General features: G+C 36.2%; 22 protein-coding genes and 1 long non-coding RNA gene across 38 annotated transcripts; 12 read left to right on the plus strand and 11 right to left on the minus strand.

Annotated features, from left to right (window-relative positions):
- The first annotated feature begins 1,104 nt into the window (after window positions 1-1,104).
- On the plus strand, window positions 1,105-18,536 carry LOC135692924 (phosducin-like protein). The gene is made up of 8 exons (XM_065211272.2): window positions 1,105-1,378; window positions 4,587-4,712; window positions 6,439-6,554; window positions 9,245-9,344; window positions 10,857-10,919; window positions 13,050-13,100; window positions 13,515-13,639; window positions 17,543-18,536. The coding sequence occupies exons 1-8, from the start codon at window positions 1,217-1,219 to the stop codon at window positions 17,640-17,642; spliced, it is 843 nt and encodes a 280-aa protein (XP_065067344.1). The 5' UTR covers window positions 1,105-1,216; the 3' UTR covers window positions 17,643-18,536.
- Window positions 18,537-21,212: 2,676 nt separating this feature from the next.
- Window positions 21,213-111,462, plus strand: LOC135692922 (contactin-3). Of its 5 annotated transcripts, XM_065211268.2 has the most exons (23): window positions 21,213-21,262; window positions 24,723-24,803; window positions 41,480-41,548; window positions 45,502-45,619; window positions 62,501-62,703; window positions 82,806-82,873; window positions 87,523-87,627; window positions 88,286-88,579; window positions 89,060-89,371; window positions 90,225-90,324; window positions 90,914-91,095; window positions 91,513-91,779; window positions 92,143-92,436; window positions 93,409-93,705; window positions 98,392-98,493; window positions 101,200-101,505; window positions 102,327-102,397; window positions 103,332-103,557; window positions 105,476-105,597; window positions 106,090-106,558; window positions 107,622-107,725; window positions 108,326-108,524; window positions 109,432-111,462. In XM_065211268.2, the coding sequence occupies exons 7-23, from the start codon at window positions 87,558-87,560 to the stop codon at window positions 109,620-109,622; spliced, it is 3,606 nt and encodes a 1,201-aa protein (XP_065067340.2). In that variant the 5' UTR covers window positions 21,213-21,262; window positions 24,723-24,803; window positions 41,480-41,548; window positions 45,502-45,619; window positions 62,501-62,703; window positions 82,806-82,873; window positions 87,523-87,557; the 3' UTR covers window positions 109,623-111,462. The 5 variants fall into 5 exon arrangements, with proteins under 5 accessions (XP_065067340.2, XP_065067339.2, XP_065067343.2 ...); XM_065211267.2 differs by lacking the exons at window positions 21,213-21,262; window positions 24,723-24,803; window positions 41,480-41,548; window positions 45,502-45,619 and adding an exon at window positions 61,306-61,527; XM_065211271.2 differs by lacking the exons at window positions 21,213-21,262; window positions 24,723-24,803; window positions 41,480-41,548; window positions 45,502-45,619; window positions 98,392-98,493 and adding an exon at window positions 61,307-61,527.
- Window positions 74,643-80,018, minus strand: LOC135689890 (uncharacterized). Its single transcript, XM_065207252.2, has one exon. The coding sequence runs from the start codon at window positions 80,016-80,018 to the stop codon at window positions 74,643-74,645; it is 5,376 nt and encodes a 1,791-aa protein (XP_065063324.2).
- Window positions 111,463-130,391: 18,929 nt separating the features above from the next.
- Window positions 130,392-141,365, minus strand: LOC135692626 (uncharacterized). 2 transcript variants are annotated; one of them, XM_065210824.2, is made up of 5 exons: window positions 137,934-141,365; window positions 136,902-136,992; window positions 135,849-136,133; window positions 133,323-134,299; window positions 130,392-131,036 (listed from the first exon to the last, which is right to left on the minus strand). In XM_065210824.2, exons 2-5 carry the CDS (start codon window positions 136,965-136,967, stop codon window positions 130,838-130,840), a joined length of 1,527 nt encoding a protein of 508 aa, XP_065066896.2. In that variant the 5' UTR covers window positions 136,968-136,992; window positions 137,934-141,365; the 3' UTR covers window positions 130,392-130,837. The 2 variants fall into 2 exon arrangements, with proteins under 2 accessions (XP_065066896.2, XP_088968636.1); XM_089112510.1 differs by having other exon boundaries at window positions 136,902-137,157.
- A 5,599-nt stretch (window positions 141,366-146,964) lies between these two features.
- LOC135692625 (uncharacterized) lies at window positions 146,965-170,068 on the minus strand. The gene is made up of 10 exons (XM_089113001.1): window positions 169,933-170,068; window positions 166,571-166,686; window positions 164,013-164,291; window positions 161,620-163,430; window positions 160,314-160,400; window positions 159,543-159,783; window positions 152,699-152,764; window positions 150,196-150,474; window positions 148,170-149,668; window positions 146,965-147,639 (listed from the first exon to the last, which is right to left on the minus strand). Exons 2-10 carry the CDS (start codon window positions 166,658-166,660, stop codon window positions 147,441-147,443), a joined length of 4,551 nt encoding a protein of 1,516 aa, XP_088969127.1. The 5' UTR covers window positions 166,661-166,686; window positions 169,933-170,068; the 3' UTR covers window positions 146,965-147,440.
- A 1,198-nt stretch (window positions 170,069-171,266) lies between these two features.
- LOC135692383 (protein MON2 homolog) lies at window positions 171,267-203,203 on the minus strand. 2 transcript variants are annotated; one of them, XM_065210471.2, is made up of 29 exons: window positions 202,439-203,203; window positions 201,631-201,694; window positions 201,336-201,460; window positions 200,704-200,835; window positions 199,492-199,621; window positions 198,821-198,909; window positions 197,967-198,092; window positions 196,928-197,116; window positions 196,185-196,309; window positions 195,122-195,406; window positions 194,125-194,375; window positions 193,121-193,202; window positions 192,090-192,375; window positions 191,408-191,593; window positions 190,786-190,859; window positions 190,456-190,543; window positions 189,831-189,932; window positions 188,771-188,881; window positions 188,066-188,241; window positions 187,206-187,368; window positions 186,138-186,452; window positions 184,165-185,259; window positions 183,667-183,793; window positions 183,262-183,328; window positions 180,256-180,443; window positions 179,537-179,653; window positions 176,753-176,864; window positions 175,297-175,388; window positions 171,267-173,720 (listed from the first exon to the last, which is right to left on the minus strand). In XM_065210471.2, exons 1-29 carry the CDS (start codon window positions 202,538-202,540, stop codon window positions 173,485-173,487), a joined length of 5,235 nt encoding a protein of 1,744 aa, XP_065066543.2. In that variant the 5' UTR covers window positions 202,541-203,203; the 3' UTR covers window positions 171,267-173,484. The 2 variants fall into 2 exon arrangements, with proteins under 2 accessions (XP_065066543.2, XP_065066544.2); XM_065210472.2 differs by having other exon boundaries at window positions 171,269-173,720; window positions 179,537-179,632; window positions 202,439-203,198.
- Window positions 203,204-205,965: 2,762 nt separating this feature from the next.
- LOC135692387 (EKC/KEOPS complex subunit TPRKB) lies at window positions 205,966-213,095 on the minus strand. Its single transcript, XM_065210475.2, has 5 exons — window positions 211,970-213,095; window positions 211,198-211,320; window positions 209,627-209,716; window positions 207,276-207,362; window positions 205,966-206,130 (listed from the first exon to the last, which is right to left on the minus strand). The coding sequence occupies exons 1-5, from the start codon at window positions 212,114-212,116 to the stop codon at window positions 206,044-206,046; spliced, it is 534 nt and encodes a 177-aa protein (XP_065066547.2). The 5' UTR covers window positions 212,117-213,095; the 3' UTR covers window positions 205,966-206,043.
- Window positions 213,096-213,247: 152 nt separating this feature from the next.
- On the minus strand, window positions 213,248-216,252 carry LOC135692385 (ras-like GTP-binding protein RHO). The gene is made up of 2 exons (XM_065210474.2): window positions 216,092-216,252; window positions 213,248-214,703 (listed from the first exon to the last, which is right to left on the minus strand). The coding sequence occupies exon 2, from the start codon at window positions 214,699-214,701 to the stop codon at window positions 214,123-214,125; it is 579 nt and encodes a 192-aa protein (XP_065066546.1). The 5' UTR covers window positions 214,702-214,703; window positions 216,092-216,252; the 3' UTR covers window positions 213,248-214,122.
- A 4,019-nt stretch (window positions 216,253-220,271) lies between these two features.
- On the minus strand, window positions 220,272-233,670 carry LOC135692384 (mitochondrial-processing peptidase subunit beta). Its single transcript, XM_065210473.2, has 16 exons — window positions 233,546-233,670; window positions 230,913-230,954; window positions 230,263-230,352; window positions 229,421-229,507; window positions 228,816-228,854; window positions 227,992-228,082; window positions 227,723-227,814; window positions 227,238-227,344; window positions 226,556-226,635; window positions 225,668-225,777; window positions 224,271-224,575; window positions 223,555-223,640; window positions 222,620-222,650; window positions 222,122-222,179; window positions 221,120-221,195; window positions 220,272-220,507 (listed from the first exon to the last, which is right to left on the minus strand). Exons 1-16 carry the CDS (start codon window positions 233,609-233,611, stop codon window positions 220,443-220,445), a joined length of 1,425 nt encoding a protein of 474 aa, XP_065066545.1. The 5' UTR covers window positions 233,612-233,670; the 3' UTR covers window positions 220,272-220,442.
- Window positions 233,671-237,555: 3,885 nt separating this feature from the next.
- On the plus strand, window positions 237,556-241,927 carry LOC135692639 (N-acyl-phosphatidylethanolamine-hydrolyzing phospholipase D). The gene is made up of 4 exons (XM_065210839.2): window positions 237,556-237,715; window positions 239,436-239,639; window positions 239,987-240,787; window positions 241,474-241,927. Exons 2-4 carry the CDS (start codon window positions 239,436-239,438, stop codon window positions 241,750-241,752), a joined length of 1,284 nt encoding a protein of 427 aa, XP_065066911.2. The 5' UTR covers window positions 237,556-237,715; the 3' UTR covers window positions 241,753-241,927.
- A 3,322-nt stretch (window positions 241,928-245,249) lies between these two features.
- LOC135692640 (proteasome subunit alpha type-5) lies at window positions 245,250-255,671 on the minus strand. The gene is made up of 10 exons (XM_065210840.2): window positions 255,515-255,671; window positions 253,202-253,268; window positions 252,238-252,364; window positions 251,589-251,656; window positions 250,800-250,907; window positions 248,995-249,053; window positions 248,237-248,289; window positions 247,439-247,488; window positions 246,204-246,290; window positions 245,250-245,442 (listed from the first exon to the last, which is right to left on the minus strand). Exons 1-10 carry the CDS (start codon window positions 255,541-255,543, stop codon window positions 245,359-245,361), a joined length of 732 nt encoding a protein of 243 aa, XP_065066912.1. The 5' UTR covers window positions 255,544-255,671; the 3' UTR covers window positions 245,250-245,358.
- Window positions 255,672-264,993: 9,322 nt separating this feature from the next.
- On the plus strand, window positions 264,994-310,986 carry LOC135692792 (filamin-A). Of its 6 annotated transcripts, none has more exons than XM_065211092.2 (24): window positions 264,994-265,140; window positions 271,619-271,874; window positions 283,542-283,839; window positions 288,476-288,642; window positions 289,048-289,221; window positions 289,437-289,767; window positions 291,555-291,953; window positions 292,389-292,688; window positions 292,956-293,246; window positions 295,778-295,992; window positions 296,257-296,568; window positions 296,867-297,062; window positions 297,433-297,909; window positions 298,318-298,508; window positions 298,709-299,198; window positions 300,596-300,772; window positions 301,118-301,411; window positions 302,016-302,231; window positions 302,592-302,759; window positions 303,329-305,574; window positions 305,731-306,048; window positions 306,246-307,083; window positions 307,323-307,450; window positions 308,580-310,986. In XM_065211092.2, the coding sequence occupies exons 2-24, from the start codon at window positions 271,650-271,652 to the stop codon at window positions 310,179-310,181; spliced, it is 10,053 nt and encodes a 3,350-aa protein (XP_065067164.1). In that variant the 5' UTR covers window positions 264,994-265,140; window positions 271,619-271,649; the 3' UTR covers window positions 310,182-310,986. The 6 variants fall into 6 exon arrangements, with proteins under 6 accessions (XP_065067164.1, XP_065067163.1, XP_065067166.1 ...); XM_065211091.2 differs by having other exon boundaries at window positions 265,079-265,236; XM_065211094.2 differs by lacking the exons at window positions 264,994-265,140; window positions 271,619-271,874 and adding an exon at window positions 274,704-274,850.
- A 148-nt stretch (window positions 310,987-311,134) lies between these two features.
- On the plus strand, window positions 311,135-323,130 carry LOC135692793 (filamin-A). The gene is made up of 7 exons (XM_065211098.2): window positions 311,135-312,553; window positions 314,354-314,554; window positions 314,750-314,815; window positions 316,000-316,134; window positions 316,816-316,892; window positions 319,265-319,369; window positions 320,197-323,130. The coding sequence occupies exons 5-7, from the start codon at window positions 316,865-316,867 to the stop codon at window positions 321,924-321,926; spliced, it is 1,863 nt and encodes a 620-aa protein (XP_065067170.2). The 5' UTR covers window positions 311,135-312,553; window positions 314,354-314,554; window positions 314,750-314,815; window positions 316,000-316,134; window positions 316,816-316,864; the 3' UTR covers window positions 321,927-323,130.
- Window positions 323,131-323,911: 781 nt separating this feature from the next.
- LOC148960502 (uncharacterized) lies at window positions 323,912-325,196 on the minus strand. The gene has a single exon (XM_089110826.1). The coding sequence runs from the start codon at window positions 325,110-325,112 to the stop codon at window positions 324,558-324,560; it is 555 nt and encodes a 184-aa protein (XP_088966952.1). The 5' UTR covers window positions 325,113-325,196; the 3' UTR covers window positions 323,912-324,557.
- Window positions 325,197-328,048: 2,852 nt separating this feature from the next.
- LOC148960503 (uncharacterized) lies at window positions 328,049-338,174 on the plus strand. 2 transcript variants are annotated; one of them, XR_016144162.1, is made up of 5 exons: window positions 328,049-328,691; window positions 331,966-332,055; window positions 334,545-334,595; window positions 335,489-337,627; window positions 337,833-338,174. XR_016144162.1 is itself a non-coding variant. In XM_089110833.1 (4 exons), exons 1-4 carry the CDS (start codon window positions 328,500-328,502, stop codon window positions 335,588-335,590), a joined length of 435 nt encoding a protein of 144 aa, XP_088966959.1. In that variant the 5' UTR covers window positions 328,049-328,499; the 3' UTR covers window positions 335,591-338,174. The 2 variants fall into 2 exon arrangements, 1 of the variants encoding a protein (XP_088966959.1); XM_089110833.1 differs by having other exon boundaries at window positions 335,489-338,174.
- Window positions 338,175-340,451: 2,277 nt separating this feature from the next.
- LOC135692450 (uncharacterized) lies at window positions 340,452-352,022 on the plus strand. 2 transcript variants are annotated; one of them, XM_065210573.2, is made up of 5 exons: window positions 340,452-340,592; window positions 341,940-342,234; window positions 343,130-343,155; window positions 345,127-345,265; window positions 347,563-352,022. In XM_065210573.2, the coding sequence occupies exons 2-5, from the start codon at window positions 341,995-341,997 to the stop codon at window positions 347,686-347,688; spliced, it is 531 nt and encodes a 176-aa protein (XP_065066645.1). In that variant the 5' UTR covers window positions 340,452-340,592; window positions 341,940-341,994; the 3' UTR covers window positions 347,689-352,022. The 2 variants fall into 2 exon arrangements, with proteins under 2 accessions (XP_065066645.1, XP_065066646.1); XM_065210574.2 differs by having other exon boundaries at window positions 340,478-340,597.
- Window positions 352,023-352,175: 153 nt separating this feature from the next.
- On the plus strand, window positions 352,176-386,109 carry LOC135692442 (uncharacterized). Of its 2 annotated transcripts, XM_089110763.1 has the most exons (28): window positions 352,176-352,335; window positions 354,538-354,726; window positions 356,261-356,378; window positions 357,512-357,633; window positions 358,601-358,648; window positions 359,812-359,951; window positions 360,675-360,814; window positions 361,598-361,663; window positions 363,049-363,118; window positions 363,916-363,967; window positions 365,138-365,213; window positions 365,489-365,554; window positions 365,784-365,837; window positions 366,568-366,620; window positions 366,931-367,048; window positions 369,472-369,732; window positions 371,367-371,527; window positions 373,464-373,514; window positions 373,868-373,924; window positions 375,052-375,108; window positions 377,635-377,794; window positions 378,164-378,622; window positions 379,184-379,334; window positions 380,332-381,389; window positions 382,284-382,629; window positions 382,988-383,053; window positions 384,314-384,450; window positions 385,166-386,109. In XM_089110763.1, exons 2-28 carry the CDS (start codon window positions 354,623-354,625, stop codon window positions 385,286-385,288), a joined length of 4,314 nt encoding a protein of 1,437 aa, XP_088966889.1. In that variant the 5' UTR covers window positions 352,176-352,335; window positions 354,538-354,622; the 3' UTR covers window positions 385,289-386,109. The 2 variants fall into 2 exon arrangements, with proteins under 2 accessions (XP_088966889.1, XP_088966892.1); XM_089110766.1 differs by lacking the exon at window positions 361,598-361,663.
- Window positions 386,110-386,255: 146 nt separating this feature from the next.
- LOC135692452 (serine racemase) lies at window positions 386,256-393,048 on the minus strand. The gene is made up of 8 exons (XM_065210576.2): window positions 392,903-393,048; window positions 391,306-391,529; window positions 390,907-391,100; window positions 389,953-390,101; window positions 389,202-389,350; window positions 388,806-388,904; window positions 388,219-388,291; window positions 386,256-387,911 (listed from the first exon to the last, which is right to left on the minus strand). Exons 1-8 carry the CDS (start codon window positions 392,989-392,991, stop codon window positions 387,743-387,745), a joined length of 1,146 nt encoding a protein of 381 aa, XP_065066648.2. The 5' UTR covers window positions 392,992-393,048; the 3' UTR covers window positions 386,256-387,742.
- A 97-nt stretch (window positions 393,049-393,145) lies between these two features.
- On the plus strand, window positions 393,146-396,248 carry LOC135692459 (uncharacterized). Its single transcript, XM_065210585.2, has 2 exons — window positions 393,146-393,349; window positions 395,896-396,248. Exons 1-2 carry the CDS (start codon window positions 393,146-393,148, stop codon window positions 396,004-396,006), a joined length of 315 nt encoding a protein of 104 aa, XP_065066657.1. The 3' UTR covers window positions 396,007-396,248.
- Window positions 396,249-401,633: 5,385 nt separating this feature from the next.
- Window positions 401,634-411,101, plus strand: LOC135692451 (carboxypeptidase B). The gene is made up of 13 exons (XM_089110793.1): window positions 401,634-401,670; window positions 401,942-401,995; window positions 402,553-402,588; window positions 402,950-402,988; window positions 403,868-403,916; window positions 404,550-404,637; window positions 405,194-405,421; window positions 407,103-407,201; window positions 407,627-407,731; window positions 408,081-408,282; window positions 408,867-409,069; window positions 409,476-409,560; window positions 410,788-411,101. Exons 1-13 carry the CDS (start codon window positions 401,649-401,651, stop codon window positions 410,967-410,969), a joined length of 1,392 nt encoding a protein of 463 aa, XP_088966919.1. The 5' UTR covers window positions 401,634-401,648; the 3' UTR covers window positions 410,970-411,101.
- A 143-nt stretch (window positions 411,102-411,244) lies between these two features.
- On the minus strand, window positions 411,245-416,667 carry LOC135692456 (uncharacterized). Its single transcript, XM_065210579.2, has 2 exons — window positions 416,504-416,667; window positions 411,245-412,903 (listed from the first exon to the last, which is right to left on the minus strand). The coding sequence occupies exon 2, from the start codon at window positions 412,260-412,262 to the stop codon at window positions 411,261-411,263; it is 1,002 nt and encodes a 333-aa protein (XP_065066651.1). The 5' UTR covers window positions 412,263-412,903; window positions 416,504-416,667; the 3' UTR covers window positions 411,245-411,260.
- A 330-nt stretch (window positions 416,668-416,997) lies between these two features.
- Window positions 416,998-429,631, plus strand: LOC135692460 (uncharacterized). Its single transcript, XR_010516871.2, has 3 exons — window positions 416,998-418,325; window positions 419,538-419,596; window positions 428,126-429,631. It is a non-coding gene; the product is annotated as an uncharacterized LOC135692460 (long non-coding RNA).
- A 5,563-nt stretch (window positions 429,632-435,194) lies between these two features.
- LOC135692439 (neuropilin-2) lies at window positions 435,195-464,163 on the plus strand. 2 transcript variants are annotated; one of them, XM_065210556.2, is made up of 16 exons: window positions 435,195-435,473; window positions 445,232-445,474; window positions 453,863-453,904; window positions 454,355-454,489; window positions 455,429-455,651; window positions 456,050-456,174; window positions 456,878-457,114; window positions 457,923-458,051; window positions 458,309-458,445; window positions 458,949-459,029; window positions 459,448-459,579; window positions 459,887-460,046; window positions 460,286-460,615; window positions 461,291-461,506; window positions 461,999-462,184; window positions 462,680-464,163. In XM_065210556.2, exons 1-16 carry the CDS (start codon window positions 435,401-435,403, stop codon window positions 462,835-462,837), a joined length of 2,607 nt encoding a protein of 868 aa, XP_065066628.2. In that variant the 5' UTR covers window positions 435,195-435,400; the 3' UTR covers window positions 462,838-464,163. The 2 variants fall into 2 exon arrangements, with proteins under 2 accessions (XP_065066628.2, XP_065066630.2); XM_065210558.2 differs by lacking the exon at window positions 453,863-453,904 and having other exon boundaries at window positions 435,197-435,473.
- Window positions 464,164-466,122: the final 1,959 nt, after the last annotated feature.

The following is a 466,122-nucleotide window of genomic DNA, read 5'->3' on the forward strand; positions in this document are numbered from 1 at the left end:
TCTATATTATTAGGTAATAGACTTAAACAGTTTTTTCTAATCTATATTGAGATAAAAATTGCAAACATATACTTTTTCAACTCATAAAAACACGACAAGCCACTGCCATATTCCCCCCGTAACTGCGTAAACTAAGAGAGCCATAATTTTTAAAATTCTCTTTAAAAACCAGGGCCTATTTTAGTGTGCAGTATTACACACTTTGTGCAGTATTAATTTAAAAACGTGCAGTATTGATTTCCAAAATGTGCAGTATTGAATTTTGGGATTTGTGAAAATGTCTTTTTGCGGCTATCCCAGATTCCTGCTTTGCTCACAAAATGTGAATTTTCCTCATCACTTCGATATAGAGTTCATGTATTGTAATTCTCGTATAACCATCGGAAAGACTCTCTTATCAAAACTTAAAACAAAGCGAAATGCCCAGAACCTAAAACAAAACATCTACTTGTAAATGTCAGAATTGCTGTAAATTTCGTAATTTGATCTTGTCGAAAATAAAACATTCAGTAATAATTTATCAGTTGCCCTGCCCTAACATGCTCTGGGCATCTAGCAGAAGCTCACTTAACTTAACTAAAAGAAAGATAAAGAGCCGAATAAAACTTTTTTGTTGTACTGTCCAGACAAAACATGAGATAGTAACTCCGTTTACAAGAGATAAATGAGTATGTTTCTATTCAGGTTTTGTAGCTACTTTTTGTTGTGTTGCTGTTTTGAAATGTCATTGTTGATTGTGTATATTATCGTCTGTCTGTTTGTGATTTCTGCGTCATGGCGTATACACATGTTAAAAATTTGGGCCATTTCCTCGCCATACTTGCATGGCCAAGATACCTGGGGTTTGCATGGGTTTGCACTGATTGCAACAAAAAATTTCCTATAGAAAATAAGATTATAAATGTGCAGTATTGAAAATTTCTTAAAATAGGCCCTGTTAAAAACCCCAAAAAATTGTTATGTGTTGTTGATTCATATCTCCTCTAACTACCTACTTCAGAAAGGGCACTGAAATAGTTGTGAGCCACGAGAAAATCATTCATTAAAACAAGCAATTGTCCATACTGAACACTTCTGCAGGTCGCTTTTTGCCACTATTTAAAATGGCGGAAGTTAACAAATTTGCCTCACTCGGCAGTACGCATGACCCGAGTTAGACATCTAGCGCCTTCGGCGCTTCCATATCATTGCAACAAGAACAGCTGAGGGAGTAAAAATGGACGGCGAATTGTTGGGAAGGCAAAGGGCGCGCGAGTTGAGTTCTGACGAGGAAAACTCAGATGACGAAGGCTGTTATGGCTCTGACGATCGATCTCACACTGGTGTGGATGATATCCAAAGGGCTGCCTCATCAGGTGTGACCATGGGTGGTGCAAAGGTTTGTTTTGCTAAATTTCAGATTCCCACTCAGCAACACACACATTCTGTACACCGAACAGTGCAGGTGCCTGTAGCCAGTCTGGTTAAAGTAAAAAGATGAAGGATTCACTAACATAAGACTATGCGTTGATGCCTAAAACATCGTAGAGTTTCATGCTTGATTCAGTCGGTAGGCAAGAAAACAGTAGGAATGGATAAATATTATGTATTATTTAAAGTTAAATAAATTATAGAAACATTTCATTTTCAAAACAGTGTTTCGATATATTGTTTGGACTGTTTTGCACAATAATTACAATGAACAATTACATTACAGGCAAAAAGGAAAATATTTAGAGGAAAGTAGAGTGATATATTAACAAGTTGATATTGCTGAGGACTCAAATGAGGGCCTATTCTATCTAAGTAGCTATGATAATTTCTTATAAAAATTAACAATTTCTATTGGTTTTCTGTTCTGTTTGAACTTCTTTTGGCACCATACTTTCACATTACATCTCCAACTCAGCCTGACTCGCGAGAGAGCTCTTTGTAAAACTTTCCCTTCCTACCAAGTGACAAAAGTTTTCAAAATTCTGTAATCAATGAAAGACTTTCTTACTTTTACAATTTTTTGCCTATGGCTATTTCTTTTCTTCATTTTGTCCTTATGCTACTGTGCCCTTTTTCTTTTGTTTTATCTTTCCCTTTCTTGTTTTTCTTACTTTGCTTTCTAGCCTTATCTTTTTTTATTTTCTCCACCTATTTTCACTTTTTTGCCACTTTTGTCTCTTTCCATATCATTTTCCTACTCTTAGCTTTCTAACTAGTTTTCCCTTCCTCCTTTTCCTAGGATGAAATGTCCTGCAAAGCTTCTTTGTCCCCTCCTTTTTTACCTATGGTTAAGATATTTTTATTATCTAATATGTATTTATTTAGTTCAAGATTTATCTTACAATCTTTTCAACAAGTTGTGTCTGGTGTACTTCAGGGCTCTGTGCTAGGATCAGTCCTGTTCAATATTTACATAAATGATTTATTTCTATTCATAAAATAAGCAACGCTTTATAATTATGCAGACGATAATACAATTGCTTATTTTTCTAAAAACATGTACGCGAATTTGAAAATAATTTGTAAAAAGAAACGGGGGTGGCCTTATCATGGTTAGTACAGAATGAAATGATTGCAAACCCTGGAAAATTTCATGCTATGATTCTTAGGAAAAACAAGACAAATACTAGTGGAGAACAAATAATTATTAATGGTAAAAAAATTAAACCTGAGGCGCTTTTATGAGTCACATTGGATTACAAACTTGATTTCGACCAGCATATTGCGAATCTTGCAAAAGAGCTGCAACACAATTAAATGTTCTTAAAAGATTAAAGACGTTTTTTGGTTTCCACGAGAAAGAGATTCTTGTTCAGAGTTTGTATATTCCAATTTCAGTTATTGTCCTTTGGTCTAGTATTTTTCATCTTCTAAATCATTACAGAAAATTGAACAGATACAAGAACGTGCCCTAAGATTTCTCTATAATGATCATACAAGTTCGTATAACGATCTGCTTGTGAAGTCAGACAAATGCACGATGCTCGTTGCTTGTCAAAGAATTCTGTGCATTGAAATATTCAAAACAGTAAAACAGTTGAACCCACCTTTTATGCAGAGTATTTTTAAATTACATTCGTCAAATTATTCATTAAGAAATTCAAATAACTTAGCCCATGTTAGACCTAATCAAACAACATTTGGATCCAAAAGCCTTATGTCAATTGGGCCACAGAATTGGAATGGCCTACCCAACGATCTGAAATCCGCAGAAAATTTGAAAAGTTTTAAGAATCCAATAAAACAATGGGACGGACCGATTTGCAAATGTAGTGCCTGTCAGCTTCTGTCAGTAAATGCAAGTTAATCTTCAACTTAGTATCTATAATTACTTTAATGTACTTATTGGTGTCTATGTTCGATTTTGTTTAGTTAACATTGTATATTTATTTATATATTGTTTGTTATTGTTTTTATATTGAATTTAAATAAATTTTACCAAAAAATACAATGAACCTAAATATACCACTAATTTTGCAGTATATAAGAACTAGGAATAGCAATGCTTATCAAACATTTGTTGCTAAATTTCAAGTTATTGCAATCTAAAATCAACAAGCTAATAGAGACTTTGAAAAATGTATGTAAATTATAATTTCTAGTTCAATAATTACTATATTTGATCTATTAAACGCCCTCTCTCTAATAATGAACACCGCCCTTCAATAAACACCTTCATAAAACAGATTTTTTAAAAATAAACACCCTGTCTCTATGTTGACAAGACATACCATAAAATCGTCACGTTGGGAAATGCTCTTGGTTCCAATGATAAAGAAATATCATGTTCCAAGGAAGGAAATAAGCCATGCCTTGTAGGTTATGAAAAGTTTAAGACCGCCATATCTTGTGATGACAACAAGAATGAGGGTCCATTTGAAATAGCAAATTCAGACATGGAGAAGAATCTATCAAGTGAATTAGATTCAGAAAAGGAGGAGGATGATTTTTTAACTTTTGATTGGCTTTAGCATGGATTTATTTGAAGAAAATATGTTTTTCTTGCAAAAATTTTTTTTCAATAAACATCCCTGTCTAATGAAATCCAAAATTCGCCCCTCTTTAAAGCCAGAATGCTCAATAAGCACCCAGGCATCCAATAGGTCAAATACTGTATTGAATGTTTATTTGACATTTTTGCAAGTGTGACTTCAAAATAACTAAAATGTTTGAATATGAAAACAGGAACTAAAGGCACTAAAAACAACAGATAAAATTAGTATACAAACAAAAACGTCACAAAAAATTATATGTACTTGGAATGTATCAATACTTAATTATATTTCACTGAATAGGATAAAAAATTTGTTTGGTTTCTTCAATCAAATCTTGTTGGTCAGAAAAACACCTTGAGAGTTGGATGTAAAAAATTGCATGTGTTTTTGTCTTGGTCCAATCTTCAGATCACCAAATTCGCTTAATCTTGAATGCACCATTGACATACAGGGACGATCCTTATTGCCAGGTGGATATCAGGCAGTAAAGAAAACGTTCATAGTCTTTCATTAAGCTTCTTTAAGTATTACTCAGATTTGATATATCAGAAATTTCATATTGTATCAGATTTTGTATATTCAACCATCAACTGAAATAATTTATATTTTTTCCATTAGACTGGTCCAAAAGGTGTGATACAAGATTACAAACGCTACAAGCAATTACAACAAGAGCAAAAACAAGCAGAAGAGCAACGGAAATTGAAGTATATTAAAGATACTGCAATCACCTGCAGAAGTGAGGTATAAATGTCACATTCTGTTGAATGTTGGATATTGAATGTTGATGTCATTGTTGTAGACCTATTTCACACTGTAGGCTATCCAGTGGTTTAGCCGGCGAGGCCAATTTTTGCCTTTTTTCTAGAAACCATACAAAGGGATATGCATTTTGTCATTATAGTTTTTTAGAAGTTAAACTTAATTGATAAGCAAACCAATTCATATACCCAGTTGTTGCCTGAGCCAAATTGAGAACTTTGAAACGTGACTGGACTGCACATCATTTAAAACTTAAGAACTTTCCCCATGCAATTTTACTTTTTACTAGGCTTAGGTCTCCTATGAAGTATAAGACGAAAAGCTTTATTATATCAAAATATTTTTCCTTTTTCAAAGCCATTTTCATTATTTTTGGACTACAAAAATGTTTTTTTTCGAAATCAGTGATAAAGCAAATTAAGTGTACTTTATGATGTTTACACAATGATTTGTTTAAACTGACCAAATTTGCCTCTTTAACGAAACATTCAACATAAGTCTTTTTCATTATTTTTAATTCCTGTCTATAGCAATTTAAACAAGAGCTTTGAATTGCATTTCTCGACGGTTATAGTCTCCTTCATCACATCCAGATTTTGCTTTCCATCATGAGAACATCAGGCATTTCTAAGGTTAGAATATCTGGGCTTTCCAAAAAAGGAAAAAAGTTGCTGTTTTTTTAACAAATAAATATTAATGAAAAACAGTCGGCTATAGTCTACTTGCTTTTCTTGCTTTTTTGTTGAATTTTCTCGCGGGAAAAACTTTAGGAAGCCACCGTGAAACATAGCTGTTGTTAACCATGCTCTAAAAATTTTTATGTCTATTATGTTCTTTGGTCAATGATCCTGAAACCAAGTTTTTGGATTGAATTATGATTTTATCGTTCCTCTCCTGTATCCCCTTCAAAGTTCTTTTGCTGTTTATATCTTCTAGCAGTTGTTTTTTTTTGTACTTTATTTTTTGGTTGTATAAACGTCTTTAATTTCAGACACATGTTCGGTCCAGATTTCGCCACTCAGTGGTTTAAATTTTACTTAGGACTGTTTAGAGCGCATTTTTTAATGGGTCAATTCCAAGAAAACTGGACTGTTTCTAAGACCATACTCAATGAGCAAGATCTTCACTATAACCCTGATGCCATTTTTGCAGCCTGCTGACCACAGTCTCACATACTGATAGTATGTGAGATGACTCTTACCATTCTTTAGTTAGGAAAGATGTTTCCATTTAAGTTACTTTGGGAGAATTGCAACTTAAAACTAATGACCGTAAACATTTGTGCGCTATCATTTTAAAAATTGCAGTTTTCTACAATTGTCATTTTTTGAATCAATCTTGTATATTCAAGTTTTCTTCTTTAACTTACACTTTCGTACTTGTAAAATCGAATACATACCTTTGTTTTTGTTTGAAGATCTTATTTGAACATTTGTCGCATATTTTCTGCCGAAAAGCTTTTAGGCCTAAAGCAAACCTGTTTGTCTCTGTTGTTACTCGCACTTGACAACATCTCTGTTCAAAATTCGAAGGCTTATTATAAAGTAAAAATTGTACTTAATGAACTAAAGCTTGAAAGTATTAAACGTGGTATTTTATTAGTTATGGTTATGGGTGATTTTTGCAACGTACGTAAAGGTATTTTGATTTGAACTTCCAAATGGTTTTAGAGTTACTTTATTTTAAATTTCCCTTGTCGTTCTGTTAGAAAGAAGATCAGGAAGATGAAGATTTAGAAGAAGATGATGATTTTTTACGAGAATATCACCAAAAACGTCTACAGCAACTGAAAGTAGAATCAGAACAATATGTGCTTGGAACAAGGTCAGGAGGCATTTCAGACTTATTTTTGCTTGATTTAAACCACTCAATTAAATTAAATGGTGTAGATACAGTTTCCTTGGAGGCCCATTGTTGTAAAGCACGATAGAGATTGGATTATGCACAAGAAAACAAGAAAACAAATTTAATAAACGTTTTTCAAAAAAACGAACCCTTTCATGTTTTATCTGAGTTATCTTTCCTTCAAATGAGATCCCTTGCTCACCCTTTTTTAAAGAAGTTATAATATAACGCTCGTTTCAAGGTTATAAATGCATTAGGTCATAGAGTCAATGGTCTAGGAGACTTTTACAAATCTCAGAATTTTTTTGATGAATTTTTCCGATCATTCTTTCCTTATTTATCTTAGTATTAGATTTTATTTAAATAAACAAATAAAAATGCTTTTCTCGTTTTTATTTTATTATTGCTTATAAAGCGACTTTGGTGTTTAAAGCAGACGGTTCTAATTTTGATCAAAATGGAAATGGTATAAAAAGCCAGTTAACAATGATATTTACGTCAGTGATATTTACGTCAGTGACATCTACGTCAGTGATATTTACGTCAGTGATATTTTTGTCAGTGATGCTTACTTCAGTGATACTTACGTCAGTGATACTTACGTCAGTGATACTTACGTCAGTGTTATTTATGTCAGTGATATTTACGTCAGTGATATTTGTGTCAGTGATATTTACGTCAGTGATATTTATGCCAGTGATACTTACGTCAGTGATACTTATGTCAGTGATACTTACGTCAGTGATACTTACGTCAGTGATATCTACGTCAGTGATATTTATGTCAGAGATACTTACGTCAGTGATATCTACGTCAGTGATACTTACGTCAGTGATACTTATGTCAGTGATACTTACGTCAGTGATACTTACGTCAGTGATACTTATGTCAGTGATACTTTCGTCAGTGATACTTACGTCAGTGATATTTATGTCAGTGATATTTTTGTCAGTGATGCTTACTTCAGTGATACTTACGTCAGTGATATCTACGTCAGTGATATTTATGTCAGAGATACTTACGTCAGTGATATCTATGTCAGTGGTACTTACGTCAGTGATACTTACGTCAGTGATATTTACGTCAATGATGTTTACGTCAGTGATATTTTTGTCAGTGATGCTTACTTCAGTGATATTTATGTCAGTGATATTTACGTCAGTGATATTTACGTCAGTGATGCTTACTTCAGTGATACTTATGTCAGTGATACTTACGTCAGTGATACTTACGTCAGTGATACTTATGTCAGTGATACTTTCGTCAGTGATACTTACGTCAGTGATACTTTCGTCAGTGATACTTACGTCAGTGATACTTATGTCAGTGATACTTACGTCAGTAATACTTACGTCAGTGATATCTACGTCAGTGATATTTATGTCAGTGATATTTACGTCAGTGATATTTATGTCAGTGATATTTTTGTCAGTGATGCTTACTTCAGTGATACTTACGTCAGTGATATCTACGTCAGTGATATTTATGTCAGAGATACTTACGTCAGTGATATCTACGTCAGTGATATTTATGTCAGTGATATTTACGTCAGTGATACTTATGTCAGTGATACTTACGTCAGCGATACTTATGTCAGTGATACTTACCTCAGCGATACTTATGTCAGTGATACTTACGTCAGTAATACTTACGTCAGTGATATCTACGTCAGTGATATTTATGTCAGTGATTTTTACGTCAGTGATATTTATGTCAGTGATATTTTTGTCAGTGATGCTTACTTCAGTGATACTTACGTCAGTGATATTTACGTCAGTGATATTTTTGTCAGTGATGCTTACTTCAGTGATACTTACGTCAGTGATATTTACGTCAGTGATATTTATGTCAGTGATATTTTTGTCAGTGATATTTTTGTCAGTGATACTTACGTCAGTGATATTTATGTCAGTGGTACTTACGTCAGTGATACTTACGTCAGTGATATTTACGTCAATGATGTTTACGTCAGTGATATTTTTGTCAGTGATGCTTACTTCAGTGATATTTATGTCAGTGACATCTATGTCAGTGATATTTACGTTCGTGATATTTGTGTCAATGAAATTTACGTCAGTGATATTTACGTCAGTGGTACTTACGTCAGTGATACTTACGTCAGTGATACTTACGTCAGTGATATTTACGTCAATGATGTTTACGTCAGTGATATTTTTGTCAGTGATGCTTACTTCAGTGATATTTATGTCAGTGATATTTACGTCAGTGATATTTACGTCAGTGATGCTTACTTCAGTGATATTTATGTCAGTGACATCTATGTCAGTGATATTTACGTTCGTGATATTTGTGTCAATGAAATTTACGTCAGTGATATTTACGTCAGTGGTACTTACGTCAGTGATACTTACGTCAGTGATACTTACGTCAGTGTTATTTATGTCAGTGATATTTACGTCAGTGATATTTGTGTCAGTGATATTTACGTCAGTGATATTTACGTCAGTGATATTTTTGTCAGTGATATTCGATATGTTTTAGCTTTGCTACTAAATAAAGTGATTGGGTAGCCGGTACAAAGCCCTATTCCTGTAGTATGATACCTTCAACTTTTGTGTCGTAAAGGATAGAATTTTCCCACTCCCGGTTGACACTGTCGTGTCACTGAAGTAAATTAAAAGGATAATCTTTGAAACGTCAATTCACAGATCAAAGTTCTCTGTTGTTCACGAGCTGACCTGCCAGGATTTCATAGAGGCAGTGGATAATGTCGATGTCCATGTCACTGTAATTATTCTAATTTACGAGGTAAGTCTTTTATTTATTTCAATATTCACTTTCATATTGTTCAAATTTGGCTTGGGAAAATGACAACGAAATCGCTTAACCAAATTGTCATCATATTTTTAATTTCTTTGTTCCAATTTGAGTTTGTTTGTTGTGTCTAGTGATCCTTGTGGAGGTGGCCGTTGTTAGTGTCACAGAGGGTAGTACCAAAATGGCTAGCTTAAAGGCGGTTAATTGGTTTACGGAAACAAAGAATTGAGTTTCTATTTCAGTGAGTTTTCATTTCTTAACAAAGACTGTGTTTTACTTGCTTATGCTCAGTTCTACTAATTTGAGACGCTTCTCTAATTTCTCGGACCCTAGAAATCCAGCAAACAATAGCTAATGAACAGCGCGACATACTGCCTTTAAAGCTATAGAACACTAATCTTCATAGGGATAGTTAGAACTACTCTATCTTACCTATTCTTATCTTATCTATTTACTTATCTATTTCTCAGTTTCTCCTTCAAATTCTGTATTCTGCTTGTAGGAATGTAATACGTCAATAAAACAATGGTACCGCAAGAGTTTATGCACCATTGTTATTTTTTTCATACGTTACTTTCAAGCCGCATCTGGATACAAATTTCAGTTTACTGTAGTCATTTCCTGACGCTTGTACGTTAAAGCATGTCAGAGAAAAAATATCTAAGTATGCTTTTTATCCGCTATCTGCAAACTAAATATGTGCAATTCTAGCTGAGACGAAATTCCGTACGTTTTGAGGCAAGGAAGCGTAAAATTGGTGCATTTCCAAGGTAGCTCTCAGTTCATGTGCAAAATTAAAGTGTAAACGATGCAGTATGATACTGTCTAATTAAAAGCTGAAAGTAAGACTATATTTGTAACGACTGCAGCAAAAATTGCAACCTGACATATGATACTGCAAACCTTTAAACTTGTTGGGATTTGACAAAAAGCCCATCCAAATTATTGTAACATAAAAAATTATTGTTTCTACTCGTATTGTAACAGAATCAAATATTGTTTGCTTTAAAAAGTAAAAAAAAAAACAACTACCAAAGGTTTTAAGAAGTTTTGTTATTCTCGTTTTTCTTGAAAATGTTAGCCAACATATACAAATTTAAATGTGTTCTTTGCAAGAACCTTGTTAACCTTGCTAGAAAAGTTTTGAAGGTAAAGTTCAAGCTAGAATCTCTCTAATCCATTTTGATATTAGCTAGAACCCTATTTCAATTTTCATGATAATATTAATCTCGATTATGAAGCAGATAGAGTTTATTTGAAACAGATATTTAATATGATCATCAGAATAAACGATCTTTTCAGAAAATTTCAATCAAAGTCCCTTTAAGATGTTTACAAGCGATTTGGTTTTTGAAAATTGAGATGAGAAGTAAATCATGGGTAAATCTATAAATAAATAGAAGGTGTAAATACTGCACAGATTAAAATAATACTCTTCAAAATTTTTGTTGCTGAAATCTCACAGTCTTGCCAGTACGATTTATGTTTTCATTTTTTTTCTAGAATTCACCTCTCTGTTCAAGAATGAATACCTGCTTTGATTGTTTAGCCCAGCAATATCCATACGTAAGTTTTCTTTCACATATTTTTGAAAAATTATACTTGATTCAATATGAACTTTTAGACTCTATTGTTGCCCTGAAAACGTAACACGTTTTGGTTTTTTTTAGTTATAAGAGAATTACTTTTTTCATCAAAGAATAACCATTTTAATATTTTCATGTAGACAGATTTTTTATTCGTTATAAAAAGATACAAACAAAATTACCTAAAACTATACCGAACGGAAACTACTATACTACATTACAAGAACGGTCAGAGGAGCAATATATCATGCCTACCTCCTAGCACTAGACAAAAACGTAAATCATAATATTAACAAACGATTTTATAATTTAGTAAACCACAAAGTGAATAAATCGAAATCAATCGAGAGGAGATTTAAAGATTTTTGTTACTGCGTTATTCATACCGTTTGGAGGCCTGGATATACTTCAATGTTGCCGTAAGGATTTTGAATTTAGATCAAATGGTAACTGTTCATGGCCATAAAGGGGTAACTTTTAGTAACTCTTTATTTGAAAGATTTAGCAAACCATGAGGTAACAATATCACATCTACACTGTTGAGAAGATCACGTCTATTTACATCATAAGTATGGAAAAGCAGAAAATTGTGCTCTGTGTCCTCAACATCAACATTCGTTGGGCATAACGTCGGCATGTAGGCAGATTCTAAAACGCCTTAATGAAATTACGATCTTGCTTGCCAAAAAGTCAATATTTTATCTTTTTGAAATCAATACTTCTCAAAAAGAATGACCAATCATCTTCTTCAAGCTGCTAATTTGGCGTTTTTGTTATTTGCACTTGAAAAGTTGTTTTTCGAAACTTAACTATTTCTCTTTGAAAATTAATCATGATCATATTTTCATTTCAACTGCAATATCCGTGCAAACTTTAAATGCCTATATCGATAGAACACACTTGAAATATATGGTTTAGCCACAATGCTATACCCGAATCAACTACAAATTGTTTAGAAATAAATTTAGTGAGATTTCTGATCTTCAAAGCTGGCAGATGTCAACCGAATAAATAATTAATCATTCTATAGCTAAATGATCTAAATGAACTAGATATTCTGAAATTCATGCATCGCATCTTCCATAAAGACAAAAACTTGCCCTTGGTGTTTCAACGCTACTTTTGTATTAAATAAAGAAAGCACACTATTGCAGCAAAACAAAGCAAAGACTAACAGACACCTAAAATAGATTCCATAACTATACTAAAATGCGTGCGGTACAATATGATGTAATAATTACGTTATCAATGTAAGTAAATTGTACCAGGAAAATTTTTTTTTTTTAAAAATAAATAACGACGTTTCGAGCATAGCCCGTTATCAAGACCGTTTTCTGTTGACTTGATAACGGGCTATGCTCGAAACGTCGTTATTTATTTAAAAAAAAAATTTCTTGGTACAATTTACTTGCATTGATTACGTTATTATTACCTAAAATAGATACCAAATAGGGTAATGGAATCTTGTAATATTATTCTATGTAATATTATTGTCATATTAGTACTAAGCATATTTGTTAAACATTAAAAACAAAAAGTTATCATCAGATATTAAACCAACTTATTTCAAAAGACAGACAGACCATTTCGCTATACACTCAAAATGTTTATCTTGATGTCATTGGAATTTTATGTTTACCTTGTAGCTACATTTTTGTAAAGTTTAGTTAGTCTTTGTGTGTAAAACCTATAATTTGCATAACTTCGGTTTCTCTTGTCCGCTTTTGATGATTCAAAAAGCAAATTATTCAGAATTCTAATTTATCTCTATATTTGTCTCAACTTTCCTTATTTGCAAGTCACTCAACCTCCCTAATGTACATGTTTTTCGTTTTTGACCTTTCTTTCTTTAAATTGGCAACCCAGGCTAAATTAGCTATATTTGTCTGCGTTGTATAGAATTAATATTTTGCTAAATCTTGCACTAGGTTGCCTCTCTATCGACAAAATTGAATTGACTTGAATTCGTTGAATTTGATCGAAATGTTTGGGGTGAAGTTCGATTACCTCTAACTCTACCTACTTTCAAACTACCTACGAATGCAATGTAGAGATAGATATTTATACTAACAGATATTCATAAATATTGATCTCGTCTTTATTTAACTAGGTTAAATTCTGTCGCATCGGCGCCTCGGAAGCAGGCCTCAGCACGAAATTCGTAAGTATAACAGCAAAAATATTATACTTTCTTTATTGATTATCAGTTTTTTATTGTAATTGTTCATGCTTTTCTTCATAATCTTTTTGCCAAAGTTTAACTAAATTTTTTGATGAGATTGGCTGGCAATGTGGTAAACGTCAATTGTAGTTAAACTCTTTACGTTGATTCCAAAAGGACGTCACTTGAATATTTTTTATTTGTTATTTTATGGTTTCATTATGTGATTGTTTAGTACCATACGGTAATTTGACTGCTTTGGCCATGTTGTACGAAAACAACATCGAAAGAAGATTTCAAAAACTTTTCACTGACACAGTGAGAAAACTAAGTAACAAATTTTTGTTTCTGAGTGCTTCTAAGTGTATAAAATTTTCATGTTTCTAATTAACAACTTTCCTAATTTTATTGTAGAAACTCAACGCCCTTCCTACACTTCAAGTTTACAAAAACGGAATTTTAATAGGAAACCATATTCGACTCGGTGACCATTTTGAATCAGAGTTTTATGCAGCTGATGTTGAAAATTTTCTCATAGAGTAAGTATTCTGTTTTCAAAATTATCTCTTCTTTTTCTGGTCAACAAAGCTTTGTCTCCTTATGTGGAATTAGGATACTTTAATTTTTATGTAAGATTGCTAGTTTATCTGGGACGAATTATTTGTGTGGTGTCCTTTGGAGATGTGGCCTGTAAATATGGATTCAATATAACAGAGATCTTTATGTTAAGCTATTTAAAAGCCTTTAGGAGCAGGTGGTGTTCTGAAAACCTTTGTTAAAACATTTTCTTAAAAATAAGGCACCACAATTCACATTAAACGATGAACAGTAACGAACTCGAGTGTCTGTTCAATCGAAACATAAACTGGTAGTCACTGTACTCTATTTCCTTGATATTATGTTCTTTCTTGTAAATAGCTAAATCCATACCTACATCCAGATTCTCAAATCAACGATTTTACTTGATCCAGAGATGGATTATCTGTTTAAACTGGAAAATCGTGTAATCTAAGAAGATTCCATCAAAATTAGATGTTAGCTAGAAGTATATCTTATTCAATGTCACAATTGATCTTGGTTTTCCAAATAAGTCTAGTGCACTAAATCCAAAGTCATCTTTTTTTAATCTGATGGATTGGTTAAAGCTTGTTGATCGTTATCATTTCAATGTGCTCTGAAATACTTCAGTTAGTTAGGTTGATGACCAGGAAAATTTTGCGTTGTCAAAACGATAGGAAAGAAATTTGAAAAAATTAAACATTTCATCAAAATCATAACGAAGGTTCTCATCCAGCTTGTTTCACTTTCTTCTTCAATAATAAATCATTTTGCAAATTTTTTTTTCTCTTTCTTTCGTTCCTTTTTGTTTCTGTTCCCTACATTTTTATCATTGCTTTTTGTTTCTTTTTGAGTTTTTATTTTCTTTCCAATTTCTGTCATTTCTTTTTTCACCGCGTAAGATTTCTTGCAAAGCTTTAAAATGTTTTTATAATGTGCTTTTTCACAGGGACTAAAAAACTAGAGCGTTTCTGAAGAGCTATCAAGCTGGAGGTTGGGGTTAAAAATTTCCCCTTAAGTACGCAACTTTCAAAGCAAAACCAAAACCCAATAATGAATTTATGATTTTAGCTTTCCATCAACTATAATTTCTTTAACGCAAATTATATAGACACAGTTCTATTTTGCTCAGTTCTAAAATATATAGACATAAGGTATATTTGGCGGGACCATACCCAACCTAAATTTCTTTTCAAAACCATGCAAAGATTGGAACTGAGATTTAATGTTATTAAATCTGGAACTTAGTCTCTTGAAAAACTATAATTTTATAGCGATATGTTGCAAGAAATGTCATAATATTTATAAGCTAATTCTTTACAACAGTATAAACTTTGGATACTCTAAAAGCAATTTTTGTGTTGCGGACATTTTAGTTGTATAAGTAATGTTTTCCCAGACCAGTTTCATATAGATAACTATAAAGTCTTAGAAACTGCTCACGATTTGCTCTCAGTGTTGTCGTATCTGGGTGGCCAAATTCTATGAAAATTCAAGTTAATAACAATTACTATTAAATTGAATCATATTGGCCTATCGACAGTTTGAAATGTTAAAGCTCTGTAATGTATACAAAAGCCGTTAGTTGAAACAGGATAAAAACCAAACAGGAATTTGAATATGTAGACACACCTTACCAAGTGTTAGTAGCCCTCATTATCCCAATTAAGCTCGTGTCGGCCATTAGAGTAGTTTAACGGCCTAATCTATTACATTTTCCACCACAGAAGGCATTTATTTGCAGACGGCTAGCAAAATTTATAGTAGATTAGGCTTTTACGATTCTGCAAGTGTTAAGTTAATCTCAGTTAAGTCCACTCCGAGTCAAACATATTTTCTAACAAAGCCAAAAACAGATTTTTGGTTATCTTAAGAACTCATTAGTTGGTTTTTTTATAAATTTATGTAAACATTTAAAGACTTTCAGAACCAATAACTTTTCCAAGTTTAGAACATATGGTAAGATTAGCACATTTTTCCAGTGTCAATTAAGCGCTTTTAATTCAGAGTTTAGGTGGTAGAGACCAGTGGGTCAGATCGTTTATAAAATTTCTTCTAGCCAGAAGTGGATTAGAAGCTTCAGTGAGTTTTAGCATCTAGATTGAAAAACTTAAAAGTATTTCAGGAGTTTTAAAGATATTAGACATTCGCCATTGGAGGTAAATTTAACTTTAAGGGTGTTCTGGGGCTGTTGTGGCTAATTTTAAACCTTATGCAGACGTTTTTATCGATATTTGTTCTATGCTCGAACTTTTGTACAGTGTTAAGAAATAAACATAATAAATTTACTACGAAGCACAACTTTGTACACATCTGACAGAACAGGCATCCAATAACATGCCAGGTAGCACACCGACAATTGTTGCCCAAAGTACTTGGAACACCCAGCACTTCTATTTCTGCAACCACTTCCCCCCTAAACAATGTTGATAATTTATAGAAATATAATAGAAGTTGCAGAAAAAAGCTGACATCCTAATCCCCTACATCGTTGTGTAGTAAATCAGCATTGTTCAAAGAGTGGGAAAGGGAATGCTGATTTTGCCCTTGAAAACTGACTTTAATGACCAAGACTTTTGGCAGGTATTGTAATACAACGTATCGTCTTCTCATATCCCTCTCTTACTAGAATTGTATTTAAGTAGGTAGCAGAGTTTAACGCATTTAAGTGTGCATTCATGAGAATGGAGCTTTGATAGTCTGTTCAGGATTTTAATTTCGAGGAGCCACCTTTAATCACAGGGCAACAAGAGAATGCAGAATTTAAGCAGCTGCTTGTAATACATCATAGTTCCTTTTGGTTGATCGCCCACTAATGCATTGAATAAACCTTCTACAGTAGTCACCAAAATTTTCTAGCTTGTAAGTAAAAACTTAATGAAATTAATTAAATTTGCCCTGGTATTCTCATAAAAATTTATGTCAGTGATTTGGATGGCCCTTACTCTGATTTTGTTAACTAACTTAAATTCTGGAGACCGCAATTTCCTGTTAGAACTGTAAATGCTATTTAGGGTTTACTGAAAAACATTTAGTTCATTTTCATATTCTTATGAAAACTGACTGAACAGATTACAAAATTATACAAAGGGAATATGGATATAACATTTACCACTAAAATAACATGGAAATTTGAATTATTATGAAATAATAAGAGAATGCAGAACAGGAAATATTAGTCAACAGAAAAATATTTTAATGAAAATGTTATGAATTTTTTCTTTAATTTCTAAAACCAAGAATGCACCCCATTTCGAATAAAATATTGCTTTAAAACTTTTGGAACCGAGAATAAATTTATTATTAATAGGAAACTTAGCTGTCCCCTGTAGTTTGATGGTTTTTGGGGAATTTTTTTAAGAACTTCAAAGCTGCATAAGCATCGTAGTGACCAAACGGGAGCAGTTCCTTAATTGGCCTATTTCGATCCACAACTGGGTATATATTTTCCATCGTGTTCTTTCGGAACCTTATTCTGACGTTTTATGCTCTGAGGAGTGTCAGACAAAAAGGTTTTAGTATGTCGTAAAATGTTTGCTTTTTTCAAAGCCAGTTCCTTAATTATTGACCTCCAATCCCAGTTCAGTAGAGCTTCGTAATTATTGGGTGAAAGCCTTATAGAGTTCCTTATAAATGAATTCACATTTAAGGAAACAAGCATAGAAAGTGCGATAGTGTATTGCATTTCTAGAATTTAAAAGGTCATGTTTAACAACGAAACAGGCATTGCAGGAGAGAGTAATTACATTTTAATATCAATGTTTAGACACAACACTTTCAAGTATCCTTGAAATACGCTCTTTAAATTGAACCTTAATACAAGTAATTTGTGTCACCCATATCTCATTTGTGTCAATGTTGTATTTTTCTGTATTTCTTTGCAGACATGATGCACTACCTAGTCAGGAATTCAACGCTGCAAATCCAGTCGTGATGCCATCAAGTATCGATGATCTGTCAGACAGTGATTTTGAATTAGACTAATGTATGTATATTCATCATCTATAAAAACTTATACTATTTAACACTCGTGTCTTTCAAATTAGCTATTGTCTAGGTAAACACTTTAAATTTGAATATTTTGTTTTATTTTAATCTAAACTTAATAAAGACGATAGTTTATGTTAATTTAAGCAGCAAGAGAAAAGGAAGGTGTAAATTTTCATTGCGTTAAGAAAACTTCAGCTAGAATGTTGATATTGAAATTTCAGTCAGTTTTTGAAGGAGTTGCAGCAAAATAAGGTTTTTTGTTTCATTTCTCATGTCACATGTTCGATTCAGCGTCCCATATTATGTATTTAGCTATTTATCACAATTAAAGGTAAAGCGGTACTGTGTCCTTTCTTTGGGGGGTCAATGTCAACACCAGGGTCTGAATTTCATAGCCAGCGTTTAGATTCCAAAATTATGAAGAGCGTCTTAAGCGTTGTATATTGGTTAAAAGAATATGAATAGTTTATTGGTTTTATAAAATAGTTATTATTTCATAATAAGCAGATAAATGATTAACATATAACTCACTTCAAAAGAATTGCAAAGTAATTATTTAATGAATCTTAAAATTCGAGCAAAAGAAATAGCTGTCAGATTTATGTTCCTGAACGAAAAAACCTGATGTGGGGTAAACAGTATTTTGTACCCCTTGGGTTGCCCTCTTTTAGATATAATATAATTGTTAAGAAAATGAAAATAGTTAAAACTGCGAACTTTTGTGTTTATGAATACAACCTTTGTCATTGGTGGTAGCTGCGTATACCTGAATCTAATATATATTTATTGTGTTTTGTAAAATTTTTCAAACCATAGCTCAAACTGTTCTGGAAATCTAGAATATCAAATAGATGTGCTTCTTTGATGATCAGATTCATATCAAAGAGATTCAACGTTTTTTTAGCAAATTTTCCTTTTTCTTAAGTGCTAGCTCATGTGGCCTATTCTCAAGGCGTTTTCAGATGTCAATATGAAGAATAATTTAATTTTAGCGTGTACCACCCAACCGAAAGTCAAGTCTATAACTTGATCAGCTTACGTCTTCTTGGCTTGTTGCAAATGTTCATTTTAAGACCCTACCCTAAAAGTGGTGTCTTTTCTATACCGACTCTGTCATTTGACACTGAAGCAAAGTCATTTCATAGTCCTAAGAATTAATTGAAATTTTCCTATAGACAGTAATCTCATTATCCATTTCTTTTATTTTATTAGATCAATGAAATGCATTTCTTGAAGTTACTTAGTTCTTTTTAACTATGCTTTTCTTAACAAAATGCTTAATAAATTCAAGGCTAACTCTTCTGTCAAAAATATGGCTCCTTCAATAATATAATATTTATTAAACAAATTGAAACAATGGAGGTAGAATGACTTTATCGTTTTGACGTCCTTAAGCCGCTTTCATCTTAGATTTTGTCAGGAAAGTTGTTCTGTAATCTAAAATCAGAGGAATAACGATATCATTTTGGCTTCGAAAGGAATTGGGTATGGTATTAGACAGGGGGGGGGGGGGGACGAAACCTTCAAGACCAACACCAGTTAATGTTTACTTTACGTCAATTTTTCCTTTGAACTCAAAGATTTTATTTCTGGGGAATTCTAAAGGAAATATAGACGCTGTCACTTATTTCCACGGTAATTCCACAATATTTCATGCAAAAAGTGAGAGAGGCGATCTGAACATAACTAATGTAGGTTCTTATAGGTTCATATAGAATCATATAGGTTCTGCAGTATCTGTCTCAAACATTTTTTGGATTGTTCATATTCAATGTTGATTGTATTCATAATACTGCACAATCATTAGAGAATCTGTTTGATCTGTAACTAGATTTTTTGCTCACAGCAATGTAACGCTTTTATTCTCGAAGAAGTTCGAACAAATTGTCTCAGCTTTACATAACATAGTAAAGCAATCGATAGCTTTTTATGCACAGCACCTAAACAGGTCTCCACATAGGTACTGGATGATTCCACCCTTGTTTGCTTGTCAACATTGCTTTTATATTCATTCACGAAAGCAAAGCTGCCTTTTTAGTTCATTCTTGATAATTTTTCTTAATACCCCAAAATACATTAATTCAAAAGCACAATCTTCAATCAGCTAATTAAAGACCAGCATAATGCCCTGATAGAAAGTCATCATAGAATATTGTTCATGGGTCCACTCAAAATCCCTAATAATCCAATTTTGACTACCCTGGGGATATAATATGCAGTTTCTGTTGCTGTCGTGTCAGCTAATCACCCTCTTTATCCCTTAAAGCATTTTCTTTAAAAACTGACATTTATCCCGGTATGCTTGATTTGGTTAAGGTCATTCCCTGTTTTAATTACAATGTTTCTTCCAGAAAGAGCCAGAATGGAAATAATTTCAAATATTGGACCTAAAATACAGAAGATGGTAAATTTTTAAATAATCCCAGTGATGAAATTTTTGTAGTTATAAGTTGATGGAGCTTTTCTTTAGGTTCACATCCCAGGGGGGCGGCTTGAACTACAGTGGGGGGGGGGGGGGCGGTTGGTTTGGGAGGTTTCATTTACAATTATTGAATAAAATTCCCCTAAAAGTATTGAATAAAATTCGACAGACTTAGAAGTATGGACTGATAAGTTTTGATGCGATTCGAAAATATCAATTCAAAAATTTAACACAAAAAACTATCAGTTATTTATAACCAAGCTTGTTTCAGATAATAAAAAGTTAATTGAAACGACCTTTCACCGCCCTGTTCTCCACACAAAAAGCATAATATCCAATTCATAAAAAATTATTTTATGACATCAGGTCTTGGGGTCTTTGATACACGATAGTATGCGCAGATCAAGCTAACGCAATCTGTGTTAAATCTGATATACAGTTTACTTATTTATTTCTTTCATTTGGTTGGTTGAACCCAAAAAGTAAAAGAAGGACACATCAGGTAGGCCTATCCAAAAGAAAATTCTTGCCCATAGTTATCGGATGGACCAATATCGGATTGCCCGTTATAAAAATGTTCACGTGAGCTCCTGGACTTCAAATCAGCTTCAGACGTCATAACTGCAAAATATTACTTCTTCCATTCGCTGTTTGATTGGGTGTTCAGCTCCTACCCATCTCAATCATGGGCGTAGTGGAAGCTAAACGTTTAAGGGGGTTTAGTATGGGTCTTGTCCGAATATTGATTGTTTTTTTATACCGCCCGAATGGGCATGAAATTCAATAAATTTTGCTTGATTAAGGGGGAGGGAAGGGGGGGGGGCTGGAGTTCAACTCCCTGAATAGAGCCAATGTATGATTTTTATTCCAAGAAAGCTTGGCAAAAAGAGAACTCTGCCCCACTTTTACAGGGAGGACATGACACCTGAATTTTAATATTCAACGAAATAATTCTGATCAGAACACTACTTGGGGGTCTATCATTGCCCCAACACAAATTACTTTTCCTCTAACAGAGGAAAGAGGGGAGCTTTAACGGGACTTCTAGCCTGCTCTGTCGTAAAATCATTTTGTTTGTTGTCCTTGGATACGTTGCCACTTCTTCAATCCGAGGCTGGGAAGCGGGAACTTGAATCGGCCATGCCATGCTGTGTTGTGATGCACCCGATGTGGCAAAGCATCTAATGAACGGGTATGTTCGCAAATAGTGACCAATTGCATGTTTATAGATATTTAAAATGACAATTAAGAAAAGGTTTCTCAAGAGTGATGAAGCAAAATCGTCGATTTGTCATCTTCATTCGTCATGCTAAATCTGAAAAGAGGCTCAGCATTTGGAATAAAACATTATCGAATATTGATTGTATCATCACTATCTGTGTTAAGGAGAGGTTTAAAATGAATTGAAGTAAAATTTAACATGGCAGATTTGACCTACCAGGAGAACAACAAAATCTCAAGTACTAAAGAGGCCAGGCTGCGGAGAAAGCTTAAGCTATGTTTTCTTCATGCGAACTTCCTTTTACTATTTATGTGGCGTGTACAAAAGTTTCGAAATTTGGCGCGATTTCAAAGTCCCTCATGCAATGCTCTATTGACCTTCCCCATTGATTGGCCTTGGGAAGTTAAAGTTTATGAAAAGGTACTCCAGCCAATTTGTAAAGTCAAGTAAAAGATATTATCATTTATGTAAACAATTTCTATTCCTCCTTTGCTACAAAAGACAAAAGAAATAGTACAAAAAAATTCTCATAGAAAGTTATGGAGATTTGTTCCATCAGAGCTTAAAGGTAATGTGTCCATATAAAAGGACTGCGTATACCCAACTTGTCAAGCCACCCATCAAAATAACAATTTGCGATTGGTTAGTGTTCTTGCAATGCAAAACTGCTCACATGAAAAGCTGACCTCACAGCAGAATAAATAAACAGAACAACTGTAATGACTGGGGCGATGACATGAAAAATCACATGTTTTTAAAAACCTCTGCAGAGTCACTTGCTATAGCTGGACACATTACCTTTAAGCATTTCAACTGAATTATAGTCAACTTCAAAAAATGAATACCTTAAACATTAAAAAACATTACATTGTCACACTAAGATATATAGAAGTAGCATTTGCCATAGATCCTAATCTTTATTAAACCTAGTTTTTAAGTCTAATTAAATAAGAACATAAATTTTGTATCTTGAATGAATGTTCCTGTAATGTATTGAATAATTAATTTATCTCATTCGTGCACACACTTGCTTTGGACTTTTTTAAACCCAAGTTAATTTGTTTTCCACTTTATATGGATCTTGCTAGATATGAATTGTATCAATGCAGAAAACAGTAAACATTAAAATATTTTCATGCTTGAAGCCCAGTTCCTTTTAATGAAATACAGTTTGTTGATTTGATTTTAGGGCTTGATAAGGCTATTTGATAAGGGTTCACCTCTCTAGATTATTTTCAAGACAATATAGATTTGAGCATACAATTAGCAGATTTTCAAGTTCTGTTGCCATTCTGTAAATGTTGGTGTGGCTAAGTTTATGCAACACACCTCTGCTAACACTAGCATGGGTATTGTAGGAACATCCTTGCTTGTGCTAGTCAATAGCATGATTTTATTTTTGAGCAAAGGTTTTGTCTCTTTTAGAATTATTTGAAGAGTATGCTCAATATCCATTATTCTCATCTTAGGTTCCACACCTTCTCCATAATTTGCATTGAATTTTTCTTCATATCTTACCTTTTTGAGTAATGGTGTTCCCTGTCTATATTTTGTGTATTCTTTTCCGATAATGTATCACATTCTCAAGTTGACTTAGTCTGCTTGTATTGTGTATGCAAATTTCCATGAATGATGCCTTCACTGGACTAGGGAGTTATGATCAACTATTCCATGTTGGATGCATAGACCCTACAATCACAAGCAGAATCTTAACAGAGTGCAACCTGCCTACCAAGGGCATACTGGAACTGTACTTCTGGGATATGTGGCTCTGAAACCTTACCAGGCCTTATATAGGTGTGGTCACTTAGATAGCCTATTTCAGCCTATTTCAGCCTATTGCATTAAAATTGATATTCATTTGTATAACTTTAATCAGTTCCAGATAATTTAGGCATAAAAGCCATTGTTTCCAATGGGCAAAATCTTATGTATTTATCGTTAAAGTTAATCGTTATGTATTTATGCATAAATTCAAGAATTTCTCCTCATAAAAGGCCTGCTCTTTAAAATCTGAGGGGCCCCTGTGTTGATCGCTACATAGCCACCCGGGCCAGTCCACCACTGCTGTCTACTGGTTTTGTGTGTACCTTTTTTACATATTTCTTATATCAGTTTATTTAAATCAAGATTTTGACAAGACAACTTTTTATTTTGACCTGTAAACTATGTCCTATTTGGTTTGGAGTTTATTTTATCCTTGCATGAAAATAATTCCTTCTATAAGGTCTTAAGGCTGATCTCATTTCAAGCAATATTAAGTAGTGACAATAGAGTTTATATAGGAGTAGAAACTCTGGAAAATAATATCATTAGTTTGAAACATACTTAACTCTAATGTTTCTGATAGGAATGTAACTCTTTTCACTAACAAAGCTGCTGCTAGAATGTAAGAGGCCGGCATCATTCAACAAATGCAATGCATCATAACATCAATGCAAAGGTTCAACTCAGTGCCCTGTCAACATAACTTTATGGTGTCATCTTTCTTTGAATCAAAAAGAAAACAAACTAGCAAAGTGAATGAAATTGCATTTGTTTTCATGACCCTGCAAACTTGTGCACCACAGTATTTGCGCTTGCTTCTACCACTTGTCACTTACAAAGCCTTTGCCTGTTCCATCCTCCTTTTCAAGATATACTCTCTAGATTTATTCTTTCATCATACCGTAATGCACCATTAGACTCAATTTAGCCCACTCTTTTTAACTAACTTTTGATTCAGCAGTTTCCTATCCATTACGCTTCCCCACTGTCTCTCCACTTTCTATTTCGTCAATCTAGGGAATAACAACAGGGTAATTTAATATATATTACATCGTCTTCTGGTAATCCTGAAAATTGAGACGATGAATTTTATCAGTTAAGGAATACATTAGAATACTCACTTCTATAAACCCTTATCAAAGCTTGGAAGAAAAGGATTCATATTGTAATCAAGTAAGCTATATTGTAATATTGTAAGCTATCTATCAAAGCTATATTGTAAGCAAATGAGGGAAGCAAATTCTTTCCTTCCGTCAATGTATAGCCATTGGTTATCGATAGGCCTTAGACTAACAACCGTGCAACCATAATGATCGCGCGCTTAAAAAAATTTTCTCTTCGCACTTTACTCATGGCAAAAACACTGCTTCAAATTAACTTTTATTAGTGCCCATCATTGACGGGCTCTTTGAGCACAACCACTCGACTTCTCGACTCCAAATTTAAAAAACAAACTTATTAAGAGAGTGGATCTAAATGGCTTAGGTATATCTCGGTAATTGGCGTTGCTCTCCAGTGTTGGTTCCATAAACAGCTTTACAGGGATTTTAATTAATTTCAAGCACTGTTGAATTTGCAGAGAAATTTTAATCGACCCTATAAAGCTTCTTGTTCTGAGATTAATGTTTCAATCTGCTCAAGCTATTGAATATCCCCTTTACAGGGAAAACTGCATATTGCAGGCCCATAAAGATTACTCAGACGTTGTTTGAAGACAGGAGATTTTTGCGCCGTGGAAGCAAAGGTATGAGCCGTTATTTGACTATTATGCTTTTTATATTAATCAATATATGAATCATATCTTTTTAAGCTGTATAGGAACACGACCATTTTCTGTGTCTTTGAATAACCAGGTATTTCTCATAGGGGTCTACAAAGCAACGGTCTGGCACAAAAACATCATGTTATTAAATCTAAATATTCTTTTCCTCGTCAAGGACAGTTTCATAGCAACCGCAAAATGAAATATAATGTTCAAGTAAATGATTTATGCTTGGCTTTCAAACGATAAATACTCGTTATCCAAGTTTCGATTGAGGGTTTATCAAAGTTTGCACTCTCTACCAAAATACTCTCTTTTCACGAGTTTATTGAATGATTGGCATGTTCTGATATTATCTAAGATGTGTTACATTACCTTCTTGTTTACTAGCTCTTTCTCTTTTTTATATCTTACACTCACTTTCATTCTTTTTCATTAATTATGTTCTAACTATTTGTTCTTTTATGGTTTAATGGAAACAACTTCATTTCCCAAGCCCATAGGTATTGTCTTTTACTTGGTATGTTGTCATTATTTGAGAATAAAAACGAGGGAAAAGGTCCAAGCTATAGTGTTGTTGCATGAAATAAAGCTTTTGAAACTTTTTGGTCTTCATTAGAACAATGTATATTTTTTCCTGCAATGAAAATTACTGTTTTATCAATTTGTCATAAAGTACCAGTGTACACGCTAAGAACAGGACGGTTCTAAGTTGTCCATGTTTTACCCTTAATGCGATCACCAGGTAGCTGTGATCACAGTTGTGTAAATATGTTAAAGTCACCCAAGAACTGAAACGTTCTTTCTGATTTCAAACTTTTAGCCAACTCTTAAAGATTTCTTTTGGTTGAAAATAAGCTTAACCATAAGTTGGAGGTCGTTAATTTAAAGTTTTAATTTGCATAAAAGTTTGTAACCGATGCAGGTTGAATATTTATGTTTTTTCGTAATTTTATTTAAAAAACAAAATAATTTGAATGGTTTGAAATGTTTGCGAGTCGAACATATTTTGCATCCACTTGAAAATTCGAAATAGTCCCATTCTTTTAGAATGTTCGACTTTCGATCACGTAGCCCGAAAGAGTGCCCTGAAGTATTTCCCAAATCTTGCAACTTCACTTAAGTAAAGCAAAAAACTGACGTTTGCCCATGGTTTTCTCATTTTCTTGGTCTGGTTCATAGATTTTAGATTCAGGAAAAGTGCCAGTTTTCTTGTGGCTGTATCTCAGCCTATTTTTAGCCAATTCAACTTACTTTGGGCTTTCAGAAGTATTTTGTAGTGCTCTTTCAGGTTACGCTTTCAAAATTAAAAAATCCAGCTTTTTGCGACGTCATCATTTTTAACTCAATTATCTTATGTTGACTTCTTGAAAAATATTTGTATATCCAGTTATCGATTTTATTTTGGCTTTAGATTACCAAACTATGAAATTTTTTTCTTTAGACCATGGGCTTCTCTGCTTGCTATTTGTTGTCAAGGATTCTGTGTAAATGTTTGTTATCGGCGCAGTTTTTTGCTTTAAAATGTTACAGTTTCATGCTTCTTTATGTGAAAATAATTACTAAAGTTTAACCTTATGTTTACAAAGTTATTAGACAAAATTGCACTTTTCCTACAACATTAAGGCATTTGTTTTGAAGGAGACAGAGAGCTCCGTAACTTCAAAAGAATATTTTAAAAATATATGTTGTCAGGAGTTGCAGCTTATGCCGCCAGATCAAAGCTGTTTTGGTGAAAGGATATAAAGAGGTCTATAAAGAGATTCCAGTCACATATGGATACTATGGCAGTGGTCTTCCAGCTAAATATTGATTTCAACGATGTCACAATCTCAACCATTTCTAAAAAAATAGATATCTCTTTGCATGCTTTTTTATAAGAATTAATTTTCTAAAAAAAATTTAATAAAATAACCCCAGTAATAACAATTCTTTTTTCTGACAACGAACCTTAAAGACATCCGTCAATCCCAGAGGCAGTTTCAGAGCAATTTTGAAGGAGGGGCAGTCGGTAGTGGGGCTGAAAAATTTTCAAAATTTGGTGACGAGAGTACGCTGTATACAACAATTTCAGATCCATTTTCGGAATAAACAATATAACTTTGAGGTAATCCTTGAAGCAAATTAACTTATCGGTCTCAGAAACTTTGTCCCCTGATTCTCATTCTTCAAGAAGGAGGGCACCATTTTCAAAAGAGGGGCGCCAGACTTGCTTCAACTCGTCAAGGGAGGGGCAGCTGCCCCTAGTTGCCCCCCCTTAAATCCGCCACTGGTCAATCCACATAAGTGGGATACTACTCAGGCGCTTGGTGACTGGCCAAAAGTCGATCGACAGATGCTTAAACCTTATACGTTTCCCCATTTACACGGGCTTTTTTTCGTTAAGGGAAACGAAACATACTAAATTTTGACAATACGGATATACCCGTTTCCGTGCATTGGCAAGGCCTATCCGTAGTCTTTTGGATCAAGTCCGGAAAGGATCCACTTTTGTGCAAAGGTGGTCTTAGATCAAAACCTATTACCGATGGTGTTTGTTTATATGGACTTGTTGCGTCTAGTTCCTATATTCTTCAGTGTTATAGGACTCGCTATCTACTTCAGTGGCGGAAATTACGGGGGTTTGGGGGGGGGGGGGGGGCTCGGGGGCTCGGGGCCTCGTCATATGACCAAATATATGACCAAAGTCAAAACTGCTTGTGAATTGTATATTTAATTTAAATTCTGTAAAGATTAGCCAATCTTTCCTTCGGATTTTTCCAAATAAAAGTTATTTTCAAACGTATTTTTCACTGATGAAAACAAGATAAAATGCATAAAATGTCAAAAGTGTAATCGGTCGACCTCTTATATCATCAACTATCTTAGATGAGATATCAACTTTGATATCAAAAATCATAAATGGATTGTTCTTCTTGCAACTTAATTATGGCGTGGTCAGCAAATATTTCTGAAGGGTCCCGTCAAAAAATTATCTATTTTTATCAAAATGTGCAGTTTCTTTAAATTTAGACATGATCCAAGATGTTGTCAGAAAATCGTAGGCCTTGTCCCCCCCCAAAATGAAAGCCTGAATTTCCGCCACTGATCTACTTTCTGGTAATTTCTACATACCCCAAGGGTGTAGTGCTTTGGATTCACACGCAAAAATGTCACCAATTTATAACCAAAAGTAGAAGCCCTCTGAGCCCCTTTGCACTATACTCCATCGATTTCCGTGATAACATGATTACCATGATAACCCATCAACTGTCAAACCCTTGTAATTTTAAATTTTTCGATTGCCCATAGCTTTGATTTGACTCTTTTGGCACGTGTCTCCTTAAATGTCCATAAATGAACTAAACATTGGATGACCAGTAACGCATTAATGTTGTGAACTGAATATAAACTTTTTAGTGTTTTTCAATTTAAAGTCTTGTCAGGGGCGTCGTGGCCGGGGAGGGGGGCGTGGGGGGCCGTGACCCCCTTTATTTTCAAAATTTGACGGATTTTCGGAAAAATTATTGTTTTGTCGGGAAATTCTCAAACTTGAGCTGTGGATAAAAATGAGAAGTAAAACGCACCTTTTATTTGACTAAAGTACTTACCGTATTATCGCTGGGCAATTCACTTTTGTAAAGAAAATACTAGATTTCCACAAAAACAAAAGTTTTCTCAGGAATTACCGATTTCTCAGGATGCTGCTTGGATTTTGTCAGTTGAAATCCGAATCTTCAAGGGCCAAATTTGGTTTTGGAAATTGGCCAATTATTTCTTTATTTGATACTGAAGAAAGGGACAAAGCCAATTTTGTGCCTATCGCCAAACTTGAAAATTTTGTCCCAGATTTGAAAATTTATGCAGTTATGTTACATAAGGTAAAACAAGAAAGAAACGATCAATACCATCGCTTTCTATCGATCAATACCAGTGGACATTCGTTTTAAGATACAATTTTATTATTAAAATGTACTCCAAAGAATGCAATTTCCGCAGAGATTGAAGCATGAAGATTATAAAATTGTTTTTCCTCCGGCGGCAACCATGGCTTTATTCTTGCCATCCATAAGGGTGAGGGGTTTCAGGGGCATTCACAGTAGGTTTGAAGAAACAGAAACAAGATAAAAGTGCATTTTAGATATCTTTCCTACTAAGACAATTGTTATGAGTTTTTCTGCCCTCCCAACTTTTAAACTTATATGAAATGCTTCTATTTGATTAGAATAGAAGAAATTTTGTCGGCAGATTTTTTCTTCTTGCCCCCTCTGGAATTCATCCGCCACGACGCACCTCAGTCTCGCAATAAAAATTCCTTCAGAATACGGTGTTTTTCTTTCAGAAAAGGCAAATATATTTTGTTGCTATTTTATTATGTTTTCCAGCGTTTACTTGAATCACGCTTTCAAAGTTATTTTGGAAATAGTCTAGTTGTTAGGGTTTCGGAAATAACATTCCTTTATATTGATTTAGCTGAATTTCCACTTAAAACTGTCGGTACCTCATGTTTTTTCTAAAGCTATTGTATTGAGGTATACCTTTTTTTTACGCTCCCTTATCCGAGGAAATATTTCTGTTTTTCAGTCCATTTCAACATTTCACGGGGGTTTCTGCAAGATTTGTCTGAGAAATACCTGTTTATCTTAGATTCTTGTTGGTTCTCTCGGCTTTGTGGTATATGTCGGTGGGTTTTTTATTGTTATAAGTATGTGTTTAAGGCAAGAAGCTTTTTTAGTATTTTATTGTACTGTACAAAAATCAGTTTGGTATGATCCTATTTTCATGATCTCATTAATGTATAAACAGATTGTTATTTAGATAGTCTAACAAGGCAACGCCAAATGCTACCATACCGGATATCTGGGCGCATGTGCATAAAGACAACTCAAATATCGTACTGCACTTCTGCTTAGCCGCATCTCTGTTTAACTACACCCAGTGATAAATCATGTGATTTGTGCCAGAGTTGATACTTCAGTTTGAAAGGCAACGTGTACTGTAATGCTCAGTCATATAGACTACCACTTCAGCTTGTACTGTTTTGACCAGGGGCGGATCCAGAGCAAATTTGAAGGAGGGGCAGTTGTTAGTGGGGGCGCTGAAAAATTTTCAAAAATTGGTGACGAGAGTGCGCTGTATACAACAATTTCAGATTCATTTTTAGAATAAACAACATAACTTTGAGGTAATCCTTGAAGCAAATTAACCTATCGGTCTCAGAAACTTTTTCACCTGATTCTCATTCTTCAAAAGGGGCGCACAAATTCCAAAAAGGGGCGCCAGACTTGCTTCAACTCGTCGAGAGAGGGGCAACTGCCCCTAGTTGTCCCCCTTGAGTCCACTATTGGTCCTGACGTGAGGGAAATCCTTGCAATGAATTAAATATACTCCAAGCCAACAGTGTGACGAAATGTGTTTTTCAGTCCCTAAACACTGCATATAAAATTCTCAGTGTTTCCACAAAGTACCCATGTTATTTTCTGTTGAAAGAAGGCAGATGTGTCAATAATTGATTTAACCTGACCTACCGTACCAATAACTTGGCTCGTAATGTTAAGGAAAACACAAATAATGCTGCAATCCTGGAAAAAAGGCTAAGATCTTTTAAGAAAAGTTGATCTGCTCTCTTCCCTTTAAAAAACATTTTCTCTCCTTCCGATTCAATCTTAAGAACATGTTTTTGAAACACAAATGATAGAATTACTAATCAAACATTCGGGTTGAAATGGGGATTCGCATTTAAAGGGGCAACGTAAAGTCGAAAATTGCGAAAATTGCATTTCGTCTCAATAATTTTGTCCAGAATTGTAGCTATGAAAACAGTCCATTCGCAAAGAATAAGGCTCTAGATTCTAAACCAGCCCTTTTTCTAGCTTGAATGACACAAGCAATCTTCACCATAATCTTCACGTTAGCCTGTTTAATAGCTACTTTTTGTACATGTTGATATCCACCATGTTATTTTAAACAGTTAATCTCGATATGATTCGCCGCTTTAGATGATGAGAAATAAGGTTCAATTTGGCTGATTTCATATCTGAAACGCGGCTCTATTTCGTATGTAATTTTTTCGAATAATAATCAAAACGAGGCTGTTTGTTAAGCCTGTTTACTATATGAAGGTTTTGTGATATGTACAGACATTGTCAATGACCAATTGGCAATTCATAAACATAGGCGCGATCCTAAGAAGTTAGGAGAGGGCTATGCCGTAGGCAACTTCTAGAAGCCGGACCCATGACTACACCCATAATACAAAAATTTGCGTTGACGATTCTTTGTTGTTTTAATGAAATCATTCATACTACTCACCGATAAAAAAACTAAAGGGTTGCCAACGTAGACTGCTATGTTAAACCAAACCTGTTCTCATATGTACGGGAGAGGATGAACCCCTTGAAAAAGCTCTGAATTTTAACCAGGGGTGTATGGGTGTGACACCATCTAATAACTTCACAAGCCCCCCCAGTCCCCCTCCGGTGCACCTCTTTTCATATTGTGTATCGAGCTTCGTTTTCCATACAGTTGATAAACATGTTCTTCTCTACGCTTGTCGATGTTTCTATATGAAAAACTTCTAGCGTTGCCTCTACTTTTGATAACTGGTCAGAAACAAACGAAACATTATTGATGTTTCTTTCAACCAATATAACTACGCTTGATAAGTTGGAAAAAGTAAACTACAAGCTATACGCTTCCGTTCTTTTGAGTTTCATAAACAATATTTAGTAAAACCACTCCCAAAATGAAGATACCTCAGTATGCAGGATGTTGGGCTGTGGATATTTCCCACGAATTGCTACCCGCCACCCGTGAAATGAATACCAAACATGTTCTTGCACAATAAAGTAAATGATAACGTTTTCTTGCACAATAAATATTTCTTTACCCTTTGTTTTTTGCGTCAGGATTATTTCAAGTGTTTAGATTATCTTGAATGTATCCAACATTCATGCCATATTAGAGGTATAATGTAAATTTTGTAAATTTTAAATCCATTTATTGTGGGCAAATACTGGCTTGAAATTTGTTTTGCATAAACTTGTTTAAGGGTTTAACTTGTTATAAAATTACGAGCATGTTTGCGTTACTCTAAATGCAATTATTGTATCATTGTAAATAAAGATTCCTGAGGTAATTTGAAAGAATGTCTCAGCTGCTTCAAAAACTATCAAAATATGTTAAAGTTGGGTTTTGGTCTCCGTTTTAACACCATATCATATTGATATTTTTACAACCTTTTTTAAGTGTAAAGTCGAAAGTGCGTCAGCCGTATGACCCTTAGCTACCTTAAGTGCTTGTCACTACTGTGTATACAATGTTATTGGGTAGGGTAGCCACTAGAGTTCTAAAGTGTGACGTCATCAAAAACCTATTTTTAGAATTTATGAATTTTAACCACATAGCGTAAAAGATCACCATGAAATACTTTCAAATACGCAAAATTGGCCGAACATGTCTAAAATCGGTTGAGATGTGGCTAATGAAAGATTTGAAGTTTGCTAACGAATCAGTTATTTTGGCTCTGTTCATAACGTTATGAACAGAGACCAAAATACATAGATTTGATGGGGAGAGAACCAATAAACATGTGGCCATATCTCTGCCAATTCGTAACACACTTGCCTGATTTTGCACATTTAGAGGTATTTCATGATGCTCTTTCAGGTTATGAGATCCAAACTAAAAATTTCTAAAAAATAGATTTTTATGACGTCATCACTTTAGAACTCTCTTTAATGTAACTCTTCCTGGTATTGCTGCCAATTACCCATGTTGCCATTGGTTGCGTAGGTTGAAAAGTGGCTGGCTCTCAAATCGTAGCAAAGTTATCAAAGCCCCCGGCCTTTTTGCTACTTTAGTATCAAGCCTGTTATTCATGATTTTTTTCTTGGATGTTTTCATATTAAGAACAGCTCTTTTTCTGCATTATCAAAGTTCTGCGCATGATAAAATTGTATTACGACTTCGTAGTTGTAGTTTCACCAAACTTCTATGAAAGAAATTGGTGCACACATTTTCATTATTGACATTTTTCAAAAGCCAGTTCAACTCACCTTTGCAAAGTTTGCTTGTAGTACAAATCCTAAAAATGGCTTTGGAAAAAGCAGGCATTTCAATAAATATTTACGCTCTTTGTTGGACAGTCTTCAGATAAATTACGAAGCTACTGTTGTGCTTAACAATCCTTTCCTTTCCCTTCGTTTCATCCATTTTTAGTTTCTTCCTCGCTCTTTTTTGGAGATTCATTAGAGCCTCAGTAACCAATCTACGATCTGTGTCCTCTAACGTTATTTAATGTTTACAGCGGAACAAAAAGAGAGCAAATTCACCGCCAGGTTCCTCAGAATAGTTGAGTGAAGTTGAGTGAAACTTTTGTCAAGTTTTGCTACCGTCACTCAACTCCGCTCAACCTGATTAAACAAATGTTCAATAAGAAAGGTTTAGTGAAATATTTAGCGTTTTAACAACTCTTTAACGCAATTTGTTTTGCTAAAGTGCGAATTGTAAGCCCTTTAATCAGATGCTGTTGCAGACAGTCTTAGATCTAGTTGAGGATGCAGTTTTGTTCTGTTATCCTGATACAATTGCTATATCCATTTAACTTTGTATCGTTGGTTCATGTAATGCTGCGATGCAGTCACTTTGTCTTTTGTCTTCTTCATCCATTTACTCATGTCACAGCCTGTTTAATCATGCCACCCATACGTCTGTTCCTTTTCTTTTCTAAAAAATCATCTTTAGCTTATACTGTCGTCTCTTAATTGGCATCCGTTTTATGATTCCATTTTTCTGTTATTATTCTAGCAAAGGGCAGCCGAGAGCCACACCGGGCCAAGGGGGAAGGACCAATGCTTTGGCCCCTTCCTACCCAAGGAAATTAACCTAAAATGCGTTTAACATGGATTTAAAATGCATATAATTTGCTTTATTTTCTTTTTGTTTGAATTCGTATAGCATTGTTTAACATTCCCAGTACACACGTGATTTGTAATAACCACGTTATTAAGAATAATATTTTAAATAGCTGCAGTTCAATTAGCAGCGGGCCTAACTTTGCTTACGGGCAAAGGAGCAATTGCCTCCCTAGGCCTGTTCTTGCATCGTGACTATTCAATTGAATCTGACACGATTCAACTCAATAACAACTAACAACCAAAAGTTTGGAGATTAAAGACTCATTGCTAACAATGAGCCATTGCGCTACGCAAGCATCCCATAATGCATTTTTAGACAGTCTGAAATCAATTTACTGCTATTGAAGACAGTTTACTGCCATTATTTGGATCGTCGCCAGGCTCGCAAAGGCCCATTGTTAGCAATGAGTCTTTAACTGCTGGAAATGTTTGTGTAATGTTGGCAACGATTTAAAAATTCAAGTGCTTACTATTGAAGGTAATATATGTAGGTAGTAATGCCCAGTTTTGAAAAAGTTAAGAAAGGTAGTAAGTTTTGTAGCCAATAGAGATGTGTTTAGCACATAATAGTCAATTCATCCATGATTGTTAAAAAGGCTGACAAAAAGATGTTCTAATAAGGATGAAAACATTTTTTATTTTATATTATTTTATTTACAACCTCAATCCACTTTAATGGTAGTTACTACCGGCTAGCCTGGTGACAAATCTACTAATTTGCAAAAGTTTTAACATATGAATAAAATCATAGGAGTTTATAGTATCTTTAGAAGTTAAGGGTTTGTCTAAGACTTGTTTGCATACAAAACATATGATAATAATAAGAGAAATATTTATACAGGGAAAATCTTGTAACTACTTCAAGTAATGTCATCAATGAAATTCCATACTCTTTGATTTCATTGGTTTAGATCAAGCTACCTGTGCGTTGATTGGCTTAAACCAAGTTATGTTTTCGTCGATTGGTTTAGACCAAACAACCTGCATATTGATTTGTTTAGATAACCACTTGCAGCCTGCCTCTTGTATGGACACACTGCTGTTGAATGATAATGAGAAGTGAAAGCACGACGTAATGTACTAATCGGGAAGCGGAGGGGGGGGGGGGGGGGAAATCTTCAAATGAGTGGGACAACCCTCTGTCCTGGAGTCAAAGATCATGCATAATATTGACATCTCACGCGCATGCCATTTGACTCTCAGATGGTTGGTTGCGTCACTTTTTAAAAGAGTTTCTCTTGTTTGTTCCTCCAACACTGAAAGCTACACCATCTTTCTGAAAGGAGCAAGTCTCTGCTAGCAAGATTAATAGAATCCGGAGGTCAGCCTACCCTGCGTTTTGCCTTCTTAGGAATTTTATCTCTGCTAGCTGTCTGAAAATATGCCTTGTCATTGTTGCACTTCCCCTAAATCATTCCCCTTAGGCACGAAATTACAAAATTAGACAAATACATAAAGTCCGTCCTTTACGAGCGGGTCTGCAAATATATATTTTGAGTTAACTTTGGTCTAGGAACAAACTTTAGCTGGCCTTAGTAGTATGCTGTGATCCACCCAAAGTGACTTCAGAACAAAAAGACGCCATTTGCGGGTTTTTCGACTGTAGTTGAGTACAACAATCCGTGCTTCTGAATCCTAAAATTATGCTAAAGTCGAAAAAATGCCTTTGAATCGAATTCAATCATTAAGGATCAATAAATCTTCAGTCTCGATGATATTTTTGGTAACGAAGTCTTTAGCTTTCAAACAGCACCGGCGAACCGATGCCTTCATAGAAGCTAAGACCTTATTATTGTTTCAAAGTGAGTAAGTATATATCCAGAAGATCAGCTTTTCGGCATATTTTATACAGTTGTATGTGTGACGTAAAAAAGCCAGCCGTCTAGAACCCTGCATTTGTAAGGGTTCTGGGCAAACACGACTTTTAAATGTCAGCATCTGATGCTTCTGAAGCAGCAAAATCTGTGTTTGACATAATAAATGACTTAACAGATGGAAGCACAAATATGGACACGCCCCCCCCCCTCCAGATCGCGGCAGGATCGATTTTAGATTTCGATTAAATTCGATGAGAAATAGTGAGGGGAGGAGTAACAATGTATTTTTTGCGATGTAATCCTATAATTTTGAAGTTATGTAGCCAAAAGTTGGCCATGGGCTTTCCTTTTTGGCAAGATTAGCGTTCCTTGTTGATAAACGGACCTTTTTGACAGTAAAAAAGGCGTGGCCTAAGATTTTTCGTTTTGTCCCCTACAGCCTAGTGGCTGGCGCCGCCCCTGAACAAGGTCCTAATTTACTGACAAGCAACTTGCTTGGTGGTAACCGCCCCTTGAATAACACACCCAACGTTGGCAGACTGACCTTTAAACAAACACATTCTACTTGCTTTTCTTATAACAGTAAATTTCTATTTTTGAACTATTTCTGTGGTATAAAGAAGATTTTGAGCCGCGTTATGGAATTTTACAAAACCAGAAAATTCGAAGAATTATTATGAATGATGCCATAAATTTGAATAGCTGTCAGCAGTGTTTATTAAAGATTTTTGGCTCTTTATTAAAGAATTCTATTCCAATTCAGTTCTAGAGTTGAATCATTTCAACATCTATCGATAGGTAGAGAAGCAAAAAGAAAATTCTGGAAGAAGATATCTCTCGTAAAGTGCAAAACGTAACCCAATGGTTAGATAGTTTGCAGTTGAAGACTATGAATAAAATTAATGAATCACAAGTAAAAGAAGCTATTAAGATAACAGGATGGAAAGATGAAGCTTATAAAGAAAATTAAATTTTATTTACTATAATGATACACGGGTAATAAGATAGTGATTTTGAATAACGCAACCAAAAATGAAAGTATATTGAGAGAAAATATGATATAAACTGGAAATCTTCTGCCCCTAAATGTATTTCGAAATCATTTTTTTAGCAACAAGAACTTGCCTTTAAAATAACAGCAACCCTTTGAAATCTAAGGCAGCATAGTAGAAGATAGGTTGGCCAGTTTTTTTGCAGCAATTAATCTCCCCTGGGATTGTCTTTCATATTCTTAAGGTTTACAGGAAGCAAACGCCCAAATCAAGGCGTCGGGCGCTCGAAGGTGCCAGTTACACTATGCGCACAAGCAAGCAGGGCATTGTAGTGTAATTGCTACCCCAAATATTATTCCGGAGTTGAAGCCCTGCTCCGGTCCGCAAGCAGTCCGGTATAGTGTAACTCTCGCCTGAGAGCGATATTACAAAGGTAACCGCTGTTACAGCATGCCAAGTACTCATTTATGCTGCAATATCACTGAGATGTTACCCGCAAGCCACAATATTTTCAATGTACCGTAAGCAATTTGATATTTTCGACGACCTGATAACGGGACTATAGAATTCTCATTAACACTTACCTTAACTTACACAGCGGTGTTAGTTACAGTCTTCATATTGAGTTTCTTATCCACACCCTGCTAAATCTGTTTGCGGTGTCATTCTATTTTTCTAGGGAGGGACCATCCATTACCGACGTTGAAAGTGACTTGGAAACCTTCTTATTTTACAAAGATGCCGTAATGCTAAAAGCACTTTCTCCGTTCAGTCCTTATACATTATTGGTAACCTTATAGCTAAAACCCGTAGACTGAGTGCCGAGTCCAACATTTCAACGGCACATTTTAGTCAAGAGCTCCCCATTTTAGTATTTTCCCTCTCCCTCCTTGTGTCCCTAACCCTGAAATGCTAACGAACGCCTTCTCACAGAAATGTTTTAGAAATAAACCTTCTTATAGAAGTTCGCTTTTCGCGCTTAGAGAAATATTTTTCAAATAGAAATAAACACTAATTTTGGTTAGGGCAGAGTAAAAGTAATTTGAAAAAATTGGGTAAAGAAGGCATAATGATAGTATTCGGGTAGGTGTTCCAGGTAATTTAATCTTGTCACGTAAAAGCATCCCGTAGTGGGCCTAAGGCTATGTTCACATCGATCCGTTTTACCTGTTCACATTGCTCCGGACACATTTGAAAACGGTATGAAAACGATGAAGCGTTAACATTGCTCCGCTCTGGATAAAAAGGAAAGCGCCACGAACAGGTTTACAGCACTTACACTGCTAATAAACTTTTCAAACAGCTCAATGCCACTAATATTCCTCCGAGTAGTATGCTAACTTCGAGTGAATCAGCCATGTTAAGAAAACTTGTTCAAATTGGCGCGGTCTAAATATCTTGCTGTAATGTTGTTGTTGTTAGCGTCTTCAAAAGTATCCGTTTTCGGTGTTCACACTGCGTTTTTGCGTTTTCAAAAGTCTCCGTTTTCAAAGTGCGTTTTCAAATGTCTCCGTTTTCAAGGTGGAGCAGTGTGAACGCAAGGCACAAACGGATACTTTTTTATCCGTTTTCATATGAATACCGAGCAGTGTGAACGGGGTCTAAGGCAACAGGGTGTTGGTTTGTTTTCATGAAAGAAGAATTTTTTCATTTTCGGGAGCTTTTTCTCTGACGTTTCTTTCTTGAAGATTCTCCTGCTTATCAGAAACATCTACTTCCTCTTTTTATAAACTTAACGAAATTCGAAGGAAGGAGAGATTTCCGCGTCGCCGATCTTTTTGCGAACTTTTGTTCCCAATCTAAAGCACTAGACCATAAAACTAATAAATGAACAAAGGCTTAATAAAAAATTAATAATTTAACATAAATAAGGAAAGAAGAAAGTCATAGTGGTCGTTTTATAACGACGTAAGAATTATTTCCGGTCGCACCCAAAATAATTTCAGAAAGCAAGGATATTAATAGACTTTTAAATACGGAAGCTTAATCAGATTGTTTTCGTTAAAAATGGAGGCTTATTACCTACCTTTACTTATTAAGGGAGGCTTATTAAGGGAGAGAGGGGAGGGCTTTTTGAAGGCTGGCCCATTCGAGGGTTTTTGGCTCAACTACTTAAGAAAAAAGGCATTAAACAGTATCAGTTTTATTTTGTCGTTGTGTGAGATATTCAGTGTTTGAAGCAAAATGGAGTGGGGGAGGGGCCCATCCTTACCCATTATTCCCCGTTGGTTACCTGCATTATATATCACCATAAAACACTGAATTTCCTTAACAGTATTTCCTTAATCTTGTATTTATATTTGCTACCTAGCTTCTGAAGGTAGTGTTTAGGACATTGAGAAGATGTGCTTATAGAGCACTCTTTCCTCTTGATTTGACCAAACCTTGTGATTCCTACGACTGGAATAACAGACAGCTGGCGACTCTTGTCACTCTGTGTGAAAGTTTGGTCATGCCAGGGACTCGAACTACCGAGCAATCCTGAATGATTTCATTTTTTATCATTTGATTCATATTTTCAGAAAATATACCAGTTGGGTGTGCAATTAAGGTAGAAAACCATCATAAGCTACTAGCGTTTAAAACTTTGCTTTTTGTGTTGAAATCATCCTAGGAGTTCTGTGTAAGATAGGGTTTCCACGGGTTATTAAAATATGTTTTAGACAATATTTTTTAGGATAGCGTGGTACAAATTTCTATGCTGTGGGAAAGGATAGACGGCATTCAGTTATAAGGGCTGAAGCATCGAATTTCTTTTCTTTTTTAAACAAGATGCAACTTTTGAAAAAGGAATGACGTCAAACAAGTTTCAAGTTTTTTTAAGTAAATTGATTCCAAAAGGAAGCAGTCTTGAAGCTTTGCACAGACAGTAGCTTGTCCTTTCCAATCAATAGTAAGTTTGCTAAATGTCAGGACTATGCAAAGTTCATTATGAGATTGATTGTGCAGATAGTTGGACTCTGTATTGCAATTTTTGAATCTTTTCTCACGGTTGTCCAATACCGTGTCCGATTGGGGAACGATGAGAGGGGCCATATATGTGGCTTTTTATTTACAAAATCTCACTGCCTGTATACAAACAAGCGCTCTACGCCAAATCTTTTATAAAAGCTTATTAAAATGCGATTTTGTAAGTTTGATAAACTTTCAAAATATAAGATTTGCGGGAATTATTGAGGCCTTAGGTATGACACGGTGATAAGCGTTAATAATTATATAAATAAAGCAACTTAGATGCTTTAAATTCTTACCTGATATAAGAAGGATTTTCTCTTGGTTAGCGGTAGAAAGATAACGGCCGGGTGATCTCATGGTGTTCGTTGCGAAAACGGGTGAAAACGACACTGAAACATTTAATAGTCGTCCATAGATCAATTCATGGCCCAGCAATTTAGTTTAACAAAACGAGAACCTAAGCTGACCTAGAGCCAGTGTTTAGATTGTCACTTGCAATACAAAAATGAGAAGTAGCGTTATATGATAGATGCACAAAAAATCTTTTAACTACTTTTAAGATGTATATCTCGGAATTTTGAGCCACGATACGTCCTTTTGTTTCTTTTCAACCAAAGACTTATTTGTGCTCACCATTTTCTTTGATAGAGTAAATAACCTCTAGTATTACTTTTTGCAAGAATGATGATCAAAGTTTTGACAGCTCCTAAGTTTCCATAATCTTGAAGGAATGTTTATCAATGTACCAAAACCTAATGGAACCAGAGCATACATTAAATATTCCTCAATGAATATTAAAACAGAGGCAGACATAATACTGGAGCAGAATAAATTTCAACCCAGCGTGTTTAACATTAGCACTAATTTCGGGCAATGCGAGAAATTTTTTCTTGGATTGTCTCTTAAAGAAAATACTTTACGCTGATTTGAAAGCTGAACCAAAACGTTCTGAACTCCTGGTATTCTGAAATCATTGTAGATATCACCACAGCCTACTCAACGAGACTGTTTTGCAATGCAAATTACCCAAGCAGGCCGTGAAACTAACTTTTATAAACGTAAATTTTGCGATAAGGAAAATTAGAAGTGCCACAAGGATCAGCCTCAAGGCCCTTTTTTGTTCAACACTCAAATCAACGATTTTCACTCAAAGTGAACTGTGCAAAAATATTTTAACTAAGATGATCATATCAATATCTTTTATGTAGCTTTGAAGTGTGCCGTGGTACTAACAAACAAAAATAGCAAAGCCTAGCACTTTTAGCCAAGTTGGTTTTGATAATCAAAAGGCTAGCAAATAAAGACAAGATTCGTTTGATGACGTTTGGTGACGATCTCAATACTGTAACAGCATCGGTTGGGGAAAATCTGATTTTAAATTTATTTAATTTGTAAATGTTGATTTTAAATGCCAATCAGCGAAGGAGGAGTTGGTGAAGAGCAGTGGGTGCGGGGGAGTTGGAGGAAACTTTCTTTTTCCAATCCTCACTCATATGAATATTTCTGGGATAAAATAAGACTTTTCTTTGCCACTACAATGTGGAGACTCTGGCATTTAGAGTAGCGGGGGGTGGAACCAAGGTGATCACATTGCAATTACAGCTAAAGGAGAAAAGCTGTTGGAATCCTTGAAACCAGTATTTTTATCCAATCTTTTTCGGTCACCACCCTAATATGATCAGAAGAAGTGATAATACCATGGGTTAGAATGTTTCTTTGCAAATTGTTTGGAGTAGGTCATCCGTCGATCAGATGAAATTTCCATTTTATTCACTTTAAAGATCCTATCAAAAGCTGGTTGAAATTGAATCAAATCAGGTTATTCTTTCTGCGAAGTTGATTTATTATTTTCAAAATCTTGTTAGTCTGTGCTTAACAGATTTTATCTAGTTAAAAAGATTTTCTTATTTTCTCATAATGTTACATAATATTTATCTTTTAGCCCTGGAAATTGTTTTGTCTCTATATTTAATACAATCTGCTATTTTCTTTCCTAGCCCTTGATCGTCCATATTGAAAGCCGAGGTTTTCCTGCATTGTACCATTCCGTGCTTTCTCTCTATTTGGTAAGTTTTGTTTTGAAAAAGCGATTTGACGTTGCAAAACTAAGTGAAAAGTAGTATTTTTTTTTGGTCCCGTATTCGATATCGAATGTTGGGGAATGCACTGCTAGGGGCGCATCGTCCTTGGCCACGGCATTCTGTGGTGGGGTGGCCAGTTCCTTTCCACCCCGCTTTTACCACCCTAGTATGTTTCAACTAGGTACTCATTTTCAGCTGAGTGAACTGAGGGCCGTCCGCGAGCCGGGATCGAACCCGGAGTGCTGGCATGGCAGTCAAGCGCCTTGACCACTCGGCTAGTATTAGCCAAGTTTATTATACAATTTATGGACCTCTCATTCAAATTCCAGTGACCAATCGATGGCCTACTTATAGTTAGTCTTGTATAGAAGGGCATTTAGATCTATCTCATAACAGAGCCGAGTTGATAAGTTGTACCGGGCTTCTACTGAAATTAGTTAAAACGTTTTGTCTTTATAAAACTTTGTATGGTTGTCTTACATCTATTTTTACTAATTCTCGTTATCAGCCATTCCACTGCGATATCGATAATTATTACTTTTATAATGGTAATAATTCTTCATTGGCTCTCACAGCAGCTGGAAATATTATTTGTGTAGAAAGAATGGTTTTCGATGCGCATGCGCTTGAACTTGGTGAACGGGAGTAGGCGCTCTTCCATGGCAAACAGTATGGACAAGACGGGGGTGGGGTGTGGTGGGTTGTTGAAGAGATAAGCCAGTTGAAAGGACTTTCGTAAGTTTGTTTCTTTTATGGTCTAAGAGGACTTTTTGCTCGTCTCCCGTGCAAATCCCACTGATGGCACAAAAAACAACAGCAGGCTCCTGTCTTTTTTAAAAATTACTGCGTAGGTGTGCAGTGGTTAGGCTATCTGCTTCTTCCTGCATTTGCCTTTTTGAAAAATATATATCACGAGTAAGCTGTTTATTAGAAATATTGTTCACTTTTTAGGTCAAACGTGGGAAGTAAATTGTTATGCTTTAAAGCCTACTCCTTCTACAGACCGATTACCAGTTTAAGGGCAGTAAACTGACCCTACAAAGGTACCTTAAGGCCGTTAATCCCATCTCGTCTCCATTCACCTCCCGATTTCTTGGGCTCTGGTGATCAGGATACTTCAAAAGATGATATGGCTGTAAATACAGTATAATCCTGATAACTTGAATCCCTAATGAATAAATTTTCGTTTATTCGAGCAGTGTTTGCATTCCCCTTGAGCCTCCTAATTTCAAGGTGCAATGATTACCACTTTGCTTGGTGATAAAACCATTTTGTGCAATGATAAACCGTAAAAGTATGCAATGGTACAACTGTTTATAGTAAAAGCATATGTATACAAAAGTACAACTGTATACAAAATTTATGGACAACGAAAAAGAACATTTATTGCCTAAATGCAGCTGATTCAAAAAGGGTGTGTTCAGCAAAAATTGTCAAGTGCCTACCCAAAAACCCTATTTTCTTAAATTGATTTATTTAAAAATCAGGTATGCCCAATAAGTGAACATTTGTAGTCTCAAATATTTGTTATTGTTCTCTTGGAAGCATAAGCGTACGGGGTGAGTGCAGGTAGGGGGGGGGGGTTGACATTTTTTGGCCCGAAAAATAATAACGCCCAAATTTTTAAGGAGTATGGTTTAACACATTTGAGCTTCCAATATTAGTCAAGAAATGATTAAAATGCAACATCATTAAAATAACGTTAACTAATATGCATTTTTAAAACTTCACACATTTTCATCGAAAAAGCGAATTTCTTCCACGAAAGCGACCGAATATATAGGCTATTTTATAGATATCTTTTTGTGAAAATGATTTGATTTGCATCATTTTCAGCAATTCACGCACTTTTTTGCTTACCTGCCTATTCTTGGGATTATTGAACAGTTTGTGTTCCATTTCAAGGAGGTCAGAAACTCATAATCTACTTGTAGGAGGAGGAAGTTTTATGATGATTTCTGTCGAAGGGTTAGCATTCACACTTGCGTTCCCTTTGAAAGTTCATCAATTAAAGCTCTAAAACTCAGTTCTCCCTAGCTAACGAGAAAACAATTCTCATTTTATCTTTTTCATTGTGTTTGACATGCTCTACACAATTTGATGTGATCTTCTTGCTGTCCGTGAATAGAAATCTCGCAAAAGTTTTTTGCTTACGGCCCCAGGTGCACCCGTTACACTAAAGCACATAAAATTCGATACTAGCACTATCACTAAATCGTGCATAGATTTCTTCCAAAGCTTTATCCATTACATTTTAGGAACAATTGAACAGAGTTTTGCTTTCTAGATGGGTTTTTGGGGTCTTTATCCTTGCAAAGAAAATAAGTGTCCTGTCCACTGCCTTCACGTGCCCTCTGGCAAGCCCAGTGCGTTGCGCTTTGTCCCCATTACCTGTATGACGGTTCCTGTTCAATTTTTCTCTTGAAATTGCATGTCTTTCGGTGTTGGCCTCAATGAAATTGTAGAGACCTTGAACAGCACTAAGTCGATTTCTCATTGACTCACTTTCTGCAAGATTCAACTAATAGCAAAGACAGCAGATGCTCAGCGGAGAACAGTCCTCCATTTGCTTTGCCAAGCCCTTAGCTTTGCCGCTCATTTTAGACCGTTGAAGCATTTGCCAACAAGTTTGTACATACGCTTTTAAGCCCAATTTTTACAACTGCTGAAGACTGAATTTTGTAACATTTAGCAAAAACTTTCTTTCGGACACCATTCAGTGCAAAAATTACACAAACTGACATTAATTCGTGCTGAAGAAAGTCAGATGTTTCATCAATTGTGATAGTATTACAACCGCTTTCTTTTACTTCTTCGACAATCCTCTCAAGCACTATTTGCGTTATTGCTGTTCTTGCCGCTTTTTTGTGTTTTTCACCCAACAGATTTTTATCATATTCCATTACTTCCGAAAACGCTCACGATTACGGCCACTTGATTTTTCCATCTCAGAGATTTTTAAACATGTTCAAAATATAGTCTTTCTAATACTTTTCGTTTTTGGAGAAGGCTCCTGCCAGAATTTTGCTCGAAAAATCAGCTGCCCGGCCAAGCCACCCCCCCCCCCCCCCCCGTCCCATACGCCTATGCTTGGAGGTTTTCATTAATTATTGCACTTTGATGTCGCGTCATGTCATAGTTCTGGATATTTCATGCACCCCTGCCCGAGAGCTCCTTATCTTTGTTTCAAAATCTCCGAAATATCAACTTTTGGTTGCACTTGGGAGTAAACAAATAACAATTCTGTACAATACTTGACGTTTTTCCCCGGCTGTTTTTAGCTATTGGTAGTTTTCTCGCAATCTCATGGCTTCTTCAAGAACTTAAATCCTCTAATTATTTAGAATGCTTTGCAAATTGGCGGACACTCACTCATTAATCCGCTGGGTCCTATTATCAACTAGACTCTTGTCTGATAACCGGACAAATATTCCGGATTATCCTGTTGAATACTTCACGTTCGTTGTACTACTGCGTCTGACAAACAAGTAAGACGCTTTCGGCAGCGCTTTATCCACTCTTTGCACTTGTACAAGCAATATCTTGATCCTGTTTTGATCGCCAGTTTTTCCTTTGGCGTCCGTCATAGTCGCGCGAAGGCCAATCCTAATTAGCGAGCAGGCACACCGAGATGCCTTCAGCGTTATTCTCAGATTATCTCCTTTTGTAGCCACTTACTTGTCATTTCGCGCGGTCTTTGCCATTCTTGTGCGATGTACACGTTTAATCGACTTATCACGCGTAAACCTTTTAATCAATTCACAACGATATCGCGTCAGACCCAACGCGATTTAGACAAGGCAATGCAGTTGCAAGGTGTAAACAAAAGCAAAGTCTCTCGCGGATTGCCTGCTTTTAGGCGTCAACAATACCTCTTTGCGAGTAGATGAATTGTTTAGGCTTGGGCTGCCACTAATTATCCCTCTTTATCCCCTCAGCAATGCAACTGGTGTGTCTACGTTTGAAGATATTATAAACAAGGCACATCGCAATCAAAGTGTAACTTCAGCAGCGTTGAATTTCGCACGCCGTAATCAATTAATCCACCATATTAAGGTAAGTATTTGTTTTTAGCCATTTCGTTATGTATTCATTTTTATCTGCACCAATGCTAACACCGAATGAGTAGCAGCCAGCCAACCTTCGGCATACCTTGGTATATCTAAGCAGTTAGTATAGATTGCAAGCATCACGACAACCGTATGAAGATTTATAGAGTTTTAATCGGAGACCTTAAAACGATTACGTCATGCCACAGTAGCTATATTCCCTTCTTAAAGATCCACAAACTACCGTTTTTATTTTCTTGCCATTCTCTTCTTCCTGTTTCTCAGAGTACCACATTTTGCAACGAAGCGAAGTTCGAATGTCTTTAAGGCGTCGATTTTTATATCAAACACCACATGCTTTTTTGGCCGTATCGAACTTGAAAATGGCTTTGAAAAAAGCAAACATTTTGGCTAAATGCTTTTTCGTCTGACACTCATCAGAGCATAAAACGTCAAAATAGAAAGGGCCCGAAAAACACGATGAAAAATATATACCCAGTTGTGGATCGAAATAGGCCAATCAGAAAAACGCAAGCACAAGACCATAATAGTTGACCAATCAGTGCCTAGTGCCTAAATAAAAATGCTTTCTTCCGTCATCACAACCTTCTGTCTGCCTTATAAATGTTTTACTAGAATTTCTCACATTCAACTTGTACTTACTTCTTCTTGCGTTTCATCGCTCATAAATAAACGTCACGTAAAAGTACAGCATTCATTGTAATCAGCAAAGCAAAAATAGCAAACTGAAAACAGTGGATTTACTACGGCAAGCAAAGAAATATCCCAATTTGGACTCCAGCAATTATAGGTTTGCCCTAGTTTAAACAAATGCTCGCTACAAGATAATTTGTACCAGAATGCCAAGAGAAATGTTGTGGAGAGGCCTTTAGAAGAAAAAGTATTTCAATGGCAATGTTTTTCTCTTGAAATTAGGATTTGTTTGACTAATCTTATCCATCACAGCCTGTGTTTACACTTTTATCTCGCTTGTTAATTAGTTCTGAGTGTCTCGTTTCTAATAAACATCACCCTTACGAGAATTCCACTGATAAGAAGCCAACGGCATTAGAGATTTTCCAAAGATTCGAAAACTGTTTCTTTGTAAAATGAAGTTGACCAAAGTGTGCACAACTTTGCTTATACACCATCGACCACTATATACTGTGATACAGACCGTTATAACAGAATTTTCATTCCATATAAAGATTTTAATAAACGTAAATAAATGATAGAAGCAAATATTAGATGTTAGGAAAGATCCTTCAGCAGGACAACTAAGCTTTCTAGATATTGGGTCAGTTTTGGAAGTCTTTTAACTATGTCATGCCCCACATGTGCTTGTATAAGTAGAGATTTTTTAGAGTTTTTTATTTTAGTGTGTTTTTCTTTTCTCACGTTACTCACAAACTCACAACTATTTGAATCAAGACATAACAATTTACATTTGTTTCACCAGCTTTAAGATTTGTTCTGAATGTCACTATTGTAACCCCTTATTAGAGGATATAAGTTTCTTTTTAAAAGTAACAATTTATTCTATTGGCAGCTTCAACATTATTTTCGTCTCTTACATAAAGACATCATTATGGTCTGTCTAACTTTTGTCACCAATCTCTCGATTGAAGATAAAGCAAAGTGACAGTGACAGATCATGGTTCAGAATGTCAAAGGAATTTATTTTCTTTGCACAGTTTTCTTATAAGTTCAAACATCTTCATTAGGTCGTCTATGACATTTGGCAGTTTAAGTATGATAGAACTGAAATGTTACAAATATTTGTGCATTACTTTGTTTATGTTCACAAGTTCTTTTGAATGACTCTTAAAACAACCAACTGGCAACAAGTTTGATCCAAAGATTATTGTGTAATGGCGGGTTTGTCTTGTGATTGTGAAGTTTATGTTACTTAGATAGAAACAATCAAAATTGACACAGCTAGTTTTCCTTGTCTGCGGAATCAGTTCAAATATTTCAACGCGCTTACAATTTCATAGATACCCATAAACTGAATTGATTATATACGATCTCAGACAGCCTCTTTCCAACTTAAAAAATCAGCCGCGTTTTCAATTTTAACCAAATAGTTCTGTTCTCGAACAAACACGATTTTGGAAATGAAGCAAATAATTACGCTTTATCTGCAAAACCAGAGAAAAACAGAACTGTTTAAAAAGAACAAAGGATTTTGAATCTAAATGCAAGGTCTATCGTCGCACTTTCAGGCTCAGAATCGTTGGGTTCCGCTGTTGTTCTGGTCTAAAGGGGGTCTTCAATACATCCATCTACAGTACTGGCTTTCATTCATTTTTCTATTTCTTTCAAAGAATTTATTGTAGTTACGAGACTTATCTGACGAATCCCAAAGAAATATTACGTATGAAAATCTATTGGGCGATATGCATAATTTCGGCTTCTTCTTGTGTGGACAAGGCAGGCTGCTTTGAACAACCTTGATTTAAAGCCACCAATTAAGACATTGTTTATACCTACTACATACGAAGAAAACTTCAGATAGAGAAATCGGAATTTAAGCCCACCAACACATCTCAAGCTTTATTCGGATACCGATCATCCCTTTCAATGACACTATTTGTCATTTTCTAATCAAATTGTAGTCTTTACCTTTCAAGAATTTCTGTTAGTAGAAAACTACAGGAGGTCTTCTTTGGAGGTCTTAATTGTGTTCCTTGGAGCTCCATGAAAGAACTACTGTATTGGAATACTAACTAATTACACGAAGTGTACAGGCGGATGAAGATTTACCGAAGTTAAAAGGGTTAATTTTATGAATACCCAACTTTGCCTTTTGCTAATGAATTGATTCGATTCCGTTTATTGCAATTTCTAACCAAACTATGAATTCTCTTTATTAATCCCATCCTGAAACACCTATCTTTCGCTGATTTATTAGTGGTTTTCAAACTTGACAGGGACCTCATTTTTTGATCTCAGAGAATTTCTAACTTGTGCCAGATCTTCTAGAAATTGTTTAGATGGAGCAATTCTATAGTGTTATTGACTCGACGCATTGTAAACACCAGGTAGATTGCTACGAACCTAGGTTTAAAGAATTCAAATTTCAGCCATACTTGCATCAAAACTGTTTGTCACAAATTTACGAATAGTTATAGACGGGAGAAATCTACAATCCCCATGAAAGAATTCAAGAATTGTAATCCAAACAACATTTTTTACAAGACATCCGCCAAACACTTTTAAGCCTCTTAGTTATGGAATATGCACTCTTATGTATGAAAAATTGTATCTTTATTCCAAACGCTTTTCTCTGGCCGTTTCTTGCTACTGCAAAAGTTGCCTCGTGTTCATATAATAGTCTCGATTTGATCTTGTTTTTTTATTTATGATGCTGAGGATTAACCATCACACCTTCAATATTAATCAACTGTTGAACATCAGGGTTGTACAACTGTTGGGGAGGCTGAGCCCCAACTTGACAATGCCAAATGCAACCCTTTTCTGCTTTTTGCTATTGTTGTTGGAGAGGTTTTCGCGAGGACCGTCTTGTACTTTATATAGCAACACATTCTTGAGGAGCTGTCTAGTTTCCATACTGCTCGACATGATGACGTAATTAGTTTACCCTAAATCTAAACCTAAACCTAACCCTTACCCTTACCCATACCCATACCCTTACCCTTACCCTTACCCTTACCCTTACCCTAACCCTAACCCTAAACCTAACCCTAACCCTTACCCTTACCCTTACCCTTACCGTTACCCTAATCCATTACTTGAAATAATTAATCATACTAATTTATGACTATTAATCATGCTTATTTATGACTATCAGGTCGAGCAGTATGGAAACTAGACAATTCCCATTCTTGAGTTCAGTGTGAACGGACAGAGAGACTTTCCTCTCCAAGTTGTAAACTCTATCATAAAAATGCTTCAATGGCCAACTTTTTGTTATCCTTCTTTCTGATGTTTGAGAACCTGGTACCATCCCAAAGTCGAGGACTAGATTGTAAAAAGCCACAACATGGGTGGTAGACGTTATCTTATATTGCTTCCTGTTGTTCAATACTGTTCTTTTAGACCAATAATGGCGCATAAAGAAGGTGTTGACAACGACCTATATTAGGGATGCAGGTTTTTCTTATACCCAGTGTTATGTTCTTGTACAAAGATAAGGAAATTGTTCTACTGCAAATTGTTTTCCTAAATGGCTGTCTATGAATGTTACTTTGCTGTTTTTTCCCAAAAAGACCAAATGAAAGATGATGTCGGATTCGTTAACGGTTAGGTTTGAATAATTTCTTACAGGGTGATCTCAACTCATTTTCTCGAGGATTTCTTTAAGAAGAAAAGTATTTCACAAACGTAAAGACGATTCTTGAAGGTCGCTTGGTAGTGACCCATTTTTCAAGTCAGTACCCTTGCCCTTTGGTTGTTTTGGCATCCCTGCAGGCAGATCTAGGACCATTCTCATCAAAGACCTTTTCTTCATTTGCAGAAGCATATACCTTTCCTGGAAAGCTAAACTTTTTTAGATTTAATTCAGATTCTTAAGTGCCCATGGATCAACGTGAGAGTTACATTCTGACTTGTCCATGTTCGCTGCCAACCTTTGTGCTACAGCGCTGCTACACCTATTTTTGCTGCAACGTCGTTGAACCGCTACCTCGAATCCATTCCACGGCGCCGCATCGCAAACACGCTGATGTGCCTTCGCGCTACTAGGCAACGACATAGCGCTGCTGTCTGTTCCACTATGTATTATGTCCCTTACCATGACGCATAGTAACACCCACGCAACCGCCGAGGCAGTGTTCTAGTAGACTGACAACTGACCACGCCATAGTTGCCGCCTGACGACCGACACCGCCATCACCTGACGCCAATACAGGTTCCTATCGCCACAGTTTTCAGACTGAAAGCGATATACCATTGAAACGCTGTGTTGCTATCGATTTTAGAAACCTTAAATTTCACTTATACCCTCATCCTTCCTTCCTTCCTATTTCTCTTTGTTGCACCCCATGTTGGTACTTTCCTGTTTATTTTGCCGTTCGACGCTTAATCTCGCCAACAGCGCGATTAAAAATGCATTTTAATTGTTGAGTTTCATTTAGTTGAGACTGCATACGGCTTACAAACGTAATCAACATTGCTTTGAAATTCCTTAAAGAAACAAGCCGAAGAAATCATTTCTTTGATGCGATTCTTTGGCTCAACGGGCACTTCATATACGTATAATGCAACGGATAAGCTTCGCTGTCAGAGATTTGTATCACACAGATGGAGAACTCACTCACTCTACAAGGTCATTTTGCTGTATTCTTGCTGGTAGAAAAGTACTTCATACTGTTGGATTTTATAGCTCTGATAAGGCTCCATATGATCAGAGCTAGGTCTGTAGACATGCAAGGTGCGGGCTTGTGAAGGGATGCAGTTGGAAATAGTTACATTTCTTTCATGTTTCATTTGCCGCTTGAATCTCTGAAAAAGGAAAATGCTAGAAACTTCTGCTCGAATTTAGCTTTACAAGATAAATGAGTGTTAACATTAAATAATGCTTTGTTAAAAAAAATTTTTCGTTCAGTTCAGCTTCAGGTTGCATGTCAGTTTTTGTCATATTTTTGTTCTTTTACAAGCATAGGCGAAGACTTGCATTTTTTTCAGGAGGGGCTCGAAAAATTTCCTCTGATGCTTCCAGCCACTCTGAAGGATTGGCCTCGAGTTGGATCTGACCTTATGTTCACAATAATTTCATACTTTATTTTGCTGTTAACGCAATTATCTAATGCAACAAATCTTATGCGTGAAACCAATAATATAACAAGCTAATCTAAAAATTGATAAAGCACTTCCTTATTTCCCAGGAGGGGCTCAGGAAGGGCTGAAGCCCAAGAGCCCCCCTGAGTTTACGCCTATGATTACAAGTGTGATGTTTCGATAGCCAATAATTCGGGGGTCTTTTCCAATGAGTAAAGTTTTCAAGGCAAAGTTGAGGCCAGCTCTTAACATTGCTTTGTTTTCAACATTGGCTCACTTATTCGTTGGTAGCCTCTCTCAACTTTAGCTTTTAAAAGCGATGTGCAATACAAGTTTTGGGATTTTCGTTGTTTCGCTTGCAAGAGCCAGGTCTGTAATCTGTCTGTTTATATTGCACTTTAACATTTACAGACAGACGGAAACATAATTGCCTGAATAAATCTGTATATTCTCCAAGTAATTGTCAGCTCGTTTATACTGGAAGGATCTAAACGGAGACCTTGCATCTACATTATTTCAAGTCTATATGGCAGGAAAATATATTTGTGTCTCCATGAAAAGACAATCTGCGATATAGGCTGTTTGACACAAATGTGTAATTTTGTCTCTACTCTTTCTTTGCAACCTAATGTGGGGAATATTCCTCTAGACTGTCTACTCCTAAAGCAACTCCGATATTATTCGCAACTGGCTTAGCAGAGGTGTGGGGAGCCAATCAATGCAAAGCTTTTATTATTGTTTATACCAATGAATAGCCTGCGGAGAGACAAGACAAACTGTTCTGCTTGCCATGGACAACCTTCAAGAAATCAATGAAGCAGTAGAAAGCAAAATAATTCCAAAATATATTACCTGGACCTAAAAAATTTCAATTTCAGTTTAGTTTTCTGTCAGATGAGTATGAGTTTACTCCTAGCTATGTATAAGTTATTCCATGTGAAACATGATGTGCTTTATCAGAATTACCGTCAGGTACAAAGGGGTTTACCCATTGTTTTTGTCAAGCATTTTGGGGTATAAGAGAAACTTGAGTCATGTTTTTAAATTGCCTTGAAATTTTCCAGACATTATAATGGTTTTACTCAGATTACTTCCCAGTACTAAATGAGAACTTTTTCTCAGACAAAATACCAGTCACCCACGCTTATCATCAAAGTCAACTTCAGACTTACTTCGGCTTTCGAAATACTTCATCCCTTTGTCTATAAGTTATGCCAACCACTTCACTTCAAGCGAAGTGTCCAATATTTATAAAGGAAGCTAATGATACTATTGCCAAAGTTTCAGGCCATTTTATCATGTTGTTATTTTGCCGTTATTAGCACGCGTGTAATATTAAAGGGCATATGTCACATTAACAGTAAGCTAATGAAACAAAGGCATTTGGAATAGAATTCCACTGTTTCCTGACTTTTCGTTTCTTCTTCTTGAATTTCTTCTGCCATAAAAATTCACCCTCGATTCCATGCTTTATGCTAAACAAAAAAGATAATTGTATTGCATTAGCCAATCATGTTAGCGACACATCCCCTTTAAAGGAGATGCTATAGAAACAAAGTTGTTGACGTCAACTATTGTTTAAAGTACTTCACCAGCCATGGTTAACCACGTTAACCATTTCTCAAACTTCCTTGTTAGCAGTGGTTTTCCGAGTTAGCAGTGGTTTTCCAAGTTGTTAATGTTTAACATTATTAACTATTGTTAAAAAAAGCCATGGGTCATTGTTATAATGTTAACCATAGTTTACAAAGTCCCGTCAGTCATGGTTAGCCAAGTTAACCTTGGTTCATGCTTAACCAGATTAACAATTGTTTAAAATACGTCTTCTATCATTGTTAGTCAGCTTTTTCATTGTTAAATGGACCTTATCAGCCATGGTTAGCGAAGTTAACCTTGGTTCATGCTTAACCAGATTAACAATTGTTTAAAATACGTCTTCTTTCATGGTTAGTCAGCTTTGTCATTGTAAAATGGACCTTGTCAGCCACGGTTAACGAAGTTAACCTTGGTTCATGCTTAACCAGATTAACAATTGTTTAAAATACGTCTTCTATCATTGTTAGTCAGCTTTTTTATTGTTAAATGGACCTTATCAGCCATGGTTAACGAAGTTAACCTTGGTTCATGCTTAACCAGATTAACAATTGTTTAAAATACGTCTTCTTTCATGGTTAGTCAGCTTTGTCATTGTAAAATGGACCTTGTCAGCCATGGTTAAGGAAGTTAACCTTTGTTCATGTGTAGCCAGATCAACTATAGTTTAAAGTACTCAATCAGGCATGGTTAACCATGTTAACCGCTTTTAGGAATCTGTCAACCATGACCAATCAGTTTAACCACAAATTCTGTCAAACCATGTATACTAAGTAAACCAAGTAAACCTTGAAAGTCACGGAACTTGGTTCATGCTCAACCAGTTTAGCTATAGTTTAAAGTATGTCGTTCATAATGGTTAATAAGGTTAACCATTGTTAAAAAGCATTGTGAGACATGGTTAACCAAGTCAGTCCTTGTTTATGGTTAACCAGAGTAACAATTGTTGAAAGACCGTCTTTTGTCATTGTTTTTCAGGTTGACAATTATTTAATGAATCTTATTAGACATGGTTAAAGACTCATTGCTAACAATGAGCCATTGCGCTACGTAAGCATCCCATAATGCATTTTTAGACTGTCTAAAATCAATTACTGCCATTGTTTGGACCGTCTCCACGCTTGCAAAGGCCCATTGTTGGCAATGAGTCTTGAACAAAGTTTACTGTGGTTCATGCCCAACCAATTTTAACACTGTTTAAAGTATGTCGTTAGTCATGGTTAGAGAGGTTATGTTCTCTTTGGGGTATTTTCATTTTGCCTTGAGTTTTTCTCATCGGAGCTTTGAGGTATTTTCATTTTGCAACATTAGCGGCAGTCTTTGTCTGGTGAATATCAATCGACTCGCTACAGTCAAAGTTCCTAAAGTTGAAAAGCCGTCCCTGATAGAACAGAATTCAGTCCCGAATTTCCCAATGCGTGATTTTAAGTAAGGTTATCTGGACTTTTAAGTAAGGTCTATTGGACTTGTCTGTATGCGGAATGTCTGCTTAGCCGAAGCATTGAGGGTCCCTTTGCTTCGAAATATGACAACTTCTATGTACAATGAGGATGGTATGACTCTTTGCTGTGGTATATACATAAACTCTACGCACCTCGGTGCAAATGAATTCACACAAAATCTGTCTCCGCAGTATTACTGTGAGGTAAATTCCTAGCAGATAACCTTACGAAGACAGTCTATTTTTCTCACTGTTTAATCGATACTACTCAACCTGAAATACGAAACTAATTAAAGATACCGTAGGTATTGAGAGAGCTAAAGTGGAGGATTGGAAGGATCAGAAGAGAGGATCAAAAATTTTTGTCAGTGGGTAGGAAACTTCAAGTCAAGGGTAGGACTTAATCCGGCACTACGATCAATCAGTTTTTAAAGTTTTCTTGGATCAGTTCTCATTTAATTCAAAGTTCAATGCATAGATACGAACAGGATTGTAACGTTGTTTGACGTAACATGCACCTTGGAGTGATATGTTGTTGTTGTTGCATTGACGTTACGTTGTGTTGTCGATACCAACAAAAGATTCTTCGATCATATGTGCATTCATACTGTCATATAGCTCACCATCACATGCTGCTTATATTTGAGAGAGGCATTTTACTTAAGAAACTTACTACGTAGCAACCTCGGTTTGGTAAGAAATATTGCGCAACAAAGGTTTTCTTTTGGCTCGGTCCAGGTTCCCTTCTCCACCACACTTACCCAGCATTATATTGTATTGTAGATTATTTAATGTTAGTTTTTACAATAGTGAATATACACTTATCAAAACTAATAAAAAAGCTGGCTTAAAAGGAGAGCCAAAAACTAAGTAGCCCGCAATCCAGATTTTCTAGCATACACCAAATTTGCTGAGATGTTGCCCACATTGAAAATGCGTTTTCTTCATCAAATCAAAACTAAACAGCAGCAATTCACTATCAAATCTCAGATCTTTGGCCAGTGAACTTAAAATATAGTTATTGCCAGGTTATGTGCGAAATTGCTATGAACGCTGGTGGCTCAAGTTCAGTACTACAATTAGTAGATAAAGGATAAGAAAGACAACGATATATGGTTTAGGCTCAAATTCTAATTCCAATAGAGGACTGTATAATTCCGTAGATTCTAACTTAGGTTCCCAATTCGATCCGTTCTAATTCTGTCTTCTCTAATCAACTTCAACTCAAATCTCCTTTCTAACGCATACTTCACGTGTACTTTAAATGACAACAACAACAGCAACAACTACTGCATTACGTCATACCATACAATTTCTTACAGGTTATATGAAAAATATTATCCAACCTATGGGCTGAGTGATGAGGACCGACCTTTGTATAAAGGATGGGGGTTTTTTATCACTAGGAAAACGATTTATCCAGGGCAGTTGAGAACTCAGCTTGCCAGATCTCATTTTGGGGATTGAATCTCGTTAACATAAACTTTCGTTATTAATTTCGTTAATCAAATTTTGTTAGTGTGTCTAATAGACGCCCCCCGTGTATTAATTTCAGAAGAATTTGCCCTCCCCCCTTCTATTAGCACCCCCCTTCTATTAAATTTTACAATTCAAGTCATTTGATTGTAATTATTCGTTGTTTTCCATAGTTTTTTGTAAAATCTCAAGCGTACAAAGGAAACCGACGATTTTTGACTTGGAAGTTAAAAGCTGTAAATTTGATTTATCTTTGTATGATTGCAATTTTCTCTAAAACTATGCAAAAAATGAAACCAAATTTTGACAGTATATTCAAAAGGTACTTTGATTTCAAAAAAGGATTGCCGACATAAACACCCTTTTCTATTAGCACCCCCTTCTATTGAAAATTTGCCGGAATGAACACCCCTCCTTCTATTACCTCCCCCCTTCTATTAGAGACACTAGAGTAAATACATGATAGGTGAGATGAAATTTTATTAATGTGCATGCGTTTCAATTACATGACGATATATGACAAGTTGTAACATAACGTTGTAACGAGACAAAACTGCCTCTTTTCAAGTAAAATTGGTCTCTCATTGCAATATGATGGCGAGGCAAATATCCACAAGCACTCGTTTTGCCCTCGGGTACCTTTTTCTGTCAGAATCTTGTAAGCAAATTTTGACCATTGGCCCTCTGACAATATTGTCTTTCGTCCTTTAACGGGTATGAACGTTTGAGTAATATAAACATCCTCGAACGTATTCAAAATCGCCCTGTTATTTTTGTATTGATTTATTCTAGCAGACTGTTGCCCTAGAAATGCGGTTCGAATTCAAAATGGACAAAATTAAGTGCTTATGACTGTCATTTCATCGTTCTTTAGAAGTTGTCATGTCAATCCAGAACCATATCAACTTGTGTAATCGCAGACAATTCTAAAGGAGTTTCCGGGATTTCTTTTCGAAGCTTTCAATTCATCGAATAAAATGTCATTTAAACCACCAAAATTTGTTTATAATGACATTGTGTTGACCGATTGCACCTTTATCATCAACTGACTTGATCAACTGATTTCCTTATCAAATATTTACATAGGCTAGCCTGTAAAGTTAAGGGCAACACCTCCGTGAGTCAACGATGTTCAGTCAACGATGATTTCTAAGCTCAACGCCGTTCACCCAAACTACTCATCTGCCCCTGTCCAACAATACAATTATGTTTTATAGAGGATCCTCCTAAACTCAATCGTCATGCTTTATTTGTGGTTTGGCTCTTTCGTTTCTGTTTAACCTTTCTATTATGTGTTGAAGAAAATTATGCGCCGCTGTGTGATGTTTTAAAAGGCATTCTATGCATGCTCACCGATATGGACTCAATTTATCCAGTGTTTTCAATTTTTGATCTGGGATAAATGTATTTAGCTAGCTTTGAGCGTGTTGTGTTCAAAGAGACCCAGCTCATGAACAAGCCAGCCGGGGGTTCTGCTGTATTTGCTGCCTCAGTGATGGTGGTATCCTGAAACCAAAATCAACTTTTGGAAGATTTTTAGGCCGTTAGAATGGTTGCTTCCACAATTTCAGCGCTAAGTGAATTTCTAGTCCTCATTGTTTTTAAAATATATTCTTTAGAAATAAATACATTTTTAGATAACTACCAAAATGTCCTCACATAGTGTATCTTGAATTAACCTTTTTCTCTGCAATGCTTCTTATAGTGAGGAAGATACACTGACTAGTGTAAAACTGCATGAAGACTTTGATCTAAAAAACATTGTGAGTTCAAGTTCAGACTGTTGACATCATTTTTTCACTCCTCTTGTCTAAATGTTAGCTCATCTGAACCGATAAACCCCTTCCCCTAAAGATGCCCAAAATTACAGACTTGAACCATTAACCATCTTGCTATTAGCTTTAGTTTGTTACACCTCAAGACACTTTAGCCCGCCTCCAATTCTTACAATTCTTAAATTGATTGCGAAGAATTTGTAAGATTTTTGCATCTCCAATTTTATGTTTTCGAGCCAATCACATTGAAGTGCTCGTTTCTTCGCTTCCAATGTTGAGGTATCTTTTCGGGATATCAGGCACAATTTTTTATAATAAAATCTACTGTATTCGCCAAGATCATTTTATTCAGATCTGTGTTTTATGGAGGCACAAAGTATGCAAGAGGGTAATCAAAGAAGGGGATGTTTGCGACCATGCACGAGGTAATCGTCAACCTAGCTATCAGGAAGGTTGAAATGTTACCGGGTTCTTAAATGAAAATCTTCAAAAGGCAAGGAATGTTACTGCAGGGGTCGAACGGCTTTGATTAATTTGTTCAAACCGGCCATTTTTAGCCAAAGTAATCAATACATACGGAAATCGCCCTCTTTCTACGATACTTAAGTACATAATCAAGACATCGAATTAGAATGGCAGCTTATAGGTCGGTGATCTTGTAGGAAAACACTCTATTTCTTACACGATGGTGTGAAATTCTTTGGCATTTATGGGCGTCGCATATTACTTTGACATCTAAAATCTACATTAAAAGTGATCTCGAACCAATTTAGTAGACAGGACCCGCCATTGCGGTTTTAAACAGTTCCCTTTCCGTCGTCAAGCCTGGTTCTTTTTAGGATGATGGTCTATCGTTGGTTAAGCAGGTTGTTCTTGGATCCAACCTGACGATCCACCAACTAAGGAGAGTTTTAATGAAGCAAAGGCGAATTTGCACGGTTTTCATATCACTGGACTTTTGAATGAAAATGTTCTATTTTGAATATTTTCTACCTAGTCTTGACTGAAACAATGGAAACAGTCAGTCAGGATCGATAACCCACAAATGTCTGCATCAAGGTTCTGTCTTGGGCCCTATGCTCTTTAATATTAATATTTTGCTATTCATCAATCGAGACCCTGATTACACCCCAGTGATAACTACCCGATTCATTGCAAGAGAATGGGGTACCCTTTATACACCATAATTTTACCCTGTTGCTTCTGATGGATTCTTGGTAGGAAGAAAACCATATCAGGGGAGGAAATTCAAGGGAAGAAAAAACCTCCAAAAACCAGCAAATTTGCTGACAAAAGTGCTTAAAATTGTATTTAAACGGGCAATTTAACAAAATCTTGGGGCTCTTGCCCCCACATCCCCACCATTTCCGCCTCTGATCCCTATCCATATTCTATTTGCACCTTAGCATAAGACAGGATGCAGTCTCTCAGCCAAATTCTAACCGTTTCAAAACTCCTCTGTTTGAAAAAATGTAACTAATATCTAGACGAATACCTAGTATTCTAGTAATATCGGGATTTGTTTTTCTTGTGAAAAAGTTGTTTGTAGAGGAAAAGGGTACAGTGTCTCTGTTTGGGGAGGGGGGCTTCAGACTTTTTAAAGCAGTAAATTTGTTTGAAAATTTCGGATTGCATTTTAGGCCTTCCCCTTTTCCATAAAGTTCAGCTCCCATTTCTCCCCTGTGTAGAGTTAGCTAACGCAGTACATCAGAAAATCAAATGAACAGGTTTGTCCCACTGAACAAAATTTAAAGAGCATCATTTCGATAAAGAGAAAGCGCTTGCTGCTTAAAATTTGCAAGGCCTCTGGCAAACATTACAGGTTAAAAATAACATGAGAAGTTGCCCACATGTTAAGTAAAATTCTCTTTGTCCATGAAAGTAGGCCTATCTTAAAGGATGTCGACTTTTATCCGTCATGAAAAGAGTTTTCCCATTTAGAGTCTGTCGCTAGACATTAGGCTTTTTGATCGTTTCAAGATTGAACAGATTAAATTTTTAATGGCTCCATATCTCATATGCAATCCAATACCTTAGCAGTTTCCGATGGATTGTAAATCTTAGCTTTTTGTATTAAGACCTGAATAAAACCAGGAATTGATTGGATTCAGTGACACCTGATCTGTATAAATCTCTTTTTCATTTTGGCCGACCTGCTAATGACCTCGATTTGAGAACTTTTGTCGAAGTTATTAAAATTCATAGCAGTAGAAATAGTTTCTCTTTAGAAAGTTGTTGTAATTGACTTTAGTTGATCACATTCGGGTCCGTAGCCTGCCAGCCAAGTGGACGTATTGCGCTACGGAGCATCAGATGTTGCTTGATAACAGCGAACCGAAAGCTCTGACTAACGGACTGCTATGAAACTAATGACCAATCATGTTTCTCCAGATTTTTAGGTAGTGTATACAAACTCCGTACATCTCTTTAAAACGAACAGTTGTCCCCCATTATTTCCAACATTTTCAACTTATGTCTTTCTTTTCCAACATAACAATCATAAACTTCATTAATTCCAAACACTTTTCTCCTCCTAAACAAATCAACCAAAAGTAACACTGAAAATACAGATGGAGTCATCAGATATCACCCTTTTACAATAGTAGAATAATAAGAGCCTCGCATTGACTACTTCTTGTGACGTCACAACTGTGCCAAATTTCAGTTGCCAAGATCTGCCAAGTTTCAGTTGCCAAGTTTCAGGTGCCAAGATCTGCAGAAGGTGCCAATAAAATACTTAGATTTGTCTAATGCGAATAGAAACCGTGACTGATTAGTAGGGAATAAGCGAACTATCATATTAAGTAGAAATGTTTATTTGAAAATGTTACCAACAAAGGTGATTTACCGATGCTACCTGGGCAAAATTTGGAGATATGATATGTCTAATGACTATCACAGCTAAGGAAGCAATGACTTGCAAGCAACCTAAAGCAAAGCTGCGACAAATCATCTTGTTATAATCATAATCATGCAACGATAAACACGCCAACGCCCCTGCGCTCAGTGGCAGCTGGGGCCCCGGAGAAAACTGAGACGGGCCTGTATTTACATTCTGCAGAAGGTGCCATCCATGGGTTTAGAGCATGTCAAACACAATAGCAAGATGTAGAAAATGGTAATTTCTAATGTAAATACGAGGGAGCTGAGTTTCATGCTTCAAATAAGACGAGTTTTAAATTTAGATGCCCTTAATTGAGTTACACCGATGCCTGCGATCGTGATCAAATTTACTTGTTGATGATTATGATTGTTATGATTGCGCATTGCCCTTGGCAACAAAACCTTATTTGCTACATGTGATTTCATTCCAATCACTACAATTTAACAATCAATCAACTCTGATCCGATGCTTTGATTTCAGCGAAAAATTAAATATTTGCATAAAAACTAAGTATTCGCTTCCTCTTCGTTTATGTGTTGCTTTTCTCATCCAGCCATTCGTTTGAGCAACGGAACTTCCTATTTCTATTTGAACTTTTTTTATGTACCAGTTAGCCGCTGCAAACATGCTGAATGCAGGCCAACTTCAAATGTCAACAGCTGCATCTTTCAAAACAATTTAATGTTGACTGTCTCTTGTTCTATTACTTTTAGGGAGGGCATTGACTGTAAACTGACCCCCGTCTTCACTGGACCTCGTATTCCAGTGTTTGTATCTTGATTTGCCGTTTTGAAACTGAATTCGGCTAATACGACCTCGGGTATAAGATTACTAAGGCCATTTTATACACTGAGATTACACAGCCCCGAATGCCTGCAATAATTCGCGAAGTGTGCTGACTATCATCTTAAATCGAGCGTTAATGTGCGGTGGAAATATCATTCGTTGAGTCATTTTTGGCGGCTGTTTGACGTTGAGCAAGAACATTGTGGCTCTCAGATTGGGTATGCTGTCTCGTTTTGTTATATTCTGGTGATTTGGCGAAGCTAGAGCATCCTTTTGCCGTCCGTCAGAATGCCTTTTAATTAGCTTTGCTGATATTGTTTTGCCCATAGAATTTCCTAACAAGATCGGAGAATAACCAGCTTGAATTGCAAAAGGAGGGAAAAGGTATTATTCACAGCAACTGAATCACACTGAGAGAAAGAAAAATTGCAAAGAATTGCGGACCATCACGTCGAATAATTTGAATTTCTAAACTTTGCTTAGGAGTAAACGAGTTTTTCATACATTTCAAGTTACCGCTGTTAAGAGGGAAACGATCTCCATAAAACGATAAGTCGAAATAAGGGGATTTTTTTATTTATAAGGGGAGAACCCATGGTTGGGTAGCCTTAGAAATATTTCTTTGAGATATAAGTCTGCAGCGAACAAAGCCCCCAAATAATCGTTTAAGTATTGTTTTTTCAAATGCCCTTGTCATATTGCGAGGTAAAGTTGAACTTGGTGATATTGTAGAAAATAAAGCATTCTAAAAGCATTCAGGTGGGTTGGCTTGCAAAAACATTCCCATGGACCTTTATTTTTGCCCAAGCCCAACCAACAATTTTCTTCTTGTTACGGCCCTGGGATTGTTTTCTGGGGGCGGGGTAAGCTTGACAGGCCAGTTTGCTGTTTGAAAAAACCAGTCCTTTGTATGGGTATTGTCTGTGTTGTCAGATCATTGAATGCTTGATAAAAACTCAATAAAACCTCAGATTCCTGATTCAATTTCTTGGTCCATTAGTTTTGTGGGTAAATTCCACTTTAAAATATTTCTGTCCTATCAATCTCGCACTTTATCGGTTATGGACAGTTTTGAAAATTTTCGTCAAATATTACCGTCTCATTAAATCGTAAATAATGATTACTGTTTAAATTTTATTCCTAGCAAATCTGTTCGCTGGCATGATGATTATAATAATTTAATTGTCCTAGGGGCGTCAGTGATTGACACTTCATGTTTGGCGGTGGTCACGTGATACAGCCATTCAGGTGCAAGGAAACCTCAACGATCCGAGACGCAAAAGAATTTAGCGATTGATGCGTCACCGCGTTCGTAATTTGAAGGGAATTTCTCTGAAATAAATACTTGTAATTCATTCGAAAATGGATTTGCTACAACAGTGGAGTTGGCAATGGTGAGTCGTTGATTCTTTTCTTTACTTCTCTCCCTTTTTGTCGAGAGCAAAATCACAGGTTTTGTGTAAATCAAGACATTCCTCAATCATCGCTGTTTTTTAAACGGTCAAGTGATATGCCGCGGAAATAAAGTGCTGAAAGACACACAGCGCTTTCTTGAAACAATATGAACCATATAATGTATTGCAATTTTGCTTCAAAGTCAAGTCAGCATTCTCGATTTTTCCATCGTGTCGGAGTTTTCCTTGCGGTAAAGTATAATGCAATTTGTCAGCTTCTTTTGAAATGCATGCGAAATTGCCAATAACATTCAAGATGCACAAAACAGGAGTAGAGACGTAATTAATCCTTCTTCAAGTTGCTTTTCGTTTTGTTTCTTGGTAACTTAAAGACGGAGCCAATTGCAGCACAGAGCCTTCTTCACGGCCCACTCCGGTATCTCAAGTTACACCTTAGCCGAGTTTTCACACTTACAAATTGTCATAAATCACTTTCTTTCTATACACGTGTTCTAATTAAGATCAATTAAAACCAAAATCATAACTGAGTAATATTTGTATAGTGTACCCGTTACGGTGTTAACGACTTCAGTTCTTTCATAATCAAAAGTTTATTCTGCTGTTTGGATCGATAAGCAGAAGTATTTCCTTTCCATGGAACAGTGCAATGGCTTGGCACCCTGTCGCATCGGATGAAGGGTTATTAGGTTATCACCCCCAGTTTTAAAGCATCAAAGAATTTGATATATCATCGATTTTTTGTGAAATCTAGATATTCGTTTTACCGCGAAAGAATTGAATTTCATGCTCCATTCATAAATCTTGTGTCTCTCTTATCTATTTATTTTGTTAGAATATCACATATTTCCGTTCTTTACCATATCATTTTTTCCATTACCATATCCTTCGCTTATTTATCATACCTTTCCTTTAGTTATGATCTTTTGCCATTGACTAGTTTCCATTGATTTCCTGAAACGCTTAATCTCTTTTTGCTACTGAAACAGAGATTTTCAAATCATCCTGGCTCATCGTGTTTTTATTGTTTCACTGTTTTGGGAAGCAAATTTAGAATTTCTTTCTAAACATCCTGCTCTTTGAAATTTCGAATGTACTTTACCACAACAGTTGCCAATGGTTTTTCATTTTTTTATAGATTAGGTTGAACTATAACCTAACTGCATAACATGTTAAATCAACTTTGACGAACAGAATGATAATTTGTGCAGAGTCGTCGGCGTAGCTACATTTACACTTCAAACCATGATGGGATTTTGTCCCTTCGACGACAAAACAATTTACTTTGACAAACGTGATTACTTTCGAATGAAGCTACCCCCGTGCCGCAAACAAAGAACACGCGGACAAGCAGATAAGGTCACCGTGCCTTTAGTTGTCTCTAAAACCTGAGCCTCGTAAAGTATGCATCCTTATAACGTCAAGAGAGTTTAGATAAGGGGGCGGGGGTCTGTCTCCGAGCCTTTTAGAGCCTTTTACTATTGCAATTTCTAAACCGTTAGAGAAACCAGCACTTGTTTCTGAGAGGCCTAGATGGTTGACAAATGGAAAGTTTATTAAAACGTGGTTCCGCGAGTTTTTTGTCACATTAGATGATCCAAGTTGATATACCTTTTTTTTTTTCGAAGACCTTTGAGTAAAATAGACTCAACAAGCAAAGAAAGAAAGTTTGGACTGTTTTTTAGTTATTTAAAGATAAATAAACATATCTGTTGTTTCATAATCCATGTATATAATTTTTCTTTCTTGGGGACCTTCTTGTTGACAAAGCCACAGTTCGCTAAAGGTATTTAGTCTCCACTGGGTCAATATTACACAGTTAACAAGTTTTTAACCTCTTTAACTTCGATTCTTTTTTTTTCGAGATTCAAACCATGGCTTCTTTTATAGACAGGGAAATTTTTAGAATAGATTCATTGTTTGAAGTGACACATCATAACATTCCACTCTACGTCCAGCCAATGGCCTTTTCAACATACAGACAAGATGGCCAATTGCCCACTCAGCCCTAGTGACCTCCATGGTTTAAAATAATAATCTATTGTCCTCCTCTTTGTACAAACAAAGGCTTGACCCCCATTTGGTTGCCTTTGGAGGAGGCTTTGACTCAGTTCATGTTCCGTGAAAATTTGGTACTTTAGCCGAACCCATACCCTGCTGTCGTTCAAAAACTAAAGTTTGCTTTCAGGAGGATTATGATTATACTCTCTTTTCTTCCATTTTTGTACACAGTCTCTTAAATATTGTTCATTCTTAACACGTCCAATGACCCACAATGTTGAAATTCCTCCACAAAAGACAATCAGAGCAAGGCGTGGTTTGGTTGTGGTACTTCTTTTGTCCTATATGACTTTTGCGGTTATCAGCCCAGGAATGCCACCTTTCCCCGAATCTTTTCTCTAATAAATTCAGGATGTGATTACTTAGGCAACCAACGCATACCCATACCCTAACGACACCCATGCCCCCATTCAGTGAAATCTCTCACAACGAAAATCTCCGCCCCCAAACAACGGACAGACACTTTTGTCTCAAAACTTTTTTTGCTGCGGTCAGATCTAGTAACCTTGTAACCTAAATTAACCTAATGTAGCCAAAAAAATCTTTCCCCTAAAGACATCGGACACCTCCCCATAGCGAGAAGTAATTCCAATTCCACAGCTGTGTGATTTGTGAAGATTTTACAGAGAGGCGCACGTCTCAAATTAATACATGATATATATACAAATATTGACAAATTTTGAAATTGAAAAGTTAGCTGGATACTGTGCTCATGCATCTCTTCCTTCGGCCCCTTTTTGTTCCCCTCTCTACTCTGACGAACCGATTCGCTATTATTGTAGTTCCCCCAATTGTAGTGCGTTGCCATTTGTCTGCGTCCACTAGGAAGCTCATAACTCCTGATTACCCTCGCTTTCTCAGTTCAGAAAAGCCGTTTTTTGAGACAATAATTCCTCTAAACAAATCCAATTGAATGTACTCCACTAGATGAACAACATCGGTAAATTCTTAACCGTCTTGATTTTATGAATATTTCTGTTTATTCGAATTACATTTAGAAACCAAATCCAAAAAATTTCTGTCAATGGACGGTCGTGTTTGAACCCTCTTTCTGAGGCCGCCCTCTTTGATTTCTGAATCCTCTGTTAGAAACAACTCAAAATACAAATACAGATAGTTGGTCCTTGATTCAGGCTTTTACTGTGTATAGTTACAAACTTGTAAGCTGCGTTTTGGCACGCCAAATAGTGTCCACTGACCCTGCTAATTATGAGGAGGCTTATTCTTAATATAGTTTCATGTATTGGCCTACTTATGTAGATATATCCCTAACTGTTAATCAAGAATTATTCATCAGGCAGAAAGAGTACCATCGTATACTAAAAAGCGGTTTCTTTTTGTCAATGAAGCTTTCGCCTCATTAAGTAATGGTGGCTCAATAACAATTTAATGACCACCACTGGGCCATTTTGAATGTCTTTGGCTAATATGAATTTATGTACGAGAAGAGCAAATGATAGCAACACGCGAGATCTCCTCGCAATGAAAGATGAAATCGATGTCACAAAGAGGCTTATCGAATAAAGGGCAATTTGGGGTGCTTCGATGTGGCGTACCTTGGATGTGACATCGCTGGGGTGTGACCTGATTTGAGGGTTTGTCCTGAAAGGGTGTGTGAGTCATGAATAAGAAACGTTTAAAACACAGAGGTTATTCTATTAGTTGTAACCATCAGACATGAGTCTTGACTGTCGGATCTTGACTGATTTTTATGAGCGATTGTGTGGGGATTGTATCGGTAAACAACTGTAGGTGTTAAGTTTCTCAGGCTTTGCAAGAAAATTGCATTTTGGAAAATCCTCTGTAGATACGCAAGAGTTACCCTAAATTTTGAAACTGTACTATGGTCTTTCAAAAGCAACGAGATTTGCGCAATTTTGAATATCATTTTTGAGGACACTCGTACTGTCAAGTGGCACGGTAGTACTTGAGACAAAGGGCCTTATTGCGTTTTTTGACAGCCACTTAATTAAATTTGAGTATCTTTGATTGTGGTTAACACGCTAATAACGCAACTGCAAGCTAGATATTGATTGCTTGATTGCGTCGATGAATGACTGTAAATGATTGAGGTGATTGCGGCCATCGTGGTGATTGAGGTGATTGCGGCCATCGTGGTGATTAAGGTGATTGCGTTGATTGTTGATACTTTTAGTTGTTCCGATAGTATGATTCCATTTGATTACCATCACAAAAGAGAGGGATTTATCAAAATGACTCGTGCCTTACTCCTAGTTGTAATTCCACGAGTGGTTTAATTGATTGCTATAACCGCAGTAATTGCACGGCTGTAATTTGATCGTCGTGATCGGTACAATGGATGTGATAATCTTTCTGTTAACTCAACCAATTCATTCTTGATCACTGCAGCTGATATTTTGATAATCGATATGTTGTTGGCCAGGTGCGTATCAGACGTGGGCTCAGTTTCATGACCCGAGATGAATTTAAGAAAATTCTTGTGGCTTCTCCAACATGATTCACCTGAATTCTTGATAACTTTCTGTTGCCTACAGCAATTGTTCCTCTTGGACAAGGATCTTAGCGGGCAGGTTCTTCGAGACTTAGCCATCGCAGTGCTTCCTGATTACTAAGGCCCCTAGATCCTGGTTCCAACTTTCTGATATACAGAAAAACAGAGACAGACCCCAAGAAAACATGGCATTCGCAAGGTCAATGGCTGTGATGCCAATAAAAACGTTGCCACACCAAAACTTCACCTTCTTTCAAAGGAAAATTTTTTTTAACCAATTTTAGATGACATCGTACAAAGCCCTAGAACCCGGGGGATCACTTGAGCATTTTATATACAAGGGGGGTCTATCCGATCATTATGGGTAAGAACTTTCATGTGATACTCTTTGGTACCTGATTTAACAACTTACTTTTTGATACTTATAGGCTCAACTAACACTATCAAAAATATCAAAAACATATAATATCATAAACAATATCAAAAACAGGAATAAAAGAACAGATTATTGTAGGAAACAGTCTAAATTATTTCTAGTGGTCTCCTTTGCTCAACAACAAGATGTCTTATCGATATTATTTTGATATTTTTGGGTCTTATCGACACTTTTTAGCTGATAATTAGGTCTACAAAATTTGTCTTTAATTCAGGTAAATTAATTTTGATAATTGCGGATGGACCTCCCCGTATGTAGAAGTTTTCGAGTCACTCCTCTGGGCCCTCGAAAATGTTCATTCTTTCTCCGTTCGAAAACATCCAGTTCTGAGAATCCCCCTCACTCAGGAGAACAACAAAAAGGCTTAGTTAGGGCGTGACACTTTAATGCTTCTGTCTTTATAAAACCATAATCAATTTTTAACACAATACTTTTTTTCTTTAATAAAATGTTCGATTTTAAGATGTCCCTAGGTAAGTGTTGATGGTGAAGCATAAAGCAAGATTATTGTTTGCCAGAGCCCATAGCCAAAGCTCTGGATAAGCCATATCAGATAATAACTAGGATGTATGTCTGCATTATCATGCTAAAAATAATGGTATGGTAACAACAATTAAAAGAATGCCCTTTTCGAATGCAGTTAAAAATAGCCTGATTTGAGGGGTTTAATTTGATCTAACCAAAGACAAAGGAATTTTAAAGGTTTCTCATTTTGAATTTGTCAGGGGGAACCAGGCAAGAAAAAAGTATGACGTTTTCTGAAAGATCATCATGAAATATCTCTAAAGCTGCAAAACCAGTTGAAGGTATTATGAATTGGCTGAGAAATGACCAAATGAGCACAAAATCTGGCCCCATTAAACCTCTGTTATTTGCTCCCAGTTCTAACTTTATGAACTGAGCCAAAATAACAGTAATTCGTTAGCAAACTTAGAATCTTCTATTGGCCATAGCTCACACGATTTTTGACAGGTATAAATGATTTTGCATATATGGGAGTATTTTATGGTGTTCTTTCATGTTATATGGTCAAAATTCGAAAATTCTAAAAATAGTGTTTTTGTGACATCATACTTGAAAACTCTATAAGAAGGTTCCATTACACAGTTCCATTGCAAAAGCAAAGAATTGCAATAATCTTTTTATTATTTTTGCCAAGATATTTTCACTTAATGGATAATAAGAAGATCGTTGTAAAGTATCACCTCAACATGTAGCAGAATTTTCTTGATTTCAATTAAAGGATCCTTGTGAACGCTCAAAGATAAAACGAGGCTTATTGAATATGGTATGGCTGTTAAATTTTCAAATGATACTTCGTCTAGGCGTCGACAGAATTATAACGAGGCCCTTTCGGATCATCTTGGATTTGTAGAATTTTGTAAAAGATGGGTATCTGTCTTCTGTGGCAAAGCTGGATTTGAGGTTTTGTGCCAACGGATTCCTTGGAATTTGATTATAACAAGACAGAGCGTTAAACATGATGATAGTCTTTATAAATAGTTTTGTAGAAAACTATTTTGAAAATTTTTGTTTATAGTTGTGGTATTTGGACTGGTTTTGGAACTTCGCTACCAATTCTATTAACTTAATCGAGGGAGTGATAATTGGGTTAGATTAACGAGAAAGTTGTAGTTTGTATTCGTTCTTTTTTGCTTGTTCTCTTATTTTGTATACCTTTTGGCCACCCGGGCCCAAGGCCCCCGAGAGGATTCGAAGACCCTTGGGCAATGAAAGACAGGACCCCCCTGCAAGCGCAAATGTCTGCAACCACGCCCTTTAGATTGCCGTATAAAACATTTCAGAATATCTTTGCCGTCATTTCCTTGCAATCATTGAAAATGTTTGATTATTTTAATGCATACTTGTGCTAAGTTTGCTAAATTCCATTCTTATAATGGAATTCATTACTTTATAAGGCCCCCTAGACCACGGGGCCCTGGGGCTGTTCGCCCCTTCTTGGCGTCTCTGCCCGGCCCTTATGTTGCTACTTCATTCACAGAAGTTTCTGGAAGTCATGTGAATTTAGCTGCTGGTCACCTATTTTCAGCCCCAGTCTTTCAGCTTTTCAATATTCTACAGACCACCAGTGTTATTCCAAACAAAATGCATTGAGGGAAAATCGTGATGTTACAATGTTGATGATTGCTGCCAGCTTTTTTTGAATAGTTTGTCGTGGAGCCCTCGCTGGAAACATAGGAATTATGTTTGTGGAAGATACGAAACACAAGTTTTTCTTTGTAGAAAACAAGAAACCTTGTCTTATTTGTTTCGTTTACCCTTCGTAAATGTCCCACCAGAAGGACTTCTTGTTGTTTTACGCAGTATTATAGATGTGGTTATAGTTCTATGCATGAGAAGGCTACCGCCATTCCTCCCCTCCTGAATACTTAGCCATAGGCGAGCGAAACTTGTTGTTCTTCATAACAGGATTAGGGCCTAAATTAGCACGAAACATAAACATGGTAAATATAATATTCCTAACGAACTCAAAGAGGGTAGATTTTCGAATGAGGTACTTGTCTCGGTGGCATAAACCGCTATATGTGCAATGTTTAAATCTTCTTTTCAGCATTGTTTCCCAAACCATAAAGAATGGGCGTGCTGAATAGAGATGGGTTTAAGAGATAAATTCTGGCAGCTACTTGTCTAATACCTGATCAACTCTTGATGCAGTGGCTTCATCCTGGGTCTGTACTTACGGTGCGTTCTTTGGATACTGATGGAATGTGTAACAGTATGTCGTCTTGTGATTGAATTGGCATGCATTGCGACTTATTGGGCCCGGCTTACTTTATTGTCTGTTGAGCTTTAAGAGACAGAAATAGGTTTGGTGAAGCTTTCAAAATAACTAGGCTCTAAAGCCACCTGGAACTCTACAGTGACAAGATTAATGCTCAATTCTTATTAGCTTGTCTGTATGAACTATTTTACACCAACTGCAACTTAGTTCAGTTCAGCTTATTTCATATATGCTCTAAACCATAAAATTTCTTCCATATTTTCTAATAATTTTTTATTTTTATGAATATATTATGTATGGTAATATAAATTGGAAAGCCCGCTTGTTCAAGTAAGCTCCTTACAATGGACACCTCCCAACAACGGAAATCATCTTACAAAAGACCTCACTTTACAACGGGCGCCTCCTCAGAACGTATATTTCCATGCAACACAACGGGCACCTCCTTAGAACGTACACTTCCACACAACGGCCCCTCCTTAGAACGTACACCTCCACACATCGACCATCTTCTCGCGACGGGCCCCTCTTTGCAACGGGCCCCTCCCGAGAACCGACACCACCTTAAAACGGTAACCATCTCGAATGGCCACCTCCTTGCAAAGGACATCCCCTAACATTGGACGCTTTCTTTCAACGGACATCTCCTTAGAACGGACACATTCTTTCCACGGATTCTCTTTTTAACTTCAAGATTAAGATAAGACGATAAATATTTTTGCATAAAATATTTTAGAGTAAAATTTTTGCAGCATTTTGTTTCTTTTTCATTATTTTGACTACAAAAAATGATGTTAAGCGAATCGAGTTTAATTTTTACACTAATAAAGATTGTCATGCTAGGATATTTTCACGGACAAATCATGTAATTTCATCAATTGATAATTAATAGAACTGCAGAAAAAGCAGAAGTTGCTTTAGAGAGTCCAAAATCCACTGCTTTTCTCTTGCACATTTTCATTCGTCATGCGTGCATTATAAAATTCTTTTTCACAGATGAAATCTTACTTAAAACTTTCTTCTTCAAGTTATACATTTGATTAGAATCTTTATCCTAAAATCCTCCTCAAACAAAAGGTATGCCCAGTTCAGTTAATCACAACCTTCTGCGATCCTTTCTTTATGATGGGCATTGACCTCGTTTCCATAGCACTTTTATTCAGTACATCAACATTCGTACTATCAATGGCTGCATCATTTATGTTGTCTAGACTTTTTCACACCTCCCTTCTCATATTTTCCTTCATTTTGGCCTGTTCTGTCTATCTTGCTCATAATTTCAACATTTGTATGTCTTTCGTAATCTTTGTCTATATACAGCCCATTTCTGTCAACCTCCTACGCAAATAGTATTCGCTTTGACAATTTAGGAATCTATGTCAATCGACGCTAGCTTTAAGATACTTTGAATCTTTTTGTCGTTGGAATGACTGCTTATGCAACAGCGGCCATATAATTTAAAGTTGTATCAAACAGATTGATTCAGGAAATGTAAATACGGGTATCAGGGCTTAGTCTTGGAACAATGAGAAGCACTATTTTTGTAAATCGAAGTACCATCGCCTTTCTTTTCATTCTTTCGTGCACTTTTTATGCAGATTTGTAATGCGGAGTTGTTTACTAAAATATCCAAAGAAACGACCTTAGAGTGTGTTGTGTTAGCTCTTCAACTATTAAGTCGGTACTTAGGCCACTTATATACGCCAGCTGTATCCCAGCATCCTTTGCAGTGACCTTCAATGCGTCTAGTTTTTCTTGGGTCTGGTGGTGAATGGCTTAAAGGTTCACTTCACCCTTTCTGTTATAATTACAACAGACAGAAAGTTATTCAAATTCATTACATAATGGTTGAGGTTTTCAACCGTTTTTCTCCGTAATGTCTCATTATCGCTTCTCCAATTCCTGGCCATCTTCTCCGGGAAACAACAGATTTACGAAATCAGTTTATGGTCACGATTCTAAGATTCAGGCTCAGTCATAACCAGTCGATAATAGCTTGTTTTACTCATCTTTCGCTTTGGTACTTGACCGAATAACAGAAGAAGAGATTTGTTCGGCAGGTAAACACTGTAAACATAATTCTTTTCTCGGCTTAAAATCTCTAGCTCTGCCATTTAAGGCTAAAACTTTAATGTTAAGGATTATTAACGCTGACTTGGTGCATTCAGCTACAATTACTGACCTGAGCAGGACCGTAGGTTGTCGTGGGAAAGCACCAGTCCATGCCATGGCTTAAGCGATTAAGCGAAGCGAGTGAGATAAATATCCACCTAATCTCGGATCAGGATTCTCAATTTTCTCAAAAAGAGAGCAAACCGAAAGAAAAGAGCTGTCACGACAGGCTTCAATAAGTAAATTTAGAGGCAATTGGTGAAAAGCACACCGATTGAACGAAAGATGGTGGAACAAGGCGAATCTCGCTCCACATGAATCATTATTATCATCATTATCAGCACCAGTATGATCAACTGCAGCAAAAACAACAGCAAAAGAAAAAGCATTAACAACAATAACAACAACAACAACAGCAACAAAAGCATTGTCGTCATCATCATCATCATTAATCATTTATCATCATAATCATGATCGTCATAAATCATTAGTCACCATTATCGTAATCAGCCATGATAGTTATAAATCATCAATCATCATCAAAGTCGTCGTCGATCAATGATTGATCATCATCAATCACGATAGTTACCATCAATGTTCTAAGCAAGGGCCATCACTGCCATGTTCAAAATCCACGGTTTAATTACTGGGTATTGTGTTGCATTTTTTAACCTTGTTGGAAGGCAGAAAGCAGACCATAGCAAACGATGCGTGTTCTTTTATTTACCTTTTCGTCGGAAATGTATAAAAATAAGTCAACTCCGGTATAAACGAGCTCTTTAATGAAATTGCGTACCTATTTGGAGACGGTGGAAACAACTATGATGTTGGGGGGGGGGGGGTTTACTTTCTATTCTATCCTATTGTCAGTTGCATCAACGTAACGTAATCAGATTTTCCCAATAACGTCACATATTCACACTTATCTTTATTTTGGGTGACTATCTTAGTTTGTAATATTGCCAAGAAATTCAGAGTTTCAGAATTTCTAAATATTTCGCTGTCTAAGAATCTTAAAGATTGAACGGTCACTAATATTCGAAAAATATCATATTTCACCGCAAATAATTTTCACCCGAAGTGCTTTAAGAGCCAAGAAACATGGCGGTCAAACGATCAAGAACCGTGAGCAAAGCCAATGGAGCCAATAAAACTTAAGCGCTGCATCCAAATCCAGCCTCATTTAAACTTTTTAGTAGTTTAACAGGATTTCAGAGCCTTAATATATTGTTCGAAGGAAGATCTGCACTTTTGGACTCTAAAGTGCCTTAGGAAATTCTTCTTCTACTATTCTTTTTTCGCTATTGTCGCTCTTCACAAGTTAGCATTACAGTATTCTCTAAGGATTTCGGAGCCCCCATTTTGCATCCTTAACTGGCCAAAAAGAAGGACAAACCCGTGAACCCCCTCTTTGCGTCTGTTCTCCCTTCAAACGGTAATTTCTTCGCTAAGAAACTCTCTTTTGTCGGCGATATGTATCATTAGAAGTGTTTTGCTTTCAAATCCCGTCAAATTGTCAAACGGTCATATCTGAGTGGATTAGTGTTATTTGACGAATGAACCGTTGTACACAAATCAAGGGTACAAAACCTCTCTGATTGGCTTAATTAACCAATTTATAGCAATGCCTCGGCAGTGTGGGGAATCTCGTAAGGTCGTAGTTAAGGCCCTGTTACCTGAATCAAATTCCCAGTGACACTAAAGAAAACTCACTTTCGTTGGTTATGATGATTATTATGCTCACAGAATGACATTCTTACGTGAGGCAACCTCAAACCCTCTCTAACTTTTACTGATAGTTGCGCTCAATTTATACAATTTTCTAAATAGCCCTGGTCATGGAAACCAGGTCAAAACAAAACCAAACATTACGTAATTTTCTAAAGCTGAAATAGATCTAAGTACAAATCAAAACAAAGCAATCGATATTGCGTCAGACAAGCAATTTGTAGCGTTGGTTGCAAAACAAAGAAACCACGGTTGACGACAGCGTGCGTTAAGTCTAATACTGTCCCTGACGAAATATATCGTTTTAAGCGATTACCTAACTTTTAAGATTTACCACACCCTCCCCCTATTAAAATGTGACTACAGTTTTAATATCCATCTTCTAAGTCTTCCTGGTCTTCGTGAATCTTGACAGCAGCCATTTGATTTTTCGCATCATTTCTTGCCTTTCTTGGTAAACTCTCCCTTGGTCTGAACTCTTGAGCCTTCGGATTCAACTGGACATTAACTGCACAGTTTTCTCCCCCAACTTCTAAATCGCAAATAAGTTGGAGCGGTCGCTCAACGATGTAACCGTTGCCTAACTTGATCTTTAATCCCCGTACGACACCATCCCTGCCGATAATTTTTCCAGCAACTCTTCCAATTCTCCACTGGGCTCTGTTTTTTGTGTCTTCTTTCAACAACACTACTTTGCCATTATTCGGGATTTCAACGTGACTTCCATTTTGTTTGAGCTTTCTTTCCTCCAGCGCGTACAAGTATTCTCCCAACCACCTCTTTCGTAGCTGCTCCTTGCTTTTGGCCAGAAATACCATCCTTTTGGGAAGCGTTTCCTCGTCCCCTATTTTGTGCAGATCCTCTTGTAGCATATGTGCTGGTTGCCCTCTGATCAGTATGTTTGGCGTGATGACTGGGGTCTCGAACTCTTCGCCTTGGTAGCTCAGGGGGCGATTGTTCATTACGCATTCTATGTCCAAAAGTGCTTCTTCCAACTCTGCAAATTTGAGTATACTTCTACCAATAACCTTTGCGAGACTTCTTTTCATTGTGCCAATCAGCCGCTCAAAAAATCCTCCCCACCATGGGGCTCGTGAGAGGTTGAACCTCCATTTGATTTTGTCAGTTGCTAAGTAGTTCATCAACTCCTCATTCTTCTTGAGCCTGCTCAGCCACTTCTTGGTTGCAATGAAAGTCTTGCCATTATCGCTAACCATTAGTTTTGGTGTGCCTCTTCTTGCGATGAATTCCTTCATTGCTCGCTGGAATTCTTCCGCCGTCAGGTCTCTGCATAATTTCAAATGCACGGCTCTGGTTGTGGCGCACGTAAACAAAGCAATGTAAGCCTTCCCAACTGTCTTCTTGCTCACTCGGTACGTGATTGGTCCTGCAAAGTCAACGCCAGTGCACGCAAATGGATGTGTCATTTGTGACCTGAAACTTGGTAGCTGTGAGTTTGAAGGTGCTGCCAATCCCTGCACTCGAAACCTCTTGCACTTGTCACAGTTGTGAATGACCTTTTTCACCAATGTGCGGAGTTTAGGTACCCAAAACCTTTCCCGTATGCAACTCATTGTCACAGATACTCCCCCATGCAACATTCTTCTATGGCATTGCTCAATTAGTCGTTCCACATAAGTGTTACTTCGTGGCAGAAATATCGGATTGTAGTCAGGCACTCTTCCATGGCATCTCCATATCCCTAGTGGATCCTTTTTCAGTGGGACATCAGGCCTTATCTCCTTAGCTTGCTGCACCTCCCTGATCCAAAACATCTCTGCTGATTCTATCTCTTCTGCTGTCAGCATCCCAGTCTGCTTCTCCTGTCTGCGACAGTTGGTTACAAATCGAAGTACCAGTGCTGTTATTCGCAATGTTTTCCAAAGTGTATGCTTTTCTAGAAGATCTTTTACAGCATTTGTAACAACCTTTTCTTCTTTGGCAAGCATTAGTCGTTCCTTTTTTGGCAACTTTTCAGCTTCTGTTTCTTTACTTTCCCCAATTTCTGGTTGAACCGGCCAATCTTCTTTGCTTGATAGCCACTGTGGTCCATGAAACCAAAATGATTCCATTTGTGTTGGCTCAACTCCTCTGCTCCCCAAGTCGCTTGGGTTCTCACCAGTTGGTACATAGTGCCACTCCTCAATGTCGCTGTCGTTGATGGCCTTGACTCTATTGCGCACAAACTGGCGCCAAGTGCCCTTTCCTTTCAGCCAGTGCAGTACCGTAGTGCTATCAACCCATCCATGAATCTCTTCGATTTGGTAATCTTCCAGTGCCTTCTTCACACAGGCGACCAGTTTGCTCAGCGTATGAGCTGCTATAAGCTCTAGTCGTGGGATGGATTTCTCTGGTGCAACCCTTGCTTTTGCAGTGAGCAGGTGCTGGCTTGGTTCTTGATCGTTGTAATATGCAACCACGTAAACACATGCTGCCACAGCCATTTTACTCGCATCTGCAAAACCATGTAATGTGATGTACGCTACTTTTCCTTGAATGACACTTCTAGAGACACTCAGCGATGGCCGCTTGATCAGTTTCTTGATCCAATTCTTCCACAAAGCTGCTACTTTACTCTTTATTTCTTCATCCCATGCCAACTTCTCCTTGCAAACTTGACTATACAGTAACTTGGCGGTTATAATGACTGCTGAAGCAAGTCCTAACGGGTCGAACACACCATTAATCACTGACAGCATCTTCCTTTTTGTTAACACACCATCATTTCCCGTATCTGCACATCTTGACAGGCTAATTGTTAACTCATCGTTTTTCTTGTTCCATGGAATTCCCAAGATCTTCGTCTCACATGATTTTGTACCAACTTCTGTCTTTGCATACGTTGTTGAATCTTCTTCTACTGACGTAGACACATTCTTCTCTGGTGTCGGGACTTCTGCTTCTGGAACATTGCTGTGCCATTTGTGTAGGTCAAATCCACCTTCCTGTAAAATCTGCGTTGCTTCTGCCTTGAACTTGAGCAGATCTTCTTCTTTATGACTTCCAAACTGTACGTCGTCCACGTAGGTATTCTTTAGCAAAGCCTCAACTGTTTCTGGGAACCTTTTTGTATACTGGCTGAGGTGGTTTTCCAGTGTAGCTCCGAGGATATATGGGCTTGGTGCTGAGCCGAAGATGACCCTTGTGAATCTGTAAGCAATCATTTTGCGTTCTTCTAGGTTGTTATACCAAACTAAACGTTGTGAATCGCGGTCAGCAGGGTCCAACTTTATTTGAAGGAATGCCTTCTTGATGTCACCAGTGATGCAGAGAGGCAGCATTCGGTTTCTCAGCAATATATTCAGTATCAATGGCTGCAAGGGTGGTCCCTTTTCCAAGCAGTCGTTAAGTGAAGGGTCCTCTGGGCTGGATCTTGCCGAGCAGTCGTACACAATTCGCATTTTAGTAGACTCAGCATCTTCCCTGATAACTGGTTGGTGGGGCACATAATGGATGATTTTACCACTTGGTTCTTCTGGAATTGATTCCAAAATCCTTTCTTTGACTTGTGCTTCCATCACCTCGTGGTACTCTTCCAGTTTCCCCAGCTTTTCCAACCGTCTTGTCGTACTGTGCAACCTGGCCACAGCAAGCTTCTTGTTTGTTGGCAACTGGACATGATCTTCTTTCCACGGCAGTCTAGTAGAATAAGTGCCATCATCTAGTCGTTGTAGGCTTCCTTTGAAGGCTTCATGAAAACCATCTCCCGGTCCACTGTCTGTGTCTGCCAACCCTAGAACTTCTATTGAGCACATTTTTTCAAATTCTTCCTTTGGGGATAGCATCAAGAAGATCTTCTCTGTTCCTCCCTCAGTGTCCACGGTTCTTCCAGTCAGGGTCCATCCAAGCATAGTGAATTCTGCCCCGGGGTCGGCATCAGGATTTGGTCCAAGCACTGGAGGCTCTGTAGTCTTGATTCGTTGAAAATCTGCAGCACCCAAGATGATATGGATCGGTAGCCTATCTTCTTCCATATTTTCATCACCGAAAGTCAAACCTCTGAATCTGCTATATTTTGCCTTCAATGCCTTGATTCTTGGGTTGGGCAAGTATGTTAGAGTATCCTTCTCTCCGTTGATACACTTTAGGTCCAAGCAGAAACCATCAACCACATTGGACTGTACCGTGACCTTGAATATTTGCACTCTTCTTTTTACGGTGCCATACATCTGCTCAATGTTCTTTGTCTCAACACCCACTGGCTTCAACCGTAGCTGCGTTATGAGGCTGGTGCAGATATACGAACTGCTTGATCCACTGTCCACCATAATACGTGCTGGTATTCCATTTACTTTGGCCAAAATTGTCGCATGAAGGGTAGTTGTGACATCTAGTGCTCTCTTGCCCATCTCAGATTGCTGGTTCGCATTTTCTTCTCTACTCAGCGTCGTCGCATCGCATAAGGAGGTGTGGTGTCGCCTATCGCACTTTCTACACCCTCTGGATCTGCACTTGGAAGCTGTGTGCCCATAGCCAGTGCAATTAAAACAGAGCCTTTTGTTCTTCACAATCTCTTGCCTTCGAGCCAAATCAAGTACCTTCTGACAGTCTGAACTTTTGTGATTGTTGTAGTCGCAGTAGACACAACTGTTTTGTTTTCCCTTTGCTCTGTCCATTGTGTTTGCTAACATCATTTTGTCTCGTGGCTTCCACTCTGCTTGGTAGTCGCTAGACCTCTTCTTGGTACCACCAATTTCACTAACTGGTAACGGATGTCTGTCGATGTATTTCTCCAGATTTTCCACAAGTTCCTGTAGGTCCCAATTTTCCCAGTCATCATCCTTCTGAATCAAAGATTCTTTCACCGATCCAAGCTTATCAACTAGCGTGTAGACATAGCTTTGGGCGCTATCCAGCTTCTTCATGGTCACCAGAGTGCGGACAATCCTTGCCAATTTGTTGTAGAAATCGTGGATCTTCGCAGTGTTGTGAATGCTTGAAATTGATTCCAGCCCTTCAAGCTCCTTGATTAAAGCTTTGTGTATTTTGATGTCCTTGCCATAGGTCTTTTGCAGGATCCTTTTAGCTTCCTCGTAGCCATCTGCGGTGTGGGGTAGGCCCAGGATGTCCTCTTTAGGTTTCCCGTCTAGCAATTCTAGCAAGTAATTAAACTTACTGATTTCTGCAATGCATGATGCATCCACTTCTACCATAAACTGATTCCAAAATCGGAGCCAGTCCTTGTAATCTCCCTTGAATGGAGTGATCGTGTACTTCTGAAGTTTCACCGACTGCTGCTGCGGCTTGACATGTACATCTTCCTCTTTTCGCTTCTTTGCCAGTTCCATCTCCATTTCCAATTTTTTATTGTACCATCGCTCCTCTCGTTCTTGTTCACGGATTTTTGCCTCTTCCTTTTCTTGTTCCCGTCTTCTGTCAATTGATGCTTTTTCTTCTATAAGTCGCCGTTGGTGCTTCAGCTCGTCTTCTTTCTTCTGTTCTGTCTCTCTTCGTCTAAAGCCATCCAGCTCTTCTTTTAGCCTTTTCCTCATGTTTCGGAATTCTTTGATTTTTTCCTTCTGCTCTTTGTTCCATTCCCGTACTTGATCGATTGTCTTCTCCTCAGCGAGCATTTCCTCTGTGATTTTGTCTTTTGAGATTTCCAGTTTTCTTGTGATTTCGCAGACTCTTTCATAGGCCACCTCTATTTCCTCCTTTTCTCCTGACTCCAAAGCCTCTTGAACGTCTTCCAACACGATTTTACCAGTTGTTAGTTCTTGGTTGTATTTTTCCTCAGCTGCCATTTTGCCCTTGATATCCTTGTCTTTGATGTGGTCCTGGCAGGGTCGCCACTTTTAGTGTGGGGAATCTCGTAAGGTCGTAGTTAAGGCCCTGTTACCTGAATCAAATTCCCAGTGACACTAAAGAAAACTCACTTTCGTTGGTTATGATGATTATTATGCTCACAGAATGACATTCTTACGTGAGGCAACCTCAAACCCTCTCTAACTTTTACTGATAGTTGCGCTCAATTTATACAATTTTCTAAATAGCCCTGGTCATGGAAACCAGGTCAAAACAAAACCAAACATTACGTAATTTTCTAAAGCTGAAATAGATCTAAGTACAAATCAAAACAAAGCAATCGATATTGCGTCAGACAAGCAATTTGTAGCGTTGGTTGCAAAACAAAGAAACCACGGTTGACGACAGCGTGCGTTAAGTCTAATACTGTCCCTGACGAAATATATCGTTTTAAGCGATTACCTAACTTTTAAGATTTACCACAGCAGTGTGCGGTATTCTTATCAAATTCCTTTTTCGCGCATTGAGAATAGTGAATATCTACGGGATTGTTTCAATATCCGGTATCACTTTTAAAACGTTGGTTGCACGCAATTTTGGAGAAGATCATGTTTTGTTAGCATTAAAACAATGCTGTTTGGGTAATATTGTAATGATGCCATTGTCAGAAGAATGATTGTGCGTCAAACGTCGTGTGAATGTTTCCTTGACGTTTTGTTTCTAAAGTCCTCACGCGCGCAAGGAATTTCTTACCGCCAATGTCGCTTCAAAAATTTTACTGATCCTGTTAGAGCAACCTTTTGTCAATAATCCTAAACTGTTTATACCGAAATATATGATCTCAAAAGCCTCCTAAAATTTTTTTCGATCTTGAAGGTTTCCCCAAACAGGAACAAAGGAGTAAAAGCAAATGTCCCGAAACTACTCTTTAAATTAGTAAGTTTTGATCTTTGACTGCTTAAACTTAATTCAATTGCTGAGAACAGCACTAGAATGATTGAAAGCTCACAAGAAACACCTTTCCACGTTTGACCGTCGTACTGCTATTGAATTAGCCACACGTCGCTATTCCAGTTTATACTGTTACACATCTCTTTACGTTAAACGTGGGTATCACGTTATGCTATATTGCACTACACTTAACTGCATTACACGACAAGGGACTAGATTTTACAACAATACACTACACTACACTACACTATTCTACACTATACTACACTACACTACACTACACTACACTACACTACACTACACTACACTACACTACACTACACTACACTACACTACACTACACTACACTACACTACACTACACTACACTACACTACACTACACTACACTACACTACACTACACTACACTACACTACACTACACTACTCTACTCTACACTACACTACACTACACTACACTAAACAACACTACACTGCACTGCACTAAACTATACTATACTATACTATACTATACTATACTATACTATACTATACTATACTATACTATACTATACTATACTATACTATACTATACTATACTACACTATACTACACTATACTACACTATACTACACTATACTACACTATACTACACTATACTACACTATACTACACTATACTACACTATACTACACTATACTACACTATACTACACTATACTACACTATACTACACTATACTACACTATACTACACTATACTACACGAAGGAACCGATGCACTTCACCTCCAAAACTGAAAGTCATGGCTACCAGACGGTTTGCAAGTTTACCCGTCGTACTGGCATTCTTGCTGTTAATGGTATCACCCACAGCTTAAATAGGCGCCTGAGAACAGGACTATGGGCATTTATGGTAGTCCTTTTCGTGCAGGCATAGAAATCATGTGTTTATCTGAGTTAGAATCTTATCAGTGTGGCTTGAGCAAATGATGTCAGATCTGAGTTCTATCGCGTGCAGTTTCTTTGCTCCTTTGAATTTCTTCATATTAAAGGAGTATTTTTGTTATCATTTTAACACTATATTGTCAAGATAATTAATCAGCGCAAAGCCAATAATACAGAAGTAATTACGATACATATTCGGGAACCTTACCGTTGCGTGTATAGTCAGGGGTTTAAAAGAGAGCAAAAGATTAGGCTTGGATTCTAAAAGTTATGGTAGATCCCATAAAGATAAACTGTTACTGGTAACAGATCTATTTACGTTACAAAGCAAGATGGTTGCAAGCGGTTATTTGAGTTTTCATCCACCCAGTTTTCGTGCAGATCATGGCAGCTCATGAAAGCAAAGCTCTTCAGACATAACGATCCAACTGGAGGTCGGCATTTTTTGTATGTGAAAAACTTTGGAGATGTTAAAACTGCAGCTCATGCAAGAAGGCACTGATTGCACTTTTTACTTTAAAGCTGATCATCCTGGTCGGTAATGCAAATGGCAAAAAGAGGCCTTGCGAATCAGCCATCCATTATTTGGCACCCTATAAACATAGCGAAATTGCGTGATATGGGGATGTAGATATGGGAAGATATTTTGGCACTCTCATTTTCTCTTAACTCTGTGGAACCACTGGGTTTTTTACATTTATAAAGAAAAATGTAGGCCAGTATTTTTAAAGGATCGAGGTATAGCGTAGTCCCCTACTGCCATAATTCATTTCTGTTTATGATTGTAAAATTAACTTCTCATTAGCCTTTTGATTTTGCTTGTTTTTAAGAGTAAAAGCCAATTTATTTTAATCATACTCATTGGTAAACTTTAAGGCACGCGTTTATAAACACATTTTCTCATTTCAATAGAGTTCCACAATTAAAGACTATTGAAGACCGTACTTTATACTAAAGACCAAAGGCAGGAATCAGCAAAGGTAAGTCTCAATGATCTTTAAAATTATGAAATGATATCGCATATTTCCTTTGTACGGTGATTTGTCTTGGCTAAATCGTTTTTTCATTTTATTCGTAACCGAGTTTGAATGTTTCAATGATTTGTGCCACAAAATTCTCATTTCTGTTTTGGACTTGTTAGAACATTGATTAAATTTCATTAAGATTTCAGTGCTATCTTTTGAGTTTCTTAGAACTTATCGATTTAGAAGTTGCAAAAGACTTTTTCTCTATTAATACCAACCCTTTACATCGGCCAGGATAGAACCTCTACTCTATAATAAAAACCTGTCATGCAATGACCACTTCTTTCATTCTAAACCTTTATTTTTTGTCCTGAAATATGCCATCTGCAGCGAACTTTTCTGAAATATGCCATATTTTGTCTGCGAATCAATTACTTCAAGACACACCCTGTAAATGACATACAAAACATATCACACCTTATTGAAGCAGTAGTTCTTTTAGTTCACATCTGCAACAAAATTTCCTTTATTTTAACGAGTTCAATATCATGCTTGAAGGGCATTTGACACAGGTAGAAGTGGCTTACAGCTACTCGACCACGAGCGGTTGACCAATCAAATTGCGCGCAGAAAAAAACACGTGAACACCTTCCGCTTTTCTGCAAATCGGTGAAATCCTAGAGCAGCACGCAGTGGTTTCACGTGAGCGGTTTTCAAAACCTTTCTCGTGCGCGTACTCTGATCAATCTGGCCTAGGTTATTTCTGGATTCGCTGTACTTATGCATGTCAAATTAAATATCATTATTAGCATAAAGTGTGCAAATTTCTTCTCACAGAAGGTTTGCCTTACAAGTTTTCCCACCATGTGGTTTTTAAAACTAAATAGCTTGGCAATCCTGTCTTCAAGCTGACTATAAACAAACGTCTTTTGATTTCGACTCAAGCTGCGCTGGTCCTATTGCAAACCACCATTTCCTCATGTATAATTTATCAAGTCACATATTATCCGACGTTAATTGTACAACAGGTTAATTTCTTTAATAAGAAGACCATTCAGATTGTCTACACGCTTTCTATTACATCAGGCTAGCGGTAAGATTCGACACTTGTCCAGAATAACCCGTTATTTGGTACATTCGTCTTCCATGCCACATTTTGTGCCATGCCGCTTTTCTCCACTGTCTAGTAAGTAAGAAATGTTTGTTTAATTCTCTTGCTTATCCATTCAGTTTATGTTGTGATTTGCTGATATTTCAACTTGACAGCAATGTTTGTTAAACCGTTGTGCATTTTATGCCATTTCTAACTGTTCTCGGTGTATTTAAAGACTCCAGTGCACCATGAACCCAGTGTTTTCAAAGACTCTACATCTAAATTTTTTACGTCTTCACATCAAATTGAACGCTCCTTCTCTTTCTATTAGAAATTCACGTCAATATGTGTCAACGCTTATCTACTTTGAATGCGTGAATTCTTTACGTTTGCTTGCTACACGCTTCTCTTATCAATGCTTGAGAGTACGATTTTCTTCATGGCCATTAGACCTATCAACACTTTGGACCTTCTTTTCTTTCTTTCAACTGCAGTGCTTTTCTCAACAAATTACTCATTAAAAGCTTCTTTAACTATAGCAGGCGTATCAAAGATTCCCACTGCGCCCCTTTTTTGCTGCCAAACTATTTGATCACTATAGACAAAACTATTTGGCCAGTTTCCTAGTCTAACTATTCCTTCAAATAGCAGATTTGTATAATCTACCATACCTTGCTGACTAATGATAGCTGTTTTATGGTTACCTACAGGGACCAACTTTCCAAGTGCTTGTTGGTTTCTTCGTTAATGTGATCAAAAATTCCCATTGAGCGTCCGAAAACTCGTCTACAATTAGCAAACCTGCTCATCTGAATTCATCATTCTTTTATTCAACTATGGCTATTTTTGGTACTTTTACTTGTAAATCATGTTTCAATGTCTTATGGTCAGCTCAGTCTGAGGATGATTTCAGGCACATTCGTGCAACATACGTTTAGTTAAAAGTTTTGTTTCATAAATATCTACCTCAGTCCTTCGCATAGGTTTTTCCTTTCGTTAATGTCCAATAATTTCTCAAATGGTTTTTAATCCCTCGAAACCAAAGTTACTTCTAAATGTGGCTGCAAAAGGCTCAATTTTCTAGTTTTCTATTAGTCAAAACGTAGCTAAAATATCAGATTCCTAATACAGTAGGGCTCGAGTATAAGAACCTTTCGGCTGAAGTGTCAGAACTAGGCCTAAATCCGATAAAAACAAATTGTACCGAACATGAGAATCATACTTGCAGGTCACAAAAATTAAAACGTTGAACCTTCCTGCATGAAATAGTCGGTCTATAGTGCCCCATTCATCTATGTAATTAAAAATAAGGCAGTAGATTTTTTTGTGAAAACCATTTGGTAGTGTCTGTCAGTTTGATATCAACATTTGTTCGTTGATCCTCTATTTAGATTCGTGCCCAATTGTCTGCTATATTCAAAATGTTTCAGTTTGTTTGCACAATCACTTGCCTGTTCATACCATTTGAAGGCTTAATAAATAGTTGTTCCTGTCTGTACAGAAATAAGACTGATCTAAGTTCCAGTTAGCTGGGAAGACCGTGCGAAATGTTTTTACCTTAGCTTTAAATTTCCTTTTTTTTGTATGTTTCGTATCAAGTTTGCCGTAAGAGTTTTAAATTTGAAGTTTAATGATTGAAAAAACTCTTTTCAGTTAGGTTTTTCGGGAAAATTGAATTATGCCTTGCAGGACTCTTTCCCTGAAATACGATACGTGCAGTTTTAATGCGCAAATACAGTTAACTTAACACAATTTTCGCATTTTGTTAAAACATGGGTCAATTAACATATCATTAATATTGCTATCTTATGTATGATGCCTTGAAATATAACGTAAAAGCACTAAATATTTGAACTTCAAATTTCGTTTTCAACGTTAAACTGTTGTTTGGTAAATTGCAAGTCATAGTTTTTCGAAAAAGTTTTGTCACGGAATGGAAAGAAATCTTTTCTTTTCAACGACCCACGAGAAGAGATTTGAGGTTGTTTTGATTTTAAAGACAGTCTTAATGGTATACCTTTTTGGAATGTTAGCTTAAGGAAAACTAAGAAACGGTGTTGTGCGTCATAGAGCACTGCACTATCGCTTGACTTCGATCAATCTTTCAAAAATATGACAAGAATGACATTGTTCAAGTTAAAACCTTTACAGAACTGAAACAGCTTTGGACAAAAACATGACTCTATTTACTTTCTCCATACATTAATGTCATTGGTCATATGAATTAAATAGGTCACGCCGGCTGGATTCAAAACATAGGGTTGAGGCATTTGTTGTGAAATATTTTCAATGGTAAAAAAATCGATGAATTCTTTTTATTTCGCAAGAGCTTTGCTCTGTTTCTCTGGATTGTTAGGCGGGAAAACGCCGGAAGGTAAAAGTTTCAATATTCTGGTAAAAGTGAATCTGCCAAATCATGATATTTCCGGAGTTGTAGGATTACTTCAAAGGCATTTCAATTCCCTATTCTTTATCATTTTTTCATTATAAAACCAGTTGATGGGAATGCAAATTGTTATCCTTTTTCAAGTGACAGTTTGGCTTCAACTTTGGCCGACTCCATTCTTAACTTTGGCTACTTCTATACAGAGACTGGCTCAAAAGTCCATATTAGAAATTCTAATGCTTTTTACACATTTGAAATTTTCAAAAATCTAGCTTCTGTGCATTCTGATCAGATTTTGAGAATATCTATTTTTGTTGTGCAACTATCTGAAATTCTCTCAAACCTCACGTTTTTCCCACCGAATTCCTAGGCAAATTACATTGATATACCCATCTGGATCTACAGAACAACCGCTGGCAATTGAATACATCTAAAGTAATGAATAACAATATTGTATAAAAAGACTAATTCATGGTGCCTTATGACTGAGGGGATTGTTGTGAAATTCTGTTTCAGCTTCAAAACCGCTCCATTAATTATCCATCAGTTTACTCACAGACTCTGTCATCCTTTTAAGACATAACTTGTGACCATTGAAAACATACATGGTTATACTAAGCTAATTAATGTCAAAATTCTTCAATAAGATTTATGGCTGATGCTTGGGTTGCCTGATTAAAGTGCTTCGTGAAATCAATTCTTTTGCAATGGGAAGCTGTTTGTTTTGGTATGGTAAAACAGCTGGTTAAAACTTTATGCAATATTAAAAATTTATTAATCGCTACCCACGCCTCGCTATATTCGAGTATATTGTTTAAGACTTAGCATAAAACAGGACGTCTGGAGAAAGATCTTACAGTGGAGGAATGTAAAAGCAATCATGAATAAACTTGTTGTTTTCACTCGATTACAGCTATGCATGTAAGCATGAAAACTGTGATTTGCTATCGATAGATCCCTTTGTGGTTTCTGCCCTCAATCAGTATCCATACCTTTTGGCCTGATCTCTTTCGATTGAACAAGTTAGCCTGTTCTTAATGGCTAATAATTAGACACATGGACTTAAAAACGTTTTTAGTCTTTGTCAATTTTACCAATATAACAGACAGTTTTATCATGACAGGAGTTAGCAAATTGTTTTGAAATAAAGCTGAATTATTTTGACAATCTCTCTCTTTTTTATAGTAAAGGATGACGGGCATTCGTTACAAATGTGAACGATGACATGGATCAAGAGCTTTTATTTGAGGGCCCTAACGATCTTGCTTCAAATAACATTGATTTTATCAGGTATGAGATGTTCGTGATATCATTAAAATTGATTTTGTATATCGTGTCGATATTCACTTTGATATGGTGATTATTGATCGATCGATATGATTGATATCCTCAGATGTTTCATGATATGGTCTTACGTTATATATTCTGTTGTGATTTTGCGAATCAGGTTCTAAATGAAAGCGTGATAAAAGTATTATCTGTCCTGAGTGCTATTGTATTCGTTCCAGCATGTAATGTATTTAATTTTTGTGACGTTACTTTGTATTCTTCAATAGCGAATAAATATTTAGTCCATTTTTATTAATAGTGCTATGCAACATAAAACAGTAAGACATCCAGTAAAACGTTTGTATCTTGGCATTTCTCGATCAGTGCTACTCTCCCTTGTTGAGAGTAGCCCGGTTTTTTGAGGTTGCATTTTCAAAGTTTTCGTCACAGGAAAGATATTCGGGACAAAATATAGACCCATTTATTATGGTCTATTACAGAGAAATGTCAATAAATAAAGAATTTACTGCCATATTATATTCTTATCAAAAGTGCATTAATAGACTTCAAATTTTAAAATTCAATTCCCGCAAATAATGAATTCAACTTCAAAAGCTTGTTAAAGTTGCTGCAGATTTTAGTTTCATTATTCTAGTTACAAGCCTGGTTTCTTTTGCAGATGAAAAAGGTAGAGCCCAACCCGTTATACGATTACCACCAAATGACATCATCGTGCAAAATGACAATATCACCATACCGTGTTTAGTTGATGGAGAGAGACCTTTAAATATAATTTGGCAGAGAAATGGAATAAACTTAGATATAAAAAATTCAAATCATTTAACATTGCTTCCGGATGGCCCCTTGATAATTTCGAAAGTCGAGAAGAATAGAGATCAAGGACGTTATCGATGCATCGTGGGCAATTCTGTTGGCAAAGTAGTCAGTAAGGAGGCCGAGATCATCTTCCCATGTAAGTATACTCTTTCCTTCTTTCTCTTGCAGTAAGTAATTGTTGTCTGCGTTATTAACGCGGCTATCACTGTGTATGTATCGGGTTCTTCGCCTGGATTGATTGGTTCATTTTGGTCAGGAATAATTTCAAGCTCTCGATTTTTGATTCGATAAAACTTTTTAATTTGAAGAATAAGACACAACAGCCAATGAACAGAATGAGTAGCTTCTGAATTACAATGTCTTTTGTAGTTTGTTTACGTTTTGCTTAGCAGGTCCCATCTGGAAATAATTTATTTTACGTCAAGATTTTGCTCTTTGAAATAGAATTTTTTATATGCTAATTTTTTTTAAATTTGAAATAGAAGTTTTTTCAGATATCCTTTATTTATATGCTCGTTTTTCTACACATTAGCCTTAGAAATTTGTATTAAACGTACCTTGCAATATTTTGCCCCAAGAAATTTCAGAATTAACAAGAATCATTTTGTTTCAACAGATATGGACAAATTTTCCATGCCTGATACTGAGGTAACAGTCAACGAAGGTGACCATGCACTACTGGAATGTCATGCGCCAAACTCATTCCCTGATCGACATATTTATTGGACCAAACGTAGTTCCGAGAAGGGTGACGAAAACAATACATTACATTCGGTAGAAGGAACTCACTATTCAACAAATTCTGATGGGAACTACTTGTATTTTGCTTATACTAAAACGACGGATAGTGGGCAATATTATTGCAATGTTGAGAATCATCATCTTGGAAAGCATGAAAGCAGGACGGTTGAATTGGTTGTTAACCCAGGTATATTTTCAACTTTGAATCTACAGTCCCGGACAAAAATGGTTGAGACTTTTCAAGGAAAGCTTATGTTTTCACTTCTCTTTCAAAAATAACTTTTCCCCCTCCCCTAATTTAATGTTGAATGCATGATTTTGAAGGAGAAATGGAAGAACTACAAATCCAACATTGATTCGGGGGGGAAAGGGGGGATTCGAATTTATAGGGGCGATGTAAAGTAGAAAATTGCAGAAATTGCATTTTGTCTCAACAATTTTGTCCGGGATTGTAGCTTGTTTCGGAAAATGAGAAAGGTGTTTTAGTGTAGCTTCACATTTCGTATATTTTGATTTCTTGGTTCCCGAAAGCTATTCTCAACATAATTTAAGATGCAAGTGGATGTTCTTTTTCTAAGAAATGTATTTGTCGACTAAACTGATGTCTTTTACTTCTGCTAGAGATTCAACAGTTCCTCTTTAAGCTATTTTATCAATTTGACTCCCGTCTTAGAATCTCTCTTTTTCCTATCCCTAAGTGCAGGATAATGAAATATCTTCATCAAATGTATTGGTTATCTTCAATTTACTTCCTAAACCATTTATGTACCTTCGGCTTTTGAGTTTTAAATAAACTGCAATAACTTGAGTTCTTTCAAGTATATTGTACGATGTACAGTGATTAATTTTGTATACACAGCTCAAATCGACGCGTTCTTCCATCTAAAGCCTATAAATTTTCAGTAAACAAATTGAGTTTAAATTGGCAGCTGTATTCAATCTTTGCGTAAAAATGAAGTGAAAAGTCAGGAATTCATTATAGTTTATGTCTGAATGGGATTTAGGTGACTTTCCTTATAACAGCTTCTCTCGTATTTCAGTTCTAGTCCAGAAGAATACTGCTCCAAGAATTTGGCACGTCACAACGAAAAGAGCTGTTATTGGAGATAACTATGACATTGAATGCATTGCTTACGGAAGGTTAGATATGTGATGGTTAATTCGTTGTCAATTGAGCTTCTTGCAGACATGTAGTTTTGTATGAATTTTGTGTCGTAAATTTGTGTTCAATTATGAGCAGTTTACCGATCTGAAAGTGAAACTAGAATTCAGGATCTTTACGCAAACAATTATTTGGATTGGCTTAAACATTTTTAGCAAATAATTATATAAACATTTTAGCACTGTCTTTGTTATAATAATTTATCGGCATTTTATTATTCATAAAAATCATTATTATAGAATCTCAAGTTGTTGTATTTGAAAAAAGTACATTTTAAGTTACAGGAAAACTGAATGAATTCCATGATTATTGGTATTTATCTCTAAGCTAAAGAAGACAACTATCCTGACCTTAAAAAATTTAAAAAAAATTCATTTAAACCCTAAGAGTCCTACTCTCAGTATACAGATTGGTCAACAAGGGTTAAATTTATTGAGTTACCCGGCAAATTCAGGCTTTTTGGGGATGTATTTAATGCTGAGTACGATCTTGGTGTTGAATAGACTTTTATTCTTCATCCTCAGCTAAGTCTAAAAGTTCATCCTCACATTGCTTTTTGTTTCTCAGGCCTGTTCCTCAAATTAAGATTCGAAAACGTGACTCAGATATCATCCTTGGATCACGTGATGGAAATAAGAGAATTGCCAAGTTCCGACCGCTTTTAAAGTCAGATATCGGTGCCTATATTTGTGAAGCAAAAAACTCATTCGGACAGTCTGATTCAAGAACGTTTTATGTAACAGGAGATGGTATGTGATTTTGCATCAAGTATTTTGCAATTAAAATGTTTACTTGAACCGGAATTTCTAGTTTTCATGCTTCTGATGTCAGAAGATTATGATTTTTGCATTTATTTCATCAAATGTATCATTTTTGTGTATCTTTTTGAATTTTTGAATATAGATTCTAAATTGAGCTTCTGTTATAGGATATGTGTTTTATCAATTATAAAAACGAAAGTTTTGTAGCTTAGTTGTAAAAGAGGATTTTTTAAGTTAAAGTCTTATTTTAATAACACTAGTAGCAATTTTTATAACTGGGAATAAGGTGCCAATGCCACTGGTCCCAACATCCGGATTTACGCAAACTTGTCATTTTATGATTTTTGCTCTACTCAAATGAATTCTCTGCAAGCTTATATGAAACAAAATGTATTTTACCCATAGAGAGACCACGCTGGATTGTCCAACCAGAGGACACGTTGGCAGATATCAGCGAGTCGAAAACTCTTCACTGCTTGGCCAGCGGGTTGCCTATGCCTTCGTACACTTGGTTTTTCAATACAAAAAGAATATTCACAGGAAAGGAGTATACGGTAGCAGGTGGAAATTTGACGATATCCCCGATCGAAAAACTGCACTCTGGGATGTATCAATGCAGTGCGAAAAGTATCCATGGAGAGTTGATGTCGTCTGCAAGATTACAAGTCATTGGTATGTTTATCTTTCGTTTTTCATATATGTCTGGTTGGATTTTTTCATAATAAATTTCGCTTCCCTAGAGGAATTTTATGGGAATTTGGGAATTTTAACCAAAGCTAAAATTTTATATGAAATTGATATCAATTTTGATTCTCGAGTAATATTAGAGTATTATTACTCGTGTGAGGTTACTGTCACCAAAGTAACTCTATTCTTGAATAAACACAACAATTATTACTTTCATATTTATTTAGTATATTACAATGCACATTTTATATTTGGGTGCTTCTTGTATTTTATCAGTATATGTTTAAAAGTTAGACATCTTAGCTCTCTTCCCGCGATCTTCATATCTAAGTATCTTTTTCAAAACAGAAATTCCAGCTGGTTTCGGACCCGGTAGCGTCTCACCCTCTAATACCCACGTGCTGATAGGTGGGGTAGCTGAAATCACGTGTAGTCCAATAGGCTCACCGAAACCTTCAATTCGTTGGCGAAAGAGCGATGCTAATGGTGAAAAAGAGGTTCTCAGTCAAGGGAGAACGACAATTTTACCAAATGGTAGTTTGAGGATTGAGAGAGTTGTATTGTCAGATCGGAGTAGATACAAATGCTTGGTGCGCAATAGCATCGGTTCTGCAAGTAGAAGTGCTGAATTGTTTGTCAGAGGTACGTAAATTGAGTTTGTTTGCCAGTATTTCACATTTTTATTCTTACATATAGACGTCAGAAGCCCTCTTCCCAAATGAGCCACCCTTCCCCTCCTAATATCATTGATTTTTCTTATATAACATTGGCTAAATTTTTCTAAAGCAGTTAAATTGATGTTTTTTTCTAATTCATTTCATTCAACCGAAAATAACAACATTTATTTAGTAGCTAATTAAAATTACTTATAAGAGTCTTTCGAACAGTAGTACTAGTCAGTTTTTGTAATTTCAGTACAGGCTAATTATACTGACACAACTTCACGTGTAAAACAACTTGAAATCACTATCACGCTTGCAACACAACTCTATTGTAACCTTCTTAAAGACTCTATTCTCTGGGACTAAAAAAATTCAGTTATTGTGTATAAAAAGCTACCTTGATATGTAACAATAGTAGTTCCTGCTAACCGCCACATTGAAATTGGATTTCAAGGTTAAGTTTATCATGTCATCTCTTTGAGAAAATGAAGCTTTGTTTGGCAGCAAAAGGGCTCAAGAAACAATTATGCTTTCCTCTCCAAATTGGAAGAAATTGAAAAACCATTTCATGTTCTTTTAACTCCTTTTTATACTAACTTTGGACAGTTGCTATATAAGGAGGGGGCTGGCTTCAATGCCGAGGCTTCAATCCCTATTTGCCGTTAACAAAGGCGTGGCCACTGTAGTGTGTTTTACCAATGAACAGTTCACCTTGTATATATGTATATATCATAGGACAATTGCCTGATGATCGCATTAAGCGTGAAATTTGGAGAAACAACCGTCCTGTTCTATGCACCAAATAGCTAGTACAGCTCTGCCTATACGGTATCGACCACTTCATGACAGACCGGTAGAGAGTTATTGTTCATTTTATACCATAGTAAACATATGTATATTTTGCTTGTTGCATTCACACTCTTATATGTTGTTCTGTATTTTAACATTTCAGCACGGATAGCAATCACAAGACCACCTCAGTCTGCTACGGCCAAAGTCGGCACAAGTATGAATCTCACATGTGGAGTGGAAACAGCAAATGTATTAGAAGTCTTTTTCAGATGGGAAAAGAACTTTGTTAGATTAATTGAAAATAGCCGTGTCTATACAAAAAAAGTCGGAACGCACACGTCGGTTCTGCATTTTGCAGCCTTGCGTATGACCGACCTTGGAATGTACAAATGTGTAGCAATGACTACTGGAAAAATTGGTTCTACGGACACAGCTGAGGCGTACCTTACAGTCACAGGTTAGTGGCTTATCTTTGAATTCCGGTGATTTGCAGTTATTAAATTAGGCCAAAACTTCATATTGACTATTTTTTGAAGACAGCTTCTGTGGCGAAAACACCATTTTCAAAAAAGCTTCTACTGAAATTCGAAAAAAAATATTTTTTGTTTTTCCTTGCCTTCATCATATCTGACTATTTATTATAATCTAGAGATGACATCATTAAATTGAAGCATGCTCAAAGTTTTCCTTTGATTGAGAATTTAGTATCGAGAAAATCTTTGTTTAAGAATAAACTTGAACTCAATTGGTTGTGAAAATTCCTTATTATTTTACTAATACCGCTTAATGAACGCATCATTTGCATATGTCAATAAACAAAGGTTTGTATACTTTTCCTTTAAATGTCTTTTTCGTATATTTTATTTATGTAAAATTGTATTGTTGTTTAGAGCTTCACCCCTCTCTTCGAAAATATTTGCTCAAAGTAAGTTCTCTTTGAGACGTTTGCTCAGCTGCGATGCAGTTCTGCATCACATTTCGTGCTGCTGGCATGCATATTCAGTTTCGGAGGGGTGAAGGTTCGCCTGTTGTTACTGCTCATATCCTACTCCTTTTAGCCATGTCTGTCAGAAGGGTGGCCCTTATATGGAACACATTTCCCCAGGAGACTGATCGCATTATACTCACTGTTTTCCTGACGCTACCTAGTTTGCATCGACATACTGCGAGGCAGAGTTTAATTGCGATAAACACAATGACAGTTTATCAATGCGTGCGCGCTGGTCGTTCTTTCAATGCGCTGGTGATTTCAAACTTTTTGTTCCGTATGCCAGAAATCGTGGCCTGCAATTATATGTAAGATATTTAGTAAAATAGATTTTCATCAGAAGAGTCTTCTTTTGAAGTAGTTTTAGCAGCTGTAAAGCGTGATAAGGTCAAACCATTTGTCTTTCGAGTGCAACTTGAACTTAACAAATAAAAGATTCTACTGAGTTAAAAAACTTTTGCTGAATCGTTTGTTTTTATCAAAGAGGTTTGTCCTACAAACTATACTCAATTTTGCAAAGCAGTAAGATGTTAGGGATAAATACACAGAACCTTTTGCTATTCTCAAAAGCAGTTTTTTAATAATGACCACAAATATTCATTATGTTCCGAATTCTAAACAATGACGCACGTTTTAAAAGGATTCATTAATTATGTCAATCGCCAATATACACGTCCATCCTCATGTCATTCGGCCGTCTTTATCAACCTTTAAATCTCGTCAATGTCTTTCTCGTGAGTGACTAGACGCTTTTTTAAAAGTTCAAGCTATCTAGCTTTGCTTCCTATTAGACATATTGACCGTGATGCTTAGCGCAACAGATCAAATCTATGTGAATATGCTTTGATACTAAATTGATAAAGATCGTGAATCTGGTATTCTATTTGGGAGATGCCGAGGTTCAAACTGATCAGATAGTGTTTTTACGTGACATCAATGATGTTCAAATGATTTTATATTATTCAAATTCTTTGAAACATTTTTCTCAACTTGTGTTTGATCTCTGCTCTACAATATCATTGAATTCGGATACATTGGTGACTCGTGTGAGGTGCTATATCATTCTTCTTTCAATGCAAACATGCGTTACTGTTCGATGTATGAATGGAGACGTTCAATACTTTGTTTTCATCGCATCTTCCAATGCCTCCTGTTGACTACGTTTGCTACACAGTGCACAAACTTCTTTTATGGCCTGCCATTTGACTCGTTTTGAAAATCTATTGTGATTTTCGTCACCTTGTTACTGCAAGGTGGAACAAGAAGTCAAATCTTGTTCCAACAACCGATTGCGAAAGAAGTATCTCTTTTAAGATCCAAACCTAGATTTTTTGCTAATCAATATAAATGCAATCAAATCCGTTTTACTACATGTTTACTTAGCGCTCTTGGCACCCAACTGCAATTTACAAAAGTTAACAATCCGCCTCTGAATGTCCGAAATCTGCTCGAACTATTTCTTGCTGTGATCTTCTATTAAATCGTAACACCATAATCCAATGGTCTATCGTCCAATAAAGCATATTGTTTTTATCATTTAATTAAAGCTGACCGCTGTGTCTATTTATTATCATGACCATGTTGGCTTGATCTCCATATTTTTATCTCTAATATTCGTATGCGAAGTGAGATTAGTGCTTCATTTAATTCCAATTAATTTCCTATTAGAACATATCTGCCTCCTGGTATTTCCATCTTTGGTTTACTGAGGTGCCCTTAGTTGCTAATCTCTAAATCCTGCCCAACTTTAAAGCCTCATTCTCTCTATTACCCTTTGTCTGCTTTGTTTTAAATGAAACCCTCCAAATATTTTTCAAACAATAGGAAGCCATTGCAAATGCACGTTACGCTGAAACTAGAAGGCTATTTGAACTGTACTCCAAATTTCAGTGCAGATGCTCTCTGCTTGTGTATTCTATCTAAAGCACTCGCTTAACTTCTTGTTCGATACTTTTTGTCATTAAGTCTACCGAAAAAGCATGGGATAGGTTTTCAAAGCAATGCCAGTCCATGTAATTTCAAGCTCACATGCGAGCAGAATCCTACACGATTATCACTGTTTCGATACCCTTTTCCAGGCAACAACACTTCTTAGAATGTTTCTCATTTGCTTTCGTAAGCAGAGATTTCTCTTAATGGTTTATTATTGGGTCAACGCGAACGAAATCATCAACCCAATAACATAATTTTTCCTATGCTTTAAGCTTATTCTCATTTGCTTACATAAACGAAAGAGACAGAATGCCTCGAAATTGTTGGGAATAAACCTTCTAAGACAAGGAACAATGATATGATACAGATGATAACATTTGAAACCAGAAATACTCCGAAGATGTCAAGAGAATATTCTTTTTTGCATTTTTTGCTTTCTGTAAAAAAACTTGGCTTCTTGTTAGTTTCCTCTTCTGTCTTCTTGTCACATCCTACCTTCTTACCTATAGATTCTTGCAGATTTTCATACTCTATACAATTTTAACGAGATTGTTGACAAAGTCAGTCGTGCACGTAACTAAAGATGCCAAGTTGCAAACAGTTTCTTTCTCGACTACATCTGAATCTCCTTCCTGATTTTTTTAGAATTGCTAGATATTTTTTCTTTTTCTTTCTACATGAAACAACAGTCAATTGTTTTGGTTTCCAAACTTCCAAGGAGTTACCACGGAGAAACCACCGGTTACTCGCTACGGTTCATAGTTCAATACTTCAGGGTCAATACCAACTACTTTGAGTCTTTTTCTCTGTTTTTCTTTCGTTGCATTTTATTCAAGCCTTTCCTTGCTAGCAAGACTTTAACAAATAGCTTTCGAAGTATAAAAAACTTGAAAAATAACTTTGTGGTGAATAATTAATATTTCTTGAATGATGTGACTCGAAGTAAATGTGTTTCCGAAAGATTTACTTCATTTCAACATTGTCTTTACAACATGAGCACAGACCTGTAAGGGACTTGTATTTTCCTTTGATGAACACTACACCAACCCCCGTCAGTGAAAAAGTCATTCTTACATGTACATCACTTCTTAAGCTGTTCAAGAATAGTTGCATCTTGGCTTTTCTGAAGCTATCCCGTTCTTGCTGAAACCTGTTTCTTTTATCATCATTAATTTCAAATCATCCGAAAGAGCCTATCCCGCTAATGGGCAGCGTGAAATTCTGTCTAAATTTAATATCCTAAATTATAAACTTATTATTCCCTTCTTTTCTGTTTTTTGCCGCTAGTTACACCGCTAACACTTTAATCTTCTACGCTTAATTTCATATTGTGTTATCAAGCATGTGATTGCATTCGAGTCCGGATTGCAGCCAGTTCTGGATTGTCATCTTGAGTTCGATTCGGTTTTCCCATCGATCCATCCAGTTCAGGGCTTCGGGTTTCAAACATTAGCCGTCAATCCAGTTGTTATACTCAGTTCTGGTAAGATTAACCGATTCTTTTTGTAAGGTGAATTTCGGCCTGTAAAACAAACGTAAAGGAATTAGTGAAGGGATAGGCTGCATAATCCAGTAAGATGCTTAAAACATAAGAGCATTTAAAAGATGTCTTAGGGAAACTGCTATGCAGACCCATTAGCACAAGGTCTAAAGAATCCTGGCATCTGTCAAAGTAAACTCTGTTGTTTTGAATCGTGGAAAGCTGCGTCTTAGCTACAAGCATCTGGATTGCTTTCCTTTTTATTTCTGTTAAAAGTTGCATTGGAGAACGATGAATTGTTCGCCTTTTTAAAAAGGTATGACAACAGGCCTTGTCTATTGGAGAAATACTTCTCTCATCTGTTATTTCCATGGCATCAACTGTTCAAGTTTATCTTCAATTGTGGCGTATATACATTGTTTATTGAAATTACAACTGTGAATTATTGAAGAAGCTGGTGTGGCTGTGGATTCCCTTTTCCACGTGCTAGTCATTCGAATAAGAAGCACCGTTGAAATGTGAGTAAAGCAAGCAAGTCTGTTTATGAGTCTTAACCAAAAGCTAGCATTGTTTATTCACTCTGCAACGAGTTTAACATTCTCTAGATTGCTCAAAGCGTGCGTTTGAAAACACCAGTGCATAACAGCGAGTAAAAATGCAGATAATGGCTAAAAGGGGGTAGGAAACAGAGCACTTTGTTCTTTGTTGAGAGTACGCTAATTTCACTTCTCTCAACCCCATAGGTCCTTCTGGCCTTGAACCTTCGATCGATAGCGGCCATAAAGTTCCGCCTTTAACCAATCCAACAGACAGCCCAACTCCTTCTGACAGTACATGGCAAAAGGGTAGGAAATTTGTAGCAATTTTGTTCTTAATTGGATTAAGATTAATCCGATTTCGGATTAGCAATCCTGCTGCAACATATTGAGATTAATACGAGGTCACACCCCGGTCTAATCAATTGCGACACAATAGCCACTCCCGCGAGTTCCCGCGTTTATAGAAAGTCCTGGAAATCTTATGTGATCAAACCGGAATCGAATCCAATCTTCGTTTCCGCACATAGCTAGGAGTCAGGCACTTTTGGCATTGAGTCACAAACATTGTTTACCTTGGCCGCTCCTTCTTTTTCAGTTAATATGAAATTCCTTTCTTTTCAACTGACTTTCAAACCAGCTTCCTCACGATATGTTATTTACTTTCCCAATTCAAACGTCGAAGAAATTTCATTGAGAAGGATGACAATAAACTTTTCATACTGGTTCCTCTTAAAAACACAACAACACACCATTAGCAGATCGAGAAATATGCTTCAACCTTTCATTGCAACGATCAGTTGGGCGTCCGCGTTTTAACCCGCGGGTTTCTGCGTCTGCTTTTAAAACAGTAGGTATTATCCTGTCGCTATTCAGCGTAACTGGTTTGCGGCTTTTACAGGAATTTTCCCTGAATAGTCTTGTTAAATCAAGCTGACATACATACGATTAGGCTGAATAAAAACAATTAGAAAATATTTAAGAACAGCCCGCAGGCAGCTTATTCGCTCGGAGTTCGAAATGTATGTTTTGCGGGTTTGGGTGCGCTAATGAGCGCTGTCAACAACATTAACCTGTTATTGAAACACACTGGGTAATTTGCTGCGGTAAGACACCAGGGACGTTGATTAATTAAACAGGGTTTTCTGAACGACCGTCATTGTGTAACGTTCTTTGCAGAATCGGTAGATTGCCTGCGTCTATTTTGAAAACATGCCGGATGCCCTTTTATACTGCCGTATATTTGGCTCGTAGGCAGAATCCTCCCCCGTCGAACAAAACCCTCTGAATCCGTAATATTGTTCAATCCAGCATCGATTTTCTCGCTGCAAGCTCGATCTTGTACTGATAATCCTGGGTTTGTTTCCTTAATCTTTGTGCGAACATGCATTTATTCTGCAGCTTTAGAGGTCAAAAGATGCATATAGCGCACTGTTGCCCTTGTGCATGCCGAGTTAAATGGCAAAGAAATCCAAACTTCACAACGGCAGCTCCGACAGCGTAGTGTGAGTTTCGCCTAAAAGATGTTGAAGTTGAAACAAACCTGGTGATAGGACGTTTCTAGATAGATTCACCCAAATCATCTTTGAGAAATTTGTTTCGATAATTTTATACCCAGCTCCTTTAGATTTTTTATACATTCGTACAATTACATTTTTATGAATAAACGAGAATCTTATGCCAGTTTGTAGCAATTGAGGTGCTACTGAATCAAAAGGCTAATAAAACTTTCAATGTTCTTATAAGCTGCTCCCAAAAGACTATATTTTGAAAAGAGCATCAAGCTTTTGGAGTTTTTTCTTTGTAAACTGGAGTTCTGCTTGAAGATAGCTAAAGGGATATATTTGCTTTTATGGGACTTGAAAGTTTAGGCCAAACTAGAAAGAAAATGTATTGAGCACCTTCATCAGTGAAAACTTGATAGACATGTAGGCAAGAGAAACGTCAATGTTTCTCTTACAGAGAAATATAATGCTCGTCTTTCTCTTTTAATAATGCAGCTTCGGAATCACTACCAAATTGACAATCAAAAGTTCTTTTGTGCCTTAAATGAAATTATGCTAACGTTATCACCGACATTTCGATTTAATCCAAGTAACCAAATCATAGGTTAATGTTTTCTTTTCAGAGAATCCAGTTTAATAACGATGTAATATATTTATTTGGGAAATTCTCTTCTCAAAGAACTCGCTTTTGTCCATGTTGATTATTTATTTTTGAAAACCCGATTATGTCATCTCCCGCGAGTCAACCCTCGGGAAACGAATCATATCTGACTTAACTTCAGTTTGCTCAGAGATATGCGGTTTCTTAGTCTTAGTAATCCATGAGTTCTCTTCTACGAAAAAATGCTTTGAGAACTTTTACTGTCCAACTGTGTCTTTCATAGCCTGAATCAGCATTATGAGTAAATTACATTATACTGGTTGCTGATCAGGAAAAATTACGTCCTTCATCCGACAACGGTACATTTGAAATTAGAGGTAGATGCCCTACCAGCGGCCGACATAAAGCAACTTAGCTCTTATGTTGTGCCATAACATCCACCTTTTCTACATCCCAAAAGGTCATCGGCTTATATTATTATCTGAAAGTGCCAGAGCTTACCCACATTAGTTTGTGATTCTTTCGACATGCTCGTTAGAAAGCTTCTGTTTTCGAGAGGCTACTAAAAGATGGCAGCAAACTCATTCCCTGGAAGTTTTAAATCGAACCAAGAAAGCATCACATCAAACCTTCATTGGAACCGTTGTTAACTATTTCAAGATAGAGGTTTTTGCAACAAGCACCTTTTCGTGTACGATATTTCAGTTTCCTTTCATATCTCCAGCTCATCTTTAATCGTTCCTGTATTATGCAATCTTCCAAAGTCATATCTTTTCTCAGAAAGCTAATTCATTTGCTCGGTCGTATTACAATCTGAACCTATTTCATGTAATCAAAGCAATTAATTTCAAAACACTTTAATTATACTATCAAAATGAGTATTCTTATAAAATTCTTTTTCAACTCAAGGAGTTCCTGGCCGCCCAACAGAAGTCAGTACAGGTGAGCTGAAAGACAACAATGTCCGAATATCCTGGACCCTCGGAAGGGACAACTACAGCCCGGTGACAAGGGTGCATATATTCTATCGAACTCAATATGAACCATCAGTTTGGTTTCACATTCAGACAACAAAGAATACTAAGTCACGTGGAAGTGCGACAGTCCTTCTTTCGCCTTGGGCCTCGTATCGCTTTCGGGTCATGTCTGAGAATGGAGTTGGTAACAGTACACCAAGTGCAGAGACATTTCCCTGGCTCAAGAGTTCTCCGCGAGGTAAGCAATAAATTCTCTTGAAAATAGAAAAAGTAACGTTCATGTCTGAAAACCTGTTAAAACCTCTATTTTATATGACAACTAATGTATTTTGGGTAAAAGATTAGGATTTTTCTTGGATTTGGAGCTATATATAGACTTCTCAAGTCAAAGGTATTCTGACAAATTCAAATTTTCCTATTGTCAATTTAAGTTAGATATAGGACATCAATATTAAGCTCTTTAGCCGTTCATTCTTCTCTGATTTTACTTGGATGACGTTCTGAATATATCTGTAACCATTGTGTTGGTTCCTTTGACTACCCTTAAGTACAAATATCGTGCCAATATAGAAATTGTATTCGTTTTCTATGTTTCAAAATCCTTTGTTTCCTTTTACTAGGAAAATCCTATTAACAGGTTACCAAGAAAATAAGACTCGAAAGGAAAAGGAGATAAATTAATGATCGATTGAAGTTCCTTTTTGTTAGTGGGTGATCGTAAGGTGTGGTCTTCTAAATGTATGATCAACATATTTTCAAATTAGAAAGAATGATTTATATGTAGGCGGAGGAAGCGTGATTAATTCATTTACAAGAAGCAACTGTCAAATGAACATTTGCTTGCCTTGCATGAGAGTGGAATTTTCGAAGCTTTGTAAAGCAGTTCGAAGCTGTCTGCATACGTCATTTAAGCAGCTATCAAAAACCAGTCATTTTTAGTCAGATAACTAGGCAGGATGATTGTGGACTTCTCGCCTTTATGTTGAATATTTACATTGTGGTGAAGAAAGTCGTCCCAATCTGGAGCCTTTTAACCTGATTGTTCTCTCTTTAAACCAGCGCCCTCTGCATATCCATCCGACCTGAAAGGAGTTGGAACAGGACCTACGGAGATCAAAATTTCGTGGCAGGTAAGATTTCTCCATTCATACCCTGTTTATTCATAAATCAGCAGTACTTTGACTGGGAAATCGTATATTATTGATGCTAATACATTGCCGTTGCCAATAATGTAGTCTCAATGACTGAAACCTTTCGAAAACGAGCATCTGTTTATAATGGACATTTCCCAACATGTAACGGATTTCGTCCTATACCTGAAACCTCCTTAATATGGACACCTTCTGTTAGCAGGCTCTTCCAATAACGGATATTTCTCGGACCCCTCCAATTATCGGATAAATATTGTCCCATAGTTTATTTAATGTTGTCAAAGCCTTGTAGTAGCAGCCTGTGATGGCATAGAGCTCCCAAAGCAGACATTCCCAATAACGGGTAGCTATTAAAAATAGGCTTCCCAAGAGGTCGGGCTAATATTGGCCTAAAATTTCTTACCTGTGTCCAGCTTCCAATATAGAGCATTAATTGACTTATTACCTTGTTGATATATACATTGCAATTTTGATTTTCATCATATAGTTGTTATAATTTTGTACTGACATACAAACTGAAGTAACCTTTAATTATATATACAAATAAGAAATATCGTTTTGAATAAAACACTCCAGTTTTCCTCTTGTCCACCGACTGTTTACAGACTTTCATTTCTTTTATTCCTTTGATCCTTTTATTCTATAAACTTGTTATAATTTAGTACTGACATTTACACTACAGTAACTTGATATAACTCTCAAATACGTTTTTCTCTTATCCACTGTTTACAGACTTTCATTTCTTTAATTCCTTTGATCTTTTTATTCTATAAACTTGCTATAATTTAGTACTGACATTAACACTACAGTAACTTGATATAACTCTCCAATAAGTTTTCCTCTTATCCACTGTTTAAAGACCTTCATTTCTTTTATTCCTTGGGTATTGCTGACTCTCGAGCTCTCTTTTCAGCCACTTTCGAAACTGCAGCAAAATGGACCTGATGTCTTTTACAATGTCTTTTATCGAAAAAGTGGCACGTTTGGAAAAATGCGAGTGAACCAGGTTAAATATGGTTCATATTTGCTTGTCCGTGGCACAGAATATTATGTGCAATACGAGTTTAAGATACAAGCAGGCAATGAATTTGGTCTGGGTCCTGTTAGCCCAACTTCAACCGGCTTCACTGGGGAAAGGCGTAAGTATTTCTAAAATAAAGTTTTGCTTCATTGCTTTGAATTCCTTATCAGTTGGTTTTGACGAAATCAAGCAGTCATGCTTTCCGTGTCAAAATTGCAAAAACAAAATAAGCTGCTTTTCTCTTAATTTGGCACAATGATGAAGCGTTCCAATTTTGGCTCAATGATGCCACACTTGATACAACGTGTGTGTAGCAAAAATCACCAGTGTTTACACTGCATTGATGATCAAATTGAAGATAAAACAGAAACGAGAAAATGCTCTGCGATTAATTTTGCAGACGTATGTCTAGTTTGAACGACAGCCTCCAGACGAATGGACTGTAATCTTCCTCCCAAAACAAATTAAAAGTTTCATGGGAGCCAGAATATTTGTCTTTGAAATTGCCCGTTTTTTCACCACAAAACTTTTCCGTCTTTTACACATACTGCTAAATTTTTTTGATGTAAAAATGTGTTTATTGCACGCAATAACGTTTGGTACCGTTTGCTTACATTGCCGTTTTTGAGAGAGCAGTTTTCTTTAGAATTACTTGCAGCATGCTTGCGGTATCACGGTGAAACATTGCTATTGAAGCATTATTTAAAACTGTTTTATTGCGTTTTTGAATTGAATGTATAAAAGATAGAGTCTAGAACATTTGCATCGGAATTACGGGTTGAATTGAAGAAAGTTCTTGCTGCATGCCCTTGTCCTAATAATGTCACCCCGAAATGAAAAGAACTCTCTAGATTCGGTGAAAAACCTCATATCGCTCACTTCTACGTCACCAGTGCCACCATGAAGTAGATGTGTAAATAACAATGTAGCGATCTGGTTTTTGGTTTTATTAGCTTGTCAAACTGTCTCTCTGAAGTTAATCGCTTCCAAGAGCATTTTATTAAACTTTAAGAAAAGTCTTTATAATCCTTTTAGTTGCTGTAATTTCGTCTTGCGCCTAAATTTCGAAAGAGTGTGTCAAAGGTTTTTTCGTAGTGTTTCTCATTTGACTTGAGAAAACAAGGGGATTACAGTAGAACCGATATTGGCGGCCGTTCTCTTTGGCTGATCATATGATGTAAAAATTTGAGCTTCATACATTAGATAGAATAGTAGATTAGGCCCCTAAATAATGAAAGATATCTTTATTTTGATCTAGTAAACAACATGTTGAGTCTTCAGTATCCAGCCCAGATCAAGTGTCATTACTTAGGAATCTTATGGAGAATTGTTTTTGTTTGAGATTAAGTTCCCTGACCTTAGACTTGGCTCTACTAAATTTTCAGCGGATCAGTCGATACAGATTAGATACCCAGTTATGTTCGAACAGTGTAATATATTACGTCACAGAATGTCATATTAACGTCATACTAGTTCCCGGAAGCATAATTGATTTTTCCATATTTCACCCAAGAAAAACTACTATGCTTTTAGAATCAAGCTTCTGTTGAGAACAAGATGTGGTGTAAAAAGAAAAAACGTAAAGGAAAATTCACCGATCTTCTTTCCAACGGCAAATTTTGTTTTATGGTCGTTTAATTCAACAAAGGCTTTTTATTCCTTATACTAAGATAATTATGATTTGCAATGAGATGTTTAGTTAAACAATGATAAATTTGACTCTTAATTTAATTGAGATTATTTGAGATGATTGAAGAATTGCGATTAGGTATCGACTCCTTAAGACAGGTGTTACCACAAATAAGCATCAGTTAGTGAGTTGCCAGAATTTTCATTCTATCTCCCGCACCGTGAGATAAGCCACAACTTTTTGTTCCCTTTAACTAAGGCATTTTCCCTACCTTTTTCTTTGCCCCCTTCCCTTTTTGCAACCAAAGACACTTTACGACTGTTCTGCCATTTGTACTTAAGACTTTTCATTCCTTCGCGTTATCTGCATCGATCGATGTAGTGTTATCTGTTCCACTCAATCATAGGTCCACTTGGTGTTCCAAAAGACCTCCAAATCCAAATCAAGTCATCAAGAAGTGCCATTGCTTGGTGGAGGGGCGTTAAAACCGACAGAAAAATTATGCGAGGAAAATTTCTTGGATATAAGGTATGCATCTATTCTGTCATCTTAACTTATCTTTTTATGCCTTTTGATAAAAAATTATTGCCGTAATAATTTGAAGGAGCACCCCCGCCCCCTCCCCCTCACTTCAAGTAATCCCTCTTTTAAACATTGCGAATAAGCCCCTCCCTTCGAAGTAAAGCAGCCATTTGATTACCATATTTTTGCATAAGCGCATGGCGTGAGATTTAATTTGTTAGCTCGTTTACACAGTTCATATCTTTTTTTTCTTTTTTTCACAAATTTAGATGTTTTTTAAATTTTTCTCCATGTCGAATACGTCCTCTGTAAAGAAGAGCAAGTTTTCAAAAAACTTCTTTCCCAAACAACCCCCTCTATTGAGTATCGAGCTTTCAACAAGAACCCCTCTAAGGCTCATTATTCGAATTATTACGGTGTAATCCTTTTATTGCCTCTTCAATCTGCATGAGGAATTGTGTTCAATTGTGATATACCAAATGTTTATTTCTTTTGCAGCTGTTCATTTGGCGGGGAGCATGGCCTGAAAAACCGAGGGACGCAATTTTCAAAACAACTCGTGCCAATAAGACTCAGGTCCAACTTAGCCCCCACACCTCATATTTGTTCCAAGTAGTTGCGTACAATAGTGAAGGTGATGGTCCGGGAAGTAACATAGCCGGTCCTTTTAAGACACCAGAAGATATTCCAGATCAACCAGCCTCAATAACGGTTGAAGATGCAGAAATGGGTTCGGCAAAAATTACATGGACAGAACCAGTGGTAACTAATGGTGTAATAAATGGTTACTCAGTGAAATACAGGGAGCTGCCGGGAGGTGATTACAAATATGTAGAAGTTGGTGGACAAAGGAAATGGGTTACAATTGATGGACTATCTGCAGCTGCGCTGTATGAGTTCAGCGTTGCAGCCAAGACAAAAGCTGGAACCGGAAGCTACCTTAAGAAGAACTTTGACTTTACATGGCGTAAGTGTTGAATTATGTAAGAATATGATCCTTGAGATTGTTGAGTTTAGGTTTGACCCCTGTATTGTTCCGACATTTCATGTTCTGGCGACTTCCCGACAAAAAGCTGTATGTTAACGGACTTTCTTCGACGGCAACTGACAACAAGGTCGTTGTTGCTTAGTGATTCGCTAACATGTACGACTCAAGTTCGTCAGAATTCATTTTGACTACTGGCCTTTTTACGTCATCTTCGAATATTTTGAAAATTTTTATCGGTGCGGTTCTTAAATTTCACTTAAATAATATGGTTTCTATTTTAATTCATATGCTGGGACCTGGACACTACCTTGCAAAATACCGAATAAAATTCTTCTCGTCCAAGTCGAACTTGTTTTTCTAAAGCAATTCATTTTTGTAACAAGGCAGACACTTTCTATTTGAATTCTTTTCATTTTAAGCAAATTTCAATTAAATGTGAAAGCTCCTTGAAAATCTCATTATCCTTTTAAATGAAAACACTGTCAAATTAAAGAAACGCTCTATATCTAGATAGATGTTATCCTCTTGTTTACATGATCAATTTGTTTTAATGTCAATTTAAAATATATGATTTATTTTTAGCTATACTTAAAAGATAGAGTGCTTTGTCCTAAAACCGCTCGCAGAGCAATGTATAAACAAATTAATTTTAGTGGTTTGGCTGAATCGAAGGAGATGTTGGAATGTTTTCATTTGACCATTTTCAGTGTTGAAAAAGCACTTGCTTGCTACTTTAGATCAGGCCTTTATATCAAGAAAGAGTTTCATTTCATACAGATCTTAACACAAATATTTCTTCTGCAAGCGAATCATGCAAAGGAGTTAAGGCAGCAATGAAATAAACGGGCCATCATGTTTGATTTTCCTTTGTCCCAATAAGTGTTGCTAAAGTATTCAACTCCCCTAGATCGTATAGATTTGGTCCAATGTCAATCTTTATACTTCCGCATTTTAATTAGTTAGAACTGCAAGATTGCCTTCCTAAAATCCATGCTATTTAATATGCCAGGAGATATGAAGTGTGAGTCTATTTTCTTTTTAGTCCCAACCGTAAAACCAGATGGAGTTAGAGAAACCGCAGTTGGAGAGAGCACAATCGTGCTTAGATGGAACACCGTTAACGACCCTTCAATTATTGGATATAAGGTATTTCACTTTACGATTTAATTCTTATAGAATTTTAGACGTATTTGACGCTAGATAAGCAAAAAGCGTGTTTCCCATGAAATCATGTGAATTCTGACGCCATCTAAAACAATCCCAGAAGTGTTTCAAACACGTCATAATAATTTGTTTCCTTTGTTTGATATCTTGAAACCTTTTTGGATATATCTTGACTTGCTTTATCAACCTCCTCTGCTTGTTGTGTTTTTGTTTTCACAAAAAGATTTCGTGGTATAAGTTTAATATACTTATGAATAAAATATCTAACGCCCAGTGTCCCTTATATTGCTCAATTCATTCCTTATTAAAACCATTTCATCGTGTCATTTCTTTGAATCCTTCGTCGTTTCACAGAACTGTTTTCACCAATTTATATTTGCTCTCGCTCCATCATGTGTTTCCTTCTTTTTCTTCTTCTCCTTCCTTTTCTCTTCCTTTATTACTTTTCTGTCATCATATTCACTTCTATTTTTTATTTTTGTTCTTTTTCCTCTTTTTTTCTTCTTTTCTTCTTTTTCCTCCTTTTCTTCTTTAAACCATCCAACATCAACATGATTTAAATATCATCTTCTCTTTTCATAGATCTATTATCAAGCCGAGGACGGCACGATGAAAAACAACATCACGGTTGATAACGTGAAGGCCGAAAGAGAACTGTTGATAAGCTCTCTCAAATCAGGAACCGTGTATTTATTTCAAGTTTCCGCCATGAACCGATATGGTGCTGGCTCAAAGACCCAACCAAAACGTGTCAGGACAGTTTATGTGCCAACTACTCCAGGTAATATATCACCAAAGTCGTTTGATATTCCACTGTTTTTCGTCTATTTGCTTAACCACTGCTTCGTATAATGTTTGTAAATCTTTTTTATGCCATGCTAGGCTGGAGGGTTGAATTGGCACACTGCTCAATAAAGTATGCAGCTATCAGAATTTAGAAAATGAGAACTTGTTTGTTGTTAGAACTGCCGTATTAACCTTGAGGCTTTTTACAATATTATGAACAATTATCAATATATTTTATTTCATGCATTTATTGTATTTAGTTTAATTTGAATATAGCTCAGAAGAGCGCAAACATATATCATACACCTTGTGACATTATCTGATAATTATACTCACTTCCGTGCTTTAGTTTCTTCGAGTAAAATGAAAATTTCAACAGTTTGGTTTTCAATTTGCCATCTGTAAAGAAATGACCAGAATTGACAGCAGGAGAAAAACTTCGCGAGCGTACTTCAGGGCACTTTTAGACGGGGTGTATATACGTTTTTACGCTTTACTCCAGAGCTAATTTCAAGCATTCATGCTACAATTGCATTTTGCACGGTTAGCTCACTCCTGTAGAGAGATAAAGCAGGGGGGCAGGGGAGCAGGTTGTTATGGAGGCTACAAATACTTGTTTAAGGGCTATTGCTTTTCTTTCGACATCCTTGTTATGAACTAACCTGAATACTTTGTTCCAAAATCTTCACATTTCAAAGTAAATTTCACATATCTCGCTTTAGCTGAACAAAGCGTAGAGCATCAGTCGTTGTCAATCTTCTTTGTGACGTCATCAGAACCCAATCTCCTTTACTTGCCCGCGAATTTTTTGTTAATCCTGGCTCAACTTGTTAATATCCAAATGTGCAACTTTCGTTATGTTTGAGTCGAATTCCTGTGTTAATTTTATGATTTCTCTACAGGTATAGCAGAGACGTCTACAAAAACAGAAGCAGAAACGACGACAATCATCACAAAAACGACTGATGGGGACATTGATAATTCCATCTCCTCCTTGAAAAAGCAAGCATCTGGCAGTTGTTCAAACGTGAATGAGAGGACATTCCAATTTTTGTTCTGGACGCTTACGACTTTGCTGTTAATTTTGAGGTAGCCACGGTCGATTCGGTGATTTGATTGCAATGATCATGTTCATTATCTCCCTCAAATCATCACTATAAATTGCCATATGACCAAAGAATCATTCATGTTAGAAGATATACTTGAATAAGAGGTTTGTATCTGAAACGAGGATATTGAATGATCAACGGCTGATGCAACTTGTGGATCATTCGTGTAACGATGCAATCATGAAGCAGCTATAAACAGTCAATGGATGCATCACAAAATGACGTCAGAGGTGATCTTTGACCATCTCTATGGCTTTTGAAAACTGGTGTATCGGTATTCGGTAATACTTCATGTAAACTTATTTATGGTAAGGCTTCGAAGAGGCGATTTGTTATCATAAGCTTCTGTCTGTCATTTGTAAAGATGACATTGGCAAGGTACAGTGCGAAGATCTCCTAACGCCAATTATCTGTAGAACCAAAATAGCGACATATGGCATATGGAATAAGGCATATCGATTGGCGTCCCACAGCAATTGACACGGAGAAAAATTTCAAAACACAGCGAGAAAGACTGTTTGAACTGATATGAATGCATTTCAGTCCTGCCAATTGGCACTTGAGAGTCATCATCGCTATCATCATCCTGGGAGTTTAGTAACAATGCCTTCTGATGTAGAAATTTCGTTTCTGGATTATAATTTTTGCTTTATGTAAATTTTAAGATCGTGAATACTCTTAATGCCAAACTGTTTTTTCTCGATATTGTAACTGTTGTATTGTAGTTGCAAAAAATGGAGGAAACCAACATTTTCTATGTTATTATATTTTTACAAAGTTTGAGTTTACAGAGGAATTTTCATTGCTTTGAGTAATTTTCAAGAATGGAAGAAAAAATCTTTATTGCTTGAAATTTTTTCATAGATTCATGCATAAAAAGCAGTCATTTTAAGACATGCAATATACACTACTCCGAAGCAAAGTGGATTGATTGAGTTAAAATTGCCTCATTGAATCTGAACAACACATATAAGAGCATTTTGACTGATGCAAGTGACACCTATATCATAAATGACCAATTAAGCGCCCCACTTTCGAAAATGCGTCACGGGCCTAGTGTCAAGCACTACTGCCAAGTACCTACCCCCTAAACAAAAGAGGGACGCTTATTTGAACAAATATCGTTTTCTTTTGGAAGACGGAGGTGCAAATTGTCAGAAGTTTATAAATTTTGATTATAAATCATTACATAAGTTGACAGTGATGACCAAATAAACAGCCTCTGAATGAGCCGCCGGGAACAGTGTTGAAATTTTCAGTAAGCGCCCGGACGTTTATTCGGTCATTTGTATTATTTGGCGTACAACCGGTCAGTGTATGATCATGCGCCCGGACGTTTATTCGTCATTAATGTTGTTTGGCGTACAACCGGTCAGTGTATGATCATGCGCCCGGACGTTTATTGGGTCATTTATGTGATTTGGCGTACAACCGGTCAGTGTATGATCATGCGCCCGGACGTTTATTCGGTCATTTGTGTTATTTGGCGTACAACCGGTCAGTGTATAATCAAGCATAAAGACCATACGAAAGCACTGTGCAACATCCTCTGTTACCCTCTTTGTTGCAACTTGGCTGTTGTGACCCAATAGTTTCTATACTACCCAACCGCTTCCCATAAACAAATAAATATACATCACAATATTAGCTCTGTAATTTAACCTACTGGGTAGTCCATTTTATCGCGAAAACAAAGAAATAAGCATCGATATTAAGGTTTCTTTAATTTTTTAGAGATCCGTGTACATTTTCGACCAGTATTATTTATTAGCATTTGCAATATAATGTAATTTTAAATTGAAATACAATAATAGTGACCTTGGATCTGTGCAAAGTGTTTCTTCATTTCCTGCCAATCATACTTTGTAACGGTATTATTAGAGGATGTGTAGTAGTCCTCAGGGGGTCACATTAACTTTTTTTATACAGGGGGGTCCTTACGATAATTATGGGTAAAAATTTTCCTTGTGATCTGATACTTTTTGGTACCTGATTTAACAATATCAACTAATACATTACAATATCAAAAATAGAAGTAAAAAGCACATGTTTTTACACTGATTATTACAAGCAATTGTCTAAATTACTATGACTAGTGGTCTCTGGTGTGCTCAACAACAAGATTTTGTATTTTGATATTTTTGGGTCCCATCAACACATATTAGCTGGCAATTTCGGTTCTTTAAGGTGATCTCTTTGATTCTTTAAGGTGAATTTTGATAACTGCAGATAGACCTCCACGTATCTTAAGAGTTTCACTGACTCCCCTGGGTAGTAGCCATAGAGATAGGAATATAGATATATATGGTATCAGCTGCACCCATTTGCTATGAAGCCGTAGCAATGCTTTTAATCCTTTGGTATATGTTTCGGCTTCCTAGATCACAGGTCTGGGGACCATGAGGACGAAAGAACATTGAAAACAAAAGAACTCAAGCTACCCAACCTATGCCACACACACCCATTTCACTCGGAAACGTTTTCCGAGTTTTGGCTTTTCGACAATTGATAAACAAATATCTGAACCCTTCTCCTCACATATACAGTACAAAATACGTGGCCAGATCCAGACTCGTTTTCATTCGGACTGTTGCTGTTCTCGACCTTTAGCCAGCACCAGGATATTGTAACTCGTAAGGAAAAAACAACATTTTTCTGGAATCTGATAGGAGATGTCAACTTGATGCTTTCTAATGTCGTCATGGGTTTAATTGGAAAGATTGGCGGTCGATTTTTCGATTTTTCGACATTTGAAGAATTGGAATTTTTGTTAGAAAATTCGTCCTGTAAAATCGGATTAAATAGGCAAAACGTAATCTTTGCAACCTAACAAAATATTTTGTATCATCACAACAATTCTCAAAATAGCATTTGACTAGAATATTAAAGAACGACTTTTCGACAAAAATGTAAGGCTAATGCCTCTGAAAGACTGGCAATTTTTGTAAGAAAATGTGTTCGTTCAAAAACCGGTCTTAATGATCAAGCTATAATCTTTGAACCTGTATATCATCACGGCAATCTTCAAACTGTGTTTTGACAAGAAAAATACTGATCTATTTTTCGTAAGAAAGTAATGCTGGTGACTTATAAAAGATGTTAATTCTAGTTACAAAGATTCTCAACAAATAATCTCTTTAAATGAGCAAAATATAATATTTTCAATATAATAAAGTGGTATATAACATCATATCCGTCCTCATACCTCTACATACGCTTAGCGAGCTTAACAAACTATAACTAACAGTATTTACCCTTTCAAAACGAGAGCTGATAGAAAAGGATTTATACTATATTTAGAGTAGATTCAAGAAAGTTTCGGATGAAAACTTCGTGGTCAAAAAATATGCATTTTAGAAAAATCTTCTTAGAACATAAAAACTCTTTTAATAGAGTTTAATAGAATAGAGAATATATAGCCGATTTGAAAGTAATTATACTTTAAATTCTGGTTATTGTGATGAACGAATTAGGATGAACAAGTTTTTACTCAAAAATCAGGTATTTTTGTAAGGCTTTAACCTTGCCTTTTTCGCAAAAATTCTTGTCCAAAACACTGTATCTTTACAGAATGAAAACTATTTTAATGAAATCGAAAGCTAATTTAAACTAATTTATGCTTTTTTAGATTAGATTCACGCAGTTTGTCGATGGAATTTCTTGGTAAAAAATCTGATATTTTTGTAAGGCTATAACCATTCCTTTTTGCACAAAAATCTTTAATCAAAACAGATCGTTTTTAAGGCATGAAAAATCTTTTAATAGGGTTAAGAGCTGATTCATGTGTTTTTCTGCTTTTTTTAGAGCAGCTTGAAGCAGTTTTTTGATGAAAAAATCTTGGTCAAAAATGTAAAATTTTTGTAAGGCTATAACCTTGCCTTTTTGCACACAAATCTTTAATCAAAACAGACCGTTTCTAAGGCATGAAAAATCTTTCAATAGGGTTTAGAGCTGATTTATGGATTTTTCTGCTTTTTTTAGAGCAGCTCAAAGCAGTTTTTCGATCAAAAAATTCTTGGTCGATAATCTAATATTTTTGTAAGGCTATAACCTTACCTTTTTGCACAAAAATCTTTAATCAAAACAGATCGTTTTTAGGGCATGAAAAATCTTTTAATAGGGTTTAGAGTTGATTTATGCGTTTTTCTGCTTTTTTTAGAGCAGCTTGAAGCAGTTTTTCGATGAAAAAATTCTTGGTCAAAAATCAAATATTTTTGTAAGGCTATAAACTTGCCTTTTTGCACAAAAATCTTTAATGAAAACAGATCGTTTATAGGGCATGAAAAATCTTTCAATAGGGTTTAGAGCTGATTTATACATTTTTCTGCTTTTTTTAGAGCAGATTGAAGCAGTTTTTCGATGAAAAAATTCTTGGTCAAAAATCAAATATTTTTGTAAGGCTATAAACTTGCCTTTTTGCACAAAAATCTTTAATCAAAACAGATCGTTTATAAGGCATGAAAAATCTTTCAATAGGGTTTAGAGCTGATTTATACATTTTTCTGCTTTTTTTAGAGCAGATTGAAGCAGTTTTTTGATGAAAAAATTCTTGGTCAAAAATCAAATATTTTTGTAAGGCTATAAACTTGCCTTTTTGCACAAAAATCTTTAATCAAAACAGATCGTTTATAAGGCATGAAAAATCTTTCAATAGGGTTTAGAGCTGATTTATACATTTTTCTGCTTTTTTTAGAGCAGATTGAAGCAGTTTTTCGATGAAAAAATTCTTGGTCAAAAATCAAATATTTTTGTAAGGCTATAAACTTGCCTTTTTGCACAAAAATCTTTAATCAAAACAGATCGTTTCTAAGGCATGAAAAATCTTTCAATAGGGTTTAGAGCTGATTCATGTGTTTTTCTGCTTTTTTTAGAGCAGATTGAAGCAGTTTTTCGATGAAAAAAATCTTGGTCAAAAATCAAATATTTTTGTAAGGCTATAGCTTTGCCTTTTTGCACACAAATATTTAATCAAAACAGATCGTTTCTAAGGCATGAAAAATCTTTTAATAGGGTTAAGAGCTGATTTATGTGTTTTTCTGCTTTTTTTAGAGCAGCTTGAAGCAGTTTTTTGATGAAAAAAATCTTGGTCAAAAATGTAATATTTTTGTAAGGCTATAAACTTGCCTTTTTGCACAAAAATCTTTAATCAAAACAGATCGTTTTTAAGGCATGAAAAATCTTTTAATAGGGTTAAGAGCTGATTTATGCGTTTTTCTGCATTTTTTAGAGCAGCTTGAAGCAGTTTTTCGATGAAAAAAGTCTTGGTCAAAAATCAAATATTTTTGTAAGGCTATAACCTTGCCTTTTTTCACAAAAATCTTTAATCAAAACAGATCGTTTTTAGAAGTTGAAAAATCTTTTAATAGGGTTAAGAGCTGATTTATGTGTTTTTCTGCTTTTTTTAGAGCAGCTTGAAGCAGTTTTTTGATGAAAAAAATCTTGGTCAAAAATGTAATATTTTTGTAAGGCTATAAACTTGCCTTTTTGCACAAAAATCTTTAATCAAAACAGATCGTTTTTAAGGCATGAAAAATCTTTCAATAGGGTTTAGAGCTGATTTATACATTTTTCTGCTTTTTTTAGAGGAGATTGAAGCAGTTTTTCGATGAAAAAATTTTTGGTCAAAAATCAAATATTTTTGTAAGGATATAACCTTGCCTTTTTGCACAAAAATCTTTAATCAAAACAGATCGTTTTTAGAAGTTGAAAAATCTTTTAATAGGGTTAAGAGCTGATTTATGTGTTTTTCTGCTTTTTTTAGAGCAGCTTGAAGCAGTTTTTTGATGAAAAAAATCTTGGTCAAAAATGTAATATTTTTGTAAGGCTATAACCTTGCCTTTTTGCACAAAAATCTTTAATCAAAACAGATCGTTTTTAAGGCATGAAAAATCTTTTAATAGGGTTTAGAGCTGATTTATACATTTTTCTGCTTTCTTTAGAGCAGATTGAAGCAGTTTTTCGATGAAAAAAGTTTTGGTCAAAAATCAAATATTTTTGTAAGGCTATAACCTTACCTTTTTGCACAAAAATCTTTAATCAAAACAGATCGTTTTTAGGGCATGAAAAATCTTTTAATAGGGTTTAGAGTTGATTTATGCGTTTTTCTGCTTTTTTTTAGAGCAGCTTGAAGCAGTTTTTCGATGAAAAAATTCTTGGTCAAAAATCAAATATTTTTGTAAGGCTATAAACTTGCCTTTTTGCACAAAAATCTTTAATCAAAACAGATCGTTTTTAGGGCATGAAAAACTTTCAACAGTGTTTAGAGCTGATTTATACATTTTTCTGCTTTTTTAGAGCAGCTTGAAGCAGTTTTTCGATGAAAAAATTTTTGGTCAAAAATGTAATATTTTTGTAAGGCTATAACCTTGCCTTTTTTCACAAAAATCTTTAATCAAAACAGATCGTTCTTAGAGGTTGAAAAATCTTTCAATAGGATTTAGAGCTGATTTATACATTTTTCTGCTTTTTTTAGAGCAGCTTGAAGCAGTTTTTCGATGAAAAAAGTCTTGGTCAAAAATCAAATATTTTTGTAAGGCTATAACCTTGCCTTTTTTCACAAAAAGCTTTAATCAAAACAGATCGTTTTTAAGGCATGAAAAATCTTTTAATAGGGCTAAGAGCTGATTTATGTGTTTTTCTGTTTTTTTTAGAGCAGCTTGAAGCAGTTTTTCGATGAAAAAAATCTTGGTCAAAAATCTATTATTTTTGTAAGGCTTTAACCTTGCCTTTTTGCACCCAAAACTTTAATCAAAACAGATCGTTTATAAGGCATGAAAAATCTTTTAATAGGGTTAAGAGCTGATTTATGTGTTTTTCTGCTTTTTTTAGAGCAGTTTGAAGCAGTTTTTCGATGAAAAAAATCTTGGTCAAAAATGTAATATTTTTGTAAGGCTATAAACTTGCCTTTTTGCACAAAAATCTTTAATCAAAACAGATCGTTTTTAGGGCATGAAAAACTTTCAATAGGGTTTAGAGCTGATTTATACATTTTTCTGCTTTTTTAGAGCAGATTGAAGCAGTTTTTCGATGAAAAAAGTTTTGGTCAAAAATCAAATATTTTTGTAAGGCTATAACCTTACCTTTTTGCACAAAAATCTTTAATCAAAACAGATCGTTTTTAGGGCATGAAAAATCTTTCAATAGGGTTTAGAGCTGATTTATACATTTTTCTGCTTTTTTTAGAGCAGCTTGAAGCAGTTTTTCGATGAAAAAAGTCTTGGTCAAAAATCAAATATTTTTGTAAGGCTATAACCTTGCCTTTTTTCACAAAAATCTTTAATCAAAACAGATCGTTTTTAGAAGTTGAAAAATCTTTTAATAGGGTTAAGAGCTGATTTATGTGTTTTTCTGCTTTTTTTAGAGCAGCTTGAAGCAGTTTTTTGATGAAAAAAATCTTGGTCAAAAATGTAATATTTTTGTAAGGCTATAAACTTGCCTTTTTGCACAAAAATCTTTAATCAAAACAGATCGTTTTTAAGGCATGAAAAATCTTTTAATAGGGTTAAGAGCTGATTTATGCATTTTTCTGCATTTTTTAGGGCAGCTTGAAGCAGTTTTTCGATGAAAAAAATCTTGGTCAAAAATGTAATATTTTTGTAAGGCTATAGCTTTGCCTTTTTGCACACAAATCTTTAATCAAAACAGATCGTTTATAAGGCATGAAAAATCTTTCAATAGGGTTTAGAGCTGATTTATACGTTTTTCTGCTTTTTTTAGAGCAGATTGAAGCAGTTTTTCGATGAAAAAATTTTTGGTCAAAAATCAAATATTTTTGTAAGGCTATTACCTTGTCTTTTTGCACAAAAATCTTTAATCAAAACAGATCGTTTTTAGAAGTTGAAAAATCTTTTAATAGGGTTAAGAGCTGATTTATGTGTTTTTCTGCTTTTTTTAGAGCAGCTTGAAGCAGTTTTTTGATGAAAAAAAGTCTTGGTCAAAAATGTAATATTTTTGTAAGGCTATAAACTTGCCTTTTTGCACAAAAATCTTTAATCAAAACAGATCGTTTTTAAGGCATGAAAAATCTTTTAATAGGGTTAAGAGCTGATTTATGCGTTTTTCTGAATTTTTTAGGGCAGCTTGAAGCATTTTTTTCGATGAAAAAAATCTTGGTCAAAAATGTAATATTTTTGTAAGGCTATAACCTTTGCCTTTTTTCACAAAAATCTTTAATCAAAACAGATCGTTTTTAAGGCATGAAAAATCTTTTAATAGGGTTAAGAGCTGATTTATGTGTTTTTCTGCTTTTTTTAGAGCAGCTTGAAGCAGTTTTTCGATGAAAAAAATCTTGGTCAAAAATGTAATATTTTTGTAAGGCTATAACCTTACCTTTTTGCACAAAAATCTTTAATCAAAACAGATCGTTTTTAGAAGTTGAAAAATCTTTTAATAGGGTTAAGAGCTGATTTATGTGTTTTTCTGCTTTTTTTAGAGCAGCTTGAAGCAGTTTTTTGATGAAAAAAATCTTGGTCAAAAATGTAATATTTTTGTAAGGCTATAAACTTGCCTTTTTGCACAAAAATCTTTAATCAAAACAGATCGTTTTTAAGGCATGAAAAATCTTTTAATAGGGTTAAGAGCTGATTTATGCATTTTTCTGCATTTTTTAGGGCAGCTTGAAGCAGTTTTTCGATGAAAAAAGTTTTGGTCAAAAATCAAATATTTTTGTAAGGCTATAACCTTACCTTTTTGCACAAAAATCTTTAATCAAAACAGATCGTTTTTAGGTCATGAAAAATCTTTGAAAAGGGTTTAGAGCTGATTTATACATTTTTCTGCTTTTTTTAGAGCAGCTTGAAGCAGTTTTTCGATGAAAAAAGTCTTGGTCAAAAATCAAATATTTTTGTAAGGCTATAACCTTGCCTTTTTTCACAAAAATCTTTAATCAAAACAGATCGTTTTTAAGGCATGAAAAATCTTTTAATAGGGTTAAGAGCTGATTTATGCATTTTTCTGCATTTTTTAGGGCAGCTTGAAGCAGTTTTTCGATGAAAAAAATCTTGGTCAAAAATGTAATATTTTTGTAAGGCTATAGCTTTGCCTTTTTGCACACAAATCTTTAATCAAAACAGATCGTTTCTAAGGCATGAAAAACTTTCAATAGGGTTTAGAGCTGATTTATACATTTTTCTGCTTTTTTTAGAGCAGCTTGAAGCAGTTTTTCGATGAAAAAAATCTTGGTCAAAAATGTAATATTTTTGTAAGGCTATAGCTTTGCCTTTTTGCACACAAATCTTTAATCAAAACAGATCGTTTTTAAGGCATGAAAAATCTTTCAATGGGTTTAGAGCTGATTTATACAATTTTCTGCTTTTTTTAGAGCAGATTGAAGCAGTTTTTCGATGAAAAAATTTTTGGTCAAAAATCAAATATTTTTGTAAGGCTATAACCTTGCCTTTTTTCACAAAAATCTTTAATCAAAACAGATCGTTTTTAGAGGTTGAAAAATCTTTCAATAGGATTTAGAGCTGATTTATATGTTTTTCTGCCTTTTTTAGAGCAGCTTGAATCATTTTTTCGATGAAAAAAATCTTGCTGAAAAATCAAATATTTTTGTAAGGCTATAACCTTGCCTTTTTTCACAAAAATCTTTAATCAAAACAGATCGTTTTTAGAGGTTGAAAAATCTTTCAATAGGATTTAGAGCTGATTTATACATTTTTCTGCTTTTTTTAGAGCAGCTTGAAGCAGTTTTTCGATGAAAAAAGTCTTGGTCAAAAATCAAATATTTTTGTAAGGCTATAACCTTGTCTTTTTTCACAAAAATCTTTAATCAAAACAAATCGTTTTTAAGGCATGAAAAATCTTTTAATAGGGTTAAGAGCTGATTTATGTGTTTTTCTGCTTTTTTTAGAGCAGCTTGAAGCAGTTTTTCGATGAAAAAAGTCTTGGTCAAAAATCAAATATTTTTGTAAGGCTATAACCTTGCCTTTTTTCACAAAAATCTTTAATCAAAACAAATCGTTTTTAAGGCATGAAAAATCTTTTAATAGGGTTAAGAGCTGATTTATGTGTTTTTCTGCTTTTTTTAGAGCAGCTTGAAGCAGTTTTTCGATGAAAAAAATCTTGGTCAAAAATGTAATATTTTTGTAAGGCTATAACCTTACCTTTTTGCACAAAAATCTTTAATCAAAACAGATCGTTTTTAGGGCATGAAAAATCTTTCAATAGGGTTTAGAGCTGATTTATACATTTTTCTGCTTTTTTTAGAGCAGATTGAAGCAGTTTTTCGATGAAAAAAGTTTTGGTCAAAAATCAAATATTTTTGTAAGGCTATAACCTTACCTTTTTGCACAAAAATCTTTAATCAAAACAGATCGTTTTTAGGGCATGAAAAATCTTTCAATAGGGTTAAGAGCTGATTTATACATTTTTCTGCTTTTTTTAGAGCAGATTGAAGCAGTTTTTCGATGAAAAAAGTTTTGGTCAAAAATCAAATATTTTTGTAAGGCTATAACCTTACCTTTTTGCACAAAAATCTTTAATCAAAACAGATCGTTTTTAAGGCATGAAAAATCTTTTAATAGGGTTAAGAGCTGATTGATGTGTTTTTCTGCTTTTTTTAGAGCAGCTTGAAGCAGTTTTTTGATGAAAAAAAGTCTTGGTCAAAAATGTAATATTTTTGTAAGGCTATAAACTTGCCTTTTTGCACAAAAATCTTTAATCAAAACAAATCGTTTTTAAGGCATGAAAAATCTTTCAATAGGGTTAAGAGCTGATTTATACGTTTTTCTGCTTTTTTTAGAGCAGATTGAAGCAGTTTTTTGATGAAAAAAGTTTTGGTCAAAAATCAAATATTTTTGTAAGGCTATAACCTTACCTTTTTGCACAAAAATCTTTAATCAAAACAGATCGTTTTTAGGGCATGAAAAACTTTCAATAGGGTTTAGAGCTGATTTATACATTTTTCTGCTTTTTTTAGAGCAGATTGAAGCAGTTTTTCGATGAAAAAAATCTTGGTCAAAAATCAAATATTTTTGTAAGGCTATAACCTTACCTTTTTGCACAAAAATCTTTAATCAAAACAGATCGTTTTTAGGGCATGAAAAATCTTTCAATAGGGTTTAGAGCTGATTTATACATTTTTCTGCTTTTTTTAGAGCAGCTTGAAGCAGTTTTTCGATGAAAAAAGTCTTGGTCAAAAATCAAATATTTTTGTAAGGCTATAACCTTGCCTTTTTTCACAAAAATCTTTAATTAAAACAGATCGTTTTTAGAAGTTGAAAAATCTTTTAATAGGGTTAAGAGCTAATTTATGTGTTTTTCTGCTTTTTTTAGAGCAGCTTGAAGCAGTTTTTCGATGAAAAAATTTTTGGTCAAAAATGTAATATTTTTGTAAGGCTATAAACTTGCCTTTTTGCACAAAAATCTTTAATCAAAACAGATCGTTTTTAAGGCATGAAAAATCTTTTAATAGGGTTAAGAGCTGATTTATGCATTTTTCTGCATTTTTTAGGGCAGCTTGAAGCAGTTTTTCGATGAAAAAAATCTTGGTCAAAAATGTAATATTTTTGTAAGGCTATAGCTTTGCCTTTTTGCACACAAATCTTTAATCAAAACAGATCGTTTCTAAGGCATGAAAAATCTTTCAATAGGGTTTAGAGCTGATTTATACGTTTTTCTGCTTTTTTTAGAGCAGATTGAAGCAGTTTTTCGATGAAAAAATTTTTGGTCAAAAATCAAATATTTTTGTAAGGATATAACCTTGCCTTTTTGCACAAAAATCTTTAATCAAAACAGATCGTTTTTAAGGCATGAAAAATCTTTTAATAGGGTTAAGAGCTGATTTATGTGTTTTTCTGCTTTTTTTAGAGCAGCTTGAAGCAGTTTTTCGATGACAAAAATCTTGGTCAAAAATGTAATATTTTTGTAAGGCTATAAACTTGCCTTTTTGCACAAAAATCTTTAATCAAAACAGATCGTTTTTAGGGCATGAAAAACTTTCAGTAGGGTTTAGAGCTGATTTATACATTGTTCTGCTTTTTTAGAGCAGATTGAAGCAGTTTTTCGATGAAAAAATTTTTGGTCAAAAATCAAATATTTTTGTAAGGCTATAACCTTGCCTTTTTTCACAAAAATCTTTAATCAAAACAGATCGTTTTTAGAGGTTGAAAAATCTTTCAATAGGATTTAGAGCTGATTTATATGTTTTTCTGCTTTTTTTAGAGCAGATTGAAACAGTTTTTCGATGAAAAAATTTTTGGTCAAAAATCAAATATTTTTGTAAGGCTATAACCTTGCCTTTTTTCACAAAAATCTTTAATCAAAACAGATCGTTTTTAGAGGTTGAAAAATCTTTCAAAAGGATTTAGAGCTGATTTATATGTTTTTGTGCCTTTTTTAGAGCAGCTTGAATCATTTTTTTTGATGAAAAAATCTTGCTGAAAAATCTAATATTTTTGTAAGGCTATAACCTTGCCTTTTTTCACAAAAATCTTTAATCAAAACAGATCGTTTTTAGAGGTTGAAAAATCTTTCAATAGGATTTTGAGCTGATTTATACATTTTTCTGCTTTTTTTAGAGCAGCTTGAAGCAGTTTTTCGATGAAAAAAGTCTTGGTCAAAAATCAAATATTTTTGTAAGGCAATAACCTTGCCTTTTTTCACAAAAATCTTTAATCAAAACAAATCGTTTTTAAGACATGAAAAATCTTTTAATAGGGTTAAGAGCTGATTTATGTGTTTTTCTGCTTTTTTTAGAGCAGCTTGAAGCAGTTTTTCGATGAAAAAAATCTTGGTCAAAAATGTAATATTTTTGTAAGGCTATAACCTTACCTTTTTGCACAAAAATCTTTAATCAAAACAGATCGTTTTTAAGGCATGAAAAATCTTTTAATAGGGTTAAGAGCTGATTTATGTGTTTTTCTGCTTTTTTTAGAGCAGCTTGAAGCAGTTTTTCGATGAAAAAAATCTTGGTCAAAAATGTAATATTTTTGTAAGGCTATAAACTTGCCTTTTTGCACAAAAATCTTTAATCAAAACAGATCGTTTTTAGGGCATGAAAAATCTTTCAAAAGGGTTTAGAGCTGATTTATACATTTTTCTGCTTTTTTTAGGGCAGCTTGAAGCAGTTTTTCGATGAAAAAAATCTTGGTCAAAAATGTAATATTTTTGTAAGGCTATAACCTTACCTTTTTGCACAAAAATCTTTAATCAAAACAGATCGTTTTTAAGGCATGAAAAATCTTTTAATAGGGTTAAGAGCTGATTTATGTGTTTTTTTGCTTTTTTTAGGGCAGCTTGAAGCAGTTTTTCGATGAAAAAAATCTTGGTCAAAAATGTAATATTTTTGTAAGGCTATAACCTTGCCTTTTTTCACAAAAATCTTTAATCAAAACAGATCGTTTTTAAGGCATGGAAAATCTTTTAATAGGGCTAAGAGCTGATTGATGTGTTTTTCTGTTTTTTCTAGAGCAGATTGAAGCAGTTTTTCGATGAAAAAATCTTGGTCAAAAATCAAATATTTTTGTAAGGCTATAACCTTGCCTTTTTTCACAAAAATCTTTAATCAAAACAGATCGTTTTTAGGGCATGAAAAACTTTCAATAGGGTTTAGAGCTGATTTATACATTTTTCTGCTTTTTTTTAGAGCAGATTGAATCAGTTTTTCGATGAAAAAATTTTTGGTCAAAAATCAAATATTTTTGTAAGGCTATAAACTTGCCTTTTTTCACAAAAATCTTTAATCAAAACAGATCGTTTTTAGAGGTTGAAAAATCTTTCAATAGGATTTAGAGCTGATTTATATGTTTTTCTGCCTTTTTTAGAGCAGCTTGAAGCATTTTTTTTGATGAAAAAATCTTGCTCAAAAATCAAATATTTTTGTAAGGCTATAACCTTGCCTTTTTGCACAAAAATCTTTTATCAAAACAGATCGTTTTTAGGACATGAAAAATCTTTCAATAGGGTTTAGAGCTGATTTATACATTTTTCTGCTTTTTTTAGAGCAGCTTGAAGCAGTTTTTCGATGAAAAAAGTCTTGGTCAAAAATCAAATATTTTTGTAAAGCTATAACCTTGCCTTTTTTCACAAAAATCTTTAATCAAAACAGATCGTTTTTAGAGGTTGAAAAATCTTTCAATAGGATTTAGAGCTGATTTATATGTTTTTCTGCCTTTTTTAGAGCAGCTTGAATCATTTTTTCGATTAAAAAAATCTTGCTGAATAATCAAAATATTTTTGTAAGGCTATAACCTTGCCTTTTTTCACAAAAATCTTTAATCAAAACAGATCGTTTTTAGAGGTTGAAAAATCTTTCAATAGGATTTAGAGCTGATTTATACATTTTTCTGCTTTTTTTAGAGCAGCTTGAAGCAGTTTTTCGATGAAAAAAGTCTTGGTCAAAAATCAAATATTTTTGTAAGGCTATAACCTTGCCTTTTTTCACAAAAATCTTTAATCAAAACAGATCGTTTTTAAGGCATGAAAAATCTTTTAATAGGGCTAAGAGCTGATTTATGTGTTTTTCTGTTTTTTTTTAGAGCAGCTTGAAGCAGTTTTTCGATGAAAAAAATCTTGGTCAAAAATGTAATATTTTTGTAAGGCTATAACCTTACCTTTTTGCACAAAAATCTTTAATCAAAACAGATCGTTTTTAAGGCATGAAAAATCTTTTAATAGGGTTAAGAGCTGATTTATGTGTTTTTCTGCTTTTTTTAGAGCAGCTTGAAGCAGTTTTTCGATGAAAAAAATCTTGGTCAAAAATGTAATATTTTTGTAAGGCTATAAACTTGCCTTTTTGCACAAAAATCTTTAATCAAAACAGATCGTTTTTAGGGCATGAAAAACTTTCAATAGGGTTTAGAGCTGATTTTTACATTTTTCTGCTTTTTTAGAGCAGATTGAAGCAGTTTTTCGATGAAAAATTTTTGGTCAAAAATCAAATATTTTTGTAAGGCTATAAACTTGCCTTTTTGCACAAAAATCTTTAATCAAAACAGATCGTTTTTAAGGCATGAAAAATCTTTTAATAGGGTTAAGAGCTGATTTATGTGTTTTTTTGCTTTTTTTAGAGCAGCTTGAAGCAGTTTTTCGATGAAAAAATATTGGTCAAAAATGTAAAATTTTTGTAAGGCTATAACCTTACCTTTTTGCACAAAAATCTTTAATCAAAAAAAGATCGTTTCTAAGGCATGAAAAATCTTTCAATAAGGTTTAGAGCTGATTTATGGGTTTTTCTGCTTTTTTTAGGGCAGCTTGAAGCAGTTTTTCGATGAAAAAAGTCTTGGTCAAAAATCAAATATTTTTGTAAGGCTATAACCTTGCCTTTTTGCCCAAAACATTTTAACCAAAACAGATTGTTTTTAGGACATGCAAAATCTTTCAATAGGGTTTAGAGCTGATTTATACATTTTTCTGCTTTTTTAGAGCAGCTTGAAGCAGTTTTTCGATGAAAAAAGTCTTGGTCAAAAATCAAATATTTTTGTAAGGCTATAGCTTTGCCTTTTTGCACACAAATCTTTAATCAAAACAGATCGTTTCTAAGGCATGAAAAATCTTTCAATAGGGTTTAGAGTTGATTTATGTGTTTTTCTGCTTTTTTTAGAGCAGCTTGAAGCAGTTTTTCGATGAAAAAATATTGGTCAAAAATGTAAAATTTTTGTAAGGCTATAACCTTACCTTTTTGCACAAAAATCTTTAATCAAAAAAAGATCGTTTCTAAGGCATGAAAAATCTTTCAATAAGGTTTAGAGCTGATTTATGGGTTTTTCTGCTTTTTTTAGGGCAGCTTGAAGCAGTTTTTCGATGAAAAAAATCTTGGTCAAAAATGTAATATTTTTGTAAGGCTATAGCTTTGCCTTTTTGCACACAAATCTTTAATCAAAACAGATCGTTTCTAAGGCATGAAAAATCTTTCAATAGGGTTTAGAGTTGATTTATGCGTTTTTCTGCTTTTTTTAGAGCAGCTTGAAGCACTTTTTCGATGAAAAAATTCTTGGTCAAAAATCAAATATTTTTGTACGGCTAAAACCTTGCCTTTTTGCACAAAAATCTTTAATAAAAACAGATCGTTTATAGGGCATGAAGCAGTTTTTCGATGAAAAAAGTCTTGGTCAAAAATCAAATATTTTTGTAAGGCTATAACCTTGCCTTTTTGCCCAAAACATTTTAACCAAAACAGATTGTTTTTAGGACATGCAAAATTTTTCAATAGGGTTTAGAGCTGATTTATACATTTTTCTGCTTTTTTAGAGCAGCTTGAAGCAGTTTTTCGATGAAAAAAGTCTTGGTCAAAAATCAAATATTTTTGTAAGGCTATAACCTTGCCTTTTTTCACAAAAATCTTTAATCAAAACAGATCGTTTTTAGGGCATGAAGAATCTTTCAATAGAGTTTAGAGTTGATTTATGCGTTTTTCTGCTTTTTTTAAAGCAACTTGAGCAAGTTTTTCGATGAAAAAATTCTTGGTCAAAAATCAAATATTTTTGTAAGGCTATAACCTTGCCTTTTTTCACAAAAATCTTTAATCAAAACAGATCGTTTTTAAGGCATGAAAAATCTTTCAATAGGGTTTAGAGTTGATTTATGTGTTTTTCTGCTTTTTTTAGAGCAGCTTGAAGCAGTTTTTCGATGAAAAAAATTTTGCTGAAAAATCTAATATTTTTGTAAGGCTATAACCTTGCCTTTTTGCCCAAAACATTTTAACCAAAACAGATTGTTTTTAGGGCATGCAAAATCTTTCAATAGGGTTTAGAGCTGATTTATACATTTTTCTGCATATTTAGAGCAGCTTGAAGCAGTTTTTCGATGAAAAAATTCTTGGTGAAAAATCAAATATTTTTGTAAGGCTTTAACCTTGCCTTTTTGCACAAAAATCTTTAATCAAAACAGATCGTTTATAAGGCATGAAAAATCTTTTAATAGGGTTAAGAGCTGATTTATGTGTTTTTCTGCTTTTTTTAGAGCAGTTTGAAGCAGTTTTTCGATGAAAAAAATCATGGTCAAAAATCTATTATTTTTGTAAGGCTATAACCTTGTCTTTTTGCACAAAATATTTTAATCAAAACAGATCGTTTCTAAGGCATGAAAAATCTTTCAATAGGGTTTAGAGCTGATTTATGGGTTTTTCTGCTTTTTTTAGAGCAGCTTAAAGCAGTTTTTCGATCAAAAAATTCTTGGTCAAAAATCTAATATTTTTGTAAGGATATAACCTTACCTTTTTGCACAAAAATCTTTAATCAAAACAGATCGTTTTTAGGGCATGAAAAATCTTTTAATAGGGTTTAGAGTTGATTTATGCGTTTTTCTGCTTTTTTTAGAGCAGCTTGAAGCAGTTTTTCGATGAAAAAAGTATTGGTCAAAAATCTAATATTTTTGTAAGGATATAACCTTGCCTTTTTGCACAAAAATCTTTCATCAATACAGATTATTTTTAGAGGATGAAAAATCTTTCAATAGGGTTTAGAGCTGATTTATATATTTTTCTGCTTTTTTTAGAGGAGATTGAAGCAGTTTTTCGATGAAAAAATTTTTGGTCAAAAATTAAATATTTTTGTAAGGCTATAAACTTGCCTTTTTGCACAAAAATCTTTAATCAAAACAGATCGTTTTTAGAAGTTGAAAAATCTTTCAATAGGGTTTAGAGCTGATTTATACATTTTTCTGATTTTTTTAGAGGAGATTGAAGCAGTTTTTCGATGAAAAAATTTTTGGTCAAAAATTAAATATTTTTGTAAGGCTATAAACTTGCCTTTTTGCAGAAAAATCTTTAATCAAAACAGATCGTTTTTAGGGCATGAAAAATCTTTCAATAGGGTTTAGAGCTGAGTTATACATTTTTCTGATTTTTTTAGAGCAGATTGAAGCAGTTTTTTGATGAAAAAATTTTTGGTCAAAAATCAAATATTTTTGTAAGGCTATAACCTTGCCTTTTTGCCCAAAACATTTTAACCAAAACAGATTGTTTTTAGGGCATGCAAAATCTTTCAATAGGGTTTAGAGCTGATTTATACATTTTTCTGCTTTTTTAGAGCAGCTTGAAGCAGTTTATCGATGAAAAAATTCTTGGTGAAAAATCAAATATTTTTGTAAGGGTATAACCTTGCCTTTTTGCACACAAATCTTTAATCAAAACAGATCGTTTATAAGGCATGAAAAATCTTTTAATAGGGATAAGAGCTGATTAATGTGTTTTTCTGCTTTTTTTAGAGCAGTTTGAAGCAGTTTTTCGATGAAAAAAATCATGGTCAAAAATCTATTATTTTTGTAAGGCTATAACCTTGTCTTTTTGCACAAAATATTTTAATCAAAACAGATCGTTTTTAGGGCATTAAAAATCTTTCAATAGGGTTTAGAGCTGATTTATACGTTTTTCTGTTTTTTTTAGAGCAGTTTGAAGCAGTTTTTCGATGAAACAATCTTGGTCAAAAATCTATTATTTTTGTAAGGCTTTAACCTTGCCTTTTTGCACCCAAAACTTTAATCAAAACAGATCGTTTTTAAGGCATGAAAAATCTTTTAATAGGGTTAAGAGCTGATTTATGTGTTTTTCTGCTTTTTTTAGAGCAGCTTGAAGCAGTTTTTCGATGAAAAAAATCTTGCTGAAAAATCTAATATTTTTGTAAGGCTATAACTTTGCCTTTTTGCCCAAAACATTTTAACCAAAACAGATTGTTTTTAGGGCATGCAAAATCTTTCAATAGGGTTTAGAGCTGATTTATACATTTTTCTGCTTTTTTAGAGCAGCTTGAAGCAGTTTTTCGATGAAAAAATTCTTGCTGAAAAATCAAATATTTTTGTAAGGGTATAACCTTGCCTTTTTGCACACAAATCTTTAATCAAAACAGATCGTTTATAAGGCATGAAAAATCTTTTAATAGGGTTAAGAGCTGATTTATGTGTTTTTCTGCTTTTTTAGAGCAGCTTGAAGCAGTTTTTCGATGAAAAAAGTCTTGGTCAAAAATCAAATATTTTTGTAAGGCTATAACCTTGCCTTTTTTCACAAAAACCTTTAATCAAAACAGATCGTTTTTAGAAGTTGAAAAATCTTTCAATAGGGTTTAGAGCTGATTTATACATTTTTCTGCTTTTTTAGAGCAGCTTGAAGCAGTTTTTCGATGAAAAAATTCTTGCTGAAAAATCGAATATTTTTGTAAGGGTATAACCTTGCCTTTTTGCACACAAATCTTTAATCAAAACAGATCGTTTATAAGGCATGAAAAATCTTTTAATAGGGTTAAGAGCTGATTTATGTGTTTTTCTGCTATTTTTAGAGCAGTTTGAAGCAGTTTTTCGATGAAAAAAATCATGGTCAAAAATCTATTATTTTTGTAAGGCTATAACCTTGTCTTTTTGCACAAAATATTTTAATCAAAACAGATCGTTTTTAGGGCATTAAAAATCTTTCAATAGGGTTTAGAGCTGATTTATACGTTTTTCTGTTTTTTTTAGAGCAGTTTGAAGCAGTTTTTCGATGAAACAATCTTGGTCAAAAATCTATTATTTTTGTAAGGCTTTAACCTTGCCTTTTTGCACCCAAAACTTTAATCAAAACAGATCGTTTCTAAGGCATGAAAAATCTTTTAATAGGGTTAAGAGCTGATTTATGTGTTTTTCTGCTTTTTTTAGAGCAGCTTGAAGCAGTTTTTCGATGAAAAAAATCTTGCTGAAAAATCTAATATTTTTGTAAGGCTATAACCTTGCCTTTTTGCCCAAAACATTTTAACCAAAACAGATTGTTTTTAGGGCATGAAAAACTTTCAATAGGGTTTAGAGCTGATTTATACATTTTTCTGCTTTTTTAGAGCAGCTTGAAGCAGTTTTTCGATGAAAAAATTCTTGCTGAAAAATCAAATATTTTTGTAAGGGTATAACCTTGCCTTTTTGCACACAAATCTTTAATCAAAACAGATCGTTTATAAGGCATGAAAAATCTTTTAATAGGGTTAAGAGCTGATTTATGTGTTTTTCTGCTTTTTTTAGAGCAGTTTGAAGCAGTTTTTCGATGAAAAAAATCTTGGTCAAAAATCTATTATTTTTGTAAGGCTATAACCTTGCCTTTTTGCACAAAATATTTTAATCAAAACAGATCGTTTTTAGGGCATTAAAAATCTTTCAATAGGGTTTAGAGCTGATTTATACGTTTTTCTGTTTTTTTAGAGCAGTTTGAAGCAGTTTTTCGATGAAACAATCTTGGTCAAAAATCTATTATTTTTGTAAGGCTATAACCTTGTTTTTTCCAGATAAATCTTTAATCAAAACAGATCATTTTTAGGGCATGAAAAATCATTTTAAAGGGTTTTAATTTGATTTGAAAGTTATTCTGCTATTTGAAAGGCTACAACCTTGCTTTTTTCTATCAAGAATCCATAATCAAAACAGATCCTTTGTAGAGCATAAAAACTTTTTTTAATAAAGTTGAAAGCTGATTTAAACGTGTTTTTTCTTTATTAAGATTAGATTGAGAAAAGTTTGTATGAATTAATTCTTGTTCAAAAGTTGGTTGTTTTTAATTTATTAAAGGTTTCAATTTTTGCTATAGGTATGTTATGGTATAGGTTAAGAAAAATGATCGATGATTGAAATGTTTTTCAAAACAGGTTTGCTCGAGAAATGATTATCGAAATTTTTGCTTGAAATGGATGAATAATTGCTTGGAATAGCTGCTAATTATGTAAAGAAAGCTTATCGTCCAAAAATTTGATTAAATGATCAAAACGTAATCTTAAGAATGCTTTAAAATATTTTATATCAAGACCCAAAACTTCAGAAAGTATTTTTACTGAGAAAATGAGGGTAGATATTATTGGCCAAAATGTTACGGTTTTTAAATACTTCTCGAAAACTTAAAATGGAAAACTTCCTTTGAAAATATTTCACCCAAAAACAGGTGTAAATACTTAAAATATCATTTTTGCAAACTTAGAATGGGGTCTACATCTTCAAAGCTATATTCTAAAATCTTTTTTCTGAAATATAATACTTATCTGCTTCATAAAACTAGCTTTCAAAGCATTGCTAGCAAGAAATATTTTTTCAAAAATCAATGTTAAAGGGACGTTTAAAATCAAATGTAAAATTGTTTCCAGAAAGGTAGTCCAAAAATTTACTTCAAAGTGACGTTTAAAATCAAATGTAATATTGTTTCCAAAAAAGGAATCCACAAAACAACTCTAAACTGACGATAAAAATATAACTTTTTTTGCAATAAATGGAATTCTTACATGAGTTTTATTCTTCTTTTGTATCTAGTGCTTGCAGCTTACATATCTGTTTCTTGTTTTTGGTATGGGTAATTATGCGTCTGCATGCCTAGTTGGCCTGGAACAACACCGAAACATCCCGTGCACATTTGCAAGCTTTCCATTTTTCTTTCATCGCATTGACGCTTTATATGAATCTTTTCTGTATTGTCCGATTCATTGTGAAAGCGCTGAGGTTGTAAAGCATGTCTCCGCATTCTATGAGAGAAAGCATCTTTATAAACAAATGGCAAGTTTTACCAGTCGTCATCTATGTTAGTGGCATTGCATGGTTTTTTTATTTAAAAGAGGGAGGTTGCCACAAGGAGTGTTTTGAAAACGACCACTTTGTCATTGCAAGAAAGCGATGTCTTTTACTTCATGAAATTAGGGGCGTAAGTTGATTTAGAATAGATTTAGGTCTACAGTCGTAGTCAAAGAATCTTGATGTTCGCTCTGTGTATTTTGATATCCCTAAGGCATTTGACAGAGTATGGCATGATGGGCTGATTTATAAGCTAAAGCGGTGTGGCGTTTTTGGAAGTCTTCTTTCTCTTGTTGAGAGTTTTCTTAGGGATAGAAAGCAGCGAACAGTTTTGAATTGGCAGAATTCTTCTTGGAGAGATATTTCGGCAGGAGTACCACAGGGCTCTATTCTAGGACCTTTATTCTTCCTAGTATATATAAATGACCTTACTGAACATTTGAGGTGCAATGTTAAGCTTTTCGCTGATGATACCTCATTATTTACGGTCGTTCAAGATTCTAATTCAGCTGCCAGTGACATGAACCACGATCTGAAGTTGATGTCAATGGGCTCATGATTGGAGGATGTCGTTTAATCCTGATCCGCAAAAACAAGCTGCGGAACTAATATTTTCAAGGAAAAAAAATGAACTTGATCATCCAGAAATTCCCTTTAATAACATACCGGTAATGAAAGTAGATGAACATAAACATTTAGGAATTATACTAGATTCATAGTTGTCTTTCTCTGCCCATATCAAATCAGCTATCTCCAAAACAAGAAAGGGTGTTGGCTTGCTGAGATATCTCTCCAAATATCTGCCCAGGCATACCCTAAACGAGCTATATAAGCTCTATGTGCGACCACATCTCGACTATGGGAATGTTTTTCACCATATTCCAGCAAAAGTATGCGAGTTCAGTGGTAGCGTCATTTTACCGAGCTTGATGGAAAAATTAGAGGCTGTTCAGTATTCTGCTGCGCGAGCTATTACAGGAACTTGGAGAGAAACATCGCGAGAAAAGTTGTACTCGGAGCTTGGCTGGGAATCACTGAGTTGCCGAAGATGGAGCAGACGCCTCACTTTGCTTTACAAGATCATTAATAATTTAACTCCTGTTTATACTAAGGACCCAATCCCACCACTTCAACAGCCACACTACTCTCTTCGCAACCAAGATGTCTTTGGGCAAATAAAGGCCAGAACAGAAAAATTCAAATCTAGTTTCTATCCTCATTACTTATCCGAATGGAATGAACTTGATCCTGAGATTAGACTTGCACCGTCTGTTGCTGTTTTCCCCGGCAAGATCTATATTTGCCATTCATGACCCAATAAGTTTATCATATCTCACTCAACTCAGGGTTGGTCTCAGTAAATTGAATTTTCACAAATTCAAGAACAACTTCAAGGATACCATAAATCCGATGGTATTGAGGATACGGAACACTTTTTGTTGCTTTGCCCTTCCCTTGCAGTACCACGTAGAGACCTTCTCGCTGGAGTTTCTGCTTTAATACGACCATATGGACATACCGACCTCCAAAATATTCTTCTAATGCAGATTTTATTGTATGGTGACAAAAGTTTCCCAGATGAAGTTAATAAAGATATTCTCCTGCTGACGCTTAAATTCATCCACAAATCTGGTCGATTTGATTTGATTTGATTAGAAAATTTCAAACTCCGTTATAAGTCATAAAACCACAGCCACCATCTCCCATTTCCCATGTTCCTTTCTTTCTTTCTTTTTCTTTTTTTAGTCGTGTATTTTTAAAAGTCTGCCTCAAATTGGATGCCACGCAGTAGTTGCGATGATACCTAAACCTCCCTTCTTAAATTTGAATTGATCGCAGACATTTCTCGTGGCATGTAGTTTGAGACAGACTATAGTAGTTTATTTTAACTATGTGTCTATGGCCCCGGGGTAGTCATAGTCTTTTGCTCCTCGGGGTATCGTCCGAGTAGTATTGTAAAGTAAATTTGTAAGTAGCGTAGCTTGTATTTATGTATTGTAACTATTTAATAGATGTATAAAAAAAAGAATCTTGTTTGATGAAAGAGCAAATTGTTTACCAGAATTTGGTGCCTTCATGTTTAAACCATGTTGCATTTTGTTTTCTTCAGTCATGAAAATATTACTGTTTTTAAACCTGTTATAAATTATAGTGAGCCTACAGTTAAAACTGTACAAAACGAAACCCATAAAAAAGTTGGACATGAGCTAAGCTGTATCATAAAAAGCCATCAAACATACCTGCAAATTTTCACGAGTGCACAGAGAAAACAAGCCAAAAACACAAGTGCTAGTGCAAAACCAATTAGAACCAGAATTCCTCTTCTTGTGCTCACCATCCATTGAAAATCATCAGTGGCACTTGCGATGTTGTCTGGTGTTAACTGGGTAGGCCCTACAATTGCAGACGATGGCAATGCGCTATTTCTAGGAGCTTTACTTGCTTTTATTTCGGCAGTGAAAGAACATTTTGTCAGTAGCTTGGAAACAGAATGAGGAAACATTGCAGTAGAAGCAAGGCTGGAATGTTCTGAAAATTTGTATCTAGAGGAGACCACACTTTGCCTTGACATTTGTAGCAGAGGGGTTATCGATGACTGCCGAATTTCAACTGAAGGCATTAAAGTCGGTGAAATTGCTGAAGATTTCAATGTAATGTGGCCAATTGATCTTGATAACAGAATAACGGACGTCCTTGGTTTAAGAACAGTTTTTGTTTGTGATAGCAACGATTGTAGGCTCTGACTAGACGGCAAAGCAAATGTACTTACAGCTTTATTTTTGTTGATGTTACAATACATTCCAGTCCAGTTTTTATGGCACAATCGAGTTCCGTTTTTTGAACAATTATAATGACCTTTCAGATTATCATTTTGAGGAAGACAATGCTGCAAGCAGTTGGGCAGGTTGTACCAGCCCTTTAGGCAAAATCTATCTCCATTTTTATCGCACCCGTAGTGTCCATTTGCCGAATCGTCATATTCTTTGCAATACTTTTGACAGCTGTTGCCATAGTAGTTCAGGTCACAAGACACTTGTAAATGAAACGTTAATATGCTAGCTGGTTTGTGGGGCCTTTCTCCTGTGCTTGTTTCGTTGTAATTAACAAGTCTGCTTCCATTCGGTTCTGCAGTTACTTCTTTCCTGTATTTATGAATGTCCATGAGATCATCGACAATATATTTTTGGTTATACGCCATTATGTAAAATCCAATATTCTGTCCAAAAAAATTTAATTAAACCAATCAATGTTTTCATTTTGGTAAATAGGGACTTGGTTTTATGGAAGATAGGGAATAAAACAGGCACATCGATTTACAAGACCATAGTTTGATGGATATAAAAATCACTGAACGCTTTTTGTTTAAGTGGAGAGGCGATAGAATATAATGAATGTGTAAGAAAACGATCATCAAATAGTTTTGGAATAATAGTTGCATGATGCTTGCACTAAGCATGAAGATCGGAGTAGAAACTTTGGACAGATTTTTCTAAGTTGTCCTACACATCAAACAGGCACGAAGCCAGCACTGTAAATGTAGCCGGGCAACTTGGGCGAAGCCAAAAAGTTTTTTCCAAGGGGTAGTATTGCTTTTTGCCGACAAAGAAAGGCGTGTCTCACCCTTTTTGGGTATGGTGATAGAGTAAGTAATTTAATATGCTGTTTTATGCGTTTCTATTTTAATTTTCAGGATTCTAAAAGTCTTATCAAGTTGCAACTGTGACAAAAAGATTATAATTATATTGCAGAGAGAAATAAATCATGTGCCGACGGATAAAGTATGCGGAGAAAGCAACCTCCTTAGCGACGCCCCTGGCGGGCAATGCCGAGTTAAGTTATGCTTGTCAACTGATCGAAGAGAAGGAGCTTGTTGCTTGTTATCTGAAGGCAAGAACTTAAGTGACGGTATTGAAGAACTTAAGTAACGGTATTGAAGAGCCTTCAAGAATTCAATATCTTGCAATTTATGCAGAGTTTAATCCAAAATTTGATACAGATTTAACATCTTGCACCGGAAAAAAATTTTGATCTTCCTTCACTGGCGATTAGAAACGCGAAAATCTGAACAGAAGTCTTGTTTTCTATTACATATTTAACTATGCCAGAATGATAGGTGCAACGGAGCCTTATCATATTTAAAAAGTCATCTAAATGCAGTGACATCAAAGATTGTCGTTCAAAATGAAGGAAATTAGAGTCTCATTTTGCAGGTTGGCGTCTTCGTTGGGAGCAGTGCAGGCTGAAGCATTTCAGCAGTATGATCGACTCGATGTGCCCCTCGATGTGGACTGGTGCACAGTCGATATTGGTTTTTACCATGAATGCACAGATGCACAGACTTTGTTGAGAACGACTTTCTCCGATAGTCATGTAGGAAGACGCCGTTTTCTAAATTCTAGTTGAGAGTAAAGGGGCAAAAAATTCTAGTTGAGCGGGCAATACCCCCGTGCCCCCCTATTTGGCTTCGAGCCTGACACCAAAGCATGTTTATCGGCTTCGGACACTAAGCAACAAATCTGCTTTTTTATTTTAGAGTTTGTTTGGTGGACATTCTAGAGAAGATAGGACGGTGGTCGCGAATAGAGCTTGTAGTGAAAAATAAGTTATGTAAAATATATGAAGTTGATGACTGCAATACCAGGTATACACTGACTAATAGTGATCATTAACAACTTTAAGAAAATGCTAGTAATATAATACTGCGTGAATAACAACACTATATCATATTCAAAACAAATATTCAAATCTGCTTCAATGTAACTTACCCCTGGCCAACTATCTCGGTTTATTTCGATAACTTTTGGTAAACCAACTATCACTGATGCAAAGTCTATTGTGTTTGTGTTACTAGGTGTCGTCTGATTGGAAAACCAACAATCGGATAACGAAGAAGGCATATCTTTAGATGGTTTGATGCACATTTTAAAAAACGTATTGCAGGGTGTAGTTCCAAAAATAAAACATTCACGACCGATATCATAGGCTTTACTACCATGGTTATCAAACTTTATCAGCTCGATTCGTACAGTAACACTGGCGTTGGTGATATCCTTAAAACAAGAAAGCAAAAAAAGTCGCGTCTCCAAAATCTTTACTCTACGTTACAAAATTTCATAAAACAACAGAAGTTCAGGATACTGCAAATGCTTTGTTGCATCCCGAGAAGTGGGGAACTCGATTTTTGATGTTCTAGAGAAATACTTGGGGCTTCTGAGAAAGGAGGAGAATTACTACCTAAAGACGAACAATGGTAAGAGATAACGAAATAGTCATAGAAAATACTCAGTCTAACCCAAGAAAATGATATTGAAGAAACGGAATTTTGCATCATGATATAGACATGTCGAAGAAATAAGAGCAAAGAATTAAGGTCTATAAGATACCTTAGTTAGAGAGCAGTTTCAGTTAGTCTATGGCACTGCTTGGTTTTATATAGTTCCTCAATTTCTGTGCCAGTTGAGCATTCTATTCCAAAATGGGAAACTGCAATTAGGGTATTGATTGTCATTACTGTGGACACTAAAGTTGCATCCATTTTCCTAATACTGCATCCAGCGATTTCGTACTTTACAAGGCAGATCACGAGAGATACACGGGGGTTCATGTCTCTTTTGTTGCTTTAGAATTTAGTCTGTATCAAAGTTTATAAACAAATTGCATGCACCTTTTTTCTAGGGGAAGTCCATTTGTGAGTGGGATCCTTGGCAAGACAACGCAGCGAAAAATTAATCTATGACGTCACTTGTGTCGCAGCAAACACTTTTGTTTATCTGTAATCCAACGTTACGCTAAACATCAAGCACAAATGAGAAACTCACCAACAAAATGCAGCTCATAGCAGCAATAATTAATGCCTTCATTCCAGTTATGGCTCTGACATCCATTTCTTGTCGCTACTTGACTTGCAAACTATACAATGTAAAGACAGTAATTGTCGGTGCTAAATTTCAATGCAAACACCTGAATATCTATGGTCTACATATCTCCTCTCTTTCTGCATGGGTGTTTTAGAAAGCAGGGCGAAAAAGATCCCATACCTTTAACATTTGCAAGTCCTTCAACTATCAGACTGCTCTAAAAAAGATAAACCAAACTAACTTAAAAATTGAATTAAACAAATTCCCAAAATAAATGCTTGTGAACCAAACCATGAAAAGGAAATATTACTGAGGTGGAGTTGTGCATTTTGCTTTGAAAGAAAATCATGCGCTGTTTCAGAAATAGGGCAAAGAACACAACCAAATCAAACAGCAACACTTTTTTATAAGAACCAGTAAATTCAATTTTAGGCTGACTGTTCTTAATATTTTCGAAAATCTGAGGCTGGATTGTTCATAATTTGTTCTTAAATCATTAGGGTGTAAGCCATACGATTGCTTGCTTTTTCGCTCTAGGGAGGTGTTCAGACCTCATTTGTCAACAAAGTGAGTGAGACAAATATGCCAACGTATTTGAACATTCACCGAAAAAGCAAAATCCCACGCATGGCTAAAAGTCCTCGTTTTTGTTTTAAAACGTTTTCAAAATTACATTTTACAGTAGCTCGGTATCAACTGTAATATTATTATGAACTTATGACCAATGCTGAGGCTCGTGTTCTTTTAAAATTGTTCTTTTAAAAAGGGTGTACTTGCCTTATCTAAATATTTGAACACATTTTTCTTTAATTTGTCATTAACCCCGCTTTTAATGACAAAGGAAGATGGTTACTGGGTGAAAACGGTTACATCCAAATGAAAGGGCAGGAGGGACCACATATCATAAAACTTTTCTATGGCATGGTGAAATAATATAACCGATCTTGAAGCTTGAGTATTCTTATTTTGGAAAAGTTTGCAAAAATTACCTACCTCATCAAAATTGCCAAGCTCCAAACGCAACTTTGCAGAATGACATTACCATCAAGCAGATACAAAAGGCCAATAGCAAGCAAATCCTTTGTCAATGCGAATTTTGTCATGGCTATTGTTAATCTCACGTGATCATCCAGTAGCACAAAAGAATAGCCAAATACGGTGTTGTTATGAGGTACAAGAAGCGATAAAGCAAGGTTAAATGAGGCTCTAGGAACAATGGTACAGATTTGTGACGAAACAACGTTGTGTGATTCTACTTCCTATGACTGCTAATAACTGCAAATAAATTCTTGGTTTACATTTTTTATCTCTACAATAATACTAATGTGCGAATATATAATAGACTAGTATGTAAATTAGCTCTCTATTTAAATCGGTCCGAAATCCTTTCGAAAATTCTGACATGAGCTCCGCAAAAACTGCTGCACCCCCTTGGGCTGCACTTCGTTAGTTCGGTTCCTCAGGGGTTGTTATTGTGTGGAAAGGTCCCAAATCTCCATTTACTCGCTTCCCTCGCTCCGAATTGGCGACGCGACTTCTCTCAATGGGCTTTGGCGACGAGGCCATTTTCTTTGCTAAAGCTTCGCTCCCTTTTTTAGCCTTTTCAAAGACTTTTTCTAGCGCTAACTTGGTTGTTTTTGAAACGTCGATTCTCATCCAGTCAGTAGTTGTTGATAGAGAACCTTTTGAAGCGAATCTGTTTTTCAACCCTAACACTCTTGAAAGAGAACGAGTACTTTTTCCAAGTATTTTTTTAGAACATTTCTTCCCTCTCTTTGAGGTCTGAAAAAATGGCTTTTGCGTTTCGCTTTTAAAGATTGTTCGCTTCAAAAAAATTATGCGCGATGCAAGCTGCCATTCCTTTTCGAACCTGAAGCAGTCATGAACGGTGTACACAGGTGAGTAGTCCGTAACTTTTTTGCCATCGCTTTTCTTTTTATCGTTAGAATCGTTTGCAGAAGCCATGTTATTGCTTTTGATACAGTGTCCCTGCTTTTCCTTTTAGTGCACTTTTTTTAACTTTTGATGTAACGATCACTGTTGGTTGTTCCCGATCTGGAATTACATTACATGATATACATGTATGTAAGAGGTCTTTCAGAAGTTTTGATTTGCTTTCTGATGCTATTTTGCTTATTTCGATGAAGTACACCGCACGCCAAAAGAGGTTTCCAGACCCCACTAAAGTGTTTCTCTGAAATTTCAGCCATTTTGTTTCCGTTAAAACGAAATCAGATTTGCCCACTTGCCCCCAAAAAAAGAAAATTTGCGATATATGTTGCCTGGTGTTTATTCTTGACGCGTGAAAATTTGATTTTTAGGAAGACCCGTTGCAAGGGTTGTCCCTGTTTCCGAATCCTTTTGATTCAACTTTCCCTCAACACTTTATTTGTTTGATTTGTAGACGTATGAACGGTCAAGTCGACTTTACTGGCGTCTTCAGACTTCACATAACAAGTAAGTAAGCCTTTAAAAGTTCAATTTCTGATCGTTCCTGGCTTAAAATTTCAATTTCTGATCGTCCTGGCTTAAAAGTTCAATTCCTGATCGTTACTGGCTTAAAATTTCAATTTCTGATCTTTCCTGGCTTAAATATTTAATTTCTCATCGTTACTTGCTTAGATGTTTATTATCTCATCGTTCCTGGCTTTGTATGCTACCTGTCTCGCGGGTTTTATTGATTCGTCAGATGCTTAACGATTTTCGACAAGATTCGCTTTGGGTTTTCATAGATTACATACGTTGAAATATAACTTTCTGGTATTGTACTACGTCTTTCGAATTTAGTTTAATTTGTGAATTTGGGTAAATTTTGTAGCAAGAATTTTGCAGCTTAGATTATGAATTAAAGCTACAAGACCACCTTTATGTAGATGTGCCAAAAATCATCATTGTATTGTATGTACCCCTTCGTTAAATGAAGACATTCCTTCTATCAACATATTACCTTGTCCTGTACTTTATCGATGTTGACGAGCACGAGCCTTTATGTTTTTAAAATCCAAATTTTGATGTACCGATATATGTAGGTTGCCCTTGCTAACTAAATCAGTTGACGAAAAAGCACTTTTACTGTCGATTTCCTTGCATTGATTAACAATGGAATAACATCTTCATAATCGTTTTTCTTCATGTAGAGCAAACAGCGTTAGAAGCAAAATTATGACGCAGACGTGATGCTCTTTGGCACAGTGAAACAAGACAAACTGAACTGTTGATAAAATGCCTGAAGTTATCAAGATTAGTTGTTGTTCATAACCTGTATTTTGTTGATTTGTTGCTGCATAAAGAATCCTTTCTGATTCACGAAAATGTTCTATCTTTCAATTCACTGTGTTCTGTATTTCTAGAATGTGATTCTGCCATCTGTTAGAATTTAATAGAAAACCCAGATTGTGCCAAAAACTTCAATACTTCAATAATATAATAATGAAAAAACCACCATTGTGTAGACAGGATGGAGAATTTTCATCTTCACACTTTTGACTCCATTGGTAATGTTTCTAAAGGCAAGCGGCACTGATTGGCAAGCGAGAGTAATGTGCTCACGTTACTAATTGGCCTATTTCAATTCACAGTTAAATTGAAATATTTATATATTAGATTTTTCGACCGTTTGAAATCCTCGTTAAAACGTCTTCGCAAAGACCCAGAAACATTTAAGGCGTACGACAGAATTTTTAGAGATGAAGAGCGGGATGGTATCATCGAAAGTGTTTATTTATCTGATGAATCAGATCCTGGAAATGTGCCTTATTTATCACATCGAGCAGGGGCGGATCCAGCCTGAATTATGTGACCTATGCAAAGGTTGTACTCTCCTCCGCAGAGGCCTTTCGGGAGGAAGATTGGGAAGGAAAAAGAATAGGCTTCATCAACTCTCAATCCCCTTCTCCCTTCCCAATAGCCTCTGCGGAGGAGATAACAAAGGTTTTCAGAAAGAGAAGCCACGCCCTTTTGTGTTGGAAACGCCCAAATTTTTCTGAATAAAGTCAATAACACTGATATTGAACAAGGGGTTCCAAGAAGGAATTCCGAGGAAACGACTCGCAAAAAGAGGACTAAATTTACCCGCAATTCAAAGGAAAAAGCCTCTGACTTGCCCGACCCCGGTAGGATTCGAACCAGGGCCACCCACATTCCGAACGAAGAGGTCATATCACAAGACCACAGAACAAACACTCCTAGGTTGACTAACTTAGTAGTTCCTTAGCAGGGTGAAGCAGTGACATTCATTTCATTGGTTGCAACAAACCATTGCAGAGGTCCACTGTCAACAATTGCATAGGGAAACTTCTCATTTGATAAATCAAATCTCACCTATGCTCGCACCAGATATTGCAGAGGTGAAGTACACTCTGATTGGCTTACAAGACGTTTGCAGAGGTCAAACAAGCGGTGATTGGCTCTCGAGGGACAAACAGGTTTTTGGATTCAGAAAATACGGACCAGGTAAATGCCTAGAATCGCCACTCGACTATTTTGTACAGAGGCCGAAAGAGAGTCAACAAATTACATGCCCTGCCTTCGGCATGTTATTGGTACCAACGGGGGCAGATCTAGAAAAGACGTTGCTAAAGAATTTGCCAGAAAAACTATTGGTTAAACATTTGATAGTTTCCTTTTAATTTGGTTGTTGTAAGAATCTGACTTATGCTTCTGCATAGGTTGCTGTAGTCTGGATCCGCCTCTGTCAAGCGGTGAAAAGACATACTTACAACGAAATTACGCGTTGTTTTCGATGCTTGTTCAAAGGAGGAGAAGTCGTGACCATCGTTGAATGAATGTTTGTATGCTGGACCACCTATGGCTCCTGCTATCATGGATATTTTGTTGAGATTTCGAGGATACAAAATTGGCCTTGCTGCGGACATCGAAAAGGCATTTTTGAATATTGTTGTTGAAGAAGATCAATGAGATTTGATGAGATTTTCATGGATCGATAATGTGGAAGAAGATGACCCAACGAAGAAGATAATGTGGAAGAATAAAGAATATGTATTGTTTGGAATGTATTGTTCACCGCTCTGCATAAATGCCACGTTGGATTATCATGCAAAGCAGTATTACAAGGAGAACATTGAAATTGCTGAGAGAGTTATTAGAGTGTTTTGCGTCGATGATTGTTCATGCTGTTTGGCTGCTGGGAGCTTCAATTTAAGGAAAATGGGCAGCGAATGACGAAGTAGTTGTAGGAAAATCGCTGCATATAACGAACACATTGTAGATGCCTCTGAAGCTGAAGTTGATCAGATGGAAAAAATATCATTTGCAAAACATTTTGATGGATGACCTAAGCGAAATTGAACCCGGAAAGAAGCATGAAATCCTTGGTTAGACTAGGATTTGAGTGAAGATAACTTTGTTTTCAAATTGGCAAACCTTGCTGAGTCTAAAAAGGTCTAAAGTGGACAAAGAGGAATATCTTGAGATTTCCCGCCAAGTTGTTCGACCCATTGGGACTGATTGCGCCTATTATTGCACCTGTGAGAAAACTGTTCCAAGATTTGTGCAGAAGGAAGTATGACTGGGATGAACCACTATCAGAGGGAGAGCAAGAGTTCATCGTGAAATGGTTTTGAAAATGTCAGTATTGCAGTCAAGAGATGTTGTGTCCCGATCAATGAAGAAATTAAATCAAGTTACTTGCATGTTTTTGGAGAATTGAAAGCTGAATGGAGATCAGTGTTGGTAGCATCAAAAGCAAGGCATGGATCATTATCTGCTCCAGAGATGTCCAAGATCGGAGATATTAGCTGCCTTAATTTCTGCACGTTTGTTATCTGCTGTTAATGAAGCACTGCAGCCTGTAATTTGCATAAATGGAGTTTATTGTTAGACTGACAGCAAGTGTGTACTGTATTGGATTAAGTCGGATAAAGAGTACAACCAGCTCGTATATAACAGAAGAATGGAGATTGTGAAATTAACAAATATGGATTCGTGGAGACATTGCTCTGGGATTGAGAACCCTGCAGGCCTTGATTCCAGGGGTTGTTTTGCATTGCCAATAGTGGATAATTTGATGTGTTGGGATGGTCTTAATTGGCTTAGAGGACCTTCAGAGTGTTATCCTATGAAACAAAACGCGTTTGAAGAAGAAGAGATGTTGGAAGAATGCCAGAAGGAAGTTAGATTGCAGTCAAAGAAAGTTACATCCCTGCTAACCGTGCCAGAAGAAAGCAACTGTCGTATATCAAAAGTTATTGATTGGACAAGATATAGTAGTTGGAAAATACTGCTTGGAGTTACTGCATTGACGCTGAATTTTATTAAGTTATTGAAGAAATCGGCAGTTACCTCAATGATTGTTGTTGCAGAAGATATTTTACAAGCTGAGGAGTTGTGGATCAAGGATATGCAGGAAGATTTGAAGGAAAAGAAGGATTATCACCAGAAGTAAGAAGGCCAGCTGGGATTGTTTGCAGATAGTTATAGGTTGATAGATTGTTAGATGCAAAGGAAGAATTAGCAGATCTAGTCTACCGTTTACATCGAGGTTTCCAGCACTGCTACCAAGGGATCATTACATCACTAAGCTGATTGTCAAGCATAGTCATCTTAACGTATTTCATCGTGGAGTAAAGGACACGCTTACGGAACTTAGAGCCGATTATTGGGTTCGAAAAGGAAGGCATTGTACATTACCATTGTACATTAAAACATTGTACATCATTAAAACATGAAAGATTTTCAGGACCATTGTACATTAAAACAATAGCAGGAATGCAACGCTTACGTTTAAAGTTTGTTTACAAAGCTTACGTTTGTTTACTTGCTCATTAAGCCGTGCAGTTCATCTTGAATTGGTACCAAATTTATCAACACCAGCCTTTATTTGATGTCTACAAAGATTTATAGCAAGAAGAGATTAACCATGGAGTGTTGCATCAGATAACGCAAATACCTTCAAGGATGTAAACAAAGCAATCGGCAAAATCTTAAAAGCCCCATAAATTCCGAGGCTCGTTAGCACAATAATGTTATATGGAGGTTCTTTTTGGAAAAGGAGCCGTGGTTTGGTTAGTATTACGAACGCATGGTGCAGTTGATGAAGCGGTTGCTACGGCAGAGACTTGGAAAGGCTAAACTGAACTTTGAAGAATTGACCACAGTCATAGCAGAAGTGGAAGGGACAATAAATTCAAGACATTTAGCAGATCTCAACCCTGAGGATTTTGAAGAACCCTTAACTCCAGCTCAACTTGTAATTGGGAGACGCATTCTTACACTACCAAGTCAAGAAGAGTTTGATGAAGATGACGAATATGACTCCAGCACTGTGGAGAAGCGTGCTCGATATTTACACACACTTCTGGGACATTTCTGGCGCCCCTAATTTTAACAAACTTTTCCATAAAGTAAGACTACAATTATGAGCCTTAGTGTTATCCTTGGAAATATATAGACGAAGGAGGTGAATCAACGAGCACCAAGAGGAATCATCTGCAACAGTTTTGGATTAGATACAGAATAAACAAAAGGGCTTGAAGATTACTCTAGAAGGACTAATAGAAATCTGTCTGCATCAGATCCATTTTTATTTCAGAATGAAAATATAACTATTGTCCAGTCATCAAAACTTTTTCTGAGAGTATGATTTTTGCATTTTATGAGTTGACTTTCTTAAAGATTATGTGGGGTTTTTGGCACCAATCTAAGCTTCAGACTTTCCTATTTGGTTTAGGTATAGAATATCCCACCACATGCTATTCAGACAGAGAATGAGAATGAGATTCAGAATGAGATTCGACATCGACGTCTGAATAGCATGCAGTGAATGTCCCCTACGGTTGTCGATAAACAGAAGAGCTTGGGGGTTAACTTTGGAAGTACTTTGCTGAAAGAATTGGATCAATGTGGAGTGACAGAAATCTTTCTACACCCATCTAATTTTGGGTTCAGCGTAAACATAAGAGCTTAGGAGCACCTTCGAAAATATTTAAACAAGAACATTTAATTAAAGGGGACGAGCCTAGATTTTCTACACAGCTGTTACCTTGGTTTCAGAATAAGAAAAGACGCCTTGGGATAACCCTTGAAAATTTGCAAACGAGAGGAAAATGAAGGCTAACAGACATTAATCTGCCAAACTTTTGGTTCTTGTTCGGAATAAAAAGTTGTGCTGGAGACACCGTGTAACTGTTGCAAATATGAAACGGAATTTCCAAATTAGACCCAAGATGTGTAGACAAAAATAACATCCGCAAAAGCCCAGATCAAATATTGTGGTTCATCGTGGATCAAAAATACTGAAAGCACTTTCCCAGGTCTGCATGTAATTTCGAGGGCGAAAATCCAATAAGTTTCGTAAATATCTGTAGACCGAAGTAGAATTAAGTCAAAAACCCGAAAGAGATTTCCCTAGATATGTTTTTGATTTCATTGCACTGAAGCATGGACTCGAGTCAGTAAGTATCCTGGGTCTGACTTGGACACCCCCGTCATTCAAACGAGGAGTTAGCAGGGGCTAAGAATTCATTTACAGCTTTTACTGCAGGTTCTGCATGTAATTTCGAGGGGGGGGGGGCGGTAACCTTTGAAAATAGAACAAGGGGTTGAAGGAAGGAAGGCCAAGACATTTAATAATTTGAGCAAATAGCTACATTATATACTTTACCAGTATAAGAACATATGTATGAAGCGGTCACGCTTTAAATTTCTGTTCAGAATATAGCTCTTCAAGCATATTGTTAATGTTCTTCAAGCAAAACTAGGAGTGACCGGGAAACTAGCTTTCTATAAGTAAGCACGCTACGTGGGCTGCTGAAAGCCCCTGCGCAGATTAGCCATGGAAAGACAAGAGCAATGCTTGCATTGGTGACGAAATAAATCATCATGACAAATGCGCCTGCGCAGGAATCACATGATGGGAATATAAGTAATTTTACTACGAAATGAAGTAAAGAAATCAGTTGCAGTCCTAGGAAGTCGAACAGTCGCTAGGAAGGGGGACCCGTAGGGGAAAAAAGGATTCAGACTCCAGCTCCTAGCGACATTGCGACTTCCAGGGTTGCCAGATGGTCTGGGTACTAAGATTGTGTTTTCTTGTAAGGCTATAGCCTTACCTTTTTGGGCAAAAACCTTTTCCAATACACTGAATTTTTAGAGCGTAAAAACGCTTTTAATAGTGTCGAGAGCTGGTCGAGATGTATTTATGTTTTTTATAGAGTAGATTGAAGCAAGTTTTGGATGAAAAAATTATTTGTCAAAAATTGAATATTTTGGAAATTTATTGTTGAAACGATAGTCGCTTTTTGAAGAAATAACCATTTTCGGAGGTTTCAATTTTTGATAAACATGTTAGATTATAGGATTTGAAAAATGATCGAATTCGGAAATATTTTTTGTAAAACAGCTCTACTTAAGAAATGAGTATCGAAATTTTTGGTCGAAATTTTTGGTTAATGTCTTTGAATAACTGCAAATTATGTATAGAAAACCTTTTGTCTAAAAATTGGACTGAATGATTAAAACGTAAACTTAACAACGCTTTTATAATAATTTCATCAACAGCGAATGGAACTACGTCCAGGGAAAGAAAAGTCCTTTACATTCTTTATGTATCGATGTATCCATAAATTGTTGTCTATCAAATTGATTATTCTTTATAAAGAATATTTACAATGACGTAAAGAGGTATTCATGTCTGATTACCAGCAGTAGCAAAGCCTACACCAACTGAATGTACAAGCAGGTCATCAGGCTTTAGGAAAACAGGAGCAATAAACATTCAAAAAGTATAAATGCCCAAAAAGCTACTTAAACTTATTTCAAGACTCGTGGTTTGCTTGTCTATTTGTTTTTTAAAGAAGAAGTAACTTGCCTTTGTTAATTTTGCATTAATCAGAACGACAGTTGCTGGGGAGGAGCAGGAGGCACCGTAAAAGATAACTAGAAACTCACAGTCAAATGCAACTCCTTATTACACCCTTGCAAGGTGATAACCTTCTTCTGTGATAGCATCATAAAATATATTTTCAGAATTCTTGAAATTGAAACAGGCAACTTGTAAGATCGTCAAAACTAACTGTTCAAACTCTGTTAAATATGAGACAAAATGGCAGCGATTTAGCTAGACGAATACACAGGCTTTTCCTAATTGAGTTCTAGTATCTCACTCTGGCCATTTGTCAGTCAGTTTGGAAACATATTTCAAAGGATGAATTTATGAGAATAGAGTTTATGATGTCCTCATTTCAACAATTTTAGAGAATCATATGAATTCATTTTAAGTTAACTACTTTACAGAGAAATTTATATAAACTTATCGAAATCTACCTCGTTTTAGTATAAAATTAGCTGCCAAAGCCTTGCTAGCAGGAAACAGTTTTTTCAAAAATCAATGTTGAAGTGACGTTTAAAATCAAATCTACAATTTTTTCCAACAAAGAAGTACACAAATTAACTTTAAACTGATGACAAAAATAAAAAAATTTTTTGCAATAAATGGAATCCTTACTTGAATTTTATTGCTCTTTTGTATTTACTGCTTGCAGCTTACATATCTGTTTCTTGTTTTTGGTATGGGTAATTATGCGTCTGCATGCCTAGTTGGCCTGGAACTCCACCGAAACATCCCGTGCACATTTGCAAGCTTTCCATTTTTCTTTCATCGCATTGACGCCTTATATGAATCTCTTCTGTATTGTCCGAATCATTGTGAAAGCGCTGAGGTTGTAAAGCATATCTCCGCAGTCTGAAAAGAAAAACATCATTAACGAAAATATTGCCAGTTCTGTTTCGATTAGAAATTCGTTTGCTTCGCAATGTTTATTTTACCAATTATTACCAATCATCATCTATGTTAGTGGCATTGCATGTTTTTTTATATAAAGAGGGAGTTTGCCACAAGGAGTGTTTTTAAGACGACCACTTTGTCATTGCAAGAAGGCATTACTCTGTATCATTTATTCTCTATGTTCACTTTTTGGATAAATGAAGATTTCTTTAACTTAATGAAATTAGGGGTGTAATCTAAGTCAGAATAGATTTAAGCATAAAGTCTTAATCAAAGAATCTTTTTGACGAAAGAGCACATTTTTATGACAGAATTTGGCGCCTTCGTGTTGAAACCATATTGCATTTTGTTTTCTTCAGTCATGAAAATATTACTGTTATTAAGCCAGTCATTATTGTACTGAGCCTACAATTAAGACTGTACAAAACGAAACCCCTAAAAAAGTTGGACATGAGCCAAGTTGTATCATAGAAAGCAATCCAACATACCTGCAAATTTTCACGAGGGCACAGAGCAAACAAGCCAAAAACACAAGTGCTAGTGCAAAACCAATTAGAACCAGAATTCCTCTTCTTGTGCTCACCATCCATTGAAAATCATCAGTGGCACTTGCGATGTTGTCTGGTGTTACCTTGGTAGGGGCTGAAATTGCAGACGAAGGCAGTGAGCTATTTCTAGGGGCCTTACTTGCTTTTATTGCAGAAGTAAGGTATCGAGTGAGCGTCTTGCTTATGTTACTGTTATCATCAGTGGCACTTGCAATGTTGTCTGGTGTTACCTGGGTAGGCCCTGCAATTGCAGCCGAAAGCAATGAGCTATTGTTAGGAGCCCTACTTGCTTTTATTTCGGCAGTTACGTGTCGAGAGAGCGTCTCGCGTATTGTTTTTCCATCGATAGAACCTTTTGTTGATAGCTTTGTCACTGTTAATGTTGAGCTCTTATGGTGCACTGTACCATAGCCGTTTACCGCGGTTTTAAAGCTACTTGTGTACTGAACAGCGGTTGTATGTTTTCTGGACGTTGAAGTCATCCTCGGCTTGTGTAAGGTCGAAAGAACGGATGATACTTTAGCAGTTAAGTAAACAATGTCGATTGTTTTAGCAAATGAGACTTCATGGAGTGGTGTTGAGGCCGAATTGCTGGCCCCTCTAGTACTTCTTGAAGGATACTTTCCATAATCAGAAGACCGGATGGATGTTGAGCTAGACAATATCTTACTGTTTTGGGTTGTAGCTAATTTCAAAGAGGCAGTAACAGACTGAGAAGACATTGCAGTAGAAGCAATGCTGGAATGTTCTGAAAATTTGGATCTAGAGGAGAATACAATTTGCTTTGACATTTGTAGCAGAGAAGTTGTCCACGACTGCCGAATATCAACTGAAGGCTTTAAAGTCGGTGAAATTGCTGAAGATTTCAATGAAATGTGGCCAATTGATCTTGATAACAGAATAACGGACGTTCTTGGTTTAAGAACAGTTTTTGTTTGTGATAGCAACGATTGTAGGCTCTGACTAGACGGCAAAGCAAATGTGCTTATAGCTTTATTTTTGTTGATGTTACAATACATTCCAGTCCAGTTTTTATGGCACAATCGAGTTCCGTTTTTTGAACAATTATAATGACCTTTCAGATTATCATTTTGAGGAAGACAATGCTGCGAGCAGTTGGGCAGGTTGTACCAACCCTTCAGGCAAAATCTATCTCCATTTTTATGGCACCCGTAGTGTCCATTTGCCGAATCGTCATATTCTTTGCAATACTTTTGACAGCTGTTGCCATAGTAGTTCAGGTCACAAGACACTTGTAAACGAAACGTTAATATGCTAGCTGGTTTGTGGGGCCTTTCTCCTATGCTTGTTTCGTTGTAATTAACAAGTCTGCTTCCGTTTGATTCTGCAGTTACGTCTTTTCTGTATTTATGAATGTCCATCAGATCAGGGGCTTTGAAAAAGTCTTCGTCATACACCCTTATGTAAAATCCAATATTCTGTCCAAAAATGTTATTAAAACCAATCAATGTTTTCATTTTGGTAAATAGGGATTTGGTTTTATGGAAGATAGGGAATAAAACAGGCACATCTATTTATAAGACCATAGTGTGATGGATATAAAAAACTGAACGCTCGTTATTTAATTAGAGAAGCGATAGAATATAATGAATGTGTAAGAAAACGATCATTGAATAGTTTTGGAAAAGGTTTTGTGTGATGCTTGCACTAAGTATGAAAATCGGAGTGGAAACTTTGGACTGTTTTTTTAAGTTTACCTACACAACCAAAAATGTCTATGCGGCTAGAGAAGATAGGATTGTTGTCGTGAATAGAGCTTGTAGTGGAAAATAAGGTTATGTTTAACAGTATAGTGTATGAAGTTGATAACTGCAATACCAGGTATACACTGACTAATAGTGATCAATAATAATTTTAAGAAAATGATAGTAATATAATACTGCGTGAATAACAACACTATATCATATTCAAAACAAATATTTAAATCTGTTTCAATGTAACTTACCCCTGGCCAACTATCTCGGTTAATTTCGATAACTTTTGGCAAACCAATCTTCGCTGAAGCAAAGTTTATTGTGTTTGTGTTTCCATGTTTCGTCTGCTTGTAATACCAGCAATTGGACAACGAAGAGGGCATATCTTTAGATGGTTTGATGCACATTTTAAAAAACGTATTGCAGGTTCCAAAAATAAAACAGCTACGACCTTTATCATAGGCTTTGCTACCATGATTATCAAACTTATTCAGCTCGATCCGTACCGTAACACTGGCATTGGTGATATCCTAAAACAAGAAAGCAAAACAGTTTGACTCAAAAATTTGTACTTTGCGTTATACGCAATCACATCTTTTTAACACCATTCATGAATTAATACCATTACTATGCATTTCGAGACCCATTGTTATAAGATTCTTCTATAGATGAGCAATGGTGAGAGATAATGAAATAGACATACTCAAGGAAAAGAGATTGACCCGACAGAAACAGAAATTATATCATAATATAGACAAATCGAGGAAATACGAGCAAAGAATTCAGGTCTATAAAACATCTCATTCAGAGATTCAGTTATTCTATGGCACTGCCTTGCTTGTATCTTTATATTAGAGTTTTGTATAGTCCATCCATTTCTGTGCCAGTTAAGCATTCTGTTCCATAATAGGAGACTGTAACTAGGGCATTGATTGTCATTACTGTGGACACTAAAATTGGATCCATTATCCTAATACTTCATCCAGCGATTTCGTACTTTACAAGACAAACCACGAGAGATACGAGGGGGTTCATGTTTCTTTTGTTGCTTTAGAATTTAGTTGTGTCAAAGTTTAAAAACAAACTGCAGACCATGCACCTCTTTTCTAGGGGAAGTCCACTTTTGAGTGGAATCCGTGGCAAGACAACGCAGCGAAACATTAATCTATGACGTCACACATGTGCCGCAGCAAACACTTCTGTTTGTCTGTAATCTTACGTTACTCTAAACATCAAGCACAAATGAGGAACTCACCAACAAAATGCAGCTCATGGCTACAATAACTAGTGCCTTCATTCCAATTATGGCTCTGACATCCATGTCTTGTCGCTACTTGACTTGCAAACTACAAACTGTAAAGACCGTAAATGTCGATGCTAAATTTCAATGCAAGCACCTTAATAGATCTTTCTATTGGTCTACATATCTCCTCTCTTTCTGCATGGGTATTTCAAGTAGCAGGGCAAAAAAGATCCCATATCTTTTACATTTGCAAGTCCTTCAGCTATTTCGCTTGATGTTACCTCGATAGAATAGCTTTTAACATATAACTAATGGCCTAATCGAAATGGAGCTCTGAAACCCACTAAACCTGACGTGTTAACAGACAAAACCAGTTGATGATAATTTGATATAAGTGATTAATTAAGTATTGTTTGAGCTTAATAAATAATTCTAAATTAAACAGCTCCATATCAGACTGCTCTATAAAAGATTAACCAAACTAACTTGAAAATTAATCTTTAATTAAAAAAAATTCTCAAAATATAAGTGCATCTACCAAACCATGAAAAGGGAAGATTACTGAGTTACAAAATTTGCTGTGCAAGAAAATCATGCACTGCCTCACAAACAGGGCAAAGAACACAAGCGAAGCTTCAGTATTCTTCTCTAGAGAAAAGTTGGGAAAATGGCCTACCTCGTCAAAATTGCCAAGCTCCAAACGCAACTTGCAGAATAACATTACCATCAGGCAGATACCAAAGGCCAATAGCAAGCAAATCCTTTGTCTTTGTGAATTTTGTCAAAGCTATTAATAAACTCACGTGACCATCCATTGGCACAGATGAATTGCCAAAGACGGTGTTGTTATGAGGAACAAGAAGCGATAAAACAAGATGAAATGAGGTTCAAGGAACAATTGCACAGACTTATGACGAAACAACGTTGTGTGATTCTTCTTCCTATAATTGTTAATAGGTGCAAATGGATACTTGGTTTATATTTTATATTATATGACATTATGTTACATTCTATTATATCATACATCACCCTTTCGAAATATATGTTGATATTTCGCAACAAAGAAGTTGGGAGGAATATGTTAATGACAAGCAAAGATAGCATAACCAATGCTGGGGCTCAACATTAGGGAAACTTGGACAAGAAGTCTTTGCCGTTTACAAATTGCATGAACAAATCTCAAAGTCGACTTTAGACGCGACAGAATAGAAGTACTGTGACCATTGAAAGACAGCTTTACGTCTTAGCAAATGATTAAAGGCAAAAACTCTTTAAGCAGTGTCTCAATCCAGGTCAGATTTTTTTGATAGCCATCTCCCTGGGACGAAACTGTACAGGGTGCATAGTTTTGCAGCAAGATGCCATAAGAAGTGTTGACTAATGATTTCTAGCAAAAACCCTGATACACACACAAGTTTCGGTCGCACCTTAAAATCGCCTTATGAATACGTCTAATGCATGAGAAAAGCCTTGCAGACGTCTATCCCAAAACCCTAGCATAATACAATTACCACTGATTGCTTGTCGTCCAGCATGAGATGTCCAGGAAGATCATAAAAGAAGCTGTCAAGAAGTATCTATTAAAAAAGGAAACATGTAAATGTTGCAGCAAAGGTCAAACCAAATGAGTAAAATTGCTTAAAGTGCCTGTGACATGATTTTCGTACTTTTGGGTTTATATATCTATTCTTATGTAAAAAGGCCTGTTGTTTTCATTTCTGAGGTTAGCTTTTACGTTTCGTGAGAAATGAAGGAGTTATTGGCGATCTTCTACGCCAAAATTCGCCATCTTGGTTTTCAGAATAAGTAGACAGTGACGTCACGGGAGGGACCCGATCGCCTCCTCCTTCGAGTTTTGTATCGTAGTCAATGAGGGAAATCTAACAGGTTCAAGATGAGCGATATTTCCAGAGAAAGTAGTGGCAGCGAGGATGAGATTTTTGAAGGTAGCGCTTACATTGTTACAATAACGAGTTCCTCCCATGACGTCACAAGAGAACGGCGAATGATGATAAAGCGACTTGGCTAGGCCTTACTATTTTGCTTAATTTCAATATCAAAACGCTTTTATTTCAAAAAAATAGTTCAGATCTACTATAAGAGCAGTGAAACGTTTCAATTAAGAGAATAAAAAAAATCATGTCACAGGCACTTTAATTTTTAGCACTTGAAAGCTTCCAGACTGATTTGACAAAACAGACAAAAAACGCACGAAAATAGCAAAACTGGTTAAATTTGTACATAACAGGGTCATAAAAAGGAAAGAATAATGGGTAAAACCAGTAATAAATCTAGCCTTTCTGAGGTATAAAGAGCCCAGCATAGCATACCGGATCTTAAATAGAAGGGTATGTCAAATTTTCGTTACTGCTAGGTACTTCTTGAATGTGCTGGAATACCTTAGCCTCTGTCTGTCGTCAGCTGATCCTGAATGCTTGAGAACGAGACAAAGCAGTTACATTATTTTTCTGTCTTTGCAACTTTGGAAGCAGCAGCCACATATCATTCTGAAAACCATACACAACAGAGGAGATACTATTTAGGCCATCTTTCGGAATAATGAACAAAAACGAGCAATATTACAATACTCACAGCCTATGGCAATGGCTACTTCGGATTTCACAAAGAGGTTATGCTCAAATCATCATCGTTAGTATCAGCAATTTAATCTTAATCCCTCAGCTCAATCTTCGTTTCAATAGCAATATCAAGGGTATTTGATAACTGAAGAGTCCCATAATATGGAAGGGGGGAGAGTAATGCTTAGCTCGACTAGCTCCAACTACTTTGTGCTCCAACTACTTTTTTTATTCTGGTATTCATAATGAAACAAGTGAACTTAATCAAATATCGTTCGTAACAAAACACTGTGCTTTTACTGGCAAAGCGTTTGATTCATAAACTCCATCATGTAGCTGAATGAGTTAATTTTCTGACAACTCTCTACTGACAGGGTTATGTTGGCCGCAAGGAATTAACATTACTCGTTTAAAGGCTCTTGCGCAACCGGCACGCTTTGCGACTATAATTCCAAAATTGACCATATATCATAGTGCATGAAATAAAAAACAGTCAATTTCTCAAGACAAGAGTGTTTAAGGCTTTTATACGCTCGCTGAACAAATAAACAAGTAACGCTATGCTTTGAGCGCTGTGTGTGAAAACGAGAAACGAAGTAAATACGATAAAACTTACAGTAGCAGAAACTGACAGGCTCTGGATGCACCAGCCATCAAACCAATGTGTTTTTCAAAATGGCTCATCCACGAGTCCTAGTCTGTAATATATCCTTGACTATGAAATCTCTTCACATTTTGATCGCAGTCATTCCCAGGGAGGGATCTGATGCAGGTGTGTTGAGTATGGCACTTCTCTCTCAATTTCTCTATAATCAACTGACAATACAATTAGTTATTTAGTGAAATCTCCCGAATGTGTGAAAGTGGGCGCATTCATGTCTGCATCAATCTCTTCCCTTTTTGATAGATCTTTTATGTCTGCACAAACGCAAGCTTGATGAGATGACACTTATTTGTGATAGCTTTTAATCGCAGTTGTGCAGTATTTCCTCGACAAAGAAGGAATGAAGATTATAAGAACAAGCATGCTCTCTTTTTTCGATTAAGCAACTAGTGTTTAGAAATTTCAGTTGATATGACGTGTATCTTCATAAAATTTTGAATGTTGACCAAAGATCATTTGTACCACATTTACTCAAATTATCGCTGAGCCTTAAAAAAAACTGTTCTTTAATAAACACTGGGAAAAAATTTTAGCTTTAAAAAAACACCAGGAAAGCTATTCAAAAACATCAAGGTGAAGTTAGACGAAACAGCAAAAATATTCAAAATTTGAATAAAAGTGTCTAATACTATTTCATTGAATTTTCTTCAAAAGAATTAAACAAAATCTAATCTCCATAATATTTGCCTTTTTGCAGTTTAAAGAATGCTAAGATTATTAACAGCTACATTATCCATTCACCGGATCATGTGCCAGTATGTATCAGATACTGAAAAGAATGTATCAGTTGAAAAACTTCATCCTGTCGATAGATGAGATGGGTTACTGAATTTGATTAGAAAGTTGTGGTAATGGTGGGCGCTAATTTAATCTCATGAAATAAAGCATTTATTGAGAAATGGTGAATGACAGAAGTTTTTCATAAAACAGTTTCAGTGCAGTTTACATTTGAAAGTTTCAGTGTAGTTTTCATTTGAAAGTTTCGGTGTAGTTTTCATTTGAAAGTTTCAGTGTAGTTTTCAGTGTAGTCTTCAAATGAAAAGTGCACTAAACATGGTGATGAATAAAAGGATTCCGTGTCATCCTCGGATCTGTCGCTACGGAGGAGTAGAAGAGCAAATTCAGTAAAGACCGTATTCCCTCTACTGAACGCTGCCCTCTGATAAACGCCGCCCTCTGATTAACGCCGCCCTTTTTCAAAGGCCGCATCTTGAAAAAATGGCGTTCATTAGGAAACAGAACAAACAAGAGAAAAGTTTATATGCTAACTATTTGAAAGCTATGGAAGTTTTCATGTCACAGACGAGAACTCTGACTGGACAGTGACATTGAAATTTATACTCTTCCAAAACCTAATGATTTTTTTGTGAACCTTCAAAAAATTTTCACAAAATCTTGATAACATGTTTTTGGGAATAGAAAACATTTTTTAAGTTTGTTATTCTCTTTTTCGTCGCATTTTTCTTATCATTTTTCATTTGACACACTTTTCATTTTGTATTTAACGACGCCCTCTGATAAATGCCACTATCTGTTAAACGCCGCATCAAAAAGTTGGATTTTGTAATAATAGCCGCGGTGTTCTTTAGAGGAAGTATGGTAAGGGATTTCGCTCATCACGGTAAAGGAGACTGTACATTCCTCATCACGTCAGCAAAGGAGTATTTCAAGTGATCTAGTAGATCGTTATGAAATAGTACTGGTATTCTCATATTCTTGCAACCTCTTTTGACTGCAACCCGGGGGCTACTCCCGTTATGACCTTACAGGGGGTCCAGTCAGATTCAATGAGGGCCAAAGCTATAATAATAAACAGTCACCCTCAAATGGTAGTGTTTTTCGACAATAACCCTCAAATGGTAGCACAAGGACAGAAATTACGTCAATGGCAGCATTCATTTCTTTGTACGCGCCTGGTCCTTCTTTGACAAATTTCTTCGTTGTCTTGACCTTGTTCATTGTCTATGATAAATCGCAAGCTAAAATTAAGCCGTCGTTATTGTCGAAACTGGGCCATTTGGTAGTCATTTGGTTAGACCCTCATATCGAGTGGACCCCCCTTTTCAGCCCTTAATGGGAGTACCCCCCTGGAGACTGCAACGGCCAAGCAGCGGGCAAGTTAGTTACTGGGACAATACCCACTTTATCAGGGTTGGTGGCAAAATCCTTTCTCGTTGAAATAAATCATGGGTTGCGTTGTTCCTATGATCCTTAGTTTTTTATATCGTAATATTTTGCCGGGTGAAATCTCTTAAAAATTGTATCGCAAATGCTAGTAGTTTTTTATTTTTCAGCTAGAATAAATTTTCGACTCCAGCTGAAGAACCATAACGAAGGGAGTCTGCGATCTCAATTTCAAACCGTTTTTGCTTTGGCACCCAACAAAGGAGTCGGCTCGTAAACGTTCAGATTTTCCCCAACGCTGTTCAGACATTGCTGGTTTGTTTTGGGGAAATCTCAGCTGGTCAGAATGTTGACTGACAGGCATAAAACCAATTTTACACCTAACAATTTCAGCAAAGGGTTTTACTAATACCCAAAACGAGGTGATGCTAAAATGGGAGAAGGGACTAAGCATGATTCTAGGTCCCGTTGATAATCCACATACAGACAACCTAACTACAAACTTCCCTACAGATTAACAGCTCTCGAAAAGCAAGTCATTCCAAATCATTTAATTGTAAATAAAACGCTAAAGTCAATCAAAATGATCTACGTTCAGCTACATACAAATTGGCACACATTAGCATATTTACAGGATTGGTTATTAACAAATTCAAATATTTACAGCGAAAAAATCAAAATAAACGATGCATTAAAAGGAGTAATTAAGAAACAAGGTGCTATTAAGGAGCAAGGTAAAAAATTTTGATACTGCCAATAAAAACTAAAAAAGGAAAACTTTGGAATGAAATCCAAGTTGAATTTAAAAACTCCTAAAAATTATGTAAGATTTATTTTTAAACTAAGGTGATGATGTATCTGTTATGTTATAATTACACTCCTAGTATTCTTGATATTATTTAATATACTATACAATAATGAGAATTACTTTTTTACAGGTCTGGTATAAAATGCTCAATGTCGTATAGGCAGAACTGTACGGATCTTGGTGTATACATAGTTTATATTGTGTATAGAACTATTAAGCATTGTATATGTAACAGGTGCTTCTATTATAGCAGCTGCCAGATTATCACATCATATATGGAACTCAGATTTGCAACAAAGAACTACCCTATTCTATAGACCAAAACTTGTAATGTACTGTGTGTATGTTCCTGTACCAATTTCAGGTAACATTTAGGTAAGTCAATTAGACAGGGGGTGCCAAAGACCACGGAGTATATTACTGACTAAGGGGGCTAAAACGTTTTTGGGGGACTAAACATCGAGAGCAGGGCGACTTTTAGTGTGTTTTTAAGTACATTTTGGAAATTATTGAGGGAATGGCTATAGCCCCCTCAGTCCCCACTTCCGCGGTTCCTTGGGGTTTTTTTTCTCCTTGAATAGCTTGCCGGTTGAGGGAACCCCTACTTTAAGAAATACGTCTGATCTCACTTCTCACTTACTCTTTCTCCTTCCCTTTCCCTCACATTGTTCTTAAGTATTAGTATGCATTTTATGTAATGTTATATGTGGTATTTTTTCATAACTATTATACTAATGAGATAGGTTGCAAAGCAAATCTTGTTTTTTGTTATTTTAAAAATAAATGAGTCGAACTGAAATGAAACTAGATTGGTGCAAGGTTGCAGTGAGTACGTTGACTTTCCCTCTCCTTGACCAATTAATGACAATCAATGCCTTATTAAAGTATTAAACGATCAGCAGCTAAAAAGGCTTTAACATCGTCATGTTTGTAATTACAAAGATACAAAATTCCTAGGTCAATGTGCAAAATATTTACTAACACTAAATACTAAAGAATGCGCGAAAAATCAATAATAAATGAAATACGGGTCCAGCCCACAGGTACGGGGTTGTAACGGATCTGTTTACTAACCCTATACAATGTCGTCAAAAATTTTCATTTTCCTGAAACGGCATGGCCAGGACTACAACTCTGGAGAGCTAAAGAACATAATAGATAACTCTTGTTGAGGTAATACACCCTTCAAACAGCAACAATAGTTGCATAAAAACTAACTATCCAATGAGTAGATAACGACGATGATGCTTCGAGCAGGTTTTCCAATATACCAATCTCATCTGATATAGAAAAGATTATGAGGTGTCTCTTGCTCCCTTTGGCTACGTCACTGGCATGCAAAACTAGATAATCAATAAAAAATTCAAAGAAATCTAGCTAATGATATCTAAGAATACTGGCAACAAAATCTAAGCTAGACAGCAATTGAACTAGACAGCGCAGGTACTTAAAACTCCCGATTTTCATCGAAAAATCCACTTCAATGCAAACTAGCACACGTCCTAGCAGTCATTTCAAATGATGAAACATTACCAAAAATTTGAATAATTTATTTGAATTTATTTATTTATTTGCATAATTTGTATAAATTTATACAATTTAATCAAGGCCCATTATTATGATCACTGAAGACCTCTGGAGTTACGTCATGCGTGACCTTAACAATAGGTTCGATTCACACAGTCAAAATAAACTATTCTACCTATGGTATACACATCTTAAAATATTACCAAGCATAGTTGCGAAAACAATCGATTTCTTATTTGATTTTAACGTACCTTTCTCCAGACTACACTTTTAACATTTTCCCAGATTGATTCCAAAAGAGTTGCGTTCGTATGTATAGCTAGTGTTTCAATAACCCTACCGATACTTCTACCAGGGGCTGGGTAGAAGTATATTACAGATTGAGGCGGATGGGCTTAAAAGTTTCAAGCATGCTAAAGAAAAAGAGCAGGTTTTCATAGTATTTCTTTAGGGTCCAACCCCCTAACCCTCGCTTCCTTGGTCTCTGCTCTTATCTCGCCTAAATTCAGTGCAATATTTTCAGAAAATTCTGGACGATAGTTCAGTTAATGTTCTGCAGAAACAATAACCTACATACCGCTCAAGGATATTCAAAAGCTAGCTATCCAATACATAACGACAACGAAACACGCCCTCAGAACCATGACATATTAAAACTCGGTTTCATTTGACACCAATTGCCCTCGGACTGCATACAGTGGATTTATAACCACATTGTCAGCATCTTCTTCATACGTCATGTTGATGTGCCCATTACCTTCATTCTCGACAATGTTATCTGAAGGGTCTTTCTTTTGATAAAACTTTGCCAGTTTTTCTTTCTTTTTTTTCTTTTGGCCAGTCAGAACATCAATTGGAACTTTATATAATGGGTTGAAATATGATTTTTCTTCGCTACAGAGAAAATAAGAAAGATGCTATGAAAATAAACCTATGATTTGTACATCATACTATCGATGCATTATTTATGAATAATCATGTGCTGAATATTCGTGATAACGTGAAATCAACTTCCAACCAAGATCCAGCACCAGGAAATTGTCGAACAACAATGCTAGTTTTTGTTTGTTATCTTATTTCAATTCGATATATACCTTGCTTTTAAAAGAAATCAATCTAAATAGTACAAATAACTAAAAATATTATGCTTGTTTTGAAATGCATGTCTTAAAAAGTTGCTTTTCTGAAGCCGTTTTTAAATTTTGTCCCGCAAAAAACGTTTACATTAACTAATAGCAATCCATATAAAAAAAAGGTTGCAAACTTAAATCATTACAGCTCCAAGCTGGCCTTTATCTTGTAGGTTTGGAAAATACCCCAATACATATCATATTTCTACTATTTCCTAAAACAAATAAAGGTTTACACCAGAGTAAAGAAGGCATATATACGTGTCTACAAATTATAAGTTACACTGAACTTACTTGTCAAATACTTTTTCTTCGTCGATTGAACTGTCAAATTTGTCGAAATCATCAACATTTTTCTTAACAGCAACCCCCTTTGGCGACCTTAAAAAGGGAAAACATAAAAATCAAAATGGATTAAAAGATAAGAGCAAATTATGGTTATGCCGCGTAGAAGCTAACACTTTTGCCTCACGCAACTGTGGGCAGACTTGTACTCCTTCGAGGCCGTCGAGCCGCACTCCAAGAGTTTAACAAGAAGTTAAGCCAGTGACGACTTATTGCAGTTTGCCTGAGTCGCAATCCCATAATACATAACACTCTGACGTCAAAACTTGATCCAGGCACTCGAAAAATGCCGTCTTAAAGTTAAAGGCTATTGCGCAACCGGCATGCTTAGCGGCAGTTGTCTTGGGAAATTGATTTTGTTTTGTATTTTCATGCAGTAAGATATTTACAAAGCATGCCGGTTGCGTAAGAGCATTCAACTTTACGATAGCTTTCAACTTAAAGGCTATTGCGCAACCGGCATGCTTAGCGGCAGTTGTCTTGGGAAATTGATTTTGTTTTGTATTTTCATGCAGTAAGATATTTACAAAGCATGCCGGTTGCGTAAGAGCATTCAACTTTACGATAGCTTTCAACTTAAAGGCTATTGCGCAACCGGCATGCTTAGCGGCAGTTGTCTTGGGAAATTGATTTTGTTTTGTATTTTCATGCAGTAAGATATTTACAAAGCATGCCGGTTGCGTAAGAGCATTCAACTTTACGATAGCGTTTTTCAAGTGCCTGAATCAGGTTCTGGATCGATTTAATTTAAGCTGGAATAATAAAAATATTGGCACTAGCATTATAATTGATTTATTCTTATTGTTATGTCACGCAGATACCTCATGTAGAATACATAAATAACAATTAACCTTGGTTAAATGAAATTTAATAGCGATTAATATGTGACAGGGTCCGCCTTTTTTGTGCCCCTTTGGGCATTTGTGACAAGCATGCAAGTATATATTGGCTTTGAGTATAAAAACTTCGTGTTGGTAAAGATTCTTCCTCGCACGAGATTGCAAGATTGCAAGATTGCAAGACAGCCTGAAGATGGGACGGTGAAGAGTAAAGTTTTCAACTTGGAATAGATATTAAACGTTGCTGTCTGTATTTATGTTTAGATTCTGGGTTGAGCTCATAGAGCATCGATTCTCTAGGGGCGATCCTTAAAAAAATCTCGGTAGAGGATGTGATAAAAGGTTACACAATACATTGGAATGGTTGGGGCAGGGATTTTTATTAAAGCAATACTTACACTTAAATTGACACATACCTTACAAACATCACAACAGCAACAACCACAGCAAGCAACAGAAAGAAGGCAAACAATGAGCCGAAGAGAACTGTTTTTCCTTCTTTTGTCTCTGTGAGCCAATCAACTCTCCTAGATTGCTGATTGCTCCCAGAAGTGTTTGTGTCCGTTGGTCTGATAGATGGCACGGCTGTTCCATTGGTTGGCAAGACACTCGATTTAGAAACTGTCCCGCGTGAAAGCTTGGTACTAGATGCAGTGACTGAAATTACTACCTTGCATGTTTCATACGAGTAAACTGAGGCTTTTGAACGACCTGTTGAATGCAATGGTATTTTCCCTATAGATGTTTGGATATGCTTTGTTACAGAGCTAGATGTTTGGATATGCTTTGTTACAGAGCTAGATGTTTGGATATGCTTTGTTACAGAGCTAGATGTTGAGATATGCTTTGCCACAGAGCTAGATGTTGAGATATGCTTTGCCACAGAGCTAGATGTTTGGATATGCTTGGCCACAGAGCTAGATGTCAGACTTGGCGTTAATACTTTTGAGAGCTGGGTTGACTCTAGCTCGTTAATTGCTGTTGATGCAGAATGCGTTGCTAAAGACGTCTTTATCGTTAGGTACGAAGATCTACTTGAAAGAGTTGTACGAACACTGTTCGCGTAGCTTGAAGATATCACAGAACTCAGCATTTTAGAATACTGTTTTGTGTTTATATAGCTCTTACTTGAAAAAGTATTTGTACTACGCAGCGTAGAAAATTGAGAAAATAAAGTCGTTGAGATGGATGAAGAATATGTTATCATTGTAGCTGTAGAAACAGGGCTTGTGTAAGTTGGACTTGCTCCTGTTTCTACCGTTGATGTAATGTGTTGTGTCCAGATACTCGGCGAGGCCACTGTTGACAAAGACTGGAAAATATCCGTACTTGATTCTATAGGAAATGCAATCGTTTCCGTAACTGGGATGGCAGATGACGTGAGGCTAAGCGAAATGTTACAAAAAATGCCAGAAAAACCACTACGACAGACCCTAGCACCAGTCCTATTGTCACAAATGTAATTGGAAGCAAATTTGTCAAGAACGAGACAGAACACGGTGCAGTTTTTGCCATAATAGTCCGGAGCACAGGTTTTTTCTCCTTTATCGCTACAATGAATTATCCCAGAAACATTATTACCACTAGGCAAACAATATGTATCACATCTTGGTCCATACCAGTGTTGAAGGCAAACTTTATTTCCCGTCTCACTACAGTTGTAATGTCCATTAAGATCGCTGTTGCGAGGCTGACAAAAGATGGTACAGTTAGCACCATACCAACCAGGGAGACATACTTTCTTCCCAGCAGTATTGCAATTATAATAACCATTTACCGTATCGCGATGAGGTTCACAATACGTTTTACAATCTGGTAGGCTGTGCCAATTCTTGCGACAAATCCGTGATCCATTTGTGGCGCAAACGAAATGTCCATAAGTATCATCGTCTTTAGGCATACAATAGGTAAGACAGCTGGGAAGATTGTGCCAGTTTGAGAGACAAACCCTTTCTCCTTTACTATTACATCTGAAGTGCCCAATGCTATCATTACGCCCTTGGCAAAATACATTACATTTAGAGCCATAGTAATGCAAATCACAATAAATATTCACGATAAAATGCAATTGTGTTTTGTCATTGGTTCTCGTTCCATAAAGTGTTTCGGAGATCTCTACGCGTGTGTCATTGGGCGAGGCGGCGTATTGACGAATATAATTAAAATTGTCAATTCTATCGTCCCGAACATAATCATCATCCCATGCCTCAAGGTACATAGCAATGTACTGTTAAAAGAACAGAAATATGGTATAGCAATGTTATGCTAAAGAAACAAAAAGGATTAACAGTGCTACGACTTCAAACGATTGAAGCTACAATGAAGATATAAAATTTCTTATGAATTTTTATCAACATTACGCAAAGCAGTATATTCAAAATTTTAAAACATGGTAAGAGAAGATGCCAGCTTGAAAATCTTGAAATTTTCAGCGAAGAGCCGTGTTTGGAATAAATATTATGAAAAAAATGTCTAAAGTAGACCTTAGTGCTAACATCAATGCTTATTTTGATACTTCCTCTGTTTGATCTGATAAATTACATTCTTAACACAGTGAAATTCTTTAATACTTTAATTCTTCCATCTTTAATACAATATATGAATTGAGTTTGAATTCGCCTTTAAGAGTGTTGGAGCTGTTTTCAACGGTTAGCTGGTATCAAGAAACGAAGCTTCCTGTATAATTATTATTCTAAAATATAATTAATTTTGCATAATCAAGATGTTAAATTGAACCATTGCATTCTGGTTTTATAAATCATAAATATACATAACCACTGCATGCTTTTTTCAGATATTTCTCACTCACCCCATTCCATTGGTCCTTTTTAATTGAAATTATTTTTGGAATCCCAGTATCGTCTGTCTGAAAGTTTATGTTGTTTTTTTCAATATATTTGCTGGGACTTTTCGTATAATCACAGTTTGTCAATCCATTTAATATGCTGCTTAACCGAACACAGAGTTTGAAGTAAGTATCACAAGTTCCCCCAATTCCTTCGCAGTAAGATCCATCAAAAAGTTTAGCTTTGTCATTTTTAAACTCCATCAACTTGAATTCAACAGTAACTCCAGCCTTTACAATAACCTATAAATCAAGTGTGATAATCAACTATCGAAAGATAATAATTGAATTGCATTTCTTGATTACTACAAGGCTTACACTGAGTGTGTTGCAAGTTAGTAGTAGTGTATATTATGTAAAGACACAACGAAATGTAGGTTTGATGTACATTTCGATGTAGCAAATATTTCGATGTAGCAATATAGATGTAGCAAATAGTTTTTAAAAACGAAATAATACTCAGAGCATCAAAGTGTGTATCTATCAAAAGATGAAACTTGATTTGCGTTTCTTGATTACCACAAGGCTAACACTGAATGTATTAAAAATTAGTTGTTGAGCGATATCATGTAAAAATACAATGAATTGTGTGTTTCATTGATGTAAGTAAGTGTTTTTTCAACTTGGCAAAAAGTGTCCTTTTATTCAACAAGTTCATAGACACGATTTGAGTGGCAAAGCAAGTATTCGCCATAAAAATGCAAGTTCCATCATAATAACGAAATATTTAATATTTCATGCTTTTTCCCCGATTCCAAAAGCAGTTTCTGATCGTAAGCTATGTAGGTTTGAAATTAGGAGCCCCAAAGGATGGACAAATTCAACCAGTGGTATGAAATTCCATAGGATATAACTTTGCATCCTGTGAGGCTCTTTTTTAGAAATTGTGTACACTTGTGACGGAAGTAGTTGTCGGTTGTCCACATCTTGACGCAAAAAATGTTTGGATTGCAGCACATAAGGGAGAGTTATTCCACTTAACGCGTTATATTTAACTGTACCAGGAGCACCAAACCCATGAGATTCATCTGTATTGGAAGTCACAAGAGTGGGAAATTTTGTTTTAGCAAGACGTATCAGAGAAGAAAAATATCGATTCATCCCCTTTAGAGCCATCAAGGATGCCGTAATTCCAATCAAAAGCTACACTATTGCATAAGGAAACTAAACAAGCGACTTTTGGAATCTTTCATCAAAAATAACTCTCAAACGTATTCCTAAGCTTCAAGTCATTTAAGTTCAGTTTACAAGCATTTTTATCATCTTATATTTGCAACATAGTTCTCTTAAAGAGTTCTTTAACTATTCATGATAAAAATCAACAAAACCTCTGCAGAAATGAGCTTTTTATTTTATGGAATTTGCATCCTTACATGCTCCAATAGCTTTCAATATATGCTTTTTGGACTTTTCACGGTATTACAGCAATATAATTATCTTTTTAAATAATTCAAGGTTATATTTTAATGATAACCGACTGACTAAAATGTCTGTCTTTCATTGTTTTTTCCAAAAGGGATCGTTCATCCTTTGGTGCTCCTCGGACCAGATTTTGAAAATTCAGGTTTCTTAGATAGTATTTCAAAGATTAAAAATGATCAAAACAATTTTGAGAGGTCCATAATTGAAATTTTGTAAACTAAGGTCTTTTGGAACACAGAATCCAAATACGCTCCTCCCAATGACGTAATTTTCTAAAGTGTCACTAAAACCGTCTTTGTCCTGAGATATAGTCCATTTACGTTAAAATTGATCTTTTTAGGACAAACAACTGATTTTCGCACTTTTTGCAAAGTTGAAAAGAAACACTGACGTAACCAATATTTTTAAAAAGAATGAATTTCAAAGATAATCAAACAGTCGAACCTCCACTAACACACACTTCGATACAACGGACTCTTCGCAGCAACGGACAAAAATTTTTGTCCCAAATAGTCACAGCCCTTTTAAATGGACCTTTATACAACTGACATCTTCAATACAACGAATAATTACCCTGGTTCGAACAGTGTCCTTTATCTGGAGGCTCCACTGTAAAGTAATTGGCTTTGCTACCCCTGCCAATTATACCGTTTGGTACAAGTTAAGAAAAGGGGGAGGGATGATTTGAAGCAAATACACATCGGGACGTGTCGTGGTTCTCGGCAAAAGAGCAGACCACTTTTACAAATAGAACCTCAGTAAGTCAAACAAAATAGCAGTCGTGGCAATAAGCATTAGCTACAATCCCTGTCAATATTTGCAATAAATTTTTCACATGATCAAAAGCATCTCCCTAGCCCCGGCCACCCCCTCCACAGAAAATGCTGTACTTTACCCCCCCCCCCCCCCACCCCCCATCCCCACAAATATGCTGTACTTTCGAGGTTAAGCGATTTAATTTGTCAAATTCAATCCCGTCAGATAGCTATTTCATAAGAAGATTGGGGTGACGGTAGCGGTGATTGATACACTGTTAATTTTTCAAAGCAAAACACTGACAAGGATAGTAGCACTATAAACTTTAGGACAAGATATCATACCCGAGAATGAAAGAATGTGTTCAGTAAGGCAAGGCAAAATATTTGCAGGATCCTCTTAGAAAACATCTTTGTAGTCGATTCACGATGCATATGGATTCTGAGCTCTGCGTCTTCGGCTACAAATAAAATATTCGTCATGGCAAAGATCTGAAATATTGTATTAGCAGGAATTCTATTTTGCGATTTTAAGACTTATCAGCAAGAAGGGAAAAAATTAAATAATGAAACTTAATTTAATTTATCGATGCAAAACAAAATGAAAATTATTGAATTGTCAGTCTTAACATCCAATCAAAATTAAAATGAAAGATATTCAATGTCCTCTACCATTTAAATCACGAAAACTTGCAGTAAAGTTTTTAGTATTTTATATAGCTACAAACATTTGATCTGACAAAAGAAAATTGTATAATTATGAAACCACAAGAAATAATTTGCACCTAAGCCAGGACCAGCAAATATTAATCTGCTAAGAGAAAAAGCAACCAAAAGCACTTCTGAGCATGTCAACTGAGCGACAATTACCGTAAATCCTCGAATAAGCCCCCCTCGAATAAGCCCCCCTCGAATAAGCACCCACCCAAAAATTCATTTTTGCAAATAAGCACCCGGGGGCTTATTCGAGGATTTATGGTACGTATTTCCTCTAATCAAGGCCGCCCTTTGCAAAAGATTGCTCTCTATTAAACGCCGCACCCTTCGCCAACCATTTGTAAAAACGCTGCCCACTAATTAACGCCGACTTTTTTAAACGCCGCATCTTGTAAAGCGGTGTTCATTAGAAAACACACCAAACAAAATGTAAAGAATAGTTTATACGCTTACTGTTTGAAAGTCATGAAAGTTGTTTTGTCATAGAGGCGAGGACTCTGATAGAGACATGGATATTAACGTTCCTTGACATTTTGATAAGTTTTATTATGTGATTTTGGGAAAAAGAAAGCATTGTATAAGGTCTGTTTTTATCTCTTTTCATCGCACTTTTCTTGTCATTTTTCATTTAACAAATTTTTCATTTTGTATTAAACGCCGCTCTTTGATAAACGCCGCCCTTATTAAACGCTGCATCCAAAAGTTTGCAATAACCGTTCTTTAGAGGAAATTCAGAAGCCTTCCTTGCTTTTGATGCAATATTCCTGTCTTAAATATATTTTCCAGGCTGTTGCTATAAGTGATCGGTATATGAACTAAATCGATCACAATTGTTCTATTCTTTATATTAATAAATGATACAAAAAACTCTCGTAGCAAAGTACAACAGGACTAAACACTTCCTAGTGTTCGCCATGACTAACACCACTAAAGAACCGAACAGGAACAAAATTCAAGATGTGTGTCGCAATAATATTGTCTTTGCAGTCCCAAAGCAGTTTGATCTCTTGCCAATTCCCTACTTATAAGTGCCAGGATTTGCGGGAACCATCTGTGATTCTCATCGCGTGGGTAGTAATAATACAGTACTTAGCATAAATACATTAATAACACCGACATCAGGATACAGTTCAATTCACCAATGACTTAATGTTGATGACTAATGTACCATCTGAAGCCTCAATGATGCTCCTTCAAGCAGGCACCACGCACCAGTCTAAAAGAGGTGGGCTGAGAAGAGTGTGACCGAAAATTTTGAGGCCACGCCCTTTAGAACGCCATAAAAAACCTCTTGTAGAAAACACTTGCTTCTTTCCACTTATTTTTTTAAGCAGTCCAATTCAGAGAAGATAACAATTACTTTGAGAATAGATTAACAATTTAAGACGCCGAGAAAGTGGATAAGTAGGGTCAAGAAGAACTGCTACTACTTAGTATCTGTTCGAGTAAACTTTCCAAAGTTGCGCTATAGTGAACTTTCAATAAATTTTCCAACCTATTATTCCAAAAAGTGAGGGGGGCTTAAGCCCTTGCTAGCCCAATGGCTGCGCGTTGCCAGCCTTCAAGAGGCAAAAAAGAAGACTGCGCATCAACAGGCTTTGCAAGAACGAAAATGGAAAGCTAAATCATAGCAAGCTCACCTACACACAAATCACATGACAGAATCAGAGACCGTGGAGCATGTTGTGCATGGAGGGGGGGGGGGTGTCTTCTTTTAATTAAAAGTTTGAAAAGTGTTTAGGGATAAAGCTACATGCAGCCCTTGCAGCCCCCTGCTTTCGGGGTCCCTGGATAGAATAGTTCCAGCAAAAATATTGAAGACATTTGAACATTTGCGAGCACAGCTAGACTTACAGGGGTTATAAAAATGAAAATTTGTTTCCGATTATTCAGTTTTTAGGCCAAATCCCACTGCTCGATTTACAAACAAACAGGACGATTAAGGGACAATTTATGAAAGATTTAGTGACAAATTATTGACATAAAACAGTTTACAGATAAATGACTGATTATCACGACAAACTATGACCAACAATTTTTACAGTGTATGCATACAAATATGAGGACAGAAAGTTAAAAAACATGTCAATATAGCGTAGTTTTCATTCCCCATAGTTCTTGCTGTTTGGAGCAAACATGACAACGAGGGGGGGCCGGGCTGCCATAGTGCCCCCACTTTTTTCAAAACAATAGACCTGTTTTCAAAATCGAAGTACACGATTATGCGCGATGCGTGTCTAGCATTGTCATTTAAAGTATTCTAACCTATAGAGACAGCCACAACCAGTAACTTTACTCCTCAATTTTTTTCGGACACGCCCGCTTAAATCCTTTCCAGCCATTACCAGTGAAGTCGACACAGCAAATGCAATATTAAGAACAATCCAGCCTCAGATTTTCGAAAAAATCGAGAACAGCCAGCCATGCTGTCCTGACGTTCTGGAGGCGTTCTGGAGGCGTTCTGGAGGAAAGTTGTAGGTGTAGAAAGGCGTTCTGGAGGAAAGTTGTCTGCAGCCATGCTCACTGCAAGGCGATGGGAGAAGACATACAAAACTACACGTGTACGCTCGCAATGGACCTTCCTAGTTCCTGTGGATGTCAGTGTGGCGAACTCAATGACCCGCTTTTCCCATGACCAGATAATATATGATAAGGATAGTCTGGCGGTTCATTACAGTGCTCAATCTGTGGTGCAATTGAATGCCTCTTAAATCTATCAATATCTGTATATGTCTTCTTGCCAGGAAACTATCCATTTCCAGACATCGATATGAATTCTTTTGACGTCAATATATGGCGCTCCAGCAAAGGTTGCCTTCGGGGGCGAGCACGGGGGCAGGGAAACGATACTTTAGTAAATAAACAGAACAAACATATCCTCCGAAAGTTTAAAAAATATTCGCTGACAGATAATCGTTTCTAACATTGGTCATATCTTCTATAGAATATTTAACCTTTAGAATATAAAAAAACTTCAGAATAAGACAAACCTGTTTGGGTTCTCTTCAGGCTGATTTGACCTCGTCCTCTAGAGGTTGTTCTCTCTCAAAAGGACAAGGGCCTGACAGACAATTCAGCCGTGTCTATGCTTTCCGAGAAACAGCTCTAGATTGATTGTAAGCCTCACTGTAGGGACACAATCGCATTGTAACTTGAATACGGCAAATTGCGACGTCGAAAGTTTAACCACAACAATGAGATGAAGATACAATTTCAAAGCTAATGAATGGTGGGAAACTGGAGACTAGTTGAACAAATGAATGGACAAAGGAGGGTAGATCTGATAGCGCCTGGGGTTGGTTTAGCGATAGGCAATATTTACTTTATTTGTTCCTTCTCTATTAGGCTCATTCTAACGTTTTAACTATTTGTACTTCGATAAGAACCGATACGATGTAAGCTTAGCATTCAGGAGCTACAGCCATTCATAGACCCAACAGTGGTGGCTCCAGGGGAGGGCTAGGGGGGGCTACAGCCCCTCCGTCGGAAGCATCTAGCCCCCCCATCGGAGGAAATTTTAGGTAATTGTCAGAGAAAATTTGAGAAAATAACGTACGAAAACTGCTTATTTTAGTCATTTTAGTCCCCCTGTCGGAAGCTCCAGCCCCTCTGTCGTGAGATTTCTGGCGCCACCTCTGAGACCCAATCATCAAACTCTAGAAACAGTCACGCTTTCTCTCATTTAACAAGAGGAAGTTCTAGTTTAGGTGAAAGTGCTTTGCATGAACCGTAAAAATAAACTTTATCTCTAAAATCTATAAATTTCGGGCATCATGCTTATTTATGACTATCGGGTCGAGCAGTATGGAAACTAGACAATTCCGTATGAGCCAGGGGGGGGGGGACTTTACCTACTTGCAGCTTACAGAGGTGCCTATATTTTGAAATGCTTCCAGCGTCTATGTTTAAAAGATCCATGGGGAGAACAAATAACACCAGACTTACCAAGTTAGCTCCATTCCCATTCCAGTGATTAGGAAAGTGCTTGTAAAGGCATAAAGCCACGTGTAAAAAAAGGAACAATGTTTGCCTGACAGACACGAGTCGATATTTGGGCATCTCATCCTGAAAAATGCTGTGTATTAATTGAATAAGACCATAAAGCATGTCAGGTGACCTTGAACTAAAATTTTAAGGGAAATTTACGGGGACAGGTTGAAATTTGAAAGGAATGTTCTTTCGTCTCCTCACTTGGTGCAATTCACATTGATTGGGGGTAACAACTTCATGCATGCAAGTCACTGTCCTTGACACCGAGTATGAGACAATATTCGAAGGTCCCTGTGGGGTTAGCCTGCGCCGCAGACCCTGGGTCTGGGGCAACCAATCCGAACCTCTCTCCATCTTTGCTGGATATGGCGGTAGCAAAAAAAGGGAATTGAATGATAAAAACACGTATACACCTCTGATTTCCAGGAGAAAATTGTTTGTCATACGCATTTATGGGCAGTAATTATGTACCCTCGAACTTACCGTCTCCCTCCTAAGTTCTCCAGCGGTTTGTTTTGCTAATATATTCCAAGGTTGTTGTAAAATAGTAAAAATATGTTTAAATGATTTATGGTATTTCTTTTTACAGGACAACCAAAAAAAGACAGGGATACACATTGAAAATGATATATACTGAAATAAAGACTTGCGGTTTGACGCAAATGTCGCATATGTACCTGGATACTCCGGAGACAAAGCCCTCCAGGTTACCTGATCGCATTTGTGTCAGTTTCCATTGACCTGTCTTGCGTAATCGCAATTTTCAGTGTGGTTTGAGTAAGGTAGACAAAGAATTTATACGGGAATTGCCAAGAGTTAAGCTAAGCAAATATCACTGCCAGTTGTGCAAAGGGTGCTTTATTTCTTCTGCTTGAGGTGAAGTCCAACTAATTTTGGGGCATGCACATTCACAAGAAAACTAAAAAGGTAGAAGGGAGGCACATGTTCCTACACCCGACGACAGTAATGATTATTAATTTATTCTAAACATTAAGCAATCCACACTTAGCAATTACAAAGACTGGACCCCACCAGATAAGTCCTCTAATTAAGGCAACGTCAAGAGGTGTGGTCTAGAGAATCCTGGGTACCAGAGCCACACAAATTTGATTTAAATTTGAGGATCCACTATTCTTTCTTCTCAACTAGACGCTCCTCCGCACCTCCGCTTCTCCGCTCCTCTCCTTTTTCCGCCCTAGAATTTATGAGGCTCTGGTAGCCATTGTGGGTCTAGAGTCATGAATTGATTGCCGGCCACACAATCAATTCAATTCAAATTTATTTCGTGACATTGGATTCTCGTCGTCGTATTGCTTTGTTCCTGTATACCTTTCACACAACCAATGTCGGCTTGGAGGTCAATGTCAATCAATTTAACTGCTCTATTAGTTAGATTTTAAAGATTTTTACTCAATGGCCTGAAAAAGGATGAACATTTCAGTTGACTCTGGTTTAGCTCAACTGAAAAGGGAGCAAATGGGATGGGGGCTTTGGAAGGAAACTACTTGCTAGACAAGTATAAAAAATCTGAGTCATTTTTGGCCCTTTAAGAGTATTTGTTAGTTTCTGTCTAGCGTCCGAAAAATGTATTAGGAAAATTTTATCAAAGGTAAGAGATTCTTTAAACTTTCGAAAGCTGCTTCAGAGGACTGGGCATAGGTCAGGGGATTGCACCCTACAGCCTGTTCTGTTGTTGTAACACCAATGCTTCAGGTAGCTTGAGAACTTTATTTGGGATATAAATGGGTTTCGCAAGATTTCTGCTTCAGATTGAGAAAGAATGGGGATTCGCAAAAAGATTGGTTTAAGACCAAACAACGTATACTGTTGCGCAATGACAGCACATTTGAATCCTTTTTATTTGAGTAAATTTCCACCAGTGCATCTAACCAAACGAAAATATCCGCATGGCTTTATTTTGCGATTATAACCTTATTCCGGGGTTTACTGTTGTTTTAATTTCGGATTCACGGCTTCGTTTGTCGATCAAAATGGTTTCGTAGATATTAAAGGTTTGGCATTAAAGTATTACAAAAAGCTTAATCTGATGACACCATTGTTTGAAAATAAATTGTTAAGATAAAAAGGGTAAGGAGGTATAGGAGAAAGGCTGCACGTGCGTTGAGATTGACAGAAAACACGTCAATCTATAATTCCCATAGATGCAATGGGAAGAGGAAACTTTGGTTCCTCTTCTCTCCTAAATTATCTTTTGACTTTTAAGAATCAGAAAGCAAAAAAAAACTATCTAAAGATATTAGCTTTAACAATATAAATATGTCTTCACTCGATAACCCGTTGAGCGCATCAGTTATTCGTGTGGTTGACTAGGACCCCCCTCCCCCTCTCCCCTAAATGCATAACAACGAGGCTTATATGGGCCTTCAGAACTACCTACTCTGGCAGGAGTCTTTAGGCCCAGGCCAATACGATAGAGCGCCTCTTTACGACAATAACTTGAAACCTGTATATATTAGGCCAATAATAAAACAATTTCCTATTACATGATTAATACGTTTACTCAGAGAAATTCTCGTTAAAATCTAATAACATTAATTGTAGGCTATATTTTCGCTATTATTCTGCTGAGATTCATTGGGTTGGGTACTATTCACTTGTGCATTACTGGATTCGTCTTGTTCTAGTACCTTGCGTGGAACTGCCAAAAGATCAGAAAATTCCTTCAGAGCGTCCTTTAAAGCATACCTCACGTCTGTAGAATTGCAGGTCACACAGTCGAGTAGAGTTGGGTATATTGCGATCACTTCCTCCCACATGCTTCTTTCAACTGTCAAGATTTGTAAGATGCTAATTAAAAATATGACAGGATAAGTGCATGTTTAATGGGATCTATAGTTTGCCTGTAATGGCATTCTGGGAATGGAGCTTTGTGCCCGGACAAGGATTTAGTTCGCTAGGGACACAGAATAGAAATTACAAAATGCTAGGGATGATAAAAACAATTACAAAAGAACAGGATAAGAATGACGCGCTTAAACGTAAGATTTGCGACATCAAGCTCTTGTCCTAGTAGTAACAATACAGTATAAATCTTTTTCTTTGACATTTTATTGATTAATTTCTGTACAAACGTCATTGCAATTTTAAAGTTTGAAATGTTACGTCAAAGATTAACGGCGGAAGGATATGGATCATATGGCTCGAAGTGGACAACACCCTACAACATCGCTTTGGAAATCTCTCTTTTAGTCATCACGTTTTCAAATATTTTCTAACTGCCCCAAACATAAACTGTCCTTTCCTGTTCGCAACCAAGTACAACAAAGACTTGCCCACAAGCATTTATAATATTTGCTTTTTTCCATTTCAGTGTTCGCTTAATGAATGGGAAACATACCCCTGACTATGTCAAACTGATACCTGATACAGCCATTCAATTTGAGTCCGCTTCATAATTTGTTTCACATGATGCAGAAGAAAATAGTTCTGTTCATTGTAACATTAGTTGCTGCAGAAATAGCCTATTCATCCAATACCACAACTGCTTCAAATCGCGACATATTTAATTTATCTGATATTGTATAACCTCCTTCATTTTTGGAAGGCCCACCCAATCACTCGTATGCTTTTGACTCGGCCAACCTTCGTAAAGCAAGGACGTGCCCACATGTGATTCTTGTTTATGTTTTGAAGATGTTTTCTGCAAAGGTCCCATATCAAAAGCATTAAACCTATGTCACCCTGACACAGCAAAGAAAAGCAGTAGATGAGTATTTCGCAGAATCATCTGACCCACAAAACGTGGAACTTTTATCCACTCTGACCTACAACTGAATCCTAGCATGGTGTTGTTATACTCCACGTATATCCAACGCCTTATACAGGAATTTGCAAGAGGAGTTATAATGACATCAAGTTTTAATTCGAGGCTAATCTTAAAAGGTAGGGGCTGGTTGACTACAAGGTTGGGGCCCAGGGCTCCGTGGAAATCTCATACTTTAACAAGGTGATAGCATCTATTATCTATTGTTGTTAAATCACTTTTCCCGTACCTGCTCTCTATAGTCCTTAAGGCTGAGCATTCCAACCCTATTGAGCTAAGGCAAGGGGAAACGGTTTTACTTTAAGGAAGTTAAGCCCTGTGGGAACGTTGGGGAGTCAAAGGGAATCAAATAGGGTTTATCCCTTTAGAACGGTATTTCAGGTTGCTCTTAGTGTCCTAATCCTTCTGGTTGCGAAGAGAATAACCTTCATCCTAACTTTGAAGCTATTTTCCATGACAAAATGACGACATTAAATGAAAAGCCTCGTCCATTACAGTATTTTCAGCTTAGACTGCCTTGGTTTCGCAGTTCAAAAAAACAAGAAGGAAGAGGAGTCAAAGAAACGAACGACTGGCATACTTGCATCCGGCATATTTTGATTGGCTCTCTTCAATGACGTCATCAACGTGCTAACTGCCTTGATAGCGAAAGACATTTCAGCCATTCTTGCCCTGAAAGCAAAATGCACCAAACATAAAAAACCAGTTGATCCAATCCACTTACGAGAGTTAATAAAGGAAATATGGAAATTTTGAGAGTTTTTAGGGGAGCAGCAGAAAAAATCTTTATGATATGTAGTTTTAAATCGAATGACAATTTTTAATCATCTTGAGTAAGAGACATAGTTTGACATTGTGATCTATGCCATATATCTAGCAATCCAAATTTTTCTGTTACTAATCAATTTTGCTATTAATCGAATTTATGTTGACTCTAGGCAACCCTGGTATGTATGAAATTTCCTGGCAACCCTGGTATGTACACTATTATCAGATTACCATCAGAATCCAAAACTCTAATACAATGTCTTTGAAGTTTATTGAGAATATTGTGGTGCAATAAGAGCAAGATTATACGTTGTAGTTCAACCAAAACTATTCTTAAACGTAGAAAAAAGATTTGTGTTCATATTGCCAATTTGACTTCAGGAGGTCCAAAGCAGACACGATTTTCTATTTCATTGTCATTAACAGGCCAGCCTCCTTTTCAACCATAGGCTTTTTTTGATAAAGCACAACTACCCAGCTTTCGCAAGAATAAAAAATTGGCCCTGAAATTATTAGTAACACTTTTCTCGCTGCTAACATAATGATACTTCGGCAGTAAACAGTCTACGTTATTCATTACATATTCTCAACATGTCAAAGTATACTGGGTAAGGTAACTACGTAAAAGTTCGTTATTTGATCAGAGATAGTGCCTTTTCGATTTCACAGTTTAATCACATAGAAACTGTAACTCATTTATCAGGGTCATTAAGATATAAACTACTGGATCAAGATCTTGACATTTCAAAGTCGAAATGACATTGGAACTTCTACACAAAAAATGTGTCCTTACAGGGGGCACCACACTTTTTGAACAGCGGACGAGTTTTTGTAGAGCAAAAGGATTGTTAGGGATTTTGGAGGGACTTTGCTCGAAAACAAAACGATTCTTGTTAAGGCATATGTGGTTTTCATGGAACGATATGTCTTTTCGGCGTCCCCATAAGAACGCACGGGCTGTGGTACCTTCAGACATCAAATTTGTTAGAACGTCGCTATGTTGTCTAAGTTTGCCTTTGGATTTATTTGGAAATTTCTAACCAGAAATTCGTCTGAAATTTGTGTCAAGCCCACTATACTACACCCTTGTGTCCACGCTAATAACAGGAGGGAAGTGTCTTAAGAACTTTTAGCAAATAAATTCAGCACTTCATTAGTTTCTTATTTTGAAGGTTATGAGAACACGCACATGTCAAGGTTCTCTACGAAAATAATAACTAAATGATTAGGGCATCTAAATTTAAATACTAGGGCTGGCTTCAACATACCTAGGAAGCGGGAACTGGCCTTGTAGTCGTTCATCTTCGGTAAATTTGGACAGTACATCTTTGCATCTTTGGACCAAGGAACAAAGGGCAAGTTTTGAAATTGAGCCAGAAGCTGGAGAAAAACATTTATTTCCTTTATAATGGGGCTACAACGCAAACCCTTCGAATATAACAGAGAATTGAATAAAAAAGTCTTCGAAAATACTTATTCTTGGCTATTTGCCATTGCGCAAGAGATTGAAGCACAATGGTTCCAAGTTAGAGTTAAATAAATAAAACATAAACATTTTATACCAAAAAAGAGAAGAATAGAATATGATATAAACAAGTTTCATTTTTTGCTTCTGTGAAAACTAAAAAATGATGAAAGAATAACTCTAAAAGAGAAATAATAGAAGAGAAAAACGGTTCTAAAGAAAAATCAATTTTGTTATAAACAACTTAATTCATCAAAAATTTATAAATTCCTTAAAACGTTTATGTTATGCCTTTTGAAAATACAGTAGACATTCTATATGAAGTACTGCAGATTTAGCCGAGCAGTGAACTCTTAATAAAAAAAATAAAAGTGTAAAATTCAAGAAACCCTACAACACGTATTAAGACAAATTTTTCTATAAACATGTGGGTTTGCTTTCCTTGAAACGGTTGCTGCCATTAACTTCCGTGTTCTTTCAGCGATCGAAATAGTTATCCAAGAGTAACAAAATTTGAAATTTGACCAGACGCTTGTTTTGGAGTTTCACCCCTTAATAACGCTTAAGCTATGAATCAGACATCAGTTTATTAAGAAATAACTTGCAGGATAAAAACTAGACGTTCTCGAAACGAAATGGCAGTAAACGGGGACAGAAAAACATACATAGACACTGTTCTGTGACACAGATCAGAATATTCAAATGAATAACAAAATATAAACCCCATGCTTGATATTTTAGATTATATTTCACAAGAAATTTCCCCCACACGAACCACAGACAGAACATTACCCATATTAAAAAGTAGAAAACATTTGAGTCCATAGCTACAACTAAGATATTATCGAATAGAAACACTTTTAAGCATTCGTTCTATAATGCTTGTTACACATTTTGATCAATTTCCCACAAAAATCCATACCGACTGTTTTGTGGCTATTTGAGTATGAAGAAACTTTTCAAATTCTAATTACCAAACAAACGTGGGTTTATGCAATGAAACATCAACAAAGCAGTGTCCGTTATATAAAGGTGTCCATTTTAGAAAAGGTGTCCGCTGTGAAAAGGTGTCCGTTGTAAATAGGTGTCCGTTGTAAAAGGTGTCCGTTGTAAAAAGGTGTCCGTTGTAAAAAAGTGTCCATTGTCTGCAGGTTTTATAAGTCTCTGATCGCAGGAAGGAGATTTAGGACAAAATTATTAGCCTGTTGTTTCGAGGTGTCCATTACTGGGAGGTGTCCGTTAGACGCGGTTTTAAGAAATAAAATACGTTGCAGTGACCCATCAAATTGACAGGAGTTCAGATACCGGATAAGTGACAAGCACTTCCTTTGTGACATCTAAAGTAGCGAAAGTCTAAACTGGTTGCGAAAGCCTAAACTGGTTTGAGGGTTAAGGGGTTAATCTGACAATGGTCACATGCAAGGATTCATTGTAGAGCGCTGGTACTAATTTAGAAGCATAAAGAAAGTCGTTCTGAGCTAGGATTGCATACGTTTAGGGGAGACAAACATGCGAGAGTACTTCGTCATATTTGCAGTCTGTCATCGGGAGTACTCGTTATTCGCTGCAAACTCAATGCTTATTGTGCAGTCTGTTTTGATTTTTCTAGATTCATGGGCCTTGCTGTCCCTAGCCTGATTTCCACTTCTTTCATTCCTAGCAGTGGGCTCGAACTTGTTGGTGTATGCCTTTTGAGGCGAGAGGCATTGGTGTTTTCCTCTCGGCCACAAGGGCGACGGTCAGGGTCTTCCCTATTCAATAGATGACTTGTTTTTTTCTAGCTCAAACTACAGCTGACGAAAGCAGCGACTGGATAGCAAATTTCCGGATACAATTCACGTTCACCGTTTTAATTCGTTTGGAAATTCATTGGAAGTGGCATAAAGAAACAGCTAGATTTATGATGAATGATTGAAGGGAATTGAGGTTCTTTTCGAATGAAAAAGAAGCTCCGTCTATAGAGATGAAGAAGAACAAAACAGTAAATTCATGAAGCAAAATTCAGGGAAATGAAACAGCACTTGTCAATCGTTTTTGTAGCTCTCTTATCTTTTTTTACTCCTCACCTAAGCAATTAACAAATACCAAAGCGGCTTTACTTATGTGTCAATCAACTATTGGCCAATGAATAAGCGTTTGATTGGTATCACGTGAGCATCGCAGCCCGCCTCAAAAAGAAAAAACTCAACGTTCATGTGATCAATTTTCTAATGTTTTTTGACTCTGCATGTCACCAGTGCGTTATAGTTTTGCACTTGGAAAGGTCGAGTACCTTTAATTTGGTTCCCGGCTATATCGTTTCTAGTAACGGGCATTAGCAATGAAAAACTGAGTATATCTTTCCTTTTAATAAAACAGTTTGCTAGAACAAACAAGAATATCATTGATATCTCTATTACGTTTTCATGATCACTTGCACCAGTTGATATCATAAAAAATAGGCCCCTTGCCGAACTTCTTTTCCAACTATAACCAACAGTGAAATGGCTCAAAATTGTAAACAGAAACACTCGTTTGGCATGAATCACACAAAAAACATTGTGCACCAGATTTTCAATCATAAACAACCCAATGACAAATAACTTACTGCTTTCTTCTTTTTGTGACACAAATGAGTACTGCAGCAGTGCCTGAAAACAAATCTTGGCGAAATCCTCTCGAACAGGAAAAACCAAGGAATCTCCTAGCAGAAAAGGAAAGAGAACTATTTTGCATTAATACACTGATAGAGATGACAAAGCGAATTCAAAATAAGAATGTCTTTCGAACAACGCCTTCAAGGACAAGGAGAGCAAATACCCAAAGCCTTTAAATAATCACCCCTTTGATAGCTATGCTCAAGAATAAGAACCTTTCTTGGCAACGTGCTCTTAAAAATCAACAATGTAATTTAATCAGGTAGCTTAGGTATGTTGACATCCATTGAAATATTTGGTTGGAAAATACCCTGTGATTAAACGATAAAGTAAGCAGCTTTAATGAGCCACCAAGTACATATCTTCTACGAACCCTAAATTAATTGCAATTTGAAACAAAGACGTCGAATAAATAAAACTCTTTGTCATTACAACATCACGCTTACGGTCGAGCACAGGGTTACGGTAAATTAACTCGGGTAAGAGTGCCGCACCCATGAAGTCTTCTATCAGCTGATTCTTATCAACAGAAAAGGCACAAATGCCGAGTCTTGTGGAAGGCCATTATTGTGGTTAATCCATACATTGCCATATTTCAGATTACTCTTACCGGTAAAGATAAAATGAAAGTGACATGATATGACATATGAAAGCAAAATAGAAAGCTTACCGTCGAAGCTTCCTGATGCAGCAGAATGTATGGAACCGCGGTTAAGCAATTTCATTAATCTGTCGATAAATTCCTTTGGAAGTGAGTTAGCATGCGCGAGGATCTCATCGCGAATAAGCGTCACCACAGTTATATCAAGCTGCTCATCGGCTTTATGTTGGTCAAAAGTATGACCCTCTGGTGGTGGGCTGAAAGAAATCGTATAAGCAGATTGAGAAATACTCTTGCTATCATATAGCAAAGTGAAAGTTCATAATTAACATGAATGATGATATCAAACGCCTTGAAAGACATTCTGAGTGCAGGTTCTTCCTCCCCAACATGACAGATGTGCATAATTGGCTTAAATTGTGATGATATTCTGGAAGAAATTTTCGTTGCAGTTCGATTAACAATAATAATAAATAATAATAATAATAGAATTATTTATACAGGTTTAATCCTTTTTAATATCAAAAACACTGTTATCAACAAGGTTCCTGCTTTAAATAAAAGTATTTACATTGTTAAACATGGAAGTAATTGCAAGTGATCGTGAAAATGTGCGACAAAGTTGAACATTTTGTGGAAATCGTTTATAAAGGTCCCTGATGTGGACTGGTTGTTTAAGACATGTTCTTTCAAGTGATGTTTGAACTGAACTATCGATTCTTGACCATCTCGGCCTAGATACAACATTGTGTCAAAAACAGTAAGAATAAAAAATTACCGTCTAAAAAACCATCTATAAACAGATTAAGGAATCTGCTGGTTGCTGCAAATGAGACCGTTTAATTTCGATAAAAAAAAGGCTTAAAGGAAAAACACCTAACAAATAAAGTAAAACTTTTGTCTTAATAGCTGTGGATGATTTGCTCACAACCTTAATATCTTTAAACAGTTCTGAAACAATCCTGTATTTCAATAGAGTTGTCAAGTGATTACGTCACAAAAATCTATTTTTCCCATAACCTGAAAGAGCATCATGAAATAACTCTAAATCTGCAAAATCAGTTAAAGGTATTACGAATTGACCAGATGAGCACAAGCTCTGGCCCCATCAAACCTCTGTAATTTGGTCTCAGTTCACAACTTTATGAACTGTGCCAAAATAACAGTAATCCGTTAGCAAACTTCAAATATTCTATTGGCCTTAGCTCATCCGATTTTTGACAAATTTAACTGATTTTGCATAAATGGGAGTATTTTATGGTGTTCTTTAATATTATGTGAAAAAATTCGAAAATTCTAAAAATAGTTTTTTGTGACGTCACACTTGAGAACTCTATAAAAGGGGTCGCGAACAAAAGGAAAAGGCTCCGTTTAGAGTAAATTTTATTTCAAAATCCATATTCAAGATAATGGGGTTCAATGGGTCTCTTCAAAACAAGACAAGGCAATATTCAAGACAATGGGGTGCGATCATCTTCTCTGTTTCTCGTCAACAACTTACCAAGTAAAATGAAAAGAAACATAACAATGCTTCGAATCGCCCCAAATTTATGTTAATCACAAAATATTCTCTGTAGCACTAAACTGCATTCAATTGCAATATTTATAATCGCGAAAAATCTCAGTTTCCGACTGGAAAATAAAACTAGTGCTATGAATCTTCGAGCTTCGTTGACCAGATTTTTTAAAATGGGTATAAGGCATCACATAACGGCTTTCATACATGGCTTGGTGTCACTTAGTAAACCCCCCTGACACAAAAAAAGCATTAACGCCTTCCTAGAAATAACAGCAGACAATAGAAAAGGAAATGGCAATTTGATGCATCTACAGCAAATCAAATAGAAGTTTTCATGATTAATCTTGTGTTAAATCTTGAGACAGACAATGAGGTGACAAGAGCTTTGATCGAACAGAACATGCTTTATGTATCAACCGATAGACTAATAAATTTTTAGCAAAGCCAATGTGATAATACCTGCTTTAGCAATACTGAATTTTGACCTGGGATCTTTGATCGGAAAAATTGATGTGAATCGATTCAGGCACAGTTGACAGACAGATAAGTGACTGCTTATTCTGTTGCAAGATGTGGTTTCAAAAGAACCGAAGAATGAATTGCACCAACTGCGGGAGCACCTCTGGGGCAAAGAGTAAAGCAATCTTGAGGTATATTTAGCCCCCACCCTTGTGGTTTGGAATTTCTTAAACTTTGGCTACAGGGGAAAATTTGATGTACTGCTTGAGAAGCTCTTAGTGAAATATTACGGAACGACAACCTGAAAAACTGCTGTTCAGCGGGTTAATGGAACAAGGTACGGGGTAAAAGGAACCCAAGGTGGACGTTGTAGTACTCTGCGATGTTAGTAACTTGGGACTTCATTGGTTGCGCTAGTGCATAATCTCTGAGCGAAATGGTTTGGATAAGCCATGTGGAAAGCTTGTAAAAAGTATCTAAAAAGGGTGGCAAAGTGGGAGCACAGGCAGGATCTCTTGGAATCTCTGAGGATCTCTGGGACAACTGGAGGATCACTGAGTGAAATAACAAGGAGCAGAAAAACCCGTGATTTTTTTTCTAGACAATAAAGGAGGTAATTAGGGGAGAGGGACGAATTGAACCCCTTACCTATAGAATAATAATAATAATAATAATCAAATAATAATAAAAATTATCCAAATCATTCCAGTCTCGGAAATTTCTCAGATGATCACAGATTTTCTCAGATTATCATTTTCAGCGATCAGGTTGAAAACTAGAACTTAAGTAGCAGTTTATTTATCAATAAATGTAATGTTCTCATGGTAGTCGTAGCAATTTGCTCCCTGGGATATCGTTCCCGTAATATCGTTACGGCAGTAGAGCTTAGTAGTTTATTATTGGCTGTGTATCTTGTATAAAAGCGGAGCTCAGAAAACGGCAGACCGGCATTCTGGCTATCTATTGATTGTTAAAACAAATTTCGAGGCAGGTTTTTATAAGCAACAAGCAGTGAATTCAGTAGCCCTAAAAAAGCCTTTAACTATAAACTGATAGAGAAGAAGTAACTGAAATGAGTGAATGAGCATCTGTGTTACCTGTTTGAAAACAAAAAGTCTTCTAAAGCATCAGCAAGATTCTTCCATAACGAGGAATCATTCCTTTCTGTGAGGAAAAGGAAAAAATAACCGTTACAATTATGGTGCTCAAGTGGATTGAAGTAGTTCTGATGTAGTACAATGAAAGTATGATAACAGAATCGCGATATACAACGATCGTATAAAGAAGCATATGAAATTTTGGCATTAAAAATAATAAATGAACAGGAGCAGTATAGGCAACCAGGTAGGTGTGTATCAAATTTATTAAAGGTGCTTGATTGTAACGTAATTTAAAATAGCTAATTTGATTGCAACTTTGATTAAGAACTACTAGCAAAAGTTGCCATTTGGGAACCATTTAATATTCCCAGCGCCTGCCATTATAATGAAGCTATTCCAAACCTTTATTATCAGACTGTAAATGTACAGGTAATCCAAGTCGAATCATTTTCATGAAAGATTCAACAGCAAGGTTCCACGTGGACTGTGAAGGGCATGCGTACTTCAGCTTCAAAGGCAGACGGACAACCTGGGAAGGAAATAAGTCATATCAAGAAATGGCCTGTGGAGAAGGGATTGCTTAAATATGTTGAGAGGGCATTAAATTTGGTTTTCGTTTCTTGCTCACTGATATCAGAAGGTCAACTTGAGGTATCTCCAGTTTTTTGAAATATGTTCTAAGATAAATCGGAAGAGACCTGTTTCGTGTTTGTTTTATCGTATAGGTGTAGATGGTCGTAGATTAATCTGCTTCACCTTAAAATTTCAAAATGTGATTTAGTGACACGATTGTAAACACCTTCATCAGAATAAGTCAAATTCAAACAGGAAATGAGCAAAATGTAACTAAAACGCCTGCGTTGGGGCAGGGAAAGAAACCTCTTACAAACAAACACCTACCTTGATAAACTCTTCAAGTACCCTCGCTTCGATTACCGCCTCTTCCTTATGTGAAACTTCATAAAGATCGACAATTATCCTCAAACTCTCCTCCGAGAACGGAACATAGTTCATCACAGACCAACCACCCTGTTTGTTTTTCAATGACCTATTGTCTTTAACATTCCGGATTGGAATCGGCTCCGGTTCAATTTTCGGCGGACAACAACTGTACTCAACGAAAGCTAGCAATGTTTCAAACAATACCGGATACATCGATTTGCTACTGCTTTCTAGAATTGATTTGTTATCAAATTGAGGGACAGGCTCTCTAAGAGCATTCAATGAAAAAATAACTATTTGTTGAAGCGAAGACAGGCAGTTCTCATTAAAAGATGGCACTAAAAATGGCGAAGATGACGTATGGATAGGAATAGCGACAGCACGACGAACAACTTCACATAACCGCTGTACATCGCCCATGCCAAAACGCTTATAAATGCGCCCAAGCAGCGACGGGAAAACGCACAGAAGCGCAGTGAGATAGTCTTGTTTTGGATATCTTGTCTCTGTAATGATATTCCCTGACTCGTCTTTTGTCTTATATACAATATGTCCAGCCGACATTGATATGTGGCCTATACTCAGCCAGACTCGCCAAGCTTGAATCCAGAGATCCTGATCCTCGTCATCCGTATCTAGAAAACGCAGTGTTTTGATTTTAAGAGTGGAAAGAATCGATTTTTTAGGGTTTGTTTGTTTTTGTTGTTTTTCCTCTGCCTGTTCCTGTTCATGGGCAATATCCTGAAAACTTTTCAAGCTGTTTAATGCTACTTCGTTGTTCCTACTAAGAGCTCCTGCCTCGATCATTTCAAGAAGCAAGGCCCACGCACGCGGATACTCGTCCAACTGCTTTAACATCTTTTTACGCGTGCTGAATACTCTAGACACGCCAGCGAGAGTAAGAACCCGCGTTTCAGCCCACTGTTTTTCTGCAGTATCCCGCGAGTGATGAATGAGTATGTTACCCGGTTTCGAGGCAGCATCACTAGGAGGCGGAACGTCAGCAGCGGTGGACGACATAGTCTTGACTTTTTCCAATAAAGGAAACAGTACCTAAAAGGAGACAGATATTAAAGGAATAAGTTTTAAAAATCTATTCTGGATTTCGCCAATAACAGATTAAGCTTAACACTAACATGGAATTATTGTACCAGACAACTACAGTCTACATCGCTGTCTCGTGAGTGGTGCTCCAACGTTGATCAAGGTAGTTTGGAATATTTATGTATTTAACTTAAAACTTTACTCAGTTGAAAATAAATTGAAACAATAATAATTTGGGATGATTTAGCAAAAGATATCAACACAATGTTTGACTCTAGAGGGAGTAAAGTGGTTTAGATAGCTACAGCATGGGGTTTCGGTGGGAACAAGGAACATTAAGCTAAATCTGCTACCATAAGGCCTTTCCATGTAAAACACATCTCAAAAGTGTAAATTTGGAGCGATTAACTAAAATGACGTAAATGAAAACAAGCGAAAAATAATTAAAAATCGTACACATCAAGGCTAAAAATGGCAGGCACAGATTTGCGAAAAAACATCAATTTTCAGAATAGACTAATTTGTTTTCGAGGAGGTAATTACAAATATACTGCAAAAGAGTTGATAAGTCGCAATCAACATGGATGGAGCTCCTCATTGAGTGAACTGGCCAACTACCTGACTGTTGTTGTGGAGAGATGGGTGGGATTCATTATCATGAGATCAAGATTAGGCTTACAAAGTCTCGTCTCCTCTGGGGTAGATAGCCTGACATTGGAGTGGTCCACTTAGCAAGATGCGAGGGAGCATGTTCAATTCTGAAATTTACTCAAATGGTACGAGCATGCAATTCAACATTTTCAGAACGCCAATGCACAAAAAACGATGATTACATAACTACAGAAGCTTCTGTACGCGCGAGGAGTATCCGCTGCAGACATACTAACCTTCCATAACACCGAGTACCACGTTCTATTTTCAAGTAATCCACCGTGCGCGCTTATCGTTGAAAATAAAGTTTGTCCCGCGCTTTTGCGCACAGCTGGTCGCGGGTCGACGCATAAATCTCCCAATTTGCTAAACAGACACATCCATAGCGAATCAAACGGCGTTGTCGTCTTGTCAAGTAGACTTGGTATTAAACTTGCTAATATTCCCTTTTCATCATCAGATGCATCAGACTCGTTGTGTTGTTTATAAGCATTGGCTAAATCCAGTTTCAACGCCGTGCGGTTTTGGTAGAAGAAATCTGATAAATTCCACTAAAAAAGAAATAAAGTAAAAAAAGAGATATAGTGAAGGTAATTGTTATATACCAATGCCAAACTCTCAATAGGAATCAATATACAGTACCAAAGTGATGGCATCACCAAAATCTTTCTTTAAGAATTTTGTCAATTTTGAACATAAGTCCCTAAAGACCATTATGAAGTACCTCTAAATGTGCAAAATTAGTTGCATGTGTTGCAAATTTGCTGAGATATGGCCATACAGGCACAGGCTTTTCCCCCATCAAACCTCTATAATTCGGTCTTGGTTCATAACTCTATAAACCAAGCCAGAACAGCAGTGATCCGTTGGCAAACATGAAAAATTCAATAACCATATCTCGCCAAATTTCAAACATATCTAGCTGATTTTGCAGGTTGCAAGGTATTTTATGCCGTTCTTTTAGATTATGTGGTCAAATCAAAGAAATTCCAAAAAATAGAATCTTGATGACATCACACTTTGGTACTCTATTATCAGTTACTGAAATGACAGATAAATGACGACTTATAGTCCTGAATATGACTTTGAAGAAAACAATAATTAATCTATTCATGCCTTAAGTGAAAACGGTCACTCCTCTAGCTGTTGATGTTTTCTAGCGTACATCAGATGAAATATACAATTTAATATAAACTAAATCAGTACAAACATATTACATTGACGACTTTTTCAACGCTCTCAAACAATATTATTCTTAAATATTAAGGCAAAAATATTTATAGACAATAATTTAATACCCATACCAGTAATCCAACTGCAGTTAAACTGATGTTAATCTCCTGTGGTTGGAGGCCAAACTGCCCAACAACATCGATCAAAATTTGTAAACACCAACAAGGCATTATGGGTAAATAGTCCGTCACAACAAGTTGCAAACTCTGGAATCCTTGTCTAATTATCGTCTCACTGAAATAAAGTCAAATTATCATAGAACGATCCTGCAACAAGCCATAAAATGGAAAGATCGTTTTGGCAGAATGAACAGACAAAATATTCGATGCATTACCTAGCGAGAAAAATTACTTTCTATGTAATCAAGTAGCGAAACTTGGGATAAACCGTGAGAGCAAGATTCCAGGCCTGTATTTGCACATTGTGTGGTATTGCAAAGGGCTAAGAAGGTTATTTCGCACATAAAGTAACAGCATTTCATAATGAAATGTTTAACTCATTTGTCCAAGGAATGCCACATTGCTTCTTTAACGGAAAAAGGATTCGATTCTATGGGGAAAATATGGAACAGCCCTCTAAGGGACATAAGAACAATACCATCTCCGCGAACCTCTATGTTTTCTAGGCACAGATAGAGCTATACCTCACGTTTCCTGGGAGGACATAAATTTTGTCTACACGATAATTTTTGTCTCCAAGCAAACATAACATCTTAGAAAAACGGGATCTCAGTCTGGCAAGAGAAATAAATTGGGTATAGCAAGACTTACGAAAGCAGCATCACCTAGTACACAGGGGCAGGTCTTACTTCGTCAGCTTTCATCATCGTCCGGTTAAGAAAGAGTTAAATGATGCCACTTTTGGGAATCAGCTTTACCTGGTCTCAAATTATGTCATCCTTCTAAGCAAATAGAAAGAAGTAAACACTTACTTCTGTTGGTTTGTAGCGAGCCCAATGATGTGAAGCATCAAAGGCCATGCTGGACCAAGGTTTGGCGCACTGTCATGCAGTAACTGTAAAACACACTCGTATTGCTGCTGCCTAACATCTGTGTATGAGATATTTGCCATCTCTTGTAGCGGGTGCAATATCAACTGTTGAAGGGCCTTTACAAGATGTAGAAGACAAAAGTTATAAAGAATCTCTTAATTAATTCTCAATTCTAAATTTCTGGAATTGGGCTTCAACATTTCCTTTAAATTCTCCAAAACTCACTACCCTTTCCCCTTTCTCCGTTACCTTGCTTTTTCTGTTTTTGATCTGACAGGAAGGTCTTCACTGTTGCAAAGAAGAGACTTGCTGTATTGTCTAAATATAATGTGCTCAATTCTTCGTACACAAAAAAGCCTTTAAAGGTTTTAACATTTTTCTATACATTGCCTTAGCAGCAAAACATAAAAAATAACCCAAAAAATTTCTGTAGCGACAGAAATGCAAATTCCTCATTCGGTAACAAGCATTACTTCTTTTATTACATGAAAAACAAAAATGTTGAAAACTCCGAAATCTAGAAGCTGGTTTTGAAAAATCAAAACATTTTACAATGCTAAAAGCTTTTTCATCTGTCACTTCTCAGAGTATAAAACGTCACAAAAAATGTTAAAAACAAGATTGAAAATATAGAGGCATGCGTACCAGGTCTCCATTGATTGGCATTTCAAAATCGAACGTCATTGCAGATCTGACCAATCCAGTCAGGGCATCTGCACCCCATTCGCGTAATCTACTATGCGTGTGTTGAGATACCTACATAAAGTAAATATTATTTCAGCTGCAAAATGGTAACGAATGGCAAAAAAGGCTTAAATGATCGCTCCATTATAAGACAGTACAGGGAAAACCGCACCAAAAGATACTAGTATGTTTATGATTCCTCTGCGGAGCCTTCTTGTCATTTCAAGCAACTTTAATTACCATTTTGAGAACGTAAAATCACGACGTGTTGAGAAATCATCGTCTGATAAGCCATGGGCGATTTTTTCCTTGTGGTACCTCGTTTACGTGATATCAACGACGAAGAATCTTACTGTTCTACTTCAAAATAAAGAACATCTCTATAACGATTTCCTAAATTTTCTTTGCTAAGGTGAAAATGTTATCTCCATACTACGTACAAATTGCTACTTCAGATATCTCTCTTAAACGTACATATCCATACAGCGGACAAATCCCCACTGCGTACAAACTCCAACTGCGGACACTTCCCTACAGTGGACAAGTCCTTATAGCAGACATCACACTACAGCGGACAGTATTCCTGAACCAACATATATCCAATACATGCAAGTTTTATTGTAATTATGAACGGGTGTGATGACAAAACAAATTCATTATGAATCTATTCAGATAACGCTAAACAATATGATGGCATTAAATGATGCTAAATATCCAAATTTATGATTTATTTTTTTTATGTCTCTTGTTTATCTGTAGGAAATTTTAAAAAATGAAATGGCTACACATAAACAATAAATTTGCAGCGTTGCGCTCTTCTTAGAGAAATAGAGTTTGATTATTTTGTGATTATTTGACTGCAAAAGACAACATGATGACAAGCACCATCATAATAGTTCAAGAATATTCACCTCAAATAGAAAAGTAATAAATTATGGTAAACATGCATATTGATGATATATGACTTATAATGGCTGCATAAATCTCATAATTACCAACTTTATACTTCTAGAACATTTACCTCAAGCAAATGGGCAGTAAGAGGCTTCCAAAGGACTTTTAATCGAGACATATTAACCATTTGCGTTTCTTGCAACTTTGCCACTGGAAACAAGCAGGGGTCCTGAAAGAATCGTTGCATTAATCAGCTAACATGAAATTTAAAGCCTCCAAATGTAACCAATTTACTGGCGCTGGTTACTTTAACAACTTACTCTCTTGAGGGACCTCTGTGTCTTCTTAATATCTTAAAGATACATAAGGAAAACACTCTGATTGACTTCCCTATTTTTCCTTGCAATTATCATCAAAAAAGCTTTTCAAAGATTATCTTAAACCAATAATGGTGCCCAAAATATTGCCACAATGTGAAGACAATTTGAAAATAAGATAATGTAAAAGTTTATACGTGACTTTCAGTATGTGTAACGCAAAAATATAACAATGCATATATGTGATATTAATTACGTTTAGTCCTAAATTTTTTGAAAAGTTTCATTCCTTTTTGCACATACAACTAATACGTAATCATGGGGTCTTTTGCGTGCCATTTTGCAATGTTCTCAATTCCATTGTCCTTTTGTTTTATGTCCCTGTAGCTCAGCGGGGAAAGTTATAATACGCGCTAAAACTAAAAGTGGGCCTACCTTGTTATTAGATGCATGTTCCATTTCTTCAGACGACAGACGACACAATGCGTTGACCAAATGGTGGAGTGCAACATCATCCAGAAATCTTGAATAAAAGATAACACGGTGCTTACAAAGGCAAGATTCCTTTAGGAAAATAGACAATAAACTTGATGGTGAATTTTAGCCAGAGTCTTCAGCAGTTAAAACACGGTTTGTGAAATTCTCTTACAGGGTCAAGCTCAAAGTCAGCCAATTTCTCTACAAACCTGCCCTAACAGCACCCTTAACAAAAACTTGTTATGCAAATTAACAAATTAAAGATAGAATTAAAAAACAGTTACTTACTTTGTACTTTCGAATAATCTTGATAACATAGCAGATAAAACTGGTAGTTCTGACATCAATGATTGTGACATAACCTAAAATGAATCACTGTCATTTTTCAAAAAACTTTTCATGATGCTGTTACAAAATGAATTACGAATACTGTCAGTTTGTGTTACGTTGTGACGTATTTCAAAACGAAACTGTAAAGGCTGATACCTGAAGAGAAGTTCGAAAAATTTTCTACATAAATAGGCAATCCGGCATTATGAATACCAAGTTAAAGATGAGGACTAGCACGAGATTTCTTCATTGAAGATAACATGGGACATTTTCATAAGAAACCGTTAAACATTGGAACGTGTCAATCAAACTACGTTTATATAGAGCTCTAGCAACTGGGACATTTAATATGGACAATTCTCATTATAGAATCACATTGACTTCAGTTATAGTCACGATTAATGTTGTTTTAAAAATTTTGAATATATTTTGAATACTACTGCGAACAGAAGAAAGCCTTGCATGCTTGTTGCTACATTTTACCTGCCGATAAATTGAGTCCATGACAGTCTGCGAATTTAACAACAAATTTGTTCGCTAGGACATATCACAATACATTTGGCAAAGGATCAGAACATACCAGTGATGGAAGATCATTGGCTTGGATCCCTTTTAGTGAGCCACTTGCCGAAAATTTCAAGCCAAGAATCACAGTGAGATGCTGCAGGGTTTGAAGCACCATGTACCATGATGTGCCAAGTACGTCACCATGACAATGAGCAAGGCTCAAAATAGCACGCATGCACTGAATGTTCTTTGCAGTCAGCTAGGAAGTAAAACAGTAATTGGTTATAATGATTGGTTATTGCAGACATGCGCAAAGAACATCAAAAGCGGAGAAAGCTGGTAGTTTTAATCGGAAAGGGGGTAGTTTTAATCGGAAAGGGGATGTATAATAACCATTTTAAGAATAATCTTAATATATCACACAACAAGATGCTTGCATAAAAAATGTACAAGAGAAATAACAAGATTAAATGTTAATTAAAGCAATTAAACTGCAAAAGATCTAGGTTTGCACCCAAGGCTATTGTACTATGGAATTTTATAAGAAATTTCATTTCCCATACCAAAAAACCCTTTCTTTGCTCAATCGCTAAACTCAGGGCTGTGCAACTTTTCCAGTGTAACTGAAAAAATCTTTCTACTTTACTGAAGGTCTTCCAAAACTATCAACTTTAAAAAACGTTGATGGCGCATATGAAAGCCCGAGAAGAAACATTTGTTGAATAATTCCAAAAACTAGCATCTTTAAGAATCACCTCTCTGTTTCCATTTGCAGAAACTCCAATCCCTGAACTGGTCGAGTGGTTAGATAGTGTTTGTGATGAGGTCGAGCTCGACATAGCTGCATGCGACGAATGCTGGTTGGAGCCAGCATCTAATTTCGATGACGACATCACACTCATTAGGTAACTCGCAGGTATGGCTGATTTGCAGAGACAAGAGACAAAAGAATCTCTGGTTGATGTGAAACTTAACTGACCACTGACACTGGCGTATGTTTGAATAGCTTTGAGAATATTCTCTGTGATAGTTTCATCAATGCTGAAAAGTAATCAGTCAATCTTAAGAATGAATACAGAACGAAAGAAATATTGCATTGAAAGTATGGTACAGTAGTAGAGCTAAAGGGGCTTAAGAAAACTTTCAATCAAAAATTGACCAATCAGTGGGTGTGATTCCAAGAAAGCTGAATGACTTAACAAAACGTAGTGTTTTTGAATTTCTGTCGCTTCAACAATAATACCTCCATTTTTCGGTTTGGTTGCATTTATTGTCATAAAAGTACCTCGGAGCATATTACAGATTGAGGGGGCTATAACATTTAAGGGGGGCCTAAACGTTGCGAGGGGGCTAATCATGCTTGAAACCAAGCGCAAGGTGATTTTCTGTATTCACCCTGCTTCTGCGGTCCCTGATTGCAAGTAATGTTTCGATCTTTTGCCGTTTAGCTTCTTCTTTGTAATTTGAAGTTTTGATTTCAGTCTCAATGATAATCTATCACTTAAAACATTTTTATTTATCATTATATACATTAGTCAACGGCTCAGTTTGATTATCACTAAGCCTCAAAATAATTGGATATCTCTTTTTCTGTTCATTCAAATTTAATCCATTCATTCCGAAAACATTTCAGAAAAACTACTTTGAACATGCGCGCAAATTGGTATTCAACAATAGATAAATTATGCATTTCCCTTCCCTCTAATTTCACTGCATCCTTAAAAACTTAATCAATAAAAGTATTTTCGCTGCTAAAGAAAATTATGTTAAAATTCATACTCAATACCTTGCCTCTAGTAGCAACTGCAACGTCGACTGAAGACTATCCCAAGAAGATTTTACCATCTCTTTCCACACAATGTTTTCTTCTGCAGAAAAACAACAACTATGTATAAGCGAAGAAAACTCGTTTGAAAATCAGAAATAAAGAAACAACGGAGAATAAAATTGTGAATACTCAAAACTAGAAAAACTTTACCTCGATACAAAAGCAACTGAATATTGAAGCAACTTATATGGCATTTTTGTAAAGAAATAGACTTCTCGTTATGCAACTGGCCAATTAAAAAACTTTAAGGTTTCTTCATAAAATGGTGATTTCATTTTAATGAAACTAAAAATGTGTCCCAGGTTGGAAGCAAAAGTCATTAGAGAGTAACAAAATTAACTGCAAATTGTTACTTTTTGCTTCATGCTCCTCAAGGTCGGTAGAAAGGAAAAACTTTGAAACAAGATAGACGGAAACTACGTAATTGTCATCGATTTGTTGTGTTTCAGAGAAAAGCTTTTTTGTCAAGACTCTCTGTCATGGGTTTAAAGGGGAAATTGTTTTCCAGTCTTATCTTGGCAGTTTCAATTCATAGATCATTGAAATATTGAGGGGATTGGACAGAAATTAAAATCTGATTTCCCAATGAAGAAAATACTCAAAATTTGATAAAATCTGTTTTGATTCAAATTTTACCGCTTGATTTTTGTTCAATATGATGTGGTAACTCTCAAATTAGAAAGAGGATACTGAAAAGAGGATCTACGAGTTAACACAAGATGAACCAATAAGCTAGCTGTTCTGATTCTTGCTGGCCAATAATTGGTTATTTTAAGAAACGGATACATGATACCATGAACGGGGTGATCTCATGTGGAAATCTAGTCACGTGTTAGTGGAAATACCACAGGGGGTCAAATAGAAGGTTATCGCCTGTGAATGACTATTGACCCTAACACAATGCTTTCAAGTACGCATGTAAAGTTTTCTGGTTTCAATAATCTGGTGAGAATGAAACAAACCATCATTTGACTGGATAGAAACGTCATCCCTGTCTTTCATAGCTTCAGATCCCACTCCAGTCTTATCTTTGCTGTCGGGACCAGGGTCTTTACAAGATTCAATGAAACTTTTGCTGGGTCGTTTGTTGCCAGACGAATGGACTAACACATCAATCGCCCGCGCTATTTCAAGTGCACACGCGACAGATATTGACATGGCGTAGGTCTCCGAAACAGCAGCTATATCTCCTTTGAAATCGAGTTGTTCCAAGCTGAGAACAAGAAAGTGAACTGAGGTGAAGCAGCTATAAATACACCGTATATATGTGCAAAATATCGATTAAGGTGTCTCAAGATATGTCACATGGCCTGACTAACGATATGTTTATAAATATAACTGAATTTTTGACAAAATGTGTTTTCAAATTTATGCAATATTAGATAAATGTTGGCATTAATTTAAAATTCAAAGTAATACAATATTTCACTTCGATTATGGTTTATAAGCCGCCCTTGTTTATAAGCCGCACATGGTTATAAGCTGCAACAACAAAACCCTGCAGAGATACTTGGTTTAAAAAGACAGACCAAATAATGATAAAAACCTGATTATGTACTTTAACCAAAAAATGGACAGGTAAGCTTGGCAGGATCCGGGTAAGACTTCGCTTGAGCCACCCTCGTTTATAAGCCACCCTCGTTTAAAAGCCCCCTCAGTTATAAATCGCAGCAAAACGTGCCAGAAAATAACTATAAGCTGCGGGTTATATTCAAATAAATACGGTATAAAAATCAGCAATTTTAAATGATACCAGAACGTTCATCTTAATACACCCGATCACTATTTAAAAAACTGTCCCTCAACAGGAGTTACGACAAGAACCAACAAAAACATGTGTGAAAAACGCCCTTGATATGCCAGGACTAACTGCAATGTCATATGGCTCAAGATCAATTATCGTACAAACAGAATTGACACTGCACCGTACACGAATTCGTAACATAAGCGTTGACTTACTACACAGGTTTAGAAATTCCCGATGGAGGAATACTGCCAATTGGGATCCAGACTCCTTTGTAAGAGAAGCCAGGTTGCTGCGTCATCTTGTCTGATGTGTTAGAAGAAGAATGAAATGCTGTATTTTGATTGGTTGATGACTGCTGGGTAGACATCAGCGAGCTGGCTGTGAGATTTGCTGCCTCTTTGCTGAACATTGATTGAATGAAGATTTCCAAAGCGAGACAGATTTCGTGGAAAACTTTAGTAGAATGTTCTTGTAAGTCGTAAAATTGACAAAAGGATCTAGAAATTCGAAGTGAAGAAAGCTAGATTCTTTACAGACAACAGGATTTCGAAGATAATTAATAGAGACTGCGGGAAAATAACCGACTTATAAAATAACGACCCGATAGCTCAGCGGCAGAGCACTTGACGTACAAAGTCAGGGGTCGTGAGTTCGTGCCTCGCTCCGGTCGGCTATTTTCCCGCACTCTCTATTAAATAAAGCTAGATTTACGATAACAAATTCATTAAAATTGCAAACAAATATGCTTTTCAGGCAAAGATCTAATTTGTCGGTTCTTCCATAGTTAGATTAAAATCCAAACTAATTTTAAAAATATTTACAATTATAGGCCCTAAAAATAAAACCAACAAAATGATATGTACAAAATGCACAAAATGATAACATTCAAACAAAAAATAAGCATAATATATGATAAAATATTATCTGCAATTAGAAATGATAATATATGGTTATTAAGCAGGGTCCATGCCACAATGGGGGTCAGGAGACCATGGCCTCCCCACTTTTCCGCTAAAAAGTGTAAAATCAGCTTAAATTGCTTATATAAATAAATCTTTAGATTACAAAGTCTACAAGTAAACAAAATGATTGCTGCAATTAAGGCAAGAGGTGGGAAGAGGGAACTTTCTTTACATAGCTGGCCCCCCAGCTTAAGATCAGTGGCACCAAACCTGTATAGTATTGCAGAGTATTAATTCTTAGAATAAAACACTAGAGGGGAAATGAGGAAACAAGGCGAAAGATATACAGTAGACAAAAGCAGATTCAACTTACCTCAACAGCTGTGGCTGTACGCAAAGAGAATGAAGAACTTCTAGCGCCAATGCACGTTGCCAAAATGGTTTGTCCGCGTCGAGGAATTTCACCAAGAGAGAAAGAAAAATTTCGCATTCAGTAACCTAAAAAAGGTAATTAGCATCAAAATAGTTTCAGGATCTAGATGCAACGGTTACTTTTTATCATTATGCCAAATATTCATTCATTGCAAATAATTGACTGTAAGCGAAGTATGACAGTAGGCAGAGCTTGTGGGAATATTTTTAAGGTTTTTGATGAACTGTTGGTAAAATAATTACAATTCGCAAATAGCAATAAATCGAAACTCGCTGATAAGACCAAACAGTCGTAGCTGCCAAACGCTATGTTTGTGACAGCTATAATGGCAGTTTTAAAAAACCTTTTGCACTTTTTAAATGAATGAATGGGCGTTCCTTGATCCTACGCAAAATTTTCCTGCAGTTTTTCCCTAATAAGTTTAACGATACCAGCTCTACATACTAAAGTACATATTATTGGCCATTTTCAGAAACCATTGAATCTGCAAAGATATATTGGCTTAGTTTGCTAAAACAACTCCAAAATATAATAATTGGCTTGTAGTTTGCTTTTTCCAATTAAAAAGATTACGTTGATAAATGGAAACTTACTGAGCAATACTTCAATAATATTTGTTTGCAGTTCAATTCAGCAAAGGTAAAAATCTTTTTATAAGGACGTATAATCTTGAGATGGCTTACCAAAAGTGTATAAAACTGTTTGATTAGTATAGAAACGATTCGCAAAAGCCTCATTGAAACAGGAAAAACAGGTTTTTCCACCACTGTTGCCTGGCCTGTGCCACCCTGTTTGAATTTGATGTTTGGTGAGAACAGCTTGATTATTAACGGGCAGACCCTTTCTTTCAAAAGGTAACAGAATTCTGGATGCTGAAAAAGAAATGAAAGTTATGGTATAATGTTAATTATATAAATAAAATACCTTAACTCTTCGAAAAAACGCGTGGGTGTTGTTTGTTTGTTGGGGCTTTTGTTCTAGGAGGGCGTTTAAAGAGGGGATGTTTTTCCAAACTTAATATTTAAGAAAACTACCAGTAAAATAATAGTTAAGACCGATGACCGGCATTTTGCAGACATACCAAAAAAATTCTTAAAGTTGTTTTGATGTTTAAAAAATGGTTTCAAACCGAATATTTCCTTGTTTGTATACAATAAACTAAAATAGCTAAGTTAAAAGTTCCAAGTTCTATCTTGTATTCTCTGAACTTTTCCATAAATGCCTCTTTAAACAAGGGAGTGATTAAACATTTCTTTGTCATTCTTTTGCATTTCAGCCAGGCCAGTCTTTTGCATTTTAACATTATCAAGGGGCTTTCATTCGAGGAAGCGTTAAAAAGAAGGGCGCGTCTGCTGCAAATGAGCACCCTTCTCAGTTTTTCAACGTTGAAGGTCTAGTGAATGTCTATTGCAGTCACTAAACCATTTTCCATAAACACTTGTTATACAACAGGTTTTAAGTTTTGGAGTAATGAAACGTCAAGGAAATTCTTTCATAAAGATGGTTCTTATAGCAGACTTGACAGTGTAAGCAGTGGCGGACACTTGGTCAAATATTGGGGGGGGGCAAGCCTATTGTTTTAATAAGATGACGTCACATTTCCCATTGTTTTAGAACAAAAGTCCATTGTTCTCTAAAGTATTGGGGGGCGGTCGCCCCCCCCTCGCCCCCCCAAGTGTCCGCCACTGAGTGTAAGCATGCTAAAGTCAAAGATATATCTACCTGAAGGAAAGCATTTGGGTAATGTTTAAGGACGGATTCTAACAACTCCAAGCCAAATGTTCGAGTCATTTCCTTGATTCCAACTAGCCAGTATGGAGAGTCGCCGCTTGTAATTTGACATAAATCCTGTGTTTTGAGAAATTATTAGAAACTAATTACCTTATGCGAAGGTTAAAACAGTAACATCAAACATAAATTATGCAATTCAGATTTGCTTGAATGAGGCCGAACAGAATGTTTGGCTCGAAGAAGAAAAAGAAAAAAACCTTGCACAAAAAAGCAATCATAAATTTCAAAAGACAAACAATAATGAATATATACTTTTAACTCCTAAAAATACCATGCGCTGCTAAATACAGTACTAATTCCAAACTGCTTTATAAATTTCTACTATAAAAAATTTTGGGATCTGACAAAAAAGAGTTTTCTGATCTACTAGAAGTGCACACATTCAACACTTCACCGATGACTTTAGGAACAGCAATGTCAGACAAAAGATTCTCAACAATATATTATGCAAACACAACACAAGATATAACTTTCGTGAACATTTGAAACTGGAGTTGTATATTAGCTGAATACAATGTCTTAAAACCGCATTGCCAAGGAAAAAGTGAGGGAGACAAATCTGAGCTACATAGCAATTTGCCACTTCTAGCTTAGGCTAAACTGAAGACAAGCTACAGAAATGGCAGCAAAACGCAGCAATATATAGAGCAGAAACTAATATTAATAGAAAAGCTATCAATGGTACCATGAGGAATTTTCAAATTTGGACAAAAACCAAAGGCTATTGTTAAGCCCCTGCTAGCCCAAAATCCACAGAATCCATTCAACTAAAATATATGATTTACCTGGAAAAGCAGGTATGCGTCTTGAGCTTGTGGATACAGAGTTCTGGGACACTTGCTGTGATATGCTGCACCAACCTCTGCAGGACTGTCTGTTGAAAACATGAAAATTTTAGAACCTGTCATTAACGCATTTTTTCTTATAACAAGAATAAGTAAGCTTTCAACATTAACATGTTTTCAACTCTGTTTTACATGCATGTTTCGAAAAGTACATATAAGGCTATAGTGTACTTATAAGGCATTTTTCCCCAAAAAATGTGACATAATAAATTATCTTGAAAACAAATGATTTAGTGGTTCTTCCAATACCACAGCACAGCCTGAAGATAAAAACAGAGCGAAATGACCAGAAAATAATTCAGAGAATTCCTACATTCAACTGAAAATTCACACACAGCTTACAAATATCTTGAAACAACCATTTGAACAAACTTAAATATTCTGAACCCTTTTCTCCAGAGATTAATTAATGTTTTAGTGGAAAACATCATTTCTGGTTATAATTTTTTCGATAAATTGCTGAAGAATGTAAATCCTTGCAGTTATTGCTAAATTTAGAATGTTAAATTATTTTCAATAAAAGATCTTAACTTTTTGAAAAATAAGGGTAACTACCTAGTCTCCTTACTATAAAAAGATCCTAGAAATTTAAATCAACATAGATAACAAACCTTTGACAATTTTATCTTCTTCAACCATCCTGTCCAAAATCACAGCTATGCTTTGCCTTATCGTTGCAGCAGCTGTACTGCTAATCGTTGAATCAGAGCTGAAGTACAGGTGAAAACAAATAACCACTGTCTGAAAAAAAAACAAATAGATCAAATAAAGGCAGACTGTACTTAATCAAATTCGTAGCTAAATAGAGGTGCTATGATTACAGGGGGGCTCTCATCTCGTTAGTTTACCTACTTTGAGAGGTCCTCCTTGAGAATTCTACTACATCTACTTGCATTGTGTTGTTGCTTTATTTTTCTATATCATTAGTATCAGTATTTTGTTAACAATTATTATTGTAGTAGAATTTGAATGATAAATCAAATCAAATGATACACCCAGCATTTTTCCAGACCCATGATTCTTCATTCATCTTGTTAAAAACTATACACTTAATGAATACAGTCCTCTAATGATTGCATCTAGCTTGAGACTCAGAGTAGCAACTTAGAATTGTTGTGTTCTATACATTCAACATATGTACAACTCTGCCTATACAGTATCAAGTATTTTATGACAAATGGTAAACATTAATTATCACTACCTTAATGGTTACAGTAGATTAATAGACAAAATTATTGAATTTTAAGCAGCTACAGTTCAGCTATAAAGATTCCTACTACTTAATCTCAGTAATTTTGAGTAATCAGAGATCAAGCACTTCTCAGAAAACCATGGAAAATTTACTTGCTATGCAAGAAAATAAAATGAATATTCCAAATATTGGAAACATGATCTTGAAACACAGGGTGAAAAAAATGCTTGTAAAGGAAATTAAATTACATCATGCAAATAGCAATGTAAAGCAACCAAAGATGTAAATGCTGCCACAGCAAGCTCTCCTGGACTCAAAACTGGTATGCAGGCCTTGTGAGGATAGGTGCTTGAGCTTGATCAAGTGCCTTTCTCTAAAAATGCCTAGAAAGTTCTAGGAGCACAATTGATCAAGCATCTAGCATGTTTATGCTGTATTAAACTAGATGCAAAAAACCTCACAATATCACAAAGTCTAAACTGTGTTTGAAAAGCTATACTGCAACCTTAAAAGAAGCAAACCATCTAGAAATAAATATGTTGAAACATATGCTCTTATTCATATCTAAAATATTTAGATGTAACTCATTCACTAAAAACCAAAGCCAAACAAAGGTTGAGGGAATAATTACTTTTGCAAGAGAATCCTTCTGAACTGCAGGAGAAGTTGTGATTAAAATCAAAATTGTCTGCAACACTCTAAGTTCTTCAACTCCTGCATTTGACAGCTCCCACAATTGATTGACAATACTTGGAGCATATCCCTACACAGTGAAAAGTTAAAGACAATCAAATTTTGTTTTGAACAGTTCTACTGTACAGCAAAAATAACAAAACTGCACTCAATCTTAATATACTATAGCTGTTTACAAAATGATTTTGGGGCCAAACTGAGGGGTTTAAAATCTGGAGGCTATCATAATAGGGTTTGTATCAATAGGAAAGAATGATAAAGCTGCCTGTCTGTTGCTTTTAGATGTATACAGCCCCTGACTAAAGTCTGGGTACACTGCACTTAATTTTTGCACATTATCATAGTGTCATCCTTTCCTCCTTCAAAAAAAGTTCTTGCAATTAATTTAAAGAGCTTCAGTGTTCCCTGATTGAATCCTGCAAGATATTAATAACATCTTTCTCAAGAATCAACATTGTTTTGGGATGAGGAGGGGGGATGCGCTGTCAGTCATTTTAAGTGGAGAATGCTTATTTTTCCAAAACAGCATTACTCTAAAGATTTTTGGAAGGACTGTAAACTCAGTAATACCTCTCCAATTGCACTGCTGGATGCCAGTCTTTGGATTGAAGTCAATGCTGTAGAAGCAATCTTTGGTGTCTTTGTATCGCATGCAAGCAACAGAGGGCGAAAAATATCATTGCTTTCGGACAAGACTGTGGAATGGAAAATGATATCAGAAATGTATTTCCATGAAATATACAAAATGATATAGCATCACAACAATGCAGTAAAAACAGCAAATCAAGTTGCAAATACAGAATGATTATGCAGAATTTGGGTTTTACACTTTTCAAATCATTTAAAGCTTAGGGGAAAATATTACCTTTGTAAACGTTGACATGTTGGCTTGAGACCATACGCAAACGTAGAATGCCCCCTTCTATGGCCTAAAATGAAACATAACATATAAATTACTAAAAATGTTTAAAATGGCTTTGAGAAAAGCAAACATTTGAGTATGGACTAAAGCTATGAGTATGATTGAGTATGAGTATGAAGAGAACAAAACCGATCCCCAAAGAGAACAGTCACCTTGGTCTTGCAGATCTAAAAGTACAACCAAAACATGCGATTCTGCTATTGGGCAGCATTTTCTGGAAAACCCTGATATTTGCTTTTTTCAAAGCCATTTTCAAGTTTTGTTTCACCAAAAGATTGTTTAAAAATGTTTAGCAAAGAACAGCTTATTTGTCAAAAATGTGTGTGTCTATACACTAGAATCAAGTCTTTAAGTCTAAAATCAAAAGTAATACATCTTTATATAATACTGAAGTAACAAAATTATAAAACATAGCTTATTTATGCAACTCAATATCTGGTTCAGTGCTGGTAGTTTTGTGTAATAATATTGATAAATACTGACAGCTTCGTTAAAGTTTCTTAACAAAATTAATCAATTTTTATGTCAAATCCTACTTTTGCGGAAATTTGTGATTTTCAATAAATATAAGGGTATCTATACAATTATCAAATTACATTCTTGCAAACTAGCTATATTTTCAACCACGCTGTGATAAAGAAATATAATTTTCAGAAAAAATACAGCTACAAATAGTACTATGTTGCGTATAAAGAAAACTTCTTATAACAAAGATTTACAGGAAAGCATATTTTCATAACTTTGCAATTACCTCTTTAACTGCTGGGAACTTTTTCTTCGATTCGTTGTGTATAAGTTTGAAGTCTGACATCAAAGTTTCAACAAAACGTTTAGCTTGAAGTTCTTGATCCATTTTTATTATCGATCAAAAAGTATATTATACCATACATATATATATTTTCTTCCATGCAACGTCTTTGCAGCAGGAAAATATTTGAGTGCAAAAATCAGCGACGAGTTCAATTCTGAAAATCCGGGGGTTGTAGATGAAGAGGTCTGTCTGATTTCAATACCAACGATATTTGTTCACATTTTGGTTTAATAATTACGTGAAATGGTTAATTTACGTTTCATTCAAGGCCCCTGAGCTGTGTTCTGTTGGCAACCAATATTATTGTTGGCAAACTCAACACGGTTGTGTGATATTTGTAATTGCTTTACACAAAACATCCAGCAACAAAAAGCTCGTCATAACCTATCCTCATATCTTCCAGCATCTATGAATGGGCTGTTACATGGTATATCCTCTAAGTGCAAGGAATACTTTAACATCGCAGATTACTCCTTGGCTATTCCTTCTTTCCACATTCGACTCGCACCACCATGTTGAATCCGCTGTGGGCATGCGTATTGCTTTTAGACGTGTATTCAGCCTCGTTGTGCTGTACAGAAGAAAACAAGAAACTGAAATGTTGGCAAGTAGGGCATTTGTCCAAGAATCTTGACATGCAAGAACCTTTTTGTTTCGTTTTCAAGAACCATGCATGAAAGTTTTACATTCAGAAACCCGCAGTTTTGTTATGATGTTGGGTAAACATTATGCAGGAAACATCTTCGTTGTTTTGTGAAATTACTTTCGAAAAACAATCATCTTAGAAAAAAAGTTTTCGAATCATAAATATTGTATTAGAGGAAATGAACGAAACTGTCTTTGCTGTTTGCACTCTTGATTCGCAAATCGCTGCTGGATTGAGGTGAAATGAAATGGCTTTTTGCAATAAAGGAAGACTGACAGGTGATTAAATAAATCAGCCATAGAAAGGACACATAAAAGCAACGATTTTCTCTCTATAATCAAATCATAGAAGGATATCTCAATGAAATAGCAATCAAAATGCGAAATCGTCACCCAGTTAATTTTAAACCCTTTTCATTATTCCTGTGATACCCCCCTTATACCACATGAGTCCTCTTTAAAAAACTGACAAAAATTCATTGCGTAGGGGTAGGTCATATTTTTCTAAGAATTACTTTAGAAAAATACATCTTATATACAGCACTTAAAGGGCCTGGTCACGCCCGTCACCCTTCCATTCCCAAGAAATTTTGCAATTTGCTTTTTCTGGAAGAACTGATCGCAACTTTTTGAAGAAGTCGGTTAATAAAATATGGGCTAAGCAAAAACAGAAAATGCTTTATACTCTTGAGCTGCATAGGATAAAAACTGCTTTTTAAGAAATTTTACTGCTTTTTCGTGCTTATTCCTAAATTTTGCAGTACCAGTGGCTTCTAGAGATTTGCGTTGATTACAAAATGCTACATGGTTGGCTCCAGGGACGTAACTAGTGGGGAGTGTAGGGGTTGTAAAGCCCCCCCCCCCCCCACCCCCCAAATACTTCACGAGTTCGTCGGTAAGTCTTTCAGTTTGTCTACAACATCCTTAGTCTGTCGGTAAAATCATCTACAGTAGGCGAAATAGCACCTAGATTCTTTTCCATCTATGTCTCCGTCGGTAAATTTTTTTATTGATGACCCTCCACACACAAGTTTGGAAGGTCAAGCGTCGCTACTGGTTGGCTTGCAGCTGGTTACAAACAAGGCATGGAAATAACTATTTTAACTAAAGGAATAGAGCCTCTCCTTGAAAAATTAAAACAGGTTTGCAAAAAATTGTAGAATTTTACGAGACTCTGATCTTGTTTATAATCCTTGACCAGTTCAGGAATATAGAAAAAAACGGTGATGACACTTTATGTTGCACAAGGATGGATGCCATTCAAAATATTGATCATCAAAAGATATAGCTGATTTCCTTGGTCGTTCAATGTTGAATCAAAAAGGTTGAGAGCGTTTCCTCTCAACCTAACATCGGTGAGCAGCGCTCTACAAATTGTGAGTCAACTTGAGTCTTTATCATCTTTAAAAACTCTCCATTCAGAATTCGGCAAAGCTGTGTATTACATGAACACATCGTGTTACATCTTTCCTCCAAAACATCTGCTTTAGTCAAAGATATCACTGGGACACAAAGAAGTCAAGGAAAATAGACTCTCGTTGTTACTGTAATTGTGAAAAATACACCCTTCCCTATCATATACACAACCATTATTTCTAAAACAGCTTCATTTATATGTTATAGAATCATGCTGTTGACTTGCATTTAAGAATCGCTTTATATATTTTCAGAAAAATTAAACGGGTGTCTTCACTTTATACAAGTCGTTACTCGTAGCAAATGAAAAGATGACTCCATAGACTTTTTAATTGTTAGTACAACGTAGCTTAGACGCAAGAACTTTCAACTTCATGTGGGCACTCTAAAGAGAAAACTGTCTGAGTAAATAAAAATACAAAAATGCAAAGTTTACTACAGTAAGAATGAACTTGAGGGTTACTCTATGGTAGTCAAGGCCTCCCAGGGTATCAACCCTGAAAATGAGAATGTTTTGCTTGGAAGACAACCCCAAAATTAACAGGGGCTATAGTGGATATCTACCTTAATGCACATAATTACATGCAAGAAAATTCCGAGGTATGAATAATCTTTTTTGCATTCTTAACAAATATATTGAACTTTCTAAAAAGTCTATTCATTTACCATGGTTTGAGCTTCACGGAAATTACACGCAAGAGTAAACCGGAGAACAAAGACTTTTAACATATTCAAAAAGTAGAAAAGATATTTAAAATTTGCTATCATATTGGCAGCGCACGGGGTTAAAATAGAAATCGGGTCAAAACTTGTAAATTGGAATCAAATAGGTAATTAATCTCTCTAGAAACCGTTATTTGGTTTAACTCTAAAAATTCTCGCCTTTTGTGACATAACAAGTTGGAAGTTTTTATATCATGCCAGAGAGAGAATCTAACACTGACTCGGGAAAAAAAACTCAGTTTGCAGACGACGTGGGGAATTGAAAAATGCCTAGGTCATTTGATTGTTCGAAAAGGAACTCCCGGTCAGTAAATTTTCTTACTAGGGGACGTTTTCACGGATCAAGTTCCTCATGTTTGTGCTAGACATGCAGGGTTGAAAAATGGAAATAATTCACTTAATTTATCTTGCTACCTTTTATCTTATTCCTACATGAAGTTTCTCTTTTTCCTTTTTGTGATTTTAACAGAACATGGTAGTTCTGACTTATACAGACGCGTGCCTAACAAAAAGCAATTTCAAAAATTTTTTGAAAGGAGCGTTGTGATATAACAACCGAGTACCACAATTCTCAAAGATGTCTATCTAGCCGGAGATGTCTCAAAAAAATGATCAAGTGTCTTTTTGAACGCTAGATAAATCCAGGTATATTGAAAGTGTTCTTTCCCCAGCAAGGAATCTCCTTCTTTAAAGCCTTAGCGGTGTACATCAAAAGACATGCTGTCATCTCGATTTGATACTCAAATTATGTTTCATCATGTTTAAGAAGCCTCTTTAACTGCAATTCTGAATGCAACTGCTTCTGCTAATGTCCCAATGTTTAGTTCTTCATCAGTGACTTTGTACATCTGTAAAAACATACATAGTAATTAAGCAAGAACATGAATTTAATGATCACCATAGAAGAAGTTACTCTTTGCCAGGAATAGACCTGATCAAGAGTCACATGGTAACAAAGCTTTTTTCTTGCAAAGCTTTATATGATATTGTGGCCAGAAAAGAGGATACCTACATGGGTAGAAGAATGAGAAGCATGAAAGTGGGGAAGAGAAAGCGGGGAAGGCCAAAGAGAAGATTGGAGGATTGTGTTAGAGGAGACATGGAGGAGGTTTGCGTCACTAAGGAAATGGCAGCAGACAGGAAGGAGTGGAGGTGTATGATCCGCACCGGCTAACCTACCTGAGGTAGGAAAAGCCGAGAGAAGAAGAAGAAGAAAAAAAAGCTTTACATGATATATTGATAACGGAGATCTCCCAATCGAATACAAAAACCATGATGAAACGTTTAGCACAACATTCCCGTTAACTATAGAACAAATCACTATTTAATCAAATTGTTCTTCAAATTGTTTGAAGGACTACAACACTATCTTCAACCTCAAATATACTAATTTGAGATTTAACTATTATTGGTTTATTACGCACCAAATTGAGGCAATTTTTTAAATTATCATTCAAAATTTCATTCACGAATTCACGGATAGTTAAAGCCTTTTCACGACATAACGCAAGGAAAACTCACGTTTCACGCTTCACGCAGGAATCTTAATTCACGAAATCATGCATAAAAAATAACGATTTCACGATTTCACGCACGAAAATATGGCCAATAACGCATCACGCAAAAAAATGGGGGGGGGGGGCCAAATATCTAATCAAATGTAAGCTCGTTTTTGTCCATATGTCAAAAAGTCATTCTAGAGATCTATTTCTTGCTAGGCTATGAAAATCTCTCTTAAAATCTAACGAAGATTACTGTCAACCGGTCTGTCATAAAGTGCCTGATACTGTATAGGCAGAGCTGTACATGCTGTTGCCTGATGAGCACATTAAGTGTGAAAACTGTGAAGTAGCGATTCAGAACCGTCCGTCAGAACCGTCCGTCAGAACCGTCCGTCAGAACCGTCCGTCATACATCGATTAACGTCTCTTTTAATGTGGACTAGACCATCATTTCATCCTTTATTGGGTAACTAGAAAATAACATTTAATACCTTTTTGATTTCTTCTTCATTGCAAAACGTTGGTAGTTCATCAACTGAGCAACTTTCTCCATCTATCTCATTAACATATGATTCAATCTGAAGAAAATATGCAAGTTAAAAGATGACTTCACTACAGACAGTCAGCGGATGACCCGGAAGCTAATGGGACCACCGTTTCTGAATAAAGGTTACTAACTTGCAATTTCCCATTGGGAGAAATAACGAAGATTTGCCTGCCAGAAAAATTATGACCCTGTCTTAGAATAAATGCTGAAAATATGATACCTCTTCTGGAGTAAAATTCTAAAAAACATGATACATGTCCTCGAATGAGATTCAAAAGAACAGATGGTTCTCTTTGGCTTATAATGGTTATTCAATAGATTTTTGAGTTCTAAATTTTAGCTTAAAGAAAAAACACAATGAAATGGACGACACTAGAGCAAAACATGCCAAAATCATATTTATATGACGCAAGCAGGTGCGGAAATTATCAGGGCAGGAGTCCCCCTCCGATTAAAAATTATCGGGAACTTTGATTTTGTCTTTAAATTTTAAGATAGGGTTTGTATTACTTGGGAGGACCCTTACTGTGTAAGTGAGTTTAATAATAGGGAAAACCTTATCTGGGTGACTTCTGACTCAAATTTAATAGTTCTGAGCAGATTTTTGTTATGTCTTCTGACGTCACATTATTGCAAAGTTTAACAAAAGTCTTTTATTGGTTGAGTCTACATTATCACTCCCCGATGAATAATTAATCAAAATGTAATTCCCCTTTTATAAAACAACAAAAGCTTTCTTTGCCTGCATCATCCTAGAAACTGCTTAATTTTTTGTGTAAAACATTATGATATTTGCAATGAATTCAAGTATCTGATCTGGTCTTTCTTGGGTTTAAACACTATTTCATGAAAACAGTTTTTTGGCGGTACAGAACTTGAAAATGCCTTTGAAAAAAGCAAATACTCCTCAGAGCATAAAACGTCAGAAAAAGGGTCCGAAAAAACACGATGAAAAGTATATACCCAGTTTCGGATCGACATTGGCCAATCAGAAAAACGCAAGCACAAGACCGGTATAGTTGACCAATCAGTGCCGCGTGCCTGAAGAAAAATTACCACTGGAGTCCAAAAGAGAAAACGAACTCGTTCTGTCTACCCAATGGCGGCTTTTTCGTTTGTATGTAGGTCGATTCCAAAACTGTTGGATGGAAAGATGACCGGGCTCTGCCAATTATACTATAATTTCACGAAGAGGAGTTGAATCTAGTTCAAGATTGATTCATGAACAAATTTTATCCTACATATTTTATTTCGCACTCTTATAACAATTTAACCTTAAAACTATTCAACTTTCATTTCATAGAAAGTTTAGTGACCTTGCAGAAAGATTGGACAAAAACATGATTTTTGCAAACAATATTTTTTTGGTACAGAATTTGAAAATGGCTTTGAAGAAAGCAAAAATTTGAAACATTTTTGTCGCACAGAACTGTTGAGGTTGCCCAATCAGTGCCGCTTGCCTATCGGAGTCCTAAGATGAAAACGAACTCCTTCTGTCTACGCAATAGTGGCTTTTCCATGTTTATGTAGATAGATCCCAAAACTGTAACATGGAACGACGATGAGGCTCTACGAATAATTCGAAACATGTCGCCATTATATTTTTTTGCACAATCTAGGTTCTAGTAAATGCTGCCCGATAGCAGAACTGCATTTTTTGGTTGTCGTTTTTGATCTACAAGACCGAGGAGGCTGTTCTCTTTGGAGGAGAGTTTTGTTCCTAATGCTTGAAAACACATGCTGCTTTACTCTATCCCCTAATCTTTGCGTTATGCGTCCTACGTAGCCAGAATCACAATGGGACGTAAACTCATAGACAACGTAACTCATACAAACGAAAAAGCTGCTATTGTGTAGACAGAGAGTTCGTTTTTTTCTTTTGGACTCCAATGTTAATTTTCCTATAGCCACGCAGTACTGATTGGCCAACTATACTGGTCATGTGTTCGCCCAATCTCTATCTAAAACTGGATATATATTTACCATTTGTTCTTTCGAAACTTTATTCTGGCCTTTTATACTCGTCATTTTTAGTAAAGTTTTTAATTTCCACAAAGTCATTGGCAATTTTTTTCTTGATGTGAGTTGAAATGACATCCTCTAGATAGCCGCTCCCCAGAAAGGCGATCCTATATGATATATGTAAGGCCAATTGGATTTTCTTGGACAATTAATATAGACACATGAAAAGCCTAATGATTTTGGACATATATGGAGGGAAAGAACTCCCTGGCTCCAGCAGCCCTGATCCAATACCAGCAATAAAAACAAAACAAAAATATTTGTGAAACTTACTTTATCCTCTTTCTCCACATCAAATAAGCATGCAAGTAGCAAGCTTGTATCTTTATCTTCAACTCCAAACTTCTTTAGTGAATCTGAAATCTATAAGGAGAACTAAATATGAGAATAAATAAACAAATCTGTTAGCCACGAATAATGGAACAGTAAACAGTTCTGACAGCTTGCATAACCTTATGCAGAAAATCAAGCAAGATGTCAATCACCTTAGCAAAAAATAAGTAGAAACAGGATGTAAATGTCTTTTTTTGAAAGCGCTACTAAAAACCATTGGCAAGAACATAGCCCATTCTTGAGATGGCTTGAATCTAATTGGAAATAACAGTTAAGAAAGACAACAAATAATTTGACCTCAAGCCTACCACCTTTCCCTTAAGTCATTTCAGCTTCTTTGAGCATTTTTACAATAAGCCCTTCCTCCAGTAGGTACCACAGTCTACATAGTATTTGATAATAGATAATTCTTAAAGCAGACAGCTCATGACAGCTGGAGCATGAAAGGCTTTTCGCTTTTGTCTCCAAGCTATGGCAGAAAAGTCTTTTCATAAAGAAATGACATTAGAATAGTTAAGGCTTGATCCAAATAAAATAACAATTTAATGACAAAAATAATATTCTATCTAAAACTGAAATCGTTTGACTCAAGCCCATTTTGATATCAAATCAAGACTTTAGCAATTTCAACATAGATAACTGCCAAGGCAAATGTTCTTTTCATTAAAATGTTTAAGATTGGTATTAAATAAAGAAAGACAAGAGGATTTTACATAAATTAAATCAGCCAAGCTGACATTCACCACAGGTTGGTAATAACAATTTGAATTGTGAGTCGTATGAGAAAAATCAGCTGATTTTCACTTCAAGAGCACTTTGTTCAATTTGCAAAAATTCCTCTACTTGCCCCTGGTTGATAAACTCTCTGCTAACTTGGAAATTTAACCCAAAAGGGCATGCCTTAACTTACTCAAGATTTAGACTTTTTATATGAATTAAAGCACCAGAAAGAAAGATTTCATAGCAGTCTTCTAGAAACTTAAAATTTGCTTGCTCTTTTCATGAAAAGTGCCTCTAACAGTTCTCTTCAATCAGCAAACATAAATATATGATGAAAATTTGCCATTCAAAAAGACTGCTGCAATCTGGTTTCATTATTTGTATATTAATGAAGTTTTAAACCACATGAAATTGTAATCAACATTTAGATATTTAAAAGAATTCTAATATGTGTTTATAGGCCTGCCTTCAAAGTAAAATTATTCCTTTAGGCTTTCTCCATTGAACCAGCAAATTATGCTGTTTGCAAGATAAACAGATTGCATACAATTAAATAAAATATTGTTATGCACACCACCTTTTTGCTGGCAATTTTTTGCACTTCCAGTACTTACATCCAATGCTTCTTACTGTATTTGTCTCTACAAAGCCTGGAGGTAACCTAATTTGCATAAAAGTGGCACAAGAGACATCCATTCTGTTGAAATCAATTCTACAAATATTAACAAATCTATACAATTTAAGGTATTCAATGTAAATAAAAAATGATGCAAATCTTTCAACACACTCACACTATGAGAAGGTGATAGATTGAAGATAAGTTCTGTATGGAGAGTCCTTGTTTTCATTTTTCCATGAATCATTTGATGTCTAGCTTTGTTTGCTGCCACAACCAGTGAAAAACTATGACATACCTGAAACAGAATGACAAGGCATGTGAGCTATAAAAAACTGTGGAAGATATCACTGTCTCAAGGAACAAGAAGCGTAAATGCAGGTCATGCACAGGTCAATAAAACACAGATTAAACTGTGCTGGTCAAAATTAGTGGCCATAGGCCCAAGATTCTCGGATTAAAATTGTTTGCACAAAAGCAGAACAGTCATGCAGATCTTTGTTGGAGAATCACTGTAGAGAATACAGGAGGCAAAACTTTTTTGTAAGAACAATTTTATATGAGCACAAGCCTTGAAATTGGGTAAAAGTTAAGAAAAAAACTAGAACAAAAGATATATCTAGATTTTGTTGCGATCTTTGAGCAGCAGGTGTAAAACACAGGTCATGGGCACAAAGTTTCAGATATACAGAATTTTGACAATTGTCACAGTTTCACTCGTATATCTGCTGTCCAGAGCAAGTGTTCCACGTTGCTGGATCCTAGTTTCCTAATTAAATAAATGACTCTATGATATTTGAAACTAACTTTTCTCCACCACTTTTTTATTTTTCACAAGAGGTCTCTCAGCAGATAAAACACCTAAGATACATTGCAGACTGAATCTGGCTGACGTGATAGATAGAATTAATTTTAGCACTTAATATAAAATGAATTGAAAGCCTTACCACGGACGGCCTTAAAAGAGCTGCTTGAATATCGCCTCCAATTACTTTCTTTTTCAATTCAGAAACATTCTTTACATTCTTGAAAAGCCTAACTTTGAGTCTCCAGGAATCCTCTAGGCCCAATCGAAAACATTCGGTTGCTGCCATCTTGAATTCACTTGAATAACCTCTTAATGGTAGTGAGACAAGTTTCTCAAAGCAAACTCCAAGACAGCTTTGTAAAAGGCTAGCACAAATAATTAGACAGCCACTTCCAGGGTTGAAATCGCGACTTTTCCTGGTGCTCAGGCAGGGAGACAAACCATTGTTCTTGGATTAAATAGCCCAGCAACTGCAATTATTAGACTTGTTTACCATAAAGCGTGTTGATGATTTAACTGATGAAGGGGACTAAAGTTCTGCACTTCTTGACCACCATACCAAAGAATGCAAAAAATTGAACAATATGTGCTTTTAACCACAGAAAGCTTTTAAAGGTTCCCAAGAAAAATTAGCAAACTATCTGGCATTGAAAAATATTGGATTTTTATATTTCATTCTTTTCAACTAGGGTTTTCAAACATCAACTTAAGTGCATTTCATTTTCATACACAAAAAACTACGCTTAACTGGCGTTTTATTTAGAAACAAAGCTGTTTTCCTCAAAAGCAAATGTTAGGCTAGCTGTTTCTGGCAAATGCCAAGATACAATTCATTGTTTAGGGGGACAGCCCGTGTGTAAAAACAACAATATTTTGCAAAATGAAAGTATTGCGCTTATGCTACTCAAGTTTTCTTTGGGAGGGGCAAAGGCCATTGTCCCCTAGTATTTTGGTCCTTAGTTTTGAGAACAAAAACTATTCAAAAAAAGCACAACATCAACTTTTGTAACTCAATGCATACAAAGTGCTTATTTGGTTCTTTGGCAAATCAACATTTGCATTTCTATAAGACATCAAGTAAAGCTGCATCAAACTTTCTTGCCCAGTTGAATATTTGGTTTTTGCCTGAGATCCTAGTGCCCGCTTAATCATTTGATGTTTTTACACAGCATAAATATGCTAGGTGCTTGATCAATCAAGCTCCTAGTACTTTCTAGGGACATGTGAAGGCATATGATCAAGCTCAAGAGCCTCTTCTTGCAAGGCCTGCATTGGTCTGAAACTTTGATCACTTCTCAATTATTTCCCCATTACTATAATGATCTGAACTTTGTGATAATGTTAAAAGTGAGGACCCTTCAACTATTATTGTCAAATAAGGCACACTAGTCAGGTAAAAACAAGACAGATATCAAAATACATTACAGGTAATTAATTTTGATTATAAACCTTCAAAAAAACTATCCAAATGACATAACCTTAAGGAATTTTAAATGCTGTTGAGTTCATCTAAGATGACCCATTGTCATCAACAATTTTTCAAGTTTTACAAATCCAACTTTGCACAAGATTACTCTTAATTTTCAGCTTCTGCATTACTGGTTGGAGGTTATGGGTAAGTTTGATTCATTTTCTAACTCTCAGTAAATTTCTGGAAAATTAGTATTTTTTTGAAAAACTCCCAATTTGCATAAAGATATCTAGCAAATTTTCCTCACACTACAATCTATAAATAATTGAAATGTGGTCCCAATTGGGACTATATAGAGTTAATACTTTCAATGCAACAATTCCTGTATTTTTAGCTCCCAGACATTGTTTAATAGGAAATGCTAGCAATCTTTATGATGAATTTGAACAGCAGCTAACAAAGTTACTCCAACCAAACATGCAGCATAACATAAATCAAAATGGAACTCTCCAACTTACTAAATCTTAAAATAATGTCTTAGAAACTTGTCCTAATCTAAAATGGACATGAATAATACTGAATAGGCTTAACTACAAACAATTACATATTCTAATGTATAAGAATAAGAGACTTCATTTTCGGATGTCATACTACCATATCTGTTTGACATTATTTGGGGATTTCATTTGCTTTAAATGTTTGAGTGATGATAATAGTAAAAAAATCAAATAATAACTTAAACAAACGGTGGATCATTTCTGAGCAAACAAGGTAGAAACATCTTGAAACATAACACTTAGTTATTACAGTTCTTTAAAAGCTGTTTTCTTTGCTAGTGAAAGTATGTAGAGACCCTGTATAGTCAATCAGATGATAAAAGCCTACAGCAGGATACAACGCTTAGTTTTCTTCTTTTTCACTTGCAAAGCTGCCCTTGTTGCCATTTCAAAGACCTCTCTCACACCTTCTTTTGTCTTGGCAGAGCATTCCAGATATGCAAAAGCACCTATGTTATCTGCCATTACCTTGCCTTGTTCAGGTTTAACTGGCTCCTGCTTCATACGTGTTAACTCCCTCTTAATGGCTTCATCATTCCTGATATCTTTCTTGTTACCCACAAGGATTATTGGCACATTTGGGCAAAAATGTTTTACCTCTGGAGTCCATTTTTCTGGGATATTATCTAGGGAGTCTGGTGCATCAATTGAAAAGCACATGAGAATAACATCAGTGTCTGGATATGACAGTGGCCTCAGTCTATCATAGTCTTCTTGTCCAGCTGTATCCCACAATGCCAATTCAACTTGCTTTCCATCTACTTCAATGTCTGCAACATAATTCTCAAATACAGTTGGGACATAAACTTCTGGAAACTGGTCCTTTGAGAATACAATCAGGAGACAGGTTTTACCACAAGCACCATCACCAACAATTACTAATTTCTTTCTGATAGCGGCCATTTCTGAAAAATTAAATCACTGTCATCAACCTTGTAACATTCTCTTGTTAAGATAAATGTTTCTGTGACTTGGTTTTTGCAACATTTATGCTTATGCTATACTGCATAAAGAAACTAAAAGATCAGCATCAAAATTTGGTTCTTGTATATATATTGGAACAAATAAAAGGCAACTGAGGCTTTGCTTGCCCCATTTATAAATATTGGGCAATTTATAGTTTAAATTTAAATAAAAGGAACATAATTCTAACAGGAGTTGGAATGGTAAATAATAATTCTAATGGTAAATATGGAACGTAACTCTAAGCTAGTTAAGAGAGTTCTGAGCAATTCAGCTGGTTTTTTCTTCACAAATCAGAAGGTATGTTGATATTATTAATATCCATTTATATAGATATAAACTAAATTTTTATCTATATAAGATTTGATATGCAATTTTTATTAAGGGAAGCAAAGGCCAAAGTACTTTACTACTTTCATGCATGCATTTGACATACACTGCCAACCAAACTTGAGGAGATTTGCTGAACACCAAATCAAAACAATGTTGATAATAAATGGCAACAGTTAAAAGTGATAAGGTATGGTCCAAGTATGATGGTCCAAGTTTCAAGTTTTTCCATAATTCAAAAGGAATTACAGTCCATGTGTGTTTGAAATATAACAGAGTTTGAAACAAAACATTTAAAGTTTGTGAAATCAGTGGAAAAATCAAGGACAAATCAGTCCAGCCCAACTTCAGGCAATTTGTCTAGGCCTAAAAGGTTGTTGTTCCTTTCTCATGCAAAAGTTTGCAAATGAAAATAGCGTTTGGCACTAATAAGGTGCACATATTGATACTTAAACATTCAATACATGAAGATTTAAAAATTGACGAAGCATTGCAATCTGAAAAACCAAAATGCTTTGCAGCTGGACTTCCAAACCAGGTCGTTTTCGGCTTCCTTCATTTCCTCCATTTGCACAAAATAGCGAGGTCTAAACGTCTAATAAGTTTCAACCGGTATCTAAATAGTGCCTTATCAACCTACTTTTCAAGAAATTTGCAATGACAGCTTGATGTAAGACTAGGATGAGAAAATGAAGCTGACGTTAAACTCTCAGACAAGGCCTTGCCTATCCAATGTCATGAGCTAATACCTTCCCTTCAAATACCGACATTCAGGGGTGATTGTCAAATGATATGGCAAACAACGTAAGGGTTAACAGTCTAAAATTCTAAATGATAGCAAAATCTAGAAATTAACTCAAACTCGCAAGACGTTCTCTAGGGTATTTGAAGCATTCTTGAAACCTAAAAATGGCGGCCACAGAGCATGGAAGGGGAGAATGAGGAGGTTAGAAATACATATTCACGCAAAAAAAAATCTTAAAAGCGTACAATACCATACCTAGGGTCTGCTATTATAACTTCTGTTGTAGTATATTCCCTTCCTCACTTTGTAGACATGAAAAAGTAATAAAAAACAAACACACTATTCCGCTGAAACCACACCTCAATCTATGAAGAAGGAGACCAATCCTTAATTCCGTTCGGTGCCGCAAATAATGCAGGCTCCAAGTAGCTAAAACGTTTGACCTGATTGGTCAGCAGACAGTAAAGCGAGCAATGATTGGCTTGTTATAAGAAGAGGAAGTATGTCAATCATTCGTCTTCTTGTAAGTACGGGGGCGTTTGTATATCCCCCCTGGTTCTAAGGTAACAGGACCGATGCTGACTGGGTTTCCCAAAATATTCTTTATTTTTATGAGGTATTTAAGAGAACTCGAAGGTCGTGGGCATTTACTTGCAACAAGATGAATCACTACCACAGACGCATTCATTGGACAATTTCTACTCTGTGTCATGCCGTTTCCATGATCCTGGGGCGAGTATCCCCAGACCCCTTCTATAAATAAATCAGATATATACAGAGGTCGTCAACAGAGATATAGTGACTGTCGTTCAGTAAACAGCGGAGGTCAAAATTGTTAAAAGACGTGACAATAACTAAAAGATCATGAGATGAAGCAGTGAAAGAAAGGGAAAGATCTTTTACCAAGGAATTTGCTGGTATTTTAAGATTTTTTTGGGCCGATTCATTTTGTTCAATATTTTTAAGCTACTGTCTTTATTTTCTACTTGAATATTCATGTTATTTAATTGAAACTTCGCTCAAGGACATAACCATACATTAAAAGTTCATATGGTTGAAATGGAATAGCAAAACATACGAAATACCTGGTTTGAATATTCTTGTAAATAATTTATTGTCATTTTCTATGAATACTTCTGTTCTATATATGATCGTCGAGGAAGAAAAATTACTCTGTAATAATGATGATAAGTATTGCAAGTTATCCTCTCTTGTGCTTCGTTTTCACACTGCTAGAAGCGCAGTGGCTGGGGTAGTGGGATACAACCCTTACCTCAGAAGGAAGTCAGAGCACATTTTGGAGTGGGGTGGGGGGGGCTCTAGATAAATTGGCAAACTTTCATGGTAGCTTTTCCCCATAACCTTTGATGCCACCAACTGAATATAAAAGTTCGGCAAAAAAGTGAGGGGGATATAGCGCCCCAGTCCCCCGGCGTGCCTATCCCCACAAGGCACCCAATTTCTCAGAAAATTCTGGAAAATTTAATTGCTTTGTAGGAATTTCTAGAAAATTTTGTTTAAAACTCCCACTGCCCAGGGAGTTAGCTCCATACACACATCCAAAAATGTATGTCCAAGGCGAAATCAGGCTGCTGCCCTGTTTTTAGAAAATAAAGTGTGCAATGCCAAGGGATTGAGTTTATGTATTTTACACAATATGTAGAGAAAAGATGTTTGTCAAAATGCTGGAAACGTATTATAATCTTGAAGCTCAGAGAGGGATATATGAGAAAAGAAAATAATACTCTGGACACCTGAATTACTTTGTTAAGCAAATTGTTTCTGACTGGATAAAATGGAAAAATTCTTTGAATTGTTTGCAGCTTTCCAAATAAGGGTAAAATGCTCCCTGGTGGCTAATTAAATTGCAATGACGTTAATGTTTATAATAGAGATTTTGAATAGCACGGGGGCTTCCGGCCAACAATGTTTGGGAATTTTGATGCAAATTATTAAGTGCTAACACTGTAAAGATAAGAAACTTTACCCCCGTTGTTCAATTCCTTTGTGACCCCAACTGTACCTAATGTGCAACAAACATTGCAAAAAGGAGAGTCCTGATTTTCTTATCAAAGAAGGCCTAACTGTTTGCTGAAACGAAACTGGGCAAAATATTCGTGCAGGTACTGGAAATCTTTCACAAGGCAGAGCATTAAATTTCTAAAAATTGATTGAATACAATGTAAACAATCATGTTTTGTATGCTATCCATATGCAAGCATTTAGTATTGGAACTTACACATCACAATTACATCGATAATTCTCTATACGAAAAATTCATTAACAATAACAACGAAGCAAGGGGAAAGTGCAAAGAGTCGGAATGGATACCCCAGTCTCCACGATCAAGGGTAAGATTTACTACTAATACTTGTTGAGCAAGAATCTTGTCATAATCATGATCATAATCAATATTGTCATCAGTGAAATTTGTGGTTGACATCAAAATTCGTTAATTAAAAAAGTTAGGCATTCCTTCTGTATTTTGAACTATATTATTCACTTAACAAACAGTTCTGACTACTGTTTCAAAATAACAACACTCTTTAAATATGCTTGTCGAAAGTACATGGAACACTTAAGCGGATTCAGTCAATTCTCGGCTATTTCCAATTCACGCCTTTCTAAGCTAGCTAAGTTACCCTTTTTTCCCACCCAGCAATGTGGAAAATACACCACAACAACCCTAGTTTAAAAAAAACAGGCATTATTCGCATAGTGTATGTCAATGGAGAAAAAACCAAGGAAAAGAAACAGCTAATGCGATCGACAATAATTCTGTTGGTGTTCCAAGACTTTTGGTAGACACTGTTGTAGCTATAGACATGCGCAATGCGTATACAGTAAGATCCGCCACTTAAATTTAGGGCCTTTTGAGGTAATTTCCAACTGAAGAATGTGCCTACTGCTTCGCAACTGAAGTTCGCAAAGAACAGTTGGCTACCTGTGAAGGTAAGAATGGCTTTGAAAAAATGAAACAATTGAAAACATACCAAAGTTTTTTCGATATTGTTATGAGGTTTCATATTTGGAAGAGAGCTCAATCACGCCTTTAAATAAGTAAGCTTAAGTATCATTCAACGTTTTTTAGCACTAAAAAATTGCTTGTAAACTTTATGAATTTTGGATCCTTGAAATTGCCAAAATGCCATCGTCAGTGTTTCGGTTGCAATAAATTTTGAAAATTTTAATTTGCGAGAAAGCAATCAAAAGTTTCTCGCGGTACTAAAAATAAAACTGGGAACACAAGATTTCAACTGCAATTTTGAGCCATGCAAAAAAATTTTTGCAAGATCTTGGGTTCTTATACCACTGGTAATTCTGCTTAACTGTACTTGACTTCTTTACCTGTGAAAAAAGTTTAAACATTTCGGGAGATGAGATCACACTTTCAATTAAACATATCGAGAATAGTTAACAGATGGTATTTCCCGAATCTAACTTCAAAAGACCGTACACATCAGGGAGCAAGGGAGTAATTGCCCCTAGAAATCCTAAACTTTGATGTTTGTATAACTTGCTTGCATAAAAGCAATTGATTCAAAATCCTCAAAATGTGCAGCAATTTGAAAAGTAAAACTGAAGTTATGGAGCTGTCCACAGCTATCGTCTTGAAAATCTGATCGACTCTTCTAAATCTGATTTTAACACAATTATCGTCTTGAAAATCTGATTTTCTGTTATCAAAGTGGTCATTGGGAGCTGGGCTTCCTTTAAAGGACACATTTTAATCGATTTTTACTCTGAAGTTTTAGGCAGAAATTATTACAGTGTTTTTCATCTAAGTGACCCAAGACAGAAGCTCTGCTGTAACCTGATGATGATGATCTCTGATGTGGCTCTGCTGATGCCACAGCCACAGGGGCAGTGAAGGCTATCCCCTTGGCCTTACCTAGCAAGGGGGTCAATTTGTTCCATACATTGTATTTGGACCAGATATCGTTCTCTGAAAAAATATTTAATAGAGAAGCTTTTATCAATTCGAGTGACAATGCGACAACCCCCCCCCCCTCTCCCCTCCCCCCGTAACATCAGGTGAACTCCACTGTTTCTAGTGTCTCTCTTATATTGCTTTCGCGTCTTGTAAATGGTTTATGACTTAAGCAATCATAAAACATTGTAAAAACTTGGGTTACTAAAACACTGAAGTTTATACACATTATAAGATTTACAAAACAAAGTCCAGAGTGGAAAATCAAGAAACAAGAGGTCAAAAAATTTCTCACGTTATGAACGAATGACATTTGCCTTATTTCATGTTTCCAATACGAAAAGGATATGTAACAGATTGAGCAAGCCACAGGAATGGGATAAAAAACAAAGGATCATGTCTATCTGTTAGTCCTCGTGAACTTTTACGAACATATGTTTCAAAATAAAAAGGCAAAATTCAAAGTTAAGAGCAGGCAAAGGCAGAGATTGAACAACAGCGAAATATTTTCAAAGATTATCCTCAATAAAGCAACAAAAACTGTTCGGAATTCTTAAGAAGTTTGCAGTGGTTCACTATTGACAAATAACATCACGATTTGCGTGGAATTTCCAAAACTAACGTCATTCAGAGTTTAAATTTCGAAATCGTTCAATGTAACTATGAGTCCAAACTTTACAAACGCATCCACCACATAGAGCCACGAATTCTGTTGTAGTCAGGCAGTTGTTCGATAGGGCCTATGATAGAATAACAACAATCTCAGTCAAAATGCGTAATGTTGATGAGTATTGGTGGGCACTAAATCAAAAGAAAGCAAATGAAAATAGGAATGGTTTAGTCATGGGCACCTGCAGCAAGGAGGGCAACGGGGGCGAAAGGGCAAAAAAGGTCCTTATAAAATACATTCTAAACAGGCACATTTTGGGGTCTAAACACAATTTTTCCCCGCCTTTTTCTCCAAAAGGCGTCCCTGGTCATAGTCATTTGTCTTCGATGAAGAAAAAGGGTTGGACTGTTTAGCACTAATTTGTCTCTTTCCCCTTTAAATTATTTACCAGTCACTGACGTAAAGTATAATTTGCAGTATAGCATGGAATCATTTCACTAAGTTTTAATTATCATAAAAAGAAACTCGCGTAGAGTGGGAGGAAAGCTTCTTTACTTTCTTTTCATTTTATAGCAGCTTTACTGGCATAAGACATCTGGCATAAGACATTAAAATGTTCATCGCAGATTCATTATTCAAGGGACTGCTTTAATTTGCAACGAACCTTCCATTGAAAGAAGTCTAAGGAAATAGGGATAATAACAAATTAATAAGATGTTTAAAATGAACAAGAGTGACCCACCTATTCCAACAACTGCTGGGCATTTGTCATAAATATATTTCGATGCAACCTCTTTGACTGCCTTCGCATCGATCATCTAAAGAGAACAATATTATTAGAAAATGAAGAGAAGAATAAGCAATCTGCCTGGAAATAGCAAAGGCAGTAACAATACGTAAAACTAAAAAATTGCCTACTAAACAAACAGACAACAAACAAAAGATTGTTTATACAAACATATCAAGTTGCTAGCTTCAGAGGTTTATAGCTGGAAGGGCTAAGAGGAGCTGAGCTCTTTTTGTGAAAGTAAAAAAGTAGCCCCTCTCTATTTCTTGCTACTGTTTTTTAAGTAATTCTCCACGAGAGGACCCTTAACACAACCCTGGTTGGCTTCATCTTCTATATTTCGTTTTCCGTTGTTCGCAAGAGTCTCAGATATGTTTTTCATGCAATAACCGTTTGCTCCACTCCTCCCCCGTTATAACATTATTACTCTTTGTTATTATAACCTCCTCAAATTACGCTGCGAGGAGACATCTGTCACAGGAAAGATACTAGGGTGTGAAAAAGACGAGGTCTTCGGTTTATTAAAAAACGCTTTATTTAAAGATTTTGATGCACATAATGAAAACATCTCATTTTTTATAAAGCAAAAAAAATTCAATATCAAGCAACTGCCAGGGTTTTCGAAATCTATCAGCGAATCGAAATATTACAACGGGGTTGAAATGAAATTTGACAAGCAAAATATTTTTAATAGTTGCAAATTCTGACAAAAAATTTCCGTCTGATATCATAAGAGGTAATTTCCTCGCTTACTCGCTTAGAAAAATCTGGTCTATTGAAATACTGAAGAGTTAATAACTTTGAATTGAAAACATGATAGCTTCTTCAGCTTTAGTCGAAAATACTATGAGAAATTTTCCCCCGCATTGTAGAAATTCTTTCTATGATGTTTTCTCCAAAATATATCATTTACATGTGAAATCAAAACTGAGCATGGAAAAAAGAAAGAAAACTTACACTAATTCGTTTATCGAGTTCAGGTAATGGAATTCGACGACCGTATGTAAGCATTTGCCTGTTGAAAAAACTCAAAGTTTGAAAAATAAATCTTCAAAAGTATAAAGTAGACATAAAAAGACAAGTGAAAAATATGACGTAATACATCATAACATATCAGAACAATTGATAAGAAATAAAAACGTAATTATAATAGATATTGCTACAGCCAGAATGCTGATCAAGTTCCAAGAGTTTACATTTGTATGCTATGCACACTCCATTTACGACAATATCGATTATTTATAGTGACTTGTTGGTGTGAAATTTGATGACTTTGCCTGACTTAGCTGTGAAATATCAAAAACATTCTTAAATTTATTAACTGTAATTACAAGCATTGACAGTCGGCAGAAAGTTTTGTTTTTTGATTTTTGTTTTCCAGTGGAGCCTGAAATTTGAAGGATAGTTACACATTTAGAAATAGCAACGACGCAAATGAATTCTGCGATAACACACCTTCCGATATCTTCACATACTGGGGTTGATCCTGCAAGCAAAAATAAACAGATGCAAAGTTAAAAATGTAACATGAACATTTCAGATTAATATCAATGCAACTTAAATCAAAACTTCAAGACAATAAGTTGATATTCCATTTCTTGCAAGGAAAATGCCAGGACAGATACATTTCGCCTTAACTTATGGATACCGAAGGTACCAAAAAGCACTACAGGATCTACAGGCAAATAATATGCTTTCTAATTAAGAACAAGGCACCATAAAAATCTTCCTTGTTAATAGGATGCATATTCTACTAAATTGACTGCATGGCTTGGGTGTTGGCATTGACAAACAATTTTGGGATTCAGTAATATTCTGCTTTTCCATATAACTTTTTTTTCTTTATTTTTTTCAAATAGCTACGGATATCTATTTTCAAATTCAGTGAAAGTTCTATGAAATGACATCTAATCAGCATTTATTTTCTGCAGAATTTCAATTTGAGAAAACCTCTTATGGACAGTCCTTGCATTCTCGGGTTCTTTTTTGGAGGCTTGATAGAAGAAAGGTGGCTCTGTGGATTACCATTATCAGGAAAGACACCCTAGACCCTTTCTATAGGCTGCTGACTTGCTAATTTTCAATTCTTCATCAAGATCTAATGTAATGTGGATTTCTGCCTTAGAAACGAGCACAGTTCAAATACAAATGATTTCTCAATGCCAATTCTGATAATGTTTCAGCCCATAGACAAGATTTGTCCTACTATTTAACAAATTCTATTACTGGCAGAAAATAAGACAAAATGAGTTTTCTAGCAGCCAGAAGGGCATGCAAAACAATGGTTACATTGCCAAACGTAAACTTTGCTCTCTTTCAATCAATAAAGAATGGTTTACAAAATTCAGGTTTACGTTGCCTGTTTCTTCGAACCATAAAATGATACTTACCATCTAACTGGAGAAGAAGGTTTGTTTTCAAAAGTCGCTTCGCTCTTTCAACTTCTGAGTCCTTAATGCTGCTGCAAAGCCTCATCCTTGAAAAAAATATGCACGTATCGTTTACTGGGACTAACTTCAATAACAAAAAGCAAACTTCTCAATTTCCTGTTGTATTTGTTGCTACCTAGCATCCGAAGGTAGTTTTTAGGACACTGAGAAGCTATGCTTATCGAGCAGTGTCCTGGTCCTTCCTCTCGATGTGACCACACCTCATGATTACTACGCCTGGAATTACAGAGAGCTGGCAACTCTCCCCCCTCTGGGTGAAAGTTTGGTCATGTCAGGGACTCGAACCACGGACCCTTGGGTCTGTGGTCAGCGCCTCTAACAACTGAGCCATTTTCGCACTTCAATTTATTTTAAAACATCAATTTTCATTTACTCTTTTACATGGAATGGGTGCATCCCGGGTGCATGGCCAGGAAATTGTGTTTTACAAGTGGTAGTGAAATATCTGAGCTTCTTGCTAAAGTGACCTTCCCTCTTATTTTTTTCAAAATAAATATCAAGTTTGGAGGCAAATTTCCAAAGCCAAAATACTCTCGACCACAAATGAGAACAATACATGAACAATTGATACACTCTTCTTCACAGTAATATCTTTAAAGCATCTCTGGTACGAGTTGAAGCTACAGGCATTGTATATCGGTGCATTAGCGACTTACCATTCAGACTGAACATTAAACAACAAATCGTCAATTTTCATTCTATCAGTAACCATGTAGGTTCCAAATAGACCAGTATCGGTGTAGCAAGTGTTGAAAGACATATAGCTGTGGGCGAGGTCATTCTGACTAACAACTTGTGCCAATGGGCTGGCCATGTGCTTGGCTCCACCCATCGACCTGTCCCAGTTTCCAACAAGCATATTAGCAACCATCAAAGTGAAATAATCAGGGTGCGCCCATCCACATCCTTCTACAGCGATTGCGATGTGTGCATACGGCATTTCATCATCACGAATTCGGATCTAAAGGCAAAAAACAGTACTCTAAGATCGCCAAAATATCAGATAAGACAGGTAAAATTGGGCAACAAGCTAACAAACTAAATACCTCAGGTCTCAAACTCGATTTAAGGGGTCTAAGACGTGCAGAACTAAAATTGACTATGGGCGTTTCAAAAATGCCTTTCGTTAGGGCACAGCTGATGACGTTATCTCAGAAACAAGTTTTGTAATTAAAATCTTAAAAGGCTGTTACTTTTCATCGCAACGAGCTTCAATCTAAAGATAAACACCGTGGTCAGTGCTCCTTAAAACAGCGCAAGATTTTGTTTCAACATTGGAATTAAACTAACTCCTGTATCTTACATATATAAGACTGTTATTTAATGAAGATTATGGGTAATGATAGTGATCTGCAGTAATATGAGCTCATTGGCCTAGTCAGCTTCAATGGGAACCAGACTTCTTGTTTGTCAATCTTAGCATAACCAGGTGTTTTTACCGTATATCAACTTCTGTTGGCACCCACAATCCAAAATTAAAGCTTCTGAGACAAAGGCCCTTCATGAAGGACCTCATGACATCCCCTTTTCACATAGAAATATGGGTTCTATCTATTCTAATTTCAATTATGTTTATAACTGGGTGAGATATGACCAAGGAAGAACTTTACATTTGCCAACAGATTACTGCTATATAGGGTCGGTTCATTAAGCTATTAACAGATACCAAATAGCAGTGATTTAATGGGAAAAGAGCATGCGCTGATGGGACCATATCTCAGGCAATTGGTACCACATTTAACTGGTATTGCAAATTTATTGATATTTTCATAATGCACATTTAGAATATGTGATCCAAACTTAGAAGTTTTGTAATTTGTGACGCCATCACGAAGTGTGGTAAAATCAAGGGAGATGAGATGAACAACGCTAGATAAGCATATTATTCAGAAAATCGTAAAGTTAGAAACAAATACAAAGTCTGCAAAAAGTACTTCCTATATTTGTTTACAAACAGCCCATGGTTTATCATAATCTATACAACACATCAAATATGATTTCGGAAAAAATGTATTAACAAATTCTTTCAAAGAATACTGTTAAGATTAGTAACCTCAGATCCAGTGAAGCGGCATGGGTTGAGCCTTTCAGTTTCGCTGTAACTTGATCTGAGCCCAGAAAAGTGCTTTTCTGCCAACTTAACCAGCTCATCGTGGTCGACTCCTAGAACGAGGCCAACATCATCTCTTAGATAATCTCGAATTCATCTTCAAACGTAGATTTTGATTATAACTATTCATGGGTGATGTGTTCAGGAGGACCTACACGGACTGGCGACTCCAATCATATAAAACGTTTTTAACTTTGAGTTTTACACAAGATTCTCTCATGATCTAATTATCTGATTACAACGTAACGAGCCTTATTGCCAAAGATAGATGGTTAATTTAAAATATCCTTCACCCCTTGAAGCTTTGAGCTCGGCATATTGCTCCGGGATATGATTCGTCAACAAGAACCTATGTTTGGTAGAACAAATGTCCGGACTGTTCCATTTTGCAAAATTGTGATATTCCTTGACATCCAAAACCTTAGAGATAGCGTCTGTTTAGATTTTAAATTGTTATGGTATTCATACAATATTAGGCTACGAGTCTACATAAGGTTAACTTGGCAACAAACAGAAATCATTGATCTCAAAAGAACGTCTGTCCAGCTTCTGAACGTCAGAAATAAGTAAATTAAAGAAAGGCTTTTGTCAAGAGTTAGCTGCATACGACAACCGTTAAACCCGATAACACGATTTAATAATTTTTGTTTAAGAAACTATTAAAAACTGAAGCAAAAGACAAAAAAAAATTGAAATACACTAATGCGTCAAGTAAGAAATAAAAAGTTAGAAACTGTGAGGTTTAAATGTAGCCAGAATTCATATGCAGTTGTTCACTGCAAATACTACTAAGGTCGTGATCTAGGACTGATTATCAAATGGAAATATTACCTCCAGCTGCAGCAAGTACCATTCTTGGAGCACTGTAGTGTTTGTCAATGTATTCGCGAAGATCATTTCTGGATATTTTTCTATATGAGAATGCAAAGTGTAAAACAGTAATCACAGACGTAAACTTACAAATTCAGAAACGATGCTGCACGAGACGAGAGTAGCTGGTTACACAAGGCATTCGATTAGGTTTTGAGAAGCAATATTTGTGATTTATTAACTTTTCAGATCGATTGACTTTCTTATCAACCTGACATGGCCTTGGCAATAAAAAAACATATCAAGCAAAGGAAACTAAGCGATCTTTTAACACTTATCAATTGTAATGAACTCAATCCTGTCCAATGTAATTCTCAAATTTGATCAGCAACACAATGGATTTGAGATCAATTAAAAACTTATTCAAGGATTTTGTAATTTACATGAGTTAAAAGAAATGACACATATCTTGCCAATTGTACGAGTATTTATCAATCCACAATAATAACTAATACTTAATCAGTGGCACACTATTGCATACATTCGCCCGCCCACAGGCGTTCAGAGGCCTTACACCGTAACAATCAATCTTTGCACGACGTTCCCTGGAAAAATGGTTTCTATCCAACCTCTTAGTAACAATAGATTTGCTCCTTCACAAAGTTTCTACTCAAATGGTGTTAAAATAGAAGAAAAGAATTACCTGACATTCTCTGATGGACCCAGAATTGTGTACCCAAGCGGAGTGCCTTGGTAGGCTGTTGCATGTAGGTGATCGAATATTACTTCCTCTATTTGAGTTTCGACTTCCTAGAAAAATGGTTAAAAATATGTAAATTCTTAGAATTTCGAATAATATTAGGCTGCTGTACCATAACATAACACTAAAAGTTTGAATAAATGAAATGTCTCTAGAAGAATTATAATACAGTCCAAATAAAATTCTGTTTATTTTCGCTAAATAATATAATTAAATCTGTTCATCCTATGCTTCGATTTCCAAACTTAAAAAAGTCGATAAATATTGCTATTATATTGCTTCATAATTCATCTTTGACTATGATAAGCTATTCTACTTCCTTAAACACCTCGAAAACAGCCAAAACCCCAAAATGATAAAGAAACAATCACATCGAGATATATGTATATATGTTTTGTTTACAAAATTTTGAGATGCAAAGATCATACCTGCATCTCTCGTAGAATCACGCCTCGTTCTCGCTCAATCTGCGTTTCACCAAGTGTAGAATTCTGAATGATGTCAGAAAGAATGTCGACGGCTGTAATAAAAAGATTGGTTCCCACTCAAACTTAGTTCTCTATTTCTGGGGACAGTTCTACAGGAAAAGGACGAAAATATTGTACCAGTTGTAGTACATTAGGAGAGAGAGAGGGGTCAGGAAATTGATATATATGCAATGATAAAAATGCTATCTTTCAACTTGAAGCTAACTTACCTTTAGGAAGATCAGATGAGAACGATTTTGCGTAGTAAACTGTTTGTTCCCTAGAGGTGTATGCATTGAGATGAGCTCCCATATTCTCAACCTGTAAAAGGACAAAAGCAAATCAAGAAGTGCTTTCCTAAAAATTTAGAAAAATTCTCCACACTTTACAAAATTCAATTAGCAACTTTTTTTGACACTGAAAGAAGTTGAGAATGAAAAGTCTGGTGGCCTTTATGCTACATGGTAAAGTAGTAGGGAATCGATAACTCAAAAGCAAAATGTAATCACTTCTACTATTTACTCTCCTTTCTTGAGTCCCAAAAAGCTGGTGAAACCATTTATCTATAAAACTTGGACAATGCTCTAACCTTAAAAACAAATACCAAATGAATCTGGACACAACTCTTATGAGTGAAATGAGTCTGTCATATGAGTCAAAATACTTAAAAACACACTATGGAAAGTGAAGATTGAGTTCCAAAAGTGGATGCCTAGCATAACATGATAAGTAAAGCTAAAATAAAGAAATTCAGTAGCAAGGAGCAGCTAAATAAAGCATCTGCTCCACATTCAAACTTAAGATAAGGAAGTCTTATGGCTTGCTTTGGAAGGGACACAAACAGGGCAAGACTCAAACTAAAAACCAATGAGACTTTTTAAGTATATTTCATAAATCCAGCGCCACTTTACTAAGCATAAATTCAGTTACTCCAACAAGTCTGGAAATAGCTTGATCCACTTCTACAAAAATAATTGAGTTCTGTATAGTTTCCACAAATAAAGCGAAAATCTGCTTTTCTGAAGTTCAAAAGGTGCAACCAAAAGCCTATTACCTCTAATTCTAAATCCACTTGGGATCTCTTCTTTGTGCCCTTTGAAAAAATGAGAGGAAATTCAAAACATAATTTGAAGAAAAAATGTATCATCTCTATGAACGTTTTGTTATTTATAATATATACACTGAATAAGAGCTTTTCAGTTTTCTTAAATATAGTATATTTGTGAAAACAACAATATATGAAATAAATACACTGAAATAAAAGCCAGCCTTGCTTTAGAATCTTTACCACCTCAGTATAAAAACAGCTCAAAATTATTTCAAAATAACTTGTCAAATTGGTTAAAAACAATTTGTTGTCAAAAATATTTTATGATAAATAATAAGGAATTATATACTGTATTGGCATTTTGGTGCAAATTTTATGTTAAGTTCAGGGCAATAAAAAAAAGGAATGCAAGTTTCAAAAGGCAAGGCACCTACTACTTTGCAAAAAGTGCTTTCTACCATACTTTACCGTTTCCTTGTAGAAACTCAATTAAATTGATTAAATATAATACCATTAAAGAAATTAGGTTAATTTGTCTCAATTCAATTGACAATATTAAGGTTTCAGACCTCAAAATTGGCATTGGTATGTATGCAAAATTTCAGGTTTACCTTGAAAGCCATATGTTCTAGAAAATGGGCCACTCCATTATTTTTCTCATTTTCAAATCTGCTCCCAGCATCAATCCAAAGGCCAACCTAGCCAGCATAAAAACTTCTTGAAGAACGGAACAGCTAAAAATTGCTTATATATTTGTGGAAATATAAACATACTTTCCTTGACATAAACTAAGCAAAAACCAACTCCTGAATAATGTACACAAATACAAACTTTGAATTTATTCATAAGTACATTTCTCGTGCAATAGACTCTGCTGGTAATACAAATCTATGATTGCCAACAAATACATATCAGATTTAGGTGTCTCAATAAACCAGATCCATGTCTTTCCATACTTATTGGAAATGGCTAGGATGAATTTGGATTCAAAATGAGTCAGATGAATTTGAGTCGTCCTATCTAATGAGTTTGTTGCATTGAATGAAGATATATTTCTAGGCCTAGTAGTTGAGCAAACAAAATATCCCTAAAATAATATGTAGTAGAATGTATTGATATCCTGTTGCCGAAACATGTAAAAATCTTTGCATACTTTTCTCCTGTATCTTGTATTTTGAATTTCTTATAATTATAAACAGAATATCTCAAAAACTTTGGTAAGCCAAAAAGCTGCTGTCATTCATATCAGCTCTGATATTAATATTATAGCTACATTACTCATTCAAAATATATGAAAATAAAACCTATCAAAAACAAATTATCTTGTAACAATTTTTATTTTTGGCCTTTTAAGCCATGTTGTCTCCTATTGAAAATTATGGAGACATTGTGTTTTTTACAAAGATACAATACAGCTCTGAATTACAGTAAAAAAGTTTGCCTATATACTTACAGTGCATGTTGATATTCTTGAATTCTCAGATGCAACTTTAAATCCATTTGGTAATACTGTTACTTTTGTTTCTGGTACATTATACAACGACTGAAAAATGTATGTAGACATCAATCATAATAACTTATGATAGCTGTTTAATCTTATCCAATAAGATATCTTATGTCATGTTTTAAAGCCTTGACTATACCATGTTAAATATCACACTTTTTGTTCATGACTACCATTTATCTATATATCTTAAACAATAGTTTTGTCAATGATGGCTAACAGCGTATCATGACATCAGAAAAACTCAGTTCTATGTTGGGTGGAATCTCAAATATATAAAGGTTCCTTACTCAATGTGAAGGTATTCTACCAAGCTTAATAATCAAAACACAATCTGTGAAAGCATTATTTCACTTGGCAAGTTACTTTTGTACCCATCAAAAGCAAAAATCCTTAATTGTACAATTATTACACTAGACAACTAATAGGCTGGAATGTTTTTTTATTTACATTTAAAAGGCTTTCTGATGACTGGATTAAGCATGTAACTCAAAGTAGCAACTTAGAACAGTCCTGTTCTATACAACAAATAGTGTGTTTTCATTTATATACACTGTTTTGTTTCAAGTAATTTAAAAAAGTCATGTTGATAATATTACCTTTTCATATGCTGATAATGATTCAAATCTTTTCTGCAATAACTGCAAAAATTTAAAAATGAAAATCATTAAAAACAAGAAACTAAAGCATTGTCATTGATTAAGTGCTAGTGAACCCTAGAGCTTTTTGGTGTTTGAGCAGCTCTCTACATAACTTTTGGAAAAAGTTATAAACCCATGAAAATATCTTTGCTTACCCCTTCTAAATGACACTTTAAATTTCCGACAGAACACAAATAGGACTGGGTCAAGCCCATGCTTGACGTAGATGCCACAACTTGTTTTGTTGTGAATAATGTGTAGCAGTTGGGGTTGTGAGTCTAAAACTTATGAGAGTTGCGTAAAATTGGATGCGGGTATCCAACTTGGGACATAAGGAAACTATAATTATTGTATAAGGGACACAAGGGGAAATTTTGGCCTTGAAAAAGATGCAGACAGCAGCTGAAAAATGACCCAAGCGGTTTCTTTGACAAGGGCACAAGGACCCAGATCCCAATAGTGGTTATTCTAATAATGTTGTGCTACAGCCAATTGTTATATCAGGATGAAACTTGGTTCATATGGGTAATTTTGGTTGCTGAAAATGATAAGATGCAGACCCCAGCTGAAAAAAGTCCTAAGTGATATTTTTTGACCGGGGTACTACAATCACTCCCAAAATTACTTGGAAAACCCAACACTTTGCAATGTGCTTTTCTATTTTTCATTTGTTTTCCCGAATATAACTACTTCCATCCCCCTTTCCCCTCAAAACAATGTTGAAAGTAAAGAAAAATATCAAACAAGCCACAAGAAAAAGCATACTCCATAACCCCTTTCAATTTTCTATAATAAATCAACATTGTTCCTAGGGGGAGAGGGGGATGGCTGAATTTGCCTTTGAAAACATATGTTAGTGTTCTAAGGCTTTTGGAAGTGATTGTAGGTGCCAGGCCAAACAAGCTATTATTGTTTATCTTCACTGCCAATTGAGATACCAGCAGGAAGTTAAGCTTAGAAGGGATTGGCAGTTTGAACTGCTAAAAGGGACATGGTACAGACCCCATCTGAAAAAATGTCCATGTGCTATTTTGAGATTGGGGTACTAGGTCCCAGCAGGCCTTGCTCTAAGCAAAATGAGGGTGCTCAATAAAATGAGCTCCAAGGGAGCATCTCTCACTCCTAAGAAATTAAGGCACCCTATTTCACACCTTTAAAAAAATTTGCCTTGAGAGCATCTTTGGGAGGAGTGCAAATTGTTGCAAAATAATTGTAGCAAAAGTAGTAATTCGTCTCCTTTTTAGCATTGATAATGGGGCTCCCATATTCTATTCTCCTGGGCCCTGGGTATGATCTATTTTTTGCATACAGCAACTCAGGTGATATCTAAACACATACGTCTTCAAAAGTATTATGCAAATCAACAGCACAATGCTGGAAATACTATTAATCCAATAATCTATTGCCAAACTTTCTTTCATTTTTGTTATTCAAGGATTACAGTTCTTGGATATTTTATTTCAAAATGAGTTGATTTTTGTAACATTAAGGCCTTGGCTTTGAGGGGCTATAGAAAGACCAGGATGCCATTATGAAAGGCTAGTTTTGTTAGAAGTTCAACATAATTAGGAATATTGACCTGCAAAAAACAAACAGTCTTTGAATATCACAATTATTTATTACTGCATTTGCAAGGACACTTTCCGCAAATATTTGTACAAAATATTCACCATTGATTGAAGACATATACAAAACCTGCCATCTGACATTATAAAGCCCAACTGGGCTAAACTTTTTATAAGAACACTTGGCTCCTGATTCAGCCTGGTTTTTCTTATTTTTTCACATAATTCCAGCCTCATGTGTTTCTTATTATGTTTTTAAGTAGTTATGTGCATAGTAGTGTCTGGACAAAAAACATGTGCTAAAAAAAGTAATTAGAGCCTCTGTCCAGAATGTTGCACTTGTACCTTAACTTTTTTGTTGTTCTGTATATTACTGAGTTTTGTTGAAGTTTTTGTTATTTTTGGGCATATCTCAGCCAGATGTTTTTAACAAGGGTTGTTTTTAAAAAAAGTGTGTGAATAAATCATTTTAAAACTAAAATCTACAATATCCCAATAAATAATATTGTTGCAGTAAGGTGTCATTTCAGCATAGCCTATTGCTAACAAAGGTGGCAAATTTTGTTGGGGGCACATTTGCTACTTGTTTATAGCTTCATTTTCGTAAAGTCTGAAGGCAACAAAGCATTTTGATGGAATTTTCTTGGGAAAAGACCGATTTAATGTTGCGCAATTTTGCTTCTTCAACTCTGTGCTTATGCGGCCTTGATTTGATACACCTGGCAAAGCTCCTTGCTGCTTCTCTGCTGCATAGGATGTCCTTCAACCGGCATGGCACGTGCATGCCTAGGAAACTGGCAATCATTTTCCCGCTTTTATTATTTTGATCAAAAGCAACCCTTTTAAGATCAGAAAGAATTTTTTACAGGAACCGCGTACTTTGATCATTAGATGGTCCTAAAAACTCCCTAAGCTGTGAGCTACCTTAGAGAATCCTAGAAGAATTGCACAACTTTAACGCAAACTATCGCTTTTCAAAAGATTTATGTGATGAAATGAAGTTAATAAATAATAATTTACTCTTACATTTCCACGAAAAGGCCTTAAATTCTTTGCAGATTTGCCGACAAGTCGTACAACTGACGACGCCATCTTGAGTAAGATCTAGCGAGAGAGCAAATTTGATGTCTCGATTTCAGTATATAGTTTTCCGAAAGAGGTTATTCGTCTTTTCCCAAAGAGGTTTTGGTAATAACCTTATCAGGCTTAATGCACTTTGATAATTGTTCCCCCTTTTCCTTACACCTATTTTTCATTTAGGGTCCCATCCCTGCAAACCAATACCCTCTATTCCCATCAAAACCAGATTCAATTAACAAAAACCACCGTGACACCCTTTGCTTTTTTTTCGACCTACTATTGTCAAAATAAAATAAGGAAGTTCCTTATTATATCTTGCTATTGTCTTATTTTCTTTCGTTTTTTACCATGAAATAAAAAAATCGAATCCAGTATTTTTACAAAGACAGAATATAACTTAAATAGACCATAGATAAATGGGGGGGGGGCTAGACTCAACAACCACCTTGGTTCATCTCAATGTCCCAGACAATACTCACAATTGTTTATAAACTTCCTTTTTTTCTTGATTTGAATGATTTTACAGTATCTACCTTGATGTTATTAGAGTTCTTAGTATACCTTAATGCTGTGAAATATGTTTTTGAATTAAATGAGTTTGAGATTGAGTTTGAGAATCCGCAAAAACGCTCATCGCTACGATAAAAATATGGAAAAGGAATGGTACTGCGAGAAAAACTAATTTTAACGTTTCCATCAAACTCATGTAGTGCATTTCTCATAATCATTTTTGAATAAATATTGAACAGATCAGCTGACAGAATGCAGCCTTGTCTGACCCTTTGTCCAATCTCAAACCATTTGGTTGTTCCATGAGTCGCTCTCACTGCCCCCTTTTGTCCGTCATATATAGACTTTAGAAGTAAAATGATGTGAGCGGGGAACCCCATGTCTCGCGTGTCATTCCATATAGAGTATGTATTACAGTGTCAAAAAATGTTTTTGTATAATCTATAACGCAGAGGTCTTTTCCTCGTTCACAATTCTTCACGATAACCATTATCAAGTTCAGGATTTGGTTCCTTGCGCCTTTGCCATGTGGGAATCCGCACTGTTCTTGCGAAATTTTATCTTTTAGTTTGTTTTACTTTCCAACTGCAATAATTTTAAACAGAATTTTACTACTATGCCAAATCTGCACTATGGGTGTGCTGTTACTGCACTGCGGAGTGTCTCCCTTGTTCTATCTCTTCGCCACCATTCCTTATCAATTCTGAAATGACTTCATCTGTACCGGGACTTCATCAATTTTCAAGACTCCTTCCCTGAATGGTGATGGTTCATTTTCACTTTATTACAGGGTTACAGGCAGTCTCTTCATCTGTTTTGACTTTATCCCCTTCACATAGAATGACACAATCTTCAATTTTTATTGCATCAGCGGGAGGTTTTTTGGTACGTCTCTGATAAAGACCTTTCGTTGAACAGTTGGCAGCATAAGTTTCAATGTTTTTGTATCTTCCTTGACGTGTGTTTCTTTATCCTTTGTCACCATTCGGCCGACAGGGGGTGTGGGGGAAGGGGGCTGAGACATTTATTGGGGAAAAGTCGATCCACGAAAAGTTTTGATATAATCCGAATCTATCTTGGTCCAATTTTTTATGTTTTGGGTAAAGGTCACCTTACGATAATGAATGAAATAAATCTTCTAAGTTTTCAAAAAGGAGTAAGATAGAAATCAAATGCTTCAGCCGATTTTTGCTCGTGGTCCATGGCCGGAAACCTCCAAAGCCTCATTTTCAAATTTCATTTGTCCTTTCGCCTGTTTGCCGTTTGATTCACCCGTGAGGCTTTATAGGTTTCCAGCCATGGGCCAAAGGCCACGATTAAAAATCGGCAAAACAACTGATTCCGAAATTCGATACAAGGTACAATTTTTCATTACAAGGTACATTAAAAAGGTTATTTTAAAGTTTTGCAAGCCCTTTCCTATTCATGTCAATGTTTCAATAGACGAAACTATGAGATATAATGAAAAAAAGCTTGAAATAATGCCACAGACTTTCTCAAGTCAAAATCAAATTTAGATATGGTTTCTGGCCATCTTAAGATACCATATTTCCAAAATGTTTCTTACCGTGAACCATGGTGGTGGCCTTTCCTAAACCCTTTCAAAACTTTGATATTTTGGTCCCTCCAAATACGTTTCGCCGGCCTTGGCAATACGTTATTCACCGATTTCTTGAAAAACCGCTTAAACTGGCATTCCCTAATAGCAGTAGACCCAATCAGAATAATATATTTCACTGAAAATTATGAAAAATGGTGGATTTTTAATTTATTAATTTATGGATCACTTACTGCAGCTTAAAATGTAAGTGAAGATAAGTTACTCTATATCAGGGTTTATTTTAAGGAATTTTTATCGCTGCAGATTTTCAAAAGTTTTCAAAACTTGGCTGTTGCCATTGAAAATTTTTATGACCACACTTATCGAACTAACTGTATGTGAAATTATCGAATAACACCAGCTCTACCCCCAAATTTTACAAGAGATCTCGACGAGGAAGAGTGGTCTACAGTAGAAACCCGCACAAAAGAACCTAGGTTTCGGCAGCCTGAATAGGTTCTTAATTAACAGGCTGCTATTCTAAATTCCAGTCTAAAAGGTTCTTAAAGGCTCTTATATACGTACAGGCCTTGCACACATTAACAATGTTTTCCACCGCAAGAATTCTAATGGACACACTTAAACCAGCTTTTTTATGTTGAATTTCAACCAATCAAATGAATTTGTGTTGTTAGATTGTCCAATTAGAATGCAACATACCATAGCTGATTTACTCTAAAAATCCCTTTTTCTTTCAAATATATATATGTATATAAAAACCTTTCCAAATTTCAACCTCTTTAGGGTTCTTGATTATGGAGTTTTAAAGGTTAAATTTCAGCCTCAATGTTCTTATAAAAACAGGTTCTTTTATGCGGGTTTCTACTGTACGTTTTGACAAGTTTTCGAGAACAAAGATCTCAAAGGAGAAGATGAAGAAAAAACAAACTAGATAACTTTTTGCTACTGTTATGTTCACGTTTTTAATTTTGTAAGGCTTTTTTAAAAGCTTTTATGTGTCCACTGGCAATTGCTGCAATTTAACTTTTTCACTGCAAAATCTTTTCTTCTAGTTTTATCACTGCATAAAATTTGAGTTTATCACTGCACAAATTGGTTATCAAGGCACGTTAAAATAAGCCCTGCTTTATATACCCTCAGTCGGTCCTCTCCTCAAACAAAATTTGAATGTATTTTATCAGCCCCTGATTCTATTTGATTGGCAGTCGTGTTTACTTCCCTGGCTTTGATTTTTTCTCTTTCTTCACGTTCTTCTGAGATCCATGTCAAATTTTCATTTTTCTTTATTTATACCTACGATAATAATTTCAAATCTTTTATTGACCATATCTCGCCCGACTTTTGACATATTTAACTGATTTGCATTTTCATAAGTATTAAATTTGGGTTTATTTAGGTTATATGGACAAAATTCAAAAATTTAAAAAAATTGTGACGTCACACTTTAAACGAATCTATTCTGAACCTCGTCTTTTCTAAATCATGGTGCTTTCCTTGGCTAAGCGTCCGCATCGAGGTTTCTGTGGTTGAAATGTCATTGGAAGTTTTAACTATTCAATTTCAATTTCAGATGTTGTTCTATAGTTCAGCTCTCACATTCAAAATTACTAATGATTGACGTCAAAACATATTCATAAATATTCAAAAGGCTATTGTTCTTCTGCCCTTTTTTCCAAATTGTACATCCCTGAGTGACAAGATTGCTATTTCGAGCTCGGGAACATTTATCTTGAAACAATCATGCCAAAAATTCCTCGAAAACCACATTGAATCTCAATTCAACGATGGCCGAGCCTTGGATAGACCATATGTTGTTAGGTGTAACTAATTCCCATAGAGACACAAAAGGAATTTCATGCCTGATTAGGAACCCTTCGACACACCATTGGTTATTACATATGATAATAAATTTTTGCATAATTAATATCACGGTCACTCTGAGAGGGAGTGGCATTGTGATAGGTTGCAGTGAAACTCATCTTTCACTTGGTTGGTGTCTGGGCAAGCGTTGAATTTCCTTCGTTGGGCTACAAAGTATTGCCAAGGTAAGGTCAATTTATTTATAATGATCTTCCTGCTAAGAAACAGCTTATTCTTCTTTTCAAAGCAATACACTTTCGATTACTTTGGGCTATCTGGGCCTAGGCTCATGGGCGGACCTATAGCTTCTATTTTGCTTGCCGAAACCCTTGTTATTCATCTAGCTGAATGTAACGAGGAGATATTATTTGCATATAAATTAATTTTTGTAACGTCGAACTGCCTTAAAATTGACAATATGAGCGAGATGAGACAATGAAGAAAGCTTTGTACGCCTCCATTTTTGAATCTTCGAGGGTGGTTCAAAGGCTTCTCCACTTTCTAAGTTTCTAAATTGCGAACTATCTAAAGTTATGTACTCATAAACCTCCGTAAAATCTACTCATTGATATTAGCTATATTTCCATTCATCCTAGTTGACAATTTTAAGACAAGGTTTTATTCTTTAAGAGTATTACTATTACTTTGACCTTGCCACCCCTAGTTAGTCCCAGTTGTCGCATGCTGGCAAACGGATAGAATACGCGAGTTTTCTGTCAACAGTGCTTGTTTCATACGATACAGTCACCTTGATTTTGTCTTTATGATCTACCCTCATGTTGGTTGATATTTAAATCCTCGCCTTAGATAAAGCAATGAATGCCTGTATTCTTATCGTTTACCAATTCATTTTAAACGCAAGCTTCTTGCCACAATAAGACTTTTGTTCTCAGTTGCTCAACCATACAGTATGTGGACGATGTGTTTATAAAACTAAAATTTGTTTATTCCCGTCCTTTTAAGTGTTTTCTTTTGTTCTATTGTACGTTTTTCATCGATTGGCCAACCATGGAGAGACAAACCAATTGAGCATATATGGCAACCAATGAGCTTGAAATTATTTTTATTATCCTTCCTGGAAGAATTCTTCAAGAATATTTCCTTTCATAGCCACAGCCCCAGTCACAGCTAGAAAGTTAAAGATTGTTTGTACTTTTTGTTGTGGATTTACAAAAATTGACTAGTTATTTTGTGTTGGAAACATTGGAGATTGAGAGAAAGAGAGTTGTGTTGCATTTGAGATTGTAGATGTAGCTTTGCTTTTACCAAAAGATTGAGGTTTCAGTGCAAATATAGCCCTTCCCTGTCACAGCATGCCTGTTACACATAACTTAGTTACTTTGAAGGTGTGGTTTGATCCAGTGTTATCTGAATTGACAGCCAACAAAAAGCCATGAGAGATTAGCATTTGGCAAAACATCTAAGTTGTTTGCCTTTCAAACTCTGCATGTTTGTTGTTTGTCAGAATGGAACTAACAACATTATTTTCCAATTGAAATTGAAAGTCAACAGTTCTTCCTGTTAACTAAGCTGGAGACTAAACAAATATATGCATAGGAAAACCTTGAATCAAGTGAAAGCTTTCTTTAGCTCAAGAATTTTCTGTTTTAATAAAATGGTATATTCAAATTATTCAGTTTTATTCCCAATTCTATCAATTAAAAAATTCTCTTTCCTAGCTAGACCAAGCCTAAGATACAAAATCGAAAGGTGTATTTAATGGATGCTTATGAAAGTTAGTGTTTCTGAAGAACTAGAGGGTATGGCATCCGAAAAAGTTTTTGGCCGTAGTGATTAATTCTGGAATCCCCCTTGAACTTGAGATCCCATAGCAAAAAAATATTGCAACATTGTTTTTTGTGCAATCAAGAAAATCTTATTTTTTCTGTTAATTTTTTATGATAGATGACAACAAAGACAACAAAAATTACTATCACTAAAAGCACTGTTAAAGTTGTCAATGCTAGAGATGAAAAAGAGTTTCCTAGAGCAACTAAAAAGGATGGGCGCTATATAACACCATGGGAAACAAGCAAGGCACAACCAGGTGGCTGGGATAACTTCAAGTACGCATTTGTCCCAAATAACAGCAGAGTGCCAGCTGAAGAGGTATAGTGCCATTCATTAGAATCAAACAATCTTTTTATCCAACAAGCTTGTAAATATATTTACCTATGTTGTCTTTTCTTGTTGCTGATCTTCATCATGTTTCAAGTTATTTGAGCTTTCTTGACTCAAACTGGCTGATTTTAAAAGTTTTGTTTTGCAGTTAAAGTGTGGATCTGTATTTTTTCAGTATGTACACAGCATTGTATATGTATGTATATATTTATATTTAAAATGTATTCTGTTTGGCATTAAAAGTTTAGACATGTCACATGGATGTGTCAAAAAGGAACTTTTTGGTTTATGCGACTTAAATCTGGTTCATCTCTAATGGAATTTTTGCCTCACAGAAATTGAACGAGGAGCCATTGATGCAGATTATGAATGCAGATCCAAATCGCATTGAGAACCCTCCAGAAAATGGAATCAGAGTTACTTGGTTGGGTCATGCTTCTGTCCTGTATCAGCTTGACAATGTTAACATCCTAACCAACCCAAATTTTAGCACTAGAGGAATCAGGTACTATCACCCTGGAGGAGATTTCCGCTACAGAAAGCCAGTGTATGATGTGCAGCAGTTGCCTAGAATTGATGCTGTTTTGATCAGCAACACCCATTTTGACCATCTTGACCTACCCTCAATTAGGTCACTGAATGAGAGGTTTGGTGAAATGCTTCTTTGGTATGTCCCTGCTGGTCTTCAGCCATGGATGAGCAAGGCTGGATGTGCCAATGTTGTTGAATTAGAATGGTGGCGGGAAGATGAAGTTGATTTCATTGACCAATCAAAAGTTGATGATGAGGAGGAAACAAAAGTCACAAAGGTGAAGTTTGTGTTCTGTCCATCACAAAATTTCCATTCTAGGTCAACTGATGATGATAATGCAGTTTTGTGGGGTAGTTGGGCTGTGTTGACACCAAGATACAAGTTATTCTTTGTTGGAACATCTGGTTACTGTGATGTTTTCAAATCCATTGGGAGGAAGTATGGACCATTTCATATGGCAGCATTACCCATTGGTGGTTATGAACCAGACTACAAATTTGGTTTTGGAGCCTGCACACCTGAAGAAGCTGTCAAAATCCACCAAGATTTGTTAGCAATGTGCTCACTGGCAATTACCTGGGGAACATTTAACTTCGCCAACGAGGTTTGTATATCATATAACTAAATTATTCTTTTGAATGGAAAAAGGATTTTATCTTCATACAGCCTCTCAGGCAGCTACCCAAGCTGCATTTATTCTCCTCAGCATGTAATGCTGGACCTTCTGCTGTGGATAAATTTTCCCCTGTTTTTGGTACTAGCAATTTTAGATTTTTAAATGTTTTCCGCGAAGAAATTTGATGGGTAATGACCACAAAATGTTATGTTTAGTTATTTTTGAACATGCTGCAAAAAATAGAGGAAGTGGAAGTGAATTTATTAGCTGTAAAATACACTTGATACATTTCTCAACATTAAAATTTTAGTAACGTCTTGCAAGATGTGTTAAATTTAAGATCAAATAAGCTGTTAACTATACATACTTTATTTTACCTGAGAACAATGACTTTCATTTGATTGTTTCAGTTTACAGAAGCTAGTATTACTGACTGTTATAAGATGTATAGAGACTTTAGAAAGCCATACATTCAATTTTGACTTGATGATGTTTCTTGATTTTGATGTGTGTTTTTTATAGAATTTCCATTATTTAGGAATGTTACTTTCCCTTTAATTTGCAACTTTCAAATGGTGGAGTGAAGTTTATTCCTTTAACAGTTAAGAAACATATTTTGGTTTGGGTTTATTAACAATGAAATAATTTAACAGTAATTTTGTTTGCTTTTCCAGTATTACCTAGAACCCCCTCAAAGGCTACAAGAAGAGTTGAGAAAAAATGGCCTATCAGATATGCAGTTCTTCCTTTTAAAACATGGTGAGTCAAGATTGATTGAAATTAAAGAGGCAGATGACAAACAAGATGAAGATGAGCAGGTTGAGGACCATCATCATCATCATGAACACCATGCTGATGAAGACCAACAACAAACAGAAGAAGATCAAGGACTAATTGATTATCTTGTTGACAAAATAACTGGAGAAGAAGAGAAAGCTGAAGATGACCAGTAAAGATTTGAACGAGGACAGTCAAATGTATCTCACCACAACAATTGGGGTCATTTATTTTATATGCCAATTATTGCTTTAAATTTTTATTTGGTAATATTCAGTGAAATTTTTGGAAGAATAAAAGAATTATTTGTAATGGAAATTATTTTCATTGAGCTTTGTGGAACAACCAGCATGCATTTTGTACACTTTTTTAGTTTTGTAGTGGGTTAAGAATGACTATTGCGTTTATTTATAGTAAGTAGGGGTGAATTACAACTTCCTTTGTTGATTTTTACTTATTGCTGCATTTTTTGTTGTCAAACATGTATTTTGGAAGACTGTAGCTGATATTGGTTGGAAAGAGGATAACGTCACACGTGTGTCTGTCATAGAATACACTCTTTGTGGAAATGCAGCCTATTTTCCCAAAGTTTAGCAAAATCTTTGACATACTGTAGAACAGAGCTGTTTCAGAATGTGATTTTCAGAAAGTTCCATAGGTAATGCTCGTGAAGAGACTTTAAATGAAAAAACACGCAACAAAATTCAAGGCTTTGGGTTGCAGCAAAATATTATCTTAAACTTGAGAATATGTTTGAAACATATTGAAAATCTAATTGGCATTTTTGTTAACATTCATGTTCAATACACACAGCACTGTGAGGAAACTTCTTGTCAGTCCCTATGCCTGTAAACACTTCACTGCGTGGCCCTTGTTTTGCATTTTTTTTATTTGTGAAAATTTGGATACTGTTGGTCAAAGAAGACCTTAACATTTTTCCGCTGACTCTCTTGCTGCTAAGATGTCCTTTTATCAGCTGCGTTACTCTACTACGATCATTTATCATTTGCAATCGCTAAATCTTTGCTTGATATATCGATTCTTTTGTGATGTGCTGTCTAGAATTTTCTTCGAGTTACTTCTATTTCTATCTTTTTCAAGCTGGGTTTCACACAGCCTATTGTTCTTGGAGGTGGGCCTCTTGTTCTTTGGCTTCGCCTACTTTCGAACGGTCTTCAACGTGATATGGCGGACATAACAGAGCTTGATAACAATGTAGATAAATCTAAAACAACTGGTTTTCGGAACTCCCACTAGAAAGCAGACAGCAATAAAGAATTTGTTTTGATTATATAATTTTTTTACCATTCAACTGACGATGAAAAACCTGTCTGATCACTGTTTTCTTGGCAATATCGTCAAAAAGGGCGTTTCCACCATTGTAGAGGGCGTGGCATCTGAACAATTTTTTGGCAAAACATCTGATCTTATCAACATATTTGTGGCTGGCGCTACAGCTGCTAGCAAGATAAGATCTAGATCTTGAAAATCTTTCAAAATGTCTATATATCGTACATTGGCGTTCTTAACGATACACATTTCTATTAGCATCTTATTTTTCAGAAATTCCCGTATATTTCTATCTTAAAAACAATTTATCCCCATCTTCTGCCAAATCCGTTTTAATGTTTTGAGTAGTTCGGTGCTTTGTGGCTATGTTCTGATGAATGATACTAAAGATAAAACATAGTTCATCTAGTACAGTAAAAATGTGCATATAAAAATACATTTTAATAGGAATACATTTTTAATCTTTTTTAAAAAATGAGTTTCCTATAAGATAAGGAAAATATTAGAACGTGCCTTGAGAAAGTAATTGTAATTATAACATGAATGTAATTATAATGTGATGAGTCTTTACAGAGCAGCATCAAATTAAAAAAGCTGCTTCAGGAAATACTCTTTACTTTAATTCCACCTCACAAGATTTTATCTAAATAAGCCTCATAAACAGCTGGAAAAATTCAGGCTAAAAGTTTTTTCATATTTATGGTATATAACCTCAAAACAAAAAACATTGCTACGTAATATAAAAGTCAGCCTGCAGTTTCTTGTGAGTGAGTATCTCATACATGAGTTTTAGTGTAGTGCAGGTCACGAATGCTTGCGTAGATTCCAACGGAGATATGACCGAGGACTTATGCACGATGAAATGAGATTATCTCTGCTGAAAGAATCTTGAAGCAATTTTGAAAGTCCTTTATTATCCCCTATATTTGCAGTTTTAGCTGTCAGTTCTAGCCTGCGTACAATCTAGACTCTAACATTCTAACAAGGAGCTTAGACCAGTTGCCAGGCCAACAAGGTTTTCAGAGTCAACATTTGACAGTTTCAAGACAAGTTACAACCGGGTCAACTGTCCATCAGCACCGCCTTAATCACTTGAGTAATAAGAAATCAATTTTGTATATATCTTCTTGACTAAGAACATACTTTGTCATTATAAACTTGAAATGGGTCCTTGGTCCGCGTAAATACAAATCAAAATTTGTTTAAGTCGTAATGGGTCCTGTTTTTCAGTCTTGTTTCTTTCCTTCCTCGTCTTGACGACGTCATCGCTAAGCACTAAGCAAGTTTCCAAGCGTGACTTTTCGAATTCAAGTAATAATTTTTAGGCATCGAATATCCCAATTACTGTTTTCAAGATAGCCGCGAATGCTATTGGATAGCTGGCGCCATTCTCTCCATCAGCTTTGTACCTAATTTATACCACAAGACATAGCAACTAACGAAGAGCAAACCATCTTTAAAACCTCACCTACGTGATAATCTTACGGATAGAACATGCTGGCCTATCAATGATCCTTCTCTGAACAGAATTTGTTTGAATGCAATAATGTATGGGATAAATTACTGTAGGATTTCGAACATTTACAAGCGGGGCAGCAAAGCATTGGACATTTAACACATGGGCTCCGACACAGGACGACATTTATCACCCATAGCCATAACAAAAGATTTGGAAAAAATCTTGATTATTTTGCAAAAAAGTGGGGGCCCCCTTCGTCTGAAACCCTGGAACAATGACCAACAATATGCTAGAGTGTCTATTCTGAGTTCAGAAATCTTTGTGAAAAACCATGTGCAGACAGTAAGAAACATGATAATGGATATCTCCAAAATCAGCTTACAAGATATTAACTAAATCTGGGGAAAACTGGCGATTTAGAAAACTGAATTGCTGAATTGGACACACAAAGTTCTGTTGGGGGGGGGAAGAAAAGTGGGGGCAAAGTTTACTCTGAATGTAGTCCCTTGGCAGCTCAAAGGTACGTTCACCCCTTGAAAAGAAAGCAACCTTCGCTATTTGTCACAAGAAAAACATTATCAACATTAAGGAAGATGGTTCCACCCCCTCCCCAGTCCAAGACAGTTGCTTTGAGCCAAGTGACTCAGCACAGCAGCTATGTCATTTTACAAGCCCTTGAACCAAGGGTTCTGCTGTTCAAATCCTAAGTTTAAAGAGGCAGTTTCAACATGGTAGACTCAATGTTGTGGCCTTTAAGGATAAAAACTCTCTTTTAGAGGTCCTCGAAAAAGATTCGTGCCATTTAACTCAAAATTGACAACAAACGTTATCTCACTTTCAAGAAAAAACAACTCTGTCTGTACAGTGTTGATAGTTGTTTTAACAGCCCTAGTATCGTGGTAAAAGTACACGAAAAGGCAGGTGTAACTGTTTCAGTATCGATAAACGTTAAAATTCTAACAAGAAATATGAAAAGATCTATTGTAATGGCTATTTAAAGGTTTGATAGCTGACCAGTTTCGATATAAAACCATCACGATTTGATCTTTTTCATGACTGTCTCGATCTCGTCCTTCGTGAACATCTTGAATTTCTCAGCCTCTGTTACGGTGCACAACTGAAACGATAACAGATAATAACCTGCAGATGGTGGTTTGAGAACAAGACAATTCAAATTATTCTTAAGATAACGAATTCAAATTGCTGAACAAAAACATAACTTTCGATAAACTGTCTAGTCAGGTTTATTCGTAAGGGCTCATCCTACAGGCAACTGACACATGGTATTCACAGGGAGGCCCTAAACATTCCCATTGTGTTTAAGCAAGATTTAAAATTGTTTTCGTTGTCTTCAAACTGCACTACAAACAACACATTTCGTGCAGTTAGTGTTTCGTGAGGCATTCAGGATCCATATAATTGTATTAGGCATAGATGATAAAGCCCGGGGTGTTTATGCATTCACTCAACCTCCAATTTTGTCGTCCGAAAGAATACGAGACGAAACGTCTATTTACAGGACGCCACAACAAGGCCCAGACTGTAGAAATAGGTTTTCAAATGAAAATTAAATAGAAAGACAATCATTTCTTAGTATATTTGAGACGATGGTCTCGATGATGATAATGACGATTGATAATTTTGATGACTGTGATCATGTGGATGATTATGTTGATGGATCTTGATCGTGTGGATGATTATGATAATAAATGATGGATGATGATAATGACGATTGATTATTATTATGTTGATGGATCTTGATAATTTTGACGACTGGATATGATAATGATCATGTGGATGATTATGATAATTTTTGATGATGATGATTATGATGATGGATGAAGATTGACGATTGACTGAGGAGCAAGAGTTTGTTACCTCGATGTTTGTTGAGTTTAATTTTTCCTCCATAACTTGCTTCAGTATAGACAACGCAGTAGTGCAGGCTTCATCTAAGGTCATCGACTGTGAAAGACGTTGAAATTCAAAATACAACAACAACGAGCTCCAAAAATAGCAAAATATAAATTCCAAAAACTGTTGGAAACCAGTCTAGTATTCGGCGAAGCTAGTTAACTTTTATATTCAATACTTCTAGCAAACTTTCCTTAATTTGCCTAAGAACCTATCTGGGCTGAAAAAAGGTTCTTATGTGCGGGATTCTACTGTAAGGCTGTCTTCTATATTGTAATCAGTAACATTAACATTATGTGACATGTGACATTAACAGGAAGTTCTTTCGGTGCTGATAATGCTCTATGTTATGTCGACTACGTAGCAATTTAGAAAACCCGTACCGCAGCCATGGGGTCTGGTGGAAATCCTCTCTAACATTTGCTTAATTATTCAAACAGCTACCCCCTTACAAAAATCTTAGAATTGATTCTCATAACTGTGTCAAAGTTTTTATGACCGTTATATTGGCCTAAAAAACGTTTCAGTGTATTTCCATTCTTGCAATCGTATAAAATGTTCTACCATTTTAAGCATACTCTGGGTACGTTTGATTAATTCCATTCTTAAAATGGAATTCATTACTTTATGAGGCCCCTTAGACTTGTGGTCCTGGGGAAATTTGTCACCCTTGCTCCCTCTCTCGGCCCTGCCTTCTACACCAATGGGCGCGTCCGAAAAATTACACTAAAAGGCCTAACTCGCGGACCCGATACACCTACATATATACCCTTAATTCAACCTGATTTTCCCTTGGAAGGGGGGGGGGCGGGGGTCTCAGACATATATTATACGACAAGTCAGACTCAACAGGATACCAGGGGTTTGAAAGTCCGAAGTTTTGAAAGCTCGAGAGCCCTCCACCACCCCCCCCCCCCTAAAAATTTGGCCACTGCCTTGAGTCAGACTGTTATGAAATGACAAATGACGAGAATAAACTATACAAAGCTCAGGATATGCTCTGGCTTCTCAAAGTCTTTTTTCACAGCTCCAATTTTGTTATAAAGATTTATACGCAAAAGCAACTTATTACTCACCATTGAAAAGTCAGTCTTTCAGTATACAAGCTAGCTCTTAAGGCTTATTGCGAAGGGTAAGAAAGATAACTTTTATGCAAATTTAGGATACTTGGCATTAAGTAATGCATTACGCCCACCCACCTTGTGGTATAACTCTTGAAGAGACGATTGTGCACCCTCCGATGCCGACCCTACAAGAAAAAAATTCACATCCGTTCCAAGTTCAAGCATTACTTATAAACTCAGGCAAACTCTGCAACGATGACTGGTTTTTCGACGATAACCGAAGGCTCATACGAATGAGAATTCACTAAACACAAAAAACACAGTATCCTAATTACTTTGCTTGTTTTTTACACTTCATTAAAGTTTGCAAACAATTTACATCTCATAAAATTTAAAAATGGCATTGAAAAAAAACTTAAGGCGTACTGCAGCTTTTTATTGGACACTCTTCAGAGCACAGAATGTCACAATAACTATCAAAAAATCTATTCAAACTTGTTGCTGTTTGCTTTATTAAAAAACATTTAGAGTTCCTTAATTTCCATTGAAACTGAGCTTTCAAAGTCTCTTAAAATTGATTTAATTTTAAATTGATTAAAGCGAATTGGTATAGCAGACTAAATGCACAGAATATCACCTTTGCGACTTAACTTATAAGATTCACAAAATACTCAATGTTTGGAAGAAAGTTACTGGCGTGGTTATCTGGTTTAACAGATTTTCCAAAAATTTTGAGAAAAATGAATGTTTCTTCAAATTTATGAACCAACATTGAAAGTTTTAGGTAGGACACTAGGCTCCTCATCCATGTCTTTAAGTTGCGTCGTTTGCAAATTCTTTCAAAACTTTCACTTACGGAATGCAAAAGGTATTTAATTTTTCAATTTTTGCACATTCTGTGACTAAAGCGAAAAATAACAAAATAAAAATTACCTATAGCTTTAGCTTCATATTGTAGGTATGTTCCTGAAGGGTCCAGATGAAATCTTAAAAACAAGCATGAAATTGTCAGTAAACTTTAAAAGCGTAAACAAGAATCTAAATTGAATAAAATAGCGTCTTGTGAAGAAGGTAACTTTCGTTTCCATAAACAAAATTAAACAGGAATCAACAGCTGGATAAATCCTGAAATACATTTCAGCAAGACCCTTTTTGACTTCCTCCTTAAAATGCACCGAAGCACAGTTGAAACTGAAATTTTATTGCAGTTTCTTGGGGACTTAACCTATCTATAAAAATAGTGAAGTACACGCTTTTGGTGTATCGAACAGGTTCACGCTTAATGCGATCATCTGGCAACAATTACAGGCAAAAGTATGACATTTAAGCCCGATGGAAGAAACACTAAACAGGCTGACTGCTGGATTGACTCGCAGAACGAAAGAATTTAGTGAAATACATGTAATAACTCGTCCCGATATCATGTTACCCTATCATCATTATGACATTCTTTTCCGTAAAAACCTATTCAACAAACCAGTTCCTGTTTTCTAATTTTTAAGGACTCAGAAACCAGAATTCACTTTTTGAACAAAATTTTCTCGAGACGTGGCGCTTCAGGGGAATTAAATAGAAAAGATGCTTTTAAACGGCAATATAGTTTTGAGTAATTGCTTCTTATTTCAAGTTCTGTTAAAGACATACAAATATGGAAAACTGAACTGAATGACAGAACTTGAAAGGAAACTTACAACTGAGGCCCTTTCTCGTCAATGCCCCCAATCAGCAAGGCGACACCAAAAGGACGACTCTAAAAGAATTTAAAAAAAATTGTCAATATATAATGGTGTTTGACCAAAAACATAACATATATCTAAGAACACGGAAAGCATACTATAAACACACAGGCCTACTGACCAAATTTGAGGGGCATGGGACTGAAAACTGAGATGGCGTCATAAAAATTTGCAGTGGACTGGACAAAAAGTCTTTAACTAACTAGTTTTTAACTAAGAAAATATTCAGCATAGTTCCAAATTATAGGCCCTGTTTGAAACCTTTCTAAGCTCAACGGCAGACCAAAGACCTCCTTTCCCCATCTCTCGCCCTCTTTTTTGTTGGTCTGCAAACGTGGGTTTAGTTGATAACATCTAACAATATCATAGAATCATTAGAACCATTTAGAACCATTAGAATCCAAGGCTTTGCTCGAACGGATTGAACTTTTGGTTTCATTTGCTAGAAAACACAGAGCCTAGTCACCGTTCTCATTTTTATTTTTATTTTTGTATAAACACAATGCCCAATCAGTTTACAAAGTAAATAGCTAAAACATAAAGTAAAGTGAATAAAACTGCTCCTCCAAATGGGTTGTGCTTGCGTCACTTTGCCTACCTCAATCTTACTTATAAAGAATTCAGTGAGGCAGAGCTCCTTATTTGCATTGGGATCTCGTTCCAGGTACTTGTTCCCAGGTATCTGAAGGACCTTTTACAGTATTCAAGAAGAAGCCGAGGAATTTCGAAATCATCAGTTTTTCTTGTATTATATTTGAAAATATTTGACCTAGTGGTGAATTTATGTTTGAAGTTCTCTCGGTAGGGTCCATTTTGAAGTTCATCACATTTTATCAAAACGCGAACATTTAAATTAGCAGTTCAGAATCGACGAGCATAAAAATGAAACAAATTGTTTGTGTAGACAGAAGGAGTTTATTTTCACCCATAGAAATACTAGCGTTCCAGGTTGGCCTTTTTCGATCTAAAACTTGGCATATATATATTCCCTAAGTTAACAACAAAACACAGCTTGTGGAGCTTTCTAAGTGGTGCGTGGTCAGTGACGAGAGGCTAACAAATGTAACGAAAACATTAGATAACATTAGAACCTAAAACTTTAGAAAATCTTATAATGTTTTACTGGGCAATTTTCATCTCTATCTAACCAGAACTAAGACGCTCTCAATAACTCAGTTTGGTAGCAAAACGCGCACAATATTGAAATTCCAATTCGTTTGCCCATTGCTTAAACAATAAACTACAAAATCTAATTAATTTAGCTGATACATCGTTTGATTGGAAATTACTTTTTTGGAATAACTCAACCAATTGCTATAAATCATGATGGAATCTGCATGAACAACTCCAGTAAACACTTATTATAATACATTCATATATATTTCTTTAGAATTATGAATAATATCTCAGTTCGTCGAATGAGAAAATAAATTATTTCCCTCAAAGTAATAAGACATTGAAATCCGTAATGTAATTAATAAAAGGCATCATGGAATAAAAAAAGGGCAAAGAATAAATACTTAAATGGACAAAAACGAGTATTTTCAATAACTGAGAATCAGCGGGACATTGAAAAAAACATCGCTCCAATGTACGGAATATCTGTAGTCATTTTAAGAGACACATGCCCGAGTTGCGCAATAAATTTTTCGGTTCACCTGTTAAGCTTTCAATTAGCCCTGAATTTCGAATTTTAAAAGTTATGATAGCAACCTAAAGCGTTGAATGCACTTTATTCTGAAAAAGAAACTCTACCATACCATTCCTCCTTTTGAAATGTCCATCTTACCAAATGACAAAGCTAGGTTTGATAATGATTGTGTGATACTTTCAACAGACATAGGCTCGTTGTAAGTGAACCAGTGGTTCTATAAAAGAAAAATAAAATAATTTTAGCTAAACTTATAATTATTATAATAAATATTAAAATCAAAGAAAAATAATTTCAGCTAAACAGACCTGCGTGTCTTTTCTAACAGAATCAACTAGTGTTAATGACAATTTGTACTTTGTACTATCCAACAATATTCTTTGAATCTCGTCCCCTTTGAACATGATTTGCTCTCAATGGAGTATGAACCATCGTTCTACGAATGCTCAACTTCAATCATGGAGTGTTAACAAATAATACCATGTCCCAATTTCTTGACATAATTTGTTAAACTTGGGTGATGAAGCACAGAAACTCTCATAATACCTTATTTTAAATGCTTTTTCAATTTTAAAACTATGAAACCCTCTTATGAAAAAAATTGCAAAATGATTTTCATTAAATCGGGCTTTTTATTTACATCTATCAAACCCTGTCCCATTGAAAAGTTTTGTAACCCTTGAAGCCCAATAAAGGATCTATATCTCGAGATCTTGTCCTTAAGAATGGTTAATAACATCATTTCAAATAGACGCTTTCAGTACCAGAGGATTCTCCTTAAATACAGTTTTGAAAATAGCCTTTGACAAAACAGGCAAAATAGTTTGTTAGAAAAATATACCCCCAACTACCCCTCACCCCAAAACTAATGTTTCCAAGCCAACAAGGTGTTGAATACCTGAGATTCTACCCTAGCTTTATCAACCATTGTCCGCGAATCTGCAATTAAGCCACTCATTGCACAGCCTAAAGGATGGAAAAAGAATACCATTGGCAAAAAAGATGATATACTTAAAAAAGTTATAACCATCCTTCAAATAATTTCCATATGTTCATTTTCTTTAAGCAATTCAATAATCCTTTTCAAAAGTTATCAACTTGGATTACTGGTGGAATATTGTCTTCATGTAATCTAGTTTGCAAGTTTTTTTGCTTCACTTCAAACTGTTGGGCTTTCCTTTTCAGAGATCAAAGCAATGAATTTTTTAACTGGCATAAGAATATTCATAATTGTGCCTAAATCAAAAACAAACTATCTTTATCATATACTTTTGAATGAAATTGCTTTTATAAAAAAATGTTATGTGCTGCATCTAATTCCACTTGCTTGTTACTTCTAATTAGCACCCAATAAACATCTTTGGTCATGACCCAATTTTTCAAACAGGATGAATAACCTTGCTGTCATGAAAAATATGCAATCACATGTTAATGCAATTTTTCAAATTTTATCTATTCATCACCAATGCTTTATTCATATTAATTCATCCATCTGCATCACCAATGCTTTATTCAACCAATTTTACATAGATTTTTCATCTACTTGCCTACTTTAGAATCAATTTCATATATCTTCTCAATGCTGCTTGGAATAATCAGTGGGGATGTGACTCTTTTTTCTACAGCAAGAACAACACCTTCAGATGTCTGTATCCCAATGGCTGTCGAGCCAAGCTAAAGTTTGAGGAAATTAGGTTAAGAATCATTCACTGGCTGACAAATTGAATAGAAGAAGAAATATTTACTGTTTAAGATTGAGTCTGAGATTGTTTGAAATATAGATTCAGTATACATACCTTGAATTTCTCACCTATGCATTGGCGCAGGAGGTTTCATAGTACATGCAGGCAATACAGTCTTTGATATAATGTACCCCATCAAGTAATTTTATTTGCTCATTATAAAAAGCGCCTCAGTATAAAGTTTACTTACTACTCATTTTATGCAAACTATTTTATCTTATCACTTTATGCTGACTTTCTTGATTGATGTCTATTCAGATTTCTGCTCAAACCAGTATTGGTTTGTTTATTGGTTCATTCTGCTTAGCCCATGATTTGGAAAAAGTTTTAGCATTTTCTGCTTAATTTGGGATTGCACAGAGGTTATGTTGAAATTGAAGACTAAATCGAAAGGCCAGACTAAACAGAAACATCTCCAATTACAAGGAGACTACACCTTGAAGTTTGATGATGGTTTTACAAAGACAAAAAAAAGACAAATCAAAAATTCTTTTGTGACAACCTTGGTTTAAGCAAAACGTATCTCAAAAAAATGTATTTATGAAAACAAAGAGCACCCCGATGACATAGAAAAAACTATTCATATTTTTACCATTGACCTACTTATCAAATTTGATAAGTCTTTCATCAAAATTTAGAGAGAAAGCAATAAACAGATTAATTCAATCTATAAAAATGAAAAAACTATTTAATATAGTTTACAACATCAATGACATATATGCACATATATAAATATATCTATTAATTGATTATACACAGAAATACTTACTTTAATAGCTTCTATGGCATATTCTACTTGAATCAGTCTTCCTTCTGGTGAAAAGAGATTGACACTCCTAGAAAAGAAGAAGCAAAATGAATACCTTATAATTGGAAATTATCATTGTAAAAATTGCTCTAAATTTTCATAATTGCCAACAGCATGGCATTTTTCTGGATGTGCACCTGCTGTCTGTCAGCTGAGACTTGCCTGAATGGTCATGAGCAAAATATCAAACATGTTCCTTCTAAATATAAAACAAAGACCGACATATGTTTTCATAATCTGGGCAGGCATGTTGGTTCCATCCATGTATTAGCAAAGCCATCCTTACAATCATGACCAGTTTTCAAGAAGATGAAAAAATCTCAAGAAAACCTATCCAATTATGTTGAATAAGCTAAAAAATATAAAACAACACCAGGAAAGCAACCAAAGCCTTGAAATAGCTTGCCTGCTTATCAATGAGAAAGGATAAAATAGCTAAAAATGTATTTCCTGCGTAAAGGTAGCATCTGAATTGAAAAATTTCTAAATCCTTCTACAGCAACGATGATGGATGCCTTGTGTGATAATGTTAACTGTGTGTTTGTTCTGATATGCAGATATAGAGGGTTTGAAGGCCAGTTAATTGTGCTAGTAAAAAAACTCTAGCAAACAAAAATGGGAAATTGGAAGGGGCCTTTGTGGATGTTGGGACAAGAATACAAACATTTTTATCCATGATTTTATGAAGAATGCTTTGTGGTGTTAAGGCATTTTTCAGAGGAAGTTTCTTAGGGAAAGCCTATGGAATCCTTTAAAGAATCTCAATAGATACCAAATAAGCATTAGCAAACTGCTGAATGTCTATAAATATATTTAATGTCCATCCTTTAAGCAAAAGCAATGGGGCCTTTTATAACAAAATTCACAAATTTGTGTGGAATTTTGAATTTTGACATGCAAAGCTGGTTATACTAAAATGATCTCGTACATGCATTTGCTGTACTCTGCAGACTGGCTAGTGTGAAGGGTAGGCAAAAATTGTCATCGAAATGCCATCAAATAAACAATTTTGACAGCTGAAATTCTCATCAATGTGAACCAATCCATAAGGTGACTTCAATACACTTTAGGCCAAATAAAATTGATTAGTTGATTCTCATCAGAATTGCACCAAAAAAAATTTGGAGGGTTGCAGTTTAATATTTTATACCTGTCCTGAAGCTGTTTAGCTCTATATATGACCCTAAACAGCTGCTTTTTCCTCCAGTGCTGCCCTCCTTAAACATGCAAAAACATGTTTGAAAGGGCAAATTCTGTGTTGGCAACTCCTGCTCAATTAAAAGGAAGCTAAATAGAGCTCTAACAATAGATTGAGCTTGGATATGGGTGACGTGATGATGAAGCTTCTATAGAAGTTGCTTGCATCACAGCCCCTTCCTTCTAGCTTTTTAGGACAAAACCCTGTGTAAGAATGGCCTCTATTGGCAAGTAGACTCTAGTGCAACGTTGCACCTATTTCTTTCCATTATCTTTGCAGAAAGCACAATAGGGATGGTATTGGAAGCTAGTTTCCAATCTATTGTTAGATCCCACAAATATGCAGGTGTCTTCATTTTTCATGCTGTAGTATGGGAGTTCTATACAGCTTTAAAATCATCATCTTATCCAGACTGGAAACTTTGTTTCTTGCGTGGGCAAGTTCATTGCCTGACTGCGTGCCTGAAATCACACACTTTTAAGAATGTTGTTTTGTTATTGATGTGAAATGTATTCAAATAGGGACTTTGCACAGCCAAAATTGAAAAGTGTGCGGATGGAAAATTTGAGTGCGCGGGCAATATATTTCGGGCGTGCGACAAAGTTTCCAGTCTGGCATCTTATTAGCTGCTTTTGTTTAAGCAAGATTTCAGTCTTTGGCCTTTGGCTAGCCTTTTGCATAAGATCAGAGAAGAAAAATTGTCCTTTGCCTCCCTTAAAGATATACTTTGCCTTGAGTATTGTTTTATGTTGTAAATAGCAAATTGGGGGAAGGGTTGATTATCAAATTCTCTTAAAATTAGAAAATACTAAATATAAGATTTTTAACTTTCCACCAATCTTAGACGGGAAGTAATAAGATAAATCAAGGCGGCAACAAAATAGGATACTGGCGCTGATGAGAATCAACATTAATTTTACATGGGCTAAGCTGCACGTGCTGTGATATCTTTGCACCAGTCATTTGCAGAAAATCCATTCGAGATGTTGAAGGGTCGTTTTATTCCGTTGACTTATCTTGCAAGTATTCTTGTGTTCGAAAATAATTCATTCAACAAATAGTAGCAAACAACTTACTTGTCATATTCTGTACGTGTTAGAAACATTTTGTGAATTTATTGTCTTTAAAGATAGTTCCCACACTAATAATAATCAAAGCACAATTTAGGCCAGGCCAATGCCAATTGTAGTCTCTGAAATGCAGTCTCATTCTGAGACATCGAATTAAAAGGAGGCATAAAGAAAAAGACAATTCAATTCAATTTTAATTACAAGTTTCATGATTACTAATATAAATTTATTACAAATATAAATCCATTACAAATACAAATCTTAGAGCAAATAAGAAAGAAAACTCAGATGAGCTATCGAGTTATTTACTCTGGTCATAAGGGCCCGTAAAGATATGCCAATGTAAAATAAAAATTTAGAAAGCCTTTATTTAATAATAGAATATAAAATAACGATTAGAATAGAAGCTGAAAGTTAAACCGAGTAAAAGGCTAAGTGAACTTAGCAGTATTCTTAAGCCTTCGGAACTACGACCACAGTTAATGATATAGAGTAGGGCCTACGATGCGAGGGAGGGTCATGCCCCCTCTCACTTTTTTGCAAAATAATAACCTTTTGCAAAATCTGTTGTTATGGGTCTTTAAAGTTTCCTCCCCCCCCCTTTCCAACTTGCGTCGGAGCCCCTATAGAACCTAGGGCTGAGTTGAAATTATGTAAGTCAGTCAAAAATCTGTAAACACTTGATCTATTAACTGGAAATGGGATAAGTCGAAATATTTAATGTGTAACAAGGCATTGTTTGTAAACGAGTGCCGCTCACTAGCAAGAGACTAAAAGTGTCGTTTCTAACTTCAATACAACTGGCTTTTTGTATAAAACTTCATTGTGAAAACCCTGAATATAATTCTAACTTCATGCTTACATGTAGCCTGATAACCAGCCCGGCCCATTCTTCTAAAACCTCGGAATAATGAGCCTGTCATCAGGCAAACTTACATACAAAATCAGCTGATTATTTATAAATATATATACATACTTCTCAATGGTTGTACGCGAAATCAAATAAACGGAAGTGTTGGTGCACAAACTCTAAGTTTGTAGATAAATTTTACCAGAATTTAATAATGATCGCGAAGAATCATAACACGATTCGACGGCTGTAAGCCACAAGAAAGCTTTCAAGCGATGCTGTAATTTTAAGAAAGGCCACTGCATAACTTTAAAAGAGTAGCAATATTATAAGGCGAGAAGAATAAGATAGGAAAAAATGTCCATTAAGAATAAAATGGCACATTTGCCACTTCAATTGCACTAATTTGACATCTTTTTAATAATTTGAATGGATACCTGCCCCCGGCAACTCATGATGAAGCTTTTAAACAACTTTTTGCTGTCGTCTCTGATATGATATTATTTTCTTATCAATCTCATTATACCTGAGCCTGTTTCTATTAATAGAATATTCCTCATACCCATAACTCCATACCCCCGTTTTTGTGAAGCAAAATGAGACAAGAAGAGATAACACTTTTCACAGATTTTAAATGGACTCTAAAACAATACTTGTTATACATAAACGCTGATGCGAGAATCTGTCACTTGCCATACAAAATAGTGTGCAGACTTTATAGCAATTGTTTGCCTAAGTCACTAATTATTCATAACTTAACGAGAAGTCAATCTCTTGGTTGTATTGCATTTCATTATTCTTGCAGGTATGGCTTTGAGGCAGTCGCCGGTTTGTAGAGATGTAATTATTGATCAAATATTCATAGTTCTGATTCACAGGTCAAATTCTAATTGATTAAAGAGCTGATATCAATTTGTACTTTTCTTGTATCAGGCTGAAGCCCATAAAAGCTTAAAATTACCATTGAAAATGATCTATCCACACATTATACAGGCCAATACTAGATGTGCTGTTGAAATATAGTGTAAGAACATATCTGATGATTCCAACAGACGTGGAGCTCTCAGCGTAGTAGCGTCCTGTTTTTGCCATGGCCGTAACAGATGTTAAACGTTTAGGGGGGCTTAGTATGAGAAATGAATCTTACCCGAATATTATTGCTTCATTGAAATATACCTACCATAATGGAACCTGAAATATGAAATATTTTGCCTGATTAGGGGGGATGCAGCCCTTCCAGACCCTATGTCTCTTACGCCTATGTGTTTTGCATACCAATGCAATTCTTCTAACAATGAACACTTTGCTATATTTACTGGGCTTTGTTGCCAGAATGTAGGAAATCGGCAATTGCTACCAGCAATTTAATAACTTCCAGTGTTTTAATCAATAAACATCTTCCCCCTCTCTCTATCGTTGATCGTTACTTTTATTGTTAAGATTTGACTGTCAAAGCTATCAAATGATCTGTCCATTAAAATAACATCTTGATTATTCCCAATATTAAGTGACATTCTAATAATTCAGTGTCTTGAATATTGGCATATCTGTGTAGTAGCATATCAGTGTAGAAGCATATCAGCGAAGTTGAAAGTTTAAAAGTCTGAAGTTAAAAAATAAAAACAAATAAGATTTTTGGTACAAGAATTAATCGAAGTGTTGGAGACATCAAAAGTCAATATATCAAAAGTTTACATATCAAGTGTTTTTAAGACTGTAGTTCAATTAGACAATGAATCAAATTTGAACGTTCATCTAGAGTCAAATTTACGAGAAAGTAAATTTTCGATCCTTCGTAATCCCATAATGACCGTTCTCAAACTCATCGATAGCCAAAACTCTTGTCTCTTTAAACAAGACTTTTATTAAAGGAGGTATAGCAATTTTTTGTCTACAAAATCTACTTCAAAAGTCTAAGTATAAAAGTTCCTTTGCTTCTATGCTGTAGTTCAAAAAATAACATCGATTGTTGGCTTTGGGTAAAACTATATATTGCATCAGTTCAAGTATTTTGGAGCAGACTCTATGCAAACCTCCATTTGGAGAAAATTTTCAGAAAATCGAAATTCTTTCACAGTTTGGAGATCACGCTAAATGAATGTTTAAGCAAAAATGCAAGTTATAAGTCATTAACAATTAAACACTAACGTTTGGCTATTTTCTCTGACCTCTCTTGTCTACCCATCGTAAGATCAAGATTTTTGCCCAATCATTTGTTTGTTTCCAAGATGAAGTTGATAAGAAGGTAAATGTTTTCATCCCATAGGGTTTTCAAGCGATTATTTGTTACTATAGTTATCGATTTGTTCACAGTAGGCTGCTAAAAAATAGCCTATTTACAGCTAATTAAGACCCTACAACAAAATTGAAGTAAGCGATACAAATGCAAGATAACATTAATACAAAGAATAGTAAACAATGCAAAATGATAGCGTCAGAAGGATATATTTCTAGAATACTAGGTTTTAGAACCTTTTAGAACCTAGGTTCTTGTCTGGCAGCCTAAATAGGTTCTTAATTAACAGGCTGCTATTCTAAATTCTAGTCTAAAAGGTTCTTAACAGGGCTATTATATACCTACTGCCTTGTATACATTAACAATGTTTTCCACCACAAGAATTCTAATGGAAACACTTAAACCAGCTTTTTATGTTGTATTTCAGCCAATCTAATGAATTTGTGTTGTTAGATCGTCCAATTAAAATACAACATACCATAACCTAATTTTCTCTAAAAATCCTTTTTTCTTATATATACATATAAGAACCTCTCCTAGGGGTTCTTAATCATGGGGTTTTAAAGGTTAAATTTGTTGCATTAGGGCCGCATGTTTTATTCTATCAACTCACTGCAGTATCGATTTAAATCATATTAACCAAGCCAGAATAACAGTAATTCTTTAGAAGGCTTTAAATTTTCATTAAACATATCTCAATCGATTGATTTCGCTACTACAATTTATTGTAACGGATTTTGCTCTTTTTCATGGAGACCTTTAAGGATATGTGGCCATGAGTCAAAACCTCTAGAAACGTACTTTTTATGACGTTACATCTACTCGACACATTTTTGGTGTATGTTTACACTGTTTATATTTCTGAATCAGGAAAAGCCGAGTTCTTTGAACTTGTTACCCTTAACCAAACATCGCATGCCCCGGCAAGTTTTCTCCATGTTTGCCTACTCTCATCTCCTATATAATCATTTTATTCTAAAATTCACGAGCTTTCAATGGACAAATCAACTCTTTTAGCCCATGTGGATTTCCTGGTTGCAGCACATTTAAGACCTGCAAAAAGCATTTTCTGACACATATGCAACATTTTAGTCACAGAATATAAAGGAAGTAGAAATCGAAAAAGGGAGATAAAGCAAGGGAACCTTTCCTTGTGGAGGTACGTACAAAAGTAAGAGTCTCACTTTTATAAGCCTTTCTCTTAGTTCCTTTCTTTTATTTCGGCTGGTAAGGGATCTTACTTCTAGTTCACTTATCATGGATTTTGAAACGTGTTTTTAGGAGCGCTTGCAATCTTTTGAAAACCGTTGTTCAACTGTTAATTCAGTGGCATTCTAGAGTGACCCGAGGCTAACATATGAATGCCCAGGTAGCTATGACCTATACTAGAACTATAAAAGGAGATAAAAAGTCTTTTGGGGTTGAAAATTGGCCCCAACATGCCTACTTATTTGATTGAAACTGGGTGGGGAGCATATGCATCTGACTACCACATGATTCTAGGAATCTCCTTGGCTTATGCTCCTTCACTCCAGATCATGCCCTTTAGACTCAGTCCTATTTCAACATTAGGTCTATCTAATTTCATTAATGCGAGTTATCTATATTCTCTTGTTTCTTTCTGTCTTCAATTTTGTTCTCTTGTGTCATTCGATGCCATCATGTGTTTCCATGTATCATGAGTGCAAAAAAAGTAGGGAGGGCATGGTCTCCGGTTCCTTTGTCCCTGGAGCTCAAGGTTTTGATGTCTGCTCCCTGTTTTATTTTCCCATGCTCTCTCTCTCGATTTTCACTTTCCTCTACAGCCACGGTTTTCCACTCTTTAACAAGACTTTAAACTGGTAAGGAATGTCGTGAAAATGGGTCGTAGATCTTTCTTATAAACAACAGCAGCGCTCAAATAAAAAAAAATTTGCACTCTCGAAGAGGTTCAAGAAAATTTCAAGCTATAATTTCATGCATATGGTACATTTCAGGAACTTGTCTCATGTTTTTTTCGACCCGCCTCTGGATAAAAATTCTGTTTACCTTAATCATTATCTTAGGTCTGGTGCAATCTTTGAAAATGGCTTAATAAATTTGCATAGATAGAACAACTAAATATGATCCGATTCGACTTAACTAATGGATATCCGATCCGATTTCAATAAAGATTAATCGATCCGACTTTTCCGAGGAGTATCTGAGGCGACATTTCTAAGGATTATCCTAAGCAAAGTCCGGGTAAACTGATTCGATGTGATTACAAGAGTCACCCAGCGGAGGAAATAGATAATCCATGGAACCCAACCTTTCGAACATAGACTTCCCTCTAAATAGATAGCAGAGAGAGTCAGAGACCATTATATTTCTCTGGCCAAAAAACTCACATCTAGAAAATACATAACTTCGACTGCTGTTACAAAGAAATTTCGAAAAAACTTTTCTTTGGCCATTACGATGCAACTTTAACATGAGCTTTCATATTCAAGTTAGCATTTATGTTTGCAAGCATCAAGTATCACTTTTTTTGTTCAAAGCGATACACAAAAGAGGTGAAAATTTGTAGGCAGTAATCCTATTATTCTCTTGATTACGTCTATTTTCACTTATATTTTTAGAAATATTGCTTTCTTTTTGTAACTTCTATCCATGGAAATTAAATGTTTACTTTGCAATTGAAATTGTAAATCTGTTTAATAAATTCTAAAGTAACATATATCATACATTTAAGATCAAGCCCTGTAAGTAACCCTAGCATTTTCAAATTTTGAAAAAGCATTGCTTTATTTTTCTATAGATTCTTTAAATTCATTTTATCACTAAAGTATTTGCCAAGTATTTCTACACATTCTTTTTTAAAAAATAACCTAACAACGATTTTCTTCAAAATGCAAATGATCTACTTCTAAAGTCAAAGAAATATTTTTGTATGATGAAGATTCTTTGCAAAACCCCACAGAAAACAACGCTTTCATTCAAGCCTAATTGTCCATAAATATTTAAAACATTTCTCAGCTATAATAATTCCGGGTGGACTTCATTGTTGATTCATTAGTCATAGATGTGTCTTCACTCTCCAGCACTAACAAAAGATGAGTTTAAAAGTTTTATAATGCTTCAGATATTTAGAAGTTTATCTTAATAAGATTTTTCTCTCGATATTGAGAATCCTAGGACTGTTCGCGACGCCATGATGGAATTCTATTGTTCTTTACCAAGTTCCTACCCTTCAGGTGGGGCAAAGCTTAAAAGTCGTGGTGGTGATGAAAAGTCATGGTGGCTATAGGCAGCTCTTCTTTTTGACCGTGAAACTTTTTTAGAATAGAAAAAAAAATACTTTTAGAATGAAAATCTGAACTTCGTTGATTAACAATGGACCTTGTTTGAGCTACAGAGGAATTTAAAAATCTCGATGATTTAGGCCGCCATTGTATTTATTGCGGTTTTCGCCCCACTTGTGTCATGGCGTCGTGATCTCTGAGATGGTTCTCAAACATTTTTAACTGTGTAATTAATGGGGAAAACTCCCCAGTAGGCCCAATGCCTTCTCCAGTAGTGAGAGTCACAATCACAGAATTTCCACAGTAGTTTGGGCCCTGGCGATTTCCACTGACCTCTATTATTATTATTCTAAAATCGACTTTTAAATGGCATTTTCTGTATTTCTTGGCTTTGTGTTTTCATGTATTTTTTTTTGCAATTCATGAATTAGATTGCTATTGTATGGCCTAGCCCTGTTGTATCGCACTCTCACATAAGGAATATATATACCCAGTTGTAGATCGAAATAAGCCAATCAAATGCGAGCACATGACTGTTGAGGTCAAAATGTTACCAATGGAATCCTAAGGTGAAAATGAACTCATATTTCAATCCACAACTGGTTATATATATTTCCTAGCGTAGATTTTTCGATCCATGTCTTGATATTTTGTACTCTGAAGAGTGTCAGAAGAAAGCTCAAGTATGACTCAAAATGTTTGCTTTAACAAAACCATTTCAGGTTTTGTACCACCAAAATATTGTTCACACATATTTTTATTATATACACACCTATAAAACAGTATATTTCATTGGACATGTGCTCCTTTTATTTAGCCATACTACTCAAACAACAAACTGGATTCTACCCTGGGTACCAAAGCCACATAAATTTGACCACAGAAATAGAAGACAAGAATGGGAAGCGGAGGAGCGTCTTCCTGAGAAGAATGAAAAGTGGCTCTGGGCTCACCTTTCTTCTCAGATAGACGCTCCTTCAGCTCTGGCTCCAGTCTTTTGTGCTGATTGTAGGTCCAGTTGCTCGAATTTATGTAGCTTTGGTACCCAGGGTAGCTGGATCTCTTAACGGTTTAAGATTGTGTGACAGCAGTGCCGTCAGAACGAAATTCATATTGGGGGGGGGGGGGCTGCCCATTGTTTTCCTTTTCATTTAGTACACTGTTATAAAGGAAACATACTACAGGTTGACAATTACTGGGGGGGGACCCAGCCCCCTCAGCCCCCCGGTTCCGACGGGCCTGGACAGCATTCAGCTCAAACTGGCTGAGGTTGGCATTACACTGTTTTTTTCTTAGGTTTTCCCCTAGCTGTGCTTGTCTATTTTCTATGTTTTCAAATAAACGCCTCACTACATTTCTCTTTGGGTCCTTTTGGCAAACTTTCCCCAGTAGTGAAAATTTCTTGAAAAAATTATCATGATGGTTCTATTGTGACAATACCCAACTATTCAAATTCTGTTTTCTGTAAAAAAAATATACTATTTACAATTCTATTGATTAAAAAGTAAAGCTTTAATCTCAATTATCCATACAAACTAATGCTTCATCGTTTCAGCAAAATAAATTTTCAATTTGTTTTTTTATTGAAAAATCAAGAAAATTCCTAGGTTTCAAAATCTTTCTTTTGTTTTTGTGTCCTAACAGCTCTCTCAAAAGTCTGAAAAAATATAGGACTCCAAATGTTTCTGTTTCTCAATATGAACTTTTCTTACTTTTATGTGCCAACAGAAAACATTTTTCAGCTAAGCATGCTTTGATAAGATCATGAAAATTAGTCTAGAAGCTAAGAAACCCACTACAGCTGTACTCATTGATTTATCCAAAGCCTTCGGAAGCCTCCCCATCAATCTACTAATTACAAAACTAGCTGCTTATGGAGTTGGCAAAATTTCACTTAAAGTTTTACATAGCTATCTCTTAGACTGAAAACGTGGGTACCAGAGCCACAAAAATTCGATTTGTCTTTGACCAAGGAACACCTTTTCATAGTTTTGTTGGATTGTCATTTATAGTTTTGGAGAGTTTAGAAGGAATGCCTTTGGTGAGAAAACCTTTTTCTTTCTTTGTCCATTGTATTGATTGGTATCATGTTATTATTCATTGCTTGGTATGATATTGTCAATGAAATTGAATTGAATTGAATTGAAATTAGTAAAAATTGTAAAAATTCGCGACAACTGGATTTGAAATGTTCGTTTACAATGACAGGGATACATTCACGGCCTTTTATGAGAGCTTTAGAAGCAATCGTGACATCTAGAAAGACTTATATGCTTGTACAAACGTGTTAAACTCATTGGGCTTGCAATTTAAGAAACATAACCATGAAAGGAGAGGGGCACTAGAATATAAAGAGTATTAATTCCAACACTGCATTAAACAATGCTCAAACACTTTGTTTTTGAAAAATTGTATATGAAAAATCGTGAGCTAATTTCTTACTACGTTACTTCAGTCTTCAAACTTAAGATATTTGCAATTTTGTTTATTTTTGCAATACAAAAAGGTAGCATGATTTCTCATTATGTTGGGTTACCGCAGTTAATTTTGTATCATGAATTCTACCAAGATCAAACGTCATTAAAATAAGTCAGACAGACCTTTCCCCTAAAATCTTTTTTAAAAGTATCACAAAATGAAGAAAACGCTTGGTAGCAAAGATTGAACAAATATCGAATTAAACTGTTCTCAAATTAACTGCTATATTTGTATGCTTTTTGGGATACATCCCTTTCTGCTGACTGCTCCCTTGATGTCAAACATAGTGCCAAAAAATTTGTCCATGAGAAATCTTTCGCTGTGACAGTGTTGGCTATCTCTAGTATGGTTTTATGCTCAAGATTTATCAGTAATGCAATTGTAAAGAGAGAAACGGTGATAGAAAATTAAAGAATTTTGTATCTTTTCTTAGAGCGATTGAAGTAATTTTGTTTCTATGAGTACAACGCGTTGGTCATGTAGTTTTCATTCCCAAGCACCCAAAAATGAGATTATCAACATGGTAACCAACGATTGTCAATTCCATTCTCCAGACGTCACCCACCGAAATTGACAACAATCAACAATTTGAATGCATCATCAATAACTTGTGAATTCTTTCTTTCACTTCGTCACAGCGACTGGGAATGTCTCATAGCCGGTGGCAATGAGACCCTGACTAAGGAAGGACATCTTCAGAAGATTCTCCTGCACAACGTGAAGGCTCGATCTCCTTATTACCTGCATATCAAGTAAGAACCAGAAGACCCCCGGGCTTATTTAAAAACAAAGAATTTACCTGCAGGTATTGTCGTATTTGAAATACTCTCGAATTTTTAATTAGAGCACAAGCAGTATAGCCTAGTAAATTGACAAAAGAAAGACGAGCAAGGAATATTTGGTAAGTCCATATCCAACTAACTAAGCTTATTCCTTTTGCAATTTTACGCAATCCTCTATGATTTTGCCTATTTTGCCTTTAACTATCACATAGATTTTGAAATTCCCTCGGTATGCATGGCGATTTAATATTCTAGAAAGTAGCGTCTATTTACTGCAGGTCCTATGTATCCTTGAAATATAAAAGCACAAACTGTGCAGTTATTGCTCGCCTCAGCATCTAATACAGTGCACCTTGACTTACATTACTCTGTCTTCATTACAAAACAACAACGACAAAGAATATGCAGCTTGATACTTGCTTAGATAATCTTAGTAATATATTCCAAGAACTTTACCTGATAATCGCCAAGCTGTTATATGCTATCATATGCAAATACAAAACCCTGCATGTTAATTGCAAAATCCCATGCTTGGTTCGTTGCTAGAAACATATTTTCAGACTGTTTGGTAAGCAACATGAGAGCTCAAAAAGCTGCTGTGATTAGTTCAGAAGGAGTTTAAAAATATACGTGTTGCAGAATCCCGTATCTATAAGCAAGGCATTCAAAAGCCGATATATAGCAAGTATCTGTTGTATATACGAAACTATGCAAAGCAACTTACAATGAGTTTTTTGGGTTCTCTGAGGTACATCTTCACGGTTCTTGTGTGTCCGTGAATGCACCCATCCCTACTACCTTCTAGCTTCAAAGGCAATCATGAAATTTATAACCTAGAAAGATCTTTGCTGTAAATCTGTAGTTTCTTTGAAGGTTCGGAATGAGTTACTGACAGATAGATTAGTCTTGGTAGCAAACTGCAGTTGTATGGAAACAGTATGGAAACTATGGAAACTGGTTCTGAGTTGTCGATTAGATAGATAGATTTTCGATGAGAAAATGTTGGGGGAGGGGGAAAATTCCATGGCAAAGTACATTTTGGCCATGGGCCTAGCCGATGCTTAACCCATAGGGAAACTTGGTTTTGACCTTGCGGATTCAGGGGAACATTTCTCAGGCGTAAAGAGGTGTAAAGAGAAGTAACTCATTACTACTAAAAAATTGAAAACTTTAACAAGAATTGAACATTTCTCAAAATATTCACCTAAATAAACAGCATTAAACCTGCATTGACTATGCTATATTTTCAAACTTTTTAAAAATTGTTTTTTCAAATATTTTGCTTTATTATGCTACCAAAATTTCCGAATTTGATATCCAGCACAAATCTCTCAAGAGCTAAACTTAGTATTTTTAAAACTTACTTACAATGGCATGGATTATAAAATATGTATTGAGGTGAGATATTTTGAGCATAAAGAATTAGCCCTGCAACAGTTACTAGCAATGATGTTGCCTGAATCAACATATGACATCATCAGCAGGTAATTCTCTGCTTCGAATTCTCATAATTCGAGAACATGACATGAACAGCATAGGTGTCTTGATATCAAGAATTGTTTGAAAGGAACTAGAATCATCTACAAAGAATCTTAAACAACTGATAAGCAACTCAAAGCCAGTTGATGCATTAAAGTTTTCATACTGACCGAGCATCTATGGGTAAGCTTCGAAGACCATTCTTGGTGGTTTTCTGTAATTTAATGTTTACAGTTAGAAATTAGTGGCTACTCGATTGCAAGGTTCAGGGGTAATTGGATCAGTGCTAGAATAAGTTATTGAGGGATTTCTGTCTGGATGTCCATCTATTTTTAAAGCCAAACCGAGAAATATATATTGCCCATTGTTGTGGTGTAAGTGTTGATATCATTAAGTTAAATGCATTAGTCTAGAAGGCATAATCCGAAAATTACTCGCATGGTCGTTTGCCTTAAAAGAAGCTTAAGAAAATAAATTAAGGGTTACAGTTACCTACATTTGGTACTTGGTACAATGCCTGCCAAAACTCAAGCTGCATCGTCTCTACTGGATTGCAAATAGCATCCTTCTATACCCCTCAAAACAAAGTTGTTTATCAGAGATTCAGTACTTTCTAATTGATTGCTATCAGTTAGCAATAATAACTAACTTAATAAGGAGTTTGTTTTGGAGTAGATGTTTTGCGGACAGCTCTTTTATTTTGCAAAAGAAAGCTCCAGTAGCAGGGCGTTCTAAGGACTGTTTGGTCACATGGTCGAGAATCGTGAAGTAGGCGATTTACACAAAAAAAACTGCGCCCTAACTCTGCCTTGGTTTTGCTGTCAAGGCTAAAGGGCTTTTCCCAAGCATTTTTATGGACACTGATTGCCTGATAGTATGAAAATAGAAGTATGATAATAAGAGTAAATTGTGTTATGTGTATCAAACAATGCCTATAACACCATTAGATGATGTTAATGCAGTAAAACATGGGCCAGACATCATATGACAGCAATCTATTGCTAAGCTAGCTACAAGAGTCTTACATAGCAACGATTGATTTGGATGCTTGGATGATCGTACTAGAAACAATCGATCTCGTTATATGGAAATGTGGCAGAGCCTATTGTCGTTTGGCAGACACACCTTAGTTTTTTGCGAAATAACCTGCTACGAAAATATGCTGGTTTATTTGCTCAAGAGACTGCATTTTTACAAAGATTTAAGAATAACAAAATTATAAACTTTGAAGATGGTGCGAAATAATGGAAACATATGTTGCGGTACCAAAAATGTATTTAAAAATTGCAAACATTAGATGTTCCTGTTGTTTGATTCCAGCAATATATAAATTTGATATTGTAATCATACAAGTCTAATGAAATTCGAAAAAATTCTTAGCAGAACTTTAATTTGTTTAAAATAATAATGTGGAGTTGGAGCCACAGAAGTATCTATATACTCTGTACAGAATTGATTATTTTTAGTTATGCAATTAGAACTTTGATTATTCAAGCTATATTGTGGGTATTCAAGTGAAATGGCGAGTTAAACGAAGACTCTTAAACAGTTTAACTAAAAACCTAGGAAGGTTTTGCGAGAATTTTTCAATATAATTTGAATTTGCCATTCCAAAAAGTATACCTTTCGACAACAAAATGGGCTCATAATATATTTCATATTTTTTTTAACTTTTGTAACGATTATTATAAATATTTTCTATATGTTTTGTACTATTTTGTGAAAAAATGCTACAACAGGTCTCTCCAGTTGGACTACAGTCATGGTCATGTCTATGTGAATGACAGATCAATAAAAAATCATTAAAACACACTCACATTTAATATAAGTGCAAGTTAATTCAGGACTTAAACGAAAAAAAATGTGTTGGGCTGGTTACAATACTTAACCTTCCACTTGTCTAATATCGACAACCAAAATAGCTTGTTCATGATCAATAAAAACATTTCCATAAAAAAGAGAAAATAAATTTCAAGAAAATTCAATAATAATAACAGATGCATAGCCGCTTAGCAATTCTAAGTCAAAATAATCTTATTTAAAATGCTAAGCAGTGCTCAACCTCTGTCCTCTTGTTTTTTTGCAAATAAGGCCCAATTTTGTTTCTTGGTATCTTTTTATAAGTTTTTAAATTGATCTGCATTTTTCTTCATCTGCACCTGTTCTAGATTACGTAATAGCTGTAACAAATCCTAAAGAAATACTTTTCGATATTTTAAGCGTCTTGATGCAAGGTACGACATTGGTAGAATATGACGGTTCTGTCACCTAGATACGTCAATGCGATTGTTCTATTTAGGTTTTTCGGGTAACATGAAAGGGTGTAGAATTTTGCTTGTTTTCTTCCCACTTTGTTCATAATGAGGAGAAAGACAATGTAGGTAAAATCTTTGACAAACTGGGGCTGATGGGTGTTACTTCATCGTAGCATATACTCTTTTTCGATAAGAACAACTAAATTACAGCGAAACAACTAAAGTTCAGGCTGGCTGTTCTTAACTTTTTCGAAAATCTGTGGCTGAATTATTCTTAATTTGTTCTTTTATTTGGAATTTTAAATTGTTCTTGATTTAAAATGTATTCAACCAGAAATTTAAGCAGTGCAATTCTGAATCGCAGAGGCTTTGTTCACTAGCCCTGGTAGGCCTATCAACATTTTTGGAAGCAGATTAGCTCAATTAAGAAGCTTGCAGTGTGTCCAGAAAATTATTCAGCCTTTCTTTATTTTTTTCATTTGATATCCAGAAAACTTACACCAATTGTTCATCGAACTTGGCGGATTTTACTTTCAAATAGGTCGAAAATGACAATAGAAAAATTAGTGGCGCACATCAAACTTAGTAATAACATAATATTTGATTTGGCCGAGGGTATATATTTATGTATATCATTAACAGGTATTTGTCCTTATTTTATGAGAGTCCTTTCATAAAAAATAAAAACTCTCGACATGTATAGTCTAGGCTCAAATGGTTACCAATCGTGTTAGTGTTTAAACGAGTGCACCAAACTTTCCCACTGCAATGGACAATTATTGAATCATATAGATTGTAACATAATAAGGTATTTTACCGAGCTATTGTAACATAATGATTTTAACGAGCTTTTGATGGCTTATAAACATCGGGGCACATTGGGGAACAAGACTGTGAATATCACAATCATAATGACATATTAGACTGCGAAGCAGGTAGATCAGATGGCAAATCTTATTGTATCGATTGAAAAACCGGCAGAGAAAATAGCGAAACTTTGGGGAACTTCTAGTCTAGATGGTGAAATTTGTAGTGTATTGCATTGATGAAGAGACCTGCAGAGAAAAAGGCAAAAGTTGCAGTGTAGATGACAAAACATATAATCTAGATGGTGAAACTTGTAGTGTAGATGGCGAATCTTGCATACTAGATGTTGAATCCTGCAGACTAGATGGCGAATCCTTCAGACTAGATGGTGAATCCTGCAGACTAGATGATGAAACTTGTAGTGTAGATGGCGAATCTTGCAGACTAGATGGTGAATCTGGCAGACTAGATGGCAAATCCTGCAGACTAGATGATGAAACTTGTAGTGTAGATGGCGAATCTTGCAGACTAGATGGCGAATCTTGCAGACTAGATGGGGAATCCTGCAGACTAGATGATGAAACTTGTAGCGTGGATGGCGGAATTTATTGTATTGATGAAGAGACCTGCAGAGAAAATGGCAAAACTTGCAGTGTCAATGGCAAAACTTGTAGTGTGGATGGCGAGTTTTGCAGACTAGATAACGAGAAACTTGCAGACTAGATGACGAAAACTTGCAGTGTATATGAAGTTTCAAACAGCTGCTATCCTTCCATGGTTTTCAATAATTCAACGAAGTTCTATTGTGGTGCTGATGTTTTGATTAAGACAAATTGAAGTTTTTATCATTTTTCTTCCTGAGGATATAATCTTCTTTATGTCTGAAGATACTCTCTTTAGCCACAATCTATACCTATAATTTGCTCTAGACTTTTGATAATTCAAGAAACCACTGAATAAAAAATTAATATTAATCGTCTAATTTTAAAATCAAATTAAAATTTATTTCATAAACAATAGGTTTTATTAGAGTATCCAAAGGCAAACAGTATCGTATTCAGTATCCCTCTCATAATGAAATATGTATCTACTAACTCAATTTCATTTGGCTTTTATCGCCTTTAGTTAGTCACAGGGTAAAACAGCAGAAGCATAAAGGAGTACGGGTAATTTGAAGATGAGGGCCTAATATAACAGGACAACGATGCTTGTAAAAGCCAAAAACAGTCAGCTGGTTTGAAAAGGAGATTAAAAAAGTCGGTGATAAATCCTTCGAAGAAGCAGCCTGTAATTGAAAATAGCTACTGAGTTATCTTGATACAGGGGCCAAAAGCTACTAAGGTGCTATAGAGTATTTGTTCGGAAATTGTAGGGAGCACGGAAACCAGTTTCTCCCATTTCACAATTCCAACTCAAATATCCTTGGTACCTTACAGTGATTTTTTGAATCAGATTGCATCTCTCAGGATTTTGCTTTCAGTTACAGAGATCCAAGAGAGACGCTCCTTTTGAAGACCTCCCTACAATCGCTGCACAAAACACCTCTCAATATAATTGATCAGGCTGGAAATGTACTGTATTGCACAAGAGCGCAAAGGGTGGGCCAGGAGGGGGATAGGGGATCTGCACTTTTTAGTAGATGTGTTTTCGAAAACTGCGATAACTGAACGTTTCTAATCTACATCTCCTCATCTTTAAAGTTCGAGATGCAGCCAGTATGGGGGCAGCTACGTTAAAATTGCAATGACATTTCAAATCCGCTACATTGTTAAATTGTTGGACTTAATAAGAATGGAATAAATCAGTACTAAATTTGAGCTGTTGGGACTATGGTTAAAGGTAGACTCCACCCTTGAAAATATGTTTATCGTCTTAATAGACGCATTAAGCTTTGACTCCACCCATAAGAATCGAAGATCTATCCAGTCATGAAATAAAAGTTGATATAATCTCGTTTCAGAAGATCTTTACGCCGGCAAAGAAGGATCAGAATGAGGCAAAGTAGGAATTTGTCTGGCCTAAATTCAGCTACAGGACAGGCAGGGCATCGGCATGCTAATGGATCAGCGGCCAGCGCAGACGAAGAAAACATCCCATCACCCTTGAGAAGAGCAAGTGGCAAGCGGCGTTCTAGGCCGTTCTCTGGAGAATTCGACTATGACGCAATCAATCACCCATTACCTAAATCCCCTGTCTCAAAAAAGGAAGGAGGCATTGTGAGTCACATGTCACAAATATGTTTATACATTTCTATTCTGAATGATATCTTAAGTATGCGAGCCTCAGAATATTTTCCAGAAACGAGGCAGGTACACATTTGAAAAGATTAATGTTTCTTTTAAACCAATTTTTTTAGGATTGAAACTATATACATGAACAAGAAGTTGAGATAGGTTCTCCGCGCTATGTTAAACAAGGGGACGCTCAAAGTTCTCCGCGCTGGTACCCTGGTTATCAGAGCCTAAAAAAATCGAACACGGAAATAGAAAATGACGCTCCTCCGCTTCTCCGCGCTGGGCACATGTTTCATAACCTCTTTCCCAGTTTCAGTGTCAAGGGTGGACGGGACGGGAAGCACAGGCATGGGTATAGACTAAAGGTCCTAATAATCAGAACGTACTTTAATTTAATCAGTGACTTTTCTGATCAATTGATCAAATGGCGGGACTTGAGTTGTTTGACAAGACACCAACTCAAATGTGGAATGAATCAATTACTATCAACTAATTCTGCCTCTGAGGATTAGCAAAAGCAACAGAGCAGTGTAGAAAGAATTACGAGGAACTTTTGACTCTTTACGTTTTCGCGAACGGGGCACTTAAAGCGAGACATACTATACAATACGTCAGCAGAGGCTTTGGTTAATTCTTGCTTTAGACAGATATTCTTGTGGTCAAAGAAGGCTTCTATCGTGCGAGCGAGAGACATCAACTCCGACGAATGTCTCGTATGTCCCTGGTTCTAGGCCTTAAAGGTCCTAGGTCGGTGATCGTGGATTAATCAAGTATTTTTTAGTATGATCTGAATAAAGGCAACAGTATTTTTAGCTGCATGCTTTTCCGGCTTTTTGAGAGGTATTAGCTTTAATAAAGTGCTTTAACATCTGTTACGAATTTAAGCCATTCCGATTTCGAAGTTCATTCTCGGCAAGACAGCTATATATACTGGCGGTCTACTTCAAAGGTCCAGTTTATATCTGCCTTTCCATTCTTTGTTTATCTCTTCACTTTGGATTTTGCTTGAAATTTTAGCCCCCTTATCATTTGGGATTTTGCAAAATTTGAAGTTCGAAAGTAATAAAAAGCTGCTTTTCAATACCGTGAAACCAGGAGATATGAGAGTTGGTTATAAGGTTCGCGGATAAAACTGGCTAGATTTCCAAACACCATTTGAAATTAAGTGAAAGGTTAAAACATTACTAGCATAGAATCGAACATGCTGGGAAAAAACTGATTCTTCTTTTACATGGGTTCTTTTTCACGATAAACGAGTACGATCAATATCTGTTTTAAAAAAACTAGAGGCATAATTCACACACTACAGTGCAGCCACCTATCTGTATATTTTGAAATATGAAAATAACTTAGGGAGAGTTCCATGCATCGTTTTATAGTGTTTGAAACTTTTTATAAAAGGCCTCAGTTACTTTGGACAAATGTCATGTATTGTTAAACCTATTGTGAAAAAAGCTGGCTAGAACTTAAAGACTTCATGTCCATCTTGAAGTAGATAGGCTACTTTTCATGGCAGGCTTGTGCGTGTGGCAAGACAAAGACAAAATGCTTCAATTCCACTCTTCCCGAGCAAAACCTGTGCATTGACTGTCTCTAACACCTTCTCTGCTGTGTCTGACATCTGTTGGTGTCACAAATCCAAAGCAGATCCAGGTTGCATGGCTAATACCTAAAGTCATGCTGGGAGATTTGCAACTTATGCCATTCTGTGACCAAATGAGTGAGTTTAAAAGGTGGAGATGAAAATATGGTATACAAGTCTTTAGCTTCCTTTTACAAGCAGCTTGAAACTTTGTCCTTAATAATACTCACTCCTAGCTTTATACAGAATTGACGCCACAAAAAAATGAAAAATCCGTTAACAGAAACTACGTACACGATGTTTGTTTATAACCGATTTCGTCCTTCTTTTCCTTTCTGTTTCCTTTGTTATTTTACAAGAAAATGCCAGTTTCCTACGTATTTTAAAACTGCCATATTTTGCTTTGCACCCAGCTGTCGCAATGATGGAAGATAATTGCAACAAAACTCAGTTCTATATTGATGACACATTTTTGATACGTATCAGCTATGATTTCAGTTACCTTGAACCTTGCAATTGTTTTTTATATACTCTTATGTTACAGAGTTTAAATTTCTATATCCCCTCTAAGAATTAAGGTAATGTCACAGAGTTGGTTTCCTTCCTTTGAAATTTCATGCTATCTGACTCTCTGCTTTAACTTTCAATTAAAAGTAAAATAGGATCCTATGGCAGATATCAGGAGAATTTGTAGGGCAACTTCTAACTTCCCTTTGAAGTTCAATCTTTGTGCTGATATCGAACAGAACTACAAGCAAGATATGATAACGAGGTTATATTCCAAAGTAATGAAAGCGAGTTCTATCTCTATCAGCATCAAAACTTTCACAGGCCTTTCACTGCAAAAATTAAATGCTAAAACGATAATTGAATACCGCTGCTTAGAGGAAAAGTACAAATTTTTCAATGCAGAACATTTTAAAGGATTTTTGACTGCTTATTATAGCTTTATTTTCAGAGTTGGGGCCTAGTAAAGATGTTGCCCCACCCTTTATGATAAAAGATACCCTGCTTCCATTATAAAAAACTTCCCCGATTCGAACGATGATTACGCAAAGCTGTGCTTCGAAACTTCTAAGCCCTTAAAGAAAAAACAGATTGCTTGTCTCCTCCGCATTAACACATGCACTGGAATGCCAGATAGCTAAAACCTTTGAAGCCAATTGATTGGAAGATCTTTGGGTGGCACGCCAGTAAGACTTCCTTTAAAGCAGAAACCCTCAAAGAATGATTGGTACGTGGCTAGTTAAATAGCTTAAACAAGGATCCCACGATCTCACTGCTTCTTTCGACATAGTGTGGATAAGATGGAGGATAAAAAGCGAAAAGCTGCTATGGATCGCAAAAATCAAAATGGAACACAAGATTCTGATAACGTATGTTAAAAACTTCTTAACATCCTTACTATGTCTTCTTGCTAGGGAGAAATGCTTTTGTAAAAATACTGAGTCGGGAGACTAGTAGAATTCAGTGCAAATGAAGAAATTCGTAAAGAAAGATTTCTAGATATTTCAGGTAATACAGACGAGAAAAGGTTAACTAACATTTTATCCTTTGCAATTCAGCAATAAAAGCTTTTCAAACTATTATTTGAAGCCAAAGTTAATTTTCAATGTGTTAATACTCTCTTTTAAGTCACATTAATAAAATGGGCTCTGATATTAACCGACACCAAAAAATGATCATTGGTTTCTGGAGGTACTGTATTTTGTCATACGAGATGATGTCTTTCTAAAGGAGCTCTCAAATTCCACTGGCAGATAGTGCAATCCTTTATACCTCTCTGTCGCAAAAGTTTCGCCGCAAAGTCTATATCTACACTATCCGATTTAGAGTCAAGTAGTTCTAGTAAGGATTTTCAAGTTTGATCTGTCCAATCTGTTTGTAAAAGCGGGTTATTGTAAGCTTTGTGCGAGAAAATATTCGCAAGATTGGTAAAATACTCTGACATATGCGCACTGCAATTCATCAAGCTTTGTCTGGTTTCATGTTGACAATGTTCATGATTTTTACTAGGGTACCAAATTCCGAAATGTTTGCGAAGTTCCAACATACCTTTAAAGTGGGGATTCTCCATTTGTTCTTGTCTGCAATCTGTTTCGGTAAAATTTTACACAGCTGATGTTGCACTCACTTGCCTGTGAACCCTGAAACCTGGACCCCGAAAGCCATGGGATGAGGGCTGACTCCCTCTAGGCCAGTGCTAATTTTAATTAATTTTGTAAGATATAACGTCCAGGTTTCCAGATCCCATTTTCTGACAAAATAGGTGGGTGAGCCATCCTTAATTTGCCGACAAGTTTGAGAACTTGCTGAATAAGCACCGCTAGATGGCAAAAAACTCCTTGCAACGAAAATTCTTTCAAAGGGGGTGTAACATTCACAACGCCCGCCTAGAGTGACACGAGGGGCGATTCACTCTTGCAAATAGCGTACGAGATTTTGCCTAAAACAAAAGGATTTCTGGGGATTTTCAGATAAAACAATAGGATTTTCACGAAAGGTGTACGAGATTTTCTTAGAGTGATTCGCCCCTCGGAGTGACGGGCCTGGTGATGAGCGATTAAAATTTTCATGAAAGTTCATATTTTAGTTTTAGTGTGACTTCATCCCACCAAGAACTTCAGTTGACATCCGTTTTCTCGAACTCTGTGGGGATACTGAACTTTTTTCGAGAAAGCGAATGATCAGTCAAAAATCTCTAGCTTGTAGATTATTTAAATTCCCCTGATCCAAGCTACTGAAAGTCATTTTCCCCTCACTAAAGAAGCTGACATTCGCTAAATTAAGATTGCGCTAGATCTGTGCCTATCAATGTTCGCTAAATTCAACTAATGCAAAAAATCGGCCTAATGATGCATCAACAAATATGATTTAATGGCCAGCTACACAATATCGCGAAGGTTCATAGAATGGTAACGCAGCAAATACCCGTGCTCTAAAAACAGGCATTACTGGAAAACTACCTCCTGCATGCACATAGGCAGTTCTAAAATCACTTGCTGTTGGCCTTTTTATAAAATATCATCATCATTATCATTATCTTCTATAGTTGTCATCTTTAAAAATCTAATCAACCCATGTAACAGCAACCATTGCCTCTTCTATATGCAAAGCTACAGTTGTTATCAATTCCTTGTAAGATTCGTGAAATCATCGGTATCTGCAATGCCGTGGGAAATTTGAGCCTATCCTTGCATTTTCTACATCTCTACCTTGGAACTTTCTAAGGCATCGTGGAAATTATTTACATGCTACTTTCTGTGTAATTGACAAGATCAAATTAACATCGATAACTTAAAAACATATTTTGATCAAGTTTTAAGTTCAAGAAAAGGAGCATTTTACCTCTAAGAATCATCAAAAGGAGTCGCGACAGCGATTTCCTGAGGTAAAGGACAGTCGAGATAGTGAATGTCTTATTTAAATAATACCAAACCTTAAAAATGAGTACCCTGGGTTCCAGAGCGTCAGTGTCGAGGAAATAGGGTGTTAGTCTTCCTTTCTTCTCTCCTCCTCCGCACTCTCCCGCAACCCCCTATCTACACTTGACGCTCTGGAACCCAGGGTACAAAATGAGGGGAAACAGACAATCGTTCGAGATAACAAATGTTCATGAAAACAGGTAGTCGAGATAGCGGATGTCAACTGTAATCAACATCCGTAGAAACCGTATTCTATAAATGACTTACTTGAGCTATCACTTCACTTTTTGTCATGCTGAGAGAGTGCCACAGCCCCTCCCTCCCCGCCTTAAAGGTCCTATCTTTCGCACACCCCTGCCAGAAAGGTCCTCTAAGGATTGATACCTCTGGATTTTGACATTTTTCGATGCATCAACTTCGAATCTTCTTTGTGCAGGATTGATTTTAAGGCTTGGTCGGAAGTCTTGACATTGATCTTTTTTGTTCGGGGAGCTGAGCCTCTAAGTTTTAAGAGCTGAAAGGAAACCAATCTCTTCTTCTAGCGATAGTTTTTTGGGATATATTTGCGCGAGTGGTTTCGTTGAAAACAGTAAATCATTGCCTCAAGAGGCTGTCACAAAATGGTAATTTATATTCTCATACCATTGTCAGAAATGTAAGCAACTTGGCTTAATTGAAAGAAATTGATTGGCAAATGATATTGAAGTTCGAAGGTGCCACTCTATTGTTCAGCTATTTCGGAGTAAATTTTGCCGATTTCGTTGTTTATGCTATAGTGTGTCAGAATGTCTTTGCCGATACAACCCTCTGTTTAGCTGCTTGCTAGATTTTAGCACTCCAAGATTCTTTGAAGTGGCCTCTCCTGGAGATGACTTCAAATTTCCCGTTAGGGTTTCTCTGTACCTGGGCCTAAGAACATATATACGCAAATCTCTTTGCAACAGACCAAAGCTGTGCTCCAGGGCATGAATTAGAATCTTGTTTGGGGATGCTGACTGACTTCATGTAGGCCTATGACTTCACTACCTTGACGATTTTTCTAAGTCAGTGCTAGTCAAGGAGAGAGAATCAGGCTGTTGGCCACTGTTGGCAGAAAACAGGAGTGACTTATGCCATATAACTTTTACCATTGGCATTTTAATCATTTAGAGGGGTATGAAATCCCATAAATCTCCCAATTTGTGCCTCTGCTGTGCTACAATATTTTGAATATACTGTACATCTCTTGTTTCTTATATTGAAATATGGTCACTCACAGGCAACCTCGTACAAGCCTCGTTACCACAACGAGTCTTAGCTCAGCAAAGGCCATTTTAATGTGAACGAAATCGATGTGGTTTCCTTTGATTGGTGTGGTGTGACTTTAGCCGAATAATCAATGTGAAATTTGACCGGGACCCGATTTATGTACATTTTTATTGAAGAAATTCAAAAGAAAGTACATTTAATAATGCCGTTTTATAGTTTCAGACAACTGAATTCTTTGGATTGCATAAAGAAATTCTTTGCTTGGTTGTTCATTAATCATATTTGCTTAGAGTAACAATAAGCCAAGTCCCTAGAAATACACAGTAAAGTATTACGGAGCCTTCAGGACTATTTACTCGCTATGGACCTTTGTATCCGTCAGGCAGGTATTCTATAACTCTTCACTTCAACAGTGTCTTCACGCTGAAATTTCTCTGTCTTAAATGGGTTTCTCGAGGTAGCCGACAAAATGTACCAAACGGATTACCTGGTAAGTGTAATTTTTCGATGTCCAGCGAGAGTTGCTCCCGTTCATCTTACATTTAACAAGCACAGCTGTTTAGAACCATCATCTAGTCAGCAAGCTCTCTGTTTACTTTGACTTCATGTTCTTGTCAATGGTCTACGAAACCTAAACTGATTGCCAGATTTTCATTCAAAATCTAATGTGACACAAAAAGCACCATCTTCCCTCCAAACTTTGTATAATTGTTCTTGTTTTTCTTTAACTTCTCTTCTTTTGGAAAATTCTGAGCAATTCGATCAAAAGACAATGCGTCAAGACCTTCGAGAAAAAGCTTCGAGATACCGAAATTTTTCGTGAGAGTGCATTGAATATTCAATTCACAATCTTATCCAAAGCACCTTGGAACACATTATTATTGTTTTCTTGCTTCTGTTTTCTGTTTCTTTTCCTGGATACCCATTCCGAACACTTTCTTTAAACGGGGAGGGGTTCGTTGAAATGGACCTTGCGAATGACGGTGAATTAAGCTTACAGTATCTTATAGTTGAGAACGTCTGTTGAACTTTTTTGGACTAGACGACATCATCATTGAAGGGTAGAAGTCATTGTTTTATAAATAGAGTAGAGAGATTATATTATTTTGTCTAGACTAAGGAGTGTCATAAAGACTTGAGGGGATATTACTCTTGTGTACCAGAACTTTGTTTTCATTAATGATTACTACGAATAGCTGTAATATCCCATCACCTCTACAGCTGCGCCTTTACAGAGGAGCCATGCCCCCCCCCCCAATTTTTTGGTAAGCCAAAATATTTCCAAAGAGGCCCTGGTTTGGAGCACTAAATTCAAGTTCGATCTATAGACCTTGGTCCCTCCACCTTGAAATTTGTGGTGTGGGCGCTGTTACGACGCTACCAAGAGCTGAAGCTATCTAAAATCACCCCTGCAAATTATTCAGTGATTACCTGACCAGTGATTCTCAGGAGGCCACTTTCAGGCACCGCAGAACAGGGGGGCTTGGGGGCTTTAGCTCCTAAATATTAAGTAACAAGCTACCAGTAAAGCCTCTTTTTATACGGTTTTAGCCCCCCCCCACTTTTTTTAGACCTCCCACTTTTCTCAACGCTCCGCGGTACCTGGCTTTGCACGATCTGGGTTGAAAAAATCCAGCTAAAGAGTAGCGTTCAATCTGAGTTTTTTCCAATGAGGTCAATAGATCTCATTGGTTTTTCCTGACTTAAGTTTGATGACGTGTACAGATCTGAAGAAAAAATTATTTTCTATTCGTGAAATTTCGTAATCAAATTGAATTGTCTAGAGAAATTTCGTAGACTAATGCTCCCAAATGCACAATTAATGCTGTTTTAAAGTAAAGGTCATCTACGTCACTGACAAGGTGTAGATGAGATATTAGGTATTTCTTTAGATGTGGTAGTCTGCTTGTTACAAATTGTTAATTACAGTTAGTCTCTTTGACTGTCCTGTTAATAATGAGTTGTCATTTAAAAGAGAATTTGAAAAGGGTGCAATGATCTTGCTTGAGCGTATAATGTGGGTTTCCTGTTAAATGTCTTTATGAAATGATCTTCTTTGAAGACAAAGAAGTTAATTGCATTATAATCAGTTATTCAATGAGATTTCAAGGACCATTCGGTTAGGTAAATAACCTAAGACATTATTTTTGTTTATGTGTCATAATAAACCCCTTTGTCAGAAGAACAGTATTTATTGACTGCCTGCTGTTAGCCAACTCTTGTCGTGGAAAGCTGAGGTGGGAGAGTGGCTGGTTCACGGTTTGTCACAGTTGCACAACACGCCCTGAATATAACCTTGTCTGATTTTCTCAATAACCATTTCTGGTTTGCATTTGAACAAGGCTGGTCTTTTGACAGCAAGTGAACACCAAAGGTAATGGCTGGTTTCTTCACCTTTTCTATCCATGTTATCTTGTTATTACAACTCCCAGGATGTGTCACAATTGAAGTCTAATTGCACTGCTTTATTATATCACAACCTGCCGCCAGCTCTTGACAATGTTTCGAGAGAAATTTACGTCAGCGAGCTAAAGCCTTTTGATATATCCAAGCAGATGACGCATCGAATTTCAATGCAAGGTTACAGTTGAAACATTCAGATATTTTTTAATAGGGTATAGACAATCAATGTTTCAGGAGGTTGTCTAAATCGTTAAATATTTTATTGGTTGTCAATGCCATATTTGGTTGACTTTTTGGATTGTTTGAAATCATAGCATCTACATAAAAAATCAGTAAAATTCAATCTAAGAGGAAGGAACTGAATTTTGAATTTGTTTAAGTGAAATTCAGCATTCTGCATTTTTAATGTTTGGAACTCATATGAACCACTTTCAATTGTGAGGAGATCAAGTTATTTACTCTTGTAAAATCATGTAAACAATGCTGACATGCGAAGTTCAAACTTTGTGTTCTGAAAGGTTTTCTATTCCTTGGTTAGTCCCAAGATTACGCCTATTATTTAAAAACATTTTGAAAGACCGATTGATCTGTTTCCTAGCGGACTTACTCACATCAATTCACATATTCATCAACAAATGAATCATTATATTGACTGCAAGACGAATCAAAAGCCCATGCTTCCGAGGACACACCCAGTAAATCTCACATACCATCTCCTTGGAGATCCATTAGCATTCATCTTGCCGGAATGATGCTTTGTTTATTGGGAGTCAAATATTCCTCAATTGATTCTGTATTGTGTTTTAAACCTCATTTGTCTTACAAAGCTGCCCTTTTGTAGCACTGTAGTCATAGAAAATTACGAGAGCTTCCTTTTGGTGAACATAATAAAATTGATGAAAATGAAGATTCCTTTGAAAGGAAACTCTCAAAATGTAATTGTAAACACTTAATAGTAGGGGAGAATTTTGAACACAAAATTTTTTAAACTCTGTAACTCGTGGGACTAGTTTCTTATGACTGGAAATCGTATCAGCGTAAAGAAGATGAAATAATAGTTCTTTTATTTTATCTTGGTGTAAGAAATACTGAATTTGATGGTCAATGTTTTGACTGAATAATTCTTGTGTTGGTATCTATATAAGAATGAGCGGCCTAAGGTTTCAACGATATTTCAAGGTCTTGAGAAATTCTTCTTAAGAATTTTAGTAGTTACTTAGATACACACATTTTTTCAGTTTGCGTGATAAGAAGTTTCTGATTGGATTATTTGAATGTGAAAATGAACAGTGAACATACCATATGAGCAATTTATAAACATTATCTAAATTTGAGCCAGTATTGACGAAGGCAGCCCCAGTACTGAGTTAAATGTAAATGGGTTTTTTTAGAAATATATCTGCCTGTTCTTAGCATTGTTTATTTGAGAACAAAACACAGCTTCATTTTTGTGCCCAGCTTTGAGGGGTTCATTCAATACGAAGTTTTTTCCTCCCAGAGAGCCCTTTTCCGGGTCCTTTCCATTGCTTTGTGGGGGTTTCCCTTCTATAGTCCTGGAAAGGTTTGCACTCACAATTCAATGCGCGATTGTCAAGGCCAAAATGTTAGTTTCTGGTTTTATCTACAATAAGCATCTTTGAGTAGTACCAAGCCATTGCATTGTTTGTTTTGACAAATGCATGAAATGCAAAACATACGATTGTCTGTTGTGAATATCGCTTACAAACAAATGTGGACGGTCCATCCACAACTCTCGAGCACAACACACGGCTGTGATTTCTAAAGGGTGATTCCCTGACGAGAAGAAGCAGAATTTTGTGTCTGAGCTACAGCGTAACACTAAACACATCTGCGAGGCAAGCGGGGTACATAATGTACCAAAGAGGGAAATTATTTTCGTCTATGAGGCGAATGAAGTTATTGATATTTGAATCATCAATGTGCAAGAATATATGGGCAGAAACGGACAAGAAAAACGCATTTGTATCTCTCAGGTTACGCTCGCACTGAAACAATCCAGACTCATTGATCATCCTCCCGCCTTATTACCTTTTACGGTCTTGCACTTGTGTTTTGCGAGGCGTGTCCAGGGGTATCTCCACATAACGGTAACATCCTTTTTCCAAAACAAAACGGTAATACATGCAAATTTTGGTACACACCCATGGAAATATGATTGTTCACAGGGTTTAATTATAGAACCCCCTAGCAATAATTGTTAAGAATTTTCTAGTAGTTCTCTTAAATGTAAGCAATAGTCGGCCTGTTAGCTGACAGCTAGTGGCAGGCTTTTTGGGATCTTGGAAGCAGATTATTTTGGGTCAAAGGATATTTTCACAGAAAAGGACAGTAAAATTTATTTAAAGTTACACGTGCCTCTTCTTGGCTACTGTGTGGACAAAATAATAAAGAACCATGGATGAAATGGTAAGTCAGACACCGACAGGAAAATATATTTTCCATCACAACCACAATTTTGGGGTTTTAACCAAAATATTTTCACAATTTACCATCTCTCTGGTGTATTCATTCAAAGAAAATTGTTTTTAGGCCGCCAAAGAGCGTTTATATACATGTGTCCCGAAGGGGATACATTTTTCTTTAGTGTAAGCCGTGTTTCTCTGTTTCTCTTTGGTATCTGTCTAAAAACAGCGAATACCTTCCATATTAAAGGTCTTTCAATCCACGAAACCTTTGTGAATTATAAAGAAACCACTGTAAGTTTGCAAAGAAACCATTGCAAAGTTACAAAGAAGCCATTGCGGTGTCGGGGAAATCAGAGCGATTTTGCGGACATAAGTCATATTACTTATCATTGAGGACGTTACACAGACCTTGTTATCAGGTGCCAGTTGTGTGGGTTGGGTCCTGCGCTGCGCCAGACCCGCTGTCCCTAGACACCTCTGCGTTACTTCAAAAAGACTCGTTAGGGTGTGCGAAGAATCCTTTTCGCTGGCCTAAAGTGAAGTTGTGTATCCGTTTGCCTTTTAGCACGAAAACGCAATGGCAGTGGAAGACCCTACATCCACCGATGCAGCATGGAAGAAGATCCAACAGAACACATTTACAAGGTGGTGCAACGAACATCTTAAATGTGTGAACCTTTTTATTTACAACTTGGAAAGTGATTTCAACGATGGACTGAAGCTAGTAAGCCTTCTGCAAGTGCTTTCGCACAAGAGAATCAATAGATATAACAAAAAGCCAACGTTTCGACCCCAAAAATTGGAAAATATTGCAATTGCACTTAAATTCATCGATGATGAAGACATCAAACTGGTCAACATTGGTAAGTTTCTTTTATCTTGCAATTAGCTTTAATTGCTGTTTATGTAAACTTTCATATCATTCAGTCTACCTGTAAACCCCATAGGTCGCGGGCTTTCCGCTGCGTTTTTATAAACAATTACTCAACTTTTGTAAGTCTGTAAATAATGAATTATTCAAGATGTAACTAAATGTTTCTGAAATGAATTTGTCCCATTTAACACAGTCACTTCACATGGCCTGATGCGTTTCATTCCTTTGAACCATATCGGTGGGTGGGGCCTGTAAAGATGTGAATTCAACTCGGTTCTGTCGCTTCCAATCTTGCCAAGGAGAGATTAGCAACTCCCTGGCAGTTCCATGGAACATCAACCTTTTAAATTGCTTTAGCTCTGTATTTTTAAAAATGGTTGGGATTTGATTGAAATTAAATTCTTTAGGCCGTACGTTCCTTCCTCAACAACACTTCCCGCTCTACTGACGTTGAATTTTTAATGTCTGTCTGCCTTTTTTGCACTGTCGAACTTCAAATGTTATGTTTGTTTACCATGCAAAACAGTTTTGTATTGTAAATTCGACTGCAAACTAAACCTTAAAACATATAGGCAAACTGCTAAATTTCACAATCCCACCAAACGTCGATTTTTCTATCAAGGAATGCGATTTTTCAATTCAGTAAAATAAATTTGATAGGATGCAGGTTGTTATTTGTAAACAATTCAATTTGTTATTATTCACATATTTTTAGTTTCCAAATGCGTTTCATGGGGCCTTATTTTGCTTGGCGTATCGCTGTTGCTGTCTCGTAAATCTACCTGCGTGCTCCATACCAGTGTACCACACCCTGTCTAGAATTCCCTTGGGTCTCTTTTCATGCAAATAGATATCAGAACAAAAGCCTTTCCTCAACACTTTATTTTTTATAGAAGATATAATTTTGAATTCCTGGCCAGCTTGTAATATGCCTTCTCCAAATGTAAGAAAACAATGGATTTCAAATTTGTTTTGGGTTCTTTCTCTGTCACTTTTGTTCAACATCAGTTGGTAATTATTATAATAATTTATGCATAATTGCTATGGAATGTTATAGATTTTACTAGATTATTAATAGAATTTACCAACAGCAACAATTAACAAGATCTGCTGTCAGACACTGGGAAAAACCATAGTCAGGGCTATCAAAGCCATGTGAGCAGTTCTGATAAGAACACCAATTTACAAAAAGTTTGGTCTGATACTAAAAGCCCAAGAATCAAAAGTTGAATAGAAGGAAGAAAGAACAGAATGATGATAGCTTATTCATATTTGCTAGTTAGGCTTAGATAGCAAGTGTTAATCAATTATAATGATAAAGTGGATATTGTTTATGTGGCATCCAAAAAGGTTCACACCTGACATGTTATCTTATTGCTATGGGGGGATAAGGGGGGTAAGGGGGAGAGTAATTCAAGAAATATACCTCAGACTCCTAGATTTAGGTGTGTGGTCAATGCTGTCAAATGATCATTTTAGTTATCCAACACCTTTTTGTGGTTTTTGGTTGGTATCAAATCCAGATTGGTATTTTAATAGTTAAGGTAGCTCTTTAGCTTAACTGGTCCTACTTATGAATTTGTTAAAAATTTTTGAATCCCCATTTTATTACCCCTCTGCTTTTTTATTTTTAATCAATAACCTTAAAGGATTATCAAGAATTTTTTTACCCTTGATCCAACCATTGTTTTAAAATCCACTGCCACACGATACAAGGTAAAATAATGATTTGAGAATTTATCTGTTTCTTTTAACAACCAATGGGTCAACTCTTTATCCTTAAAACGAGATTTTCATTTCAGTATCATTCTAGACATCCCATGTTTCCCTCCTCCTAATTTTTTGTTTGCATTGGTTTAACCACACAATATTTCAAACCATTTCTAATTACCTGTTTTTTATAAGAAGTACTTATTCCAGAGCAAATTTAAAGCAAATTTTACTTGTGGTCAAAATATGTGCTAAAGACTGGTGGTTAGTTTTATGGTTGTAGATTATGTTGTGGATTGGTAAACATTTCTGGTCAAGAATAATGCAAATCGCGGACTTACAAGATTTTTTTAAGTATTTTCAAAGCTCTTTTCCAGGTTTTTTCCACTTTTTTACAAGGGACACATGAAATTCAATATCAACAAATGTAATTTCTTGGAATGTTAACAAAATAGATAGATTAAGCTGGTCTTATTTTTTTAGAATTGATTTTTAACCCACCAGTAGTATTTCATTTTGCCTTTTGAATAAACTCCTTAATTCATTTGGTAGGTTTTTAAACTCTGAAGCATTGATTTGGAAAAATTCACACTGAGCAGTTGTCTGAAGATTATGAAATTAGGATCAAAAGGGTTCAGTGTCTTTATTGAAAATTCTTACTTCTGATGGTGTGAAGATGAACACTCCTAAACAAATCTGTATCCTCTTATGCCATTAAACCAATAAAGAAAAGAAAAGGAATTCAGAGATTTTCTTCTTATCAATGGCTACCTAACAGGATCCAACAATCTACTCTTGTATTTAAGGTGTGGTGAATGAGTAAGCCTTTGCAATTTGTCCAGAGTGGGGTGTATGTGATATGCTCTTTTGCAGTATTTCCACTTTAAAGGTGATTTAAAAGGAAAGCTTGATAAAATAAACGATATTAATGTTATCCTTGTCTAATTTCGATCATTCAGGGGCAAAATTTGTTACTTTTTTGTTGTCTGTTTTGCTAAAGAAGGGGACAGGTGTAGTAAATATTGAAGACAGAACCCCCCTGTTCTTATCATTGTTTGATGTTGAAAACAATGGATACGCGTTTCGGTGGTCTGATTCCTCGAACAGGCATTTTTTTCTCACTGGAAAGAAGCAAAAGATAACAACCGCAAAGACTTAATCGCACATCCTGAACTCCCCTATTTCTTCAGTTGTCGATAAAATTTTAAAGGTACCACAGCTTCCTCTGAGGCAAACTTTTGCGTAATAGCCAGTGCCAAAAATGTCGCTTAAAACCATAAGAATCTGGTTTCTGTTGGATACTACAAACCAAAGGAATCAAAAGGGGCTTCCCTGTTATAATGGGAGTTGCTTTATTAAACAGGAAAACCCCAAGAGCAGTGACATGAAAATAGTGAGATGAAAAATATTCCCCGCAATGATACGAGTTAAAATTGGTGTTGATACGGCAAGTTTGAACAAAGCTCCCAAGAGCTGGCCATCATTGGTACTGAGGCAGCCGAAATTCCAAGGTTTCCAAAACAAAATCCCGACTATGATTTGCATTTGACGTCATTTTTGGAATACGATACAAAATTATTTCAGGGTTCAATTACTTTATGACTTTGTTAATCTTGGGAATCTGGGCGGGGTAGCGAACCTCTCAGATATCTGCGTGCCGAAAATCCTCGAATTAGCGCCTCCGTCGAATAAGCGCTCCTGTCCCTTGAATAAGTGCTCCTATTCTCAAATCTAAACCAGTTTCTTGTTTATGGAGAAGATAAAAAAATGATAGTTTTGTTGACTTTGGGAGGAGAACTTACAACTTAATTTATAATAAGGCATGACTATTTTCCTCGCAGTCTTGTTGGGTCCCATCTGGAAAATGACCTTTTTGTAGGGTTCGATTTGAAAAATAATTATAAATCAATCCGCGCCAACTTTGAATGAGCCCCCTTATAAAACAGTCAAAAAAGTAAACTAGTTTTCAAGGTTTCTCTTAACGCCCCGAGTCCAGTGACATGTCTCTGCTAAAGTTTCATTCCAAAGTGAAATGTAAAATGTTCTCAGCGAGAGCCTCTTAGAAAAATGTGGATTGATTTGAAAAAAAAAGTTTAGGGGAAATCTGAAATCCGACAAGTGGGCCTTAAGTACCGTTCATAGCAAGGCCCACGCCACGAGTTTGAAAGAGGGGGGTCCAAGGCTAGCAAAAGTGGGGGGCCAAGTCTTCTTTCACCTTTTTTGTAGCATCGAAATGATTTACTTTGCAAAATAGTGGGGGGGGGGCATAGTCCCCGGTGGCTTGGCCACTGCATAATTTATAGAAGGGTTGGTAGTGAAGGGATTTGATTTCTTGTCCAAAAAATCTTCTTATTTTGACATTCTATAAAGGGGAAAGAAAGATTTTAACAAAATCATCGAGTGAAAGGAAAATTCTGACTTATTTGGACAGATTTGGTCTCGCTCTTTCGAGTGTTTCTTTTGAAAAATTGCGAATTTGTTGATTAAACGAATCAAATAGTTGTGTTGTCGAATTCTTATTGTTCTATTTATGATATTGACTTCCTTCATTTTTTCATCGAGTTAAACGTGCAAACAATTTGGCTTTCTGTCAGGGGGTAAAGGGGGAGCAAGAGTAGATCTCAGAGGGTGTTGATCAAAAATTTCATTGGCCTACGAAAGCCTCGGTAGAAAGCTATTTTTCTTCTCATCTAAAGGCTGATTAAGCTTGCAATGCAAAGTATGACGCCCCATTCCTTTTGTTTTTTCGCCCTGCGGGACCGATCATATGACGTCATATATATTTACCCTCTGCATACGGCTCAGTGAAATGTATCCTCTATTACTAGCAGTCAAGCACCCCCCTTTTCTCGTAGCACCGCAAACAAAAGGTATTCTTTCAATTATGCTAAATTCATATTGCCTTTCTATTGCAGATGCTAGCGATATTTATAAGGGTAACCTGAAACTGATTCTCGGCTTAATATGGACGTTGATTTTGAAATACCAGATCAGTATGCCAATGCTAGATACTGATGATGAGCAAGGAAAAACACCAAAGCAAGCTTTGATGGGATGGGTGAAAAGCAAACTTCCACCCGAGGTATGTTTTTTAAACTTGTTCTGTCTTATATCTTCCTTTAATAAATCTCGTGCTTAATTACGGAAAAGTGCAATTCATACGTAAAGATGTTTTTTCTTTGTTATTGTAAATTACTGATTTCAAGTGCTGTAAGTGATTTTCATGAATTATTTGGCGACACGATGAAAAACGGATATCCCTCTCAACTTAATTATTCTGTTATTGATCTACTGTTTCAATGAGACATAAACCTACGGCTTGAAATGGCTTTTCTTTCTCGGAAAAGATAGGTAGAGCTTGTGGTGAAGAATATCCATATTGTTTTTTTTTATTACAATTATTTATTCTAATGGTGATGGAGGTATTTGAAGTTGTTGAGAAAAGTTATCATCACTAACATTGAATCTTGATCTTTCTATTCTCTAGGTGAAGTGTGATAACTTTGCCAAAGATTGGAATGATGGTATTGCACTTGCCAGTCTTGTTGATGCCACTGCTCCCGGACTGTTCCCAGAATGGGAAGACCTGAATCCTGCAAACAAATTGGACAATGCCAGAGATGCCATGAAGAGAGCCGAAGATTGGCTTGGAATACCACAGGTATGGAGTTATTACCTTTCTCAGTGCAGGTCATTTATATGCAAATAAAACTACGATAGAAAATGAAGTTAGCTCGCTTGCTTTATCGTGTCTCTTTTCTGCCTAATCTTGCTACTTTTATAATTTCAAGAGTTACTTTTTTCCACTCTGTTTCTCTTTTCAAATCACTTTTCTTGCTAACTTGCTTATTTTACATTCGCTGACAATTTTTCCAGGTCATCACCCCAGAAGAGATCACAAATCCAAATGTGGACGAACTCAGTGTCATGACCTACGTTTCGTACTTCCCGGAAGCTAAGGTGAAACCTGGTGCTCCAATCAAACAGAAGATGACCGATGCCTCTAAATGCAGAGCCTGGGGTCCTGGTATTGAATCGGAGGGTGTCATTGCAAACCAAGCAGCTGATTTCTTTGTTGAAGCAACTGGATCCTCAAAAGGCAAAGTTAATGTTTCTGTTTTGGGACCTGGAAGGAAGCAAATTGATTGCGAAATAATTGATAACCACGACAATACATATTCGTGTCGCTATGTTGCACCGAAGCCTGGTAAGTATCTTGTTTTGTTGTTAAACAAAATTGACTCTTCTTTCCAGACATCAGCGGAACAAATATACAACAATTCGACGTACGGCCTCGTTTTGGAAATTTCTACCAACTTCATTATTCGATCTTTTTAAGTTCAGATGTGGTTTTATCACCATAATTTTAGGCTGGGCAAAATTTTTCGTAATTTTTTTTGTATGTTAGATTTTGCGAAGAAATCAAGTTTGAAAACCTGTAAGGGATTTGACCGCAAAAATCATTCCGGGTGAAGTTTTACCCTCTTAGTCGCCAATTATGGTCAAATCTTTATGTCAAATCGTGATCAATACCAAAATGAAAACTTCCAAGTAGACTAAAATCCTCGCTCTCAATCCGAATCTGAGGTCAAAAATCTTGCAAATAAGAATTTGAAGAATTTTTCAAAATAAGGCCGAAAGTTGAATTGGTTCAAAATATTTCTTGCCTAGTAGATATTCGCTGATTTCATTCTCTTTATAGCTGAATATAGCTGAATCTGTTATTTACACACTCGTGTCACACCCTTTGCAGGTTTTTTTTCGAGTTTCATTCTAACACTCCGTAAAAAACTTGTCTATTAGTTTTAGGATATTCGAAAGCTAATATCTAGGAAACGTTAGTGAAGCACACGAAATATTAACGGGTTTAAATTGCTTTAATGAATAAGAGATATTGTAATGTTATACCCAGCCACAGCCAGGACAAATTGTATGTCAGCCTTCTAATTTTATTGAGACATTACATAGCGGTAATAGGCGGGGTAAATGTTAATCCTCTTGAGAGTGAGTCCACTGATTGATGTATTTTTCAAAATTTGTAGGAATACATAAAGCTTTTCTTAGAATCTTTATGGGCAAAATATATTGTAAGTTGATTGTAAGGCTAGTCGGAATTTCAACCAGTCTGGATTAAATGACACCGCCCGTTTTGGGACAAATGTGGTTTTTAAACCTTGAATATTGAAGCAGATCATAGAAAAGTGTTTTAGGATTATGGTAATAAAACTTGTTTAAGAATAATTTAATTCCTTTTTGTTTCTAGAAGAATAATTATAGCTAGTATATTTTCCAAAGTAAATTCCCGACTGTCAAACGAGTTAGTCCTTGTGTTGATATTTTCATTCACTACAGGGCGGTTTTTGGTGTTTAGCAGTTCTATTGCAACCCTACTGCACAGATTCTCTATGCTAGAGAATGGAATGTTTTGCGGTTTCCCGTATCTTGCTTGTCAAATTTTTGTTAGTAAGGTTTTTGTTGTTCTGGGTTTGTTGAATATTGGGTTCCATTTTCTATTAAGTGCAAAAAAGAAGGAAGAACTCCCTTTGCAACAGATAAGGTGTTCTTTTTCACGTTGCGTTTTTGTGTTTTAAAATGTAGTTATTGTTTATTTAAGCAACCTAAACATAAACTTTAGCACTTAAATTAACAAAAAGATCGAGAAACTGAATACTAATCTTGAGCTTAATTTCTTTTACAAAAGTACCATAGCTTGTAAATGGCAAAGTGACAAATAAATGTAGCAAATAAGAAACACCGCAATGCGCCGACAATAAACAACAATAAATACACGTAAATTAGTGAAAGCTAATATTTCGCCCCGGCATTGGGGCTTCATCAGAGCAAACGTGACAAATGAATGCTTGTAATTTGGCGGCATAGTATGCAAGCTGTTGTTATCTTCTATACTACGTCCTACAATTTGTTTTCTTTATCCCTGTTTTTCGTAGAAGCATAAGTTACAAAACATTTACCGTCCATTTTATCGAATCCTAGGCATTTACGATGTGCATATTCGTATTGGCGGACATCACATTCCTGACAGTCCGTTTCGCGTCAACGTCAGCTCAGATGTCGATGCAACAAAGGTTTATGCTAGGGGGCCAGGTCTTGAGCCAACTGGTGTTATTGTCAACAGACCAGCTAAGTTTGAAGTTGTTACATCTGGAGCAGGCCACGGAAATGTCCATGTTGATATTATTGACCCTAAAGGAAATAAAAAGACTGAACTGCAAATCGAAGATCAAGGGAATGGCATTTTTGCTTGCCAGTACCTCCCCTCCGTTGTTGGGAAATACGTCATCTGCATCAAGTTTGGTGACTCTGAAATTGCGAAGAGCCCATTCAGAGTCCAGGTGGAAAAGGCAGCGACCAGAGTCAATATATACGGCCCAGGTATGTGCCTTGAAATTGAATTTTGTGTAATATCGGATGGGGCATAATTATATCCTCCTAGGCAAAGAAAGGGGTGCGAAAGATCGGATAAATAACATTATTTGAAAGGTATTTGTCCCCTCGCCCATACATATATAAGATTTCAAAGACATCAGTGAAAACCTCGTTTTTCTTGTTCTAAGCTTGTGCATAGTGCTGTGAAAACATGGTTTCTGTTCTGTGACTTGCTTATTTTAAAGACATTCGAACAATTTTACATGCTGTCTTGATTTACTCCTGAACATGCTGTCTTGATTTTTCAAGAACTTCCATAAATCAATATCAAATTAATGCATAAAATTGTCGATGACATATTTTTGGTCACTTTAGAACGCTGCTAAGGATTAAATTGTTAGTTAGGTTGATCTTTTTTCTATCGTGCTCTTTTGTTTTCAGGTTTAGAGCCAGGTTTGAAGACAGGAAAACCGGCAACATTCACCGTGGACTGCAAAGAAGTTGGTGTAGGAAATCTGGATATCGAGATTGAGGGACCAGGAAGAGGTGATGTTTCTTGTGACGTGGAAGATAATGGCGATGGCACATTTACTTGTACCTACAGGCCTATGAAACCTGGAACATACATCGTCAAAGTTCGTTATGACCAAGAACCTGTACCAAAGAGCCCTGTTAAAGTTACCATCACATCGAGCGCTGATCTTAGTAAGATTAAAGCTTGGGGGCCAGGACTTGAAGGAGGTATGTAACATAATATTTTGTTTATAAAGCGGAGTAAAAACTATCTTGAGGTAGATGACTTAAAACTTATTGATCGATCATGTCGAGGCATTATATAGAAAAAAGGGGGTTTTTAAGAAGGGTTGCTAGGTTTAAGGCTTTTTAATGGTGAAATTGTTAGGACGACATAAGCATCGTTAAGGACTATCAAGAAAGTGATCTTATAGCATTAAAGCGTAGTTGGAGGTTTGAGTTGAATGTGTTTTTGTATATGTTATATTTTTGTAGGCGTTGAGGGAATGCCAGCTGAATTTTATGTCGAAGCTAAAGGAACAAAATTGGACAGTCTGACCTTTGCTGTTGAAGGCCCTGGCAAGGCCCCAGTTGAAGTTGAGGAAACTGGGCCAAGTAAACTGACTATTCGGTATTTCCCAGAGGAGAAAGGTGAATATGTCATCCACGTGATGTGTGAGGAAATCGACATCCCAACCAGCCCATTCAGAGTAAAGATCGTTGCCAAGGGTGATGCCAGTAAAGTTTACGCTGATGGACCAGGATTGAAACCAGGCTGCATGACCGGTAAGGACAAAAATAGTAAAAATACATTTTCGCCCTTAAAGCGAGATCCACGAACTGAAAGTACTAGAGGCTATAGGGCGTCAAGTATCGTTCTGTGGCGTTGATTCTTAGGGGTTCTGCGTTACCCGTCAATGCTATGGTGCTGTAATTCCCCCACAACATAGGTTTTCCACTGCTGGGCATAAGCACCTTTTCATAAATAGCATCGAAAGCGTAGTTAAACTCAATATCAGCCGGCCAGAACAAAGGACGATCTTAAAGCTGCTCTATAACTAATGTATAGGCCAGTACGTTTTAAAGCTTAAATCTCGGGATAAGCTTTAGGTTTTTCCATAAGGTAAGCAATGGACCTAAATACGTACTGAAAAGCATCTAATCATAGCAGATTTAATGCTTCAAGATGGCCTGGGCAATGCCAAAATCAATTTAAAAAAATTTTGTATGAATTGTGTGACGAAATATTTAGACAAAATTGTAGTTTTCTGCAAGGATTTTTAATTAAATACTGCGTGATCTGCCTAATTGATAAAATTTTATTCAAAAATTATTTCGTTAATTGAAACTTTTATTCGTTCTTTTTAACACTCTATTCATGCACATGATTTATATATTATGTAATTATTTGATGGCTGGGTAAAATGTATGTATCAGGATGTCTCGGTTAAGGTCACGTGGTCATGCAGTGTGATGCCTCGTAGCCGCTATTTTGGAGCGGCTATGGTATTTTGTGTCTTGTTCAGCCTATGGGCCTAGCGGATACTAAGCGCTTCGAGGGGTTAGTACGAATCTTGTCCGAAATTTAATGCTTTATTGATGAAAAACTGTCTGAATGGAGCCTGAAATGCGATACAATTTTCCTGGTTAGGAGGCTGCATCCCTCCCAGCCCCAGTGTCTCGTTTGCCTTTTGTTAAACGTGTGATTTTCATATGGTGGATGACGTCATTTCATGAATGTTGAACCAGAAATTTTTCATAACTTGTTGAATGTACCTGCAATATGATTTTGTTTTCTTATCAGCTGTTTTTACAACATACCTGGTCGTTACGGAACCAAAGTGTAAAAGATAATTTTCTTGCAAATGTTTTCCCTTATTTCCAAAACAGCGTCTATACAAGTTTCTGTAAACAGTTGAATCTTTAAAACGATTTATCGCAGTTTTTATAGACATTTGACATTCTAGTCAAATAAACGTTGTCTACTGCTGAAACTACGGCTACCTTTTGTCTGAATCATGCTAAACATTTGTCAATAAGGTTGAATTAAATTATTCTACTTTCCGACTATTTGCTTCTTGGAGTTTAATTTCTGGGAGACAGCGACACATCTGATTGTTGTCAATTGCTTACGTCTATCAACTTGGGACACCAGAAATTTTTTCCAGCCCCATACCCGGATGCCTCGCTTTTTTCACCAGTGTGGATTAAGAACCTTGCTGTTTGTTTTTCTGGTTACAATCGACGCACACCAGTGTTCTTTTTTAGCAGGTGGAAAAGTTTTCGTTAATGAATTCTTTCAGTTGATCTCTATCAAAGGCTGATATAACGGTTCAGAGGAGGTGGAGTTTCTTCTCACTGGAAAGCTCAGTTTGAGATTTAGTTTTATTATGCATCCAAATATCAAGGAGAGAGATATCACAGTGCATAAATGTAGTGGTGACTTTGTTTCTTCAATTTTCTGGGGTTATGGTTGAGGAAGATTAAAAAAGACAAAACAGCTTGGACACGTTTATGTTTTCGCAAGGATCTCAAAGAAAGTTCGACTGTAAACCCATGATTTAACGACAGACGTCTCCAAGGGCTGTTACTTGTATGGTTTGGGTCAAGGGTTGAAGCAATGATGTTATTCCCGCGTGTTGCTGATTTTTGACGTTTTCGTTTGCCCCTTAATGTTGCTGGTGATTTTCTAGGAAAAGCTTTAAAAGTTCGGAGTTTGTGTTGCAAAGTTATTCTAGAGCTGCAAATTTTTATCCTGTGCGATCATTTTATATCAAAAGACATGACAGAATGATTGATTTTTGTTGTCACGTGATAACATAATCAGCCTAGATTTCCGTATTAGCATGGACTCTTAGCCAAATCTCGTGACTAATGTGGTTTACTGACTTCTAATCACAATAAGGATGCACACTTACTTTCTCTCGGGTCAGGGATCTGGCACTAGTGTCGTCATCTTTGTGACATCCTAGTTCCGAAGTGGAAATGCCTTGCCCAGAGTTGAATGGGCATGGTTTAAATGATGTGATGAGAAGCACTAACCCTGGAGTGCATAGTACTGAATGTTTGCGTCAGTCAGATTTGTCGTTAACTGTTCTTGAGTGTGAGATGCCACCAGACTCTACAGTTTGCTACAGGCCGGAGGATGGAGGTAAAGTATTGGTGCATGTTTTTTGCCAAAGAAACTCTTCCCTCAGGTATTCTGCAGTCCCTGTCTGTTGTTGTAGCCTCCTCGAATAATGCGAATTGCTTTTTAGTACCTTTTAGGTGTTTACGTTACTTTAATGTTGACTTTAACGGAAAATGTCTCCTTTTAGGCCGCCCTGCAGAGTTTACCGTTTTTACACACAAGGCAGGCGGTGCTGGAAAAGTAGAGGTTATCTGCACAGACGAAGATGGCACCCCTGTGGAAGTTAAGATGAAGGACAATAGAGATGGCACTTACTCTGTCTCTTACATGCCAGTTAAACCAGGAACATACACTGTTACAATCAAGTTTGCCGCAGCCAACATCCCAAAGAGCCCGTACCAGGTACAAAGCAAATCTTTTTAGGGACTTGAAATGTATATGTTGCCAGTGAGGACGATATAAATCTTTATCGCTTTGAAACCTTTACTCATTCTTTTCTTTCGGCATAATATTTTGTTAGGCATTTATTTCACCGAAGCTGTCTGCTGTTAAGAAATGTTTTGCTGAGAGCGTTTCAAAATATCCCTGAAATTGTGTTTTTCCTCGATTCTTGCATAAGATAAAAATTATTCGTTCTATGGTTTTCATTTAAATGATTGTTCCTAGGTTCTCATCAAACCATACTGCGACCCAACCAAGGTCAAAGTGACCGGAGCTGGTCTTAAAGGCGGCAAAGCGAACAAACCAGCGAATTTCGAAATTGATGCTAGCAAAGCTGGTGAGGGTGGTATTGGCCTAACGATTGAAGGACCTGTTGAAGCTGACATCAAATGCGATGATCATGGAAATGGAACGTGTAGCGTGGAATACTTGCCAGTTGAAGATGGCGAATACACAATCAATGTACTCTTTGCAGATGTGCATGTACCCGGAAGCCCCTTCAAAGCCATAGTTAGCTCTGACTTTGATGCGTCCAAGGTAAGTTTTGTTTTTGTGTTTTTTTGGATTTATCTGGGAAGATTTTCAAATATCAGTGAGATCCATGTGTATAGGAATGTGTTGTGCTGTTTAGTGGGCATAGCAATGTCATATTGCTCAGGATAAGCTTAATAGTGAAAAGGAATAGTTACATAAAAGTGTATAAATCTCTATATCATAATTGGAGCAAAGAGAAGGGTTGGCTAAATTATATTCCAAATACAAAGTTTATAGCATAACTTTATTATGTTGGTACTGTAAATTTTGTTTATGACGTAACCATGATTTCAATTATTAGGTGAAAGCTACCGGCCCCGGACTTGAACCAGGTTGCAAAGCCGGCAGACGTCTACCAATCACAGTCGACAGCCGTAAAGCCGGAAAGGCCGCATTAAACGTGGTGGTCACTGATGAGGTTGGAAACCCTGTTGACGTTGAAATGAACGAACTCGAACCAGGTCTACATGAAGTATTCTACAGCCCAAAATCACCTGGTATATACTTTTGAAATTTCACCATCATCAATATTTTCAATTTATTGATATACTGTCCAGGCATTTGGCCTTATGACTCAACCAAGATGTTAGATTTCTGCACTTATAAATGTTATCATCCGGTGAAATATAGGAGCATGTTTGAAATACGATCATTAAGAGTGTTTGCCTTTGATTATGTTATCTTCGAAGGTGGCTTTAAACTTAAGTATGCTCATACTATCGTCTGAAGATTACTTAAATTATTCCACATGTATTTCTGTGGCATAGATTTAAGTCATTGCCCACTGTGAAAATTCATGATGTTTTACTTCTGTATTGCTAATGTCTTCTGTATTATTGAATTCATTAAAATCTCCGTGTTTCTCAGGCGAACACACAATCACAGTCACATTCGGTGGCAAGCCAATACCAAAAAGCCCCTTCAAAGTCAAGATCGAGCCAGCTGCTGATGCAAGCAAAGTCAAGGTATCTGGCCCAGGTATTAAACCAACTGGTATTAGAGCAGAGGAACCAACGTACATTGAGATTGATGCCTCTGAGGCAGGTGAAGGTAATGTTGATGTTAGTATCGAACCAGACAGCCGAAGAATGCCAAAGGTTGATGACATTGAGGTTAAAGAGGGAGACAAGCCAAACACTTACATTGTTACGTATGTACCACCAAAGAAGGGCAAATATACAATCACTATCAAGTTTGGTGGTGATGATGTGCCAAAGAGTCCATTCAAGATTGATGTCGAGCCAGGAATTGATGTGTCGCAATGCAAGGTTTACGGGCCTGGATTGGAAGAGGTTATCGTTGGACAAGAGTCATCGTTCACAGCTGAATGCCCCGAGGAAGCCGGTATGTTATAATGTTTGCAGATTCTTAGCAATCTTTTTTTAGTCCCGATTGGTTTTCTATATAACTTAACTGCTGTAACTAGAGATCCAAGAGAACCTTTTTGGTAGACATAAAAAGAACCCTTGATTAAATTGTTTACAAAACAAAGCAAGATTACGTCTTTGCCATATTCATTAAATTGGTTCAAGCCAGATATTTTCTTTTATTTGCTGGAGAATCCGTCGATAGTATTGCCCCTGGCTTTTACATAAGCAAATGATGTCTTGTATGTTATAGCATCTGGCAGTGCAGATTCGAACATTTCCGTTAGATTGCTTTCAGTATAAGTTCAGGAGGCATTGTTTCACTTTTACATGTTGCATTTGGCTTTGTAAATTGAATATCCTAAAACAACATTCCTTTGTAAAGGTCCTGGTAAACTGTCAGTCACAATTGAAAACCCTGACGGCTCCCAGACTGATGTCTTAGTCAAAGAAGGAAAGAAAGGTGTCTTCACTATAAGCTGGACAGCTAGCATGATCGGCAAACACAAGGTCGTTGTTAAGTTTGGAGGAAAAGAAGTTCCCGGAAGTCCATTTGCAGTCAGTGCATTGATGAAGGTAAGGTTCTTTTTTATATATAAAAGAAGAGCTAAATTCTATGTCAGAGTTTGAGAAAAATTTCGTTGGAATTATATTTTGAAAAGATGAAAAAGAAAATTTATAGGCCCAGATGCTTTGTAAAGAGGAAGAAAATCTGTTTTTGTGATATATTGCATTATCGAAAGATTAATAAACTTATTCCCATCATGACCTTTCAGGGTGACGCAAGCAAAGTCAAACTCTCTGGGCCAGGACTCGAGAAGGCAATCGTCGACAAGCCAAACGAATTTGTAATCAACACAAAGAACGCCGGTGCTGGAAATCTCGGTCTCGCAATTGAAGGCCCAGCTGAGGCAAAGATCACTTGCAAAGATAACGGTGATGGTACATGCACGGTTAGTTATATTCCAGTTGAACCCGGAGATCATGAGATCAACGTCCGATTTGCTGATGAACATGTGCCTGGAAGCCCTTTTGTTGTGCCAGCTTACTTGCCAGTAGATGCCAGCAAGGTTAAATGCAGCGGTGATGGTTTGAAGAAGAACGTCGACGCTAGCTTCCCACAAGAATTCATCATTGATGCCTCAAAGGCTGGAGATGCACCCCTGGAAGTGGAAATTACAGGACCGGACAGAAAGCCAAGAAAACCTGAGATCACAGACAACAAGGACGGTACTTACAAAGTGAAATATGTGCCAGATGTAGAAGGTAAGTTAAGTCCAAATTTCTTGTTGTTACTAAAATATTGTTTTTTCAGACTATTAACTCATAAAAAGGCGCTTTGCTGCAGTGCAGGCTCTACGAAAATTATCAAGCATAATTTCCATTTCGGACTAGACAAATGTTGCTTGCTAACGTTTAACCACATTGATACTCTTAGTTGAATAATTAATGCATCGGCTCATTTTTTAATAGATATACTTGATTAATCTATCATGAATTTTAAAAAATATGCTATTTCTTCACAAGTTTGCTTTTTATCATCCGATAATAGTTCCAGAGATTAGAATTAAGAAATACTTTTTGACAACTAAGCAAAGAAGCAAAGCAAATATATTTTGATATTAAAATAAAAATTTTGGTTTACTTCCGCAATATCTGAAAATGTTCATGCAGCGATTGAATTGTGTAGAATGAAGAATTCGTATTAATTCGAATTATAGTCATTTAATTTTCCCAATTCGAATTTTCTATGATGGAAATCTCTTTATTTTTTCACCATCACGGGCATCATAACGGACATTCTCAAAATGCACCTTAGTCCTAACTCGTTAGGCTCTATTTAAAAGCTCTTCATGTTTTGTGAACGTTAGAGTAGTAAAGCCTCTACTGCATTCATCAATGCTGAAGACCAATGATTCACAAAGAGACCATTCAGATCATTCTAATCGATTCTGTCAATCAGCGGCATTGTCTGGTTTCCCCAAATGCAGGTTATAAGTCATAAACATACAAGTATTTGTAGCTGAATCGAGCCACCCTTTGCATCCCGCGCTTCTGCCATTCTGGAGTTATGACAGGCCTGTCTTATATCCGTTTCTTCAGACAATCGCTTCACAGATGAATAAGTTTTATTTATCAGCTCCTAGTCAGCCTATTCAGTTGATGCATGTTGTACATGCATTGCCTTAGTATGATCTATCCTAGGCATGAGTCAGTTTGTAGAATTCTCTGTAGCGAATGCACACTTATCGGCCTTTGTAAACAATGAGGAAGTCACAGGAAAAGAAGGTGTTTAAATCACAAGAAAAAAAGGTTGTTAAATCACAAGAGAAAGGGGTTGTTAAGACACAGGAAAAGAGGGTTGTCAATTTACAAGAAAAAAGGGTCGTTAAGACACAGGAAAAGAGGGTTGTCAATTTACAAGAAAAAAGGGTCGTTAAGACGGACACTAAAGGTAAAAGAGGTGTAATGTAAAGTATTCATCGTGTTTTTTAGCGTTTGCACTCACGATATCTATCAAAATGTAACCGAATAAAATTTGGGCTGCTCCGAATTTATCAAAATACAAGCCAAGTTTTTTAGCTTTTGCTCTTGTTCGCATTTAGATTCCTATATCTGTGTATTTTTAGTTGTTCTTATTTAGCTATCCGTTTTTATCAAAGGTCGTTACACCATTGGTGTCAAGTATGGTGGAGATACAGTAGCTCAGTCTCCGTTCCGCGTACAGGCCAATCCGACCGGTGATGCATCAAAATGCAAGGTATCCGGACCAGGAGTGAAGAATCCAAGCGTTGGAAAACCTGCAAAGTTCGAGGTCGATGCCACGAAAGCAGGCAAAGGTATGAGTAGCGTCTAGCTATTGGCTTAGAATTGAAAATATCATACAATGTTTCCCAGAGGGGAGTTTAGTGGAAGGTCGTTGCAAAGTTTCGTCTTTTAAACTTATTTTTGGCTTTTATTCACAGATATCTTCTGACTTATTTTTGATGGTGTAATAAATATTTTTTCTCGCTGACTGATTCTTTTAGTAACATTTTAGATTGATTATCAATAGATATAGCAGTAGAAAGCAGTTATTACTAATTGCACAAATGATGATTGATTGATTTGATAGAGGATGAGCGATCGCAATGATTACGACTGATAGAAATGATTATGATTTGTTATTCGTTGCTATTTCATAGGTAATGTCACGCCAAAGGTTCGCAACCCAGTTGGGGATGAAATCCCATGTGAAGTCAAAGAAGTTGATGACAATGTGTATGCATGCTCATGGACACCGGAGGAGCCAGGAGATCACCTCGTTGATGTTAACTTCGGCGGCAGACCAGTCAACGGTTCACCATTCAAAGCCAAGGCGATCGATGGCCCTGATACCAGCCCAATCAACACTGATGATCTTGCCAGTCAACTCGCAGATGAACCTGTTGTTGATCTGCCAGTTGAGTCAGTCTTGGACTGCTCAGAACTCGAACCAGGTTTGTGACGTCATCGGTATCTTTTTATTTGGTAGTTTTTTATAATCAATAAACAAATTGCAATGAAAATCAGAATTTTTTATCATCGAAAGTTCGAGTTATCCAGAGTTTGTCTAAACAAAGATAATTATGAAGGGTAAATGTTTTTGTTTGGAATAAGATCTAGTTTATTGGCACTGAAAGTGCACTTTTTGTTGTTGCAAGAGACCTGTTAATAGAGTTGTTAAAACCTAAAAAGAATTCTCTTTAGTAACTCTATTTAAAGAAATTTACCCGTTTAGGTTGAGAAAGCAAGTAGAGTTCGCCCTGGGTTTAGTATTTCACATGTGAACAATTGCCCAAAGACAAATATTTTCTAGCCGTCGTTATCAAAGTAAATGCTGGTTGACTTTTCTCACGCAAGGGTCTCTCAGTCATTTAGAGAAAAAGCGTATACTCTAAAAATGATAAAAACATCCTGCACTTTAAGCCCCATGCAGGCGACTTATTGGGAATCATAATTGGTTTATCCTTTAGACAGTCAGCCATTTGTTCAAATAGAGGAGTTAATTATTTTAATAGAGGAGTCTTCAATATTTTTATCTATTTTGGATCTGTCATTCAGGAAAGTTGGAAGGACTTGTCACAACACCTTCTGGAAAGAAAGACAAAGTCAAGGTTAGTGACAATGGCGATGGTACCTATGATATTGAATATACACCAAAGGAACTCGGAGTTTATACCCTTGATGTCACTTACGAGAATGTACCAGTCCCAGGAAGTCCATTTAAGTTCAAGGTTGTCAAACCAGGACCAAGAAAGGTTAAAGTGCATGGTCCAGGTAAGAAAGAAACTCTTTCAGCTTTTTTCATTTTCTTATATACTTTTTGTTCATTTTCTTTCTTAGCATAATAAAATTAGAATCTCTTTCACTTGTTTTATGAAGCTGGTCAAGTTTTTTTTCGACTCCTAGTTTTACCCTTTTAAACCTTTTTTATTTGTCACTACCCCCCCCCCCCCTCATTTTCCTGCCTGTTTCTGCGTTTTTTAACATTCCATTGCAGGATTGAGTATTTTTCCGTTCACGGTATATATAGGTCACAGTTGTTAATTATTTAGAATATATATATTATCTTATATGGAAGAAAGCATTTGTATCGCCTGGAGCACTTCACTTAATTGCCATGCCTCTTATCTACAGGACTGAAGAAGGGTTACGTAAACAAGCCAAACGCATTTATTATTGATACAAAAGGAGCCGGACCGGGTGAGCTGTCGCTTGCTGTTGAAGGGCCCAGCAAGGCTGACTTCGAATGCATCGATAATGGCGATGGAACCTGCACTGCTACATACATTCCTAAAGAGCCAGGTAACATTAATTTTTTTTTCATAGTAGAGAAATTCAAGCTCTTTTATTTTGACTTCGAAATGAGTGCGCCTATGAGCTCTGTGAATCCATGACGCAATATAAGTGCTTTTATTATTATTTATTCTTATTACTATATACCTGCTACCCATAAACCAAAACGTAGCACACACCGTCGACTATGGAAATACAGTCGACTCCGGTTATAGTTGTATCAAATATCACTTTATATGGGGCTTGAATGATTAGTTGTGGATGTTTAAGTGACACCGAGCGTGACTCTTAAGTGCAGAGTTATTATAAGTGAATGAAAACATAGGCCACTTTTTGCCAAACCTCTAGGGTCAGAAACTTGTTTATTGGGGGAGAATGTACTGACAATCAGACCCAGTGTCATTTTTGAATAGACATCATTGAATGTTATTTTAGTGTTATCCTGGTGTATTTGAAAACTTAACGATACAGCTATCCGAGGTACGAAATTAATTGTACAGTTTTGTTATACAGTTGAAGTATCTTTGATATTTATATGAATAAAAAAATATTTATAAAGTTATTTTGATATCCATTAGGTACCTATGACATCTTCATCAGTTTCGCCAATGAAAGCATCCCTGATGCTCCAATCAAAGTGCAAGTTGTCGAGGAAGAGCCAATGCTTGAAGTTGGAAAGGAGGCTGAACTCAACATGGCTCCAGACGATGTTCGTGTTCCAAGTGACTTGCCTTCTCTCAGTGGTGTTTTGTCTTCCCCAAGAAAGGACACACCAATCGATCTTAAAGAGGGTCCAAACAAAACACTTAGTGCCAATTTCACACCAGTTGAAGCTGGACGAAACGATTTGCATTTGAAGAAAAAAGGGAAAGAGTTGCCCGGATGCCCAGTTCCTCTCCTTGTTCGTGACAAACCGGAGATCGGAAAGCCTTGCAAGATTCCTTTCGAGCTACCTGATGTTGACAGGAAGAAGGACATCAACAAACTCAAGGGTAGTCTTATCAGGCCAAACGGAAAGAAGGAACCTTTGGATGTTGATGTGACACCTGAAGGAGATATATCTGTAACTTTCACGCCCAACGAAGCAGGCAAGCACATAATCAATATCAAGAAAAACAAGAAGCACGTCGAAGAAAGCCCATACGTGATTATCGTGCCAGGTGAAGAATTGGCGCCAACTGCTTTGGTTGGTAGTCCATGTGATGTCAATCTCGACTTGCCAGATGTTGTTCTTCCAGATGACTTGAAAGATCTTAAAGCTACAGTTGAAAGACCAAATGGAGAGGAAGAACCTTGTGAGATGTCAGTCAACAAAGACAAGACTTTGGCTGTATCCTTCACCCCACGTGAGCCAGGTCTCCATCTTATCCACATCAAGAAGAAGCGTAGACCAGTCAAGGGAAGCCCATTCAAGGTTATGGTTGAACAAGCACCAAAACCAGTGAAAAACCCAACAGTTGGAAACCCATGTGATGTTAACTTCAGCCTTCCAGATGTCAACTTGCCTGAAGATTTCGAGCATCTTACTGCTGAACTCGAAAGGCCAACTGGTGCCACGGAACCAGTCGACCTCAAGCTTAATCCAGACAACAGTTTGTCTGTTAGCTTTGTTCCAACAGAACCAGGCATGCACCTTATCCACATAAAGAAGAGACGAAGACCAATTAAGGACAGTCCAATCAAGATCATGGTCGATGAAGCTCCAGAAGCTGAAAAAGCTCCCACTGTTGGAAACCCATGCGATGTTAACTTAGAACTGCCTGATATTGTATTGCCTGATGACCTGTCAGAAATCACAGCTATTCTCGAGCGGCCAACACTCATGAGAGAGAAGGTGCCAGTCAAGGCTAACCCGGACAACACTTTGGCAGTCTCATTTGTGCCTCAGGAAGCAGGTCTTCACCAAATCCACATCAAGAAGTCAAGGAAGCCAGTTAAGGGTAGCCCATTTAAGGTCATGGTTGAAGAAGCTGTCCCTGCAGAGAAACAGCCAACCGTAGGAAATCCATGTGATGTGAACTTGGAGTTGCCAAGTCTTAAGCTTCCAGATGACCTCAAGAAACTAAAGGCAACACTGACGAGACCAAACGGAAAGAAAGAGCCACTAGAATTAACAGCCAATCCAGACAATACTCTCGGAATGCATTTTATTCCAGAACAACCTGGCAAGCACATTATTGAAATTCTTAAGGACAGGCGTCCTGTGGAAGGAAGTCCTATTGAAATAATGGTTGTAGAAGAAGAACCATCAAAGAAGGAGCCTACAGTTGGTGATGAGTGTGCCCTTGATCTGGACATCCCCGGCCTAGACTTACCTGGTGATCTCAGCAGACTTAGTGCTACTTTGAAGAGGCCATCAAAGACAAAAGAAGAGCCAATTGATATTGAAGTAACACCAGAGAAAACCATCAGTGTCAAATTTGTTCCAACCGAGCCTGGAGAACATCTCATCAGTATCAAGAAGGATCGTAAACACGTACAAGGCAGTCCTTTCTCTGTCAATGTTGTTGGTGCCCCTATTTCAGAAGACATTGTCCCAGAAACTGAACAGGTCGCCGAGTCTGCCGCAGATTTCCCAGACTTTCCAGATTACCCTGAAGAGCAGACCAAACCAGCTGTCGGTGCTCCACATAATTCAAACTTCAAAGTACCAGGAATCAAGCTCCCTGATGATCTACCTTATCTCACTGCTGTTCTTGATAGACCTAATGGTGACAAAGAGCCTTTGGATGTCAAGCAAGGTCCAGATGAGACAATTGCAGTCTCATTCACACCTAAAGAATCTGGTGAGCATTTGCTGCACATTAAGAAGAATCGCAGAGAGGTATGTTTCGGTTAAGGATTTAAGGCAAAGTAGCTTCATATCTGTAGATGTTGCCATAAGCGGTAGAATAAATTGTGAAAACCTGTGCAGTAGAATAAATTTCAAAAAATGAGTTGATTGTGATTTGCTGACGGTGGATTTTTTATTGTATTTCAGGTTTCTGGCAGCCCGTTTGTTATCATAGTAGAAGGAATGGAACCAAAGAAATCACCTGCAGTTGGAACTCCATGTGACGTCAACCTTGTTTTGCCTGATATATCACTACCAAATGACCTCCCATACCTTAAAGCCAAATTGACACGTCCTAATGGCAAAACTGAGCCACTGAATCTTAGTGTGGGCCCAGACAATTCCCTGTCAATGAATTTCACGCCAACAGAAACAGGAAAACATGTTATTGATATCACAAAGAATGGAAAGCCTATCAAACAGAGTCCTATTATAATTCTTGTAGAGGAAGAAGAGAGACCAAAGGTAATTCATGATTTTGTTCTTGGTTACTTTTGCTTTTGTTTCTGAACATTGTTTGCCACCAAGCAATGACTCTTTAAATGGTAAAACTAAACATTACTTTATAGTTTTAATTTGTCAAACTATTTTTATACAGTTTTCACATTTTCTCAAATGACAGAAATTTTTCTATATAATAATCCATTTGATCCACTCTTTAGGTACCGACGGTTGGAAATGTGTGTGACGTTAACTTGGATATTGAAGGAATCCAGCTACCACGTGATCTTAAACACTTGAGTGCTACATTGAAGAGACCATCTGGAAAAGAGGAACCTATGGAGGTACGATGCAATGATGACAATACCTTGAACTTGTCGTTCACCCCCACAGAGCCAGGAGACCATTACGTCTATGTGAAGAAGGACGGTAAGAACGTTAATGGAAGCCCATTCTTAATTGCTGTAGAAATGTCAGAAGAACCAGAGCGAGCACCAACTGTTGGCAGTCCTTGTGATGTGGCTGTTGAGTTGCCTGATTTGCGTATACCCGAAGACCTTAAATTTTTGAAGTGTACACTTGAGAGACCAAATGGAAACACAGAACCACTTGAGCCCAAAGCCGGTCCAGACAATACACTGTCAGTCAATTTTGTACCCGAGGAACCAGGGAAACATCTTATCAACATAAAGAAGGACAGGAGGCATGTGAAGGGAAGCCCAATCGAGGTGATGGTTAAAGATGCTAAGCCAAGAAAGCCTGGCCAGCCTTGCGCTATTGGACTAGAAATTCCTGGAATTAGAATCCCTGAGGACCTGCGTTATTTGAAAGCAACCGTGACAAGTCCATCAGGAAAGGAAGAGCCTGCTGAATTGAAGGCAGGTCCTAACAACAGAACGATCGTGGTGTCATTTATGCCGAAAGAAGTTGGAAAGCACTTGTTGAACATCAAGAAGCGCGGTGAGCATGTACAGAACAGTCCATATGAGGTGATTGTGAAACCTGAAGATCTTCCCGTAACCAAACCTGATGCATCAAAGGTGAAAGTCAGAGGTGATGGTAAGTAGTTATTTTTTTTTATTTGGGAAATGCATTCAACATTTAGTTAATTTGTTTTTATTTTCAACATTAAGATCTACCGTTGTATCTTTGTAAGACCATACTTTATGTAAGCACATTTCGCGAGTAACCGCCAAATTTTTTTAACCTTGATCTAAATCTAAGTAGGCATTACATTAATGCAGATAATTATTGCAACATACACCTTTATTAATTCACGAGACTTCTCCTTTCTCTAGGCCTTAAAGGTGGCCCAGTCAATACACGTTTGGATTTCCTTGTTGACACTCGTGATGCTGGTTATGGAGGTCTAGGCCTATCCGTTGAAGGACCATCGAAGGTTGAGATCAACTGTGTTGACAACGAGGTAAAAATCTTTCTTCTAATAGCAATCTACTTTTAAATGTGTTTTTTATATCATTTTCATCTAGATTTTAATTAGTTTCTGATTTTTTACTGTACCGTCGTGTTGTATTAATTGCCCGCAACTCGCGCGCGATAGCGCGCGAGTGAAGGGCTTATAGTCTGCCCCGCGTATAAGTAGCATATGGAATCTTCAGTTCATGTTGTCAGCACTTTGTCAGCAGATTTTGTCACTTTTTTGCTGCCATGACAACTGTCAATCAATTTCATTGTCAATCAATCGGCTTTGTCGAGGACGTCGTTAATCGCCACCTCTTTGTGCGGAAGGAAATTATCTTCGGAGCGTTGCTCTGCCAAGACTCTGCTAAAGGCCTTCGGTTTTTTTGGCACGAAAACGGTGCTGCATCACAGCTCGGTTCTCCGCAATGGATGGAAGTTTTCATTCGAAGTTTTGGGAAACAAAACCAGTCGGATGCCACACCTTTCTCCCAAAAACTCGAGACCGTACGAGCAAAAGTTATGATTGTCATGATTATCGCCTGTACATCGCTGTACGAATCCTTTATCGCAATCGATTTTAGGTGTACCCGTTCTATCACGTGTCCATTTTGCATACGTCTTTGTTTACTTCTCGAAAACGAAAAATAAATGTCAAACCCTCGAAAAACTTAATGATTTTCAAAAGGGCGTTGGACTAAAATCAAAAGCAAACTGGACACCAAAAATTCTTGATAAAAAGAATAGTTTAGCATCAACTAGAGCAGCTGTTTTTATAAAATTGTGAAGACCCAAGATGGTGTCTTCTTCGAATGTCCTGACCTAAATATTCAAAACAATCATTATCAAGGAACTAATTGTTTGCGGGCAGTACTAGCAAGAGCTATTTCTAGTTTAGCATGGCAATCGTGATAATTTATAGTTGTTTTATCAATGACTTTGACATCACGTCACCTAGAATTGTTCTGCCCTTTTTGTACTTCATGTAGAAGTTTAAAAGTTTCTTGACACATTGAAACTCAATATTGCTAAAATTGAGTACTACATATATGTGAGATGCGTAAGAACTCTTCCTTAACTACTTGTTAATGATTCCACACTTGAAAAGAAATTAAATCATTTCTGCTTTGCTTTAGGATGGAACATGCACTGTCGACTTTACACCTGACGAGGCTGGCACATACAACATAAATGTCACCTATGCTGATGAGCATATTCCAGGAAGTCCTTTCAAGTGTGTTGTCACTGGCGACAAAGGTAGAAGGCGAAGGCCCGTAGAAGAAGATATCTCTGCAGTTGAACAAGGAGTTGAGGAAAGTGCGCCAGATTCATACAGTGACATACTTGCATTCCCAAGCACAAAAGCCCCGCAGGATTTCGTAATCAAATTCTCGGGAACCGGAGAACTAAACGCAACAGTGACAAGGCCATCTGGAGTGGAAGATCCTGCTGATGTTATGGAAGCTGGACGGGATCAGTACACGATCCGATTCATTCCACGAGAAACCGGAGAACACAAGGTAAACGTGAAGCACAGAGGAAGACACATTCCTGGTTCTCCATTCAAAGTGTATGTTGATGCCCCATCAGGTGGTGCCAAAGCCTGCAAAGCATTTGGACTAGGTCTCACAAAAGCTGTTGCCGGAGAGCCATGTAAATTCACAGTCAATACCAAGGATGCAGGACCAGGAGGTCTGGCTGTTGCCGTTGAAGGACCAGCTAAAGCTGATATTCAATGCCATGACAACGGAGATGGCACATGCGACATAACATGGTACCCAGTTGAGCCTGGAGAGTACACTGTGCATATCAGGTTTGCTGATGAACCAATCCCTGATAGTCCTTTCACAGTCAACGTCGTTGCTCCTGGAGAAGGTGCGGCAATGAGCATGGCCAAGTTCAAGGAACAGGTTCTCAGAGTTGGACAACAAGCAAGCTTTGCAGTTCGTATGAAAGGAAAGGACGGGAAATTAACAGCCTCAGTCCAATCACCGTCAGGCGCTGAATTAGAATGCTCTGTTGTTGAGATAGAAAAGGATAACTTCGCTGTGAGGTTTGTTCCAAAGGAGCTTGGCGAACACAGAGTCAATGTTTTCTTGGATGGTCATCACATTCCTGGCAGTCCGTTTAAAGTACGAGTAGGAGGCATTGATGGAGATCCAAGCAAAGTCAGAGCCTACGGTCCAGGTCTTAGAGCCGGTGTTGTAAACCTGGAAGCCGAATTTACTGTCAACGCCCTCGACGCGGGCTCAGGTGCGCTTGCCTTGTCTATTGATGGACCAGCAAAGGTTAAGATGAACTGCATGGAACAAGACGATGGAACCTACAAAGTGACGTACAGACCAACGATAGCTGGAAGTTACGAAATCAGCATCCGGTTCGCAGGACAGCACATCCCTGGCAGTGCATACAAAGTCATAATTGCTGCATCAGAAGATGCCATTGATGCAGCAAACATCCCAGATGCAAGTAAGTGCACATCACGTGGAGATGGGTTAAAGAGAGCATACATAAACGAGGTTGCCTCCTTCACAGTCAATGCCAGCCAAGCTGGAAGAGGTGCAATCATGGTGGGTGTCGAAGGACCTGTCATCCCAGCAAGGCAGATTTTTGTTAAGCACACAGGGGGCGGTGTCTACTCTGTTGAGTACATACTCGAGGAAAAAGGTGACTACGTATTGAGAGTTCTATGGGGTGGCTTCGATATCCCTGGATCGCCTTTCCATATTAAAGTCTAGACATTCGGGATATTTGAATTACTCGCGAACTTAGCAAAATTTTCTACAATTTTCGAAGACAATCGTTTTTGGACACTAATTCGGACTGTATTCACTTGTAGTAAATGACTTAGAGTTGATTTCTGTAAAATCAAATTTTTAAGCGCCTTTTTTGTGGTCAAACAAACCAATTGTCTTTTTTATAACAATTTGTTGTTTTCAAAACTTTTAAACGGCATGCCCCACGATATTGGTATGCATGTTACCCAAAATTTTGTGCCTTCCTGCAGAGTACACGATAATTTAACACTTAAAAGCTCCAATTGGATGGATGTCAAATATGCTTTTTGATTGCAAACATGGTTGCATACGTGTTCCCCTAACTCCGAGGAAAGCATTTCTCTTTGAAGTATTTTCATCTGTATTAGTATTATTATAAGCCCCAGTGCATTAAGCCCCAGTGCTTTTTTGTGGCAATTTCCAGATTTTGGACGGAAATAAACATTTTGAAACCGCAGCATATTTGTTGAAAATATGAAGATGTCGTTTGAGTTGCTTTGTTTTTGCTTGATTTTGAGATTAATCTGATATCTCTCATTATTCTATCTAGCACGTCATTATTTATTTAATTCTTGCTCATATCTGTGGCACTTGATATTTTTGCTTGCAACGCGAATATAAATTTCTAAACGCAACGTTTTCTTATTTAGTAATTAGTGCGCCCATTCGATAGATATGGATAATAACTGGTGTATATAGATGACAGATTTTTTGTAACCTTTGCTTTTCATTGTCCTTATCTCTTTAATAAGTAGAGAACCTGAAATTTGAGTGCTTTTTATCTTTGACTTTCTGCTTTGATCCACGGCCGCATTTTAATCCTTTAGTGTTATGTACGAATCCCCGACAGATAAAACGTCACAGAGCTCCTCATAAGGGGGGGGGGCGGTGAAGATCATGCAGAGAGCGTGCAGTGATGCCAGATAAACGGACACAATGCTTATCTCAAAATAATAGATATTATATGCTGTTACTACTTCAAACCAGGCCCAGTTGAAGGAGAAAATTGACCCTTAGATTCGATTGATTCGATTGATTAGAGTGAGAACGATTTTTCATCAAGTAATAATGTCATGGTATCTAAAGCTGTGAGAGACATTTACGAAATGTAGGAAAACTAGGATTCCATGGCACTGTGACCATAAAGGCATTTCTGCTCCCTTTCTGCCCCCTTCTGGTCAAGGGAAAATAGGGGCAGCTGCCCCATCTGACCCTTGTTCTGGCATCGTTGTCTTAAAAACTTATTTTTCTTTCAATGAAAAGCCAAGAAAATTGCGACTAACACTGCAGCTCTTCTTGCAAGTAATAAATGCAATAGTTAAGGCGTTGTGCAACATCTGTTAGCCAAAATGTTGTGCAGGATCGAACGACAGCATGACATTTTGTACACCAGGGTAGTTGATAAAGATAAGATGCAAACCCCAAATTTGAAATGCCCTTTTCAGCAGAAATTCTAAATTGAATAAATGTAATAACTACTACATTTATGGAGTAATTTGTAGTTTACTTCGCCCAAAGTCAAATAGAATCACCCTTGTTATTTTTAGACTTGTGTGCTAGATCTCAGGCCCCAAAACCGTTTATTCTAATAATACGGCGGCTAGAGCTTCTGCACGTAAAAGTTTCCAAAAATTTATTCTGCATGTAATTATCTAAAAGGACCTCACTAAAATTTAGTGGGCAGATGCATGATAAAGAGCCTCCAAGGTATAAAATCCAACATATTCATGTTAAAAGGCTGCGAACAAGGATTCACTAAGACAAGAAGGAATGGCGATAATGAGTTGACTACGCTCACTTAAGGCTAGAATTTCAATTGTCGAGATGGTTGCAACACTTCACTTTTGTTATTTCTTGTTTTTGTAAGCCTTTACATACATATATTTGCCTTTGTTTAACATAACCTAACAAGCAGTATTTAAACCTCTTGTCCTGCGCATGCTCCTCCGCCTAAGATCCCACATGTTCCAGTTTCTCCTGGCTGTCATTGCATGGAAATAAGTATTGCGGGTAAACCCGCTCAGCAGTTGACGTGATAAATCTTGTGTATGTTTATGTGTGGTCATTTGATAGGTTAACATACCCAAAAGAAGACTAAACCGCTGAACGCTAAAGGCCAACACGATTTAGGCCAATGCCAGAGTACAAATACATGGAACAATGGCATTAATATACAAAGACGCACAGCCGATTTGCAAGTGTCTTCGAGAGCATATTTATCTAGCAGGGATGTAGGCAAATTAACAAGGGAAAGATTTCGAGGGTAGGTATGCTGCTTTCATGATATTTCTCAATTGGATCATAGACTGGTAAAATATAGATATATATCTAGTGTAAGTATCTCTTCCTATATATTATATTTCCTCACCTTGACAGATGTCGTTAAATTTTCATCTATATTTGCATCATCTTTGAAACTCCCTCAATTTACCGATAATGTAGTTAGCAAATAAACTGAGTACCAGAATAAAAAATTATAGTTTGATTGTTAAAAACACGACGTATCGAGCATGTTATCGTTATCATTTTATCGTTATTTTGGATGAAGTATCACACGCAACGTACATATTTAATTGGATCCCTCAATTTACCTTCAAAACCTTACAATAATGGCTTTTTTAATTCATGTTATTGCTGTTTTGTTGCCAATTGTTGCATCTTAGAACAAAAGGCGCTTGTTTCATTGCCAATATCAGGTTTTATAATTATGATTATTCGCCATTTTGATTATTTACCAACGCCCCACTCACAATAACAATCAAATCGGTACGTCGTCTTTAGCTCTGTCACAGAACAGAGTTCACGTTCTATTGTTCTGTGAAGAGGCAGAAATACACTCATTTTTCTTAAGAAACTGGCTATAAGAAACGAGTACTGGACAGTCAGAAAAAATTAAGAAATTTCAATACTCGAAGCAAAAAAATTAAGAAACTATAAAATCGTGATAAAACTGAGAACAACGAAACTTTGCAAAATCCAAGAACATGATTGCCCAGAAGGCCTAGAAATTAAGACACAAGGGATAAAAATATACTTTCCACGTCTAAATACAGCGTCAGAACGGAAGCGAATCTCTTGACGTGAAAAAAAGGTCACGAACATTACATAACATCATTTATGACATCATAATTAAGAAACTCTTAAGAAACAGCGAGAACTGAAATTTCCAGAACATTAAGAAACTGGAGTACTCAACATCGACCTTTGTTTCTAATAAAAAAAATGAGTGTAGTTTGCTTTTCCGAAAAAAGGGCGTGTCATACAAGGGTATAGGTTGTTAAAATTTAAAGTAAGCAGTGGTTCTAAAACGTGCCCTACACGGTACACGGTTTTCGTTGAATAAATTCTGTGTGATACAAACAGAAATGAATTTTGTTATTCCTCATGTAAAAAATTTCAAAAACGTCTCAATTTTAATTTGTGGCACATCCATAAAACGCAAAAATTGGCGACACAAGCAGAGCCTCATGCCCGAAATATCCACCGAAAACTTCTTGAAGAAACATTTTTACAGTTGGTGCAGATACAACTGAGGGGAAATTCACTCTTGCTAATAGTATACTAGATTTCCACGAAACTAAAAGGACTTGTAAGGATTTTCAGATAAAACAATAGGATTTCCACCAAAGGTGTGCAAGATTTTCACGAAGTGATTTGCCCCTCAGATACAAGATCGGAGCCTTCTCTAATTAATGGCCTGATTAACAAATCAAAATTGATTGCATGTATGTAAATAACCATATGCCCTAACAACTGTAGGCAAATTGCATTTTGAAATCGCAGTTCATACTCAAATTTTTGAACAAGACTTCCTTTCTTCAGTATGTCTATGTTTGATGAGTACATTAATGGAAACGCCCTTGCAAACAAGCGTGAGTTAATCTCGTGTCAATCTTTATCCAAAGAGCTAAGTTTAAAGGCTCTTTTGAGGGACATTTTCAGCCCTTTTGTTGTCGGTTCAATAAATTAGTGAAGAGGATTTTCCAGTTATTGTCTCCGTTGGGACAGAACACCATTTGCTTCCTTTTTATAACGCTCTGTAGGCCAAAATGAATGCTTTGTTTACATAGAAAAATCCATTGAATCGCTTTTTGTTTGATAATATCTTTGGTATGTCTTGATTAATTTCAAAGCTTCGTAACAAACTGCTGGAAAACAAAAAAACTGTTGGGCCTAGCTGCTCTGTAAATACAAGCCCAAGCGCTTCACGCCGAGACACAGAGAAGAATTTTGAACAATTTGTAAGACTTCAGTTCTTTGTCGTCGAGCAATGTTGACCTAAAGGCAAGCAGCACTGAAGCATGTGTTGGTTACAATCAAAGCTGTTCATTAAGGTAAGGGAAGTTTCTTCAATTTTGGGTTTTTCATGGACATCTGTTTGCTTTGGAAGTATGAAGAACGATCATAGAATGATGCAATATTTATGGAACCACTAGATTAGCGATTTTAAAGGAATCATGTTTTAACATGCATGAAATCCAGGCCTTTTATCAGAGAAAATATTAATTGAATTTGCAATTTGTATCTAGGGCTTTCCTTGCGGTATCGGTCTCCTAACAGCGAACACATAGTGCTTAAAAGGACAGTTTATAAGGGTATGTATTATTCATAATATTCCTTACGAGCCTTGTCCAATTTCTTCAAAAATTTCTTTAGAATTGACCGTTCACAGATATTGTAAACACTGACATTGCGAGTCTGCAGAAATGGCTGTTGAGTACCTTTGTTAGTAATTTCTTATAATAACCCATTTTGTCATACTGCAGAAAGATTCGGTCTCCCATTTGTTGCTGGTCTTCTGTTTTTTATTGATCGTCGCGAGAAACCAAAAATGTGGAGCAATTTTTTGATGCTGTGGGATGCTCCTCTCTCGTTTTTAATTTTGCTTAGTCCACATTTTGAATTATTAATAAGAAGATAAATCAGTAAAGGAGAGTCGTGCTTTATGATGCAATATCCAGAGATGGGCGGATGTTACAGGTTTTTCCAGATTTTTCCTGTTTCTATTGCTGCGCTTGGTTTTGCTATAGTGCCCTTGGTCAAATGAGCTGAAAGGCCGTTTTATTTTGAAGTTTTAGCCATCCGCCATTATGGGCTGCCAACAATTTCCATATGTGTAATATAAATTATAGCCCAAAGATAGGGGTGTAGCTAGCGATGGCTGTATGGGGTGTGATACCCCGCCCCCAATTATTTTTTAATTGATTAGTAAATCTTCAGTTGGTTCACAAAATCCCTTAGTAAGTCGGTTGAGTCACTTGTCAGTAGATGAAATAGCACGTAAATTTTCCTTAATCTGTCTTCGTCGGTAATTTTATGGAACTTCACTCCCTAGTCTGATAAAATACACTAATCCGATTTCTAGCCTCGTTTCGAAAAATTATTTGATGTCGGATTTCTGTTGCGGATTGAGGACTGAATCTTTAGTCTACGACTCCATGATGCTTGTGGGTTTGATATTGATTTTATGACGATATGAAGTTGACCGCATTAAACGTTCAGGTCACCCCCAATCTATAGCAGGCACCGCAGGGCGTTGAGAAAGGTGGGGGTCTAAAAAAGTGGGGGGGGGGGGGAGGCTAAAACCGAATAAAACGAGGCTTGACTGTAGATTCACTGATTAATTTTTTGCATTTTTGGCAAAGTCCCCCAAACCCCTTTACCAGCCCTCCTGCTCTGCAGTGACTGTGTAATCACGGTACCTCTTATCATTTTAAATGGAGCCCTAGCTGACAAGCCAGTTGACTAATTAATCACTATTTTGATTCTAATTTTTTAGTTTCAGGAAGCGTCTGGAAGTTGCCTCTATTGTCCGAACACCAAAAGAAATGATTTAAATCCAAAGTAAGAGGACGAAGAGTTGTTCACTAACCCCTAAGAGGACCCATTCTGCACGTAACATAAGGGGGCAAGGGTAAGTCATACACATTGTCCTGTTGCAAATTCTGCTTTTGTTTAATTAGACTTCGTGCACGCAAACGTTATAGATGTCCCTTTAATTGCGTATCAAATCTGATGATATAGTCTCCAAGACCACCATAAAATCTTAGGCCTTTTCCCGATTTAGGTCCATGCGATTCCTGAGTCTGCAGCGTATCTTTTTCAGAAAATTGGCGTTTAATTTCCTAATGGCTCTTAGACTGATAAAACATACTCTATTTTCCTTCGTGGTCTTAGAGATTTTGGATATAATAGTTAAAAAATATTTCTAAATTGTTTTCAGTAGATGTCTCTTGTGTATTTTTGTTATGGCTAAGATAACCATGTAGGCTTGCTCAATGGTTTTGATAACATCCCTACCCTTTAGTTAATTTTCTGTTTCGCGTTAAAATACTCTATAAAACTTTCTTCTAGGAGTGGCTGTTTCGTTTTACTGTTAATAAATCCGTAAATTATGAATATAAAAACAGATGCATGAATCTGGACGCCGGATGCACTTAAATTTAGGCCCATTAGTAACATAGATTTTCGAAGAAGCACATAGATCTAAGCTGTGTCAAATATAATTGGATTTCTAGTTCAAAAACCTTCATGAGATTAGGTCAGTAAAAGCTGTCTCTGTTATTGTGGACCTTGTTTACAATTTTTTCAACAGTTGTTCGCCAATATCTGATGGTTGCATTTAATGTCACGCTTCAATATAGATGGATTCAAGTCATTTTACCCCGAATAGTAAGTTGCTTTAATTCGATACTTTACTTTCATTGCTCACCTGTGCGTAGAAAATTGCAAATCCAATGCTCGTTTATTTAGTGGTTTACGAGCCCCAGGCGCAATGATTCAGTGTCTGGGGCTCTCAACAGAAACCAGAGATACACTCTTTATTTATAAGAACCAGTAAATTTTAGTTCAGGCTGACTGTTCTTCACTTTTTCGAAAATCTGAGGCTGGATTGTTATTAATTTGTTCTTAAATTAAGAGGGGCTCTAAGGAGGTGTTCAGGCTTCATTTGCCAACAAAGTGAGTGATACAGCCTTAATTTGCTGAAAAATTTGAATATTCACCGTAAAAGCACTTACACATCGCTAAAAATCCTCGATTTTGAGAAAACACGTTGTTCAAAATTGCATTTTGCAGAAGCTCAGCCTCAGCTTGTTCTTAATTTGTTCTTAACTTTTGACCAATTTTTAGGCTCGTGTTCTTATAAAATTTTTTCTTATAAAAATAGAGTGTGAATCTTGTTTAGGATAGGTCACACTACATAACATTTATAAAAGAAAAATTTCAATCGTAGAGAGCTTTTGGTAGATTAATCTGCCTAGATGAAAGCACCAGTGCTGTAAAGTAAAAAATTGCACTTAATTATCTTCTGGGTATTTTAGCGATTCTCAAATGTTTTGAGATGAGCTGAGATGTGGTGTATTTAGCGTTGGCAAGTATTTATAAATGCATTTCATTTTTTATGTTGCATTGTTTATAACATTATAAGTTCGAGAATTTAGGCCATCCTTTGAATTCATTCAAGTCTCCACTTCTCAAATAAGCTCTATGATAAAATAAAATAAACAAGTAATTTATTTACAGTTGGCAATAATTTATTTTGTGTATCTACCATTAAGCTATTTCAAGCCAACTATTCATAATAAGTGATTATTTATAAAAATAAATCATTTATAAAAAGACTAAATGTACAATATATGTTTTGCACAATCTACAGCTGCGCTCGAAGATTTTTAAAGATTTTATGTTTTGTTTAAGTATATGCAGTTATTTGTTCTCTTTTATTGCAGTAGGTAGCTTTTGCCATATTTTTGTGCCAGATGTTTTTGTTCTTGCACTGGGCAAATTAATGTTGCTGTTTGCTCGAAATTTCATATTTTCGGTTTCTAGTAACAAAAACATCGCCCGTTAATGTTGGGTTCAACTTATTAATAGTTTTGCATAGTTTTGCAAAGTGTTACTTTCTTTAGCATCTAGTCTTTGAATAGGCCCCCTCTGGAATTTGTCCCCTTTATTATGCTTTCATGTTTCTTAAATATCAGTCAAATGGTCACAAATTCTTTACATTCTTTCATTAAAGTGTAAGCTCCTTTATCCAGTTTCTTTTTTGATCCAATTTTCGAGTTAATAATCTTGTTTTTTAAACATAATTTGCATAACTAAGAGAGTCAAGTTTTGAACAATCCCCTACTCGAATTAGCTCACCCTCTCTTTAGCACTGAATTTGGAATAAGCTCCCAAAGGCTATTCGAAAAAGAGCGGTACTCTCCATCTGCTGTGCAATGGGTGCTAGAGCCTAGTCTCGGTATTTGAGAACCTGAAAGTTTCGGGGACTCGCAAGAAATGCAATTGAAGGGCAAAAAGAAGGGAAAATATTCTCCTCTTGCTCCGTCTAATTTTCGTCTCACCTTTCTACTTCACTAATACCTGAGGTACCTCTGTTATTCTATTGGTATTTGCTTTAAAAGAACATATAGCCTTTACCTAGAATGGTCAGATATGTCACTATCGTGTTACAACTTTAGCTTTAATTTTCCTGTCATATTATTTAGTACAAATATGTTTATTCTGGGTATTTTACCTTTCTGTTTCTCAGGGGCGTGGGAACATGTTGAAATGCTCATCTCAAAAATTAATTGGGATCCCAAATACTCATCCCAAAAACAAAGACAATCAATTGTAGTTTTAACATTATGTAATGGCTCCGAGGTAGTCACATCCTTTTGTTTCCCTAGCTATCGTTCCATGTATTGGTCTATAGTAGTTTTTGTTAGTTGTGTAGCCTGTAGTATATCGTAATGTTTTAGTAGAGAATGCTCAAAAACATGTTGAAAAACAGGACAAGACGAAAACGGACATCATTTTGTATTATAAGAACATACAAAAGACATTTCCACAAATACGGGACCATTGATTTCTGTGTAGCAAAGGGGGAGCAGGTGCCTCGAACCTTCTGGTCCATATGCCACTGCTCCTCCTTCTTGTCGACGATCCAACGTACAACCAACAAACAAGCACCGGCGTGATGGGGGGGGCATCCCCATAACTCACTTTGTCTTCCCAAGCCTCATTGAAGCCATCTTCATTCTTCTTGTCTCTTTTAGGCTCTACCCATGACTTGGGATCATCTCTCTCTTCACTCTCTGGGAACGAGGAGACGTCAATTTATGGGCAACCGAACCCATTCAGAGTTAAGGCCAAGGGAAAAGGTATGCCTTTTTTATATAACACGATAAAAGCACGAGGCAGGTAGAGATGTATTTCTCCTGAATCAACGATTAGTTATAAGGTTCACTAGGATCATCATAATGTAACAGTTTTATCAAATGATAACAGTTTAACAGTTTCAAACTACTACTTACCATTTCAAAGACATCTTTTATAAACTGTATAGATTACAATTGATTACCTCCTATAGAGTAAGGGTAAACCTGCTCTTGTGTAGCACTTGGGATGAATTTTTTGTGAAGAAGTAATGCATTTGGAATTCCACATTTTGTATTTCATAAGCAATCGTATGAACTATTCATAAGAAACATTTCATAGATCAGCCTAGCAATATTGCTAGGAGGTGCTCTATTCAGCAATATATATCTGGCCTGCATTTCTCCTAGCACAGTTTTTAAAGGTTGGACTAGACTGCATTAGGATACCCTGAAAAGCAAAGAGAGAACCTCTAAAAAAAGAGGGACTGTTTCCCAGAGTGGCATAAAAAATATGGTCTAGTATCGGGTAGCATAGCATAAAATCTGGTACACATGAGGGTCTGGTACACATGATACCATCAGGAGGGCTTAAAATTTAAGTCAACATCAATAATTTCACGATGGTTATTTTTCAACACCACAAGTTTATATTTCTCTTACCTTCTCTCCATCTCCTTATCTTTGTCCATTTTCTTAATTGACATCTAGGCTGCCAAGTGCGCACTCAATCAAATCTTCAAGGCAAATAAATTTGAAAGTTTAAAAACAAAAGAGGACTATTTAAATTTATCAGTTTGATATGATAGCAGGGACTGCCTTTCTCATTTTAGGTTTAGAATCTGGACACACAAGTCAGCCTTGCTTTTTTACACTGGACGCCAGAAAAGCTGGCTATGGAGACTTCGATATTCTTATTAAGGGGCCTTCACAGGCTGATATTCTCTACCACGATCAAGACGATGATACACTGTATACGGTAGAGTATCATGTTGCGTTACCGGGAGACTATTTTATTGAAATAAAGTATGATAATAGGCACATCCCTGGTAGCCCTTTTGCCGCAAAAATCGTCAAAATGAATGGATCTGTAGACACAAATAAAGGTGATGCCCCTAAGCAAGGCAGCAAAAATGAAAAGGCTCAAACCAAGCCAACGATGAACGGTGAAGTTCTTTCATCTGAAGAGCAGAAATTAAGTGGGTCACCTGAGAAAGTTTATGGCGCTATTGCCTCGTTCCAGGGCTACGTCACGAGCCCATCTGGGGATATATTTACAGCGGCGCTTGTCCGTAAAAGTGACGGTACGTTCTCTGTGCAATTTCCAAGAAATGAAACCGGCACGTATCTAGTGAACATTGTGAATCCGGTTACCGGGAAATGCATCTCTGGCTGTCCGTTTAAAGTAAAAGTAGAGGCTCAGTCAGAAGAGGAGCCCAAAGTCTACGGTTCTGGGCTAGAGTTCTGCCAGGTAGAAGAAACCGGAATGTTTACTGTAAAAGGGACAGAAAACTTCTCTTTTTCTGAGCTCTCGGTTGCTTTCGAAGGAATCTTTTTATCGAATGTCAAAGTTTTTAAAAATTTTTACGATTCAGCTGATTTTCTTTACGTGCCTAACAAGGCAGGCAAATATAAAATTCACATCAACTATAGGGGACAAAGATTGACTGGTAGCCCATATCGACTAGTTGTGAGAAACAGAAAGCGATCTCAAGAAGTATACGGCAATACAGAGCAAGGCAGTGTGAATTTACTTATATGGTTAGGGAAGGACTTCGGCAACAAGGTTAACAGTGAGATAACAACACCGTCAGGTAGTCTTCTACCACACTCGTTCTCTAATCGTGGCAACAATTTGGTCGAGGTACGGTTTTGTCCTAAGGAGAATGGACCTCATATTGTTAAAATTGGGGGGAATTTGGATGACGAGGTTGCTGAGGAGTTCGTTATAGCAACACAAACTGCAGCAATCGAACTATCACAACCCTTCCCGGAACTTAACAGCGCTAGTGTTTTGCAAACGCAAGTAGGTAAACCAGGCAAAGTCATCGTAGACCTACCGACAGGGATACCTAAATACTTGACCATACAGTTCAGCGGACCTGGAAAGATCGAATCAAAGCGTGTCGAGGGATCGAACGGTCAAATAATTGTCCATTTCAAAGCAAGGATTCCTGGAAGCTACTTCGTTTCTGTGAATTACGATGGGATACCTGTACGGGGAAGTCCATATCAAATCTTGATATTTGATGAAAACGGGAATCCAATGAAAAATACAGAGAATGATGTAGAGTTCTGTTCCTGTTATGGTAAAGGCCTTCAGGAAGCAAAAGCTGGGCAGATAAGCAATTTCGTTGTTGACGCGTGCAATGCAGGGTCAGGGTCTTTAATGGTTGGCTTTGATGATCCAGACGTTGTTGCTACAGAAGTTGTCTCTAAGCACATGGGAAACTGTGTGTATGAGGTTCATTATTGTATTGAAAAGCAAGGTTTGTACGATCTTACAGTAATGTGGGGTGGAAAGCATGTCCCTGGGAGCCCCTTCAGTGTCCACGTGACGTAGAAGGTTGCTCTTATTGGCTTCCTGCTATCTGATTTGGAAGAGGGGAGACGTTGTACACAAGCATCAGAGACAACAGAAGGGGTGAAAGCATCAGAGAAAAGGGTGATTTAGACAGGGGGTGAAAGGATATGTTCTCAATCAACCAAATTTTTTTTTTCAATTAGCATTTCTCTCAAAATTCATGTTATTTGCAATTATGTTGGCTTAGAGCTATTGTTGAACAGTGCTACTGGTCGAACTCTGGCAGTTGGGAAATTAAATTGCTTTTTTAAACTGCCGTGTTTTTTAAGCCGTACAATATGTTTAGGTTCTTGATGCTCAGATCCCTGACTGATTGAATGATGTTTTTTTGTTGCCAGTGACTGTGAAGTCTTAGTCAGCCATCTCTCGACAGCCATCTCTAGCATAATCTATCGACAAATAGAGTTGTTTCTTTTATTATTCATGTTCAGTCTAATTTCACAAAAAATTAATGCTATGTACTTTTGCCACAAGCCAGTCGGGGACAAAAAGGGGGCATGGTCACGGATGTTAAACCTAGTAAGCACCGTTTCCTGTTTACTATTTTGTTTCTGTGATTGCCCATATGAATTCTGGATTTCGTTTAATGACATGACATAAAACCTCGATCTTGGGTATAACTAGACATGCCTTGCAAGGGTGGGACACTTTAAACAATTGCGCAGAAATGGGGCAGTTGTGGACAATTTTCTGTAGTTTGGCGATATCCTACGAAAAACAAGTGTAATGTCTACTACATTCAATTTCTTAGTCTTTGATAGGGCACGATAGTGTTTTCTAATGAGCCACGGCCTTTTGTACATAAAAACAGATATATGTCCTCATAAATTGTTTGGTGCTCTATTTCAATCATAATTCATCAAGAATTATCATTTTAGTTAGCATTTTAATCGAATAAACTTTGTATTTTACAGTTTTAAGTAAATATATTAGAATTTTAGCAAAGTTTGTTGAGATATTTATATCTAGTTTTCCATTTCTTTTATGCACTTTGTTTTAGAATTAATTTGTAAAGTATCACGTAACGAAAATGTTTGTTCAAGTAAGATTGAATTGTTTTAGGAGCTTTATATAAAGCAGCATTTAGAGCTTAAATTTACACAACATTTAGTATTTCTTCAATATCTTATGAACAATAGATATTATTCAAATGTAATTTTTAGAAGGTTGTACCATGAAACTTTTGAAATGAATATTTATAAGGCATTTCTTGTTACTTTGTTTTCTCAATTTATTCCAGCTGAAACCTTGACTGGTTTTCCAGAGACAAATTCAATTGAATGGCACTATGTTCGACAAGAGTTTTTATCTTTGTAACTAGTGTTTCCCACCAAAGACTACCCAGAGAACAGTTATGCAATAAACAATATACTATTTAAGAAGAATGAATGAGAGAATTTGTAAGAAATATGTGCCACTGACCTTTTTACTACATCTTTGTTCACTTGACTTATAAGTTACATTATCTATTACAATATAATCTATAGTTTACAACCTTCAGAAACCAATTCCTTGCAGTGAATTTGATATTGTAATTGAGGCCTTTTTTCCAATCATTAATTGATTATAACATATCTGTGACATTCCCTTAGGCCATTATAGGCACTACATACCACAGGACATTTTCTCTACCAATCTTTTCAACTCTGCTCATCTAAGTCATGCTGACCCACAGCTTTACTGTTGTTTATCCTAATTTGCCTACAGCAGCTAAAATTTAATGGTATTCAAAACATGCCTCGTCTTAAGTGTTCATTAAGCAAAGTTTGGCAACACATCCTTACTTAGAAAATTTATTTTTTGTATATAAGTTGATAATTTAAATGACATTTTAGTTCAATTAGAATCAAGACATGTAATGAGCAAACAAAATTTTTTGAACTTTTTTACAATATTTAAATTTCTATGTTAGATCTTTCACCTTACATATGGATTGCTTCTCAACCTTTTGCATTCTAAGGTAGGGAGAAATATTGTAGTGGATAAAATATTGTAAATAAGGTATACAAATTGCTTATCGTGTGTCTTGATTCTAACTGGGAACTAAAATTTAACAAAATTAACATACTAAGACACAAAAATAAATTTGCTGACTATGGATGGGTCAGAAGAAGTAATGATGATGATGCAATGCGATGTAATAGAGGAAAGATCTAGACTTGGAACGGAGGAGAGAAGCTGATTCAGCATTATTTAGATGATCAGAGTTTATAACAATGGTAAAAGGAATGTCATGTACCAAAGGCCTAAGGAGCTGTCACAGATATGGTATGATCAATGAATGAGCAGAAGATGGCCTTAGTTGCAATATTGAATTCACTACAATCTCATAAAAATAATACAAAAACCTTATTTGAAATGCTTGCTTTCAAATTCTCATTAATAACTGATACTTTAAACTATGAGAGCAAATAATATTTGATACCAAGCACTATAAACAAGTTATTTGCATCACGGAAAGCAGCATTCTCAAAGACTGTAACCCTGATGAATGATTCCTGCATTCTTCACAGTTTGGATCCACAACAAGCAAAGTCAAAATACTGCCTGTATGAATATAAATTTTCTGTAAATAGGCTTTTACAGAAATTCATTTTCGGATTTTGAAGATCAAGGTTTATACTGAGTCATGTATTGAGTGTTTTCCTTCAAAAATTTCACAACTTTCTCTTCAAAGTCGCCTTGAATTTCAACCTCTCCTGTTTTTAATAGCCCTCCTGTGCCAAACTTTGTCTTAAGAAGTTGCAATAAATGCTTAGAATTTCCAGTAACCTGTCGTATAACTGTCACTTTCTTTCCTTTTGCGCGTTTTTCTAAGTAAACTGGAAATCCCCCTTTCTTTGTTCTCATTATTTTGAAAAGGTCATCAGTTCTTTCTTCCGTTGCACAAGCAGTGCACGAGTTTTCCACCTGAAACGTTTGAAATCCAGATTCTTTTTCTAGTTCTTTATAACCAGCTTGAGATTTTTTGGCACCAGAGATGGCCTCTAATGTTTGTCCTGTTGGGTTAACAACACAATCCGTACTATCGACCAAATTATCATTTGCTGCTACATTCTGATTTCTTCGCGATCTCGCATCTTTGATGAAGCAGCCAAGTGTCAAATTTGGAGGCCTTCTTTCCTGTTCATCCTCAACATGCTGCGGTTTCTTGCTTTTAGGCATTAGTAGCTTTTACTTTGCCTTTAACACAACTGTTTTTTATCATCAATCATAGTTCCAGCAGTAGCTATTATGTAAAAGCCTCGTTACCGTGAAACTCGTAATCGTGTCGCAGAATTCTGTTGTCAAGCAGTGATGATCTTGTCAAGTATTTTCTGTATTTAGCTTTTATTGCTTGATTTGTATATATTTTATCGATTCGATGCAAAAAAATGAGCCCCAAATAGTTAAGAGAGACGTGGTTAGTTGGTCATTGCTCCCTATAATCAATTCCGATTACAGGATTCTTGGACCCACATCCTGACGTACGTTGTATACTCCGAGGAATGTCAGACAAGAAAGCTTTGAGTATGTTGTAAAATATTTGCTTTTGTCCAATCAATTTTCATGTGAAGAATAAGTAATATGTTACATCTTTGCATTATTTGTGATAAATTTGGAAAATTTGAATGGATACAAGTTCAGTCAGTACAAATGACATGATACATTGCACACATTTTCGCGGACATTGAAACTTAAGTGTATTGAATTATAAGAGAACCAACAATGTTTACGCAGTATTGAAAGCTTAAACTATAAAGAAATTGCCTAAACAGAGATAATATAAGTTGTCTTGCACACTAGTGGGTTGGAGAGTCATCAGTAATTTACGGATGAAGACATAAAAAAAGTATAATTTAGGTGTTATATGTGGACCAATTGAATATTATGCAAATAAATTAAGAAGATTTGGGAGGTGTCACACCCCTCACACCCCTGCTAGCAACGCTGCTGTAGCATAACTAACTGTATTCAGTACTTATTCAAGGTCAATTTGCGAATGCTTTAGCAGGGATTCGCAACCTACAGCCCCCTGGCAAAATCGGCCGTATTTTTAGTGGCCTCCGGCAGGTCATCCAATTTTTAATGGCCCCCTTTAGACCTCCAGAATTGAAAATTCAATGGATGAAAATTTCTTATAAAGCTGATATCTTGCTGCAAAAAAATTCCATTAACTTGAGAGCGAGCATAGATGCCCCCAAGCAAAAGCATATATTTACATTCAGGGTTTTGTGATTCTTCAAGTGGCTGCAACCTGATTTTTGCAAGCTTTTTTTCCAGGAAGCCGCACTAGAAGGGGAATCTCTCCATTATTTATGGGGAAAAGAAGACCCTTGTACCCAGGGTAGGTAGGGGTATATTCAATTCTACTAAGTCTTTTAAGGCCGATTTCCATTTGACATTTTTTGTGCGCGCGGATGTAGCGCCCAAATCTGAGCATGCGTAATTAAGTGCTGTTGTCAAGTGGCCGAGCGCACAAAAAAGTTGAGACCCTATCAACTTTCTGGCGCTCACAGCGGACGCAAAATCGAGAGCACTTGATTTTAACTACGCTACGCCAAGGATTTGGGCACAAAAAATGTCTAATGGAAATCGGTCCTTATGCATCGACAAATTCAAATTCAATACACACGACTTCAAGAACAAGATTCGGAAAAAACTTTCGTACTAGTCCACGAGGGGGAAGTAGAACTTTTTGAGTGATGGAGCTAGCGTAGTCTGAGCGAAACAATACAGAAGTATTGTTTCGCTAAATTGTCGAAACAATACATTACAGAAGCACAATTTTCCTAAAGCCGCTCACTTCTTCTTTTCGAAGCCCTAGACCTCTGGGTCCGCCCATGGGCTTCCCTTATTCCACTGTACACTGAGAGATTGATACTCAAGTGCCCCCCTGCTTCGGCAAACAAGGGTCACTGTAAATTTGCGGAATGGCGTGACTTGCTTCATTGAAATCCGAGAAATCAGAAGAATGTTGGGCGCGCCTTCTTAGTTCCAAGCACAGTGTCACGAGTTCCACGAGAGTTGACATGGGAAGCAAACAATGTAATCTTCTTGCGGTAATTATTGGCAAATGAATACAGACAGCTTAGGCCTTGTCTTGAAGAATACGTTTTTAAGATATTTTCCTTCAAATTAACTGTTTGATCTGATTTGTTTCATATAATTAAAAAGTTTGACTGCTAGAGTTGATTATCAAGGGACCTGCTAATAGAGATTTATCCAAAATTAAAACAGAGTGGTATGCAACAACGCAAAGGGTGGGCTTCCTTTGGAGAACGCTCTCAAAGACAACCCAAAAGCAATTCCTATGGCACATTTTCTCTGTTAAACCCCTAGTCTCAATTCTCATTACAAGCTTTTCCTAAATGGAGCCTTATTTCCTAACTTAAAAATTCCTTAATTTTTGACCATTTTACCAATATTATTTCCCAAAGGTCTTTGGTAGTTCCTTAATTTTGACTGCACATTTAGTTCCTATTATTGATAGAAACCGTGGCCAAAACCAAAAAGGCAAGAAATGAGCTTGGTATATATAAAAAATAATGTCATTGACTGCCAATGATTGGAGAAGGCTTCCTCAAAATTGAAAAATTCGTTGAGGATCGATTTTCGTCCTAAAAAGTTTAAGTTCCTTAAATGTTTCAGCATTCTAGAAGTTGCTTCCTTATAAAGTGCTTCCATATAAAGAACCCTGTAAAGGCCATTTTCTTTTAAATCTCTCCCATTTCCACACAAACGCGTAGTAAACGCATTCCTGTTGATAACGCCGCAGGCAATAAGATCTAGGTTACAATTTCGGCAATATTACCAATAGGCTGAATATTGCTCAAATTCTAAATTGGGTACTTTTAAGGAAGGTGTATGTTTCCAAAAGCTTAGGGAACGTTCTAATGTCCTTTTAAAAATGTCTTAGAAATTTACGGAGATCGGAAAAGACGCGTTATAAGGGCTGTTTGACTTACTCCAAATGAATACTCACGACAACGTAGAAAATGAAAAAAAAATAAGGAACACCCCAGTTCCCTGTCGTCCTCGGAACAATGTTATTGTTTAATCTACCTGACCTGGACGAAAAGCAATGCTCCACGTGACAACGACATGGCCGGAGTGGTGTCGATAGGCAAGGCGAGGCGGATAACTTTTTAATTAGAAGTTCAACAAGAAAAGGGAGAATGGACCGTCTGAGCCAATCATGTGACTCACCGATGAACAAACGACCAATCCCAAGATTGCGCTCATAAATAAAGTAGTCAATGAGAGTGGGTCAATATTTTAGTTCTTACTACGCATTGTAAACATTGCCGAAAACGTGTAACTACGGTGTATAAGCTGTGTTGATTCATAAGGCAGCCAAGAGGAACCACTGAATCATTAGTTTCTGGAAATCTTGCATCATTCAATAGGTATAGACTTTTATACCAGGATGAATTAAATGAATGGTAACATTTGCTTTTGCAAAGGCCAGTAGCTGAGTCGTAGTAGTTCAACATCATGGATCTCGTGACCACCGGAACATTTACGAACTCTTATACATTAAACTATCTGGCATGATATTTTTCTTTGGCTATGTCTACTGAGCCTTCAGTCGGAATAAACTCAGGAATATCACAACACAACACGGAGGGAGAGCAAGTCCAAGAAAATGAACTACCTAAGAGAGAGGAGCCAGTTGCCAGAAGCAGCGGTGAAGGAGAAAATACGACCAGTGTCCATGTTAATACCCCCGTCACGACGGTCGGGACCTCACCAGAAGTAGAGGTAAGAGCCCTTTTGTATTGATGCGTATACAAAATTGATTATCTTGTATAATATGGATGCAGCCGAGATTTAAGGATAAAGCTTAAATCAAGAATGATTAACACTGCAAATTACTTAAAGTAAAAAAAGTCCTAATAAATGCTGATTTTGATAAGTTTTTTCAAGAGAAATTAAAATACAGCCTCCCAAATTAGCAAACATGGATGGTTATATCATAGAGTTCCCGAAACTGAGTTGATTAAATTTGAGGTAGGGCTCTTCCACAAAAACGAAGAAGAATATGTCAGAAAGTACCAGATAATGAACATAATGTAGATTGAAATAATTGAATAATCGAATATTTATTACATTAAAGTAATATTTTAGTTTAAATATGACCAATGGATTATATATGACAGTAAAGTAATCTTTTAGCAATAGTAAAGATTATTTAAAACAATTAAAAATTATCGAACAGTCAAAATGTTCATTAGATTAGTAGAAATCACGAAAAGTCAGAATGCTGTATTCAGAACTCACAAAAATTGTAAATAAATTAAACAAATATATTATAAGAGTAATAATAATACAGTAACGTAAAATTGTCTATTACGAAAAGTTTCTCGAGCGTCAGCTTAACGTTATGTTACAAGACGTGTTGCAAAACGAATGAGTATTTGTCGATCACGTTATCATTTTTGCTTCTCATTCTTATGTTGTTTTTGCTTAACGGATCTGTTCGAGGATAATAAGAAAGCTCCTGTTTATATCACAATGATATTTCGTTCAAGTTAGGCTGTTGAATTCTATCTCTGTAAATCAATTCCATTTAAAGTTTAAAGCTCAGTTATGCACGAAATGCAATGGCTCCTCATTCAAATACTCTTCAAAGTTCAGGTTGTCCACGTCAGAGGAAACTAGCAACCACTAGAAGAAGTTGTTATTTATAACTGGTATTGGGTGTAGTTAGTGTTCATAGCTTAAATAAACTCTTGTCTGCAAAACTGCTTTGGCATTGTTCGATTTTTGCGATGATGGATGCCTGTTGGAACAGTGTTGTAGAAAATTAGGCCCTTCAAAGGATGTAACAAAACTTTAATGGTTCCCAGAAGTCTAGATTTTTTCAGGATCCAAGACATAAAAGTCGAACTCTTTGAAAGGTAATTGTTTCTTACCAATTAAAGAAATTTTTGTCTACATTTCATTTGCATTGGCAGAAAATAGATGATATTTGAAGGCACAGAAAAGGTAACTTTCCAAAACCTGGGAAAGAAGTAAGTTGCTCAAGAAACGGCAAATTTGCGAGTACCCAAAATGTTTCATTTTCAAAAGTAAAACGCGCCAGATATTTAGACTCAATGACACTGGATGTAACGTGGAGAAGAAAAGGCAATCCTGACCTTTTTTCAGACGCCTCCTGTTTCGATTAAAGTTGCCAAAGAGCATGCTGGGTATCCTTGATTACGTATAGGCATCGGGAGGTAAATTAAGCCTAATTTTAGACGGGAAAGTGCCATTCTGATTAAAAAATTTGGACCCATAATCCCGCACGTTTCTGAAAAAACGTGACCCATAATTCCGCAAACATGATTGAAACTACCCAGAATTCTGCAAAGCAAATAATCCCTTTTAAAGCGCAACAAAATCATCAAACAACTTTTGCATGACCTTTGCCCTCATTTCTAACTTGACATTCATTTTGTTAATGCTAAATCTCCCTCCTAATAATTTTGCAATATTTTCCTAAAATGGTACCCGTAAATCTGCATGTTTCTTCAAATGATACTTGTTGCTCCGCGCATATTCCAAAAACTGATACCGACAATTCTGCATTTTTCAGAAAAAAAGGCACCCTCTACCTTTAAACATGTTAAGGTACCCCCCACCCCCAGCCCGAGATATAGGCAGAGCTGTACGATGGCATTAAGCGTAAAACCCAGAGTGAACCGTCCTGTTTTATACACCAAATAGCGTAATTTGAAGTGATACATGTGCGCTCAGGGTGCCTTTTTAATTCTGCCTGGTAAGGAAATACGAAACCATTGCTCATTGACAAGGTTAAAAAGGAATCCAAAATATTTGGCATGATCGTGTCTCGTTCGTTTTCAATTACGTTTCACTATCATTCATAGTGCCTCAATCGTTCCTTGATACTACATCACTGCATTACGACATCTGAGTGACAGAAATTCTTGAGCTTTCAAAGTTTCAGATTTCTAACTTTTGCTTGCAGTATCAATATCAAGTAACTCCACAGACTAAAATTTGACGAACAGATATAAACAATTATTTGAATAGAGAAATAAATTAAACCTTAAATAAGAGAAAAATATTTGTACACTTTCGAGTCTTAGTAATTCAGTTCCTGGAACTTTTGACGATCTAAAGCAGGTACTGCTAGTTTTTACAACGTTCTGAACAAATAGGAAGAAGTAGTCAAATGCAAGGTTGTCAAGTAAGATGTCACGGAAGTAAAATGGTGCAAGTTTATCTTGAATCATTGGAATCTACGTTGCCTCTTAGCTACCCTGAGTACCACAGCCTTAGTGAAAGAGATGGTCAAACAGTCGAACACTCTTTCACCGACCTACTCTTCTCTGAGGCACTAGCACCCAGTGCACCTCTTAGTCATTGTTACGACATCCTAGTTGAGTGAACTATAGTGGATAATGACGCTGTTTGTTATGGTTTTTAAGATCTAAACTCGTGCAAGGGACACATATGGTTGGTTTGTTGTTTGTGTATGATTTATGTGATCATGACAATTGCGATCATCAAGAATCAACCAACACTCCATTTTCATTTATGAAAGGGGATTGAGGTTTAGGCTGGCTGTTCTTTCCAAAACGTAAAGGCTGGATTATCTTATTTTGTTATTAGATCATTTGGGTGTAAAAAAGTTTAAATTTTTACACAAGGCCCTATTGTACTGCAGAAAAACATTCGACAGTTATAGTGCAGGTATTGTTTAACATCAGCAAAAGTTTTACCCTTTCATACAACCTTTATATTTACAGCAACGTTCTTTCATTCTTACTTTTTATTGTACCTTAACCTCAACTCGTTCTTGTTTTGCACTAGACAAATTTTGAGGCTCTTGTTCTGATGAAATTGTTTTGATATTTTTAGAAATGTTTAATATTGAAAGATGTTTTTAAGAGTGTATTCCAAATAGCATCATGTAAAAGAACTTGAAGGTAGAATTATTAAATACTTCATTATGGGAGTTGCACTTTTCTTTAGGCATGGTCCCTACAAACTATCAATATGATAATTCTTTTCGTTCTTCATGTAGGGAGGGGGAGAAGAAGATGTGCTGCCAAATGTAGCTATAATTCGAAGACAAAGAGGAAGGCCTAAAGGAGCGAAAAATAAGAATCCGAAGGTATCTTTTTTATTGAGTTATTGTTGAATTTTCATGCTAAATAGCATACAGTTTCAATGAAATTCAATGAGTTTGAATTTTCCTATAAAATCAAGATACTGTCCGTAATTGAAACAGATGTTATTTACTCTCGAGCCTTTGATTAACTTATTTTCTGATAAACAAGATAGGACTTGAAGAACTGTCAGCATCATAGGTGCCCCTTCAAACCAGAAGTCCAGGGCGCCTTTGCTACGATAGAAAGTTGAAGAGTTCCTAGTTGCCACTTGAAAAAGAGGTTTGTACATATCAAAGAGAGACTTTAATTCACCTGCCTAGGCCTTATCAACATTTTATCGAAATCAAAACTAAGAACAGCGAATATTATCTTTAGAAACTTTTTCTTAAGGCAGCAAGACAACTTTTATTTTGCTATCTAAAATAGGGGGTGCGCCGTGCTGCACGATACAACGTGTTTGATAGCACAATGAAGAATTTATGTTTCATTATTAGAGGAGAAGCATGTCTTTCATATTTTATATTAAGAATCATCCACCACAGAACATTAGGCCATCTGGATTAATGGCTATGGTAATTGAAAGAGGAGTCTTTTCATACATCTCTAAGGGTATTTGAAGTCTGATTATGGCTCTACTGGTTGTATTTCGTTTTTCTTGGTTTCCTGTTAGAAGCCACACTAATTCTCAATTGTTCAAAAAGAGACTGGACAAACCTTTCAAACATTTAGGTTAAGGACAACAATTTTGTTGATATTGATCTTTTTCTTCCAAAATGATAAGTTTTATCGCTCGAAATAGTTCGCAACCGTAAATGTCTCGCTGGTAATGTATAAGGGATAATTGAAAAAGTCCCCCGTCTTTGGTAAAGGAATCCCCACAGTTCTTCGGTTTTCAGTTGGTTGTCACACGATTGGCGTGGCTAATCATGGTTTTTCTTCATTATGAAAGACAGATGGATCTCGTAATACCATGAAAGTAGAAATAGTCACGCGGACTTTGTAACACAAAGTGCTTTAATCACACGAAAATGTAAAATATTTGAAATTGAATCAGTGTGACCCAACCATGGTCTATTTCTAATCATTTTATTGTTTTATTCAAATCTATCCACGAGAGCATTGTTTTTCAAATCGGCAACCGGTATTCACTTTCAATCTAGTGGTTTCAAGAAGTTGAATCTTCAGACTTTGCGTGATTTATTATTCCAAGAGCGTTTGCTCGATTAGGGAGGGGGTAGAAATAATTTTGTTGTAGCCAGAAGATCTTGGCATGGCGACAGGCAGAACCTATTATTAGAAAAATTATGATATGCATTACCCCCGAAACCCTGTTAGCGTAAGTCTCTTTATGAAGTTTCGCAATGGGTTCTAAAGTAAAAGATACTGCTGTCTTATTGTACAGATTCAACAAAACTGGAAATAAACGTATATACAATGCCTGCCAAAAGTCTTGGAACACTGTAATCAATTTCCAAGGTCAGAATCAATCATCCCCCTCTCCCCTACAAAACAATGTTGGTTCACTATCAATTTAAATGATATTGACGGAAAAAATCAGTAGAATGTTTTTTGTAACAAACAACAATACTCGGATATCTACTATATCAATCGTTCAGAGTCCCAACTCCCCTCCCCTTTTTAACTGGGTAAAGAGTAAAAATTTCGAATTTTCATTAGCAGCAGTGAGATCAGCACCATCGAAAACCCTGGGGTAGGACAATGTTTTGATATCGCAGATTGCTGTTTTCGAGAAAATTTTCAGACAATGCCTGCCAAAAGTCTTGGAACACTGACATCAATTTCCAAGGTCAAAATCAATCACCCCCCTCTCCCCTACAGAACAATGTTGGTTTACTATCAAACGGGTTAGGATTGTAGGAAGCATTTTATTTTGCGCTTTTTTTATGATATTTCTCTAAATCATCAACATTGTTCTAGGGGGAAGGGGGCGGAAGAAGAAATTTTTTTTCATGAAAGGAATGAAGGATATCAAATGCAGTGTAAATTGCTGGGTGTTCCAAGTACTTTTGGCAGGCATTGTACGTACAGCTGTGGCAGTAGGCGTGGTAGGGCGGTGCCATGAAAATCTTTCCTTTTTTTATAATCGAGGTTCCTTGATACAAACTCTAGTATTGAAAGTAAAGATAAGTAGGGTTATAAGTTGGATTCAATTTTAAAACTTGAAAACTTTCAAAATATAATACCAAACTATAGTGCCTTCTTACATCGTCACATTTTAGCCCATGACTATTATCTCTTTCTGTACGATGATTCCAAAGAATCATTCCATTGGTCGGCTGTTCTCCAGGGATCAATAATGGTGCCAGTGCTGTTTATTCATGATAGCGTTTGCAAAAATCATACCGACAGGTTTTGATATCATCACTTCCTCGATGTGGGGACAGTACATAATTCTTTGTTCAATTTGTACTGGCCCAATATCATCTAAACAATAACTTTACTCTGCAACTAACATTTTTTTCTACTTTAGCCAAAGCCGCCACCAAAACCAAAGCGTCCTATTGGCAGACCGAGGAAATATGTAAGTATTTTTGAATTGTTCTTATTTTTCTTGCAAGGAATTTTTACAGCTAATGCGGCCTAGATTTTCTCAAAAAATGCTACATATAAAAGAGCCGCAAAGCCATTGTTAAAAGACAAACGGCCTATAGCAAATCCCTAACAAGAGAAGGGACAACCTAAGAAGATAGGAAGGTGAGAAACGTCTGCTGATTTCAGACATAAAAAAAAGTTTTAAGAATATAGGAAGCAAGAAGAGGATAAAGCGCTCCAAAGTTTATAACCTCTCGGAAGGAAATATGAATGGTGGGACAGAGTTCGTAAATTTGACAAGAAGATTTGCAAAGGGTGAGCCCGGGAACAGTTTCTGGTGTTTCCGACATGTCCCCAGGGTTCAGGTATAATATCTTTGGTATCCATGAAGTAATGTTCATGGGGGCTAATACAGGGTTTTATAGCTCTCGAAGACCTTCTACGCCCTTACTCCTTAAATCATTATTATTGTTATTATAAGCTCAGTGCATCGGTCCAACCACTTCTCTGCCTGCTAGCAACCATTTTGTAGATCGCTGGATCGCTGTACGACAGCCTTAACTTGTTTGTGTCTTCCAAAGAAAGAAGTAATAGACATGCCATCCAAAGAAAGAAGTAATAGACACGCTGGTTAACTTATTTCTGATCTTAATTTATCTATATCCACACAATGAGTATTTAGACGTCTGTTTGTCAAAAGATCATTACTGGTTTAAATGTCTTAGCCTGTGCTACAGAATGCGCCTGTGTTCAAGATCCCTAATTTTTAAGTTAAGGGTCTGGAGCACAGGCTAAAATGGCTCTGCTTTAATTCTTCGGAATTGTTCATCCCTGATATAATCCTTACACTGTTATTGAGTTATTGATTGCTCTTGTTTCTAGACCTATGCTTTGCAGACCAGATTTTCAAAGCAGCAGTCTTTTGCGAAGATCGAGCCTGTTACAGACAAACCACCTGATGACATATTTGAAGACGAGACTTGAAATGATATTAGTTGGTTGTGTTAGTGTAAGTCTAAAATGGATTATACGTAGAACATCAGAGACGACAGTTTGTCATACTGTAGAAGCTTGTTGGAAAGAAAGATTCTGTCCGTCTTTTGTATTGGCAAAGATTGGCAGAGCGAAGTTTGGAAAGATCTGAAAGGTAAAAATAGGCAAGGGTATAGTAACAATTTATAAGCTCATTAGCTTTAAGATCGTGACGACCTTCTGCTTAAAAAATAGTCTGTAGAAAAATGCAATTGTTAAAAATTATTGAATGTAGGTCCCTAGAAAGAATCCAAAAGTCTTTATTAGGGGAATGATAACTGTCAATTAATTGCCACACTCTATAGAGCACGTTAAACAGTTCAAAAACCACTGTTTCTTCACATTCTCAGTTCAACTTTGTTGCCAGAAGAATGTTTATACGTATGACTTGACTTGAGGTTGTTACGTAACGTTATTGAAACGCTTCATTTTTTATATAAATAGATATATTTTAATCCAATGATGGTCACAAGATGTTTATGACATTAACTGTGAAGAGATATTTTAAGTTTGGCCTCGTGAACAAAATAATTTTCCAAATAATCGTGAATGAAAAAAAAAGAGAAATAAGGAATAATCCTTATGTTGCAAAGAAAATAAATTAATTATAAGAAAGCACCTGTTTATGTCATAATCACGGGGGTAGTTATGATTTTTACTTTGGGGGTGGGGGGGACAAATTTTTTTTACAAACATGTAGAAATGACTATATTAAAAATAACGTACGGATGTAATGCACAAACATGTACTAACTAACACAGTCATAGGAAAGAGGGTTTAAAGACAACATGTGCACATCTTCAAACTCAGTATGACCCGCCAAAGCTTCAGTTAGGGGACCCTTTAGAATATTGGGGGGCCCAGGCTCCCCTGCCCCTCTTGCTACCCCCTGTTCACAATATTCAAATCAAGAAGGGAACGAAGTATTATTTTTCTAACAGGTTTTTTGCTAACCAGATGATATTGATAACGATGGAAAATTTGGAACTTTAATCCTTGTTCAATACACCTTATTCCCTTTACATTGGTTTTGGAAACATTTATGCTATCAATTTTTACGTTTTATATCTCTAAGCAAATTTAACATGGGTTTCAAACTCAATATGGAAGAGTCTTATTTTTATAAAATCTACCTAATGGATTAATAACCGAGATTTGTACGTTGTTAATTTGCAGCAAACCACATTATAGGCTGGGTTTATTTTAAAAAAATCTGCTGATAGCACAAATCTGAGTGAGTATCGTTGGATATGGTACTCATTGGTCCCATCAAGATCAGATAAATCTTTATTCATAAAGCTCGTATGTAGCTTGCTCGAGAAGTTGTAATGGAACTCGGCCGATTTTTAAATTCAGACCACCTTAACTTTGAATTTTAAGATATATTTTGAATAAGAAACCATCTCTGGTGAATAAGAAACCTGTAGAGGTGGTTCTGGGGGCCCATCTCTACCATTAGCCCCTTAGTTTTATCTATGACCATGACAACAAAGCAAAACTCAGATTTTGGGATAGTTGGAGGGTCATGGTGGCCAACCTTCTGATAGAAGATGGTACCTGATGATGATGAATTTGAATAAAGATAGTTTCATAAACTGAAATTTTACTTAGCTTGTCAGGCAATGAAATGCTGACTTCCTACGTCTAATAAAGGAGTGTCTTTAACACCCCCGAATGCAAGCAAGTGAATGGCAATGATGCTAACTATACCTTCTGTACAGCATTCAAATTTAGACCTGCTCTTGTCTTCACCAGTTTGTTTTTAACAATGCTTTTAGTTAATGAAAATTTCTTTATTTCATTCCTTTACATTCGTTTATTTTTAATCATTTTCACCATAAAGGAACATTTATACATTCAACTAGTCACATGGCCTTTTAATGGGGCTTCATTGAGGAAGGGGTAGTCTAGTACGAGTTCTTTTATAAAAAAAGTTTATAGACTATTTTCTTAAATAAAGAATCATTCCCTGGAGTAGTTGACACTTAGGTTAGAACGTCAAAAGGACTTACTGAGTGACTTATATGTTAGCTTTTTGTGACTATAAAAGAACATTAATGCATACAACTAGTCACATTGCCTTTTATGGGGCTTCATTGAGGAAGGGGTAGTCTAGTACGAGTTCTTTTAAGAAAGAGGATTATAGATTATTTTCTTAAATAAAGTAACGTTCTCTGGAGTAATTGACACTTAGGTTAGAACGTCAAAAGGACTTACTAAGTGACTTATATGTTAGCTTCTTGTGACTAGATCTCATGATTTAAATCGTGATTTGTCTTACGCATGTTATCAATAATTAATTATAGATGCAAATCAAAATGAGTTGTTAAAGTTTAAAACTGTTAGAAGAATGTTGGTTCTCATTACACTCTACCCTCTCTTAAAACTAATGTATGAAACAATCTCATAATGCTAATGTGTTACACAAAATATGATTTTGTGGAAGTTATAAGATGTATGTTCTTCATGAAACAAATACATAGATTAGATAAATGTATTTACCTTATACCACAATAAGATACTTTACCTCATTTGACCATGTTTCTGTTTTTGAATCTACGCACTTTCTTTGCCCTTTTTTATAAATTTTGGTTTAAAAGAATGGCTCTATCATAGTAGTTTACAAAGAAATGGTGGTTTGTAATTTCTTGTTCAACCATCACGTTTTTTGATCAAATCAACAATTTCTCATTTCAGTTTTCATGTTTTTTAAAGGTTTGATCTGCTGTTCTTGGGTGACGCAACACAATTCATCAATTGTTGAGTTGGATTAAATATACAGTTAGATTTCTATTGATATACCTGTGGGCATGCTTCTTCATGTTTATGTTCCTCAAGACATAATTCTCGGCCCCATACTTTTCGTACAATGCTGAGTATTGAACACATCTCGTTTGTTGACGGTAGAATCAATTCACATGAAGTTGCTTAGGGTGCATGTTCCAACACCCTTTGTGGATCTTTCTGATACGGATCAAGAGTGATACGGACAGGTCGTCGCGTTTACATTGCACCAGATCACTTTTGCCATTTTATTTCCTATTTTGCTCTTTTCTACTCTTATAGCCACATTGTTTTAGGATTTCTAGCCCCTCTGTCATTTAATCATCCCAAAAGTCCTAATAATCTCCACACAAATCCAGCTGCAAAATGCATGTGAAAATATTTCATTCCCAGCGTATCTATGGGAAGGAGAATAAATAGTACTGCTGTAAAAAGTAATATGAGCGAAATTTGAATAAATAAGCATAAATTAATGGAGGAGTTGTTAAAGGAGGAGTGTTAGTAATGGAGGTAGGTTGAATGTTCGAGGAAATATAGATAATTGAGATAATTTTGCACTTGCTTTTTATTTGACAAATTCGCTTAATGTTGATTTGTTTATATTCTTCGCCTGCTGTTTTCAATCCATAACGTTCTATATAAAAGTTTGTTAATTTTAATTCGTTGGATGGCATTCTTGGAGACGAATTGGAAGAAATCGCGTTTATTCTTCACGATGTTTTAATGTTTGATAACAGATGCAATGTTTCTGGCATTTTCTTTCTCAAGTTTTACCTCTTTGTGAGGGCCCTCATCAGATCAATGATACAGAAAATGATGCAAACAGCAGGCAACCAAATACACCCTCTCTCGACCAATTTCAATGTTGATATCTTTAACATTGAAGTACATATGCTCCAACTTTCAATGTGAGGCAGTGAGGGGTGTAGACGTTGGACTATATCAATATGTGGGTTTTGGTTTCTTTCTATGAGTTTTGGAAGTAAGTCACCAAATGGGGCAAGATGCTACTGCTAGCATTATTCGCTTCCCCCATCCCACCCAGTAGATAGAATTCTTTGGAGGATATTATTCAGATTACTTAAATTGCAGGATCATTAGAACGTAATTCATGTTGGGGGCTGTCCATTAAATTGCTTCCCATTCAGTACACTATTATAAAAAGAGCATAAAACAGTCTGGTACCTCCAACTACGCTGGGTTAGGTCTGCTTCGTCTCTTCCAAATAGGGACGCTGGAACGACCAAGGAGCAAGAGGAGCAGGCTACAGGGCATTTGAAAGATAGTTCCCAGCTTCTACTATTTTAAAAATTCTAAAAAGAGTTTTAAGGCACGAGGCTTTAAGGCGCAAACAATCGAACTTTTCTTAAAAAGTAGTTAAATTTTGCTCGATACGTGAGATTTTTTGAGATTAACTCTTTCAATATCCACGACTCTCAGACATATCCGAGACTTTGCAAATATGAGTTTTCCACGCACCCATTTTACTTTCCCAGTCTATTTTAGGCTAAAAAGTAAGTCAATAATTTTCAGGGTTAGTTCTAAGCAGCACCGATTGGGGGTATTGGATAATGATTGGACTTTGTGCCACACCCTTTAGGTGACTAGAAACTGATGGAAACACCCATTTAAAAAAATTAGTCTTCAATTTTCTGATAAAAAAAGAAGATAAAAACAACTTTCCTACATCACTTTGTTACTATTCAATATAAAAAAACGCATTTTTACTGAATGTAAGCAAAATTTACTTAATAATACGAAAATATTGGGGTCGCACCCCCTACACCACCAACACCTCCCCCCCCCGGTAAATCCGTCCCTTATCATTTGGTATCGAATCGAGAAATACCTTAAGAAACTGTAAGTAATAAAATAGGAAAAAGACAATTAGAAACTGGATACTATTCCAACTGAGTGTACTATAGTGCAGCTATATAAAATGTTAGAAAAAAATATTGGAAAACACATGCAGTTTTTCCATCTCTATGAGTTTTCCCCGTTTCCCTTGTTTCTGGCATCTTTAAATTGCCTCTTTTTCAATAATGATGTAATTTGGAACAACAACATAAATGGTGCTGCAGTTGCTGTAGTAAAGTACAGAATAACTTATCGAAAAGTTTAAGTTTCAAGTGAACAGCTGTTTTGCTGAAAGTAATGGAACGCTAAGACGGTAAGGTGAATATATATCTGGTAAATACATATGCAGTGTGATTTAATGTTTGTATGTTTTTAGCTAGGGCCCTGAATCTGTGCTGACAGTTTTGATTTCAAGTTTCGGTCTTCGGTTCAGAAATGAGCTTGAACCTGGTAAATAGACTGTGAAGTTTAATTTCCAGGAAATACTGTATTCTTGCAAATTTATGTGCTGACTGGATTTCAGTGCACATATTTTCGTGATTTTGTCTTGTAATTTAAAGGAAAGACAGAGTGCTTTAAAGCTTTAAACTTTGGCCTCCCGGAAATTGGAATAAGCTCGTTAATCCGTTGTTCAAGTAAGTCTTCACTCGCAGTTACAGACCCACCAAGCCTGGCGTTTTTTACGCGAGTCTCACGTATTCGAGAAGCGAGGAATAAAAAACAGTACCATAGAAACAATAGGGCTGATTAGGAAAGAACAATAGAACCCATGCATTTTGCAAACTTGACAGGTTCTACGATTGTTCTACGTAAACGATGATCTATATTTTAGCACAGATTTAAGAAAAATGAAGCTTGCTTGGAAAAATTAACAAAATACTTCATTAATGCATGTGTAAATGTAAACTTAATGTGTCTTGTCTTGAAATGCCTCATGCTTTCATGTATGTTTTTCCGATCTAAATTTTGAGCAAATAGCTGTGAAACATGTGTAATGCCTTCAAATGCAAGACAAAATTGACTGATTTCTCGCATATCTTTTATCCACATTCAAAATTCTGTTTACATTTCTATCACTTTTATAAAACACCACTAGTAAGTATCTGAAATAACACCTGGCTTCAACTTTTATCCTTTTGATTTACAATCTCTTTTGACCAAGAGTGGAATTGCATTCCAAGATGCTAAAAAATTATTCTGGACCTTTTCATAAAAACAGTTTCCTTTGATAGAATTCAGCAAAAATGGATAATGCGAATGGGATGGAAAGTGGAAAAATGGGAATTACTAACTGTGTCAGCAGCATCATTTCATTCCAGTCTGTCCGTGGAAATGCATTGTGATCGGTTTTAATCTTTTGTGCTCACAGTTCTGAAATACATGGCTTTCTACTCCGAACAACTTGCTCATAATTCTATGTTCCCTAATAGCTTGCTCTTAGGTCATGTCCTTGCAGGTCATCTTAAGATAAATTCAATTTTTCAGATATCTCTACAGACTGTCTGGACTTTAGGAAGGAGGAAAATTGTCTTTGTGACTAGAAATGAGTGCTCCTTATTGTATATAATTTTTTCATATTGCTGTAGCTTTTCCCCATACATATATCCTTCTTTGCTACAATTTATGATACTCTATGATACAATTGAAATTTTCATTTCAGGGATCCAGAGTTAGTTGCATAAGAAGTCTTGTCATGTGACAAAACACAAAGAGCAATGTCAGAGTTGCAAAGGAAGAGAGAAAAATTTATATTGTATGGTGTGACAAAATTACAGATGGTTGATTCAACTACTGTATCTTCAACTGAAATAGACAGAGTTTTTTCTCCTACAAAGATTATCACCACTACAAAAAGATATATAAATCACAACCACAGTGACAATGGTTTTAATTTCACAGTTTATGTAATTATACCCATAGCAGTTTTGCTATTTCTGGTGTTTTTATTTCTTTTGGTAAGTATTTCTCTGATGTTTGATACAATTGTGAACTTTACTAACACAGCTTTTAAGCTGATACTTTTAACCAAAATTATACTAGCTCTGTGGGTTCTGACACAGGTTGGAAAGTGGGGAAGGGGGGGGGGGGGTTGGGAATGGAAATATTTAACATTCATAGAAATTTTTTTTGGAAAAAGCTCTATTGTTTTGCAAAGCAACATGGCCCCCAGCCATCCTTCATCCGAGACCCGTGTTCTAAATCTTTATCAGAGTTAGTAATATTTCAGGAAATGGGTTGGTTCAAAAATGTTATGTAAGAAAACAAGATTTTTTCTTTTGAATTTTACATGCTGTTTAAAAATAATAGTTTGAAATATGTGATAGCTTATTTTCATAGCATTATGACAAGAACTATTGCATACCTATCAGTAGCTTAGAAAGGGATGGTGGGGGGGGGGGGGGCTGGGGGCAACTTGATCATCAAAAGTGCAGAAAGTTGGTGTTTCAGAAAAAGACAAAAAATGGTGTCTCCCTCTGGGTAGAAATGCTCCAATCATTTTTTACCTTTTCAATTTGCCATCTTGGTTTTGACACTGGAAACCAGTACATAAAAAGTCCGAATGAACAGCAACTGGAACAACGAAAGCACAGAGAATAAGGGGACAAGTCTGTTATTACTACAAATTGAATGGTGTCAGAATTTACTCCCTTAAAGTCAGAATCATTCTTGTAATGTTTTATATATGATAAATTATGATGATTTAATTAAACGGAATATTCAAAAATGTTATGGACCCTCTTTTGTACTGGAAAAACCTTAACTTTCTCTTAGTAGGGTCATGAACCCCATTAAATTTTCTTCTCGTTACCTAGTTGCCAAATAATTCTTTGCTTGTGTTTTTTATTTTAGATATTCCTAGTACGACGAAAAATGAGGTATGGTATCCCGTTAGTTTTGTCTGTAAATTTTTACTAACTTTAATGTATGTTAATCTCTCTGTGACCAAATCTAAGCATGATTGTTCCTGGTCTAGGCACTAAAGCACGATTTAAAGTTTAGCCACCGGACTAAGGCACGTAGAATGGTTCGATTCCTGTGTTGGTTGAAAAGAGTGGTGGATCTGGGTTTCAACAGCTAGACGATTTGGTTAATCAGTAATTTATATTATGACCGGTTTAATGTATTGGAAGGAAAACTGAAACCAATGTTTAATCCCGTCAAAACTGATTATAATGGAAAGGCTGGGTCAGGTCAGGACTGTAAGGATAGATATTGTGTTTCTCTGAAGTGTAGACAATATGTGTTATTCATCAAGGTTGCAGTAGGAGTTTTTATATTTTTGGAAGTTGGGGGGGAGGGGGGGTTGGTGGTTAATCTGCAAGGTAGCAAAACATTCGAGATTTTCTGAGAAATCTCTCCCCCCCCCCTCCGGCCGCCGCCGTTTCTTCTTATGTATTTACCAATCTTGGAGTTTATTTTTTGCTTCTGCACTTAAGTTTCAATATTAGTACCATGTAAATCGAAAAATTTGGAAAATTGCATGATATCATTACCAGTTTTGCTTTCTGGTATAATTGGCAAAGTGGCAATTACCACCAGTTCCCTGTGAAAAGCAAAGCAGAAACAACCGTTACGAGCTGTTTTTGCGATAGTTGGAGATTAAAATTTACAAGAATTAAAAAAATACATGCACATGCAGCCAACCAGGGCCTCAGACTCGAAAAATTGTTGCTCTTCCTCATATTTTTTTCTTTGCTGTGTATCTTGATATAAATTGAAGATATTGACATGGGTGGTTAAAATGCATCACTGCCACGCTCTGAACAAGGCCTTTTATTTTGCTAGCCACTCCTCACGAAAGGCTGCTCATGATCATGAAGCTCGTTTATAGTTTTATTGAGCTCCAACACACAGTTTCAAATCATTTGGCAGATCAGATCCATTTGTCAGAGTAATCACCGACTTGGTAAACCAGGAATGTTTCCATTTCAGGTGCTTTGTCGGTGAAATATCATACTTGTCGGGGAATAAATGATGACTCACTTATTTTGTTCTCAAATGGAGCCTGAACACTCCGCTTGAGCACAAAGCTAGCGATTGCATTTATTTCACCCTAATGATTCAAGGACAAATTAAAAACAACCCAGCCTCAAAGTTTTGGAAAAATTGAAAACAGCCAGCCTGAACTTCAATTTTACTGTTCTTAGAAGAATAAGCGTGTAATCAAATGAATTGCCATTAATTTCTAGAACCAAACTTTCGCGTTTAGATCAAGTAAAGGTGTCCGTTTTTGCTTTTTTTGATCTTTTTAAATATCAAACATTTCGTACGATTGCGAAAACCAGAGGTAAAATCGTTCCAGGAAACACTTTATGCCAACACTCTAAGTACATGATAGGCCACTTTGCCTTCTCAACTCTCAGTGAAAACAAGCGCGTTCAGTAGACTTCTGTTATAGTCACACCAAACTTCCTTACAAGCTTTGCATATTTGGTTCTAAATTGCCTATGACTGTAGCCAGCAATGTGACTTAAAGGGGAATCAACTTTACAATTTACAGTAGACTCTGGTTACAGTAAAACCAACGTTGCTTGAAAGTTTGTGACTGTAAACAGAATGTGACTGTAAGCGGAGCTGAATTGAATAGTTTTGTGTATTTGGTTCTAAATTTATTTGACTGTAACGGGTAGTGTTACTTTAAGCGGAGTGACGACTATAAGCAGAGTCGACTGTACAAGCAGAAGTGAAGTTAAAAGTGTCCAAGATAGCTTAAATTGCACAATATGCTGCCTTTTTTTAGTGTACACATGATGATATATTGATATTCTTTATCAGATTTGTAAGACGTTATTTTAAGTGACTGATATTGACGAAGTCATTTTCTAAGGGTATTTTACTCCATGTAGGACAAGACGACTGCAGCGAGATTTCTCGCCTCATTATGGTTATGATCATAGCGAGGCAGAAGTATTCGATGGCTATACTCAGTTTGCTGATGGGATGGGTAGTCTCGAAAGAATGGCGCAAGAAAGAACTGGAGCCAAGGTAGAATTTCAGCCTTTTATGTTTCTCCCGACTCTCGTATCTATGAAAATAATGAATTACCCTTGCAAACTAAACTGCTAGAAAGTAGAATATATTGCTACTTCAGAACTTTTTTCATTGATTTCATTGCTATGATTCAACTTTTGAAATTTAATTTCGAAGTTTTCTCTCATTACCCATAAGGTAAAGCTGCCTCCTTAAGCAATTTCAGCATTATCACCTTAACTTTTTATGCTTCCGGCTCCGGAATAACTGGGATGGGTGGAAAATAATGTGAAAGAATAAGCGGAATGGGTGAAAAATTCCCCGAATCCCAATAAATGTTTGGAATAGCCATAGTGAGATATGTATGATAGCTACTAAATTTTATTAAAGGGTGAATGGCTAGCAGTCCCTTTAAAGTCGAAGCAGAAGGAATATAAACACAAAACGTTTTTCTTTAAAAAGAAAGGCAACATATTTATAACATAACAGTACAATAACAACATTCATTTGTAGTAGTTTGTTTACTCCTTCTTTTTGCTCTCAATGTTCTTTACCCTACGACTAGCTTGTTTGTATACACCTTTGCAGTTCTCAATACACGAGGTTGAAAATGATAAACAAGTGGTAGGGAATAAGGATGTCTTTAGATTATTTTCAAAAAAGAACTAACAAGCGCGGGGGGGGATGTCTATCCTGGAAGCTATAGTTGTCACCTTAGCTAACTGTTTTATATCCTGGATGGTTTATGATTTCCCCCGGAATATCCGGATGGTTTATCATTTCACCTGAAATTCAGCTAGAATACCCAATAATGTTCGTTTTTTAGCTATTTTATATTATAGCTAGTTTTAGTGGTGGCGCCAGAAATCTTCCGACAGAGGGGTTGGAGCTTCCGACAGGGGGGCTAAAATGACTAAAATAAGCAGTTTTCGTACGCTATTTTGTCAAATTTGCTCCGACAATGACCTAAAATTTTCTCCGATGGGGGGGGGGCTAGATGCTTCCAGCGGAGGGGCTGTAGCCCCCCTAGCCCTCCCCTGGCGCCACCACTGGCTAGTTTTCCAGCTGAAGTAAAGCAGGAATCCTCTTTGCAAACATTAAAAATCGACGTATGTAATTCTGTTGCAGTATATGGAGAACCCCCTTTAAACCAGCCTTTGCTGAAGGACAACCCTCCTTAAATTAGCTGCAATTGAAAAAAAGAAATAAAAACGTTTTCTAAACATCGTATAATATGGTTGGTATAACATGATCTGAACAATTTTCACTGCACTTTGCCTTCTGAGTATGGAAATTTTGATTAAATACTTGTAAAGAGAACTGATCAAAAAGTGGTTATGTAGGCTCATCTGTGTGGTATATCTAAAGCCCCTTTCCTAAGATCTTCGTAGCTTTTCTGTCATATGGCTATATGCAAAAAGTAAGTTTTTCTGAGAATGGATTAATACAATGGGATTAAAGTTCCAAAACTGATGTTTTTCATGACTGTAAGGAAACAATTGTTAAGGGTTCGCCTTTGTATAAACCTCAGTGCATTTGAATTTTGCAATGGAACTCAATGACACGACGTTTAGTGGAAATATGGAAGCCAAAATTTCATTCAGTGTGGTCTTGGTCTTCCCGCTTCTAAATCGTGGCAGCAAGTGTTGGTTTCGATCATTTGCTGTATAACCAAAGATTTTTGAAAAGCTTCTTTACCTCATCGAATTTTGTGCTCGGTAGCAAACTTGTCTCGTTGTAACTTGAGACAGTCTGATGGAGAGTTTACTGGGTATTCTTTTCTAGGCCTTCAGAGGGGATGAATTAGAGGAGGTAGCTCTTTAAAAATGTTACTGGATAACTAAATGACGTAACAAGGTTATTTGCACACCAAATACGCTATAGAAAAGCATTTTGTTTAGTCTCAGTGTATCTAGAAACCACCTTAAAGAATACAGTTTTCAAAGTCTTCTAATATTTAAACTCGGCTGCATCTCAACGAAATAACCGTTTTTCTCCATGGTAGACTGCCTCGTTCATTACCTGAAATTGCGCCTGTTGTCTGTCTTATCCCTCCATTTAACCGACAGCACTAATACCGCTACACTGGGTGCCAGAGCCTCAGAGAGTCAAAGGATGAAGAACGGGGGAAGGAATTGCGAAGGAGGATGGAACCCCTTTCCTCTTCCATTCTCCTTCGCATTTCCTTTCCCCCGTTCTTCATCCTTTGACTCTCTGAGGCTCTGGCACCCAGGGTATAATACCGCCTTCTCTTTGTACTCATATCTAGCAATGAGTAAAACCGTCTTAATGATGTATTTTTGATTTTGCAGATGCTCAGTCCAGATCGAAGTGAAAAATCATTGGAGTCAGTGGAAGTCTCCACGATCTCTAGCACAGACAGTAAACCAGCTGGGACCTCTTCTCCAAAGAAATTTGTAAATAGCCTTTACATATGAATATTGAACTGTAATATGAATATTTTCACGCTTTTAAAGAGGACAGACCCTTCTACTTCTGCTCCTCTGGATTTGCTTTAGAACCTATTTTTACACTTAGTTTTAAGTTTTAAGAAGTTTTGAAAAACGTAAACCCTCACTTAAGAAGCTTGAAATGATTTTAAATAGTTTAAAGGCAGAGAAGCTAGAATCAAATGTTTTAAGCACTAATTATCACCAATTTACAAAACATTTTCGCTTTTCAGCCTTTCAAAAAAACAATATTAGGCTGCTTCTTCGATTCTGGTTGAAACGTCACACAGTATTTCCTACATTGACCAATCAATAGATATTAAATTCGACAAGGCACCTTTGAAGCAACTAAAATAAAATGAAATATTGTTAAAAATACTCCTTGAAACAAAATGCATATTTTCTTGTATTATGAAGAATTATTATCATTGCCGGGAAATTATGTAAATCTTTAAAGCCGCTTAATAATTTTTTGAACCCATACGTCTTCGTTCATAAATAGAATTTACAAATGCAGCATAGCTATCGGGGTTTTGTTGTTTCTTTCTCCACCGATGTTGAATTTGTCTATCTTAATTATTGCCAAGTGATATTTCACAGTAAATAATAGCGAAATGGTGATATCATAAAAACATAACTGATAAAATAATTGTAACAGTATGGTAGTATATAATATAATGATATTTTGCATGTTTAAACTTTCTAAGCAACAATGTGCTGTTATCAACGAATGATATTATACGATAATGCGCTATCCATTTACAAGGTTTTTTCAAAGTGCTACTTAAAATTACAATAATACGCATAAAAATTTCCTTTAAAATTTAACTTACAAAGGGCTGTGTCTGAATATAGTTTGATTTTGATATTTTCAAACATCTTATAATTATTCTTTAATCAATATCACAATAGCTGAGGTCATGCTCAGAAATAGCGCCATAAATATTACTAAGAGCGCATTTTTCCAAATTTCAAACATAACTGTGCTTAATATTACTTTTAAAGAGGAAGAATTCGCCAACCTGTCCAAGGAACAGTGGAAACCATTCTTAGGTAAAAGTTTATCAAAAAGACAGAAAATAATATTATTAATAGTAACAAGATGACTAAACTAAGGTTTATTAAAAAAGGTAGGTTTGCTAAGAATCTCAGCTATCTATATCCCAATTCCAACTGAAAAACTCCATGCTGATAGTACTATTTCAAGCAGCGGACCCCTCACTAGCTATTGAGCTCAAAAGCAAAGCAAAAGGCCTAATAGAAATCGAGAGATTGGTTGAACTTTTTCAAACTTAAGTGAAAATTAGCCTGTGGCACTATATTGCACATGACGTCTTTCCTGGCAATTCTGTGTTTGTGGTATAGTAACTGCTCTGAAACGGAGATTTGGCGAGATATATTATTATTGTTATTATTGTTATAAGGGGGATTTCCAGGACCCATTTACGGCCAAGTTGGTGAGCCATCCTTTATTTTTCCGACAAGTTTGAGAATTTTCCGACTTAGCACCTCAAGATGGCAAAAAGAACTCGTCGTTTTTGCAACGGAATTTTATGAAGGGGGGTCACACCCCTCACGTCCCCTTTGACGACGGTCCTGCCCGCAGCTAATCCCAACTTTCACTCACAAGTTTAAATAGCCTCCACAGTATTGCGATAAAAATCACCGGTTAGGCCGAGGTGCAAACCACTCTATAGAAATCTCGCACACCTTTGGTAGAAATCCTATTGTTTTACCAGAAAATACATATAAATCCTTTTGCTTTGCTGGAAATCTCTTCCAATATTTTCTGGAAATCTGTTTTGATTGCCCCTCAATTCAGTCTATATTCCTCACATCTTTTTTGCAGAATATTGATATGCAATCTATTCCTTTTTAGCCATTAATCACCCCATTATGACCCGTTATTTTACTGACCAATAATTCACCATTGTTTTAATCCCTTTTCTTTCGGCAAAATCAGTTCCTGTCGCACTATCTTACTTGATTTTGTAATATACTGTAATGTTTAGACAAGATCAACTCTGAAGCTGGGTGTTTGCAAATCAAGAACTTTAACAAAAGGCTAGATAAAACAAGAGTAAATATATTGCTCAAGAGGAGAATGGCTAAATAACCAGATGTCACGAAAGAAAATGACACAGGATGGAAAGAAAATGATTGGTAATGCTGAAAGTTTGTTAGTCCAAGGATGCCAGAAATTTTGACCAAGCTTCCCTTTTGCTCAGTTCTCTCTTTAAGCATAGAGCATGTATTTTTCACAAAAGAGTAACTTTCTCCCTAAGTACATTCCATCATTACCTTCCAAATATTTTTAAAAATACTTAATTGTCAATACCTCAGCACAGCCACGTCATTCATCAAGCCATCCATTCCTTGTCGTTTTTACAGACCCACTTTGCTTGCCTGAGTTCAAGATCGTCGAAATGTTGTTTTAAACATAAACAACATAGCTTCAGAGCAAAATTGGTTAATAGCAGTCTCTAGAGGCGTACTTTGTGGGGTTGTGTGGATAAGCTGGAAGGTACTAACAATTAAGATGAGTGTCCTAAAGTTAAGTCAATAGAGATTTTCTTCTCCAAGCTAGCAAAAGCAAAGTGCCAGCCGTCAACGGAATATTGCTTTCATGGTACAGATTGACTGTTTAATTATTTAACTCCAAATTTAAACTTAAATTTAATCTATGTCTCAATAAATTTCATTTAAACTAAAACATATTTTCCTGGCGCCACAACCTTTTTAAAGTCAAAAGAGATCAGACATTTCAACCTGAAAATGGCTTTGAAAATGTAAACATCTCACAACATACTACTCGTTTAGTAAGATTTTGTGAAATGTTTGCTTTTTTCAAAACCATTTTCAAGTTCTGTACTGCCACAAAATTGTTCACACCTCAACCTTCCGGAGCGGGGGTTGTTATTCTGTAGTATATAAGAACATAAGCTACAAGCTTCACAATGTTTTGCACGAATGAATAAGACGGCGAGTTTAAATTTATCGCCTGAAAGATAGATAAACGCTAGGGTACAAACAATTCTTACAGCTAGGCCTTATAGACGCTGCTTATAATCAGTTAACATGGTATCGTGTTTTTATAAATGTTCTCATCATATTAAGAAAAAATCAATACACCATCTTGGCTGATTATTTAGGGTAATCAGTCTCTTAAACCCTTTCTCATACTCACTATCCTCATACCCTAAGCTATTCCCTCTGTAATAATTCAAGCGGTGGGGAGTAATAGCGGTTGCAGTTCCAATCTGCAAAATATGAGAATATTTGTTAACTATATGAGGATAGAATATTTGTTAACTTTAATATTTTGTAAAGAAAGAGGAAGAAGTATATTTGGGTTTCAGTTTGAACAGGAGTGTTGAATATCGTGGCATTTTGGTGAAAATGTTTTCATGTCATTAGCTTAACTTAGTTGAACGGTGACATGAGTAATTTTTGTAGAAAATGTCAAACGATGAAAGTCAAGGTTAATGAAGGAAATTAGAATTAAGTTTGAATTTCCAATTCTGAGAATGGAAAAAAATCAGCATTCTCTGTTTTGTCACCCAGCTTTGAATTGGATGGTTGTAACTTATTATAAAGAATAACACCATCTCTCTGTATTCAGGTCGGGGGCGTTATGATGATCAATTTCTAAGGGGACCAAAGAAGCTAATCTATTTCCTACATATTTTCTTATAATTCTTTATGAGCAAAACAGTTTACTTTCACTGTAAGCCTATTGTTATAAAAACTTTCCAGGATAATTTTCAGACTAATTCGACAAATTTCAGAAGATGGGATGATAGCCCCCCTTCCTTCTGGTCACATATTCAAATACTGGGGCGGGTACCATATTCAAACCATGATTCAAACAAACTTGTCACATGACCTTGTATGCCATGTTGACATGTGACTGAGTTAGACGCATGCGTAGATCATTATGTTGGCTGGCAACTCAACGATTGCATTGGATAATGGCGGTCGAGATGAAGGAAGGAGAGTCGACTATTATCGATTGTTTTGCTTATTTTATCAATCCAGGATGAAATAAAGCTGACATACAAAACACAGCTGAACTTCAAAGATTATTAAAAGTTAGTTCATCGTATATTAAGCGTTCGGTAGCAGTTCTGATAGCTGTATTATCACTGTCTATATTCTCTCACAGTGAAAGGAGGCTTGTACAGTTCCAGTTGGTTTATGATCGTTAGTACTTCACCATCATCTCGCAAGCAAGTTGGAAAAATTGAACAAACAATCTAAGTACAACTGTCATAAATACTGGTAATAAGTTATGTAGATATTTTGTTGGAAACTGCTCGAAACTGTCTATTTTTTCAAGATTTTTTCCACACGTGTCAGGCCAGCCAAACTTTTGCGGACTTACAGTCACCGACGTTTAACTTGTATTCCTTATTATCAAGCTTCGCATTAAAGACACTTAAAGGGCTCTTTCTGTTGGAAAAGTCTGCAGATCAAGCACATTTTTAAGTAGAAAGTATAACAAAGCAAACTGAACTACGACTGTTTTAGGCCGTAGTTGATTTCGTGCTTTCTTCGATTGAACTTTAATGGCGCCCGTGGACATTGAGCGGTGCTAGTGAATCCGTTTGTGTTCAAACCTCGGAAAGTTTCAAGGTATGTTGAGTGTTTGTGTTTATTGTTACTGTTATTCTTTCTGTATTTTACTGAAAGCGGTAAATTCTTCACGGTAATGCGATGACTCAGAAATTAGTGGCGAAGTTTTATGCTCAATCGGACAGAAACTACGGCTTTATAGTTTCCCATTATGTTTTTCTTATCGAGCTATTTTAAATTTGATCTTGATTTCCGTCAATCATCCTGTTTGAAATATCGTTTATATCTTCACTTTTACAGCTCTGCTGCAACTTTTGAGTAGTTCCGCTCCAAAAACCAAATTGGCAAGGTCCCTGAAAGTTAATGGGAGTATCATCAAATTCTTGAGAATCAGAGTAAAACTGGCTTTTCCAAGGCAAAACAACTTTATTTGCAAGTTTGATAACTTTTAAATGGCAGTTTCACTAATTAAAGTCGCACCCTCTTGAAGAAACGGAAAGGAATTAACATAGAGTTAATTTGGACACATTAATGTAAAATTTTGTAGTTTGTTTACCCCTTTCGAAACAGCAAAGTAGGGATGAATTTTTCAAAAGTGTTTTACGCGCCATCATGATAAGCCAATGATTAATTCTCGGTGAATTCTGTTTGTTTTGAAATCTAGCTCTTGTAGTGTGCGAGTACTCTGAAAGCGATTCAACTTTGTTGTTATTTTCGTTATGTTTGAATTCTTGTTTTACTGGTGGGTTGTTTGCCATAATTGGCTATCCTAGTATGTATTCTTCGGTAATGTCGCAATGTTCCGACTTCAATTGATACTTTAATTTGTAGTTCATTGGAGAAAGGGCCTAGCCAGTTTCAAGAGAGGGACGAATTTGCGACGACACTTGTTCTCAAGACCTGTTGAAATTAACGTTAAATATTTTGAAGTACGCGGAATGATGTAACATGAAATATACGATATATTTGTTTTGGAATATTAAATGATTGGTTTCCAAGGCGAATGTTTGATCTAAGTGTTGATTGAGGTTTTTGAAGTCATTTGATTCATCTCAAGTGTCAAATGTTTTGATACTAGATATAAATTACGCTCGACACTTCTCTGGAATTATTTTTGGTATCAAACACAGCCAGTTTGTCATGTAGTATTGCAGATTGAAAGTACAATTTTGAGTTACTTAGATGCGAACTTCTTTAAAGATTTATCTCCGAAGAGATCGAGATGCCACCAGTTTCGAGGCCGTGATCAGTCGTGAACATGCAATATTGCTCGATCACAAAGGCGCGGAGGGCGGACGAAGGACCAGTTGGTCTTGTCCTGTTGTTTTGAACATCGTAGTCACTCGAGTTTTGACTCAAGCAATGCCCTTTCGAATCCTTTTGCTGTAGACTTATAAATGCCGACAAAAAATCTAAGATTATTTTTGCTAGGACTTGGAAAGGAATCGGTCGTAATGTCAAAGCATGATCTAGGTCGACGCCTTGATGATTTTTCAGCGCAGCTGTTACTCAAGCCAGGTTGAAGTTCGTAGCCTCCCCTATCCGAATTATCGAAAATCACAATAGCACCAAATGCAATGTTTTGAAGGGGCCCCGACCAGTCACTAGCGAGGTCAAGTGTTTTGTTTCGCCTCACTTCACACGCCCTCTTCAGCCATCTCTTATTTTTCGTCGTTTTGTTCGTGGAAAATGTGTTTTTGTAGATACGGTCGGCTTTTCAAGCGTCGTGCTGTGAAAAACCACCATTCCATGATGTTTCACCGACTGTTCACCGCAAATTTCGCTTGTCATAGGCAAGTTATCTCGATCAAATTACAACATTCACAATTGATTTTTCGCTTGGTGCACACCCATAGATCGCAATGACACGGTCGATTACAGTACCAAAAAGAGGCTCGCGTACAATGGCGGTGTCCCTAATAATATCTTGACTAGTTGCCACCGTACGTTTGGTTCTTTTGAATGTTTCGTCAAGGGAGCGAATAGTTTTAGGCTTCTAATTGTTCTGTCTTGCGAAACAATTGTCACAATTTAGCAATAAATTATTGATAAGACTTTGATAACTTAAATGCTAGAGATACTTCAGCCTTAGGCCTATTGTTTCTCTTGTTTCTATTGTCCTTTCACTCTTGATCTGAAATGACAAATGGAGCGATGTGTAAAATTTGCATGAATAGGCTGTCTTTATTAGCTATAAGTCTATTTAAGATATAGCTTTATACATTAACTACTTGTAAGTTATGTTTGAAAATTCTTTTTTAGGATTTTGTTAGGCAAAACTATGATGAACCATTTAAGAGGTACCAGATTGCTGTTAGATTTGGTTTGTTTGTGCCGATTTGCATAAATGCCAGTTCCAAAACAAATAAAGTTGATGATGAATAGTTTGAAAAGTGCTGAGTTGATTAGAGAGCTGAAAGCTGAGACTGAAAAGCTTGTTGAAACAAACAGGTAAACTCCAATTTCATTTTCTTTCAAAGAAAGAACATGCCAGTGTTCCATTGTTCTTACAAGTTGTTTTTGTTAAAGCTTACTTCTTCTTTAAAGGTGAATATTGATATCAAGCAGAACTTTTTAGTTTCTTTTTAATAGTTTTTTCACTCAAAAGCATGAATAAAAAATGTCCAACTATGTATAACATCTTTTATTCACATTCAAAATTTCAGTGAAACCAAAATAAGTTGGCATTGTGTAGAATTTGAATAGATTAATTCCTCCCTGGCCCTATGCTGTCTGTTTGTGATCCACCAAGTATGTGAAATTAAGTAACAAATAAAATGAGCAATCAGGGCCTGGAACAACTGGGAAGCAAGAGGGCCATTTCCCTCTCTTTTTTATAGAACAGTACATCCCCTTTTGCAAACCTTTTGTTTTGGGTATTTAAGATGCCCTTAGTCCCCTTATTTTCCAATATGCATCAGCATCCTTGATTTTGACTTGATTTTAAAGGCAGTCTGTCCCCTATTATGCTCAACTTTATTTCCACGGGAGTGAAATTCACGCACCATTGAGCTTGATCAATAATTGAACGACTTAAACCAATCAGAAACAACTTTGATTCCAGAGCTTTTGAATCACATGCCTGTGTTCCCGTTGTAGTAAAGCTGTGACTAGAAAAATATGGCTCCCTGTTTGGTTTCTTTGACAAATATGTCAACAGTGAAAGAAAATGCTTCCATTATCATCATTCAATTCCAGTAATTAAATCTTCTTGCCATTCCCGATAGCTTTTTGCTCGCAGTTTCAAATGACATCCACTACTGCAGCTGGGCCAGCCAAAGCAAGCATCGTAATCTGTTAACCGTTAAGGCAGGAATACCTATTGTTCATATTAGCCAATCATTTAGGGGACAGACTGCCTTTAAGATCAATTTATTTGTACTTTGTTTTATGATAATGCAATATGCTGCATAGGCTCCACCCAATCTTAGTTTTTGGTAGGTTATGTAGAATTTTGCATCATGTCTTCCACAGTTCCATTATAGCATTAAAAAGCCAATTGAATTTTTATTCCTTGGGGATGTGCTGCAGTCACAATTGATTCGAGTTCTCCATTTCTTGTCATAAGGTTTTATTTCTCAGTGTGCAAGCAGAAATTTTCTTACATATATATTTAGTATGGCATGCTATTTCTTCCTTCTGCATTGAAGCTCCCCAATTTTCCAATTTCCTTCTGCAACAAGCAGTGTCATACAATGGATATTTTTCTAAGTTTTGTAAAGCCATTTTCAAAGGATTTATTGTTCTTTGTTTATTTTGTTTTATCTATGCACCATTGTTTTTAAACTTTGATGACAAATTCTCATAGTTCATAGGAATTTCAATTGAAATTAAAAATTCTTGAACTGAAAAGAATGTTTTTATGTATTTATAAACCACATATCAATAGTTTGTTTAGGAGCTTATGTTGTCATGTTTTTAAAATATTCCTGTTTTTTCAAGCTAAGTTGTTTTTGAACACATCAATGGGACTTGTCTTTTACAGTATGGTTATGAGGCCAGAGAATGACTTACATGACATTGTTAATCTGGATGGTGGCTACAATTATGATAGTAAATTGAATAATTTGTCATCTCTGAGGCGAAATGTTATTCCATACCCGGTAAGTAGTTGTCTTGTTATTTTAGGAAAATTTAATCTAGAATTTTGCTTATAGTTTATGAAAATGGCTTTGAAAAAAGCAAACATTTTACGACATACTAGAAGCTTTTTCGTCTGACACTCCTCAGAGCATAAAACTCGCGGCACTGATTGGTCAACTATACCGGTCTTGTGCTTGCGTTTTTCTGATTGGCCTATTTCAATCCACAACTGGGTATATATTTTCCATTGTGTTCTTTCGGAACCTTATTCTGACGGTTTATGCTCTGAGGAGTGTCAGACGAAAAAGCTTTTAGTATGTCGTAAAATGTTTGCTTTTTTCAAAGCCATTTTCAAATTCTGTACCGCAAAAAAATTGTTCTTATAGTTTATGTAGACAGATATATGGGGAATGAAATGGTTCTGTCACTTAAAAGGCAGTTGCTGGTAACCAATTTTAAAGGGGCTTTTAAAGGATGAAACTTTATCTATTGGTTAAGGTAACTAATAATTACCTTAGTAGCAATGTTTTGCAATGTTTTTAAAGGCATGATGTCATCAATCATCTTCATAAATTGTTAATCATTTATCTTTGTTACCCACATCATAATCACCATGGCCATCAACACAGTAATCATAAGTCACCCGTCATTAATCATGATCAAATATTATTAGGGCTGCAGTTGCTCTGCAAATAACTTTAAATATATATATAATCATAAGACAAATGCTGACAGGAGGAAGATTCTTTCCACAAACATGCTGCTCAATTGTATCGAACCACTCTTGGTCGGAATCGAACTTCAGTTTGATGCTTCAAAAACCCCCTGCTCATTCCACTTAGCCAAATGGCCCAATGAAATGAGGGATGAATCTCCAAAGCCAACACTGGAGATCTCACTGTAGCCAAAGCAGTTTTAGTTTCTTCTGTTTTGGTTTAAAGCCTTCATCAGAGCCATTTAAACCATAGATATATAATCATAAGGCAAATGCTTACAGGAGGAAGATTCTTTCCACAAGGGTGCTGCCCAATTGTATCGAACCACTCTTGGTTGGAATCGAACTTATATATATATATATATATAAATTTTTTATTGTTGAGTTGAACTGGTAAAAGTTGGCTGTAGTAATAAACATAGCATGTTTTATATATAGGATCATAATTATGGTCAGCAACCACCTTTGACCCCACCGGAGCAAGCAAGTCCAGATCCAAATGAACAGACTGACACAGGAAATGAAGATGAGGATGAGGAAGGTGTAACAAGATGTATCTGGTGAGTTTTGTTTCTCTTTTTAGCTGTGACCTGGCTTTTGACAAAATAGCAAATTGCAAATCAATTAGACTGGAATGAAGCAAACCTTTTCATGAAAATTTTTCATGGAGAGGAAAAATTCCAGTGTGTGAATGAAGAAAAGGCCACTGTAGCAGGCTGCTCGACGGGCTCAAAGGAGTTATTGCGGCGAAAAGTCGATAAAAATGTAGCAAATATGAAACACTGCAATACGCCCAGAATAAACAACAATAAATACACATAAATCAGTAAAGGCTAATATTTCGCCCTGGCATACAGGGCTTCATCAGAGAAAAAGTTAACGGACTAAAAATTTACATATTAGAAAAAAGCAATGGTGGTATCAGATAATTCCATAATACAAATAATTCCAGTGCTGTTCAGCATTCAACAATGGCAACTAAATTTTTCTTTTTAATCACTGTTATGTTAATTTAATGATTCATATAAATTCAAGTGGTGAAAATTTATTTTCCTGCTTTTGGCTTTCTAAACAAGAGCTACTAGCATCAAATAACTGAAGCAGTTGTATCTTCATATACAAGAACTGAATACATTTGATATTAAACTAAAAATGATTCGCCATGATATCATTGTCCTTTTTTCATACTGAGTGGTCTTGGAGCTTTATAAATTTTCTAACTGAAGCAGTTGTATTGTTGGGAATAGATTGTCATGAAGACTGATAACAAGTCTTGCAGAAAATCAGATGATTGTCACAAAGAATAATTTGGATTGTCATGAATTTTACTTTTACTTTAGACTGTAGCAAATCTGTGCAGGCTGTTAAGTTTTTGTTATTTTTGTTAGTTGTTTTTGCACCTGCTTCTATTTTTGATCTCTTCGCATGTTGTTGCAGCCCCTCATTGTAATCTATGGCTGAAAGGAAATGAATTCCACAATACTGCAGTTTTCTGATGTAATTTTAACTGAATGCCTTCATTTACAGTGGTTTTGCACATGATGATGGATATATGATTTGTTGTGATCGTTGTGGGTAAGTGTTAAACAAATATTTTATTCTTCTGATTTCTTATATTCAATTGTAAATAAGTTGGGCAAATAAGTTATTTTTATTTTTTTCCAGGTTATTTTCTAGCTCTTGTTATGTTTATTTGATTCATCACCATGATCCTTTCATCAAAATTTTTCTGACAATTATTATAATTCTGCTAAAATTATATCTTCTCTATGTATTGAAAACGATTTTCTGTGATACAAAGATTTAATTCAATCCAGGTCAATTATAGGTCATGTTTATTACTTACAATTATTTCTCAACATTTTGTTTGAAATTATAAGCTATAAAACTTGTCATGGTTCAATCCAGGTCTTGAAAACCTATAGCATGCTTCCAACCTTGATTTTCAAACACAAAATGGCATCATAAACTGAATTTTTCATGCTTACTGTGGTACAAAATACCTTTTTTAATAAAAATGATCCTACATGAAGTAAACGACACTTGTGAGCCCGAGTTCTAATGCCTCTTATGTTTACAACAGTTGTTTGAAAGTCAAATTATTTATTTATGTTGATTCGTTGAAGCAGCTGATGTTGAGAATTAAAGCACTTAAACGTGAAAGAAGGAAACATTTTACTCCTGCAGCTGATTTAGAATGTCTAATTGTCTTTTTGTCGCTGTTCAGAAGGGACAAAAACAGGGTCAAAGTGGCATTTTCAAATTTGTCAAACCATAATTAAAATCTTTTACTTTGTAGTTTCTAAGCACCGTCTCAGTTTTTGTTTCTTCATAACAATAAAAAGTTTAAGTGAAGAATGATTGTATTGTTGAAGCCAACCCTAAGGTCATTGCCCTCGCTTCTTTAAGTTGAAATTGCTGCCCTATTGAGCATGCATATACAAAGTCCAAAATGCGTGGTATTGCCAAAGCTGTTTTTCAACTAAAATGAAAGAGATCCTATCATTGCCTGCTTCTGAAAAGTTAAAGGCAAAGGTGTTGCTAAGGAAACATTTAAATTGTCTTGCCATTACCCTGGGCAATTTTTCGCTTATCTAAAATTTAAAATCAACCATCGTTCAAAGAGCAAATAAAGTCTTCTGCTATACAAAAGTTCAGGATGATTCTCAAAAGAGAAGCATTGAGCATTATTGTGTACTTAAGGATATACAAGTAATTGATTTGCCAACACATTGTAGGTCGTGGCAGCACATTGACTGCATGGGTATCAAATCTGATAGTGTGCCAGAGACATACCATTGCGATCGCTGCGAACCAAGGCAGCTGGATGTGGAAAGGGCAAGAGCAATTCAACAGAGAAAAAAGGATACGTTGACAGGTAAATTGTTTATCTTTTCCGTAAAGGTTTTTTTTATCCCCCTATCTGGAGTTTCTTCCACGGACAAAAATGACCTCAGTTTTGTTGATATATTTTGTTTGATATTCTCCTTAGAAAACTACCCCCTTTTATTTTAAAATTCATGGCAGCATCTGTCTTGTAACAGGCCTACCGTTCAGATTTGACCGGGGGCTTGATGAAGTTTTTTCTTTAAAACCTCTACAAAAAAATTCCTGTACCTATCAATAGTTTGTAATATAAAATTATCACTGCAAATTATCAATATTGTGACAAACATTGTGTACAAATTCACTTTTCCTTCGATTGAAAGCATTATAATTGACCGCTGAAGGCAGCCTCGTATTGATATTTTGCTTGGGTTGGCTCTCCTAGCTTCACTTTTCTCCGTATCTTTAGTTGGTGTTCTTTTACCTTGTGGTTTTATGCTTGAGTTTTTCTTCATCGTCCTTTTTTTTGAAATATTAGCAATCATCAAGTCCGGAAATTAGAAGCGCTATGAAACGCAAATCGCTTTGTAGAGCGATGGAGAATGCACTCCTTTATTATGCAATCTTATTGCTGTTTTTCTTTGTTGCTACTTAGTTTAAAAGGTAAATATTTGAAGCAAAAGTAACTGTGGATTATTGAACATTGAACAAAATTTGCATTGAGCAAGACATCCGATTTCCTGTCCGGGCTTATATTTTGCAACTTCTTTTTTAGATGACGACGGGGACGAAGACACAGACACTGATGAGGAGTCGGGGCAGACTTACACAGCTGTGTCCAACACCCCAACAAGAATTACACTGACAGCAACCCCCGTGATCAAAAAGAGAGGCAAAAACCGCCTTAAAAGCACGGTACGTCTTCCATAGTTATTAAGGGACATACTTATCAGATGATTTGCAATGGTGTGTTCTGGCGATATTATCGATTCTTCCCTCGTGTATTCTCAAGTTGCACTTTTTCGGTTTCAATGGCTACCTTGGTTGTCTTATGAGGAGCTATTTCAAACCTGTACGTTACGTACAACCTGTTTTTACCTATTGAAAAATCAAAACCCTTAAATTAGCAATTAGATTACTGATCGTAAGCTGAAGTTAAAGATGAGCTGTCTTCAGCTGTTCCATTTATTTACTTTTTTAAACTGTACTTTAATTGCAGGGGCCTAATCGCCAATGTATAGCTTATATCATAAATTTTCTCGAAGATGATTTTGTCCTAATGGTCCCCAGTTTCAGTTTATAAACAACTAAGTGTAGCCGGTCGTGTTATTTTTGCTATTAGCATTTGAGTCTGTTTGGATGCATTTTTTATTGGCATGCTATGAATCTTTTACCGATTGTTTTTCTTTTTCAAATTCAAAGTTCAGCACGTGGGAGACATGTTCGTTTCATTTTCGTGCTCTTGTAATATTTTTAGGAAAATGTTTAACAGGGGGAGGATTTTAGATAATGAAGCTGTTTGATATTGAAACTGATTGTTTATAGTCGTTGAGTTTGAAACCAGTTAAGCTTTCAATTTATGTAAATTTATGTAAAACCAGAAAAGATTTTTAATTTATGTACGACGAATCATATCACACAGAAAAGCTAGATCTTTCAGTTCTCCAACACAGTCAAATTTTTGCATGCTTTCTTAAGGACAATCTACAGATACTAAAGTGGCTTCAGCAATCTGACAATCAATATCAACCAATCAACAAGCGTGTAAGTATTATCACGCTCGCCGATTGGCCAATTGTTGATTGAAAGAAGGCTTAGGCCACTTTACGATATGTCGATTGCCTTTAATCAATGAAATTTCTTATAGGATCATCTCGTCATAGTCTGAAGCTTTTAAAGTCTTCTTCATAGTTTTGGTGATGATAAAGCTGTTTAGTTGGGCTAGAGCTAATATATTTCAGTTATTTTTTATTGTACCTTTGATTCAGTTAGGATGCTAAGCCTGTATTCCGGTATGTGTACCGATATTGTGGCCTGTAATCTCCATTCTTACACAGTCGGATTGCATTTTTGCAGTGCAGTCTTTCCTGTAGCGTCCCTTCGTGCTTTTTATCTTTGATTGTGACTTTCTTCCTTTGTTCATGTTGATAAATTATTTCCCATCCCTGTTCATAATTTTTCTTGATTTGAGCTTTTTCTTGAGTTGAAAAAATTTTGGCAGTTTTAGCTTTTTAATAAACTTGCTCATGCTCAAGAAATTCTTAGTCTCATGTTTAATCTGCCCGCCTCAAAATTTCCCAGGTTCTGATGTCGTCTCTTTTATTTTTTGCGATGCGTCGCTAAAGTTACTGTCGGCAAATATAGTTTGAATTAAACATTCAATAAATCTTTGGTACCATAAAATTTGAAAATATTTTGTAAAATGGAAACATAGCTTTTCGTCCGATAAACGTCGTATGACCAAAAAGTTAGCGGAAACTTTTAGGCAACGAACTGAAGAGTAACCAATAAAACGCACCATTTCTTCCTCTCACGTCACTTTAGATCCGGATCTGGATATAAATTTCCCTTTACTTGTTTGTCATTATCTGGACAAAAGTACTTCGGTATGATTTGTTCTTTCTTTTCCGGGAAGTTTGAACATCCATTACAGGTAGAGATATTTTAGATTGCACGAAGAGGCGAAGACAAATTTTAAGTTTCATTGTTTTCTGTACGTGCCCATTTGCACAATTAACCCGTTTTTTCTAGATCCTGTCCTGCTTTCACTTAAATAAACCGGTTGTTAGATACCGGGCAACCACTTTTATTGCCAAAGCCCCCCACCCCGAATATAAGTTTTTCTTTATCTCGGGGGAGTTATAAACGAATTAAAAAGCAGTGGCGATACAACGCCGTAGGGTAGCTAAATAAAGACACCTGTAGCTTTTAACTGCAATATCGTAGTGCCCAAGGATTTTTTGAAAATATTTGGGATAGGAGGAGTCACACTTTGTTTTGCATGGACAGGGTCTTCTTCGTGTTTTTGGATATGACGCTCAAGAGCTATTGTGTTGTTGCTAAAGAGCCACTTAGTGTTCGGGAGGCGCTTTTTTCTCCTGATTTTTGTTTCGGTTTCTCCTTACCCTCGTTTTGTTTTTTTGATTCAGAGCTCAGAAGGAAATACTAAGCAACGAAAGAGGGTGAACAGAAAGCGCCAAAGAACTTCGACGGGGCAGAGTAAGTAGTAATGTTGTAAGAACCTGTATGTTTGTTCCTTTAAGTACCTGGTTGCCATATATGAGTTTTGGCCTTTGAGTAAATCAATAAACAGCAAACGGTTAGGAATTTTTGTGTTCAGGGTTTTTTGTTTTTGAGGTATTCATTGAATACCTCTCACGTTTGCTGTGATGAAGCCTCTAGCTAATTTACGTGTGTTTATTGTTGTTTGTTCACGGCGCGTTGCGGTGTTCCTTATTTACTGCATATTCATTGAGTTCTCGAATAGTATTGTTTTATGTTTTTCGAAATTTCTGTCACTTTATCGAACCGATTGCTCTTATGCATTAAAGCAAGTTACTGTTATTCACGTACGGATTTGAGTTTTGAATCAAAAGACGTTATATTTCAACTACTGCGGAATATCAACCCGAATAACGTTTCTCTTATTAAATGAAAAGCGACTGAATGGTTTGATAGCTTGTTGATTATATATTGTTAAGGTGTTTGAAACGAATAAAGAAGGTCATTGATTACATGAAAACACAAAGCATATTATGTCCATATGGCCTCGATAACATTCAATGTACTATTCTTGATCTGGTCCACCAGTTATTTTTAGCTTGAAGTTGCCTTGAAAACGAACTTTTTAGAATAATTTGTTTGCTTGATTTATTTGTTGTTTAATGTTGTAGAGAATGTTAATCGCTGCTTTTAGCAGACGACTTCGAAAAACGGATCGTTTGCATAACATATTTTGACCCCTCGTGCTTGCTCTGCCCAATTTATTTCGCCTAACAATCGCTTTTTGTTTTCAGTGAACGAGACGACCCTGCAAATTGATAGCAATTCTCTTGAAAGCCACAGTGGGTGAGTTCGTGGTTTCTGCCTGTCATTTAAGTAATGTGCGGTTTCCTATTGACTCGTTGTGAATTTCTATTCAATGTTAACACGATGAGCTTGAGAATATCATTCATGAAAGTAGGAATTATTTATGCGTGAAATTACAAAAGCTTCCTACCAGCCATCCTTCATAAGTTTTCGTTCCCATATGCGTGAGATAAATTGTTCTATTTGATTAGTTCTGCTGTTCTTCCCTTCTCGATTGGTTATGACTTCTTAGGTCTGAAGCTTTCGTAAACCTTGACTTTTCTTTGCTACGAAGCTTAATGCTCCATCATACGTTACCAAGGTTTGTTGGATTGGAATACGGTGAGGTGGTCCCAGGTTGTTGACTTTTTAGTCCACTTTAATTGGGCTGTCATCTGGCAAACATTACATCTTAGCTTATAAACAATTAAAATGTCTTTTCTGTTTTTGGAAAGACCAGCACAGTGTTCGTGTTACCATTTTTGATGGGCTTTGGAGAGGGGGGAGGGGGGGGGGGGGGGTGAAGCAGTGAGCCCTAGCCACTGATATGTATATTTATCAGTGAGCTGAAACTCGTATGAAAACACCTGTCTAACAAAATTCTCCTCGTTGATATCTTGATGTGTCTCTAGACGTATTTCTGTCGGATTTTAAATTGTTGTTTGATCTTTTCCCCGAAATCAGATAGATGAACTTACTTCGGAATTTGTAAGCCACGGATTGGATGTAAATTAGCCATTGTTGAATTATTGCCCTCTAAACAAAGATCTTCTGTTTATGTTTCGAATCATAAATTAACTGGTGTCGGTTGCAAATTCTAAATAAAGAGAACACTGCTTATAAACAGAAGACTTTCCAAACATTGATACATATCGACCTTTTTAATTCTTCATTCTTTGCGCAATGCTAATTTTTCTTCATCTACATATTGTCAAAAGTTATTCCTGGAAACTCTCTGATTTCTGACAGTAACACAATATAGTTTTTGATCATTTTTCTAAATTTTCACTTTCACCACCCTGGTACTACCTAGCTGTCTTGATATGTCAACTTTAAAAATCTTTTATACTTGGATTCGGTCACCGTTGTAAATTAAATTTGTCTACTTGGCTCGTCTACTTGGAATTTTTTTATCAGGCGAGATAAATCAAGATTTAATCTTTTTTGTAGATTTGAAAATTTTCAAGATATCGAAGAAAATATCTATGATCCAGCAATCAAGAGCCTAGGATTAGAAAACACGGAGGTTGGTGTGGTGTTCGTACCGATCATGAAATTGTCGCAAATAATTACTTTGGCACAAATAACAGCTCAAAGGACAATTTCATGAAATTGTCATGAAATTGTCATGAAATTGTCATGAAATTGTCATGAAATTGTCATGAAATTGTCCTTTGAGCTGTTATTTGTGCCAAAGTTGTCATGATTGCTACTTTTCCTATTATTTACACCATAATTATAACGATTTTCATCTTCAGTGTCATTATAGTAATGGTTTCTTTTCCGCGTTTTTAATTCCAGGAAACTTCTGATCATAATATTTCAAAGAAGTTGTTTATGGTTGCCGATGTAGTCGAAAACCGGAAGGTAGGGTGATTTGAAGATTTTTATTTTCATAAAAAGTATAAAATATGTGCAAATAGGAAGTTTTGTTGATAAAATTTATATGATTTCAACCCTTATTCTCCTGTCTCCACCTTTGCTAACCAAGTCTCAGTCGAAATTCGGAGAAATAGTCATCTCTGAAGGTTCAAGGCCTTGTGTAAGCGTAAAGGTTTTGATGTTTCCTGATTTTTTATATGACTTTTCTTGTCAGGGTTTAGTGGCGATTGAAGCTATCAAAATAGGACAGATCATAACAGAGTATAAGGTACGTTCCAAGGGACTTGCTTTTATGCCTATATGTTGTTAGGAAAATACAGTTTTATGCCAAGGTTTTTTCAAAAATTGGCTGGTGGCTCTTTGTCCTCTAAAGTTTTCCTTATGAATATATTTTAGCGACAGTCTCTTTCTATATTCTTATCATTTTGACCTGCTTGTTACTATATCACTTTGACTGAGTCAATTTTTCTTGTTGATTTTCCTATCAGGGTTTTTTCAACGAAGGTACTTTCCGCTTGCTTTAACTTGCTTCGAATCGAGTGCTTAGTTAACACATTCTTCAATCGTTGATTTGTTTTCAACAAGTCTTGTTATTCCTTTAGCAATTTCAGGATGTTTTTTGCTATATCAAACACCTATATCAAATGGGTCTGGTTCAGGGTGTGGCAGAGAATAGAGTTAAAGCCTCGCCCACTTAAAAGAATCACTCTAACATCTTGTTACACACCAATGAGTTATTTATTTCTATAGCCAATCATAGAGTTATTTGTTAGCCAGAACAGCAAAAATACTCGCTCTTGAATTCGCAACACAATGTTTCAGCATGCCCTTCTTGTTTGAATCTGTTTGGGGCCCTGGTTGTAATTGTAGTACGCCAATTAATGAATTTGTTTTCTCAAACCAGTACATTGTGTTGATCATGCATATTACCGAACAAGGGGGGGGGGGGGGGCACCTCGACCTTCGACATGAAGTACAAAATTTTCTTTATTTTACAGGGCAAAATGCTCCCGAAAGCGATGTACGAGGAATCAAACCCGTTCTTTAAACGGTATGTTTCGCGCTCTTTTGTACTTGAGAAGTCATTGCACATTGTCATTGCTCGCAGAATTCTTTAGAACCAAAATGTTTTGTAAAAAATATTGAACATATATCCGCAGACAAGTTACTCGAGGTATTTTTGTCAAAACAACATACCCCGGACAAAGTTTGTCAATACAACATACCCTGTAGATAATTCTTTTGTGGTAAAAGATCCCTCAATGGGTGCAAGTTGATTGTTTAAACAAAGTTTAAAACAGCACCACGAAGGTGTAAAATTCTTCTCTGTCAAATACTTTTTGTTTTTTCTTTCCCAACAGATCATGCCCATTTTTACTCCATTACAATAAGATTGACGAGTTGGAGCTTGTCGTCGATGCGAGGACAGTTGGAAATGAGGCCCGCTATATTAGGAGGTCATGTGCCCCCAACTCCGATGTAAGTACCAAAGAAAGCAGCTTGATTTTTTGTCGTTTTGCGACCTTTGGAAATAGTGTTTCCCCCTTTAATTGGAGACTAGAGAATTGGCTAAACAAGGGATAAGTTTTTAGAATGAATGAGGTGTAGCCTTAATGAGAGTAAAAGAGGCAAGATATATCAAGACTTTTCTAAAGGTTGTAAGAAGAAGCAAAAACACGAAGATAAGAGGGCAAACGCGAATAGAATTCGTTAGATGTCATTTTAAATGAATACCCCTTGAAAAACGAATTATTTCAGGGTACGGTAATGAATTTTTGTTACGAATACGAAAGCTCTTTTTGGTATGGGGAAATAAGGCACAGTTAGGGCAAGGGAAAGACCATCAGACCTACACTCCCCTCCCAAAAGTATTCGAACGGAAGCCAATGTTGCAACGGTGCCGGGTCAAGTTGATGAAAACAAAAATAAAAGTTTATTGCTTATATTTATAGAATGACAATAGGAATCTCTTCAAAATTTCAGACAATCATAAAACAAAGTTTAAATTACACAATTTTTTAATTTTAAGTCCATAATTCATTTTATCAATGGAATAACTTCAATATTTGGTGGGGGGTACTCACGAGACAAAAGGCAGCACAGGGGCAGCCAGGAAATTACCTCTGCAAATTTTCAATGAAATGGAGAGGAATAATGGTACGAATGTCAAAGGTTTTATCAAATATTCTTCAGTAAACTGCTTTTTTACATAAGTTGCAAATTCTTTGGGTAGTGGACTTTGTGTAGTCCACTTGCTGTGCAATTTCATCATATGAATGACCTGCCTGGCGTAAAAACTTTATGACCATTTGCTTAGCTTCATCCATATTTTGTGTTTTTACCAGTGCCAAAAGATAAACATTTTTTGCGCTATTGAGAAAATTTTTCTCAGTAAACTTTCTCTAAACAAAATTGTTTCTTGTTTATATATTTATTTTGCTTATTTTCTGACGCCATCGTTTTATTTTGCCGCCAAAATTTTATCTTACTTTTATTGCTAACATGACATTTGTAAGAATTAGGCCCAAAATTTTGCCCGACTGTTCGAATACTTTTGGGAGGGGAGTGTAAGTCTGTTTATACTTTAAAAGCATCCTTTTCCTACTTCAAGGGACCTTTATTTTGCAAACGCATTCACCGTTCTCTGTGATATACTCATTCAAAAAAACTTTACTCATGCCAAACTTAGTTGCTAAAGATTTGAATATACTCACGAAAGCTTTAAAATGGTAATTTATGCAATCTAAGCTATTTGCATTTTAACTAATGTTTCCTGTCATGTAATGGGAATTGCTAAGATTTTCTCAGGAGAAGCGTACAGAATGAATTTATTGATGAGAGTATTTCCACTACAGCCATCTGCTCAACGCACAAAATGTCTCAATTTTGAGAAAAGTTTTCATTGGATAGGACGTTAAACTATGCTCATAGCACAGGATTATCTCACCTGCTGGTTCAAACCAGCTTGTTCTCTGTATTTTTAATGTTTGCTGCGTTTTCTTTGCATCGAAAATCGCTTAATCAGCCTGCAATACTCTGCTTTGAAGATGCATAGAGTTTACGCTGTATGCATGGTCGGTTTATTTCTCACCCAGAATGCTTTTTAGTATTTGCCAAGCTGTGTTGGACAGCAGCACAACGTTTTAGAATTTTTAACACAGTAATGGATTGTTAACATTTGTACAGTTGAATCCATAAAGATGTACAGGTGAATTCCGTCTTAGACCGGATAACCCGGAATTTCATTTAGTCGGACTGATTTTCTTTTCCCATTGGATTTTCCTACATTATTCAAGTCAAAAGTCGTAACCCGGATGAGTCGGACATTCGCCGGTCAGGCCATTTCATTGCCTTATTAAAGGTCCGACTTGACGGGATTTAAATGTAGTCTATGAAGCCACAATGCTAACCATTCTTGTTCATTGGAATCTCCATTATTCAAAATCATCTTAGATTGTTGTATTAAAAATTGAAATCTAATGTAATGCTTCCCAAATATAATGAAATGGTATTTAATACCCAAGTAACAACGACAGGAACGTGTATCGAAGCTCTGAATACCGCATTTTATTAATTTTGTTTTGGAGGGAATTCTGTATAGTATTTGCAGACTTCTAGCATGCAATGTACGTCTTCCGCTTTTGAATTACAGTTTTGGGGAATCCGTGCAACAAAAGCCCTAAAGAATTAAGAAAACACGATTGCTGATTTTCGCCTTGAATTTGTACGTTCTTCGAAGAATGACAGTTTCATAAGATAGCATCGAAGCCTCTGTGCTATAAAACTTTGCATGATCTATGCACCTATCATGTTACCGACTCTTAAATCAAACTTAACAGTTCCCCTTGGGAGATGAAAATTTTCCCTATGTTTTAACCTCACCCAAGTAAATTTTCTTGTAGGTCACCCACGTTGTCAAGGACGGCAATCTGCACATATTGGTGCAAAGCAAGCAACCCCTTGTCATGGGAACTGAAATCACGATTCCTTTCGACTACCCCCTGGAAACCTACACTGGATACTTGAATTGTGCTTGTAAAGAACCGACTTGTTTGGTCCTTAAACACAACCAAAGGTATCTACCGCAATCCGGTCGGAAGCGATCTAGATACTCAGTTCCGGATGCAACTTCTTCTACGCGAAATTCCGCTTCGGAAAATCAGGTAAATGTTTAAGTTAGAAGTATAAAATATAAAAATCGCGTCCCATTCGTCAATGAGCCCTCCTGCTTTCTCTCACCTTCGTTATTTGATTGGTTAATTTGCACTCTGGAGAATTCCCAAGAGTACATTAAGTAGCGTCACATGATCATAGAAACACTGACAGAATTCCCAGCCATGTTTAACAGAATTTTCGCCTTTTGTACAAGCACGCTCATTAGTTGTGGCCAGGGAAAGTACACACGCAATGCCAGGTTCAATAGCCTCTTTCCCGTTTTGGTCTCGTCTTCGCATAACTTGATTCCAGAATGTAAAAGTATAAATTAGTGCCTAAAGATACTACATATTTAACAAGACACAAGATATCCTTGTTTTTGTCTTGCCCCTTCACGGCCACACCTACTTGATCACACTTGTCTTGCGTCTTTATCATATTTTTTTCCTCTAGAAGCCTTTTAAGAATAAAGTAGAAAATGCAAACAGGGTCCATCAATAAGATTTTTCTCCGTTGATATTATTTAACAAGGCATTTTTTCATGGTTTTCACCAATATTTAATGGTTTTCATCGAAAGAAAACATCGCACTCGACACTCGCTACCACTTTCAACTCGCCATAATACCTTGCAAGATCTTATTTAGTTGCGAATAACTGTTTCTTCTGTAAAATCGCTCGACATGTCTTCATGAATAACATACGCTCCTTTGCGTTTGGTGGCAAATTTACTCTCGCGCAATGACTAGACTTTGCATGTTGTACTAGCATGAATGTAGTGTTTGATTACAAAAAACAGTGTTATTGCCAGCTGCTTTGCGTAGGTGTTTCACGATTTTAGGGAATAAACCGCAGCCAAAGATCATCGTAACTGATGCTAATATCGTAAGATGAGTATTTTGGTTCAGGGAAAATTTTAGTTCAGGGAAAATTCAAAGTCACCTGAAGAGCGCGTTCTAGGTCCGGGGAAATTGTCGATCATTTCAGGGGAACTGTTGCGGATCCGAAAACTGTTGAGCTTTTGGAAAACTGTTAAGGATCCGGGAGTCTGTCGAGAATCCGGAAAATTTATTGAGGATCCGGATGTTTTATAGTATTATGTAATTGTACAGTGGCATGTCGTATATATATATATATATATATATATATATATATATATATATATATATATATATGTATGTATATCAGGTCAAACTTGGAAAATTAGTCTAAAATATTCTGAAGCACACCACAAGTGGCATGCTCACTTTGTAACGATTTGTAATGATTTAAGGCGATGGGTTATGTCAAAATGGATTCGAAAGTCCATGTTAAAACCAGTGACTAAAGGCTTTCATATGCCTCCCGACCTTGCTAATCAGCTTTTTGTATCCTTTTGTACCGATGTGGCTGCTAGTTCTTGGAAAGTTTCAAACGATAGGAGAACTCCACAGCTTGGTTCCTTTGGCAGGTCTTTGTGTATTTGATTTTTGTTTGAGAATCCCTGGACGCAAAGAGGTCCCGCAGCCTCTGATCCCCTTTGGTCTATTTGACTTGTAACCCCATCAACCCCACACCAAGCCAACCTTCATCTGCTTGTAACCCCATCAACCCCACTCGGCTGTTTTATCTTTATAACTAGTATTATATTTGCTTTTCTTTCAGGGTGAAACTGATTCAGACGAGAACGAATTGGATGTTGGTCGCCCTATGAGCCGAAGGAAGAAGCTATCAAGAGAGGAAAGAAAACTTCAGGCCTACTTGAAGCAAATCGAAAAGATGGAGAAAAAGGAGAAGAGAGTGAAGGACCCCAAAGCCCCTCAAAGGTATGAGATTTACTATCAGAGAAATTATCCCCGATCAATTGATAGGGATAACTTTGTTTTGCGTCACTATGAAATAGTCAAATAAAGGGATAGAGTTGGCGTGAATCAATATTTTTCAATAAAAATCTGAAGTGGACAATTTTGTTGGAACAAGCTACGAAAAACTAGAATATATCTGTCCGTATTCTTAGGGTTGTTATTTGTGAAAAAATGTATCAAAGTCTGGTAGATGTTCAACATTTTCAAAAACAAGACAAGACTTGCTTATCTCAGTTTTGAAAATGCAGCTGACTGTTTGAAACACTCCTCCCACATTTCTTTAAATAGATTGCCAAGCCTTTAAATTGTCGAATGGAAACCAAATGTTTACCACCAGTTGCGATACTTTGACGCACCTTTTCCTGTTTTTTTATGGTTTCACATCATCATCTCAATGCTTCTTGGATGATTTTTGCTAAAGCAGCTGATCATATTTTTAGTTATTTGCATTCCAAAGTGTAGTTAAATGTGAGATTCGCGGAGTTGTTTTTGTTAGAGTGGTTCGGTTTCAGTTTACTACGCTAATTCGATAAATGCCAGCAAAATAGGATTTTGTCTATTGAAAATCATGTTGTGAAGACAAATAGGAAGGCGATCGATTAGCTTTGTTTCGTTTTGTATTTTACGTAAGCTAATATTGACTTCATTTTTATTACCAAGACGCTTGTAAGGGATCTTGTTTCAATCAGATTTATTTCTAATGTTTGATGTAGGTCTTTTGACTTTTTGGTGCCTTTGAAATACTATTTTGAGTAATAACCACTTTGACCATGGGAGCAACCTCACCCCTCAAACTTGCAGCTCCTACAAGGACTGTCAAACTGGTAATATTTGCCTTGATGCCTCCCAAGTTCAACATCGAATAGCCACATGACGCTGAGGCAAACGTTCTACGAATGCATTTATTTTTGTTCAAAAAACTAAGAACCACTACTTGGTTTCTCAATATTTTTGTAAATATTTTTAATAAGTTCCAGAAGTGTCTGTGATACTTACTTCTTGAATCTTCTTTTGGCTTTGGTACCATTGCTTATTCTTTTGTTTTCATTGCGTTTATCGAAATCAGTAAAGTTTTACTGGCCACTGTTCTTATAAAAAGTAACCAGGTGCTACGGAAATCGCGAAGGAATGGGTGTTTGACCTTGCTATTGCTACGAGCATCATATCAAGTGTCTTCTTTCTGAATTTCGCCCAACCACTTTCCTTTACTTCCTACAGGGAATAGAGTGATGACATCACAAAAATCTATTTCTAGAATTTATTTCGACAACACAACCCAAAGGAGCATCATGAAATACCTCTTGAAAATGCAAAATCAGTTGAAAGTGATAAAATGTGTTTTAGATGTGGCCACATGCTTAGTGGATCTTTCCACATGGTGGCACATTTGGCAAATCACTGTAATTTGAACTTCATTCATAACTTTATGAGCCAGGCCAGAATAAAATTCATGGCCGTCAGCAAACTTCCAATCTTTTACAGGCCATATATCATCCAATTTTGAACATATTAAACTGATTTTGCGAGTATTTGATACTGTTCTTTCAGATAATGCCGTCAAAACGGAGAAGTTCTAAAACTAAATTTTTGATTCAGCCACTCTTCAGTACTCTTTTGGTAAAATATTAAATGCTTTTTTCCTCTTCCAAAAGGATCTTCAATTGTTCACTGTGGTGCATTAGGGTTATTTGCGTTTTCGAAAATCTCTCGAGTGCTTGGTTTAGGCACTCGAGTAAACGCCCATTCTTTATTCCTGGACATTTCTTACCTTTTTAGTTTTATTTTTGTAAGATTTCGTAACATTTCAGTTTTTTGAAAGTTTAACGATTCCCTCTGCGTGAAGAGTGGTTAAATTTTTTTGAAGCTCAAATATGAATCCTTTTTTGTTTATTTTCAGACCTGGTTTAATCCAAGATCAAATTCAAACTCAAGGATCTCTTCTAACCAAGTAATCAATTTTTCTTGATTTTTATTTATTTGTAAGATGAGTGATTTTTCGCAAATTCATTAAAAGTAAAGGGAATTGGTTCCCGGAACTCGAATCAATTTTTTTTTCTTTTATCGTTTTACTGTGCACCTCCCTCCTTTCCAACGCCCCCGGCCTTGCTTTTCCTTTCCATTGCTATTTCACTTCCTTTCCTATCATTTGTCCTGCTTTTCATTTATCGCTCTACTTTGCCTTTCACTGCTTTACCTCATTTACTGCTCTACCTGGCCTTTCACTGCTCTATCTCCCGGTTCCTGTCTTTCTTATTCCTTTCTTTTTATTCTTTATCACTCGTTATTTCTTTTCTTTTTTAGGTCTTTACAGTCATTTGAAACCAATTCTTCGCCGAACCAGGCTATATCCATGCCCAGGTGGGAATAAATTGAATTATTTTCGATGTATTCAAGCACTATATTTGTAAGGTCGGGAGTTTTGATTACAGTATAAAAAATTAAGATTAATTTTATATATATATAGTTATAAAAGTTTGTCCGTTGATTCTTCCGTAGTGCAGTGCTCAATAAGATAAGCACGTAGAGCGTCAGAACAAGATAAGCATATAATTCATCCACTTTACTCAGCTTTTTCTTTATCTGCAATTCATTCTAATTTTGATATACCTTTGAAATGCTGATAATATAAAAATTTGGGCGATGGCCCTGAAAATTGCTTGATTTTTTTATAAAAAGACGTTTCCTGTCTTCGCCATATACCTGCTGTTGACTTTCACCCCCCACAAATCCCCCTACGCGCCTATTTGATGAGACAATGGTGCTAGTGGGGCTATGCTAAAAGCAATCCTTTCAACTACAACATACATTTAGGAGCAGGCAGCACTTCCATGGTTTGAGTTTTTATAAATATCTCGAATGTGTAGGAGGTTTAGGCTTTTCCAAGGGGTTTAGATAACAAGAAGTGGATCTCGAAGCAGGTGTAGTTTTATTTTCTACAACGGTCTTTTTGATAAGCAAAGCAAAGTTCGTGTCTCTTAAATCTGTGCTTGTAAAAATTGCGATATCGTAATTGGCTTGAAGCCAACAGCCCGAGTTTATGAGAAAGCGTGTTTGTTGGTCCCCAAATTTGGTTTCAAAACTTTGATAGTGGTTGAGTTGAAACCGAAACGACCAGTAATTGAAATGATTGCTATCGCATTCTGTTATCAACTGATCCGCAAGAGAGCATTTTGAAAGATTCTGTTTGTTCAGGCAATCAGTTGTTCGCTTAAGTTAACATTTTAGTAGATCCTTTCTGTTAAGCAAGTAATTCTACGACTTAATACAACTCCATTTGAATCGGCATGCCTTCTGGATATTTCTAGTCGTCAACATATGGCGATTGCTTATGTTTTGTTTACACACGTATTTACGGCCTGCTTGTATTGCTGGTTGCAATGCAGGTGGCTCTAATTTTATTCTCAAAGCAACTCTTTAATCTAGGCCTATTTGCATGACAATTCAGTTCATTTCAATTCAATTGACAATGTTTATTATCTTTTTAGACGCATCACAGCTTGCACACCAGGCTCTGGCAAGAAAAGAATCAATATTAATAAAAAGTGCGTCTTTGCTATTGTTTGTTGTCATGTTCTAATGTTTTCGGTATCACGTCAGTGAATTGGCTCCATGAAGTAATACGTCTTAAGGGGTCTTGCTGGCTTTTATTGTACCCTGATGATGGATCCGGGATTTTTGACAAAAATCCGCAAACTTCTAACAATCTAAAGATTTACCCACGAATGCAAGAATAAAGGGTATAGTGTTAGGAAGATATTAAGTAGTGAAGAGTGAAGAAAGGTTAATAGTAGAATGTATACTTTTTGTGAATTACAACCAGCTTTCTTTTGTCGATGCCGCAAATCCTTTCCAGGAATTCAGGGACTCTTTTCCATAAAAACTCTATTGAGGCCTAGCCGCTGAAATTCAAAATATCGTATGGTAAGAACATCTTTTTACAATCGTAAGGGGAGCCTATACTCAGTTGCCATCTAAAGTCAACAATAAGAAGCTACAATATCTCCAAAACTTCAATAAAATCGTCAGCAAAGATTGCAAATGTTCCATGAAACAGCGGGGGCCTTTTTTCTACATATACATATATATAACTTATGTATATGTCTTATTTCTTACGTTGAATTCCACTCGAAAATTCTATGCCAAAATTGTTGTACAAATTGAGAAAGGGGAAGGAAATAGGTAAGAATTATTTCTGGAAGATTGTTTAAGCATCCTGGGTCTCGTTTATGATAACGCTGATCCCTAAAAGTTTCTTGAAGTTGGCCTTTTCCAAATCGCCCTGATTTTGCGCGCTTCTGTTATTTTGAATTGCAAATAGAAATTCATTTGGAAGAACGACAACTAAATAAATGTTTATTTTTTGCAAGTTTATCTTTTCAGTGTCATCTAAGCAGATATTTTCTTCCATTTTGATTTTTATTGTTTCTGTCGCTTTTCACCCAACCATATTTCCGTCCTGCTACAAAGGAGGTAAATCTTGAAGGACACGGTTCTACCCAAAATTTTATTGTTTCAAAACCGCACGTATTTATTTTCTCATCATTCAGAATTTTGTTAGATTTGCAAATATTTCTTTACTTTCACTCAAAGTTAAAGATAAACCTAAGCTTACATAGTTTTGTTTTATTTCTGTGAACTGCTTTTTGTTATAGTGTTTAAATTGTTTTTTCTCTAAACTGTTTTTCGTCGATTTTCTATCGACTGTAAAGTTGCATATCAACCTGCCACGTCATTTTGATGGCTTCAGCGTTTTTCTCCGTTGCTTTCAATGACCAGCACTTTTCTGAATTGGTGATGTTATATTCCTTTTGACGGGGGGATCTGCATGTTTTGACGAAGAACCAGCAATTCACTTTGAATGTGTTTTGCATCAAACGGGGGTGCACACAAGTCACGCTTCGTTGCTTGAAGATTCCCGTACTGTTTTGCTTTTGCTTTTGTGGCGTCCTCCGCAACAACACGCATTGCAGCGTACGGTTTTTGAGCATGTAAATATTCTTGTTTGCGTTCGGCGTAATAGCTATGCTTTGGCAAATCGTCAAGGACTACTTTCAGAACAGCGCGATATACCTGCTTGTTAGCCGAAATGTACGATCTGTTCACACGAAAACTATTAGCTGCTTTTAACCTTGATTCCCTTCAAATATGACGCTCATACCGAGGACATAAATTCTGTCATGATTGGCTATCCGTTGTGTCGTTGGTCGTATATGAAAAATGCCAGTTGCACGTCGGAGAAAAAGGTTTGAAATGAATACGCTGTCATAGGCCTCATAATTTGTCAAACTTGTTTTTATTGTCAAAATTATGTGGTTATATTTTGAGAAAACATGATAGCTACACAAAGAAAGCTGCAACATCGGTTCATTGAGTTTATTTCACCATTTTGTACTTGTTTTTTATATTTTCCTTTTTCGCGATACAATCACTGTTAAGTTTTTTCTTTTTAAAAGAAACACATCACAAGCAATACTTTGTTCAACCCACCTATCTTTGAGCTGGACAATTTTAGAACTGAAATTTGGAATGTTTTCCAGTGTATCACGTAGTTGTGTCACACTGAGATTATCTTCTATTTGGAAACCCCCTAGAACATGTTTGCAAACGTTGGTTCAAGAACCCTGAGTTGAATATGGATTGATAAATTGGTTGATAAATTAACTTTGAAGGCCAATGTCATTCTTTTAAAAGTCATGTGAAATTTAACAGCATGAAGGCTTGCAGTCCATTTCATTTTACTTGTTGATATTTCTGATTAAGTGGCACCATTTATTAATTTTGACATGTTTTGATTTCTTGTTTTCTTGTCTGTTATTCACAACAGAACCTCTCATTTATTATCTTGTAATTAAAGCTTCAATATTCTATTGGTTCTCAGTAAAGATGTGTTTTCCAAAGTACCCAAAAAACAAAGGCATTTAACAGCAGGTTTTATCTACATTTGCTACACCTGCCTGAAAAGATGGAAATTTTCACACTAATATCTAACCTAGTTTTGCTAAGGTGAAAGAATTTTCCAGATTGCATTTTTTTCTTCATATCCTGCATTTGAATTTTTTCTATTTCAGACGACCAAGAATATCAAGTTGTTCTTCAGACCCCCTATCACCAGAATTAATCAATTGCAGCCTCACATCAACCACAACTACCCCTGTGCAAGAGCAAGCAACTCATACACAAATTTTGGACCAAAATGGCCATATTAAACAAAAGACTAGAAAGGATCGAGTAAGAGTCTTATATATCCCTTTTAATTTCTACTTGGTGTCTTTCTGTGCCTGCACACGAAGAAGCATTTCGCAACCAAAATGCTCTTCAAAGACAGCAAAACTGATCTGGATCCCTAGCAATGGAGATCAGTCTCATATTTTTTCCAGTGAATATATTTTGTCAATATATTCTGTCAACTTCAAATGTTGAGAATTAATTAATTCTATTAATCTTGTTATTTTTCAATTTATGTTGTTTTTATACTTGAAGTTCAGTAACATTCTACATCCCCTTGCACTGCCACTCATTCTGTGCATAGATTTAAAAAAATCTTAAATTTTTAGTTTTTATAGTTTTTAGTTTTTAGTTATATCACATTTGATCTAGATTCAAGATGGCCTCTCTTTGTCTGTCAACATTGACAGAACCTTGCCAAGCTTTCGGGATGTGGCCCGAAAGTCCAGACGGGAATATCTAGATACAGTTGCTGGTAGCCCTACGCCTCCATCGACACCTGGCCAGCTTAGTCCTGCTGCAAGCCACCATCAAAACAATTTGTCTGTTGAAACCTCAAACCACCTTGTGTCCCCAACAGGGACCTATCTTTCAGTGCATGAAAGACGCACGGTTCTGAATGGACTTCTGCAAATTGCTGATCCAAATGATGATCAAAGCAACTGCTCTGGAAGCCCCCAGCACACAGTAATCACAAGTAATGGTATGGTGACTTCTGAAGAAGTAATGGGTGAAATGGTGCTTCGAGAAGGTGCACCTCACACGCCTACTGGCAAAGTTCCGCAAAGGAGATTATCGAATGATTGTAGATATTTTGGTTCACTGAAAAAGGTATGAAAATCTAGTGTTTATAGTCTTTGATTGCCAATAAAATATATCTATCTGCTGTGAAAGGACAAAGTAGTTTGGCAAAAAACAGTATAGAATCTACTTGATTTCAACCACTTGAGAATCTATTTTTCTTTGATTTCAACAAACAAGTTTTCTTGTAGGTTTTTGGCTCGATAAGATAGTTGGAGCATTTTATGTAAACATAATATATAAATTTTATTTTGTAATTTACAGTAATGCCTTAATCAGCGTCCGGGTGCTTAATCAAGGGAGCGCTTATTTAAAAAGTAGATTTGGGTGCAAATTGTGTTGTTCATTTATCTTTCTTGTTGAATTGCCTTCCAATTATGTTTTGGTTGAAAAATGGAATAAGCACCCGTTTCTGGTGGTTGAAGGATGGGTGCTTATTCAAGTGGTGGGCCCTTATTCGATAGGGGCGCGTCTTGAATAACTTCACCTCTAGGGTGGGCGCTTATTTGAGGGGGGTGCTTGTTCAAGGCATTACAGTAATTAAATAATATGTGGTTTTATATAAATGATTCTCAAATGATTGTTTTTTAGAGATGGCTCATACAATATGATCGACACACACCATTTGACATTCAACCGAGAAATGGATTGTCAACATGTATCATGTCCAACTGTCTGAATGATACAAGCATTCAGAAGCGTGCGGAGCAAATTGCATCATATGTTTTTAAAACCCCCAAGAGTAAGTTTCCAGATTCAGATTAGTCAAAAGAAATGTTTAAGGTAAAAAACTGCATCGAGACAAAATGAGGTTGAACAGACCATGTTATTTCAGTTATTTCAGTATGTTAGTTATTTCAGAAAAAAGTTAGCGAATGTAGGATTGGAGCATATTGAAACACAGCTCCAATATGTCGGAAAAAGCTGCCTGTTGAGACAAGATATTTTAATGTTTTGAAAGAACCTTATGAAGTCATACGTTTCAATAGATTTAGGGGACCTGTATTCTCTACAGTCAACTGCTGTCTGTTCATTTGTTTAATCAGTCTCTTGGATATTCCCACTTATTTGACAAATTGCTGTTTGAAGCTTATGGTTGAGCACGAGATATTTTCGACATTTGCTTTTCTCTTAAACTAAAGATAAGCAGTTAATCATCATAGTTAATTGTATTTGTATTTGGTACTGCTTTGCTTCTGCAGGTAGTTTAAGGACATTGAGAAACAGTGCTTAAAGTGCAGTGTTTGGGACCTTCCTTTTAATGTGGCCACGCCTTTGTATTCATATGCCTTAGATTAAAGAGAGCAGGTGACTTTCCTTACTCAAAGGGAAATTTTGGTCATGACAGGCGCTCAGTTAGGCCTGGGCATAAGACTTAGCAAGGGTGCAGTAAACAGCTCTCCCAGCAATCTCCAGGTGATCTATTTCTAGATAAATAAGAACATATATACAAAGAAAAAATTGATTTCAAGGAAAGCAATCACGGAATTTCAAGGAATGCTTCTTAGAACAATTTAGGAGAGCAATCTTCAACATTCAAGGAGAGCCTGGAAAGGAGCAAGAGCTATGGCACTTCTCAAATGGCCAGGCCTGCGCTCAGTCCTAAGCCACTTAGACCAAAAGTTGGCGAAGTTAACCACTGGGCAATCCTTACACCTAGTCTTATTTTATTTTAGCTTATTTGTTAAATCTAGCCTTTAAAAATGGTCAGTTTTTAATTATGTGTCTGTTTTTGCAAGGTGTTACTTTGTCGAAAAAGCATCGAATGAGAGAGACAATGTTATATGCCTCTGAATACCTAAAAGAAATCACAAGAGATAGAAGTTATGGGATATCTGGTGACCTTGCTGAAAAGACAGAACCAATATCTGTGGATAATAGCAGTAGTCCTACAAAAGAAGGTCCCAACTTAGCTAGCGAGACAACAATTTCCACAACTGTTGATTTTGTTGAAAGACTACAATCTTATGACCCTACTGACTCATTAGAAAAACCTTGTATGGGCACAACTACTGTCTCAGTTAATAATGAGCATTCTGCAAGTGAAAAAACTCATATTGAATCAAAAATTGACTCAACTGATTCCTTAAATGAAAAGCTGTTGAATGCCACTGATTGTAATGATACCAATGTGTGCACTGATGATGAAAGGACTTTACATTTGAAGAAAGAATATAAGACATCTACCCAGCATCAAGTTACTGAAGGAAATCAACTAGTTACCAACTTGGTTTTACCTGACATAAAGAATGGTTCAATTACCAGGGTAGACAAAGAAAGAAAAATAAGAAATATCTCAAACTCAATTAATTCTACATATTTGCCAGGTCCTTTGTTAACAGGCAGTAGTGACAATGCTTTGGCCTTTGCTAATTCTGATTTGAATGAGCAAGAGCATGATCATCGAAACTCTAATGGCAAATTTTTTTCTTATGCACCTATGGATGAAACTGACCAGCAAAAGACTTTAGCTAAGGTACCAAAAGTTAGTGTTAATGACAGCTTCGCAAAGTTCCATGTTAACACTGTTACAACAATTGAGGGCTCAGCACAAAAGACTGAATCAGCAGTTATTGATCTACCTATGCATGCTGGGGATGTTAGAGCACTGTCTATTTTGCGAGATCCAAGGCTGAGCTCCTCATCTTCAAGAAGCAGTCGTGATAGTACGGATGGCAATATTCTAGTTAGATCAGACTCTGTCAGTTCGCTGGAGGATGTGTCGTTGCAGAGAGCAAATGTAGATAAAAAATCCATCAATGACAAAACAGATGGAATGCGGCATGCCAAGAAAAAGGTCAGTTGGACATGATTGACTATTCTGTAGCCTAATTTTGAGCAAATTGTGTACTTATGTATTTCTGGTTAAAATGCACTGAGTTGCACTGTTGAATTGGCTGAAGCTTCGAGAACACTTCCTGATGATTTTGCTGGTGCTTTATGTAAATGATAAGGCTGTTAGTAGCCTTCCTTGCTAGACAAACACTATATTATCCTTCCAAAACTCAACACTAATTTATCCTACTGTGTTGTAGGGGGCAACAAGGCTGCCAAAATGATTTGTTGGCCATCTAAGCTGTGCCAACAGTTTCTAGTCTGGTTTGAAAAACTTTCAAATCTTTGGCAAATTAAAATAAGTAGTTTTTGGTCCTTATACGGAAAAGAAAATATTAATTTGTGGAATTGTAAGTTGGTTTCAAGGCTAATATTACTACAGCGAGGGATCTGAAAAAGACAGAGTCAGTGGGCCAAAAATGTAACTGGCAAATTCTACTGCTGGTTTTTGCAGTTTGCTTGGTTTATTTTGTTAGCACTTCTATGTGCCATACATGCTTTTAAAGTAGTATTAGAAATGTTATTCACATTTTTTGCCGTGTTATGTCTTACCTCAGTAAGTAACTACCAGGCTGTAGATTTTAAGACTCTGTTGATCTCCAATGATAAACATACGTAGTTATGTTGATCTTTTAAAATAAGGTCTCAGCATTATGTCCTAAAACTTGAGAATGCATTCCTGAATTTAGTAAGAATTCTTTTGTAAATTGCAAGTATCAACTGGGCTTTAAAGTGCATTTAAAATTATTTGTCATTTGGTCTGCTGTGCTGTTTTGTTTCACTCTTCCTATAATTTACCATGAAATCTTACAATTTGCCCATCTATTATTAACTAACAAATTTAAATTATTTTTAGATGTCTCTGAGAGAATATCGCAACAGAAAGAAAACGAAGCCAGCTGCAACTCTTATACATTGTGCTTCAACAATCAATGAAGGATTGGCTGCTAAAACTTTATCTCAGTCAATTCTTTTTACTGACACTGATTCCCTTTTAACACCACGCACTTTGTCACTATCCACTGGCTTCACACCACTCTCTGGTAAAGATGTGACTCTAACTACTTCATCGTCTGACTCAGTTTCCATGACAACTCTCATGTCATCACAGATACCTATTCAAACTCCATCAACTGAACCCCTTTTTGAACCTGTAAGCCCAAGTGAAGATTTTGTTGCAGAAACAATGCCTAATGATGAAGGTATTTTTTGTGTAATTCATTTGATTTTGTCTTATTTTCTAATAAGAAATGCTATAGGTAATATCATTTCTAAATAACATTCTTGGGAACCACAAATTTTGTAAAGCCGTTTCGGGTGATCTGTGACTGTTCATTTGATTATTGCAAACACTCCTCAAAAACCCTTCCCATTCCTGCCACCATATCCTTAGCTCTCAAGCATACAACTTAATTGATCCCATGTTTTATTTTTTTTGAGAAGCAATTGTTACAATTACATTTGTATTTAACATTATTTTAAGCTGTTTAGGCAGCGTAATCATATTATCTGTAATGCAGTGTAGCAGATGCTTTTTTCATACCAATTTTCTATTTATAGTAAAACCTGGTACCAGCCTATCATATCAAAACTTTCCCCTGGTCGCTCATGATCTGCAACCACATGGTAAGCAGCCTAGCCTAAGTCAATGACATTATATTGTAACTGTTGACCTTTGTTTGATTGTTAAATTTAGACCCTTTTTCAGTTGCTGAATTGCTTAGTTTTTCTTCTACTTAGCTACCTAGCTAGCTTTTAGTTTTAGAAATTTTCAAACATTTCTAATTTCTGGTTGGGCTGTAGTCTTGTTTGTTGCTACTGATTCAAATAAGCAAACAGTTAAACCCAAAAAATCAAGCACACAACCCAGTGATAGTAATTTGACACAACTTGTAGTAACTGAATTATTCTTATTTCTTTTTGATTGGTCAAACTCTTACAACTGACTGCTGTGTCAAGATTTCTGTCTCTTGGCAGGAGATTCTCAATATCAAAAATTGATACCTTTCACTCATTTGATAAAACTAGTAGCAACTTCCAAACCAAGCGGATAGTAACAAATAGATTAATAATTGATGGTCTTGAGCAGAGTAACCTTGAGAAGAGGCAAGAGAAAGTAGAAAATTACTTTTGGATTTCCTAGTTTCTAAGTTTTTTGGAACCTTTTCCAACATGTCAATGCTTTAAGACCTGTTCTCAATACTCAGTTCAGCCCTGTGCTTACTTTGCAAAGGTTTTAAAGGTTTTCAAAACAACTCTCCTTGTCACTGCTAATTATATCTACTACTCTTTATTCTGCTTTTTGGGCAGCACATTAAACTAAAAGGCAAGACTGCCTCTCTGAACATTAGAAGTCCAAACTAATACTTCTCTTTCTTGCTGGTCTATTCTATATAAAAACAAACATTTGAAAATCCAGATTGAAAACAAAAGTAAATATAAACAGATCTATGTAAGAAATCATTTTATAAAAAATGCTGAAACCAGTCTGTCATAAAGTGCTCATTACTGTATAGGCAAAGCTGTACATGCTTTTGGTGTATAGAACAGGGTGGTTCTAAGTTGCTACCCCAAGTTTCACACTTAATGCGATCATCAGGCTATTGTTACAGAAATATGCACTGTGAACACTGAAAGCTGATCATTTTTTTTAAAAAACAGGCAAATATTTCGCATTACATAATCTCATCATAGCAAGCATCAAACAGAAGACAGCATCCTGTTTTTGGTTTTTATTGTATATTTATTTCCATTTAAATACTTCAATATTCCAAGCCATTCTATCAGGTAGTTGGAATGGAAGTATCAGAAGTCTTTAAGATTGGAGTAATCAAGATTAAAAGTTTAAGGTTGAATGATAATCATAAATAATAATTGTTCTTTCAGAATTTATGGAAGTTGATGGCGAGGTAACACCTGTTACAAGTCAAGCTATAGTTTGTCAACCTGAATCAGAGACCATGTCAAGAAAAGATCCTCGCAAGCATTATAATTACAATCCCACCCAAATACTTACTCAGCAGGTAATTTAAACTCACTTTTTACTTCTAGATGCTGTTGTTGCTTCATTGTCAATATGTATATTTAACTAGTTAAGAACTATCATAGGAAATTGAATTAAATTGATCTTAGCACAATAATTTTTTCTGAATAGAAATGTAGGGTATTTTCACAGCTCTTTGTTATTGCTGAAGTATGCTCCCAAATTCTTGCCCTTAAATTTAAACGAGTAGTAGAAAACAGTGGTATAATTTTTTTTATCCAGTCAACCACGCAGATATTTTGTCAAAGAAATCCAATTCTATATTGATTAAATTTTGGCAGTTTTAGTGGAAAACCTCTTTGTATGCTCTAGACTTTTGATATGACAGTTAATTAATTTCTGCTTATTGTTTTAATGGTTTGTTATTGCACACCAAATGAAATATCTTTAAGTGCCTGCAGAAAAATTTTTTTGATTCAAAGATGGTATATTAGCAATCAGTGTGTTGAGTCAAAAGTATAGATGTTTTCATATCTAGCATCAACTTCATACAAAAGTCATTACTGTCAGATATATGCATTTTGTCAAAGAAAATATAAAAATATTTGGTCAATATTAAGACACTCGTGATTTTGATTATGATACAAATAGTAATTATATATATCATATGTTCAGTGCTGTTCACTTCATTTCAATATTTTTTAGTTCATTACACTACATTATATTTTTCTTAATTTTATTTATCTTTCATTTAGACAACAAATTTCTCATATCATTCTCAAGAATTACAATCATCCCTTCAAAGAAGCAAAAATATTGGGAGCAATTCACCTATATATCGGCAAGCTCAGACATACAATCAACACTTTCGAGGGTAGATCATATTAGTCTCTTCATATTTATCTTCATGAACAGCGACTTCTACTTTATTTTGATCAGCTCAACATTAAGTTCTTTTTTCAAATTTCAACATATGTAGGGTTACAGAGAACTTGTTTTAGAGCAATGCAGATGTCAAGAAACAAATATTTATTAACACGAAAGAATGTCTTGAAACATTATGGCTTGAATTCTGAATAATTGGCCTAACATATTGTGAACTCCTACCATATCTTGAACTCTGTTAAAATGTTTTAAGTAGAAGCCAATCTTGTTCATGATAATTGAGGCACAATTGTAGTCCTAAAAAGGTCCACAGACTTCTAATTTGTGATCAGCAGACATCTAAGTGTGTTCAGATCAAGTCAAGAGTAAATAAAACAACTGATTCTGCTACCAGTTTATCTCACACGAACTGGTAGAAAAAAATATTAATAGCAAAGCAGGAATTACAGTGAATTTCATATTTGATTATTAACAATCAGTTTTCCACTGATGCCTAAAATCATAAGTTGTTTATCAGAAAACTAATTAAAAAGACTCCTCCATAAATGAATGGTTGTTTATTTGTTGGGTTTTTACTTTCTCAAATTTTAAACTGTATCTAAGCTTTTCATTGGTAGCAGACAAAGCCTTGATTTTGTATAAGCCCTTTAAAAGTCTTTTCTCTGCTCAGTGTAGCACTGTATTTTTAGGCAGATATAATTAATATCTGAGACACAATCAATGTAAGCTGTATGAATAGAAACATCATTTTGATGAGTTGGTTGTACAAATATTGTTCCCATGTAATTCATAAAGATGTAAATAGCAGACTGTATGTTTGTAGTTCATTGGTCCTAATGCTTACCATACTGAAAAGCTGTTTTAGAGAAGCAAGCTGCAAATTAAACATATTTTTTTGTTTATTTTGTTGACCTGCATTGAATTGTGAATTGTTTACTAACATTCTTTGTGAAATTGTTTACACTAATTTTGGTGTTCCAAGCAGCAGCAAAGCAGTCCAAGAGTTTTGTTGGTAAATATTCAGAATGTTGAAATTTTTGTATCAGTTATCCCAATACATATTTTGTTTCTTATTAATCATCAGGTTGGGTTGCTGGCTAACATGTTTTTTGTAGGTTATCGTCCTTATATCAATTGCCAGCATTACTACCCATGCATAGAAACAAAGAGGCAGTGTTGCCTGGTCAAATAACTAATTAATATCATGTTTGAAGTTACTTTGCTAAGTTTTGGCTTCAAACAAATATCAGATATCTTTCAAACAAATTAACTTTGCATGGGTATTCATGGGGGGGGGGCATTTCCAAATATTAAAACCATTAACAATTAAATCCCCCTAAAGTGCAAGGTTTAGTGAGTTTTGTGTGTTTTACCCTTTAGTATTATTACCCATTTGCATACAACTAGTTTTGATTGTGCAGTGATGTGGATAAGCAGTTTTCATATATTCCATCTATTCCATTTCATATTTTGGAATTGATACACACATTGATACATTGTTTTGTGGCTAAACACTTACTTTGGGAGGGGGGGGGGGGGGTGGATACTACACTTGGCAAATCCTGCAGGTAAAACAAATACTATCATTTCCGGCATCTTAAGAAAGTGACTGTTGCCCAGTTAATACACATATGCCCTTTTTAATTAGAGGAACGTGTATTTTGCCTTCATTGTGTAGCAAAATTTATTTAAGCTACTTCTTACTGACAACTTAAGCTATTTAAGCTACTTCTTATCTTAAAACAAGTTGTCAGTCTCACATCAGCATACAAAATGCAAATAGAGAATGTTGTGCTTTCTGACATCACTTTCAGGAAAATTATGTCATTAAGAAAAATCTCATTGATAAATCACCAGTACACAATTTCATAAATTGTTGCGAAAACCCTATTACCATTACCAATTATATATTGCCAGAAAATGTAAAACATCTATGATTATCTTTTTGATAAAATATCCTTTATTTCTAATTTTATGAATTACTTCAAAGTTTCATATTTGATACGAAACCAGTTGTATTACAATTAAGAATCATGACCTACACAGCTTTGAGAAAATGTAGTCAAACCTGTAAAAATAGTCTAACATGTATGGAATTTGTTGGTTGCCTTACTTACATAAAAATTTACCAAATGATAAAAAATGGTCATGTGAATGTAAATCAAGGTGGCTTTACAGGAACCTTAATTATCGTAACTAATTAATTAGTTAATTATAATCATAGATGAGACAGAAAGAGTATGAAGGAAAGTTGAGGTTTGATTTTGAAGGAATTTTTACTGGAGGTGGAGGTTGCTTTACATAGACAATTAAATTTTAGAAGTGGAATTTTAACAGGCTTGACTGAATATGATAAAAAGGAAATCAAATGAAATGACTAAAGACTAGAAACACACATGTTTAGAATCCCTAAGATCAGTTCTGCTATTCAATGTTCCAAGTCTATTTTACACTCCACATTTAGTAAGCTCTTCAGGGGTCACATTTCCACCTGTGATAAAAGCCACAACTTTCTTACCTTTGATGTCAGGAACTTTGTTTGACAGCACTGCTGCAACTGCTGCTGCACCAGAGGGCTCCACTACCAAACCCACTTTGTAGAGAAGCTTAACTGCCCTGAAATTTTTATGTTTATTTGTATCAGTATGGCATGGATATCTGCCGGTATAGCAGATAATAACAGTTTAGGTTATGTGCTGTAAGATGTGTATGTGCCAAAATATAATATATAAAAACAATAGCGCTGTTGCATGATGCATGTTCAGTGCCTAAAATATAGTTCACCCTGCTTAGGCACAGAAACAAAATTCCATTAATTCATGGTCTGTTGTGTAAGAAATATGTAATTAAAATTATTTGGCTTGAATAAAAACCAGGGGAACAAAGCTGTATTAATAATCACAAATCTTGTTTATAGACATACCCTAATGCTTCTTCTTCAGTGATCTTTATAACCCCATCCCCAAGGGCTCGGAAAATCTTGAAGGGTATTTGACCTGGAATACACAATATGACCTGGAATGCATTGCAGATATAAAGCAACCATTAAAGAATTAGAATTAGCAGATATAAAAACTTGCTGATTTTGATCAAAATGAAACCGCTCTTTGTTACCAAACACTGCAAACAATTTATGTCCTTGGATACAGCTCAAAGGTCATGCAAAACTGAATTGAATTCAACATTTTTAGAATACCAGAATTTGGGTCTGGTTATTCTCTTTAAACAAGACAAGTACCAAATGCAGCTCTCAAGGATCTTTTAAGAAATTTTCTTTTCATCTACAATCCTACAGAATGTATTTTGTTCCACTTTTTTTTCTTTGGAGTTTTCGTTTTGATACTGTTGAATCTTGCTTTTCCATTTCCTTTCTACATACCTCTTTAGGTGATATTGTTGATAAACTTGCAACCAAACCTGCTCTAGTCTTTCATTCTGGCAATTAAATAACATGAAAATTTATTAACTATGTTTTGAAAACAATTATGACTCAAATGTTGCATTTTGAACCTGTGAATGGAGCAGAAATTCCATGGCAGATTGTCTTTGAAGGGTTTTCCGTCATGTGGGCAATTTTGTTGCTATGTAAGCTGTCAAACATGGTACATGCTGAAAAGAAAGGTTTAACATGAGGTCTAATTGTGGCAACACTGGCAAAGCCCTGCAGCAAATGAAAGAAGTGCAGCTAACCTCGTACTCTAGCTTGCCTGCTAGATAAAAGTTTGTTAATAAAAAGGACTGCAAAGTGATTCCTCTGCAGAAATTTATGGATAAAGTGCCATTATACATTCTAGTGATATAGTGCTACATTCTAGAGAGGAAAAAACAGTTAAAGATAATAATTTGATTATCAGTAATGCTTCAATTTACAATCCTTCAAATATTTTATCAAATATTTCAACTCACAGATGGTATGCTCAACGCCATAAACCCTGGTTTTCTTGTTGCCAGACAACCTAATTGCTGCTGTTACTCCAGCCAAAAATCCACCTCCTCCACAACAGACTAGAACAATGTCAGCATCTGGGACTTGTTCCAAAAGCTCAAGGCCAGCACTGAAATTTATGAAATGCTGAAATGATTTCTATGAAGACATCCTGTGGAATATTAATTGTTAGTTGAAGCAGAAGACTCCCAATTGATAATATTTCATTTCTAAAATATATAAAGGCAAATACTAAAGGATATGATAATGATCTACACTTTCAGAAAGCTGACAACAAGGCAAAAGGAATGAATATTCATAAAGTGGAAAGGCTTAACCCTAGCACACAGCAGATTTTTGATGCAAAAGGCAAATTTTTTTCTTTCAAAAATTTTGTCTTTTGCAAAAAAATCTATGGGGTGTCCTAGACTTACAAATCAAAGTACTGATTTGGTCGGGCTAAAACATCTGGGGGCTAAAGATACCTAAAGTCAACAGCAAGAAGAACATTTGGAGTAAGTGGAGGGGGGGTAACAAGGGTAAGCCCTTTTACAGCCCCTGATTTGACAGCCCCTGCTTTTACAACCCCTGTCCAAAGGCACATGCTCAGAGAAAAAACAAAAGGAACAAGCCTACTTTAGGTCAGAAAGGGCAAATATTATGCAGGTTTATTTTATGAGTCATGCAACACATCATTTAGCATTAGAAAGTAGTCATTAAAATAGGAAATACCTTCCATGACCTATAATCACATTGATGTCATCAAATGGGTGCAAGAAATTGCTATTCATTCCACTCTTCCTCAACAACCTCTGTTTTTCACTAATTCCATCCATTAAACTTTCTTGAGGGTAATTACAGTTGACACTGACACCAAATGCCTTTAAATATGAGCAAAAATGTTGTGTAATGCTTCTGTATAAAAAATCAACACAAAAGAAGGCACTTACCTTAAATACAAAATTGCTAGTGTCAAATGCTAACTGGAATCTTGAAAGAAAGGAATGATTCTCGCTTTGACAGAAAATTCTGCTTAGAATCTAAAGTCCACTTTCAAGAAAACATCTGCTTTAAGGAAAAATTGACTAATGTCTTCCTATACTTATCCCACAAAGAACTGGTGTTCCAAGCATTAGTATGTCTAATAAATGATCTGCAAAACTAGAAAATTTTAAGAGTTGGAGCCATTCATAACTTGTGTAAGAAGGAAGAAATGCAGGATATGCTGTCCACTAGATACTGTGAATCTTGCGATGAGTAATAATGCAAAAAAATAGATAAGAAGAAAGCAATACCACAACAAGAATCCAATGTAATGAGATAATTTAAATTGAGTAAATACTTATATTTTGCCCTCGCATACAGGGCTTCATAAGAGTAGATTTAGTGTAAATTTACTCTGTGATCATGGGCAAATTGGAAAGACAAGGTCAATATTTTCAGCAACTATTTAGCTACTCAATTTAATATTGTAACCTTGAAATGATTCATCTTCTTGCAGCAAATTTTCACTAAATTTACTCAGATGAAGCCCTGTTTGCTGGGGCAAAATATAATAGTATTAATCTTAGTACATTGAATTCTTGCTGCATTGCTTTGTTCATGACTATTTTTCATTCATAACGTGCCTGAAAATACCATTTTTATTCTATTTCTGCCACTTTTCATTATAATGTGTCAAATAACCTCAATTCGCTGTTTTCTTGTAAGTGGTACAGTTTTTGGCATGTAAACATACGCTTGTTGAGCAACACCAAGTTCTTTAGCTAGAGTTGCGAATGATGTTCCATAATTTCCAGCTGATATAGTGATCAAACATTCTTCAGAAATGTCCTCAATTTGTGAGAACTGGTAGGATGCACCTCTCATTTTAAAGGAGCCTAAAGTAAGATAAATTTAGATAAGATATCAAAATATCAAGAATGATTTTATAAATGAATAACAAAAAGTCTTTTTCTAACAACAACATGTTTCAGTTTCATTTTTACAAGCCATTTGCAAGTTCATAAAAAAGGAATGTTTCATATTTTTCTGCTATTTTAAAGTTCAATGAATTATTAAGAAACAAATATAAGTGGAACTTACCACTACACTGCATGTTTTCACATTTCATTTCAAAGCCTCTAACCTGCTGCATTAGGTTCTTTGTTCCTGGTCCAAGCAAATACCTTCCATCTATAACAGGTGTTTTGTGTACCAACCCTTTATCATATATCAAATCTCTAGCATCACTCATTATCTTATATGTAATCTTATCTTTAAGATCTCCAGGCAAAGGTGAGTATTTGTCATTTCGTTTCAGTAGGTTCCTGTTGAATAGAATTGAGAAAGCTTCTTCTATCAACAGATAATTCAGAGCTGAAAAAATATGATAATCATGGACCAATTGGATTGATAAGATCAATACTTTCAGCACTATTTCGTTACTCAGTTAAATTAAGTAACCCGAAATGGAAAACTCTTCTTACAGAAGCGTCTACATGACAGACTTTGGGTCAAAAGTTGAACAGTGCCTTTGTCTGTTTTTATTTATCTTATTTGTGCATAAATGACTAAATGTGAGAATTTTGATGCGCACCATCTGGGCATGGGATTAATAAATGTAACTTCAATTCTCTGCAGATTAGGCCTTAAGCAGTCCTGATAATTATCAAAAATTTTGAAACAATCATATTGATTTTGTCCATCACCGCATGTGAATCAAGCTAAAACTTTTTGAGAAGCTTCAGAATTTTATCTGCTGTAACAAAACCTATGCAAGGCCTGCCTTGCATGCACCAAGCTGCAAAACAAGTACGATTTTGGCTTTGCATAGCTGCAAATTGATCTATACAGGCCTGAAAAATTATAACTTTTTGCAAAAAATTGATAAAAATATCATTTGAGGTTTAATTAAAATAACATGGTCTGCTACACTGTTCTTTCATAGGCTTCAAGAGGTTAAATGTATTTGGGCATATTTTCATTGCCTAGAATCCAGTGAAACCAAAAATTTATTTTAGAAAGGTAAAGAAGTTATTAAGCTGACAAAAAAGGGCGTGTCACACTTTTTAAGGGTGTGGTAAAAAAATGCTGCTTTTATGACTGGTTACAGGATGACTACAAAATATCCATCTTCTGCCAGGCAAAAATCCTTAATGTGCCAAAGGACAAAGTGTTGGGGGTACCGCATTCCCCTGTACCTTTCTTTGGCGACGCCCCTGCCTTTTGGGAATAAAATACACATGGAACAGGATGATCTAATTTATTACCAACCATGCACAAAGTTTTAAAGTTTGAGCAGTTTTTGGTTTACGGAAACAATTCTCATCTGGTTGGGTCCCTCTCGCTCTTACTTTTAGGAATTATCAAAAATGTTTATCTTTGCTATTTTTTTTATCACAACACTAATGATGTTACTAATGTTTTTCTCTGCAAATGTATACCCAAAGTCACATACTCTGTTTTTACGGTAATTAGTCTCAGCCGCACAAAGTTTCATCTGTGCTATTTGCAAATGCGCAATTTTCATGGACATGCAACAGATCCCCCGCGCATCTTTCAAAGATTCCAATCTGGTAGAGGTGCAAATATTGCTGGTCATTAAAAGCAAGCATAAGCAAGTTTTGTGTGCGTAATTACACAAAACTTGTTAAGGACAAAAAAGGGTAACTTTCTCATTTGAAGACTGCTTTTGTCTTACCATCCATGTAAGACCCAGTTAGGCGATATTTCAACTTCATCCTGGGCATTGCTTGATGCAGTAACTTCTTCACTGGGAATGGTGGCCATGACATGACAGTTTAGTAAGCCATGCTGAATCGCCCTCGTTTTGGGTAGCTATCGTTTTACATTTCTGCCGATTAATGCTATATCAGCAGTTCTTGAGCTGTTCAGTGCTCAGTGTGCTCAAAGGAGAGTTTTGATTGATCAAGAAACCATAGAAATGGCACATAAACAGCTCGTCGATAAAATGATTGCAGAAAATAAGGTGATGGTCTTCTCAAAGACCTACTGCCCCTTTTGTAACATGGCAAAAGATGCGCTGAAGAAAGCCGGCCTAAGTAACTTCACGGTGCTAGAGTTAGAAGACAGAAGTGATTGTTCTGATATTCAGGATTATCTCAAAAGCAAGACAGGCTCGAGAACAGTATGCACTATATAATTATACTTAAATTCGCTTTTCTCACTCATCCTAAATGCAGTAGAAGAAAGTGCACTAACGGCATAGAAATATTCCTAGATCAGTGGGCACGTGGCTCCTCAAATGGCCAGTCTGCAGAGTATGGCACTTTTCGACGAGATCTCCGGTGTGCACGAGCAAAAAGCCTGGTGTGCCAGTGTGCACCACCAAAAATGTCTGGTGTGCTGGTGTGCACCGACTATTTTCCCCTGTTGTGGTTAAAATTTGTGAATTTGCATTTCACCGTAAAAATGCGTGTGAAGTATACTGTTGAAGATAGCGCAAGTTTTTATTTGTATATTTGTCAAGTAAGATTCATGATATCTCAAATTTTTCATACACAACTGTGCTTGTTTTTATCAGCTGACATTTTCTATGGGACCACACCAAGCCACACCCATCTTAGTTGCCACACCCAAAAATACGGGTGTGCAACAGGTTTTGCACAAAAATATCTCCGGTGTGCACATGCCATACTCTGCAGACTGGCAAATGGGCGTGGTCCCTTTATTCTTAAAGTGTCTATCATGCCAATTTTTTTGGGGAGGCATGAGTCGTATGCCCCTAAAAGTTATGGGCTTGCATACTGCAGAACTTTCAAAGTATGCTCACAAGATTCTTTGAAATAAAATGGAAGGGTGAATGGTACAAATTTCCGTCTGACAACAAATCAATCCAGACTGGAAACTTTGTCGTGCCCCCAGTGCTGAAGAGAAGGGGGGTCAGGGGGGTCACTGACCCATGGGCCCTTGGCTATAGGGGCCCACAAATAATATTCAATTTGAAAAATTTCTGAGCAATAATCCAGCCTCTCAATAATACCACAAACTGTCATGAATAGAGACAATGATGACCAAAGTCTATGAATGAAGTAAGGTAGAGCCAGTTTGAGTGTTAAAAATATTTTTGTTAATGATTTCTCATCTTTGTGAGCTTGGGCTAAAGAAGTTGAAAGCTTCTGAATGTTGCCAAAAAATGTGATTGCAGCAGACAACCTACAGCAACATGCATGCTATATAGATTTACACTATTGCATGCGCATCTATTTGCAACAGTGTGTTGGTAGTGATAAATTAGTTAACAAATTAATAATTTTCCATTTTCTAAGACTTAAAAATTTCTAAGAAATTTCATTTTTATGCATTATGGTGTTTAAATATCAGTTATGCTCAAATTATATAAAAAAGAAACAGAAGAAAAAGCCAGAGAAGTTTAGTCACCATAGCAATTTTAGCAACCAAAATAGCCGCCATGGCAATTTTAGCCACCAAAATAGCTACCATGGCAATTTAAGCAACCATCATTTTAAAAAATTCCTGGGGGAGCATTCCCCATGCCCCTAGAAACATATGCTTTAGACAAGTTTTACCATTTATCTTTTGTCCTGACCCAGGGCCCATAAATCCTCTCCGCGGCTCTGCATGCCCCTTCTATAAATTGCCTGTGCACTTAAATTTTTCAGCAGTGTGCTTTTGCAACATTGGCTGCGTAAAGTCCTTATTTAATAAAATTCTATGTTTTTAACACAACCAGTTTCTAAATGTGCGTATTTTCAGGCACACAGTTGCAAATTTGCAAAATTAACTTTTTCGCACAAGAAATAAAATTTCCAGTTTGGAATTCAATGGTATTTTTTTACTAGAATCCTAATAAACCTCCAATTACAGAACCTTGAAATTATAATGTTTGATTGAACTACCTTTCTGAACTTAGAGATTTCCGTGCATAAAGATTATTCTCTGATGTTAACAGGCATTTGAATTATGACTAAGATTATTTGATGCTTGTAAGTTTTCTTTCTAATTCGAAGAGTTTCAAAGATTGGGGTCTGACATACCCAAACCCCAAGTATTTACATGCCTGAATTTGTTTGCTGTGAGGCTGTTGCATTTAGACTTGTGTGCAAATGACCTCCTTTTTCTCAAAATTGTGTAGAAACTTTTTGCTTTCAAACCCAGGGTGCAACAGCTAGAGAAAGGAAGGGCTAGAGCCCCTTTCCAACACACCTATTTCTCCAGGAATGTTGAGACTTGAGCTAAATTATAGGAAACTCTATCTCTCCCAAGCCATATCTAAAACTTTAACTTGCACTGCACCCCTGTTTCGAATGAATCAAAAGTAAAGCATTCAATCCCTCTTTTTATTGGAATAAAAGAATAAGAATATTACACGCAATAATGCTATGACAACCTAAATATGAATTGATAGAATTACCAGGATATTTTGGATGGGACTCAACAGAACAAGGAGAACATTTGCTCAGGAAATAAGCACAGTGCCATGGCTAGCTATTGTGCTCAAGGGCAGGGGTGCCCAGACATCCTTAATTTGAGTGAGCCATCCTTTATTTGCTGACAGGTCTGATAATTTGTTGAAGAAACTCAACCCCCCCCCCCCCCCACCATGACGATGGCCCTAAATAAGGAGTATTGAAGCTTGGTAAATTTTCACAACAACTGTTGTTTCAGGTTTTCTCAATGTTACATTGTCAATAATGGGTTTTTTTCTTGTAGGTCCCTCAGGTTTTTATTGCTGGAAAATACATTGGTGGTGGATCAGAGTGTAAACAGTTGCAGTCTCAAGGAAAACTGAAGAAGATGTTGCAGGATGCTGGTGCTCTTTAAAAAACATAGAAGAACTATTCTCTGGTTATAAGGTGCTACTTTGATTCACATTTGATTTTATGTGTTTGTTCACATAACTAAATGGCACTCAAAATTATCTAAAGTATCATTGTGAAAAAAACATGTCTCACCTTGTCATATTTTACAGATTTTATGTCTCAATTCGTTGTAGTTATTTCTAATCAGCACCTAAAAATGTTTTATTAAATTAATGGATATTTTTAACATAGAAAAGACTAAAACATGTTGTTAGATTTCTTTTGTTGTCCTTTTTTTCCCCTCTAGACTATTTTCCACAACACACTTTTATCATAGTATTCTTTGTTCCTAAAATATTGAGCTAAAAGCACAGCTCAAGTTAGCATGTCAAGCGATTCTAAAGAGTTTTTTCTTAATTTCTTTGATATTTAATAGCAATTTTGTAGACAATTTCAACTTTCTTGAAGTCAGAGTAATTATTGTGATTCACTCTTTATTTGTGTTAATTTTGGTGTGCTGATAGCTTCAATATTTTTAGCTCATTGACAGGGACTATGCAGGGGCGGATCCAGTGGGGTGCGAAGGGGGCTCGAGCACCCCTCAGATTTGAGAACAAACTTTTTGAGGATTAAAGCTTATTCTACCGCAATTTTGTTTATTATTATTTAAACCATTTAAATAATACCGGGAAGTATGCACATCTCCTGAAATTGTTATTTCCGCTTCAATGCCCCGTCTCACAACTGTTCAACATTGTTATTTCAGTCCATGCATTGAAGTGTTATGAAACTCCCCCTGGTTGTCCTGTATAGCATTCTACAGACTCGGAAAGCATTGTCTCCTCTTATATCCAGCCACTTAAGGAACCCGTGGCCTGTAAATTATACGAGTTTCTGCACCCGTGGAAGTGAATCTAGCCAATCACGGTGCCAGGTCGAGGGGTTCTAAACTTTGGCGCGAGAACCCATGGATTTCAAAAATCCAAAACATCAAAGAATACCGACAAACCAGGGGGAGTTTCTTCGCTTCAATCTACAGTCAAATGTATAAGTGGTTTTATGACCAGGGGGAGTTGAGGTTGACCAGGGGGAGTTGAGGTTGACCAGGGGGAGTTGAATTATGATACAGCACGCGACGAATGCTTAGGCGCAAATTTGCAATATGTTTTCGTGGATCTTTTGACGATCTTTACCTGATGCTCGATGCTGGAACGGCAGAACTTGTAAACGCTGTGGTTTATATAACAGAACGGTTTCAAGTTTCAACTCCGTGTTTCACGTCTTATTCATAGACCATGAGGTATGATTTATATTCAGAGGATAAAGCTTGCCCGAGCCCCGAGCCCTTGTTATTCTTTTTTTAATAATTCAAGAACTACATAAAAAACATCTCAAAAACTTGCCCTTACTATTATTGACCAAAAGGGGTTTCCTTTTTATACCTACTTATATTCCTGCGAATACTTTTTTCTCTAAGAATTTCAAATACATAAAAATACTCAAAACGCCAGGCCCATAGCGAAACATTCAGGGCCTTCTTTGTTTGGTTCGGCGTCATATGTCGATGCATGCTGTGTTTGAATCCCTGTGTTCAACTTTTGCACTGCACTTCAAGGGCTTCATTCCACCAGCCACGTTATTTTTTTGGTCAAGCTGATCAAGTTCTAATAAATGGCTGCAAAGAGTCAAAAATTAAATTTTGCTTTGAAAATTTGTGGGCTCGGGCCTTTTGCCACTGCGGGCCATCATATCATACTTGACTACAGTTTCTATACTTTTGTACCCTAAGTGAATATAAGAGGGGCGAGCTGCAAATTGCGTTCAATTGGCATAAAAGCTGAAACCAAAAATTACTATATAAATCAAGGCATCCAGGCTTTTTAGTTTATGGAAGACTTTCATTTCATTATGGCTTATTAGCAGGGGTACAGAGTTTGTGCATAGCAACACCCTGGGTTACCAAGCCTTACGTTTTAGAACCCCTCAGAATAATTTCTAGATCCGCCCCTGCTATGCCCCCTCAAGCCTGATTTACACGAGACGAATTTTTCGCGCGAAGCGAATTTTTCGCCACGAATTTTTCGCCTGCGAATTCGCTGCGAATTCGAAGTTTAATTTCCACTGGCAGAATTTCTTTTGCGAATTCGCCGCGAATAATGCAAAAGAAAATGGCGTCTGTTCGAAGATTGTTGTTATTGAAAAAAAGCGAGCAAAAAAGCAAAGAAAGGAGTACTTGGTTCGAAAAATTTATTCAGAACGTCTGCAGAAGGGGTAGTTTCATCTTTTGGTAAGTGACTTACGCTTACATTGTCAGGAATAATTACTTTCGAATGTCACCAACTACATATGAGGAGCTTTTATCGTTTATTGCACCAAAGACGCCTGTTGCTAGAAACGTCCCATTCCATTGTTTATGTTATAGTTGCCGGATTTTCCCAGCATTGTTTAGGCCTAGTCATAGGTTACTCATTCTTCACCCATGTTGTTGTTTGAACCATTGCGTAGTTTTCTGTCGTTTTGCTTACTTTCGATTTAGATATGTTTACATTGCGTAGCACCATTCGGCCTAGACCTTCCTTTGGGTTCGTGTCAGATGTCTTCAATTGCTGTTCTGATTGGTGTATTTTACAAGGCGAAAAAATTCGCAGCGAAAAAGTAGGAATGGTTTCTAATCTCCACTTCTGCGCATATTTTTCGCGCATTCGCGGCGAAAAATTCGCTTCGCACGAAAAAATTCGTCTCGTGTAAATCAGGCTTCAGTAGCATTTTGATTCAGAAATTTTGATACCCAAAGGTTTTTCCAACTTCCCCACCCTAAAAAATTTATCATAAAATCTTCCTTTTCCAAATGTGTCTTTGTTGGTGTCTTTAGATGTCGTCTTCCCTTTTTTATGGTTGCTACAAGCAGACCCTCTGAGAGATTTCGAGGCCCTGGGACAAATGCCAAAGACCCTTGTGAGGAAAGCGAGCAGAAAATTTTTGCAACCAGGCCCTTTTTTATTAGCTTAAATAAATTCATTTCATTAAATGTTTGACTATTCTTAAATCATAATAATGCTCCTTTTTATAAATTCCAGTTTAAAACAGAACTCATTACTTTAAGAGGCCCCCTGTATACCTCAAGGCCCTAGTGCAATTCGCCCCCCTGCCCCCTCTCTCTTGGCAGCCCTGGCTTCAAGACTCTTTTCATCATAATCAGGCACCGCTAAGCGTTGAGAAAGGTGTAGGGTCTAAAAAAAGTGGGGGGAGGGGCTAAAACCGTATAAGAAGAGGCTTTAATGGTAGTTTGTTACTTGATATTTGGCATTTTTTGCAAAAAGTTGGGGGCTTAAACTCCCCCAGCCCCCCTGCTCCGCAGTGCCTGATAATAGTAAGCATTTCTCTGCTCACCAAAAGCAAACAAGCATATGTTACACTGCCTGTCTCTCAAGCATATGTTTCCTGGTCAAAAGCTAAAATTGTTCAGTTCAGCCTAACAGTCTCAAATCACTTGCGGCACCGTAAAAAGTTTGGGGTCTGTCTACCTTTCTTACATCTTTATTTTCTGTTTGTTTTACATCCACAGATTAATGTCTTATTAAGTCATTGGTGCCTGCCTGTGGTGCCAAGGCTGCTTTGAGAAAATTAATAATTGCTCTGTTTCTTTGATTACTTGCCCTGGAATTTTCCCTAATTTCTTGTATCTAGCTCCTTTGAGTAAAGGTGCGAGGATGGCTCGGTGGTTAAAGGGGTTCGAGTCCTTGCTATGAGAAAAATCGCCAGCTCTCTTTATTTCCAGGCGTAGGAATCACGGGTTATGGTCACATCGAGAGGAAGGACTAGAACGCTGCTCGATAAACAAGCTTCACAGTGTCCTAAGACATGTATCTCGTAGCTACGGTCATTTCATTCCTCAATCATCTGCCTAGCTCCTTATAGAATTTACCGCCACTTTTTCTACCCCTGTAACTACATTCAAGAACCTCCTGACTTTCGACTGGGAAATAAAAATTTGAGCGGAAAGAGACAGCCAATCAGGAGCTATTTATCATAAGAGCTTTTTTGTAATTCTAACGACTTTATAGCTGTTTTTCTGTGAGAGCTATAAAGTGCTTTGTTGATTTTTATATATATTGTTTTAAGACTTTATCAAAATTCCCTCGCCCAACTTCGTGATTTATTAGGCATCTGAAAGGTTTCAAATAACCAGGACTTCCGAGAGGGGGCAAAGGGCAAAGGGCAAATTGCCCCAAGGCCTCGAGGCTTCATTGGGCCTAATAATGTAATAAATTCAATTTTTCAGAATGGAGTTAATGAAACATAACAAATATATGCCTAAGAATAGTAAAACTTTTTAAACTGTTGAAAGAAAATGACCTCAAGAAATATTCTGAAATGTATTTAAAGCTAAACTAAAGGGCATGGTCGCAAAAAATTGTCGCAAGGTCTCCTCTGCTGTAAACCTGCTTTAACAAATAAATATTTATGTATGCATGCATGTAGGTTTTTTTGCCCTGGGACATCTGAATCCTCTCGGCAGCTTTGCAGAGCCATTAAATGCGCAACAATTTTCACCGTCACAAAGACAATATATTTTCACGATATTCAGTCAAAGCGGCGGTCCCGAGATGCTTGAACTTGACGTTGTCCGCGATCCTTTGAAAAGAAGATATCCAAACTAAAATTTGCTTAGCCAGTAAACGATGTACTGTACCTGGGCCTACAAGCAAGGAACATGAAAACATTTGCATATCTTATTTGAGTAATTTGAAAAGCTTTAACGAAACTTTTAATTTAAAGAAAGGATACATGATTTGGTTGACGGATAAAAACATTAATTTTCATTCATTTTCAAAACATTAACAGTTTTAAAGAAACTGTACAAGGGAGTTCATGAAATCTGTCGACAACCGTTTTTATATTCGTCGACACTTGAATTTTTCTGAGATTGTCGGCACATTGTGGTTTGGCTTCTAGCACCATCTCCGAAGTGTAGAGCTATTCATGTGGTTGATGGATTTTTCTGCTCAATTCTCAACTTCTCTTAAGAGAAAGCGTCAATTTTGTTTAGCTCTTGGTTACAGCCATGAGGACTGTTTTATTCAAAAGCTGTGATAATCAAGTGGGTAAGTGGGCCTGTTTAGCCAGCTTTCAGCAAGAGCTGATTTTCGAGTTCCACCTGCAGCAACGTGTTCTTGTTCCTAGATAAGACATGGTGTTTCCTCTTTTTCTGATTATTCTGCACAGAGAAAGGTAAGTGTACCTCCAAAAAATATTTTTTAGACTTACCTGCTTTATGTTGAATTCATTTGCAAATTTTCCATTTTTCATATTCGATTGAATTTCAGTTTGGGACTCTATATGTGTAGCAAAGTGACCAGGGTTCAAGGCTTTTACTTTCTATCTTGCATGCAAAATGATAGTAAATTATTCTGAGACATGATTGGAGAAATCATTCAAAATTATCTTAAGAAATCTGTTAAAGTTAGTTTTCATAGTTTGAGTTTTCTGTAGCTGCGATGGGGCTCTATGGTTTTAGTTTTAATTCGTGTAAGAGCAATTAAAACAAACGCTTTGATGATATAGCAATGGTTATCAATAGATGAAGAATTGAAGGTTGCATTTTGTCTCACAGGGAGCGATAAAATTGGCGAGAGCATTACCACAATAAAGAAATTTGCATGAATGAATCTGCAAGGCAACCCTTGTGAGCAGAGAATAAACAAGATAAAATCTTATTGATTACAGCCACAATTAAGCAAAAGCCAATGCAGAAGTCCCAACGTAGAACATTAAGCCATGCCCAGGGTAAAGAGAGAGTAAAATACCGCTCCATGGCTATATGCTAGGGGCTTCCTGAGTGTGGGGTGGGACTAAGAGGCTGGAACAAAGGAGAATAAAGCCTCAGGTTAAACGCAGTCGAGCACCATTTTTGACTTTAAACTGCTCATTTCATCAACTATAATCTCTGATCTTAGGTAAAGAGAAGTCGCATGAAGAAAAAATGAAGCTGCTTCTCTTTTTATTCCAAGGTAGATTTGTTTGCTTTTTGGTGATATCATTGTTTGAACTTGTGCTGACATTAAGATTTCCTGTAGAAAATACTGACAACGCACCCCCTCTCCCCCTTCAAAAAAGTTGGTTGTGGAGTTTAATGTCACAACTATCTGGCAGAAATCAATTAGTTGACAGCAAACCGCTTGATATTTCATTAAACATTTTTTGAAAGGGGAGAGGGACATGGAATTGAAAATTCACAATTACTTTTTCTTGTGCTTGCGTTTTTCTGATTGGCCTATTTCGATCTACAACTGGGTTTATATTTTTCATCGTGTTCTTTTGGACCCTTATTCTGACGTTTTATGCCCTGAGGAGTGTCAGACGAAAAAGCTTTTAGTATCTTGTAAAATGTTTGCTTTTTTCAAAGCCATTTTCAAATTCTGTACCGCAAAAAGTTACTTAGTGCAATATACCAAGAAGTTTGGCAGGCATTGTATTAGTGTTTCTTTTCTCATTCAGAAGCTTTCGGATAGTTTATGAAAGGGCCTAGTGTTACGCTTGAAAAATTAAGTAACATTTGTTTTTTCAGGGCTTGTGATTGGTGGCCTAGCATTACAAGATGAAGGTATTTTTTCTCACAATTATCAAAGATCCCATTTAAATTATCAATTTTTTTGCGTCTTTACTGGTAGAAATCTCTACCTTTACGTGTGAACTGCTAAAACGCTTAACTTTATTTTACACAAACATGTGTGAATCAAGTTTTTAAGAACATAATTATTTTGTCAAACGCATGAAATGCATATTTTATGCTCCTTTCGCACTGGATTTAACGTGTACACAAAAACCTTTCTGCACTCTAATACATATTTGATTTTTGGTTCATCCTTTAATCTCCTTCGAAATATTTTTTTCAAGCGTCGTTTCTCCTCGCAACGCAAATCAGACTTAAATTATTTGTGACAATGTGAAAAATTACTTTTTAGCTCAAGGCGACGGTCCTTTCAAGGAGCCACTTGAGCCTGGTAAGTTAAGTGATTCAAATTATATGGCTTTTTGTTAAAAATTCTTTGATCCGCTAAACAAAGAGTCAATTTGACAATATTCATGGTAACATGTTTTACAGGGAATTTCCTCATAAATTTGTTGTCGGATTTCTGAAAGTGGGGGACACTCCTAAGACTTCGGTTAACCAAAAAACTCTTTGCAGAATTTCCAGATATTGAAAGTGCCTTAATCTGCTACATTAGTTCTTTAACTATCTATGTTTTCCTTCATATAAGATAAATACAGTGATGCAATGTCTTCAGTAAGCATTATATAAAAATTATAAGAAATAAACCCTGAAGCCTGTAGGGATTATTTTCATTGAATCATGAAAAACAAATCGAAGGTAAAACGTTGAAGCAACAAGCTGTATCTTCAACACTAAACAAGTCCAACCTCTGCAAGAAGAATTTATTGAATTTTAAGTTAAGCCCATAGAAGTTTCTTATGAAAAGTTTCTTATTTAAAAAGTGCATGCATATGTGGATTAATTTACACGGAAGTTTTTGATAAAACAGATATTTATTATCTATCATAATAAAAAGGACAGGATATTAGTCATAGTGAAAATAAGAAATATAAACATATTTTGTTAACTGTGACTTTAAAGGGCTAAATCACACACAAATGTGGCCAATGTTCTGCGAGTTCAATTTGTAAAGGACAGGAGGAAAAAAGAAAAATGTTGCTACCTCTATAAAGCATGAATTTATCATACTATTATAGTCACTTTAAGCCCAAAGATTTCTAGTGAATTTTTTCACCAGGCTCATTAAATTTTTATTTCATTTATGTTTATCTGAGAGCGAGTTCTTGTATTTGTGTCCTGCATTACAGTTTTGCTATCGTTTTACCAGGTCTTGGCGATGTCACTTTCTCAACAAGAGCAAACATTGAGCTGCAAGGGTAGGGTTCTAGATTTTAACTTTTTTCGTACCGTAAATCCTCGAATAAGCCCCCACACTCGAATAAGCCTCCTCCCTCGAATAAGCCCCACTCGAATAAGCCCCCACCTAAAAAATCATTTTTGCAAATAAGCCCCACCCTCGAATAAACCACCATGAGAGCATTAATGTATTGAAAAATCTCTCGCTGTCTGTCCCTGTCTCTGTCTCTGCTTCTGTCTTTGTCTGTCCCTGTCCCTGTCCCCGTCCCTGTCCCCGTCCTCGTCCTTGTCCCTGTCTCTGTCTCTGTCTCTGTCTCTGTCTCTGTCCCTGTCTCTGTCTCTGTCTGTCTCTGTCCATAGTTGGAACCTACCGGGAAAGAAAGGGAGGCTGCAAATTTTTAACACTATCTTTTAAGGATCGCAGTTGACGATCTCAGCTAAATTTGTTTGCAAAACATGCTCAAAATAGTTCGTAATTGCATACTGATTCAACAATCTGAGACGTCAGGACGAGATCGTCCAATAAATGGAGCCTATTTTACAATCTCTTGGTAAAAGATGCTGCTTTTCTGAAATGTGTTTCCTAAAGAGGGTGGCTTTACTGTATTCATACAAGCGTTTTCTTTACCTTTTTGCCATGAATATTTTCTTAGGTTTAAAGTGGTCAGAGTTGTGCCAAAGAATTCTGGCCAGCTCGGATTTCTGCGTGTGCTGTTGAACCAAAACAGAAAAATGTTTGATGTAAGTGGGGTGAACTATTTATCTTGTACAAGGGTTTTGAGTTTAGATTTTCCACTGTTTGAGTATCATAAAAATCCAAACATAAAACTAGATTAGAACTTTTTTAGATGCAGCTTCATCTAGTTGTTCAATTTTTATTGCATAGTTTTTCTTGGAAATAAGAATACTGTCAGGTGATATTCTATCGAACAAAAACAATGATTGTTGAGTGGACGTTATTTTTTTTTGACTAGCAGGACAAACAGAGCACACTCTCTGTCTTTTACCTGCAATTTATTTGGCTGGAATTATTCTTCATATTTTGAATGTATCATCGTGTTCTTTGTTTGATAATTGAATAAAAAGTAAGTGCCTGCAAGATAAGACCGAAGACGGTGTGTTTTCTCGTTTCGTATACTTTTCATAAAATTCAACTTGCGATTTCCAGGGTTCTTTTGTTTCTTCACAACGTTTATTTTGTATTAAACTGTTTCGTAATGTTCTTTTGCATTGTATGGTTTGTATTCGAAAATTGTTTGAATGTGATTTTATCCGTGATTTTATAACACACATACAGATCGATTTCTGGAAAGAGCCAAATGAGGTTGGAGTAGCCGTTGACATGATGGTGTCTCCTGGAGATTTGAAAAAACTTTCAACATACTTCGATCAACATGGCCTAGATGTTTCATATTTGGTGCAAGATGTAGAAGAGGCTGTTGAAAAAGAGAACGAAAGACATGCAGGCACATTGTTCAGCACGTATTCTGGTTTCGACTACGGGAGATATCATTCATTAAATGAGGTAACCGGAGGTGGAAAATTTCTTATTTTTGGAAGGGTAGCGATAATGTCAACTCAAACGGAAAGAATCTTCGCTTGAACATCAATGATAAAATGACATTGACATTCGAATATATAACAAAAAATTATACTCATAAAGATTATTATGGGTCAGAAGTCAATGAACGACGCAGTGCCTGCGACCAAAGACAAATTGTTCACTCTATTAAACTCCAAACAATCTTTTGGTGGTACAAAACTTGAAAATGGCTTTGAAAAAAGCAAACATTTGGTAAACTAAAGCTTTTCGTCTGACACTCTTCAGAGTTCAAAACGTCAGAACATAGATCGAAAACTCTACGCTATGAAATATATATACCCAGTTGTGGATCGAAATAGGCCAATTCAGGAACACGAGCACATGACTGTTGAGGTTGACCAATCAGTGCCGCTTGAGAATGTTACCAATGGAGTCCGAAGGTGAAAACGAACTCCTTTTGTCTACACAGTAGCGGTTTTTTCGTGCTTATGTAGATAGATTTTAAAACTGCTAGATGGAACGACGATCGGGCTTCACCAATAATCCAAAACATGTCGCCATTATAGTTTTTTGCATAATCGGGGTTTTCCAGTAAATGCTGCCCGATAGCAGAATCACAGGTTTTAGTTTAATTTTAGATTTACAAGACCGAGATGGCTGTTCTCTTTGGGGACGAGTTTTGTTTCTAATACTAGACGGAACATGTTGTTTTATTCTATCCTCTAATCTTTGGGTAGTGCGTCCTACGTAGCCATAATCACACTGGCACGTAAATTCATAAACAACAGAACTTTTTTGTGTGGTAGGAACGCAGTCCTTTTGAATGGACGCATTGGCCTTTTTCGTACTGTAAACAATACGTGGGTTAACTGCAAAGAAACAATTTGTAATGGCCTGTTTTATTTGACCTTCAAAACACAGGGAACTGTCACCGATCCAGGGTAGTTTTAGATAGACCGGGCACTTTTGAGAACCAAATTTTACGTCAGCCGAGAAATTTCCTATCTTCTCCTTAATGTCAACTGAAATGACATCCTCTGGATAGCCGTTCTCCAGAAAGATCTTGGTTAGTTTTTCAAGTTCTGAGTCGAGTTTAGACTTGGAACAAATCATCAGTGCCTATTAAATGACATCCTCTGGATAGCCGTTCTCCAGAAAGATCTTGGTTAGTTTTTCAAGTTCTGAGTCGAGTTTAGACTTGGAACAAATCATCAGTGCCTATTAAATTCCCCTTGGTCTTCACTTTCCATTTTTCATCTTTTCAGCCACAGAGGTAACCTAACTTCTAACTTTAAGTTTGTCCAATTTTAAATTTAAGACAAACCCTGGTCTCTTTACCTAATCTTATAAAGTGTAGTTTACCATTAACATTAGCTGTTAAAGGAAAACAAAAATCCCTAGAATTTATGGGAATATGGAAATTTAGTAAAGATACTTGCCGTTTTTCTATGCAGTTATCCCTACCACCCTCTGCAGTTATCTTTTGACAAGGGCAAGTCTCCATTCAGCGGCAAACGAATGTCTTACCCTGAATGAGGAGAGATTCACAAAATTGATTTTTATATATGCACAATTTATTTACAAGTCTTGATAAGTATTTTTGCTTCTTCTGGTGTAAAGGCTATGCACAGCTTTGTAAAGACTTATTCTTTGAATTTTGTAGATTAACAGCGAATTGGCGGATCTTGCAAACCGTTATTCCAATGCAAGAGTTTTCAGCATCGGGAACAGTTATGAAGGAAAATCGATGAAGGCTATTGAGGTAAATGAATAATAGCCTGTATTATTATATTATATGATATTATATCATATTATTTTATGTTATATTATATTATATTATATTATATTATGTTATGTTATGTTATGTTATGTTATGTTATGTTATGTTATGTTATGTTATGTTATGTTATGTTATGTTATGTTATGTTATGTTATGTTATGTTATGTTATGTTATATTATATACTATAATATTACGTTAACTTGTGTTATCTTTTATTGTCTTTCATTATTTTATATTTTTTGATGCGTTTTATTACATAGGAATTTGTTATTGCATTATGATGTAGTGCTTATAATTGTAATCAAGTTGCATTTTGATGTTACAAGTAAAACTTCTTTTGGCCAGCAGAAAAGATTAGGATACTCTTGAACCATCTGTGTAGCGTTTTTTAAACTGTATTTTGCAGATTAAGGGATCAAAGAAACTCAACAAAAAGACATTCTTCTTCAACTGCGCAATTCATGCAAGAGAGTGGGTTACAGCAGCAACTTGTATGTACATGATTAACCAGGCAAGTCTTTGTGAACTCATACCATGTAAACATTTTGTACGATTGAGATTATACGAAAAACTATGCAAAAACCACCAAAAATGGAAATTAACTTCCATTGCAATGACTTCCGTTGACCAAAAGTCGATGAAATAAATTTTAAATGCATTTCCAAAGATGTTGTAAGAGATGTGACGTATCAAGTAAACTTGTCATACTATGTATTTTGACACATTTTTCAAAGAGTGCCTTTGGGGGCGGGGGGATGTAAAGGTTTAGTAAAATCCATCAATACAGTACTTTGCACCACATGATCCGAAAATCTGCTGCCTTCTCCACGTTCAATGAATCGCTTTTGTTTGTTTTCTAGATGCTGACTCAATATGGAAAAGATTCCTCAGTTACTGCAATGTTAGATAAAATGGACTGGGTTGTTCTTCCAGTTTTCAACGTCGATGGCTACTCGTACACATGGAACGGGGGTCGTGCAAGGATGTGGCGTAAAACAAGAAGCCGGGGGTATCGATGCTATGGTGCTGATCCAAACAGAAACTGGAACTACAAATGGGGAGGTATGTCTGTGATATTATTCTTTCTGTTAATAAAAGTAAATTATAATTGCCGAATGCCCCTCAGCAAACATTCTCCTGTTAGCTCCAGTCTTCCCAGAATCGGACTGTTGAAAAAGAACAAGTGAAAAGAAGTTTTCTCTAAAGGGAGCGTTTTCCTTAAAAACGTTTCGGTAACACACTTGTCATCCCACAACTTTTAGACTGGTGCCCGGTGCCTGCTTGGCCATTACAATTAACTACAATTTACTTAAAGTCTGTCTGGAAATAGGTGCAGAATGATACAGTTTGTGTGTTTAGGTCAACAGGCAGAGTTCTCAGCTCTGCTATAACATTTGACTTGTAGGAAATGGCCCAATATGGATTTTATTCCCTGTTTTTAAAACGTTTGTTGTCATAGATATTGGATATAATGTATTTGAGTGTGGCACATACAGTTCTTGAAATTGCTCGTTAAACTCTCAAAAAACTACACAAAAAATGTAAGGTTTATCCAAATCTGACTTTTCGCAAGATAGAAGGTCTTCCAACTGGATGTGGTAGCAATATAATAGTTCGATTAATCAGCCTTTGTTTTTTCTTTCTAGGAGTTGGAACGTCAAGATCTGAATGTGACGATACGTACCACGGACGCAAGGCATTCTCTGAAGTTGAAGTTCTAAATGTCGCCCAGTACCTTTACAGGAGAAAGCAAGATCTTGCAGGATACATGGACATCCATGCCTACAGTCAATTATGGATGACACCATGGGGATACACAAGAAGTTACCCAAATGATTATAGAGAGATGGTAAGATATCTATTTCATCAAATTTCATGTACTAAAATTATTCATCAAGACACTACATTGAACAGGTTATGATTGTACGATTTGTACGTACGGAAACTACCTGTTGGTGGATGACTTGCCAGTTTACCACCACAAGGCTGATTGAATTGGAGGCAAGCCTGCTAATCAAATACAATGCCTGGATTTAACCCAATGACAAGCAAACTTTTAAAAGCAAAATTTATGCCTTGCCTGTTGGATTTATTCCTTTTTTATTTTGAATAGTTTGGTATCCCTTTGTCAGTGTCAACTGAAACATCAATTCTTTTAGTCTCGTCTGGAGGAATCGTCGTTGTATTTTATTCATAACCTTTTATGTATATAATTATGGGTAGAGAACTAATTCTGTGTGCATGCCACTTTGCAGATGAGAGTAGCGAATATTGCTGTTAGGGCGTTGAGAAATGTTTATGGTACATACTATCGCGCTGGAACGTCATCAAACATCATTTGTAAGTCAACAAAAAATTTTTTTCATTGTATGCAGGAAAGAGATACCGTATTTCCTCTAAAGAACGCCGTGGCGTTAATGACAAAATCCAACGTTTGGATGTGGTGTTTAATAGAGGCGGCGTTTATCAGAGGGTAGTATTTTTTCAAATGGTTGGCTGAAGATGCGGCGTTCAAAAGAGGGTGGCGTTCATTAGAGGAAATACAGTATCCGAGGACCTATTTCAATTAACCGTGCAGTTACAGTGTTTATATTTTCTTCTGATTGCTGATAAAATCGATTTGCATATCGGGTTATGCTAATTTTGTGCTGACATTCATATCGATTAGAAAACTCAATCCTATCATAAGCGATATCCCCCTAACATATCGTTTATGGGTAGAGCATATCCATGGTAAATGTTATAGCATTTTCAATGTTTCTAACAAATGTTTCAACATTTTCAATGAGTGGGTTTTGTCAGTTTATTGAGTTTCTATCTTGCATGGTTGCCTAAATTATCCTTGATTAGTTGTAGAAAATTTAACATGATCCTGCTAAGGGATGGAGAGCTTCTTGACTTAGCCATCTTGGAAATTTATGAATGAGAAAAAGGGGCCCTGGTCCTGACCGTGATTCCTCTAATGAAGTAGGGAGAGGTTCTTGATTTCACCATCTTTGAATTTTTGTAAGGAGAGGGAGAGATCCTGATCCTTAACACGATCTTGCTAATGGAGGAAGTGCTTCTAGACATTACCATCTTAGAAATTTTTTAGGGAGAAGGAGAGAGCCTAATCCTTAACATGATCCTACTAAAGCATCCCCCCCTCTTTGCATTAATTTATTGCCACTTCAAAAATTCTAAATGAGTATCAGTTTACATGGCCTATTATTCTCTTGAGAAATGTTAACCCTCTCGCTCCAGTCATGTTTGTTTACTACCGTATGCCGGTGGCAGAACAGTGGAGATGATTCGAAAAAGCCAATCTTTTGCCTTCTTACAATAATTTTCTTAATATTTCTGCTACCTAACTTTACAACACTTTAATGGAATACTCTATCAAGAAATATATTTGTTGATGGATAAAACATTATTATCAAGGGCGTGTTCCGATGACGTTTCCTAAAGTAACTTCTGTGTATCTCCGTGTCTCTTAAGCTCAGCTTTGTAAATACACCCCAAAGACTCTGCTGTATATGTATATATCTTTAAGATGGTGTCTGACCAGGCGTCCTTGATTGTTCGTAGACGCAACAAGTGGAGGCAGCGACGACTGGACCTATGGCGCCCTAGGCCTTGTTTACTCCTACGCCCTGGAGCTTCGTGACAGGGGACGATATGGCTTCCTTCTCCCAGCCAATCAAATCATTCCTACAGGAAGAGAAACCTTTGCCGCAATGAAAGCTATGGCAGCTGCGATGCGTGTGTAGATGCTATAAAGCATGCGCAAGATGGATATTTAACTCGACTAGTGATTTTCTGTAGTTTTCTTTCACAACAGAGCGCTAATCTTTAGATGTTCTGTGATACTAAGCATATATTATTAAAGGATATTTTCATCACTCAACTTGAATTTTATTGTCTACAACAAGGCTTAGTGCACAGTTCAAGCCACTCTTTCCCTGGAAACCACAATTGCTATTCCATATTGCGCCACTTTTCGTAATGTCGCAACATGATTCTGTTACCATGCGTCCATACTTTGTTCAAAGTCATGAAGATCAGAACGAGCTGGCCAAAATGAAATTGCTTCGCCCACCATTTGCCCCTGTAAGTGGACGTGGCTGGTCTTGACGAAACAGAAAACAGTTTGAGATGCACATATCCTTCATTTGTCTTCTTACTGTTACGTTGTTGTAGAGGTACAGTAGAGGGTTTAAAAGGCTGTTCAAAAATGTGACCGTATTTGCCATGCGATTTGCAATATTTAAAGCAAATAACTGTGATGAATCGGCTCGCCATAGTAGTAATTTAACAATAAACATAGGCAAATACATAAGGCAAATTGTGATCACCATCAATGCAAATGTCACTGTAATTTTCTTCTTTCGGGTTTGTGGGTTGCTTCGCACTGTGTTTGGGCCTTGCGGTCCGCAGTTGGTCACCCGCCGTTCTCTTCTACGTATTGATTTCAATATGATTGCGTAGGAAACAATGAACGATATCACTGCAAACGCAACCGTAAGCGTAAAAGCCAACTGCGCTAATGAATTGTTTATAACATTTGCTGTGTATAGGGAAACAAAACAGACTCCTTGTACCCAAATAAACACAACAATAGCGCCGAAAATTTTCGGATTTCCATAGCTTTTGTACACGAACGGCTTGACCGTTGCGAGCAATCGATCGACGCTCATGCCACCAGCGGTTACGAGCGACATGCCGCAGACTAGGTACGCAGCGAAGCTGAACACCAGGAATGCTGTGCTGTCTATAGACCCCTTCATGTCGTGGATGATATGGACCACGTATGTCGGCTGAACTACAAGACCAGTTAGGATGTCAGTCACGGTTAAATTACAAATCAAAATTCGTGATGGTGATTTCTGGTTGCGGATGTGAATGCGCAAGAGAAGGCTGTTCAACACCACTGTCGCCAGCGAAGATGCAATGTTGATTGCGACTGTGATTACAGCAAATGTGAAATGCACTTTGTGTTCATAACTAGAGGAATTGTTCTCCCTATGCAAGTTAAACTCCCCTCTTAGAATGCTATCACCCATACTCAGCTGCCGCTCCCAAAGCACGATCCTGACGCTTGTCTTCTCCGATAAGGCTTTACTTTACTAAACATAGAATCTTCTGGACCAGCTACACAAATCAGTTATCAGCATACTAGAGCCTGTTAGACGTTAACGTTCAACAGAAAGTCACTCTTAAATGTGCGATTATCTTTTGTTCATCAATTGATTATTTGACGGCTCTGAGAAACTCAGCAAATCAACTGCCACGTTTGTGTCGTCGTTTTTCACCTTCGTATTCTACTACCACGAGAAAGCATGCAACTAGTATTTCAATTCCAAAAGCAAATACTTAAACCAAATGCTCCTAATCTTCAAGCCAACACCTAAACTTCCTAAAAGCACTCAAATGTGTTTGATTTCTTGTCTGATTTGTGCATTTATTTAACCGTTTCCATGACAATTTTCAGAGTTAACTTCGCCTAAAAACCCGTGCAATTGAAACAGCAAATATTTTATGTCCGTTTTCTCTTATTACGAATTTCCCCGATATCGATAAAGCTTAAATCAAACCATTTGTTAATCAATGTTTTCTTTCCATTTGATTTCAGCCAGGTTTTCGGGCTATTTGTTGATCTGACTAGCTGCCCGCCATATCGTTCTTGTTCTTTTTGGCAAATTCACTGAATGAAGAAAGAAAAATTATCTATTAATAACTTATCGGTTCTTGCATTTTTTTTCTAAGTAGTATGCCAAGGTAGTTTGTGGGGCACTGCAGAGCTATGCTGATCGAGGAGTGTCCTGGACCTCCATGTAACCACAACTCATGTTTTTAACAACTAAAGTTGCAGAGGGCTGGCGACTCCCTGCACCCCAAGTAAATGTCTGGCCATGTCAGGGATTTAAACCCCGGACCCATGGGTCTTTAGTCTGCGGCCTTAATCACTAAGCCAACTTTTCGGTGGGAAGATTACAATATTGTTATAAGAATGACTAAACTAGTTCTGCAAAAATTATTCCGTCCAAATGTTTTGAATAAGAACATAGCTTCTAAGAACGAAAATCATAAAAACAGTAAAAGTAAAGAGCATCATGAAAACGGGAGGACTTAAGTTGGACTTAATATTAAAAACAATTCTTAGATTTTAGTGATGCAAATGCTAAAGTAAATGGATTGAGAGAGTGCGCGGATGTCATATTGGAAGTTTATAAAGAACATGAAGGAAATCTTTAACTAAGAGCATGTTAAGTCCTCTGTCAAAATCTTTTGCAAATATCTAAGGATATTTTAAGCGTTTACCATTTTCCAATCTTTTTATAAAAAACGTGTATTCAAGCAATATCAAATATTTAATTCGTGATAATTTTTTTCTTATGCCAAGGAGACACAACAAACAAATTGTTTTGATATCGCTCAACAAGCTCAATCCAAAATACAATTACAGCCAATATAGAGTGATAGAGTCAATTTTCTGTTCCCAAGCAACATCTTTTCTCAAATGGAATGGAAACTAATTCTTTTATTAAAGTAAATCAATGTTACTTTGCTTCTCTTTTTAAGACTTCTGCAAATTTCCTTATGGGTCATGGCTACTCATCTGACGATCATGGCCAACTCGTGTTTTGTTCATTTACTTTGCAAAGTTTTCCAGAATATATAGAATAGCTTCAACAAATCTACTCTAGCGAACAGCTATTGGTAATGATTTCTGTTAGTGTTTCATAAACTTCTTTCAAGCCAAAATTGTCCACCATACGATTATTTGGCCATTCTTGGTCACTTGCAATGAAAAGCATAGTGTCTTGAAAGATTATGACACGACATCAATATTCTACGCTTGGAGTTGTAATGATTAGGGAAACTTTGAAAGGCCCGTGGGTAGAAACAAGGGTTCATAAAATCCTGAACACTGCTTATGAAGCAAATTGATAACACGTCACGAGTTGTTTGCATTTATGTATCTTATTACCCTCTTCATCAGTATAAAGTCTGGACGTAGATATTCTGATATAACAACATTGATCAAGGACTGGAAGAGAGATAAGGTGTAGTGTAGAGTTTAAATACTGCCTGTCCGGGGTTTTCTTATTACAAGAACCTACAAAGAGGAGGTTGCCCCAATGTCCAATGCTCTCTTACAGATTCTTGGCTTCCTAAGTCAAATTTATATTGTTGAGCCAGTCTCGCATACCCTTTAAAATGAATGGAAATACCATATTCGATCCTCTCATAATTTCTTTTTGTGTAATGGTTGTATAAAAACATGGTCAGTTTTAAACAGGATCATGAATTGTAGGAATTAATTATGAAAGACTTTGTCGGGACTTTTTGGGGGTAGAATATCCTCTTTAACGAATGGGATTGATACACCCAAACTGATGTCTTTGCTTGTGAGATATAACTGTGTTCCTGAAGTTCTTGATTCGTTTAATTATAACCTTTTACGTACCATTCTTTGCTTTCTTACCAATTTTTTTACTTACAATCTCTTCACGAATCAGAAATTTTACAGCAAAAGTGTTTATTCTATGAACTGTTAATCAAACGAGACTGCCTTCCTTTGCTTATTGGCCAGATGAAATTTTCAAATTCCGGCATCGATGTAATGCAGTTATTTTGGGATGCAAGTTTGGCTCAGTTGCGGGGTTCGTGGAATACAGACCCAATAGGTTCCTCTCAACCATCGACCACATTGCCTAACCTTTCTTTTCTTGGCTGATTATGGAAAAATATGGTATAACGAATAATTTTAGCCCTTACAACATTCTCCAACATTGTGAATCAGACGTATATTTGAGAAATTATAATGATTTTGAATCTAGCACAGATAACTTTTTGACGTCATCGATCACATGACTTCGGTGAATTTTGGAAAATGTTGCAAGGACTAAAATTATTCGTTATACCATATATTTCCATAATCAGCCCAGCCAAGAAAACAAAGGTTAGGCAATGTGGTCGATGGTTGTGAGGAATGTCCTGCCTACAAGGGTCTTGAGCAAACTTTCACCAAGTATGAGGGGACTCGTCTGCAATTCCTGGTGTCGATGTCACGACGTGTGGTCACATCGAGAGAAAGGACCAGGACCCTATTCGAAAAGCATAAGCTTCTCAGTGTCCTAAAACGTACCTTCAGATGCTAGGTAGAAAGAAATGAAAACAAATGCATTTATTTCAGATTGGGCGTATTAAAGTAGATTGCATGAGGCGGCACCCGCTGATAATTCAATCAGTTTTTTGGCAGTATGAGCAGTTATTCATTCAAAGTTCCTCTTCACTAATGAGCGCTCGCAGCCCGTTATTATTGTAAAATTTTCTAAATGGCATCTGTCTTACCTTCCAATTCCGCTTAACATTAAACATACACCAGCACTTTCACACTATTAATATGACCTATCTCTTTGAAAAATTGGAAACCGATATTAGAAGGAAAGCGATGTTACTTTTTTTCAATATTCTCTCTACCATTTATGCCCTCGCCCTTACTTCCTCAAGTATTTATATACTTTGAAATTATAAATAAAACCTGACTTTCTGTGAAAGAATAAGAAAAGAATGTTTCCTTCTGTGAATGAATGAATGAATCTGTGAAAGAATGTTTCCTTCTTCAATATCCCTCTTCCATTTACATCCGCAGCTTCAAAGAGTGAGATAATTCAACATTTGATTTATTACGTGTGTTTTTGTACTTTGTAAAGATAAAAATACCATATCCCGAATTTTGGATAAAGCCAATATGTCTGCGCGTACCTTCAAAAGTTACCTTTCATGTAAACTGGAATCTTTGAACAGCGCCGGAATTTATCTATTGAACCACTTAACATCAAGGAAATCTGAGTGTGATAAACTCTTCGACTGAAGAAATATTTGATTGTCAAGCAACTCTTTCAAATAAGCATACTAAACGAAAAGCCTACGCACTCCATTTATGTGTTCTGCGTTATGACGAGTGGCTTTTGTAGCAAACATTTGGATCAACAAGTATGATGTTGTGAAATCTTCTATATGAAATTGTCAAAAACGCCACAAAATTTCTTTCTCGTGCCAGCTTCTCATTAATGTAATGTAAACGATACTTATCAGAGATATTATATAAAGTAAACTTTTTACAAGTTCCAAAACTAATATTCCTTAACGTATTTCAAAAGAAACAGCTACTTGCAAAGCTTCTCTTGACTTTTAATGCCACTCTGAGTTTAGTCTTCATCAGCCCCCTACACCCCTGGTTTTCATGATATTTCAAATTTCAAGGATTATTTGCTGCTTAGAGACAGAGACTTACCTTTCTTTGCCAATCTTTCTAAGATGGTCTTCGTTTTACCGTCAACTTCAACTGCCCAGGCTTTTCATTTCTTTACTATTGGACCAACTAATAAAACCTTAGTCGTTTTGCAATCACAATGCCCTCAAAAAACTATTTCACTTATAACCTGGTAATCTGAATAATTAAAATTCATAGTCCCTCCAGCGAAGTTACCTGGTTACTAAGTAAACTGTAACTGCGTTATTAAGAAAATGCCCTGCCTATTTGCAGTATGATTCCGCTCACTTGTCTTGTTTGGTCATTGCCACATGGTTTGAGTGACATGCGGTGTTGGAAAATTAGTCCAAGCTTTTTTTTCCGCAGCTAATTACTAACATTCAAGGAAAGAATTTTATGACCTACTGTCACCAGCTGTTGAATTTTCTTTATTACACAAGTTTTTCTAGAATCTAGATAGTTGATAAATTATTTAATATGCAGAAATTTTGACGGGAAACACAAAACTTGAAGAAACAACAGTAGATAGAGTCAAGGAGGAAAACCTTTTTTGTCAAACACTTGTGGGGAAGCAATTTTTCTTTGTAGGCCAAAAATATTTTGTCTACCGAAAATACTTTTCTGTAATTTCATGGACGCATGCCAGATTTCAGTAATATAAATTTCATACCCTGTAGTTCAGCTCGTCAGTTTTCAGATTTTTATAAACACAATTTTTTAGGATGACGGCCATTTTTTAGGATAACTGTGCATATATATCCATACTAATAAGAAAAGAACCCAGACACAAGGCTTGAGGTATCTTATGCGTTCATCTGCTCATTCATAAATCATATATGCCTTCTATATTATCATACTACGTTTCTCTGTTTCTTTTCCAACACCTCTTGTACTTTTCACTTTCAGTTTTACGAACTCGAATACAGGGGCGGACACTTGGTCAAATATTGGGGGGGGGGGCAGCCTATTGTTTAATAAGATGACGTCATATCACCAATTGTTCTAGAACAAAAGACCATTGTTCTCTAAATTATTGGGGGTGGTCACCCTCCCTCGCCTCTCCCTAAGTGTCGCCACTGCGTCGAATATAAAAAAGTTATCTTAACGAAAATATGAGTTTAACTAGCGATTAGGTAGCTGTTAGACTTAATCAGGTTTTCTTTAAAAAATATTTTAAAATTACACATCATTGGGTAAATATGCTTATTAGAAAAAATCATAGTAAAACGAATGGAGATTGAAAGAGGCTTTATTTTTGTGTATTAGTTAATATTTCTTTTACTTAGATAAGGATTATAAGTTCCCATAGCAGCACATGCCTGTTTTTTTATATTTATGGTAATTTATGCATATACATACATTATGTATACATATTTATGCATATGGGTATGCATTTATATAGGCACGCTATATTTTAAGCATGCAAAATTTTTCATTGTCTTTCATTGTTTTCTGTAGTGAACATCAAGTGCCGAAAATATAGGAAAATTGGAAAGAAACGTCCCAATAAGGTTAGGAGGCAAAGATTGTATGAGAGAGCATTGTTGACTTTCTTCTGGAAGAACTATTTAGAAGACTGTTCTCGAAGATTGACCCTGTCTACTGGGAATCGAGTCATGCAGAGCTCTGATTAAATGCTGTTTAGCACTGGTAGCAGGGGAATGCAGAAAAAGTTTTGGCTCAGCAACCAAAGCAGCGGTCTTTGAAAACAAAAGAAAATTAAACTTCACTCCCAAAACACGGTATTCTCTTGTTGTCAGTTTGAGCAAGGTGTCCACAATGTGACCTGTTTGCCAATGAAAGTTTGATCACTTTCCCGGACGCTGTTACGATTAAATGAAAGGTACGTATTTCAAAATAAATTTTTCAACGCCTGCAGGAGGCAGTACAGCTGGTGCAAGTCTACATTTTTATGCTTAAAGCTCCAATTTATCAGTTATTTTGATGCTAGATATAGAAGCCCTCCATTACGTTACCCTGCAAAAGTTTTATCCATCGATAGTATACACACAAAACGTTTTATGCAGCGATTAAGCGTTAATTCCCCGTCCCCTTTTTCAGTATACCCAGACTGGGAAGTTTTTCGGTACACACAACAGTCATGCTAATATTGCAAATCGTATTCGTTGCAAATTGCAACCTATTCTTCTTGCAGAAGTGTAGTTCTGGCGTGTACAGGAGTTTGTTTGCTTCAAAAAGGTACAATCACTGCCAAAATCACATGGAACTGAGTTTGTTTTTTTATATGGTGATTTTAGTTATAGTAGATGTTAGAGGAAGGCTCGTGAGCCTATAGCTGGGCACTAAAAAAGTAAAGGGAGAAAGGATTAGGAAACGAGAGGGGAAAGATAAAATTTGTTTACTTTTGTTTTGGATAAAGACATGTTGTAGTAGACTGGGGAACAGGAGGAGGGTAGAACATTCCAAAGTTTACGAGACCTAGGGAGGAAGAGCTGTGGGATTGAGTTCGTGCGTTAGGCAAAGAGACTTGAAAATGGTGAGCACTGGACGAGTGTCTGGTATTGTGTGTATATCTCAGAGAACCTGGGATCATATTCCTAACACACGGGCCTTGCTAGAATCTATAAAAATTTGAAAGTTAGTGTCGACGAAAGATTGAAAGTTTCAGCTTTAAGCCGTCCTGTTCTATTCACCAGAGCGTGCACAGTTTTGTGTTTTAGGTATCAAGTATTATAACAGACCAATAAGTCAATAAACAAACAATAATTTTCATTAGTAACATGTAAAAATGTGGCACAAGCAAAATAGGCTAATTCTTGAATCGTTCAAGTTGCATCACCCTTATGTTATCATCCGAGTGCTAACTCTTTTTTGAAGTATGTTAAAGGAATCATACGGGGCTAAGAAAGCATAGTGAATAATAAAATGTTATGTTCATTTAAACGTCACTTCGCAGATTCATAAGATAATATCACCCAAGTGGCTTTATTCTTTTGTAAAGTAAGTTAAAGAAATCATGCATGTCAAAGACTGCACAGTAAATAATAAATTGAGCAAAGATCAATGTTGTGTTTATTCATACGTCTCTTTGCAGATTCCTGAGAGGATATGCAGATTCATAAGACAAATTGCAAAGTGAATCGACAAGCGAATGTAAGTGTTCCAATTTATCATTACTTTTGGAAATTCCTCTTTTTTCTTGATTTATCGCAGGATTTTCTATTAACCATGGGTTTGACTGGCTTGAGCCGGGTTTTCAGCTTTGTTCAATTTGCAAGGTTTTGCAAAAAAAAATTATTTTCCTTCAAAATAGCTTTCTTTGCAAACTCATTGCTTCCCGCCACTTTCTTTCTCCGTCAAGACACAAAAATTGAAGGCATTCTACGCATGCGTCGCATTCTTAAGGTCATGAGCGAGAGGCTCACAACAGCACCCTGTGGTATAAAAATGACACGAATGCAACAAATTAGAGAACCATTTTTTTTTCAAGAGGCAGCAAGCTGTCGCATATGTGATAAAATAAGCTGAGCCCAATGAATTGCATACCATATAAGGGTTTTCCAAAGAAAATAAAGTTTTCAAGTTTCTCGCTTTCTCCAACCTTTTTCTGGTTTGTTAAAACAATAATTCTCTATTTCTTAAGCATACTTCTAGTCATTTTGGATATAAAGAAAAATAATGTTTAGTGCCGTTAGCATTGCATTTAGTTGACAGGTTATGAAAGGAAAGTAGAAAGTTATAAAATCAATATGCGTTGTTTCATTGTTTTTATTTCCGCAAATTGCCCTGCAAAAGAAACATAAAGACCGGTTTATGGTATCTCGTTTTCAAAAATATGTATGGTTGATCAAATGCATAGCATAATTGACCAGTTCCTTGAAATATGTATGCGGGGAATGCATATATTTGGTATGCAAAAAACATAAACAGATATGAATGCAGTAAAGAGGTCTAAAATATGGGCCTCTGGATAGCATTGAAGGATATACCCTGAGCTTTCGTATAGAGACTATTCCCTAAAAGCATGCTTGTCATTACGCTTGTCATTACTAAAATAATATTATTGCCTTGTTAGTTTGATCGTCGTCTTTCTGAAAACCACCACCAAGGAAAAATCGCTTTAAGAACTTTGACAGAAGCTAAAGAAGATTCTCCACAGCTCTCAACACGGAGCGTCACTTTTTAGGCCTCTCAAACAAACATTTGTTCGTATTGTCATCGAAACCAGTGGCGTACCCAGGGCTGCGGTAGTGGGGGGGGGGGGTCTGGGGCGCAGCCCTCAAAAATTGTTTTGGACCACGCCCTTCAAACACTCGCAAATGCAGGGAAACGCCCTTTTTGCGAATTTTACCCCATTATTTGATTCATGTCAGCTACGATGAATAGCAAAGCATTTTACCATTGTTATTGACAAGCATACAGTATACAACCCCCCCCCAATGAGTTTTACATCGTTTTTGGACAAACCTCGAGGAGCATATTTTAGAAAAGTGGGGGGTCCGGACCCCTCCATTCCCCCCCTTGGGTACGCCACTGATCGAAACCTAAACTTTCATCAGTCAAATGAATGGCAATTACGAGTTACGAGACCAACTACCCTCTCCTAATTCACTCTGACTCATAAATTCATCCTACAATTTTCAATTGGAATTAGACAGCGGAAAAAGAAAATTCAGTAAAATCCCCTCTCTCAGCCAAATGGCCTAAGATGAAGACTGGATAATTGCTTAATGTTACATAATAGTCAAGATGACTTAACTGATGATAATTTTCCCAGATGACTTACCTCTGATTGTGTTCTTTGTTGATTTTTTGGCTATATGGAAGAATTGTTTTCTATATGATGGTTTACACTGCCTCTATCTGTTATGAACTTTAGTTCGAAGACAGTGTTCCCCAACGTTTGACTTGCACTTTTCTTGTGTTCTTTTGTCTAGTGATTTTGAAGTTGTATTGTTCTTATATCTCGTTTTTTTAATTTTGAATTCGTTATCATTAAGAATGCAACTATCAGGCACCTTTGGAGATTCGCTAGAATTTCGAACCAGGTTTCACTCCCCTTTCTCACAAACATGTATAATTTGGCTGAAAGATATATTTTTAAGAGAATTAGGCCCCAAAAAACACGACGTTGAGAGCCATTTAAGAGCAGCAAACAGATCTTTGTTCCGCAGATGTTTTGTTAAAGGCATAAAATGCAACGAGGCAAGATCTCAATTGTATGCAATATTGCTAAAACAGGAAAAGCAAATTGTTAGCAAACTTTAATTTCTTATTCATTATTCATCAATTTCTTTTAAATGTTTGAGTTGAAGCATCTTTCGAACAACAAAGCTATTATGAGTTTTTTTAAAAATTTCTCAAGTTAATTATTCATATTCTAAATTTGCACTTTGTTCTTTTTTAATTTCTGCAAATAAATTTTTTCTGCATTTTATGCTTTAATTTTTTAATATCTAGAATCTTTTTCATTTCATTAATTATTTGATTCAAAGACAGAAACACTTTTATTAGTAATCACTGCTCATATTGCTTCAAGGTTCCCCCGTCCCAATTATCTTGTTTTTTTCAAATTTTCAAATTTTTTTCAAATGATTTTTTGCAGACTACTTGTCCGTAGAAAACTCGATGTGTTTTATTTATATCAAAAGCTTGTCATGAGCATGATAAACAAAACTGATATCACAGAGACAATTATTATTATTTTTTTAATTCACTTTATTGAATGTTGGTTTACACAATAATAGCTAAAAAACAGCTAGTTAACTACTCATAATCCAACTTGTAACAACTACAATGTCACTGATGTTTACAAGGAAAAGGGAGAAACGTGATGTTTACAAATATCCAATATTAAAAATATATGGTGTGCGTAGTCCACATGAGCAAGTAAGATCCGCTTGTTTGATTTCATTTTGAATGCTTTACAATTTTCTGTCGATTGAAAGTCTAATGGTATAGAATTCCACAACTCATTAGATCTATAGGATATTGTATCTAGCCCATAAGTAACAGTGCTCGGTTTTTTATAAACGATTGATTTCGTAAATTATATGCAACTTCATTTAACTGAAATATTTCTTTCATAAATATTAGATTTAAATTATTTACTGTTTTGTGCATTTCTATTGATAGTAGTTGTAGGTTCTTTTGATATATCCTGACATCATTTTTTTGTTAGTGAAATTTTCAGAGCTTGATTAAAAATCATTGTAAGCCACTCTCGGTGCACTTTTATGAATACTTTCAATAAGTTTGCCAGATTTTCGGTTACAATACATCCATAAAAGAGGGCAATAGTTAAAGTGACTAAGTGTAAAGGTTTTCATCAATAGTGACCTTTTATATTCATTCATACAAGCATTTATCTTTATACCCGCTTCTTTATATAAGTTTTTTATATGTTCTTCAAGGTTTAGTTTGCTGTCCAAAGTTATTCCAAGTACTTTGGCCTTTTTTATCTCTTCGATTGTGGCATTTTCTATTTTAACATTAGCATTTTTCAGTTCTAGTTTGTTTATGTTCAAATATCATAAAATTACATTTGTCTTCATTTAATAAAACAATGAATTATCCTCAAACCATTAATTTAGAGTTGCTACTTTTGTTTCTAATCCATATATCATATCATTAACATTATTACCTACAGTCCATCGGCGTAGTTACAAAGATATTCTGAAATCATGAAATATAAAATCTCGCTTAGAAAAATGTTCAATAATAAAGGGCCGAGAAGTGATCCCTGCGGGACTCTTTGTGTAACACTTTTCCACGTGCTTGTTTGAAAATTAATTTTCACTCTTTGTGGCCTCTCGTTTAGATAAATTTGTAATAACAGCAGAGATTGTTTGTCGAATCCAAGGCGTGTAGTTTAGCAATTAAAAGGTCGTGTGGAAGGCAATAAAAATGTTTTGGATAAATCCATCATCGTTATACTTGCTTGTTCTTATCGTCTAGATACATTTTTAAGTTTTCAACTAAGCGCATCAATGCATATTGTGTACCATAATTGTCTCGGAATCCACATAAAAGAGAGCATATGTCCATTTTGATGAATGAAAATATCTGATTAGGAAGAACACTTACTGGCCTGTAATTCTTTTATCAATGAGAATAGTTTAAATAACGTAGTCATTAGAAATACACGAAATTAAGATTAACTAACCAACCAACATTTTACCGTAAAATCTCCAAACTACAGGTGGAAGGAACATTCTAAAGTATTTGAAGAAGTAGATAAATCTTAAATCTAAAAAAAACTATATTTCAAATTTTCTGGCTCACATGATGGAAAAGTGGTGCACTTCATTAGCTTTTTTAGACAATGTATCCATCGTTTATGAAGGAATTAATTATGGGCAAAGCCAGCTATTAAAAGTAGAAGAAAAGATAGGTAGAGGGAACATTTTAGTGTCGGACAATCGAGCTACCCGTTCAAAAGCGTCACTGGACTAGGCCCTTTTCTCCAATGACATCCATGGATACTTTTCTTACTGTTCTTGGCTCGTTTTTGAATATCATTTTATTAGATTTTCTCTGTTTTTTTCCAAACCTTTGGAATACATTTGAATTAAAAATGTCTCTATACATCAACACTTTGCTTACAACCAAATCAATTGTTATTTATTGATGTTTGATGTTTGAGTTGTTGATGTTTTAATTTATTTGTTTATTTTTGTTGATGTTTGAATTTTCCCGACTTTATTGACAGAATTTTGCTTTTGTTGTTTGTTTTGATTGTTCTCTAATATCCCTCTTGGTATTTACGAAATTTTCCATGGGATATTACCGATAAATTCTACAGGTTGCAAAAATATAAAAAATAAAATTTGAGCAATGTTGATAAGCTGGTAACGTTTTGCTTTAAAAAGGTCATGCATTGTTACAAATGTTTGTAAATTCTTAAAAAAGTTACCCGGAGACAATCCTCTATGTTTCTAAAAATTTGTTTTGCAAAGGTTACCATGGGAATTAACCACATACAGTTGCACTTTTTATGTAGGAGGTAAGTTGCACAAAGCTGACTGAGAGAAAAAATTTTTTGGAGAAGAACTACTTCTAATTTATGGCCTTTCTAAATGTAAAAGTATACAGAAAGAATAATTCTTTTATTTTTCTTTTTGGTTTTCCTTTGAATAATTTTCTAAAGAATAATCTTATATCGCCTCGTTTGCCACTGTTTGAATATCCTGCTCAAAAAAGAATTGTATGATTTCCACCATGGTTGCAATGTTTTTTTCATTTTTTTACATGCAAGAATAAATCAAGAATAACATTTTGTAGAATATTCACTTTTGTTGTTAAAACAAAAATTTCCTAGCAAGCAATGGAATCGGACGAGGAAACAGATATATTTTTGCAACAGTAATCCTTGCCTGTGGTTTCGAGATGAGAAACAGGAAAAAGAGAAATAGAAAAATTGCAGGATTTGGGTGAGAGAATGGTTATTTTTTTTCAATAAAACAGCAAACACCGTTTCGAAGTGATTGAAGCCTCCTTGCCTTGAAAATTTTCGAAAATATCTGCTGGTGATAACTGCCAGGTTTCCCTCGAAAGTCTTTTGCTAGAAGAAGTAAAAATGTTTTCAGAGGAAGGTTTTCTTGTAATCGAAAAAGAGTTTCAATCACACTAAAAATTTAAATATATCACTGAAAATTTTATGCACAATGATTTGTCATTATCAATCCCGAATACAACTATCAGATAGCTTCTCTCAAATTTTCTCAAAGCCATTTTTGTATTTTGTATGTGTAGAAGATAAGAGAATAGCGTGGTGTCACTGATTGATATTTGCACAAGCTCTATGTAAATGAATTGAAAACGTCCATATTATGCCTCTAATTGAATATAACAAAGTTTGATATTCCATTTCATTCAAATATTTTACCACAATCATTCAATCCAAATGCTTTTCCAGTCTGGAACATTTTGCTTAAATTCAAAAACAATCTCGCTAGCTTGAATTACATATGTACCTCTATAATATTAACATGCAGGGAGACTACAAAATCCCCCTAAAAGAAGCAAAACTAGACTACGGTATTTCCTCGATTAAGCACCCAGGGGATTTTATCAATTCCAGTGTTTTACAGAGGCGTCAATTCGAGGTTGGGTGCTTTTTAAAACTTTTAAGAACAAAAAAGACAATTTGTTAAAACTGAATGATTTTTATAATTCAAAACCAAAAAAGTTTGAAAAATTTCGAATGGCCAAATAGTTTCATAGCAGTATCGACATCTTCTTCCAGTATCATCCCCTCTGTCATTGCTTCTTCAACATCAGGTTCTGTCACAATTTGGAATGGATTCTCAAGTTTAGTTTCAATGACTGTGGACAGGGCCTTTCATCTTTCTGATCCAGCATGGCGGATCACCACTAAAACAGTCTTTCTTTACATATCTCAAATGCTTCTTTACAGCCCGCAACTTTGTAAAGAAGACAGTATGACTTCCCTATCAAGTATCAAGTCACTTTAACGCTTCAAAGATCCATTGCAGAAATGCCTGGCGATAAAAAGCTTTTGAGTTTCTCTGAGCTTTTAATTTATGTGCTCCTTCTACGAAACATATAATTTGGTAATAAATGGGTATGGGAGTTTGGAAGTATAATAGGACACTTATTTGAGGCAGGGCTTCAATGTCTAATTATTGTTCGTTCAGGAAGTGCGCTTATTCAAGGAAATACAGCAGACATCTTACAACTGTCAAAAATGTAGTTCAAACGTCATTACGAGGCTATCCTGACAGGACCGGATAGGTTCAGAGTTAATTTTTTTATGTTTTGTGTTGCACTCTAAACATACAGAAAAGATGAGGTGGCTTTTGTACTTTTCTATTTTGATTCCCGTATCGTGTAGGTCCTAGCGAGATAGGAGGATATATAAACAATTTATATGTGTTTTTTGTTTATCTATAACAACACTGCTAATTTCACGAGCTTTTATTTCATAGCTGGAGCGCATCGCTACGTAAACAACACCAGTCTGAAATTTTGATTCAAAAGGTTTCACGAATCCACCTACTACGATGTCACGCTCTTGCAACCTCGCTCTTCCTGTTATATCTTGTTTAGGTTATCTTTTATTTTGGCACCATAGCAACAAACAACTTTAGCCTACCTAATTTATTTCAAATGTGAAATTTTGCAAGGGATTTTCCTACATTAATAATGGCTAACTATGTTCGGTTTTACAGACATAAACTTTAATATTATATGGAAGACAACCTTCATGAAGACTTCTATGTCATATATTTTCTGTTTGTGATAAAAACTTTCTATAGCGATTCCAGAAACAGAATGTAATGGAATAAAGGCAATGTAAAATCAACTTTGAACACCTGCAAAAAATGAGAATTTCATAGCCTAGCCTTTTAGATTATAGAAACTGTTATTTGTGCTAAATACATGGAATTCTTGCTGTTGTGTCTATATGCTGTTTTGTGACTAAGAATTCTGAAAAATAAGACAGGGTACGGAAAATTGGCTCTTGAGTGAATGTGAGGAACACATGAAGCAGCTAGATCCATCATTGCACAATATTCTTATCCAACAAACTTTAAAGTGGTACTTTGTATATAAGTTGGCTTTGAAAGAAGACATTTTGAGATATATTTAAGCGTTTCATCTGGCTCTCTTCAATGTATAGAACGTCAGCAAAAACTTGTGCCTCCGCTATTGGACAACATTTAGCAAAAAGCCCAGATTGTGCCAAAACTACAACGGCGACGTGTTTCGGATAATTGGCAGAGCCACGTTGTCGTTTTATCTACCCATCTACATACAATTCATTTTCACACTTTTCGTTGGTAAAATTTTAATAAGCAAGCGTCACTGATTGTGCAGCCCTTTACAGTCGTGCTCGCTTTTCTGATTGGCCTATTTCCACCTACAACTGTATTTCTTAGCTTAGTATTATCGATCAATGTTCTGACGATTCTGAAGGTATATCTTAATAAGTTGGCTCTTCTCAAAGCCATTTTTATATTTTGTAGATATAGAACACAAGGGAATTGCATTGTATCACTGATTAAATTTTGCACTAGCTCTATGTAAATGAATTAAAACGACAATACCATGCCTAAAATTGAATAAAACAAAGACTGATGTTTTGTTTCTTTAAATTTTATTGGAATTACTATTCATCTCAAAATTGTTTCCCCGCAGATGTCAGGAGCTTATTTCTCCAAAAAAGGCAAATCATGCTTGACTTGAATAAAGAAAGACATTATTCTAAAATATCAATTTTTTGTTATCTCTGTAACACCTAGTAGACTCAAAATAATATAAAAATTATTAAAAAATTTCTAAACATTAGAAAAAACGCATTTCCATGAAAGGGAAAACTTGATTCTTCTTTTGCTCAATTTGGGCCTTTCCACTAGGTCATTTTAATTTACAGATTTATGTAAAAAGAAGGTAAATACCCTTCTTAGAGGAAAACTCCCTACACAGGCGTTCAATTACAGATGGGCTAGACTTTCTGCCAAGTATGTAGTTTTAAGACTTTCAAAGAACCTTTTTGGGCTTGTTTTGAGAAAATGCTTGTTCATCTTCTGGTGTTATTTTTAGGACATGAAAAATTTGAAAATATCTGTCTTTCAAGGTCAAGTTAAGATTTGTGATAAGCGTTTCATCAGGAAAAGACTTGAAAAATGTTTCATGCATCTTTCTCTCTCCGTCTAGGCTTATCGTCATTTATGAAACAGCCTTATGACAAGAAACACTCCGAGGTCAACTTCTTTATTTATGAATTTTGAAGTCTGCACAATTTAGCTCGACTCATTGTCTCCACTATTATATCAGAAAGAGGTGTTAACTTTTTAGGAAAAGATAGTCTGGTTGCTAAGTATTCGAGTTTGCAACCACGGGAACAAATATAAAAAATTGCAACCGACATTGAAAAGGTACCTGTGAGTAGTGAAATATGATTAATAAATCATTCCTGGTTCTTTGGCCATTTGAGTTGAGGTTGCCATAAAACAAGCATATCGTAGAGATTGAATGCAATTAAAGACGCTTGTTGTGACTAAGGTAGAACATCAATTGGCAGTAAAACCAGTGCTTTTGAAAAATTTCCCAGGGCTTTCCAGCTAGATGCTCCACCAGTTTCGAAGGAAAGATGCAGATTCTTTTAGTGGTGTTCATGCTGATGCGTTGTCAAAAGAGAAACATTCATTAGCACCCATTTTGTTTTGTATTCTCACGCAAACACGATAGGACGAGAAGAATTTGAAAACAGATACACTGAAAGAGTGAAATTTTAACAAACAGACATGAGAAACGCATTCATTGCCGCAAAAACGGATGCTTTGATTAGTTGGATTGATGCTGAAAGACAGAAATTGGTTGCCTTGCAAGGGCATGCACAAAGTGCCGTCACGATAGAGAGCATGAGGGGTGTGACACCCCCTCAAGGAAAATTATGTTTTAAATATTAAGGGGTTTTCATCATCTAGGGGTGCTTTGTGGGCAAAGCTTCAAACATGTCGGCAAATGAAGGGTGGTCCACCCACTCTATCAGAAAATAGGACCTGAAAAACCCCCTAGTGACGTCCCTGAATGCACACGTCCATTTGCAGAAGAAATAGAACGAAAAATGTATTGCTCTATTTTAGTGCTTTAAACACAATTGTAATTTTAGCAGAGGTGTAATAGGACTGGAACTTAACACATTTATGCTAGTAATGCTTATGATGTTCTCTCTACTCGTCGTGCTCCTGTCCCTGCCCCAAGTTGTGCTGAAAATTGGCAAATTTCTACTTTTGCTGTTGTTTTTTGCAACATTTTGTGCGAGAGCCCCCCTTGTTATTTTGATAGCACTACACCACTGGTTTTCACCCCATTGATGATCAACTTCTTTGTCAGAAATGATGGTTTTTCTTTGGTTTTTCAATCTTTAATTAAAGTGCATTGTAGAATAATGCACAAAGTTGATCTACTTAGGAGAAATAATATATCCGTGAAATTTCTGCTGCAATAGGAAAATTGATAGAGAATCTATAAGAAATGTTAAACTAATAATATCTGCTTGAAAGCTGTTCCTTTAAATCAAGAAATTATGAATTGGAAAGCTTTTGAATGTAGCATACAGTATTCTCTCTAATGTGTGCCCCCTATCCAGTTAATATCCTACTCCAATGAGCGCTATCTTTTGTAAGCAACAAGTTGAATAATTTTCCCTTTTTCAAATAGTACCCCCCCCCCCCCCCCCCCTCCTCCCCAATTTAATAAAAACGGATGAAGACCAGCAAATCATCACAGAAGTAACCAGTTAAAACATATTTGATAAAAACTAAGTTGTTTCTAATTTGATAAGACTCGGAAGAAATTGACTTTTTGTAGATATTTTATCTAAAACAAGTATGATGCGTATGAAATATTAATTTTCGTAAAATCAATCATCATGTGTATTTGAAAAATTTACTTTTGATTGTGGGTTTCAATTTTTTTCAATAAGTGCCCTCTCTCTGAGGCAAAATAAATGAATAAGTGCACCCGGCGCTTATTAGAGAGATGCATAATCTGCAGAAACTTTTGAGATCTTATGAAGAGAAAGGGGGTGGGTTTGCTTGAAATTTCATGAAGCTTTGATGAAATTTTATCAAGCACCCTGAAGATAGCTACAGACAGAAAAAATTGGATTTGGGAAGTCTACATAAGCCTAGTGAGTCGAATAAGAAAGGAACATTGTTAACTTTTAGAGAGCGGCAAAAATGTGAGGCATTTTTTGAGGCACTTCCCCCCACCCTTTTAAGGCTCTTTTAGAATATCCTGTCCAAATTGTGCCAGTTTTTAATTTGGGTTGATGATTCAGTCTACATTACTTTTACTACTTTACATGATTACTTTGTTCTACATGTTACATTTGAATAAATTGGTCTGTTCTTTAAAACATATCTTTAATAAACAAAGCTTTAGACGGTTTCTTTGCTTCGTGTATCTTTGTAAAGAGAATTTGTACGCTCAAATATTACCTTAATTAGGAAAAGCCCTTTCAGAGTCGCTAGGTTTACTTTTTCGAATAAAATGTAATGGAGCTGTTAATTTATGCATTTTCCAGCTATCTTACTCATTAATTCTTAGATTTTTCTGTCTATTCAGAGATTGCTAGAAGGTCCATAAAAATTTGTACATATTTGTTGAACAACTGTTGCTTTGTCGGAAATCTTACTTGCTTTGCCAGAAAAGATTTGTTTAATAAAAGCAGACTTGTTTCCATTTCCACCAAGAATCCTGGCACCCCCAGAGGACCGCGCACCACTCTAAAAGTGGATGGGCTGAAATGGGTTTGACCGAAGAAGTTTTGAGGCCACGCCCTGTTGAAAGCCGGAAAACGCCCCTTTTAGAAAATACTTGCTTATTTCTATTAAATTTTTATAAACAGTCTGGTTCAGAGAAGATATCAATAACTTTAAAAATAGATAGAATTAGCTCGAAGGTAATTAAAAACCAAGCTAACCAAGTTAGAAAATACATCATATCGATAAACAAGATGAAACACCTAGAAAAAGAGCAAAAATGATTCCCAGTCAATGAGAACTGCTACTACATAGGGGTAAACTATCCCAAGTTGCGTTAGAATATACATTCAACAAATTTTCCAGCCTATTATTTCCAAAAAGTGGGTGGGCAATTGCCCCTGCTAGCCCAATGGCTGCGCAGTGCCTGGGCACACCCAGATGTGGCGCCAGAAATCTTCCGACAGAGGGGCTGGAGCTTCCGACAGGGTGGCTAAAATGACTAAAATAAGCAGTTTTCGTACGTTATTTTGTCAAATTTGCTCCGACAATAACCTAAAATTTCCTCCGATGGGGGGGCTAGTTGCTTCCGACGGAGGGGCTGTAGCCTCCCTAGCCCTCCCCTGACGCCACCACTGGGCACACCACAGCACTCCAAAGCATATGGCTTTGCTCTAGAATCAGTATCATTTGTTTCAGTTTATGATGTTAGGGAATGGCTCACGAGCCTATAGCTAGGCCCTAACAAGGGAAAAGGAGAGAGGGTTAGGAGGTGAGGGAGGAAAGGTCAAGCTTGTTGATATTGTTTTGAATAAAGACAGGTTGTAGGAGTCTGGGAAACAGGTTGGGGGTAGAGCATTTCAAAGTTTACAAGACCTAGGGAGGAAGGAAGAGTTTCTGGTATTGTCTGTATGTTTCAGGCACCTGGGATAATTTCTCGGTTTTCCTCACAGCAATGGCCGTGGTAAAATATATACAAAATGGCGAGATCATTTGTTATTCCAGTTAATGTTTGCATATTTAATCTCACAACTCTTTAAACAACTGTACATTAAGAGTAGAGTTGTCAAGTGATGACGTCACAAAAATATATTTTAATAATTTTTGAAATTCGTTCCCATAACCAGAAATAGCATCATGAAATACCTCTAAATCTGCAAAATCAGTTAAAGGTATTACGAATTGGCTGATATATGAACACATGAGCACAGACTCTGGCCCCATCAACCTCTATAACTTTGTCTCAGTTTGTAACTTTATGAACTGAGCCATAATAATATTAATCCGTTAACAAACTTAGAATCTTCTATTGGCCATAGCTCACCCGATCTTTTTCAAATTCAACGAAAATTCTAAAAACAGTTTTTGTGGCATCACACTTGAGAACTCTATAAGGAATCAAAATCTTTTAGTGTTCATCGAAAGTCATGCAAAATACAGAACAAAATGTATTGTTCCTGGATTTATAACTGAATTTTTGCTAGAAAATATTAACTATGGAGATAGAGACATCCTCTTTATTCATATGTTGATCGTTTTTATACTTTTATAGATTGCCCTGTCGTACATATTTGTAGCCTGTCAAAACTGAATGAATATTTGCCGAAAAGCTATTTTCTCCGTTGCCTGTTTGCATCTCTCTGTATAAATTGTGTTTTAACTCCCCGTTTTTCTGCTAAAACAGTATCAGTTGGCCACACCCACGAAACACAACAGGACTCTAAACTCATGTCTCCCATTCCATACGCTATACAGGTGACAATAGTAAAGTCAAACGAACAGCGCTCTTCTCAAAGTTCATCCCCTCGCGACACAGTTTAAAGCTATCAAAATACCATTGAGGCCAAAGTTGATTCAAAATCAAGGCCCTACACCTGTCCTATGGTAATTATTTTCATAAATGAGCTTTTTCGTGGGTGGACTGCTCTCTGTTTTGTTGATCTGGCTAATGTGTGCATGCAACTCTGTTTAAAGGAAACTATGTTTATAAATAGATATGCATTCCCTGCTGTATTTCAGAATCTCTCACTCTTTGTACGAATCTGTCTAGGATTTCACAGACTTCAAAATTGTATTAAAAAACAATGATAGCTTGTTTGAGCACTCTCCAATAGCTACTAATCTTTTTATCAACACAGCCCCTGGTTGTGATCTTTTTGTGAAAAATTCTCAAAAAAAAGCTCGTTTAATTTACCATGTTTTACCAAATTTCCGGTTTTCCATTAAGCAGGACATGGATTTTTTCAGCCATCAAGTTCAAATTATGGTTCTACACATTGCTTCAATATATTTTACTAACCAGCAGCGTGGACAACTTATTCCCACAAGTCTCCCCTCTCGCACCGCTTCCTCTTTGCACCTGTTACCATTTGCTTGTGGCATCTCGCGAGTAATACTTAGGATTTATACTTATTTATAACAAAATCATAGATTTGTACTAAGGGTGTGTTCAAAATTACTTGACATACCAGTTTAAACATGCAAATTTAACGCTTTCAGTGCGCTGCTTAGGGCAAGATTATTTTATCTTGTGAAGGGCTAATGCTAAAAATCTCAGCGCTGGCTGAAAACTTTGTATTTTTGCATGTTTAAAGATCAGAACGACGTCCAGCCCAAATTGTCTAATTGGAAATAGTAATTTTGCACCTGCATGCATTAATAATGATAATGGCTATTATTTCTTTGCTTTTATTGTAATTCGATTAAACTAAAGTTCAGCTTTACAGCAAAGTAACAGTATTTTTAATTTTTTCTTTCCCAGTAATTTAGAGAACTGTTAAAAACTTTTATCATAAAAGACAGAAAGCTTTCAACATTGGAAACTTAATGGTATTATATGAATAATAACGAGCGTAGGTCGTAATCAGTATATTTGGCCGTTCGCCCAAGTTTCCGTGGGCAGTAAATGATTCTTCCCCTGCTGCTTTAAAAACATTTTCACCCAATATTTTCCCAACCTCTTGGATGACACAGATGACTTCAATGCTGATACTATCGAAAGTTAAGAAAATTCTTACTGTGCTCAGTGGGTCTCTTGCATAATCATTCTCCTCGTGTAAGAAATGTGACTCTCCTGATTTTTCTTTCTTCGTAATGACAGTTTAATGGCTACATCTTTTTCGTGCAAAAGTCGACGTCTGTCTACCTTGAAGTTTTCTCATTCGACTGCGACAACTGACGCTTTTTTATAAATTTTTCAAAGAGCTAGCCAGTGACAAACCAAGACTGAATATTTTGACTGGTTATTTGCATTTGACCGTTTTTCCTTATTCTTATTATACCATAATATAACTTATTAGTAGCTTGTCTTAAACCAGGCCCCGAGCCACTGGAGGGCCTGTTTGGCCATGGTCCCCCACTTTTTTGTGAAGCACATAGTTTTAAAGTTGCAATAAAAGGGGTAAGAAGCCTTGGCCCCCTACTTTTTCTAGCCTTGCCCCCCCCCATTTTCAACTTCGTGGCGCGGGCCCCATGAACTGTTTGTTGCGGGCATAAATTGAGCATTTTGAGTAAAGTGAGAGGGGAGGAGTCGAGCGAAGTGAATGCCCTGAGGAGATTGCTCAGGCGGGGACTACCTTTCTAAAGTGAAATCCAACGAGAGAATGTTTTGCCCACTAAACCCCTCCTCCTAACTACAACAGATCCGTGATTAATTATGGTGATGTCTGACTTCCAGCCCTTGTTGACTTTGTATCACCATATTTTCAACGTTTTTCAACTCCTTGGCCTTAATAATTTCTAATATCTTTAATAAAATATTGCTCCACCTGGCAATTTAGAACCTTATAAGTTTTCACATTTTTGACTAAAAATATTATAGCAAAGACTACTAAAATCCCAGGCACATGTATGGTTACCAGAAAAAATTTGTCTTCCTATTTTCGGGTGTAAACGTTTACAATCTGAAAAAATTTATGTGAAATTTTTTAATTTTGAAGCATGTTTAAGTATTTGGAGCAATCCATGGGTCTCACATCCCTGTCATGTCTAATTTTTTATTCCAGGATTATCGCAAGATTTTAATTGGGATTTGGAAAGGGATTTGGAAGGGAAGAGGGAAAATTGAAGTGGTATTCTCTCACATGCCGCAATGATATATTCGTGCTTTGAATTGATAAGTACTGATTTATAGACGAAACTGAAAAGCAATAGGCTAGAGACAGGGTTTTTTCTGCAATGGTATATTTACAAACATTAATGGTTGAGGCCGCGAAATATAACTGAGAAATTCGCTTATATACTTTTGTTCCGTATGCTTGAAACAGAATATTTGGCACTGGGAAGATTTCCCAATGTAAAGACATCGCCTGCATAAAAAACTGACAACGTGCGAAAAGAACACTAAAGTGTCTGTATTGTCTCTTTAATTTGTACTATTTTGCCCATTCAAACGTTATGTTATTTTTGAAAAAAGATTTCGCTTACGTCCCATTGTAACCAGCTGTCTTTGTTCAATGTGCACGCGGGTGAACGCCAGCGCATTGTGCGCTCAGACCGAAGCGTGGCTGGCGTGTTAGTCCGCATTCAACGCTTATTTACATAGGCTTTTGTTCATTTATATTTCGTTAACAATACGATTGAGGGGGATGTCCTTGCTATATCTCGCTCACTGACGTTGTGCCGAAGTCAACTCACATTGTAACGTAGTGTAGAGCTGCCTCGACTGAAAACAAACTCGTGTGGAATATGCCGAATGTAACAGAAGAATTGGGGCAATAAAATGGAAAATTATATCAAATTTCACTCTTTTGTTGTGCACCAGATCATTTTCGCTTACATATTAATAATTTCTGGTGAGTAACTTTCATTTGAAGTTTCCTAACATACCATCACATGAAATTTTGTCGTACAACTTGTAGAAATAAAGGAAACCAGGAAAACCTTTATCAGTTACTTTAAGTGCTGGGTTTTGCTAATTTATTTATAATCCCACATTGATGTTCAGCAACTTTGCTCGATCGTAGGTTCGCATCAACCTACATCTTGAATTTATTTCTTTAATTCATCAGTATAGAGATTTCACGATCGGGGAAATGTTTCAACAAGATTGTTCATTCACCAAGAGGTTTCTATGTATCGCTTTCACAGACATTGTTTAATGCCCCACAAAATCGACGCTTTTTAAGCCTCTTTTCTGTTCCGTAATAAAATACTTTGCATTCCACATTCCTGCTTCAACTCAGGATATCAAGCGTGATTTTACTAAAACATCAAATCAGGCGTTATCATCCTTCTGCTATAACTGAGTTCTCCACATGGGTTTATTCTTTCTGGATTAAATTTCTGCTTTCAAATTTCATACAATTTATCTTACAGTTGATCGCTAATTACTTTATGGCGCAAAAAGACTAAAAACACACGACATAAAATTAGCCTTTGGTCGGCACCCGTTAGCACGGATTCCAGTACATGTTAATATGTCTATGGCTAGTGAAATTTACTAAAGCTCTGTTGAGGAGCTCAAACGCATCGGAAAATTCAGAGGAAAATTTAAGGGATATAGGGCAATTTAGGAATTAGTTCGCAATGAAGGGGGCGTGGAATTTCTCGCAGAATTTATTGATAGTTTTATTCGAAACCTAGTTGTAAAGGAATGTTCACAGGAAAATTATGAAAGTTATCAAAGTTATTTACCACGTTCTCTTTCTGTGAAATCCAGAAATGCATAAGCATAAAGCAGTCTCGTGTTAATTTATTCCAATACTGTTAAATATGCCAATGTAAAGAGATATCAAAAGTTCAGTGAAGAAACTGTTATGTTCAGCCTATACCAAACCACCTAATACCAATGCCTCTTTCTTACTTCGTAATGCATTTTATAAAGATTTCTCTTAGAGTATTGCCACATATAGAAAATAGCTCCCATCATACAGTTTCCAACTCAATTTACCAGCGCTTATGACAAATCAAAGAGTCTTTGCTGTTCTTAAAAACCCACTTTTAAAACTTTATTCAAAACAAAATTCATATTTTCACCATGCTTCCTATCATACGTGTCCCTTTCAACTGTGATAATGAGCTTCAACTTCTGTAGCATCGCAATAAAACTACTTGATTTGTACATAAGTGGATCTTCTAAAATCGTGTCGACGGGCTTTCCTAAAAAAGGAATATAAGTAACCATAAAAAGCGTTGTTTCTTCAAACCCGATAGTTCGCATAGGATGGCCTGTGTTTAATGTGCTCTCAGTCTAACAAGGGTTTGGAAGCATTTTTACCACCTCACAATGCTGACCTGCAACAGTGAAACCCCGCCATCACAAACCCCACTTGTTTTGGACATTTCGCTTTTAGAAACTTGAAATCTGGTCCCTTGGAGGACAACGCAAGGCCGTCGGAAGCACGGGGGGGGGGGCTGGGTGGCTGGAGCCCCCTTATGATTTTCAAACTGTACTATGTTTCCTTTATAACAGTGCACTGAATAGGAAAATCACAATGGGTAGCCCCCCTCCCCCAGTATGAATTTTATTCGGACGGCAATATAACAAACGCTCGATATGACAAATTCCCGTTATTACGATTTTTCCAGGTCCTTACATAATTCCTTATGGTGGGATCTCATCGTATCTTTTTCTTAATGCACTATTTTCCGAAAAGTTCTGTATGAGTTACTTCTTTTTCTCACTTTAAGCAGTCTAATCTTGGAAAAAGTTTTGTTTGAAGCTGGAAACGAACTATTTTTACATATATGTATATGTCGGCTTAAACTTATCTCATTCTTTTAGGGATAAGAACATTTATGATCCAATTTTTCTTACGCATCTCGATTATAGCTTAAGAAACATTTCTATGCATGGTGAGCCATGATTTTTTTATAGTCTGAATTGAAAAGTAATACACTTGAACAAAAATTCATTCTTTGCATAACTTTTTGTCCGAGTGATTGATTGGAAGTTGTTATTATATATATGTCATTATATAAGGATTTTTTGACTTTGCCACGTAATCTATCGTGTCTTTTGAAGCATGAGTTAGGAGAACCTTCGTATCTGGGTCACTTGTCTCCAAATATCGATTATGTCATCAGTGGGCCAGGCCTGATGACGTAAATTGGGGAAAAAACGAGGTTTCAGAAGTGAGAAATAAGTGGGAGGGTAAAAGGATACACATTTAGAAGCGGTTTATAGCATTTCATGACCCCCCCCCCTTGAATCGTTATTTGGCAAGGTGGCAAGACGAAGAAAGCTGCAAGTGAATTTTTATATTCAGAAGATTTTTTGCATCATCTTCGATGAACCATAAATTCTTGCCTTTGGATATACTTGTCTGCAAGTCAGACCCTACTGCCTGCTAACGATCGACTTTAGAAAGGCTGTTTTAGACGAACTACATCAAGGATGTCGATAAAAGTGCGGACTGCTGTACTGATAATGTCTAGCTTCTTTCTCACCTTTATTGCCTCCTCTGGTACCTAGGTTAAGTTTGGATCAACTATTTTTAATTGTGTCACGTGCTCCTGATGAGTTTACCCCTGATTCATTGAGCACCTGTAATCTTCCTGATATATCAGCAATAAGTTCAGAGCTCGTCAAGACCCCTATATTCAAACATTCAAGAAAAACAACCCAAAATATATAGCAATGTTAAGAATGTCCACAAAGGTGATTATCGCATAAGCCATTCTCTTTGCATTCGCTAGTTTTGGTTAGATTCACCACTGTCTTTCTTTTGGCTTTTGCAAAACTTTTTCCTGACCTGTTTGCATCAATTGCTACCGCTTCAATGCTGTTTTCCTTTCCTCGTGCTCAGAGAACAAGAGGTTAACTTAACCAGCTCTCCAGCTTTCGTGTCGCATCATTCTGTATACAGAAATAACTCAAATGATTGTTGATTGCTTAGTACGTTACGTTCTGCGGCTTTAGTTATAAGACCTACCGCTTGAAAAAGATTAAACACAGTTTTTACCCTGGGTACCAGAGCCACAAAATTTCGAGCACCTAAAGACGCTCCTCCGTTTCTCCACTACTATCTTCTGTTTCCTCTTCCATTTATGTTCCTCTGGTACCCAAGGCCCAAGGTACACAGTTTTGCACATTGGTATCAGGGGGAGGGGTAGCTTGTAGGGGATGTAGGGGGTTTGACCACCCCCCATAATGCTTCACGAGTTGGTCGGTAAATTCTCAGTTGGTCTATAAAATCCTTGTTTGTCGGTAAAATAGTCTATCTGTAGTTGAAAAAGCACCTAAACTTACTTTAGGTATGTCTTTGTCGCCCTCCACCCACCCAGCCTGGAAGGATAAGCTACGCCACTGTTGATGATACTTTGGTCCTATATGATAACCACATGGGCTCCGACATAGGATAAAAAGTTCGGAGGGGGGGGGGGCAAGAAAAACTTTAACAGCCATGGCAAAAGATTTTCAAGAAGCTCTACTATTGTGGAGAAAGGTTGTGGGTCATGCCCCCAGTCCCCTTCGTCGGAGGCCCTGTACTGTTGCCAAAGACTGTTTACCAACCAAAAGTCTTCTTTCAAAGTACTTCCAGATTCAAGTTGGATTAATTAATTCAGCAAACAAATGAGCTTTGGCTTTGAGAAAATTTCTCATCTCCTCCTATGGGGGGGGGAGAAGAAATTTTTGCTCTTCGGTCGTTCTTAGAAATGAAACATTCAAGAGAGAGATATCTTCATGAACGTTAAAGCGAAATTTTCAAGCAAAGCATTGATTACTGAATTTAACTGTGTATTGGTAAATTCCTTGTGAGTGTTGTAACTATATAATGCAGTTTTTTACTTAGCTTGAATTTTCGCCATCTTTTGCTGCATCGATGTGTTGCTGGTCACATTTCGATACCAATGAACCCATCTCTTTGATGTTCCTGCAACTGCAAACTCAGCCAGAGCTCTTAATGCACCTATATGATATTTCATCTTCTACTATCACAGACATGACATATCATCTTATATAAAAAAGCTTTTTGAGGCAGATTAAAAAAAAGTTTAGTCATGTTGGTAGAACGATGTCTCTATTCGCCAAACAAGAGGCAGTACTATTGTTATATCCAGAACATGGAGAATTATTGTGCGTGTGGCACGAATGATCTTTTGTCTTTTAGGACTGTCCTGGTCGATTCGAAGGGGCTTGATAAGCTTAATTGATTTCTTCTCTGCCTTTTGTCGAATCTTGGTCGTCAACCTTCTGCTCTGTTGAATTTTTACTCCGTAAAAAATTTAGTCTCGTCACGCAACAAAAATGAGAAATTATTTTTGACCTTGGTGAATAATCACCATTGTTGTCAATTGATGATAGATGTCATTTTAGACAAGAAAAAGCTAAGCAAATGATCCAGCAGTCGTCTTGAAATTCAATTAACCTTTTATAGAAGTCAACAATGCTGTAGTGAGATCATTTTATGGAAAATTGATAGTTTTTTGCAAGTCATTTTTTCCCTGAGGCATATCCCGCCCCTACTAATCTACCAGACATAGACAAGTCATGACTAGCAGGTTTTTCTTTGCCATCTTCAAATTTAAGACCTTTACTATACACGAGGTCACATCTAAGGGCATTAATATATCCTTTAACTTAATCGATTGGCTAGGAGAGCACTTTGCTAAAAACTCGTCACATTTATTAGAATGGCATTCCTTAATCCAAAGGCATCAAATATGGTATCTGATCTTTCAATATCCAGGCCGTTTATTGATTGAGCAGTAAAAGAGTGTCTCTCAAAAAGCCACTTAAAGAATCCACTTAAGTTATCGTACAGAGTAAAAGTTATCTTAATTCTTGGATGCAGAGGAAACATCTTGTATTTACAAAGAAAGCACTACCCACCTATCGAGAAAAGATTTGTCCTCGACGAACTTTTGCATTATTTACAAGTCCCGGTACTAATATAATCTCTGAGCAAGATTTCTTCACTGTTCAGTTTTCATTTTCAATGAGTGGTCCATGATATCAGTGATCCCCACTGCCGTAAAGGAAAATCGCGTTAGGCAACAATGAAATCACACATTTGCTTGTGCAGGATGGCTCAGTTGTTAGAGGCGCTGACTACAGACCCAAGGGTCCGTGGTTCGAGTCCCTGACATGACCAAACTTTCACCCAGAGTGGGGAGAGTCGCCAGCTCTCTGTAATTCCAGGCATAGGAATCACGAGGTGTGGTCACATCGAGAGGAAGGACCAGGACACTGCTCGATAAGCATAGCTTCTCAGTGTCTTAAAACTACCTTCGGATGCTAGGTAGCAACAAATACAAATACAAATACAAAAAATACAAATACAAATGTGCAACCTAGAGACCTTCTTTAAATGAACACTGAAATCGGTTGTTTTGATTCATAGCTGCAACAGTAATATGGAGCAATGAAAAAAGAACGTTATGATTTTGGGGGACAAGCCTCACTGCAATTTAAGCAAGATTACAGAAGACGTAAAATCAAATTAATTGCATAGCTGTTTTGAGAGATTTTTGGTGTTTGCTTATATTATATTTGCTGAATTTCTTGTCAGAAAATGCTAACGTGTGTTTGAACTTTCCGCAATTTCTGCATCTGTCATTGAATGTTATCTAGAATTTTTTGCAGACCCGAAAGGAGTTCTGGGATAGTCTTAAAAGCATTAAACCTTGTGGCATTTTTTAAGACCTGTCATTTACGTTATTGTCATGGCAACCGTCAGCAAATATTTCTACTTAACTTGCTTCAGCTGTTGTAAAATTTCAAAAACAAGTTGCTTTTGAAAAATTGTTTTCCTCTTAATTAAAACACTATTGATCGTTAGCCATGCAACCACCTGTAGATTTGCACGAAAAATGGTGAATTTTGATTTAATGTGAAAGCAATAACATATTTAAAAGCGTATAAACTTTTAAGGCCACCTGCTTATTAATAAATTAATTTTTCAAGCTACCTTACGATCTCTGGTTTGCGGGGTGCATAATAAAGCTGGTTGAATATTCTGTTGACCTTTCTGCAATTCAGTATTTGCGGGCAAAGACCTTCCTGTGAAATAATAAACATTTACTTGCCTTTTTTTGTTTTTGATCTTTTACATTATATAGGGCAGGATTATAAGAGTGACGTAATTAGTTAGGTCGTGCTAGAGACAGTAAACGCTTGTTAGGGATGCCAGAGCCCTAGCTGGCAGTGCACTTACACTTGGAAGAGCCCATTAGGAGGCAATCATATCCAAGGCAGTTGGTCAGGTTCATGTTTTTTTTTAATTACTTGCGATAATCATTCTCAAATATTCAAAGATTTACCCCTACTACGCCTGAGAATCTTGCAAAGTTTCTCGAACTGTTTCAAACCGCTCTACATGAACAAATTTCAGGATCTATTGCAAATCACTCTCTATATTTCCTCTGTAAAGGAATTCGTCACCCCTCCTCATCATAATTGACGGAAACATAGTTGCAAAGTTAAGCTTGATGAGGATATTTTAAAGCTTGATGTAACTCTAGAAGACTGCTATAATCCTTCATAAGTAGATAGAGTTTCTGATGAGCCTTGCTATTTATGTTGGACGCAGGCTGGGCACATAATAAGAATAACCCAACTATCCCAAGTTATTCTTTCTCTGTAGGTTGGTGTTATTAATCTTCTACTTTCTAGAAAATTCGACAGCCTCGCTGTTGGGGAAATCAGAGTGTCAATCATAATCATAATCACGATCAAATCCGTGCGTAGCGCGGGGAATGCCCCTAAACATGACGCAATTACTGTTTAACTGTATACTTAAACTTCTTGCGTTGTGTGGGGAATACCATCAAACATGACGCAATTACAATGCAATTCTAGCGCTAGGCGGAAAACACTAGAACTGTTGCTACTTTAAGATGTAAAATATTTCTGATACAACGAGCTGCTGTTAAGAAATTGCACAACAATATGTAATCACAACAACGCTATCTTGTGGATTTCGTGACAAATTCGAGATTTAGGCAAGCAAGTTTATCTAGTTACGAAAAAAAGTCGAGCTGTGCCCATTGATCTAAACATTTTAAGCAATTCATTTTCTTCCAGTTTTAAAAGTGTAACACCATTTGTAGAAAATAAATTCATTCTTCGCTGATTATTTTATATTTACAGGGTTTCAGCAATGTACGATTGATTTAGCCTATTCAAAGAATTTTCCCACTTTCATAAAATCTGGTTTTGGTTACGCTTGCGTTAAACTTCAAAATTCAGCCCAATTTTACTCGTACTTTGCTTTTGCTCTTCCAACTTCATTTACATTTAAACGTAGTACAAAGTAATGGCATGCTGAAATTACATTTGATTAATTTTGTTGCATAATTTTGCGTAATTTTATCAAAATTCGAACGGAGTACTCTCGTTTCCCAATTTTTATTATCATGTTGAAAAGGGGGAATAACCATTTCCCAAAACTGGACATATCAAAAGTCTCGCAAGCACCGCCGTTCTCAGAGATTTCTATCAATTATTGAATTGTTCACGTGACTCATTTCAGTATCAAGACTGTACTGGTGCCTATACTGCTGTGAGAGGGTATGGTTAATATCTACATTAAGAATGAATGACGTAAACGGCCTTCTGTTTGGTGCCGTGATCTTCCGGTAGTATTAAAGGCTGGGTCAAATGAAGCTACGTTTTCAATTTTTTTGCTTATTCTAACAATTACCATAGGGACGACACCCGAAGCTTCTTTTAAGTGGCTCTTTGTTTACTCGTACTGCCTGCAACCAATGCACTTTCAATATTCGCAGTATGCCGCTAAACTCGGCATTCAGCCTGCCTTCAACTGCCTGTAATGCATCGATTCAAACGCCTCAGTTATTACTTTCCTGAATTTGACTGGTTGGTCTCCTTGTTGATTTCTGCTTTTAAGTTGTTTTCTAATTATTCTCTGCTTGCAAATGATGGCAATCGCTTTAGATGCGGACTGGACAACTCTACACTTTTCTTGTTTGCTAATTTCCTTGGAATTGTAACTTGCTTTTCACCTTGAAAAGGTATTACAATTTCTTCCGGCTTAGCTAGGATTTATGATGATTCAATCAAACATAAATCAACGTGGTAGGGCTTGTCCTTTCAAATTCTTTATCATAATGATTATAATAATGATTATGGAAAAGAGTGGCCTTTTTCATCCATAGATCCAAACCAAAGATTTATGTTTAACATTGCAATCCAGCAGAAAGCTATCTCGATAATGAGAAGCTTAAATCAATTTTAGGATTATCTAAAGTTTTTTAGAAGTGTTCATTCTAGCCCGGTGATTGTAAAGTTATCTTCGTTCCGTAGGGTCATTTTGGAATATGCAATAAAACTGGGAGGATCCACAAATTCTGTAGGGGAGGGTCATATAATTGTAAGAAGTCTAAAACTTGTCTTAATCCTAAACACAAGAAGCTTAACATCACTTCATGTACCTTACTTGAAGGGGGCGACACCCCTTTAATCCACCATTGACGTAGCAGAGAATAAATGATCTGATAAATTGTTTTTGGAAGTGAAGCATAAGTAACCTTGAAAACTTTTTTGATGTCATAAATTGGATAAAGTTAAGATACAGCTTAAGAGCTGAACTATGGAAAATATTGGCTTGACTGTTTTCAACCTGTCGAGTTCTTATGAAAACGAAAGCCGGATAGTCGTTTGATGTTTATCGCGATCACCGTGTACGGCAGATGGGCATTCCCCTATTTCATTGATTCACCAGATATCGACCAGATCTCGGGTCAATCTTTCGTAAAGTCGTATTAATGCTTTTTATCGGATGAAATGAATAAGCGACACAATGCTGGCCGCAGGGGCGCACGTGTAGCGAAGTTTTTATCTTAGCATTAGTTTTTGATAAGTAAGATTAAATTGCATGTTGGCATTGCTTTGTTTTGTCTTCGAGTGAACAAGCGTGCTTAGGCAGCAAAAATATTCGCTATCACGATTTATAAGAAGGGAGCTATTAATCGCCCTGGGCAGGGGTTTTGTTAACTTGTAAACAACACTGCGACTTCTTAAACGCTAATGTGGAATTTAAAAGACTAATCGAGGAATAAAGTGATAGAATAATGGCCCATTCATTGGGATTTTAACCTAAAGGAGTAAAGTCAGTAAAGTAATGTAGAAAATTCTAGACTGCCGAGAAATGTACAAGCAAGTTGTTGCAACTAGGCAATGTTAATCGTAACATATCCCTTGATAACTCTCGTGGCACTGTTTGCAATCGTGTAAATTGGATGAGTTAACTCAAAAAATACTCAAATGACAACAGAATTCTTGCAATTTTATGATTATTATGTTATAACTCATTTCTAGAGCTGAAAACATTATTTCTTGCGATTCATAGCATAGCAAAATGCCGTCCCTGACAGCCATTTCTCAAAGGAATTCTGTATACTGATTTTACTAGCATGATATGCTGAAATCAAGCATATATTCATCTACTGGAGAACCTCAAAGATCATCATGGCGTGTGGAAGACATAATTTTGTTGTATCAATAAGGAATGTTTATAGAGATTCGACTAAGCTGAAGGAAAACTAAACACATTTCTGAACTTATATCTCTAGTATCTAGTATAAACATTTCCTTTATATATCATCGTACTTGGTCTTGAGTTTGACATTCATTTCTTTTTTTAAGCAACAAAAAGAGGAGGCATTCGCTTAACAGATGAGTCTGGAATCATAACAAGCCCTGGGTATCCAAATGGTTATCCTAATAGCATTGCTTTTATTTGGCTAATTAACACGACGGAGTCAAAATATGTTGAGCTGACGTTTGTGGATTTTGATGTGGAACCATATCGAGACTGCTCCGCTGATTACGTCAAAATTAGGAACAAGAAACCGACTCACGGAAATTTCAAAGATGTCCCGCAAATTGGTGAGTTGGATTTAAGTTAAAAATATCCCAGCAACCTTTTCTTTCTAGAGCTTGCCAACTGTGGAAAGCATTATCCATAAAAGAGTTTCTTATAGCCTACCTTTCTTCAAAGTACTCGATCTTACCTCCTTAACCTCTTAGCTTCACAATCTTTCACCTTTTTAAAGATTTGTTAAAGATCTTTACTTTATATTAGCAATTCAGAAAAGAAACTGAAACATTTTAAGATGGTGTTTAAGCAAATGAATTCACTCCTCCGGAACAAAACGACGACCTCAATGTCATCCTCTAATGACGTCAGTGAAATTCCTGGCTCAATTTTGAAAATGATTATGTAATATTATTCGTTCCAGTATCATTAGATTGGTATTCGGAACTTTTGTTTACTTTTATTGATAACGTTTGAAACCAAAATAATAATAATGTCAGTTCTTTACAACAACATTTTTGATACTGTCGTTTTGTAACATATTTCAACTATATTATTTCAGAATGTATTTGTATATGAATGTTCTTTTGCATTTTCGACATTTGTCCTAAGTTGGCGTTTCAATAAACGTAAAGCGTAGAGTTAAGTCAAAATAATATTGAATTTGTCATATTAAATCATAGAAAAAATTCTCCAATACATATGAATAGTTAAACCTGAAACTTTAAATCGAGCAAGGATACTAAATAAATGTTAAATGAATTTGATGTTTTGGATAAAGTAACAAAACATGCTGTTTATGATAACGCTTAAATAAATTAAGAATCTCTAAATAAGTAATTTGTTATAACAATGAAAAATGCAAAATGATAATAAACTGTGAATATCGTCAGTTTTTATACATTTCTTGATGAAATATCTATCATTAAAATGATTTGAACACCAAAATACTAGATTTAATATTTTTTGTTATGAAGCATTTAAGAAAAGTGAATCGAATCGATGGCGTCACAGAAATCGATTTTAAGAGCTTTTCGATTTAGACTACCTAACCCAAAAAAGCATTATGAAATACCTCTAAATGTTCAAAAGATAGTGTAGTGGAAATAGATATAAAAACGGTCTAACCCGGACAAAAACAATATAAAGCTGTAATTTGGCACAGATGTTCTATACTAAGTTGGAAATGACCAGAAAAAAGCGACATCAAAATTTGAACCCCTGCTGATCAGTGCGCCATATGGGATTTGCCCAAATAAGGAATTCCCAATGTCCAATTGATGGGGCTTTTTTCTGGTTATTCCCAGTATCGTATGGAACATATGTGCCAAATTACAGCTTTTTATTATTTTTGTCCGGGTTAAATCGTAATTCCACCACACTAATAGTTTAATGTGACAGATATTGGCTGAGATATGGCACATAGCTCATGAACCAGGCCAGAATAACAATTATCTGTTAGTAGACTAGTCATCTTTTATGGCCATAAAAACCCAATTTCGAAGATATTATTTTGCACATATTTGTAAAATATTCCATATTGATATGTTTATTTAACTGATATTTTATACTGGGAGTTATGTTATGCTGTTCTTCCAGATTGAGCGGTCAAAAATGCAAATAAATGCTAAAAATAGATTTTTGATAACGTCACATTTCCGTGCACCATTAATGTTTTGAGGAAAATTTTCGATTAAATTTTTTGATCATGACTTTATCTCTTTGAATTATGGAAATTGGAACCCGCAAGATTGGATGGGGCAAGAAAAGGCTTTTACTCGTCTCGTTATTGTCATTGTAGTAACAAAACTTACTGGTGTAAGATCAAAAGAATTCTCGTAAATGCCGAATAAAGCTATCATGAAACGTATCTGAAAAATTAACTGACCCATTTTTAATAAATCTAAAGATCGCATTGAGTTTCAATATCATTTTAAACAAAATATTGAGAATACAAATGTTTTATTGATAGAAAGAAGCTAAGTCTGAGCGTAGGTTAGAGTTCAGAGGGTGGTCCACAATTGGAGCTTTCGTCAGAAACACGTAAAGGCAAGATAGTGACGTGAGGTTAGGGGCTGGCAGCTTTGCCAACATTTGATGCTGTTGTTCCACAAGACGTCTTTTTATGTACGAAGAATGAGTACATATAGGAGTGGGGGACCCTGTAAGTAAGTAAATAAGTAAGTAAGTAAGTAACTAACGAAGTGATACGGTTTCCGTAACAGAATGCTACGCGGAGAATTCCCATTTTACTCTAATTAGTGTCCCTCTTTCTATTGTTCGCGGCTACGAAATGATGTTGGCTCAACGTCATCAGCAAGTTTTTATTTTGGCCGTGCCAAAAGAGAAGTTGGCACAGTTTCAAAGGAAGCTGCAGCACACAATCCAGCAATTGTGCACCTGTACAATGGAAGGAATGCCTATTGTGGGAATTAAGGTTTTCTATTCGATAAAATTTTCAATTATTGATAAAACTGTTTGATACCGCTTACAATCTCCATGGAACTTCTCTCACATCATTAGTTGAATTGCAATTAGCTGCTTTGTCAATGGACAGTGTCGTTTGTCATTAAGAAACTTCCAGAATATTTGACGCAGTTAAAATGCTCACCTTCAGAATCTTACTACAGTGATCACAAGCCACTTTTTCTAACAATAAAACTTCAAATGAAACAATAAACTCTTCGAGTTTGCGATATCTCTGCATAATCATGAACTATTGTGAATGAATGTAGTGAACACCATTAATCACCATGAAGCAGTGTTAAAAATCATGAATCATTGTGAGTGATCGAGAATCATCAATCATCATGAGTCATAATAAACCTGTGAAGGTCATCGTGAATTGGCTCAAATAATAATGAATCATTAAAAAATGGCTGTAAATCGGCATGCCGTAAAAGCTCTAATAAGCTCCCCCCCCCACTCTATTAAGCCCTCTCTTCATTAAGCCCATCTCTCTATTGAGACCCCCTCTTTAGCCTCTGATGTCAAACAAAGAAAACATGCACATCTAGTGGTTGTCTTGACGGTATGATGATAAGACCATGTGCATTGAATACAGCCCATGTAAAGGTTTTATTGTGCGCCTTAGAAGTCAAGAGGATACTGATGTTGATTCTTTCAAAGAAATCCCATGGCTTTGTGGCCATAATAAAATAGGCATAAAATATCGTGAAGCATTTTAGTGCGTTTTTCAACGATTCGGCATCGTTCATGGCAATCTCAACGAGAGTAATTTCTCACCGAGACCTTTTATTCTTATAATTTTTCTCTATGAATATCTTCATAGAAAAGCCCAATCCTCTTTGCTACCGCTCTTTACTGAGTTCATACTACGTACCAGACATCTTCGTACATAGCCATTGGGCCCCTATGTTTTATTGTCTTACTAAAGCTACGTTTGACTCTTCTCCATGAGGATTTGGGACATGGATTTGGCATAAGCAAAGCAACAGCATACCAGTTATTGCCAAGAAACTTAAAGGCTTTATTCATTGGCCTAATAAAGGGGATGTTCTAAGGACCCTTCCAGAAGTCTTCAAGAGATGTTTTCCAAGATGTAGGGTGATTATAGATTGCACAAAGGTCTTCTTTGAACGTCCGGGAAATCTTAAAGCCAGACAAGTCAGCTGGTCAAACTATAAGCATAATAACACCCTGAAAGTTTTGATTGGAATATCACCAATTGTCCACCCTTAACCATGCTAAACCATGCCAAACTATGACAAATCATGCTGCAATCATACCAAACAATACATAACAATGTAATACCATGCTATACTACACCATATCACGCCAAATTTAGCTATACCACGCTAAACAACGCCGTATCATGCAAAAATATGCCATCCAATGCAAAGCTCAGCTTTAAATCACTAAACAACATCAAAAAATGCTAAACAATGTCATTCCATGCTAAAAAGTAACATACCACCCTAAACCATGCTTTACTACACTTAACCATACCATACCACACCAAACCATACTTTACCACTACTAAGTCTAACCTTGTCACACAATGACATAGCCAACTATAAAAGGCTGAAATATGTTATATCAAGCTCTGCTATACCTTACCACTCTTAGCCATGTAATACTATGTCAACCCATGTTTTACTTGAAGGTTCTTTAGCAACCGGCATGCTTTGCAGTAGCAGTTATTTTACACGAGACGAAATGGGTATATGTTGTAGTTTCATACAGTACGATATAAGGCCAGTTTTGAGTATATACATAGTTTCAAAGCAAGAACCCTTTAGCCGTGATATACTAAACTATAGAATGTCAAAGCAAAGTCATGGTCAAAGCATGTCACATTATGGCAAGCTGTTCTATACCACGCCCGGTCATGGTAACATCATTGACCAAGAAAACTGGAGGGGGCTAATGCTTCTCAGTATCTCGCCAAGTGAACACAGGCATGAAGTGTGTGTACCCAGAGAGACTAAAGGTCGCAATGCCATTGCTTTCTTGGAGGGATAGAGCCTCTATCCCTCTAGAGGGCTGCAAGAACCTAAAAATTTGCTACATCTAGCAAGAATTTCTTTTTGAAATTCCTCAAAAATAGAGCACCGTGAAAGAAAGAACTCCGGATATTGATATTAATTTAGGTAGAACGCATTGGAAAATGTTTTTACTACAGCTCAAGTCTTTGTTTTGTTGTCATTTTAAGGAGATTTATTAACTTTAGAGAAGACTAGTATTTATCAATTTTTCGGCCTATTTCAATTTAATCTTTTCTGAATTTAAACGGGAAAAGGTCAGAGTGAATTTTACACCAAGATTTATTCGGCTTCTGGTAAAAAATGTTAAACACATATGGTAAGTCGTTATACAAAGGGCATTATAATGTTTTGAATTTTTCAAGTAATACAGTGATTATTTTCTGTTACCTTTTAAGTATTTTGATGAAAATTGAGACAAGACCTGTTGTTTTTTCGTAAAGATGAGTCAAAAATAGATTTGCAAAAAACAAACATTTAAAGACATTCTAAAGCTTAAAGCCTATAAGCTAAATTGAATAATAGTTGCGCACATTTATAGCATCCTTTACTCTATCGAGTATAGAGTACCGAAGTGATGACGTCATAAAAATCGATTTTTAGAATTTCTGAATTTTGATCCCAGAACCTGATAGAGCATCATGAAATACCTGTAAATATGCAAAATCAGTTAAAGGTATTACGAATTGGCTGAGATATGGCCACTTGAGCACAGGCTCTTGTCCCATCAAACCTCTGTAATTTGATCTTGGTTCATAACTTTATTACCCTGGGTACCAGACTCACTATATAAAATAACAAAGAGTCTGGTCTAGTGGGCCCCATTCTCGTTCTGGTGAACTTATTTGAAAGAACTCAAGTCTATTTAACAGACTAGGCCTGTGAAACAAGACTATCAGATAAATAACAAAGAAAATCAGTAGTCAGAGGAGTTTTGGGAAATCTTAAAGCAAATGTATTTTATTTAGTTCTGTAAAGCTGACATTATTAATACAGTGGTAATAGACTTTTCTGCCTCAAGATAACAATCAAATCAGGTTTAAAACGCCATTTGGGAGCAAAAAAAGTGCGAAGCATGAAATTAAAGTTAGCACAATGCAATTATTAAATGTTAATCACTATCAAATTTCGTATACAACTCAAAATAAGTCTTTTGTAATTTTCCTTATAAATTCTGTGTACTTTCAACTTCTACTTCCTCACTGTGAAGGCAGCGCGCTTGGACACTGCGGCGGTTAGAATCATCACGTTGGAAGGTCACTACAGCAAATATGGCCAATACGACAAGCGAAGCCCCGTATGCCGGGCGAAATATTAGCTATAACTGATTTACTGTGTTTGTTGTTGTTTGTTCTCGGCGCCTTGCGGTGTTTCTTATCTACTGCATTTCACTACAAGGCCTAATTTCTTTGCAACGAGAGGCACAGCCTGAAATATCAGAGACTTTCCAAAGCCAGTTGGCAATATGGCGAAGGTGTCTCTTCTCTCTAGAAACAAGGCTTTCAATGCTGTTCTGTGTTCAGTGCAACAACATGCGGAAAATATTATTTGAGTACAGTTTTAACAGCATCTTCAAACTCAATCGTTACGGTCGCTAGCATTTATTTATGTTCTGTTCTGTTCAATGTTTTACACCAGAGCTAAGCTTATTGTTTCGCTGTGTCCTTTGAACGTACAGAAATCTGTACACTCGCTCCTGATTGGTTAATATCAGCACACCAGAACGAGAATGGGGCGCACTAGACCAGACTCTCTATTTTATTTCATATATAGTGAGTCTGGTACCCAGGGTATAACTTTATGAACCAGGCCAAAATAACAGTAATCCGTTAGCAAACTTGAAATCTTTCATCGGTCATATCTCGCCCGATTTGGAACATATCTAACTAATTTTGCTTATTGAGGAGTATTTTATGATGTTCTTTCAGATTGTGTGGCCAAATTTAAGAAATTCTAAAAATAGACTTTTGATGACGTCACACTTCGGTACTTTATTGCTACTTTCCAAGAAGAAAACCTTAGTGAAAACTTAATCGAGCCCTTTTTTCTAGAGCAGGGGTGCAGCATCTGGGGTGCAGGTGCCCTTAAAATTCTAAAATTTAGTCTGCGTTAAGATTTTCTGGGACCCCTCTACCGAGAAAGCTAAGGCACCCCTTCAAACGCTACAAAGTCAAAAGATGTAAGCAACGGTTTTCTAAAGGTACTTTGAAGTGACAGAAACATTCAGCTACTTTGCTGAGGCATCGATTGTCGACTGTGACTAACTAACAATTATTTATTGCCAATGTTATCAGGCAAAATGGAATTCACTCATTTTTTTATAAGAAACTGGCTATAAGAAACAAGTACTGGACAGTCAGAAAAATTAAGAAACTTCAGTACTCGAAGCAAAAAAATTAAGAAACTATTAAATCGTGATAAAACTGAGAACAACGAAATTTTGTAAAATCCAAGAATAAGATTGCCCTGTTGGCCTAGAACTAAAGACACAAGGGTTGAAAATATACTTCCCACATCTAAATACAGCATCAGAACGGAAGCGAATCTCTTGACGTGAAAAAAAAGGTCACGAACATTTCATAACATCATTCATGACATCATAATTAAGAAACTCCTAAGAAACAATGAGTATTGAAATTTCCAGAACATTAAGAAACTGGAGTACTCAACATCGACCTTTGTTTCTTATAAACTTACTTTTCAACAAAAGCCTTATTTTTTCCTCATTATTTTTTAATTCATCCCTTCTATGAAAATTAGAGTATCGTTACCATGAAAATGTAAAGAAAAGAATTCTCACTTCTTTTAAAATGTTCTATTTGCGTAGTTCAAGAACACAATACCGGAAAGCGTTAGGCCTGGTTTCCTAGGCAAAAGCTAAACAAATTTTAAAAGACTTAAAGGTTTGCAACGTCAAGTTGTACTGACTCATCGTCATTATAGTTTCCGGCATTTCATATATAAATTTTAGCTATTTAGATATACCAAGTTACATTGTAAATGTTGCTGGGTGTAGTTGTACTCTCAGCCTGGGTGGGCTTTTAACTTCAAAAAAACCAAAAGTCGTCCACAAGAATAACTTCAAAATATTATCATATTTTCTTCCTGTTTTTTCAATTGACTTTGGTGACACTAAAAACAGCAAATTGCGTTCATGAATAATGATGTTAACTTCTTGAAGTTCCATTTGAGTGCTTTGTGTCCCTTTGCTATAAATCTCGGTACGATTGTCTCTGTCCTCTAGAATTGACAAGGGTCGCTTGATAACAAACATTTAAATTGCAAGTTTTCAAATGAGGATGAACTGCAGTAGAAGAAGCTACACTTAAATACATGCTCCTTTCCTTGCAAGCAATAGCTGGTTGAGGCGTTAGAAAAAAGAAAGATAACATAGTTTGGGACTAGACTTACACAAAACCAGAGACATCACGGGCAAGTAGGCTTTAGGGCGCGGTGGTTGATGACATGATGAAAATGTTTAGGTTACGCCTTTCCTACTATCGAGAAAACGTCTTTTCCCCACCGGAAACGACTATTCTACCCATATGAATCGACTTAATATTTCGTCTAAAAACGACGAAAAAATTTTTGGGGAAGAGTAATTTTTTGAAAAGAGCCCCCAGTCCCTCCCATGGCTCTGCTATTACACATAACATAACGCATAAAGGAAAGGAAAATATAGTGCTAAAGGCCTGGTCAGGTCTTTATTAGAATCCATTATTAGAACCCAGAATAGTACTTATAGTACTATTAGAATCCATAGTACTTTAGCATTGTTTTCTTTGCTCTGCTAAAAATCATAGCGCAGCGAATAGGCGTCAATTTACTGCAAACCACAATGACACCAAGGCTATGACTTATTTCAACTCGTTGTATCATTAATCTGTCATGAATTGAAAACAAGACCTTAATTTATTTCTACCAAACTTCACTCCATCATCTGGTTACCCGTAGATCTAAAATCAAAAGAATCGTCCAGCAAACTACTTAATAAAGGTAAAGATAAACTTTCGCTTATTCTACATAATTTTTTAAACCAATCCTTAGCTGAAATTAAAAAACTTATTTAGATACCAAGAATAAACTTTTAATACTTTAAAGATTCAGGATCTTTAATTTTTTATCCTTAAACATTTAAAAAGTGATTAATTACCAATATTAAAATGTCTTGAAAACAAGTTCAACAATTTAAAATATAAAAATTTAAACATAAACTATTAAATGAAACTAAATGATGGAATTTCTATAGAAAAAAACTAGACAAAAAGAAGCCTTTATCATCTTAATTTGCAATTGCTTTAATTTAATCTGCATCTTACCTTGAATTTTATCGTTTTAAAAGTTTTTAAAGATATTACATTCTGTGAGCTTGTTATTAAAATGAATCCAGTACCAGCGTTGAAAACATTGCATTTCATCTTAGTGATAATTGCTTTTTATTTATAGGCCCATACTGTAATGACAAAAAACCCCCGAAGATTGTAATCTCAAGTTCGAATTTGATGGCGATTGTTTTCATATCTGACTCATCATTATCATATCGAGGTTTCAAGGCAACGTACAGATCATTGGATAAAAAAGGTATGCACTGCCATATTAAGGTGGCTCAGTTACTGACTGTGATACTTGTAGGTCTGTGTAACAATGTGACTAGATAAAAGTTTTGATGAAAATTTTAAAGTGCTACATCATAATGCAAAAAATTGTGTTATTTTTGACAGCTGTATTAAAGCATATTAGCGTTTGATTAAGCCTGTTATGGCGTATTGAAAATAAAGTATATCTATTGAACAAGATGCAATGTCTTTTGCCGGAGTTTTTGGAGAAGATGATATGAAACAAAGGAATGTTTACAGCTGACACATATGGGCCTAAAATATGTAAAATACTTAGGACAGACTCCGTTATCATTCTTTGAGATAATTTTCTGGAATAACTCAGCAAGAAGCGCAACCTCAGCTTTGCTTTACAATTAAAGATGTCCCATAAAATTTGATCATAATATGTACTCCGTATTCAAACCCAGATAACTTGTACAGCAAGTTTTTAAAGCCTTTGAAGTCCACGATTTTAAATCGAAGGCCAAGTCTTTGGAAAACTACTTAAGTAAAGCCTCTAGATCCAATTTTAATGGGTTTTTAAGAGCTAGAGTTTCACCCTTTAAAGCAACAGTAGCTTTTGCTTGCAATCCTGATTCTCTAGCTTTGGAACAAAATCATCACTCAACCCGTCCACGGTAATACAATCGGTTTTGAAATCATTTGTAAAGTATCTATTATCTTTATTGCTTCTTCCATAGCTTAATCTACTATCAAGACATAAGCATATTAGCTGAAATCGTAACATGCATAAATCATGTACAAAATTTCATTTTTAACCTTATTTTATGTTTCTGACTTTAAAGAATCATTTAAGTGATTAAATTAATAATTTCCTAGGTGCAGAGAAAAGACTTCCGGCTTGAAGAAATAGGCAGCTCGAATATTAAACATATAATGCTAATTCCTTTTGCTCTTATAGCCTGTGGTGAAGTGAAGAAGAAGAATTTTGATTTAATAATGACGCCTGGATTTCCTTGGACGTACCCAAGAGAAGGAGACTGCTTGTGGCTGATAAACGTCCAAGAAGGGAAGTATGTTCGTCTGGAATTCCTTGCTTTCGAGCTAGAGTTCAACGCTCAGCTTTGTATGGACGAGATTTTTGTCTGGGATGGCAAAACAGAGTTGTCTCCTTTGTTACACAGGTGAGATGTTTGGCCAATTGAAATTTGAGGGGCATTGGCAATTTTGGAAGGGAAGTGCTAGGGCGATAAATGATGATTCTAGAGAAAAGTGCCGTAAGACTATTATAATGATCGTTTTTTATCAAGAGTACACTTTGAGATGTACACAGGTCAGTTCAAGTTTTACTATAATGCGACCATAGGAGCAGCCATTTGGCATCAAGGTGTGTACCGCTCAGGAAACTGGCACTATGCAACATAATCTCTGACATAAATTTCAGAATTTTAAGGGCACCTAAATCTTCATTACATTTACACGCTATCTTCAATCAAAGTCAATATCAACGATTAAATCTAAGCAGCCCTGTAAAATTCTAACTGCAATGGAAACCCTTTTAAACTATTTTGCCTCTCAACAGTGGCTGCAGATTCAAGCCACCCGTTCTCTTCTCGAGTTCGAATCATTTGAGGATAAAATTTACATCAAGAGGGTACCATCGCAGCCACGGATTCAAGGCATTTTACACAACAACAACGACAAAGGGTATGTATTTTCCATTCCAAAGAATTTTTTATCCTTATATTTCTATAAATGATTATATTATCAATGAATGGATATTGCAGTATTTTGTTATGAAATAGTTTTGCAGGAACTTTTTTGTAGGTTGTATCAGCTTTTCTGATTGTTTCTACCCAGCATCTGAAGCTAATTCTTTAGGACAATGAGAGGCTGTGCTTATCGAGCAGTGCCCTGGTTCTTCATTTTAATATGACCAAACCTCTTCATTCCAACGCCTAAAATCATAGGGAACTCCTGTCTGTTCTTCTCACTTTGAGTGAAAGTTTCGTCATTATAGGGAATTGAACCTTGGAACCTTTGATCTGTAGAGCGTGATTCTGACCGTTGAGCCACTCTGATAACATGTGTCAAAATAGCAAGGGACAAATCACTCCAAAAATCCCTATATAAAGCATAAGGCTTGTAAAGATTTATACTTATCACTCATAAATCAGCCTTGAGTTTGTGATAATGCTAGAAAGATCTTAAATAGGCATTTTCTTTTAACGAGCTTTGTTTTTTCTCTTCATACTAGACATCGAACTCTCATGAAAATATTTTCCCCATTATCTACTTGTTCCTCGCTAGAGGCTAAAATCCCAGACTATGTGTTTAGGGAAATATGCTTTGTAGGTTCCTTGTGTATTTCAGTCTACTTTATATTATTGGCAGTACTGGTGCTTTGCAGGTTGTGGAGGAGAATTTCTTTTACCCAATGGCACTTTCACGTCGCCCAGGTTCAACTTGGAAGCGGGCTACACCTACCCAGCCTATAGCAACTGCTTGTGGACAGTAACAGCTCCAGAAGGTCACGTGGTTTCCTTCAAATTCGTTATCTTTGATGTTCTGGCTGGCAGCACTGGCTTCTGCGATGAAGATTACGTACAGATATTTGACGGGGCAACCAGCCAGACGAATCCGATAGGTGTGTAGAAAAGAGACGTTGACTTGTTTAGAGAACTGCTATTTTTGCCTGCAGCAAAGTTTTCACGAACAGGTTATTGGTCCCTCTCAGCATATCACGTTTTTCGATCTGAGGGCAGAACGTTTTCAGGTGGCTCAAAATGCTAAATGTTAATAGCAGAATGATTTTTGTATGGTTTTATCAACACTTTAGGGCTAAAACTTCTGTATCTCCTACTTCAATGTTCCTAGCTTGTTATTGAGTTACAGAGTTGTTGGCCTTTCCTTTTTCATTCAGCTTGGAATCCTAACGAAACCTACCTGTTCTATAGCATAAAGGGATAGATAACCTCAACCCGTAGATATGAAATGTCTAGTAACATATTTCTTCTTTTTATAAGTCTTTACCGTCTAAAAGGAAAACGCTTTAGTTAAATTTTGGCTCCATCATATTTTGAAATAACTCGACTGCTAGAAACTCAGTGAATATAGCAATAGTTCAGATACACCACTGATTGATAATTATGCAGGGAGCCTTAGGCCTTGCAATTCATGTCCGGGCATTCTTTCTCTCTCAGCTAAAAAATTATTTCCTTCTTTCTCTCACAGTTGATTAAAAAGATAATGTTATAGGTTAATCACATTGAATACAGAGTTTTCCAAGTTGCCTAAAAAGCATCCGCATTTTTTACATCGAATGTCTAAAATACTGGTAAGGTCAATCTTTGTTGTTACAAGGCACTTACGTAGATTATCATGTAATGAATAACAATCAAAATAGGGTCAAGAATGACTGTGTTTTTACACTTTCCTCGTTTCTATTACTGCAGGAAAATATTGCAATATTGAAAAGCCCAATGTGATTTCATCGAGTGGCAACTCGCTGTCAATGAAGTTCTTAACCAATGCAAGAAAAAGCGGAAAGGGTTTCAAAGTACAATACAGAACCCACAAAACAGGTAAGGTCCTACTTGAGTTGACTTAAAGCTTTGAGCTGACGTAATTAATGGCAACTTCATAATTGAAATTTTGGCATTCTGTAAGTTATTTGTATGTGAACTCAGCGAATTTTACTGATATCAATTAGACTCAGCGATTTGGTTTTTGTTTGGTGGTTTTTGTTTTATATTAGTGCTTGGATTCTACGATTGCTTATTTATTTTGGTCATGTCATCTTCAGAGTTCAGAGTAAAAAAATCGTGATATTATTTTTTAGGATGCAAAGATCCCCTGGGAATGGAAGATGGACGTATACCAAGTTTTAAAGTAACTGCATCCTCGTTCCTTCGAGAGAGTCCCCATTTTAGACCTGACTCGGGAAGACTGAATGGACCACATACTTGGTGCACCCAGGTAAAATGCATTTTACCTTCTGTTTATGTAGTTATTATGTAGCCTATGCCACTGATATGAAAATTCTTCAAGGAAATAATGAAATTCTTTGAAAGTAAGAAGAATGTAGTTGTGCATAAATGGAAACAAACAATACTCTTAGAAAATAAACAAAATTCTGTAATTGTATAAATAAACAAAATAAATTGTGTAAGTAAATAAACAAAATATTTGAGTTGACTTAGATGAAAACAAACAATACTCTTAGAAAATAAACAAAATTCTGTCATTATTTGACAGTAATATCAATTAACAAACATAGAAAAAATAAGATGGCATTTCAAACACAACAGAAGCATAAATTTTTTTGAGAATGTACTCGATCCAAGCTATTCTTAAGAAAGTAGAATCTTTTTCACAGAGTAATATCAAAGTCTAGGGTCTAGTACTCTATACTGTATACAAAAATATGATGTACAGATATGCATTCAGCTCTTAAACCGTTACTACAATTTTTCTTCCAGCCACAAGTAAACAACAGAGTTGGAGAATTCATCCAGGTCGACTTGGGAAGTCCAACTTTATTAACTGGATTTGCTACACAGGTCAGGCGCATGGATGTTTTTAGCTAAATTTCCTTTTATCTTTGTTTGAATTTGGACTTATGTTTTTAAAGTATCAAAGAGATTGTGTCGGAGCTATCATGTAGTTTGAATAGGTATTGCGTTTTGTTCCCCTTTCCGCGAAGCAAAAAGCATGAAAGAAAGCAGTTTTGACTAGCAAAGAAGAAAAATACCTCATCATCATCACCACTACTATTGATCAGTGTGCTTCAAGGATAGTAGATTAACTTTCTGCCTTAACTGACACCTCTTAGGCCTAAGCCAGTTTGGCACAATATGCCCCCGGCTGCATAAACGATGAGAAGGTCAATATTCTTTCTTACCGTTATGCTAATTTCTCTTAAAGCTTTAGAAACCACAAGTAGGAAAAAGACTAACAGGAAATTTTCTTCCAAAACAGGGATACATGATGGCTGGAACACGGCAGTCCTACTATGTAACAAGATACAAGGTTCTGTACAGCCAAGAAGACGGAAGATTCTTCAAGACGTACGCTGCGCCGTCAAAGAAGGCAGAGAATGATAAGCAAAAGGTAACATTCTTAAGAGCTCTGCCTACCACTCAACTCAGGTTTAGAACTTTATCTTACAACGTGCTGTAATGTAAACTAAGACAATTTATCGAGTAAAATTTTCTTGAAAATTCTTGAAAAAAATAGCTCAGGCTTCATTCCTTTGAATTAGTTTTCATAAATATTTTGGCATTTTGCACATATTGCGATACAGCTGTTACATAATGATGAGTTTATGTCTTTCCTTAATGCTATACTAAAGAACATCTAATTATAATATTCTAAGCAGATTGATATTTTTCATATGGTTATATTTTTTTGTTTTTAGATTTTTACTGGAAACACAGATTCAATAGGTATCATAAGGAATGATTTGGAACACCCCGTGGTTGCAAGGATGTTCCGTATAGTTCCTCTTGGCTACGTGCATGGAAAGAAAAGGACCATATGTACCAAAATCGAAGTTTATGGATGCAAATTCTACTTCGGTAGGTACTCATATTTCCATCAAAAGATTCTTTTCTTGTACAGTTTTAAAAATACTGGAAGATTAATGACAAAAATGAGAATGTTTCTCACACAAATTAGTTATGTTTAAAGAATGTTTTGACAGCAAAGCAGGGCTAAGGAAACGACGTTTTTTAAATTTTCTGCTAATTAAAATCCACTGTCTTACAAAGAATATGCATGTCGATAGTTCTTGCTAAGTTCAAGCTTTTTTTATTAGGTGATGGGAAAATGTTCCAGGCACTAGATGGCCAAATTTTGTATAGTGGCAGAATCTCAAGTCCAAAAGAAAGCCACTGGGTTCTTTCACCACCAACGTTTAACAGAAATTCCGTGCTCTATGTAATGCCTCTTTATTTTAACATTGATTGCGAGAAGGCAAACTTGAGAATAGAGGATGGTGTACAGAACAACACATACTGTGGATCGAATAAGCCACCTCCTTTTCATATCTATTCTGGAAATCAGCAGCTAACCGTTTCATTGAGAAGAAAAGATGGAAGTTTAGAGGGACAAAGATTCGGGCTGCAGTATTTTGTAGAATACCTCGGTAAGTTAAAATTGTTGATATAGATTCACTGACTAATGTTTTTCAAAGAATGGTGATTGTCAGCGTAATAGGTAAAAGAAACCTCATGTCACTCGTAGGGAGGTAACATCTGTCAGGGGAGGGTTGCGGTAGTAAAAACCCAGGGCCTGAATCTCAATGAAGACTTGCAAAAATTTCACCCGTGTAGAGTTACACCCGCGTTTTACCTGCGAAAACAGAGACACGGGTGTAAACATGTTTAAGGTGTTATAGGTAATGTAATGCTAATTTTAGAGTTATTTCTGTCGTTACTTTTTACTTGATAGTTGTTAATAATATTATTTTAATAATAATATTATTTTGTTTTATCGGGCTCTAGCGGTTTTTTGCTCTAGTACTCTAGTGGATGTCACGGAAGGGTTGGGATAGGACAAGAACTAACGTGACGATGTCGTGAGCTTAAGCGAAAAATTGTTAGTTAAATAGTATGTTCAGATCTAAAATCTTGACTTAATCTTTGAAATATTTTGATGTTTTTTCCGTCTCTTGGAAGAAAATCATGACTTCAAAACCCTCACCACTTCTCAGTTTATGCCAATTGAAAATCAACAATGCAGTAGTCAAACTAAATTGCCAGAATGAGCACTGTATATAAAAGCATTCGTTTAGTGAGTGTGAATAACGTCGACCTTTCAGGTTCAGGGAGAGTACTTCGTGCACCGCAGGGGATAGTAAGAGCCACTCGGGGGAGCAGAAGTCTGAACATGGACGCTTACAATACCTCAAAAAGCACATGGATAATTCTTTTGCCTAAAAAGCAAAAGGTAGCAGCAAAATTCACGAGACTTAAACTAGACGGTGAAAATAATGGCAAATGTGAAGAGTTTGTTCAAATTAAAGATGGTGTATTTGGTAAGTCAAAAAGTTACTAGCTATAATTTAAATCGAACAATGTTTTAAAACTTGAGAACAAGAATAGCTTTCTCTCAATTTTTCGAGAAAATATTTCAGCTCTCTTTGCCGGTGCAAAATTCTGGGCAACCTGCGTTATTTTTGAGTGGAAGAAGTTTAAGTCTCTTATTATGGCTATTGCTATGATACACTCTCCATATATATGGCGTTAATGATGAAAAATTATGCTTTCTACCTTAGCATTCTCTACGTTAATATTTGCTCCTAAGATGGTGCAGTCCACTAGAAAGTTTTAGCTACTAACCCAAGTTATTTGGGGAAAGATTCATGAAGAAATTTTTAGACTTTGTAAAATGCCTAGAGTCCTGACTTGTGTAAGAATCAACACTAATGTTTAGAGATACATAAATTATAATCTCTCTCATCGCAGTCTGCGAAACCAAGGTTGCTAATTCAATGCAAGGTAAAATTCAAATGGTCTTTGCTTTCCAGGCTCTTCTGCAACACTTGGCAATTTCTGTCGGGGAGCACCAGAAAAAGCTTTTGTGACATCAGGCAACGCCATGAGAGTGGAGTTTACGTCAAATGTGAAATCTGAAAGGCAAAAAAGAGATGTGCCAACTGCAACAGTCTCCTTCGAAATAGCGTATACAAACGTTGAGGAGACTGACGCTCCAAGTAAGTTTTCATATATTGAGACTTTCATTGACAATGAACAGTCCTGCTCTACACAAAAGTGTGCCTATCTCAAGGCATCGAGAGTTGTATAACTGCACGATGCATTAACACATTAATTACATTGTCCTGCTTCTTCTAAAGAGTATGCACCTCTGCCTTGCTTGTGCGATTAGATGAATATTGCAGCTATATTCATCATGAAAAATGATATATTGGATATCAAATAGATTAATGCATGGCTTAAAAATTTCTTCTTATCTGATCTTTGATCTGTTTACCTTTTCGTAAGTAACACCTTGACTTTTCTAAATGGTATTTAAACTTTTGAAAGTATGTTTTCTAAAGCTTGTAAATTTTAGGTTTTAATTGTTCAGCCACCGTTTTCAAACCATTCTTATCTAATGTTGTAGAAATACAAACTTAAAAGTAATATAACGCCAGATCTTTAACTCCAAAGCAAAAATAATTGCAATGCTAATGGCAGTTTCCTTCCAGGTCCCGGGAAACTTGCTTTCCTGATGCACGACCCTCCATCCACGCCTAGGCCTAAAGATAAAAGCGGGACAAATGCATCGTACCATGGCAGTAATAGGATCAACACTGCAGTCATCGTCCTATTGATGTTTATTATCCAGATACTATTACCCACTTGAGAGTCTTTTTGTCTCATTTTCGGTTTGCCTCGTTTTGCCACTGTGTAGATAAAACACGCAACCGTATAAGTACCCGGATGCAAGCTCTTGTAGTGCCGTCAAGTCCGTCAATCTCCGATTGGCCTGCACGATCTCAACATTCAAGGAAGTTGAAAGCTCTCTGGATATCATTTTCTTCAAGCAATTTATTTCCACTCTCCGTTGAAGCCTAATGGTTGCTATGGATTAGCTAGAGACTTCATTGGCACGACAGTTTTTCTGTACAAAAGCGATCAAACTGAATATGACAAAAATGCTTTTGCAGAACACCGAGAAGAAAACCATTTCAACGACTGAAAGGAACCTTCTCAACATGTTGGCTTACTAAAGGGCAAGATTATCAACAGAGCAAAGAGATGTTAAAATTTTCTTGCCTACACGATGAGTAGAACAGGCTGTCTGTAATCTTAAGGGTTTTGTAAAGAGTTATTCAGCGGATGCTGGTTTATTTATTGTCTATTGCGGGATATACTATAAAACATTTCATCTGCTAGGTACTTCATAGCAGCTTATGTTTGAGTAAACCCTAGCTTAGGCCTGTCTAGGAGAATGTATCCTTTCAAACTGGCTACGCAACCTTATATTTGTTTACCAACAAATGGCAAATGAAATGTAATGTTTGCTAAGCATAGCTTTTTGGGATATTGGGGGATGTTACATGCTAAGCTTTCTGAAACTTCAAGAACCCTATGCAAAGGTTGGGAAAGATCTTGTGAGAATGCTCAGACTCAAAGATTGCCCAAAGTACAAGATTTTTCAGGTCCTAGTATGAATATCTCGAGCCCCGTTGAAAAGATTGAGAATTCTAAGCAAAACTTCTTCATAACTATTGCCTATATGCCCATCAATGTTGATAATGAATTTATTGGCATCTTTTTGCTAAAATCCTAGACCCTCAGATCCAACTTTATGTTTTTAGTATTCAAAACCTTATGAGACACTGCTCATTTTTGCGAAACTCATAAGTACAAATATCGTTTTCTGTAAATACATCCAATCTTTGAAAAATAAGGTCAAATCATGAGAGATATTTGTCCTTTTGCATAATTAATCAAAGAATTTATTGGTTGATACAAACATATAAAGATTATAAATTCGGTATAATTATCAACAATTATCATAAATTATTACTTGTATTATTTTCAGTATTTGACATTGTCACAGACGTTGTTTTTACCTGTCAGGTTCCAACAGAGTATTTATTTGATAAAAAGTTTATACCTTATTTAATGTCACGTCAGCAGGTAACTTCGCAACAAGTATGACATTAAATGCAACAAACACATAGTTAATTTTGTATTATTTAGCCTTTTCTTTATGTATCAATAATGTCATTTGTCTGGAAGGGATTTTACCGAGAAACAGACCACAACATTTAAAGGTCTTTCGAGGTTTACATTTACATCATGTTCTTGCTCAAAAAGGGTCATTTTTAGTAAAATTGTGTTAAAGGGATGTAGCTATGAAATGATTGCTAGGAAAACTCTTCTCGCTAAAGTGCCTCTTGTAAGTGCAATTTGAATGCAATATATTTGGTAACAGACAACGAGGTGTGAATCACTCCACAAAGATTTCATACACCTTTGGCAAAAATCAGAATTTTTTATGTGAGAATCCTTGGAAATCCTTTCGATTTTGTGCGAATCTCGTACGCTATTTGCAAGAGGGAATTGCTCATCGACTGATACTTATGTTGGATTATAGACATGCATCGGTATGGTAGCAAAATATTCCTTGTAAAGGGTACAGTTTGCACTTTGCTGCATATTCCAGCATTTCAATGAGTGTGACAATGTGAAGTGTCTGCAAGTACAAATTCCAATCAAAAATTTGAAAATTGTAGCAGATAAATCTGAAGTCCATTGTTATCATGGCTGACCAACCTGAGGCCTCAACACAAAAAGTGGAATCTTGCTCATTGGAATCTGTTTTGAATTGCCAGTAACAAAAGATTTTGTTAAACGCCGAACTGCCGCACGAAAATTTGTGTCTCAAGAGGCTGCACATAGCTTTATGGACATTTAAAGAAGGGCCTAAGAAAAATGTCTATCGTTGAAGCGGATGCACTGAATGTTCTGCAAAAGGTACCTGGTTTAAGATGACGGAACAGAAGAATGTGTTAAGTAAGCAATTTCAAAGTTATCCTGTAAGTTTGTTGCCTATTCTTTTTAGATTATTTAGTATTATAAAACTAGGCAAACTAAAGGCATTTCAATGTCAGACTACCGCTCCAATGAATACCTTTAATCAGTGGAGGTCTTGGCTGTGGAACTCTCTTTTAGATTCAAAAACTCGAACACTTTATGCTGGTATGGGATATCAATAACATAATCCAAGACCCTTATAATTATCATGCATTTTCTGCATGTTACAGAACCGTTCCCGTGTATTACTGGTAATTTCATGGCTCAGTTGTTAGAGGCGCCGATTTCAGACCCAAGTGTTCTTGGTTCGAGCCCCTGGTATGACCAAACTTTCACCCAGAGTGAGAAGAGTCGCTAGCTCTCTGTAATTCCAGGCGTAAGAATCATGAGGTGTGTTCACATCGAGAGCAAGGACCAGGACACTGCTCGATAAGCATAAGCTTCTCAGTGTCCTAAAAACTACCTTCGGATGCTAGGTAGAAACAAATACAAATTCAAATACAAATGAAAAGAAAACATGCTCTTGAGAAGGTTGGGGGTGGAGGGGGTGTGACACTCCAAGTACTTCACAAGTTGCTCGGTCAATCTTCATTTTGTCCACAAAATCCTTACTTTGTCAGTAAATTGGTAAAATAAACTATCAGAAAGTGAAATACCTCCTAAATTTTTCTTTATCTATGTCTTTGTCGGTAAATGCTACAAACTGATAACCCCCTCGTCTGGAAGGTCAAGCGAGGCCACTGAGCCCACGTTATTAGCAGGAGATAGTCAATGAGACACAGGGCTAATGGTCAATAAGCTATCAAGTTTGAATTACATTTAGTCTCTGAAGTTGACGTGTAGCCTTTTTTCATTACTATTCGTAAACACCTCGATTTGATGGGACTAGTTTTGCGTGTCATGCGATGAGGTATTTATGCCAAATTTTAAATTTTTGAATGGTCTTGAAGGTGTTTAAATGCTTTCAAACACAATTAAGTGTCACAGCAACAACTTTTGGTTTCCAAATCATTTGTGGCTAATCCTATTTGAAGCAAAGATCCTATTTTGGTACAATTGAATCTTAGATTTTGAATTGCCAAGGGACCAATAACAAGGTGTT

The sequence above is a fragment of the Rhopilema esculentum genome, chromosome 3 (genome assembly GCF_057945365.1).
Source record: "Rhopilema esculentum isolate cy_ngs chromosome 3, ASM5794536v1, whole genome shotgun sequence".
In the NCBI taxonomy this organism is placed as follows: Eukaryota; Metazoa; Cnidaria; class Scyphozoa; order Rhizostomeae; family Rhizostomatidae; genus Rhopilema; species Rhopilema esculentum.

Excerpts from the sequence above, each read along its gene's own strand:
- LOC135692452 (XM_065210576.2), bottom strand. The coding sequence starts at position 392,991 with ATGGCCACCATTCCCAGTGAAGAAGTTACTGCATCAAGCAATGCCCAG. Across the intron at positions 391,101-391,305 it reads TGAAAACATGCAGTGTAGTG|GCTCCTTTAAAATGAGAGGT; the intron begins GTAAGTTCCACT and ends ATCTTACTTTAG. Across the intron at positions 390,102-390,906 it reads CAAGAAAACAGCGAATTGAG|GCATTTGGTGTCAGTGTCAA; the intron begins GTTATTTGACAC and ends TCATATTTAAAG.
- LOC135692793 (XM_065211098.2), top strand. The coding sequence starts at position 316,865 with ATGGATTCAAGTCATTTTACCCCGAATA. Across the intron at positions 316,893-319,264 it reads AAGTCATTTTACCCCGAATA|GCTCTACCCATGACTTGGGA; the intron begins GTAAGTTGCTTT and ends TGTCTCTTTTAG. Across the intron at positions 319,370-320,196 it reads AGTTAAGGCCAAGGGAAAAG|GTTTAGAATCTGGACACACA; the intron begins GTATGCCTTTTT and ends TTCTCATTTTAG.
- LOC135692625 (XM_089113001.1), bottom strand. The coding sequence starts at position 166,660 with ATGCATCGTGAATCGACTACAAAGATGTTTTCTAAGAGGATCCTGCAA. Across the intron at positions 159,784-160,313 it reads GAAGAAAAAGTATTTGACAA|CGAAGAAAAATCATATTTCA; the intron begins GTAAGTTCAGTG and ends TTTTCTCTGTAG. Across the intron at positions 147,640-148,169 it reads GCCCTCGTGAAAATTTGCAG|ACTGCGGAGATATGCTTTAC; the intron begins GTATGTTGGATT and ends TTTTCTTTTCAG.
- LOC135692383 (XM_065210471.2), bottom strand. The coding sequence starts at position 202,540 with ATGGATCAAGAACTTCAAGCTAAACGTTTTGTTGAAACTTTGATGTCA. Across the intron at positions 190,544-190,785 it reads AGATTATTCGAAAGTACAAA|ATTTCTGGATGATGTTGCAC; the intron begins GTAAGTAACTGT and ends CTTTTATTCAAG. Across the intron at positions 186,453-187,205 it reads TAACTGCAGTTGGATTACTG|TGGAATTTATCAGATTTCTT; the intron begins GTATGGGTATTA and ends TTTCTTTTTTAG.
- LOC135692922 (XM_065211268.2), top strand. The coding sequence starts at position 87,558 with ATGACATGGATCAAGAGCTTTTATTTGAGGGCCCTAACGATCTTGCTT. Across the intron at positions 88,580-89,059 it reads GGCCGAGATCATCTTCCCAT|ATATGGACAAATTTTCCATG; the intron begins GTAAGTATACTC and ends TTGTTTCAACAG. Across the intron at positions 90,325-90,913 it reads GAATGCATTGCTTACGGAAG|GCCTGTTCCTCAAATTAAGA; the intron begins GTTAGATATGTG and ends TTTGTTTCTCAG.
- LOC135692626 (XM_065210824.2), bottom strand. The coding sequence starts at position 136,967 with ATGGATGTCAGAGCCATAACTGGAATGAAGGCATTAATTATTGCTGCT. Across the intron at positions 136,134-136,901 it reads CTATGAGCTGCATTTTGTTG|GATATCACCAACGCCAGTGT; the intron begins GTGAGTTTCTCA and ends TCTTGTTTTAAG. Across the intron at positions 131,037-133,322 it reads GCACTCGTGAAAATTTGCAG|AATGCGGAGACATGCTTTAC; the intron begins GTATGTTTGATG and ends TTTCTCTCATAG.
- LOC135692450 (XM_065210573.2), top strand. The coding sequence starts at position 341,995 with ATGTCAGAGTTGCAAAGGAAGAGAGAAAAATTTATATTGTATGGTGTG. Across the intron at positions 342,235-343,129 it reads TGGTGTTTTTATTTCTTTTG|ATATTCCTAGTACGACGAAA; the intron begins GTAAGTATTTCT and ends TTTTTATTTTAG. Across the intron at positions 345,266-347,562 it reads AAGAAAGAACTGGAGCCAAG|ATGCTCAGTCCAGATCGAAG; the intron begins GTAGAATTTCAG and ends TTGATTTTGCAG.
- LOC148960503 (XM_089110833.1), top strand. The coding sequence starts at position 328,500 with ATGTCTACTGAGCCTTCAGTCGGAATAAACTCAGGAATATCACAACAC. Across the intron at positions 332,056-334,544 it reads CGAAAAATAAGAATCCGAAG|CCAAAGCCGCCACCAAAACC; the intron begins GTATCTTTTTTA and ends TTTCTACTTTAG. Across the intron at positions 334,596-335,488 it reads TTGGCAGACCGAGGAAATAT|ACCTATGCTTTGCAGACCAG; the intron begins GTAAGTATTTTT and ends TCTTGTTTCTAG.
- LOC135692924 (XM_065211272.2), top strand. The coding sequence starts at position 1,217 with ATGGACGGCGAATTGTTGGGAAGGCAAAGGGCGCGCGAGTTGAGTTCT. Across the intron at positions 10,920-13,049 it reads TAGCCCAGCAATATCCATAC|GTTAAATTCTGTCGCATCGG; the intron begins GTAAGTTTTCTT and ends TTATTTAACTAG. Across the intron at positions 13,101-13,514 it reads CAGGCCTCAGCACGAAATTC|AAACTCAACGCCCTTCCTAC; the intron begins GTAAGTATAACA and ends ATTTTATTGTAG.
- LOC135692442 (XM_089110763.1), top strand. The coding sequence starts at position 354,623 with ATGCCAGTTCCAAAACAAATAAAGTTGATGATGAATAGTTTGAAAAGT. Across the intron at positions 360,815-361,597 it reads AAAACCGCCTTAAAAGCACG|GACAATCTACAGATACTAAA; the intron begins GTACGTCTTCCA and ends TGCTTTCTTAAG. Across the intron at positions 383,054-384,313 it reads TCATGATCTGCAACCACATG|AATTTATGGAAGTTGATGGC; the intron begins GTAAGCAGCCTA and ends TTGTTCTTTCAG.
- LOC135692792 (XM_065211092.2), top strand. The coding sequence starts at position 271,650 with ATGAGGCAAAGTAGGAATTTGTCTGGCCTAAATTCAGCTACAGGACAG. Across the intron at positions 299,199-300,595 it reads ATATGTGCCAGATGTAGAAG|GTCGTTACACCATTGGTGTC; the intron begins GTAAGTTAAGTC and ends TTTTTATCAAAG. Across the intron at positions 300,773-301,117 it reads TGCCACGAAAGCAGGCAAAG|GTAATGTCACGCCAAAGGTT; the intron begins GTATGAGTAGCG and ends GCTATTTCATAG.
- LOC135692384 (XM_065210473.2), bottom strand. The coding sequence starts at position 233,611 with ATGGCGTCGTCAGTTGTACGACTTGTCGGCAAATCTGCAAAGAATTTA. Across the intron at positions 230,353-230,912 it reads CATTATCAGCATATGAAAAG|TCGTTGTATAATGTACCAGA; the intron begins GTAATATTATCA and ends TACATTTTTCAG. Across the intron at positions 227,815-227,991 it reads CTCATCTGATCTTCCTAAAG|CCGTCGACATTCTTTCTGAC; the intron begins GTAAGTTAGCTT and ends TTTTTATTACAG.
- LOC135692439 (XM_065210556.2), top strand. The coding sequence starts at position 435,401 with ATGGAAAATTATATCAAATTTCACTCTTTTGTTGTGCACCAGATCATT. Across the intron at positions 454,490-455,428 it reads CAGATCATTGGATAAAAAAG|CCTGTGGTGAAGTGAAGAAG; the intron begins GTATGCACTGCC and ends TTGCTCTTATAG. Across the intron at positions 459,030-459,447 it reads TAACTGGATTTGCTACACAG|GGATACATGATGGCTGGAAC; the intron begins GTCAGGCGCATG and ends CTTCCAAAACAG.
- LOC135692456 (XM_065210579.2), bottom strand. The coding sequence starts at position 412,262 with ATGGGTGATAGCATTCTAAGAGGGGAGTTTAACTTGCATAGGGAGAAC.
- LOC135692451 (XM_089110793.1), top strand. The coding sequence starts at position 401,649 with ATGAATCTGCAAGGCAACCCTT. Across the intron at positions 404,638-405,193 it reads AAAACAGAAAAATGTTTGAT|ATCGATTTCTGGAAAGAGCC; the intron begins GTAAGTGGGGTG and ends ACACACATACAG. Across the intron at positions 408,283-408,866 it reads CTGGAACTACAAATGGGGAG|GAGTTGGAACGTCAAGATCT; the intron begins GTATGTCTGTGA and ends TTTTCTTTCTAG.
- LOC135692387 (XM_065210475.2), bottom strand. The coding sequence starts at position 212,116 with ATGGCAGCAACCGAATGTTTTCGATTGGGCCTAGAGGATTCCTGGAGA. Across the intron at positions 211,321-211,969 it reads CTCTTTTAAGGCCGTCCGTG|GTATGTCATAGTTTTTCACT; the intron begins GTAAGGCTTTCA and ends ATTCTGTTTCAG. Across the intron at positions 209,717-211,197 it reads ATCTATCACCTTCTCATAGT|ATTTCAGATTCACTAAAGAA; the intron begins GTGAGTGTGTTG and ends TTCTCCTTATAG.
- LOC135692640 (XM_065210840.2), bottom strand. The coding sequence starts at position 255,543 with ATGTTTCTAACACGTACAGAATATGACAA. Across the intron at positions 253,269-255,514 it reads ACACGTACAGAATATGACAA|GAGTGTCAATCTCTTTTCAC; the intron begins GTAAGTTGTTTG and ends CTTCTTTTCTAG. Across the intron at positions 252,365-253,201 it reads ATGCCATAGAAGCTATTAAA|CTTGGCTCGACAGCCATTGG; the intron begins GTAAGTATTTCT and ends CTCAAACTTTAG.
- LOC135692639 (XM_065210839.2), top strand. The coding sequence starts at position 239,436 with ATGACAACAAAGACAACAAAAATTACTATCACTAAAAGCACTGTTAAA. Across the intron at positions 239,640-239,986 it reads GCAGAGTGCCAGCTGAAGAG|AAATTGAACGAGGAGCCATT; the intron begins GTATAGTGCCAT and ends TTTGCCTCACAG. Across the intron at positions 240,788-241,473 it reads CATTTAACTTCGCCAACGAG|TATTACCTAGAACCCCCTCA; the intron begins GTTTGTATATCA and ends TTGCTTTTCCAG.
- LOC135692385 (XM_065210474.2), bottom strand. The coding sequence starts at position 214,701 with ATGGCCGCTATCAGAAAGAAATTAGTAATTGTTGGTGATGGTGCTTGT.
- LOC135689890 (XM_065207252.2), bottom strand. The coding sequence starts at position 80,018 with ATGGCAGCTGAGGAAAAATACAACCAAGAACTAACAACTGGTAAAATC.
- LOC135692459 (XM_065210585.2), top strand. The coding sequence starts at position 393,146 with ATGGCACATAAACAGCTCGTCGATAAAATGATTGCAGAAAATAAGGTG. Across the intron at positions 393,350-395,895 it reads GCAAGACAGGCTCGAGAACA|GTCCCTCAGGTTTTTATTGC; the intron begins GTATGCACTATA and ends TTTTTCTTGTAG.
- LOC148960502 (XM_089110826.1), bottom strand. The coding sequence starts at position 325,112 with ATGCCTAAAAGCAAGAAACCGCAGCATGTTGAGGATGAACAGGAAAGA.